The 539,995-nt window shown below is 54.8% G+C and overlaps 45 protein-coding genes and 1 non-coding gene across 93 annotated transcripts in view; 28 read left to right on the forward strand and 18 right to left on the reverse strand.

The window, feature by feature from the left end:
* Positions 1-9,815, forward strand: part of TACC1 (transforming acidic coiled-coil containing protein 1) — an 18,219-nt gene extending 8,404 nt beyond the window's left edge. For all 3 annotated transcript variants that reach the window (XM_050325703.1, XM_050325704.1, XM_050325705.1), the window contains 10 exons: positions 1,236-1,296; positions 1,390-1,588; positions 2,863-2,918; positions 4,298-4,414; positions 4,589-4,665; positions 5,002-5,045; positions 5,147-5,307; positions 5,543-5,649; positions 6,200-6,320; positions 6,676-9,815. In XM_050325703.1, coding sequence (XP_050181660.1) covers positions 1,236-1,296; positions 1,390-1,588; positions 2,863-2,918; positions 4,298-4,414; positions 4,589-4,665; positions 5,002-5,045; positions 5,147-5,307; positions 5,543-5,649; positions 6,200-6,320; positions 6,676-6,744 — 1,012 coding nt within the window. In that variant the 3' untranslated portion in view covers positions 6,745-9,815. The remainder of the gene's footprint in view (positions 1-1,235; positions 1,297-1,389; positions 1,589-2,862; positions 2,919-4,297; positions 4,415-4,588; positions 4,666-5,001; positions 5,046-5,146; positions 5,308-5,542; positions 5,650-6,199; positions 6,321-6,675) is intronic.
* Positions 9,816-17,023: 7,208 nt separating this feature from the next.
* PLEKHA2 (pleckstrin homology domain containing A2) lies at positions 17,024-26,908 on the forward strand. The gene is given in 12 exon segments (XM_050325932.1): positions 17,024-17,367; positions 17,496-17,552; positions 18,630-18,678; positions 18,787-18,884; positions 20,852-20,998; positions 22,400-22,549; positions 22,633-22,701; positions 22,821-22,891; positions 23,370-23,433; positions 23,728-23,805; positions 24,167-24,310; positions 24,312-26,908. Coding segments are annotated over 12 exon segments (1,260 nt in total). The 5' UTR covers positions 17,024-17,226; the 3' UTR covers positions 24,504-26,908.
* A 1,131-nt stretch (positions 26,909-28,039) lies between these two features.
* Positions 28,040-29,232, reverse strand: TM2D2 (TM2 domain containing 2). Its single transcript, XM_050325933.1, has 4 exons — positions 29,011-29,232; positions 28,846-28,933; positions 28,655-28,770; positions 28,040-28,546 (listed from the first exon to the last, which is right to left on the reverse strand). The coding sequence occupies exons 1-4, from the start codon at positions 29,196-29,198 to the stop codon at positions 28,333-28,335; spliced, it is 606 nt and encodes a 201-aa protein (XP_050181890.1). The 5' UTR covers positions 29,199-29,232; the 3' UTR covers positions 28,040-28,332.
* A 2,036-nt stretch (positions 29,233-31,268) lies between these two features.
* Positions 31,269-52,703, forward strand: LOC126645527 (disintegrin and metalloproteinase domain-containing protein 9-like). Of its 4 annotated transcripts, none has more exons than XM_050326054.1 (22): positions 31,269-31,426; positions 37,858-37,955; positions 38,189-38,253; positions 39,286-39,364; positions 40,986-41,062; positions 41,779-41,968; positions 42,715-42,780; positions 42,864-42,935; positions 43,347-43,516; positions 44,547-44,628; positions 45,313-45,446; positions 45,662-45,833; positions 45,932-46,024; positions 46,211-46,475; positions 46,867-46,972; positions 47,400-47,589; positions 48,231-48,311; positions 48,799-48,904; positions 49,287-49,425; positions 49,888-49,990; positions 50,240-50,370; positions 50,693-52,703. In XM_050326054.1, the coding sequence occupies exons 1-22, from the start codon at positions 31,318-31,320 to the stop codon at positions 50,805-50,807; spliced, it is 2,643 nt and encodes an 880-aa protein (XP_050182011.1). In that variant the 5' UTR covers positions 31,269-31,317; the 3' UTR covers positions 50,808-52,703. The 4 variants fall into 4 exon arrangements, with proteins under 4 accessions (XP_050182011.1, XP_050182012.1, XP_050182013.1 ...); XM_050326055.1 differs by having other exon boundaries at positions 50,243-50,370; XM_050326056.1 differs by having other exon boundaries at positions 46,211-46,406.
* A 105-nt stretch (positions 52,704-52,808) lies between these two features.
* LOC126645321 (disintegrin and metalloproteinase domain-containing protein 32-like) lies at positions 52,809-59,687 on the forward strand. Its single transcript, XM_050325604.1, has 19 exons — positions 52,809-53,006; positions 53,222-53,283; positions 53,412-53,490; positions 53,630-53,706; positions 53,832-54,024; positions 54,225-54,290; positions 54,534-54,605; positions 54,954-55,120; positions 55,525-55,606; positions 55,783-55,919; positions 56,094-56,280; positions 56,546-56,635; positions 56,800-56,998; positions 57,412-57,520; positions 57,783-57,966; positions 58,292-58,372; positions 58,458-58,575; positions 58,654-58,819; positions 59,058-59,687. The coding sequence occupies exons 1-19, from the start codon at positions 52,809-52,811 to the stop codon at positions 59,224-59,226; spliced, it is 2,436 nt and encodes an 811-aa protein (XP_050181561.1). The 3' UTR covers positions 59,227-59,687.
* A 91-nt stretch (positions 59,688-59,778) lies between these two features.
* On the forward strand, positions 59,779-66,223 carry LOC126645528 (indoleamine 2,3-dioxygenase 2-like). Its single transcript, XM_050326059.1, has 10 exons — positions 59,779-59,957; positions 60,467-60,562; positions 61,073-61,192; positions 61,399-61,517; positions 61,850-61,864; positions 62,289-62,388; positions 62,578-62,695; positions 62,815-62,866; positions 64,610-64,758; positions 65,423-66,223. Exons 1-10 carry the CDS (start codon positions 59,859-59,861, stop codon positions 65,791-65,793), a joined length of 1,239 nt encoding a protein of 412 aa, XP_050182016.1. The 5' UTR covers positions 59,779-59,858; the 3' UTR covers positions 65,794-66,223.
* Positions 66,224-79,411: 13,188 nt separating this feature from the next.
* Positions 79,412-80,793, forward strand: TCIM (transcriptional and immune response regulator). The gene has a single exon (XM_050326062.1). The coding sequence runs from the start codon at positions 79,450-79,452 to the stop codon at positions 79,768-79,770; it is 321 nt and encodes a 106-aa protein (XP_050182019.1). The 5' UTR covers positions 79,412-79,449; the 3' UTR covers positions 79,771-80,793.
* A 27,568-nt stretch (positions 80,794-108,361) lies between these two features.
* ZMAT4 (zinc finger matrin-type 4) lies at positions 108,362-150,974 on the reverse strand. Its single transcript, XM_050326061.1, has 7 exons — positions 150,821-150,974; positions 137,053-137,154; positions 126,239-126,328; positions 121,807-121,963; positions 117,275-117,502; positions 113,911-114,007; positions 108,362-108,797 (listed from the first exon to the last, which is right to left on the reverse strand). Exons 2-7 carry the CDS (start codon positions 137,152-137,154, stop codon positions 108,782-108,784), a joined length of 690 nt encoding a protein of 229 aa, XP_050182018.1. The 5' UTR covers positions 150,821-150,974; the 3' UTR covers positions 108,362-108,781.
* Positions 150,975-175,869: 24,895 nt separating this feature from the next.
* SFRP1 (secreted frizzled related protein 1) lies at positions 175,870-188,138 on the reverse strand. Its single transcript, XM_050326060.1, has 3 exons — positions 187,532-188,138; positions 182,634-182,711; positions 175,870-177,895 (listed from the first exon to the last, which is right to left on the reverse strand). The coding sequence occupies exons 1-3, from the start codon at positions 188,064-188,066 to the stop codon at positions 177,573-177,575; spliced, it is 936 nt and encodes a 311-aa protein (XP_050182017.1). The 5' UTR covers positions 188,067-188,138; the 3' UTR covers positions 175,870-177,572.
* Positions 188,139-199,079: 10,941 nt separating this feature from the next.
* On the forward strand, positions 199,080-202,244 carry GOLGA7 (golgin A7). The gene is made up of 5 exons (XM_050325860.1): positions 199,080-199,242; positions 200,057-200,209; positions 200,447-200,548; positions 200,920-200,983; positions 201,083-202,244. Exons 1-4 carry the CDS (start codon positions 199,132-199,134, stop codon positions 200,965-200,967), a joined length of 414 nt encoding a protein of 137 aa, XP_050181817.1. The 5' UTR covers positions 199,080-199,131; the 3' UTR covers positions 200,968-200,983; positions 201,083-202,244.
* Positions 202,245-202,492: 248 nt separating this feature from the next.
* Positions 202,493-204,792, forward strand: GINS4 (GINS complex subunit 4). Its single transcript, XM_050325859.1, has 7 exons — positions 202,493-202,625; positions 202,754-202,840; positions 203,127-203,240; positions 203,692-203,789; positions 204,087-204,175; positions 204,520-204,610; positions 204,687-204,792. The coding sequence occupies exons 1-7, from the start codon at positions 202,509-202,511 to the stop codon at positions 204,781-204,783; spliced, it is 693 nt and encodes a 230-aa protein (XP_050181816.1). The 5' UTR covers positions 202,493-202,508; the 3' UTR covers positions 204,784-204,792.
* Positions 204,793-207,096: 2,304 nt separating this feature from the next.
* LOC126645448 (protein phosphatase 1 regulatory subunit 3C-B-like) lies at positions 207,097-208,268 on the forward strand. Its single transcript, XM_050325858.1, has one exon. The coding sequence runs from the start codon at positions 207,097-207,099 to the stop codon at positions 207,943-207,945; it is 849 nt and encodes a 282-aa protein (XP_050181815.1). The 3' UTR covers positions 207,946-208,268.
* Positions 208,269-210,194: 1,926 nt separating this feature from the next.
* On the forward strand, positions 210,195-218,016 carry GPAT4 (glycerol-3-phosphate acyltransferase 4). The gene is made up of 12 exons (XM_050325822.1): positions 210,195-211,151; positions 213,807-213,876; positions 214,194-214,491; positions 214,640-214,714; positions 215,124-215,213; positions 215,338-215,431; positions 215,826-215,941; positions 216,151-216,206; positions 216,507-216,592; positions 216,785-216,913; positions 216,994-217,073; positions 217,646-218,016. Exons 1-12 carry the CDS (start codon positions 210,987-210,989, stop codon positions 217,752-217,754), a joined length of 1,368 nt encoding a protein of 455 aa, XP_050181779.1. The 5' UTR covers positions 210,195-210,986; the 3' UTR covers positions 217,755-218,016.
* A 3,917-nt stretch (positions 218,017-221,933) lies between these two features.
* On the reverse strand, positions 221,934-223,833 carry NKX6-3 (NK6 homeobox 3). Its single transcript, XM_050326053.1, has 3 exons — positions 223,348-223,833; positions 222,241-222,410; positions 221,934-222,164 (listed from the first exon to the last, which is right to left on the reverse strand). Exons 1-3 carry the CDS (start codon positions 223,727-223,729, stop codon positions 221,934-221,936), a joined length of 783 nt encoding a protein of 260 aa, XP_050182010.1. The 5' UTR covers positions 223,730-223,833.
* A 950-nt stretch (positions 223,834-224,783) lies between these two features.
* Positions 224,784-275,245, reverse strand: ANK1 (ankyrin 1). Of its 12 annotated transcripts, none has more exons than XM_050326042.1 (45): positions 274,282-275,243; positions 259,753-259,845; positions 251,174-251,275; positions 248,272-248,370; positions 247,325-247,423; positions 246,561-246,659; positions 246,263-246,448; positions 246,026-246,124; positions 245,823-245,921; positions 245,401-245,499; positions 244,776-244,973; positions 244,583-244,681; positions 244,204-244,302; positions 243,853-243,951; positions 243,467-243,664; positions 243,197-243,295; positions 243,009-243,107; positions 241,709-241,906; positions 241,385-241,483; positions 240,889-240,987; positions 240,614-240,712; positions 240,421-240,513; positions 240,237-240,309; positions 239,827-239,850; positions 238,874-238,976; positions 238,508-238,586; positions 238,125-238,222; positions 237,812-238,036; positions 237,509-237,663; positions 237,143-237,354; positions 236,824-237,028; positions 236,551-236,647; positions 235,953-236,181; positions 235,642-235,767; positions 235,442-235,561; positions 235,177-235,261; positions 234,873-234,947; positions 234,258-234,389; positions 233,937-234,083; positions 231,728-232,280; positions 230,841-231,099; positions 229,531-229,614; positions 229,112-229,279; positions 228,704-228,825; positions 224,784-227,042 (listed from the first exon to the last, which is right to left on the reverse strand). In XM_050326042.1, exons 1-44 carry the CDS (start codon positions 274,405-274,407, stop codon positions 228,727-228,729), a joined length of 5,928 nt encoding a protein of 1,975 aa, XP_050181999.1. In that variant the 5' UTR covers positions 274,408-275,243; the 3' UTR covers positions 224,784-227,042; positions 228,704-228,726. The 12 variants fall into 12 exon arrangements, with proteins under 12 accessions (XP_050181999.1, XP_050181997.1, XP_050182001.1 ...); XM_050326040.1 differs by having other exon boundaries at positions 238,439-238,586; XM_050326044.1 differs by lacking the exon at positions 239,827-239,850 and having other exon boundaries at positions 274,282-275,244.
* Positions 275,246-278,922: 3,677 nt separating this feature from the next.
* Positions 278,923-307,695, reverse strand: KAT6A (lysine acetyltransferase 6A). The gene is made up of 18 exons (XM_050326039.1): positions 307,592-307,695; positions 305,717-305,766; positions 304,834-305,604; positions 295,289-295,397; positions 294,616-294,731; positions 294,282-294,363; positions 293,960-294,095; positions 293,197-293,507; positions 292,415-292,533; positions 291,561-291,676; positions 291,066-291,207; positions 290,468-290,629; positions 290,039-290,132; positions 288,610-288,841; positions 287,454-287,664; positions 286,093-286,782; positions 285,116-285,431; positions 278,923-284,003 (listed from the first exon to the last, which is right to left on the reverse strand). The coding sequence occupies exons 3-18, from the start codon at positions 305,434-305,436 to the stop codon at positions 281,410-281,412; spliced, it is 6,033 nt and encodes a 2,010-aa protein (XP_050181996.1). The 5' UTR covers positions 305,437-305,604; positions 305,717-305,766; positions 307,592-307,695; the 3' UTR covers positions 278,923-281,409.
* Positions 307,696-308,404: 709 nt separating this feature from the next.
* AP3M2 (adaptor related protein complex 3 subunit mu 2) lies at positions 308,405-315,531 on the forward strand. The gene is made up of 8 exons (XM_050325710.1): positions 308,405-309,017; positions 310,195-310,366; positions 310,862-310,999; positions 311,559-311,644; positions 312,077-312,210; positions 312,716-312,923; positions 313,365-313,509; positions 313,949-315,531. Exons 1-8 carry the CDS (start codon positions 308,745-308,747, stop codon positions 314,047-314,049), a joined length of 1,257 nt encoding a protein of 418 aa, XP_050181667.1. The 5' UTR covers positions 308,405-308,744; the 3' UTR covers positions 314,050-315,531.
* Positions 315,532-316,357: 826 nt separating this feature from the next.
* PLAT (plasminogen activator, tissue type) lies at positions 316,358-326,131 on the reverse strand. Its single transcript, XM_050325709.1, is given in 14 exon segments — positions 316,358-317,997; positions 318,821-318,969; positions 320,020-320,160; positions 320,255-320,391; positions 320,857-321,052; positions 321,456-321,541; positions 321,883-322,057; positions 322,318-322,409; positions 322,946-323,120; positions 323,479-323,592; positions 323,989-324,120; positions 324,524-324,563; positions 324,701-324,730; positions 324,732-326,131. Coding segments are annotated over 14 exon segments (1,659 nt in total). The 5' UTR covers positions 324,765-326,131; the 3' UTR covers positions 316,358-317,838.
* A 1,816-nt stretch (positions 326,132-327,947) lies between these two features.
* On the forward strand, positions 327,948-337,275 carry IKBKB (inhibitor of nuclear factor kappa B kinase subunit beta). Its single transcript, XM_050325679.1, has 21 exons — positions 327,948-328,085; positions 328,162-328,256; positions 328,717-328,834; positions 329,552-329,621; positions 330,023-330,111; positions 330,351-330,440; positions 330,796-330,920; positions 331,246-331,353; positions 331,659-331,788; positions 332,249-332,443; positions 332,668-332,782; positions 333,118-333,241; positions 333,459-333,610; positions 333,713-333,774; positions 333,959-334,068; positions 334,326-334,375; positions 334,901-335,000; positions 335,183-335,330; positions 335,533-335,660; positions 336,095-336,185; positions 336,700-337,275. Exons 1-21 carry the CDS (start codon positions 327,981-327,983, stop codon positions 336,766-336,768), a joined length of 2,274 nt encoding a protein of 757 aa, XP_050181636.1. The 5' UTR covers positions 327,948-327,980; the 3' UTR covers positions 336,769-337,275.
* A 220-nt stretch (positions 337,276-337,495) lies between these two features.
* VDAC3 (voltage dependent anion channel 3) lies at positions 337,496-346,740 on the reverse strand. Of its 3 annotated transcripts, none has more exons than XM_050325680.1 (9): positions 346,665-346,740; positions 345,354-345,425; positions 344,436-344,485; positions 341,582-341,734; positions 340,814-340,866; positions 340,030-340,257; positions 339,139-339,289; positions 338,227-338,284; positions 337,496-337,988 (listed from the first exon to the last, which is right to left on the reverse strand). In XM_050325680.1, exons 1-9 carry the CDS (start codon positions 346,708-346,710, stop codon positions 337,897-337,899), a joined length of 903 nt encoding a protein of 300 aa, XP_050181637.1. In that variant the 5' UTR covers positions 346,711-346,740; the 3' UTR covers positions 337,496-337,896. The 3 variants fall into 3 exon arrangements, with proteins under 3 accessions (XP_050181637.1, XP_050181638.1, XP_050181639.1); XM_050325681.1 differs by lacking the exon at positions 346,665-346,740 and adding an exon at positions 346,029-346,118; XM_050325682.1 differs by lacking the exons at positions 344,436-344,485; positions 345,354-345,425; positions 346,665-346,740 and adding an exon at positions 343,591-344,346.
* Positions 346,741-347,472: 732 nt separating this feature from the next.
* POLB (DNA polymerase beta) lies at positions 347,473-355,589 on the reverse strand. Its single transcript, XM_050325683.1, has 14 exons — positions 355,399-355,589; positions 354,471-354,528; positions 354,334-354,400; positions 353,898-353,972; positions 353,569-353,627; positions 353,253-353,302; positions 352,779-352,830; positions 351,920-351,974; positions 351,760-351,832; positions 351,283-351,353; positions 350,721-350,807; positions 349,974-350,038; positions 349,295-349,434; positions 347,473-348,736 (listed from the first exon to the last, which is right to left on the reverse strand). Exons 1-14 carry the CDS (start codon positions 355,457-355,459, stop codon positions 348,642-348,644), a joined length of 1,008 nt encoding a protein of 335 aa, XP_050181640.1. The 5' UTR covers positions 355,460-355,589; the 3' UTR covers positions 347,473-348,641.
* Positions 355,590-365,175: 9,586 nt separating this feature from the next.
* Positions 365,176-371,011, forward strand: TGFA (transforming growth factor alpha). 2 transcript variants are annotated; one of them, XM_050325948.1, is made up of 6 exons: positions 365,176-365,266; positions 367,437-367,490; positions 369,525-369,642; positions 369,816-369,965; positions 370,073-370,182; positions 370,396-371,011. In XM_050325948.1, exons 1-6 carry the CDS (start codon positions 365,236-365,238, stop codon positions 370,401-370,403), a joined length of 471 nt encoding a protein of 156 aa, XP_050181905.1. In that variant the 5' UTR covers positions 365,176-365,235; the 3' UTR covers positions 370,404-371,011. The 2 variants fall into 2 exon arrangements, with proteins under 2 accessions (XP_050181905.1, XP_050181904.1); XM_050325947.1 differs by lacking the exon at positions 365,176-365,266 and adding an exon at positions 365,445-365,532.
* A 691-nt stretch (positions 371,012-371,702) lies between these two features.
* Positions 371,703-373,074, forward strand: FAM136A (family with sequence similarity 136 member A). The gene is made up of 3 exons (XM_050325853.1): positions 371,703-371,816; positions 372,447-372,587; positions 372,680-373,074. The coding sequence occupies exons 1-3, from the start codon at positions 371,724-371,726 to the stop codon at positions 372,866-372,868; spliced, it is 423 nt and encodes a 140-aa protein (XP_050181810.1). The 5' UTR covers positions 371,703-371,723; the 3' UTR covers positions 372,869-373,074.
* On the forward strand, positions 372,739-375,738 carry SNRPG (small nuclear ribonucleoprotein polypeptide G). Of its 2 annotated transcripts, none has more exons than XM_050325857.1 (4): positions 372,739-372,757; positions 374,383-374,405; positions 374,932-375,056; positions 375,572-375,738. In XM_050325857.1, the coding sequence occupies exons 2-4, from the start codon at positions 374,387-374,389 to the stop codon at positions 375,620-375,622; spliced, it is 195 nt and encodes a 64-aa protein (XP_050181814.1). In that variant the 5' UTR covers positions 372,739-372,757; positions 374,383-374,386; the 3' UTR covers positions 375,623-375,738. The 2 variants fall into 2 exon arrangements, with proteins under 2 accessions (XP_050181814.1, XP_050181813.1); XM_050325856.1 differs by lacking the exon at positions 372,739-372,757 and adding an exon at positions 374,080-374,166.
* Positions 375,739-375,810: 72 nt separating this feature from the next.
* PCYOX1 (prenylcysteine oxidase 1) lies at positions 375,811-380,122 on the reverse strand. 2 transcript variants are annotated; one of them, XM_050325852.1, is made up of 7 exons: positions 379,974-380,122; positions 379,865-379,932; positions 379,392-379,598; positions 378,647-378,821; positions 378,091-378,302; positions 377,746-377,898; positions 375,811-377,337 (listed from the first exon to the last, which is right to left on the reverse strand). In XM_050325852.1, exons 1-7 carry the CDS (start codon positions 380,120-380,122, stop codon positions 376,679-376,681), a joined length of 1,623 nt encoding a protein of 540 aa, XP_050181809.1. In that variant the 3' UTR covers positions 375,811-376,678. The 2 variants fall into 2 exon arrangements, with proteins under 2 accessions (XP_050181809.1, XP_050181808.1); XM_050325851.1 differs by having other exon boundaries at positions 379,865-379,988.
* Positions 380,086-380,156, forward strand: TRNAG-CCC (transfer RNA glycine (anticodon CCC)). The gene has a single exon. It is a non-coding gene; the product is annotated as a tRNA-Gly (tRNA).
* Positions 380,157-380,741: 585 nt separating this feature from the next.
* Positions 380,742-392,995, forward strand: TIA1 (TIA1 cytotoxic granule associated RNA binding protein). 5 transcript variants are annotated; one of them, XM_050325747.1, is made up of 12 exons: positions 380,742-380,892; positions 384,141-384,237; positions 384,657-384,755; positions 385,404-385,458; positions 385,899-385,986; positions 388,930-389,005; positions 389,565-389,673; positions 390,172-390,267; positions 390,347-390,431; positions 390,943-391,066; positions 391,446-391,585; positions 391,801-392,995. In XM_050325747.1, the coding sequence occupies exons 1-12, from the start codon at positions 380,867-380,869 to the stop codon at positions 391,919-391,921; spliced, it is 1,116 nt and encodes a 371-aa protein (XP_050181704.1). In that variant the 5' UTR covers positions 380,742-380,866; the 3' UTR covers positions 391,922-392,995. The 5 variants fall into 5 exon arrangements, with proteins under 5 accessions (XP_050181704.1, XP_050181708.1, XP_050181707.1 ...); XM_050325751.1 differs by lacking the exons at positions 391,446-391,585; positions 391,801-392,995 and having other exon boundaries at positions 390,352-390,431; XM_050325750.1 differs by lacking the exons at positions 380,742-380,892; positions 384,141-384,237; positions 384,657-384,755; positions 385,404-385,458 and adding an exon at positions 386,539-386,628 and having other exon boundaries at positions 385,938-385,986.
* A 231-nt stretch (positions 392,996-393,226) lies between these two features.
* Positions 393,227-398,364, forward strand: CUNH2orf42 (chromosome unknown C2orf42 homolog). Of its 2 annotated transcripts, none has more exons than XM_050325744.1 (9): positions 393,227-393,275; positions 393,726-394,549; positions 395,163-395,273; positions 395,582-395,689; positions 396,293-396,397; positions 396,958-397,065; positions 397,258-397,358; positions 397,430-397,592; positions 398,011-398,364. In XM_050325744.1, the coding sequence occupies exons 2-9, from the start codon at positions 393,736-393,738 to the stop codon at positions 398,283-398,285; spliced, it is 1,785 nt and encodes a 594-aa protein (XP_050181701.1). In that variant the 5' UTR covers positions 393,227-393,275; positions 393,726-393,735; the 3' UTR covers positions 398,286-398,364. The 2 variants fall into 2 exon arrangements, with proteins under 2 accessions (XP_050181701.1, XP_050181703.1); XM_050325746.1 differs by having other exon boundaries at positions 397,991-398,270.
* A 1,613-nt stretch (positions 398,365-399,977) lies between these two features.
* Positions 399,978-401,243, forward strand: MRPS24 (mitochondrial ribosomal protein S24). Its single transcript, XM_050325789.1, has 4 exons — positions 399,978-400,052; positions 400,417-400,476; positions 400,555-400,666; positions 400,932-401,243. Exons 1-4 carry the CDS (start codon positions 400,029-400,031, stop codon positions 401,213-401,215), a joined length of 480 nt encoding a protein of 159 aa, XP_050181746.1. The 5' UTR covers positions 399,978-400,028; the 3' UTR covers positions 401,216-401,243.
* Positions 401,244-401,904: 661 nt separating this feature from the next.
* NPC1L1 (NPC1 like intracellular cholesterol transporter 1) lies at positions 401,905-412,022 on the reverse strand. Its single transcript, XM_050325935.1, has 19 exons — positions 411,122-412,022; positions 409,208-410,739; positions 408,694-408,794; positions 408,156-408,328; positions 407,704-407,832; positions 407,211-407,393; positions 406,760-406,874; positions 406,108-406,235; positions 405,738-405,875; positions 405,298-405,387; positions 404,788-404,978; positions 404,584-404,711; positions 404,306-404,426; positions 404,138-404,193; positions 403,904-404,054; positions 403,008-403,239; positions 402,648-402,761; positions 402,300-402,462; positions 401,905-402,199 (listed from the first exon to the last, which is right to left on the reverse strand). Exons 1-19 carry the CDS (start codon positions 411,824-411,826, stop codon positions 402,084-402,086), a joined length of 4,566 nt encoding a protein of 1,521 aa, XP_050181892.1. The 5' UTR covers positions 411,827-412,022; the 3' UTR covers positions 401,905-402,083.
* Positions 412,023-412,280: 258 nt separating this feature from the next.
* Positions 412,281-417,317, reverse strand: DDX56 (DEAD-box helicase 56). Its single transcript, XM_050325936.1, has 14 exons — positions 417,246-417,317; positions 416,751-416,912; positions 416,346-416,506; positions 415,895-416,065; positions 415,318-415,408; positions 414,799-415,043; positions 414,546-414,659; positions 413,953-414,111; positions 413,779-413,873; positions 413,631-413,704; positions 413,296-413,385; positions 413,107-413,212; positions 412,819-412,916; positions 412,281-412,466 (listed from the first exon to the last, which is right to left on the reverse strand). The coding sequence occupies exons 1-14, from the start codon at positions 417,306-417,308 to the stop codon at positions 412,386-412,388; spliced, it is 1,710 nt and encodes a 569-aa protein (XP_050181893.1). The 5' UTR covers positions 417,309-417,317; the 3' UTR covers positions 412,281-412,385.
* Positions 417,318-417,598: 281 nt separating this feature from the next.
* Positions 417,599-419,456, reverse strand: TMED4 (transmembrane p24 trafficking protein 4). Its single transcript, XM_050325752.1, has 5 exons — positions 419,285-419,456; positions 418,745-418,845; positions 418,314-418,439; positions 418,070-418,216; positions 417,599-417,986 (listed from the first exon to the last, which is right to left on the reverse strand). The coding sequence occupies exons 1-5, from the start codon at positions 419,430-419,432 to the stop codon at positions 417,837-417,839; spliced, it is 672 nt and encodes a 223-aa protein (XP_050181709.1). The 5' UTR covers positions 419,433-419,456; the 3' UTR covers positions 417,599-417,836.
* Positions 419,457-419,903: 447 nt separating this feature from the next.
* LOC126645404 (interleukin-1 family member 10-like) lies at positions 419,904-421,584 on the forward strand. 2 transcript variants are annotated; one of them, XM_050325785.1, is made up of 5 exons: positions 419,904-419,986; positions 420,212-420,272; positions 420,350-420,438; positions 420,525-420,655; positions 420,990-421,584. In XM_050325785.1, exons 1-5 carry the CDS (start codon positions 419,962-419,964, stop codon positions 421,197-421,199), a joined length of 516 nt encoding a protein of 171 aa, XP_050181742.1. In that variant the 5' UTR covers positions 419,904-419,961; the 3' UTR covers positions 421,200-421,584. The 2 variants fall into 2 exon arrangements, with proteins under 2 accessions (XP_050181742.1, XP_050181741.1); XM_050325784.1 differs by lacking the exon at positions 419,904-419,986 and having other exon boundaries at positions 420,060-420,272.
* Positions 421,585-422,022: 438 nt separating this feature from the next.
* LOC126645403 (interleukin-36 receptor antagonist protein-like) lies at positions 422,023-423,790 on the forward strand. 3 transcript variants are annotated; one of them, XM_050325783.1, is made up of 6 exons: positions 422,212-422,236; positions 422,441-422,477; positions 422,588-422,718; positions 422,954-423,100; positions 423,167-423,291; positions 423,539-423,790. In XM_050325783.1, exons 2-6 carry the CDS (start codon positions 422,449-422,451, stop codon positions 423,740-423,742), a joined length of 636 nt encoding a protein of 211 aa, XP_050181740.1. In that variant the 5' UTR covers positions 422,212-422,236; positions 422,441-422,448; the 3' UTR covers positions 423,743-423,790. The 3 variants fall into 3 exon arrangements, with proteins under 3 accessions (XP_050181739.1, XP_050181738.1, XP_050181740.1); XM_050325782.1 differs by lacking the exon at positions 422,588-422,718 and having other exon boundaries at positions 422,023-422,236; XM_050325781.1 differs by having other exon boundaries at positions 422,148-422,477.
* Positions 423,791-426,386: 2,596 nt separating this feature from the next.
* Positions 426,387-434,768, forward strand: LOC126645402 (uncharacterized). 2 transcript variants are annotated; one of them, XM_050325778.1, is made up of 12 exons: positions 426,387-428,100; positions 428,197-428,401; positions 430,447-430,584; positions 430,669-430,749; positions 431,085-431,197; positions 432,060-432,149; positions 432,248-432,291; positions 432,363-432,502; positions 432,968-433,238; positions 433,328-433,472; positions 433,575-433,718; positions 434,198-434,768. In XM_050325778.1, the coding sequence occupies exons 1-12, from the start codon at positions 426,676-426,678 to the stop codon at positions 434,444-434,446; spliced, it is 3,045 nt and encodes a 1,014-aa protein (XP_050181735.1). In that variant the 5' UTR covers positions 426,387-426,675; the 3' UTR covers positions 434,447-434,768. The 2 variants fall into 2 exon arrangements, with proteins under 2 accessions (XP_050181735.1, XP_050181736.1); XM_050325779.1 differs by lacking the exon at positions 431,085-431,197 and adding an exon at positions 431,600-431,658.
* A 373-nt stretch (positions 434,769-435,141) lies between these two features.
* On the reverse strand, positions 435,142-440,899 carry STARD7 (StAR related lipid transfer domain containing 7). The gene is made up of 8 exons (XM_050325786.1): positions 440,740-440,899; positions 438,125-438,297; positions 437,869-437,918; positions 437,389-437,499; positions 437,224-437,306; positions 436,882-436,981; positions 436,315-436,399; positions 435,142-435,845 (listed from the first exon to the last, which is right to left on the reverse strand). Exons 1-8 carry the CDS (start codon positions 440,802-440,804, stop codon positions 435,706-435,708), a joined length of 807 nt encoding a protein of 268 aa, XP_050181743.1. The 5' UTR covers positions 440,805-440,899; the 3' UTR covers positions 435,142-435,705.
* An 889-nt stretch (positions 440,900-441,788) lies between these two features.
* On the reverse strand, positions 441,789-445,318 carry TMEM127 (transmembrane protein 127). Its single transcript, XM_050325708.1, has 3 exons — positions 444,755-445,318; positions 443,859-444,023; positions 441,789-443,629 (listed from the first exon to the last, which is right to left on the reverse strand). Exons 1-3 carry the CDS (start codon positions 444,990-444,992, stop codon positions 443,322-443,324), a joined length of 711 nt encoding a protein of 236 aa, XP_050181665.1. The 5' UTR covers positions 444,993-445,318; the 3' UTR covers positions 441,789-443,321.
* A 37-nt stretch (positions 445,319-445,355) lies between these two features.
* On the forward strand, positions 445,356-447,921 carry CIAO1 (cytosolic iron-sulfur assembly component 1). Its single transcript, XM_050325707.1, has 7 exons — positions 445,356-445,517; positions 446,078-446,226; positions 446,306-446,417; positions 446,506-446,594; positions 446,708-446,909; positions 447,196-447,283; positions 447,515-447,921. The coding sequence occupies exons 1-7, from the start codon at positions 445,379-445,381 to the stop codon at positions 447,753-447,755; spliced, it is 1,020 nt and encodes a 339-aa protein (XP_050181664.1). The 5' UTR covers positions 445,356-445,378; the 3' UTR covers positions 447,756-447,921.
* Positions 447,922-448,276: 355 nt separating this feature from the next.
* On the reverse strand, positions 448,277-472,052 carry SNRNP200 (small nuclear ribonucleoprotein U5 subunit 200). Its single transcript, XM_050325706.1, has 45 exons — positions 471,889-472,052; positions 471,215-471,378; positions 470,410-470,581; positions 469,638-469,830; positions 469,378-469,433; positions 468,725-468,823; positions 468,366-468,518; positions 467,823-467,922; positions 467,380-467,516; positions 466,593-466,676; positions 465,532-465,705; positions 464,427-464,564; positions 464,152-464,307; positions 463,566-463,736; positions 462,680-462,873; positions 462,033-462,156; positions 461,568-461,717; positions 461,139-461,249; positions 460,425-460,556; positions 459,871-460,059; positions 459,254-459,451; positions 458,608-458,760; positions 457,461-457,541; positions 457,048-457,131; positions 456,542-456,648; positions 456,347-456,465; positions 455,990-456,144; positions 455,541-455,730; positions 455,067-455,240; positions 454,434-454,594; positions 453,966-454,193; positions 453,436-453,627; positions 452,741-452,919; positions 452,368-452,519; positions 451,729-451,837; positions 451,522-451,630; positions 451,134-451,323; positions 450,869-451,033; positions 450,584-450,705; positions 450,092-450,235; positions 449,287-449,463; positions 449,044-449,204; positions 448,872-448,953; positions 448,700-448,792; positions 448,277-448,612 (listed from the first exon to the last, which is right to left on the reverse strand). Exons 1-45 carry the CDS (start codon positions 471,931-471,933, stop codon positions 448,469-448,471), a joined length of 6,411 nt encoding a protein of 2,136 aa, XP_050181663.1. The 5' UTR covers positions 471,934-472,052; the 3' UTR covers positions 448,277-448,468.
* Positions 472,053-474,245: 2,193 nt separating this feature from the next.
* Positions 474,246-484,315, forward strand: SEMA4C (semaphorin 4C). The gene is made up of 15 exons (XM_050325717.1): positions 474,246-474,395; positions 476,228-476,385; positions 477,736-477,884; positions 477,963-478,025; positions 478,122-478,220; positions 478,723-478,819; positions 478,902-479,018; positions 479,690-479,841; positions 480,428-480,603; positions 480,682-480,826; positions 480,955-481,177; positions 481,256-481,371; positions 481,546-481,703; positions 482,249-482,319; positions 482,397-484,315. The coding sequence occupies exons 2-15, from the start codon at positions 476,259-476,261 to the stop codon at positions 483,221-483,223; spliced, it is 2,520 nt and encodes an 839-aa protein (XP_050181674.1). The 5' UTR covers positions 474,246-474,395; positions 476,228-476,258; the 3' UTR covers positions 483,224-484,315.
* A 792-nt stretch (positions 484,316-485,107) lies between these two features.
* Positions 485,108-487,035, forward strand: ANKRD39 (ankyrin repeat domain 39). 2 transcript variants are annotated; one of them, XM_050325720.1, is made up of 4 exons: positions 485,108-485,551; positions 485,703-485,806; positions 485,999-486,202; positions 486,722-487,035. In XM_050325720.1, exons 1-4 carry the CDS (start codon positions 485,419-485,421, stop codon positions 486,785-486,787), a joined length of 507 nt encoding a protein of 168 aa, XP_050181677.1. In that variant the 5' UTR covers positions 485,108-485,418; the 3' UTR covers positions 486,788-487,035. The 2 variants fall into 2 exon arrangements, with proteins under 2 accessions (XP_050181677.1, XP_050181676.1); XM_050325719.1 differs by having other exon boundaries at positions 485,109-485,551; positions 486,650-487,035.
* A 1,130-nt stretch (positions 487,036-488,165) lies between these two features.
* CNNM4 (cyclin and CBS domain divalent metal cation transport mediator 4) lies at positions 488,166-496,285 on the reverse strand. Its single transcript, XM_050325718.1, has 7 exons — positions 494,817-496,285; positions 491,447-491,590; positions 491,130-491,267; positions 490,506-490,675; positions 490,305-490,404; positions 489,771-489,949; positions 488,166-489,427 (listed from the first exon to the last, which is right to left on the reverse strand). The coding sequence occupies exons 1-7, from the start codon at positions 496,255-496,257 to the stop codon at positions 489,212-489,214; spliced, it is 2,388 nt and encodes a 795-aa protein (XP_050181675.1). The 5' UTR covers positions 496,258-496,285; the 3' UTR covers positions 488,166-489,211.
* Positions 496,286-497,112: 827 nt separating this feature from the next.
* On the forward strand, positions 497,113-503,636 carry LMAN2L (lectin, mannose binding 2 like). 2 transcript variants are annotated; one of them, XM_050325998.1, is made up of 9 exons: positions 497,113-497,279; positions 497,357-497,475; positions 497,920-498,037; positions 498,273-498,355; positions 499,673-499,705; positions 500,345-500,506; positions 500,824-500,938; positions 501,910-502,029; positions 502,328-503,636. In XM_050325998.1, the coding sequence occupies exons 1-9, from the start codon at positions 497,147-497,149 to the stop codon at positions 502,468-502,470; spliced, it is 1,026 nt and encodes a 341-aa protein (XP_050181955.1). In that variant the 5' UTR covers positions 497,113-497,146; the 3' UTR covers positions 502,471-503,636. The 2 variants fall into 2 exon arrangements, with proteins under 2 accessions (XP_050181955.1, XP_050181956.1); XM_050325999.1 differs by lacking the exon at positions 499,673-499,705.
* A 914-nt stretch (positions 503,637-504,550) lies between these two features.
* NCAPH (non-SMC condensin I complex subunit H) lies at positions 504,551-508,774 on the forward strand. The gene is made up of 5 exons (XM_050326006.1): positions 504,551-504,850; positions 505,199-505,283; positions 506,818-506,907; positions 507,805-507,943; positions 508,485-508,774. Exons 1-5 carry the CDS (start codon positions 504,672-504,674, stop codon positions 508,772-508,774), a joined length of 783 nt encoding a protein of 260 aa, XP_050181963.1. The 5' UTR covers positions 504,551-504,671.
* The window catches only part of KANSL3 (KAT8 regulatory NSL complex subunit 3), a 38,139-nt gene continuing 6,861 nt past the window's right edge, over positions 508,718-539,995 (reverse strand). Inside the window, exons 10-22 of one of the 12 annotated variants that reach the window (XM_050325969.1) lie at positions 539,798-539,955; positions 539,118-539,181; positions 538,300-538,500; positions 537,641-537,794; positions 536,349-536,426; positions 533,730-533,918; positions 532,083-532,155; positions 530,952-531,100; positions 530,156-530,268; positions 529,442-529,661; positions 529,020-529,153; positions 509,068-509,165; positions 508,718-508,801 (exon numbers count right to left, since the gene is read on the reverse strand). In XM_050325969.1, coding sequence (XP_050181926.1) covers positions 508,765-508,801; positions 509,068-509,165; positions 529,020-529,153; positions 529,442-529,661; positions 530,156-530,268; positions 530,952-531,100; positions 532,083-532,155; positions 533,730-533,918; positions 536,349-536,426; positions 537,641-537,794; positions 538,300-538,500; positions 539,118-539,181; positions 539,798-539,955 — 1,668 coding nt within the window. In that variant the 3' untranslated portion in view covers positions 508,718-508,764. Of the gene's footprint in view, positions 508,802-509,067; positions 509,166-523,763; positions 525,314-526,392; positions 529,154-529,441; positions 529,662-530,155; positions 530,269-530,913; positions 531,101-532,082; positions 532,156-533,729; positions 533,919-536,348; positions 536,427-537,640; positions 537,798-538,299; positions 538,501-539,117; positions 539,182-539,797; positions 539,956-539,995 lie in introns of those variants that run through there. The other 11 variants (XM_050325968.1, XM_050325972.1, XM_050325971.1 and 8 more) reach the window with 11 other exon arrangements.
* ARID5A (AT-rich interaction domain 5A) lies at positions 518,528-524,082 on the forward strand. 5 transcript variants are annotated; one of them, XM_050325989.1, is made up of 7 exons: positions 518,528-518,658; positions 520,495-520,583; positions 521,317-521,473; positions 521,554-521,606; positions 521,858-521,955; positions 522,045-522,180; positions 522,406-524,082. In XM_050325989.1, the coding sequence occupies exons 2-7, from the start codon at positions 520,530-520,532 to the stop codon at positions 523,609-523,611; spliced, it is 1,704 nt and encodes a 567-aa protein (XP_050181946.1). In that variant the 5' UTR covers positions 518,528-518,658; positions 520,495-520,529; the 3' UTR covers positions 523,612-524,082. The 5 variants fall into 5 exon arrangements, with proteins under 5 accessions (XP_050181946.1, XP_050181945.1, XP_050181944.1 ...); XM_050325988.1 differs by lacking the exon at positions 518,528-518,658 and adding an exon at positions 520,063-520,086; XM_050325987.1 differs by lacking the exon at positions 518,528-518,658 and having other exon boundaries at positions 520,160-520,583.

Here is a 539,995-nt window from a genome sequence, read left to right on the forward strand (position 1 = left end):
AGCTACCAGATGATGTGATAACCGTGGTGCAGGAGAGGGCGCAGAGCAGGGTGTGTCTGGCTGCTTGCAGCAGGGCACGAGGGAGGAAAGCAGTGCAGTGATTCCTCAGTGAGAGCCAGGTGTGCATGGCAGCGTGCAAAGGAACCCTGCGTGCCACGTCGCTCAGTGTGCTCTGCTGCGCATGTGTGCGATGGGGAGGCTGCAGAGTGCGGTGGGTGGGGGCCACTCCCGAAACCTGGGAACAGCTCAAGCCTCTGACCATGTCCCCACGAAGGGGAGCACAGTGTCTGGAGGCCAGGATCCCTCCCCAGCTCCCTGCAGTGGCTGTCACACGAGCTGTTCCAGCCCAGCGAGTGCCTCCTGGGTGGTCGGACACGGCCACGAGCCTGGGAGATCGCTGAGTGTGGAGTGAGAGGGGGTGAGATGCAGGAGGAAAGCTTGTGTTCTGCCACCCACATTCCCGCTGGGACTGTCCCTCTGCTGCCTGGTGCTCGTTCAAGGAGCTGATGCCCGGTGCACTGGGATGCAGCTGTGCCTGCAGTCCCGAGCGGATGGCCTCTGGATGGGTGTCTTGAGGAATGTGGGATGAAGTTCCAGGGAAAGCTTCCTCGCTGGAGGGCAAGGGGACCACCTGCAAGACCCACCTGGGCTAAACTTCCCACCCACAAGGCCCTTCTCCTTGGGACAGTGTTTGCTTCAGGTGGAGTGTTCATTGGAGGCACAGCGCATTGCTCCGGTGCTCTCCCGCCCTCTGCACGGGTCTGACTCACATGGGAGACATGTGGATGCTGTGGAGAAGTCCCAGACAAACCTCCAGCTGCAGGGACAGCCTGGAAATGGTCCTTCCTGCAGAAAATCAACACGCCCTGAGGCCCTGGGTGCCCTTGCAGTGGATGCACGGGGCGAGGGTGCAGCGAGGGAAATCCTTCTTTGGCGGCTCCTTGGCAGTCGCCTCTCTCGCCGTCAGCCCCTCGGGGTCCTTACCTTCCTCAGGAATAAACACCTCACAGACAAACCCAACTGCTCTGTAGTCGTGTCTTTTGTTTGCCTGTTCCTTCTGTTCCTTCCAGAACTCGCTCTGCCTCGGTGTTGATGGGTGAGTGGGGTGCTGGCACGCGGCGGGTGCAACGCTGGCGCTGGGGCTGCCTCCCCCTGCTTGGGCTGTCTCACACGCACCCCGCCTGCCCCACACTGCCCCCCGGCCCCTCCTCAGCCCCTGCTTCTCTCTCCCACAGGAGTGGCTGCAAGGTGAAGCAGCACGAGGCGAAGCCCCTGGCCCTGGATGTCAGCGCTCAGGTACGTGGGGGGGTCCCACTCACCCCCAGAGCTGCAGGGCTGATCCCCCTGGACTCGCCCAGTCGTGCTTAACTGCCTGCCTTGGTCGTGCAGGAGGAAGGAGTGCTGATCTCAGAAATCCCAGATATTGCCAATAGGGATGGACATGCCACTGATGAGGAGAAGCTGGCCTCCACCACCTCCGGGCAGAAACTGGCTGGGCTGGACAAGAAGGCTGAGCCAGAGGATGACCTGGAGTACTTCGAGTGCTCGAATGTCCCCGCGCCCGCGGCGAAGCAGAGACCAGAGGCAGGTAAGGAACAGCCCCACTGGCTCTGGGAATGCACTCAGGGAACCTGCCCTGTCTCCCAGGCTGCAGGATCCCTGCTCAGAGCCTGTGCCAGGAGCAGGGCTCAGTGTCCCAGCACAGGAGCTGTGGCTGATGGAGATCTCAGTGATGCTACAGAGACCCTTGCTATTGCTCCTGGAGGAATTCCACTGCCAGTCTCCCATGTAATTAGCCTCTCTGACCAAGCCATTACAGAATAATTAAAAGCCAGGCGACATGACATTTAATCAATAGCCAAGCCCTAGGTGCAAGCAGGAGAGATCACCACAGGAGGTTTGCAGCCCTTCCCTCTGCAGGGACCCATTAATCATTTCTCCTATGGCTGTGCTGCTCTGCCGGCTCCAGGGAGAGGAGAATGGTCCTTTGTCCTCAAGGGAGGAAAATCTGACAGCCAAGAGAGAGGCTGGGAGGGTTTATTTATTGCTGTTGATCTCGGAGGGCCAGGCAGGTGCACAGGCTGGATGCTGGCTGCAGGGATGGGGTGGGAGCTGTGGATGCAGCCACTGGCCAGGGCACAGGGATAAATAGAGGGAAACAGTGGGAAATCTGCAGTCACCATCATTCTGTTACCTCATTCCTTTCTGAGCTGGGCTCCTGAAATACATTGTTCTGTGCCCAATCAACATCTGAATCATGTCTGCAGTTGTGTGAGTGAGGTCCATAAATTACCCCCCGTGCTGTGTGAGGCAGCTCCATGGGCACAGGGCAGGGTGTCCCTCCCTCGGGGCAGGGTGTCTCTCCTCTCTGCTGTTGGGAACAGCAGGGGCCATGTGGCAGCTCCTTTGGAGGGTGTTGGGACCAGCTCGTGGCTGAGCCTCGTGCTGTTTGGAGTGGTCTGAACATCCCAGGGATGGATCCTGCCCAAGTGCAGGATGTCTCATGCATCTTCCCCCTCCTCGGTCACCGTGGTCTCAGGGAAGGACTGGCATGGGTGGCAGCCATGGGGACACGGGCAGGGGCTGAACTGCCACCAGAGGGGGGTGTTGGTTTCCACTCCAGGGAGTGCAGGAGGGCTGGCACGGGGCAGGATGTGGCACTTGGGGACCTCAGTGGTCTTAGAGGACTTTTCCAGCCAGAATGATTCCGTGCAAGGGCAGGAGCTGGGGGAAAGAAGCCTTTGGGAGGGGAAGCTCAGGGGATGGAGAGGCTCAGGGGTACCCTCCTGCCCCCAGAAAATCTGCACGTGCCCCAGGATCCTGTTTCCAAGCCGATAAAAGGTTGTGTTTCCTTGTCTTTAGGCTTCGAAAAGGAGATCTGCAAGCAGATGGAAAAGGACGGGCCTGGCATCTTCCCTGTGAGTGCCTCTCGCTTCCTCCTCTCTGAAATGAGTTTCTTTGGGAGGTAAAATTCTTGACAAGCCCACGCAGAGACTTGATAAAAATAGCGGAGGTTTCCTGGCAGGCCTGGAGGAGCCTGGCAGAGGCTGAGCCCTCCTGGATGGGCGCTGTGGTGTGGGAGCAGGGAGGGAGGGAGGCAGGGAGTGATGCTGGGGATGGAGCAGGGCTGGTGCAGAGCCAGGGCAGCTCTGGGAAATGGCTGAAGGACAGAGAGGGGGCAGAGGAGACCACGGGGAGGGGACAAGCTGCTGGACACGGGCTGTGACTCACGTGGAGTGTCCAGGGCTGGCTCTGATGTCCTGTCTGTGCCAGTGCCTTCTGCACGGGATTCTCAACCACTGCTCTCAGGAAGGCAGCTGACAGCAGAGACAGGGCATTAATAGAAAAGCCCTGGCTTTGCAGCTACCCCAACCCTGGCACCCCCACAGTGGCAGCTCTGTGCAGGGGCACCCCTGACGTGCCCCAAGGAGCCCCAAGACTCCTCCACTGCGGGGGGACCCAGTGCCAGATTAGCCATCCCTGCCCAAAGCTGCTCGAGGTGACAAGCAGATGACAATGAGATTAGCAACATCAGCAGAACCAGCTCCTCTGAGACAGATTTAACTGTGCTGAGCCCCACAAGGACATCAGGCAAAGTGAACCTCTTGTTCTGTGCCCTGGGCAGCGCGGTCAGACCTCAGTCCCACAGACAAGCTGGTACCCAAAGGTACCTGTGGGTGCTCAGGCATGCACCTGCCTTTGGGAGATGCTGTGGGATGCCAAACCTCCTCAGGGTTGGGGTGCCTGGACCCAAAACTACCCCCATGGGTGGCCCTGGGGGATCCCCACCAGGGGCCATGGCTGCAGCAGGGCTGGGAGGGCCACGAAGGGCTCGTTGTGCTTGAATTGAGCAGCAGCCAAAGCCCCGGGGAGGAGGGAAGGGGAGAAGTGCTCCAGTGCTCTGGTTTCCAAAGCACGAGGAGCAGGCTGCCTCCTTCCCCCCAGCACTTCTCTATTTATGGCCTGGCAGCCCGTTCCCAAGGAGATGACTGCACGGCTGCCACTCGGCTGGGTGATGAAAGGAGGAACAGGCGGTGCTGTCAGCCCGGCTTGGAGGAATGTTCCTGGAGGCCTGTCAGGCTGCAGGACCCCCTGGGGGAAGTGATGGGGCTGGAATCCACTAAAACCTCATAAAGGCTCTCCCAGGTGTCTGATGCAGGCTCTGGGTTGTCCATGTGTGCAGGAAGGGAAGTGCAGTGCCTGACCAGAGGCTGATAAAACAGGGGAGAACACTCCAAACAGGGGAGGTGGGGTGAAAGAAACCGCCCATGGCATCCCAGCTGGGTAATTCCCCCAGGACAATCCCGGGCTGTGCCCCATGGACAAGTGCCCCAGCAGGAGCGAGGGTCCCCTGGACGGCATCTGCCTCAGCGAGTCGGAGAAGACGGCCGTGCTGACGCTCATCAGAGAGGAGGTAACAGCCCAGGGTCCCCGTTCCCAGGGCTGCCCCTCCCCACACCCCAACCTGCCCACTGCCATGGGGGGTGGGAGCAGCACCGCTCTGCCCTGGGGGGGTCTGGTCCCTCTGGCAGCGAGGGGAAATCCCCCCAGAGCACATCCCAAAGGTCCCGTGTCTGCTGCAACCCAGATCATCACCAAGGAGATCGAGGCCAACGAGTGGAAGAAGAAATACGAGGAGAGCCGGCAGGAAGTGCTGGAGATGAGGTAGGGGCCATCCCCTGGCTCTGGGCTCCGTGCATTCCCGGCGGGAAGAGCGGGCTGTAATGGGATGACACGGATCAGCCAGGGTGGGATGTCTCAGAGAGATGTTCTCTTTGTGCTGGTGCCGTGTCAAGCCTGCTCGTTCCTTTGTTGGGGGAATAAAAGCCCTTTAGCTGTGCCAGCCCCAGTGGCAGTGGCAGAGGGGGGTCTTGGCCTGGAGCAGCAGTGATGGGTGTCACAGCCCCAGCATACGGGGCAGGTTGATGCCAGCAGAGCTGGAGGTGTGTGTCCACAGAAAACTGCAGCCTCTCACCTGATTTTTTTCTTTCTTCCTTCTAGGAAAATCGTGGCTGAGTATGAGAAGACCATTGCCCAGATGATAGGTACTGTGCTGTCAGCTGGCCAGGCGTGCAGGGCAGGGATCTGGCTGCCTCAGCCATCCCTGCTCAGTCACTGTGTCCGTGTTGTTTGTTCTCCACCACAGAGGACGAGCAGAGGACCAACATGACATCTCAGAAGAATCTGCAGCAGCTCACGATGGAAAAGGAGCAGGCTCTGGCAGACCTGAACTCAGTGGAGAGGTCCCTGTCGGATCTGTTCAGGAGATATGAAAACCTGAAGGGCGTCCTGGAAGGCTTTAAGAAGGTCCTTACCTTGGGTTCCCCTCTGTCCCTGCAGCCCTTGTCCCTGGACACAGGGTTCCCATAAAGCCACACTCCATCTTTCCGTGCTGCTGAGCTGGATAAGGGGCTCCAGCATAAGGCAGAGGCTGTTTCTATTTAAAGCCTTTATTTTTACACTCAGAACAGGATCTATCATCCCATCAGAGCAATGTCTCCGTGCCCAGTCCCAATGCAGATGGGTGTACTTTCTTTTCCAGAATGAGGAAGCTCTGAAGAAATGTGCTCAAGATTATCTAACCCGGGTCAAGCAGGAAGAGCAGCGGTATCAGGCCCTGAAAGTCCATGCAGAAGAAAAATTGGACAAGTAAGGTCATGCATGAGATTGCTGGGTGCTTCAATACTTGCAGGGCAGCAGCTCCATTTGCTTTTCAGAGGCTGGAAGGCAGGAGCTGAATGGTGTGAAAAGCTGCATTTTACAACCCCAGGCCCAAGTGACTCTTAAGTAAGGCAGCACAAATCCCTGAATGCATTCTCTGATCTCTGCTTATTTATTTTCTAATGGAGAATCTGAAGTTCACGGTCTATTTACAGTCACTTACCAAGTTCCCCTGTTTCAGAGAGCTCCTGTTTGTGGTGTGCAAAGGGGCCACACAGCCCCTGGGCTCAGCTGATGAGCAGGAGCTCACCAGCACGTTGTAGCCCTGAGCAAAGTGGGTGAGGAACTGGTTTAGGGCAGAGTTTCCTACAGGAGGAGCCGAATTAATCCCATTTCATCCAGTTCCCATACGGGAAAACCACCTCTGGTGCATCCAGGCCAGCAGGAGCCGGGCTCTGCTGATACCCCAAGCTGCGCCCTGGTGCTCCTGCCTGCACCCAGACCTGAGCACCAGCCCTTTCTCTCCATCCCCCTGCAGAGCCAACGAGGAGATCGCCCAGGTGCGCACGAAGGCCAAGGCGGAGAGCGCGGCGCTGCACGCGGGGCTGCGCAAGGAGCAGATGAAGGTGGAGTCCCTGGAGAGAGCCCTCCAGCAGAAGGTAACACGCCTGCCCCACAACTCTCTGCCAGCCCTTTTTTTGTGTGTGTGTTTCGTGGGGTTGGTTTGGTTTTTTTGGGCAGAACGGGCAGAGCTCACTTACGTGTGCCCGCTCACAGAGATGTGGGCTGGGCACAGTGAGGTGGGCTGGGGCCGGGCAGCTGCAGGTCTCTGCAGCACTGGGGTCTGACAGGGATGAGGAGGGGTCTCCAGGGAGCCTGGATGCACAGAGGAGCTGTCACAGGGGCAGGTCTAGCAGCCAGCTGCCCCTTCCTGCACAGGCTCGGTGGCAGATGAGCCTGGGTTATCCCCCCCTCTGCCACCACAGGGGTCCCCAAGGTCTGCTTTTCTTCCAGAACCAGGAGATCGAGGAGCTGACCAAGATCTGCGACGAGCTGATAGCGAAGCTGGGGAAGTCAGACTGAGCCCCACCGCCCTCGCCCGGCACTCTGCACTTGGCTGCTTTTCTCGTGACGTCAAGCACCTTGCCTTACCCCCGGGACCCCCCTGCAGCGAAGAACACGTGTCCAGCTGCCCCCCTCAGCTGCTGGATCCGTGGCTCCCCAGCAGAGCTGCTCCCCTTGCTGTCCCTGTCTGCTTCCCACAGCTCTGGGACTGGGATCCCTGCAGTCAGGCTGGGAATCCTGCGGTCAGCCAGGGCCTGTGTGTCCCTCCCAGGGCCTGCTGTGCTGTCCATCTGCCCCAGTGCCACCTCTCAGCTGGGAGGTGACACCTCAGGCTCTGTCCCCCTTGGCTGGGCTGGGTCTGGTTGTGTCCCCACCACACTCTGTTCACTCACTGTCCTCACGGGCTCAGCTGCACAGGTACAGCCACGTGGTAGGTCCTGCCCTGGGACACGGGTGATGCCAGGGCTCGCCCTGCTGGCTCTTGCACTGGGAAAGGGGGCCTGGCACACGCATGGCCGGTCTCTGGTTTGTGGGTGAAGCACAGCACAGCCCGTCCCTGTCCCTGGCCGTGCCAGCCTCAGAGGACGGAGCCAACATCTCTGCATTCGTGCACTTTATGAGCATTTATGGGCACTCTCTCAGGCTTTCTGCTCACTCCTTCCAGTCAGGCACAGCCCTCCTGCACGCCTCGGTTCCCCCAGAGCACCAAACAGGCACGTAAGCAGTAGTAACTTCAGTCCTCTCGGTGGAGGGTCCAGGTGAGGGGAGGCAGGGGAGCTGCTGCACCAGGAGGTGTTTGACAAACAGGGGAGATGTTGGTTCTGGGGAGCTGGGACTGCCTGTCCTCCCCGTGGCCCCTCCCGTGGCTCGTCCTTCCCGTGGGGTTGAACACGGGCAAAGCCAAGGCTGTTGCTGTTGGCTCCGGGTGCCGTGGCGAGGTCAGGGCGCTGCTGTGGAGGCTGCAGGAGGAAGGAAGCAAACCCTGAGCTGCCCCACGGCTCTGCTGACTGAGAGCTTTTCCAGAAGGGCAGAAGGAGCTCAGTGCTGCCCTGGCTCCCACGCTGCTGTCAAAACTGCCCTTACAGCACTGAATATTAAGAGAACCCAACAAAACCCAGCCTTTACAGGCACAGGCAGACCCAGACACTAAAATAGCCTTTGAAATCTGCCTGGATGCAGCCCTCCCTGGTGAGTTCTGGCGCTGTTCACGCCATGCAGTGCCACGTTTCCCTGCCTGCAGTGCCTTGGGAGCAGCACTCGGTGCCCAGCCTCAGGCAGGGGCTGGTGACGTGTGTGTGTGCCATGGGCCGTGATCTGGAGTGTGCCATGGGGCAGGGGGATCTGTGGGTTGTGGGCACAGCCCCTCGGGGTCAGGGCAGACCCAGCCCATGCTGCAGGAGGCAGATGGATGGGATCGGGAAGGAGCTGCAGTTGTGGATTCTCTGCCTTGAACGGGTAGTCCTAAAGTGTGAGATAAGGGAAATATTTGCAGTTTGGACTGTTTCCTGCCCAGCCTGTTGAACACTTTCACAAACCTTTTTGCTGCTACGTTTTTGTAACAGAATTGAGCTCTTTTCCTTCTATTTTCTAATTCCCTGTGTTGAGCATGCAGAGCAAACACCTGTTTAAGCCAGAGCCATACACTTGATTATATTTTATTAGTTATATAATGTATAGAGAGAGTTTATTATACACCTAAGCAAAGCCTGCCCCAGCACACAGCCTCCCAGCCTGCTCTCCATGCTCCCAGTTATCCCAGTGATGGGCTGGTCACTGTGTGATGGGAAGCCAGTGGCTGACACCACTCGGAGCTGTGCACCTGTGGCTTGTGCTGGATATTCACCCATTGCACAGTTGACAGGAAGAACCTTTCTTTCCCTCTTTTTTCTTCCCCTTTGACCTCCCCACGTGTCCCTCTCCCAGGCTGGTGGAAAAGCCTCAGTCATACAATCAGCAAAGACTGTTTCTGTCCCACTTGGGGGGATCTGATAAAGCAAATACCTGAGACCCAGAGATTTCTTGAGCAGTTGGGGTTTTGTCTTTGCAGCTCTTGAGGAGCTGGAGAGCAGTGTAGCACAACCTCTCAGAGCTGGTGAAAGGCTGGTCCCAGGTAGGGACTGCAGCAGCCTCCTGCCCTGCTCAGGGCCGTGATGCTCGTGTGCTGGCTTGGCTCCACGTGTGAGGTTGTCTGAGGTTGGTCTCTCCTCGGGGTGCTGCTCTGGCCCTCGTGGCTGGCACGGAGTTGCAGAAGTTTGGGTTTCACCACCCGGCACTTCCCCAGAGCCCTGACCTGCGCACGGTGTGGTCACTGCTGCATCCTTCCCCTCCGAGCTGTCTGCAGAGCACGGCTCCACGGTGATCACCCCCAGGGCAGAGCCCTCCACCCCTCCTGTCCTGTCCCTGCTCCCCCATGTCACCCGGTCCCTCCACGCTGCCTCCCTCACCTGGCGCTGTCCGACCCTGGGCCTGTCCGCTTGCACCCCAGTCTGGGCCAAGAAGATTCCTAAGGAATGATTTATCAACTATAATATGGTTATAGTTACATATATATAAATACATACATAATGGCTATAGTGCTATAAAATAGAAGGTGTGTGCTTGCAGAGGGGCAGGACTGTTGTGTCTCTCGTGCTGAAGTGCCAACACTGTGGCATCCCCATGGCCAGCATGGGAACAGCCGGTCCCCCTGCAGGGCGTCCCAGCCTGGGTGTGTCTGTCCTGTGATCCTTGCAGTAGAGTTTAAATGCCCCTTTCTGGCAGTGACAGGCCCTGCCCGTGTTGCTACTTGCAGTGTGCATTTGCCAGCAGATCTGTCTGTAATGAAGTGCCAACCCCCCAACCACTGACAGCTTCCCCCGTCCCCCCAGTGTGATTCCCCAGGCAGGACCTTCCTCTGCTCTGACTCTGCTTCGTGCCATGCGTGTAACTGCCATCGCCATCAGTTTTATATGTATGATAATTTCCCTTTTATATGTCAGGTAAATATTTGTAAGAGTTATACTCACACAAATGAGATTATTATAATGATTACTAATATATTTTTTTTCCCATGTTTCATTGCCTGAGTAAAAATTGTGTTTATCACTCTTGGAAGCTTTCTTGGTGTTTGTGGGGTGGGTGAAGGGTGTTTGGAGGAGTTGGCTTTGCCTTCCAGGGTGGGCCACGTTCTGCCTCGTGTTTATTAATGTGGTTTGCGTTGCAGCTGGTTTCAGATAAGCACAGTTATCATCTGTGCCTGAAATCCATGTTCCTGAGCTCTGAAATTCAGACCTGGAGTGACTTTGCTGCCCCTGGGACTCCCACCATGCTGCAATGACGCTGAACTGCTGACGCTGAACCACCAGCACCGCTCCCACGCTCTGCCTGCTCCTGTGCCCCAGCCTGGCCCGTGCCCTTGGGGAGCTGTGTCTTGTCCTCCCCAGCTAAGATGGCATTATCCAGGGGCTGCAGTGAGGCGTCATCCCCTTCCCCCTGTCCAATCACCCAAGCAGATTAGCTGTGAGAGCTTAAGACAAAACAGCAGCTACGCACCCCGCGCTGCACACTGCTGAGAATGCCCTCCCTGAAGACCCTCCTGGCCCTGGCCATTGTCACGTCCCTGGCTGGAGAAAGTAAGTGTCCCCTGGCTCCAGGTTACAGGTAAATTGCTGTAGCTGCTCCTGTGCTTGCTGCTGCCCTGTCCCTGCACCCGCCCGCGGGCTCCCACTGTGCCCCCGTCCCACGCTGCTCCCACCCCTTGCACGAGGTGGTCTCTTGTGTGGGGAAGGGGGCTTTCTCCTTTGAGTAGCACGCAGAGGAGCCCCCTGCCCTTCGCCTCTCTGCCACTGGCACAAAGCCTGGGTGTGCAGGGACTGCAGAGCCTCCGGTGTCCAGCTCCAGTGGAGCCGAGGAGGTACCTGAGCCAAAACACAGCAGCCTCTCGTGGCTGGGGCTGTGCTTCCCAGCTAAAACTTGGTTCCTCCAAGGCAGAATCACAAAAAGCCCTCGTTGAAGTCAGGAGGGGGGTTGCACTGCTCAGAGCAATGCCATGGAGTGGGGGTAGCTCTGGACTGTTTTGGGGTCTTTGGACCGAGGCAGGGTGAACCTGCCTGTGTTTTTAGCTCAGGGCAGATGAAAGGCTGTTCTGTGCTGTGAAGAACCGCAAAGGAGATGCAAAGCAGCCCCTCAGAGGCAGCTGGGCCACTGTGGGTCAATGGCAGGCGCTTACTCGCATCTGACCCCATGAAGTCCCAATTCTCCCCACTCGTGGTTTTCCTCCTCTCCCTGAGATGAAGGTGGGGGCTCTGGCCAGGAGCCTGTCCCCACTGCCACGAGAGGGCTCTGCTCCGCCAGCAAAGCAGAGACGAGTTACTCCCAACACCAGCGGTACTTTACCCATCCCCATCCAAATCAAGGATTCATAATTTCAGGAGAGAGCAGGATCTTCAGGTTTGCGTTTTTCTGGTCTATGTGCGTGCTCCGAAGGGTCGCACCACTATCGGCTCCGACACACAGGAGCAAGGGGCTGGCTGTTGTCTGACCTGCCCATGCCCTCCTCTGAGGACGATCTGGAGATGGCTCGTCCTTCCTGACGGACTCGCCTGCGTGGCACTTTGCTGCCTGTCACCGCTCTTGTCCCCTTTAGGCTGAGCTTCCTGAGCCCAGGGTAGTGTATGGGAGCTGCTGTCATTTACAGACACAAATACACAAAGCCTGCTCCCACAGGTTGGATGAATCCTCCCTTCTCCCCCATGAAACACTCATTAAAATGAAATTTGGCACAAGAAGACCTGTGACTCCCTGTCCCTGTGCTGGGGTTCACCAGTGCCTGTAGAGACCCAGAGACTCTGGCAGAGCACTGGGGGCTCCAGTCACTGCTCTCACTCCTCCTTCTCCTCCTCGTTTTTGCCAAGGTAAAGCGCTGAAATGCCACAAATGTGTTGCGTCCAACGAGAACGACTGCAACAAGCAGGGCTCCCACAGCTGCCCCCAGTACGCCGACGCCTGCTCCACCATCACTGCTCCCAGTAAGTCCTTTGGCTTGGGGGACCGGGGGTCCTGGGGCGTGGGGGGACTTTAGGGGCTGGGAACAGGAGGGTGAGGAGAAGCAGGGGACCTGCTGATGGAGCAGGAGGTGGCCTCCTCTTGCGGGCAGGAGCGAGACCTTTTCATTCCACGTCCGCACCGCAGCGTGCTGGGACTCAGCCCTGCTTTCTCCTCTCCTCCCGCAGTGAACCCCTCGGTTCCCGGGAGTGCCTGACCCCCCCCGTGTCGCGTTGCCTTTCCTTGCAGACAGCGTCATTAAGTCCTGCTCCTACAAGTCCTTCTGCGACCAGGCGCGCCGCGGCGGCTCCGGCGGGGCTACCGTGCGATGCTGCTTCACCGACGACTGCAACGGGCCGGCGGGGGGCTCCCGGAACGGCGGGGGGGTCCCGCCGCCGCCCCTGCCCAGCCTGCTGGCCGCGGCGCTGGCCGGCACGCTGCTGCTGGGCTGGCTCTGAGGGGCCCGGCGTAGCTGCTCGCTGCTCTAGCCTAGGGATGCGCGGGCAGGGGGCTCTCTCTGTGGGAGGGGGGGGGTCCCGCTGCCACCAGTCCAATAAACGCTGCCGTTGAGAACCGTGCTCGCAGCCTCTCATTGACAGGGACACCAGAACCACGACAGAACGTCCCGAAATGGGCTGGGTTGGCTCCTGGGGGGCTTTGCCAGGCAGAGCGCGAGGGCCCGGAGCAGATTCCCCCCTCTCAGCTGTCCCAACAGAGATGCCTTTGGGCTGCTTTCTGCTAACTTGGCACTCGGCTGTGGGGAGCAGTTTCTTTCCTCCTGTGGCTGCAAAGACGTGGGGGAGATGTGGGGCTGCTCTGTGGTCCCAGCTAAACGTCTGCTAGAAAGACCCCCAGGAGTGCTTGGTGTAGTTTGGTTTTGTGAGGGAGAATGGTAAAAGTGAGTGAACAGAATGAGGAGAAGAAAAGGGGGACTGATGAACAGAGAGAAGGATGGTTGGGACCATGGGAATTTGACTGCAAGAACTATAATGCAAGGCAAGCAGCAAACAGCAGCCGTCTGCTGGAGTCTGCCCCATTAAACACTCAAGAAAAAGGGGAACAAGTACTGAAACCAAACAGAGCAAGCCTGAACAGAAGAAAAGAAGTAATTCAGCACTCTCGTTTCCAGCCACGGAACTCCCAGCTGGAGGATGCTGCTGGAACAGAGACTTTGGTGAGTGGTGGTGGGTGAGAAAGAAGTCCTGGAGAACATGGATATGAAGTCTTGTGAGGGTAAACACCAGACAAGAGGGATGCTGAGCTGCTGCCACTGGAGAGTAGTGTCTGGAAAGCAGATTATTCCCTGTCTGCTGTGGGTCTGGCTCCTTCCCCAGGGCACATGAAGGGTGTTCTGTTCTCCTGCGGGGTCTCTGGGTGCTGGTGGGATCTCCAAAGGCCCTGGAGTAGAGACATGCCCTGCCCTGGGACTCCTCTCATGGTCCGACATCTGCTAACGGTGTGTCTCAGCGAGTCCCAGGGGCTGCTCGCACGCCCCGACAGGCTACAGCAGTAAACGCACTGGAAAATCCATGAGAGAACTGCCAGGCTCTCGGAACGAACAGAGGGCAGCGCTGTGACTCGCTGCCGTGTGACCGTGCACGGAGCACAGCGCTGCCCCGGGCTCCGGCGGGTCACAAGGGCTGCGAGAGATGCCCCGGTATAAAAATACTCCGTGGAACAGTTTAGTCTTTGCAAAGGGAGGGATGATGGCGAGAGCGGGAGGCAGCGGTGGCAGGGCAGGGCGCGGGAGCTCCAGCGAGGATGCCGCGAGCAGGCAGCGCAGCCAGCAGTGGGAAGGAGAGGACACGCGTGGGCTGGACGAGGGTTGCGGGTGTCCCTGAGCCAGGCTCCTGAGCACCCTTGGCGGCGACGGCAGTATCAGAATCGGTTTCACCCGCGCCGGGAGAAAGTGCTTCGGGGCCACGTGCAGTTCCGGAGAGAAAGCGGGGGCTTCTCTTGGGCGGCACGAGGGCAGGGGTGTTTCCTGCTCCCCAAATCCACCCCGAACTCACTCCAGCCGCAGCTTTCCAAAGGGATGCTCCTGCAGGAACCACGAGCCAAACCGGGCAACTCGGTTCCATCAGTGCCAGACTCCAGCACACGCTGAGCGCTCTTGCGCGGGGTCTGGGGGGAGTCATCGGGAAGGACCCGAGCCTGGCACTGGACGGCTCTGGGGGGCGCAGGGGACCTGCACCAGGCTGGTATCGGGGCTGGCACAGGGCTGGTCCCAACCCCTCCCCGCGGCGACGGCGGCGGCCCCGGGGGCGCGGGAAGGACACGGACGGAGGGCGATGGGACGGAGGACACCGACCCCCCGCCCCACGGAGCCGCCCCGCACTCACATCCGGGGCCGGGTTTGCTAATGACAGACGTAATTAACCCGGAAAGAAGCGACGGCGGAGCCAGGGGCACACCCCCTCCATCGCCCGCCCGCCCTCCTCCCGCCGCCGCCCGGCGTGCGCAGCGCCCGCAGCCCCGGCCCGGCCACCGGCCCCGCCGCCCCCGCCCGCTCCGCCGGCCATGCGCGGGGGCGCAGCCCAGGGACGCTGCGGGGTGAGTGCCGGGCCACGCGTGTCCGCGGAGCCGCCCGTGGAGCAGCGCTCGCCTCGGGCGCTTCTCGAGGGACTCCGCAGGGCGGGCTGGGATCCCATGCTGCCCCCTCCCCACCCTCCCTCCGGCCCCCTTCCCCCGACTCCCCGGGCTTCCCGGGCAGGGGCAGCGGGAGGTGTCGGTGCCCCCGGCGGGGAGAGCGGGCGGGGAGGCGCCCCCAGGGCTGGTCCCCCGGTCCCGGGATGTGGCAGAGACTTGGGTCGCTGCAGCTGGAGCGTCCGTGCCCGGGCTGGGGTCGAGCCCTCCCGGTGCGAGCGGCTTCTGCCCGGCGGTGCCTGCAGCGAAGGGTGGGGGAAGCGGGGGGCAGCGAGGGGGTCTCCACCTGGACGGACGAGGTTTGGGGAGCAGAGGGGTCCCCGTAGGAGCCCCGGGAGTACTGGGGGCACCATCGCCGCCGAGAGTCTGTGGGGCTGGAAGCGAACGTGCGGCGGGGATCAGGGGTCTGCAGCTATTCGCTGTGTTCCCCGACTCTTTGTGGCCAGATAAAGAGCTGTATCCTGGCTGCTCCCAGCCTGCTCCCAACAGGTTAATCATTTCATTAAGGCAGATGTCTGGAATTAGCAGGAGCGAGTTGCTGGGACAGACATCGCAGCGCGAGCTCCTGGAGCTCCTCTGCAAGAGCAGGTCGGAGGAAGTGGCTCTGCAGCGGCTGCGGCTCAGCTGCGTGGGGCACTGGGGCACTGGGCATCGCAGCTCCCAGCCCTTCTGAAACGGGGGGTCCTCCTGCACCCCAGCCACTGCCAGGGCAGCTCGGGCAGACAGGCGTGAGAGAGGAGGAGGATGCAGTGGCTGCCCGCTGGTGTGATGGGTGCTGTGGAGTGAGGTGCCAAGGAGATGGCTCTGGCAGTGCAGTTGTGATGCTCCAAATGTCGGGTCTCCCGTTGCCTCGGGTTTTGCTGCTGCAGAGTGTCCCTGGGTCACTCCTGTGGCTGTAGCTGTGCTGGGAGCAGGGCAGAGCAGGGCACGAGCAGCTGTGACGGTGTGGTGGAGTGCTGGTGTCCCGGGGTTCTTCCCGGAAAGTCTGGCTGTGTGGCTGCACACGAGGCCTCTGAGCCACCCGTGGCCCCAGAGGGGACTTGGGTGCTGCATGGACTGTGCCCTGCTCCTGCTGCCTCTCCCTGGGAAGCACATCCCCAGTGTGTTTTGCTGTAAACTTCTTCCATAGACCAACTACTTGCCATCTCATTTACTGAGTCAGGAAAGAGGTGTCTTTTTATTAGGACATTTCAGGCTGAAAAAGCTTGAAAGTTGTTTGCTTCAGAGGTAGGAAAGAGGTAGTGCACATCCTCTGGTGTGCTTCATTGGGAGATGGCATGCATTCCTAAGCAGAATCTGGTAATGAGCTCCTGAGGGTTGGATTCAGTGTAATGCTCGGAAAGTTTGTCGTTGTTGGGTGGCAGATCAGCCTCTGTGAATCAGGAGGGAGCATCATCCATAAATCGTAGCTCTCAGTGCCAGAGCTGGAAATGCTACTTTTATCCCTCTCCTGTGGAAAAGTGAAGTTCTCAGTGGCCCCAAGAACACAGAGATTTGTGCCCTGTGGGCAGTGGGATGTGAGGGGACAGGCTGGGGGCTGAGTATGGGGCAGTCCCAGTCTCCTCTGCCCAGAGCTTTGTGCACACTCAAGTACAACCTGAGGTCAGTGTGCACAGGAGGGCTGAGCTGTTTTGTGGGGTCCCAGATGAGCCTGTGGTAATGAGGGATGGTACTGGAGGGACCTCTGGATTTTTATTATCAGCAGAAGGAAGAGTTTACGAGGCTTGATCTGAATGTGTTGGTGTGGTTGGAGGCACCTGGCAATTGGCTTTCCACGTGCCTCCCCACCACAAAAATAACCCCACAAAAAAGCAGTGAGACATGAAGTGCCCCACATAAACCTTTGCACTGGGGCACCTGTGTTGGTCTAAAACAACCTCTCCCCCTGCAGCAGCACAGTTCCCCATGAGCCAAGCCCCAATACCCATCTCTGAAATGCTGGTGATAAACTGAGGTCCTAACAGCAGGTTGACTTGTGTTCTGCCTTCTCTACCTTTGCAGCTGCACCCCAGCTCTTGCACAACCCTTGCCTCCTTGGGCCCCACTCCACTGCAGCTCAAAAATAGTATTTCCTCCTTTTCTGCACGAGGTCTCTTATTTGTGTAGCTCTGCTTCTGGCACCTGCGTGATCACCCCTCTCCTGCCAGACAAACCACACCGGCTTCGCTCTCATCCTCTGGGTAACGGCCGCCCCCAGCCCTTCCCTCCACCCTGCTCCGTGGGCAGGGGGCTCTGCCCTGGCCGTGGGACGTGTCCTGCCCACCCGCAGCTCTCGGTGCCGTTTCCACTCCCCGCGCGGGGCTGGAAGTGACGGTGTTCCTGCTGCAGCCGAGGGGGGCTCGAGGGAGACCTTCTGGCCCACCCCGGCTGGGGGACAGTGCCATGGAGGGTCCGTGCCCTTGGCAGACCCAGGGGCACGGTGTGGCCCCGTTGTGATGGGTCATTGTTTGCCCTGCTGACTCGGCATCCTGGCTGCACGGATTTTCTGCTGGAGTTGCAGATTGTTTCCCATTTCCTGGGAGTGAGCTCGGGCTCTCTCTAGCACACAGTCTGCTCCGGGATCATTTTTTGCCACAGTTCCCAGGGATCTGGCGTTGGTGGCTCTTGGGGCTGGGAGTGATGGGTTGGTAGGTTATACCCCTTTCCTCTCCCTCTGGTGAGCTCAGATGTGGCTGAGCGACTGTGCTGACATCCTGGCACATCTGGCTCCACTGGGTTGGGATGGCTGTGAGTGCAGGAGCAGCTCCCTGGGGAGCTGGGTCTGTGGGAGCAGAGCACCCACCTCTCCCTGCCCACCCTCACTCTGCAGGGTGATGCCAGAAGGAGCCCGGCATGCCGTACCTGGATCGACAGAACCGTATCTGCGGGTTCCTGGACATCGAAGAAAATGAGACCTGTGGCAAGTTTCTGCGGAGGTATTTCATCCTGGACACCCAGGCCAACCACCTGCTGTGGTACATGGACAACCCTCAGGTAGGCTCATGTGCTGGGGATGTGGCCGAGGCTGCTGCTCGACCGCGAGGGCACAAACGACAGCCTGGCTCGCCCCTGCCGCCTGCTCCCTGTCATTTACCTCCCATTGCTCATTCCCCGTGTTGCAGAACCTGGCCATCGGAGCGGGTGCTGTCGGATCTCTGCAGCTGACCTATATCTCCAAGGTAATGTCAGGGTGGGGCAGAGGGGAAGGTGGATTCTCCCTGTTATCCCCTTATCCATGCAGCATTCCCAGGAGAGGCGATGGCTTGCCCTGGAAGCACCCGAGGCCAGGTCCTGGTCCTGCCTGAGCTCATGACAACCTCCCTGGGGTGGGAAACTCACTTCTGCGTGTCTTAACAGTGTCATCCGGCTCTAGGAGAAGGCAGAAATAGTGCAATAAGTGACAACTGTTGCAGGACCAGTGAGTGAGACGTGGAGCTGCAGCTGTGAGAGCAGAGAGCAGAGTCCTCCTCCTGCAAGTGGCCCCTCGGCCGCTGTGGGGGGAGTGGGGGGCTCGTGGCTGCCACGCCGGGCTCAGCTCGGCTTTATCCTGGAGCCGGATAAAGAATTGGACAGATCTCTCTGTTCCTGCTGAATCATGATTTATAAATTAAGCACAGATGAAGCAACGCCGGGAGGCTGAGCCTTCCCCATTTCAGAAAGAGCCTCACTTACAAATTATATAGGTTTTAGTTTAAATGAAAATTGCTGCAGGACAGTGTTTGGTCACAAACTGCGTGGTTGAGTTCTGCCAGCAGCTGGAACTACCAACAGTAAATATACCAGAAAAATGGAGGTTTGCTTGAGAAAACATATTTAAAGCATTATGGAGTGGCTCTGAAGAAGGAGGGCTGTCAGAGTAAATACTCCATGAATGCTGTGCTTGGAGCCCCAAGGAATATTATTCTTATATAAATGATTCCTACTCTTTAGGGAGAAACCACTGCTATTTTCCCTCAATTTTCTTAATTGCTGACAAGAGCAACTGTGTTAGTCCAGAAGAACTCATGTTTCCAGGGCCCTTGAAAGCTTTCTGTCCTCTGCTGCATAGTGCAGGCGGTGCCGGGGGGGACGCGGGGGATGGAGGTCCTGGCTCTGTGCTGACCTTCCCCTGGGATCCTGTGCCCGCTGCTGCGTGTGATTGGTGTCACTCTGACACGGGCCAGTTCCCAGCAGCTGGAACCTCATGCCCAGCTCTCGTGCCCACCGTGAGCATGGGCTGTTATCCCTAATTTCTGCCCTGATTTGCTCTGTCACAGGTTAGCGTCGCCACCCCGAAACAGAAGCCGAAAACTCCGTTCTGCTTTGGTGAGTGAGGGAGACCCCAGCAGGCTCTGTGAGCCTCAGGAGGCTGTGGCATGGCCATGAGCCCTCCCAGCTGCTGCCAACTGTCCTTGTCCTTCCCTTCCTCGGCAGTTATCAACGCTCTCTCCCAGCGCTATTTCTTGCAAGCCAGCGATCAGAAGGATCTGCAGGACTGGGTGGAGGCGCTGAACCGGGCCAGTAAGATCACGGTAGGTCGCTTAATGCTCTTCTCAGATGTTGCCTCCACCATCCCCAGGGATCCTCCTGGTTGGGATTTACTGGGTGTGTCTCTCTTCACCCTCCCAGCCCAGCTCTGGGGGACAGGGGCTGCGCCCCAGGAAGGTCCTGTTGGAGCCGTCCCCATCCCCGCCTGCTCCAGGGCCCTCTCCCTCCTGTTGCTCCTGCTGGCTGGGATCCAGCCCAGCCAGCTCCTCACTGTGGCTGTCAAAGGGCGTCTTTCTTGTGCTTCAATAACTTATTTACTCCATTTTTATTCTCCCTGGAATGCCGGGTCTTGTGATGAGGCGCAGCGAATGCCCTGCGCTGTGGGGAATGGCGAGGCGGGCTGTGCCTGCATCCAGAGGGGCTCGTCTGCCGTCTCCTCTCATTTACTGGTGTGCTCAGAGGGCCGTGAGTTGATGGTCACTGACCCAGCAGCTCGCAGAGTCTGTGCTCCGCAGCTGCCCGGAGCTGCCGGCGATGGGGGATGTGCTGCGCTCCCTCCCTGTGCCATGGGGGCAGGGGGAGCCTCATCCGCAGGCTGGGGGTGACGCTCAGCTGGCAGTGCCCGCACCGGGGGCTCGGGGCTGGGAGCTCCAGGATGGTTTCTCCCTGCACCTGGAGGGGGTCCCCTGTGAGGGGATTGGGGGTTTCTGCAGAACTGCAGCGAGCAGTGGGGCCAGTGCTTAATGCAAGCAGAGTTCCACTAGACCGTGCACTGAGGCGTGCTGTTTATGGTGTGTAAGCTAAATGCAAGGAAAAATCACTGTAAACAGTTTAGGTTTGGGGCCGATCAGATGAGTTTTTTCTTTAAAATCCCTGGAATGCCATGTTGTAGCCTGTGTGGCAAACTCATCTGCAAGATCAGACCTGGCTTGTATTTTTCTTTTTTTGTCTGCAAATGCATTGTGTGACAACCTCTGTGACTGCAGGGGCTCTGGCTCGTGCCTTCTCTTTCTGGGTCCAGGTGATACTGGCCACAACCTTCACCTCCAGAGCTGGGTAGAGCTGTAGCCAGAGCCTGCCCTGGGAGTGTGTCTGGCTGTACCATCAGTGTAGTTTCCTCTGGGGTTGCTGCCAGGGCAGGGATGGGGGTGGAGGGTCTGCCAGGCTGGCAGAGGTGGGACTCAGGGTGATAGGAAGATGAGATACATCTTCTGCCTCTGCAAGGAACTGTGGTGATTTCCATACCCTGGTGCTGACCAACCCTTCCCGACTCTGGCTGTGTCCCAGCTGGCCGACCGGCTCTTCCAGCCCTGCAGGGAGGAGCTGTCACGGGCTGGCTGGGAAACTCGGGGCTACTGGGATGTGGGTGACGCTGCCACTCTGCCCTGCTTTGGGGGAAAGCAGGAGGGTGGCTTGGAGCCAGGGACCCCACTAATGGCAGTAAGGCAGTGGAAGTGCAGGCTCGGGAAGGGAAAGCTGGAAACACACCTTTCTGTCCAGAGCCAGGTGCCAGAGGGAAGGAGCTGGGAAGGGGAAAGGGAAGATGCCGGTGCTGGGAGCAGGGTCCCTGCAGCACAGCCTGTGCCCAGGGGGGTGAGGCCACGCTCAGCAGGGTCACAGCCCGGCTGGGGGGCTCGCTAGCGCCCGGCTGTCGGCTGTGGACGTGCAGCTCAGCCTCGTTAGCCAGACCCAGCTCCTCATTAAGCCCGGCTGTAAGTGGAGCGGGGACAATTAAAGGAGCAAGTGTCCCACAAACGCACTGAGCTGCAGAGGCGAATCACAGGCGCCTCTGAGGTGATGCTTAATCATTCAGCACCTCTCATCTCCCATCTGGGTGCCTCCTGCAAGCCGCCCAGGGGGACCCACACCCTTCCTAAGTGGGGTGCTTGTTCAGGTGTTATTTTTTGAAGGGATGTTGCTGCATTAGGCAGAGACTGGGGTGCCCAGTGCAGGTGTGGGAGCTGCCCTGCATGGTCGCCCTGTGCCCTTCATCCCTCTGTTTCTCCCACAGGTGCCAAAGGGCGGCAGCGTCCCGCCAGCCACGGAGATTGCCAAGGCCCCGGTGGTCCCCCAGGCCCAGGAGAGGAAGCCCCAGGTGGCCTACAAAACAGAGATTGTCGGGGGGGTGGTGGTCCACACGCCCATCTCCATCAACCAGGTGAGCTGGTTTGCACTTCTGTTTCTGGAAACCAGCGTGGTACCCTTCCCACTGCGGGTGTAAATGGCTGCTCTGAGCACCCTGTGGCACCTCTGCTTTGTCTTGCTCTGAAGTGTGATGAGATGAGGGGTGTGAGGAGGAGGAGGAAGCCATGAATCCACTCGGCTTCCTGGCTATCACCATCCACCCACTCGGTCCAAATCCCTCCTGGAGGTGCCCAGGGCAGGGGGACTGGCCTGTCCTGGGGGTGGTGGCTGGCACCGCTTGCTGTGGCTCTGCACCCCCTTCCCTGGCACGCGGCTGGGTGTGCACGTGGCCGTCAGCATCGCCCACCTTTGGGCACTCGTCCAGCTCTGGGTCTCACTTCAGCCCTTATCAGTGGCAGCACTGAAAATAGAGCAGAGAATTAGATCATTGCAGCGGTTTCTGCTTTTAACGCTCGCCTGGCCGCAGGGCTCGGCGGGGCTGTGGAGGTGTGCGCAGGGGAGTGGGGTGCAGAGGGGTTTTTTGGAGGTGGAGCATCAGCTGCCGCAATGTTTCTGTGCTCTTGCTTCCCTTTCTACCTGAAATGGCCATTCCTCTGCTGCAGCTTCCTGGGTGCGTCTGTGGTTTCCTGGCTGGTGCTGCTGCGGGGCCACAGTGGGGAGCCCCACACTCTGGCTGCACCCCCAGGCTGGCCAGCAGCATCACCCCAGCTCCAGGGGGTGACCCTCCCTGTTGCAGGAGTGTCCTCACCTCTGACTTTGGACAGCACGTGTGTAACACCCAGCAGAGCTGGCACAGCCCCAGGCGAGGGGCACAGGCAACATCCCCATCCCAGCAGGGCCAGAGCTCTGTTCTGCTGCTCTCTGGAGGAGCTGGGCAGCACTTTAGGGCCAACCAAGGGGTTGTTTGTCTGTCCTGGGGACACTGAAGCAGCTCTGGTAGGTGCTGGAAGGCACAGGGCAGGCAGGCCGTCAGCTTAACCACACCGGCAGTCGCACCGGCACGGGGCCATATAAGGCTGGTGGCAGGCAGGGCCACCCCGCTGCCATGGCAATGGCAAACCTCAGCCGAGGGGAGGAAGGGGTTGGAGGGATGGGGAAGGAGCTGAGTGCAGCAGATGTTTCATCTCAGCCATCCTCTTCACTGCTGGGGGGAAGGGAGGGCGCTGCCAGGGCCATGCTGGCAGTGGGGCAGGGTCCTCCCCTTGGGGTGCTCTGGAACACACTGGAGGGACCCAGGGGTGGGTGCTGGCCTCTGGCTCATTCCCTGCCTGTGTCCAGCCCTGCCATTAGCCCTTGGCTCCCACACTGTGCTGGGGGCTTGCCTCAGGTGGCTTCTCCCTGCAGCTGGCTGTCCTGCCTTCCAGCAGGGAATTCCCCTCCCTGCTCCCAGTAACTCTGTTCCCTCTGCTTGCAGAACGGTGGGGACGGAGGGGAGGGCAGCGAGGTGGGGGCTGCCCACCCGCTGCTGCGGCGCTCGCAGAGCTACATCCCCCCCTCGGCCGCCAAGCCGCCCGCCGGGCCCCCCGTGCTCAAGAGCGGCTTCTGCGTGAAGCAGGGGAACGTGGTGAGTGCCGGGGCTGCTCCAGGGGCGCCTGGGCAGGGAGGGTGGTGGAGCCCAGCACCCAGCAGTTTCCTCCTCTTTTCCAGAGGAAGAGCTGGAAGCGGCGGTTCTTCGTTCTGGACGAGTTTTCCATCAGTTACTACAAGTGTGAGCAGGTGAGCAGCCCCCGCCGGGACCCCGAGCACAGCTCTGGGCGCTGCTGCTGTGCCAGAGCAGGGGCCTGGGTGAGGCACAGTCCAGCCAAGCCCATCAGCATCTCCTCCCACCTCTGCAGGACAAGGAGCCCTTGCGTTCCATTCTCCTGAAGGACGTTTGCAAGACCCACGAGTGCCTGGTCAAGTCTGGGTAATGCTCCCGTCCATGTTTCCCTGCCCCAGGCTGTGCCGGGCCAGAGCAGCCAGCGGGACCTCTGGCTGCTGGTGGGAGGCAGCTCTTGAGGTGTTTGCCCAGGCAGCTGCAGTGTCTTGGGAAGTTATTGCAGCAAACGCTGATAAAATCAACATAACTTGAAGGCCTGCAGTGAAAAATGACCTAAGAAAACAAACCTCTTCAGCTAAAGTAAAGATACACTGTATTGATGTATCTCTGAATTGTTTATTCCTAATAAGTAATAGCAAGCTGACATTTAAAACGAGCTGGGAATGCGGTGGGTTATGGTGAGGGAGGGCAGGGCTCTGCCTGCTGATGGCAGAGCTGGGGAGGGTGTGTGATGAGTTTGCCTTCAAAATGTTTCTCCCTGGCACACCCCAGAGATGAGGATAAACACAGGTTTATCCATCCGCAATGGCTGCTGGTGTGACTGTCTCTTTCTCACTGTTTCTAGTGACCTCCTGATGCGGGACAACCTCTTTGAAATCATAACAAGCTCCAGGACCTTCTACATCCAGGTGAGCAGCCAAGGCTGGGGTAATTTTCGGAGCAGTGAGTTGGGCTGTTCCCCGCAGCCCCTCAGCAGTGGACATGAACAGATGGGGCTGTAACACACGAGTTACGGTTGAGGGAGAGCTGTGGGGGGGTTTCACTTCTCCCTTGGGCTTATTTATAATAGGGACTGTTTGAGAGCAGGAAAAGGCAGAGCTGAGCCTCGGGAATGCCGGGACAGCGGGTGCCTCACGTGTCCGTGCGTGGCTGCACCACGGGTGGCAGGAGGCAGAGCCTCACTGGGGCTGGTGTGTTTGCAGGCAGACAGCCCCGAGGACATGCACAGCTGGATCCGGGCCATCACGGCCGCAGTCCAGGCCCTGAAGACCCGCCCCAGGGTAGGTCACGTCCTTTCTGCTTCATATTTAGTGTCTAATGGAGTTTATGCCAATGTGTGAGAGATTTGTTTAGTGGATGGTGTAAGTGCTTGGTTAGACTGATTCCAGGGTGAGATCCCTGCCCTCCCTGGGTTTACCAGTCACTGGAAAAGCTTCCTTGAAAAAGTGGAAGAGTGAGATTCAGCTGTCAAGGTGGACCTGCGTGAGCCCTGCTCTGCTCCGAGGCACCAGCGAGAGGCTGATGGATGGCAAAGGCTGTGGAATTTCCCTTTGCTCTAGGCTCTTTTCTCTCCTGCAGAGAGTGTAGCGGGCAGGGCACAGCGTACAGACCCAGCAGCCTCACTCTGCCCTGTCCTTGCAGGAGATGTCCTTCATGAGATCCACCTCCATGGGCAGGCCGGGCGGCTCCTCGGCCCCATCGCAGCCACGGCCGGCGGCGGAGGAGCGGAGAGCGCCGTGCAGGGCCCCGTCCAGCTCGTCCTGGCAGCCCTGGACGCCGGTGCCGCCAGGGGCTGCAGGCGGAGGGGAAGCGGCCGGAGCCGCTCAGAGACTCGGTGTTCGTGCCGGCCCTGACGGAGCGCGCCGGCAGAGCCGCTCCAGGCACGCGCCTGCGGCACCGCTCGGAGCCGCAGCATCTCAAGGAGAAGCCGTTCGCCTTCGACCTGGACGATGAAAGCATCCGGACCTCGGACGTCTGACCGCGCACCGAGCCACCCCCCCGGCTCCACCCGCTGCCCCCGCGGCTGCCGGGGGTCCCTGAGGGGCGATTCGGGCTGTGCGGGGCGGGCCCTTCCCTCCCCACAGCCCTTCCCTGCCATGCGGGATCGCTCTGGACCTGCATCCTGTGCCCTGCTCTGCAGGGAGCGGGTCCCTGGCTGCTCCTGCCTGGGCTTGGCCCCAGTGGCTCCTGTTTTGGAAGGTGCTGCCAGCACTTGCTGTGTGGGGCAGGAGGTGCTGGGGACCCGGATGAGGGGACATCTTCTGCAGCTCCATCATTTCCCCCAAAAAACAAGTCTGGAGGAAGCGGCAGGAGGTCTTGGAAGCGTGAAGGGAAGTGTGGCCTTTCTTGTGTTTGAAAAACATTTCTGCCCCCTTTGAAGCTGCTCAGACTCCCCAGGAGTGGGGAAGAGCTGAGAGATAACCAGCCCACAGCTGCCCACACAGGGGACTCGCTGCAGCTTCCCCTTCCAATGACTTATTCCCCTCGGACCAGCTCTTCCCACCGCCTGCCCAGGGGTGTATCAGCAATCTGTTGGCTTTTCATTACGTCCTTTTTATACCTGTGGCTCCTGTTGAACCCCAGCCCGGGCAGGTGCTCAGCCTCTCCAAATGTTTTTTGGTACTTCCTGAGCACAAGCTGGAGCAGGCAGCTGGAGCAACAGTGGCTCCCAGGTGGGAGCATCCTCAGGTACGGTGTTGGTTTTTCACTGTGCACACCTGGACACACTGGGTGGTGAAGGGCTTTGAGCAAAAAGCACCGAAAACCGAGTGCCTGATGGAACTGGGCAGACTTGTCTGGCTGACTCACCCACTGCCTGCCCGAGGTGGAAACCACCAGGAGATTTTTAGAGCAATGTGAATCGTGATTTCCATAACCAAATGAGCTCCTGTAGGTGTGATAAATAGTGTGTAGAAAATCCAGGTGTTCCCTTGGCAGCCAGATCGCCTGATACCTTCACCCCGAAAGGGAGTGCAATCCCGGGTGCCGAGTGAGGACACAGCTTCCCTTTCGCTTCCCTGGCCATCGCACATCCTCTGCTCTGCAAACTCAGCCCAACGTGCTCCCCAGGAGCGCAACATCTGGTTTCTCCCTGCCCTTTTGGGGCCTCCAGCTGTTCGACAGCTGTGCTTCAGCCTCAGCCCAGGGCTGAGCGGAGCTTTATCAGTTGAGCTCTGAGCCTCGACGAGCCCAACTGACCTCAGCACGATTCCAATTGCACCTTCCTGCCTTGATCCCCTCTGGGGATCGGTGGGGCTGCTCCGGGGCAGGCACAGGGGAGCTGCCTTGGTGCAGCTGGGGGAGGCAGGATGGGGCTCCCCGAGTTCAGGGGCAAGAGGGTCTCAGAAGGTGTTGTGTGGAGGTGTTGGAGAACATTGAGACGATGAAAACAAGTGGGAATCGAAGCAAACGGTACGGGGCAAGTGTTAGTACTTGTTATTTAATTGTAGCAACTCAGATCCTGCTGTTCCTTTTTCTGCTCCTTTTTGCTTTATTTGCACTAGAGTTTGAAATCTTTAATTTTTTTAGGCTGACTTGCTGTTTGGCTCTTAACACAGTGTTCCAGGAATGTTTTAGTAGTTTGGTAAGCCCATCCATCAGAGTCACAGTGTTTGTTGACAGCGCTCTGACCTCAGTTTTGGAGAACAGGGAACGCAGAGGGGTGATGGTTCCTTCGTCCAAGGCCTTGGAACCACGGAGTCCTGAGTGTTCCTGGTGCTTGATAATTGCACAGTTTCCTCAGGCCTGGGATGGTAAAACAGAAGCTTGTTGCACAATTAGGGTTAATTATCCAGGAGGAGAAACTACCAGTGACTCCAGCATTATTGCAACATTCCTGTTGCTCGTTCCCACCCTCCCGCATCCCCAGGACAGTGCAAAGGCTGCAGATGAATTTCAAGTGTGGAGCTGAGCTGTGCTCCAGACCCATCTGTTATGCAGGTGGTGTTGGGGAGAGGAACTTCCGTCCCATCCTGAAGGACCGGGCAGATGCAGCCAGACCTCAGTGAGCTTTGTGGTGATTTTAATGCAAACTGGTGTCCTCTTAGCTCTGCATTTGCCTCCCAGCTCCCTGGCATGGACACATCCCCCGGAGCTGCTCCCTCCTGAAGTGTGTGCTGTGGGCTTTGCTGGGGGTGCTGCAGATTTGGGGTGCCTTGCAGGCAGAGTGGTGTGACAGGAGGGTTTGCTCTGTTCTGATGGACATTCCCAGGGGATTGCAGACGTTCCTGAGTGCTGGCTGGGGATCTCAAGTGCTCTTAGGGCCGGGGGCCTGGTGCGGGTGATGCTCCAGGGTGTGGGGTACCTGCCTCCCCCCTCACCTGTAAATGCTGGAGGGCCCTTTCTTCCCAGTGTTTTTAAATAAAGAGGGAAATCCCAGTTGCTTTCCCACGCCGTCCCATTGCACTGTGTATTTTGGGTAAGAACTGCCAGGGGGTTGAACGCTGTCCCCAGTGGGGTGGGGGCACAGGGTGCAGCAGCTGGGGGGAACCCGAGAGCACTGGTGGGTACCCCCCACCCTCAGGGTACTGCTGCCCTGCACACACGGGGGCTCTGGGTCTGGGGGGACAGTACATGGTGGGCACAGAGATGTCTCTTTGCCTTTCTGAAGGCACAAGAAGGAGGGAAGCTGCCAGAGCAAGGCCCTGGGTATTCCTCAGTGCAGCTCAGGAGAGCCTGTGCAGGAAGGAATTTGAGGTCCTGCTGTGAGCTGGCAGCAGGGGGCTGGGACGTGGGAGCTGTTCATGACAATGGGCTTTTGCACCGGGGATTATTTAATTTTTTTTTTTCTGGCTCGCTGCAGAATTTTTTCCCCTCCATGGACTTTTCAGCCCAGTTGTTCTGCTGAGGAATGTGGCAGTTTCAGGATGAAGCCTCCCCCTGACCCCAGTCGAAGCTGCCAAGCTCAGATCAGTGGTGACCTAACTGGGCAACAGCCCCCCCTTGCCCTGAGAGGAGTTGGTGCAATGAGCCACAAACCAGAACTGGAACAGGCACAATTCCCAGGCAAGCTGAGCCCCGAGGCAGCTCCACAGGAGTAGAACTGCAGGGTGAAGGTGGCCAAAGGCAAAGGGCTGGAGGGGCCTCAGCCTGCAGAGCTGTGTGAGACCAGGAGTGTTTGCTGGTTCACCTCAAGTGTGACTGGACATTTGCATACACAGATCTTTGTGTCTGGCCCTGGCTGGGACTTGCTGCAGCTTCCTTTTCCCCTTTTTATTCAGCTCGGTGAGTTTTCAGCCTGCAGCTGGTGGGGCTTCCTCTTTTGGGTGCGAGGCTGCTGCAGCTCCCACAGGCACCCCACGCTGGGGCTGGGGCTGGAGGGGTGCCTGGCACATGGAAAGGAGCTGCCCCTTGGCAGCTCAGGGCCCTTCCCAGCACTCTGATGGCTCCTGGATGCTTTGCCACAGAGTCCCTGTAACGGGGTTTACTCAACCTTACCATGAGGTCACCAGGGTGCTGGGGCTGGCCTCCATCTCTGGGTGGCTGTGACTTAATTAATCCCCAAAGGACGTGGAGTCAGCTCCTTCCAGATTTTATTAAGGTTTGTTTGACCTCCTCTGTTTGCAAGGTCTGATTTCTTAAGCTGTCACTGTGGGGGGTGTGTGGGGGGGGAGAGAATCCAGATTATTTTAAATAAGCAAAATATACACTGACCAACATTGTGTCCAAGGTTTGTACAGAGGCATTAACGAGACTAACTGCTCTGCACGGTGAGTTCCAGCCCTGTCAGTCCACGTTGTGCCAGGCAGTCTGGGCTGTGCTGGGAGCGAGGGGAGGTGCCCAGGGAGGGCTCCAGCCCTACCCCTCCCTCAGTACACGGTGCACCAGTTGCTGCCATCGCTGGGCATCAGCCCTCCGGTGATGAGCAGGATCAGATCCACGAACCACCAGATGCCCAGGCCCCCCAGGGTCAGCAGCTTGCCCACGGCCGTGCCGGTGTGGCCCAGGCAGAACCGATCCACACCGAAGCAGCCCAGGAAGAAGGAGTAGAGCAGCGTGGTGATGAAGTAGTGCCCGGTGTACCTGCCAGGGGAGAGGCGGAGGGGTCAGGGGGTGCCAGCCTTCCCTGCCAGCCCGGGGCGGGCTCGGTGCCGCGGGCAGCGGGGCTGGGGGTCGCGGGGCCGCTCCTACTTGACGCAGGGCCGGCTGCCCCGCAGGAAGCTCCGCGGCTCGGCGCACTCGATGCCGTCCAGCGCCCGGCACTGCACCCGCGTGTGGTCCACCTCGCCGTGGGCCTGTCCGCCGAACTGCGGCGGGGGCAGCGCTCAGCGGGGCCGGGGGCAGCTCCGCGGGCCGCCCCCCGCCCCCGGCCGCGCCCTCACCTTCACGCAGCCGTGCCCCAGCTCCTGCTGCGCCGTGGCGTTCCCGCCGTGATCCACCGGCTCGTCGCACTCCACGAACTCCTCGGGGCTGCGGGGAGGGAGCGGCCGGTGAGGGCGGCCCGGGCTGGGCCGCTCCCGCCCCGCCGCCCCCGGCCCAGCGCTCACAGGTAGGTGCACAGCACGAGCGGCGCGCGCGGGTCGGTGTAGGCCCAGGCGGAGGCGGGCGGCCCCGGCGGCGGGTCGCGGGGCTCGGTGTCGTTGCCTGGGAGGCCGCGGCCGTGCAGCAGCAGGAGGTTACCGAGCAGCAGCGCGGCCTGCCCGCACAGCAGCGCGTACCCCACGGGCGGCGCCATGGCGGGACCGCCGCCCCGCCCGGCCTCGGGCCGCGCCGCCCGCAGCCAATGGGCGCCCGCCGCCGCGCCGCCCCCGGCCAATGGGCGCGGGGAAGGGCGGCCCGCAGCCAATCAGAGCGAAGGCGGAAGAAGCCGCGGAAGGGGCTGCGCGCCAGCAGGGGAGGCGATTGGCTGCGGGGGAGGGCTGGCGGCCAATGGCACGAGGGGAGCGGCTCGGAGCGCGCCTCCCGCTGCCGGGACCGCGCCCGGGGCTCGGGGCTCGGGGCTCGGGGCTCGGGCACCACCGGGGCTCCACCGGCACCACCGGGGCTCGGCCGTGCTGCCCCGCTCGCCCTGAGCCGCCCGCGCGGGAGGAGCGGAGCTCCGGGGCTGGCAGATCCTGGTCCGTGCTGCCGGTAACGGGCAGCGGGGCGGCCGCAGCAGCGATGGGTTCTAGCCGGGCTCCCGCCGGGGTCACCCCGCCCCGTGGGAACGGGACGCGGCCCTGGTGCGTTTGTGCGCTGTTCCTTAGTAAATTCGCTCCACTGAGTCATTCCGCGCGTCTGCTCTTTTGTGCTGATTTAAGGGAGAATCGCTCCTATCTCAGCCTTGGAAAGAGCGAAACATCCTTATTGGAATATCAGGTAATCCCAGTGCGATGGGTTTTCTCACTTTGCCTCACTTTTCTAATCACAAAGCCCGTGCTGGAGGCAGCGAATGGCCCCAGTCCAGAGCTCGGCTCCAAGGTCTCACTTGTGGCTTCAGATACTGCAGAGCTCCAGGATTTATTGGGTAGTTTCGCCTGGTTCTTCCAGAGAATCTCCCATCGAGCCTGAACAACAGTTCTGTGGATTGTGGGCATCCCAGGTGCGTTCCACCTGGCTGAGCATCTGAGCAGGGATTTTATTTGACCCCAGACGTGTGCTCAGGAGCTGTCCCAGCTGTCTGGCCTTGTCTCTGGAGCCTCAAGGGGTGTTGTCTTCAGTTCCTTGTATTGCAGGGCTGCAATGGTGGTGCTGAGTGATGGGAGAAGCCAGTGGAGATGGATGTGGCTCTTGCTACATACGGACCTTTGGAATCTCTTGCCCCTCAGGCAGGAACCATGGGATGATTCACGTTTGTGCATTATTTGTACAGTGCACAGAGGTATCTGTATGTGATCCATGATATTATCATAATCCATGGGAAGCCTCCTGTATCTTGGGCAATGCCCAGGCCCTGGGTATTTATCCCCTGGCTCAAGCGCTGTGTGCAGGCTCTGGAGGGATGGAGATGGAGAACCTCGGTGTCATGTTTTTGTCTGGGCTCTCACACACCGTGTGTCGTGCTGCTCCTCCATCACCCACACGTGACGTGACAGATGTGTCACACGTTGTTTGTTCCTGCTTTTCCCAGAGGAAGATGCTGAGCTCCGAGGATGCCCTGGCAGGGCAGGGCCAAAGTCTGTGACAGTGTCTCATTCTGGGGAGTTTCTCCCACTCACCTGTACCTGTGGTATTGCCTGGCTGCGTTGTGTTCCGTGTGCTTCCAATGTATTGGGAAAAGGTTCTTCCCCCAGAGGGTGGTTGACACTGAACAGGCTCCCCAGGGCAGTGGTCACTGCCCCAAGGCTGCCAGAGCTCCAGGAGTGTTTGGACAACGCTCCGAGGGACAGGGTGAGATTTCTGGGGCTGGAGTTGTGCTGGATGATCCCTGTGGGTCCCTCCCAGCTCAGTGCTTTCTGTGACTCTGTGCTTCCAACGTGCAGCGCAGTTTTTTGGGCAGGCAGAGCGGTCCGTGCTGACACCGGCTCCCTTCGCGGGTGTTTCCTTCGGGAACCCGGCGCTTTGGGGACTGGGTTGGTTTTAATCCCCAAAAGCACTGGAAAAGTCGAGGCTCTTCCCGCCGCCGTCCGGGTAACGCGGGGCAGTGGTGCTGCCCGTGGGCCGGTGTGCCGGTGGGTGCCGATGCCCGGGGCTGGGGGCCGTGCCAGGGCTGGGGGCCGTGCCAGGGATGTCCCGGTACTCGAGGCTCGGGGCCGTGCCGGGGCGGTCGGTCGGGCGGCCCCGCCCCGGGGCGGTGCAGCGCAGCGCAGGCCCCGGTCCGGCTCCATAAGGCCGCGGGGCCGCCGGCCGGACCCAGCGCCCCAGCGGGAGGGGCGATGCGGGCGGGGAGCGCCATGGCCCGGGCCCGGAGCCGCCTCTGCCACCTCCTGCTCGTCCTCCTCCTCCTCCTCCTGCCGCCGCCGGCCGCGCCCGGGCAGCCCGCGGGTGAGTGCGCGGGGCCGGGCCTGCCGCCCGCACCCCCTCCGGCCCCCCATCCCCGTGCCCCCTTCCCCGTCCTCTCCGGAGGGTCGGGCCTCCCTCGGCATCCCCGGGGTCTGGCAGCCCCTTCCCCTCCCCTCCGAGGGGCGGCAGGTGGGGCGGGGGCCACCCCCCTGCCCGTGTCCTTGGCCGGAGCGGGGGGTCCTGTCCCGTGTGCCCCGCGGGGGGGCTCCGAGGGCACGGGGGGCTCCGAGGGCACGGCGGGTCCGTGTGCGGGGGTGCCGGGGGGTCTCCCGTGTCAGCAGGAGGTGCTGCGGGGGCCGGCCCTGCCCGGGATCGTCGGTGCTCCCGGGCAGGGCTGGTGCGGAGGGGCCGCCACGGACCCCGGAACGCGCGGGGCGGTGCCGGGGCTGGGCTCGGGGCCCCTCGCACCTGCCCGAGTTTGCAGGTGCCCAGGAGAGCTCCCCGTTCGCGCCCCAGCCCTCCCTGCCAGGCGCGGTCGAAGGCTCTGGCGAGGCAGGAGGCAAAGCACCCCCGGGAAGGGCTGTACGGGTGGGTGGCCTTGGCCATCGAGGGACCCGGGGGTCCTGCGGAGCCGGGCTCGGGCAGGACCCCACGGGCTGCTGTCCCCGGGGACTGGGGGCAGGACTCGGACACGCTCACACCATGCTCGTGATGTGGCGCTTAAGGAGTTGTTGCTGGTGTGTCCTCGGGGGCAGTTTATGAATTGAGACCATTCTGTTTATGGGCTCCTAAGGTCCTGATTCAAGGCTATACATACACAACAGGCAGAACTGTCTCTCTCTCATCATTTCCCCCTCCTGAAGAGACACACATGCTATGTTAAACTTCTATGTTTGTCATTAATGCATGTTTTTATAGGCAGGGCTTCCCCACTGAGGAATCTTCTCTAAAGCAGGTACTGGTGCCTCATGCTGAGGACAGTGCTCGTGTGGTCGGTGCCTCTCCTAGAGGGATTCTGTGCTGGAATCTCTTCTTTCACTTACAGTGGTGTTACTGGCGGGCGTGGGTCCTCTCTGCCTTCGGAAACCTCTGTCCCAGCTAATAACACCAAACCTGCCATGAAACATAATAAACCTCCTTCGTCTGAAGTCTGAGCATGAAGGGGAGGGCAGAAACCTCCAGCTTTTGGGTTATAATGCAAGTGCTTTGTACACACATAAGGATGGGGAAGAAATACAGTGCTACCGGAAACTATTAATTGAAACTTCCTGAATGACCATAATCACACAGTGATGTGTGGCCTTAAGGGATTTGTGGAGTGTGGCTTTTCCTCTCCTATTTGTGTCCACGGGAGGCCTCAGGGTTTGGCTGTGTGAATTAAAAAAGAAAGCATAGGCAGGGACTTTGTTTTTTGCCGCTTGTTCTCTTCCTTGGTACTTGGTGTCACACACACACCAGGATGTTCCAGCCATACTTTACCAGTTTTTGAAAGAATTCTTAAAGTTTTTAAATGCTTGGGTTTGAATTTCTGGGGAGACAGGGTGTTTGGTTAAGATAATTCCTTTGTTCAGATCGTGGAAAACAGAGCACTGCCTCACCCATATTTCAACAAATCTGAGACAATCATTCAGCAGAATAAAGAAGGGGTTTGTGGTTGTTTCCTCCATGTGAGGAGTAATGAGAAGAAAGGCATCTCAGTGTGGCTAACGTTGCCTCTTGTAGAGCTTTGCTTTCAGGAAAAGGAGGTTTGAACCATGACTTTGGAGTGTCCGCACATCTCGATCGTTCTCATTTCTCAAGCTAAAATTAAAATAAGAAACAGTGCATTATTGCACGGTTCCCTTTGGTGGCGAAGCCAGCGATGTCTCCAAAGAGAAGGTTCCCATGGGCTCTGCTGTGTGAGCAGAGCTGACACAGCTGCTGAGATGGGGAGGAAGTGAGTGGGCTCAGTGTGCTCAGCTACTCTGCATGGACACGCTGTCACGGGTGAAAGGAAGGGACTTCAGGGCCACTGATGCAGAGGAGGGGTGTCACAGTGGGATTACTCATCTTCCTCCACAGGGTATTGGGCTTTGCCCTGCTTCTCCTTGTGAGAAGGTCCCAGGATGCAGAGGATGTTGTGACAGTACCAGCAGACACGTGTGACAGTCCTTTTTGTGGAACAAGGGGAGCTGTTGTCTTGCAGACAAATTAGTGTTGCTTTAGGAAGGGCAGAAGGAATGGGGAGAGTCTAGACAGGAAACACTTACAGCATAGGTCTGGATTTCAGCAAGGGGAAGGTAAGAATGTTCTAGGAAATACTGCTGTGGAAGAGCCCTGAAACCTCATCAGTGTCCAACACCCCCAGTGAAATACTGAGAGAAACTGCATTAGCTGTTCTGGCCAGCTTTAATGTTACACAAATATTCCAGGTGAGCAACACAGCGAGTAGATAATGTGCCTCCCTTGGCATGATGGTTGGTCATCTCCTCCTGCCTACTGAAAGGGACCAGGACAGCAGGAGACCCAGCAGGTCTGAGGACTGAGCACAGGGCAGGGAATAGATGGAAAGAGGAGTCTCAAGTACTCTGCCCTGTAGAAGAACAGCTGGCCAGATGTTGCTGGGTGCTTTGAAGATGAAGCACCACCGAGGCACTCCTTAGCCTCTGAGGTATGGGAGGAGCTGGAACTGCTGGCTCCATAAGACATGTTCCTACTTTTAGTGGAAGACTCACTAACTTTGTGTGTTGTATAAACTTCTAAACATTTTTAAGTGGACTTGAATAATATTTACATAATGAAAGTGAAGGAGGTGTTTGCTTCCAGTAATCCAAAGAGTAAATTCTGCTACAGCTGTGATCTTAGTGGAAAAGTCAACTGCACCTAAAAATGCTTTTCCTGGTGTGTCACTGCTTGGAGAAATCCACTGAGGAGGCAGTGGTGGTTCTGTTGATCTGAAGGACGTCTGTAAGCCAGGCCATGGAAGTTTCTCCTCAAACAGAAACTGCTTGGCAAAGTCCTTCATGATTCTGAAAATAGGATACGGAGAATGCAGATTGATCTGGCAGCTGGTACCCTTCCAGCCGGTTGGGATTCAGGCTCCTTAAAGACAGGGATAGCAATCCCAGTGATTTGGACACAGAGAAGTATCTGGCAGAAAGAAGGGACTTTGAAAGGACAGTGCAGAGTGTTCTGCTGAGGTGGAAATAATTGTCTGCACAAGATCACGAGTATGAGAGGGTGAAAAATGGGGAGCAAGGATTGTGTTGGCCAGAAAGGAAGTGAGTGTTGGAGTAGGTTAAATGACAAGTGAATCAACCACGTGCCATGTGTTTTGGAGGAAGATCAACCTGTGGAGATCCATAAACACACAAAGCACATGTGCCTTGGTGTGTGAGGTCTCACTGGGATGTTGTGTTCTGTTGTGGGTCCTTCTCTGGCATAGGTATGGTCTGACTGGAGAGTGGAGCCAGAACAACCTAATATGAACAGGCAGAGGTGTAAGATACAGGTTCCACAAGGAAATACTGAATATTGGTGTTCCTTAGTTGAAGGAAAGGAGAGGGAAGTGTGACAGCACACTCTGGAAATCCAAAGATTTGCAGCCAGAGAGAAGGGAGTGAACTGTTCACCTCCTGTGGGGATTAGAGGTACAGCTTAAAGCACAATGAATGTGATCTGTTGGAGATCAGGGTGCTTGGTGGAGCTGCTCTGCGTGCAGCTGGTCCTGCCCTGGGCCCCGATGGGCTGGATGGTGTGTAAGGCTTTTGGCACTTCTGGTGAGCAATCCCCTGCCAGAGTGAGGAAGGACTGGTGTACATGACCTCGGCTAATTGATGATAACCGGGGTAATTTAATGAGTTTGGGTATTTAATGCTTTAGCAATGTGCATCTTTTGACTCATGTGCGTGGTTGATGGAAGATCAGAACTGATTGCTGGGAACTGGTGCTCTGGGTTTAGCATGGTTTGGGTCCAGCAGTCCCCCTCCTCTGTGGGGTTTAGGGCACGTTCCTTGTTAGCATCTGCCTGCAGCCCAAGCTGCTGAGCTGCTCATGTGCTGATGAGCTTGTTTTTATGAAATTAGTTGATTTGATGGTGTAATAGGCCACACTCTGAACTCTTTTTTTTTTTCATCTTTGCTTCCACTGAGGAGCATTCCATTGACCTCCCTTTGGTAGGCTTGGGAAGGAGTCACAGCCCAGGAAGGATGATAATTGAGGGGAAGTGTGAGTGTAGGTGGATGTAGCTGTGTGCTGGGACTGTAACTGAGCCAGCAATCCGTGGGCATGCCAAGGTCCAGGAGTGACCTTTGCTGGATATAGACCTTACCTGTCAGGCAGTGAACACCCCAAGAGCTCAGCTCAGTTCCTGGGGAGCCGTTATGGCTGGGATGTGTTCCCGTGGTTTTCAGGCTCCCACATGCCATGGGGCATGCACAGAATTCCTATGGTGGATTTGGGGCTGGGAGGGGAAGATGATTCACGTCTTCCTAGCTGCCTCCAATGCTTGGTAATTAATGGCAGCCTTTAATGAGATGAGATGAGATAAATGTGGCAGATGCAATGGTGTTTTTCTCTTTGGAAACACAATCTCTACCTGTGTTCCAGCAGGGAGTGGAGCAGCATGTTCTCGGTGGTGACGTAGTACAGCTCTGATAGCTGCCTTGGCCACTGGCAGGAAGCACCTGAGGACTAGAAGTCCTATAACTTGCTGAAAAATTTATTGCAAATGGCTGTGCTTGAGAACCATTAATGTACTGCAGTGGAGTTTCTCTAAAGGGCAGAAGAGGAAGCTACAACAAGCAGCTTATCCTGGGGACAGATAATATCAATATCTTCAAACATGTTGCACTCAGCGTGGAAACAGGTTATTTGTGAAGTGAGGAGCAGTGCCAGGGAGATACCTACTGGAGACACCCCATCACCTCCCAAACTTGGGGGGGGAAGGAGGGCAGAAAGGGGGGAGAGAATTGTCAGAGTATTCAGAGAGTTGAAAATTGGCTTCTTTTAGTGCCTCTGCTCTAAGAGGATTGTCTTGGAGTTGCACTCTTCCCAGAAATCCCTCCCAGTTCTGCTTCATGTGATGATTCACTTCTTTGTCTTCTGCTTCCAAGCAGCTCTTGGGGAGACGTGTCATGTTCCAAGTGCTGTGAAGGTTGTGAAGGTTGGCTGTGCCCTGCTGTTCGTGTGACCTGTGCCCTGAGACCTCCAGAACCCGGCCCAGGTGCCACAGTGTCCCACCCCACTACAGCAGGCACGTGGGGGTGGCAGGGGGAAGGAACAAGTGCAGAGCAGTGACTGCAGGAGCTTGGGGCTGGGCACGAGTGGAATGTGTGGAGCAGGCTTCCCGTGAAGCTTTGAGCCCACAGAGCTGTCATTTGATCAGGGAAGCCAAAGGCCCTTTGGAGGTGTGGTGTGGGTTTTGGTGTGCCCAGAGGGGCTGCTTTCAAATGGATGCAGCATCCTAGTCCCACTGGAGAGTTTTTGGAGTATCTCAGACACCAAACACTGGCTCACCTGCCCCAGATGTGGTGATGATCTCTGGAGAGAGACGGTGAGGATAACTGTTCCCTTCCCTTCCCCCTACCTTTGTCGGGAAGCTCAGGCTCCTCTGATGAGCTCATTGATTCCATTGCCATGAGCCAGTAAAACCACTGCTCTGGATCCTGCCTTCGATCCTGGGCGACCAACCTCCTGCTTCCTGGGGGAGCAGCTTCCGAGCCAGGCACTGGCAGACACCACCATGATGGCAAAAGCAATTTGCATGTGCAATTTATTGTTGTTTACACAGTTGATGTAAAAGAGTTGCTTGCAAAGCCTGGTGTTTTATGAAGGGAGCCTGAACTCTGGATTTGTGTTTGGTTCAGGGCATCTGTCTGATGTTGCATATGCAAATAACACATAAAGGGACCTGTGAGGGCCACTTTGTTGCAGGGATTTGTTTCACCTCAGTTGTTTTGATGAGGCCCTCGAGAGCTGTTTAAGAACATAATGAATAGCATCAGGCTCATGTCAGGAGTTTGGCAGTGCTGAGCGGGGTGAGAGTGTGAGGCTGAGCTGTTGGGAAGTGCAGGAGCTGCTGGAGCTCCTCGAGAGAGGCCACGAGGCTGAACCAGGGCAGTTCTGCAGCTCTGCTGCACAGGACACCTGGTGTGGCACTGCCTGTGCATCCCTGAGCGAGTCCTCGCTGCGCTGACTCCCTTTAAATGCTCCCATTCCTGCTGCTGGAGAGTGGTGGTGTGTGAGATGGGCACTGCTGAGACAGTAATTGGCATGTGAAGATTTAGTTTTGAAGCTTTCTGGTAAATTTGGTGTCTTCTCTGCTGTTTGTGTGTTGTTTTCTCTGACCTCTTACAAGGCAATCCAAGCGTGCAATCCAAGCGTGTCTCATTGTGAGGTTTCCTCTGCTTTTCCTGAAATAGTGTTTTCTTCCTTGTGCCTCGTGCTCGTGATTGCTTTGCTCCCTTAGCCAGCGTTTCTCTTCTGCCTTCCAGGTTTCCAGCAGATTTCCCTGCTCTCTTCCTATGAAGTTGTAACCCCGCAGAGGTTGGGAAGAGAACGGCGAGAGGCTTCCAACAGCTCCTCAGTGCAGGTATTGGGCCATCTTATCTTCAGTTTAGTGTCTAGTTCCTAACGAGATCCACCCAAAACTGGCCTGAAACGCTCATGGAATGCTGTCAGACTCATCCACAGTAAGGGATGCCAGGTTCTGGAGGCAGGGGCAATTATAAAATAGATTCCAGGCTCACCACTGCTTTTGTGGATTTCAAAGAGTGTTTTATTTCATTGGCATGAGTAAAATGCAACTTTTTTTTTTATATTCAGGACAAAGTATCATATGCTATTGAGATCGAGGGACAGGAATACACCATTCATCTAGAAAAGAACAAGTAAGTGCTGAGTTTCTTTAGATTATTGAATTATTCAGTCTGCTGTGTCCAGATGACAAGCTGGCAGGTAGCACATGGGTTCCATTTCCTGGGGTTCTCTGTGGGAAGGGCAGGAACGTCCCCAAAAAGAGAAGAGATTGAGTCCCAGAGTCCTGGCCATCAGCCAGAGACGTTTTTGGATTCCTGCAGCCCTGGGATCCCCTTTCAGAGCAGGAAGCTGCAGTTTGCTCAGAGGGGATCTGGGAAATCGTGGACGCGACTCTTTCCATTCACAGCTAAAAATAAACAAGCTGAACTGCATTTCGAGTAAATGTTTTCACTTTTGTCTGGATTTTATTTATTGCTTTAGGTTTGTGTTTTTTCCTGTCTCAGTAGCACAAGGACACTAATAAATGAGGAAATGGACTCTCTATCCAAGGCCTGAATACTGACAGCTCCCAGCCAAGACAGATGCTGTCAGTCTGGGGTTGAAGTGTTCAAGGGCCACTTACAGCACCAGCACGTGGCCATTGGTGCTCCAAACTGCCCTTGTGAGAGAGACACAACTGTACAAGTCCCTGGGGAGCTCCAGCTGCCACTTGCAAAGGCTCTGACCCTCAGAAATGTGGGAATTCAGCTGCACCACATCAATGGAATTACCGGGATGGCGCAGCAATCTTAGTCGTGGGAGACTTTCCCAGTGCACTTTCTCCCCACACTGGGCAAGAGAAGGCATATGCAGCAGACTGAGGGCTGGGATGTTTTTTCTTGTTTGAAAACAGGCTTTTAGCATAATTTAATAGGTTTTGCTGCTTGTTTTACTCTGAGTGGTTCATTTGATTTCATTAACAGTTCCACCATTCTGCTCTCTAGGATTTTGCTGTGTAAATGCACAATTTCTTTGTTAATTTTGGAGGGTTTTCCTTTTGAGTGTTTCCTTATTTAATTGCATTTTACATATTTGCCACGCTTTTGATTAGGATCATCTCAGTGCTCTGCTCAAGTGTCATTTCATGAAATTCCTCTTGTATTCCTTCTCCCCTTTCCTTGCAGAGAACTGCTGCCCAAAGATTTCACAGTTTATACCTATAACAAGGAGGGAAAGTTGCAATTGGAATATCCAGATGTCCAGGTAGGACTTCTTTCTTTTCATGCCCTCACTGAAGGTGACTGGAACACTGAGCATCTACGGGATGAGGGATTACAAAAGGATAGTTGTATTTTCTGCTGGGCTCCCTTCAGGACCCACTGCCCTCTTCCTGGAGAGAATCCCTGATTTTGTATGAGGATCTAGCCTGTAATAGACTTGTATTTTCTGATGTGGAAGTGGTTGCTGTCTCATTAAAAGCTGCTCTTCTCCAAAAGGCAGTGCTGCTCTCAGCTGTCGATGTCTCGTTATCAGAGCAGTCGTGTCCTTGTCACACAGCCCAGCGTGGGGCTGGTGTCACTTCTGGCTTCTGCCTTCGTTCTCCCAAGGTTGGGAGCCCGTGGGGCAGCACTGGGTGCTCTGGGGACTGCACAGGCAGCTTTGCTTTTGTTTTTACACACAATGGACTTCCAGATGGGTCCCCGAGCCAACGTGAATGGTCAGCTGCTGACCCTCCCGTTCAGCAGGGCTGCCTCTTCTGTACAAGCAGCCTGGCTGACAGGTTGCCTTTGGAAATGTATCTGCTTCAGGAGAATAGGAGTAAAAAGCGGGTTGTGTGATACAAAATGCATGAGAGTATTTCTAATGGCTTCACTCTTCCTTTGAGAGGGAAGTGTTAGTCATACATGATTCATAGGATCTTGTTCCTGAAAGCAGAACACCTGAGTCAACGGAGTATTTGCTTCTAGTTAAAAGGAACTGAGTAGAGGAAAAATGCTTTTTCTGCACGAGGTCACGGGAGTCACAGTGGCCCTGAAGGATTAGCACATACCTTAAGTGCTTTCTGCTTTCCTTGCTGAGCAACAGGTGACAGAGTCTGCATAATAATACCCCTACAGCAGTGTCCAAAAATGCCCCTGCTGGGGAAAATGGAGTGTATTTGCCCCATGCTGCCCCTTGTCTAGTTTCAAGTGAAGTGTTCCCTCTGTCAGGGCTGTCCCGCAGAGCCAGGAAGCGCCGGCAGCGCCGTGACAGTGGGCGAGGGCGGCAGGTCTCGTCCCTCCTCCTGCTGCAGAGAGGCCGTGGATGAGCCAGGACTCTTTGCCAGAAGACTGAATTGGCCCAAATCTGCAGGGAGGGGCTGGCCTCGAAACATGTGAGGCAGGGCGGAGGCTGGAACAGGAGAAGGGTAGCCTAGGTCGAGTTAAGAAATCCAGGGACTGGATAACACTCCAGGCCTGCTCGCCTGGAGCCCCTCACGTGTGGGCAGCGCCAGCTCCAAGTCTGGCTGCAGGAGGAATGGCTGAGGGGGCCAGTGGGGCTTCAAACTGAAATCCATAGTGAGCTGCTGGCCCCACTGAGTTGGGAGGAGTGTCTGCTTTGCAGGAGCAGGGATCCTGTTGGGTCCTGTGTCCTGTCCTTGAATACTGTCATGTTCATCAGTCCCTGTGGGACCAAGGCAGGTGGGGAAATCTTTAGATGCACGTGAGCAAATGTGGTAGAGCTGGAACCATGATAGAAGCTACAGGCACGTGGTAAATTTAACTGAGAGTGTTTTGTTTTCTCAGGTTGTAGTCACAGCTGGTCAGTGGTAGATCAGAGATCACCCTGGGCGTGCAGGTACACCTGGAGCACGTGTGTAACACACCCTTGTTTTCCCATCCAGGATCACTGCCATTATCAGGGATTTGTGGAGGGGACCCTGGATTCCGTGGTGGCTGTCAGCACTTGCTCGGGGCTCAGGTAGCACAACTCATGTTCTGTGTCCTGACTGTCATGTTGTGGCTGCTGAACCTGAAACCCACTTCTGCTGGTTTTAACTGCAGCTCAGCCAGTCAGGGAGTCACTGGCCAGGCCGAGCTGCCTTGGTGCTGTTGTCCTTTGGCATCTTTTATTCATGGAGTTGACAGATATTTGAAGTACCATTAAGTAAGTTATTACTGCAGTTTGTTACCAGTAAGTTGGTCTTGACACAAATTTGTCTTATTTTCTGATTTGCACAGATGGTCTCAACAAGGAACTGGACCTAAGTGCAGAAATGGAAAGTCAAACAGTAGTCTGCAAATTTCACCAAATTGACCCTAAAACTTGTGCAGCTCAAGTTTGATTGAAATTTATTCTACTTTGGTCTGATTGCCTCATGTTTTGAGCCACTGATTTTCTTGCAGGGCCATGCCAGGCACCAGAGGGGCAACAGTGTATTTGAACTAAAACATTTCTGCTTAAGGCCTGTGATGTAATTCCTGGGGCATTGCAGACCCCTAGAGAAGTGTTTGATTTACTGGATTTGTAAGGCCCCCTCCAGTGAAAGGCTGCTGCCAGGCCTGAAGTGGAGTGTGCTGGTTTGCAAGGACTGAGACACAGGCAGGCCTTGGTTATCCAAGAATAACTGTTCCTTTGTTCTGCTTTCTGGGTAACTGTGCTTAGTGCTGGCTTTCTCACACACTGCCGTGTTTTAGGGGCTTGGTGACAATAGGCAATGTCACTTACGGGATTGAGCCCTTGGATTCCTCTTCTGGCTCTGAACACATCTTATATCGACTGGAGAATGTGAAGAGAGAGCCCACGACGTGTGGAGTGACGGCTGAAGGCCCGGAAAAGGAGCAGGCAGAGGGAAATCCCCATCCCAGTATGACCCAGCTGCTCCGGGTAAGTCCTTCCCAGTCCCCTGTAATGGGTTTTGCGAGTTCACCTAAGAGTATGGAAGCAGCTTAGCAGATTTCCTTGGGCTTAGCACATACCTAAAGGTTTATGATTTGGGAGGTTTCTGCACTGCTGGAGAACTCAGTTCCTTCAGCAAAGCACCTGCAGTTTCCTCCTGCCTCTGCACGGGGCAGTGAGGGTGGGGCAGCTGGTTAGAATATTCCTGGGCTTTCTGGGGGGGCTTTTAAGGCCAGGAACACCACCCTCATGGAGAGGCTTGTGAAGGCAGTACTGCATCAGGAGCCAGGAGAATATTGTGGTGTTTATTCCATCCTCCTCACCATCACAAGAGCAGTTTGGTGTGAAGGTCCCCCTTGCCCTTCAAGGACTGGCTGTACAGGAATAGATTCCAGTGAAAGCAGGAGCATGAGAAAGGTTGTTGGCATCTTCTTGTATCTCTCTGCCCCTGTATAAAAGTGTGTGCTGCCCTTTCAAAGCAACCTATGTGGAGAGTGAAAAGATCCCTTGCTTTTGAGACGCAGGAAGTCTTTGTGCAAGCTGAGTTTTAGTGTAAAACCCAGAAATGGCCACTGCACTGGATTACACTGCCTGTGTTTGGCACAGTGTGCTTTGGGTGTGTCTCAAACCACTGGTTGTATCAAGTGAAATATGACAATGTCTTGAGTTGTTTTTTTTCCTTGTTCACATTTGAATTAATAAAACTGAAGTTGCCTAAAACTTTTTTTCCCCAGAGAAAGAGAGCAGTCCTGCACCAGACAAGATATGTGGAGCTGTTCATAGTTGTGGATAAAGAAAAGGTAGGGATTGTATGTGGCTTTCCCTTTCTTCCACTCAGGAGTGGACCTCTTCTCTTCATGATTACCTTTTTTTTGTCTTGCAGTTTGAAGATTTTGGGAAGAGTGAAACAGAAGTAAGAGAACACATGGTGCAGCTGGCAAACTTCCTTGACAGTGTGAGTAGGAGGGGTGCTGCGTGCTGCAGCCCTGCTGCCTTTTGTGAACTTCCACCTCAGGGTCTGTTCTGGTGCCACTCTGGGGAATGCATCACCGTGGAAGCTTTTCCACCTCCAAATTCACCTGCAGCCACCCACCTGGAGAATTAGTTTAGGGAACTCTTTCTGTTTGGTGTCTCTTTTACAGTGTGGCATTTAAGCATTGATTCTTTACCTAATGAGGGCCTAAATTACAGGGCAAATGCATTCTGGTGATTCCAGTTGTGTACTAGCTGTAGGGGGGGAAAAATCAGACTCACACAGAAAAGGTGGATACTTGTGATAAGATCTATAACACCAAGCCACTTGTTTTTATCTGAAGGTATTAATAAATATTTCTTTTTATTAATAAATATTTTTTTTCTTCCCCAGATGTACATCATGCTGAACATCCGCATCGTGCTGGTCGGTCTGGAGATCTGGAAGTACGAAAACATCATCAGCACGGACGGGGGGGCCGGGGATGTGCTGGCAAACTTCGTGCAGTGGCGAGAGAAGAACCTGGTTCTGCGGCGGAGACACGACAGTGCCCAGTTAGTCCTGTGAGTGCCAGCTCCTGCCCTTTGGTACCTAGAGGCTCGTTCTGTTCCTGCCTGCTCAGCCCAACTATTGTGCCAAAAGGAGCTACTGGACAACCTTCAGGGGTTTGTCTTGTGAAAACATTCCAAGTCAAGTGAAGCATTTTTGGGAAGGTTTCCATGCTCTCTGATTTCAGTGTCCTCTGACAGGTGTATCGATAAATAGCACATTTTTTTCTCATCCCACGTGTCCTACAGTGTTCTGTGTTGTGCTTCTGTTCAGATAATCACTTTGTAACAGATTGGGCTTGTCAGCCAGGGCCTTTTCCACTTGAAAATGAGCACAAACGTGGTGCAGAGCACTGCCTTTTAATGGAGAAAAGGTTGTTTGTGCAGTTGGTGTCCAGAAGCCGGTGATGTGGTTGGAGTTTGGCACAGGATGTTAATCTGTCTGTCCCTGCTGCCTTAAGCAAGCCCAGAGCTTCCTGAGCTGTCCTCTGCCCTGTTCCAGGACGTGTGCCCCAGTGCACTTCCTACTCCTGCAGATAGCACAGGCCTTGGGAAGTCACTGCCCAAAGCAGGGAAGGGGCAGAGGCAAGAGCACAGCCCAGACTGCCCTTTCCTTCCTCTGGGAGCTGAGAACCTCCTCCCCTCCAAGGCAGAACAGCAGCGTGCAGATGATGGGGGAAATGGCTGAGAAAATACTAATTTTAGAAGTTCTGCTGCACAAAGTAAAATGTGGTGCAAGTGTGCTGTGGCACTTCAGCTTTAAGAACAAAATGAGCGAGTAATGAGAAGCTTTTTATATGCAGGGAAGAGGCTGACTTTCTGCAAACACTTGGTTTTAAATTAACAGAATAAAGGAATCTTGAACAGAAAGTAAAGCTGAACTGGTGTGTTCGTGCCTGCAGTCAGTAGCAGCGCTCCTGGCAGTGCTCCTGTGTCAGCCTTGGAAAGCTGGAGCAGCAGGATTTGTGCCCCACAGGCAGGAGCAGTGTGCTGATGGGCTGTGAGTGTCTGAACAGTCAGATGATGGCCTTGCCTTTCTCTGTAGGAAGAAGGGGTTTGGTGGCACAGCTGGAATGGCCTACGTGGGAACAGTGTGCTCCAAAAGCCATGCAGGAGGCATTAATGTGGTGAGATTTCTTTGGTGATCTCTGAATGTGAGCAAGAGCAGAGTTTTGCACTCCAGAAGTCTTCCTGGAAGTGCAGAATCTTTCATAACAAAGCTGAAGTGGCTTATTGAGGGCTTTAATGTTGTCCTCAGCCATTTCTGACACTCATGCAGAAGGAACAGGATTTCTCTGTAGTATTTTAAGCACTCTTGGCTTGGAAGTACGTGGGAGCTGTGGGTGTTGTCAAATCTGTCCTGTGCTGTCTAACCTGCAGCCATGACCTCCCTGAGCAGTGCCAGTTCACTGCCTGTTTTATGTGGAATTGCAGAGCCTTAATGAACTGAACTGCTGGTCTTGGATAACTGGCAAGCCCAACAATCTGGTTTCCTTGGGCTAGTGATGGAAGTGCTGGAATTCACACGTTTCAGGAGATCAGGGTTGGTGTGGGGAATTCTAGTTCTTGTGTTAACATTGCAGCTGCTCTAGAAAGTGGAGGTTGTTGGGTAGTGTCCCAAAGAGATTTCTCTGAAGGCTCTTATTACTAAGCAAATTCCAGGCACTTGATTGGAAATCCGGCACTGTTGATCTGAGAGTCCTGATAATGTAGAGACAGAACAGCAGAAGTGTCTCTTTGGCACAAATGTAAACACTGACTCTGCCAGTATAAGCTCTCTGCTGATTGCCTTCTGTTTCACTCCTGTGCAGTTTGGAAGGATCAGTATCCAGATGTTTGCATCCATCATGGCTCACGAGCTTGGCCATAACCTGGGGATGAACCACGATGACGAACGTGTCTGTCACTGCGGGGCCAGCAGCTGCATTATGAGCTCCGGAGCATCGTAAGTAACTGACCCAGGGAAGGCAGAGGAGGGTCAAAACACCCCATCCATGCACTTCATTGTTATGGATTACTTTTGTCTTCAAATTCCCCTTTTAGAGAGCGGTGTCGTGCTTGTAGCTCATGGGGAGAGCAAACATTACCCTTGTTCTGCAAACAGAGGGGATGCTCGTGGGTTTTCCTAGTGTAAAGCTCAGCTCGTGTTCTCTGTTGCAGGGGATCGAGGAACTTCAGCAGCTGCAGCGCAGAGGACTTTGAGAAGCTGACTCTCAACAAAGGTGGGAGCTGCCTGCTCAACGTTCCGAGGCCTGACGAGACCTACAGCGTCCCGTACTGCGGGAACAGGCTGGTGGACGCTGGGGAGGAGTGTGACTGTGGCTCACCAAAGGTTCGTAGCTGGGTATTTTCCCAGTGCTGCTAGGGCAGCCTTGTGCCCCTTGCTCAGAGGGGGCAGTCTTGTGACACTCACAGTGCTTCTGTTCTCAGGAATGTGAGAGCGATCCGTGCTGTGAGCCAGGGACTTGCAGGCTCCGATCCGGTGCTGAGTGTGCCTATGGTGACTGCTGCAAAAACTGCCGGGTAGGAGATTCCAGCATGTTGTTTGCAAGTTGAGAAAAGAAGAGCGTTGGCTTAGCCAGTGCACCTGTGTGAGAGGGAGGTGTCCTGCAAGTCCACAGATGATCCTCCATTTGGGGCTTGTGCAGTGTTTGTCTCTGCCCCGAGGTTCCTGTTTCCTGATGCGGTTTCCCTCCCCTCTCCCTCCAGCTCCTCCCCGGAGGAACCGAGTGCCGGGCGAGCAACAACGAGTGTGACCTGCCGGAGTACTGCAACGGCACGTCTCAGTTCTGCCAGCCCGACTTCACGGTGCAGAACGGGCACCCCTGCCACGACCAGGAGGCCTACTGCTACAACGGCGTGTGCCAGTACTACGACGCCCAGTGCCAGGACATCTTTGGCCCGAGTAAGGGGCAGCACAGGGTTGCAGCCGCTCTGGGAGATGTACCTGAAGAACACCCCGAGTTTATTTCGAGTATATTTTACTTGTTTTACTACTGGCTGTGGTAGAGGGTTTGAAGCAGCGGTGGTTATGGCTTAGCCTCCGCACGTTGTTCCTGTGTCACGCTCGGTGCTGTGCTGGGGGTTCAAGCAGTAATTCTGTTGCACTGATCGTTCCTGGTGCAGTGGGATTTCTGCTCTACAGGGCTGCAAGGAAGCCATGAGGAAATATCAAATGGTAGAACTGACTCAGTGTTGAGTGACTGTTTTTCTCTCTGTTTAAACCTGGAGCCACTGTCACCTCCTTATAGTTCCTAAGCTCCCTGCTGCAGAGTAATTACTTTGGATATGGGAGACATGGTGTGAGATGTTTCTGTCCCCAGCTAATGTGTCTTCTCTCTCTGGGGATGGGCTGTTGTTTGCAGAAGCCAAAGCAGCCCCAGACATTTGCTTTGCTGAAGTGAATTCCAAGGGGGACAGATTTGGCAACTGTGGTTTCCATGGCCATGACTACAAGAAATGTTCCAGCTGGTGAGTTGAGCCCAGTGCCTGGGGAAGTTCTGAAATGCACCGTTGGGAATCTGTGTTTGGGTGCTGTAGTGTCAGTTTGGGATGCTGTAGCGGGTGCACTGAGGAGGGAGGTGGGACTGTGGTGAGGACAGCGTGTTCCACGTCTCCCATCATGGGTTGTGCCTTGTCCCAAGGGCTCACATGTGGGCAAAGGAGCAGTAAATCATCATGTTTTCCTTAATGTAAAGATCCCAACAGCTTCCAGAGAGAAGGGTGCTCTTGCTGCACTGAAATGAGGCCCAGTTCGGTTTAATTTGTCGAGTTGCCTCAATTTTATTTTCAAGTAGAATCTTCAAGTACAAAGGAAAAAATCAAATGGAACGTGTGATAGTCTTGTTCTCAGAATGAATTCAAGTGTCACTACAGCGTTCCTGTGTTGCTGTTGTAGGAATGCCATGTGTGGGAAGCTGCAGTGTGAAAATGTGAAAGCCATGCCTGTGTTTGGAATCAAGCCTGCTATTATCCAAACTCCCATCAGAGGCACCACTGGGGTGTGCTGGGGGGTGGATTTCCAGCTGGGCTCTGATGTCCCAGACCCAGGAATGGTGAATGAAGGCACCAAGTGTGGTAATGGAAAGGTAATTAACAATTTAGAAGTGATATCCTAATTTAATAATTCAGGATGTTCACAGGAATAAAATTTTCAGCTGCATTGTTTCATGAATATTTATGGGCACTATTTTTTGATGCCTGTAGTTAATTTAAAACTAAACGAGCCCATTGATTCCCCCCACTGCCCAGTGCTGCACTGCATGTGCATCAAACACTTAATGAGCCTTTCTCTTGGAGGTGAAGCGAAAGAAATTGAGTTTGTTGAGAGCCAAAATCTTTGCTCTGTCAATGAGCAGGAAGAGCCAGGCCCACACAAATGCCTTGAAGACAACTTTCAATTAAAATCCAACTAAACCAAAGAGCACAGAGGCTTAGCCCCAGCAGAGGAATGTGCATTCCACATGTCCTTACTGGGCACAGTTTAATTGCTGTTCCTTTACATTCAGACTAGAGACAAAAGGCCCTAGTGCCAGCTCAGGCCCCATGCTGAGAGGCCCTTTGTGGAGCAGAGTTTCTGCAGAGTTGGGGTTTATCAGTGAGAGTGTGAGAGGCTTTGTGGCAGGAGCACTGTGTGGCTGCAGAGCTCCACGCTGGGAGCAGGAAGCTGGGGAGGCAGGGGGCACTGAAATGTCATCTTCCCTCATCCGTGTGCATCTCTGCTCCCCAGATCTGCAGGCACTTCCAGTGTGTGAGTGCCTCTGTCCTGAACTACGACTGTGATGTGGAGAAGCAATGCCACGGGCATGGGGTAAGCGGGGCAGGAGAAGGCAGCAAGTTTTTAAATGGTGATTGGTACCTTTATTTTTCTGTTTTGTGCGAACTGTAAAACTCTCTCTAGGCAAGAGAGCCTGTAACAGTGTCAAAAAAATCTTTGACAAAGCTCTTTGCCAGGCAAGAATTCCCAATTCCAGTATCACTAATGAAATTTGACTCTGCATCTCAAAAAAAAAAAAAAAAAAAAAGAGGCAAGCAAAAGCCATGGTGTGTAAGCTGTTGGGATAGCTAATCCTTGGAAGCCTTTCCTGAACAGTGCTGTGCGTGCTCAGTCATGTGAAATCTGGGGGTGCCTGGCCAAGGACTGTTTGGAGTCGATGTGGGAGTTACTGGGTGAAGCTCTCCAGGCTGAGCAGCACAGCAGGACACAGCAGGTCGTGGCTGCTGCACGCTGCTCTAATTGCATGGAAATGGAAGTTCCTGAGCAGAGGTGGTTGTGGTGTTTGTGTTTTGGAATACAGGTGTGCAACAACAACAGGAACTGCCACTGTGAAGCAGGCTGGGCCCCCCCTTTCTGTGACACCAAAGGCTACGGAGGCAGCGTGGACAGTGGTCCCCCGTACAATGGCAAGTGGTGTGGGAGCTGTGGGGCAGTGGTTGGAGAAGTGGAAGATTTAGCATCAGACCAAAGGGCAGAAGCTCTGTCTTCCTCTCTCATAACATCTTCGCAGTAATGAAAAATGAGGATTGATCTCCTAATTCAATATGCTGTTGTAGCCCGGGGTGTTATGGCATGTACAGCTCTTTCATCTTTAACCAGGCAATCCCTGTGAAAAGATAAACAGAAAAGAATCTCTTTGGGCATTTATCTTGCAGTCTTACCGGGTTCTTTTGTTTTTCTTCTGTGAAAAATGGAAAGCAGTTGTAGAACCACTTCACTGCCGCTGTGAGTCAGGTGGTGGTGACACCACATCAGACTTATTTCTTCTCCACGGTTTTGTGCCCTCAGACAAAGACACCTCTCTGCGGGACGGGCTGCTGGTGTTCTTTTTCCTGGTGCTGCCACTCCTGGTTGCTGCTGCCCTGGCCTTTGTAAGGAGGGACAGGCTGAAGCGATGCTTCAGGAGGCTGATGTCCCGCTGCCACTCGTGAGTGCCTTCTCCTTCCCACCTTCTCCTCAGCCCTTGGAATGCTCTGGGGATGTTGTGTATAGGAGCCAGTGCCAGGGTGTGGAGGTGTATCCCAGTCCCAGGTCAGGCAAAGACCCCTGCATCCAATGGCATGTGTAGCCTGCCCCTGGCAATGACAAAAAAGGCAGTTTCATCCTAAATCAAGAGAGCAAAGAATTTTCTCTTTACCATTATGTCTGTTGTCGTGCATTAGAGATGGGGGTCTATATTTTTGGGTCCCACCTTGCTATTAAGTGGCAAGGGGAAGCTCTCAGAATCCTAAACAGAGAGTTGTTGTTTAACTAGATTTGTGGTAAATATTATCTTGCTGACATTTGATGTCTAATAGGACAGTATAAGTCCAGCTGTCAGGGTTCATGGCCTGCACAGTCACTGTGTCCAGGTTATGTGCTCACACAGTCCCTTTCCATCGGATTTCAGGTCACTTCAGTCACCTCCTCCTCGGCCAGACACCGAACCCAGGGACTACCAGCACAGAGGCTTCTCCCACGGCATGCCTTACGCTCCAAGAGCTGTACCCACGGTAGGAGTCGTCTCCTCTCCGTTACTGGGTTACTCTCAAGTAACAGATGATAGTATTTTATGTAATATTTGCCCTAATAAAAGCTTCAAAGTTACTTCTTCATTTCTGGAAATGGTGTCTTCCCTTTGCTAAGAAGCAGAGGGAATATTTATTTCCTAATTAGCGGTCGTGAGTGACACTTAACTAATGACACAAACACTTCGACTCCCTGCGTGCAATTTGTGAACGGTCTTGTTATATTCTCTTTAGCAGGACATGGATCCAAACACCTTTCCTGTCCCAGCTTACCCAGTGAACCAGCACCCTCAACAGGCTTTCCACCAGCCCTACTATCCCCCGCCGCAGTACCCGGTGCAGCAGCCGCCGAGGCTGCCCAGCAGGTCAGTGGAGTTACTGCGAATACCTGTTGGCACTGAAGGGGTTTGTCCTCCTGGCCTCCCTCCCCGGGAGCACTGGGGTGTTCCATCATGTGCTGTGTGCAGGCAGGGCTGACTTCTCCCTGGGAGAAGTTCCTCCTTCACCTCACCCTGAGCTGCTGGGCCGTGCCCCCTGTGTGGTGATGGACAAGGCTCGGCCTTGCTGGGGGAGGGGGGCAGTGGCCGTGGCTTGGTGGCCGGGGGGGGTCTCGTGCTGGGTGGGTGATGGGTGTGGGTGGTGGGTGCAGCCCCCCTGACTGATGGCAGCTCCTGTGTCCTCTTGCAGGCCACCACCCCCGCAGCAGAAGGTCGTACCTCAGGGGCCGCCACCGCCACAGCAGAAATGTTTACCTCAGGGACAGTATTTCCCTTCCCGACCGGCACCTTTGCCTCCCAAATAGCTTTGGGCTTTCTCGGGGCCTTCCCCTGAGCTGAGCTGGTGGCTGTCCCCCTCGTGGCACCACGGCAGCTGGGACAGGGCAGGGAGAGATCCAAACCAGGAATGTAGGACTTCACACTAATAAATACCTCGACCAAAGCTCCAGGGACTGAGACACCCGGCCTGTTCCTCGCTCCGTCCGTCCGAGCTGCAGCCGGGCTGGCAGCGGGAGCGCAGCAGCCTGGGGGGGAAACAGCCCTGAAATCCAGCACGTGGGGCTTGCTTTGGGTTTCCCCATTTCTGCCCTGAGCCCTGGTAAGGAAATTGTCTGGTTCATTGTCATCTCTCTGACTGTGCAGTGAGGAATCGGAGTAACCCGCTTGCAAAACAAGGAGATCTGGTCAGTTAATTTACAGTTACTCTGCATGGACTAGAAAGTGTTTCCTGTGTACACCTTGATGGCACAAGTGGAATGAGGTCTCAGTGGACTTTTTCAGACGAAGAGAGATATATTTTAAACATGTTTGTGCATGTATATATGTTTATAGATGCGTAATAATGCACTTAAATCCTTAATTCCATGCTGACTGACACTAAACTGTGCTGTAGGAACACTGAGTTTAATGCTTTTTAATTAGAGATTGGCTAAATGAGACTCCTGTACTAATTCCCACTAATACATGGATAGGCAGTGAAGATAAAGGTACGAGAAGACACGGCCATGTTCTGGTTTTAAAAAATGGGGTGCTGTTAGGTTTTAATTCAGGTTTAAGGACAGAGCAGCAGTTCCTGCAGGACAGTAGGAAGCAGGAAGTGTCTCTGCCTGGACCAACAGAGCTTCTCTGTGCACTTCAAACAGGAACCTGGTGACTGCACCCTCTCTTTTAATCCCCAAACCTTTGTAGTGTCAGTCAGGATGCTTTCAGGCCACCTTGTGTCAGACTAGAGTGCCCTCTGCTCCTGCCCCACGGGCTAGACTGGAGTTTGGAATTCCTCCTGAGCGGAGTTGCTCAGCATGCAGTGTGCTGGGAGAGGAGGAGGAGCTGTGGATCCTGATCCTGTGGAGCCGTGGGTAGAAGCTGGATGTTGTGGTCACAAATAGGAATCTATTTCACAACTTGCTAAAAGTGCTGAAGAGAATGCTGGGCTGTTTCACTCTGTGCTCACCACAAGCACAGCTCAATCTGTAAAATCCCCCTAATATTGCCAAAAAAATCATCTTTTCCTCTGTATATACATATATAAATATATATATATAGTGTGTGCAGTAATAAAATACTTGAACTCCTGTGGTTTCCCATAAACTTAGACTAAGATTTATAACACTATTAAAATCTGTAAAATGTCACCTAGAATTTCACCAGCTGTACTGGTGGGGGTCTCCTGTTTGTTCCAAGATAATCAATCACTTCCAAATGTTGCTGTGTCCTGCTCCCCCTGGGCTGTCTGTCTGTCTCTCACAGGGAGCTCTGCAGCTGGCCCATCTCTAGCCCCAGTCAGAGGGTGGGAGGGAGGAGAGGATCCAGGGAATGAAGTCATCCAGAGGGATGTGCTCAGCTGTGTGTGACGCTGTGTGTCTGAACTAAACTATGCTGAAAATGGTGCCTTTACAAGACAAAGAGTTCTTGCACTCCCAGCGTGCACGTTGGAATAGCTGAGGGCAGGGACGTGGGGCTTAGGGGTGATCTCGTGGACAGGACGTGGCTCCAGTGTTTTGTGTTGAATGCTGACGATGACTACTGACTTTCTTTTGTAAAGTGTACGGATTCCTGTCCCCGGGCGGGTCTGGAGCTGGCGGGGCCGCGGTCGACACCCGTGGGCTCCCCCACAGCCGGCCCATGCCGGGCTCTGGCCAAAGGGCTGTTCCCAACCCCTTTGTACGGACCCAACGAGCAATAAAGATGCCAGTTTTGTACAAGGCTCTGCCTCAGCCTCTGCTTTAGGGGCGGGAGGGGCCGTTACCAGCGGGACCGTTACCTGTGGGGCGGTTACTGGTGGGCTGTGGGGCTGTTACCGGCCTGCAATGGGGGCACTGCTGCTGCTCCTGCTGCTCCTGGAGCTGCTGCATGAGGCTGGGCAGGGCCCCCCCACGCCCTCCACCCCCCGGCTCTGGGCTCAGCTATGGGGGTCTCTGTCCCCTCTGGGCTGGCAGGTTCCATCCCAGGTCACCGTCCCACAGCAGCTGCCGGCAAACGTGACCGGAGTGACGCGGCTGCAGCAGGTACGGTGCTGGGGAGGGGGAGATGGGGGGAAGTGAGGTCTTCAGCTGCAGAGGAGAGCTGGGGGGCTGCAGATGTGCTGGCAGCTGTGATGGTGTCACCAGAGCAGAGCTGCCAGCTCTGTGCTCATCCTTGGTGTTCGCAGGGGGCCTTGGACAGTGCTGGTCCAACTCCCTGTTCCTAATTCTCCTGTTCTCTACTTTTCTGCACGCACAAGGACACAGTGTCCTACATCCTGAGGATCGAGGGGAGGCTGTACACCATCCACCTGCAGCAGCAGTGAGTTGGCCCTGATGCTGCCCCTGCTGACAGTCATTGCCTCGTTCCCTGGTGGCTGCAGGACCTGTGAGAAGCTCAGGGTAATGGATGTTGTTGTAAGTGCTTCACTTTGCACCTTTCTCTCGTAGTGCCTTTTTATCTGACGATTTCCAGATTTATGTGTCGGACAAGGAGGGCTCTTTGGGCCCTGATTCAGCCCACATCGAGGTAACCTGCCTTGTTTTGGGGTTTTTGTACCCTAAGTGTTGCAGCGTGGATCTCTGCCCCGTGCAGCCAGTCCAGCTGGCTGGCTGAGAATCACCTTCCCAGCCCCAGAAGAGGCTCTCTGTCCTCTGTCACACTGCAGGAAGGCTGCCACTACTGGGGGTACATCGATGGCTTCCCCAACTCAGCAGTGACCCTCAGCACCTGCTCGGGGCTCAGGTAATGAACCACCACATCCCTGAGCTGCCCTGCCCTCAGGTGCTGCTGGGCCTTTGCTGTGGGGAGCCCAGGGATGGCCTGGAGGCAGTGCCAGGAGCAAATGGGCAGTGCCACTGCCTTGGCAGGGGTTTGCTGCAGTTTGAGAACGTCAGCTATGGCATCGAGCCCCTGGACGATTCCCCCGCGTTCCAGCACCTCGTGTATCGAGTGGGGGAGGAGGAGGCAGCAGGGTCCTTCCTGGCTCACAGCCCCCCTGGGAGAGGGCTGGGTGGGCTGGTGACGGAGGAGACATCAGCAGAGGCCCATGGGGATGCCGAGGTGAGCAATGTCTGCTCTCACAGTGCTGCTCTTGTCCTGTCCCACGAGGAGGAGCCTGATCCCACAGGAAGCTCTGGCCGGACACTTGGCCACAAGCTTTGGAGGGAGGCTGGAGCAGCACAGCAAAAGGCAGCAGTGAGGTGATGGAGGACACAGGAACCTGTCCACTGGAGTACATTGGAGCCCATTTTCTCTTCCAGCACCTCTCGGCAGCAGCACGATCTCCCAAATACCTCACCGTGTACGTGGTTTTGGACAGCGCTTTGGTAAGCTGTGCCAGACACTTCCTCCTTGTCTCTGCCTGCCTGAATTCTGTGAGCATGGAAATTGTGCCATTTCCCAGCTTGTTCGTGGATTTGTTTTCCCTCTTGAAAAATTGCGTGTACTGTGGATTTTGTAGGAAAGGAGGAGTGCAGATTTGCAGCTCACATCTCCATGGCTGGCTGTTGGGAATCACTTCAGTCTTCCAATATTGTTCTGCACTTACATCCTCTTGGCTTGTTTTTCAGTACAACTATATGGGGTCGGACCCGAATGCTGTCACACAGAAGATAATCCAGGCTTTCAATTTAGTCAACAATGTGAGTTTTAAAGTCTGGTTTGTATTGCAGTAAGATGGGGGGGCAGCAGTGATGTTAGTAGTGGTCATCTCTCTCCTAGGTGCTTTTGGGTTTAGGAGAAGCCATTATGGTTCATGTGTGTAATGAGAAATTAGTCCTAAAATCCCTAACTTCTTCCTATGAAGTTATTGGGCTTTGGCTCAGGCCTCTTGCTAGATCTCTTTATTTTTCAGGTGTGTTCATTCTTTTTGGCTACAGATGTCACTGAGGGACTGACAGCAGCAATTGGCTTTTCCCATGTGCTTATGTGCAGAGCAGTGACTGCACACAGGGAAGGTGTGTGAGCAGATGTTTCCTTTCTGCTTTCAGATGTTTAGTCCCCTTAACGTCACCATTGTGCTGTCCTCCCTGGAGCTGTGGGCAGAGGGAGATAAAATACTGACAGCAGGGGATACAGATGACCTTCTGCAGCGATTTTTACAGTGGAAACAGTTGACTCTGGCACTGCAGACACACGATATCGCTTGTCTCTTAGGGTAAGATAAAGGTTCCTTAATGTTAAAGGTTAAGTCAACCAAACCAGTGTAGGTTGAACTATAAAGATTCCCATGACAAATGCTTTTTAAAAGCCATATTTCTTACATAATTCCTAATTTCTTAATGTTCTGGAAGTACTTCTTCCAAGGCTTTCCTCTTAACCAGCCCTTTCAGTGGCAGTGCAGCAGCCATGGTGATGCCATCCCATCCCACTCCACCCCACATGCCCTGGCTGAGAAGAGGCTCTGCAGGCTCTGGCACTGGACACTGGCCCCGTCCCAGCTCCCCCAGGGACAGCAGAGCCATCAGGGCCACTGGAGGGGCCTCTGGCTGCACAGACCCACTCACCCCCAACCGCAGGGTGCCCTGGGCTGGACCACCAGTGCACTCCCCTCTGTTCCAGGTACAGGGACCAAGGAGAGCTCACGGGAGCAACGGCTCTGGGAAAGGCGTGTCAGAGAGACACTGCTGCTGCAGTGGCCCTGGTACAGTCCCACCCATCCTGCCTGGCCCCTGCCAGCCCACGTGGCCGTGACCCCAGAGCTCGCCCACGGGCAGCAGGGACAGGGTGGGTGGGAGCGGGTGGGAGTATCCACACCCAGAGCAGGGGTCTCTGCAGGGCATGCCCAGCTGTGCCAGCCTGGCTCTCTCCTCCCTCCAGTACCACGGGAAGGCGACGCTGGAGTCCTTCTCTGTCCTGCTGGCGCAGGTGCTGGGACACAGCCTGGGCATGAGCTCGGACGGCTCCCGAGCCTGCGGCTGCGCCGGGCGCGTTTGCCTCATGGGCCCCGGGGCGCTGTGAGTTGGCCGGGGGGCTGTGGGGGCTGGGGGTGGTGTCCCCTCCTCAGAGGTATCTTGGGGCCATCGTGCCCTGTGCCGGTGTCTGGGCGAGCCCTTGACTTGCACAGGGGTTTGGAGGCAGCGAGGGGTGGTGAATGTTTAAGATGTAAACTGAAAATTGCTTTATTTTAGGCATTTCAGTGGGGCAAAAGCCTTTAGCAACTGCAGCGTCAGGGACTTTGAGAGCTTCCTGAAGCAGGGCAGAGGCGAGTGCCTCTTCAACAGACCCCGCCTGACGCCCCTGTCCCCCCGGAGCGGGGCTGTCTGTGGCAATGGGGTGGTGGAGCCAGGCGAGCAGTGCGACTGCGGGACAGCCAAGGTGGGTGCCACGGGAACCACGGCTCAATCCCTGCATTTGTGATGTGGGTACGTGTGGAATAACCAACCCTTGAGACTGAGGGCCCCACTGCAGCAGGGGGCAGCCCAGAAGGGTCACGTTGGGTTGGGATGGCATCAGCCTGGTGGCAGCTCTGCCCATTTGTTCTGCACGATGCTGCCCAAGTGTAGCCTCTTGGGAAGAAGGAGGAAGAGCAGAACTGGGGGGTACAGAAAAGTTGAAATGTGGGTTTGCCATGTTTCCCCAGCAATGCCTGCATGACAGGTGCTGCACTAAAACATGTCAGCTTAAGCCAGGAGCGAAATGTTCCTCTGGATCATGCTGTAAAAGCTGTCAGGTAAGGCAACTTCTATAATTATCAGAAAATCATTATTTATTTTTGGAGAAGTAGTACGTTCCCATGCTGAGGGATGGAGCCAAACTTCCTGCTGTGCAACAGGAGAGGCTCCCGGGGTTGGGCTTCCTGGGAATCTTTTCTGGAGAGCTGCTCCTGCTCTCCAGTTCAGGAAGAAGAACTCGCCGTGCCGCCCTGCCGCTGACACGCAGTGTGACCTGCCCGAGTTCTGCAGCGGCTCCTCCGCGTCCTGCCCGCCCGACGTGTTCGTGCAGGACGGGTACAGCTGCGAGCGCGGCACCGGCTACTGCTACGGGGGCCGCTGCCAGTCCTTGGACCTGCAGTGCCAGCGGCTCTACGGGAAAGGTGACGGGCTGTCCTGGGGGCACTGGGGGCACTGGCACTGCCTAGGGGCGGGGGTGGCTGTGGGATGATGATGATGGTGTTCAGTGCTCTCCAAAGCACCACTCTCAGGTGAGAGTGGGGCACGGGGAGGGAAGGGCACAGCCTTGGGTTTGGCTCTGGTTAACCGAGTCCCCCAGTGCTCCAGAGATAACAGTGGAAACAACAAAAAACAAATTATTATCTGGGGGTGAACTCTTATCAGAGAACTGCCCCATTTGCTACTCCCTTGCTGATTTCTGGGTTCAGGACTTCTGAGAGTTTGGCAGGGCAGGGACAAGTATGTTTTCTCTAATTAAAGGAGGAAAAATGAAGTTATTATCGTACGTTCCTTTGTGTTCCTTTGACTGTAACAAATGTTATTGCTAAACTGGTAGATTCAAAGAATGCTCCTGTGGTCTGCTATGAGGAGATCAACAGCCAGAAGGACAGGTTTGGGCACTGCGGGTTCAAGCATGGACGTGGGTACCAACCCTGTTCTTGGAGGTACGCTGTGGAGGGGGCACTGGCTCTGCCAAAATGCATGTTTAATTGGGACTGGGCAGTGAAGGGGAGTGTCAAAACTCCAGTTTATAATGAGATTTGTGAAGCAATAAATAGTTCTCTATGCGTTCTCCTTATGTCACAGATTCTCTCTTGGACTTCCCAGTCCTGCTGATGTTTTCCTGCACTGTTTGATGTTGCTGTGTCCATCAGGCAGTGTGTGTGTGTGTGTGAGACACAGATCCTGTGCAAATTGGCTTTCCAGGAATCTCAGGTGTGGGAAGTTGGTCTGCACGTACCCGTCCAGCACCCCCTTCAAATCAGCTGCTGCCGCCGTGATTTACGCCCAAGTGAGGAAGCATTTGTGTGTCTCTATGAATTACCTGAATGCATCAGCACTGCTGGATCCACTTCTGGTTCCACCGGGGACAAAATGTGGCTCTGGAAGGGTGAGGAAGCATTTTGTACTCACCTGAAATGACAGATGTAAACTGTAAATATCAACAAGGTTTTAGAAACGCTCACTCCTTGCAGCAGTGTGCTTGATATTTAAAAACACTAGAAACCCACGCAAACATTGCATTAAAGGTCTGACGGCGTGTGAGCACAAGGTATGACCCAGCCCCAGGGCAGAACTGTAGCTTTTTTATTGTTTGGGGTTTGTTTTCTTTTTTAAATAGTGTGTTTTCCTTCCCTTTTGGGCCAAAGCCTGACACGCTGAGCGCTGTGTGGGTGAGGCAGTGCTGGGCTGGAGCTGCTGTGCTTTTTCCCCAGGTGTGTATAAACAACACGTGCCACCCCGTGTCGGTGCTGGGGTACCAGTGTGACAGCCAAGTGAACTGCCACGGCCACGGCGTGAGTCAGGGGGGCTGGGGGGGCTGGAGGGGGGCAGGTTCTGTGAGTTCATCGCACTCCTCTGCCCCCACCCCGGCCGTTCCAGGTGTGCAACAACAAGGGCAATTGCCACTGCTTCGCGGGCTGGCGGCCCCCCAGCTGCCAGAAGAAGGGCTCTGCCTTTGGGGGCAGCGTGGACAGTGGCTTCCAGCTGGTGGAGAGAGGTGGGTGCAGGCAGCTGAGGGGGGATGGCACGGGCAGGGGTGGCAGTGCCCCGTGCCAGCTGGGCTGTCTCCTGCCAGGCCTGCCCCTGCAGCGAGTGCTGGAGCACGGGGAGCTGGCCTGGCTGGTGCTGGGCTCCAGCCTCGTCCTGCTCATCCTGGCCGCCGTCATCGTCCTCGTGCTCATCCTGTGGCAGCAGGAGGTGCTGGGCTGGTGCCGTGGGCAGCAACCGCAGGGCACAGAGGGGTGAGTGGGGCTCTGCCTGGGGCTGGATCCTCAGGGAGGGCAGGGGTGTGGGAGAGGGCCATGGGGAGGGGAGGGGAGAAGATGAGGTGATTCTCTAGGGATGTACAGGGGGATTCCCAGGCAGGGCATGAGCGTATTCCCCAGGGCTGAGGTGAACCCTGGACGGAGGTGGTCCTGAGGGACTGAGCTCTCCCCGAGTCAAGGCAGGGCTGAGGCACCGCTCCAGGTCTCCCCACAGCACCAGCCAGGACATGGACAGGGAGCTGGAGCCAGACCCGGAGCTGAACCTGGAGCCAGATGCAGAGCTGGACCCAGAGCTGCAGACAGAGCTGGAGCTGGAGCCAGAGCCGGAGCTGAAGACAGATGTGGGCCCAGCACTGGAGCTGGGGCAGCACTGCCAGTGCTAATTAAAGGCGTTGGGCAAAGCTGGTGCTGTGGCCAGTGCCCTGTGGTTTTGTGCTTACGTAGTTTGTGCTTTTTGTCAGAGGAACAGGAAGAGCATGGGGTGGGTGTGAGGTCCCAGCCTCGTTAGGGCCCTTTCAGCCCCATTTCATCCATCTCCAGCCAGATGGCAGCAGAAGCCTCTCAGCATCGACCAGCCCAGGCAAGGAGGTTGGCTCTTGCATGTCACAACTTGGTCAGCAGCCCATGGCACACTAGTTTGGCATTGCCAGGATCCTGGAGAACCCCACCCACAGAGAGAGTGTCCCTGAGCTGCCCCCTCCATGCAGCCCCCCATGGGAGCCTGACAGCCCCTTGGGGTGGTCGGGGGTGGGAAGCCACTCAAACCTCCTACCCACAGCGAGGGAGGTCCCCCAAGCCCTTCTCCACGGGTGGGCACCCACCGGGACAGAGATCAACGTTTGCTCCATGACAAAGCCTTATCTGCAACCTTTACCCGTGTTTGCTCAGACCCTCTGGCCATTGGGTGGCCGGGCCCTGGCTCCCCCCAGGACAAGGTCCATCCCCGCTGCCGGGACACCGGCGCTGGCTCAGCACATCCCACTGCACATCCCCACCCCGCGGCCAGCGCCCGGCGATGGAGGCCGGCGATGGCACAGAGGAGCCCCCGCTGCCTCTGGCCTTGACCAGCTTCCAGGTGTCCGAGGAGTTCGGCTTCCTGCTTCCCGATCCTCTGGTAGGAGCTGGCTGTGCCCCCATCCGCACGGGACAGGGGCAGAGAGGAAAACAGAGGGGTTGTGAGCGGCTTTCTGGAGGGGGGTTGATACGGCTTACAAAGAGCAGTGAGGAAGGCAGGGGCTCTTTTGGCACAGGCAGCTTCGTAGGACAAACCCCTCACTTTCAAATGATGGAAGTGGCCGCAGCAAGTGGCAGGGGGAGAGGAGAATGAGCTTTGCCATTTACACGCTGGCCTTGGCTCTACGGGATTTTGGGGTGCACAAGAAGAGCAGTCACTCTGCAGGTCTTCCCTGTCCAAAGGGGGGCCACTGGTCAGTGGGATGGCTCCACAGTGGGAATATGGGGGCACAGACAGTTCGTGTTCATCATCCATTAATTTGTGACCACGCGAGCTCCTGTTACAGGAGAGGGAACCAGACACAAGCCATCAGCCCTGATGTGCGAGGCTGGGTGGGCGCTGGGAGCCTGGGCACATTCACAGCCCTCTCTCTGCCTCTCTCCACCAAGACAGAGCTGCCAGAGCCCTACGGCCCCTGGATGGAGATCGCCCACGAGCTGCCCCAGCTGATCGCGAGCCATCGGCTCCGCTCCCGTGTTCTCCAGGTACCGTGTTCTCCTTCCTGCCTCTGGAGCTCTCTCAGTCTCGGTCTGACACAACAAGCATCCGCAAAACGCGTGGGAAAGCAGCCCGGCGGCACGGACGTGTCCTGAGCCAGGACCGACACCAGGCGACAGCAAAGCCTTAACATCGGCACAGAAGGAACTCCCGCGGCAGAGCCAGGGAGGGCTGGAGCAGGGCGAGCAGGGGGCCCTCTAGATGTCACAAGAGCCATGTCTCATCCCAGCCCAAGGATCCCTCTGGCACACAGGGATCAGCTGCTCCCACAGGCATCCCAGCGCCAGGAAGAGGGGACGCCTTTTTGAGGAAGCTGTCCCTGCTCACAAACCAGCAAAAACAGAACAGGAGCAAATCCTGCAGGGTGGGTGGGAAGGGAGGCTTGAAGGCAGAGAGAGGCACTTGGGAGGGTACCCCCAGCTGGGGGGACAGATCCCACCACAGGGGCTCTTGGCATTGCCAGCTTTGCCCCTTGCTCCCAAGGATTTCCCCAGCAGATGCCCCAGCTGAGCGCCCAGCACCTCCGAGGACGAGAGGAGCTGCACTTGGCACACCTGGTGCTCAGCTTCATCACCATGGGCTACGTCTGGCAGGAGGGCGAGGAGGGCACCGTGCAGGTAAAGGCAGTGCAGAGCAGGTCCACCTGCTCACTGGGGTCTGGGGGCTGATGCTCGTCCCACGGAGCTCATCCCACGGGAGCAAAGCCCCTTTCCTGCAGCTGCAGCAGGAGCGTGACCCCTCCTGCCTGGCTGGTGCCCACACAGGGGCACCGTTCAGCAGCCTGACAGCGTCCCCATCTTCCCCCGTGCTTTGTGCCCTCCAGGTCCTGCCCCGAAATCTCGCCGTCCCCTTCTGGGAGGTCTCCGAAGCTCTGGGCCTCCCACCCATCCTCAGCCACGCAGACTTTGTGTTGGCCAACTGGAGGAGGAAGGACCCCAGCGGGTAAATGGGCAAACGCCGGAGGACGAAGCGCGGCTCTCCCCGTGGTTGGGCAGCAGCAACGAGCAGGTGCTGGGGACAGATGGTTCCCAAACTGCTCCTGTTCTGCCAAACCCCCTCGAGCCTCATCATTGCTGGGGTCGGCCTCAGGGGCGGACACAGGAGCCCTGTGGGGATGTGGGTGCCTCTGGGAACAGCTCCTCTATTCCCTGTAGAGCACAGCCTGTCACTAGAACAGTTTGTAATGCCTCTCTCTCTCTCTCTCTCTCTCTCTCTCTCTCTCCCCCTCCCCATTTTCCTCATGCATTTTTTGGCCATAACTGAAATGCCTTCAGGCCTCTGGAAATTAAGTAAGTAGTTAAGATGCTCGTTTATGTTCTAATGGTGTTGGCTTTGTTTGGATGGGCTCAGCTCTCCAGCACTGCAGGGTTCTGCTCAGGCTGAACCTCTCTTGACGTGCATGCACAACAAAACCAGTGTTTGTCTCACAAATGCCACTGCAACAACAGCAAAGTGACTGCAGCAGAACCATGGGCTGCTCTGTCTGTGCAGACCCAGCACCCATGGGCCATGGGGAGGGCGGTGGGTGCCTCTGAACCAGAGCAGGCCTGCTCCCCTTTTGCTCTGTGCCAGCTCCTCTCTGCATGGGGTGCAGATAAGAGGCTCTGCAGCCTGGGAGTGTTTTGTTCCAAGGGCTCAGCAGGGGTCCCATGGTGTGCAGGGAAATCCTGAGCCCCAACCCCACTAATCCCTCTCCTTGGCCGCTCCATGCAGGAACCTGGACACCATCGTGGCACTGCCCGGGGGAGAGAGCCTGCGGGGCTTCATCCTCGTCACCCTCCTGGTTGAGAAGGCGGCTGTGCCCGGCATTAAGGTGGGTACTGGGGCTTTTTGCTCACCTCAAAGTGCCCACAGGTGCATCCATGAGGTGGCCCTGTCCCCTGCACGTGGACTGGGGAAGGAGCAGAGCTGGCATGAGTGGCAGCACTGTCCAGAGCTGTTGTACACAGGCATCCCATCCCTCGTCACTTGGTGTTCTCCCTCCTCTCCTGTCCTCTCACAGGCAATTGTCAGGGCCCTTCATGCCATCCTGAAGCACGATGAGGAGACCCTGCAGAGAGCCCTGGAGGAGCTGGCAGGGGCCATCGAGGCCATGGGCAAGGCACTGAGGCAGATGCACGGTGAGAGCAGCCCCTGCTGTGTGGGCAGCTCGTGTCTGCACAGCCCTGCACACACCACAGCTCCTCACACGTGTTGGTGTGACTGCCAGTCACCTCTGACCTGACTGATTTCCTCCTAGACCACGTGGATCCCGCAGTGTTCTACTCTGTGATCCGTATCTTTCTCTCTGGGTGAGTGCAGCACCTTTCCCTGCAGACCCACCATGCTGGAAGCTCCCAGGGCAGGGGGAACTGGGAATGTGCTGGGAAGGGGCAGCCCAGATGGGACATGGGGTCCTCCAGGACAAGGTGGGGACCAGCCCTGTGTCTGGCAGTGATGCTCCTCAGGGTGTCTTGATCCTGTCCCTGGCACTGGATCTGCTGGGCACAGGCAGGGGCTGAGGGCTGGGTCTTCCCCCCTCCACCCACTCTCCATCCCACACTTCAGCTCAGCCCCAAGAAGGTCTCTGTGCCCCAACAGCCAGAATTGGGCACAAATGAATCAGTTTTGCCAGGAGAAGAGGAATTTCTCTTTCCTTCCACGCTGTGCACACAAGGCTGTGAAGCTGAGCAGAGGCTCTTCCCACTGCACGTTAGGGAAACATCCCTAACGAGCCTCCTGCTGCTGCTCTGTTGTGATTCTGTCAGTTGGAAAAAAGAAAATCTCCCCCAAATACTGAAAAAAGCCATTTGGGTAAGGCAGAAGCACAGCCCTGAGAGCCCAGCGTGGCACTTTCACTGTCCCTCAGCATCCCTGTGGGGCTGCAGCTTCCACAACCACTCATTCCAGGGCTGCTCAGGGGGGTTCTATTTTTACTTCTCTCCAGCATATCTCAGCATTCCCAAGTCAAAAGGCTCCATGCATCCTGATTAGGTTTCTCTTATTTTTTATCCAAGCTGACCTTGTCTAGATGGTCATCAGCCTGGAAAAACATGCCTTTAAAATTCCCTTCTGCTTTATAAGAACTTCCCACTAGTAGAGGTTACTATAAATACAATTCTGGGAGAACTAAAAATATTCTGGTATTTGATAATGAATCTATTTTCTGTGCAGTTTGTGCAAAATCTGTTCCTGCAGCCCAACAGCCCGAGCAGCCAGCACTGAAAGCCTCACAGGCTGGTGCATTCTGCAGAAGGTCAACAGATATTTTTGTGCCAGGCACTTCATTTCCCTGGAATCATAACTCTTCTCTTTGTTTGGGAGCGAGCACTTCTCCATTTCTGCACAATGGGGGCTGACAGGGTCTGCCTTCAGGGTGTGTGGGGGGAGCTCCTGGCTCCCAGCCTGCCCAGGACCAGCAGATTCAGAGGGAGGAAATCCCATCCCAGCCTTGTTATCTGTGGAGATAAATAGAGGCAGGCTGACCTGCTCTCTATTTATCCTTTAAATGCTTTTAGAGATGTAACCTTGAGTAACAGGAACAAAGGAAAATCCAAAGTACAAACTTCAGGGACTCAGAGAAGCATTTGGGTGACTCTACCTGCTGCTTCTCCGAATGGCCTCTGGCATCCAAGGAATTGTTGTTGTGCCACTGCTGCCCAGACAAGTGCCCCCTCCCTCACCAAGGCAGCTGTGCTCACACAGACCACCCTGAGCTGGAGCAGAATGTGCAGCCAGCAGGGCAGGGTGTCCCAGCACCACTCCACGGGGTGCTCACCAGGGCATGGTGAACCCAGAGAACGATCCCTAGTTCCTGGCAAAGGAAAATTAAGGATTTCTCCCTCCACCCATGGCCTCGTTGTGCACCTTGGCACAGCATTTGATTTCCACGTTTATCACCCGTTTGGGGAGGGCTGACACAGCTGAGTGAGGAGGAGGAGATCCATGGGCTGGGCCAGGAAGGCTTCATTCCATCTTGCCAGCCCAGAGTCCCTTCTCACAGGCCCTGTCCCCAGCTGCCCCAGCCACTGCTGACTGCTGTGTCTCCCACCCAGCTGGAAGGACAATCCTGCCATGCCGGCTGGGCTCGTCTATGAGGGGGTGTCCGAGGAGCCCCTGGCCTACTCGGGGGGCAGCGCGGCGCAGAGCACGGTCCTGCACGCCTTCGATGAGCTCCTGGGCATCTGCCACCACCAGGACACCGGTAAGACACACGCTTTGCCTTTCCCAAGTGAATAAGGGGCAGGGGAAGAGACCAGCCAGACTGATTCCCACGGCTGTGCCAGCTCTGCCAGCCAGCACCACGCATACCCTGCCCGTTCTTGCAGAGCCCAGCTGGGCTCAGGCTCTGCCAGTTCCTTGGGGTGTAAATGAGGCTCTGGTGGGTGCTTCCTCACCCTGATGAATTCCCTAAAGGACACACTTTGCTTTTTGCCTGTCAGACTTTTTACTGAGTTTCTCTATGGGCCCAGAGATGAGGGAGCAGAGCATGCCTACAATCCTGCCAGTGATTCACACCATCCATTCAGAGTTTCGTGTTGGTCCAGCCCACAACAGAAATACTTATCAGAAATTAGCAAAACCACTCTACTAGCAGAAAAAAACACCCCAAAATAAACCAAACCAAAAGACTGAGAGCAGTCTTGTCTTCTAGAGTTAAGACCAACCCTAATGGAGCACTGACCTAATATGGGTTTTCTTTCTCACTGAATTGGAGGCAGAGCAGAGAAAGCTGTGCAGGCTCTCAGTGCCACCAGCACCACGGTCCCTGCAAACCGTGCCAGCAGCAGAGCTCCAGGCTGGCTTCTCTCTGGGGCCTTTAATCCACATACCCACAACTTATCCCACGCTTTGCTGATGTCTTGCAGCTGCCTTCCTGCACAGGATGAGGACCTACATGCCCCCGCCCCACAGAGCCTTTGTGGAGGAGATCCACCGTGCCCCCTCCCTGAGGCAGCACGTGCTCTCCTCCGGGGATGGGCAGCTCTGCACGGCGTTCAACCGGTGCGTGTCGGCGCTGACAAACTTCAGGTCCTGCCACATCGCCATCGTCACCAAGTACATCTCCGTGGCGGCAACCAAAGCCAAGGCCAGGCAGGCAGAGCCGGGTGCCAGGGTTGGGCCTGCCCTGGGGAAGCCCCCGACGGCACTGGAGGCCAAAGGCACCGGTGGGTCCCACATCTTCAGCTTCCTCAAGAGCATCAGGGACACCACCAGGGAGGGGATGATAAGTGTCTGATGTGCCCTGAGGGTTGGGGCACTGCCCAAAGTGGGTGCAGGAGGCCAGGCGGCTCCCGTGCCTGTCTGCAACGCACGAGCCAAGGTCCAAAACCTCCCCTGGGCAGCATCATTCCCACCTGTGCGTGCCTGGGACACGAGGAACGTGCTCTGGGCTGTCGAGGGAGAACAGTGCTGCTGCTTCCCCCCCGAAGGCACGCAGTGAGCTCAGCATCCTCCCACGGCCCGGGGACGGGCGCAGTGTCCTCCTGTGGCACGGGGATCAGCACATCGTCCCAAGGCACCGGGATGGGTGCAGCGTCCTCCCACGGCCCGGGGCAGAGCTGTGTCCCTCCCAGCCCCGCTCGCTGCCCGCAGCACCCCGCGGGTCGGGGCTGCAGAGGGGCTGGACACGGGTGGGTTACACGGACGAATAAAGCAGCGAATCCCGATCCTGGCGCGTTGCCGTGTCCGTCGCGACATCCCAGCGCTGCTCCATCGCGAGGTGGCGGCAGAAACCCGCGTTTGGCGGCGCAGGCGATCCCGCAGCACAGGAACGGGCGGGCAGCAGGGAAAAGAAAACACGGATGGGGGCTGCGGGGGGAGCCTCTGGTCGGTGAGGGCTCAGGATGTCACAGGGGCAAAGCTGCAACACTGGGGCTCAGGCGGGCTCTGCTTTCTTGAGTGTCAGTGACACCGTGCTGTGGCAGGGGACACGAGGGGACGCGGCTTCCTCGAGGGACCAGCAAGGGAAAAATACACGGGCAAACCCCTGGCCAGGTACCTGCAGCAGGACAACGCCCAGCCTGGTGCCAGGGTGAGCCCATTACAGAGGCTCCTGCGATGCAGACACCGCGGGCAGCCCCGCGCTGGGCACGCCTGCACAGCCCCGACTGCTCCGGCCCGAGGCTGCAGGACCCGGCTCAGCCCGCACCGCCGGGCTGGGCTGGCTGGGCACGGCCTTGTGCCAACAGCAGGGCTAAACCCTTTTTTATAGAGCCAGGTGCTCAGGTTGCCCTTTTATAGCTAGAGAGCACGCCCAAATTCCTTGGAATCCGCATCTTTAGGGAAATCAGGCCATATGGCTCCGTTTTGCCTGCCCAGGTTTTGCTGGCACGGCCACCAGAGACAGGTTTCACACCCAATCAGTGTTTTGGTGCAAAAATAGCCCTGGCAGTGCCCCTTCTGCACTACCAGAAGACAGTCAAGGTCCTTTGAAATGAGACATCGTTCCCATAAGGGCAACAAGAAGCTCAGCACGCTGCAGGTTGAATTATTAAAGCAATTGCTAAATTGTATTTTGTGCCCTTTTTTGAAATGCAGCCCTAAAACTGGGGCTTCAGAGATGACTTCAGTAAACAACCCACGGGAACATGTCAGCACCTTTAAATCTTTGCCTGGCAGCCCTCCTTCCACTTGATCTTCATTTCTGAATAGCTGCTGCATATTTCATGTAGGAAATATTTCATGCTGATGATTGTCTTGGTCTATTACATTTCAGACCATTTCAGGAAAACAGCAAACTTGGAGCAGGGGGAAAATCACTCCAGCTAAGTGAGAAATGCAGCCAGGACTGGAGGGAGCTGGCACTGCAGGGGGGCAGGGGCTCCACTCGTGATGCTGATGCCAGGAAAGGCCACAGGACCCATCACAGGTGGATTTTCTTCCTGCTACAGACTCCCTTCCCTGCACAGGCTGCCCCTGCCCCATGCCAGGGGGATCCAGGAGCGGATCCTTAGGAGCAAGGAGGGTGGATGTGTGTCTCCCCAGAAGAGAGAATGGGAACTGAGAAACCAGAGATGTCAGAGGGCTCTGGAGAGCCAAAGGGGTTCCCTGCACTGAAGGGCACGCTCATGTACAACACTTTTGGGAGACAAAGAAGGTGCCCAAGAAACTGCAGAGAAAGAGCCAGCCCACTGCACCCCCAGGTCAGCAAACTGCACTGCAAGGGCTCCCCACAACTGAGTCCATGTCACCAAATGCTCTGTTGGAGCCAGCTCACGATCAATCAGCTGCAGCTCCTTTAGAATCGGCTTCAGGGAGGATCCTGCCACTCTGGCAGTACCCAAATGTTGATGCACAGTGGGGCACAGCCCTCTCCCATGTGCTCCCCTGGCAGGCTGGGACAGCCGCTCCACGAGAGCTTTGATTTCTCTCTGTTTTCAAACCGCTGCTGTCTAACCCTGATCACAAGATGCAGACGTCTAAGGTCTCAGGTGCGTTCTGACTGGAAGCACGTGGCATTTAAATAATTTATACCTGTGCCTAAAAATCTAAAAATGGCATGGTGTGTTGGAGGAGCAGCACGTGCTTGGCACCGGGGCCACATCCCGCCAGCGGGAACTGTGGTGCCGGGGCTGCCGAGGCCCCGCCGTGCCCAGGAGGGTTTGTTTCAGCAGGCACAGGGGACGGGAAACCAGCAGGGATGTCACAGCTCTCAGCCACAGCCCAAGCAGCAGCTCCAGCCCCAGACTGGTGCCACCCACACGGAACTCTCCCTTATCGCTGGAGCCGCGGCCCTGCCCCTGCTGCGCTGACGGACACGTTTCCATTGTGCAGCTGCAGCTGCTGCCCCAGCACAGCCCTCCCAGCCACGTGCTGGGGTGTCCACCTGCCTCCTGACTCCTTGTTATCCCGCTGGGTTCTGCAGAGATTTCCCCTGCGATATCTGATGGTCAGACCTGTGTGATGGAGAAGGAAGCCCTGTGCCCAGCCCAGGTGGCAGGAGGAGACCTCACCTGGGCACACCTTCGATGCCACCAAACCCCACCAAGCCCCATCAGCCCTGGGAGCTGCCCGCAGGAGGTGGCCAGCCCTGCCCCACAGGCTGTGCCCAGCCTGCAGCCGTCATCCCACCCACACTGTTTGCTCAGACTTTCCGTCCTTCTCAGTCGCTTTGGCCTCTGGTTCCCTCCGTGCTCGGGTCTCACCCAGGTCACCTTCCCCTGTGACAAATCTGTGTGAGAGTTCCTGAACTGCCCCCAGCGGTGGAAGCCCCTTTCTGGCTGCCAGCCCCCTGTGCAGGGATTCCCCCAGCCCCTGGGCACACTCAGCTTTGCTGCTTTTGTCCCTGAGAATATCTGAAATTGAACAGGAATACAAACATTTGGATTCTAGACACTTCCCAACCCCGACCTTATTTATCATACTTGGCTCTGCTCCTGGAACTGGGACCAGAAGAGGCTCTGAATGATTTAAGTGATTTAACATGCTGTGCATAGATCAATCTCGCTCTCCCCTCCAGCCACAGGTTTCCCTTAGTGGTTTGCTGCTCACTTATTATGTCCATCAATATCAAGTAATTAAAATCCCCCATTATCCAGGTCCTGGCTGCCTTACAACCGCCTCATAAGCTATAAACTATTTCATGATCAACCTCTTCTAAGTGTTCAGGAGTTTGCAGCCCCATCTCAGGGTCCCTGGGCTGTCGTTACATCGTGAAGGTCCCATTGAAGCCACGGCCAGATCCAGACCAAGCCATGACTGCCATTCCTCTCCCTGTGTTCCTGATCCGTGCCAGGATTGCTCATTTCTATCCCAGTCTTTCTCCATCCGCTGGTGGGTTTATCTCAAAGCAATTTCCCCAACTCCATCTTCACTTGCACTACTGGAGGGGAGCTCCAGACCTGCTGCATTCCTGGGAGCACCATGGGCTGCCGGATGACATCCCAAACCTTGCCCTGCTGCAGAACCACTTGCTGTGCCCAGTGAGTCCCCAGTGCTGTCACATCTGCAGCCCAGATGTCCCTGCACCACAATCCCAGGGCTCTTCTGGAGGGACACCGGCCCAGGTCAGGGCAGCCATCTCTTCAGACAAGCCTGTCACAGGGTCCTGCATGCCTTGGCCATGGCTCTCAGAGCAGTTTATTAACAACAACCAAGTTTGCTTTGCAATTCCCTATTGGGAGGGACGTGAGGGCACAGAAAATATTTGCCTTCACCCTCTTTCTGGGTGCTGCCACTCAGCCCAGAGCTGCCGGTGTGCCGGTGCGTGCCTGGAGCACCGTGTCCCTCGGAACACTCAGCCTGGCGCAAGCAGAGCCTTATCTGTGCCTGGGCAAGGGCTCACCTTGGCTGAGGGACTGCAGGCCAGATATGATTACAGGCCGTGAGTCAAGCCCAAAAGTGCTAATTACAGCACAGAAGGAAGAGGAGGGGGGAGTTGCTAAATTGCACCTAATGTGGAGGGGGAGTCAGGAACAGATCGAGAAGCCATCACTGCAGAAAGGATGGCACACGCTGTCCCAACCCGGGACCACCAACACAGACACAGCACCCCGAGGCAGCAGGGACCTCTTGGGAACATTATTTTTGTTCTGTCATTTGTATGATCCCATTCTACTTGCTCTGTCATTCAGCCCTGAACACTCTTTGCTTACGCATCCCTTGCCTGGCCAGCGTTTGTATTCCATTGCACTGTTGGAGCTGTTTGGAAATAAAGGAACCAGAGACCCAAACATTGGCATTAGAATAAAAATAGCTCTGCGTGGGGCAAAAAGCAGAGTGGAAACAAGCCACGGGCAGGCCCTGACGAGGTCTCTGATCTCACTGGAGGATGACGAGCATCGTGGTGATGGCCCCGCTGCCCACAGCCCTGCTCCGAGCTCCCCACCAGCGACACGAGTGGCTGGGGATTTTGGGGGATTTTGGGGGATTCTGGGACACAACAGAAGTCACTTCAGCATTTCAGGATTCAGGGGGAATCACACTGTCAGGGCAGACCCAGTTCCTGCCAGCCTTTCCTGGCTTGCCAAACTGTGCCAGGGTGCCTGAGCACTCCTGTTAGGCCCTGGCACGGGATGTGCCATCCCCAAGGCTGGACCTGAGCCCCGGCACACGCTCAGTCCAAGGGGAAAGTGGGCAAACAGCTGGGAATGGTTTCTCTGATGCCCAGGGTGCCTGTTCACGCCGGGAGCAGGGTTTGACCGGCGCCTGTGTGGTGGCACGTTGTGGGTGCCACGCAGAGGACACGCCACGGCCACCCCAACGCCTGTTTGCCAAGTTAGTCACCAACAGCGGTTGCTAGACCTGCTAAACAAGGGCAAACACAGACACTGGCATTGCAGGAGGCGCAGTGAGCCTGTGAGGCAATCCCTGCCCGGCTTCCCAGGAGCTCCGTCAATCCCATTTCTTAGAAAAGAGGGAAAAAAAAAGGAAAAGAGACAAGGCACTGCTATTATTGCAGTAAGAGGCTGTGTCATGCTGGGCTCTGCAGCTAAATATATTCTGTGTTTACTGTAAGCAAGGACAGTGGGAAGCCTTCCGAAACGGCACGGGGGCTGCTCCCATTTTCTTCTGCTATCAATCACGCCCGGCTTGAGCCATTTTTATCCTGACACAAACGGAAAATATTTTCCTGGTTTAATTTCTACTGATCAAAGACATTTCCTCAACAGAGAGGAGCCCCAGAGCCCTGGGGGGGAGTAAAAGTCCCCGAGGAAACTATTTGCCTGAGGGGACGCGGGAGGCGGCTCGCGCTCAGTGGGACACCCCGCGAGCAGATGGGGCACGTCAGGACACCTTCCCCGAGAGTCAGGACACAACCCCACAGATCAGGACCCCATCCCATGCCCCAGCCCAGGGGTGGTTGGCCAGGCTATTAATCCTTTTTCTTCCCCAATTAATTTGGTGAACGAGAGACTTGGTGTTTATCACGTTCAGGTCAAAGACAGCGGCAGAAGCACCTCGAGGCTGTCCCGAGGTGTGTGGATCCCCTCTGCTGCAGCAGCATCCTCTTCCACGGCTGATGAGAGAGGCCTGTGAGGGGCAGGTTTTGGGGCTCAGATATCTGTTTACTTTCTCCATAAGCTTTTCCTAAACAGTGTTGGGAAACGTTCCTGTCCCAGAGCTCATCGTGGCCGGAACTGACTCAGCTTTCTGTACAGAAGGGGTCCTGGGGATGAGCTCACCAGCCTCAACAACCTGACGTCACACTCGACACTGTTTCCTGACAGACAGTGTATTTTATTTCATTTTTGTGCTGCACATCAGAGCAGTAAGCGTGGGGGTCCCAGTGCACCCCTAACGCAGCAGCCCCCCTTGTGATGGGCAGATTCTCTCCCCGAGGCAGACACAAATCTGATTTACTTCTCCCAAGCAGATGCCAACCACTCCAGATCCAAAACTGCTGGGCTGGTTTCTGGTTCAGCCCTGAAGTGCTGAGGGCTCAGAGCCGCAGCGGGAGCCGCCGCAGCCCAGACTCACCGTCAGCACTTTGCTGCTTTCCTGGGCTCTGCCAGAGGGACTGCAAAGCACTGCTTGCTACACACACAGCATCACCCCTCTCCCTTTTCCTCCCCTCCTACACAGAGCTAAAATCTACTGGCAGTTCTAAACTGGTTCTTTTTTGTTTGAACTGCTGCATAAATAACCCAACAGACAGCCCAAAGCCCCCGCACACTGACACCTGACAAAGACTCAAGGACAGATCTCGAGAACAAAGACAAGGCTCGCGTGTAAACAAGGCATCAGTCACTGAGACTGTAACATTTAGGCAACGTGATTGTGGGGAAACATCTAGAAGGCAGCGCTGTGAGAGCTAAACACCTCTGAGAGCAGGGACTGGGAAAGCCTCGGGGCCACAGCACTCGAGCTGGTGGCTCTACCTGGAGCCAGGGCACAGGGGAAGCACTCTGTGACCGTACAGAGCAGGTTTGTGCCCCACAGATGATTCACAGATCGCAGGAGCCTCCCTGCTCCGGCTCTGCCCGGCACAGACCTGTGGCAGGCAACACCAGCCTGGTGCCTGAGAGTGCCAGCCTCGCCTGTCCCAGAGATTGGCTTTACAGCCCTGCTGCTGCTCTTTGGAGCAGGGCTGACGTGCACAGCTGATGGCAGTTTGCTGAGGAAAACAACCCCTGGCAGAATTTCAGTCACCTGGCGTAACCCTGAGCCCAGACACAAACCTGACAACACCCATGGAGCAGCTCCCGTCCCCCCAGAGCAGCAGCAGGGACATCTGGGGTGGGGGTGGGGGATATGCAGGAGGGCCTCAGCATGCAAAAAATACCCCCAAAGCCCCCAGCCGCAGCCAGCAGCCCCTGTGGCTCAGGGATGGCTGCAGGGACAGGAAGGGGATCACAGAAATTGCTTTTCTAGCAGCTACAAAGAGAGGCTGCCAGGCCACGGGAGAGGGTGGCAGGAGCCAAACACCATCTGTTCCCTCCCAGGAACTCTTTTGTTAGTGGAGGAATGAGCTACAAGGCTGATAACTCTGCAGTGCCAAGCTCATCTCCCAGACGATTGACGCAGAGGTTGATTCCCTGATAAACCTCCACGGGTGCAGCTTTGCTCTTTCCCTCAGCTCTGATTACGTTTTTTTTTCTCCCAGCATTGCTCAGCTACAAGTCCCCAAATATCTGCTGCTCCTCCCCAAAACACAGCAAGGACAGGATTTCCCTCTGGCACGTGCCACTTTGCTGTGACACATTAGGGAACTCAAAGCTAAATTTGCTGGTTTTCTGCTCAACAGGCCTGCCCCTCTGATGGAGGACCCAGCTCAGCTGCCTCAACACCAAGCTGGTGTTTCCCAGTCCAGACCACTTGCAGGGTTGTAACACAGCACAGGCTTCCCCCTGTGCCATGGCCCCAGGCAGAATCACCAGCCTGAGCCCTTGGTGACCCCCTGCCCAGCCCAGGATCTCCTCTGCACCACCACAGCCCTTCCCAGGTACACCAGACTACCCCCAACACCCCCCCAGACCCCCTGCCTCACTGCTGTGCATTGCCACCCTGCTGCCTCCCCCCTGCCAGCCTCAGCGCCCCTCGGTGCTGGCTCCCGATCCGGCGCTGACCCCCGGGCACATCCTTGGGCTGCACCCACGGGGGCTCCGGCAGCCATGGGGGCACCGCAGGCCCCCCGGAGCCGCAGCAGCACAAAGGCACGTCCTGTCTGCCAGCCCTGCCGCAGCAGAGGAAGCGGCTGGGCAGAGATTAGAGCCCCGAGGAGGGGGCATGGGGCCCCGGTGCGTGTGGCGTGTGGCGTGTGTCGGGCGCTGCTGCTCGCGGGCCGGGCTGTGACAATGAACCGGGCCAGCCCCGGGCAGGATTTCCCGTGGGCCCGTCCCCTCGGCACCAGACAATGAGCTGTCTGACAGCTGCAGACGGCTCTGCCTTCGCCCTTCTCCAGCGAGGGGTCCTCGGGACCTTCAGGAAGATCAAACAGGAAACTGGGCAGAGAAAGAAAAAGGCTGTTCGTGCTCGAAGGCCTAAACTTTCATCGCCGAGCCGGGAGGAAGATGCTGAAGTCATGACATTAAAATACTTTCCCTGCCTCCCTTGGAAATAGCGGGGCCTGCTGGGTGGGGCTGCACGCGCGACACGGCGGTGCCATGGCGGGATGCCGGTCCTGCCGGCACACACTCCCAGCCCACGGAGTTATCCCACCCCACCTCCTCCCCTGCCCCACACTCCCACTGCATCCTCGGCCTGAGACCCCCTGCATCCCCCAGACACGGCTCATCTTTCTGTGGCAAGGCTCTCAGCTCTGCCGATGCTCTGGCTGGCAACCTGCCACCAGATCTCAGGAATGATCTCCCATGACAAGTGGGGAGCACCACAGCCAAGGTTTCCCTTTGCAAGATGGATTTGGGAAGCCTCAAGCACCAGGAGAAACCACCCGTGGCTTCCTTACACAGCCAGCCCTCCCCTCCCACCCAGCCCCTCCAGCTCCCTGTGCCAGTAAGTGGCCTGTGGTCCACCCCAGACATGTCCTCAGCTCTCCTTTACTGGATGCAGCTCTCCTTCCAAGAGGTTCTGCCTGGTAAAAGTGCCAGAAGTTTCTGTTTCTGTTCTGTTTCTTACCAGCCATGATTTACTTACTGTAACTGGCTATTCATTATGTCCTGCACTGCATTATTAACTTGGTGATCGTACATTTAGCAGAGAATTTATGAGAAATGAGCAGACATTCATTATCAGCAGCACCACAGGCTTTACTCTTATATGGTCTCCCGGCAGAGAGCGATGCTCGGCTCACCCAGCGCTCACCCAGCCCTGACCACTCCTTGGCCAGTGCAGGGGCTGCTCTGCACAGCTCCAGGGCTGCATTCCCCTCACTTAGGCCAGTCCTGAGTTTTTTCCCTGCTAAAAACTTATCTGTTGGAATTTAGCTGGCTTGATTGTGCAGTCATGCCTTCTGTTGTCTAAAAACCCATCAGTTTTCCCTGTTTTGTGGCAGGGAGCTGTGTGAGGATTGTCTGAGTCATGCCTATGCTTTCCAGCAGCTGAACTGCAGCAGAAATGCCCTTAAAATACCTGCCCTGTCCTGCAGCTCTGAAGTGGGGACAAATGCATCCCCCTGTCCTGCACCTCTGAAGTGGGGACCACAAGAGGAGTCACAGGGGACACAGATGGCCAAGTTAAGCTCTTGGGTTTTGTGAGCAAAGGGCACAGTGTCCTGCCGTGAGATTTGGAGAAGTGTTCCCAGATGCTCTACCAAAGAAACAACAACCACAGAAAAACCCAAGCAACAGCCAAACAAACAGAAATCCCAGGTGGAGTCCCAGAGGCACTCGAGTTCCAGTTGGAAGACACTGTAGGCAGGTTGGAGCCAGGGCAGGCACTGCCATTCGCACGACCTGGATGTCTGACAACCTCCCAGGAATTTGGATTCCAAGAGGAACACAATGAACTGGTTCCTCTTTGACCTTAAAGCCATGCTACAGCAGTCTCTGCAGAGCATTCCATCTAGGAAACCTTTCCATCTTGGAAACCTTTCCCAGCAGAGAGCACACACAAGGAGCAGGATTTCTGTCCCCAGGGGAGGGCTGGGATTCCCCAGCTGCAGGCTCGAAGGTTGTGAGGAACCAGGGTTCCAGACCAGGGGGGAAGAGCAGAGCTGGCTGGAGGCTCCTGGGCATTTCCCATTCTTAGATTTTCACTGAAAAACACACACACATACATATATGTATATTTGAAGGCAATAATTTCCTGGCTGGTTCCAGAGCCTCCCACATGCCCTTCCAAAGCCCCAGTTCCTGAATACCCTGTGTGGCTGGGAAGGTATGGGTAGCACTGATGCTCCATGGGGGGTGCTGCATCCTCTGATCCCAATAGGGTTTCACAGGCCATGCAAGCTTCAGCAGAGCCTAGTGAAGGGAAAGCTATGCAAAACATGCCCCAAGGAACTGCACAGCCATCCCAGATTACCTTCTTTGGAGTGGTTTTGGAAGTTACATAAAGGGAGAGTGAGTTCTCTGTGAGTCTGTGGGACAGGCACTGGCTGTGATCAGAGCAGCCCCCACTCCCTTCCACTTCCTGCCCTGGGGCTGCTGGCTCCCTGCAGGGGCTGGGGGCTTTGCAGAAGCCCCTGCCGTGGTGTTTGGCCTGGTGAGTGCCCTGCTTTGCCCTCCCCTCTCCTCCACGTGGGCGCAGTTGGGGCGGGCGAGATCCTCGTGTAATTTGCAGCTTGGAGTGGGAGAAGCCTCTGGGTCCATATAATCAGTCTTTGCATCACCTGAGAGCACCAACCCAGCTGCAGAGTCCCCATCCCTCCCAAACCCTTCCCTCCAGCACTGGCTGGCTTTGACTGTGAGCCCCAGGGGTTTGCTTCAGTAAACCATAAATCATAAGTGCTTCAGTGTCAAAACTTTTGTGGCCACCATCTGGGACAGGAGCCCGTGGGGTGCTGTGCCAGGGGCCCTGCAGCTGTCCTGGAAGGGACCCTGTGCCCCAAAGCTCAGCACAATCCTGCCCAGCCCCTCAGCAGCGGAGTGCCTGTGCCCAGAGTGCCCCCAGCCCATCTCGCAGGGAGAAGCAGAGCACGGTGAGGGACGTGACTGCACCGCTCTGCAGACGCTGGGGTTGGGAATTAATCCTCCCATTAACGGGTGAAATGGAGCGTTTGCGTCTCACAAAGCAATTACACAGCGATAGCGGGAGAACGATGATAGAAATCGCATCTCTGAAGTTTTGCTCCAATCCAACACATGAATAATTCCTCCTAAGCACTACGGGGAAGGAGTATTAAAAGACTGATATAAACAAAAATTACTGGAAAAAAACAGACGAGGCATGCTTCATCACTCCATCAGAGCCAAGCACAACTAAATTTATACAAAGTGGGCAGAGAAGCATGAAGGGGCAAAGACATTTGTTACTGCTCCGTGTGAGATGAGCTCACAAGGAAATGCATGCTTGATCTTGGCAGTTTTCTGATGTCTTACTCCTAAAGTCTCAGCTTTAGTCTTGGTTTCCATGGCAGATACTGTTCTGAGCTTGTATCTTCCACAGATATTGCTAATTTATGCTCTCAGCCACGTCTCTGCAAATACCTGCAGAGCGATTCCATGTGCAGTGGGAGTGGTGACAACCAGGCACACGTGAACACGCCTCAGCTCTTGTTTTCAACCCGGGGACACAAAAGGGTTTGTTTTCTAGAGCCAACAGATCTTGGCTGATCTCCTGGTGCTGTTTTTTGCCCTAAGAACCCTGACACTGCGTTATCTGTCCAGTGAAGCAAAGTACCTTCAGCATATCAGCCAGATCCGTGTTGCAGGCAGGTTTCACCCTCCCAGAGCACTCTGGGCAGCTCTGAGCAGGCGGGGACGGGTAATGCACGTGGCCCTGCTCCCTTCTGCTCCCCTCTCGCATCTACACTAACAGAGTCTATAAACCATGAAGGTCTTTCCCAGGTAGAGACCCAGCCACATCAAAAACATCTTATTTTCAGGGTGAATTTACCAGCCCTGCAAACACTGAGCAAACAGGTGCCTGAGTGTAATTCTCACCAATTCAGCAAGACCACGGCAAGGTGAGAGGTTGCACGTCTGGCTGGCGAAAGGAGAATCCCAGGGGTTTGCAAAGCTGTTGTTTATCCACTGAAGCATGGAACAGCCTGCACGTACAGCAGAAATTGGGGCAGACTCATAAAAAGTAACTCACACAATGACAGGACCAGCGGGAAGCAATGGCACGTGCAGAGGGAGCTCGTGCTGGAGCAACGGCACGGACCAAAGTCCTGGCAGTGGTGGGGAAGCCCACGCTCTGGCGGGATGGGGCGGGTGCAGGGCACAGGGCTGTGCCTGGGCGTGCCCAGCACCAACGGATGAGTCCCAAGTCCCAGGTAGGAAAGTGGTGAGACACCGAAATGAGCCCATTCCCTCCCCTAAGGATAAAAGCCTGGCAAGCCCTGGTCAGCTGCAGGAGGACCTGGATGGAACTGTGGTTGCCAGTCATTCTGGGGCCCAGCCACCTGCCCCACTCTGCAGGTCCCCTGGTGAGCAGCAGCTCACAGGTAATGCCCTTCTCTGCTCTCAGCCAGCACAAACACCTGCACATGGGCTTCAGGTGCTCTTACCTCTCCCCTGGCTTCCTCTGGCCATTGGAGAGGGGGTTTGCTGGGGCTCAGACATATCCCCTCTCTCTGCCCGAGGCAACAGAAGTTTTAAAGGCAATGTGGAACGAAAAGCATCTGGGTGATGTTCCTTTGGATCTGCTCTTCGCTGTGGTCAGAGGTCACCTCCTCAGCTCTCCGGTAAATAAGGGAAACCCCTGGTTCAAGTGGGATGGGGACAGAGGCTGTTCCGGGAGTCCTTCAGCAAGGGTGAGTAACAGGGTCAGCAACAACAGTAAACAAGCTGCTAACTTTCCAAACACAACCTCTGCAGCATCCGGCTGCTTTAAAACATTAACCAAAATACACTTATCTCTGGCTCCTGGCCTCAAGTGACTTTTGAACCCGCAGTTATTCTGGGCTGGATTTGGCTGTGCTCAGTAACACCAGCTGTCTAAGCCCAGCAGGAGCTCCAGTGGCCAGAGCCAGCCCCTTGCAGGCAGCCGTGCCCTGTCCCAGTGTATCTTGAGTGGGAAGAGACCCATGAGGGCCATGAAATCCAACTCCCTGCTCCTCACAGGGCTGCCAAAAACTAACCTAATATGACTAAGAGTGAGTCCTCCCAGCCCAAGGGCTTGGCATTGGCCAAGGGTGGTGTGGAGAGCACAGACTCTTTTGGAGCAGAGGTGAGTTTTCTTTCCAGCACTGATGAGCTGGAAATTTAAGGAAAAGGACACTGGAGGCAGGAGCAGGGCAGCAAACAGAACTTTCCTGCTGCCCCTGAGAGCACTGCCATGTGCAGCTGGTCAGCTGAGGGTGTAAAACCTGGGCAGCCCCTGCCTTTGGGATAACAATTTCCCATTAGAAAATGCAGCTGTGTGTGCACTAAAGTTGAGCTGCATCTGCTGGGAAAGGAGGACCCCATGCCCAGAGAGGAGCAGGTTTGCGGTGTTACTGATGGGCAGAGAGCCAAGTGCTTGTGTGTGCAGGCTCCAGCCAACACCTCTTGCAAGTATTGCAACAGTTCTCGCCTGGAGTTTTATATGTTTATGGCATGATTTATTTTCTGCATGCGATGCCTTTCACGTGCAGCAAGGGCAGGAGTGGAGTTTGGGCCGTGCTGGTTCAGTCTCACAGCCTGTTCTGTGATGGGTCAAAGAAAAGCCATTTCTGTCGCAGAAGCAGGGAGAACTTTCCGTCTTGTTTTCAGGACGGGGATAATTTGGCAACTTAACTGTTAAACTCGCCTGTGACTGTTGGATGTTGACATCATCGTGATCTCACCACTGTAACCTGAGCCCTCCAGCTTTTCCTCCAGCCTGCCTTTAAATACCAGTCCTGGAGCCAGCACAGCACCCATCTCTCCGACTGGAGCCCAGGGCAAACCCGGCAGCACCCACATAGATGAAAGCAAAGACAAGCTCCAGCACTGCAGCCATGTCCACATCCCTGCGAGTGAGCCCCTCGGTCCACGGCTACCGCTTCGACACGGCCCTGCGCAAGAAAGCCGCGGCCAACATCTTCGAGAGCATCAACGAGGAGTCCCTGCAGAAGCTCTTCAGAAACTCCGGAGACAAGAAGGCAGAGGAAAGAGCCAGGATAATCCTCGCCACCGACCAGGACGTGGAGGAGAAAACGAGAGCGCTGATGGCACTAAAGCAGAGGAGAAAAGACAAACTGCTCCAGTTCCTGACCTTTCGGAAATACTTCATTAAAGTTCACTGAACTGGCGAAGGGAGCAGAAATGGAGGAGAACATTTGGGGACGGGACTGTTTGTGACCTCCTGCCACACTCAGCGTGCTCCACTGCCCCGTGGAACCGGGGGCCTGACAGACTGACTGCCCGCAGGGCTTCAGCCCCACGGCAAACTGCGCGCCCAGGGCGGCATCGGTGCCCGTGGTACCATCGGTGCCCATGGCAGCATCCAGTGCCCATGGCAGCATCAGTGCCCATGGCAGCATCGGTGTGGACAGCAGTGTCAGTATGGACGGCAGCATCAGTGCCCACAGCAGCATCGGTGTGGACAGCAGCACTGGTGTGGACAGCAGAATCGGTGCCCACGGCAGCATCAGCACCCACGGCAGCATCAGCGTTGCTGGGGATGGCAGCGTGGCAGCCAGAGGCTCCCAGAAGGAGGGCATCTCCCAGGGGGACACAGCCAGGCTCCTCCAGGCAGCTGTGGGACTGAGCCATGGGGGAACCCCCCCACTCCAGTGACTCTGGACCTGCTGAGGGACTCGGTGCTCACTGACTGCACCGTGTGCTTCGCCTTCTCACACTGGTTCCTTGAAGCTGAGCCCCAGCAGAGCCTCCTGCTGTGGCTGGTGGGAGGCTCTGGAGACCCATCAGCCTCTGATCACGGTCACTCTGCGTTTGTTGAGTGCTTCCAAACCCACATGGTGCAGCAAGTCCAGCCATCAGGGAACACATTTGCTCCAGAGTAACTCTGCACAACTGTACCTTCCCTTCCTAAGCTGTATGTGTGCAGTAAAAGTCATTTGCACAGAAGCAATAATAATGACAGAGTTCCTTGAATTTACTGTGAAGTTCCTTAATATTTTGTTCACTTCCCATTAACACTAAAAATCTAAATATAATAACTCCAGTTCTTCTCTGTGCAGGTTATGGTTGCTATTAGATGAGTACTTACTTCATGGTAATATTTTATGACAATGTTATTATTCTATCGACTATAATTTATTGCATACAGTAATCTGAAAATTAATAAATTATGAAGTAAATATAAATTATCTTGTCTGAAATGCTCAGTTCTCCTGGAGTGGTGGGGTTTAGACTTTTTTGATCATTTCCTAGGGAGTTTAGGAGCAGACTGCCTGCACCTCTCCTTCCTTGCCCTGGTGTGGCTTTGGCAGCCGGTCCTCAGGAGCTGCAGCAGCCCCTGGCTTCCCTGCAGCTCCACCATCCCACCTGGCAGCACCAGTTTGGCCCATGGTTGCTATGGTGACTACAGCATCCCCAGAAATACCTCACCAAATTTGCTGTAAACCAACTCCAGCGTTAGTTTCCTCTCTGTAATAAAGGAGAACGACACCTTCTGCAAGGAGGGAAGAAGGTTTAGGAAATGACAGACCAGGGCCAGGGTGGGCAGCATGGCTCGTTGGTCCTTGGCACTCCTGTAGGGCAGAGTGGGAGCCTGGACTTGGCTCCTCACCATCCAAAAAAACAGAAGTGAGTTATGAAGCTTTGACAGCGAAATTGGACAGTTTTTCTGCAGGTTGTGCTGTACTATCATGATAGACGATGCTGAAAATGCTTAAAAATAGCCAAGACTGGTTATTTATAAGTCTGTCCTCTAATAACCGGCTGGGTTAGAAAAAAACATTCCCATGACTCTGCTTAGAGCAACAAAGATAGAGCAGCTTGGAAGAGTGATAGCCCAGCTACAGTCTTTTTGCCTACAGTAAGAAGTGTAAATTGCCAATAAGTCAGGGAGACTAGAAATAACCCTTTACATTGCCTAATAGAATGGGCAATTGTAATTATTTATAGCTGGAGTGGGACACATGGGGATTCCCCCTCCCAAGAAGACTAGAGAGAGCTGGTTTGGGATGAACCTGTTTTAAAGAGCCTCCAAAGGCTTTTCAGAACTGCCCTTGCTCAGAAGAATCTGCCCCAGAGCAGGTTTGCTCCAGAGGAAGTTGTCAGTTTTCCAGCATTCGACCTCTCCCAGGGCAGTGTCCCACACTCACTGCAGCTGTTGCACCCACGAATGACACATCCCCACAGAGCAGTCACAGTGACACAAACTGCCTCAAATGGGCTGTTTCCAAAAAAGGCCAAACAGGGCCACTCAGTGCCCGCCCACAGCCCGGACCTGCCTGCACTCAGCCTCTCCTGCCTCTGGGGATGCAGTGCAGTTTCTCCTGCTCTGGTGGGGTTTCCACCAGAGCTGTTTCCTGTGCAACAAACACTCACAGTAAAAGCCAAACACAGAGCCCCCAAACCCACGTTACTTGCTGGGACCTGACAATCCTGCTGCCAAGGGTGCTCTGAGAACACCCCGTGGGGACCAAATCAGCTCCACGCTGTCCCACTGCTTCCCACAGCCCTGGCTCTGCTGATGGGGCTTTGCTCCCCCCTCCCCTGCCCTGGACCATTTGAGGTGTCCACAATGCACCCCCTGTGCCAGGGCCTTGTCACTCTTTGGCCCCCAAAAGCAAAGACAGCTCCCCAGCGCTCCCCACAACCCGGGCAGCCTCAGGCATCACCTGCCAACTGTCTTTCCTTGTGGGACATGAATGGGACAGAAGCCACGATTGTGGCAGACTGAAACCAACACCCACTGAACTGGTTGCTGCTGGCACGACCTAGGATTGCCCAGACATTCCCGCTCACAACACATGCATAACATGATTGATAAGATCCTGTGATTTGGAGACTTCATAGTCTCTCTTGTCTCGTTACATTGAAATTATTGGCTCAAGGGGCATCCCTGATTAAAAAAAAAAAAAAAAAGAAAAAAAAAAAGGCCACTTGTAAAGAAGTTACGTGTTTATTGAATTTTTGCAGAAGAAAAAGGCAGTTTTCCCTGGTCTCAGCCTGTCCACTGCTTTGGCAGGTTTGTGCTCCAGGAGGGTGTCTGACAGCGGGGTTACAAAAAACTGTGATGAATTCTTAGGGAACATTTGACAGCGAGAGTTTGAGGTACAAATGTCCAGTCACCCCAGGGCCCTCACACTCACGGTGCTGCTGCTCTGCTCCTGCCCAGGGCTGCACCAGGATGGCTCAGAGCCCCCCAGCCCGGGGGGACACGGCCAAGCCAAGCTCTGCCAGTGCTGTGCAGCGCTCCAGGGCCCTGCCCTGCTGTGTGCAGAGGGGGTGTGGGAGGGCAGGTCACCCAGCTGTGCTGTCACCCGTCGGTGCCGGGCCCTTCCTGAGCGCCGGGTGCCGCAGACTCGGTGTCTGTCGTGGCATGTGCTGCGCTCTGAGCCAGCCCGGCCGCCAGACAGGGCCCATTGTCAGCATCCCCAGGCAACAAACGGAGGAAAAGGCTGTGCAAGGAATTTCCTCCCTCCAGGAGCCGGGCGTTTCCATTAATTCTTCTCGGTGAGGCAGACTGGCTGTACTGGGTGTCCCTCTGTCCCGGCATCCTGAGGAACGTGCGTCCCAACTGCTAATTTTATCTGGCTTGTCCAACGCCCTGCCTGGGGCAGGCACACTGGAGGGGTGGCCACCCAGCCCCAGCCTGAGCAGCCGTGAGGAGAGCTCTCCAGTGGTTCCCCACCACCACTGCCACCTGGGGAGAAGCCACAGAAAGCCAGGACAGAAAATAAGGAGAAGTCTTTTGGCAAAAACTCTGGCTTGACAGACTGGGGAAGGTGGGGAGCGATTCACAGGGTGCTGGAAAGAGAGCCCAGAGCAAAGAGGGTGTCAGTGACAGCAGAGAGCACAGAGATCCCACCCTCTGTCTTCCCATCAAACGCCCATCTCTCCCCAAAACTGCTCTTGCAACCATCCTGTGCATGGAAAGGTGGGGTTGAAACAAGTCAACAGCCCATCTCAGAACTCCTGACCACGGTGTTCGGGAGGAGATGGGGATGTTCCCCAGTACTGAACACCCAGTACTGTGACCTTCAGTTTCTGGTGAAATCCAGCACACAAGGCACGAGCAGAGTCCAAAGCAGAGCCCTCGCCCGGCCGTGTTTGTGTGCGGGGAGACGGGGTCAATGGCAACACCTCCCTGGCGAGCTTCCCTTGCACACCATGGAGCCAGGGACGAGTTAAAAATTGACTGTTGAGCTGAGCTGCTGCTCTGCTTCCCCCAGAGGGACAGACTCTGCTTTGCAAAGCAGAAGAGCAACACCCTGGGTGCCCTGGAAGCCCCAACTCGGCGCCGCTGCAGGGGGTGCCTCGTGCTGGAGAAAACAGACACAGATGAAACATATTTCATCTGCAGCTGCCAAGGGAAAGCTCCGCTCTAAAGCGGGTTAAATGTGAGTGAGGAACTGTAAAGCACGAGATTTGTGGCTGGTTTAGTGTAGTTTTCACAGAAAAGAGCTGGTCTGGGGTTTCAAAGCACAAATGATGCTCCAGTGTCACTTTGAAGTGATAGACAAGGCTATTTATGAGAAGAAAGGCCTCCAAAATACTGCAGGCAACAAGAGGTGGCACAATTGCCATTTATCTTTGCTAAAACCCAAAAGCTGGGCTGTGACCAGAATCTTAATACACAGCCCTGGGAAAACCCCTTATTCCCAGTGAGCTGCAGCCTGAACTGGTGCCTGTGGCATGGCATGAGCATGCTCTGCCGTGGGAAGCAGTGACATTTCTCTGGTTCGTTCCCAGCAGGGGGGTCGGGGAAGTGAATCAGAGCTGAGCCAGCCGGCCGGCACCTCCCGGGCTGCGGCTCCTCCGGCGCCCACGCACAGGGAGCATCATCGGCAGCATCATGGGGAGCATCACCCGCGCCAGTGCGGGCAGCAGCTGGGGCTCAGCATCCTCCTCCGTGGAAAACCCGCTTCTATCGCTGCCTGAGCACTGCCCCGGGCCACTGATTCATGCTGCAGCCACTGCTTCCCAAAAACCCGCCTGGGAACACCCTGGAGCGGCTCCTGGGCGCTGCACACCAGGGAACCAAGCCCTGCCCACTCCTCACCCATCACCCATCACCCCACGGGCACCCCGGGCACCAGGACCCATCACCCCGGGGGAAGAAATTCCCTGTGGTATCCCTGTGAAAGATGCTGCTCTCCCATGCCACTGGAAAACAATTCCATTTTTAAAACATTCAGGCACAAAAAAAAAAAAAAAAGAGAGGATTTCCATTGTCTTTGCAAAGTAAAGGTGCTTTAATGCCTTAAGGACTTAGGTAGAATCTGGCACACAAACACCCCAACAAAACTCAAGGTACTTTCTCCACCTGCTGCTGTTCCTGCTTGGACCATAATGGAAAGGGAAGAGAAAACTGTCAAATTGTTCTTTCCAGACTGGCCATATTCCAGCTGGGTTCTGTTTAAAATTCACCTGCCATCCCAAATGCTGAAAAAATTCCGATCCAGACATGGGTTTTTGCTCCCCCTCTCTCTGAACAGTAAAGTACAAGACACAGTTTATCATTACAAATGTGCTCGGGAGCCATCAGACCCTGTTCCTGCTCCAGACTTTCCAAGAGGCTCCAATTTGCACCTTTGCCCAGTGCCATTTCCTGAGCCCTTTTGCAGGATGGCAGCACAGGGCTGCCAGAGAGGACAAGGACAAACCTACAATTCAAAGGCAAATTGAAACCTTGAGCAGAGTGCAGTCCATGGAAAAAATCCAGATGACTTGAAGGATTTTGTACATAAGTAAAAAAACCTTGAATATACTCTGCAGAAAGTACTGCCAAACACATGATGGTTTCATCCTGATTCAAACAATAAACCTCTTCCCAAACACTCTTTTAGCTGCAATAAAAGCATGCAAAAATGCATTATGAGGGTGGAGAGGCATTTATCAAAGTCAAGGACCTGTTTTTCCCTGGCTACTTGGCCAGAAAATAAAATAGCTTTTTTTTGCCTTTTTTTTTTTTTTTTTTTTTTTTTTGGAGAAACGACTAAAACATTTTCTGCCTTCTGAAGTTAAATATTTGCAAGTCAGAGAGAAAGAAAAGCCCTGTGTTACCCTGAACCAACAGCCCCAGTCATTGCAGACAAACCCAAGAGCCACCTGAGCAATTAACGCTCAAATCAGGACAATTTTCACAGCTGTTTTCCCTCTGCCTGCAAGAACTGATACACATTTATATCCTGGCCGTTAAAGATAAGCCTTTTACATTTATTTTCCCCCTATGTGTGAATGTGAGCCTGGGGCAGCAAAGCTCTGCAGCACGAAGGAGGCAGAGGGCAAGGTGTCCTCTGCTTGCCCGAGGGTCTCTGCAGCTGGGAGACCCTGGGTTTGCAGCAATCAACCCCTGCCTGTGCCCCCCTGGGACTGAGCCTCAGCAAAGCCCTCCCGGTGCTCTGCCAGCCACATCCCGGGAGTGTCTGGGACATAAACCCTTCCACGCTTGATTGCAGGGCTTACGGTTTGCCTTAAGTAAATAAATTAGGTATAATTTAATATTTGACTGTTAGATTTACTCTTCTACTCTTTACAGCTTCTCAGGTGGATGCCCAGTAATTGAGCCAAATGAAGAGCCCCATTAATTCCCGGCAGCGCGGAGGGGAAACCTTCCTGGCCCTCCAGCCCGAGCCCAGTCCCCCCACAGGGCATGGGGAGGATCCTCCTGGCTTCAGGGGGGCAGCTCTTGCTCTTTGCCTGCAGCTGATGCCCAGAGCCACACAGACCTGTCCTGTCACAGGGCAGAGCAGAGTTCAGAGTCTCCTCACAGAGCCCGGGTGAGGTTGGCACTAAACCCGGCCATGACCTGAGGTCGCTGCTACAGAGTGAAATTCAGCTTTGCTGTGACTTTGAGACCCTTTCATTTTGAATAATGTAACCTGGTTTTTATAAGATATATAAAATTCAATCTGTACTGGCGCTTGAAGCAGTGTCCCAATGTATTTTAGCAGCTTCCCAGTGTTGGATTGCAGACCTGTGAGGGACAGAGGTTGGGGCTCACCTCCCTTATTTTAGATCAAATGCTGCTCCAAGTTCTCTGATTATGTTAATCTCTGTTGCAACACTATTCTCTGCAATCTGTAGCGTAGTCAGCATGTTTGGGTCCTTCTCCAGGGTGGGTTCAAACACAGTCTGATTCCCCAAAGTCCCATCCTATGGGAATTACATTTGCAGTGTGATCTCTTCCCACACAGCTGCAAATAGAAGTCTGCAAGTGTCAGTGCCAGGAGAAAGCTAATAAAATAATTCCACTGGTACTTGTTCCTTCAGGGTTTGGTTAGTTCAGGTACTGAGTCCTAAATGCTGCCCCTTGTCACTTTATGCCAGTTCTTAGTTTAACCTGGAATGGTTGCAGGCACTTCTCAGAAACCTCTCACTTCAGCCGACCAAAAAAGCCTTCCTGGAAGGTAATGCCCTTCCTCTGCTGCTGACTGAGCTTTGACCAAGCAAACCCAAATTATCTTCAGCAGAGGAAAACACCACTGAGTCTGGCCTGGCCTGGCCTTACCCTCACACACCCCTCAGATGGCAAATCCCGTTCACCTGAGCAGGATTCCAGGTTAAACATCAGCCAAGCGCTGAGAGCTGCAGACCATGGCAGCATCTAGACAGCAATTCCACATTTCAGCACCACTGATATAATGTTCTTTATTTAGTGAGGCAGGAGGATTGGGCAGGAGCTTTAAACCCACCCCTGGTGGCTCCTCTGTGGCTTGAGCCCTGTGAGCCACACAATGGTTGTACCCAGAGAGATCTCAGACCCTGGGACCTCCACGCTCACACTGCACTCATTTTCTCTTTCAATTATTTTCCAAGCTGCTGTAAACACAATGAAACCAGCCAGCAAATTGAATCTGTCCCCCTTTCTGAGAGGTATTCGGAACGGGAAATGATTTGTGAGTGAACAGCACATTATGTCAGTGTCCAAGTCCCTGCAGCAAACTTACATCATGGAAAGGTCCCACAGCCAGCCCTCAGAGGAAACAGCACGCTTCTGCTAGATCACTTCATGGGGGTCTGGCCCTCCCTTGAGACCTCAACACCGATTTAGGGACAAATCTTGCTTTGAAAAGTAATTACCGTTTCCCCCTGGATTTGCACAAGGGCTCAGTGGGGCCGGGTGACGCTCGTGTGCCACAGCTGCATGTCTGTCCCCAGGACTGGGGCTGGGTGTCTGAGTGTTCCCCCTTCCTTCCTGTTAACCAGTTTTATCTTTAATTTTATTTTATTTATATATATATATATGGTAATATTTTTTTTGTTGAATTTTGTTTTTCCAGCAAAACTAATGTGGACCCATCACTTTGGCAGTTCATGGAAGTGCCGCCCTCCTGTGGTTGGAGAACTGCTCGAGTTGGAACAAAACCAGCTTCAAAATCTGATGGAACATCACTGAGTCACCAAACCCCAGAGTTATGATGCTGCCTTTGGTCTGTCGGGCTCAGCAGTGAGAGTGCGGTCGGTTGATCATTAATCACAAGTAACCTCGTTAAAAACATATCTGCTGGTAGCACTGATGATTTCCAAATTGCTTTGTGCCAGATAACACCACAGTGGGGTGGGCATGACCAGCCTGGACAGAAGCTCCCTGACTGGTCCCAGTAACCCCCACCACAGCCTGTCGGGTCTGTGAAGTTCATCCGTGCCAAAAGGTTTCCAGGACAGGGGGTTTGGGATAACTGCTTCACCCCAGTGACTCATCCAGGTTTCCTGTGTGTGCTTTGGCAACGGCAAACGCCCCACATTTCTGTGAGGTGTTTCACACCAGAATCCCCCTTCGCTGCAGCAGCACCAGGGGCTGAGGAGACCAGGCATGCCATGCACAGAGCATCGTGGCCAGAGCCCAGAGACAGGCAGAGCCCACCCAGCCCCGGGCACCGGCCTGGGGTAACTCCCAGCCACTCCAGACGCCGGGCAAAGGCTCGGGCACGGTGCAGGAGCCGCACCCCGGACGTGGGGCCGAGGCCACGGCACCGGTGACGCAGCTCTCGGCTGCAGAACGGGAACTGCAGGCAAAGGGCAGGGGGAGGAACGAGGACATCGGAGCCAGGGCAGCAGGGAGCTGTGAGGCTGTGGTGGGGAGCACAGCTGGGAGTTGGGAGCCCCCCACCACCTGTACCCACACTGCGCCAGGACCCTGCAAGCCTTGCACCAGCATCTGGGGAGCAAAACCCGTGTGCCACAGAACATGTGTGTCACAGAACCCCTGTGCCACAGAACCCCTGTGCCACAGAACATGTGTGTCACAGAACCCCTGTGGCACAGAACCCGGGGCACAGAACACGTGTGGCACAGAACCCCTGTGGCACAGAACACGTGGTACAGAACCCGTGGTACAGAACCCGTGGCACAGAACACATGTAGCACAGAACCCATGGTACAGAACCCGTGGCACAGAACACATGTAGCACAGAACCCGTGGCACAGATTCGGCTCCTCTTTGTCGCACGTAACAGCCTAAAAATGCTCTCCAGAAACGCCGTGACTGACGAGGGCAGTGACACAGGTGGGATTTTTGTGTGTTGTGACTGTAAAAAACCCCAAAATATGTAAGAAACTGCTCAGTAACCCAGCACAAGGGTTCTCTCTCAGCATTCCTGAGGAATGCCTGGAGCTGGCATTCCAACAATGAGCCATCAATGCTCTCCATCGGCCTTGGCAGCCCACGCTGCCCAGAGCGGCAAAATCACACCAGCACTGCCCGAAAATGTGCACATTTGTGAGTGTTATAAAATGCAAGGGACTCACAGTGCACCAGCAAAACCCTGTGCAGGTTCAGAACTAAAAGCATCCTCGATTCACTTAAAGGGACACGTCAAAGCCTCCCTTGATTGTGATAAATCTCATTCCTTCATCTGTGAAGGTGACATTTCAGGCAAATGGTCCCAAGAAATTGAGTGGAACAAGGAAGAGTTTCCTGTTTTTTAAGTGATTTCCCATGATGACAAAGCCCAGCATGGGAGCAGCCGGCTGCAGGGCTGGTGCTCGGGTTTTTTAGGTCCTTGTTGTTCCCAGGCAGGCAGATGGAATTTGTCACAAGAAGCTAATCAGGGACACTGAGACCTAGTTGCATTTACAGGGATAAAATCTCAGTTTGAGGAGTCATTAGAAACCTGCCTCTCACAAGCACACATCCTGCTAAGTCACAGACCATTTCCCAGGCAAACCATTCCACTGGAGCCTGGCAAAATGTCCAGGAGAAGAGCAGTGGGAGTCCTGCATGGGGGTCATTAACCTGGGTCTGTCCCTTCTGCCAGGGTAAAGAGGAGCCTCATCACTGCAGCAGTCAGAGGGGTGCAGAACGTGGAGAGGGAAAACAAGAGCAGCCGAGTAGCTTGGCCTTTAAACCATCCAGCTGGTGCCCCTCCAGAGCAGACCCTTCCCCAGCTCCTGCAGCTTGGAGGTCAGATTGAAAATCCCCTTTCTTCCTTAGAGAGGGGAAAGCCCTGGAAGCTTCCAGGATCCCCACGAGCACCCAGCAACATCAGCAGCCAAAAAACAGCTTCCAAGCCAGGCTGGACACACCCTTCTCCTGCCTCCACCTCTGTTCCAGCACTGCTCTGGCTGGATGTGTATCAAGAGCCCCTCTGCCTTCCCAGCAGGAGGAGCAGAGATGCCCCCTGAGTGCTGATGCAGCTGAGGGGTTGTGGGGCACTGGGGGCTGCCAGGTGTTGGGGGCTGCCAGGGCTGCCAGCCCAGCACCCGGCCGCCTTCAGGGAGCCTTTTTTGAGCTCTGGTAGGTGGAATTGCAAACAGGAAAGTGCTGAGCCAGCTGGGAACAAGCTGTTCGCCTGCCCCTGGGTCTCCCTCTCCCAGCAATATTTTAATTCCAGCTCTAACTGCCAAGAAAAGGAGCTCCTTAATCAGCAGAGCCGGGAGGAAGGGCAGCTCCCGTTCCCACACGCCGTGCACTGTCCCCTGGCCACCACCCTTCCTTCCCCTGCAGCCGCTGTGCCCGTGGCCATGCCTGTGCCAGCCATGCAACAATCCCTTCCTGTGTCCTCATGAGGGCCAGCACACACCAAAGATGCAACCCTTGGTCTTCCTTGTTCTCCCGGGAAAGAGGGGCTGCTCTGGTGAAGCGGCAAACGTTCCATGAGAGCTGCGAATTTCCCTGGTTTATGCTCTTTCAGAAAACTCAGCCTTTGTAGTTTATCAACCCAGCATGTTCCAGGGAGAGGGAAACAATCTCCCCCAACTGCGCTTTGCCATTTTTCTGATGTTTCCTTTATCCCTGATGCAGCACCCAGCAAATTCTGCCTTGTACCAAAAGCCATTTCTGTCAAATTAGGTTAAAAGGAAGTAGTGGAAAACTAAAAGCTCTGCGTCTAATCCTGCCACCTGGAAAATCAGCAGAGAAATATAATTTTGTAGTCTTTCAAATTAAATCAGATTCTGGGCACTCTGCTGATGAGTTAATCCAACGCTGAGTGAAATAGCTCTGCTCAACCATGACCAGGTTCAATTCATGGCAAAGCAGTTCCAGTTCAGAAACGCTGCTTTTTAATTGTATCCTCACCCTATTTCTTTTAATTTTATCATTTTCCTCAGCCATTGTCCATTGATATAAAATTAATATTAAAAACCTTCAATTCTCTCCTTTTAGTGTGAGCCCCAGTGCTCTCCAGCACTCCAACTGCTGCTGTTTCCTGAAGGAGTTATGGACTGGAATTCAGTAATTATGGGCTGGATTCATCCCTCCTTAACTCACTTTCTCTGTGGAGAAGTAACAACACTGGCTGAAGAAAACTTTACCTGGGGCTGCTGAGATCTCTGCCTGAGACTTTTCAAGTTTTAAATTTAACAAGTTTAAGGATCATGAAGTGTTTCTCTTCTTTTCCTGGCCTGGGAAGGAGCAGGGCTGCCCACATCCCACAGGGACTCCAGCACTGCTGACCTCTGCAGGCAGCGAGGCGAGGCTGCAAAGGGGACATCAATGACAACAGCTATTTTTATTGAAAAACAGAAAGGAGATTTCTTCAAATAAAAAACCCCAAACAAAGGTAAACATGAATGGGGTGGGTTTGTTCTGAGAAGCTTTTCTGGTATCAAGAGAAGTGATCTTACACAATATGGTGTTTTGGTTTGGTTTCGCTCTTGTTTTCCTAATTTACAACGTGTTTTAGCATCTCTGCAAAATATCCCTCAGGCTGCCAATGGCAACAGGACCCACAGAGTGGTGATTTAACATGAGAGAATATGTTCTCTTACACCGTTTTTCGACACTCTCCCCTTTGTGCTGTGATGTCATTCAACCACTTAAAACCAAGTCCAGAGGCTGGATCTCCATCCCATCCTTCTGCTGGTGGCTGTGAAGTTGTCCCTCTGCCACAGACTGATGCTGTCATCCATCTGCCTCTTCCCTATGGATGCCACCTGGCACTCTGCAGAGATCCAGTCCCTCCTGGGTGCCCGGCTGTGGGTGATCCCAGGAGCTGGCCCTGCAGAGAGGAGGAGGAGGAGCAGGAGGAGGAATGGGGAAGTTATCCCCCTGGGCAGCATCACCCTGGGACAGAACACAAGCCCCGTGGTCACCAGAAGGCATTTTGCTTTTAGGAACAGTGACACTGCCCGAGTCAGGCTGCTGTGTCACCAGGGACATACCAACAGCACCTGGGTGGACACTCACTGCTGCTCCAGGGACATAACAGCCACCATCATCATGAGTCTAACAGCAAAGGCTGTGGAGAAACCAGCAATAATCCCTGCCCGCCAGTGCAGCTGCACAGCCATGAGCGAGCAGAGCTGCTGGGAGAGCGGCCGGGCTCGGATGGAGCAGGGCAGGAGGGGAAGGAGAGGCTGAAAGCTGCTCCCCTGACCCAGCTTGGCTCCTCTCCATGTGCAGGGAGGGCAGTTTGCACTGCTGCTCCTCCTGCCGTCCCCACAGTGGCTCCAGAAGAAGATGATGAAGTTATCGCTCCTCCCTGAGCAGGTGGTGATGGATTGTTTGTGGAGCTGCGGAATTTCCCCAGACCCCAGATGGAATCCAATCTCCTGGAAATGCTTCATTCCTCATCTGCAGGGCTATCTGGAACGGGCAGGTGCTCAGGAGTGCAGCTTTACCTGCAATTGTCTGGTGCAGCACTTTGATTTGTTTCCTTTAAAGAGGCTCGAGGGTGCCTTAAGAGGCCGTTTCCAGGATCCAAAGGAGACGGCAGGATTTGATCTCTCTCCGTGGTCTTGTGTGTAATTACTGGGAGGAGGGAAGGAGGCAGTACAAAGACTCAGAGAGGTTACAAGAAATTATCCAAAGCCAGCAGACAGAAATCCACCTCTGCTTGGATTTGGGGGAGGGGTGGGAACTTCCACACTTGCAGGCAGGACCGAGGCCAGCAAAAAACCCCCTGCAAACACCCACTGCTGGAGGCACATTCCCTGGGCCTGGGGCATGGGCTGGGAGAGGAGGAGCAATCAGTGCCTGCAACAAGCACAGCTGGAGGGTTGGCTCCATCCATGAGCTGCACTTCCTCCATCCCTCTCCCATCCCCACGGGCAGAGGGCACTGGGCAGTGTGGGTGCACAGAGCAGCTCCTGGCAGTGCCAGACTCACCTGTGTGAAGTTCCACAGCTCCATGTTTTTAGAGCCCAGCTCCCCAGTACTGCCACTTGGAGAGAGTTTCTCACACGTCCCCCAGTTTTAGTGCCATTCTATTTCATTTGCTACCTTACCCTAATCATTTTTTAACACTCGTTCAATCTGCATTTCTCTCTCTTCATCTGTTCCTGATATTTTATTTTTTCAATAAACTAAGTAATTTATGGCTCTACTCCCAAGCCTCCAATTTAGAGCATGGATGTGGAGGCTGCAGAAAGAAGCCCAGGTTTAAATCTGTCACTCAAACATAACTTAATCTATCATCCTCTTTACAACTAGAACTGCTCTAGGGGAAGGAAACCATGACTGGGACTCAGTTTCACTTTAAAACACCCACCTCTACAGCTTTCTAGTGCTCTTGTTATGCATGAAAATGGTGAAGTTATACAGACCTTGGACAACACAAAGGCACAACAGTTCAGGTCCAGAGGCAGCTGCAGAGGCTTTGAAGAGCCTGAGGCCACATCCCCAGTGCCATCACCGTGGTATGGGCTCTGTGGCACAGCTGCAGTGCTTTTCCACTGTTTTTCCATTTCTGAACCTCTAAAAAAAGTCAAGGGAATTAAAGACACTAAAGATATAACTGCTTCTCTTTGTTACCTTTCCTGCCCGCCGTGAGACAGCCCATGGACCTCCCAAAGTGACACCCAGTCTCTGCTTCAGCAAAGCCACAGCAGATTTGTACTGCCCTGTGAAAATGCAGTGACTTGAGAAACAGCATAAATTAGGATAAAGGTGTGTATTTATGGGAAGAAATTGAGGAAAAGCAACTCAGCTCTCTCCTGGGATTCGTGCTCTGGGTTTGCTCTCGGCTTTGCTCTCTGCCAAGCCCCAGCAGCTCAGAGGCAGAATCTGTTGATGCTACAGAAAGAGAAGTCCTGCAGAGCAGTCAATGGGAAATAATGGATATCAATTACACAGCTGGAACTGCCGACTGGATCAGCTTTTAGAACTCTTTACTCTCGGGGTCTTCTTAATAAATCCATCAGGAGAGGTGTCATATCCTTTATAGCAATATGTTTCAGTGTTTTATTTCCTATGAGGGAGCAACTGGCTGCTTTACAAAATGCTCCTCGGGGTCCCCCCAGCCTCACACAGGAATCAAAATTGATGGGACAAGGACATGAGCTATTTGCTCTCTAATGCAGGGACCAGTTTGCCACAACATTCGGATATTGCTGCTGGAAACCAGACGGATTCCTTCCCTTCTGCTTCAATCCTGCTTCTGACACAGGGGCAGCTTCTGAGGAATGATTTAGTGAGGTGCTCAAAGCTCAGGTCACCTAAAAGCAAATCAGCCGTGGAGGAGCACCTGCATTTTGTGGCAGGCAGAAAAGAGCACTGTCCCACCAGGGTGTGAGAGCAGACACATCACCCAGACCAGGATGGAAAATTATACTGAACAGGGGTAAAAAAAAAAACCCACCTCATCTTTGTCTATCACTTGCAGTTTTTTATCTGCATTTTTATTGCATCCAGCCACCAAGTCAAGTGCTGGAAGCAGGAATGCAGCTTTCTTCCATGGCATCTTCCCTATGGTAAATCTAATTAAACAGCCATTAAAATGTGTGTTAGCTCAATTGTATCAAGGTGACCTGGAGCTCCTGCTAAATGTTAACAACAGCATTCCCCACTAACTGGCATCGAGAGGGAACAGGCAGTACTGTTTCTCCTGATGTGGCCTTTAGATGAATGTGGTTATTAAAGTGCTTTGTGTGCCACAGATTCCCAAATAAATGAATCTAATTTCCTGGCAGCTGAAGCGCTCCGTGTGCCCCTCCAGCGCTCCCAGCCAAGGCTGGCACGTCCCAGCGAGCATCCCGGCCGGGATGCCAGGATGCCAGCGGCCAAGAGGGACTGCACAGGGACAGAAAGGCACAGGCAGCACCTCCGAAAGCCTGGCCAGAGGAGAAGTGCTCAAATGTCAGAAAGGAGAGGAGAGAGGGCAGAGCTTTACCTGGGGAAGGTCACTCTGCCTGCAGACAACGAGGATGATTGTTTCCCAGCCAAAGAGAACGCCTGACTGGGTGTTCAAATATCTTCAAATCCTTAAGTCTCAATTCAGATTAAAACCTGGAAAGATTTCCCCGGTTTACACTGGCCTGACCTCCAGTCTCAAAGCCACACACAGTTCATGTCCATGATGCAAAACTGTAGACTGAATTCCACATCCCTCCCCACAACTAGACCTGCTAGTGCCCAACAAAGAAATATCTATTTTATAAGCAATTTATCCTGCACAGGTTAATGATAGCAAAATGCTAATGGCAGCCAATGATGAGACTGAAAACTGAGAATTGTGTCTGTTCATTACTGCAGATTTTCATCATGCATCCTAAGAAGTATCATTATGCTAAAGAAAATGTTCACCATGTACTAAATCAGACAGATCTGCATCTAAAAAACTCCTTCCTTTGGTTGTTACCTTATGTTTGCCTTCACAAGTTTATTCCTTTAAATGCAGCTACGGTTAAAAATAGGAAATCTCCCACCAAGCTACAAAATAGCTGAACAGGTGGGAAATGTCTCACTTCCCCCTTGCACATGTCAGCAGCTGCAGTTTGGGCACCAGGGCTGCATGGCTGCAGAGATCTCCCCCCATGGTGTGTGCTGGGGGTCTGGGGGAGCAGGAGATTTGGGAACAATGAACACCTGGGTGCAGGAGCAGTTCCTCAGTCTACTTCCAAGAGCAGCACCGTGTGCCTGCAGGACTGAGCCTCATCTGGGCAACTTAAAAAAATTCTGTGCTTGTTTGCAGATCTTTCCTGTCCTGTCTTGTCTGGAATTTGAATTTCTGATTATTAAAGCACGCCTTTGTATGAATCCTTCAGCTATTACCATACATCTCTGCTGAACAGGGAAGGCACGGCAAAACTAATTAAATGCCATCCAAGAGCTTTACTCTTGCCATTTACAGAAACACATTAAAGGGTGAGGAATGGCTCTTTGGGAATCATTGCAAGGGCTGCACAACTGGCTGGGTTTTTTCCCATGATGGGCTGTGCTGCACACAGGGGAGGCAGGACAGAGAGGGCTCATGGGCAAAGGAACGAGAGCAAAAGCAAGCAAAGGGCTGAGGTGGAGGATTGCTCCTGGAAGGGACAAGGGATACAAATGAGCAGTTCTAGGCAGAAATCTACTGTCACAAGGGGTAATGAATTAAATGAAGTGGAAAGCATGGCATGAACTGGAGATTTGCTGTAGTGACTAATGTAATTAACCTCTATTGAAATAATTAAGCCTCCTAATTTGTGCTGCATGAGCAGCACAACTGCCAGGGCAGGTGTGGGCAGCCCCGCGCCGGCTGCGGGCGGGTGGCACCCACCACGCCAAGGGGCTTTGGATCTCCTCAGCACCACAGGGCTGCTTGACTTGTGCCAGGCATTCCAGGACTGGAGCCAAGGGCAGATCCGGGCATGGACCTCAGCGCTGGGCAGGCACCACGAGGGCACCTCGGGCACCACCAGCAGCCCCAGATCAGTTCTCGGGGCAGTTTCCCAGGTGTTGTGAGACATAAGTGTTCAGAATGGGGAGAAGCAGGGGCTCCCTGGGCTGCACAGTCCTAGGGGCTGCCTCCCAAAGCTTGGATTGACAGCCTTCAAGCCCCATTTCCCTCGTCCTGGTGTGCCCTGTCTCAGCAGGATGCTGCTCTACAGCCCTGCCTGCAGCACAGCGCGAAGGAACCGCAAAAGGTTTAGGAAGAAAACACTGTGATCACAAATATCCCACAAAATTCCGTGGCCCATTCCTCTTGGACTCGACCTGCCTCCTCACAAACTGTGACATTTTTCCTTCTTTCAGCACAGGATTGCTTTATGCCAGTCAGGGAAGCAAGGTTTGTTGTCTCTAGTTATTAATTTACTTTTATTGACTGCAGTGCCTTTCCCTGTTTTATTACCCAATAGCTCACACCAGCAGAACAGCTTTTCTTTTAGGTTACACATAAACGTTTGACTTTCCCAGACAGGCACCAAGGAGAGGCAAAACCGGTGTGGTGCATTGAGGCACCTGCCAGCTGCATCTGCTGCCCTGACCCCGCTGTCCCCAGGGACCCCTTCCAGCAGACCAGGCTGCTCACAGCCTTATCCAACCAGCAAAAATGCTGATCCCTTTTCCCCCCTTTCACTGCTCAAGGCATATGATAAAAAAGCATAAGATTTAGATTGATTTTTTTCCCTGCCCTAAAAATACGCTCTGAAACGCTTCCATTGTCCACACGCTGCTCCCTGTGATAAGGCACAATTTCGCTCTGTAGCAATTATTTTGAACACCACTATTACATTGACTGTGAAAACCCAAGAGCACCACAGAAGGTTCTGGGGTTATTGAACCACCGGGTTCCTTCCCTGCTGCTGATGGACACCTCCTGCTGCAGCTGGGACAGCAGGGAGGCAAAGACCTGCTTTTTCTGTGAGAAAAGTGACAGCTGAAAGGAGTCCTCTGCTCAAACACCCTCTTGTGCTAAAGCGAAAAAATAAAAATAAAAACAAAAGTAGTTCAGGTGCTTGGCTGGTTTTGAAGCCCAACAGGAGAAATTCCCAGCTTCCCAGAGCTGTTGGGAATGATGGCTCAGCAGGGCTTGGCAGCCCAGCAGAGAGAAGGGGCCTGGAAGCTCCATCTCACTTCCCCCCACGTTTGGGGATGTGCAGGACCCAGCCAGGAGCAGCTGTGGGGCAGAGGATCAGCTGTGGGGCAGAGGATCAGCTGTGGGGCAGAGGATCAGCCTTGGGCAGTGCCACGGTGAGGGGCAGAGCGGACTCTGGCAATGTCCAGCACTGCTGCTGGGCTGTGCCAGAGCTGTGCCAGGCTGGGTGAGCTCACCCCTGCCAGGGCCAGCGGGCTGCTGCTGCTGCATTAACGAGAGGCAGCATCAATTCTAATTCTCTGCATCCCTGTCAACGGCGCTGAGCAACGCAGCTGCTCTCTAAATTTGATTATAGCTATATCACCACTGAAGATAATTGGGGGACGTGTCATTAGTCTTACATCAAGTACAGCATGTATTTTGTCTTTCAGGAGTATTTACTTTAACTTCACAAAGGATTAAATGAAGTTTACAGTGATATGCAACAACTGTTGTGAGAAGGTGAGAACTGAGAAAAGGAAAGAGAAAAAAAAAACACAAATGGGAGAAAAATTAGCTGAGCACTGTCTGATCCTCCCTTTCTCACTCTGCTTTAGATGATTTTCCCAATTCAACCAATAATAGAAGAGTTCCTAAGAAGAAATTTAGGAGAAACATCACCAGAAGTGTCCTGGTGAATGTGCAGGAACCAGAAGATGCACTGCAGCCCTCGACATGCACGACTCAGAGACGTGGGGGCACAAGGCACTGTCCTGCCCCCTCGAGCTGCCAGCAACCCAGCACTGCCCTGTCGTGGCACAGGAGCTGGCCAGGGCCCAGGGGGGCTCCTCTGGGTTTCAGTGCCCTGTGCACTCACCTGACCTCCAACCCTTACTAGTGATGTGGTGCAGTTTGTAGAAAAGGACCAATCCCATGGGGGAAATGTTCTCCTTCATCAGACAGACATCCATCGCTCAGTTGTGCTGTTTGGGTCTTTTTTTTTCCAGATTTTAAATATGGGACAACTATTTTCTGTCCAGACCAGAGCAGAGAGGTCCAGGCACAGCAAAGCACCTCCAGCAGCTCCTGAAGGACAAGGCAGGGGCAGGAGGAGTTCCTGGTGAGTGCAGCTGAGTGCCAGGCACAGCATCTCCATCTGCTGGCATTCAAAGCCCAGGACATGCCCTGATCACAAATCCTGCTTTGCACAGCCCCAGATTTGTGGGCCTGCACTGCAGCACAAAGGTGTGCCCAGCAGGTGTGAGGAATTGCTCCTCAGCCCTCCAGACTAGCAGGTCATGCATCCCCCTGGGAATGCACAGGCACAGAGAGACCCTGGGATGCTTCTCCACAGCCCTCAGCTCTGCCGGAGATATTAAAGGTTTGTGCATTTGTTTGGGGGTTCATTACCCTGGAAGATTGACAGGCTCCCACTGAGTGTTTATATGAATCTGTTGAGTCTCTACATTTAATTACACCCGACTGAATGCATTAACACACCCATGAATTTTTAGAAGCTATCAGTTTTATTCTGTTTGACTCCAAACCTGACAGTGTGAGTTGCTTTCCAGCACATCCTTCCCTCCAAGCCCTTTTCCCGGGTGGCTGCAGCTGAGCTCTGGCACCTTCCCATCCCGAGGAGACCTCCCCCCACGGATCCCACTCCAGCAAAGCTGCATTGCCAGCAGGAAAACACCAATTCCAGCCCACAGGCCCTAAAGGGGATATCTGCCACAAGTCACCCCAGGAAAGGCTAATTATGAGTGAAGAAATACATTAACAAGACTGAACTGGCTCAGAGATGAGCCCCCTGCACTAGGTCAGCAGCACTTCCCTCTCTAGACCACCAGCTCCATCAGAAATGGCCTTTATTCAGGAATAAATGAGTTTAGTTCCCAGTTGCTCCTGCAGATTATGAGACAACACACAACTCCTTTTCCCAGGGCCCCCTGATCTGATCCTAATGCTTGCCCCATGGAGAACTGGCAGAATTGAAAGGTGAGCTCCTTAAATGCTAGTGACAACACATGAAAACACAATATTTTAATTTCAGTAAGCTGCCAATTAAAAAAATGAACTGGCATGAAGTACAGCAAGAGGAGAGTCTGGCACTGGCAGGGTGGACAGGGAGATTTTCCTGTTAACTGGAGTCTTTCCCACAGCCTGGAGAGAGGCAGCATCTTGTGCTATTTTTAACCTGCCCAAACATATTATTTAAATGCTGTGAACTTTAAGTAAACAGGTACATCTAATAAACATTAGAAAAACTTGCAAAAAGCAGCTATTCCAGGCAGATGAAACCATTGTCTGGTGATTAACAGCACCTCAGCTTTCAAATAGCTGCAGCCAGAACGGCCATCAAGAGATTATTCCAGGCTGTATTGCCTTGTCCCTTGTTTTCTGCTGCCTGGGCAGCCAAGTCAGGCTTTAAATACTTGTTTAATCGGTTGGTAAATGGGGCAGTTTATTACCTGCCTGCAATTCTGCCTTTCACCTGCACTGCAGCAGAGCATCCCCTGCACGGGACTGGGCGTCCCCTGGTGTCACTGCTGCCCCAGGAATGTCTCTCCAGCCTCAACAGCCAGAGATTTCATCTGTTCCCTGGGCACTGCACCAGCTCTCGCCTTGCACACCACGCTAATTACCAGCATGGACTGATAAGCATAATTAGAACTGGGAAAGTAACAAGGTGTTATAAGTGACTCCTTATCAAAGGAGTACAACTCTTAAACCTTTGATGTGAAAAGTTTTATAGCATTGGTAATTAACTTTGCCTAAATATGTCAGAATTTGACCAGCCACCACGGCACCTTTGGAAACCACCAATTCCATCCCCAGGGGAAGTGGTGGGTCTCTCGTTTTAGTTCCCATCAGGCAGACTCACAGTCCTGACTCCCACAAGGAACCTCCCCAGTAGATCCTGGATATTCTGCTGAGCAAGAGCTCAATGCAATAACTTAAAGAGGTGTGCTTTTCCCAGCTCTTGCTGAGCTTCTATGCCTCAATAACTACTTTTTAATAATAATTTCACACTTCTCCATGGAAATGCACAGTTTCAGTGAAGCTTCCATACCTTCCTCAGTGTCTGCAGTGAGAAACAACCATCCTGAGTCATCGGGGCGCAGTTTGCGGGATAAATCACTAAGGCAGGAGATGCTCTTATGGAATAATTTTGGAGCAGGTCTCTGAGGTCACTGAGCCCAAGATGTGATCAGCAGCACTGACACGTGGCCCATTTTTTCCAAGGCAGAAATGTAACATTTGGTGTAAATCAGGAGGTGAGTGATAACAGATGAGCTCAGCCTTCAGCAGCAGCCCCTGAGCCAGGCAGGGCATCAATTCCAGGATGATGAGAAAATGAAGAAGGATGATACATTTCATGTTATTGATCCTATCTATTAGAGATAATGGCAGGTCACTCCATCCTCCCCAGCTGCCTCCTTAGCCATGGCATGAGCACACAGGGGCTGCACAGGTGGGGCTGGCAGCCTCAGGGAGGTGCATCCTCCAGTCCCACACCTGTGGCTACAAGGGACACTGGAGGTGGCAACAGCACATTTATCTCTGTAACTCTCTGTGCCAGAAGCAAGGGGAGCAGCTCCACACACACACACACACAGAGCCAGGCTCCTCATCAACCCCCCATGACCCCAGGAGGAGCGACCCTGAGTGCTGCCTTGTCACCCAGTTCCAGCTCTCCTTCATTAACACCTTCAATCCGTTTCCCCACAAATGCTCTGTGATCGTGGTCTCATTTAGTCTGGTCACAAGAACTGAAACTTGGACCTGTGATGGAGCCCAGATTAGAAAGCCAGTCCTTTGTGAGTGACAAGGTGGTTTGGGTTTTTTTTTTTCTTCTTAAAAACTATTACAAGTTACAGTTCATACACTGTGGTTTAATTGCATTTGCCCTCCAGCTTTTCCATTAAAAGTAGAACAGAAACCAGCACTTCCAGAATGGAAATGAGAAGGAGAAGAAACCCTATGTTTGGAGAGAAAGAACAGTTATTGCCACAGGTATAATAAAGAGGAAAGGAGTCAGATTCTGTGTCATATCCAGGGGCCAAATGCAAGTTATTCAGACCTTTTGAAATGAGGTCACATCGTCACCGGAGGCAAAACAGAACCATAGGTTATGGCAGAGCTGAGCTGCTTTACCTGAAATTCTGAGCTGCAATGGTGAAAACCCTGAGCTGGAAAGAATTGAATTCACTATTTTAGGGAACTTTCCCTGGAATTCTATTCCATGACATCACTCAAGGGCAACCAGCAGGAATACTCAGGGCAACCTGGGCCCCGAGGCAAGAGCCATGGGGGTACTCAGGCAGCAGGGAGACATTCAACCCAGCACCCTCCCCTTCACCCCAGCACCATCCCTTCACCCCAGCACCCTCCCTTCACCCCAGCACCCTCCCCAGGCTCCAGGAGGAGGAGGAACAGGGAAGGCTCTGCAGAGGACACGAGCAGGAGCAGAGCACTGAGCAAGCTCACACCTGCCAAGAGGAAAAAAGCCGCCAAGGGTGGCAGAAATGGCTCTGCAGCTCAGACAGTTTCTGCCAGACAACAGGAACAGGGATGTTATGAGCTGATGAGGAGGAAAATACTAAATATCTCCAAAGGCTGCTATTTTTGGTTGAGGCATGGATAAACACTAGCACAAACAGCACGTAAAAAACCAGCACATTTTGCACTCTGGATTCATTCTCTGGCCAATATTTTCTTTACACAAGTCACTCAAGCTAATATGTAGGAAGCATAAAAGCACTATTTCTGCTTTGCTGATTATCAAATGGGATTGGAGTAGCCGGGGACACGTTGGGTACACTTCCAGAGGAGAAGCCAGAGCAGTGAATCTGCATCCTGAAAGAAACCAGCGAGTTCAACAATTCTGCTGCAGTTCAGGCAAAGAGCCACCCCTGTAAGCCCAGCTGGGTCATTGCCACCCTGCCTGGTGCCAGTCTGGGCCAAGGTTTCAGGGACTGTAACCTCCAGCATCCCTGTTCCATATGTGACAGCACTAGCAACAGTGCACTGAATTTCCATGATGTCTCCCATGATGAAGACACCTGACTTTCAGATTCCCATTTGTGGCCTGTTGGGAAGCAGAGGAGTCACAGAGCATCCCTCTGCAAGCAGTATATATTCTTTAACTGCCTGTTTAATTAAATAGAATACTCGTGTTTTATATTAAACTCACACAGCAGCTGACTATTTAAAACACACATATTGAAGCCTGCCAACAGGGAATGGCTCCAGAGCTGTTCTCCAGATCAACTTCCAAGAGAAAATGTTGCTAAATGTCTCTGAGGCTTTTCCAAATGCCCCTCCCGGGACGGGAGGCTGGTGTTGCTATGCAGAGAAATGGGTCAGAGCCATTGGGTTTGAACTTAAAATATTACTTTTATTGCTCACCGTGAATGCACTGAGGCGACTGGCAAAGAGGAGAGGCAGGGCCAGGCGGGCTGTCAGCACATTTGCCACGGTGCTCTCAGCGCTGGGAGGGTGATGGATTGTTTCCTGAGCTCCATTTGCTGTTCCCAGCAGTGCTTTCCCATCTCCCCTCACAGTGGCACGGTGCCCTGGGCTCTGCCCTCGCCAGCCAGTGACTCCCAAACCGGTGCCACCACATCAGTGCCACCACACCGGTGCCACCACACCGATGCCACCACATCGGTGCCACCACATCGGTGCCACCACATCGGTGCCACCACACCGGTGCCACCACACCGCCGGAGCGGCCTCCACTCCCTGCAGGGCTGGGATGGATGTGGGTGATACAAGCTCTGATTGTGAGAGGAAACCTCAGAGAGGGGCAGGTGGCCCAAAGAGGCACCTGGCTGTGCCAGAGGGTCGCTGAGGTGAACGGTGTTCGGCCGGGGGAAAAGAGACGCAACTGAAATAAATCCTCAAAAACCCCAAATTCATCCAATTGCAGCTTCAAATCGTTTATTTTGCAGTGCATGTTGTGCTCACTTTGGAACTGGCACAGACACAAATACCCTGCTCTCAGAACAGAAATCATCAGGTTGGGCATTTTCACATACAAGTGCATGACACTGAATGGCAACAGAGGGTTGAACAAAGCCCCAAATACAACCCCTGACATCTACAATCACAGCTGGCAGTCGACAGCTTTAACCTTCTGTCCAATGCAAAACAACAAATTTATTTCAAACCCTGTGAAATTAGGTAATGGTTGTAATGCTAATTAAAGCTTGCAAATTTGAAATAATAAATGAGGTTTATACTACTTAATTTTACAAGGGACTTACTACTTTTCCCCTCCAAACTCTCTAATTTGTTGCCATAATTACATTAAATTGAAGCTGAATTTTTTCAAGTCTGGATCTAGCCGAGAGCTTTTTGTTCCTACTCCAGATCCAAAGAAGAATCGGTTGCCCTAAAGCCTGTCCAGTCTCTAAATCTATTGACTGGATACTCTGTTCCAGGGATGGATCCTGAAGCCTTGCAGGTCTGACACATGCAGTCCTCAGGACTTCAGCACCCAGAACTCCCCAGCCAGCAGATGGAATTCTGCAGGACATTGGCCCTTCCCTCTGCCCAAATCACGGCAAAAATGAACCGGAGAATTTGGGGGCGGGGAGGAATCATTTGGTGTTTTTTACATTAGCTTTGCCTTTTTACTGAGATTCCATTTTAATGCATCACTGCACTAATGAACTGGAAATCTGCATTAGAAAGCAAGTCATGGTGGGAGCAATAGGCACAGCGCTCTGGTGGTTTAGAGATGCACGACCTGAGCTGGACTCAGGGCCAGACCCCTCCAGAGGTGCTGCTGTTCAGACCTGCAGGAACAGCCAAAGGCATCAAGGAGCAGCCTGGGCCTCAAGAATCCACAGTGGTGCCTGTCAGACCCAGAGCCCTGCTCCTGGCAGCCCCAGCCCAAATGCCCAGTGGCACAAACCTCTCCATCTTCGTGCTCCACAAGGCTGAACACAAAGGCAGCCTCCTCGCAGTGTCCATCCGAGGGCCCCGCTCATCCCTGGCACTGCACCATCATTTCTGGCCCTAGCAAAGTTGTTTTTTTTCATCAGTTAATGCTGTGCACCTGCTGGGTTCCACATGCCCTAACACAGATAATAATTTCCTCATTAGGAGAAGCTATTGAATCGATAGCGCCGAGCGCTGGGTGAATTGAGGCCGTTTGTCTGCTAAAAGACCAGCACTGGTCTCATTAAATGTGCATGAGCAGCACCCCCCCCACTGCAGGGCTCACTCTTCCTCCAGCTCCTTCCATGGGCTGGTTTTATCTCAGAATTTTCTCCTGCATTTCCCATTTCTGTAGCTTCCCTTCACTCAGGGCTTGCTCTGAGCCACACCACGAGCCCTCGCTCAATCCACCCCTCCTGCACATCCCCTGTGCCACAGCAGCCACACTCCATCTGCCCCTGCTGCCACTCAGACCACGGGAAGTGGCTCCAGCACCACGGCTGGTCACTGGCACTGGGATGGATGGCAACACCAACACCTGAGGAGCTGGGAAAGGCTGGACCCTGGAGAGCAGGCAGTGCCACGGTTCATTAGGACATGTTAACTATTCTGGGTTGCTACAACAAACAGCTCCCAGACTGGGGCCACCTTTTGCCATTTTACAAGTCAAAACCAGCGAACAAAACCGCGGTATTTAGCTTGGAGCTGTCACAACAGGCGCGAAATCCTGTCTCAGTCTCCTGGTAAATGATCCTTGTTATGAGGGGAAAAGAAAAGATTAATGAATGCATCCATATCAGCCATTAAGAGCAAAATAAAGGCAGAGATAAAGGAAGATAGAGGCAAAGAATGGACATGTTTTCTGCCAATGTCATTCTTCATACAATAGATGCAGTTTCTTTCTTTCCTCAGATGGGAAGATGGGCTTGACACCATCTCATCAACAGCAGCTGTAATAAGAGTTCCTTGCTATTAATATGCAAATTGAAACGCACACACTGATTAAAAACATGTTAGACAAAGGCTTTTGTCAGAGACCCACGAGAAGGCGACAGGGCTCAATTAGGGAGCAGTGGCCCACTACGAAATTTGTCATAAAGTCTTACACTTGAGCCCAGTGCAGTAACTTCAGTGGGGAACACACTGCAGTGTTAATGGATATCTGCTCTCTCTCTGGAGATCCCAAATGTTCAACCCCCAGCCTGGGTCCTGCCTGTCTCCAGAGCTGCCCCAGCCCTGGGGGTTCTCCACAGCCTCCCATGGTGGCACAGGGCTGGCAGCTGGTCGGGTCAGTGACCTCAGACGGGTGCAGGGAGCTGCCAGCACAGCCCCGAGGAGGAATCAGACTTCCACACACTTAATTTGGAGATTATGGAAGGTGGTTTTAAAGGTCAGGACTTGCTAATTAAGTTGATGCAATGGGAACTTAACAAAGGAAGCAGCACTTACGTACCAGGAGCGTTCTCTGCCGTGATTAATCTCTGGATGAGGCCGTGTGTCTCGGGGCAGCCTCACCTCACACCCTGTTGCCATAGAGCTCTGTTGCCTCCACAAGGAGCCAGATAAAACCACAGACTTGTGGTTGTGCTGTGTCTGAGCATAAACCACCACAGTGTCTTGTCCCCAGAACGTACCATGGCACATCTGCCCCAGAGCCTAGAGAGCTGCGTTATTACAGTTACATTATTACTCTAATAAAACACATCTAAAAGATCACAGTTTCAGTGTTAATAACCACATTTCCAGCTGTCCCCTAGTGGCAGAGCTATTCCAGTTAGCACTGCTCTGTAAAGTTTGTGTGGGGTGAGACCCAACCAGACTGATGACAAATTATTGAGATTTACTTCCTCTACAGAACATCTTGCACGGAATTTTAAGCTGGAAGAACATTTGGCCAGAACAAAACTAAATTCTGTAATGTATAGATAGATGGAATGCATGAAAAATGCAGAGTGTGTGGTTGGGTTTTTTTTTAATTAAGAAAATACATGCAGATGTTTTCACCCTTCAATTTAAAGCAACCTTGGGGGCTGCAATGGTTGCACTGAACCATTTTCGAAGTCCTGTGATACAACCTCTCACGGTGCTTCAGCCTGGGGTGGTTGGACCAGGTTCGACATCAGAGATCTGGCAGCATTTCTGCAGGGATCACTGACTTACCACGAGGAGATCTGTCTTTTTATGTCTTGCTTTGAAGGTCTAATGAACTTAGGAAAAGCAAGAGATTAGAAGGACTTAGGAACCAAAGCCTGATTGACTGGACCAGGACTATATTGGCAACAAACGCAAATACTGCACTGCTCTGCCACTCCAGGTGGAAGCAGGAGAGCTGGGGCATGTGATGGGGCACTTCACTCTCACTCACCTGCTTCTCACTCACCAGGGCTGGGCGGTGTGGGAGGTGGGATGTGGGACATGGAATCCCGTGGGCAGCGCTGCCCCTGCTGCTCTGAAGGGCCACAGGACAAACCGTTTACCCCAGAGGTGCTGGACTGGCATAAAGTCTGGATCTTCCTAAATTAGAGACAGGTCCTCTGTCTTTACTCATTCTCTGAGACCAAGCAAGCCACCAGCTCCGGGCCAGGTCACAGAGCCAGGGCAGAAGGACAGCCAGCCTGGCACAGGCTGGGAGCAGAGGCCAGGTCTGACCCAGCTCACTGCAGAGCTGTCTCCACACCTGCCTGAGGAAAGAAATTGTGTTTGTGCTGTAATTAATTTGCTGCAATTAGCTCGTAGTGATTACTAGAGCACACAGTTAGAAGATTTTTGTTTTTCTCTCCTGACAAAAACGCCTCTGCAGCACCCTGGGTGCCGCTTGGAGGAGGACTCCTTTGGGGGAAGGAGGCTCAGAAAAGTCAGGCTGCACCCGCATGACTGATGTGCCCTATTTCTGTAAATCATTCTCCCTGTAAAGAGGCAGCTTAGCTTCAGGAACACTGGCGGCTTGTGTTATTACCCAAAACACAATAAATGAAACCACCCCACAGCTATGAAACCCAAGGAGATGTTTACTCATCTGTGAACAACCCATTCTCCTCCGCACACGAAAGGCATCGATGCAAGAGCACAAATTAATCACACAGAGCTTCTGCAGTGGCTCTCAGAGCAAACAGGGAGACCTGACCCGTCCCTCGGCAGGACCAGAGGCTCAAGCACAGCCCAGGGGGCCGAGGCTCCCGACCAGCAGAGCTCGGGGCAGCCCCCGGGGTGGGGAGCAGCAAAGCTCAGTCCTCTGACTCGGCTCCTTCTCCCTGCTCAGATCCCCAAAGCAGGCAGAGGGGATGAGCTGCTGCCAGCAGGGTCAGAGCTGGGCTGGGTGCAGGGATAACTCTGTGCCCCTCCTGCCAGGGCCAGGTGACCCACAGGCAGCAGGTCCAGTCCCACCTCCCCTCCCGGGAGGGTCTGGTGGGCACAGCAGCGTCCGGCCTCGGGCTTGCAGCAAAGTCCATAAAGCAAACAGCTCCTGGCGAGCCTGCAGGAATCCCACCAGCAGGGAAAGCCATTTACACTTTCATTTTAGTGTTCTTTGCTCATGGAACCATTTGCTTCTCTAGAGACAAAGAGGGAAGGAAAAAACTCATCTGTTACACAATCCCCGTGATTCACCGCTGTGGCTCTTTATGTGTTGACACAAACCATGCTGGAAGAGGTGAAGAAAGTGTGTTTATTTCTGATTGAAGACTGATTACATCACTATCATGGATAATGTAATAGAATAATCTTATACTCTTGGGAGAAATCTAAGAATAAATATGAAAAAGTAAAATAGTTTGTTTCCACTGTCCCTGAAGATGATTGATGAGTAAGTGCTGTATTTACAGGATAGTTATCATACTCTAGACTCTGTGCTGAATAAATATTGTCTTGAAAGGGTAAAAAAATCCATCGAAATATTTTAACTCACCACAAAATTAAAAAAAAAATCCATGTATTTGTCCAAAGCGAAGGTTAGTTACATGTTAATTATTGAATCCTCACGGGATCATTGTCCAAGAAAGCCTCCTCTCCTGCTGACCCGCTCCTCTCCGCAGAAGCAGCTTCGGTGCTTGTCCCCACTGACGAGCTACTACTGGTTCTTCAGGCTGCAAGAGAGAACCAAGGGCAAAGTCACACTCCATCCTGGCGGACCCTGTCCCACCCTGGAGATAAATCTGCCCCTGCACTGTCCCCCCGTGCCCAGGCAGAGCTGAGGGGACCCAGCACTGGGCAGACCCTCAGCTCTCCACAGAATGACTGAAGAAATGCCTTCTGTGATCCAAGGAGGAGAACTTCGAATCTAAAAAAACATATCTAAATAAACTCTTTCCATCTAAAGCATATTTGCAGTTTCAAGGACATTTTTTTTGCATTTTGTGAAAGAAAATCCCCATAGCAATTTGGAAAAAGTATCCTTTCTCTAGATTCTCAGTTTGAATTTAAGAGCCTCACAAACCCTGCCCAGCTTGCCCCCTCCATGGCCCGGCTGACAAGGAATTCCTCACTGGAATTGGTGTTGGCAAGCTCAGGATTGTTTTGTGCTTTCAGCAATCAGCCCAGTGTTTGTGCTTTACATCCAAATAATTAATCTGTACACCTGACACCATGACACAAAGTTGCACAGGCCATTCTGGGGCCTTCAAATTATGATCAAAACAGAAGATATCAGAGATATCTTATTTTCACTTACGTTAAAAGGGAAGGGAGGCAATTTAGGCCTATAATGAGAGAACGTATTACACACTCTCTTCACAGGCAGTGTAATTATTCAGCTGCTCTCTGGAACTGAAACAATGACAAATTAAAACGCCTTTCAATTCTATCTACCTTTTATAACTATTCATCTTTATTGATCTAAAGGCTTCTTTAGGCATCAGACACTACATATTACAGAAGGCACATGGAAATGTTACCAATAAAAGCTGCAGCCACCAAGGTAAGAGCAAGCTCATTTAGCTTGGGTGTGCAGTGCATGGTACGACTCAGGTATTTACTCTGATTTCCAGAAATGGATTGGAAATCTTTTATCAAAGAACACATCCATTCTGGGTGAGGATGCACAGGAGGAGCCCAACCTTCTGGCACCAGAGACAGGGCTGGAAACACCCAGAGGAAACAGCAATAGTGTTTGGCATCAAATGTGCCCCAAATGGAGTTGGGCCAGGCGGCCCCAGAGCCTCCCCAGAGCTGTGCCAGACATGCAGAGCCCAGGACGTGTCTCAGCCACAACAGGCTGTCAATATTTGTTCACACCTTCTTAAATAGATGGGAAACACAACCATGGGGAAGGCTGACATTTCTCCAGGCACGATATTTACAATATTTTGATTAGCTCTGATTCCTGAATAGCCAGGCAGCTTATGGTGATAAATACCCTGTTTCAATTAGACATCTGTGTTTCTCAACCAGGGAAAAAAAAAAAAAGAAAAGAAAAGGAAAGAGGAAAGAGCCCACCCAGGCCCAAGCCTGCTGTCCCTGCTCCTCAGCAGGACATCAACCATCTGGGCTTTCACAGGGTGCAGCCCAAAGTCGAACAAAGGGCTGTGCAGAAAGGGCTGCAGAGCCACCTCCCCAGCTGCACATGACCATTCTCACCTCTTTAGAATTCATTTGACCACTAAATTGGTTTTACACCAGGATCAAGTCCCCTCTCTGCAAAAGCCCTAAAATTAATCAGGAATCTAGAGTCTGAAAGGGAAACCCAGGCGTGTATTAGCATGTATGAAAGCGTAAATGAGTGGTTATAAAACCCCAGAACACATTTGTGAGCTCTAGATGTGGCAGAGAGGTCTGGCTGATCAAAGAGACAAAATGAAGGCGAGAAGATAAAGTTCTTCTTTATGGAAGTGGTAATCATTATCCCCACATAGTCAGACTCTTAATTACTAGGGCTGGATCTCAGCCTCCCATCGCTGACAGCCCGAGTGGTGGAGGACAGCTCACAGCTCACAGCTCACAGCTCTCGCTCCCTGGCAGGTTATTGCAATGTGTGGTGGATCCACAGCCAGCCCAGGGATGGCACTTACCCCAGATGAGGGTCTGGGCTCTGTGGTCTGCCAAAACCACCTCTGGTCCCTCTACCTGCGTGCCCTGAGGAGTGGTTTCAGCCCTAATCCAGGCCCTCTGGAGCATCTTCCCCAAACGCAGCTACTTTCTCCTGGCCACAGTGATGTCCCAGCACCCGTCCCCAGCCTGTCCCCCAGCCCTCCCCAGGAGGAAAACACTTTTTACAAAGCCCCAGAGCTTTGAGGACCCTCTGGCTCCTTTCACAACTACCTGGGACTTTAATCCCTCTTGTTTGTTGCGTATCACTTTGAGCAGTGATTTTTCATCTTTGCAGTTTGCATAAGGCAGAAAAGAGGAAGGTTTTGTTTCTGCCAGCCCATGGCACGTAGTGAGGAGCCAGGCTGGCATGTGCTTCCCATGTAGCCTTCCCAGCTGGCATTTGGGCTGCTGCTGGTCCCACAGGATGGAGCTGCTGGTGCCCACCACGGCACGGCCCCTGCCTGGCACCCTGCCCAGCACTGCTGCTCCACTGCTCCTTTGGGGGGAGGAGGGAGGGAGAGAGGAGATTAAAAAAACCCACATCTATTTCTGGAAAGCAAGTCAAACAATGACTCAATCATCTCTACGCAGTTCATAAATCCCTAATTAAAGGTTTAGTGCTCCTCCCCGCTGCAGATGTTCCAGAGTCCATCCACATTCCAAAACCTGCTCCGTGCATCACCCGTCAGAGCCTGAGCAGAGCGCATTCCCACACATCCAACGCAGCATTTTACCTTAATTTTCAAATACACAGCTCAAGTACCTGCACCCTGGAGAAAAAATGGGAGCTGGCAGATGTAACTGCTTTGCATGTTCACTGGCCGGAGGGAAAAGGACTGGCTCAGTGTTAGCTCCCTCCTCCTGCATCTTTTATTCAACACCAAAATACCAGCCAAGACACTTCCAGCTTCCCTCCCAAGCCCTATTTTCCCTGTTCTGGTCAAACAAATGTAGTCAGAAACACTCAGGGAAGCCCCTGAAATTCCTGTGAGCAGCTCAGCCCTGCCCACCTGCCCAAGGCAGCAGCAGCTCAGCTGCAGGGTACGAGCCGAAAATTCTGTGCTGCCCACGGAGCTGCAGGACCCCAGCCCCGTGTGGGGCAGTGACAAGGTCCTGGTAACACAGGTATGAGTGGGCTATTAAAGGCAGCTCTAGCTGGGGCTCTCTGCGTGCTGCTCTCTGCAGAGCTCTCAGGAACAATAATAAATAACCATAACACAGATCATTCCTCCTAAAAGTTCTCTCCTGAAGCAGCTTTCCAGCAGACTCATCTGGCCAGTATTTTTTGGGTGGTAGCAGCTTCTACCTTCTCCACTCACCTGTCCAGGAGCAAAATCCCTGTATCCCTTCATCCCTTTCCTTCACAAACTACTGTCCCCTTCTTCGAGTTTGTTTAGTTTTTAATTATATGAAGTATGACAGCTACATAAAATGTTTTGTTGCCTTGGTAACTGCAGTCCACTGGCTTCAGCCTGAGTTATGAGGCAGAGGACAGTCTTGACATTAACCAACCATAATGAGAACAGTAGAAACCAGTGGGCAAACACTGGCTGAGGTACAAGGAGTGGATGAGCCTCGCCCGTCCCCCAGTGCAGAGCACCCTGGGGAGCCACGGTGCTGCAATGGCCCAGTGGGACACCATGGCTGTGGAAACTCGGCAAAGGACCAGGTCTGCATTCCCAAATTCTCTTTCTTTGTATAGAGGAGGTAACTGCTCAGAGAAAGCTACAGAAACATAGATGCAGCCCTGCCAAAATCCATTGTTTGTGCTGCCCAGCACACCCCTTTGCACCGGGAACGGGCTGAGCCGAGGGTGCATGTGCCATGGGTCACTCCTACAACAGCCACACCAACTCCTACAACAGCCCCAGCACAAATAACCTCCCAAGGTGTTCACTCACAGCACTAGAAATGAAGATTTCTCCATCCCTGCTAATTGCAGGAGGCTGCACAGCAGAGCAGGTGTGGGGATAACCCAGAGGACCAGGCACCCTCCTGGCACTGCAAAGTGGTGGCACATCTTTCTGCACGTCTCTATTTCCCATCCATGAGGCTGCTGTGGTTTGAACTCCTTTATCCTTCACAATAATACCAGAAGCAACCACAGCAATAATCATACAGAAGGACTGGCAGGGGAAGGATAAATTACAGCTCTGGGCCCAGGCAGCACAGCACAGATGCTCCCATTCCAGGTTTCCGATGGGAAGAGCTCTCGGCTCTGCTTTCCGGCAGTGGGAATTTGTTGCACTGGGTACAGACCCCAACTCCATCCACACTGTCCCCCCTGTAACCTGGTCGAGCAGGGATCACCCATCAGGGTAGAGGAGAAAGGGAGATGGAGGCAGCAAAGGAGCTGCTGAAGGGCACAGACTGCTCGTGGCACAGCCCAAGCCCACAGCCTGGCCCCAGCCCTCTGCTCCACAACCTACACTGGCAGTGTGCTGCATCACCACTTCTGAAAGACATTCAAAGTCCCTGAATAAATAGGACAGAACCAACATGAATAATTCCAGGAACCTGTGAAAGTCCAACATCATCTGGGGAAGGGCTGGGTTTATCCTTTGCTGGCTTAAGCCAAATGAGCCATTAGTGGTTATTGCTGGTTCTGCTCATCCTGCTCACCTTTCAGACTGCCCTCAAAGCTACCTGAAGCACTTCAGGTATATCCCTTTATGTTCCTCTCCTAATCTGGGCAGTCCTGAGTGCTCCACCCTGAAACACTTCCCAAAGCTCACATGTAAGTGCATTAAGAGCGATTAGTTTATTAATCTACTCTCTGGTACCATGTATCTTCATCACTTCATTTTAATAATTTGTACTAATTGACAGAGCAGACTCTCCCCAGTTCTCAGAGCTGGGTAATGCATAATTGCTCTAAATCACAGCAAAAACAGTTTCACTGGGAAACACCTAATCCCATTACACTCCTGGTGTCTCTTCTGAGGTTTCACACATGAAAGAAGCTGCAGACTCGGTATCATTAACCACAAGTCAGCAGGACTCCAGGAAGCCCATGTGTTCCTCAAGCTGGAGGGGCCTCTGGTACCTGTGTTTTCCCAGCCCCCCGAGCACAGCCCAGCCCCCAGAGCTGCTCTGCTGACAAGGCACCGCGACAATTCTGTCTCAGTGGACACAGCCTGAGCCGAGCCCACGGGAGCAGATGACAATACCCACTTGGTCTGATGTTTGGAGCCCTTCAGGTGTGCGTGGTACTGCTCTATGGAGTTCAGGGTGACGTTGCAGATGTTACAGGTGTAGCTGCGCTTCAGGCCTGCGAAGAAAACCCAGATTTTTAATTAACCAGGCACAGCCCCCGGCTTGGTGTGAGACAACCACCACCCCCAGGATATCAACAGCACCAGAGCTTCATCTCACTGGAGCTCACCACAGCTGCTACTTGGCTGAAACTGGTTCCATAAAACTCAAGCTCGACCCCACGGGCCATCTGCAGTGGGAAGGTGGTCCCAGCCTGAGCAGTCCGTGCCGGGAGCTGCCGGGCTCTGGCTGTGTTCACATTCCCTTTTGCATCCTCATGACACATCAGCATTCCCTCCCCTGCAGCGTGACAAGCATTCATGTAAAATTGAATGTCCTCCTATCCCCATTAAATGAAATATTAACAAGTCAAGTCATTAATGTCATTCTGCATAAAATGCATTAAAACCCATTCCAGGGGAGTTCTTGTTAAACTGCTTCTTACTAACCACAAGTGACAGCACAGAATGAAAAGTATTTATAAGGCATACAAAGAAATTATGAGCTGAGATGGAAAATGAAACTCAGCTCTTTGCCCGATTTTGCAAGACAGCATCTGCAACACCACCAACATACCTGAGAACACGAAGGCTCCAGGTGACAACATCCCTGTGCCCTTGTCCTGCTGTACTGCAGAGGCTGTTGTTCTTTATTTTAGGGATTCAGGGCACCTGTTGCAGAGTTTGACTCAGCCCCAGCACCAGGCAGAGTCCATTACAAACCACCTGGCCCTGCGGAGCCAGGAGGGAAGATGAGAGCTCGGCCATGGGGGATACCAGACATGGACTAAAAGTGGTGAGATGTGACCTGACAGAGAAAACCTGCCCTTCTCCCTCCCTGTGCTTGGCACAGGCTGGGGAGGGCGAGAGCTGCCAGATGGAGCCGTGCCAGTGCCTCCACCCGAGCCACGGCCACTCCGTGCTGCTCAACAGGCACCAACTGCCGGGGCACAGCCTGGAATTTGAGGTTTGGTACCCACCAGCTTTCGTCTTCCTATGATCCCTGCCAGGATTCAGGGGTAGCCAGGGGAGGCAGCTCTGCAGGAAAGAAGCCTCCTAAATTTCTTCCTCTTTCAGTGTATGTCCACATCCTTCCCTGCCCAGCAGGAGCAGAGGGAGTTCCAGGCCAGCCCTGGGAGCCCGGAGGGGGACCTGGAGCAGCTCTGTGCCACGGCTGGAAAGCCACATGGAGCAGCTCGGAGAGAGAGGGCTGGACCCTGCCCTGCACTGGGCCAAGGCACAGGGATAAGTTCCTGTGCACTCCCCTGTGCTGCAGCTTTAACTCAACACACACCACACACTGCAGAAATGGTGCTCATTTCTCCTTTTTTTTTTCTCTCCTCTTTCTCATTTCTGAGAAGAAAATAAGACTTCAAAATTGCAGGATGAGCACTTGGTGAGAAGAATCAATGTTTTTGTTTCCTATAAATATCAGTTGTCCAAAAATATATCTCTATTCTTATTTCTCCAAATACACATTCATATTTATCAATAAATATTTTATTACAGCCATTATCACAACATCAAAGGCTGCTGAAATGTTGTACTTCAACTGACACTGCTTGTTCCAGGCTCACACAATGCATCAAATGTTCGTCTCCCACACTAGTCAAAATAGAATTAATATTTAAGCTGTGATGGGAGAAGCCACCAGGGATGCAGGGGAAGGGGATGACTTTGCGTTCCAGGGAAAACTGAGGCAGCAAAGGTGGTGTGGAGCAGGGAGTGCCCAGGGCCACAGTGCCCACCACGGGCACGTCCTGCCCACACTGACCCACTGGACACGATGGTCAGACAAAGTGACAGCCTGGGACACGCCACCACCAGGTCCCTCTGAACTGCCACCCTTACTGCAGCCCCCAAAACAGCACCCTGGAGTGCCCAGTCAGAGGGCCAGAGCTGTTCCCCCGCACCAGGCACACAGGACAGCTCTGCTGGCCCCTCTCCTGCCATCCCCAGACTCTGCAGGGACCTCACTGGATCCAGCTGCAAACCCCAGCCAGGCACAGCACCACCCCGAAGGTAAAAACCAGCGACTGATGAGGCCGTGAGGGCCTCCAATTTCAACTCTCCCGGGCACAAGCTAAATGAATAAAGCACTTCACAACTGATTTATTTACAGTTAATGACATCCTCGGCCACTCTTGAGCTTGGCACAGTCAAAGTGCTGAGCACTTCCATGTTACTATCCCAGGTTTTATTCCCGCATATTTCCAGCAGCGGGCAGTGACTCAGCCACATGAATCATTGATGACACCGTGAGTCACACTAGGTAGCACAGGAGGATCTGGATAACCATTACAAGGTTTATGGGAGATCAAGAAATGCACAATATACCATATAGTCATTATTATCTAAAGGAAAATTATTTCATTTAGCAAGGAAAAAAAACCCAGGTATTTTAAAATGTTATTGCAAAGCCTCACTGGCAAACCAGACCTCTCCCACGTGGCTCTGAACCAAACCTGCCCTTCTTCCTCAGCTGCCTCGGTCTGCACTGGGGATCATAACCCAGAGACAGAGGCTGTGCCTCTCCTGTGCCTGCCCCTCAGAGCAAACGTGCTTTGTTGGGATTCAGTCCTGGACACATCCTCAGCTGGCACAAATCACAGCTGAGATCACTGGCCTGGGCAGCTCCCAGAGGGGTGCAAGGACCAAATCTGTGTGACATCAGGGTGCAGCCCCCACAGGGACCCTACAGGTGTCACAGCCCCTGCCCGTGGGGCCAGCACAGATGGACAGACAGACAGGCAGAGGAAGGCTGCTCTCCCTTCTGCAGGAACACAGAAAACTTGTGTTTAACATCCCCGCAGCAAACGCTCAGCTCCTCTGGCTGCTGCGGACCCGGGGCCATCGCGGTGTTTTACAAGCGCTAATTAAATCACAGAAGACAGCTCTGTCCTGCTCTCCATCAGGGAGATGTAGGGAGTGCTCTGCCTCCAGCAACATCCTCCCATCCCTGCTTCCCCGTGGGGCCAAGCACTCCAACGTGTTCTCCTCTCCCAGGGATGGGCCACGCTTGCTCGAGGACAGGCGTGTGTGCTGATGGAAGGGGCTATTTTAGGAGGAGGCAGAAGAGACACCTTGGAAACAACTCCGAAAGGATGCTGCTAAAACTGCAGGCTGGCATCCCAGGGCAGGGGTTTTTTTTTCACAAAAGTGGGAATCTCACGAAGCAGCAACAGGGCCCTGGGCCCCCTGGAGCAGGGCAGTGACCGCAGTGGGCAAGGGCCACCGGGTCCCACGGGGAGCAGATCCCCGATCTCCTCGTGCCCGTCTCTCACCTCTCAGCTCCCCCAGGTCCAGGGTCTTGCCCAGCTGCTCCAGGAGGTCGGCCCTGGCGGCGTTCTTCTTGTGCTTTTTGCCGTCGTAGTGCTGCTGTGCCATCAGGGGGTTGTTGAACCAGGCTGTGCAGAGCTGGCAGTACCTGTCCGAGTCCCTGCGCTGCGGCGGCGACGGCACCGCCGGGGCACCGTCCGTGTGCGGCGGCTTCAGCGAGCCCAGAGCGGCTTCTGCAAGAGGCAACGTTCAGAGTGAGCTTCCCAGGCTTGTGCTGCCGCCTGAGCTACAGCAGGCCCCGAGGCAGAGCCCACATTAGACACGGGGAATAATTAGCAGCAGTTACAGGGTCCCAGTGGATATTTTGGATGGCGCTGCTTGGAAATCTACCACTTCTCATTAAAAAAAGCAGCATGAAAGGACAGCCCAGGACTGTTCCTCGGCTTTCTGCATTTCAGTAGCTGGGGAAGGAGGATGCTCTCAGTTCAGTTGCACGTCTTACCGCTGTTGTGACTAAATCTGCTAAACTTATCCTGCCTGAATTGCTACTCCTAGGAAAAATCACCAATGGAGAATAAATATACCATATAAATATACCATGCAGAGCCATCTCCTTCTCACGATGGAGAGACAGATTTATCACTATCTCAGGATTCTTATTTTTCAATTTATTTGGTCTCAGAAAGAACAGGGAAAGACATAGTCATTGTAAATTGTCATAGATGAAAAAAAAATATTCAATAGTCAGTCCCATCCTTCAAAGACCTTCCCACTGTGAATTGCCAGGTTCCAGCAACCCATGATCTTAACTTAATTCCAGCCCATTGACCTAATTTTCCAGCCCATCCAGGAACAGGAAGATGACCCCCAAATCATTCCAAATAAAAACTGGCGATTAGTCTTTATAGAATGGAATGCACCTTGTTCAACACAGTTTCCCAGCTTTGTATAATACAAGTCGCAGAGCCACGGAAAAACAGTTTAAAGTAAAATAAAGTTCAGATAACACTGAGATACAAAAATATACAATGACTAGCATTTAATTATCACACTTCATTCAAAAATTCCCTTTTATGTGGTTTTCCTTTTCTTTTCCTGATGAAATGTCTGCTCTTTAAATAATTAACAACCTGCTCTCTCCGTGGTACTGGAACAGGCACATTTGGAGGCGGCGAGAGGCACATGGTGGCTCTCTTTGATCAGGAGGTGATCCAGCTGAGCCCTGATGAGTGCACAGGGCAGAGGATGCCAAACCCACCTCACTGTCTGACACCAGGAATGGCAACACAGGGATATATTTAGGCATATAATTATGCCTGGAGCCCACTGTGATTGACTCCACGGCTTGAGAAAGTTAATATTGTCATAAATCTTCTGCTGACCTGCCCGTCTATTAACTTCCTTCGAGGAAATTCTATCTTGCATATAACATTACTAACAACCTGATCAGTTTCCAGGGGTTTTTAAGCTTCTATTGTTTTTGGTGACGACTGCCAAGGTATCAGAGTTCTGGTGGCAACCGTGCTGCCTCTGAGGAGCTGCTCGGGGCAGGATCAGGGCCCAGCTGGATTCTGCTCCCAAAAACAGCATCTCTCCCACAGCTCCCACACGAGGGACACAGCCCAGCCCCTCCACTGTGCATGGGGCAGAACTGCAGGCGCAGGAAGAGCAGAGCTAGGGGCCAGCACGGCCACTAGGAAAGAAATTAGGGAACTGCAATACTGCCTCTCCGAACTGGGATTACACAGACTTTGCAGGTGCTTGACTCACAAAAAGAAGCACAGCTTGCCTACTGCAGACACGTTTCTGCACTCTCCAAGGAGCCTCCCTGCAAGAAGGGGTCCATGCCCAGAGCCCAGTGATGCCACAGGGACTGGGAACAGCCCCAGTGATGCATGGGGGACCCTCTGCAATGCCCTGGGACAGGGCTGAGCTGTGCTGGGGCACCAGGCTGAGCTGCAGAGATGTTTAGACCATTACAAACAACCAGCGACTCGGGCAGCCCCGGAGCTCTGACAGATCTGACCAGCTCAGCAAGCCCCAGGCAACAAAGTTAAATCTATCTCCCTTTTGGTCAGCTCTCTCCTCGTTTCTGTGTTCCCTGCTGCCGGAGGGGAACCAGGGAGGCTGAAGCTCACGGAGCTGGTGGTGTCTGCAGGAGTTTCATCTCCCACTCGCTAAGGGAACCAGACAGAAGCATCTCTGCTCTCAGGCACCGGCTGGTCCAGCAGCCCCTGAGCCCGGCTGTGCCTCTCAGCCCCTCTCCAGGCTGCTGGCTTGTGCTCCCCCAAACGCTGTGCAGGAGGCCATCACCAGGATGGCACCAGAGCCCCCATGCCCACCCCAGCCCTGCTCTAAGCCCACCACCACACCTGGCTCCCCATGAGCCTGAGGGCTGCAGCCCCACGGCAGGGACCCCCTGCCCACATCACAGAGGGGCTGCCACGGGCAGGGATTTCCTCGTAGCACTCGGTACAAAACACCTTCTTGCAAGGTCACATTCCTCAGGTCCCACTGCCAACCCCCACCAGTCCTAAGGTGCACTGAGCTAGCCTGGCAACTAATGAAAACATCCCAAATTTACCAAACCCTCCTGAAGAGAAACAGATGAAAGCTGACTTCTCCGCAAGTGCGGATTCATCGATTTGATGTGTGCTACATAACTGCTACAGAACAGCAAATGCCATCATTCCCTGAGCAGCGACATGAAAATTAATAATAAACACTCACAAAACGTCAAACGTTAAAAATGTTTCTCCATCTAAAACACAAACATAAAAGCTGCGAGTTTGACTATTTCAAGTATTTCAAAATGCTAAATAGCTCATGACAGTCTGCCTTACGCTCCCTTTCACTGTGGGAGGGAAGTGAGAAAGTCTTACTTTGCTGCAAGAGGCAAAATACAAAGTTAGAAACACTTTAGCACTCCAGCGATGAACTAACGTTTGACTTCTTTCTCACATCCAAAGCTTTTTATTCTGAGCTGGATTTAAATGGCACCCAACTTTTCCATTGGCACACTCCGGGAACTCAGCATGAGGACAAGAAATAACTGAGCCACAACAAGGGGGCACTGGGGAAACTCAGTTTTCTTCAGAAGAAATCCCAGAAATCTGGGACTAAGGCAGGCTCAAGCTGCTGCTGGACTGTTCCTTGCATCCAAACCCAAAAACTCTGTCCCTGCTGGTGTCTCAAAGCCAGGACTATTGCCACTTGCCTGGAATGATCCCTGCACGTCCCCACACTTGGATCAATGAAGGCAGCAGCTATTTCCCCCACAATTCTTTGGTTTATAACTCGTGGTGATGATGGGATGCAAGCTGACAGAAGATGTTGGAAATGACTAGAGGAATTCGTCAGCAATAGCAGTGACATAAAGCCTCTGAGGGGTACAACCTTGTACAGCAGAGCAACAGGAAAGATCACAACTACTTTGCTGTCATGATGAGACATTGTTTTTGTGAGAAACCCGACTGTTGGGGCACTTCTCCCCTTCCTGAAAGCACCGGCAGAGAACAAGAGATTTGTGTTCCATTTGGATGGTGACAGTGAAAGAGAAGGTGCATCTCTGCAAGGAGACTGAGAATAGATGTGATTTTCTTCAGGACTGATGAGACAGAAACCCCAGAATATCAAGCAGCAGAATATCCTCCCCAGGAGCATCCAGCACGCTCAGGGCTGTGCTTAGTTGATTCCCAAGACTCATAAGCACTGGAGCCTCTGAAGCTGTGTCTGAGAGAATTAAAGCTCCCTGGTGCCAGACACAAAGGACTGGGACACAAATCCAGTGGAAAAGTGCTGGGTGATTTTAGGAAGCCCAGAAAAATGCTGAGTCCAAAGGGCATATTTCTGAGAACTCCTGGAGAGCAAGGAGGTGCTTATTAATGTATTCCTGAGCTCAGCTTCATCTTCCAGATCAAGTGCCTGGAAGAGCTGATGAGTCCTTGAGTTACTCCTTCCCAGTGATTAGGATGGCTGAAGAGCCCATTACTCTGGAGCACAAAGTGTGGCTCACTTAGAGCCTTGTGAGGCTGATTCTGATGATTCACAAGTGAAACCAAAACACAATGCAAGGCTGCAGCCCTTGGCAAGCCTTGGCTGGGCCCTGTGGTCCCTGTACCTGCTTGCACAGTCCCCACAGTGAATCCAAACTGTCAGTTTACATGGGATTCAGTCTACGTGCTCCAGCATTCTCAGTCCCCACAACCACAGAGGAATTTTTTTTTTTTTCACAGATTATCAGCGTTTTTCAGGGACTTTATGGTTAAGCAAACAATAAGATGGTTAAATTACCCGATTCCTACACTTGACTTTTTAAATGTGAAAGTTAATAGGCTTGCATTAGCGGAATCACTGTGGAGGAGAGCAAAAACCCATCTGGGCAAAAATCAGGAGACAATCAATCCGAGAGTTTTTCAAGCCTGGATTTCCCTCTGAGGTAAGCACAGCTCATGGTCTGTTCTATACAGCAACACCAAAGCAACACCGAGCCCCCCGCGCCAGCCCCGCCTGCTGCGCTCGCTGCCTCCGGACCTACCTGTGGCCTTTAACGCTGGCTGTTCCCCTAGCAACAGTTTTAACCTTTTGGCATGGATTTTCCCTTGGTAATGCGACTCGGCCACCACTGCTGAGGTAAAGGACATGTTACATAGTGTGCAGCATTTGTTCTTGTCCACTGAGTCACCATCACTGCCCTGGGTGGAGACAAAAACACAGACAAAAAAAGAGGTGTGTAAGCCCACCAAGCACAGTCACGGAGAAAGAAGAGAGGAATCCAGGTTGTTATGCCAAGGCTGTGGCTGCCAAGAAGTTTCCCTTTGTCTCTCAATCTCACTCCTGCCCGGTCCCAGTCCTGCCCAGCCTGGGGACACCTCCAACTTCCCAGCACTGCGCTGGGAGCTCAGCCTGTAACGGTGTCCCCCATGGCCATGGGGCTCCTGGCACGTCCCCCAGCCTCCCTTCCCTCAGCCTTTATTCCTGGCTGAGGTCACACAGACCTGGAGCTTTCCCTGCCATCCAACACCAGCACTTCCTCCTGAGGCATTTCTGTAAGAGACCCCAAAACACCTGGAGGACAGGACTTGGGGGAACAACCCTCAGTGCAGGTGGGAGAAGCCAAAGAACTGGCCAGAATCGTGCATGTCCCCTCAGCAGGATCCAACACCAGCCCTGGGTGAACCTATCCACCTGACCCACCACCGAAGGTCGTCTTCTTCCCCAAAAAAGCACTATTAGAAAAATGACTGATTTCCATCACTTTTTTGTTGTTGATAACTGTAAATCAACTTAAACCTTAGGGAGAAATCTCAAGAGGTGATTAGTACTGTTCTGAGTGTAATTTGCACTTCTTTTAAATAGCTTTCTCTCAAGATATTTTATGTCTTCAAAGGGAAATCACTTGAAAGTTAAGAGCAGAGTAAAAAATTTCCAGACTCTATTGATCATCAGTGGTGGCAACATATAAAAGCCTCCAACAGAGCTCCTTTGAAAAGCTGATACACTTCGGTGTTAATGCACCAGGGTCTCTTCCTCTGCCAGGGCTGCTCTTCAGTGACACTTTTTCCTTTCCAACCTACTTTCTCAGCTAGACTGCAGTTAAAAAAAGAAAATCAAACCCCCCTCAAAGACCCTTCCAACACCTCATGTAGAGCCCAGGGTCCCGTCTACACTGACCCACAGCCCATCTGGGTTCACCCAAGTCCCCGGGTGAGCACCTCAGTGAGTGGGTAGCATTCACCAGCAGTGGAGGAGGGTCACCCCAAACCCCTGGTAGGTCTGTGAGTCCCTCTGCCCACACATGACAGACCTCTGCTCCCCACCAGCCAGCTTCATGCACCAAGAACCGCTCTTGGTTAGCAGGATGCAGGAGGTGTTTGGGCTCGGGTGTTTCTGAGCACTAACCCATGTTCGTATCCTCCCTTCCCTCCTCCACCATCCGAACGCCCTGCACGGAGCCAGAGGCGCTCCAGGCTGCTCCAGCCCTGAAGGGTAATTATGCCGTCTCATTTGTCAGCGCCTGTTTTACCTGTAACCGGAGGGGCCGGGGAAAGCCGAGCCGGGTGTCTTTTGTCACCCGCTGAGTGACACGGCGCTGAATGACAGGATTGTGCAGCCAGCTGGTGAAATCACACGCCTTGTCTACCAGGACACCCGAGCCAGGGCACAGGGCAGCGCCTGGTCCCCGGGGACGCACCCACCCATCCCTCCTCACCCCTGCCCAGCTCCTGCGCCAGCTCGGGCTGGAGCAGCCAACAGGCACCAACAGCTCCTCTGAGCTGCCATCCCCACACAGCAGCTCCCTAACCCCGGGCTGCCAGGCCCAGCCACCAAATATTCCTACCCATTGTTCCCATAGCCTTCTCCAGACAAACCTTGGCCACAATGCAGCACGGGAGCTTCACACAAGGGAACACACCACGGGCTCCGAGTTAGAGCATCCCTCTCCCAAAGCTGGCATCCCACTTCTTCCCCTCTCCATAGCTGTGTCGAGCCAGTCTAATATATAGGGCTTCTTTTTGTAATATTAGAAACTTCAAAGCCAGTCTCCTACATCCAACAGAATTAACTTCACTTATTCGGCTGCCTGTTAACAAGCTGCTAAAAGGCATAATCCTCACACAAGGCCAGGCACTTGCAGCCCTTTGCTGGATGTTCCTTAAGCAATCCACAGGAAAAGTAAGGATTTTTAGTCCACAGATACAAATCTGCTGACTTCATTTCCCAGGTCTTACTAAGAAGCAAAGATTATACAAACCCTTGAATACAGCAGTATAAACCACAGCACTGAAAGCACTGCAAAACAACTTTTAAATCTGAGTTAATTTTCTGTGCATGAAGGTGCTGCCATTAGAGAGCTGCTTTCTGTAATGCTCCATAGGAAATTCAGGCCATTTCCATTCTGGAGCCTGTTTTTCTCCTGGCACAAGAAAAGAGCCAGTTTATGGCTCCCTAAAGCTGAAACACTAAGTCTGGACATCCTGAGGAACAAGAGGCAAAAGCCCTCAGCTCCACCACCCCAGCACCACCTGGCAGGACACGCATCACCTCAGCAACAGAATCTAATATCCTGCTACCTTCCCTCAAACCATTCATCCTCACTGTTATGAGCCCTTTCCCGAAGCTGGTTAAAGCAATTTACTATCTTACAGTACCAGTAGGGCTAGAAAGGATTTGAAGGCTTTTCTCCCATCCCAAAAAATGTGTTTCATAACACATCAGACAGTTTCATCATGTCTGCTCCGATCATAAACAGGGTCCTGTTAGTTAAAGGCAGCGAGGAAAGGCTGATTAAACCTGATTTACCAATCCTGGGACTTGAGAAAATGACTCCTGATTTCAGCAGGGCCCTGACACCTTCTCAGATTACTTTCAGCTGAAACGTTCAGCAGAAATTTAAAACGAAAGGTCAAGCCATGAGGTTTTTCCCCTCCTCCACACAAAATTAAACCAATAATGAAGAGCACAACAACCGAGTCCTTATCCAGTGCAAGACTAATTGTGTAAGCCTCCTACTTCTCACTCCAAAGGGCTAACGGGTGCTTTGGGAATGCGGGGTGTTTCTGCAGTCCTCAAACAACAAACAGCACTACCCTTTGCCTCACAGAAAGGTCAGGAAACAAATGCTGTCTCCAGTCCCAGTGCACCGAGTGTCCACAACTGCAGCTGCCTCTCCCTCCTGCTGCCACCTGGCAGAGGGACAAGGCATCAGTTCTGCGGTCAGCAGGACACAAACCCAGTGGCACACAGCCGTGTAACAGTTCTGATGGGGAAAATAAGGCTAATATTCCTTTTTAAGTTGCAGATACTCCTACACGAATTTAATTGGCTTTCATGGGTTCTTTCTAATACTCATTAAAGTGGCTGTGCCATGGCCCAGTGACACTGCTGGGATCTGGTGCCACAGCCACGAGTCCCTGTTACTGTGCAGCATTAGAGATGTCCCAAACAGTTCTGTTCTCCCTCAATGCAAAGATTTGGCTAATATCTGATCAGCAACGAGCCTACTTTGAGCTGTAAACATTGGCAGATTTTCCCTGCTATATTTTCATAACACAAATAATTTTAGAATTTAGGTCTGGCCTAGCCTAGCATTTACCTAGAGCATGAGGATGCATTAATCCACCCCCCACTAGGGTTTCCCTTGGCACAAGCACCAGCAAACACAGAATTATACTCCTTCTCCATGTTGCCTTCCAGAAAAGAAATGGGAAACAGTTCAACTTTAACTTGTTTGAGGTCTGGTTGGTTCTCTGTCCTCCATATCCCTGTGCGGAGATGCACATGCAATATGTGGTTCCTTGTTAGACATAATCAAACCCCTTGGAGGATCATGTTCCCAGTCTGTATGTGCCTGCCCACTGAGCCTTTCACACTGTCATTAATAACTCAATAAAAATGCAGTGAGATCCTGTTGTCAAGGGGCAGGCTGCATCTGCAAGTACTCCATGTGCGACAGAAACGTTCACTAATGTTATAATTACTGCGTGAAGGAGCTTTCAGATTCCCTGGGCAAAATTTGCACCCTTCTCCCTTTAATTAAAGATACCTCAGTAAATATCAGTAGTGCTCAGCCCCAGTCACACTGAACTGGTTTGGATGCTGTGTGCTGGGAACTTCACCACCACTCCACTCCTGGAGCCTCCTGCAGCCATCGCCCCCATCACCTGCCCCAGGTGCTCACCAGCAAACCCAGCCACCACACTGGAGTGGAGTAAGCCCTGGGCATTTGCTATCAGCATATTTTTTCCTACGAGAGAACACTCAACAACTAACAATGCAATTACTGTTGCTGATGCACATCATTCTTGTGTGGTTTATTGAAAATTATTTCCAGTTACTTTGCGTTTCAGCTAATCTAAATGCTACCTCTGGGTACCTGATCATCTGCACCTGTAACAGAGAGAATGTTGTAGCCCAGAGTCAATGATTCACAAAGCAGCTGAATAAACAGGGGCTTGGATTATACCCACGTTTTCTGACCGGAGCTTTTTCGCTGGGCAGCCTCCATCGACAGGGTGAAGCATGTAATAGAGGCGGACCTTGCTGGCATGCTTCCGACTCTGGAAAACAAAGAGAGAAGGGAAAGGAGAACTGAAGTTGCAAGGAGCAAGAGATTCTTGCTGTGCTCTCTAAAGCAACCCACAGTCAGATTTCACATCCCCCTGACGTGTGCATCCAACATCAGAGCAGGAAAGGGGCAAAGACCCAGGTGAGGAGCATCTGCACCTCACAGAGGTCTCACAGAGCTCTGCACCCAGCTGCAGTGAGCTGAAATGCTTGGGACTCCTGCCTTTGGCAGAAGAAATGGTCCACCCCAGCCACCCCCTAAGTCCTGCTGCCTGCAGCCTCTCTGAGGCACAGGGGGGACCAGGTGGCGAGGGAAGGGCAGCGTTTGCTACCAGACCATTTCCGTGGTGGGGCAGACGGAAAGATGGGGTTGCTGAGCTTCAGGAGGAGACAGGATGGTGGGATGAGGAGTCAGAGGCACACACACAGACCAAACCCACAGCTCCTACACTTCCAGAATGATAAAATATAAAAGGGGTATAAAAGCTCCCCTGAGGGACACGGGAGCAGGTTTCCTGCTGCCTTTGGGCAGGGCTGGAGCTCACCGGCAGGTGAGGGTCACAGGGGACAGGAGATTCCCTGCTCATGCCAGCAGCAGCAGCCAAAGCAAACCCTGGGGACTTGCAAAATGCAAAGGAAGATTTTAAAGCTTCTACAGCAGGAGAACAGATGTAAATCTTCAAAACCCTGACTTACAGTCAGCTCTTGTCTTCCAGCAGGTGCAGGGAGGAAGAGCCTGCACCCACGAAATACCTGCACCCAGTGTCCAGATATGTGGGCAGCTGTTAGCATGCAAATGCCTCCTCCGAAGCTCCCTTTTCTGATTGCCCTACAGAACAATAGCACTGCAATATTATAATTTCAGATCACAGAGCTGCAACTTTAAAACACTAAATTATCATTAGCGTGTTCTGGAAAATTCTTTTTCCTGTGGTATGAACTTGGAGCTAAATTTGCAGGGAGCTATAATTTGTATTTGTATGCAGAAATGGGGCTATACAATAATTTTTATCCACGGAGCAAATCAGTCAAGACAAATAACGTCAAGTATCTGTCCTCAACTTGTCCTCCTGCTGCATTTAGCAAATGTGACCTGCCACGGTCAGGGCTAAGTGCAGGAAACCCCAAAGCTCCAGCTATCAGATGAGCAGCCCAGACAGCAGGAGCGTGATTAGGAAACGACAAAATAGCTGTTTGAAATGCACGGGACAGAGGTGCGACGTCACCCCCAGCGCTTGGCCGCGGTCCCGCTTCCTGCCCCGAGCGCTCGGCGGGTCCCTCGCACGGCACAGCGAGAGTCAAACGCGCTGGGAAGGCGATGTGGCCAGAGCTTTTCAGCTGAATTCCTTCCCTGAGCATTGACACCCCGCAGAGCAGCCTGCCTCCCTCGAGTCATCCTCCCCACAGTCACGAGGCTCTTCCCTCGGGTGAGTTCATCCAGCACGTCACGATGCCCACACGCACACAGCCACAGCCTGCTCGGTTTAGAGGGTAAAATGTTTGGAGGGGGGTGCTGGGAGTGTGTAAACTGCAAAGGCAAGATGTTCAGAGGAATCATTATTCTGGTTCTGCTCCATGGCGCTCAGCTGGGCCACGATGGATGCCCAAATGTCGGCATTGAAAGGCAGCAAAGCTTCAGCCTTCTGTAAAACACCTCTCACCTTATACTTACGCTCGGTTTGGATTTACAAAAGCCAAGGCAAGGAAATAACTTATGTTTGGCATAATCTGAAACTACACAGCTCCTTATGCAGCCTCATTATCCTACAGTTATAAAAGCAGAGCTGGGAATCATCCCTGGCCTCTGCACATACGAGGTGAGCATCCCCTTCCCTCTGCGGAGAGGAGGAAGCACAGCCCATTTGTCATCCATTTTATCTCTGGTATTTCCTACATTTACATGTGTATTTATCATCCCAGCACCCCGGCAGGAGCACAGTGATTACTCTCAGTGTGCTGCTCGCAAACAGCCCTGTGGGTTCTCCTCTCCCTCTGCACAGAAAACCTGCAGCTCCAAGGCACGAGGAGGGCAAGTGCCAGACACGCAGCGCAGCCAAAGGAAGAACCACGAACAGGAGCCAAGAAACCAGGATAAATTGGGATCAGGGCACCTCCAGCTTCCATTTTGATCCATCTCACCACATGCACAAGCCTCAGAAGAGACAAAACCTTGCCACATGGGAAAAAACCAGAGTCTGGAACCAGCACGCTGCCTGTGGAGGCACCTCCAGCAGCCACCACAACCCCATCTTGGGTGCAATAAGAGTGTTTTTGTGCCTGTGAATATTTCTTTTGTAGCTGTACAGAGTGTTGCACCAAAGGCATTTTCACTTCATTTTCCTGTCTCTAGTGGGAACAGCACCTTTCAAAGGCACGAAGTCTGGCTTAATACTGTAGGCTTGAAAACCAGTCCTGGCCACGCAGGGAGCTCAGAGAGAGCCTGTCCTCACACAGCTGCTGCAGAGTTCTGCATTGCAAGCTCATGTGCTACTGTAAGGCTCATCAATAAAAGTAAATAAACGGATCATTTCTATCTCCATCAAATCTACTCCAATACAGAGGGCTGTGGCAGAGACAGCACAGTTCTGGCAATTCAACTCTAAAACATAAAAGGGCAAAGCAGAGCTAAACTGTGCTATGAAACACAATTTGATCTTGCATAAATCAGGTTTTGGAGCACACTTTGCCCGGAGCAAGAGGTGAGAGCAGGCAGCGAGGTCTCTGAGGGAGCAGGGGCAGCTGGCAGGGCCCCAGGGGCTGCAGACAGGGTTGGTTTGGGATGCACAGCCCTGCTGCCCCAGATGATGGAGGGGCTGCTCATCCCTTCTCCGTGATCTACCAACAGCTCTGGGGAGGACTGACCCATCTCCCCTCACACGGCCAGAGGTTGCCAGCTGAGGCAGTAGCCCAGGGCTCACCAGGCTGCACAGACACACACAGATCCCCCTCCCCTGTGCCTGCCCAGGGGTCTGGATGAGCAGACCACACGAGCTCAGCACCCCACTGCAGCCCCGGATCTGCTCCCACTTTGCACCGCTGATTCCAGCTGACCTGACAGTCTGAAACACTTCATTTTGTGAGGGTCTTTCTCCCGTCCCCCCTCGCCAGGCTCAAACCAACCATTCTGCAGCTCCCCTCCCGCTGCGCTGGCAGCTGATCTCATTTCCCTGTTCCCCACAGATCCCTTCATCAATCCTCACTCCCTCCTGTGCTGGCAGCTCCGTGGATTCGGTCGGTCTGCCCTTCCCCTCCTGCTCCTCCTTCCCTGTGACCTCTTCTCCAGCCAAAGGCCAGGGATCCCAGCACTGGGGGACGCGTGGCCACACCGAGCATCACCAGAGACACGAGTGGGAGATAAAGGGAGGAACCACCGTGGCAGCCCAAATGGCTGCAGCTTCTCTTAGTTTGTAAAAAATTCTTTTTCAGAAACCCATCGGGTGGGTTTTAATCCTTTTAGTCTACAGTGTTGATTTTTGTATGCTGGCAGTTTCTTAATTAAATTGCCATGCAACGTGCAGTCACATGATTACACCAACTTTATTATCTGTATTGGCCCTGCTTGTAATCTCATCAAAAGAGAGAAAGTTATTTTGGCTGGCCCAGTTCTCCAAACCTTGTGCAGAAACCCAATTACATCATCCCCCAGCCCCTCTCCCGAGCCTGCTGTGCCCAGGAGCTGTGCCAAGCTGGAGGGCTCCAGCTCCCAGTGCAGGTCCCCCAGCGCTGCCATGCCTGGCTCTGCACTCACTTCCTCCTGGAAACTTCCTCCACTTTCCCAGGCCCATGGGGGGTCAGCAGTGATGGTGCAGAGCGTGTGGCCAGCGCACTCCAAACACTTGTGAATTAATCACTGGACCTGCCGACTCAAACAACAACGATCTGGATTTCATAAACGCTGCCTAACAAACTTCCAAATTTCTACTGGAACAGAACCAATCTATTCCTCCCTCTGTGATATAACAACATCCTCTGCGTTTTTTAAATAGAGGGCAGAAGTATTTTCAGCAAACGCCTTCCCTTTTCTGCCTCTCCTACCCATGCGACCAGCAAACACTGTCAAGATCCCCGTGGTTCACCGCAGAGCCAAACTCCCGGCTCTCATTCCAGACACTGCTGGTTGTCAATGTCCCTTTTCTCCCCTTCGTAATTTTTGCAAAGCCTCATTTATAATTTATGGCCATTTCTATCAGCTGCCCCTTTTTTCCTCCATGAGTTAATCCTTTAAAAAGCGTCCACCCGTGCTTGTGCCTTCCTGGGCACACAGATGTGTGTCCACAATTCCTGAGCGCTCAGCTGAATTCTCACCCCCACCAAACCCACTGCTTCAAAGCATCAGAGAGGAACATTACTGGTTTGGACATTGATTTGTTTACATGTAAAGGCAATTACTGATGATCTGTTCAGCCAAGCAACCACTAGCTGGCTTCGTCTTCCCTACATCTGCGATCACTCCTCCCGGCTTGCCAAGCTGACTCCAAGTGAGGATCCTGAGCACGAATTTTCCGTCTCGGGAATCACCATTTCAGCTGTGATCTTTAACTTCACCACTTCCTATATTGATTTTGACTGTAGTCAAAGTATTTCTTGTCCAGCACACTGCTGGGTATCCCGCAGAGAGGAAATACCTCTCCTCGGAGGCTGCTGCTGGAGCAGCGTGGCAGGAGCAGCCGGGCTCAGAACCTGCCTCACGTGGTCCCAGAGCCCACGGAGATGTCCCCCACAACTGGGGTCATCACAGGCATCTGCTCCTCCCCAAACCTACCAGAAGTCCCTTCTCTCATCACTCCCTCACATTCCCTCTGCAGTGGATCTTACATCTACACTAACACAACCATGCATTTACTTCTCCATTGGCATTAAGGGATTTTTCCAGCCAGTGCACCTCCACGAGCAACCTGATGGAGCTGAAGGTGTCCTTGCCCTTGGCAAGGGTTGGACTAGACCTTTAAAGGTCCCTTCCAAGCCAATCCATTCTATGATTCTACGAACAAGCCAAGGGAAAGGGGATGCAGGGACAGAGTAAGCAGGCTGAGAACTTCTCAAATGTGCTTTATGCAGCAAGTTAAACCCTTCCTGCCTGCCTGCAACTGCAGCTCAGGTTCCTCAGCTCAGGCCACACTGCCATTTGGCACCAATGCTCCAGGTGTGGATGGCCCTCACTGCCGGTACAGCCCCACCATCCCAGTGCCAGGTGGGCAACAGGAGTTAACACAAATGCAGTATCTCCTGTGCACACGAGCTGCCCGGCACTGGCTCTGCAGCACAGCAGCACCAGCAGTGATGCCGTTGTTCCCATTCCATCCTCAGTGTCTGAAACAAATCCCTGTCACAGCACGTCAGTGCCAGTCACTCTGAGAGCCCGTCAGCCCCGCACACGGGGGCGGGTCTGTCACAACACACAGCGAGAACGAAAGGCTCTGCTTTCAAACACCTGGAACCCCCGCCCAAACACGGGCTGCAAGTTTAGTGTTTTAAAGACAACAGGAGCAAACACCTGGAATGAAGAGGTGCCCTCCTGTGCAGCAGGAGCAGGACAGGAATGCCACGGAAAGGCAGGAGCTGCAGGGCTTCCCCTGGGGACGCTGGCCAGAGCCAGCCCCTCGTGGGTAGCAGAGCAACCTTTCACTGCTTCCATTCCATGCAGGTTCAGTGTGACATCCCTCATACCTCTCCATTACTGCTGACCCCGGAGTCCCATTCCCCAAGCATTTTGCTACTGCCCTGGAAGGACCTTCGAACTTCAGCTATTTTTAGCCAGCAACAGAGGTACCCTGGAAGGGAGCTGTACACACAGGGCATCATCAGCTCTGCTGTTGCTGCTGTTTAGCAATAGATTTCGACACTGGGAGTGCATTAAAAGTAATGTTCAGCCATAAATGTTGACAACAGAGCAGTAACACAGAGCCTTGTAAAGTCCCACCCCATCTCCACTGGTTTCTGCAGCACACGTGATCCAGCAGCTGCCACTGTCCTGCGTGTCCATATGGGCTCTGTGCAGGATGGCAGCACAAGCCCTGTGCCCTAAAACACTGGCACCCACCTACCTCCCTCATATACAGTGCGTGACCACATTCACCTCAACACATTTTAACTGGGGCTGTTACCATGACACGAATTGGGTGCCGAGGAATCTGCAGGAGACCTGTGTGTGCACACAAAGAACAGAGCAGCACCTTCATCATCTCTGCAACACAAACATGATTTCATTACACTCTTTCTCCTCGAGCCAAGGTTCTCCTACCAAACACCAGCACAGTCTGCAGGATAACGTAACGTCTGAGCAGCCACCGAACACCGTGAACACCATGGCAGGGCAGATTCCAGCAGCGCTGGGGAAGGACGTAGGAACAACAGGTAGGATGTCCCCTCCTCCTTCATCCTCTGAAGGATTTACACATTACTGCCACCAAAGCAAGACACAAGGTGACAGGGGAGCAGCAGCAGTGGCAGAACATAGGAGAGAGCTTGTGGCCAGCAAATGTCACCTTCCCTTCCATGATCACTGACATCAGCAGAGCCCCGACACACGATAGCCCTCTGCAGCCTTTGTTTCCAGCTGAAGCACATCCTTTCCACTCCTCCATCCTGGAAATGCCTGCAGCATCTCACACAGGGAGCTGGGAGCAGAAACAGAACATTCCAGCTCCGTGCTTTCTAGCACAGCATTTATTTTGTTAAATAGAGTATGTGCTCTTGCAGTGCATTAATATTTCAGACACAGGATTGCCTTTCTGAGCACACACATCTTGATCCTTAAGGCACTAATGTGCCAATAGTAAACAATGTTTATTATTCCTTCAGACAAGCCATCTCTTCATGCCGTTTCCAGCCAAGGACAGCCCAACTGGAAGCAGATTAACCCCAGCTCTGCTCCAGCCCACGCAGACCAGCAGTATTGATGAGGAGGTCGATACCGCCCGCCTGCTCCGCTCCGGAGACAGAGGGAGAGATTCCGGAGAGCACTGAGCTCGGAGAGGAGCCAAAGGGCACGGCGCTTCAGTTGTTCTCCCCAGTTTCCTGGGCATTTGAATTTCAATATGATTTGCCTCTGCCCTCCCCTGCTGCTCCACCAGGAGCGTTCAGGCATCATTCCCTCATCTCAGGAGGTGAGCTGACACTTGCACAGCACCTTCCCGGGCTGCTCTTCCTCCAGACCCGGCGCCTTCCTTCATTTTAAATGGCAAAGCAAAGCACCACCTGAACACCTGAAGCAATAAAGATTACAATGGTGAAAAGCATTATAGCAGCTTGAAGAGCAAATGTGGTGATGAATGTGCAGCTCTGGGTGAAATCTGAGAGCAACTTTGCATATGAGGTAATTTTCCTGCAGGATTTTCAAGGGGAAACATGAAAATAAATCGTAACATCTTCCTAATGGCTGTGAACACTTCTATATGGAGATGAGGACTCGCAGCTAACTAAGAAACCTTAGCTCTTCTTTTTTTTTAGCTTTTTAATTTACAGAGTAGCTCACCAGAGTGATACAACCTCTCTCCAAGACAGAGCTGGAAGGAAGTGTTAATTTACGGGTGATCCTGAGAGAATTCAGCAGCAAAGAGGCTTCAGGCTCCAGAGGGAGACGAGATGCAGAGATACAGAAAATAAAAAAATCCATCTCTGGGGCACAGACTTTCAGTGGCACTGCAGCAAGCACAGCACATTGACAGTGGGACACGAGAAGGTGTGAAATACCCCGATGCTCTTTCAGGCATCGACACCAACCAGTGAGATTTGTCTCCTCTCTTACAGCTGCACAAAAGCTGCCCAGCATCAACCCCCCTGCCCCGAGACCCTCAGCACCACAGTGGGCACGGAGCTCGTGAAGGCGTTCCCTCCCTTGGGAACGTCATCACAAGCCAATATCCCAAACCAGCTCCTGGGCTCAGCTCTGTCCTGGGGTGAACCCTGGGGAGGAGGGCAGGACTGGCAGCTTCACCGGCATGGGAAGGAAAGCCAGGGCACAGCAGACACACCAGACCAAGCCAGAAATGCAGTTGCACAGAGCACATGAAATAAGGGCAGTATTTGCTGTATGTCAAGTTGGAAGCAAAAATATGCTGCACACACCCTGATCCTTTTGTCATTTTTCCACTGCACTTGCCCTTGGAAATAATATCGCTTAATATTGCGTGACTGACATAAAATTATTTTTTAATCCTGGCAAAGTAGCACAGAAGAAGTGAATTATTGGTTGGTGATTTGGAGAAGGAGGCAAGACAGCGATTGGAATTGACTATTCCTGTTTGGCAAGATAAAAACATCCCCCTTTCATAGGCTGTTTCCCTCTATTTTCTTACAGAGAAATGTCTTATTTTGCATGCACAGAGAGCCAAGATTCCAGTCCCTGGCACAAGGGCTGCAGAGCTCACTCAACTGCGCTAGTGAGGCAGCGGATCAATCCCCTTTCTCTCCAGGCTCTGGCTCAGGAAGGGTAAGGGCAATGCTGACCAAAACAAACCCCAGCACCTCCAGCTGCACAGACACCAAGGGCCCCAGTGCCTGTGGACAGGCAGGGTGCCCACCCTGGGGGGGCTCCTGAAAATGGACTTGCAGAAAATTTAAGTGCGGTGAAGTTGATATCTCCCCTATGAAAAGAATGAGTTTTTAACTATAGAACACTTTTTAAAAGTAAGGAGAAAAAAAAAAGGTGTGAAAATAGTGACCAGCTACTTCGTTAATTAGGAAGAAATGGTGAATTTTACATTCCTGCCATTAATTAATGGCTTGCAGCAAGGGCTGGCCTCGGGCAGGATGGAGCACCCAGCTCCACCTCCCTGGGACACCTCCAGGCAGGTTTTCAGCCGCTGGCTGTGCCTGTGGGTTCTTGGGAGCCGGGTGCCAGGAGGTGCCAGGAGGATGACTGTCACACTCCGGAGTGGTGACCAGAACAGACATCCCAGAGGGACGAGTCTCTCCACCAAATGCAGCGGCTGCTGCAAGGCCACAGCACAGCCCCAGGGCATGGGTACCCTCAGGGTCTGGGCCACCCTGCCCAGCCCCCCCAGCTCGCTCCTCCACCCCTCTGCCCTGGGTTATGCAACCCACAGGCGAGGCTCAGGAATGACATTATTGTGCCGAACGTCTACAGCGTCTGCTGGGATTTCACAGGGGATGACAAACGAGCACAACACCTTGCACTAAAATATACAACAGAAAACCGTGTTGTTTTCCACATTTCAAAAACATCTGCTATGAATTAATGATTCAGCTCATACCTACAGTGACAGGCGCAGAGGAGAAGAGATTGGCTGAGCACTCCGTGGCTCACCAGGAGCTGCTCCCATTTCTGCAGCAACGCTCCTGCCTGCTGGAGACAAAACTCGGCACCCACAGCGCCCGGCATCGAGATCTGGAAGGTGCCCCTAAAACTTCAGCCTTCGACTTCCCAGCGGCTGCCAGGGATCTCTGCTGCACACCGAGGGCAGCCAGAGGAGCAGTTACAGGAGAGCTCTTAAGGAAGTCACCAAAACAGACGTGTAAAGTGCCTTACAAGGAAACGTGTGTTCTTGTTCCCATTGTTAATTAATGCAGCGCAGCATCCTCGGATCGCGTACACTGAGCTGCTCGGACGTCTCCACTGGCCACACAAACATCTCCACTGTATATCCATTACAGAACACTCGAGTCAGAGCAAACATCTGGGGTAACTTCATCTTCCAGGTCCCTGTGCACAAACTCCACGTCTGTTGGAACACTGCAGGCACTGAGTGCCCAAAAGCAGGGGCAAAATAGAGCTCCTGTGAGCACAGAGGTCCCTCATCCCCTGGCTCCTCACACACAGTCACAGAATTGTTTAGGTTGGAGACCACCAAGACCATCAAATCCAACCAATTTATTCCACATTATCTAAATATCTGTATTATCTCTATGTTATATATATATGACAAATACACAAAGTTAACATAGTTCATGCATCACTTCTCCTCGAGGCTGGACCACCTCACACATCCCTCCTCGGCCTGACACCCCCAGGGGAGGACAGTCCCTGCACAGTTCCTACCATGCAAGGGGAGATGGACCATGCTCTGACCCCTCATGCACACCCACACACGGTGACCCTACAGCTCCTCTGCATCTGAACCTGAAAAGCTCTGTTCTCTCACTGGGTGAACAGTGAGAGCCTCTCACCGTGGCAGGATCTACACCAGGCTGCTGCAGACCTGCTCGGAGCACATTCCCCGTGGCACAGGGAGCAGGTGCTGGCACACGGAGAGGCAGTGGGTTTCCTTTCCTGAAGGATTTACAGCAGCATATCCCTCAATAATTTCCTCCTTATTTAACAGGAGCGTATTTAAGTTTGTTTTGAAGATACGCAGTGTTGTTAATTGCTGTTCTAACGCACCTCTAATAATCCATCCTTTCTAATTGTTCATTGCTTGCCACCTCTTAAGTGCTTAAATACATTCACAAATACTAATCTATTCTCTGCACAATCAGTGATTCCTACTCAGCAAAGCACAGTGCAGCAAATTTAATACAACCTGAGCTCGTTTTGCTGCACTCCTAATTGCTCTCCTTGCTAACAGCGTTTCCTTCAGTCCTGCTTAAATCGCAGCCTGACTTGGCAAATTTGGGCAGAAGGAAAAGCCAGACACGCAGCAGACACGGCTGCAGTGACATCACTGGCAGAGTAGGACGCCACCAGCAGAAACAGTTCTTCGAATCCCGAGTTTTCAGAGCGGAACTGCGACAGCGCAGCCAGACGAGAACGTCCTACCTCGTAATGGGCCACGCGCTGGGACTCGGAGATGAGCTGAGCACTGCACACCTTGCAGTAACTTTCAGTGAACAGCTCCTGGTCGATGTCGGAGGATTTCATCTGTTCACGACAGAGAGAAGAGACAAGAAGCAGAATCAGTTACAGAGGGTGGGCAGACGGGCCTGACAAGGGTCCTACAGAGCAAGGCAACACCTGGGCCGAGCAGTTCTCGTGACCACGAGGGAACGGAACCAACGCTGCACAAATGTGCAAACGTGACGGTCTGCACCGTGCCCCCAGCATCTCCCATCAGAGTCCCCGGGTTCATCCACCACCAGCTCGTGCCAAGTGTTTGTTCCTTGCCCTGGGCAGTTCCTGGGCTCTGCTGGGGACCAGTGGTGTGTCCCCTTCGCCGCTGCAGTGGGGGCAGCCGGGCACCCCCCTGTGCCCAAGCAGCACCCGGCACCTCGACACCTTCAGCCACAGGCATGGCACAGTGTCCTGTGCTGCCCTGCCATGACATCCCTGTGTGAGCTACTTGTGAATGGCTGTTCTTCTCCATCCCCTTTCCTATCTGGAAACACCACGTACAGAGCCAGCTGTAGCAGAGATCGCTCACGACTCAAAGCACACTTAACCATTTGCTGTGCAACACCAATGAGCTTACAGAGTTTTACAGAAAAGGCAAACAGCATTACACCCTCAGGAAAGGTGGGTCTAAGCTGGAAGAGCACTCAGCTGTATTCCTCAATTCAGACATGAAAGGAAAATGCTCAGGTGATTTGCTGGGCTGGGTTGTTCTCCAGCAGCTGTTTAAATACTTGTGTGTTCCCCAGAACTTCCAACGAGGACACTTGCACCTGCAAAGAGGACACTTGCACCTACAAGGAGGACACTTGCACCTACAAGGAGGACACTTGCACCTACAAGACCAGCTTGCTGAGTGCCCTGGTTCACAGGAACACGTTCCTCCTCTGTTCATCGCCTCTTCCTCTGAACTCATAACGAAGAGGCATATCAGGAACACTGAGGCTTAAAACAGACTGAACCCAAGCAGAGCCAGAAAACAACAGAAGCAGAATCATAGAGAGAATATTTAAAACTAATCCCTGTGTAAATTAAGAGGGAAAAGAGAGGCTGATGCCTTCTGACTTATGCCAAGATAAAGTCTATTAATTCACGATCATAACAAACCTGGGCATAATGAAGACTGATAATAGAGTTTTTATAGAGTTTATTCCAATGATTGGGAAGAAAAACCGTATGGAAATGAACAGGCAATGAGATCTCATTAGCAGACAAAGGCTGGTCAGTGCTGGGCTGCACAGCAGAGTTGGAGGTGGTTGTGCCCCATCCCCCTAGTTTTTTCATGAAAACTAGCAGCTGAGTTGAGACCAGAGACTCCCAGCCTGGAGAGACCAGTCAGCCCCCAGCTCCAGGAGAAGGTTTGTCCAAGTGTTCTGGTTCACCAGACAAAAGACACAAACCTCAGAACTCCTCTGCTGCTGCCCTTGCATTTTGATTCTGCAAAGACATTTGCTTGTTTTCTCTTGCTATCTGCCGAGGTTTAATCTTCATTTACTCTGTCCAGAGAGATGCTGCGTTGAGAAACTTTCAAAGACACCAAAAGGCCCTTTTAGGAGTACAAGAAGTGTTGCAAAATTGCATCAAAGGCAAAACACAGTAGGGGGAAGAAATCTCACTTAACTACAACAGATTGACACAAGGCAAACCAAAGAATCTCATTAAACTTCAATCCAGCAACCAAGCCAGAGTCAGGTAACATCACATTCATTTGCATGCAGCCTGAATGCTCACAGTACAAACCCTCATTGCAAAAATCAGAGTAAATCAAAAGCTTCTCTGTATTAGTCCAGCTCTCTGTGCTCTGATAACAGAGCCCAGGTCTATTCTGCCTCATCAAATGGAATCATCTGTCCCCCTCTGTAGCAGCAGGGGCTGAACAGGCTTATCCAGGACAGGATCTCAGGCGCTTCTCTAAGCAGTAAGTTCTGATACAGGTGTGGGGTGTGTTCCCCTCGATATCAGGGCTCAGCACCAGGAGAACACGGTGGTTCTGCTGATGATGTGACTGTTGTCCCACGGAACCTCCAGCAGAGACGGGGCCACCCTTCTGCCCCAGTGCAGTTCAGTGACCAGCTCTTTCTGCCTGGCTTTGAGCACTGCACACACAGCTGAGGAGCAGGTCCTGCTGCCCTGAAAGCTCCCTGTGCCCACGGGAAGGGCAGCGAGCCTGGGACTGCCAGAGCCTGCAGGGTGGCAGAGCCCCTCGGGCTGGGTGTCCTCACGCCTGCCATCCTGGCAGGGTTTCACTGCTGCTTTTCCCAGGCCTTGCTTTTTCACAGTGATGAAAAGGACAGCAAGGCAGAGGAGACAGGACTGGGGATTAGGAGGAACAGGAGAACAAACAGAAGAAAAGCCTCCTTCATGCTTTTGCATGAATATATTAGGCTAAACTGCTGCAAGGATTCAAGCATATGTAAGCTTGGCTATTAAAAATCATTACAAAGCTCTGGTAACAATAACTGCTCTGGGCAAAATTAAATTTTAACAAAAAATAACAGATTCACCTTAGCAAGGTAGATTTCCACACAAGCAATCCACTACCAGCTCCCATCTATACAAACCACTCTTGCAAAGTTGCCACTGAAACCAAGACAGTCCTGGGACAAGTTTAAGCTCAAGTACCAGACTTGAGAAAACAGACTGCTGCCTGTCCCCCAGAAATGCAGCTGAAGTCTCTTCCCCTCCTCAGCAGCCACCAAAGCATGTCCAGGAAACACACAGTGAAATGAATGAGGTTTTAAAGCTGCCACAGTTTTAAAGCTGCTCTCACACCCAGACCACAGGGAAGGTCCAGGGTGGATATTTCCCTGGGGATCTGCACATGCAAGAACCAAATGTCTGGTTCCTACAAAGGGACTGGTACAGCGAGGTCACCACTAAGGTGGACTCCAGACACGAAACTTTTTTGGGGAAAAAGAAAACAGCTTTGTGCTGTTGGGGTCTGGCCAAAAAAGGTGCTTCCTCCTCTCCAGAAAAGCTCCCCTTCCCCGCTGCTGTCTCATCTCAGATACACTCTGCATTGCTGTTCTGTGGGTTAATCCCAGCAGTGATTTATTAACTTCTTCTGCCTGCAAGTGTCATAAAGGGAGTTCATAAGCAATTAATATTTATGTATTTCTAATCACTTAATTCCACTGTGTGACTCTCCCTGCCCACACATGCCTAACTGCTCCAGGAGTGACCAGCCCTCGGCTGACCTCACCACACAGCCTGTCTGTCACAAAGGAGGGCTGTCCCTGCCAGGAGCCACCGGTGTGTCCTCAGCTCTGAGGGACACTCGAGGGGAGCTCTGGTAGGTGCCGAGTGCTGCAGCCCTTTGCTGCTGCCACAGCCCTTTGCTGCTGCCACAGCCCTTTGCTGCTGCCACAGCCCTTTGCTGCTGCCACAGCCCTCAGGTCCCACTCTCACAGCAGCAGCACGAGCTGCTGGCACTGTCAGCAAACACTTCCCATCACGTTTCTGATAAATGCTGCTGTAATCCCCTCTCCAGCAATCTTCCCTCAGCAAGACGCTTCTATTTTCACTGTTGCACACCCCATTCTCAAGTTCATTGCTCCCTTTTTTGAGCAATGAGCTCAGTGAATAGGAAAAGAAGTTTTTTAATAATGGGAAACTCGTGACTGGTAGCAACAGTTCCAGAGCACACGGCAAACATGAATAAGACAGAGGTTTTTTAATTCCAAGTTTCACCTTTTCCAGAACTAACAGGTTCCGAAACCTCTGTATTGGAGCACAAGAGAAGAGGCAACTGAGCATGTGCACAAATGCCAAATGCAAACAAGAAGCCAAAAATTAAATGTCCTGACTTTCATGTTATGAATTATTTGTGGCTTTTGCTGCTGTCACTCTCCTGTGGATTAACATCTCGTGTAACACCTCCTGTTTTCTTCTGTTGTTTAATTTGTCTTGCAATAAAAAGAAAAAAAGTCTTTACTAATAATTAATGTGCTTTCAGCAACTCTGTCACTGCGCTTACGCTGAGGCATCTGAAGAAATGCAAAACTGCCTTTTGAAGTGCCCGAGCTCCTGGCACTATCAGCACGATGATGGTTGAGCCTGTTCCATGAGTGCAGTTCTCCTCCTGCTTTTATCACCTAGAGATGGAGCACTCGGGGTGCTGGAGGCCACAGCAGCCTGGGATGGGACAGCCCAGGGCAGCTCTGCACTGCTGGCTCTCCCCAGGGCAGGGCATCCAGGCACAGACAGAACAGGACACCCCCTCCCATGGTGACAGCAGGACCCTCTGCAGCCCACCCTGAGCTGATGCAAGAGCCAGAATTTACAGCCATGGGGGCTGGTACAGCCTCTACCTGTACCAGCACACAAGTTTCCTTGCTTTCCTCCACAGCCCCACAGAGATGGGGAAGGGCCCTCGACAGCAAGTGATGTAAGGGAGCCCAGATAATCCTGCATCCCAGAGGTGATGGAGGCATGTCCCTACGAGCCACATCTCCAGAGGACACGTGTGCTACTTCCAGGTTTTCCCATTCTCCTGCCAAATCAGAGATGCTCCATGTCCCTCCAGCTGTGCTGCACATCTGCCATCTCCGCCATGCTTCACCTTCCCTGCAGATCTTGTTTGGTTTGGGGTTTGTCCCTACTCCCTCCATTCCCTAAATCCTCCACAGAGTCAATTTGCTTCACTTCTGCGCTCAGCCTTTGATGCATTTTGACACGCTTTATTGGAGCCCTGAAAATCAGAGCAAGATTGTGTGTGGCATGAGCTGGGGAGCAGGAGAGATCCTGCACGTGGCTGCTGCATGTGTCAGCACACAGAGGAGAGGCTGTGGAGAGCAACATGGGGCAGAGGGTGCCTCAGTGCAGATGAGGCTCAACCTGAGCAACCCAAAAGCCCAACGTCCCACAACTTCCCCTAGAGTAAGCAGGCAAGTTGCTCCTTTACTGGGATTGACTCCTTGGTGGAAGCATCCAAGGCCAGGCTGGATGGGGCTCTGAGCATCCTGGGCTACTGGAAGGTGTCCCTGCCCATGGCAGGGAATTGGAACGAGATGAACTTTTAAGGTCTCTTCTAACTCAAGCCATCCCTGGATTCTGTGTTTGCCAGGACTAAGGAAGGGACCCTCAGACAGCAGCTGTGCCCTCTCAGGGGATGGAGATCGTGTTTTTAAGAGCCTCGCCATTCCCACGCCGTGGGGAGGAAATTGCCAGGGATGTCTCACTGAATTCCCAAGACTGACTGAGCTCTGGGGTGGAGGGAAAGCTGCCAGATGTTCCCATCTCCTCACCTAATCATCAAGGTACCATGTATAAATAGAACCAAGCAAGAAAATAGCCTGATGAACACGTCAGGAAAAGCAGTGCACTCCGGCAGAGGAAAGCCAGGAGGGACAGGGGATGCCCTGCAGGCAGAAGAGCAGCAGGGTGTGCCTGTGCAGCCCCCACCTGCAGCACGCCAGGCAGCCCAGCACCCCCCTGGCAGGGCAGCAAAGGACGAGGCCTCAGCTTATGCATGGCAGCAAAACCCAGGCGGTGACTTTTTGACCGGCTGCCTGTCTGAAGTGGGAACAAAAGGCAAGCGAAGGAGATTGCAGGCACAGAGATTCCGAGAGCAAAGGACAGATCTGGGCGTGCAGCGCAGACAAGCCCTCCATGCCCCCATCTGCCTCAGGAGGGACGAGGGAAGGATGCTGCCAAGTTTAGTGCAAGCCACACTGCAATTCTGGGAGTGGCACCGTCCCCTCCCTACAAATGCCAGCATCCTGTTATGCTCATGAATTGCTCTAATCATTCACACTACATCGTGTGGCAGGGTTTAATTGCAAACATGCGCTGACTTGAATCAAAATACGCTTTAAAAAGGAGACTGATATATTAACACCGCTTAATACAGTTTGTGGGAACTGAAATCAAATTTCATGCCTCGGGGCACTGATTCTGCACCCTGCACACTGCAAGGATGGGGCTCTGTCCCTCACCCCAGCATACCTCGACCCTTAGCAGCAGGGACAGCCCAGAAACCCCGAGAGAAGGGCTAAAAGCAGACCTGTGTGGGCTTCACAGAGCCCGCACTCGAGATGGAGGGGCCGCTGGACTCCGATGCAGAGGGGAGGGACTCGCACCGGGATGGAGAGGAAAGGAGGGACCTCGGCCCAGACCCGGCTGCTGTGGCACCTCCCCGTGCCCCCAGCCACGACCCCCAGCTGCCGCAGCCCCTCAGGAGCCCGCGGGCCCCAGGGACCCCTCCGGCCGTCGGGGCGTCGCGGGGCCGAGCGCGGGGTGCGGCGGAGCTGGGGGTACCATGCGATGCTCGCAGTTGCCATGGAAACGGCGGGTGCTCACAAAAAGATGCAGAAACAGCGCCGGCGCTCCCCGATCCGGGCTGTGGGCACCCCCAAATTCAGGGGGTCACCGCTACCCCCCCGGGCCCCGCGGCGTGGGGGGAGCAGCCAGCGAGCGGCTCCCGCACAGCCCCGCTCGGCACCCACCGTCAGGACGCCACGTTTATTTTTGGATAAGCAGGACCTACTTTTTGCTGTGGCTCCCTAATAACGTACAAAACGGCAGGAAGCGAGGCAAGCCGAATCCCATGCCGGCAGCCCGTCGCCTCTGGTACTTTGCATAATCAGGGCTTGTCAGTCCCCATCAGCTTCAGCTCAGAAACCCGAGAGGCAAAGCCATGTAAGGTGGCGACGGGCTTAGAAGAGGCCTCCAGAGAACAAATCTGTCCATCGCCGATGGGGGATTATTTTAATTCTGGATCCCTAATAAAAGCCTGCATGCTGGCCTAGCTGGCTAAGCTAAAGCACCTCTTCCCAAAAGCAGCCTCAGCCTCAGCAGCACCAACCCCAGATGAGTTCAGCGTCGATGCCAACAGTGCTAAACACTCCCTGCCCAGCACAGGATAACCGAGTTAGAGACAGCACAGGCAGAGATGCTCCTGGTTATCCCCACTGTCAGTCAAGCTCCTCTCCCCTCACTAGGATGGTCCCTCACCCATCCTGTACTTGCCAGCCAGAGCTGCCTCACCAAGTGCCACCAGGGCAGGATCTACAGGAGCTCAGGTGCCCCCAAGGCAGTTGAGCAGCTCTGGCCAGGAACCCTCCCTGCCTGCAATGACTGATGGACTCTACTTCCTTCAGCCACAGCTCCCTGCCAACAGCAAAGATTCTCGTCATCAATGAAATGACTTAGAAGCAAGACACCGGGAATGCAAATGCTTCCAGAGTCCCCCATTTAGCACAGAGGAGCTAAAACCCTGGCCTAATTTAACTGTGCATCCAAATTCCACATCCCCTAACTGATATCAGCAGATTTCATTCAACTCCTTCTTATTATCATGTAATCTGACAATTAGCTTTGTGAGCACCAGCAACCAACAAGGAGTTTTACCTTAAGTACAACACAAAACATTTAGATCCTTCCTACAGCTTTTTCTTTGCCCACCCTTTATTTAAAAAAGAAAAAACAAAACCCTCCTTTTCTTTGCATTAACTCTCTTCTAAGAAGCAGGAGCATCTCCCACGCTCAGCCACGATGAGCAGAAGCATGCTGGACTTTCAAGTTTTATGTCAGACCTGCCTTCCTTGTGCTGGGAAGCATCTCAGCAAGCCACTCAGATAATTCATGCTTCATTTTCCCCTCTGAAAAAAACCACTGTTCTGTCCCTTACCAACAGATGAGCAATGAGAAATGGTTCATCAATGTCCACTGCAGTGCTCCAGCTCCATGTGCCAAAGGGTCTCCAGAAATGCAAACTGTTCTATTTTTGTCAGTGAGAAATTAAACTGCCTTTGCAGAAGGGCTGGAGCCGGGCACACTCCAGGCTGGGCACCGGCTGCTCCTTTCGGAGACCGGCTCTGACTCATGGATTTGGAAAGGTCTCCTCTCCCTGCACAGTCTGGGGACACCTATTTCTACAGTATTTATTAGGCATCCCCTGTGGTACTCGACAGAAAGGCATCAAAACAAGTTAACGTGTTCCGTACATCCGCTTTCCAAGCGGGGCTTGCAGGTTATCCTGCATCCTTGGCCATCAGCCTTCCAGTCTGGCTAGGGAGGAAGAAGGCTCAGAAATGCTTTTTGTATGTTCTGCAAAACCAAAAACGTCCCTGCTGCTCTGTAAGGTCCTGTCCTGCCTGCTGTCAAAGCAGGGCACTACAGATGGGCTCCTCGTGTCCCTCTGCCTTCCCCACCGTGTGCCCAGACTGGGGATCCCCAGAGAGCCACAGCCCAGCACCCCTCCCTAACAGCACAGCAAGCTGAAAGGGCAGCAAAACCCTCTGACAGTTAATGAGAGAAAACAATGGGCCCCCACATTCAGTGTGGCTCCTCTCCCTGCCAGACTGCCATGAACTACAGCCGCGTGCTCGAAAATTAGACGGATTAATTATCGCTACAATTAGTGCTATCGTGAAGCATCTCTGGTGGCAGGAAATAATATTGTCATAAACTTGTCTAATTGCTCAATATTTTCAAATGAGCAGTTGAATCCACAGTTATCATCTTGATGCTTTCACCAGTGACATTGTAGGATGGAAAACACAGAACTGATTAATTAGTTTTCATTTTAAGTCAGGCTAAACTCTGGCTCCCTGCACCACGTGCTGTCACTGCAGCCAAGACTCTGAAGCTCAGAGGTGGAAAGCACAGCCATGGAAGGCACCAGCGTCCTGGGATGCAGGGTTACTGCCAGCCTGAGCACCCTCACCATGCACTGAGGCCACAGCAATCTCTGCCTCTAATGCAATCAGCTCTCATGTGCTTATGAGATGTCAGATAATAGGGGGGCCTGCACAGCATTCTGTACAACAGCAGGTTTAACCAACTAATTTACAGCTTCAGAAGCAGTGGGTGTTCAATTCCATCCCATTCTTGGGGTTTCTGACACGCCACTCCAGGCACTGCAGATCCAGTGCTCCAAGCTTTTCCCATTTTCTCGGTGAATTTTGAAACCAGAGCATGTCTCACCTTCGCAGTTCACTGCTGGGTGTCATGTCTCTGGCTGCATCCTTCAAGACAGCTTTAAATATCCATGTCTCACTTCACCACCAGGTCCACCCACTGTTTTTAAGCGGCTGGATCAAATTTAGGAGCAGTTTTGAGTTCACAGTGCAGCTCCCCACATCTCCTCGTGTTCAGACTGTTCCCCGAGAGCCGCGCATGCAGCTCTGTCACACCCAGCTCACGGGCAGCTGGGGCTTGTCTCGGGTGTCCTGTGTGACACACACAAGTAACACGTATGTGACACACAAGCAGGACACAGGTGACACCTCTATGGCCTCAAGCACTCAGGCTGATAGACCAGAAAGGTTTATCTATACCCTCCCACTTTCAGGATTTGTTTCACCAACAAAGATGCATTGGCAAGAAGCAGGTCCAAGCTTAACTACATCTTCTACCCAATTTCCTCTTTAACAAGGCAAAGTAAATATATTTCTGCTTTGAAATTAAGAGCAGCAATATTCTTCTCCCCTATTGCTTTCTAAATGAAGCTCCTGAAAGCCCTTTTTGAAGCTTCCCAGTTTCACTGCCAGACCTGCTCCCCCCTGTGCTCGGGAGAAATGGATTAAACAAGCCCTTTGAAGTGCAGCTGCCCGTGAGCTGCTCTGGGGCCAGCTCAGCTCAGCTTTCTGTGTCTCCTGGAAGCAGGACAGCGGCCACCAAAACTCCTGGGGCTGAACCTGCACGAACAACAAAACTCTGCCACGGGGTGAGCGCTGCAATCCCCGCGGGTCCCCGACAGCCAGGGCGGGCAAAGCCATCCCATGTCCCCTGCCAGCACAGGAACGGCCTAAAACACGTCAAGCACTGCACAACAGGCAAGTTTTGATATTGCAAATATTCATCTCCAGCTATTTCTAGTTAATGGGACAGAGCAAACTATCGAGAAAAATGGGAACATTACAGTAAAAACAACAACAAATTAAACTCTAATGCAATTAGAGAGTAATTAGGGATCTATCCTCTGGGAGTATTTTGAAACCCTGGACCTTTCTCAAAATCTGATCTCTCTGCAACTTTATTCCTTTCTAGTTAATAACAAAGAAGTGAGAGGCACAGCTCCCCCCAGTCCCCTGCAAAACGCCATCTCCCGCTCTGCAGGAGCAGAAGGTGGCAGCAGGTAAAGCACTCACACCTCCAGCCCGAGGAAGACGCAGCTGTCAGCAGAACAGGGTGCAAAGGAGGAGCAGAAACCACCCCCTGTGTCTGCTGCAAACGCAAGGACCCAGATGCTCTTGTTCAAGGGCCAGGCTGAGCAGGCACGAGCGACCCTGGAAAACCCTTTGTTTTCCTGTGCACAGCTCCAGCACGAGCCACAGCCCAGAAAAACATGTATTTCATTCCTTTTGGCTTTCTAAATGTACTCACATTTATGCCTATAGATAAGCACCTGCTTAAGCAAAGCTCCCAAGCTGGCTGCAGGACGGAGCAGGGCAGCTTTTGGGCACTGGTCCCTGCTGTGCCCTGGGCACAGCACAGGAGCCCTCAGCACCCAGAGGTGCCCCACGACCTGTGCACTGCCTGGGCTGCCTCCCTGGCAGGCCAGCAGGTCTGCAAAGGAGCATTTGGCACAGCCTTCCCCGGAGGGCAGGGGACATGGAGTGTGGTGACAACAAAGCACCCTGGAAACTGCAGGAGAACTGAAACGAAGGGGCAAAGATGCACCGTCCCATTCAACCACCTCTCCATCCAGCCTCACCCACACGCTGCCTGAGGGTCACAGCAAAGCCTGGTTCTGTTAAACCTTCCTCTGGGGATGCAGACACAGTGAACATTCTCTGCAGAGGGTGAGGTGGCACCTAGGAAAGCTTCCTCCCTATTCCCTGAGGCTGCTGCTATTCCTGGGGGCAGCCCCATCTGCACTTCACAGCTCCAGTACTGCTCAGCAAGGGGTGTTTTTCATGCTTTGAAAGGAATAATAAAGCTTCCATATGTCCTGCTACCTGCCCAGCAGCTGTCAGGGATATGACCCCCTCTGTGTTCAGCAGAAGAAGGCACCTGTGCAATGGTGGGAGGTGGGAACCTCGACCTTCATCAAATTCTGTACCCAAATCTACCCTTGGGGACATCAGCAGCCCCGCTCTGGCCTAGAAATTGGCCCAGTTCTGATCTCTCAAACCAGTTCTGGATGTCAAGTCACACCTCTTTCCTTGGGAGCTTAACCCAGATAAAAGCAGACACCCAGATCCCAAGGTGCCCAGGGCACCCAGTGCAGGGACCAGCCAGGACCAGCCCTGTGAGCCTCAGGACCCATCTCAGACTGGAGCCATTTCAGTTTTGGGGAGCCCTCCTGACTCTGAAAGAACATCTTACAATGGAAAAGGGTCTGCTTAGAGACCCACAGGTCTCAAAAAGATGACAACTTTTGGTCAGAAGTTGCTTCTTGAAAAGGAATCATTCTCAACAACCCCCACTATTGTTGTCTCCCCTCAACCACTGACACAGGGGATGAGGGCTGTCTGTTGGGGGGTCTGGGGATCCTTCCTCACCCCCTGCAACACACCTGCAGGGAGAGATGATAAATCCACAGCCAGACCAGCCCAGCCAGCAGCATTCCCAGGTAAATCCACAGGCGGGAAGAGGGGGAGAGGTGGTGCAGGAGCCGTAAATCCCCAGAGAGAGGAAGCCGGCTGCTCGCTGGGAGTGAGGTGCTCAGTCAGCAAGGACCAACCAGCTGCACCAATTCCTCTGCAAACTGGAAGCAGCAAATAAACCAAATCCAGGCAAATATCAGCAAAATTCCTTACACAGACACCTTTTCAAGAGGGCACAGCCAGCAATAGCGAATAGCTGGGGAGGCCTCTCAGAGTGCAGCACACCTGGGAAAGGGAAAGGCAGCAGCACTGCACCTCCTCCAGGCTGTCCAGGGCAGGAGAGGGCAGAAAACCGCGAGAGGGGAAGGCTGGATACGGGATTAAAGTTAAGACTGAACAACTCAGAGCCAAGCAAAATGACTTCTGAAACCCCCCAGCTGGCCAGGCACACGCAGAATCGTGGTGCGATGTATAGAGAAGGATCAATTATTTGGAGTGACTCAGAAGTGACTAAGAATGATCAGATAGGATCAATTGTGAGGGCTGGAAATCATCCCAAATTTTGGAACGGTCCCACCCCAGGACATGGCCAGAAGGCAGGATCCTCGACAGGGATGCAGGAGGCAGTTGTATCAGGAGGTTTATAACCCACAGGTCTACGCTGTTCTGGGAGTAATAAGGGATTCCCGACCTCCTATTCCTGATATAACCAGGGGAAAGACCCATTTTTACTGTAGAAAGCTCCTGTGCTGCCCCTCCCTCCTGTCCCTTCCTACAGTAGATGGATGAGTCACTGTCTAGAACCTTTAGCAAAATACCTCTTACTGTTTATCAGGTCCCTGTCATTCCCCTGCCCACAGCACAGTGCAAGAAGTGTCAGGCAATGCTCCAGGTCACTGTCCCCTTCCTGTGGAAGGATGAGAGTCCCAAAGCTGAAGCCCCTCTGCCCAGCACCCCCTTTCTGAGCTGCCCCTCCCCAGCAGCATCCCCTCTGCTCACCTCTCCCCTTCTGGTGCCAGTGGTTGTGTTTTGCAGAGGGATTGCACGTGCTCCTGTGAGAGCAAACAGCACAACCTCATGCGGAAAATGCAAACTGGTGATTTTTAACTGTCTGCTCAACACTCTGCAAATCTTTTGCAAATCTCTTCACCCACTACTGCACACTCAGATAACTTCAGAATCGCAGGATTCTGAAGGGCAAAAGGAGTGACTGGCTGCCCCAAGGGCAGCAACCCGAGCATGATTAGCATCAGGAATCGAGGGGCACTGCCCGGCTCCGGTCTCACTATCCGAGGGATACGGATCGCCAGCAATCCAGACGGCTCAGGGGTCAGTTGCCAGAGATCCTCCACACAGCCCAAACCAGGTGTCACCTCGCTCCCTCTGTGTCAGGGACAGCCTTGGCTTGGCTCTGACCTACGGACAGCCCCAGTGCAACACGTGGGGCCAGACAAGCCCCACGGCGCTGCACGGAGCGATCCCCTTCGCCGGCCGGAGCGGCCGCTGCAGTCGGTCAGGGCTGTCCCCGGGGACGGCGGCCCCAGCCCCCAGCTCAGCTGCCTCCCTAGAATCGTGCTTTTGCTCTCCACGACCTGCTGGCTTAGGAAGTTCTCCAAACTTCCCAAACAGCACAGAGAACAGGCTTGTTTTCCTGCGTCTACAGAAACGCGCGCTCGCATCCCGCAGCCCCCGGAGCTCCGGTTCCCACGCCGGACCGCAGGGACGCCTGTGCGGAGTCCGTTCCGCCGGAGCACCCCGAGCTGCACCGACCGTCGGCACAGGGGCTGCCTCCCGGGGGTCCCGCAGCCAGAGGCCTGGCTGCCCCGGCCGCCGCCTCGCAGGTGGATACGGCATTCCCTAAAAACTCCACCGGGAAAAAACACCAGCACCTGGCGCGGGGCTGGACCGCTGGCGGGGCGTGCGCGGGTCACCGCCGGCCTCCCGCCGTGGGGCTGGGGGTGGCACGGGGGCAGAGCCGCCCGCTCCCCGCCGGGGCGGACCCCCATCCCGGCTCCATCCGCAGCGGCGCCGGCATCGCCCAAACCGCCCCGGCAGCCGCTCCCGCCGGGTACCGGATCGCCTCCCCCCGCCCGCACCAACGCCGCTGCCAACCGGCTCCGACTCCCCGGCAAACTTTGCTCCAACTCCCATCCACACATCCCGGCGGCAGCCCCCGCTCGAGCCGGCGGGTCGGTGCCCGGTACCTTGGGGTCCGGCCGGTGCCTCCGGGCGCGGTGGCCGCTGCCGCCGGGGCTGCTGCCTCGGGCGCGGCGGGGCCGCTCCAGGCGGGCTCCGGGGCCGCTCCCGCGGGGCTCCGGGGCCGCCGCTGCCGCAGCTCCGCTCCCACCGCTCCGGAGAGCCCAGGCCGAGTGCGGCGGGGGGCGGCGGGCGGGGCCGGGCCAGGGCCGCGGCTCCTCCCCGGCAGCGCCATTGGCTCCGCCGAGCTCCGCAGGAACGCCCGCCCGCAGCCCCCGGCCCGCAGCCCCCGCAGCCCCGGCCCGCAGCCCCCGGCCCGCAGCCCCGGCCCGCAGCCCCCGGCCCGCAGCCTCCGCAACCCCGCACCTGCACCCTGGCCCGCCAGCCCGGCCGCCGCCTGCGGGGCAGCGCCGACACGGGCAGAGAGCGATAGGACAAGAGGGGACGTCTTTGAACGGAGAGAAGGGAGATTTGGATCAGTTTGGGGAGGAGGTTCCTCCCTGGGAGGATGGCGAGGCCCTGGCACAGGTTGCCCAGAGAAGCTGTCGCTGCCCCATCCCTGGAAATGTCCAAGGCCAGGTTGGACGGGGGTTGGAGCAACCTGGGCTGGTGGAAGGTGTCCCTGCCCATGGCGGGGTGTTGGAACTGGATGAATTTTACTGTCCCTTCCAACCCAAGCCATCCCACTATTCTGTGATTTTCCTCACTGTGGAAACAGAAGGATGTGCAGGTCTGATTTGCAGGGCAGAGGCTGTGAAGAGTATCACAGGCGCCAGAGGGAACATATTTACTTACAGACTCATACTTTTGCAGATGACACGCTCATTTTAATACCCTGGATTTATGGAGCGAGCACGCCTGGCCCTGCAGGCACCTGCCATGCACAGCACAGGGAGACAGCAGGAGGCAAGTCCCTGCACGGGCAGGAATGGCTCCCTCAGAGCAGTGGGAGGAGGAGAGCAGATACCAAAGAGAACGGGGTGGGTTTGTCTTCAGCCACAGGGTGATCATGGCTCAGGGGAGGCAGCAGGCAATGAACAAGTGTCCCAGACCAGGGGCAGAGCAAAGGAGGGCAAGGCAATAATCAGGGAAAGGAGAAACTGGTGGGGATGCAGACCTCTGCAAACTGTACATAATGGGGAGACAACTCCTAATAGAGCACCATGCACATGGGAGTCTGTGACACAGAGCCAGGCTCCAACCAAACCACTCTGACATCCAGTAACAGCTGAATCTGGAAAGAGAGTGCATTTCCCTTATCTTTGTGCACAATATCCCCAGGCAAAACTTGAGAATTCAAACTGACAGTCCTGGGAGCCAGAGGTGAGCACACTCCCATACACCCTCCCTCTGCCAGCACACACCTGCAGCAGCAATGTCATCTCCATGCCCTCCTTTCTGCCTGCAAAGGACTGGCTGGCACCAGGGAGGGTTTCTATCCCAGCTCTGCTGAATTAGCAGGCACCTCATTTGCCAGCAGATGAGCCTTGCAGGTAGGTAAGAAACAGCGACGCAGAGGGACGCTGTGCTTCGAGCCCTGCGAGGTGACATCTCCAGGTGCACAGCTGTGCAAACAACCAGGACAAAGGCAGGTTAATCTGGCTCTGCTCCACCTCCCTCCATCCCCATAACGTCCCTCAGCAGGCATGAGGGTGCTGGGTCTCTGCAGGGGAGGGGAGATGGCCTGGAGCCTGTGAGAGCTCTGCAGTCCAGTCATGGCTGAGAGGGACTAAGGGGTTGTTGGCAGGACCTTCAAGAAGTGCGTCCGTGTAGTTTGATTTGTTTCTATTAAATATACTTTGCAGACAGAGTAAATACACTTTGTCTCAGGGGTTTTGTTTGTGCAATGCAGCAGGTTGAGCTACGCCACTGCTCTTTTGCTACCAGTTACCTGGGGCCTCACCTCAGCGGTGAAATGGACTTTAAATCACCCTCCATCACACAAATATTAGAAGAGAAAAGACTTCACCAACAAATTTTCCATTTCCAGCTTAATCAGCTTGACAGCAGTTTTACAAACTATCTGAGCTGTGATGCTTCATGATCCTGCTTGGTTCTTTGGCTGTAAAAAGTAAGTGCTAAGGAACATTTAACTAAGCCTCCAAAACTGACACAAACTCCTTAGAGCTGCCACCTGGAGTCTCAGATACTTCAGTGCTAAGAAGGGCAGATCAGACAATATTTGCAATGATGCAGCTGCCATCCAGGGAAGAGATAGTTCTTAAATCTCTTCCTCACATTTATTTAGGATTATGTAATTCCTAGGAGCATCCCATGCTCCCTGGTAATGAATGGCAGTATCGGCACAAAAAAATGTTGGAAATAATGTTAAAAATTCAGCTTTTGCTCCATCCCAGCACCCTGCAGGGCTCAGGAATGTGTTTCCTGGCCCTGAGCTGGGCTAACTTTGGAACAACCTGAAACACATCAAAACAAGGAGCTGTAAAGCAGCAGCTGTGATTGATTAATCACAGTAGTGAAGCTGAAGGGTTTGATCATTTTCAAAAGCTCTTTAACATCTTATTCTCCAAAGAAGGAGAGGTTACTGCAGCCACAGAGCAAAGCAGAGCACAGACTGGAGCTGATTGCTCCCTGGAAAGGCTCTGGACATGCTGTGCTGCCTCGGACGGTGTCTCTGGATGCAGAAGATCAGGACAAATGAATGAACGTGCCGAGCTGACGCTGGCTGGGAAGGAAACCCTCTGATGATGTCTCGGGCTGGTTCTTGAGATGTTCCCATGCCACCTGCACAGGCATTCCCCTCCCAGCACTCACAACCTGACCCTGCACGCACCCTGAGCCAGCACAGGAGGCACCCACAGCCCTGCAGCCGAGGGAGGAATTGAGTTTCCCATCCAACCCCCCTGCCCAGAGGAAGCTCACCCTTCCCCCACACACACATTATGGCTATGAATTATTTCAGATTCCTTGTATTTTTATGGGAACTCTATGTTTTTCCCTTCCATAAGAAAAAATCCATTTCTCTCCAGTTTTCCTCTGGTGGGCAGTCACGTTGATTAATTTGCCTCTTCTACCAGCCCTGCTTCCTCCCAAAGGCGAAGCTAAGCACTGCCCGTGGCAAGCACATGGTCCAGTAACCATCACCCCTCAGGGCTGCTCAGCAAAGTATTTTTCAACCACCAATTAAATACAGACCTATTATCTGGTCAGCAATTAATTGGCATTAATTAGGGTGTGCAGGGATCCAAGCCCCTGCAAGCAAGGCCAAAGGCACAGCCCTCTCCCAGCACAGCAGCATTTGGGGGTTCCCCACGTGGGACCCTCAGCCCTGGGGCAGCAAAGAGCCCTGAGGATAACAGAGAACCAGGCTCTGCAGGACTATCGATCTGCCCTTCTGTGAAAGCTCTTTACTCTCCTTTCCCCAGGGAGGAAAAAAGGGAAACAAGCAAAGGGAAATTAATACTTGGGTTTTTCACAAGGCACGGGGAGGTCCAGCTCCTGTGTGTGTTCACAGCTCAGTGCCTGCACATCAGAGCATGCCAAAGGACACTGCAAAACCTGCCCAAGCACATCAGCACCAGGACTGGGCATAGGTCACCTTGTCGGATGGAGGGGGATTGCTGCAAGGAGCTGCATCTTTCACTTTAAAAATCTACCTTCTATCTCAGTCCAGTAAAACAATTGACATGTGGTGAATGCCACACTGTCCAGGGGACACCATTCCAGACCTTCCCCTGGAACGCCTGTGGATTCAGAGTGAATTCTGAGGAGAGGAGAAATGATGCTCCACTGTGCAATGCAGCAACATCTGGTGTTCCTCTCTGCATGAGCTGTTTCCCTTCCCTCCCTTGGGCTGTACTGTGCTCTCCAGGTTCCATTTCCTGCACTGGCAGGCACAGGGGAGTGAGGAGGAGAGGAAACCACAGGAAAGGGCACAGTCACCTGTGCATTGTTTATGAGACATCCTTGCAGCAAAGCAGGAAGGAGGCAGAGGCTTGAGCAAAGCTTCGTGTCAGAGTTGCCAAACCCTGGAGCACACAAGGGGTTGCCTGGCTGTCACAGGCGCAGACAGAAGCCCACCCACCCTTTCCTGACCTTCAGCAGTGAAATCAGAGTGGACAGCAGCAGGTTCTTTGCAAAACAAAGTTAGCTGAGGTGTTTCAAATACTCGGTGCTTCTTCACCGAGGTTTGTGGGCCCTCCTGCCAGCTCGTGCTGCTTGAAACAACCTGAAGGAGTGGCTGACCCTGGCTCCATCACACTGCTAAATGTGCCCGCAGGACGTCCCTAGATAAGTTACTTTGATTTTGTCTGTTCATCCCCAACCACAGTTTTTAATCCTCAGGATAACAAAGGCTGATCCGCAGTCGCCTTCCAGGATTTCCGGCTCTGGAAGAGCCACGCTAGCTCTGTGCTAGAATTGCAGCACCCAGGGAGCTTGAACAAAGAGCCCCAGGCAGTCCCAGCCTGAAACACTGGGAACAATGCCATCGTTCCCAGAGAGGGGAAGATGTTTGGAATTGCAATTTCTGAGGTCACCTTTTATCATCCAGGCTCACCACAGGCACAGCACAGAGCCCGAGTGCAGCTCCTGACAGCCAAAGCCAGCACTGGCATCTCCTGCAATGCCGAAACAGCAGGTGCCCCATCTCCAACAGGTCCTGTCCCTCATCCCTGCTGCCCATCCCAGCAGCAGCAGAAGGGAGCAGCTGCCCACCAGGCCTCTGTGAGAGGGATTTCAGTCCCGTTACTGAGGAGGGCAAGGCTCGGTCCACTAATCTCAGAGGCTAAAATAATTTTCCGCTCTCTTCTGAGAAATCCTCCCAGCAAAGCCTGGAAGATGCAGCGAGCCCAGACAGAAACATATTTCCCCTGTGGTTACGCTGCTGCCTGGCTGCCAGCACAGACAGGCTATTTGTGCCTCGCTAGGCAAAACCCAGTGAAGTGTTTAACTTGACAACAGGAGCGTCTCTCCGATCGATGCCACCTCAGCTGACCCCAGCACAGCACCGTGGGTCCCCCAGTCGCCCACTCCCCCAGCTGCCTGCAGTGCTCCACTGCCCAGCAGGGGTTACCTCCTCGCCAGCTCTGCAGGCTCCTCACATGTCCAACCTCCAGCCCTTCTCCACTGCAGCCTCTTTTTCGCCTCAGAAAGTTCCTCCCAGCCCTCCTCCAGCAGCTGCCCTGGTGCTGGGAACGTGGGATGGGCAGTGGGGGGCTGGCACCAAGGCGAAGCCCAGGAGCTGGGAGATGATGGAGCCCCTCGAGTGGAAACATTGGCTCTGGCACAGGGAAAACATGGACCTCAGCCCAGGCTGAGCTGCATCTTGGAAGCCTGTAAATAGCAGCTCCCCTGGCCTGTGACTTACTGAGCACGGCCAGTGCCCCAGTTTCTCCTCTGGCTCAGGGACCAACCTCTGCTCACAGCACCAGCATCAGCCTGGAGTCAGAGAGCAGTAACACCGAGTGAACAGGTACAGCTGCCACAGCAGTCCCCGAGCGGAGAGAGAGGGGAGTATTGGGCCCTTATCTGCCAAAGCTTTCTGAAAACTCCCTGATGGCTGAGCCCAGGTGTGAGGAGTGTGGGGTGGGATGTGGGCACAAGCTGCCCACAGCGATGGGAGGCGCAGACCAGCTGGGCAGGCACCCACAAGAGCCTTCTCCCAGGGGCAGGACAGGACCCTCAAGCCTAGGATGGTGACAGGGGATGTCCAAAGCAATCCCCCACGGCCAGCCCAGAGGGTGATACCTCGGGCAGAGGAGGCAGTTTGCACCTGCCTGCACATGGCCAGAAGGGGAAGTTCCCTCCCAGAAGCAAATTACCTTCTTGATTTGGGCCCCACAACACACATGGCACCAGAAGCAATTTCCATATCCACCCTCGCCTCACGTGCAGGGTTTTCTACCTTGCTATAAATAGTTTCTAGCACTGCTGAGCAAGGATTAATGACTTTTCTAATTATACCACCATCAGCTGGTGACAGGGGAATGATACTATGCAGATGTCTGAGCCCACTCACCCAGCACGGCTGGATTGCTCTGTGCAGAGCATACCTGTACGTCACCTCCAAAATTCCAAGGAATATCAAGTCACAAGTGCAGGAAAGCAAAAAAAAAAAAAAAAAACAAACCACACCAAAAAACCCACAAAAACCACAAACAAACAAAAAAAACCAAACAAAAACCCAAACCAACCAAACAAACAAACAAACCCCAACAAAACACACAAAAAAACCCCACAGGTCTTTCTTAATATTAAATAAGAGACATCTGGAAACCATACATGCAGTGCACTCAAGCATTTCTGTAGAAGGGCTCTTAATTCAGAAAATGCTAATGATGGGAAAGCGCATCCTGCAACACCTGACGGGGTTTCAGCCCACCCTCTGCTGTTTAAGTTTTCCCACTCATGACAGCATGAACAAGGTGCAGTTTTTGGAGGGGAGAACGGCATCTCAGTGCCAAAATAGCTTTTCATTTTCTGAACAGTGGATGGATACGGCAATAAACATTTTCTCCTGAGGCCGTGGCAGGTGCATTGTTTGCCTGGGAAAATTACTGGAAAACTTTAACAGCCAAGGAGCACTTAGCTCAGCAGCGCAGCGGGTGCCATCTGCAGGGCCCCAGCTCCCCTCTGTGGCCCAGGCTCCAAGAGCCAGATTTTCCATCCACTGTACAGAGGCTGAGCCCTGCTCAGCAGACTCTGCTGGGCTCCTGACAGAGCGGTTCTTTGCAAGAGCCATCAGAAAGGGAAGGATCAGGCAGATTCTTTTGCCCAGTCGTGTGGACACGGTCTAAGTCACTCCTTGCAGCAGAGATCTGCCTGTGTGGGGTCTCATTTACGCCAATAACAATCCTGTCAGTTCCACGGGGCAGTGCCCGTGTGCTGCAGTGCAGGTTGAAGGCATTGCCGTGGGTTTTGGGGGGAAGCAGGTCCGTGTGCCCGGCTCCCACAGGGCTCTGCCCACCGGCACGCTCAGGGTGACACCGGGAGGGCTGAGGCAGCCTGGGAGGGCTGCACTGCTCTGCCCTGGAGCCAGGCAGGCACAGCCCAGCCCAGCCCAGCCTGGCACTGCCGCTCCCTGCCCCTTCCCCGGGGCTCAGCCCTGGCCCCCATGGCCATATGGCCGCTCCTGCCCTCCGGCTCCCCAGCTTCTGTTCCACCGCCAACCTTGCCAGAGTGCCCCAGAAACCACTGCCGCTATTTTTAGAGGGTTAACAAGTACCTCGAGGAAAAAATAATCCACTGGTACGTGACTCCCTTTCAGTCCAACACTCAACAAACGGCCGCAGCCTCAGTCCAGCAGCTGTGAGGATGAAACGAGACCGATGAACTCCATCTACCCGCACCCACCTGCCCACAGCGAAGGAACACGAGAAAACAACCAACCTTCTCTTTGGTTGCCAAGGTTTCTCATTTTTATGTATAGCTATGTATATTTATAGTGCCCCTTGCTATCAAAAATGAGCAAAGGGAACAGCAGATAAGACAGCCCGGCAGGATTGTTTCTCAACAGAATGTTTTTCACTTTTCCACGAGGCGTCAGCAGCTCTTTAAAGTCTTTTTATTACATTCTGCATTAGATGCAAAACCATATTTCAAAGACACTTTAACTTTGAAAAAGCAAAATGCAGATTCTGTACTGTGCCACCTGCAAACACGGAGGCACGACCCACATTAAAGAAACTTGGCAGGGAAGGAGGGAGAGAGAGAGGGAAGAAGGGAGAGGGGGATCTCTGTGGATGAGACAAGGCCATTTAAAACACTTTAAAAACAAAAGGTCAGGGGGAAATTGCTGCCTTCCTAATTATAGCATTCGCTCTCATCTTGCCAAGCCACAACTCCTAATTTAAATTGTCATTAAGCCTTGCTGCAGGCCCCATAACTCAGTGACTTTGGTTGTGATGACCTGTTCTCCAGCAGGGAGCTGAGGATCACATTCCAATCGGGGATGGGGCAAGGAGAAACAACACATGGAGCTAAATAAGGTTGCAGATCACAGGGGCCGCCCCCCCTTTTCACAGGTTCTTAGCTCAGTGCACTGTGCCCACACAACAGGCTGTCCTGCCCTGCAGCCGGGGCTGCCAGAAGAGCATAATTACCCCATTATAAATAACAAAACTAACACAATTCCACAAAGACCCCGGGCTGAGGTGAGCAGGACCGAGCGGCGCTGGCGCGGGGGAGCCCCCTCCCCCGGGGGGCATCACCCCCGGGGCGCACGGGAGGGTTTTGGGGGGGTGGTACCACCGCTCCGCCTCCCCCTCCGTGCCGTTCCCGGGACAAACGCGCCACCGCGCGGCTTTGGGGACAAATCCCGGGATCCCGCAGCCCGGCGGGTGCGGGGGGCACGGACCCCCTGCCCCGGGGAGCAGAGCCCCCCTGCCCCGGGGCCGCCCCGCAGCGGGTCCCGCAGCCCGTCAGCAGGAGGCACCACAGCCTAAGGGAGATGGAAACCTGGAGCATCCCCGCTCGCCCTCGGAGCCGCCGCCTCCGGAGAGGGGGACAGGGAGGCTTCGCACCCCACCCTCCCACCAGGAACAAGAAAACGCCCCTGGCACCAGCTCCGGAACCTCGCGACGCCCCGGAACAGCTCACCAGATGGTACTGCGGGACACGGAGTCGTGGAATCACAGAAACGTGGGATCAGAGAATCATGGAATCACAAAAGCACTGAGGTTGGAAAAGACTCTTAAAGACCACCCAGTCCAAGCATTACCCCAGCACTGCTGCGGCCACCACTGAACCCTGTCCCCAAGTGCCACAGGTGGCAAGGCAGATGTTTCCCCTCTCTGTGATCTGGCCCCACAAAGTTCCCAGGGGTATGAGGGTCAGGGTGCCAGGCAGGGGGATGAGCACCAGAGTGATCCGAGTCAAAAGCTGAGCTGTGATCACAGGCAAGCCACATCTAACTGGCTCATGCCCTGTCCTGCTGTGACACAATTCCTCCTCCCACGTGCCTTAAAGAGGGGAAAATGCATTTTGGAGGGTCGAGCATAAACCAGCAGGTTTGGGGTACTCTGCCCCTTGCCCTGGCAGCTCACCCACAGCCCAGCACCTCTCCTGCCCAGTCAGCACCCCACCAGGCTGGGAGAAGCGTCTCCGAGCTCCGGGATCACTCTTGGTCCCAGTGTGGATCTCCAGGAACATTCACACCTGTTTCTTCCCAGCACAGGTACTGCAGGAGGACCTCCTCTTATTCATAAAGTAAGGTGATCTACAGGGACTTAACTTTGGACCCCATCCCAAAGAAGAAAGCAGGAGCAGATCAAATTCTTTGCCACTCTGGAAGACACAACAGTGCTTTTCTGAGACTGAACTGAAGAAATTTCAGTATCTGCAGGCAAACAATGAACCTCGTTCATATTATACAAGCTGCTGTCTGTCTTCCCTTTAATTCAGTCATCTAATTGCAGACAATTTGGTTTCTAAGCTGTAATCTGATATTTGCACAGAAGTGATACAAGTATCTTGCCTTTGAGTCCCTTTTACTCAGAGGAAACCGTTCAGGTATTGAGAGATGCTTATCAAAGAGCAGGAGCTCTGGGTTCCCAGCTGGAGCTCAGTTATTCTGCCTCCAGGAGAAGGACCTTCTTCAGGTGGGGAAGGGTATGTGAGCCCACTGGATGAGCAGAGGATGCCCTTCTCCTTCCCAGGAGTATCTTATCCTGTGCCACACCGGTGCAGCAGGAGCTCAGGGAGCAGTACAAGGACACCCAGGAGAAGCCTCGGGTAAGACAGGATGACAATAGGCAACAGGGAAGGTGTAATCACAGAAAACTAAGAGCTTCAAGGATCAAATGTGGCTTGTGCAATATTGTATAGGGATTTTGGAAGTGACTCAAGTTCTCAGCTGGACCCATCTGTCTGCTCCTGCTAGATATTCATATCAGACTCACTGTTCCATCTCTGAGTGAACAGAAGGGCCAGGGCCAGAAGAAAAACAGGGTGGCAAAATGAATCTGGGTTTCAGTTCTCCCAGTGTACAGTCTTCTCTATCTCACAGATTTTCTAAGGCAGAAAGCCCCAGTTACACAAGAGTGGGGAAGTGTTTGGGGCACTGAACCAGCAGAAACAATGCAAAACATTACAGCCACAAAGGGAGCGAGAGGGTCCCCAGCCCCGCTGTGCTGGGACTCACTCAGCCACTCTGTCACAAGAGAAACAATGGCTTGTACCTTGCCAGCACAGCACAAATTCCAGACTGCCACCTGGGAGTGGTCCCTGTGCTGCCAACCACCAACCACAGAGCCAGGCTGGTCTGCTGGGAACTCACCATCCATCGGGGAACGAGCACAACACTCCTCTCTGCGGGGGAAGGAGCAGAAACAGCCTCCTCTGGGTTGTTATTCAGTCATCTCCAGTCACATGTTCCAGGAACTGCACTGGGACGAACTGGGAATTCCTCCTCAGCTAAAGCAAGGAGGGAGCGCTCTGCATTGTGACAGCACTTGGTGTACTCATCTCTGCCAGCCCTACCCTGGCAGACACCCCATCCGAGCACACACGGTTTCCTAGTCCCAGCTGAGCACAGAAACACCCTGTCCTGGGACCTGCATGTTGTATGGACACCCCAAAGGGTGTGGGAAGGATGCACCCACACCAGATTAGGCACTGGCTTTGTGCTGGATGGGAAGGAAACAGCAGAAATGCAGCTGAGCACAGCTCCTGCTCACATCCCAGATACAGGGCAGAGCCACCACTGAAGGTTTAGAGGTGATGCTGTGCTGTGCTCTCAGACACAGGGCAGTCCTGTCCCAAAAAGCTCTGTATCTGATGAACTTGGCCAAGTGAACTCCCAGCATCGCTGCCCCGGCGCTGTGTGGGATGATGTGCCTGTCAGGGCCCCGTGAGCTGCAGGAAAGCTGCAGGAACAGCCCCCAGCCACTGCTCCTGCCCCAAAGAGCATACTCCCTCCTCTGCCAGCCCTTCCTGCTGCCTGACCCTGACTTTGCCACCAGCTGGAAGTCAGTCTGTCAGGCCTTGCAGGGTGGGGATATCATGCCTCAGCCTAAAGGTGATAAATACGATTCTGTGCCAGACACATCGGGTTTTGTTATTGATGATGCACATTCCAGCTTTGGGAAGTCCTTGGAATCCTGGTGCTCATATTTCTGTTGAGATTTATATCCAGGAGAACAATGCTCTGTTATAGGAGGGCTTCGCTCTCCCAGACATGCCAGTAATTCTCAGCAGTTTTTCCTGAACTCTTCTCTGGCTCCACACTCTGACTCATTGTCTGTTGTTGCACATCTGTCAGGCATAACAAGGAAAGCTGTGTACTCACTTCATGCATGCAAGGGAGTCTCTCCATGCACTGAAATGTCAGGGCTCTGCTCCTAACCCCCACAGAGCCACACACATGTGTAGGAAAAGCTGGTGAGAGCTCAAGTGGGGCAAGTGGACATCACCCTGCCTCCTTTCCACAGTTCTTGCTTAAAGGTGAGGTCCCTTAAAAGGCATGAATGTACTCCCATGCCACAGCAGTACCTGAACCACAGCAACAGGACTGCACAGTGCATCTGCACTACCTTGCTCCTGTGGTTCCATTAGGTCTGGGGCTGAATCACCCCCTACCAGACACTGCAAAGTTGGTCATGAAGTTCTGCAGTCACTGTTCCAGCTCAGAAGTCAATGGGATCTGTCTCAGCTATAGCAGTGAGCCCTCAGCACTGAGTGACACCCCAATGGAAGCTGACCTGGAGCCGTGCCCAGCCCACACTGCCTTTGTGAGTGACCCCCTGTCAGAGAGGGTTCGACTGTTCCAACGCTGACTGTTTCACAGCAGGGAAAGAAGACCCAGGAAAATGTTTTCCTGTGAGTAAAATGACTGCGAGAAGCTGCTGTAAACACCACGCTCAGAGCCCAAACAACACAGAGCCAAATATTACCTGTCACGACACATTGCCAGCCTCAGCCCACGCATTTGCCAGGAGCTGGCTGGGGCAGCAGACACCTGGCTGCTGCTGTTTGGTCAACACCACCACGGTAACACTCCAAAGGAAGGGAGAGACCGCAGCCCTCTGCTATTTGGAAAGAAAAACACGCAGACAAATCACAGAGCTTTTCTTAATGCTGCCATGATATACAAATAAGAGGCTTAAGTATAATTATAGGTTGTTTAATCAGTGTGAATAAAGAAATATGTAGTAATTGATGCCATATTTTATAAATATCCTAACTGTTTAAGAAACTGAAAATGTTTTCAAAAGAAATACTTTAGCATAATGATTATAAAGCCCTTTAATGAGAGTGAGCTGCTTTCTGAAGCCAGTTTTAGATTCAGGCTCATGAACATAAATAGAGTTAATTGCCCTTCTGTGTGAGCTGGATGTTAGCACATTCCAGCAGAGCCTGCATTTTCCAAAGTGCCAGTTCCAACACATTCCACCCTGTGCAATTTCTGCCTTTCTGCACAGCACAGAGAACGGGCACATCTGGGCGAGGGCAAAGTTAAGTGCTTGTAGCACTGAGCCTTGGAGATGGATTGAGACATCAACTGCTGGCCCAGATGTTAGCTGGATATTCAAGTGCAAATGTGTTTTTTTCTGAATTTACCCCACAAGGGAGAGCAGATTGATGTGCAAATGGAGATGGGGGAGAAGGGATGCTGGTGGCTCCTTCCCTCTTCCTTCTCGAAAAATGCAGCTGCACTGGGGCAGAGCAAGGGGATGATGCTCCTGGTGAAAAGGGGAAATCCTTCTCCAGAGGCAACTTCTCAGCTGAAGGTCCCCCCAGGCAACCCACAGGTGCAGGATGCTGACACTGCTGGGAGAGGATGCTCAGGGAAAACTGCCAGTGCACACTCTGCCTCTTCCCTGGAGTGCCCTCCTGCCCTGAGTGGGTGGCAGGACAGAGCCTGCTGCTCCAGCCATTCCCCAGCCCCCTCTTCCATTACAGCTGTCCACTGAGCTGCCAGTCCCTCTGTGATCCCATCTGGGCCACAGGAACAGTGGTGGGGGATGTTCCTCCCCCAGGCCATGCACAAAGCTCTATATCGAGTTATATATGAAAAATGCAAAAGAAAATACAACCCTACCCAGAGAGCTTACAGAAACAAAGCATCTACGTCTCCAAAAGTAAACACCACCTCGGACTTGGGATGAAAATAGGGAATACTCTGTGAGCAATGCTAAAAATAACAGAAATGTCCCCATTTGGAGACAGCTCCAGGGCACGGCACAGTGTGATTCCCAACTGCCAAGCGTGGAGCAGCCCGTGCAGATGACCCGTGTCAGAGGCTGCCTCGGAGCACGGCACTCCCCGGGGTTTTGGGTTTCTGCCCTTAATGAGCTGGTGATGAGTGACCCTCCCTCAACCCTCCTTCGCTCCCGGGAGTCAGCAGAACCGTTTCAAATCCAATTTCCTCTCAGGGGTTTTCTGAGGCCGGGGGTGATGTGCCCTGCTGAGCCAGCACAAGCCCTGGCTCCCTGCTGGCCTCCCCACCCAGCCCCAGTGCTGTCACCACATCGGGTGGCCAAGAGTGGCACTTCTGGGCCCCAGCTGAGTGCAGTGCAAATGCACACCCCGAGTCTGTGCTGTGGAACCATCCTGCAGCAGAGCTGCAACGCTGGGATGCAGCGTAAGCTCCAGCTGGGTCATGCTCTGAGCAGAGCCAGGCTCTTCTGGACCCTTGCAAGGGTCTGTGCTCTCGGTCATCAGCAGCCCTACAGCCTGGGGAGCACGGCATTGCATTTGGCTCCACGCCTGAACTGAACACTGCCCCATCCATCAGCAGCTTGGCTCTTCATTTGTATGATGGGCTTGATCTTGAAACCATCTGTTTTCCCTCAGCTTGCATCCAGCTTTCACTTGGACAGCAGAGCCCTTTTCAGCTACAGCCCCTGGGCATGGGGGTGGGAAATCTGCTTCACTAGCTGCTCTCTGCAGCCAAAAAAAATGAATTTGGCTGGAGACACACACCAATGACCCTTTCCTTGCAGGTAGAGGTGAGACTGGCAGGACTCGCCACTGAGGATGGCCAGAGCAGTAGCCCTGGGACAGAGCTCAGAGGGTGCCATCGGGGTTGCTTGGGCTGGATCCGTGCAGTGGGCAGATCCTGTGCAGATTGGAAACACTCAGACCCTTCAGTGTGTCAAAAAGGTCCTTTCTCCAGTCTAGGACTTCAGGAGAGAAGGATGCTCTCAGTAGCGGGAAGAAACCCTCAGCAGTCTGAGAGTCTGTGATGAGTAGTTTCGTTCTGGTAATATTTGTTTTAACCTGTCATTATGTTTTCTGCTCCCCAAAAAGTGTGATCTGGACTCTGTCACCAAGAGGCTCTGAGTGTGCTGTCTGTGGCCTGGGGCTTTGTTTCTTTTTCAGAGAATGGAACCAGTGTGAACTTCACTCAGTGGGTCCTTCCCTTCTCTCCTCGTGACGCTTTTGCTTTATTTCAAGGCTGTTGTTAGCTGACAGGTCGGTGTAAACACGCGTTTGGAAAGGTGCGAGCGGGCAGCGGTCCCTGCACGCGCAGATCCAGCCGCGATTCCACCTCCGGCATCCAGGTGGGGGGACCAAGCACTGCTCTGGACTGCACATCTCCCAGGGGCTCTCCTGGGAAACAAAGGGCCTCTGGGCCTGCAAAAGGTGGCTGGGCAGTGTTGCCCTGCCCAGTGCCACGGGGAGGCTGAGCTGCGAGGAGGAGGAAGGAGCTCTGTGTGTCCATCAGCCCAACTCCCTGCCTGGGACAAAGCAGAGTCTCGTCCAGCTGAGCAGCACAAGTGGTTTCAAAATCCACAGCAGTGAACTGCAGAACCCTGTGCACTTCCAGTGCTTCAGGAGGGGAAAGAGAGCTTTTCCTGCAAGGGTTTCCCATTCGCTGGGCCAAACCTAAACCTGGCACGAGTCGAAGCAATGCCCAGAGGAGCTGATGAGAGAGAGCCTCCCATGATGACACCCAGAGCAGTAACTCCTGTCCAGCCTGGTGGGGACACCATGTGATACTCTGTCAGTCTGTCAGTAGTGCCAAGTCTGCAGGAGCAGGTGAGGTACCACAGAGTGACGATAATTAAAACCAGCTGCCAGGGAAGTGTCTGGAGACAGCAGCAAACTGTCAGGCTCGGGATAAGTACTGTCTCCTGCAGCATGGAGACAAGATAGCTGTACCTCTGGGAGGGCCCTACAGAGGTCATTTCCAAGGAATGGATATGGAGGAGGTTTTTGTATTAACCCTTTGATTGCCTTGACATTGCAGAGTTAAAATCTTGGTGGTTGTTGCTGAGCCATTTAGAAGTTCAGCTGCTCTCATCCAAGCCCTCTCCTGGGGATTGCATCTGCAGCCATCCCTCGATGTGCTGTAGGGCACATCTCCGTCCTCGAGGGACAACTGCTCCTTCCCATCTTTGGAAGCGTTGCAGGTCAGGCCAGGAGGTGTTATGAGCAACCTCATCTAGTGAAAGTTATCCCTGGCCATGGCAGGCAGCTGGAACTGGGTGGCCTTTACTGTCCCTTCCAACCCAAACTGTTCCGGGATTCTGTGGCCATCCGCTTCTGTTGAGAAGCCGCAGAGCCGCTGGCTCGGGAGAGAGAACCGGAGAGCGAGGGGGCCGCGGTGCGCTCGGGGTCCCCCGCCCGCTCCCTCTGTCACCGTGAGGTGGCACCCGCCGCCCGCCGCTGCTCCGAGCGCGGCCCCCGCATCCCCGCATCGCCCCCTGCATCCCCCGCATCATCGCCCCGCATCGCCCCGCATCGCCCCGCATCGCCCCGCGAAGCCCGAGCTGCTGCTCCGCAGTTAACGGCGCTGTCGGAGCCGAACCCTGAATGCCGCCTCTCACGGTCCCCCGGGAGTGCCGAGTTTGACTCGCTGTCCCCACGCGGAACCCCCCCAGTCCCCTTGTTCATTGTTCCCTGGTTAGAGCCAGTGGGAATCTGTGTGTGCTGGCTCCTGGATCTGCTCATCAGGAAAGCAACCGCACAGAGCTCTGCTCAAAGCTCCTCTCTGCTCTGCTGGAGTCTCCACTGACACCCCAAGCCCTTAAACTGCATTTCTGGGAGCCAAGAAACACCCTGGGGAAAGTGGGAGCATCTCTGCTCCTGCTTAGTCACATACATTTAATCCAAGTGCTTGGAGGACACAAACCAGGACCCCCAGAGCCCCAAAAAAAGATTTTAAATCCTGAATCCTCTCTATTTTAGATTAGTCTTTTGCCTTTTAACCCTTGAGTGACTCTGCCTAGCTTTCCCAGCCCTCTTTGCTGGAGGGTTGACTATGGGAAGGACACTGCAGGTATCCCAGCCAGGAGCTCCAGCACCAGCACATCAGTCTAACATCTCCAGCACCCCAGAAATGCAAGCACAGCTCAGACATCTACCCAGGAAAACCTGGGGCTTTGGAAGTCTCCCCTTTGGCCAGCTGAGGTGAATCCCTGCACTGAGCCACGAGGACAGAAGCCTGAGAGCTGGGTGAGTGCCACAGGCTGGCTTGGGAATGAGATGATGTCTGTGCCACAGACATCAAACACATCAACCAGCTCTTCCGTGCTTAACCCCCCGTGGAGATGAACAATGATCTTTGCATCCACCACGAGCCAAGCAAAGCCAGGGAGTCTGCTGGGAAAGGAAAAAATTTGGAAGGGATGGGCTGCATTCTGGGTCAGGACTGAACCCCTCCTGACTTTCAGCCTATACAAACCTCAGGGTGTTCCTGAGGGACTGGGAAAGAGCTGCTCACTGGGACACACTGGATCACTCCATTCAATTCAGCAGGTTCCCTTCAAAGAGGCTTTCATGGAAAGGCTTCACCATGAGTCTCCTTCTCGGAAAACCATCTCTGTCTTTACACAGAAGTGCCACGTACACACTCCTCTCCTCCTGAGAGGAAGACCTGCCACACAGCTGGTTCTGCAGGGAGCATCCCAGCATCTGCAGGGAGCCTGGGACACCGCAGGGTGTAAGTGCCATCAGAGGACAGCGTGACGTAAGGGACGGGGCCTGGCAGGAATCAGCCCCTCCTCATTCATTGCCTCTAATAAGAACAGCCCTTGGTCAGCACAGATTCTTTCATTGTTCACTTACAACATCTATTTATAATATCAACAAAACCACAGGACATAACAGCCTCAGCACGCTCCAGAGCTTCCAAGAGCTGGAGACAGGAGGGTTTCCACCAGCAGCAATTCCCCGGCAGAGGCGAGGGAGGTTTGTGGTTGGGGCTGCGGGTGGAGGTGCAGGACAGTTCGGCTCAACCCCATCACTGTGGCCCTGGCTGTGCTGCCCTGAGGGCTGCAGGGGACACAGCCTGTCACAGGGACACAGCTCTGGTGTCTGTGGGCACTGCCCAGGCAGGACACAGCCTGGCTTGGTCCTCACCTGGGCTCCCCCTCCCAGGTCCCGCACCAACAGCTTATCCCTCTCTGCCTCCCACCCCACTTCTTTACAAACCAAGTGGAAATAATTAAAAAATGTCTCTTTCTGCTTGGAGCCAGAGGTCCCTGACTGATGTCTGGGTTTGAAGCAACTCCTGCATCTGCCAGACCCTGTGGAGCACCCAGATCTCCTCAAGAGTCCTGCTGAAGCCAGGACACATAAAAGCCAGTTTATTCACAGAAATAAATGTTTCCTTGGGATCCCTGAGCCCAGACACAACCAAGTTCCTTGAGGGCTTTAGGCCTGGCAGGACTCCTCCCTGCATTTCACATTTTTGAATAATCATATCCCATTGCTTTGATGTACCCGTGCACTTTTGGTGTCTGCTGGGGCCACGAGCGTTCACAGAATGGCAGTGCCGTTTCTACTCCAGCCTTGCAGCACTCAGACCTTCCAAACCCAGCAGCCAAATCCCCAGCAGAGCTGGGCTTTGTCCCTGTGCCTCATACCTGCACCCTGAGCTGTGGCAGCTGCCCCTGACCCCGGGGACACCTCACAGTCTGTATCATCAGGGTGGTGGCACTGGGCTTTCCCAGAAACACACTTTCTAACCCCCAGATGCATTTGGGATCATCCAGGGGCTGCTGCTGGCGCAGAGCCGGGTGGTTTGGCAGATACAGCTCTAAAGAAAAAGAGGGGGGAAAAACTGGAGGAAAAATGTCCCCTCCAGCCCTCTTGTTGAATTAAACCACATGTATATTTTTAAAATACAGCGGAAAGGAACGACTCTCCAGCACATGTTCAAGAGCAGAGTCTTATTTCAGAGATTTCAAAAAATTAGTGGCTGAATGCTGAAACAATATCAGCCTTAGACGGGGACATTTGGAAGTGATTAACGAGCCCGAACTCATGCGTTCAAAATAAAAAGTTAGTACCTCATGCTGGTAACAACTGTCAGCTACTAAAAAACTGGGGAGGGGGGAAGAAATCAAACGTGCATAATCTAACGCTCCAAATCAGCAGGACACCGCTGTCAAGCCCACCAGCCTGCACCTTCCCTGGGTGCATCACCTCCTCCAGACCCCGGATGGTGCCCCCGCTCTGCTCTGGCAGGAGGGGACAGGGGGGGAACAGACACCCCAGACCCTACAGCCCCACTGTGAGACCTTTGCAGGGGGAACAGAGCCAGCCTGCAGCTGGGTCCCACAGGAGCTGCTGACCAACCCTGCTCAGGGCATGGGCTGCAGAGCGTGGTGGGAGCCACAAGGGATGGGGTTTGCCAGAACACTCTCCTTCTACTTCCAGTCTTGCTTTCTTTTAAACGATAAAAACCCGAACACCTGCCCAAACCCGGGCACTCTGTGCCTTGAAGGGAGCCCTGGGGGTGTAATCGGCACAGGAGGGAGCTCACAGTCCCTTTGAACGTCAAACCTGCTCTGCTCTGCGGGGACTTTTCCGCTTTGTAGCCAGAAGCAGAAGCAATCCAGAGCTGTGCCGGTGGTTCTGAGATCAAACAGCCCACGAAGTCCCCATTAAGCAAAATTCACACCTCGCACTGTTATGTAGAAGCTGCTTCTCACACCCCCCAACCTTTCTTAAGAAAGACCTTGGCCCCGTGCCCATCGACCAGCAGCATCCCCAGCACTGCTACAAGATGCAAAGCCCAGAGCTCCTGGCACGTTTTTGGTCCAGCCAGGCCTGGACCCCGGGGCAGGTGTTGTGCCCGTGGCAGGATGCCGTGGCACAGCCACAGCACATCCAGCCAGGGCAGGGCCGGGCTGGGAGCTGGGCAGGAATGAACCTCCCCGCGTCTCACGTCTGAGAACTTAGAGATGGATGTTTTGAATTTGCTTTCAGTCAAAAGAAACGTTGGTGACACAACCAGCATCTGGGAGCTTAAAATGAAAGCAGGCTGTTTCTCCTCTGCCAGGAGCAAACGTGTCCTCAGGCCGGGGCACTCGGCAGCCCCCGGCACACACAGCCCTGGCAGAGCGTGGGACACGGCCCTGCACCACCAGCCAGCCCTTTCCTCCCTGCCTCAACAAAGATCTGGCCGCTCCAGCAGCCCCCAGAAATTCACGGCATGTCAGAAATTAGCCCAGAATTTTCCCCACCCTTCTCATTTCTTTGTTTTGTTCTCGAGCCTGGCTGAATCCCAAGTGGCTCCTCTGGGTTTTCCGGGGCTGCGCGGTGGTCAGGGGGTGGCAGTACCATGTGCTCGCTTCACACACACGTGCACTGGCAGTGCCACTAGCCCAGGCTATGCTTCCCATCCCCAGAGCAGAGCAGATGTGGTGACAACAATGTCAAACCCTAAATGATCTCACTGGGACCAGGGAAAGCATCTCCAGATCAGCACAGCTGCCAGGACCTCGACCTCACAGCCCCTCTGGACAATGGGCATCTGAATCTGCCCAACATCCACAGGGAGAACACCTGTCTCTGCAGTCTGACACACCTCTCCAGCTCTCCCCAGAGCTGAAGCTCCACATCCAAGCAAAGGAATGTACAGCAGGCAACAGGAATTGGAGCTGATGGACAAGAGAGCATAGAAAGTTCCCAGAGCTGGAGTTGCAGCCTCTGAGAATCTGCCAAGGCCTGAAGCATGAGGAGCTTTCCTAGCTGAAGGCACTGAATGCAATTCCAGCTCCTCTCAGGAGCATTCCTGAGCACAGATCATTATTGTTATTATTTTCCTGTTTTGTTAATGGTATTGAACATGCTCTGAGACCCCTAATCACGGGGGAGATTACAGCAGGCTCCCAGAGGGCTGACAAACAGGCTGAGCAAGGCCAAGAATAGCTGCACTGACAGCGTGTCCTGCCAGGAGCAGCTTCGAGGGGAGACAGAGGGATCAGGGCAGGGAGCAGCCCCCTCCCCAGGCAGGAAGGAGGCTCCCACTCTGCTGGAAGGAGCCCAGCACAGCAGGAGCCTCCTTCAGCCCACGGGGCAGCCCATGCTGTGACCACAAGCCTGTCCGCAGTGTGTCCCCAGGCCCCCTGAGCTGCCCTCCCGGGGCAGGCAGCCAGCACTTCCACAGCACCAGCTATTCTAGGGGTGGGAAAAGTGACAACAGAGTGTTTTGATCCCGAGCTTATTCCTGTAGCTGCTGGGGACATGCCAGGATGCCACAGGGTCTCCCCCCCAGCTCAGGAGGTGCTGGTGCACAGCAGCTCCTCTGCAGCCACTTGCCCCGTCCAAGAGATTCCAGTGCTTTGGGGATTGTGCTGGGGACAATTTTTCTATTTCAGAGCACGCTGTAGAGTCAGCAGCAAATCATTTCCAAAAGGATTTGCCTCCCTGGGCACGTGGCAGAGGGACCAGCAGCAGAGCTCCCCAGACTGGCCCTCCCCTGCTCAGAGGTTTTCACGTGGGAAACAGGGGACCTGCTCTTCACAGAGAGCACACGGCTCTTTCCCTTGATATCAATCTCATGGTTTAGCCCATAATTTTGTAAAATAAAAGATGAATATTTTAAATGAAACATATTCCTTTCCTTGACACCAGGAATTATGAATTGATAAAGATTTCCTATTATCTTATAAAAATCTACCAGGCCAATCCTTCAGCAAGGCCATGCCCATAATTGCAAGCAGATGTCTTTCTCTGCTGACACGCTAAATGGAAGCAGAAAGACTCGCTGCTATCTCCCATCAACAATTTGCACTAAAGCAGAGAACGGATTTTCACAGAGCTGGGCTGCTGGAGGAGGAGAGGGATTAGGTTCCTGCAGCCCAGGCATCTCAGCATTACAGCAAAACAAGGCAGCCCGGGAAAACAATGAACTCTAAACAGTCCCTAATCCCAAAGTAACCAAAAGCTTTTGTGAAGGAAAATGAATTTGTGAAACTAATACTGCCAGGGCCCGGGGGGAGCAGGGGCTGAGGTAATGCAAGGCGAGATGATCCAGCTGAGGAGCCCCCAGCGCAGCTCCCACGGCCCCCCCCGCCGGGGCAGCAGCAGCTTTTGAGGTCTGGGTTCGTGTGGAGCTGTCCCGTCCCCCGGCGTGGCTTCAGGGCAGAGCACGGGGCCGGGAATTATCAATACAAGTGGAAGTGACAGGGTGTTTAGCAAACATTAAACCCAGGAAGCTTAAAAGGTCTTCCAGGATTATTAAATAAACATTCAGGGCGAGCGAGAGGAACGACTGTGAAATGGTGAAGAAATCGCAAACACTCTGGAGCAGGCGGTCAGGGCTGCAAAGATTCAGCTGTGCAGGACAGTGTTTAACCATCAAACCATCACCCACAGTGATGGCTCAGCTCTCGGCAAGAGCTAATCCAGGAGGGGCACTTCAATAAAATCTCAGTATCAGGCGAAATGTTTGTCAAAGACCATTGAACAGACGTTGAACAGAACCTGAACATGCCAGCCAAGACCATTTAACAGACAAACCTGAATGTGCCAGCCAGCACCATCAGCTCGGTCAGGCCAACAAGGCCATCCCCAGCAGCTCAGCCTCCTCCAAAGCTGTGGTTACCCTTGCTGTACAGTAGCTGAGGAGACTGGGCTGGGTGTGATCACCCCCACGTGAGGATGACTGATTTAAAGGTGCCACATTTGCCTCAAGGGGCTGCAGTTTGTTATTTGTGGGGTTTAATGTAGTTCTGAACACACAAGAGGCCGTGCAGGCGTTCATACCCTGCCCAAGGCAAATGCCCTGATCTCCTCATTTCTTTCCAAGTAACAGCAGAGATACTCCCGCTCTACCATCCTTCTGGGGCCATAATTTATTCATATACAACATTACACCTCCCAGTAAATTAACCTCTCAGCCACATTAATAACTCAAGAGTTTGAAGATAGTCAGATTGAGGCAGTGAAGTGCTGAGGCAGAGGCTGCCAATAGCACAGCCTGACCCAACCTAAGCTAAAGAAAAAGCAGAACAGTTTTGGTGGCAGCCCCATGGAATCTCAGAGAGAGCTGTTCTTTCCACACCTCAGGAATGGGAGCAGAGAGCTGGACCCCAAAGCCTGCAGTGCTGACTGTATCAGGTATGGCTCCTTCCAGCCACGTCCTGGCTTCCCTCCTCTCATTCTGCACAGCAATGGCTCGGCAAACACCTCCTGGTTGTCTCTAAAGGAAAAACTTCAGACAGCAGCGAACTCCCCATCTGAGCACACTTCTGCAGAAAAGAGGGACTGTTTGCTGCCTGCTCGTGGCTCTCGGGATCTTGGCAGGCTGTGAGAGGAGCCTGCTGTGCCGCGGCACACCCGTGCCCTCGCCCTGGCGAGTGGAGACAGATTCATCACCCTGATGTGCCAGGAGGGGACGGGGCCAGGGCTCCCCCGGCGCTGGCAGACCCCGCGCCAAAGGCAGGGGCGCAGCAGACCCGCTCCCGCCACGCAGGCAGCATTCTTGTGGCAGGCTGCCGCCCCAGAGGAGATTCCAGCCTCTGATGGGAAGTTCTTGAAACAAAGCCCTCATTTTCCAAAGGTTGCGAGGCCACCGTGGCGCAGACGGCCACCCTGACAGGTTGATCTGCGCTTCCTCCCGCAAGGCTCTCCAGGACGGGGCTTTGCTTCGGGAAGCCACGTGCTGCACAGCTCCTGGACCCTGCACGTGGCTCTGTCTGCAATGAGAAGCTCCCAGGAGCAGAGGAGCCGCCAGCTTGCCCCACTCCCCTTCCAAGGAGGACATTCGAGCATGGCTCAGACACCTCCAGAGTGCCCAAAGGGAGCAACTCATCCAACAGGCAGCACGCTCAGAGGCTCAGATGGGATTACGGGGGAAGAAACAGTAATAAAAAAAGTCTGTTCCTTTGCAAAACAGGGATTTTCAAAGCACTTGCTGAAGACACTGCAGGACGTTTCTCCCTCCCGGGTCTGAGGGAGCCTGTTCTCCACGGCGGTGCCGCTGCGGCGTGCGGAGCTCAGCTGGGATGGGAAAAGGAGCCTGTGAGCCAGGGAACAGCGGTTGGCAAACACAGCTCTGGCCTTGGGGTGGAGGGTGGCTTTAATTACGTCTGTGTGTGTGTCCTTTTTAAGGGTCATCCAGCACGGTGCAGGGAGAAAGCAGGAGCAGCCCCTGAAACACAGCGGAGCATTTTCTCTGCAGTGCTGCTGGCGTTGGGCAGGGTGGAAGGAGGGTTTCACTGTGGCTTTGGGGAAGGTCAAAGCAGAACGCAGACTGACAGCAATGTGAAAAATTAATTGAGGGATGGAAGATGACTTTTTGTACAGCATGAAAGAAAACTGTATTTGTTTATAACTGAACTACAACTGGAGGCCAGAAACTCAATTAACAGACGGTACTTGACAGAAGGAATGCTGGAGCAAAGAAGATAAACATTATTGGGAGGATAAACTGAGTCACAAAAGGATGATATTTTATTTTAGGATTTAAGATTCTTGCTTCAGATAAGCCCAGGCAGATAGCAAGAGTGAGCAGCCCAGTGGTGGCACGTCCCTGTCCCTTGGACACCTCACAGCCCTCAGCAGGCCAAAACTGAAGTTGTCCCCCAGCATGACATGTCTTAAACTGAGCATTTACACAAATGCTTGTAACTTAAACTGGAACTCATTACAACAATCAGCATCTGACATTTTAAAATGTAAAATGTACCCATAAACTGCACAAGCACACATCTCTCTGCTCCAGGGAGCACTACACCAGCAGACAGGAGGTGTCTGATTTAGGGAGCCTCTCATGCTTTCTCATTTCAGCAAAAGTCTGCTTGCTCCACATGATCCAGCATGAGCACAACTCCAGGATCTCGGGTGCTTTCTCCTTAGTTTACACTTAGACCATTTCAGGTTTCAGTAGACTATTCTTGTCAGAGAGCAACACTGGTTGTCCAGGAAACCTAAAGGCAGCCAATGCCCCCAAATGCAGCAGTTGGCTGTGAGTCTCACTTTTCACATGACACAAAAACACTTCAACAGCTGTCAGTTACAAGAAGTCAGTAAAGGAACGGGGTTTGTAAATATTCAGCAAACACATTGCCTGGCTTCCTGAATCCCTCCAAATCTACCTGATGCTCACACTTTGTCGAGCAATCACAGACCACGCAGCAGTGAAATGCAGGGATGCACAAAGCAGAGCCCAAACCGCCCCAGGCACCAGCTCTGAGCTGGGACAAGGAGACCCCAAGAGCAGCCCCACAGCACTGGCCTTACCTCTCCCGTGGTGGCAGCGTTGCTGATGTCTCTGGCCAAATGCACTGCAGAAAGAACTTGTTGCTTCCCCCGAGCTCTGAAACCTCCCCCTGCACCAGGGACCCAACTGGGACTGCAGCACCTCCCCAAACCTCACCGTGCCTCACCCCACAGGTGGGTAAAAAATCACTTTGATTCAAACAACCTGTGAGCTGCAGCCAGGACTGGCCAGAGCAGCAGGGGGTTCCCAGGAAGGGCACCTGCTCTCCCTGCAACGAGCTACACCTGCTGCACGCAGGCAGCAGGGAATCATGGAGTCACTGGGGCAGAACAGACCTCCCAGGTCATTGAGTCCAACCTTGGACTGAACACCACCACATCAACTAAAGCGGCACAAAGTGCCACATCCAGTCATTTCTGGAATGCTTCCAGGGGTGGTGACTCCACCACTTCCCTGGGCAGCCCCCTCCAATGCCCTGGGACTGCTGACAGCCTCCAGGCCAGCCCCTCTGCTGCTCTGTGCTCAGCAAGGTGAGCCAGAGGAGATGGAGGGTCCCTGCCCCGGTCCCTGCGAGGCTTCCACGGGTGCTGTGGGCACTCACAGATAACCAGCCTTTCAGCTCACCATGTCCCCACTCCACTTCCCACCCAGCTGGATTGGTCAGCCCTCTCCATCACTCACCTCATCAATCTGTGATGTTAAAGCCTGTGGTTTGTTTATTTATTTCTTTACTTCACTGATAAAAGCACATTATCTACAATGATTAATTTTGCAATGAAGAAACAACACTACTACAAATGGTGGTCTAAGACAACCTAGTGGGACTTTCTACAAAGTTCATGTCCTAAATCCATCTCTCTGTTAGCTGTGAAACATCACTCCTCAGAGTGCTTGGCTTCTTCGTGGAATTCTTCTACAACCAAGTCCACAGCTCTGTTCCCACATGGGGAATAGACAGCACTCCTGAGCTAAGGAATAATTAATTTACCAGCTTTGAGTGAGCTTGGTTCAAACCTCAAAAATGAGGATTTGTTATTTCATTTAACCATGATACAACAGGATTATCTCAGATCTCAGATATTCATTCTCTTAGAGTACTGATGATGGATGAGAATACTGAATGGAAGCTGGAAGGACGATGAATGTGGAATGATATGGGTCCATGGAAAAGAGAGCTTGTCCAATTAACAGAATAATGCATTTCAGTTTGGTCGATAAATGTAATCACTTGGATGAGATATTCTTTGTCTTTCATAAACTATTTGAAATCATACAAACACAACATTCTGATTAGGGAAAAAAAATGCAGAATGATACAAAGCCAAGTTGTCACAGATCAAACAGACAAAACCCAGGCTGATGGGTCCCAGAGAGACAGCAAAGAGGGAGAGGCACAGACGATGCGTTCCCTGCAGCGCTCCGTGGGGACGAGTCCTCAGCCTCCTGCACTCTGGTCCTCCGCCAGCAGCCTGAAGGAGCTATCAAAACATCACTGCTAAAGTGAGGGAGTGACACAAGCTGGGGGAGCTGGCCCTGAGCTCTCTCCAGCTGGAACCCCAGCTGGGCCAGCAGGGCAACCTTTGCAGGGGCCAAAATGGGCACCAGCAGCGCCGGCCACCTGCACAGGGCACTGCCCCGCCAGGCTGAGGGCAGGGCAGCTCAGCTGGACCTGCTGGGGCCCACGGGAGGCTGAAGGCACAGGTAGAGGCACAGAGCCCCCTCTGCCCCCGGCCCACAGTCAGTGTACCAACTGCAGGGCTGCCAGGGAGCAGCTCAGTGCTGGGCACGGCGTGGCAGAGGCCAGGGCAGGCACCCGGTGAGACACTGCAAGAGATGCTGGTGAGGGAGGGCTCCAGCCCATCAAGGCACCACGAGGACCTGGGGTTAAGGTTTAGACAAAGCAGGTTTAGACTATAACAGGATCTTTTTACAGTGAGGGCAATTAGCTATCAGGAGGTTTTATCAGAGGTTGTGGGATTGTGAGGATGGGATGTCTGTCTAATCAGCTGGCTCTGCTTCGTACAGGAATTCAGGGTGAATCCTGTAGCCACGAAGACAGGAGTGACACGGTCACAAGGGTCCTTTCTGCAGGTGTGTAACCTCTGGACATCACCTCACACCCCTCTGCTTGCCCTCTTTACCTGCCAGCTGCTGTTTCAGTGGCTGTATCTGTGGGGTAACAGGTCTTTAGATACCGTGGACAGACTGTTCGGTGCCCGCACGTCGCACGCCCGGGCCATCAGGCAAACACCGGCAGCGGGGATGTGGGAGGGCTGGGGTCAGTGAGGGAGCTCTGAGGAGCAGGATGGAGCAGCAGAAGGGCTTGGCTCCAGCACCCCTGCTGCAGAGTGCCCGGTGGCACAGGCCAGGGCAGCGGCTCTCCCGCCGCCCACCCATCACTTGAAAACGGACGGAAACGTCGGGCAGTCGGGAGACTTCATCTTCTTCATGAACTTCTTGAACTCCTTGTTCTTCTTGTCCCACTTGTAGATGGCTGTCAGCAGGTACTGGGTCTTCACCTGACGGCCCATGATGAGGAAGTAGTGGCTCAGGTTGTCCAGCTGATGGCAGGGACAGTCTGCCCCGTTTTTCAGGAACAGCACCAGCTTCTTCAGGTTCTTCTTGCGGATGGGCCCCAGCTTCAGCGCCTTCCTCTTCCGCGGGATGATCATCTTGTCCCCATTCTCCTTCTTCACTTCCTTTATGGTCATCTTAAGAGCTGCAAAACAAGCCAGAGAGAGGGGAAAAACAAAACAACTCCTGAGCAGCCTTCGCCAGCACAGAGCCTTTGCTAAGTGAGGCTGGGGGTGAGTGAGGGGGCACTGGAGGTCTCTGCATGGAGCTGAGGAGACCCAGTCACACAGACATGCCTAGGGGCCCAGAACAGACACGTGCTTGCACCTTCCCCAGGAGAGGGGGAGTTGGTCTGACACAACTTCCATGGAAAATACCCTCCTCTTTGGGTTCAATGTTCTTCCAAGTCAACCCCAACCCCCCAAAAAATAAAAATAAATTAATGTTCCTTTGCCTGACCACGAAGAAGAATTTTGCATACATGGTAAAAATGATGAAAATGTGTTGTACATTAAAGATGCACGTCTGTGCCATTTGGCTTCGCCTCCTTTTCGGGGAAAAGCACATATGGCCAAAAATTACTAACACATTTCCATCGTTTGGGAGTTTACTTCAGAGCTGCAGATAACTAGTGCGCAGAGAGGTGATTAATTGGCTGCTGTCCCTTCTCATTTGAGTCCGAGGGCGGGTGCAGGCAGCCCACAGGAGCCTCTGGCTCTGCAGCATCGTTCCTGGAAGTCCTGCTCTGCTGGAACATGCAGCAGCAAACATGTGTGGCTTCCTGGAAGGCAGCGCTGCTCACCCCTCCAGAAGGGGATGGCAGCAGGGCAGCGCTGACAAACCCCGAGCAGGCAGCACAGATATCACCCTCTGCTCCCATCCACTGCCCTGGCAACAGAGGCAACGGCCCCTGTGCCAAAAACCCCTGCTGGGTTTGCCAAGAGCCCTGCCGTGTTACAGTTACTGTACAAGAAAGTAATCCAGGACTGTAAACCTAAGGGAAATTTTCACTCCATCTGCTTTCCAAACTCAGGATGTTTAAGGAGCTAAAGAGATTCCAACCTAAGGAGCTAAAGATGCTGAACCAGATCAGTTTGCAACAAACCTGGAAAATGAAGCGAGTAGTTTTCGAGCAGCACCAAACTCCATGACATTAACTGGGCAGCAGCAGCAACACCCCTCAGTGCCAGCCTGTTTCTTTATCCGTGCTGACCTGGAGCCCTGGCACTAAGCACAGGAGTGGCCAGTGCAGGAGGATGTAAAACACCATAATAATGGCACAATAAGAGAATTCTGTGAAATGGCTGTGTTTGCAGACTGCCTCGCTGTGATCACTGCAAGCTCGATCCTTGTTGCTAGAGGAAGGACCTGGCAGCTGGTGGAGGAGCTGCCCTACTCCAAGTATCGTGGTCCAGGGAAGACAAAGAGGGCCTGGTAATCCTGTGCCGTGGGAGCTCGCAGCTGCTCCCTTCCCTGCGCACTGCAGCCCGGGAGCCAGCCATGCAGGTTCATGGGAGCTGCCCAGGGGAACCATAAATCCAGATGTGAACCAAAACCTCGTCCAAACCTTGCTCGTGCAGAGCAGCACACAGAGCCAAGATGGGAGAACGCCAAGGGGGATGAAGGAGGAGGCTGATCAGGGGCGCAAATAGTTTGTGTCAGACTCTGCTCTTCCCAGCAGCGATGTCCTTGTCACCAGTAACAGCCTGCAGTGCTACCCAGATAAATACAACCTGGCTCAGGGACCACCAAGCTTCAGCTGCCTGCAGTGCTGGAGGCTGAGCAATCATGTGAGCATTATAACCTCTGCTCAGCCTCACCCTCCCTTCAGTGACCTGGCCCCCCCAACCCCCATTGCTCCCCAAATTGGGCCCCATTCCCCAGGCTCCAACCCATGTTCCAGGTGAGGCTCCCGGGCATCAAAGCCGTGTTCCCTTGGCAGGGCCGGACACGCAGCTCTGGCACGTCCCACGCACGCCAGAACAGCAGCACCCGCGGGCACATTCACTCCCAGTGCCCATCACACAGCGGGAGGCAGCCCCTGGCTTGCAGCTTTCCCAAAACACGGGGTTTGGCAGGGACACCCCGGTGCAGCTCACACTGCAGCAGCTCTGGCATCCCCCCGGCCCTGGGAACGCCCCTGCGGCGGGCAAAAGGCTCGAGCGGGACAGATCCATCTTGGCTCCCGGCCCCAGACGAGCTGCCAAAGCAAACAGCTCCCTCTCTGGGAGCCCTGGCCTTTCTGCTCCCCGGGCTGCACCGAATCCGCCTCAGCGCCGAGCAGGAGAAGGGCCAGAATCGCCTCGGAGACCCCAGGCTGTGTTTGCTTGGACACAATAAATCTTCAGCTGGGAGCTGACCCCAGGAAGAGACCCAGAGGGCTGCCCACAGCACAAGCATGTGCCGCCTTTCCAGTCCAGCAGCTGCCTTGGCATCGGCTGCAGCACCAGCACCGGCACCCCCTGCCCCCCTTGCCACAGCAGCTGCCATCAGGACGCTGCCTCTGGTGTTCTCCTGCCTGCACGGGCCCCACTCCAGCACCTCGTGGGCAGGAAAGGAAATGTGAGAGAAGGGAAAGCTCCGCTGTTCCTTCAGCCTCATTTTTCCTTCCTTTAGAAATCACTGAGAAGGAGGAAACCTGCCAGGAGACACATTAGGGCTGTAACAGGAGAAGACTGCCGGCAAGGAGCTGTCAGTCACCGGGAGAAAATAAACAGCGTGTATTGATTGTTCTGCAGTCCCCAGTGCCACAGAGCCCGTTCAGCAGGATCCCCTCAGACCCCAGAGAAAGGGCAGAAACAATAAATAAAATCACTAAGAGAAACAGAGCATGGAATGAACTCCAGGAGTAAGAAACAAGCGCTGGCTGCAGCCCAGGGCAGCCGGGGGAGGGACAGTGGGGGCACGGGAGGCCGATCTCACGCTTCCTCCTGCATCCATCGCTGCCCCAGCACACCAGCCCTGCACCAAAATCTACACTGCAGTTACAGCACCCGCCCCTGCCCTCTGCGCTGCTCTGTGCCCAGGCCAGGGGCCTGGCACCCCTCGCTGACACCCCACCGGGAGCTGTCCTGCTCTCGGAGGAGCTGCCGAGCTACCTCAAACCTGCAGCCCAGAGTTCACCACTGCTCAAACGAAGGCAAACCCAGAGTTCTGCTGGACCACAAGGCTGGAAGTCCCCTGGCATCCCTCTGAGCCCCAGTGCCTTGTCCAAGACCCTCTTCTGGCTTTTCTTCCTGTGTTCACAGCTGGCTGCAGCTCTTCCTGTGCTGTCCTCAAGATCACTTCCAGGGCTGCCACAGAGCCACCTCCTACCCTGGCACAGCCACATACCTGTGGTGGGCAAAGTGCTCCTCACCTCTTGTCTGTAACGAGCTCCTGGGATGTCAGAGAAATCCACAGTAACAATTACAGTGGGAATGGGTGCAGAACACACCGACAGCTGCCCCGTGCAGCACATGTTAGTTTAAACATTTATTGTACATGTCTGGCTTTGATGAGGATCTGTAACCTGTCAGCTGCCAGTGTTTACCTTGGTGGATGTGCATGAGAAACCTCAGTCTGAAGGGTCGGGAGTTTATTTTAGTGCCAGATAAACAGCTCTCCTTGAGAAATCACCCCATGACAGCAAAGGCCCAAGACTAAACAAAGACCCAAGGGCCACGCATTGTGCTTTGGGAAAACTTCCTGAAGCCGATGCCTCTTCCGCCAGTTGCTCACCCCATCTCCTGCTGCCCAGCCAGGCTGCACACTGCATGTCTGCTTCCATTACCTGACCAGCCATGTATGCACATTCCTGGGAAACTATTACATGGGTGTTCCTGGTGGTGCTTTTCCCTCTTAGAAAGTCTGAGCTGAACTTAGGACTTCTGGCATACCAAATCTGCAGGAGAGTCGAGAATTCATTTCCAGCAGAAAGGGTAACACGCCAGCATGCAGAGCAGGTTTGGGTTTGCATAGCACACTCTGGCACAGGGCACATTCAAGTGTTAATCCCCCAGGAATGCACACCTTGTTCAATATGCCTCTAATAACCTTCCGAGAACGCTACATACACCAGCAAGGATGTCAAAACCAGTTAATTCTGGGTTTGATCTGAGAAAGCTAATATTTTTCCCTGTGATAATCTTTTTTTCAAAACCGAGTTCAGTTTACCTCTGATTGTCTGACTCACTCACTCACTCACAATATATTTAGGACACAGCTTTCAAGTAGCTCTGCATTTTTAAGCTCACAGCTTGGCCCTAGCTAGACAAGGAGTGGCTTTGGGGTTTTACGCCTAGATTTGACAAGAGCAGCATAACTGTTAAAAAGAAATAACAGCAGTACTGTTATCTGCTGTTACAGCAGACAGCAACCTGGGGGAAAAGGAGGCCGATTTTCTCCTTTGTGCTTGCAGGCAGAATAAGGGTCCACGCTACGCATTATTCCTGCAAGCACACAAGAGCTTGGGAACAGCCAGGGTTAAGTTACAACCCCCCTGGGCTCCCCAAAGAACCAGCACTGCCACTTCTGCGCCATCCCCGGCCCCAGACCAACACACCTGGCTCTGGGTCTCCCACATTTCCCCAGGATGAGCAGGAGATGCCCAGCACTGCCGCTGGGGCCACGCCGTGCGCAGGCACTGCCTCGGGACCCGCTGTCCCTGTCCCCGAGCGCTCGGGGTGGGCAGCCTGGCACATCCCGCACACATCCAGCCCAGCCCGGCCCGTGGCAGCGCCCTCCTCCACGCACCCACACTGACATCTAGAGGCACTCGCGATGGCCCCGGGGACAGACCATGGCCACACCGCCACTGTCCCCGCAGAGCTGCAGTCGGTCCCCACCCAGCACAGGAGCCACGCTGGCCCCACACACCCCATGCCCACCGTGCCCCTTCTCACCGAACTCGCTGGCACACAGGTGCTCCACAATGGCCTCGGACTTCATCTCGTTGTCACAAGGGGGACACACAGTCGTTCCTGGCAAGAGAAGAGAAGCGAGGAGAGAGGTAGTGAAAAGCCAGCTCGAGAAGCACCGAAGAGCCAGGCTGCCCACACTGCCAGACTGCTGCCCTCGAGGGGGGCACGTGCCCAGGCACCCTGCCCAGGTTCCCAGCTCTGGGGGACAGCACCCTGCCTGGGGCCAGCAGCCATCCACCAGATCACAGGGCAGTGCTGGCCACGGGCAGCCTCCTGCCAACCCCACTCCAACGCTGTCAGCGGCCCCAAGGCCAGGCACAGGCAGGGGCAGGCAGCTGCCAAGAGCAGGAGGACAGCCCTGGCAGGGAGAAGAGTTTTCAGGACCAGGCACTCAGCTGAGGGGAGCCAATGGCTGCAGGGCATGGCCCACAGCCTGCTGACATTCCATCCCCATGGCATGCCAAGGTGAGCACACGGTGCCCCAGCCCCAGCACAGCAGGAGGACAGGACGCTGTCCAGGGATGGCTCACACACCCAGGGGCCACCCCAGTGCCGGGCAGGAGGGTTCAGCACTGGGACAGCCCAGTTCAGCACAGTGTTCCCCTGGGTGCTGGAGACCACCCTGCAGGCTGCCTGGGTAGGGCAGCACTCAGCAAGCCCTTCACTGCCCTCCCTCCCACCGTGTCCCAGAGCAGGGTCATCTTCGCTCTGGTTTGGAGCCCAGTGCAGCCTCATGGCTGCAGAGCAGCAGAGCTGGCTCTGCTCACCAGCACCCGCCTCTTGGGAAACGCCAGCCAGGAGGTTCCACTGGGATCTGTCCTGGGAGGAAAGCTCACTGCACCCAGAGAATAAGGATCTGTTTCCAGGTTCCCGTCTGCAGCCAGAGCAGAGACCACCCAGCAGCACAGACGCAGATTTGCGCTACTGGCAGATGAATTTATGGAGCCGGGAGATGCTGCTTGTTCCCGGTCCAGCAGGACGGAGGGCTCTTCCCACACAAGGGAGTTACTCTCAGGGACAACGCTGCAGCAAAACATCTGCATCCCTGCGTGCAGACAGAGCACTCCCAGCCTCCCAGCCCTCAGCCAGGCCAGCAAACCCAGAGCACTGCTGGACCGAGAGAGCAGAGAGGTGTTCCAGAAAAGGGCACAGAGCCTGGCGAGGGGGCACGGCCACGACCACAGAGCCGTGTCTCCTCGGCCACAGAAGCCCCACAGGGCTTCAGGCGAGACATTTGTTTTCTGTGGCTTGTTCTTCCCCTCTCACCACCGCTAAATCTGTTCTGTGCCAAATGCTAATTCCTGGGGACATGCACCACAGCTTTATTAATCACACATGCAGAGCAACCGGCCTTCCGCTCGCCCCTCTGTGCAAGTCAAGTCAGCCTTCACAGCAGCAACAGTCAACTCCACAGTCCTGACCTGTGGGATCTGCCCATCACCTGGGTCACCTCCTCTTCCAAAACTGCAGCATGCAATCGCCACTATTACCATCTTAACTCAGAGCGACACAGACAGAGGCCAACCTTTGGGGTCACGATGACATCCCCAACGCTTTGTTTTTAAAATCAGCAGTCAGAATAGTTTCTCCCAGGCTGCACATTTAATGAGCTCATGACAAGGGAGAGAGGGTGCTCACAGGATGGCGACAGCCCCAGCACTCCATCTGTTCATCACTGTGCTGGGGACCACTCCTCAGGAACAAGGGGGGATTACCTGCCATGCAAAGCACTTCAACCTCCTCAGCAGCCCATGAGGAGGCTGGCCAAGCCTACATCATCCAAACACCCATGGAAGCCACCGCTGCATTTACCCCATGAGCTTTCCAGGCACCCAATTATAAAAAAACCTAACAACACAAAATAAGATTCGTTGTTCCCTGGTGCAAACACGGGCTTTGTTCTCCAACCTGACTTTGAATGTTTCCAGGGACAAGGCATCCACCACATATCTGTGCCAGCATTCTACTGCCCCCACTGCAAAAAAACTTCTTCCTTATACCCACTCTACATCAACCCATCCTGCAGTCCTGCGTCCTGCAGCCCTGTCACAGCACAGACGTGCCAGCAGGACTGCAGGGGACACTGCCCCATGCCAGCAGGATGCAGGGGACACTGCCCCATGCCACACTGGCAGGACTGCAGGGGACACTGTGCCACACTGGCAGGATGCAGGGGACACTGTCCTATGCCGGCAGGATGCAGGGGACACTCCCCCATGTCGGCAGGATGCGAGGGAAATTGTCCTCTGCTCTGGGACACCACATCACGCCACGACCAGGACCACAAATGTCAGAGGCCTGGCCAGCTCTGTGCCCCAGGAAAACTGTTGTTCTGTGGAGCCACAGCTCCAAAACCACCTGCCCTCCCACTCCCCCCGAGGCACTGTGGCTGAGGTCCCCAGCCCACCCTCCTGGCCCGCTGCAGGTCACCTGGGGCCCGTCTGCTGCAGCGGACGGCTCGACTCCAAGAGCAACCTCAGCCTGCTTCCAGCTCGCTTGTTCCCTGCTGACCATTTTCCAATGCCTGGCTGTAGAGCCAGCTTACTCCAGGGGCAGGAGAAGGAATGTGTAATGCTGTATTAATCTGCAACTCCCCTGATGCATCCCGTGGGCCTGCAGGCTTTACCGCCTGTGCTTAAGGAGAAAGGAATTCAACAGGTCAGCTCTTTGAGAGGCAGAAACAAATTCCAATTTCAAGGTGTTAATGGGGAAAAATACTGAAAGGGCTCGTTCTTATTAGTGCCGAGAGAAAAAGGGGGACACTGCTGGGTTCTGACCCTCTTTGAATCAACAGGAAACACCCCAGTGCCCAAAAGCAAAGGGGCTCCAGGAGCTGGCACTGGCAGAGAACACAAACAGGGAGCCCACAGCAGAGCCCAGACAGAGGAAAGGACCCAACCAGCACAGGGACAAGGGCTGAGCTGCGGCTCACCCAGGAGGACTCTGCATCTGCAGGAGGTGGCAGTGCCAGAGCCAAGGTGAGGGGTCTGGCCCTGGCTGTCACTGAGCCACCACCGGATCCTCTGCGGCATGCAGGAGAGCCGGCAGCGCTGGTTCACAACGCAGCAGTGGCTGCAACTAACCTGGAGTTTGCTCTGCTGTAGAAAGCAGTCGTGTCCCACCCCAGTGCTGCTGTCAAGACAGGTCTGAAAGGTGATCAGAAAGTTGTTAAAACTACACATGGGAAAACTTGGCAGATGCTGCTCATCTAGAAGACTGTTCCCAGGACTTGGCTCATTGTCTGTAAAATGAATGACCTGCAAACAGCTCAGACTCTATTTTGGACCTTGGAAGGGGCAGCTCAGACCCAGCTACCCCAGAAGCATGCTTGGCTGCAAGTCCCTGGGGAATAAAAGCAACCTTTGTACCTGCAACACAAGACTGCTGCGGTCTTGACCAAGGGTCCAGGTTCACACAGAACATATTATTTTAGAGCCTTCCTGGAAAACAAAGAACTTCCTCCAGCAATCACATCAGCAAGGGCAAGCCAGTGTGGTTGTACTGCCATCAGCGCTGGGAGAGGCTGGGTTGCTGGGAATGAGAGCAGCCAGAGCTCAGCCCCTGGCAAGGGCACTGGTTTCATACTCCACCTGGCTCTGGATGCCACTGCGAGACACGACACGGAGCTCCTCTGGGTGCTGAGCCTGGGTGCCCCCCGTGCCTACCAGCCCACAGCCACTGCCTCAGTGCTCACTGCCCTCCGTGGGTCCCCACGAGGCTCCTAGGGACACCCCAGGGTGTCACCCCTTCCTGCCCCGTATCAAAAGGGCTCCCTGAAGTGTAAGCCCCTCCAGGATGGGCAGGATGATGCAGCACGGTCCCTGCCCCAGCACCACACACAGCCTTTGTCTGTACAGGTAACTGCGAAGGGCAGCTGTCCCTCCAGACCAGATCCAGACACAGTTCAGAAACCACAGCAACAGTCCAGCCCCCCCGACCCCGAGCTCCCCCCAAGCACCAGCACTATCCCCCGTGGAACCAGGAGTGCCCAGCACTATCCCCCGTGGAACCAGGAGTGCCAATTCCTTTCAATGAGGCTCTGCTCCCCAAAAAGCATGGCAATTCCCTAGAGCCCTCTGCCATCTCCCTCTGCAAACATCCCTCCTTCCAGCCTTTCCCGGTTTCCGAGAGCGAATGCCAAAGTGACACCAGGATATTTATTTATTGTGAAGTTTCCAGCGACAAGCCAGACTCACTGCAACTCAAACAAACAAGCCAGTCTGGCACCACAGGAACGTGCCGCACGCAGTGGAAACAAACACCAACCACGTCCTTTCCCTGGTCATTTCTTGGCAGGTCTCTTGCCCCACTCCAGCCCACAGCCCACCCGAGGGCAGGGCTGGGTCTCCACTGCCACCGGCTGCCAGTCTCTTGCCCCAGGACTGCGGGGTCACTATTGATTGCAGTGAGCCAGCACTTCATGCCGTGGGGGCCACACACCCTCCTGCTGCCCAGAGCACCCTACAGGAGCTGGGCTGGGGGGCAGAACTGCAGCCAGGGCACCGCAGCACCTGAGGACGGGGGGTCGGACCCTGGTCCACTAGGGCTGGAGCCCAGCCCCGCTGCCTGTGCGGGGATCAGAACAGGGGGCAAGAGACCTGCCAAGAAATGACCCCGCTGTGCCCCAAAGAAGCCTGTCCCGAGGCTTGGCTCCGGGATAGGGATGAGCAGCTGGCAGGGCATCCTGCCTTCCTTGGGACAGGAGTGTGCCGCGAGTGCCCGGAGGCTGAAGGAGGGCTGCTGCCAAGAAGCAGAGTTCAGGTGAGCCTCCTCTTGCCGTAAGACCCCCTTCAGTCCCACGCAGCCCCTCCTGGGCTTACACCTGCTCTGTCAGCTCAGACAGGAGTGCCAGGAGCCAGGCTGCAGCAGCCATGCCTTACCTTTGGGCCTGGAGACCTCGGTGGCATTGGGAGTTGTCATGGCAATGCAGACATCATCCTGGGGAAACTGGTCACACTTGAGCATCTCTGGCCAGAAGAAGCCAAAGAACTGCATGACGGGCTCACAGGAGTCACGGACAGCCTCACAGAGCCAGCGGCAGGGGTAGACCGGCCGGTCCAGGCAGACGGGGGCGAAGAGGGAGCAGAGGAAGACCTGGGTACCCATATGGCAGTTCTTGTTGAGCAGCGGCACCCAGCTGCTCGCCTGGTGCTTCACCTCGGCCATGGTCTCGTGGTCCAGCAGGTTGGGCAGCACCATCTTGTCGTAGCCCACGCTGTGGCAGAGCCGCAGGTCGGCGGGGATGGCCACGCACTGGTGGGGCTTGGCGTAGAAGCGCCCGCCGGGGTAGGGGCCCAGGTCGGACTGGTAGCTGACATAGTCGTACTCGCTGGCCCCGCCGCAGGCCAACAGCCCGGCGGCCACCGACACCAGCGCCCGCAGGGCGGCCCCGCCGGGCCCCCTCGCGCTGCCCATCGCCGCGACCGCCGACGCTGGCCCCGACGGCCGCCCCGGCGGCCCCTTCCCGCGCCCCTCGCCCGGCGGCCCCTCTGCCGCGCCCTACCCGGGGCCCTGACCCGCCGAGCCCCGCTGAGCCCCTCCGGTCCCTCCGCCCTCTCCGCTCCCGCCGCCGCCCCGGCCCCGCTCTGGCCGCGCTCGCGCCGCGCCGCGGGTTTGTGAGCCCTCGGTAGCCAATCAGCGCCGCGCCGCCCGCCGCGCGCCCGCCCGCCCGGCCAATCACGGCCGAGGGAGCCAATCCCGCCCCGCCCCGCCCCGCCTGGCCCCGCCCCCGCGACCGGCGGAGCCGGGAACGAGGACCGGGAATGGGGACCGGGAATGGGGACCGGGAATGGGGAGCGGGAATCGGGAGCACGGACCGGGAATGGGGAGCGGGAATCGGGAGCACGGACCGGGGGTACCGGGAGCCCCCGAGCTCACCCCGCAGCACCGCTCCGGCGCTTCTCAGGTGGGCGGCCCGAGCCCCGGCGGGGCCGTGCCCGGGCGGCTCTGGGAGGTCCCGGCGCTCCCGAGCGGCTGTTCCAAGGTTGCAGATGTTTCTGTGAACCTGGACTGGGCCGCGCAAACCTCATTTCCCCGTGGACAAATTCCAACAGAAAGTATGGTGTTTTGAAAGAAGGAAAGGAAAAAAAAACCAGGAGAGAGAAAGAGGGTCTGTTCCTTAAAGCGGTATCGCACCTGGGAACCCGACCCGGCGAGCCAGGGCAGGAGGAGCGGAGTGAGCCCTTGTGCACAGGCTCTGGCCTTTGAGCAGCTCTGCCCACACGTCCCTGTCCCAGGGAGCTCTCCTGAGCTCTCCAGTGGCTCTCCTGAGCTCCCTCCTCTGGGCTCCTCCAAAGCTCCTGTTCCTGCTGCTGCCTTTGGCTCAAACAGCTTGTGCCATTTAATACAGGAACTACACCTCATTGAGAGGTAAATGGAAGAGGCTCTGAAGCCTGGAAGCCTGAAAGAGCCACTTTCACCCGAGGGCCAGCAGAAGAGAGCAGCCAGTTTGCACCACTAATGAAGTGAAGAATTCAGCATTAACAAGAGCTGTCCGTGCCGTAAGGAGCCTGTAGCAGAGTGAAATAAGCAGGTGGATGGAGCAGTCCTACTGCTTGGGCTCAGGAAACATTGGCAGCAACAGGCGTTTGACTTTGCAGTGCTACAGTCCTGTTCCAGGCTGAGGAGTGTGACAGGGACATCATGGGTAGGAAGGCAAGGTGGGGACTTGGGAAGCTCTTGTTTGAAAGTTGGGGAGCTCTCCAAAGGCAACAGCAAGAACACTGCCCTAAAACTGTGGTCAGGGTCCCAGTTATCTGCAGGGCAGCAAATGCCACATGGCAGCAGGTAAATGTCCTGTCACAGTCACTCCAGGGACATGTGCCCTGGAGCACCCCACGCTGATCAGTGGGCTTGGCTGCAGCCCCAACACGCTGGACAGTGGCTGCTGAGCCTGCCACAGTTCACCGCTCTCCATCCAAGCGGGAAAGCTGCAGCTCAGAACGCCTTGGCTGCTGAATCCGACCACACTCAGGGCCTGCACGGTTCTTGAACTCGGCCCAGGGAAGGTCTTTGCTGGCTCCCTGCTCTCCTCTGTGGCTGATACCCACATTCATGGCAGCAGCGCCTGAATGGGAATCCAAGAGTGAATTGTGAATTGAAATACAATTGACCGGCAAATACAGCTGCCAGCAAACCATTTTTTCTTTTAAAAAAAAAAAAGGGAGAAGGGGAAAAAGCCAAGCAAAATGAAAAAGTCAACAGCTCTGGTCTAGGCCACTAAATTGTTTAAAACACAGTATAAGACCTCTTAGAGAGCAGCTGCCCAGGAAGGGCTGCTCTTTCAACAGACCCCTTCTGAACTGGGTATGAACTTTTTTGAGTGAAGCCTGCACAGCCATTTCCCTTCATAATTATGTAGGCCTTTACTGCTTCTTAAATCTCAATCTCTTTAATCTTAATTACTGCTTCTTAAATCTCTGCCTAGTCTCTAATGTCATCATTTAACCTTACTTTATAGCCCTTTATTGCTGCCTCTCCCACAGGGGCTAAAATTTTCTTGCTGAATAACGAGAGGCTTTGCACCACGCACCATTCTGACTGTCCCCAGCCCTCTCCTGCCCTGTGAAAAGCCCAGCCCAATTAACCGTGCCTGTTCCTGGCTCCATTGTTTGTCCTGGCAGCCGCAGGACCAGGGGCTCTGCCCGCCCCCCTCTCCCGCAGCTCAGCATCCACGTCCACCCGCGGCAGGTGCTCAGCGGTGGCAGGGTGGGTGGTGGCCCAGGTGGCCCCGTGCCGCTGGCAGGGGTGCCCTCCCGCCTGTCCCGCCCTCCCCGCCCGCTCCGGGCACACTCTGAGACGCTGGAATGCGCCTTTCCTTCCACGCTGCCCCGGGGAAACAGGCAGGCGTGGGATAATAGAATATATTAGCCCTGAGCCCATTCAGGCCCTGGCTCTTTATGAACAATGCCTGCTAACTGAGCTGATTTTTGCCAAATGACTGGCTTTCGTGCATGAGCAGCAAAGGGAAGCCCCCAAATAGTCCCATGCAACAGGCACTGTTGCCCAGGGCTCTTTGTTTTACTGCTGCATTTGAGGGCATGGAGGAGTCATGGCCTTGCCTGCCCTGGCATTTCTTCCCCAGTTTCCCACCCTCTCAGCCCCAGCAGAGGCAGCAGTGACGGGGCGGTGAGGCCAAGTGGCCTGGGGGCTCAGGCTGCCCCTCCAGGGAGGGGATGGGGCGCGCCAGGGGAGGACCCGCCACGTCCCCACAGGACAGCCTGCTGTGCCACCCCCGGGGCAGGACAGCTCTGGGCACCTCCAGAGAATATTTGCTTTAGAGCAGCCCCCCTCAGCCCCAGGGCTGATAGCCCTGCCGGGGTCAGCCCCCGAGGAGGATGTTGGTTTAGCCGTGTTTGTTTTCTGCCTTTCTCAGCGGATCGCTCCAAGGCTCCAGTAGCACCGATGCAGCTCCCACGACAAGGGAAGGTTTTGCAACTGGGGGTTCCCACTCAGGCACCCTGGCCAGGTGCCCAGCGCCCCTGGGGCTGCAGGGGACACCTCGACCGAGAGCTGGCCTGCAGCAGGGCCAGGAGCAACAATTCCAGCTGATGTCTCGTGTTGGTGTGAAATTAGCACCATTAAATGCTGGAACCATACAGGATCAACAATGGCTTTACTAGCTGAGATAACATGTAAAGGACTACAAGAGCTAATGCCTTCAGCATTGTTGACATGCTGACCGTCTGCCCCCAGTCCCAGGAGGGACCCGATGGCAAATGTTTACAGGGGCTTATAAATATTTATCCTGTAATAACTTGCTGCATTGCAGCACATTCTTCTCCGTGAGGCTCAGCTTTGCCCTGGACCAGGTGCAGGCTGCTGAGAGGGTCTGTGGTGTATATAAAGTTTGCCTGAATAACATCCAGCAAGTGCTGGCGTTCAATAAAACCGCAGCAGCCGAGCCGTGCACGTGAAAGGAGCTGCAAGTCACTCCTTACCCAACAAAAGAAAAATGTGGCTGGGGAGCACAGGTGTGCAGGCACCTCGGTGTGGGTGCAAACCCCTTCTAGGCTGCCAGAGGAACCTGGGGCAGGGTGCAAGTCCCAGGGGAGCTCTAAAGCACACCACTGGGCTGGCGTGGTGGGAGCCTCAGCCCAAGAGCAGCCCTGTGGGGCCTGAGCACCTGGGGGCCCCCAGCTGCTTTGGTGAGCACCCCAAAGGAAGGCAGCTGGAGACCTGCCCACCATGAGGAAACACCCCCTCATGCTCTCACTCTGCAGCAATCCCATTTGCCTTCTCCCCTCTAATAATTTTTGAGCCATCCATCCACTTATTTATTTATCTTTCTCATGCTTAATGATTTGCAAGAGCGTAAGAAGCCTGTGGTTTGGAAAACATGGGGCAATCTCCAAGCAGGACCAGAGATGGAGCTCAGAACTACTTTCTAGCAGGAGTAAATAAACAGCTTGGAAAAGCTCCATTGTGTATATTCTAGGTTGCTATTTTCTTAACCCTGTCTCATTAAGATGGATGGAGTTTCTGCTTATTAGTAATTTGGCAAGTTCCTCTTTGTGTACACTCTGCACTTCTCACTAATGACGCTGTGCTTCAGTGATTAACAAAAGAGACTTCCAGCACAGTCAGTGAAAACACAGCCATGCACTGGGGCACTGGGATGGAAACCCAGCCTTCTGGAGGTGCTGTCTGTGGAAGAGAAGGAACTGCAGGGAACCCAGAAAAGGAGAAGCTGCTGGTCATAAAACCTCTCCTGACACTCCCATAATCCTGACCTGAGGACGCTGGTTCTCTGATTTACATGCACAATTGCAGAGCTGACAGAGCCTGTAACAAAGTGATTCAGAGCCCTTCCTCTGCTGTTCTTGAGACACATCTGATGGACATGAATCTGGCACTGCTACTGCCCGGATTTACAGCTGGCCATTAAAGTATGTTTACAAGCCTTTAGTACAGTGTACACATCTGGTAAATCATTGATTGAACAAACAGCTCCTCGTGTCACGCTCCCCCTCTCAGCTTTTCCCACTGCTCTGTTACCCAGCCCAGAGCCCCTGTGGGGCGGCAGCGGCCAGCCCAGGCAGGCCTGTGTGCAGTGCTCACAGGTACACACATGTACACACAGGTACATGCATGTACACGCATGTACACACAGGTACACGCAGGTACACACACATAACACACATGTACACACAGGTACACACATGTACACACAGGTACACACAGGTACACACAGGTACACGCAGGTACACACATGTACACACAGGTACACACATGTACACACAGGTACACACATGTACACGCAGGTACACACATGTACACACAGGTACACGCATGTACACACTTGTACACACAGGTATACACACATACACACAGGTACATGCATGTACACACAGGTACACACAGGTACACGCATGTACACACACATGCCCACACCTGCACATGGGGGGTTGTCACTGACATCTGGATGCCGCTGGACACAAACCTACCCAAAAAACCCCATGTGGGTCTCTGGCACTCCCAGCTGACCTGACCTCACCTGTGCGCAGGGAAAGGGGTGTCACCTGCGCAGGGCAGAGTCCCTGCTGGGTGTGCCATGAACAGGAGAGGCTGTTCCTTCCTGGGATGCTCATCTGAGAGAAGAGAAGGCAGTCAGAGGCTGCCTTCAGTGGGCTGCAGGCTGGGCTCGCCCCAGCAGCAAGGAGGGAAAGGCAGGGCTGGCAGGGCTTGGCTTTGCTGCACAGGCAGAGTGGGAGAAAAGCAGGGTGGAGCACACAGGGAAGCAGCAGCCCTCTCCCTGGCACTGGGCAGCACCGGGCACAGCCCACGCACGGGACTGCACTGGAGCCTTTCCTCCAGCAGGAGAAAAATGCCGGGTTTGATGTTTTACCAAGCATGGCAGTGCCTGGGGCCAGGGAGCAGCAGGAGCTGCGGGCCCCCACCATGGCTCATTGTGCTTCTGTGAGAGGATCTGGCCAGCTGTGCACTCATCTGTGGCCGGACCCTCGCTCCCCTGGCCACAGAGCTGGGCAAAGGCCAAAGGGTAAAGGGCAAACCATGGGAGCAGAAACAAAGCTGGATCAGCTCATTCATGCAAACCCTTTCAGGAGCTTTTGGGTGGCAGGACAGACAGCCGTGGGAGCGCAGGACTCCCCACCCGGGTGTGAACTGCCGTGGGGACACACAGGCTGCTGGGTCCCATGCAGTCACCTGGCAGCCCCTGAAAAGGTGCAGAGTTTTGGCCCTGCTCCTCTTCCTCTCCTTAAGGGGTGGGAAAATGGAATGGCTTTGCCCTGAGGCAGCCGTGCCTTGGGGTTGGAAGGGAAGAGGCTGGGAGCTCCCAGTCTATCCCATTGCACCCAGCTGGTGCCAGTGCCGGCTTCTGAGGGAGACTGGGAGATGTTGGCTTGAGGCTGATTCCCTGGGGCTCAACAGCCTCTGAATTCTAGGGTTTTGATGGACTGGCAGGGAGGAGAGGGAAACTGAATTTTCGTTCACCCATAAACAATTTTATGGAAGATTTTAAAGGGGATTTAAAGAAGAACCTCTTCCCTCCCTCCCCCCTTCTCAACTGTACTGTGCATTTTAAACTGTTTGCGGAAGGGAATTAATTAGTGCAGGCAGCAGAGCCCAAAGCTCTGCAGCAGCCCCTCTTCTGCACAATTGAGACCCAACATTTTCTCCCCTGCCCGAGAAACACATGCCCAAAATCCAAGTACATACATTTTTTCTAACCTAATTCATTTTGTAGATTGATGGAGAAAATCCATAGCAAATATTTATGACTTTGCAATAAATAACCCTCACAGAAGTTACAAAGAGCTCTGGCGAGTCTCAAGGTAACTTTCAGCAAATTCCAGGGGTCAGGGCAGGCTGGGATACTGAGCCCATAGTGCTCGAGCCTCTGGCTCATCTGTTTTGAATTATTGGTATTACTCGGCGGAGCGCTGCTCTCAATGGAGCGGCTGTGCCGGGATTCCACGCCGTATTTTATTCCTGTGGCGGGAGGGAGGCTTCAATAATTATTAGCTGTGCTCTGCTGCAGCCAGCAAAGAGCCAGGCCCCAGCCAGGAGGGCTCGGTGCGGGAGGTGTCTGTGCCCCAGTGTGACCCGCGTGGGACGCGGTTCTGGGGCACGGCGCGTCTGCTGCCGCCTCGGAACGATGCTCGGGGGGCTCCGGCGCTGCCCCAGAGCTGCTGGCTCGGAACGATGCTCGGGGGGCTCTGGTGCTGCCCCAGAGCTGCTGGCTCAGAACGATGCTCGGGGGGCTCCGGCGCTGCCCCAGAGCTGCTGGCTCAGAACGATGCTCGGGGGGCTCCGGTGCTGCCCTGGAGCTGCTGGCTCAGAACGATGCTCGGGGGGCTCTGGTGCTGCCCCAGAGCTGCTGGCTCAGAACACGGAGCTGCCGAGGTTCCCAGAGGGCTCCGGTGCTGCCCTAGAGGCAGCAGTGCCCGGAGATCCCATGCAAGTGGCCGAGGATGCTCCGGGCCCGCGGGAGCCAGCGAGGCACAGCGGGCACTGCCGGGGAGCTGGCCCTTCCCGGGAGCCCTCCCCGCTCCATCTTCGTTAGCTCTTAATCAGCGCGGCGGAAGGAGAAGCCTCTGTCAGCATCACGCTGCTCTGCCGGGCGTGGGCTCCTTTCAGGGCTTTCAGAAAACGGGGTCAGACGTGTCTTCTGACCTGTGACCTGTCGCTTCCCCGCTCGCCGTAATTATCTAATACAGCGCTCTCCCTGCCGAGTACAATGAAACAATTTGTCACTTCGATTGTCTGTCAGTCAACACTGGGGCCTTTTCAACAGGCCAACACATGTTTTTTGAGAGCTTGTCAGCAAGGGCTGTCTGGCCAGGCACATAACCATGGAAAATGGAACCTTTGTTAATACTGGTTCTTAGAAAAGTAAATCCATTCACTTGTTTTTTTCAGGCCTTCAGTTTGGAATTTGCACAAGAAGCTGAATTGCCCCTGATCCCTAAATGATTGGTCAGAGGATTTGCATGAGGAAGCAGAAATTAATTATTCTTTTCTTTTCTTTTTATTTTCTGTAATTGTGTGTTTAGAAATGAGATTACATTCTACAGCAGCACGAGGGGCTGGGGTGGGGGGGGAATTGCTTTGCATTTGTTTAGCTCCTTAGAGTTAAGATCACCTAATCGTTTCAAGCATTTCCTAAGATTCCCTCTCTCTTTTTCTGCTTTAATGACCAAACAAAGATTGTGCTACTTCCCGGGGAACTTTTCTGGCAGCTGAGCTCAGCAGTGGGAGCCAGGGGCTTATCCCTCTGCCCAAGCAGCCTTAGAATCACAGTCCCTAAGGTTGGAAAAGACCTCTGAGATCACCCAGTCCAGCCTTAACTAACTCTACACTGCCAAGGTCTTCTGGCTGCTGTCAGGACAAGGACCTGCCAGCTCCAAGCCCTGCAGTCACACTCCTGTTCAGACAACAAAACTCATCACCCTGTTAATACCACAGATGGGTAGAGGAAAATAACCTTCATTTTTTGGGTGCTACTTTTGGCTTCCTTCTGGTGTTTTTGGTGGATTTTTTTGTTGTTTGTTTGTTTGTTTGTTTGTTTGTTTCTTTTTAAAGCAGCACCCTTTGAAATTCTCCCTTACTCTGTTGATACACATGTGAAATCTTATTCCTAAGTATTTAATACAAAATAGATACCTCCATTTTCAGGCACTCATAATTTTTTTTGCCATGTGGAAGCTTGGGTTTTGGGCAGACATGGAATATTTTAGTTGAGAGCGTTGCAGAAATGCTGGATGGCCTCTACCTGATTACAAACACCCTGAGTGAAAACCTCTCCAGGATCTGGCTTTCTAGAATACCCCTGTCCCAACCTAATCCAAACCATTCAGGGGAGCCCTGGCTTAGAATCTTTCAAGCCTATAAAACGAAAACAAATTGGCTTTGCAAGCGTATCTCCCAATCTGAGCTGTGCCTGTGAGTTTGGTTTGTCCTCTTGGATCTCTGCTGCGCTGGGTGGCCTGAAAGCCCCTTTGTTCCGAAGCGCTGCCGTGCCCCCGGTGAGCCCCGAGTGTCTCTGCGTGGGCAGGCTGGAAAGCTCCGTGCCCACGGGCACAGCGTGGCCCTCCAGCACCTCGGCTTCACCCGTGGGTCTCACAGGGGTAGAGGGGCCCCTTCCCGTGCCCCCCACGCCCCTCCCCAAGGACGGGATCCCACGGGACGGGCTGGGAGGAACAGAGCCCTCGAGGGCAGCCTGGGTTTGTGGGAGGTGGGTGAGCCCCTCGGGGTCAGCTGGGGCTCTGCAGGCTGGAGGCAGAGCCTGGCTCTCTCCTGAGCACAGCAATTTACTGCCCTGCTTTATGATTTTGGGGACGCTCGGGGTGTAACTTTAACAGGCTCGTTCCAGTGCACTGGTTTGGATGGGAATAGGCCCGTTAAAATTATGAACTACTTAGGCAGGGAATCATAAAACACTGCAGTGCAATAAATGTGTATTCCAGAAAGGGACAGGTTTACATGACCAGCCTTCCCATGCTCGGCCTTCCTGCTGGCATGGCACACCTGGAAGATTCCCAGGGATTACAGTGTTTGCCATCCCTTCTGTTTCAAAAGCAGGTGTTTGAAAACGAACATCCATTAAATTCCATTTACCTCCTTACTTGATTCAGGTTTTCAGTTAAGCCAGGAAAGAAATATATTCTTGCTCACCGCCTCTGGAAGTCAGCTGGAAGGGGCTATAGCTGCCAGGCAGGGGGAGAGAGATCTGTTCTTTTACTTGCTGGGAGATAAGCAAAGCTACTGAGTGAACTGAAGAGTTGCCCTCTTAAGTTGTACTTCAGAAGCCAAGCCTTTGGCCCCCAACAGAAAGCAAAAGAAGGATTCAGTGCAGAGATGGAACATATTTATTATTAACTGCTCCTATGTTAAGTAATTTCAGACTTGATCAGATACAGGACTGAGAAATTAACACATTTACCTCACCACAAAAGCTTCAAACATCTCCCACATAGTAGTGATTATATTCCACTGCAAGGTCTTCAGAGTTTACTGTGAAGGCCAGCAGTATCTCAGACACCCTGAAAACATAGTTTTATGTTTTTATAAACTGTAGTAAAATCGTAACGGGATAAAACCTTGCATCGGAGAGCACATTCTTTGAGAATATTTTATATGCACATAAAACATCTGAGAAAATGTTAACATTATGGTCCTAACTGTTTGCACACTGGGACCAGCTAAGGCTTCGGAAGATGCCGTCCATCTGGCGCAGGATTTTCAGCAGGATATTCCTGAGCACATTTCCCGTGCACTGGGGCTGCTGGCACCAAGCGGGGCACACACAGGGCACCGAGCACGGGCTTTGCAGGGACAGTGAGCCCACCCTGCCTTGCCCACACTCGTGTCCCGGGTCCCCAGAGAGGGGACAGCGCCTGCCAGCACCGAGGCAGGGTCCGGGCTGGGGGTCTCGGCTCAGGGGGCAGGAGGGCAGAGCTGGGGGCAGCCCCAGCCTCGCTCCCTGCTCTCACCCCGCCCCACAGAGCAGGGCTCGCCCGCAGCCTGTGCCCAGACCGTTCAAGCAAAGCCATGAGGTGTTTATTGGCCTTCATTACGGAGTGCTGGAGGGTTAATCGGTTCAGGCTGCTCCTGCGGGAGGGATGGGGGCAGGAGGCTGAGGCAAGGCCCAGAGTGCAGGTCCCTGAGCCGGGGAGCAGCCTGGGCTGCCCCGTCCTCACACCCGGACTGCGAGGGGGAAGCTGGAGCCCCTCACGGGCAGCGGGGAGTCCTGGCCGTCTGACCGGGACCTCCCGCTGCTCAGTGTGCCCCGGGGGAGGAGAACGGGCCGTTCCCGGGATGGGAGGGGCTGTTCCCGGGATGGGAGGGGCTGTTCCCGGGATGGGAGGGGCGGTTCCCGGGGCCGTTCCCGGGGCTGTTCCCGGGATGGGAGGGGCCGTTCCCGGGATGGGAAGGGCGGTTCCCGGGGCGCTTCCCGGGATGGGAGGGGCCGTTCCCGGGATGGGAGGGGCGGTTCCCGGGGCTGTTCCCGGGGCCGTTCCCGGGATGGGAGGGGCGGTTCCCGGGGCCGTTCCCGATGGGAGGCAGTTCCCGGGATGGGAGGGGCCGTTCCCGGGATGGGAGGGGCCGTTCCCGGGGCTGTTCCCGGGGCGATTCCCGGGCTGTACCATGTACGGGGTGTGTGTGGGGGGTGTAACTGGTACGGCCAATGGATCGCGGGCTCGCTCCGCGCACGCGCAGGCACGGTGCCTCGGCCTCGCGGCGGAGCGGCGCGTGCGCAGTGTGTCGGCCCGGCGCGGCGCGGGCAGCACTTCCGCCCTCGCCCTGCCCGGCGCGGCTCGGGCGCGTTCGCGACAGCCGCAAAGCGCGCGCGGCGGGGCCGGGCCGGGCCGGGCGCGTTCGCGCAGCCGCAAGCGCGCGCGGCAGGCCGGGCCGGGCCGGCGCGTTCGCGACAGCCGCAAGCGCGTGGCGGGGCCGGGCCGGGCCGGGCGCGTTCGCGACAGCCGCAAAGCGCGCGCGGCGGGGCCGGTGCGGGGCGATGAGGCCGCAGCAGGCGCCGGTGGCGGGCAAGGTGTTCATCCAGCGCGACTACAGCGGCGGCACGCGCTGCCAGTTCCAGAGCAAGTTCCCGGCAGAGCTGGAGAACAGGGTGAGGCGGGCGCGCCGGGGCTCGGCCCGCGGGGCCGGACGGGGCCGGGCCGGGCCGGGCTGGCCGGGCGGGCGCCCCGCGGGGGTTGGCGGGTGTCCCGCCCGGCCCGGGGCCGGTCCCGCGGGGTCCCCGCGCGCGGAGCGGTGGCCCCTGCACAGACCCGCAGCGGAGGCCGCGCGGGGCGGGAGCGGGCGGGGTCCCGGGCGGGGTCCCGGTCCCCGGAAGGCGCCGGGTGCCTGCGCCAACACGGCCGGCTCTGCCCCCGGGCGTTCCCGGCCCGTGGAATCTCGCCCTTCCTGCTGGGCGCGCTGCGAGGCCGCTCAGGCGCTGCCCCGAGTGCTCTGGCTTTGCTCGGTGCTGCCAGGAGCGAGATCCTCAGCTGGCAGCAAAACAAACGCTCCTCGCTGCCCCCTTCTCTTCCTGTCGCTCCGCTTTGTCCTTGCCCTCGTTCCTTCGTTGTGATTGTTGGGGTGTTGTGGTTTTTGGGGGGGTGTTGTGGTTTTTGGGGGGTGTTATCGTTTTGGGGGCTGCTGTGGTTTTTGGGGGGGGTGTTTGGCCAGCTCTGCAGCAGCCCCGTGGGCACCAGGAGTGTCCAGGCGCTGCCCATCTGCCCGTCCCTGCTGGCTGTGAGCTCAGGACGGCTGAGGGTGCTCTCTGTGTGTCCATTGTGCTGCAATCCAGCCCGGCCCGAGCACAGGAGCTGCACCCTGGCACTGGGTGTCCTTCAGGCTGGGGCTCTGAGCTCAGGGCAGCTCTCCAGGAGAGGAGGGGATGTCTGAGGGAGGCTGTGACAGCCCCTCTCGTTCTCCTGCAGATCGACAGGCAGCAGTTTGAGGAGACGGTGCGGACACTGAACAACCTCTATGCAGAAGCTGAAAAACTCGGGGGCCAGTCCTACCTGGAGGGGTGCCTGGCCTGCCTGACCGCCTACACCATCTTCCTGTGCATGGAGACACACTATGAGAAGGTGTGTGTTTGCCTCCCCTGCAGGCAAGGACGTGGGCTGGGGGTTCCTGGGACCTGCAGTGCTGAGGGACACATTCCTTGGGGAGGTGCCTCCGTTCGGGTCCCCTTTGGGGTGTCCCTGGGGTGTCCCTGGGTCCTGCAGGGATTTGCTGTCACCCCAGCTGTGTGCTGGGGCTCTGACCTGTGACTCAGGGAGCCTGGGGAAGGAGCTGTGAGTGCTGTGCTGTTCTGTTGGCAGGTCCTAAAGAAAATTGCCAAATTCATCCAGGAACAGAACGAGAAGATCTACGCTCCCCAGGGCCTCCTGCTGACAGACCCCATCGAAAGAGGGCTCAGAGTTGTATCCTTTTGTGGCTCCTGCCGCTGTGTCCTGGCTCGTGCTCCCTGCTGGTCTCAGTGTGGCCCCTCTGTGCAGGCACAGCAGGCCCTGGGGGTGGTTGTGGTGCTCTCTGTTGTGTCCTGGTCTCTGCTCAGGGTTTGGTGCATTAAGGTTTGGCAGATGGAAAGGCAGTGAAAGCGTGGTGGAGCCCAACCTGACAGGGCATCTCACGTGGGCTGTTCCCTTTGCTTGGGAGCTCTGAGACCCCTTAAAACAGCAGGAGTGAAGCAGAGCTCAAAAGTCCCACCACCCTCATGTTTTCCTGCCTTTTTTTCTGGTTTTGCTTTCATAATCTCTTTATGGTGTGTTTCCCTGACAGCCTTTCTGTGCAGATTGAAATCACCATTTATGAAGACAGAGGTTTGACCAGTGGAAGATAAAACTGTGGAGTCTCAGGTACCTGTTAGCTCGGTCCCAGATCAGTTCCAGCCTCCTCCTGAATGACAAACCTCAGCTGTGCTTTGCCCCTCTGACTCTGTGACACCTCTTTTGCAGACCACAGCTGTACCGAGGGTCCCCTACCTCCTCCTCTAGAGCATCATTCCTCTCTCTGCTGCCAGATCCACAGTGCCATCTACTACAAGGACTAACTTCCTCAGACTGCTCCCCAGGGGTGCCCTAGCTGCTCAGCATCCACTTTACAGCAGATTTGGAAGCAATGAAATCACTTCTTAGTTTTGGTTTGGCTTTGGGATGTATTTTTTTTTTTCCCCTGAAGAGAAAGCAGAAGTGGTAAAGCTGCTTTGTCCCCTGAAAGGAACCTCAGCCCAGCAGAGATTCAGCTTTAGTCCCATGGGTGCAGTGCTGCTCCTCCCTGGCCCTCACAGCCTCCTGTCCTTCAGGGGCTCTGCACAGCTCGGGCTCAGGGCTGGAATTCCCTCCAGTCAGTGCTGGGCTGAGGGCATGCACAGGGCCTCTTCCTGCCCAGGAGTGACCCAAGGCAGTGCCTCCTGGGGGAGACAGAGGGCAAAGTGCTCCCTGTGTGGGTGTTTCGGTTGTCCCTGTGAGGGGAGGGGTGGCAGGACCTGCACCCTGGTGGTCTCTGTGCTCCCCAGGAGGGGCTGGGAACAACGGGCACAGTAAGGTGGATGCTGAGCCAATAAACATAACAACTCCCCCCCCACTCTGATTAATAATATTGAAGTGTACAACTGTTTTCTTTCTGGGTTTATTATCCATAATTTGTAGGAGAACATGGCTTTGACGAGCTGTTAGGTGTCGTGTGAGGTGGTCTCAGTGCCGGTGCTGCAGGAGCAGAGCTGTGCATTCCTTGGCAGCCTCGTGCATGGACATTGCTCAGCACTATGGAGGGCCCACAGTCCCAGCTCCCTTAATCCTTTCCCTTCCATCCTTTTCCCTGATGAAAGCCTGGGTTTGGGTGCCGGGTGTCAGTGTGCAGTTGTAGAAGGAACTCGGGAGTTCAGAAGAGACAACTGAGCAGGGGCCCAGGTGCTGGTTTGGTGGTGCTGCAGGTGCTAATACTGGATCTGGAACTCCAGGCTCATTCCTCAGCCACTGTGGGGTTTTGTTCGAGATTTGTTTAATATTTTCATTGTATAAAAAACTTGTTTTTTCTAAACTGTGTAACAGTGTTTGCCTTTCACAGCTGTTGCAATATTGGCAGAAGTACTGATCAGTAAACCTTTTCTTAAGCCGAGTGTGGGTGTGTGTGGCGGTGCCGGGGGTGGGCGCGGGGCGGGGGTCGCGGCTGTTCCCGAGGAGCCCCCCCGGAACGGTTCGGGCCCGGAACGTGGGGACAGGGGCAGCGGGGCCGGGGGGAGGAACGGGGGGGTGTCAGCCCGACCGGGAGCCGCGGGCTGGATCTGGCTCCTGATTGGCTGAGGGGGCTGCCGCGGGCTGGATCTGGCTCCTGATTGGCTGACGGGTCTGCGGCGCGGGCGGGGCCGCCGTGAGGGCGGCGATGGCGGCGGCGATGGCGGCGCCCGGGGGGGACGGGCCCGGCGCGGACTCGGACGGCGGCAGCAGCGGCGAGGAGCTGGTGCTCACCCCGGCGCAGCTGATCCGCAGCCTGGAGCAGGTGCCGCGCGCTGGGGAGCGGGGGGTGCCGGGCGCCGCGGGGCCGGGCCGTGTGCGGGCGGTTGTGCTCTCCCGGGGGCGCGGGGCGCGGCGCTCCCCGCTCGCACTGGCAGCCTGCCCTTCTTTCAGGCCTGGCTCAACGAGAAGTTCGCTCCGGAGCTGCTGGAGAGCAGACCCGAGATCGTCGAGTGTGTCGTGGAGCAGCTGGACCACATGGTGGGTTGTGCAGGGCTCGGGTGGCACAGGGGCGGCTGAGCTGGCAGACACTGCCCTGGCTGTCTCTGGGAGCTGTTTGCTCTCCTATCTCTGGGACAAAGGCTCTCTGAGCACCCTCTGAGCTTGCCTCGGGGAGGGGCTGAGGGGTACAAGGACACGGTGCTTTGGGTCACCGAGGGCAGCCACAGTCTGATTCCCTGGGTTGTGTGTACAAAATCTGTCTTGCTCTGTGTTTCTTGCTGTTTGACCCTTTGGCCATCTGATGCCTGTTCACTTTTCCCTGCAGGAAGCAAACCTGAAGCGGGCGAAGAGAGGAGACCTGAAGGTGAGCGTGCACCGCATGGAGATCGAGAGGATCCGCTTCGTGCTCAGCAGCTACCTGAGGTGCCGGCTGGTGAAGGTAACGCTGGCTCTGCAGCCCAGAGGGGAGAAAGGGGCACTGCTCAGAAGGAGGGATTCTTACCCATGCAAGGCCTCCTCCCTCAGCAAGGCACTGTGTTCTCTGCCTGTTCTTGGGAGTGCAGCCCAAAGGAGTGCATTCCTTGGACACTTTCCCCTGTGGTGCTGAGGGGACATCACAGTAGTGTTGGTCACGACGCTGTGAGTGTTGTTTCCTTCACCTTCAGCCCGGACTGGCACAGTTGAGTGCTGGCCCATTCTTCCTGAGCCCTGCCATTGCACATGTGGTTGCACAGCCTGGCTGGTGTCACAGTTCGTCCAGGAGCAGGGGTTTGGGCTGGCCTGGGGTGCTCGTACAGCTGCTGCAGGGGAACCCAATGGAGAGTGGGATTTGGGCACTGAGCTCCTGGGAGAGGTCTGTATCATTCTTTTGGGTTTTGTTCCAATATCAGATAGAGAAGTTTTTCCCCCACATCCTGGAGAAGGAGAAGTCTCGAGCTGAAGGGGAGCCCTCCATCCTGTCACCAGAGGAGTTTGCTTTTGCTAAAGAGTAAGCAGGTTTTCGATGTGTCTTCCTCCCTTTTTTGTAGATTTCAGAACTCACCTGTGTGTTATGCTGAACAGTTCTTGAGACTGAGAACTTTAGACAGGTCTGAAGGATCAGTGTGTTTTACCAGGAGGTTTTCCTTATGGGCAGGAAAAGAGAGTTGAAACAAAATAACCCAGAGTCAGTTACCAGGGTAAGCCAGGGGCCTGTCTCTGGCTGTGCCTGTGGGACCAGGAGCTGTTGCTGTTGTGCAGCTTTGTGTTCCATTCAACCAGTCAGTGCTCCGATGGTTTGTTCCAGGTACATGGCGAACACAGAGGCTTACCTGAAAGACGTGGCCCTAAAACACATGCCACCCAACCTGCAGAAAGTGTCTCTCCTAAAGTCAGGTGAGTCCATCCCGGTTAAGCTGAAAACTGTGGCACCAGGGCAAAGTGTGGGAGCGCAGAATGTGAGGGCTTGTCCTCCAGCTGCTGCTCAGGAGGGGCAAAGATGGTGTGCTGACAGGGTTGTAACAGCTCCGTGCTGCTGCCGGAGGGTCCCCTGTCCCCTGCTCTGCAGTCCTGCCTTGCCCTGAGCAGAGCATGGGGTTCCTTTTGCTGTGCCCTGCTCTGCAGTCCTGCCTTGCCCTGAGCAGGGCACACGAGTGCTCAGGGATGTCTGGGGTTCCTTTGCTGTGCTGCAGAGGAACAGCAGCGGGGGCTGAGCCTGTGCTCTCACTCATTGTGTGCAGTTCCGAAGCCCAACCTGGACTCCTTTGTGTTCCTGCGGGTGCTGGAGCGGCAGGAGAACATCCTGGTGGAGCCCGAGACGGATGAGCAGAGGTGGGTGGGCTCGTCCCCGCGCGGGTGGGTGTCGCGGTGGGCGTGGGCTGCAGCTGAGGTGCCCCTGTGCCCGCAGGGAGTATGCCATCGACCTGGAGGAGGGCTCGCAGCACCTGATCCGCTACAGGACCGTGGCCCCGCTGGTGGCCTCGGGAGCCGTGCAGCTCATCTGAGGGGGAGCGGTAAGTACGGGGCAGGGGGAGCAGCCACCACGACCCCTACACACACACACACACAGCCTGGGGACCCCCGGAGCTCCCTGTGGGGCTGCCCAGGCCAGGTCCCCTCTAGGGGAAGCCAGGGTGCCCTGTGGCACCTCAGCACCCGTCAGGGGTGTGGGCAGGCAGGGGCTCGTGTTGGCCGGGGCAGGGTCCTCTCTGCGTGGTCTATGTGAGGGGTGTCTGGGGAGCACATTCTCCTGCCAGGCAGGGGGTGACATAGGGCATCTTGTAGTGTGAGTGGCTTTGCATGTGTGGTTTATAGTGTGCCTAATTAATCCATTTAGGTAAAGGAGATTCTTTCAAGGATAGACGTTAAGAGGAGGCAGGGTTTAATCCTGAGGAATCAGTAGCACATTCCCCTGCACAGTCCCCCAGGAAGGGCTGTGGATTGTGCCCTGCCCGTATTTACAGCCAGACAGCTTCACAGAGGTGACTGGAGCTCCCAGCCAAAGTCCTGGTTAATCTGCTGCTGCGGAAGCGTGCGCCAGGGATCTGCCTGAGCAGTGTCTGGGTGGCACGTCTGGCCGCTTTCTCCTTGGCCCTGTTCAGTCTGAGTGAACACTGGCCCAGCCAGCCTGTGCTTGCCACCACGCTGCGCCTCACGTGGCTGCCGCACTGCGAGCGTGCGTGGCACTGTCCTCCTCCAGCAGCTCAACCTCAGCTGACCTGGTGGTGTGCAGAGTGCCTGTGGTGCAGCTCCTCTCTGCAGCCTGGCAGCTGGCACACAGCAGTGTCCTCACGGGCTGGGCAGGAGCAGACGTGGCTGGGAGGCTGAGATCGCTCAGCCTCCAAGTGAGAGTCATTTGTGGCACACCTCAAAATGTTGCTGCCTGCTTTTGTGTCCTTCCATGACTAAATACCGGGACACCTCTGGAACTGCTAACACTGCACCTCTGTTCTGGCTGTGCTGGGGGAAGGATGTGTGTCCACAACTTTGAGAAAGTGATGTTTTTTGGCTTGTACTTTTAGGTGGAGAAGACACAGCAGTGCATCCACCTTAATCTGTGCCCCAGGGAGAGACTGGGCAGCTTTCCTAGGGCCTGCTGTAAAACCTGGGCTCAAATATGTTCCCTGCTGCCCCTGGTGAGGTGGCTTCGGTTTGCTGAGTGATTAGCTCTGAATGCAAAGTAGGAAGATGGTGAAAGAGGTCACAGGGAGGGCACTGATGGTGAGCTGTGATTTCCCTACCTGAGCCGGATTTGCTCTCCCAGGGTCCAGAAAAAGGTGGGGCAAATGGTTCCATTGCTAGGAAGACACTTTCAGGTGTTTTGCTGACAGGCTGGGGCTGAACAGGTTTCTGCCAGTTGAGCACTGGGTTCACCCTCACTTTGGTCATGCCATGAGTGGTGTCTTGCCTTGTACTGCAGACATTCAGACACGGTGGTGATGAAAAGCCATGTAGAAATACTGATAGGTCGGTCAGTTGTGTCGTGAGCTGATGAAAATCTGTGCTGTCAGCAGGAACGATCAGGGCTGCTTAGCATAAATGGCTAGACAGCTCTGGGGAGATTAGCAGGGAGTGCAGGGCAGGGGTGATCTGATTTAGGTGACAGTCTTTAGTGTCAAGGAGTCACATGTGAGCTGAACAGTGAAGGTGATTTTGAATATGAATGTCAGGGACACCACAGCGCTCGGATGTGAGCAAATTTCTTTCTCAGTGCACACAACCAGGATAAGAAGCTCCTGAGGATGAACCCAGGGTCTGGGGATTTTTCTGTGCTTAAACACCCTGGAAATAGCTGTCTTTGGACAAGCACCTGAAAAGGGATGTACAAAACCATTCTGAGCTTCCCCCACTGAATACAAGGCCAGAGGAACGTGCTCCTCTTCCTCCCGGAGCTTCCTGCAGGTGCTGGTAGTTCTGTAAACATTTGTCTTCCAAGAGCACTGGCCTTTCTCTGGCCCCAGGAGCCCTTCCAGTGCCGTTCCCCCGCCGGTCCCCCCGGGCCCGGTGCTGGTGCCCCCGGGGGTCTCCCCGTTCCGTGCCCGCTGCGGGGCGTGGCGGGGGCGTGGCCGGGGGCGTGGCGGCGGCGCTGATTGGCCGGGGCGGGGTGTCCGGGCGCGGGCGCTCCCACGGCCCCATTGATGCGGAGCCGCCGCGGCGGGAGCGGAGCGGAGCGCGGGACGGGATGAGCTGCGGCGAGTGAGCGGGGCCGGGGCGGGCGGGGCCGGGGGGCTCGCCGGGGCTGGCGGCCGGGGCCTGACCCCCTCTTCGCCTCTAGGCTTTTCCAGGTGTGCAGCAGGCGGGCTGTCGCTCCCCCAGCCATGCCCGTGGACCTGGCCGTGCGGCTCTGCCTGAGCCACTCGCCCCCCATCCGCAAGCTGCTGAACTCCTACGAGGAGCTGCGGGGCAACCGAGGCCGCAAACCCCTCCGATCCTGTCTCAACCAGAAGCTGAGCGCAGAACCCGAGCCCGAGCGGCGAGACAGCACCAAGAGCTCCAAGGGCCAGAAGAAGAAGCGAGTCGTGTTCGCTGATATGAAGGGGCTCTCGCTGACCGCCGTCCGCTTCTTCTCAAGGATTGAGGAGGACCTTTGTGACCTGCAGCACGCCCTGTCAGACCTCGCCTCCTTCCGCCCTAGGCTGTGGGACTCACGCCCAGAAGCGTGCAGGTATGTGCTGGACTTCCCACAGCCCTCAGCGGACTACACGGCTTTCCGCAGCAACCTGCACAGGAACCTCGTCTGCCTGGAGAGCTGTGTGATCCAGGACCGCGTTCTGTCGGGGACAGTGAAGGTCAGAAACATTGCCTACGAGAAGAAGGTGGCAGTCCGCATCACCTTCGATGGCTGGAAGAGCTTGCGGGACGTCCCCTGCCAGTACATGCACAGCACGTACGGCTCAGCTGACACAGACATCTTCTCCTTTGAGCTCACCCTGCCCAAGCCAGCCAGCGGCCGCAGGGCCACAGAGTTCTGCATCTCCTTCCAGTGTGGACAGAAGACCCACTGGGACAACAATCACGGGAAGAACTACAAGATCTGCCATGTGGGCGGATCCTCCCGTGCCGTGAAGGGGGCCTGGGAGCATCTTGGCACCTCTGGGGCTGCTGCCCTGGTCCTGTCTCGCTTGCAGACCTGGCGGTGTTCAGAGACCCAGGCTCCTTACTGGTAGGAGGGCGGTGTGTGAAGGCACGTAGGTCCCCTCCATGTCCCAGACATGGCACAAGAGTCTCGGGGAAAGGTCAGCTGCAGAAGATGCTGCTCACAGTTCTGTTAGCTCCTCCACAGCTCTATGAGCAGCTGCTGGTCTCTGCAGAAGCTTCTTCACTCCTGGCTCCTGCCACAGAGGCTGGAAGCTGCTACTTGGAGCGACTCCTGTAGGTTCTTGAGGCAGTGCAAGTGACAAGGAACGGGCTGTGGGCTGGAGCCCGCGGCCGTGCCTGAGCCACCGGGGGGCTGCGGGGGCTGGTGCTGCCCAAGTGCCTTGTGCAGAGGGGGCTGCTGGGGAGGGGGTGGGCTCATGCTCCGGCGTCCTGAGAAGGGCTTAGTGCAGGGTCACCGGGCGTCCAGTCATTGGTGCTGTAACGGGGAGTTTTAATAAAGTGATGGTGCCTCGCGACTCCTGCCTCTGCCTCCTGCTCTTCATCCTCCCCCTGCTCTTCATCCTCTTCCTGCTCCTCATCCCCCTGCTCCTCATCCTCCTCCTGCTCTTCATCCCCCTCCTCCTCTTCATCCCCCTCCTGCTCTTCATCCTCCTCCTCCTCTTCATCCCCCTCCTGCTCCTCATCCTCCTCCTGCTCTTCATCCCCCTCCTGCTCCTCATCCTCCTGCTCTTCATTCTCCTCCTCCTCCTCCTCCTGCTCTTCATCCTCTTCCTCCTCCTCCTCCCGCCCCCCCACGGGGCGGGACCGAGCGGGCTGGCGCCCCCTGCCGGCTGCGAGGGCAGCGGGCCGACCCTGCGGGCGCGGCCCCGCGGGCGGCGCGCTGACGTCACGCCGGGCGCGCGGCGCGGGTGCGCGCACGGCACGTGGCGGGGCGGAGCGGGGCCCGGCGGCGGCGGCGGCGGCAGGTGAGGGTGAGGGAGAGGGAGATGAGGGTGAGAGAGAGTGAGAGGTGGGTGAGGGAGGGGGAGAGGGAGGGAGTGACCGACCGACCCACCGGCCGGGGCGGCCCCCGCGCCCCGCCCCGCCCCGCCCGGGGCGGCCGGCTGGGGCCCGGCCCGGCCGCGCACCGTTATCTCCGGGAACGCGGCCTCCCCGGCCTGGCCCTGCCGCCCCCGGCGCCGGAGGTGGCCGGAGGGCCGAGCCCCGGCCCTGCCGGGATGGCGGAGCCGAGCCCGGTGCTCCGGGCGGGCGCTGCCGCCGCTGTGCGGGCTCCGCTGCGGCCCCGAGGCGGCGGTGCGGGCCCCGGGCCCGGCGGGCGCTGCCCCAGCCCCGGGCGGGGCGCACGGGCAGGGCCGCCCCGGCCCGGCGGTGACACGGTGCACGGCAGCGATAGCTGAGCCCTCGCAGGGCCTCGCCGCCGGCTCGGGGCCGGTCTGACCTGTTCGCCGGCTGAGTCCCGGCTCGGATGGGTGACGGCTCCGGCATAATGGGCAGCTGCACGCGCGGGTGACGAGCTGCCTCTCCCAGGACACGGTCTGCGCGCGTGTCTTTGAAGCACTCACCATATTCTTAGCGTTACTGGTAGAGCAGTGTGTAACCAGCAGCTGGAACACGCTGTAGAGGGGAGCAAGAGGATCTTCACAGAGTCTCCCCTGCCCCGTGTGCTTATCAGGTACCTGTTAAATCCCATCCTCAGGCTGACACTCCATAGCCAGGTGAAGGTGGTGTCCGGGGGGGAGTCTCCCCCGAGCAGACTTGACTGTTGACACAAGCCTTGGCCCTGTGCATGCACATCCTCCCCCAACAGGCCTGCGCTGCAGGGTGTGTGACCTTTTGACTGGTCCCCGTGCGCCAACAAATTCCTCTTTGGCTAATCATCATCAGTAATTCTCCCCCTGGGGTAACTTCCTGTCCTGAACTGTTTGTAAAGCTGCCCTGTGTGACTGAGGATGAGATGTACAGGAGCAGAGGAAGTGATGTCTTCCCAGGAATTTGGGTACCTGGCTTCCTCAGTGCTCTGGGATGCCCTGAAATGAGGGAGGTGATAAGATCTTTGTCACGAGGAAGGGCTCTCTGTCACTCCTTTCCTGTACTTGGGACCTGATTGCAGCGTCCTGTGCCTTAGGCATGGTTGTGGATGAGTCTGCTCCATCTGAGTCTGAGGTGTGCATGGTATGAAAACACAGGACAAGTGGCAGCAGGGGTGATTCCTGAGTCGGTGACAGTGCCAGGCGGTAGCTGGAGTACTGGTCCGAGTCTTGCTGTGTCTCAGGAGCTTCTCTGAGTGGTGTGACCTCACCCAAGCACTGCCTTCCAGGTTCCAGAGCCCACTGTCCCTGGCTTCCTGCCACCGTCTCTGCGCTGACACCTCTGCGAGCTGCTGACTTGTGTTGCTCTTCCTCCGCTGCTGCTGGTGGCATGCGAGTGCCTCGTCTGCCAAGAGGCCAGCTCGCTGTTTGAAGAGCTTTCCAGGGACACAGGCTCCGTTCGTGTCTGTGACAGCCCTCCAGCCCGAGTGGATGCCAGCGGCCTCCAGCACTAAACTCGTTCCAGGCGTCATGCGAGGACCTGCGCCGGCACCCTCGTGGGGAGAACAATAATAGCTCCAGCAAGTGCCAACTCCCTCCATCTCCTCCAATGCAGGCTCAGGGATGGACTCCACCTTGTCCCTCTGAAGAGACTCTGCATGCTCTCAGCAGCCAGGAGGGGATTCTGCTGCCAGCTTCTCCACGAGCTGCCCCGCCGCAGGACTCGCTCGGCAGCAGCCCGGGAGGGGCCCCGCGGTCGTGTCGCTGCCGTGCCCGCCGCGCGCCCATGGACGGACCGGTGCGCGTGTGCCCTCTGCTCTGAGCCCCTCGGCCCGCGCCGCCCCGGCTCGCCTGGGCTCCTGGCACATTCTTGGCTTGTTCTCCCAAGTGCTCTCCCTGATCCTGTTGCGTTCCCTGTCTCTCAGAGCCCCAGAAGGATGTGAACTTTGGAATGGGGTCTGTGAGCAGGCTGCGGACTCGGTGCATGTGTGAGACTGTTGCTGAGTAACAGGACTGGTTCTTCGCTGCAGACAGTCCTTCTGTCTGGCTGCAGGGCCCCAGCCTTGCCTGGGCCCTTCACCATGTTCCTCCTGCTCCCCTTTGACAGCCTGGTGGTTAATCTCTTGGGGATTTCCATAACTGTCCTCTTCACTCTGCTTCTGGTTTTCATCATCGTGCCAGCAATCTTTGGAGTCTCCTTTGGCATCCGCAAAGTTTACATGAAGACTTTATTAAAAATTTTTCAGGTAAGTCATGTTTTCAGAATTTCCTGTGTGTTTGCAGGGGTTTTGTCAGGCGTGGTCGTGCTCGGCAGGGCATCGTGAGTGACCAGGCTGTTGGTGTTATGGTGAGGCCAGATGACCCATTTGGCTCGTCTTGGCCAAATGTGGTTTACCAGACCTCTGTCTGTGGGCTGGTTTCTCCCTCTAATTAATCTAGTAAGTCTTCAAGTAAAGAAATAGGCTGGTGAGGCTGGGCAGTCAGCAGGGATGCAGCAGGGTCTGAGGGACAGCTTGGAGGGGTTCCTGTCCCAGATGGGGCAGAGAGCTGGTACACCTCGATGTGTGTGCCATGAGGAGGGACTGCAGCCAGCAGGTTGCTCCCCTCCAGGACATGTTTGGATGAAGCAAAAGCAGGAGGTAAGGCAGGACTTTTGTCCTGCAAGCCCTGAGTGGTCTGTGGCCAGAACCCAGAGCTCTCAACGTGCTTCTGTCCTGGAGTGTCGCCTGCTGAGCCATGTCTGGACCTGCCACCTCAGAGGACGACCAGCAGCCCTTGCCGACCCTCTTGGCACAGAGAGACCAAGTGGAATTTTCCAGCTTGGGGTCATGCTGTTCCCTTGCCTGCCTTTGGCGGTCTAATTTTATGGCTGTCTCTGAGCCAACACCTCTCCTTGAAGCAAGTCCCTGACCAGACCAGAATTTTTTATTTAAGAGTAGTAGGTAAAGCCTACAGCACCCTACCCTGGCAGCCCAGGGGAAAGGTAAAGGGTTACCCTGGGCTTGCTGGGGAGGTTTTAGGCTCTTAAATGTGGAGTTCATGCTGCTAAAGGCTTTATATGGTACAGCTACTGCTGTTTGAACAGGGCTGGTCATCCTCAGAGCAGGTTGTGATATAATTGTGTACTGGTTGGCTTGGGAAGACAGCCCTGGAGCTCACAGTGTTTGGCTCTTTAAACTCTGAGTCCTCCCAAAAGCCTGAGGTGTGAATGAGAAGACTCTGGTCTTCGTGAGAGGCTTTGCTAACACAGATGTCTGAAGACCTGACTTCAAATTTACTGACTGAAGCAGGGGGGAAAATAAGAAGTCTGGTTTATCTGAAATGGAAATTTTCACCTTGTTTTCTTTTTTTTTTTCCCCTTCAATTCAGGAACATTTACTCTCAATACCTATTTTGGTGTTTGAAACTTTTTCTGAAAAGAGTGGGAAGTGTATTTCAGCTTTTGTCAAAGAATCTTAGTGGTGGGATAGAGGAGCACATGCACAGCTGCTCCCAGAGTTGGTGGGAAATTTGCTCGTTAGGTTTGGTCATTCAGAATTGCGTGTTTGGGGGCCGTTATCTGCCCAAATGATTTTCCCAGCTCTCGAGGCCGGTGTTGGGAGCCCAGAGGGGCAGCAGTCCAGTCTGGCAATTGGTGGGACACAGCCCGAGCCACGGGGCCTGTCTGGCAGCGACACACCCGTGTTGGTGGGGAGGGAGGGCACCTGCCTGGTGCTGCCCAGGTGGGGGGCCGGGTTTGCTGCTGCTGCAGTCAGGATGGAGATGTGCTGGGCTTGCCATGAATGCCTTCTCCATAGGCTGCTCAGCTCCTGCGGGGTCAGAGCTCCTCTGCTGACCTCTCTTGGGATGGCAGTGTCTAGGCAATCTTCTGCAATCCTGCAGTTCCTGCTGCTGGCAGAGCGGCTGTGAGGTGAGCCAGGCGCTCCATGTGCAATTAGCATTCCCACATCGCTGCCTCCTGATCTGCTGCTGGCATGGGCTGAGAGCAGGATGCCAGGAGTTCCCAGCAGTTCCCCTCCTTCACAGATAAGCATGTTGTATACAAGTCCTCCCAGGCCTGTGTGATGCAAGGAGTGACGGGCTGCGAAGGTTTCTTGAAGGGCAGGCAGGAAGACTGCCCAGAAATCCAGCCTGCAGCTTGTGCTGGTGCCCTTGAAAAGTAGCTGAGAGAACAGGTAGTCCAGACATGGGATTTGGCAGCCAGCTGTCTGAGGGTGCTTGCTGCTGCTGTTTAGGGTGGATTGGTGAGCTGAGAAGCAGCAGCAGCCATCAGCTGAATTGGAGGGGAAAGGTTCCCATCCCATCAGGTTCCCATCAGCCTGGTGTTTTCAGCAGCAACCTGAAAACACAGTCTCTGCTTTGAGTCTGGAAGAAACAAGGTTGAAAAATAGCTCTGGTCCCCTGGCCAGCTTCCTACACCGTGGTGCAGACCACCCAGGCAGGATGCACAGCTCAGCCACAACCTGTGCAGTGGCAACCTCGTGCCAGGTGCAGCAGAGAGGTCATGGAAGCTGCAGAAAATCCTGCTGTGCCATCTCACACTGAGCACTCTCCCGCCCTCTGGCACTCCCTGTTTCCTGCTGGGGCTCTGCTCTGCAGGGTGGCACAGAGAGGTGTGCACATCACAGCTTTCCTGTGCCTGTGCTCATCACCTCCCTGTCAGTCCTCGTGTCCCATTGTGGGCAGATCTCAGCTGTAAAAATCTGCTTCCCAGCTGGTTTCTGCTTCCACCTCAGTTCAGCTGTGTTCATCACTCACTCTTGCAGCTCTGTGGGGAAGCTCCTGCTGTAGCCCTGTGTTCTCCCCTGAACTGTGTCTTTCCTGGAAGTGGACTGTGAAGCAGGGCAGTACAGCCTGGAGCTGCAGGCCTGTGAATCTTGGTTGTCTTGTCTGTCTTGCAGTGGGCCACACTGAGAATAGAGCGCGGTGCCAAGGAGAAGAACCATCCGCTGTACAAGCCCTATGTCAATGGTGAGACCCTGCCCTGCATGGGTGTGCAGGAAGTTCAGAATTCCTTTGGGAAGATGGGGTAGATGTGGTGCCTCTGAGCAGCTGAGGTCTACTGGGAAGCCTTTTCCGTGTAGACGGATTGGAGGGAGTTCTGGAGAGGTCCTTCTCGTGAGGAAGGGCAGGGAAGCACCCGGGGGTGCTTCATTTCTAGCTAGTGGGGAGTGCTGGTTTGTGCCTGTCTGGACTGGAGGGAGGGTGGGCGAGGAAGGGCCTGGCTCTTGGCTCTGTCTGGGCAGGCAGGTCACACTTTGCTCAGAACTGCCCATGGCACGTTGCAGGTATCATTGCAAAGGAGCCAACGTCACTGGAGGAGGAGATCAAGGAGATCCGCCGGAGTGGCAGCGGCAAAGCCCTGGACACCCCCGAGTTTGAGCTCTCAGACATCTTCTATTTCTGCCGCAAAGGCATCGAGACCATCATGGACGATGAGGTGACCAAGAGGTTCTCAGCTGAAGAGCTGGAGTCCTGGAACCTGCTCAGCAGGACCAACTACAACTTCCAGTATATCAGCCTGCGCCTCACTGTGCTCTGGGGACTCGGGGTGCTCATCCGCTACTGCTTCCTGCTGCCCCTCAGGTGGGTGCTGTGAGGGCTGCTCGTGCTGCAGCCAGTGCAGTTGGTGTCCAGCCTGTGGACCTGATCAACACCATCAGCAGAGACAGGTGCCTCAGGGAGCAGGGGCTGTGGCTGGTTTTGCTAGCGTGTGGCTTCCCTCTTTCTGCAGGATAGCCCTGGCATTTACTGGCATCAGCTTGTTGGTGACCGGTACCACAGTGGTGGGATATTTGCCAAATGGAAGGTGAGTTCATCTTCAAGGGAAGAGCAGATGGGGAGCACCCCCTGCAGTTTGAGACCTGATAATCCTGAAGTTTTCCTGCAAGGCCTGTCTGTCCTGCCACCTGCAGACACGGCCTCTCAGGATAGACACCCTCTAATGTTAAACAAAGGGCCTAGATGTGAACACTAAACCTGTGGCAGAGCGCTCAGCCCTGGTCTCTGAAAGGAGTAATAACAGAAGAGGGCAAAGGCCAAAGTTTGGTTCTTGTGGGAGGCCATAAGCTGACAGCAAAGCCCAGGACATGCTGCATTTCTGTGGCAGAGACGTGAAAGGCTCGGCTGGATCTGGGCCTGGGGCAGCTGGGCTGAGTGGCACCATTACAGGGGAGGTTGTAGGACTGGGTAGTGATGGTCTCTGTCCTGGGCTGCAGGTGTAAGGAGTTCCTGAGCAAACACGTCCACCTGATGTGTTACCGGATCTGCGTGCGTGCCCTCACAGCCATCATCACCTACCACGACCGGTAAGGCCCTGCCCAGCAGGCTGGCCCTGCCCAGCAGGCTGGCCCTGCCCAGGAGCTGCTCCAGGCCGGGCCTCGTGCAGGCCTCACTCCTCTCTCCTCACCCCCACCTTTGTTTTACCTTTAGAGAAAACAGACCCCGAAATGGAGGCATCTGCGTGGCCAATCACACCTCCCCCATCGATGTGATCATCCTGGCCAGCGATGGCTACTACGCCATGGTGAGGTCCCAGCTGTGCCTGCGTGGAGGGGCAGCAAGCGTGTGTGAGGCAGGGAGTGGGCAGCAAGAGTCCCTTGAGCATGCAGAGCTACTTTACCTGCATGGCATGGCAGGGCACTGTCAGACTGCTGTGCACAGCTTCCAAGCAAGCCTGGGCTGGGACTCGGAGCACCAGGGGTCTGTGGGCATGGCTTTGCAAGCAGAACTCTGGGCTTTGCTAGAAAGCACTTGGGGCTGGCTGTGTCTGTCCTTCCAGTCAGAGCCTGGGATTTTTCCTGTCAGCCTTTCCAGGGCAGGGTAGGAAGATGAATCTCAACTTGTCTGTGGAGCTGGGAGCTGCCTCGCCTGCCACGTGTGCCCAGGTCTTGTAACCTGTATCTCCTTGCGCTGTGCAGGTGGGTCAGATCCACGGCGGGCTCATGGGTGTGATCCAGAGGGCCATGGTGAAGGCTTGTCCCCACGTCTGGTTCGAGCGCTCCGAGGTCAAAGATCGTCACCTGGTGGCCAAAAGGTGTGACAGTCGGTGGCTGTGGGCTGGGCGAGGCTGCTCCCTTCCCTTGGATGAGGACACTGCCTGGCCTCGGGGGTGCTGGCAGACTGTGCCCCTGTTGTGGGCACTCCAGTAGTCCCTGGTGACTGCAGGTCCAGGACTGTGTGCTGTGTGGATTGCTAGTGAGAGCTACTGTCCCCTCTGCTAATTGGTGACACTCTTCTGTTTAGGCTCACAGAACATGTCCAGGACAAGAGCAAACTGCCCATTCTTATTTTTCCAGAAGGTGAGTGGGCAGCAAGGCCAGACAAGCATCTGGTGGAGAGGGCACCTTGGGACAGCACCACATCTCTGTTCCTTCCCTTCTTACACAGCCAAGGGCTTGAGACCCTTCACTGAGACAAAGGGACATTGTGTCCAGAGCATGGGGGTCAGATAAAGGATGACCCATCCTGGGCAGTCAGAGAACAGGGCTTGGACTGAGGCTTAGGGGGGAGTTCCTGTGGTCCAGCCCTCAAGCCTGTAGCTTAGACTTCTGAACGGACTTGCAGATGGAAGTTGAGAAGGCTGTGCTTGTCTCTTCCAGGAACGTGCATCAACAACACATCTGTGATGATGTTCAAAAAGGGGAGCTTTGAAATTGGAGCCACAGTTTACCCTGTAGCCATCAAGGTATGAGAAGGCAACATTCTTGGGGCACAAATAGCCCTCTGCCTTGGCAGCCCAGTCCATCCTGGTCTGAAAGCACAGGAAAGCTGAGGTTGCTCTGGGAGAGCTGGCCTGTAGCTGGACTTGGGTGGAAGTTGGAGCCTCAGGGAGGTTGCAACCACTGCCTGACTTTCATGAACTCTTCTGCTTCTGTAGTATGACCCACAGTTTGGAGATGCCTTTTGGAACAGCAGCAAATACGGGATGGTGACCTACCTCCTCAGGATGATGACCAGCTGGGCCATTGTCTGCAGTGTCTGGTACTTGCCCCCAATGACCAGGCAGGTAAGTGAGGTAACCTGGCCTATCTCTTCTCCTTCCTGTTTGGCCCCTGGCTCCTGCTGAACAGTTTTAATTTGCCACAGCCTGAAGAGGACGCAGTGCAGTTTGCCAATCGAGTGAAGTCAGCCATCGCCAGGCAGGGGGGCCTCGTGGATCTGCTCTGGTGAGTCCAGGCAGGCTTTTCTCTTCCTGGTGACAGTTCCCTGTTCCTGGGTTCTGGCATGTGCTTGTGGGCTGGAGAGCTCCATTTGTGTCTTGCATAGGGCAGAGCAGGCCTTGGAGGAATGTTGTTCTTAGCAGGGACTGAAGTCTTTGTTCCTTTGCTTTGGTGTTGGGCACCAGGGCTTCGTTCTGTGGCTGCAGCTTGCAGTGGGATGCCCTGGCTCTGACTCGTTTCTGCTCAGCAAGGTGTGTTCAGCTTGGGAAATTCCTTTCTCAGGCCCTGAGGTGTCGGAGCCTGGGAGGCAGAGGGGCTCTGCAGGCAGTCAGGGTCCTGCAGTGGTACCAGATCAGCTCGTGTTTCTGGCAGAGCTGCCATGCTGAGCACAGTGCTGGGCCGTGGGGCAGCTCCTGGCAGAACCCGGTGGGACAGTGACCCCCCTTGGGGACAGCTGGCCTGCAGTGTGACCTGCAGCGTGTGGTTCAGGGGCAGCTGCTGGAGCTCTGACCTGCCCTGAGCGGCCCCATCCGAAGACGGTGCCTTTCTGCAGCCCCCTGACACAACTCTCTCCCCAGGGATGGAGGACTGAAGAGGGAGAAGGTGAAAGACGCCTTCAAGGAGGAGCAACAGAAACTCTACAGCAAAATGATTGTAGGCAACCACGAAGACCGGAGCCGCTCCTGATCCCGCTGCCTCAGCACTGCCGAGGGCTGGCAGAGCCCTCTCCTCCCAGCCAGGGCTTGTCTGCAGCAACTCCCAACCTTTGGACTTGGGCCACTCCAGAGCTGCTGGGACTCACTCCTTCATCCTCTGGCTGTTCTCTCCCAGAGGCACTGTTATTGCCTGGAGTCTTTGGGCCCTGGGCAGCTCGTGGCAAAGATGCCTTCTCATTTCTGTTACAGTGAAGCCCCGTGCAGGGGTAGTATTAAAAGAAACTCTTCTGGTGTCGTGTGCTTCCATCTGGTGTATCCAGCCCCGGGGGAGGACTGGAATGATGTGCCTGTGTGTCAGTCACAAGTCTCCCACGGCACTGAAGCTGGTGAGCTGCGCTGAAATTGGCTGCCTTGACAACCAAGGGAGTCCTCATGAGCCTCTCACGTGTGTGGCATAAACCCCTTAGGAGCAGAATGTGGTCTCTCAGGCTATTTCCAGATCCTCTTCCAGGAGAAATCTTTTGTTTTGCCACTTTCCTGTCATAGCCTGACCCAGCGTGTTGCTTCTTCAGTGTCTGAGTAACAGCCTCTTTGCTGCTCCTGCTGCAGTGAGGATGATCTCCCTGGAAGCCTCCCTGGACCTGCAGGGTGCCAGATGTCACTGGTGGGGCTTGGTATATGCTCTGGTGGGAGCTTAGGGTGGGTAGGAGAGTGAGAATTCATGGCAGGGGCAGGAGCTCCCGTTTCAAAAGTCTCCTGAGGGAAAAGCGGGATTTGACCTTGTCATGCCCATGGATAATCTCAGCTTGTTGCAGGAAAGCTGAAATCTTGTGCTGAAGGTGGTGCCCCTTTCCCTTTCAGCTCTGCAAGTAAATTACTCAGTAAAACAACTTGCATTTGAGCAAGTCCCATGTATTTTCCAATTTTACTTAAGTTCCTACAAACCTTAGTACTTTCACTGGGTTCTCTGCCTGCTCTTACAAGCAAAAGCTGTTTCACCACCTGCTGAAGCCTGCTTGCATTTTCTAGCACCCTGGAGAAGGCAATTACCTAAGTGCCTCTGTACCTCAAGTGTTGTTTGTGGGGGAGGGCATCTGCTCCCCTAGGAGAGGACAGCTGTCCCAAGTGACCTTAAACTGGAATTTCCCTGCGCATTTTTTTTCCCATTTGCCTGATGGAACTTTGCTGCCCTGGCTCCAAGGCTTGCAAAGCTCTTCCCTTGCTTGGAGGCCATTTGGACGAAGACCCCCCCAGAGTCCTGTGGTCTGGCCAGCTCTGGAGGGAGCTCCAGTCCTGGAGAGCCGTGGGGTGCCCAGGCAGGGCCGTGCTCACCTGGAGCTGTGGATGCCCCTTCCCCACGTGCCAAGCTGAGGCTGGGGACGCAGCCTGGGCTGGGGGTGTGGACAGTGCTGCCTGCCTGTCCCCACTGTCCAGGCAGGGTCTCTGGGCTCTTTGGGCATTGCCTTCAGGCCGCTGTGATGGTTTTGATGCAGATGCCACTGCACGCTGTGGGCAGGGGCTCTACCCGGGGCAGGCCTCCCACACCCCCACTGTGACCTGCAGCACCTGTACCCAGCTGCGGGTGCCCTCGAGTCTCCTGCCCACGGCTGGGTGCCCTGTCCCTGAGGCCGAGGGGATGTGCAGAGCCCTCCCCAGCTCTGCAGGACCTCCAGCCTGCTCGCCGTGCTCAGGGACCGTCCCCAGCAGCACTCAGGACGCTCTGCAGCAGGCAGGGAGCTGGCTGGACAGGTTAGGAGGCACACATCCATCTTCCCTCGGCTCTCCCACCCCATGCCCCCAGTCAATATGTCTCTCTCCGATGAGAAAGTTAATAAATTTAGCTCTAGATTAAAAGTATCGATCATTTCATTTGTAAGCGATAAATAACCGGGGGGGGAGCTCTGGGCGGCCGGCAGGGCAGGGGCTGCTGGCTCGGGCTGCAGCCGCCACGCACCCCGCGGGGGCCCGGGGCTCTCATATGCATTCTGCCCGGATGCTGGCATTGATTTGCTATTAGTCTCCATGCACCACCCAGTAGCACATCATTCCCAGAGCCGCTATTAATGGCCTTTTGATAAATAATCACTTGTAAGTCAATAAATTTTTATTAAACAGTGTGGCGCTTTGATTTATGAAAATCCGACAGGGTTTGTCTGGGAGAAAAGGGATGCGGAATTGAAGCGGAGCTGCCATCCATCTGCCTGCCAGGCTGCCCTGCCTGCGCTCGCAGCCCCAGCGCCGCTGGCTCCCAGCTCTGCCCGCACAGCCGGGGCTTGCTCAGCTCCTGGCACGGGGTGGGCAGAGCTGGTCACTCCGCTCACCCTGTCGAGCCCCCGGCGCTGCGGGGGCACCGCTCTGCTGGAGCCGCGCTGGGCAGGGGGGCGAGGATAGGGGGTGGTCCTGGCCAGCGGGCTGGGGCCTGCTTGGAGCAGCAGTGCCTGGGGTCCTGTCTGGCTGCGGGGATGCACTGGGCATGTGGCAGCCATTTGTCACTTTCCCTGGCTACAGCAGGCCCTTTGCCACTTGCTTTATTTGTCTCCTAGCTCTGACGTGGCATCAGACAGGTGTTAAACTACTTAATCACTTTAAAATTGTTTTAATTTTCTGTTTTGTATTGATCTCCACAGCACCAATTAATCAGCTCACTGGACCAGGCAGTTAGTACATTAAAAATTGTCAGCCACGCTGGGCAGCTTAGAAAATGTTAAAAAAATATCCCAACAGCAGCCCCTCACTTCTCCCACCGTGCAGAGCCTGCTCCTGCCCACAGGACAGTGATGTGTCTCTCCCAGCCCTGCCACCAGCCCCGTGCACCACGCTGCCGTGGGACCTGGCCTCCCACATCCTTGCAAAGGCTCCCTTGGCTCTGGCCCTCAGCCCTCCTGGCACCTGTCCCATGAAGGCAGTGGAGGGGCTGGGTGGCTGAGGGGACCGTAACGAGCCCTGCACTTGCTGTGGACGCTGGACAGGCACCTGTGCAGGGAGAGCATCTCCTGAGCCCTGGGAAAGGGCTGCCAGGCAGTCAGGGCTCCTGGTACAGTGCCTCCAGCCCAGTGACAGATTGGAGAGAAGTCAAAGCCCCTTTGGGCCTTGGGGCCTGGGCAGGAGGGTTGCTCAGCCGTGGTCTGCAGCCTCACACCACAAGGATGGTGCTCAGGGCCTTCGACTGTCCTGGCTGTGGACTTGGTCACCAGCCTGGCCCAGGTACTGCCTGGGACCATAGGAAAGGACATCCTTTCCAGTGCTTGCTCCTTCCGTGCCTGTGCCACCCCGCTAATCAGTGCTTGATGGGCCGGCAGCACCTTATCTCCTATCGATTTCCTCCCAAGACACAGACCGTGTATTTGCTCACACCTGGCTGGCGCTGAGTTGGCTCTTGGCTGAACAACTGCTGAGCTTGCTGGGCCCCCAGGGCTGTGCCTGTGCCAGCAGGAGCCCCTCTGGCACCTGGGGACGGCTGGCCCTGCACAGCACCCACCACTGGCACGCAAGGGCTGAGCCCTGGGCAGCCAGAGCAGGGGGTGTGCAGGCCCACAGGTGTGGATGTGCAGCCCCCGCTGCACAGGGGAGGGGGGACCCACCAGGCTGGTAGGCAAACACACCAGGGCTATTGACGCCACATCAATCCTGCAGCCCCGACAGGTGAATGGGCTCTCACTCACACCGCCAAGATAAATGATATTTATTTGCTGCTAAGAGGTTCCAATAAGAGGCCCCAACTAGTGACTTTTGAACCAGCACCTCTTGCTGCTGGTGCACGCCCAAACCACTGAAAACCCTGGGAAAGGTACCCAGGCCTGGCCCGCTCCTGTGAGCTCTTCCTGCCACACACACAGCACCACAGCACAGCCCCTTCCCCTGCCTGGCACACAGACCCTGCCCCACATGTCCTGTCTCTGACCCTTCTCTGGCCCAGCCTCGCAGGGGCCACCCTGGACCGCACACCCACGAAACAAGGGCTTGGACTTGACTGGGACCTTTATTTCATCAGTGCCGACACCGCGGCCATGCCCGACCCTGCCCACGCGTGCTGCCCCCAGCCCTGCGAGCCACGATCCCCGTCCAGCCGGCAGCTGCCCCGTTCCGACAGCCGGGCACTGCTGGGGAGTGCAGTCCCCCGGCAGGATGCAGGAGGCTGGGCCAGCCTCCCCCAGCCCCGGGGGCCCGGCTGTGCCGGTGCTCAGCTGGTGCTCAGCCGCCGTGCCTGAGCTCAGCCGCTGTGGGAGCCCAGGCCCAGCATCGAGAAGGCCGCGCGGTGCTTCCTCAGCAGCAGCCGGATCTTCTCGTCATCCGAGTCGGGGTCCAGGGGTTTGTTGTACTCATCGTCCTCGGTCTCAGAGGCCGCCCGCTCTCCACCAGAGCCCCCCGCCCGCTGCGAGGATGAGGAGGGCTCCAGGGCGCTCTTCTTCCTCCATTTGGTCCGTCGGTTCTGGAACCAGACCTGTCGCCCCAGGGGCCCAGCTCAGTGAGCAGCCACCACACTGCACACCCCCTGCCCCGCAGGGACCGACACTCACCTTCACCTGGGACTCAGTCATGCCAAGAGAATAGGCCAGCCGTGCTCTTTCTGGACCTGCCAGGTACTTGGTCTGCTCAAAAGTCTTCTCCAGAGCAAAGATCTGGTGCCCTGTGAAGGTTGGACGCGTGTGCTTCTTCTTGTGGATGCTGTCAGCCAGGTGAGCAGGGGCTGCAGGACATGAGAGAAGCAGGTGAGCTCTGTGCAGCCCACTACTCTGGACAGCTCTCCTCCTGAACACAGCACCAGCCCTCAGTGCCCACAGAGTCCCCTCACACCATCTCCCCTCCAAATTAAAACCTTATTCTGGCTTCAAGGTTTCAGCCCCATCCCAGGGGGGCTGAGCTGATGCCAGGCTGTGCAGCTCCTGCTCAAGGACAGCACCAGGGGGTTGTGCTGAGAGGGGAAGGGTCGCTACCAACAGTGCAGGACTCCAGAGCCACGCAGTGCTGGAACACCGTGCCCCATGCCCCACACCTTGCAGGATGCAGGACAGAAGACAGGCAGAGCTGGTCATCAGCTCGTAACTGCGCCAGGAGCGGATGGCCGAGCTGCCTGACCCATCTGTTCCAAAAACATCACCTGGAGAGGGTGGAATGGGACCCTGGCCCTGGCCCAGAGCCTCCCAGGACTCCCCATGGGATAGTGGGTGTTCCCATCCCACCTACCCTCTGGGACAGCAGCAACACGCTCCGCAGTTCCCCTGCCAGCTCTCCACCAGGAAAGCGGTGCTGCCAGCCCAGGGCCAGCCATCCTGCCTGTCTCTGCCCCAAGCTGGACCAGGTACCGACCCCAGTGACACTGCTGGATCAAAGGGGGATCAGTGAGCCAGAGTGCTCTGCCTGTCCTTGCCAGCTGTGGCTGCCTGGGGGCAAAGAGTTAATTTCTGTCATTGGAGCTGCCTCTGCTCTTGAGCCGAAACTTCTGTGACAGTTCGAGGTCCAGCAGCTCTCCGCTCTGGGGCAGCCCGCAGCTGACCAGCTGTGCCTGGCGCAAGGTGCTGGACAAGACGCAGCCTGGGCAGCTGCCCAGCTCTCTGCCCGGTGCCGAAGGGCCCGGGCTCTGCAGGGCATCCCCCACCCCGCCCGTCCCGGCCCGCTGTACTTACGGCCGCCGCACTGCCGCCCGCCCCGCCACGCCGGGGCCGCCTCGGCCCAGCAGCTCCGGCCCCGCGGCAGGTACTCGCCGCCGGCCTTGGGGAGGGCGCCCACCTGGGGCCCGTAATAGACTCCCGGGGAGCTCAGTCCGTTAAATCCGCCCGTGTGCGGGTAGCCGGGCAGGAGCCCGGAGCTGGGCGCCGCCGCGGGCCGGCCGAGGATGTCGGAGATGCCGTGGGGAGTGCCCGCGGCCAGCTGCGCGCCCAGCCCGGGGGGACCCAGCTTGTAGAAGGAGCTCTGCACCGAGTACTGGCAGACGGGCGCCTTGGCCTCGGGGAAGGGGCCCAGCGAGGGGCCGTTGAGGAGGAAGGTGCCCGACAGGTTGGCGTCCATGGCTCCGGCACCCAGGCGGCCCTCAGAGCCCGGATCCCCGGAGGTGCGACGGCTCGCCCATTCCCACTGTCCTGGGGGCTGCTGGGCCCGCGGGGCCCGGCCTGGCCGGGGGTGCCGGGCAGGGCCGGCAGGTCGGGCTGGGCAGGGCCCGGTGCCCCCCGCGGGTCCGACCCGGACCCTCCGCTGGGCGCGGGCAGCGCCAACATTTCTGATAAAGCCGGGCTCATTAGAATAGCGCGCTCCCATTGGCCGCGCGGCCGCGGGCGCCGCTCCCATTGGCCGGGCCGCGGCCGCCTCGCCCGCCATTGGCTGCGCCGCGCGCTTGGCCCCGCCCAGACAAATTGCGCTTTGAACGGCGGCGGGGACGGGACCGGACAGCGGGGGATCGGGATATCGGGATATCGGGATATCGGGGTATCGGGACATCGGGATACCGGGATATCGGGACAGCGGGATATCGGGACATCGGGATATCGGGATATCGGCATACCGGGATACCAGGACATCGGGACATCGGGATATCGGGACATCGGGATATAGGGATATCGGGATATCAGGACATCAGGACATCGGGATACCGGGACATCGGGATACCGGGATGAGGGACAGGGATACGGGGATACAGGGATCGGATACGGGCATGGGATGCGCGCATGGGACGGGACGGGACAGGATACGGCGATCCGGGCATGGGACGGGATATAGGAACGGGATCCGGGAATGGGATAGGGAGATGCGACACAGGGACGGATACGGGGCCGGACGCTGGACAGCGCCGGGCGGGCCGGGGCTCCCGCTGCCCCCGGGACACTGCCCGCAGGGTTGGGGGCGCCGGTGGCACCATCTGCGCTGCCGCTTCCCCCCCTGCATCCCCCGGAGAGGCCGCTCGGGATGCGCCCGGTCCTGCTCCCTTCGAATCCCCCACGAACGGCAGAGCACAAACAGCAGTCACAGCTGCCCCCACCTTCCTGGTCAACGGGGTGCGGGCAGAAGGGACTCCCTCCCCGGGATCTCCACCATCCCCCACCTTTGGAAGAGCAGGGATGAGACACAGTCTGTGTTGGTTTCTTTATTAATTCATTGTCCGATAGCTGGTGTACAGGGAAATGATCTATACATCAGGGGCTAAGACAGGGAGATCCAAAAGGCTTGTTTTCATAACAATTAAAAAAAGAAAATAAAAGTAATTTTTAAAACTCTAAAAAGCTTCTAGTGTGCAGACTGCAGCATTCTCTAGGCTCAATGTTGGGTGCAGCCTCCCCCTACCAGCCCTACAAGCAATCTGAGCGCGAAGCAATGTCACTGCAGGTGCCTGGCACGGTTCAGCACAGCACATTCCCTATGGCATACACAAGGCCAAAGCACTGGACCCACACACAACTCTATGGTGATGCTACGGAGTCAGCTGTCGCAGTGGGTCTAGGGAGGTTACTGTACGCAGCAAGGGTGATGAATGGAGAGACTGTGCCTATATGGCTCAACTTCAGGATGGGGAAGGGGCTGCTTTGCTCTCCAAGGCTAAGCTGGGTCAGTTGCTTTGCTGCAGTGAGGCTTCTTCGTGGCTGCAGGGCAGCCAAGGGCTCTCCCAGCAGATGTGCACCCACTGCGAGGCAGGGCTGCCCTGCCAAGGCCACCATCACATGGCCTGAAGGTGGAGGTGGGCTCGTTCTGCACGTGGCCACAGAGAGTAAAAGACTCTGCAAAGCAGGTCCGTGGCCACCTCCAGGGGAAAGAGCAGGGGGTCTCCACACCACTGTGCTACAAAGGCCAGGCCCCATGTCAGTCAGGTAAAGGACACGGTCGGGGACCTGGAACCTACTGCCACTGCCTCCATCCTGCACTCCTGGGGTGTGCATTGCAACAGGTTCAATCCATTGCCCACCTCCGAGCTGCCTGGGCAGCTCTGGCCAGCGCTGCTCTCCTGCTAGAGCAGCTGGCCCGGGGCTGCCCCAGCCACAGGGTGACCTCTGGGCTCGGGCTGCTGCCCCAGCACCTTCCACCTGGCCAAAACGCTGCTACTGGGGCAGCAGCCCCCACGTGTCTGGGATTGGTCCCGGGAGGGTCAGCATCCAGGGGTCACTGGGCTATATCCTCCCCTGCAAGGAGGCCAGGGTCCCTGCAGAGCCCTTGCCTGGGGTGCGTAGTGCAGGGCTGCTGGCTGCTGCCAGCTCCTGGCTCATCTCCTGAGCAGATATTGTGCTGAGTAGAGCTAGGCACGACCCCGTGCGTGGCACAAGCACCCCCTGCTCTGTCTCACTACTCATCCTCCATGGGCCCCAAGCACCCCAGCACAGGCCTACAGCTTCAACCCAGCTGGAACCAGCACAAACTGGGGCTGCACCACGGACAGACCCACGGGACTGCACCTCTAGGCCCCGCTCTTCAGGCCAGGAGGGGTCAGGCTCAGGTAGAGGGGCACGGGGCAGGGCGGACCCTCTCACTCCTATAGCCTCCCTGTTCCATTCACCAGAGCTGCTCACACACTCCAAAGGTATTGCCTGTCCTGCAGCCTGAAGAGGTATTTGGGAGCAGAGCTGTTAGTGCTTTGTACATACTGCTAGAGTGTCCCTAGGGGTTTGCATAGTATTTATCGGTTCATATACACAAGGCTGATTGCTGTACAGTTTACACTTTCAACACAAGTAACGAGCTCAGTGCTCAGCCCAGAGCCTTGCCCTGGCGGGAGAGGTTGCACGTGCTGGGGAGAGGAAGGGCAGCCCTGCATTGTCCCTCTGCCCAGGGTAGCTGTGCTCCCTGCAGCCTCCCCTCACCCCCCCAGCCACTGCTGCCCTCCCCAGAGCCCAGCACTCACTGAGAGGGATGAGAAGCAAGTCCAGCAGAGGCAGCAGAGGCACCGGGGGGGCCGAGCCCCTCTCCTCCCGTGGTGAGCAGTGCCATGCTGCCCCAGCTTCCCTCCTGCAGCCGGAGCGCGGGCATGGGGATGCATCTACACACGCAATCACACGAGGGCGGAATCTCCTTCCCTCTCGCTGTCTTCTAGTCCAGCTCTTGCCTCGCAGAGGCGCTGAGAGGATGCCCCTGGTGCGTGCTGCTGTCCCTGGGCTCCTGGCAGCAGCGGGGCAGGGACGGAGGCCCCTCCGTCAGTTTGAAGAACTGTAGCTCATGCGTCTTGCAGTCAGTCAGTCATGCGGATAGGACGGTAAGTATGTCTCATACAGAAATCATGCCATTAGCCTATAGAAACATGTACAGCCAGCCCTGCTCCCCTCCACTCTCTGCTCTCCTCTCCTCTCTTCTCAGGTATGTGTCAGAACGTGTGTGGAGTTCAGTGGTTTGGTGTTGAGGTGCGATCCTGGAGAAACACGTACAGAGAGAGGGGGTTACCAGGCATCCATGGCACAGCCAGGAGGAAGGGTGGGGCAGCCAGGCACATGGCTGGGAAGCCCCTTCTGCACCCTGTGCTCAGCCCACATGCACCCATTCTGCCCAGCAACCACAAGGCAAGTTTTGGGGAGTGTCAGAGAGACAGTGACAGAGCACCCATAAGTGGCCTGCACGGAACCAGGAGCAGTGGCACAGATGGCACTGATGGTGCTGCCCCAGCTGCAGAGAACAGCAGGCAGAGGCTGAGCAGCACCAACAGCAACATGGCACTGGGAAGGAGCTGGGAGGGCTGCTCTAGGCTCTGGGATGGAGGAGGCCAGCCCTGAGCCCCCAGCCTCAACTAGGGTGGCTGACTGCACCTCACTCTCCCAGCAGTGAGGAAGAACCCACACGACCCCCATGCACACCCTGGGCCACTTTCACACACGACAGAAAACAGCAAAAGCAAAGCAGCAGGAGCTGTGCCCCAGAGAGAGACAGAGCCAGGGACTGTCTGGGGAGTGAGGCACTCAGAGGAGATGGGGACGGGGTCTGCACGAACATGTGCTCACAAGCACAAGCCTCTTCACTGTCACGCACCCACAGAGAGCCTGCTAACAGAGTGGAGAGAGCAGGGAGAGGGGGGACAGCCATGCATGTACAGCAGAGGACCAACTGTCCCTGCTGAGCAGCCTCCTCCTGGGCCAGGCAGTGCTGGGCAGCCGGGGAGCACTCGTGCAACACGCGGTCAGAAGCGAGTGTGCCGAGGACAGTGATGCAGCTGGGCCCAAGCGTGCTGTGCCAAGCACCCTGCCTCAGCCTGCTCCAGACCCACCCCACAAGGAAGGCAGGGGGACCAGGGAATGCACAAAACTCAAGGGATAATTCTGAGCTCACGCTGTGGATCAGTGGAAGAAATGTCCTAAGCCAAAGGCAGGTGCTCTGTCTCAGCCCCTGCAAGGGTCATGTTCCTGCATCCCTACTGCCTGACATCCACCCTGCCATGGCCTGCCCCCCATCCTGGCCTCACTGCACCTCACTGCCACCCTCTCCGTGGCTGGCAGCGCATGCTGCATCTCCCAGTGCTGCGAGCAGAGGCAACAGGCCCTGGCCCCACAGAACTGGGACACCCCTCATCTGACCCACAGCTCTGCCAGTGCCTGGCTGCACCCCTTGGGAAGGGGATGCCGAGGCACCAGCTCCAAGGGCTGATCTCATGGGCCACAAGGCTGCACAAAGGCTGCATCAGTGCTCATGCATGAGGGGGGCAGTTCTGAGCAGACCCCACGCAAATGCAGCCCAGCATAACCAGGAGTAACAACCCTGTGGCCCTGCCACTGGGGCCCATCACCCCGAGCAGCCAGGATGCTGTCACTGCAGCACAGCCCCCAGCCCTGTGGCTGCAGTGGGGTGCTGTGCACACAGCTGGCTGGGGCATCGGGGCACTCTGTGCCCTCAGCACCCAGTAGCAGGTCAGCAGCAGGGGCACACCGCTGCCCACCCTCAGCACTTTGCTGCAGCACAGCCACCCCTCTCTGCAGGCCACGAGCTGGGCACAGCCACATTACACTTTCCCTGGGAGAACGTGCATGACCAGCAGCTCAGTGCAGGCAGCAGCACGGGCAGAAGGAAGAGCAAAGGTGGGGTTACCTCAAAAGAGGCCATTTGAGGGGTCACTGCTTCCCCCTCTTCAGGCTGGCTCGTTTCACTATCTGAGCCCCCATCCTGCCCCCGGAGACCTCTGTTTTCGGGACACGCACTCGCACCTCCTCCTGAGGAAGCCGCAGGGCAGGAAGCAGGACACCACCCAGGTGAAGACACACACACAGAAGAGGACAGGAGAGGGAAAGGCAGAGTCAGTTGGCAGAAGACACCAAGCAAGAAGACGGGGGCAGTGGGCAAGATTTGCCCCTGGAATTTTTAGAGGGAAAACAGAAGAGGAGAGCAGGGCAGAAGAAAGGACAGAGGGTGGCATAATCCCAAAGCCTGAGAGTACTGCAGAGGTGGTGCTGGCCTGGGCAGGCTGCCTGCAAGGCAGGGCTAAGAGCCACACTGTACCTTGGCCCCCAGACCATCCCGGTGCAAGAAGGAGTATTTCATGAAGTGATCATCCTCAGCCTCCAGGTCTTGGGGCTCCTGCAGGGAGCCCTCCAGAATCAGCTCCTCCTGTTCCTGCCTGTCACCCATGTCACCAGGGCCCAGCTGACGCACCACCTTCCGGATAATCTGTGGAGACCCACACAGCCTGTGTCACAGCTAGCTCCAGGACACCATGCCTCCCTCCTCACCCAGTCTGGCCCTAAACTGCACGGGGCAGCCTCCATCCCATGAGCTGGAGAAGTGCTGTAACCGAAGAGAGCAGGACACGAGTGCCATGCATGGACCCCTGCGCTACAGGGAGGAACAGGGAACGGGTGGAGGGGAGAGAAGAAAGGTTTCTGTGTGCCGTTGTCCATATCTTGCCCCTGATCACTCACCTTCTTGGTGATGATATTGCCTTGATCATCTGTGAACTGCTCCTCAGTCACCTGCTCTCCAGGGAGATGAAGGACTTCGTTCCCCTGCAGCAACAGGAGGGAGATCAGGGCATTTGAGGCGGGTGAGGGGAGTCCCTTTTCAGGTAGAACAGTACACCTGACACGCACGACACAGCCTCCGGCTCCAGCCCTGCCCTGCCCCGTCACTGCTTTCCTCCGCATCTGCCCCGGGGCCGGGCTCTCGCTCCCTGCTCGTTACCTTCACGAGGACGCGCCGGCGGACGACTCTGGCGGAGAGAGCCTCCTCATCATCCGCCAGCCCCGGGCTCTCCCCGAGCTCCTTGTCCAGCTCCCGGTGGGCGTGTTTGAGCAGGAAGCGGACAGAGCCCCTGACGATGTGCATGACGTTCTGGCAGCTGACCAGGAAGAACGCCAGCAGCACCAGCGCGATCAGCAGCTGGGCCAGGAGAGCCCACATCGTGCCCCAGCGGGTCCGTGCCCGCTGTCAGAGCGCAGCCATGCCCTGGGCTGGCACCGCGCTGCGGGTCTGCCCGTGCGGAGCCCCCCCGGCCCTGCGGGACGCGCCTGTAACCAGAGCTGGCTGGGGGCGGCGAGAAGGGAGCGGGCAGCTGCGCTGTCCTTTGCGCTCGCAGCTCCTCTCAAAGTCATGGGGCCAGCACTGCCCCAGCCAGGCAGCAATAACCGGGACGGCTCTGTCCCTCTTCTCCGTCAGCTTGCCAACAGCCTGCACTCCCGACTACGGTGAGAGAACAGCGTGCAGTGCCTCTGTCACGGGACAAACGAAGCCCTGGGCGGGAGCCAGGGCTTTGGGATGTCATTGGAATCACCCGTGACTCAGGAGACGCCCTCGGCAGAGCTGAGCAGCCACCTCCAAGCGTGACCGTGCTGCCGGGATGGCTCTGCGTGCCCTGGCTGGGGAAAGGTGCTTGCCCTCGCCTTGTACCTGCTGGCTCTGTGTGACCATGCCATCATGCCCACCACCCAAGCCTGGCCCCCAGACCAGTTCTATTTCTGGCTCCATCAGGCTGTTGGGCCAGCAGCCAGGGCAGATACTCAATAAGGAAGAAGTCAGAGAGGGTGGCTGGGTTCTAAATGGAGAGCAAGAGCTCAGGTATCAAGCACAGCACGCTATTCTGGGGTGAGAGGCACCACTAGGGGCAGGAGGTGTGCCAGGAGATTTGCAGAGCTAGCACCCGGTGTGCCTGACTGTCCTGGCAGCAGGCTCCAGAAAAGGCTGTCCATAGGGTCTCCACCTTCTGCAGGGCCAAGTCCCCTGCTCTTCCCCTCACCTGCCCAAAGAAGCGGCTGTGGGCCTCCTCCTGCCAGCCGCCCGTGGGGTGCTGAGGCTGCCAGTCGCTGTCCTCTGCAGAGCTGATCCGCATCAGCTCCACGGCTGGCACCAGGACCTGCTCTTGCTCCTGGCCCTGTGCCTCGGAGGCCGTGGTGTGCGTTGGGAGCAGCCTTCGGGTGACCCCCTCCTGCCAGGAGCCCGCTGTCAGGTCCTGTAGGCAGGAGATAAAGGAGCCTTCTGCATTCCAGTCCCTCAGCCTGGGCACCGGAGAGGGACAGGGAGAGAGAGACAGAGAGAGAGAGGCAGTCAGCTTTGCCGTGGAGTGCTGCACCCCGAGCACAGCCGAGCTCCGCAGGCACACCGGCGCAGCCTGCACCCCGCCGGGCGCTGGCTCCCCGGCTCACGCTGCTGCCGGGCTCCCAGCAGAAGCAGCACAGAGTACAGATGCACAAAGGGCACAGACAGCCTCCCTGCCATGCTCCCTGCCCACCCTACAGCCTCACAGCTTGGCTGCCAGGGTCTAAGGCAACGCTGTGGAGCATCACTGGGTGCTGCCAGGGACCTCATGGGTCCACTGCCACTGGGAACATGGGAGGAGGCAGCCCAGGTGGGGATGGCTCTGGTAAGCACAACCTACATGCAGGGCCTGGCTGTCTGCCTGGGCTCCCTGCCAGGTGCTCTGCAAGGAGCCCCCCAGAGCATCGCCAGAGGTGCACGAGGCACTCGGCCCAACCATGCTCCGTGTGCCTGGGCTCCAGAGATGGAGACCAGCAGAGAAGCAAGCAAAGCTGGGAGACTATTGCAGCTGGCCCAGCACAGGGCAGTAGCTGGCAAAAGCAGGTCTGCTCCCCTCCCGTGGCCACCCTGGTGCTCAGGCTGCAGTACCTCTCTGCACTCTTCTCCACAGCATGGCTAATAGTAGGTGATGTCGTGATCCTGGCTTGCACCTTCTGCTGAACTGAAACAAAAGAGACTTCACTCTCCGGGTCCTGCTCCCCAGTCCCTGGCTGATGATCACCGGCTGGCATCTTCCCCTCTGGCCTCTGCCCTTCCTCCTGCTCTAGAAGGTCAATCAGGCCATTCATGGCATCTGAGTCCACTGTGTCATCCTCAACCAGGTCCATAGAGCCCATCTGGTCTGGGCCATGCACATCTGCTAGAAGCTGCCCTGTGAACCGGCCTTCGCTTGTGGCGTCCGAGTCCTCGGCCTTGCTGCACTCCAGAGAGGAGTCCTCAGCCGTCACCAGAGAGGGGGTGAGCCCCGAGGACCACACCTGCATGTCGGACATCTCCATCAGGGCGTCCTGCTCAGTGGCAGCCATGGGGATAGCATCCATGATGGCCACCTCATTCCAGTACTGGTCGGCACGCAGCGGGGATGGCAGTGTGTAATGCAGGGAGGCGGGGGACAGCAGCTCGTCCTGCAGCGAAGCGTAACCTATATGGGCAGACAGAGGCAACGTCTCCAGCAGCCGTCTCACGCACGCACAAGCACAGTGGGGCAACAGGGAAATGGGAAACAGCCTCTGGGAGGATGCCTGCCCCGAGGACAGCAATGGTCATGCCACAGCCCCCCGTGGCCAGGCTGAGCAGGGCCGCGCTCACAGCAGCAGTTGCCTTCACATGGTCCCTGCAAGTGCTGCCATGCCTCCCTTCGAGTCCTGGGGCTGGTTTGGGCAGGCTCTGGGGCTGCCTGCTCCCATGTTCACATGATGCCCCATCCACACTGCAGGATACAGTGCCCTCTTTGGTACCCTGCTCCATCAGACCCCAGGTCTCTGCCCACAGCCCCCATCCAGCACCAGCTGGCTGGCAGTTAGCCTGGAGTTCAGGTGGCCAAGCCTGGCAGACACTGACTCCCAAAGCCAAACACTCTCCACATCACAGAGGAGCAGGTTGAAAGTACCATGAGCAGGGAAGGATGGTGCTGGTAAATGCCATGCAACCCCAAGGCCCTGCAGGAGGCAGCCAGGGCCTTACAACCCTGTTGGTCTCTCCAGGGCTACAAGCAGTTGTTAGGTCCTCATCACCCAGGGCCATGTGCACAGCTCAGGCACATCCATATGGACTACAACCTAGCCAGGCAGTCCTAGCCATGCAGGTGGCTTTGCTCAGCTTTTTTTCAGTTCTGAACCATCAATTCTTTTTCCCCCCAAGAGATCAGCAGCAAACCCGTTCTGTTCCCCAGGCAGCCAGGGAATGCCAGCCACAGCCAAGGCACAGGGTACAGCTGAGGCCTCCAGCACAGAAAGGGCACCTCACCCCTGTGCAGGCACCTGGCCAGGGACATGCAGTGCAGGGCCAGCGGGGGGAGGAGAGCAGCCCGTGCAGGAGGAGGCCAGGGATGGCTGCCTGCAAGCACGACACCCCCCAGGATGGGCAGTCCCTGGTGACATGCAGTCGCCGGAGCAGGACGCGGCTCCCGGAGGGCTCAGCTGAGGTGGAGACAGTGGAGACAGGCAGTGGAGGAAGATGAGAGAAGGAGAGGCCAGGATGAGCTCAGAGGAGAAAGGTGACAAGAAGTGACCCACAGGAGTGCCCGCACCTGGCAGCACTAGGTGGCATGTTTGAGAGAGCAGAACAAGGGGAGAGACAGAGAGGGAGAGAGCGATGAGCCAGCGCTGCAGGGGCAGAGCCACAGTGCAGGGCTGCAGCAGCACAAAGCCCTGCCCCTGTCCAGTGTGCCTGCTCCCTGGCAGCACATGCTGCAGCTGAGCTTGGCTGTGTCTCTGCACCCAGGCATGCTCTGCCTGGGGCCCAGCCCGGACACACCACCACAGCCACACAGCCAGGACTCCACGAGCTCCCTGGCTACTGCTCAGCTTGCACAGCCAGAGGCACCTCTCACTGGCACACTGGGATAAGGAACACGTGTCAACCCCACCTGGAGAGTTTCTAAGAAGGTAGCACGACAGGGCCAAGTTTCCTGCAGCGTAAGCCCCACTGAAGAGGCCACGTCTGTCAGCAACACCTTGTGCCCACTGAGTTCTCAGCAGGTGCAACCTGGTCAGGCAAGACACCAGCCCCGATCTCTCTCTGCACAGACTGTGACCCCAAGGCCCTCCTGCAGTCCCCGCCAGAAGCTGGGGCTCACCATTCATCTGGGATGGTGAGAGGGAGTATTCTCTGTCCGTGTAGCGCCAGCTGCCCTTCAGGCTGCGGCTCTGCCGGCCAGAGCCCTCCAGCGTGTTGACGATCTCGCCGCGGTCGATGTTCCTCAGTGCCGTGTACAGATTCTCAACTGCAGGGGGAAGTCTGTGTCAACAACCTGGTCACCTGGGGGGCACAGCCGTGCCCCAGACGCCCTCCAGATGGGCAGGTATGCACAAGCCAGTGCTGTAAAGCACAGCCAGCGCTGCCACCTCAGTGCCTGCAACAGGGCACCTGCCCCTAGCAGGGCACCACAACTACTCACTCTTGACATTCTTGCCCTCGCGGCTGACCCAGAGGTTGAGTAAGGCTATGCTCTGCTCCAGAAGGGAGTTGGGGTTCTCCACACGTATCCTGTTGATGTCGTCTACTCCAAACTGCAGCTCGCGTGCCAGCTCTGGGGAAAACACCACATCTCAGTATCACACCCTCTGGTGCCCCCCACCAGGCTAGGGACATTGTGAAGGGCTCAGCCAGGCCCGCTGCAGAGACTCTGTTACATACAGCTGAATACAGCAGAACGTGCAGGAGCTGGGATGGGGCAGAGGCTGAAGCCCCCCTGCCCAGGCTGGTTGTGACCAGCCCAGCAGGGTCTCAGGATAGGGACAAGTGTGGGTACTGCCAGTTGGGTGTGTGGCTGCAGGGACAGTGCTGGGCCTCCATGAACAGCAGCAGCACGCACAGCTCATGACAAAGCACAGGCCTGGTACCCCATGTGTGTGACACGTGCAGGAAAGTTCACTCCAGTGCCCTGGAACACTCGCAGCGTGGGCCCAGGGCAAAGCACAGTCTCCCCACCCAGCACCTTGCTTCCAGCTTCCCTAAGCGTCAGCTTCCCGAGGAGCGTTGTGCATCCTCAGATCTGTCAGAGTGGACTCACCAGCCCAGCTGAGGCCCAGCTGTTCTGCTATGTCAACCATCTTCTGGTCTGCCTTGTCCGTGCTGCTCAGAGAGCCTGGAGGAGGAGAGGGAGTCACAGCTTCAGCTGCACAGAATGGTGAGGGCAATGGGGTGCTGGCCATTGGGGTCTCACAGCCCCATAGGCACAGCACTGCCCTGCAGGCAGGACCAAGGGGAGCTGCCATGAGTGTGAGTACAGTGGGGTCAGCTCAGCCTTTCCACTGCCTTGGGCACCCCGAGCACAGGCGGTGAGTGGGCTCGAGCCGTCCCAGCTGGCTGCGTACCGAAACTGGTCTCACTGAGGATGCTGTATCGCTCCCGCAGAGACAGCGGCGTCAGCGTCCTCCTCCGCTCCTCGCTGCCGCTTCCCTGTGGGAGTGGGGACAAGCCAAGGGCTCAGCAGCTTGTAAAGAGGGCGACAGCTCTGCCCTGGCACCACTGCTTCTCCCCCAGCCACAGAGCGGCATGGCATGGCCGTGAGGAAGCAAAGCTGGCAGCAAGGGCTGTCCCCTGCCCTCGCTGCCCCCTCCCAGAGTGCCAGACACTGACCTTGGTGCAGGGTGGTATGCTGATGTTCAGGTGGCAGAGCACATGCTGGAGGTCCTCATATTTCATGGCCTTGCGCAAGAAGGACAGGGAGCCGCTGGCTTCCCGGCTGCTGTCCCGGACCTGAGTGCCAAGAGCCCAGTTAGCTGGCCTGGCACAGGCCAAGGGCCCCAACTGCTGCCCAGTCCTGCACCTCACATTACCTTGATGGGGATGGCAAGACGATTCTCCCGGAAGGACTGGAAGAGGAAGGTGCGGGGCTGAGTGGCCTTCTTGACAGGCACCAGGTTCCCTGAGAGTTCAACGTGCAAAGGCATCCCCTCTACCACCTGGCAGGGAGCAGAAAACAGGCTCAGACCCCGTGCAAAGCTGCTTCTCCTGCTCCTGGACAGGGCAGGTAACCTCGACTCTCCTACCCGAGCCAGGGCCAGGCCCCTCCACTGGCACCAGTCTCCCCTCACTTTGTCAGCCCTCTCTCTCCCTGCTGCCCTCCACGTCTGTGCTGGGGACAAACCTCAATGTCCCTGCTGCGGGCCACCTCAGTGAAGTTCTCATGCTGCTCTAAAGTCTTGTCAACCTTGTCATCAGTCATGCAGTAGCAGCGCAGCCGGCCTTCCCGCGCATCATTCATCTTGGCAAACACCACGAATTTGGCCATGTAGGGCACAGCTGTCAGCTCCTTGTACAGCATGGTGGCGAAGTGCACGGCCTCGGCCGTGCGCGGGCAGTCAGCCAGCCAGAACCTGTGGGAGAGCTGGGTCGGGGTGCTGCTGGGCAAGGGGCACCAGTGGCACCAGTGGAGCTGCCCCCACGCCCTCCCCACCAGCAAACTGGACCGCAGAGGGTGCCCCAAGAGTTGGGTGCAGGTGGAGCCCCATCTGTGATGGGGACACACCCAAACACAAAGAATGGTGCCCTTCCCTCTGCACACCCTGTTGTCATGAGTGTTTCCTGATGCACGGGGGCCTCATTGCTGGAAGCAACTGCCCTGCATGTAGGAATGGGGCAGCACCACAATGAGCACAGGGCAAAAGACTTCTCCTAGCAAAGGTCAAGAAGGTCCAAGGAGCACCAGATGTCCCCAGACGAGCACACGTTCAACCAGGACTCACCTGGCAGACACATTGGTGGTAAAGTTAGCACACTCATTTTCGTAGACCAGCTTCGTGGTGCCTGTTATGTCTTCCCACTGGGCTTGGGCTGTCCCTCCTGCAGCAGAAAGCAAGGGTGAGCACACTGTCCTTCTACAAGCCTGGGGTCTGCATCCCCTAAGCGATTGCTCTCTCCACTGCTGTGCCCTTTCCTCAGCTCCCAGGAGCTGCATCCCCCTGCAGCAGCCCAGCCTGGCCCGTGGCGAGCACATGCAGAGGGGCTGGCAGCCTCACCTATCACACTGCAGAGCAGACGCAGGCTGGTGGTGTCACCCTCGCCGCTGTCCCTCGGATTGTCCTTCCAGGATGGTGGCAGCGGGATGCGGAGGCCGATGGGTCGGTGGAATTTCCTCCGTCGTGGCTCCACTGTGACAATGGGGCTGAAGGTCGCTTGGTTCCCCAGCAGTTTGGTCACCAGCTCGTCAGGCACAGGCTGCGCCTGTGGGTGAAAAAGGAGAGGCATCATGCATGGTTCTTCCCTGGGCTGGGGCACATGCCCACCCCTCCCTGCAGGAGCGTGTCTGGGCCCTGGGCCAGGACTTCTGGGGCTCACCTGTAGGGCCAGCCTCACTCTCTTAGTGACAGCAGTGTCTGGGAAGGTGGCCTGTACCATGGGCACCAGCGTGCTTTTCAAACACCCTCCCTCAGGGCCGATCATATCACAGTCCTGGCAAATCCGGGACATGACCACAAAGTAGAGAGGGAAGTCGGTGGTGATGATGCGGCAGACCCTCTTCTTATCCAGCTCCTCCTGGCTCTCCAGCTCTGCAAGGGCAGCACAGCTGTCAGTGCTCACACACCAAGCCTGCAGCTGTCACCCAACACCCCTCCCGCTGCACCGACCACAAGCTCAGCCCCATCCCACCACCCCTGCCTGCAGGGAGCCGTGCAGGATGGAGCCCCTGCCTGCCCAGCTCACCCTCGTCCATGCCGTTGAGCAGCTGGTCCATGTAGCTCTCCTCGTAGCGGTTGCGGTGCTCCTTCCACACGGAGCCGTTCTCGCTGCGCAGCACCACCAGCTCGCGGTCCCCGCGCCCGTACGAGGCAAAGTGTGGGATCTCCACGATGACGGGGCTGCAGACGGCACAGAAAGGGCACTGGCACCCACATGCTGCCACCAGGACACACAGGCAACAAGGTGGCCCGGGGCAGTGCCTGCCCACGCCGTGCAGCTGCCGGGGGAAGAAGGCAGAGCTGCTGACCTCCGTCTCTCTGTGCTCACCTGAGGAACTGGGCACCAGCAGGCCCCAGGGCGATGATCCTGCTGGCCAGACCCTCCTCCTCAGCCAGTGGAGGGGGCCCAGGCAGCTTCTGGGGCTTCACCAGGCGGCAGGTAATGCGGGTGGGAGCGGCACAGGCACGGGGCGGGATGACCACGCGCAGCCCGTGGTGCCGGCTGCCCCGCATGGAGCCACCACGGGCATCCACCATGAAGCTCACCAGGAACCTGGAGCGGGCAGAGGCACGGGCAGGTGGGCACCGTGCAGCCGGCAAGTGCACAGAGCACTTACGTGCTGCACAGGCTGGGCACTCACCCTGTGTGCACCGGGCTGGCCACCGGGCTGATGTTATCCGAGGTCTCAGTGGCAGGGCTGCTGGGGATCAGGGAGTCCTCGTCAAACTCCTTGGAGGGCTGTGTAAGGCAGCAAAAAGACACCATGGGCAAAGACTCCTACCTGGAAGTGTTGAGCCTGCCCACCCTTCCACAGTCTCACAATGGTCCCTGGACAGTCCTGTACCACTGGGTCAATGCCAGCTACCCACATCATGCTTTGGCTTGGTGATGATGGAGCTGCCCCCAGCAGGGAATGCCTGGGGGAGGCTGTGGCAGGCTGTGTCTCATGCTCACCTCCTGTGGGGACACCGAGGGTGCATGCAGCAGGCTGACTTGCTCAGCTTCTGTCTCCACAGGTCCTACCTGCTCAGTCTCCTCTGCTCTGGTCACCACAGTTTCAGGTGGGACACAGGGGACCTGCAGGACAGCTGGAGACTCCACCCTGGTAAGAGAGATCAGTGACAGTCAGTGAAGTGGCAGACCTGCGTCCCTCAGCCCCCATCCATCCCCACAGAGTCCTGGGGCTGCTGGACAAAGGCAGAGGCAGCAGCAGTCTCATGTCCTGGTGCAGGAACAGCACTGACCAGCTTTGCCTGCCATGCCAGCTGATGGGGACTCAGTGATCCGTTCCTTTCCCAGGGCTATCCCTGCCCCGTGGGCAGCCCAGCCCAGCACAAGGCTGGTTCTGTGCCCTGTGCCTGCTCCCTCCCCACCATACAGTTCTCTTACGTTTGCTCCAGTGTCGTCGTGGTCATGAACTCCAGTATCTCCCTCTTGCCTTCCTGCTCCCTGAGATCAGCTGTCCTGGGTTTTGGTGCCATCAGTTCCTCCTCTGAAACCGAGAGCTGGCTCAGCATGCAGAGGCAGGTGGACAAGGGAAACACAGACATCCAGCCCTTGCCCCCCTCCCTCCTCACGGCTGGAGCCAGGGCCCATCCCTGCTCCCACTCCTGGACACACACACTTGTCCCCTGGGCCTCAGCCACACACGGAGGGGTTTGCTCTCTGCCAGAGGGGGTCTGCTGGCGAGGCAGGGCCCATGCGGTGGGCCAGTGGCACAGGAGCTGTGGGAGCCATCAGGAGCCTCAGCTGTTCACTGACAGCACCAAACACAGAGCAGAGCCTGCAGGGGACACCCTATCCTTGGGTCCCTGGGACAGGGGCGTAGGCAGGGCTGGGGCTGCACCCGCACTGGAGGCACAGAGCCCTGTCAGTGCTGCCCGCTGGCCCCACTAACACCTGCTAACCAGCTCACCAGAGTTTGGCTCTTGCCAGTGCCCTGTGGGAGAGTGTCCAGCACCTCCCACAGCAAAGAGAGTGCCCCAGAGATGGGCAGGGGACCAGAGGAGCACAGAGACCTCGAGCTCTCAGGTTAATCCCTGCTCGGGTCAGCATGGCACGGGGTGGCTGTGGAGGGGCACAGAATCAGGTTCCTCTGCCTGCCAGGAACAGGGCCTGGGGCCAACAGGGACTCAGGGTCCTCCTGAGTGGGAGGATGCCCATTCATGCAGTCACACCACAGCAAGCAGCACGGACATGGATGGGCAGGGCGGGATGGCGGGGCTGGCGCTGCAGAGCCCCAGCCCACAGCAAGGCTCAGCAGATGGACATGGCGTGCGGATGGTTAGTGGCCATGGGGTGAAATGGGCCATTGAGCTGGGGCAGGGGGACACAGTTCATACCCATTACTGTGACATGAGCAGTGCCTGCAAAGTAAGAAGAGGCAAAGGTGAGGTCTTGGTGGGAGGGTGCAGGAGCAGACCAGCTGCAGCTGGGCTGGGAGCTGGTTCCCCCTGGCAGAGCAGGGCACAGGGAGTGCTCTGCACGCCCAAGGGCTCTCCACACACTGTCCCTGGGGCTTGGGATCACAGAGAGGTCCAGGCATATCCCTCCTGCACAGTGCAGGGAAGCACCTGAGTCAGGAGGTGCCACCCAAAGAGGCTGGTGGGCTCCCCTCATCCTCCACTGCAGGACCCACAGCTCCCCCACCCCAGCCAGCAGGAACACCAGTGCCATCCCTGTGGCTGCTGCCTGCCACACTGACCCAGTCAGCAGACCTCTGGGATGGTGTGACCCAACTCCTGCCCCTCACCTTCATCCTCTGATACATCCAGAATCTCATCTACAGTCTCCGGGAAGCTCATGCGGTGCTTGTCACCAACTGGCTGTGGGAGCAGAGCAGAGTCAGAGGAGCCCTTCACTGCACAGCCATCCCAGCTGCTCCCAGCCCCAGCCCTCCCCCCCAGGGTGCTGGTGCCCGTTCCCCGGGGGCTCACCGGGATGTCGGTTTCCTCCGTGACGATCTTGAGCACGTCCGTGACGGAGATGTAGCCCAGGCGCTTTGCGATGGCCAGGGGAGTGGTGCCGTTCTGCCACGGAGCAGAGACTGGGTCAGCAGCAGCCACAGGGGGCCTGGGCAGCTGCCTGTGCTGGTCCCAGGGTGAGGAGGTGCGGGTGATCAGTACTCACCGTGCTGATCTCGTTGGGAGAGGCCCCGTGCTTCAGCAGCAGCGTCACCACGTCCGTGTGGCCCTGCTGCGCCGCTTGGTGCAGGGGGGTGTAGCCCAGCTGCAGGGGAGGACAGAAGGTGCTGCCATCAGTTCTGGGAGCCTGCTGCCCCAGCAATGCCCCCAGGCCTCACACTGTGCTTCATGCCCAGAGCATGAGGGCAGCTCCCTTCTCCATCAACCTGCATGCTGCTGCCCAGGGCAGACGGGTCCGTGGAGCACAGGATAACTTTGTACCTTAGTCTTGGCATTGACATCGGCTTGGTGCTGCAGCAAAAACTTCACCAGCTTGATGTTTCCGTAGTGGCTGGCCACATGCAGGGGGGTATAGCCCATCTGAAAGACAAGATGAGGTCTCAGCCTCTCCTCAACGGTGCTTTCTGCCCTTCTGGCTTGGATATGCTCATCCCACAGGCAAGCCCCACGCATGAGGGATGAGGCACATGTGTGGGTGTTTCCCCAAGAGCCCAAGACCAGGGCAGAGGGCTCACTGCAGACTGTGCTGTACCCAGGGGTGTAGGGGTGAGCTATGGGAGCAGTTAAGAATCATCCCTCCAGTGAGGTGGGAGGTGGAGGAGGAAGAATCCCCAAGACACTGGTAAAATGGTAAGAATGCCTGTGAGAGGGGAGTCTCTTGCACAAAGCAAGAGAAGAGCAATGCTCCTCCTGGAGCAGGCCTAGAGGCAGTTCCCTCATGTTTTTCACCACAGCCACGGTCAATGCACTACTTTACCCTGGTCGTTGCATCCACTGTCACTCCATGTTTCACCAGAACATCAGCAACCAGCACATGCCCCTCTTGGGCCACAAGATGGAGAGGAGTCAGGCCACTCTGCAAAGAGAGGAGGTCTCAGCACAGTGGCAGTGCCACCACTGCAGCTCCACCAGCAGAGGCTCTGTCAGGTCTCCAGCCTGGCAAACTGACTGGCACTGTGCTGCTGGCCATGGCACTGCTCCCCGGGCACAGGGAGGCACAGGGGCCTGGCCAGCAGCGAGTCTGCTGCTCTCTGCCAGCTCGTTCACCTCCAGCCTGGCAGCATGTGCTGGGACAACTTACCTTGTTGCCAAGGTCACCGTTGGCTTGCTTGGAGAACAGCAGGGCCACCATGTCTGCGTGCCCCTCCTGGGCAGCCAGGTGCAGGGGGGTGACTCCCTGCACAGACTCGGCGTTTGCAGAGGCCCCGTACTGCAGCAGGCTGCTGGCCACCTCCAGCTGGTTCTGCTTGGCAGCGATGTGCAGGGGGGTGTACCCATTCTGCGGGGAGAGAGGCTCCTTGCAGTGCTCAGCCCCGCCGAGCTGACCAGCAGGGACAGGAGGTGCCACCCCGCCCCTGCAGGCCAGGTCTGCCCTTCCCGGTTGCCCCTGAAGCTCAGGGATGCTCCCAGACCATCTTCCTGACAGCAACTAGCCCTGACACTGAGGCCAAATCCCACTCTTCCAGCCAAGACAGCATGGGGGTTTCAAAGACCACCTGCTTCCCGTCCAGCTGCTAAGGGCTGTCCTGGAGTTTTCCGCAGATGAATTTCTGCAGCAGCCTCGGGGAGCTCTGAGAGGCCAGGGCAGACAGACACCTCCTGGAACGTGCCTGGCTAGGGAGTGGAGCTAAACTCCCAGTGCACAGCATTAGTATTCAGGCAGGGACTGCAGGGCCCCGAGTGCTGCCCCTGCTGCCACGCTGCAGGAGCAGAGCAGCTGGCAGACACCCGCTGCCCAGGGTGACGCGCGGGCTGTCGGTGACGCAGCCCGACGGGGGCTGGCACCGGCACCGGCTGCTCCCGGTGCCTGCCCAGCACGTCTGCCGGCAGCCTGCGCAGGGGAGAGGAGAGTGCCAGATGGGCAGGGCTGGCACCAGCAGCCACTTGGCTGTTTTCAGGATGCAGCTTCTGCAAACAAGGCAGAAAGCGAGGCGACTGCTGGTCTGCTCTGTGGGGAGATGCTCCCCACGCTCAGGCAGAAAGGGGCGACTCTCACAAGCTCGTGGGTTTTCTGACTCACTGCTTCATAGCTGCATGAAAACATTTGTGTGTGGTTTCCCAAACTGCCAGCACGCAGTGCTGCTCTGCAGGACTTGCCATGGAAACACGTTCCCCACACAGCAGCCACCATGCTGCCAGCAGGGACCATCCCTGACACAGCCTATCTGCTGGAACAGGACCATTGCCTGGCACCCCGCCTGCCCCACGTGTGGTGCGAGGACAGGCAGGCACGAGCAGCAGGTGTGGAGAGAGGCTGGTGGGGTTGGTCCCTTGTACATTCCCTGAGTGTCAGGGTTGAGGGGCAGTGCTGGCCGCAGGCTGGCAGGCACTGAACACACAACACCTCCCCACATCCCCAGGGACACCCAGCCCAGACTCACCCAGGCTGAGTTGTGTGGGGAGCTCCCCTTGGGAAGCAGGAGTTTGACAATCTCCAGGTTGTTGTGGTGCACAGCCACATGCAGCGGGGTCAGGCCATTCTGCAGAGGAGGAGAGGGTACAGACAGGTGAGACAGACCCTCTCCCCAAACTGTACAACTCCTCCCACAGCTCCAGAAGCAGCACTCACCTTCCCTGCCGCATTGGGGTGAGCATCGTGTGCCAGTAGCAATTCTGCCACATCCACCTTCCCATACTTGGCTGCAACGTGGAGAGGGGTAAATCCTTTCTGAGGAGAAAGGCAGCCCATCACAGGGTGGCAGAGATGAGGAGAGTGCTAGCGCACGCTGTGCCACAGGAGGAGGCTGCCCCTCCTGCAACAGGGACACTGTGCCACCAGCCTGCCCAGCCTTGGCCCAGCTGGGTGACACCTTCCACAGCCGTGCACTCAGTGGTCTACCTTGGTCATGCAGGTCTGCAAGGCCCCCTTCTCCAGCAGGGCCAGGGCCGTGTCCATGTGCCCCTCTCTGGCAGTGATGTGCAGGGGCGTGTGCCCCGCCGTGGTGGCCAGGTTGGGGTTGGCGTTGTTCTCCAGCAGCAGTTTGACCATGCCGGTGTGACCGATGCGTGCAGCACAGTGCAGGGGAGTCTGGTCATCCTGCCAGGGAGGCAAAGGAGCTGTTTGGGTAGACCTGGGCCAGTCCCTTCCTGCCATGCCAAAGGGGTCCCAGCCCTGCTCCCGCTGTTGCACAGCCCCTGGCAGGCTGGACTATGGGCATGTGAGAGCAAAGAAACCAGCACTGGCTGTTCCCAGAGCTGACTATCACACAGGCTCTCTGCACCTACCTTGGCCTTGGCATTGGCCTTGGCTTTGTTCTGCAGCAGGTACTTTGCCACATCCGTGTGCCCAGCTCTGGCTGCCATGTGTAGGGGTGTCTCCACTTTCTGTACCAAGGACAGGATAAAGTGGTGAGGCCGAAGGAGGGGCTATGCCTTCCTGCACTCGTTCCTCTGCTCTGAGCAGAGGAGAGTAGTGCCTGCAACCTTATCTGGCCCACACTAGTTCCTCCTGCCAGGACAAAGAGGGCACCAGGGACTGCTCAGGTGAAAAGAGGGTGCAGGACTTGAGCAATTCTCACATCCTGCTGACCCCCAGCATTCTGAGCTCCCAAAGCCCCAGCCAGGGTGGGCACTCACCACGTTGGACACGTTAGGAGAGGCTCCACGCTGCAGCAGGGTCTTGACGATGGGCAGGTGCCCCATGAAGGCAGCCACATGCAGGGGGGTCAGGCCAGACTGTGAAGAGAAAGGGATCAGGAGCCAAGATGGGACTGATGGCCTTGTCAGCATCTCTTCCTGCCCCTTCCTCCCTCTCCCAGGGCACGTCCCAGTACAGAGGCAAAATCTCCCCTGCAAACCCCTGCCCTGCAGGGAGGTGCTGCCAGGCTCAGCAGGTCCTGAGCTGCAAAGAGCTCCCAGAGAGGTTCCTGGGCACCGGCAGAGGCAACAGGGCCATCTGGTCCTGCCTGCCCTGTCCAGGCAGCAGCAGCAGGGCCGGGGCTGGGCTCACACCTACCTCTGTGACGGCGTCAATGGAGGCCCCTGTCTTCAGCAGCAGCTCCATCACGCGGATGTGGTTCTTCTTGCAGGCGATGTGGAGGGGCGTGAAGCCGTTCTGCAGACAGACAGACGGACAGGCAGACAGTCAGTCATTCGCAGGAACACCCCTCTCTCCCCTGGTCCAGCCCCGCCCGCCCCTCCTTGCTCACCAGGGCTCTGGAGTTGGGCTTGGCGCCCTTCTCCACCAGCAGCTTGGCCACGCGGTGGTGGCCGCAGTGCGCGGCCACGTGCAGCGGCGTCAGGTGGTCCAGGGTGATGTCGTCGATGTCGGCGCTGTACTGCAGCAGCAGCCGCACGCAGTCCAGGTGGTCGCCCTGCGCTGCCATGTGGATGGGCGACAGGCCGTTCTGCAGGGGAGCGGGGCCTCAGGGCTGGGCAGGGAGGGGCACCAGACATCCCACCCACGTCCCACCCGCACCCCCGGCAGCAGTTCTGGAGCTCTGGGACAGAAGGGACAGCCTGTTCCCCGGGGGGCTACCAGGGAGGAGCCCTGAAATCCCCCCCTGACTTAGAGAGGAACAATGCTGAGTGGAGGGCAGCGCCTGAAGAGCTGTTGTCCCCAGGCCATCCCCTCCTCAGGACTGGTCCCTTTGAAGCATGAAGCCCTCAGGCAAAGGACTCCAGCTAGAGCCAAGGAAGGTCCTTACCCCTCAGCAGTCCACAAAAGCCCCAATCCAGCCATGGGTGCCATCCACAACTGTGCACAGCTCGTTACCCCCCTGCGCTGCCCTGGGACCCAGCACCAAGCACAGCCCTGCTGAGTCCCACGGCTACCTTCGTCTTGGCTTGAATGGGAGCCCCGTGGTCCAGGAGGATCTCTGCAATTCGCACGTGTCCATTGCGTGCGGCACAGTGGAGAGGGGTCAGCTCATCCTGGGGAGAGAGAAGGGCCCAAGGTCTTGGTGTGGCACAGAAGGGCAGGGTTTCCTCAGGCAGATGAGTAAGAGGGACTTTCAACTTGTTTGCAAAATAAGGCAAAACTCAGTCTGCCCTCAGCCCCCAGGGCACACCCTTGCAGCCATGAAGCTCCGTGGCTCCTCTCACCTCTACCTGTGCCAGCAAAAAGCCTGGTCCATCCCCTTAGTGCAGCAGGGACCTTCCCTCACAGCCCCAGCAAGAGGTTTGCAGGGTAAGCACTGGAGCTCAGGGAGGGACAGCCCCGTGTACAGACGGGCTGTGCTCAGAACTGCTCTCACCTTGGTCCTTGTTTCGATCTGGGCCCCGCGGTCCAGCAGCAGCCGCACCATGATGATGTTGCCCCGGCGGGAGGCAATGTGCAGGGGAGTGATCCCGTTCTGTCAGGAAGGGCAGCAGTCCGTTAGAGGGAGCAGCCCCTTCTCTTTCCAGAAGGCAAGGGTTGAACAAAGGGAGCCCCGGTAGCTCCCCCCTCTGCGCTCACCTGTGGCGTGAAGTTGACGCTGGCTCCGCGGTTCAGCAGTAACTGGGCCACACTGAGATTCTCATAGTGGGCTGCAATGTGCAAGGGAGTGAATCCAGTCTAGGGGAAAGAAGGAGGGATCAGCCCAGCCAGACAAATGCTCCCTGCTGGAAGGATGGATGCAGACAGCCTACCAAGCTGCTGTTCCCCCTGGGGATGTGGGGAAGCTCCCAGAGACAGGATGGGAAAAGCACACACCTTGGAGAGGACGTCAGCATTGGGGTCGTTCTGCAGCAGCACAGCAGCTGTGCGAGTGTCATCGTTGCGGGCTGCGATGTGCAGGGCGGGCAGGCGGACCTTCCCCTTTGTCCCATAGTTAATAAGGTGAGCTACCACGTTCTCATGCCCTTGCTGGAGAGCCACAGCCAGTGGCGTGAAGCCATCCTGCCAAGGAGACCAGGTAAGAAAGGGAGAGCCAAGGAGCCATGGCAGAACCCAGCACATCCCACAGTAGCCCTCCCACGCAGGGCCATAGGCTGCCCCACAAGGATCTCACCTCTGTGGCTACATTCTGGTTGGCTCCGTTTTCCAGCAAGAACTTCACAACTTCCAGGTGGTTCTCCTGCGCTGCCATGTAGAGAGGTGTGAAGCCTTTCTGCAAACACAGGGCCATGCACATCAACACAGCTCTCCTCGAGTTTCTCGAGTTCCTTGCAGACCTACACCCCATCAACACCCACACCCCCAGCTCAGTGAACTGGGGCAAAACCATCCCAGTGTGGGTGTGAAAAAGCAAAAAAACCTGGCAAGGGTGAAGCAATCACAGAGCTGGAACCCAGGGCTCCACACATCCAGAAAAAAAACAGCTGATAGCTCACAGAGTCAACCCAGGAGACACTGCCATTCCTGTCTCCAGCTTCAGGGACGTTTCTCCCATCAGGCAAAATCTAAAGAGCTTGCAGCCCCACCAGGCCCAAGGGAGAGAGCTTGAAGGAGGCCCAGTGTGTGGAGCTGGAGATCTCACAGCTCTGCCAGGAGGCATCAGCCATGAGTCCCCCCAGGACAAGTCCTGCATGCTTGTGTGTGCTGCCAGGGACTCCCTCAGCAGAGACCATGCTGGTCTCCCCACAAGACTCCCTCAACACCATTTGCACGCTCATCTCCTCTCAGGGGTCTGGCAGAGCAGTCCTTGCCCCTGAACAGGACTAGAGAGAAACTGCAAGGGACTGCTGAAGTGCCCACGCTGGGCACAGTTCCCATCATGAGGACACCACCATCACACCCTGGGTGCCTTTCCCGTTCCAGACCAGGTCACCCTACCTGTGACTGGGCGTTGACATTGGCCCCATAGTTCACCAGCTCCCGGACCACGTCCTGCTGTCCAGCCAGGGCAGCGATGTGCAGGGCTGTGTTTCCCTTCTAAAAGACACCACAAGGCAGTGTTCAGGGGCTGAAGCAGCCCAGGACACCAAGGGAAGATGGGTCTGACATGTGCTAACGAGCATGCAAACAGAGCAGCTGGCCAAGAAAGCCCGTGAGGGGCCATGCAGCCCTCGCTCCACGTCCCATCCCTGCCGTGGACCAGCCAGCCACCCTTGCCATGTGCTGGCCAGGGAAGAGAGTGATTTCATCTCTCCCATGAAGCTTCTGGCAGTAAAAGCTGTATGCACTGTCAGGTGCTGTGCACCTCCATCACTGAGAGATGAGAAGGGTAGGGAGGATGGGGGAGCTGAACTGGCAGTCTCCAGACAAAGCTGCAGTGTGTGCCCTGGTAGCCAAGGCACCCCAGCAGATCGAAGGGATGATGAGCAGGCTGGAAAATGCAGACACAGGTTCTGCCTTTAGGTGGTGAGGCAGAATGCCAGACTCTGCTCTGTGTCCTGGACCCTGCAAGAGCACCAGGGAGGTGGCAAGCGAGGCCTCCTCCTGTTCTCGCAGCCCTTCAGGCGGTGCTGATGCTCATTTGTCAGCCCTGCTCGCTTGTGCCGCTGCCTCGCTTGTCACCAAGCAAGAACCACACCCCGCTGTGGCGATGCACGGGAGAACAAGATGTTATTTATGGAGCACCAGAGCTCTCCAGGTTTGTGACAGTGGTACTGAGGCCACCTCAGTGCTGCAGCACGCAGGGGCAGCGAGGGCTGACCTGAGCCAGCAGCCCGTGCTGGGGGAGTTGTTCATGAGACAGCACCAGCACATGTTGTGGTTTATGTTACCCCCTTTCAAGGGGAGTGGCCCCTCAGGGAGAGGCCAGACTGTCTTATCCTTACCTTGGTCGTTGTCTCCAAAACAATCTCCTTGTGCAGCAGCTCCACCACCATTTTCACATGGCCCTCCTTGGAGGCCAAGTGCAAGGCATTCAGCCCGTTCTGGAGGGAGCAAAGGTGGGAGAGGGGAATTAGTCACCATCTGGGGCTGGGGCTCTCTGGGGAGCCTCCTGCTCTGAGCTCCTGTGCAGACACGACTGCAGGCATTTGGACACCCACTTCCACTTCCCATGTAACAAAAGGGCTGGGATAGTTGCTGGAAAAGAGGCTAAATAGCTGCAAATGCCACTTTTCTCCTTGTCCCTCACTTCTCCCAGGTGGATGCACTAGGTTTACTCACCCCTACACAGTGTTGTCACATGGCAGAGGGACAGGAGTTCCTGCCCAAGTACTCCACCTCCCAACCATCTGTTCGGACTCCTGACTGGAATGTCAGTTCACAGAAATGCTTCATCCTCTGAATATAGGTAGGGGAGCAGAAAATACTCAAGGAGGCTCCAGTTCCTGCCCTCAATACTCCAGTTAAAATCAGAACAGCTTCAAGAGTGTTGCCAGACTGGAAAAGGGGTTTCCACCCTTTCTCACTCTAAGCACCAGTTGTCCAGGACCATAGCTGAAGAGTTACAGATTCTTTTGCTCAACTCTGGTTACAGCAATAAAAACAAAACCCCGAGGGCTTCCTCAGCATACCAGCTCCAGTGTTCCCTCCAGCCTCAAGCACAAAAGACTTGTTTCCAAGGGGAAATGAAGTGGGTGTGCTGCAACACCCATAGAGCAGTGTCACTTAAAGGAAATACCCCCCAGCCAGGTCTGGCTACACTGAGTCCATCTCCTCTGACCGAGCCCAGCTTCTTTGATGAAGACATACCTACACAACCCTGTACCAATGATCACTGGCATCCTTGCCTCACAAGGGATAAGAGGCCATGGACATGAAGGCTTTTTCTTGGTCACACTCATGTAACCAACACCTGGAGCGCAAGACCACAGATGCCCAGCTGCTCTCCTCAGCCCATATGCCCTTTTACGCAAAGGATTCATAAATAACCTTTTGCATGCTGAAAACTGTGGACAAATCATTACTCTCTGTCCTAACAGCAATAAGTGCAGCGTCTGCAGAAGATTGTTTCCATCGGTATTTCTGCTCCAGGAACAACACAGGCTGTTTTGCACATTTGCTTTGGCTTGACAGCTCATCTGACCCAAAACAGCCACAGGATGTGCGTAATCTGAAAGGTGCAGTGTTGTCCTCACCAAGTGCTGCAAACACTTCCCAGAAATCCCAGTCACTGGCTGCCAATGCGACAAATGCAGCCCTACAGAAAAACACAGGCTTTGCACTCAGCCTGCCCCAGAGCAGGGCCCTGCCCTGGACTGTCCATCAGGGCTGGCCACCCCAACAAAGACCATCTCCGGGCACCCCTGTGCCAGCACAGCGCTGTGTCCTGCTGGGGAGAGTCCTGGCAGCAAGGTGCACTCATCTCCAGGCCTCCAGCTCCTTGTGGGTGAGATGGGAGCATGCTGGGCTTGGAAACACAAGAGGTGGATGAAGAAGACGCTGATGCAGATGGCAGTGATGGAGGGGATGAAATCGGCGGGATGAAGATCAGATGGCATGTCAAGGTCTCTGCACTTGAGCAAGAATACAGGGCCTGTGGGATAGGTCTGACCACATATATCCCTCTTTATTCTATACAGGACATGTGAGGTTGGACCTTTCCCACAGGTCTGATATTCCTCAGAAGGAAACCCCAAAGTGCCATCTAACCTCTGGGAGATGGCAGGAACCAGTGCAAAGGCATCACTGAGAGAAGTGCCTCATTCTGCTGTAGCCACTCAGTCCCCATCAAAGTGTTAATCTCCTCACCAGCACCGGAAATCTGGTTGGAGACAGGACTTGAAGCTGGTCAGTGGAGACAGCTGATGACTGACCATCTCTCTGGGTGAGGAAGAAGTTCAAAGCCACCATCTTTAGCTTGTGGCTGGGTCTCCCTGCTGTAATTCTTTGCAGAGCCCCCTCCAGAACCGCATATTCCTCTGCACTAGAGTGTTACAGGACCAGTGGACATAGAAATCCTCCCTCTGCTCTTAGGTTTGCTATCAGAAATGATGGAACATCCGTGGTGGGCTCTACCTGTGCCTGGGGGGCCTGTCCCCAGTGACTGCACTGGCCACCACAGCACACAAACCACAGGTCTGAACTTAGCTCGGTTTGGGGACTTTGTGCTGGAAAAGGTGACTGTGCCTTTGTGCCGAGTCAGCCTCCCCAGCACCAGCCCTGCTCCAGAAGGCAGCCAGTAGTGCCTGGCTGCTCCCCCTGCTCGGGCTGAGCCCCCTGAGTCTGTCCCTGCCCCAGTTCAGGCTCAGCCACTCGCATTTGGCAGCTACACAGATACAAAATGTTCTGACAATGATGTGCAAACAGCTCCTTAGTGCCTGCAGCTCTTTGTTCCTGTGCCGACCTGTCTGTGCTCTGGATGAGGAGGGCTCCTCCTGCCCAACACCTCCCAAAACACCACGACTGGCATTTTGCAAACATTCCCTGTTGAAGCTTCTGGGAAGCTGAAAAAGCCTGAGCATTGCAGGCAACAGGAATATTCCCCAAGAGCCACTCCTATGATGTTCCAGCCCCTGTGCTGCTCTTTACAGCTATCTGCTCTGCCCTCTGAGAAGCAGCTGAGCCCCTTCCAGATGTCCCAGTTGCTTGTCACACTAAAGGAGCCCTCTCTGCTTACCTGGTAATGTCCTTTGCTGTGCTCCAGCAAGCACATCCAGGCACCCCAGATCTTTACAGTTATTGCTGCCCTCCTGGCCCCAAAGACAACTGCTTCAGACCTGCCTTCTGGTCAGCCACATTTCCACATGAACTAGAGATGGTACAAGAAGCCCTGTGGGTTTCACCTACCTGGTTACAGGTGTTAATATCTACCCCATTCCTGAGGTGATCCAAGGCTTTGTCCAGATTCCCGGATCTTGCAGCTCTCAAGAAACTGGTTGCAGCATCAGCCTTGGAGACAAAAAGAAAAAGCATGAAAACTCAGAGTCCTGACACCGGGTCAGCCCTTTGCTCGGCTGCAGAGAACAGAATTACAGAGACCTCCAGGCAGAAAAGGCAGAGGCCAGGGAGGTCACAGTGGGAACTGCTGCGACACACTGAGGTGCCCCAAATCAGACAGGAAGAAGGAGGGCTGGGACCTGGACTTAAAGTGAAGAGCATCCAGATGGCAGGGCAGGAGTCTGCAGCTCATCACAGCACTGTGGGGATGGTAGAGAGGGAGGTCCTGCCACCGTGGCAGCCCCCCTTGGCCCAGGAAACCCCTCTGTGTCCAGGTGAGCGATGGGTCTGTGGTGAGCCCACCCCTACCCTCCTGCAGAAGCCACCAGATAGCCACAGTGGCAAACTCAGGAACCAGCACCAGGGACAACAGCCCCAGCTGAGAACCCTGCAGCTGTGAAAGTCAAAGCTCTCTCTTCTGACAGTGCCTCCCTGCACTGCTACACCACAGCCAGCCCAGGCGAGGCACAGCAACACTTCAAGCAACACTATGAGCAGTGTGAGGCAGCAGATGAAGACAATGGCATGGCTCACCAGAAGCTGGAGAACAGGGTGGAAATGCAGTGATGTGGGTCTGTGAGTCTGGGACCTTGGACTGGTAACTCCAAGCTGCTCAGGACAGCCCAAAAGGCTCTCTGCAGCCAAGAGCCATGAGACATCCATGCCAGGGGCACAGGACACGTTCCTCTGTCCTCAGCTCCAAGAGAAAAATCAGAAGCCCTCTTGTACCACTCACATTGGGACCTCCTGTCTAGGAGAGCCTCTGTCCTGCCACCCCAGAACATCCTGTAGTGCCCACAGCCTGGCTGCAGAAGAGTACCCAGGATTAGGAAGCTCCTGGACAGGAGCTGGAAGCAACAGGACCACAGACAGAAGCCCTGGAGGCAAATCTAAGGAGGATGATGTACTACATGAGTTCAGGCTCCTCTCTTACCTTCTCTTTACAGTCTCAGATATCTGAACTGGGACTTTGGAGCAGCACAACTCAAATGCCTTCTGCTCTCCTCCATCTGCCTCCCCAGCTCATCCTTTCTACCTGACCCTCCTACCCCCGGAGAAACACAGCCGTGTCCTGGGCCCACCCTGCTATCCCCTGCAGACAGAAGGCCCATGGACGCGGTGTCCTGGCCCTACCAGGACAGGCACAGAGCTCAGCTTGGGCTCCCACCCCAGTGGAGGGTGCCACGGGCGGCAGGACCGCTGTGCCCCGTGCTGGTGCGTGCCAGGGGAGCACGTGCTGGCCGCTTGACCTCCCGCGCCAGCTGGCTCCGCTCGCCGCCACCTCAGAGGAGCCCCGTCCAGCAGGGAAGAGCCCTCAGAGTCACGGTGGAGCCTGGCTCTGGGAGGTGTGTGAACACAGAGGAGGCAGAACACAGCCCCTCAGAGCTCTGCCCACACGGGAGGATCGACTGCCAGAGGCAGAAGGCGACAGCAGCGCGGTGCTTGGAGTGCTCGTTCACGCCCTGAGCCCTGGGTGCTGTCTGGGGTCCAGTAAGGAAACACTGACAGCTTCGAGCAACAAGCTGAATGCAAAGAGCTTTTCCAACTGGAAAAGCTTCCAGACCCTGCTGGAAGTCTCTGCGTCTCAGGTCAGGATTGAGGACAAGGCAGCACCTCAGCTGTGCCGCCAGCATGCCAGCACAGCACAGCCCCTCGACAGCAAACCCCCTGGAAAACCAAAGCTCAGCCAGGTCTGCCACCCGTGGAGCTCTGAAGATTAAAATGGTAACTCTCTACATGGTCCAGCAGCAAAGGGGCTCCTAAAGCCCCAGCACACCCAGCAGCAGAGACTACAAGCAGAAAGCAAGCAGAAAAGCAAAGCAGAGGTCTCTGTGGGCATGAAGGAGAAGTGCATTGTATACTCACAGCCACGTCTGGACCAGACCTGCCCTTTCGTGCTGCCATAGCCCGGCACTTCGGCTGAAACCTGAGCCTGGTGTCCCCTCTCTCGCTCCTTGGTTATCTACTCCCCAGCTTTGAGAGAGCCAGTAAGTTACATTGCATTCTATCTAAAAATACAGGCTCCGTCCTCTCTCCAACGCAGACCCTGAAGGGATCGCCAACTGCTAATGGAATTTGTTCATTTTCTCTCCATTATTGTGTCAGACAGGATATTTAATACCGAGCTGCCTCCGGAAAGCAAATGAGTGCTGCCAAGCGCAGGGAGTGGGGCAGAGCTGCAGGTACCACCTCGGGAACGGCAGAGGAAAAGCACCCCGCAGACATGCCCAGGAGCCTGGCATCTCCCAGGGAACTCCTGCCACAGAGGAGAGGGCTTGCGGTTCCCTCCCGACCCTCTGGATGCTGGGGCCCGGGTCTCGGAGGATGTGCCAAGGCTGGAGTGAGTCAGAGGTGCTGCCTTTGGCTCCCTGTGCTCAGCATGTACCTTCAGAGACGCGCAGAGAGATGCACGGCATCAGACACCAGCAGTCAGACCACACATGCTGCCAGAGAAGATGGGACAGCTCAGCTCAAATGGGAAAAGCAGAGGAAATGGATCCACAGTCATATTGTCCTTCTGATGTCAGGCTGCACAGTGGGACTGCCTGCCTATGGATGGGGGCAATTCGCTCCCCAGGGAACAGGAGCACGAGCCAGGCCACTGCCACCTCCCAAATTTCGGCAAAAGGGAGCAGCAACAGCAAGAAATGCAGAGACCCCATGGACACGTGCACATCAAGAAGATACACTCAGAACATCCCAGTCAGCACCACCCCACCACACCCAGAGAGAGACACATTGCCCAGTCACCATGCAGTGGTGCAGCACAGCCCTGCCTCGTGCACACAGGGTCACCCCCATCCCCGTGCCCCAGGACACGCAGCAACGGCTTCCAGATGCACAAACTGCCTCTGCTGCTTCTCCTTTATTTGCAGTTTGCAGAGTTTCTTTCCAGTCTTCTTCTCCTTCCTAGCAATTTCCCAGGAAGGAGCTATTCCAGAGGAGAAAATAAACTGCCCCACTTGCTGATGAGTACCTCTTGCACTCTCACTAAATCCTAAATTTAATCTGCTAAAGCCTATACACAGGCGTCACGCTCCACAGACTTGTGGCCATCCAAGCTGTGATGTGTCAGGAGGCTGCTGCCAGCAATTCCCCAAGAAAGAGGCCTCCGATATGACTTTGATAAGTGCTCCAAGACCTTCTAAAGTCAAAAACACAGCACAGAGCATCAGACTGCACTTCTATTCTCCTTCCCTTTCTTCTCTTCAGGAAAAACCCCCTTGCCTGCTGACAGTATAAATTTTTCCCTTTCCCTCTGCCCTGGTTTCAGCCAGGATAGAGTTAATTTCTTTTCCTCACGCTGTCCTGGCCCTGATGAGAGGCTTCCTCAGTTCCTGTTCACAGGTGCCCTCCTGCTCCTACACCATTAATGCCCCTTCACCCCAGCAGCAGAAGGCTGGAGCTGCCTGAGCCCCTTGCACTGGAGCCATGGCCAAGGCAATAAGCAAAGGGGACGTTCTGCCAAACCAGAGGCTCGGGCTGGATTCAAGGGCTGCAGTCTGAGCTTCAGTAAGCATGTTGTTCCTCCTGCTCTTATCTCTTTAGCAGTGCCTGCTCTCACTCCCACCAGCACCTGCTGCCCATCGCCGATAACAGGAGGGAGGGGCTCAGCACTGCCTCTTCCTGCGAAAGGTGGCCACACTTGGCAAGAGCCCACCCTGTACAAGCTGCTAAAAGCTGTATGTCGATGATTTCCAAGTGCAGATAAGTTCGGGGACTTGTGCTGATCTCCCCGTGTTTTCTGGGACACAAAGGCAGCGAGGAGCGAGTCGCCACGCTGTTCCAGCCTGGCAGGAGGCACACGTGCACCCTGCTGCACTGCCCTCTTTACCCTGCCTGCCCACTGGTGTCCTCAGTGGGGCTGACACGGCCTCGTGGAGCAGTGGCAGAGGAGGCTTAGCACAGAAACTCCTGCAGGCCAGGCAGCACCCACTCACCCCACAGCCAAAGGGCCCCAGGCCTGGCAGCGAGATGCCAACGGGACCCTGGCACCGAAGCCACGTACTGCTGTGGACTCCCTGTCTGGATGCTGTGGAAAGGTCCAGCTCACATCTCAGAGGTCATGCAGTTACTTCCAGCTGCTAATAATAATACCAGCCTGCTGGAGCCCAGAGCCAGCGCTGCCACCTGGGCAGGCGCAATAAACCTGGCATCAGCCCTTGGCATTTGCTTTGATGTCTCCTTGCTCACGTGGGCTTGAGTCCAGCAGTGGCCATGACCTTCACCTTTGAGATATTGTTTCCAGCAGACAGCAAACCCTCACATCCCTGCAGTGGTTCACTTTTAAGCCATTGCCCAACCTAGGAATTTCTGTGGAGCCAGAGATCATTTGGACCTCCCTCTGCCTTGCCAGCTCCAAGTGCCCAGGGTCTGCAGGTGATAACCTCGATCCTTTCCCATCAGATGAGAAGAATTTGTCAGTCCTGCAAACACACTAAAAGAGCTGCTAAGGTTAAGAGCAGTCAGAGATTACATCTAGGGTCCCTGTAGGATGATCAGGGAAGATCAGGAAAACTGAATCATAGTTTCAACTCAAAATGATCAGAAATGGAAACCACACTGTCTGTCTTACAGGAACTTTCTCTCCTATCTGTATTAACAGAAACTGGATGCTCTCAGTGATCCCTGCAGTGGAAAGAAAACCTACTGGCAGGTTTCAGCCTTTTGAGAAGGCAGCATTCAGCAGAGCACAGCGTCTCCAGAGAGGCCACAGGAGCAAAGCCTCAGGCAGGCAGCCAGCAGAACATGGAAAACAGGCAGATACTGCAAACCCAGATGAAAGAGAAAAGCAAAAGCACTAGGAAAATTCATCTGATGAGTGCATCAATCCATATGCCCAAGTTCTGTTCTCTCACCATCCTCACCTCTGCCACGTGATTTAACACAGGTCCACAGACCTTAATAGGACTGATGAGAGTCAAGGCACAAGAACTCATCTCTGGAAGGCATCTGACAAGTGAGTTTGTTCCCATTTCATACACCAGCCTGAGTAAATCCTTTGTCCATGCTCTTTTCTGCTGAGTGAAGATTTCACAGCAGCCCCAAAGCATGTACCTTGGTATGCCCAACAGAGATCCCCAAACCATGATGGAAGGGGAAGCTCAACTCTCTTGCAGCAGGTGAATCAGAGCACACAGGGAATGAAAGATCTATTCATATTCCCATGCAAGGGGCTGACAGAGCTGGAGAACAACTGACAGAGAAATCCCAAAGCAGAAGGAGGGCCCCGGGCAGGCTTGTGGGAATGGGGGCAACTTAATTAGCATTTTGACAGTGCTGAAGAGGGGGCAAGCTTTCAGGTGGCAGCACCAGACTGGCCTCTCCACCACGCACAATCCTCCATCATTACATAATGATGAGTAATGCGCTTTTGGAAAGCCCCTTTTTGTGCCCAGGAGAGGTAGTCCTGGGCTGTCACTGGTGGTGCAGGTCAGGTTAACTCGGTCCCTGCTGAGCATTTGTGCTGCCATTTGACTCCTTCCTTCCCCCTTCCTGGGTCCCCTTTCCCTGCTGCAGCTGGAACAGGTTCAGAACTGTGAGGAGGGCAGATAGCAGGAGCAGCCTAATCTGCACTGAGCAAGGCAGCAAGGAGCTGCCCCTACCCAGCAGACTGATCCTTCTGATACGGATCCCCTGGTGCTGCAGCTCTGTGGAAGCCTTCCCTCCAGCAATGCCTGCCTGCTGCTCACAGAATTTCTAAGCAGTGGGACTGAGACCTTTTTCTGTCATTTATAAACTATCACTTCCCTGTGAAGTACAGTGCTGAGTCCAGCAGAGAGTGGAGAGAGGAACAGGGACTGGTCCAGAAACCTGAGCAGTGAAAGGAGACCAGGACATCTTTCACATAGAGCCAAAGAAAGGCAAGAATTAACACAGCTACTGCTCCTCTGCCAGCTGAGGCCACGCACACCCAGGGGAAAGCTGTCACTCTCCTTTGATGTTAGCAGGAGCCTCTGCTCTCTGCATATCCTGAAAAAGAAAAGCTATTTTTACCTCATCAGAAAATATATAGACTGTGACTGAAGACAATACACAAGAGCTTTTTGCTCAGGCACTACACCTCTTCTAACAGCATAACAACAATTACAGCTGCTGAGAGAGATGCAGCAGAACAGCAACTGCTTTCTATCTCCTGCTTTCCTGAGGCACTACCTTCTCTGGACCATGGCATGGTTCAGGCAGGTCTGTGCAATGAGCACTGGGGAGCTGAGAGGGCTTTTAGCAGGATGCCCAGTGCAAGGGGGAATCAGAGACAGGGTCTGAGCCTGCCTGCTGCCAGCCAGGGACTGACACAGCTTGTGGCCCAGCTTCAACCTGCCCTGGGTTCTGTCAGCGCCCTCGTGCTCAGGTGAGGCGCTGGAGTTCAGACCATGCCATCAGGATCTGCCCTGGCACCCTGTGGAGAAGGTTCCTTCTCTTTGCTAGCAATGCTCACAAACTGCTCCTGACTCCTGCAGTCTGTTCTGACTCATTCCCTACCTCTGCTCCAGCAGGACGAGCCTGCACCAGCTCTGCCTCCTGCACGGGCAGGAGCGCTGAGGAGGGGACTGTTCTCTGGGATCTGCACCCTGGGAGGAGTCACAGTCCAGTCCTTGTGCTGGGGCTGCTGTGGGTTCACTGCCTGCAGCCAGCCCAGCACTCGGGGTGCAGCCTCAGAAGCCATGCGGGAAGAGAAGCACTGACAGGAGAGCACCTGAGCACAGCCCTGGCTGGCCCTGCCAGCGGGCCCTGGGGAGGACATGAGAGCAAAGCATGGCAGCACAGCCCCCTGCCCTGCCCAGAGCCAGGGCACACTGTGCTGAGGGACAAACAGCACCCGGGCGCCCGCCCCAGGGTAAAACAGCAAAGCAGCAACACAGAAATCAACACACGTGATGGTCTGGACCTGGCTCCCAGCAAAATGCCCAAGCCTGCAGTTGTAGGTTCCCTCCCCCCATGAACACAAGGGAGAAGAGGGGAAAAAAACCTACCAAAAACTACCGAAATGACAAAACCAAAGCAATATATATATATATATATATATTTACATCTATATACAGTTACAAAGAGACTATATATACAAAAATATATAAACAATATATAAACAATATATAAACAAAAAGAGTCCCAACTCCCCAAAACTAAAACAGAAAATAAAACCCAATATACGCAGATATACACAGCTAACACAGAACTAGCAAACCAAAGACCAAAATATTTTCCTTAAAAAGACGAAAGCCGCTTCACCAGACCCCTCAACCCGGACTGGGAAAAACAACCTGCTGTCTTCAAGTCTGATGGAAGAAAAGAGGGGAAGACCCTTCTCTCTCCTCCTTGTTTATACTCTTACTTATGTGAAAAACAGGACGGAATACCTAGCATATGAGACTTCCTTGGTTATGACCTGGTATCCAGGAGGAGGCCAACGTGGGGTCTAAAATCCAAACCACTACAACACAACATCACAACAGTGCAAAAAACCAATCCCTGGGGGCACCTCCCTTATGCCAGCAAAGCAGTGGTGAGAAGGACAAGGCAAATACAGCACCAGGGGACCTGGTTTCAACACCAGGCACTGTCACTGCTCCCAGTATGACCTTAGGCAAGTTCCCAGTGATTTAAGAAGGGCAGCAAACCCTTCCTGCTAGTCTGAGCTCCATTTAGCTGCAACCATTTTCTCTGGAGTAGGACTTAAGTTCATGTTACCAGCTAGAATATAGCTAAACTCCCTTGTGCAAATCAACTGACCTGATCCCTCTCCCCCTTGCTGCCCAGCAAGCCCCTGACCATGCCCAGGTACTCACCCTCAGGTGATGCAGACATGTCATGGCTGCAGGAGAAGGTCAGCTCACCCTGGACAGCCAGGGGCTGCAGCTCTGATCAACCCACTTAGGCTGAATGCTGCAGCCAAATCAAGCGTGAGCAGCCAGGCTGGCAGATTTATCAGCACCCTGTATCACTGCTCGTACACCTGACTGCAAACCAGCACAGCTCCTGTCTGGAGTCTGGAGATTACGGGCTGGCCCACGTCAGGGGCTTGGGGAGAGCTGGACACAGTGTTTATTGAGTGTCATGCCTGAGCCACAGTTCATAAACACATCTCTGGGCTGGTAACAGGGAGGAGCCCACGTGCATGAACCCTGCTCTTCAAACTGTACAAGGGAAGATGAAACTCCAGCAGTACAAAGCAGAATGGAATAGCTCTGTGGCTAGAACCAAAGGGTCTCTTGGTCTGTGCCACACAAAGCAGGCTGGGCCAGAGGCAGTGAGCAGAAGACCTCATGTTGTTCACTGGTCTCTGCAGACCTTGGCTGGGCACAGTCTCAAATGAAGGACACCGAGATGGAACTGAAGTGGCAGATGAAGTCTAGTGACAGCAGCTCCAGGCTCTTTGCAGGCCTAGAGCCCCCTGCAATACAACGAACGCGCCCCTTCCCCCCTTCTACCTGCACAGCAGACTCCTGCTCCAGCATCCCTTCAGGAGATCCTTGCTTGCAGCAAGAAGGCAAGGGGTCCACAGTGGTTGGTGCATGCCCTCTCTGAAAGACACGCAAGGGAGTCACACCAGTTGTCCAAAGGAACAGACCTCCTGGAGACCACTTCTGTCCCACCCTCTCCTGGGGCTGCAGCTCAGGGTGACCCTGCAGAGCTGTGCTCATCCCTCTGCTTGGGCTTTGCCTACCCCACCTTGGATCCAGATGCTGAACCGGGGCCATCTGCACAAAGCACTGGGGCGCTGCAGGGGAGCCACACAGCTTTGGTCCCAGAAACAGGAGCTCTGCTCTTGCAGTCCACCTGGGGGTACCTTCTGGCACACCCCAGGGAAGAGCAGTGCCACAGTGCCCGTGAGATTGCCCCCCTCATTCTCCCCCACTGTGAGACAGCGTTTAGCTTTGCTTTGTGCAGCCTCTGGCACTGGGGACTTTCACAAATCTAGAACAGGCAAACTCAGGAATGAGACAATCCCTGGGGCTGTTTGTGAAGGTAGCGCAGGCTCCACCTCGAAGAAAACTCATCTCTTTGCTCCATTAATTGCTGTCCCTTGTTAATGATAATTTCCTGAACACTTCCCACTGATGCCTCTACCAGGTCTCATTCACTCATTATCACCTCACCTAGGGCATCTCCAAAAGTCCCCCTTATTTAACTGTAGACATGTATCACTGCTGAAAACTCCTATCACAAAGCAGCTTGTTTTACTAACACTTTGTCACTGTTACCTGTTATATCTAACAGCAATACCTTTGCAGTTCTGGAGAAACCAACACTGTGGGCACAACCCCATCTGAGAAATCAGAGCCTGGGAGAGCTTGAAAAATAACAAACACAGTTCTAAGAAATGAATAGCTTTTGATCCCAAGAGCTCTTTCCATTTCCATGAAAACAGCTCAAAAAACTAAGGTCTCTGGCAGTTCCTCAACACTTACCTGTTTCCAGACCCTGAACTGAGATTGTCTGGCTTGCTCATTCCCCAAGACTTTGTTCTGTGTCCTCTCCTTAGTGACATCTGAGCATTTGAACATCCCTTTAAAGCCTCAGAGACTGTACAGGTCAGTGCCACGTTGTACCCACAAAAGCCAGCACAGAGTTAAACTGGGACTCTGCAAAGGGACATGATTTACCTTGGGAAAAACAGGAATGTTGTGTAAAAAAAGAGCTAACTCATGCTGAGAAAAAGTGACCAAGAGTTACAGTGAATAATAGCAAATAATTGCCACTGGGCACCTGTGTGGGCTTCAGGGAAGTTTTGTGAGCCAGGGTTCCAGTATTCTCTCTCAAGTGCTGTCCCCTGGATGCTGTAATATCTACAATACCCACAGGAAAAATAATTTCTCCCTCTGCTATCCTGAGATGGCTCCTGGGAAGAGGCTTGACATCCCTCGTGCCTCAGTGCTGTTGCATTCCAGGTTCACACCTGAGATAAAAACATTGAATTCCAGCAGCACCTGCAGACAGACCCAGGGGTGCAGTGAAACTCTGCCAGAAATTTAGAAGCAGAGGAGGTCTCCGAAGAAAACCGCTCCTTCAGCTACAAAGAGTTTTGTTTTTCCAAGATCCAGAGTGCTGCCTGTGACCTTTGGAGGAGCTCCTGGGCTGGTGGTGATGTAGCTGTGAAGGAACGCGAGGCTCCTTCCCCGGCGCTGGCATCTCCTGTAACCAGAGAAGTGATGGCCCGGCACAGGCACTCGCTGGCTGCTGCCACTCTGCCCTCAGCTGCTCTTCCTTTGCTTCAGGGAAGGGGCAGGGAAGTGTGTGCAGCAGAGAACCTTAAAATCCTTGGAGGAGAGGAAATAACAGTGGGCTTTGCTGTGTGAGGACGCTGTGTGTGCCTTTACTCAGGGAAGGAGGTGCAGCCCTTCCTGCACTCAGCCACCTGAGAAACCATGCCAGGATGGGTCCAGGACTGCAGTTACTGAAGGGAACTGCTGCTCCCTGAGCACTTGGCAGTACCCTCCTGGTGCAAGGACACAGGTACACAGGGGTTCACCTTACTCCAGCACGTCCCTTTCTGCTTACCGAGGAAAATGCTCCCCGTGCTCCTGTCACCTGCCGAGGCTCCAGGAGCAGCCAGGCTCCCAGACCCTGCTCAGCAAGCTGTTCCCTCAGGAGACGTCAATGGAGCTTTAAAGCCGAGTCAGCAACAGAAGCTGAATAATTTAAATCTTTAGCAATTCTGCCACTGCTGCCCAGCCGTGGATAACAGCAGGTACTCAGGAAAACAGTGGCGCTGTCAGGCTGCTTCCTCCTGTTGGGAGAGCAGCAGTGATGCAGGCAGAAATGCATAAACAAGGGGATGAGGATGCTCTGCAGAGCTGGGATAGACGCTGCAGCTCAGAGCAGGCAACTCTCAGAGCATCACACGGCTGAGCCTTCCCTTTCCTGGGGTGTTTGTGGCTTCTGGCATGGTGATCCATGATCTATCCAGGGGACCACAAGACATCTTACCCACAGGATTAACATCCACTGTTTGTCCCCCTCTTAGAGACCAGGCAGTTCTGAGACCAGAAACCATCCCCTAGTTCAGCCTGAATCTGAAAAATCCCAGTTCTAGGAACGAGGAATTTGGCATTATGCCCACAATATGGGCCAAGGACAAATCACTTCTTAATTACTGCTCATAGTGCAGATTTCAGCTTTCACTCAAGAAGGTACCAAACTAAAAGACGTAACAAGAGCCTGCTCAGGCTGCAATTAATCTACCCCAGCTATTGATCCTGTTGGATCCCCTGGCCCTGCTGTAACTGCAAGGCTTCAGATCACTGAGAGATACCAGCATTTTTTACGCCTGTTTGGGGATCTCGAGAGCAAGAGATTTGCAGCACTTGGCTGCAGTGCATGCCTGGAGGCAGCACAGACCAACCTCCTGAGAGAGCAGATGAATGCACAGTCCCCACCTGGGAGGCTGCACTCTGCTCCTCTTGGAAAGAAATCTGCTCTGCTGCTGAACACCAAGCCAGAGAGCAGGAACTCAGCTCTCGTCCCACACTTCCAGTGTACCTTTATTCTCAGCCACCCTGAGGTCTGCCCTGTACCTAAATACCAAGGTCTGCACCAAGATCTTCTTGCTCTGTTCAGGCAGTTTGACAAAATATTGTCTCCTTCAGTCTGCAGTGGCCAACAGCACTGAGAGCACAAGTCTGAGGGTTGTTTATTGCTGTGACAGCACAAGGGCACTCAGAATTACCTGCTTTCCTTCAGCACATCACCCAGCTGTCCTGAGTGCCCATCTCCACAACCCCCAAAGGACATCTGCTATGTGCATGTCCAAACAAGTCACACAGCCTGTCCCCTCAGCAGAACTGGCCGGAGATGCTGGGGTCACCCAAAAGAGAAATGTTCACAGAATAGCAGTGAATTCCCAGGGGCCATTTCACAGACCACAAGGGGGAGGATGGGGCATTTTGCCCAGGATACACAGCTTGACAGACTCCCAGGGAGGGCCCACAGCAGCCCCTGACTGTGCTGCTGCAGCACGCTGCCCAGCCAGACCACTGGCACATTTTCACAGTGTGAAAAGCTCAGCTTTATGCTCACTCCTGGAAATCCACTGTATCCAGTGTATGTGGAGCTGCAGGAGGATGTGAGAGGCACCTGAGGCCAAAATCCCGAGGACAGGCTCACCAAAACAGTGTCGGGCTCCTACAGAGTTAGTGCTTGAAGCAGGGCTCACTGCTTGGCTCCCTGGAGAGCCAGGGAAGAGAAAGGAGCATTTCCAAGGGTATAATTTAGCTGACCTACTTCCACGTGTGGCGCAGCACGGGAAGGACTCCCTCCTCCCCTCCCAGACTGGAGGGAGTTGAGGTGAGCGGTTGGGATGCAGAGGTCTACACCACAGGACCCTGGGCTGGGGCAGAGCACCCCCTCAAACAGCACGATGCCCTCGATGGCACCGATGTGCAAAGAGCAGCCCCGCTCTGCCCAACACACGAGCAGCACAATTCTACCCCAGAAACATCCAAATCCTCTCAGCTGCTGTTGCCATGGCAACGCCAGAGCCAGGATCCACCAGCCTTTGATGTTCAGATCTGCTCAAAGCGTGCAAAATGTTTAAAGCATGCAAAATGCCATTCGGAAGCTGGGGAGCTGAGTGGAGGAGCACCTGACCGCCCTGAGGATGGAAGGCTCTCCAAGGAGCAGGGATTAATGCTGGCCAGCACTGCTTCCTCTCCTCCACCGCACGGCACTACCAGCACGCTGCTGCCTCTGTGCCCCAGCTCACCCACTTAATGGAGTTTAATATTTAACATCAGACAAGTTGCTGTTTCACAGGGTAATTTGGGTTATTAATAAAAAATCTCCCTTCCCCCTAATTATTCAAAAATGAGATGGTGTTACTCCCTGTTAGCAGTGCTGGGAGCTGAGCCCTACGGGAGCATTGGCCCAGCGCTGGTGACGGGCGCTCAGGAAGGGCTGAGCAGTCGGAAGAGCCAGCAGGGCCAAGGAAGATGCAGCACAAACGCTGTCCCCATCACCCATCGCATCACAGCGGAGGGGGAAGTCATTCCACACGACACACACATGGGTTGTGCCAACCACGGGAGGAGCTGCCTGCCTGATCACCCCTCCAGCAGTGCACAGAGATGCCCTGCACGGCAAGGGCACCCCCGACCTTAGGACTGCATAATTGCTTACCTTAAAACATGAACACTCTTGTAACACTTATCACTGGGATTCTCTGAGGCTTTGCTAAAAACCAGCGCTGTCGGTGCCAGGAAATGCTCAGCACTGCCCCTGCATCCACCTGCCTTCCCGAGCAGGTCAGGGTGGTTCAGTACAAGCCAGGATGCTCTGAAGTGTGGGGGCACAGAGAAAGATTTGAAACATCTGAGGGGTTTTTGTGCCAGATTTCTGACAGAATTTCCTTTACAACATGAAACACAGAAACTTGAAGTAGTCTTGTACTACAGACTGTGCTGAAAGGCCCCATAGGCAAGTGCTGCTGATCCCTCTGAAATGTTTTCAGGAGACAGTGAATGCTGCTGCCTCACATTTTGGATGGAAAGGGTGTTTTCTCTGTGCCTTACTGAGCTGCTGCTGGCCTTGGAGGACTTCCCTGGCAAGTCCAAGAGCGCATCTCCCCACTGGCAGGGATGAGTGCACAAGTTCTGAGAAGGAGTTTTGCTGATACAGTACTGATGGGCAGTGATATTTTATACTTCTGCCCTGTGATACTGCAGCTCCTCTTACTGCAACCTCAGCTCCACAGCCATTTGACAGCAGGCTGACAGGAAGCATTTTTTCCCAGTCCTCCCAGGAAGGGGGTCAGCCTGCTGGCCATCGTGCTGCTCTCCACCAGGAGCTCGTTGCTGCGCGTCGGGGCAGTGGCACGGCCAAGCTGCGTGTAAGGAGAGCTGCCACACCACGCTCCACTGAGCAATTCCTGCTTGGACCAAACCTACTGTCACTGGGAGCCGAGGTGATTCTGCCAGGAAAAGAGCTGAAGAACGAAAAAGCCTAGAAAATTACAGCCTGCAGGCCAAATACTGATGCCATGCAGGCATCTCTGAGAGCTGAAACCCCCCGTGCCAAAGACAGAGTCCCACAGATACAGATTCTGTTTCAGTACTGAAGATGGGAAGAACTATAACACTCCCCACTGCAGTAAAAGCAAGTCTAACATCAAAAGCCAGTTTGGTAAGATTTACTTTTCTCAGAACTCTCTAGCACACCACCCACCCCCTGCACTCCACTGCCTGTTCCCACTGCCAGACAGAGGACTTTCATCCACCACGAGGGAAGTGTAGAGGGGAAATAAAAAACCACTCCAAAAGAAGAGAAACTCCACCCAGAGATTCAGAAGGCAAGAACACTGGATTATTGAAGTTTAGTATCTTATTTAAGGACACACTACTCCTATAACCAAACCCATGGAAATCATTTACAGTGTGAGAGGGTGCATATGGTTATAGCAACAGTAAAACCTCACACTTCAGCCATCAGCAGAGTGCAGCTGATTCCCAGGCAGGCCAAAGGAAGACCTTTTCCTCTTCCCCTCCCCATTCAGATGAGTGGAGTAAAAAGCTTGGTTGGTTGGCACCTCGTCTCTGCCTAAAGCTCTGACAGATGCTACCCAGTGGAAGCAAGGGACAGCCCAAGGCAGCCATTTCTCTGCTCCATCACTGCAGCTTGTGTGACATCTGCACAAACAGGGGCAACTGACTCGTAAGAATTTCCCATATTCAGTCCCTGTAAGGTGACAGCACAGGCACTGCCCTCTCCACTTTCCTGACACTTCCCTTAAAACAGAGTCCCCTTTCCTGATACTTCCCTCAGAGTCCAAGCCATCCAGTGCATCAGCATGCCAGGCAGCTGTGCTATCTAACATAGTTTATACTCTGCCCAGGGTTTCAGCACGCTGTTCTCTGCATTTCCCATGGAAAAAGTCTAATGCAGGTCGAATGCACCTGACAAGTCCTGTCCCCACAGCACAGTGAAGGAGCACAGCCTTCACTTCTGCTTGCTGTCTGGCTGCAGTACCTTTTCCATTAGACAGGAGTCTTCCCAATGGCCTGGACACACACACGCTCTCTCCTTCCTTCCTCATCTCTGGATAAATATAGAAACCTCGTCTGTTTTCTAAATGCTCTCCTGCTGCTGTGTTCTCTCCTTCTGCCTCCCAAGACACTTTGGTGAATACCTGCTGCTTTGTCTCTGCTGTAGATTTTTCACTGAGGCTGCAACATTTTGAAGGCACAGATTTAACATAGTCCCCTACACTTGCAAGCCCCACACAGAAATGTGTGGCTCTGGCTTAACGTTTCACCCAGTCAGCAAAATTTCATTTGCAAATAGGAAAAGGGCTTGAATTTTTGCTGCTGTTTGCAGAGTTGAGGCTCAAAACATGACATAATCAGCTGTGAAAGAAAATGTGAATTTTCAGATGGCTCTGCTAGGCTGGTAAGTGCCCTTAGGGAGGGAAGGTGTCAGGAACTTCCCCGTGCCCAGGAAGCTGCCCTCGACTCACTGACGGTTTTAGCAAGCTGCTCTGTTCAGCCCAGAGCTAACACTTTCAGAATGTACCCCCATGGCATTTGGAGAGCTGAAGGTGAGGACTGTGAGAGAGATGTAAATAGGCCAGGGAACTCAGAAATCTCCATCATCCTTCCATCACACCCCTGGTGATGCCGCACCTTTCCAGACCACCACAGAGAGGGTATATTTCTGAAGAACCTTGACACACTTAGACAATTAAAACAAATTAGCATAATTCAGACTAAACTTCTAATTTTAGCACTCTGTAAAGCTGCTTTCCTTTGAGCTTAGTTCTAGCTTGCTGCACCTCAGCCTCACCACACTGCAGACATCTTCATACAGTGGAGCCTGAGCCCCTCAGGCTGCCAAGTGGAGGGCTTGCACAGGGGCACCTCCTTTGTGCTCACCCTCCCAAAAGCACTTGCTGCAGGCAGGGCTCTTCCTGCTGTGAGGACAGGGCACAGGGGGAAGAACTGGAACAGATTTCTGAACGCTACAAGGTTTCAGACACCCTTCACCTCCTTCCAGCACCTCCTTAACCACTGGGCTCCCCAGCCACATACAGATGCTGTTATTACCTGAATAATTTAAGAGCCTGTAGAGCAGCAGTGCAGAATAGCACCAACATCCTCCCCGTGCTCCCTCCCGCCAGCGAGTCCCTGCAGCAGTGGATTCTGCTCCTACCCAGCATCCCTCACATCCACATGCCTGTTCACCCCACCCCACCGTGGTGCTGCATCTCCCTCCTGCCTGGGAACGTCAGGAAAAGACACAGGCACTGCTCTGAAATGCCTTTATAACCAAGTACTGTGCATGCTGTTCTTCAGCTACAACTTCTGGACAACTATTTAGAGGGGAAGGGATGGAATTCCCAAGTCAAACACAGGTCTATATATATGTATATATATAAATACATATATCAGCTCATGTTATCTCAGAGACCAGGCTCTCTTGGCACCACATTCTGCAAAGAGCAAGGCAGACAGTGAAAGAAGAAATAGGTGAACACCAGAGAGGACCTGCTATCATATAAATATTCTAATTTTGCTAATTGGGTCACTCAAGAGGGCTCTTGGTCCACGTCCATTGCGATGCCAGAAACTCCTGTAACATCCCCACTGTGAGGAAACGCTGAGATCAGCACTGCCTTTTTCCGTCCTGCACACAAACATGCTGGGCACTGTCCTCTGCCATCCCTCCCCAGACATGATGCCAGCTCTGGAAGGAAAATACAAGTGCTGGGAGCAGAGCTGCTCCCGTTACAACCAGCTCATGCTGCGTGGCCACCCCACAGGAAAACACTCGGGGTGTGGTGAGCAGTGGCAAGTGATACTGCACAGAGTTAATCACAAGTCAGTTTGAAACAGCCTCCTCCTGCTGACTCCCTCCCAGAGAGACACAGGGACAGGTGGAGATGGAGGAGAAACCGTAGTGGCTTGAGAGGACAATGCCCCTCCCAGGCCACCTGTAATCCTGACAGCATTTCCATTCCTGCAGGACTCCAGTGGCAGGTCAGACAAGCAGCATCAGAGGAAGCCACAGTCCCACACAGTCCCTCTGCTTCCCAACCTAGCCTAAAAGCAAGAACTAAATATTTATTAAGCTTGTATGAATCAGAGGTCTGAGTCTCCTGACAGTGCAGCCAGCTGACGTAATCCTCCCCAAATCCCGACGGGACTTGCTTCCCCAACAACCTTGGCAGAGCTTGGAGGGTCACAGTTACCTTGCTGTCATACAGAGCAGTTCCAGGCTGGAACACTGGGCAGAGGTGGAGGAGCAAATCCTCCACAGTTGCTCCATCCCTCTGTGCTCCAATCACCTGTAAAGCAGCTCAAGCTTTGCCCCAATTTGCCAGCAGCTCTGTACACAAACTACCTTGCCAGCTTTACACACTGGACATTTACAGCAGAAAAGATGCAACACTGCTATTGCTTTAAACCTGGCACACAAACAACCCAGAAGAAGATGTAAGATGACCCTTTAATTTGCAAAACAATTTTGACAGTCTAGATAACAGCCGACAGTTGAGTTCATTACCACTTATAGTTCAATTCTTTGCCTATACTGTCCCTCAGGTTACATTCAGAGTGGTAAAAGCTAGGGCTTCATTTAGTCTCAAAGGCTTTGGCTGCCCTGATATCCCTCCCTTGCCCCTTCTCCTGTGCCACTGCACAGTAGCATCACATTCCAGGAAGAAGATACCAATTCCTTTGCAGAAAAAGTGCCTCTGACAGAGAGCTCTGGAGTACAAACACCTAATCGTGGCTGCAGGGAGCTGTTGCAAGAGCTGGAGCCCAGCTGGGTGTTCTCCTGGCCTCACCTAGTGCTGATCTCACGTGGTCCTTGTGCCACACCACAAGCTGCTTGACTTCTCAGGGGAGGTGCCTGCACAGTCACTGCTCTTGCAAGGGTACTTAATTGCTGGCTGGGGTTAAACCACACCAGAGATGCAGGCAGGTTTTTGGCTGATAGAACCAACAAAACTTGCAGTGGGAGAGAACAGAAGCTGCAGCAGGAGCTGCTGCTCTGGGAGCAGGCAGAGAAAGGAGACAAAGCAGCTCTTGTGCCCTGAGACTCTGCAGGTCCTCTCTCCAGCTTGCAGGTGAGATACCAGCACAGCTCCCAGTAGCCAGTGAAGAGCCGGGTGGCTGACAGCCATGTCACCTCTCTGGCAGGGTCTGCTGCAAGAATCCAGGCAGCCCAATGCAGTGACCGTGCAGAGGCCAAACGCCCACGGCAGGAGGACACAGTGGAGCTCAGAAGTGCAGTTACCATGGGCCATCCTGAACCCTCTGCAGCTGGGTCTGCTGAAATCCTCTGCACTCCTTCTGTCCATCACTCTTTTCCCTGCAGCCCCCCAAAGCCAGTGGCAGCTGGAGGCTGCTGCACAGTGACAGCCATTTGGAAGGATGCAGGCGAGCAGAGAGAGCAGCCCCAGCGGCTGCTCCTTGGCAGAGCTCCAGCAGCGATTTCTCACCCCAGTTTCTCGTGTGCTCATTGCATAATTCTGACAGAGGTGTCTGGATTCTACATCTCAGGGATCCTAAGCTCAGACCTAAGTTCCACCCTGATACACCCTATCAGTGAGCAGTCGATGAGTGACCTCTTTTCCTTGTCACACAACGAGCACAAGCGTGGTCACCCTGCACGACTGCTTGACTGTCCTACTAAGGAATCATCCACAACTGCTTCCCTGTCTGATTGAGTTTGTGGCTGTTCCCAACTTGTTCTAGTTCCCACATTTCCCTGGCTTCCTAAGGACGCAAAAATTCAGCCATGGAAAAGCATTCTCATCGGCATCCTCCGCGTCATTGTAATCTCTCAGTGCTGCCTTTCCAGGACGCAGCCTCTCTCCCAGCTCACCTCACTCACCTCAGCTTGGAGTTTCTTCTGACTGTTGTTGCCAGCCATGTAAATGCCCACATTTATTCCTTATCCATGACTGACTGTACAAAGGGGGTCACTTGATCCCCTGCCCTCCCTTTGCTCTTTCCCACCGTTTCCTCCAGCCGGTGGACGAGCTCTCCCTCTGCCACAGCTCCTGCCAAACAGAAACACCTCTCCTGCTTCCCCACATCATTCAAACCCTCTCTCATGGATTTCTTGTCCCCCTGCTCCCAAGCACCCTCCCAGCCTCTGCTGCCAGGATGTATTTCCGAGTGAGTACTGAAACGTCTCCTGCTGCAGAAGCAGTGCTGCACTGAGGATGGGTGCCAGCCTGTTCTGGGGAGAGCCACGGCCCCTCAGGCTGCTCTGTGTGCTGCTTCCAGGAAAACATCAACTAGAAAAAGCCAAGGAATTTTATGCCGAGATTTATTATTAGGAATCACTTTCTTTTACTACTTAACACTGCATTGGGTCAGATGCTCTGCACAGTAACAAGTGACTGTCTTACCCTTGGACAGCTGCAAGACAAAGAGACTAGAGAAGAGTTGTAAGAGAAAAGCAGTTTGTTCCTCCACCCACCAAAAAAAAAAAAGATATTAAAAAAAAAAAAAAGTGGTAAATTCAGGCAGCTCCTCTGTTCTTTACATGCCCAAGAAAAATTTACTCTGAATGTACCAAGTGGATGCATCACATCTTTCATACTAATAATTTATCATTTAAACACTGATAGCAATCATCACAGGAATTTCCTTTTGAGCTTTTGGTCAGATTTTTATTTAATACCATAGCTCCATGAATCCTGCACGTCCAATGAGAAGCACAGCTCTTTGTAGAGAGGCAGATGAAGGTGTCTGCCCCTAGATATATGTCTGAATTTAGTACCAGAATACTTCAACAGGAAGAAAGATTTTCATAAAAGTATTAACTTTTATTTATTAGTCTCAAAGCATGTCAGGTTGCAATGCCACCAGCCACCAATCCTGGTGGCATAGCAGAAAGGTGCTTGTAGATTTATGTTTGAGACAAAAGGGCCCAAATGCTCTGGGCCCCAGTTTGGGGGTTGGACACTTTGGGCCCTTTCTAACAACCCATTTGATGAGCTCTGCCAATGCTTCCAGAATTCCTGGAAAGAGATTTGGTCCATTTTCTGTCTTTAATACATAACCACAACTACAAGTCCCATGCAAGTCAAAAAGAACTCAATAACTGTGCTCACATAACAAGTTGTGGAGCTGCCTCAGAAGCAGCGTCACAACATCCCATCCCCACAGCACGTCGTGCTGCTGCCCACTGACCCTGGCAAAGCCAGGACTGTGTCTCTGAAGTGCTCTGTGTGACCTCTGGGAGGGCTTCCTGCTGAGGGAGCCTGACCACAACTGCAGGGAAAGGAAGAAAGTGTTCCTGACCATCATTGCCTCTCCAAACCACAAAGAACAGACAAAGAGCTGCATCCAAAGCACAGGTGTCGTTCTGTCCATCACCACTTTCCTGTCAGTGCAGCTGGCCACATCAGAGACTGCACAAGCAGCCCAGCAGCAGTGACAGAGTGGCTCTGGTCCCCTGTAAACTGCCCATCTAAGCAAAATGCACAGAGATTTGAAGCTGGGATCCTGCAGCAGGAACAGCAAGGAGCCAACCCAGATGGTGCTTGGCACATTCTCTGATGGCAGTGAACTTCTGTTAGTCCACACTCTGCTCTCTGCCACACCTGCCTGTCTGCAGGGCACCCTGAGAAGTCACCAGCACATTTTGCCACAGCTCTGCTAAGTCCTCCCAGTTCAGCACTTGCACCAAACATTGGAACAGCCACGACTATTGAACACTTGCTCTCTGGGGTCATCCTAAGGCTGAGGCAACCTCCAGCCACCCTGCAGAGCACTCAGAGCAGGAGCAGCCTTCAGGACATGGCTGGCTGTTTCCTGGGACAGCTCAGCCCAAAGCACACGTGCCTGGGCTGGACAGAGAGCACAGGGGAGTGATAAGATCCTGTCCTTAAATCCTTCATGCAGCCCCTGTCAAACAAAACATCAGCTCATCATCTGAGTTACAAAGGCTGGGTGCAGGAAATACTGGAGGAGGGACAAGGTTACACACCTGGACTGTCCCTGTGCCAAGAGCCAAACAAGAGGCACAGAACACGAAAATGGACAGTACAAGGTCAATCAGGTTCTCGTTATGGACATTTCATACAAACCCCAAGAAACTGCCACGGAAGCTGAAGAGCAACAAATACTATCAAGGTCCAAGGAGAAGGGGTTTGGGGAACACAGCATTAAATAACAGAACTCACTGCCTCCAGGCATCACAGAACACAAGGTTCTTGAAGGATTCAACTGTGCAGTTCACAGGACACAGATAACCACACAGAAATGCCAGGAAATGCTAAAGGATGCAAAGCTCGAGACATAACAGCTCATAGCAGGAGCTCACATGGCATGAGATGAGAAGAAACTTGTTCTGGGGCCATCATTTCCTTCCCTCTGGCCATCTCCACTGCTTTGTGTCATGCTGGAACTTCCCTGGATCACAGGTCACACTGCTCACAACTTGCTTTGCAGCAATACTTGATGGGCTCAACCAGCACTGAAGACACGATACCTGCACTGTGCAAGCACTGAGCAGATGAACAGCCTGTGCCCCAAAGAGCAAGGCACAGCCAGCAGGCACTGGCAGAGGAGCAGGAGGAGCCCAGTGACACCACAGTGCTTTCAGTCCACTCCAGTGGCCAGTGCAGGGGCCCTTGGCATGGCCAGGGTCCCACCGGGCTCCCAGGGCACCAACAGGGCACTCCTGACGCTCACCAAACCTCTCCAGCTGCTGCAGCAAAACAGACCGGCACTGCAACCCATGCTGGCAGCCCCCTGCTTGCCCCAGGGACACTGGGACAGTAAAAACCCTGCCAGGAGCAGTCACTGTCACGGGAGGAGGCAGCTGAATGACCCGCACACCCAGCTCCAGCTGCTGCCTGCAGACCTCACAGTTGTCCTGCTGTGTCCACTGAGCTCCCCCTGAGGAGCTGCTCTCTCAGAGCCCTCCTGGGCTGCCCTGGCCGAGCTTCCAGAAAAGCAAGGCTCTCCTCAGGACTCTCAGGGTCCAGCCCTCCAGACTCTCCAAGAGCAGAGCTCTGCTCTGGGGCTCCTGCTCAGAGGGGCCTGAAGTCTCCAAGTCTTTTGCTAAAGGCAGAGGAGGAGCCCACCTAAGAATTCCTGTATCACAACCTCCTACCAGATATACCCTTGACTACCCTTGGGTTCACCTCTCTCCTCGCTGCCTCTCTGCACTGGTGCATGGCACGTCCACCCTCAGAGCCTGCTGTGACAGGAGCAGTCACTTCAAGAGGTCTTCAAGGGGGAGCGAAGCTATTTTACCAACATGCCTGCTCCTGCAGGAAGCTGGGGGCAAGAAAAAACTGGCAGTGACTTTCCAGAGAGGAACTACAGCTCAGAAGAGCTGGCAGAGCCCAGGCTCCAGCATGTCGGTGTCAGCAGAGGGGACAGACACCCCTGATCCCTGATCTGCTGCCAGCAAGTGATGTGCCTTTGCTGGGAAGGACGACCCTCGTCCCATGCACAAACACAGCCTGCCCTGAGCAGCAGAACTCACAGTCCCCTGCACAAACGTGCCTTCTCTGTTAGGGGTCTGCTCCTGCTGCCCCCTGGTTTCAGTGTTCTGGTGGAGATCAAGCAGGGGATGGAGTGGACACCAAAACTGCTCCTTCACTAGAGAAAAAGAGTGGGGGTCTCTCGCCCCTTTGCTCTGAACACAAGGAGCAACTCTGGGAAGCTGCAGGAAGCTAGGAACCAGCTATTTTGTTTTAGAGATCCAATCTGTTACTGGTCTGAAGAATTTCTTGAGCTGCCTTGATGAACCCCTCACTTCCCCTTTCACCAGACGTTTTTACAACCCCCCTCCCTAAGATGTCAGGGTAAACAGCAGATTCCTGGTCCTGAAAGTTGTCCTCTCTTTGGCAGACTGTTTCTTGTGCTGACTGCACACAGGTTCACACAGGGACCAGGCTGCCCCTCCGTCATTGCCCCCTCTTTTCCCCCCACAAACAGCACTCACTGCCACAACACAGCACCTGGACACAGGGCTGCTCTCCCCAGGGCACTGACCTTTTTCTTCCGGTCCCGAGAGCGGTTCCTGCGCTTGCGATTGGATTCCTCCTTCTCCTTCTGTTCCTGCAGAGCCTGAGCCTCAATATCTTTGATTTTCTTCAGCTGCTTAGCTGCTTGAGCCATGGCTGGTCAGACTGCAGTCCCCTCCAGAGCTCACACCTGCACTTTCCACGCAGAAAAATCCTCTGATTCCTGGCCAGGGAAGTCCCTTCCTGTCGCGCAAACGCTGCCGACCCAGATGAGCGTGAAACCAGCAATGGGAGGAAAATCAAAAGCAGTCAGCAAGCCCCAAAGGGCAGCCAATGTCTCCAGCTAGTTGCTAGATGGAGTGTGGGACACCTTTATAAAGCATTAATAATCCCAAATCCAGCTGTTTCAGAGGTTCTACGCACCATTGCAGCAGCCCCTGACTGCGCTGGCACATCCTGCAGAACGTTCTTGTGGGACAAGACGCTGGGCTGGTGCTGTGCTCTCTCCCTCACTGTTTCTCCTGCAGTATGAGAAGAGATGCAGGCAGGCAGCCACAGGAAGGAAAATAACTCCCAGCAATTAATGCACGATGACAATAGAGAAGCAGTGAAAAAGGAGGCCGATGCATTTCATCCGACTCCTGAGTTCTCTGTAGCAATGCCTAAAGAACAGTAACCTGCACGTAGTCAGTCAGGGGCTTTACCACTGCAGTGCTGCTGAGGCAGGCACATATTCCAGGCTCTCCAGTTTTCCTCCTCACAGTCAGTCTCTGTGCAGCGGCTGCATCACTCCCTCGCTCCCCGGGTTACGATTCCATCTCCTTTCAAGGGGAGCAGGAGGGAACGGCTGCATCGGCTGGGAGGCAGCATCTCTGCTCAGAAAACAGCCTGGACTGCAAAGGACGTGCCAAGTACTGGAGCAAAGTGCAGCTCAGCAGCATCCTTTCCTCCTCGCATCTCTCCGCTCCGTGAGCAGTGAGGGGAGGGGAGGGATCTCAGCTGTGAACAGGAGACAGAAACCAAGGGCTCAGTCTGCTCGTTGACTACACAGCAGCAGCAAAGTAAACCCAATCCACCAGCTCCTGCCCACCCAGGCATCACCAGAGCTCAAGTCCTCTCTGAGGATACCCAGGCAAGACGCCCAGAGAGTCAGCCCTGCATTTCACCTGCAGCTGCCTTCCAAAAGCACAAACAATTCCGAGTGGGAACCCAGGGGTCAGGCCTGGAGGAGTAACTGTGGTTCCTGCACATGCTATCAGTGTGGGAGGGGGCCAGGATAAAAGGGGGGTGGGCTCTTCTGTGGCAACTACACCATCAGTTGAGCAAAGCAGATGTTTACCTGCTCAGGCACTTCTGAGCAGCCCTGCCTTAAAGAATAGGGACATTCAATGAACTCAGTGAAGTCAAAAAATGCCTCACTCCGTGGGAAGGCTATTCTGCAGGTGCAGACTCTAATAACCAGTTGAGTGGCCATTCTTGGGGTCTGGATATGCTTGGGCAGAGAACTTTTCAAAATACTGTTCCTGGCCATATCACTGATACAAACCCCCTCTCCCTGCTGCCCTGTGTGTTACTGCATGAATTGCAAAATACCCAAAATACCACCAGTCCCTGCCTGCCCACAAAGCAGCACAGAGAAGTAGGCAGCAAGACTCCAGAGAGCCCCAGCTTCAGACTCCATCTATAAATCAGAGGGATTATTGATCTAATGCCCTTTAGGTACAGCCTGAAAGGCACCAAAAGCAACATCTGCCATTGCCAGAAAAGGAAGGTGCACTTGAGCAGATGAATCACTTTTACCAGTGCAGCTGAGGTGCTTGTGCTTTTCTAGGGCTAGAAACGTTTCCCTGTTCAAACTCATTTCCCTTATCACCTTATCCAGAGCAATATTGTATTCTTCAGCCCCTGACTGGATCCCTGTTATCTGCAGCTGTACATCTACTGTCAGAGCTTCCAAACAGTGCTACCCCATAACATCCCAATTCCCTTTTTACCTTCCTACTGCACCAACATTTGCTCCTTGGACTCACTGAGCCCTGTGCAGAATTTGTGATGAAGGTTCTTGAGGACAAGGATCAGGTTTCCACGCAGATCAAAGTGCCTGTCTCACAGCTGGATAGACAGAGATGATCAAGAGTGTCTGCGATGGCCTCTAAAGACACTGGTTTTTTCAGTGCTTTCCTTTGTCCCCAGCCATCACCTGCTGCCTCCTTGCTGCACATCCCCACCCACTTCTGATCCCCTTCTGAGGACCAACTCCTGCGATTGGCTTTGCTCTCTTTGTGTTCACTAACACAAAGCAAAGGAGGACAAGGACACTCCAAAAGCAGCTGCAGCCTTGCCTACTTCAGACTGCAGGAGATTTTTGTCAGGAGGGAACACACAGCACCTTGAACCTGCCCCCTGGAGAACAGCTCCAGCTCCTCCCAGCAGGGCTGACTGAAGCCCTGGTTCAGGAAATCTGCCTTCCAGTAACAGTTCAGTTCTTCCCATGTGACACCCTTTTTCCTTTCCCCCAAGATTCCGGGGGGAATTTCACCCCTACTGAATTCTACATTAGCAGCTTTTGGCAGCCTTCGAAGCGATGCTGAGCTCTCTGAGGTGGCAGCAGCAAGTGCTGCCTCCTGAATGGCCCTCGGTGTTAATGGTGGTTGTTTTAGAAACATCTCTCCTGGGTCTTGACAGCCTGATTTAAAAGTCAACTAAACTGGAATTGGGTACCTCTGCCACACAGGTGAGATTGTTCTGAGCTGGGGCTGACACTGTGCTCACTCAGGAGGCATTTGGCCTGTGACTGGTATCAACCTCTCCGTGCTGTAGGTGTATGGTTGGTGGAAAGGGTCCCCAGAGATCTGCTGCACATAAAGCACTGTCTTCAGCACTCGTGCTGTTTCAGCAAGGACTCAGGACAGGACAAGTGGAAAATAGACTTTGCAATTTCACTTAACTCACCATGTCTTTTTTTGTCCACCAGTGATTTTTATCTTCTTTGAAGAAGTTGTTTGGGAAATATCCAGAACTATAGATGTGTCATATCTTGTTGCTGCTTGTTCCTATTGGATAAAATGGGAAAACAGAGGATGACAGAATTTCAGTAAACAGACTTTCTCCTATAGCTGGAAGTACTATAGGCATCTATTAGCCAACATGTGAGTAGAAAAGGAATTTTTCAAGAGCCTTATTTAATTTTTTGGCACAGAACACCATGTTTATCGCTTTTCCCTTGAAAACAGATTATTTGTACTATGATAACTCTCTGTTATCTCAGTCATAGACTGAGATTCTGCCATGTGACACAAATGACAAACATACTGACTACAGAGTCCCTGTCTAAAGAGTTCACAGGGTAAAGTATTTGGCAAGGGAGAACAAACAGATACCGACGGGAACCTTTGCGAAAATTATCACACCACATGAACGAGGTTGTTACGTGCCAGCCCCACGTACAGAGCTGTCCAACAGAATAGAACCTCCCATAAGGAAGGAAGCTCAGGAACAAATTCCTGATTCTCTCTGCAAGGCACTGCAGCTGTTTCAGGAGATTAGGCATGTAGCTGGAGTCCTGCCTTGCTCTAGGTGAAAATCAATGTTTGGTGAAGTCGCTGAGACTCTCTGTATTCGGGGCAAAAGGATTTTACATTCAAAGCTCAACTTCAGGCAGCTATTTTTAGGTAAATTATTCTGGCTGACAAGCTGTGAAGATAAAAGATGCTGCAGGCCTCACCTCAGCTGCTGTAAACTCGGTGTGCCTCAGTCAGTCTGCATTCCTCTGTTACTGCAGAGATCGGATGGATCTCAGCGAGGAGCTCTTTCCCTGAGCTGGGAACCTAATTAAGATGGTTCTCTGCTTTTTAGCTTGTTCTGAATTATCTCACTGATGAGCTTTCAGAAATCCCAGAACCCTCGAAGATCGTTCTCCATCCAGCCTCTTTCAAGAACCACAACTCCCAGACAGGAGTTTGTTGCTGCAGGTTGCATTTGAACTCTTCCCTGCTTATTGAGAGCTGCTAACAGACATTTTGGTCCACCCATCAGCTAATTTAGGGCAAACTCTCCCCCTGTCCAAGATAGGAGCAGAGCCTGCAGCAGCAGCTGTTCCTACCCTGCTCTCAGGCACCAAAGGTTCTTGCACTTCAAGACAGCCACATTTCAACCGATTTGGGTTGGCAACTCTCTCAAAAAAACAACCAACCAACCAACCAACCAAAAACCACCCAGCAAACCAAATCCCTTTCCCCTACTTAGTCACTCTCTCAGGGTAGGATTTATCATCAGACTGGCCCAAACAAGGGGGGGGGGGTTGTTTGTTGTTGTTTTTAAATCAACAAGCAGTTAACAGTGCAGCCTATTTGACCAAATAATGGTTTTTAGAAATAGTTTTACCTTCTCGAGGACATCCTTGTGAGGGCCCATCTGTGGCAAAGCCCTTGGGAGGTTCCCGTGGGTGCTGGGTGTTCACTCAGCTCCAAGCTTTTTGTTTTTCTTCTTAATCTTTCTCTGATCAGCAACTCCAGAGGAACAGTAACATAGAGATCTCCTAAGTGAACTCCAAGTGTCACCCCTCTTCCAGGTGAAAAGGCCAAGAGGCAATCACATTCCCAGGCCCGAGGATCAGGGGCAGCATTCACCGCTCACAGGGAAGAAAACAAATCCACACGCACAACTGACATCCAAAATGGCTCAACATAATTTATTTTTTATGTTAAAATGTACAGAGTTCTTTTGAAAGTACTTGCTAGAAAGGGGAAAAAAAAGTGATATTACATACAAGGAGAGGAAGGGAGACCATCCAGCCAGGAGCGTATGACATGGAGAATTACAAAGGCATCGAGGTACCCCCTTCCCCTTAGCTTACAAGTCACCATGAACAAAGTACAAAGAGGTTACAAAACAGGAAAAGCAAATATAAACAGACAGGAATAGACTCAGCTTCATTTGTACATGCGGCTTTTAGAGGCATCTGGAGCTCCTATTCACACACTCTAGAGATCTCTTTAAAGAGAATTTTATCTTTCTTAAAATAGTTTTTAATATTCTACAACAAAGATAAAAAATTTTAAAGATGGAATGAAATGAAAAAGCTCTTATTTTTAAAAGGCATCAAAGTCACTAACTGTGAGATTTTTTTTTTTAATTTCTTTTAGAAGATTACCCAAGTTATCTTGCTAAAAATACATTTTTTTTTTTAAACAGAAGTGAAAAAATGGTAGGTACCAATATTACTGCGTTGGATAATTTCTTTTTATATATAGAAAAGAACTTTTTTTTCTACAATAGTTCTACAGTCACAAAGGCTTGTGGAAAAGGGAGCTGCCCAATTGATAAAAAAACCCATACAAAACCAAACCAAACATAACAGCAAACAAACTAAATTCACGGCCCTCATTTCAACAGCTTCTCCTCCTGTCTCAGACCCACCCCCACCCCCAGGAAGCAGCGACACAGCTGAAGATCTAGGAAGAGAGGGCAGCACAGTGCGCTTTCTACACGGGTTATTTGGAACTGGAATAGTATATACAGAGAAATGGGGTCCTACACAGCCTTGTACATGCTCAAAATTAAACAGAAATAAAAAGTGGAAGTCCTTTGAATTCTGCTTTTCATGGTTAGCAGTTACTGGAGGAAAGTCCATTTTAGTGCATCTGAAAAAACCCCAACTTTCTTTTAGACTCTTTTGGTTTAAAAACAAAAGAAATTAGTCTTATTAATGTGTCTGTATCTCTACTTCATATACAATAAAAAAAGAACTTTACATTAAAGGGTGTCCCTTTTTGTACTGGGTGACATGCCAGCAGTGTAGCCAAAAAGAATGTAAATTGGATTATGCAGTAACAAACAGCAAAATCCTGCCGCCTACGTCCTGCTCCAGTGTTGGGACGGTTTCACTGCTGTAGAACAGGCCGATTCCCTTCTTTGCCCACACTAGGTCAAACGGGTGGCTATTCCTATGAAATGGGTATCAAACACAGTGGGAGAATCAGGGAACACATCACCGACTCCCCCAGAGAGCGGCACATTCAGCAACTTCCCACCCCGGACCAGAAATGGAAGAGTGACGAGGACCCCGCAGGGCTCCCGCCCCAGTCACCAAACACTTCGCCTTCCAGCATTTCCCAAGCCAGGAGATAACTGGAAACAGCTGCTCCTGAGCTCAGCCTGACTCTGAGGCTCAGAACCAAGACCCTCAGCATTTCCAAGTACATTCTAAAGCAGTTTGGGATCCCAGAGCTGTGGCTGACTCGCGAGTCCCCACAAGAGCCTGTAACCATTTCCTTGTCCCAGCAGACCATCCCCCCCCGTCCCCCCCACTGCAGGGGGGATACAGACAAGTTCTCTCTCGAGGTGCTTCCAGCAGTCCCGTGACAAACGTTGTGTGCATTCATGCACATGTGTGTCCACGTGCATGTCTGGGTGGTGAATGGGATCACTCTAAAGTTACATTATATTTTCAGCATGAAACATACAATTTCAATTAACTCATCTACAAAAACACCAATGTGAATAGTTCATTGTTCACACCTACCTCCAAATTTTACTGAGGGTGAGGGAGTCAGGGAAAATTAAAGATTAAACATTTTTCCTGACTTGCTTCTAGAAATAAAGATCTTCATTTATCCTCTGTGTCCCCTTCCAAGTCTCCCAATAAGTGCCTCCTGCTAAAAGTAGGAAATGCTAAGTGGGGTTTAGAGGGAAGGGTTGTTATTCTTTGAGATGTCAAACATTTTACATGGCTGCAGCACTAGAAACTGCATACGGAGGGGCACAGGGGAGGGAGAAGGACATACATTTTTTTAAAAAATTTAGGAACGTGATTTCACTGTTACACATAGTCTGTCCACTTTGTCAGCAAAGTAAGGCTCTTTTTAAATTATGAAAAGATTTTGTGCATGTTTTCCTCTCTAAAAAACATCTGTAAATGATTTTAGCTGTAAAATGTTTGAGGATTGTGAAGAAAACAAAAACAAACAAATAAACAAACAAAAAAATCAAAAAAATAAAGACCAGGCTTCCTAAAAAATAAAATAAACCAAAGAAAATCCCTCTAAATCTACAGCAATATTTTAACTGGAAAAAGGTCCATTTTCTCTGGTTCGTCAGTATAAAAGGTTCCTTTATTTATATATATTTCAGTTTTTAGGATGCAAGTTCGTCTTGCTCATCTTCTCATGTATGGTCCATTTAGGGACTGCTTGGGCACCCCAGCAGCGTTCATGTAGCTGTGATGGGAGGGGCCAGTGTACATCATGTTCCCGTGAGGGTTTGGCTGCATAGGCTGCTGGGTATAGGCCTGGCTCCCCATCATTCCCATCTGCATCTGCATAGGATACTGTGCTGTCTGGTTCATGTAGGCAGGGTTGCTATGGTAACTGCTGTTCATCATCGGCTGTGTCATCCTGTAGCTGTTCATGGCGTTCAGGGTGTTCATGTTCATGGAGTTCACGTTGTAGGGGGCGGTGGGCATCAGGTTGACCCCCATGTTCATGCCGCGCTGCACGGCCAGGGCGCGCGGCCCCGCCTGCATGGCCACGGCGGGGGGGCTGCGGCCGTACAGCTGCTGCTGGTGCGCGGGGGCCGAGGGCAGCGGCGCCGACTTGGAGCGGATGGAGATGTGCCCCTTGACGGGCATCTGGCCCTGCAGGCGCTGCGCGTGCGGCAGCCCGATGTTGGTGGCCGACATGTTGCACTGCAGCAGCGGCGACGTGAGGTTCATGGTGGTGGACGCCAGGTTCGGGGGGGGGGTCATGGTGGCTTGTGCTTGTGGGGTGCCTGCCAGGGGGTGGGAGGGGGCCAGCTGGGCCAGCCCCGTGTTGGACAGAGAGACGCTGGTTGCATAGGAGGTCACAGCAGGAGAATGGCTATAAGGCATGGCGTGGGGGTCCATTATGGTGTTCGTCAGCTGCTGCAGCTTGGCCAAGCTGAACGTGGCTGATGGTTGCGAGTAGCTCCCAGCACCGAAATCCCCGGGGATCCTCTCGTAGATACTTATGTTGCCAGTGCTGCCCGATTCGGGTATCTCCATGATCATGGGTGCTGGGGTGAAGCTGTTGTTCATGCTACACTGAGACAAGGGAGGTTGCTGCTGGGGCGGAGGTGGGGGCTGTGGCTGCTGGGACTGAGGCTGCTGCTGTTGTGGCTGTGTCGTTGGTTGCTGGTTACTTGGGGGCCTTTCTACTACACAGCTCTGAGGTGACTTGATATTACAGTTTGCTGCAGGCTGGACAGTGTTTTGCTGCATCATGCTGCAACTGCTGCCAATGTTTGCCATTTGCTGAGTGACAACACAACTGTTCTGAGTGAGGCTGCTGGAAGAAGACAGTCCTCCATAGGAACAGCTGCTCTGGGAAGAGTTATTTCCACAAATGCTGCCTCCCATCGTGGAGTCGTAGCTGCTGGGGTTTTCATAATTCTCTGTAGTGCTCTCAATGCTGCCAAGGTCACTGAAGCCACTATCCACCACCTGCTGGGAGTGGTCCGATACTGAAGGCACATCCATCATGGGGCTGGTCTCCATGTTCTGCATAGAGGGTGCGGACAGGGATCCTTGTTCAGGACTTATCTGGGTGTAGCTGCTCTCCAGAGCAGGCACGTTGGGGCTGCTGACAGAACGCACAGACTGGCTGGGGTGGGACTGAACGGAGGATATTGGACTGTTGTGTTCTGAGGCCTGGCAGTCTTCAACCATTGATATCTGAGGATCCTCCTCAGTCTGGGTGTAACTTTGCAAAGTCTGACAAGCTGCAAGAGTTTCTTCACAGTCCTGGTAAGCTACATCATGCTCATTGCTTTCCTCCTGTGTCAAGGACTGGACTGCTTGAACAGTTTCAAGATCGAGTTCACTATGAGGAATCTCTTCCTCTTCCTTTAATTCAATTAACCCTTCTTTATTACTCTGTTCTTCTTCGTGATCATCCTCAGACCCAGGGACGTGCTCTGAGCCCACTGATGTCTCATTGGAAGCCTGCTCTTCCTCAGAATCTGCCTCTGCTTCGTCTTTTTCTTTTGCATCTTCTCTACTGCTTGGTATGCTTGTTTCTAAAAAACATTCTTGCCCTTGAGGTTCTTCCTTGACCCCTTCTCTGACAGGCTGTTCCTCCAATTCTTTTTTCTTCACTGACTCCAGATGACCATCATCTTCGTCATCAGCATCATGATCTTCATTTTCATTTGTCACTACTGCAACTTCCTCTTCTTCCTCGTGGTCGTGCTCAGGTTCATCTAGCTCTTGCTGCTCTTCTTCTGATTGCCTCTGCTCTTCTAAAACCCGTGGCTTCTCCTCTACTTCCTCTTCTATCTCAGGCTCTTTTACTTCTGGCACTGGACTGCTGTTGCTGTCCACAGGAGAAACTGCTCTCACTTCACTGCTGGCTGTATCTTCCTCTTCTCCCTCTCCTACCTCTTCTGCTTCCATATTCCCATCTTCCTCTTTCCTTTCCTCAAGGAGAGGCAGGTCTTCCTTCTGCTCCCCACATTCTTCTTTATCTGAAATTTTGGGCTTACGGCCTGGTTTTGAATTAGCTACTGCTTCATCAGCTCCTTCATCAGCTCCTTCAGCTGATGGTGGCACCTCTTCCTGGGTCAGTTTAAAACCTGGTTTTCGACCAGGTCTTTTCTTCCAGTGGACTGGTTTTCGGCTTTTCCCTTTTGGCCATCCCTTCTTCTTTTTCATGGGCGTGGAAGTATCTGGCTCAAGTGAAGAATCCTTTGCTTCGCATTTCCTCAGCATGGATAATGGTTTCAGAGGTGGGTTACCTGAAAACACAAATTGAAAGACACTGCTTAAACATTTTTGTTTGACCTGAGCATTCATGGGGGCCTTCCCAAGCACGCCCAACACGTTTATCAACTTCAACATTAGCCTGGAAATTTACTGTGAAGAGCAACAAGGAGAATCAAGGTCTGCTTATTAGCATGTTGCACACCATATTTTGAAAGAACACCAGTGCTTTCAAGATTTTGAATGTTCAAATCTCTGATCACAATAGAATTAAAAAAACAATGGCATGACTCTGCACATATTCCCACTAAGCAAACTTAATGCTCTATCAGCACATGTTTGAACTAAATTGATATAATTATATGCTGTTGTAAGGATCTAAGGGTAACTGATGCTAAATAGATAGTAAATATTGCTATGATCATATTGATGCTTTTAGTATTTAAGTACTTTTAAAGAAAAATCCTCCTCTGGTAACCACAGCCTCATTGAAAGCCATAAATTAATGAGTTTGTTCTGGTAACAATTTTTTATTGTGGGATAATGGCACCATACTTGTTTCTCGTACAGTTTTTTTATTTGGCTGACTGTTTTGCACTGTGCAGCCCATCAAGAAAACAGCCATAATGAAGATTGCTAATGGAGCATCTGAATGACAGATGCTGCTTCTGAATCGTCACTGGACTCTACGAAACCAGTCACAAGCAAATAATTTTGTTTTGTGAACTGAAGGTTCAGAGAACTTCAAGGAGATGTGAGAAGCTGAGAGCCTGAACATGCAATGTGATGAAGAAGTGGATCTCAGAAGAGACAATTTAATATTTCCCTTTGTTATGGAAAACTGAGGGCTCGGCAGTTCACGTTCGTTTTATTTCTGTAAGCGACCCTGCTGCATAGGTTCTTCCACAGTCACAGATACAAATTCCATTAGGCAAGCTGAATCAAAAGGATAGCCTGTGATCAGCTCAGAGCTGATAAGATACTTAAATGCATGCACCACATTTTCATAAAACTTGGGAATGCTTGAGGCTGGTTTGAATGCCTACCCTACGTTTTGGTAGAAGTTACAAGACAAGGTAAGCAACTTGTTCTGTTATCATCTCACACAACCCATATCAAACTTTCCCCAGCATACCACCAAACATACCATTATTGTCATCAGACTCCTCCTCATCTTTGGACTTCCTCTTGGAAGAGGGTCTGTGCCTGAGCGTGTCTGGTGGGGCTAAGTGCCGAAAGTATCCACTGGACAAAAGTTCACTCTCCTCCTCTTCGTCCTCCTCCTCCTCTTCCTCCTCCTCGATCTCAAAGGTAGGCTCTAATCGGGGCATCGGTCGCTCGGAGTCTGAGTCCTCAAATGGCTCATCCAGCACCTCCGTGGTCTCTGAGATGGTTTCGGTGACAACGCTGCTGTTGTGGTGCTTGCGCTTGCGGACCCGCCTCTTCCGGTGCAGGACTGGCTTCTGGAAGGGGGACGTGGGAAAAGAGAAGGCATTTCATCAAGTGAAGTGGAAATAAAACACTGATAAATACAAAAAAAAGGAACAGCAGAGTTCAACAGTCCAAGCTGAAGCTCACAGCCATTCACAACAGCTCGAGTTGAGAGACACTACAACACAGAGGTGAATAGTTTAGAACGAGCTGCAAAGATGATATAGAAGAGAACTTCTTAGTGCAGCATCCCACATAGAGAGGATTTGCTTAGTCATGCTGATAGAATTCACACCTCCTTCTCCACAGTAAATAATTTCAAAGACTTTATGCTGTGATTTCAGTTGTTTAGAGAGCATTTCTGGTTTGTAAGCTTCTTTCATAAGTAGGACTGTATCTGTTTCTATTTTGCATAACTGAGTAAAACTTTAATAACTAAGGCAGCAAAATAATCCAAAGCACGAGATAGAATTAAAAAACCCCAAACTCCTACCCAAACTCCTACCCCTGATTCAACAAAAAACACCACTAAAAAAAGTCAATAGAACTTTAGAGAGAGTTCTGGAACACTGAGCATGTGCCACCTGCCCACTTAACAGAGACCTCGTGAACTGCACCATCCTTCAGAAAGCCCCAACATCCTGACCAAACCGACTGCATGATAAGGTCAGAAACAAGAAATAAGGCACACACCTTCCGTTTCAACGTTGGCTTGGTGAGGACAGGCGGAGAGCTTGATCGAGGGCTCACAGGCTCGTCATCCTCCTCTTCACTGCTCTCACTGAAACACCTCAGCAGCGCCCTGTCACTCTCGCTGTAGCGCCGGGGTAATCTGTCGCAGTCCTCTGGGAATCTGCACTTCAGCGGCTCCGTGTTCTTCTTCAGCTGCCCCCTCCACCTCTCCACCCCTTCGCTGTGCCGCCGACGGGGAACCGCAGGCTTCTCCCCTTTGCCGTACTGTCCCTGGGAAACCGGGCATTTCTCCTCATCTTCAGCATAGCGGCCTCTCAAGGCTGGGGACTTCTCCTCACACTCCCCACATCTCCCTTGCAAGGCCGACTTCTCCTCACAGTCGCTGCAGCGGCCTCGTGAGGCTGCTGACTTCTCCTCACACTCGCTGCAGCGCCCGCTGGGCACCGCTGCCTTGTCCTCCACGGGCACTGCTGCCTCCTTCTCACAAAAGGGCTCTCGCAGCTTTTTGCTCTTGCGGTTCCATCGCCCCCTCCGGGAGGGCTGACTGTTGGCAGGAAGACTATCCAGGGGGAAAATGTGCTTGTCTGGCCGTGCAGAATTGGCTGGAGCAACGATGTCTGGCTTTTTTTCGCTCTCTGTAGGTGAGTAAGGCTCTTGCTCTTTCTTCTCCCATGACACAGATTTTACCATCTGATTTAAACAAAAACAAACAGATTTCACACTTCCTATTTCAGCATGCATGTCTATCCTGAATTTGATTCCACAAGAGTTTTCAAGCAAAAAGTCAGAAAAAAGTTTAAAAAGAGCGACTTTTAAGAATCCAAGTTTAAAAAGAAGAGTTGACCTTTATGAGATTCAAGTAGTGCCACCTGCTACTCCCTTCCTCACTGGTGATAATGTACCTCAATTAGCCTCCCAATCAACTGACTGCAGTCAGCAGCAGCCACTCAGTGGCACACTGGAACACTAACCACCACCTTGCTACGTTCCAACATAGTATTTGTGCCATTTTCAAGAAAAAACTGAGACAAACTTGAAGCTACTTTCTTTCCCACTGAAATGCACAATTAGCTTAATGTAAATACAGTAACAGCAGATAATTTGCCTCTTAGTATTCTAGTCAGTCTCATCACCTGGTGCGAGAGTGCAACACCTTCAAGGACTGTTCTCCAGACTATGCCTCCACGTTTTCTCTATTTTTATTTTCTAATCTGAAACCATAAAGATACATAAACTAATCATGATTGCATTGCTTTTTATGATTATGACAAACGCTTTGTATTTGAAATCCTGTTAGAACTGTCTGCAAAAGCATCGAGTGCAAACCACGTGCCACACACAAGTAACAGATTCGCTCTTACGCTGGGCTCCGGATCCTTTTCTTTCTGCTGTTGCTGCTCTTCATTTTCACCATCCTCTGTTTCCTCTTCCTCATCCTCAGAGACAACCGAGTTGGAGACGATGACAGGCGTCCAGCGCAGACATTCTGCATCCACGTCGATGGGTCGGACGTTGGTTCTGAGCTTGGCCATGTGCTCCTGGATCAGCTTCTCACGGCGAACAATCACAAATCTGAACAGCAAGAACACTCTGATCAGTGACAGGTGTACAGCTGTACAATATCCAGCACCATCAGACTACTAGAGAAACCTCTTACAACGGAGGAAATGCTAAATTCTTTCCATTTCTTGTTAATGGTGGAGCCTTTATCCTTCCATGGGTAACATCAGGCTGCAGAGTATCACTTTTATGACACTTAAATGGACAAGGGGTATGCCATTTGGGGAACTGGCAATTTAAGGTGGAAGATACTAAAGAGTAATAAAAGAACTGCTTAAAAAAGTTTTAGTCCCACTATCGTAAGTGAATTTTATTCTGGGGGCTGGGAGCAAAGTTAAAGTATACTGTGAAATCAGCAAATGAAACTATTCTCAAGTAACTTCAAGTTTTCCAAATGAGTTTCAAGTTTAACACACAACAGAATACAACCCCACTCAAACTGCTATGCTCTGAAACAAGAATAATTCCCAGTATTTCACCTGACTTGTCAGCTGTGCCAGCAGACTATTCTATACCCACACACCTTATTTGTCCCAGTGATCTATCCCACTCTTCAAGCATTCCATGTTATTCCACACAGTTTATGGCATTTCTGAGACGCAGACAAAAGGAGGGAAACAGCTCAGAAACAACTGTCTGCTCAGAAACTGAAAGTAAGGAGCAGACCTCCCTCCAGAGAAGGGAGGTTGCTGTCCTTTGCTCTGTTTTGTGATTATATTAGACTGGCCAGCTTGCCTTCTCTCACAGCTCAATTACTCCGAAGTTCCACATCTGCAGTGCTACACAGCTGGACACCTGACCCAGTTTTGGCACTTCTTGCAGTGTAAATGAACATCATGATCTCTAAATCTTAAATGAAATCAACCTTTCTAGATGTGACTTGTCTCCCAACACCACTACACTTCACTGCAACACATCTGAAGGCATCTGGAACTCCAGCAGGACTCCTGTACTCACTGGTCACTACGGAAGTCAAGCATTCGCAGGTGATGCAGAGTGGAAGTGATATCTTGAGGGCAGATTCCAGTCAGCTTGCTCAGTTTCTTGATGCTTAATTGCTTGTCACGTTGATGATAAAGGCACTCCAATATTACACTTTTCCAATAAGCCATATATGAGAGGCGCCCCAGGTCTGACAGGGGCTTCTCTGGTGATCCTGCTTGACCCTCACGCTTTGAAAGCAAATAGCCTAAGGGATACATAAGGAAAATGTATCAGAACAATAGCTTCTGTTTCCACCCCGACTTCCACAAAGGCATTTCTCCAGAAAGCAGCTGAATGCTGCCTATGAGATACAGATGACAACTTTGAAGGATACTCCAAACTGTTTGGCCAATTTTTTGTTTGTTTGTTTAAACTCCTGTTACTCAATGATCAAGTGTGAGATTCCTGAACTCTGCTGCCATCAGACATTGGTTGTAGGCAATGCCACGAGATGGCAGCAGGTGCCTGCCCAGAAACTACACCAAGCCCGAAGCACAGCATTGCAACTGCAATTTTGGAAACAACAGAGGAAAAACCTATTTCAGTCATTCAGAACTAAAATGACAAATAATTTTCTTGAAAATTCTCTAATGCTAAACTTCAGGGCCATACTGGAGAGTACAAAGCTCTATAACTTAGGACTGTGATACACTGCACAGGGTCAGTAGAGACTGAGGGGTTATATTCTCTGCAGAGTGACAAATGGGGGCAGAGGGAACCAGATGACAAATGTGCCTTCTCACTGCTGCTCCAATATAACCCTCATTTGTGGGTTTCTCAGGATACACCCTTGAGTTCCTTTGCTTCATCAATCTTTTCAGGGCAATAACAACTTATCTACACGAAGATATTTACCAGCAGAGTTTTTCTCTGGACATTAACTCCAAAATTAGCATGTCCACAGGGAGAGCTGCATTAGATTGCCCTCAGCATGACAAGCAACATACAGGTACAGGGGCAAGTTTCCCCATGAACTTACTGAGATACAAACAGGAATCTGAGAATTGTTCAAATGTTCAGAGCCTAATAACCTAATTTACTGTTTAAGACACTCATTCACTTAATCAAGCAGCTGAAGATTTCCCCAGGCCGTGCAGTCTTATGGTTGGCTTTCTCTACATGCACAAGATAAGCTTCTGCTAAAACCACCATACCCACACGTGCCTATAGTTTCCCCACTAAGTTGCTTACACAGAAAATATGAAAATTAAGGGGAAAATGATCAATTTGTCTTTAGAACTGAAGTCTTCCAACAAGAGCAAACTGAAGTTCAAACGAGTTTGTGAGCTTAAGAATCCTTTGTCCTGAGATGTGTTTTAATTTGAGAAATACCCACCTTCCACTGTTAAGTCCTTCTTTAAAATATGGAAAGACAAAGACTAAAAAATGTAAAATTGCTTACTGAAGTCGATGAGGAACCTGCCATAGCCCTTACGCTGGTATTGTGGAAGAATCATTATACAGGAAACATTGTACTTCTGTTGGCAGTGTTTTTCCTGTTGGAAAAGAAAAGCAGAAGACTGGTGAGAAAGAGTAGACGTTGTTCTGTACAAGTTCCTAAGTAATTTTATGGCAAAAAGTGAGAGGGGAAGCCACAAAGTTTCTTAGGAACAACAATGTCCATTACAAGTTCCTTATCAAATAAATGCTACTCAACATTCTGAGGAAACCTGGTTTTACGAACTGGTGGTCTCTGAATGTAACATAAAAAAAATCTGGTTGCAACAGATGTCTACACCTGTATTACATAATTTATTATGTAAAATGCAAGAGCCCTAAAATTACAACAACTGAAAGACCCCAAAGCAGCATTTCTCAGCATAGTAAATACCTTGGAAAAGTAGCCAACAAGGTGACAGCCCTTGACATCGTTCTGCGTCAGCACGTAGAAAAGAAATGGCTCCACGTCGTAATAGAGAGTCTTGTGGTCCAAGAAGAGCTTGGCTAACAAGCACAAATTCTGGCAGTAGATGGTGCTGACATTGCCATCAACCTTAGAGACACGAGGGAAAGTTGTGTCATTCCATTTGCTGTCATGAGAGCTCACACTTCACCTGATGACCCCCACGTGTTTGAGAGGTCTTAACACAAGAGGAAGACTTCTCTGCCACAGGACTTAAAACTTCCACAGAACAAAGGCTGTGATCAAGTTACCGTTACACTCATTAGCTTAAAGACAATTTAAAATTAACTTTCCTAAAATGAAAGAAACACATTTTTACAAAGTGAGTTTTCTCCTGTGTTTTGTCGATGAATAATCTATGTACAAGGTCAGTTCCCACTGCCTGCTTGGTTGTAGTTCTTCACTCTTGGCAACTGAATGTTTCAAGAATTAAGATCTCTCGGGCTGTGAAAAACTTATCACACAAATTAGGTGCTGAAGATCCTATTTTATAGATAAAAGTGAGCAACTTAGTTTTCTAACTTACCTCAAAGACTGAAATATTGTTTTTTCTGTAAATTTCATTGGCTGGAGGATGAAACCAGCCACATTTTTTCATATGCTGCTGGAGAATAGTTCTGCTTTTCATATACTTTAGACAGAATTCGCAAAGGTACAACTTAGGTAGCCTGTAAGCAAAGACAAAGAAAGGTCAGAGACTGAAGGTACAGAGTTCTGTATAAAATTCCTCACTCCTGCAGATTGAGAACTTGATGTCAACAAACCCAGTATACACTGACCTTATGTAATGTGCTAATGATAGGCAAACCCACCTTACTATAGTTAAAGACATGGCACTTACTCATTCTGTAACAGATGCACATTTAAAAAGTGTCCTATGTCCTGCATAATTACATTTACACTATTAAGTTATGCCAGAAGAAACAGAGGCATCAATCAAATCCTCTAAAACAAGAGTAACCCCCTCCAGTTCTGCACAGGGGTGCTGGGATGGATGCTGAAGCAGAACCCAGGGTCTTACCTCGAGTACTCCTGGGGGTATGGGGAGGAATACCAGGTCTGGATTTCGTATTTGCCAAACTCAATGACAGAAGGGCAGCGGACCTGGGGGTCGGGAGGCCCAGTCACCCCCACTTTCTATGCAAGGGAAAAAAAACCACAAGTTTTCATGAATTTCCAAGTAAAAGACTTCTAAGCTGAAATAAATTAAAACATTCTTATCTACACAGTCCATCCTACTCCAACTCAGAGAGAACCAGGAAGATGCAGATGTTGTTTTCTGACACTAAAACCCAGTGCCAGTCACACTTCAAGGAACCATGTGATTCACAAAAAGAAGGAATTATAAGCATTGTCACACCACAAGACTCCACTACCTTCCCCACTGCTGCATGTCATAGTTTTAAATGCAGATTAGTACACAGTGACATTTAACACAATCTTTTTTTAGTCCTGCTGTAATTTCCTTTCTTGTTATTTCAATAGCCAGGAACAGAAACACAAACTGCTCCTGAGGTTAAAAGCTGGAATATGCAAGTATTTAACATAATGCATCAGTGTCTTCCCAGTTTTGGGACTGGATGTACTACTGTGAATGTAGCAGCTACCAAACCAATGTTCAGGGTGCAGCTACCTGCTTATCATCACAAGTGCAGAAGTATTAAAAAACCCCTCAAATTTATAAGAAGAAAAATCAGCAAAAAGAGTACTTTTAAATGACTTATACATGCTTTATTTCCTTTCTGCCTCTCTGATAGCAACTGGATCTATTCTGGCAATTAAAAATAAGGAAACTAAATGCTCTGCTTTCAAAGAAAACAAATGTTTCCTTAAGTCATGAAGATTTTATCCCAAAATGCCAAAATTTAACTTTACCTGCAGTGCTTGTTCCTGAATATCTCTGAACAACTCCATGTCTTTTTCATTTAAGACATCCTGGCTCCCAAAAAAACGGTCCTCATTTTCTTGTTTTCCATCCCAGCCATCCTGATTGTCTGTGAATAAGAGAGAAAATTGTCTTCACCTACATTTACAAAAGAGTACTTGCTTTTACTGCACCGACAAACAACACCTGGCTGTATTCAGACATCCTGCCAGGCTTTTTTGATGGGATTTTCTATTCAGATTCGGGACCACGAAGAAAGAACCAGGAAAGCAGAACTGCATTCAGAAGAAGGGAAGGTATGCTTTCCAGCAAGGAGATGCCAAACTGCACAAACAGGCTCCTCTACAGCTGAGAAAACTGAGAAACATTCACGAGCCTAGACCACAGATCAGAAACTCATGGTCTGTCAGACTGGTTTGAATTATCCATTTCCCATTTCTACATTGCTGCTCTTATTTTCATTAACCACTCCCCACATTACCTCTTTCAAATGTGACATTATTTAGCATATTTTCTAGGGCTTTTTACCTCACCGTAATCATTTAATCCCTCAACAGACCTTGCAATCACATATAAAGAGGTAAAGGCCTCTCAGATCCCTTCCTTTTTCCAACTGGTTCTACCTCCATGCACCAAAGATAACTGCATTTGAGTGTTGAATTTCAGCTCAAAGTCTCCAGTCTCTAGCAATTCTACTCACTTCAACATCCTAGCCTTTGAACATTTGCTTGGTGGACAGGATACTTACATGGGCAGGGTGAAAAATCTTTACCTGTGGGCCATTCTGAAGTGCTAGATTTCCTGGTACCCTTTTTCCTGATCCTATACTGCTGAGAATAGTCTACCACTTCCCCTCGAGCTTTTCGTCCGTCAGGGGAGGGAGTGAAGAATTTAGTAAGGCCATCTATGAGCCCTTTGGTTTTCTTGTTAAACTTCAAGGTGTTGCTGCCATCTCTGCAGAAGTCCAAGACATCTGTCTGCTCCAGGTACCCTTCTGGCGACGCCGACTGGCCGGACAGAGCCATCTTGCGCTTCCGACCCCGACCGGGACCGGCGCGGACTTTGCTGAAAGGGCCTTTCGACCTACGGGATGAGAAGGGGAAAGATGTGGTGGGGAGATCAGGTGAGGTGGACTGCCACCCCCTCTAACTTACCTGTCAGCCACACAGACACTAAACGTGAACTGAAGAGTTTAACAATGTTAAAACTCTACTGAGATGGAAGTATTCAAGAGCCACGTGGTGTGGCCTGGGGATATAGTCAGTGGTGAACACGGTGTTGGGTTAAAGTTGGACTCTATGATCTTAGGGGTCTTTTCCAATCTAAAGGATTCTACGAGATAACTGAGTATTCAACGCTTCTTGCCCTAGAAGTTACTTCTAGTCTTTCACAGCCCTTTTCAGAAAATCTGTATTAAAGAATAAAGAACAGCTCTTAACTGTAAAAGAGATCTTCCCACAAGGTAAACCAGACGCTCCAGAAAAACCCACTGTCCTACAGAATCTCACACTTTACTCTTCCTTGTAGGGACTTACGTTGTATTTTGATTCTTTAACCTGTTTTTGGGCCGCCCTATGGGGTTAGCATAGCGTCTCTTTATCTGGGCTGCCTTCTTCTGCAAAAGCTTTCTTCCTTTCTTCCGTGGCCGACATATTTGACATATCCACATACCTGTAAGACACAAGGCCCCATCACTGAATGCAACAGACATCTATACAGGACAAAAAGCAGAACTACAGTCCACAGGCCTTCTGAGAGTAAGAGTAGGAAAGGTACTAAGTAAGTGGAAGCACTGTCTACCCACTGATCTCTTCCAACATCACCTTAAAATCATCCTTTTCATAACACAGTGCTCACCTTTTGGCATCCTAGTGAGAGGAGGATCGCAGCATTCCATGTGAAAGCCACGGTCACAGGAGTCACAAAATAGCATGTTATCCTGGTGAAGACAGATGAAATTAATCTCTCCTTAGATGTGCATCAGCACCAAGCCCTCCTTTAATTTGTCCCATCTCAGGCACATAGTTTTTATCTACAGACATATCAAGGTATTTCACAGGTCTTGGAAGGACTACCAGACTAAAATAAAAGCTGCAAGCATTTGCCTCTAGAATGGTTTTATTGTGGAGTTTAACAGAACAGCCCCAGGACTGACATGCTCTCCCTCCAGCCCACAGCCTGCTGTACTCACGGCATTCTTGCCCTGGTCTCGACAGGAGCTGCACGTTTTGCACTCGATGCACTGCCATCGCAAGGCTTTCACTCGCACTGTCAGCTCAGGAGAGAACTTCAGACAGGACGGATGACCTATGGAAACAGAGAAATCACACCAGTAAAACCATTCCACTGCTGGTAACGGGCACAGATAGCTCACAGACAGTGCTTTATCAATTATGTATTCCCATGCAGAACTTTGGTTATCCAGAGACTCCTATTTTCAGGTGCTTCTATTCTTACCTAGTTATAACACAAAACAAATGCCCTAGATAGTAAGTGGCAGGTCCACACACAAAAGAACACAAAGGTAATTCTTCACAACTGAATTGAGAAACATGATAAACTGGTCTTCACTGCTGTATTTTTAAAGAAACTTCCAGGAGTCAAATGAACTATTTGAGACTGACTCAACTGTCTCCCCTCTGAAAGCACAAGATTCAGCTGAACTAACTGTGTTCTGTGCCACAGAAGCATTCTCCTCACACGTCTGGGTCAGCAGGAGTCACTACACAAGACTTCTGTCTTGAGCGGCAAAGTTCTCACTAGGTGAGTCCTCCCCGTGTGGTGGGACAGAAGCAGGCACTGGGCAAGCTCTTCTGTCCCCAGGGAAGGGATTAGTACCAGCAGCTCTGTAAAGGGTCACCTACCACTGTTGCCACAGTCAGCACAAGAGATGAGCTCTTCAGGCTTCTTCTCCCGATTTTGCTCTTTTGTACCAAGGCAGAAGCTGCAAATTGGAATTGGTTCAGCAACCGGCTGTGAGGAAAGGGGACAATAAAAGCACTGAGTAACTCGAGGGAACAAATCCTAACACACAAATGACACAGACATTTACAGATCATCTAGACTGTTGTGAGGTACAGCACATCTCACAGATTGGTTCTCACTCTCAATACAGCACTAACTGTAATCTGGACAGAGGTCAGTACTCCAGAGTGTACAACTATTAACACCATCACTCATTTATGTTCATTTCAGTCAGATGTCAGTATGAAGTTTCACAGAGAATCTCAACTACGCTGTGATGGTCCTTCAGACAGAAGGTAAGAAGCAATACTTATTAATAAACTTTAATGAGACTGAACATTCAAGAGCATCAATTCCCCTGCATGTATGGCTAAATCTTAAGTTCTTACAGTTTACTGAGGCTTAACTCAAAGTTAAGAGCCAATGTAACATTAAAGTTGCACTATGGAATCACAGATTCATAGGATGGTTGGGTTGGGAAGGGACCTTAAAGATCATCCAGTTCCACACCCCTGCCAGGGACAGGGACACCTTCCACTAGACCAGGTTGCTTACATCCCAAAAAGTGCCCCACACAAACATCAGCTCAACAGTGCAGCTGCATTATCACCATCAGTGAATGCTATTGGCATTTCTGTGCTGACTTTTTGATCTGAAAGACTACAATATTTTCTTCCCAGGAGGAAACCACACACTTTGACCCCGTTTCTTTTTTATCTGCCTCAAACCCATGAGGGTTATTTTGGGGGTGGGGGTGTTGTACAATCCTCTATAAGAAACAGTGTTTGTGCACACCCCGTTCATCCCCATAGTCCTTCCCATTTGGACGTGCACACGTAAACACTGTCTAGGTTTGGAAGAACCAGATTAAAGACTATCCTTCACAGCTTCAATGGGTCCTGTGTTTATCACCTCTGACAAGCTGCAAGCAAACATTTTACCACATTTAAAAAAAAAAATCACCTCCAGTCTGGGGGAATTCAAAATGCTTTTAAAAGCATTCAAAATGTTTTAGAGTAATTAATTAAATTGGAATAATTTTGAATGTGGAGATCAGGCTACTCCTCCAAAGCTTCTGTGTGAGACTGTTATGCTAAGTATGGAGAGATTTCAGTGCTGCCGTGTTTGTTCAGCAAAGAACATCCTGGCAAGTGAAAAACGCAAGCACACAATGAAAGATTGGTGAAAACAAGACTGGAAGCAGCCAGCTCAGTTTTATACTGCAAATTTTTGGCAGACATTCAACTCCTTCTGCTGTTTTGCTCGCGAGCACATCTATCTGTGTGATGTCACCAGATTCAGCGAGGGAGGCAGCCAGAACAAATTGGGCTGACAGTGTCTTACAGCCTGCCAGCCTCCCAGCACATGTTGTTACTATACAAAGGGATCTAGAAACCAAATGTGCTCCACAGTCACCGACTGTGCCCCCTCCTAAAGGCCACTATGGGCAAGTGCCTATGGAAAAAGTGCGTGTGTGTGAAATGATTTTACAATCTCAGCTTTGGCCAATCCAGCTGCTTTGCAGTTCTATTAGCTCAGGAACAGTGAAGTAGGAAACTCCTCAGAACTCACAGCCCAGCCTGTAGCCCACAGTGTCCCCGTGGTCACTGAGAATGCACTTCACTCCCTGCAGACATTTTAACACCCCCAGGGGATCACTGGGTACCAGCACTGTCCTTGCCTCATCATCACACATGTGCTTCTGGCATTATTGTGCTTGGAACTGAGTGGGTGTACAACTTACACAGTGTAAAAGGAACAGACACACTCACACCAACATTTTTTTCCTTTGCTTTGCTCTGTAAGGCCCCTGGAATCGAGCCCTCCGGGGGCACTGAGAATTCATGCCAGGTAATGCTTTTCTGGGTGTCTGTTCTTAAACAAGCACTACTCCTCACTTCAAATAGCCCATGCTGGTGCAAAGGTCTGCCTCAAAAGCTGAAGCAGATGAACCAGAAAAGCCAGAGGGGAACTACAACCTACACCACATGAAGAAAATTATTTAAAACATGAGGAAACATGTTTCAGCGAGGAGGGCAGCACAAAGACTGGATTCCATGCCTTTTGGATCAGTGGCTGGGGAAGAAAACTGCTTCAGTTCCATGCCTCAGTAAAATCAGAACCAATGAATTTCATATTGTCAAAATAATTTTACTAATCATATGGACTTTTTTGTTGTATATAGAGAAATAATTTGGGAAATACTATCCAGTAGTATCAACTTGTGGCAGCAAAGGTTAATAAGTAACCCTTCTTCTATCTAAGTTACCAAATCACAATTCTTAATGTTCTCTCCAGACAGTATGGCGAAGAAAAAATATGAAACAACAGAGTAAAAACAGAAATTCCTTAAAATATTGTTTGTGCTCAAGAAAAACAATGCTAAATATATTTTAATACACCCAAGAAAAACTAGTAACCATAACACATGGATACATGTTTGCCTGTGCAAATGGATATTGTCTCAAATTCACTTGTTGAGTCTCCCTTGAAAGAAAGAAGCTTATTTATATGGCAGAATGATGGCCTAAAACATGAGGCTACAAAAAACAAATGTAAGAAAAGAAAAATTGTATACAGAAGGGATGACAAGCACAAAATACACTCCTCTTCCTAAGAAAAACACTTAAAAAGAAAAACCAAAGGACACTCCAAATAAGTGCTGCTGTTTGAGGAAGGACTGCTACAATGGAGAGAAAATCTGAAATCCTGCTGCTACAAGAGTAAAGTCAAGTGTGAAGGCCAATAGCTTGCATATTAGTGAGGTATATACAGGCTGGATTTTATGCAGTGGTTATTGACACCTGGAAACCAACACAAAAAAGCAACGTGGACACTCTGGGGCTGCCACTCAGTCTGAAGAAACTGCCCTACTATCAGACACGCACATGGGAAGAACTTCCCAGAACGTCAAGTGGAAATATTTAGACAGTCATTCGTTAAATAACCTTCCCAGAGCTAACAAGTCCTCTAATCAGAGGATTAAAACGATGCAAGATTTGTTCGTCACAATCAGGATCACATGCCAGGACTTCCTGCCTGCAAACCGGGGGGTGTGGAGGGAAGAGAGGCTCGCATTTCTTTCTTTGCAGAGGAACACTCAGCAGCAGAATTACTTTCTTTCCTTCCACGCACACCTTCAAGGAATTCACCATGAGTCCAGACAAGTTCAGAGATCCATCACTACAATCAAAACACTCACTACTAAATATCCAGATCTGAGGCTCAAAGACTGAGGAGAAACCTAATCCCCAGGAGAGGCTGTGCACTGTTCAAGAATCCTAAATGAAGTCAAACCCGTACACACACACATCTACAGGCTGTATCCAACACCAGCTTTTCTAGACTTTTAAGATCAGATGGAACAGTGTAACAGAAATGGGGAGATACATGTAGAACCAGTGATTTCTTTTATAATTCAGAACACCTTTAGTTTTGGCAAAATTTCCATTTTACACACTGATAAGTGGAGATAAATTGGTGACTCAACTTGCTAGTAAAGGTTTAAAAGCAAAGATTCTGAGAAATTAGGAGGTCCATTCCTATATTTTTAATAACACTTGTGCAGGTATTTAACTGTATACCAAGATCCATTCTATCCAATTTTCTGAAATACAGTGAACTCATAGAGGTATGGATAATTCACAGGTCTTCACAGAAACGTGCTTGGAAGATTCAGTATTTTCATGCCCCAGTTCACAGTTCATGCACAGGTCCACAGGCTGGTAACTGACCTTCCAAAGGACCTCAAAACAAGCAAATATATTCCAAACAGCACCCTGTTTGCAACGCAAGGGTCACTCTCCTCACACACCCTTCTTTCTCTTTGCTTTTCCATCTCACTGCAGGTCCAGATTTACAACAAGAGCAGTGACAATGGGAAGCCTGCCAGACCCTTGGACAATAGAACAAGCAGCATCATGCCAGAAGCAGTATTAGTAGCTGCTCCAAGGAGAGGTGCTCGCACAGTGAGAAAAAAATCAGTGAGGACAGAAAAATTAAGTCAGATTTGCACACCAAATAAGAGAGAACCTAAATAGGTGGAACAGAGCCTAATATGACTTATCACAACTCATTAGGACAAATGCAGTTTGAAACGCTTGAACAAGGCAGGTAGGAATAAAACCCAGCCACCCACCTACTCACAGAGGACAGAGGCTGAAGTCTCAGCAGTCCTTCACGTTGTGTTTGTTTACCAGATTGTGTTGACTGTGTATTTGTACTTATTTAAGAAAACTGAACCTATTTTTTTTACTCAAATGACAGTACTTCCTTTAATAATTATTCCTTTTTAACTGTTTTTCCTGCCACCACTATGACTTAAGATAAAATTGCTGGAAAAGTAGGTGAAAGGCAGGGACAGGATTATCTGTTCTCATTTTCTCTTCTGTTTCTTCCCTTCCTACATAACAAAGCTAACACAGGAATCAAGCTGTTGTTTATTTATCAACATTCTCCATCATCCACCCTCCTCCCTGTCTGACTAGATTCTGAAGTCCTGGAGTAAATACAGCTCCTTTATTAATCAAACTTCAGAGGTGTGTCATTCCATATCTGCCAACATTCCCCAGGACAGAAAGGACTGACACACTGGACATATTGGACCAGTCTCCTTTTTAACCAGCTATCCTCTACTCAGCTGTGCTGAAACTGTGTCAGAGAACACTGTTAAAAACACTTCCGCTGACACAGGTACTCATCACCACATCTGATGCCTTCCCACAGTGCCAAGCTTTGCCTCTGGGTTACCGTGACTGCAGGTACTGCCAGAGCCCTGTCGGTGCCATCCAGCCCCACTCCACACTGGGTGCACCAGCCCATGGCATCCATTCCCAGCTCCCCTGACAGGAGCATTTCAGACCCGCTTACATTTGCTCCGAGAGCTACTTCACCTGTTCACTAACCGAGTGAATAAAGTTCAAAGTAATTTCTTAGCACTTTGGTTTCCAGAGTTACACGGTGTACAGATGGAGGCCATCTGTTATCAACCACGGGTTTTTTTAGACAGAACTACAGACTTCTCTTCCACAGAACCAGCTGGAAGAGAGTGAATCCTAATCCTCCTCCAGCTGGGAGCCAAAGCTTGCAGAGCACCCTTGGAGAGCAAGGGTGAGCTGTCAGGATGTAATTACAATGCTCTGGTTGCAGATCATTTATGTGCTCCACCCCACACAAACCAATCCACAAACAACTCCTTACCAGTAATCGGACAGTTCTTTCCTCTAAGACATGGAATTAACAGTTATTAACCTAAAACAGACACAACACAGCAGTAGCTATTCTACACTTAAAGGCCTTCAAAACAACCATGTTTGAGGGCATTCTTGTGCCCTCAAAGCACAAGAAATTTGGCTCCATGTGAGTTTATCAATGTTTCTGGGATCCAGAACTACTGCTGGCCAAAGGGAAGGCCTAAAGGATGCTGCATGTACAATAAGCCACAGTTAAGGGGATTGGTGATACATGGAGCAATACAAAACCAGGAAACACATGCCATAAGGAACACGTGAGACAGCAGGGCAGGGAATCTGCTTTAAATATTATTCCTATTTTTCAGCCACAGAAGTTCCTCTCTTTTTTTTTTTTCTTTTTTCCCCCCAGGAAGAGCTTCAGAATTTTGGTTTTATACTCTAAGCTGTACTGCAGGATAATACTAAGACATTTACTTAAAGGTTGCTACAGCCATATTCAGTTTTAACTGACATAAAAGCCAGTTTCAAGGATAGTGCAAATGGAGATCAAATAAAATAATACCACCTGTATTTTCCTCCTAATTGAGGAAGAAACAGTCCTACTATTGTCTTGAGTTCAAATTTATATGGACATCAATTATTTCAACTTCTCCTTCAGTTAGCTGACATGTTACCTTTTTTTTTTTAATAATAACAATTTTATAAAAATTCTTACAGCGTTTTAGCCTGTGTTCTGTAACAGGTGTCAACAAAACAAAAGCAGAGCAAGCTATCTCTAAGGCACCCAGCCTTACAACCTGCCCCTTACTACAGGTTAAGTTCCTCAAAACAATGTACCAGGAAAGAGCTCTTTGCTCTCAACCAGGACTAAATATTGCTTGCAGTCTTGCAGCAGTGCCCTAATCCTTGCACTGCAGCCATACTATGTGAACATTAAGCAGTTGTGCTGGGTTTGGCTGGGACAGTGTTAATTCTCCTCGGAGCTGGTCCAGGGTTGTTTTTGAGGATGGGAATACTGCAGACAACACCCTGATGTTTCAGTTGTTGCTGAGCAGGGCTTACATCAAGTCAAGGACTTTTCAGCTTCTCACCCCCCATGGTGAGGAGGCTGGGATGGGACCCAGCCTGTCCCCAGGGACACTCAGACCATATGGTGTCACGGGCGGGGGGAGCTGGCTGGGGGCTGCTGCAGGGACTGCCAGCCCATCGGTCAGCAGGTGCTCAGCAACTGCCTGGGCAGCACTTGGTCTGGATGTCTGCATTATTTTACCATAATGGCTATTACTTTCCCTGTCTTTTCTGTCTTATTAAACTGTCTTTATCTCAACCCATGAATTTCCCGGTTTTTCCTGCCGATGCTCCCCGTTCCCCTGGGTGGGGGGGTGAGCAGTGGTGTTCTGCTGTTGGATGGCAGCAGCCCTTATTTATTGTACCATGGTCAGGACAGTCAAGCCCACAAATGATAAAACTGTTCTTCTGAAGCACCACTGGCAAACATCAAATTTTTTGTCCAGAACAAGTAATACAGAAATAGCTCAACTCACATTTGTCTCTCTAAAGTACTTTTCAGGAAACTGAATAGAAAGGAAAGGCCACTTCCCTAAAGCCTTAAACTGGAATTAAAGACAAGTCTCCTTTGGCCACTATCACTATCAGATAAGCAAATTTCAGCAGTGAGCTCGGCCCATCAGGAGGGGTTTTTTCTGTCTGCTTGTTTTCATCCAAGCAGTGTTTTTAGGCCAGGGATTTCAAAACCATAATGTCAGCAGCATGTCATTACTACCCGGTAAACCAGGACAACTTGCCAGGTCTTCTGCCCTTGAACGCTAGAATGTGGTATTCACAGAACACTGAGATAAAAAATAAGATCTGAAAAAAACCAAATAGTATTTGCTAAACAAAGCTTCCATAGTGCTGCTTTATGTTTATTTTGATCAAAAACTTTAAGCTTCAGCTTTATAGATCTCAATGCAAGGTACTCAATTCCATAATACACAGAAAATATCCAGAACTGAATGTTCACTGCAAGATATCCAACAAAGTGACAGTGCTGTCACACCGACTTGCAGCTGAGTGGATGCTGCACTCGAATAAATGAAAGGAAAAAAATATTACTCCTTTAAGATTCATAAATTTGGATTATATATGGAGAGCTCTTAAATGTGTGTTAAAGATCAAACAGTGCAAGGATAAAAGATTAACAGCAGCAAACAAGAGACTTAGGATTTCTCAGATTTGGGAGGTTGAACTTTTTTGTTCATGTTACTGACAAGGCTCTTCTAAGAATCAAGAGAAACATTGTCACAACACTCCCAAAGAATCTGCACCGAGTATATTCCACTAAAGACACAAAAATATTCTGAAGAATTTCCTGAAGAAATCCCTTGCAGAATTTCTACTATGGCTACTGTGCATTCTCATGCTACTAACAATCCTTCCAGTGTTCAAGCTGCTCAGATCTGAACAGGTGGGAACATATCAGAGAGCATTATCTAACAACCCAAACACACACACAACAACCTGATGCACAGATTTTCCCAGAGGGACAAAGAAATAAATCCCAGACCAAATTCAGTATTTATGACACCTCATATCATCATTCACCACTCTGATATACCATTTGAAGAAAAGTGCAGGGAACAATTTATCTCAAAGAATATCAATGGGTCCCGAGTTCTGGCACTTCACAAGGAGCCTGCATGGCCTGTCAAACGGACTGTGTTAATAATAATATGTGCAGCTAATATTTTCCACTGTCACCAGCACTCCCAGTCCAGCCACCTCATGTGCCAGGCTTGCCTATATCCAGTTTTCACAACATTTTACAGCTATGCTGATTTCATTATAGATAGAGCTGGATATCTACACAGGAAACATTTGTAGACAGAACACTGGAAGAAAGGATGGAGGAAGCTGCTGGAACTCCCAGCATAGTAATTCTTACTTCCTATGTGACACCAGCCCGCAACACAACTCTGACTAGGTAAGCACTGTGGCCACAGGAGCGCTCCCACAGTTAAATTAGAACTTCAGAGAAACTTTACTGGTGATAAAACAGCTGTGCAGGTTTTGTTTTAGGAAGAAGATTCCTACAGTAGTTTTAAATCTTCAAACCCTAACAGATTATAAAGCAGCCCTCTCACCAGAGAGTGAAGATGACTCCAAAAAACATGAGCAGCACACATGCAAAGAACTCATCCCTGAACAGGATATTTACAACATCAAGAAGTTTCCAATTCGGCTGGAAAAATGTATTTTTTATGAACAGAACACACAGTTTTTACATTCTAGATGTACTGGAGACTAGTGGTGCAAATATATGAATGACTGGTAAATTGATCTTCAAAAAATAAAAAATACAAACTTCTGCTTTACTTTGCATCCACAGCAGCAGAAAGAATGCAAAGATACTGACTGGGTATGAATTTCACTCCAACAACTTCATCTTCAGATTGGGGTGGAGGATCAACAACCTTAGGCATGCAGAAGGATGGCAGAAAGGAAGGGAAGAAATAAGAGCAATAGAAAAATACTTTGTTTTGTATAATGGACTATAAGTAAAATGGGTGTACAGTGGCACAGGGTACAGAAGTCCCTGAGGGCTCAGCCCAGCATTTCCAGGCTCTCTAGGTCATAGAATGGTTTGGGTGGGGACCTTAAAAAACATCCATATCCAACCCCCTGCCACAGGCAGGGACACCTTCCACCAGACCAAGTTCCTTCCCATTTCACAACGAAGTGGTTCTGGGACAGAAAGGGATTTGCTCATTATGAACAAAGAAAGCCTCTAAGACAGCACTGGGTGGTAATTGCTAATCAGCACTTCACTGTGTTACCCAAATTCAAATAAGAAGGTGAACTGGCAGTCAAATAAAAACGTGAAAGTAAGAGATCATCTCAAATTTGTTTAGCAAATCCACCTCACCTTAAAGAGAGGAAGCTTTATTTCCTATGTTTTGCTAACACAACTATGGTAAGCCTGTTACCACACAGTCAGGTCCACTGTTCAGAAGTTAAGAAGTAAATTCCCCACAGTAGCTCCTTCGCAGTTTTCTGTTCAAAGCACAAATTACAATCTATTACACTTCCTCTGATCACACTTAGAAATCTGGACACAGTCGGATTCTAAATGCACATTAGTAACTTTTAACTTACCATATGCAAGTTAAAAAATCACTGACCTCAAACTGGGACTCTGTATCGACACATCTCATCAATCACAAGAAAATGCCCGTGCAAAAACCATGTCTTACCTTATCCTTTTCATGGGGAAGGAGACACACTGGAGGGAGACAGGAAAGAGACTCAAAACTCTCCTTCCCATCAGCATTAGTGGTTGCTTTAGTGTTGAGCTGGTAGAGAGGTCCATCTTTAAGGAGCCTGCCATGGCCAACAGCACGTTTGACAGCTAATCGTAATTGCTGGTGAAAAATGGAGGCAGCACTGCCTCCAAACAATGCAGACACATCTTTCTGACCTTTCAGAAAGCGCTCGATGTTCTTCAGGGATGAGCCACTGGACTCAGCCAAGCCCTCAATCGCCCGTTTAATGAGTTTATTCCAGTCCACATTTGGTTTGCCATCCAACTTGCCATGGTTCCGAGGCTTCGGAAGTGCTATTCTCCCAGGATTATCAGGATCCTTGTAGGAGTTGAGACCCTTGTTGGACACTTTTAAAATAGTTCCATCCTTAACGCTCAGCTCTAACTGTTCCAGAACAGTTTTGCGGTCCAAGCCGTGTGAAGATGACACCGCATTGCATATCCTCTCCTCCGAAGGACGCTGTTTCTGCTTCTTTACCTTCTTGATTGCCTCCAAAATCCACTCTGTGTACAGCGGGTTGGCGAGCTTTACCATGGTGAAGGATTCTGTATATCCATAGAGTCGTTATCCTTTATCCCGGTGCTGAACGAGCGTCACGCGACGAGAAATCAGCCCCTCGACCGACGGGAGGCAGCTAACCATAGCATACACGTGCTCTGTCCTGAGCCAACCCTCTTCTCTCAAACATTATTTGTTTTCACACTGAAGGGAGGAAAAGAAAACAATTACAAACTTCTGCGCTCCTTTCTATAAACCCCCGACAACTTCACAGAAGGTTTTTCCACAGAGGTATAAATATTTCAGCATTTCTCACCTCAGCTTCTGATCTGCTCACTCACAATCACACGAACTGTAACATTAGGCCTGGAAGAAAACAAGAAGAGAGATATTTCCAAAAACCAGTTAAGAAGAAAAAAAAAAAGTAGCAGACAATATTAATTCATTAAACACATTGCAGAGTTTTAAACCACTACTACAGCTCTGAAATACTTGGACAATCCTTCAGGGTTTACCTTCACTCCTAATAAAAGCAGACTTAAACACTGAAGCATCTCCATTCAACCCACAGAAAAACACTGTGTCCTTTCCATTTTGATTCACAAATCAGGACACATTCTATATCAAGTTTTATATCACTGCTGAGCACAAATTAATATTTGAGGGAAAAAAGAAAATTGCAACAAAGTTTTTTAAAAAGCAGCAGGTCTCTTCATTTTTGCACACAGAAGACACTGCCTGAAACTTTAACAGAAGGCAGGAATAGCCAAGAGTCTTGTGCAAACAGCAAGAAACTTTCAGAGCTCTTCCAGGAGTGTAATCATAGGTCTGTTTGCCTTCTGCTAAGAAAAGCTCCGACAGTTGTTCCATAAAGAAAAAAAAAGTGAAGAAACACAGCTGGAGATTGTAATCAAACATTCCACTTTCAGAAACCAGAGAAAAAAAGAAGATAATGTAATTTTCAGTACAGATGAGGCACTCTGAAAATACTTGAGGACACAGTAACAGGTGACCATGCACAGTGAAGAAGGAATGCTTATGACACTGCTAATTAAAGATGCTAATGAAAGGGTATGAGACTCTACTTCAGAGCATTTAATAGTTATCTTTAACAAAGACCTTTTCTAAGTGTGATAACAGTCTGTTGAGCTGAAGTTCTACTGCAGGAGCACAGTAACCGAGAAGGGTCTGTAAACTGTTTAGCACAAGGATTTTCTGCAAGCGAAGTTTTAGACAAGAGCTAACTTGTCAACACAGTTTTCCCGTCCTCCTTTCCAGCAAGCACTGAAGAATTCATCAACACACAGAAGGCATTTCCACAGACATCAGACTCGACAGCACAGCTCCACATGGCCGGGACTGGAGAGATCCTGACCGGCTGTTCAGACCGGGAAAGATGCAGTGCTTGTCTAGAGTTCTCTACAGCGGACGGGAAGGGGAAAATGGTCCCCGAGGCGAGCCCTCCTGACCGAGCGGAGCCGCGCTCGCCCAGTGCCGCTGCCCGCCGGGACGGCGGGGCCCGGAGGATGCCGAGCCCGGGGGATCCCGAGCCCGCTCCCGGCACAGCTCCGTGCGCTGGGCGTTACGTAACCGCCCGGCCAGGCCCGGCCGCACCGGGACGGTCCCGGCACCGGGGACTCCCTCGCCCGCTCGCTCTCGCCGTGACAAGCGGCCCCTGCACCTGCTACCGCCCGTCCCCCTCGCCCGGCGGGCGGGTCCCGCGCCCCGAGGGGCACTGCCCCGGCACAAGGACCCGCAGCGGCGGCATCGGCATCGGCGCGCCGCAGCCGCCGACCGGGCCCCGCGCCGCTCGCCGTGCCCCCGGACACGGGCAGCGCAGCCCGGCCGGCCCCTCGCAGCGGCACGGCCGGGCCCGCGGCCGCCCCAGCCGCGCTCTCCTCCCGCGCCGCGAGCGGAGCGCAGCTCAGCCCGCGACCGCCCGGCCGCTCCGCCCGCCTCCCGCGCGCCGTGCCGCGGCCGCCGCCTGCCCGGGGCGCGGGCCCGGCGGGAGCCGCGGGAGCAGGCGGCGGGGCCGGGCCTGGCGCAGAGCGGCGGCGGGGCCGGAACAGGCCGCGAGCCTGGAGCGCCCGCCGGGCCTTCCCCGTCCCCAGCCCGCAGGGCCCGCCGCCCGCCCGCCCCGAGTCCCCGGCGCCAGCCGCCCGAGTCGGCGCGGCCCGCCGGCGCCACTCACCGAGGTCCGCGAGCGCCGGGGCCCGGCGGGCGAAGGCCGGACGGCGGCGAAGCCCGAAACTGACACGGCGGCCATCTTGGGCCCGGCGCGCTGCGGCGGGCGGGAGGGGGCGGCGCGGGCCGGAACAGCCCGCGGTGGGAGGAGGGGGGCGCGCGGGAACAGCGCCGAGGGGCGCGCGCGGCCGCCGGGGGGCGCTGAGGAGCCGCGGCTGCCGCACCGCGGGCGGGGCTGAGGGGGGATCGCGGAGATCGGCTCTGGAACAGCCCCGAGATCTATTCTAGAACATCCCTGAACTCTGCTCTGGAACATCCCCGAGCTCTGCTCTGGAACAGAGACCCCTGAGGACCCGTGAGAGACTGCGGCGGGGAAAGGGGGGTCCGGGCCGAGAGCGCCCCCTGCCGGCCGAGCGGGGGCAGGGAAATAGGAGCCGGGACAGGGAGGTGGGCTCGGACACGAGCCCCGTGGGCGCCGCCGGGCGCGCTCCCGATCCCGCTCCCGCCGCCGTGCCGGGGGCTCAGCACGCGCGCACCACCCCGTGCGTCACCGGGCGCGCGCCTCCCGTCGGCCAATAGCAGCGCTCGCTGCCGGCCCCGCCCACGGAGACCGGCGTGTGTCTCCCCGCGCGCCGGAGGGCGGGGCCTGTACCGGGAGCGCGCGCGGGGGACTCGCTTCGGCCCGGCCGAGCTCGGCCCGGAGAGCACAGAGACAGAGAGACCAGCTCAGCCCGGTCCGGAGAGCACAGAGAGACCAGCTCAGCCCGGTCCGGAGAGCACAGAGAGAGACCAGCTCAGCCCGGCCCGGCCCAGCCCGGAGAGCACAGAGAGCCCAGCTCAGCTCAGCCCGGCCCGGAGAGCACAGAGAGCCCGGAGAGACCAGAGAGACCAGCTCAGCCCGGCCCGGCCCGGAGAGCACAGAGAGCCCGGAGAGACCAGAGAGACCAGCTCAGCCCGGAGAGCACAGAGAGCCCAGCTCAGCCTGGTCCGGAGAGCACAGCCCGGCCCAGAGAGCACAGAGAGCCCAGCCCAGCTCAGCCTGGCCCGGAGAGCACAGCCCGACCCCGAGAGCCCGGTCCAGAGAGCCCAGCTCAGCCCGGCCCGGGAGAGCCTGGCCCAGCAGCAGCCCCGGTCCCAGCGCCCCCCAGCCCAGCGCAGCCATGATCCACAGCCTGTTCCTGATCAACGCCGCCGGGGACATCTTCCTGGAGAAGCACTGGAAGAGCGTGGTGAGCCGCTCGGTCTGTGACTACTTCTTCGAGGCGCAGGAGCGGGCCTCGGAGGCGGAGAACGTGCCGCCCGTGATCCCCACGCCGCACCACTACCTGCTCAGCGTGTACCGCCACAAGATCTTCTTCGTGGCCGTCATCCAGAGCGAGGTGCCGCCGCTCTTCGTCATCGAGTTCCTGCACCGCGTCGTGGACACGTTCCAGGTGCGGCCGCGGGGCCGGGGATGGGCGGGGAGGGCGGGCAGAGCCCTCCTGTGCCGCAGCCATCGCTTTGCTCTGTTCTCCTGTCCCTTCACTCTCGTCCTGCAGTGGCGAGGGAACAGACACGGGCTTGCGGTGCTTGGGGGTTTACTGCCTGGAATTACCGTGGCTTCGGGATCCACCCGCGCTCAGGGGAAGGACCTTTAAGCAGTCCTTCTGGTGTTCCTGCTCTGGCAGCTGGAACTAAGACCAAGCTGACCTTGTGCTCACAAGGAGCTTTTTGACGTGCTTTAGTCAGTTAGTGACACCCAGCCCCTGTGCTCACATCTGGGGATGCTTCTTGGAATCCTCCTAAAAAGTGGGTTGTAGTGACAGCCCCAGAGCAGCCCTGTTCCCTCTGGGCTCTGGTGGACACGGTCTTTGTAAGAAAATGGTAAAGATGTCTGTCCTTCTGCCTGCCAACAGCAGGGCTGTGTTGCTCAGATTTGAGATGTCTTGTGACCAGCACCCTGATGGAACACAGGAAATGTGGTGCTTGGTCAAACAAGTGTCATGTGAGCTCTTCCTTCCAGATGCCAGTCAAGATGTGAGAGTATTCTGAGTTGTGTTTCACTGTGGATTGGCTGTTCAGGCCAGAAATGGATCCTGTCAGACCTTTAGGTTTTGGTTTCTCTTAGGGTACAAGATGTGTGTCTTCACTGGCCTGGCCATATTTTAAAATCTGATATACCTGAAAAAGAACTGGTGCTGGTAGTGCAGGACAGGAGTTCTCTGCTGTCACAGTCTCTGTTACTCGTGCTTTGTGCAGAATGTCTGTTCTCCTGAATTGCTGTAACTAACCAGAAGCTCAGGTGTGTGTTCGTGCTCTCTCCTGAAAGATGTGTGAAGTCCACATAGAGTAAGACTACAAGGAAATTAAATGTTCAGTTTTAAAAGTTGCTGAATTAATTGGGAGTGCTGATGTGGGGATGGGGCAGTGGCAGAGGGGTGCTCAGAGCTGTACATGTCTGCTGGAGTGCTCAGTCTGCCTGGTGTGCTTGCAGAGATATGTGGAGTTTCAGTGTTGTTTCACCTCCTCCAAGAAGAAGCTGGATTTTATTCCTGTGTGGGAGGACACAGGACTGAATGATCAGGAAGATTCTCTTTCAGCAACTGTTGAGTGATTATTTCTTTTGCACAGGATTATTTTGGGGTGTGTTCAGAGCTGATAATCAAGGACAATGTTGTGGTGGTTTATGAGGTGCTGGAGGAGATGCTGGACAATGGCTTTCCATTGGCAACAGAGTCCAATATTCTTAAGGAACTGATAAAACCTCCTACTATCCTGCGGACGGTCGTCAACACCATCACAGGTACAGGGAAACAAAAAGCAGATAAACGGGCAAATCCAGGTGGCAATATTCCTGCATAAGTAAATTAGGACACAGGTGAGGGAAATTTACGTTCCCTACCATTCTAAACTGCAGCACAGGTGTGTTAGTGCTTTGCTTGGGGTTCCTTCCAATTTCAGCACCAGCTGCACTTTGGGTTTGGGTTGGTTTGGGTTTTTTTAGCTGCAACAGTCAGATTCCATTTCCATTTACAGCCATGACGTTACTCCCAGGATGTCAGTTTGCTGTGAGTTTACACACCTGTTAACACCTGCCCATTTCTTGCTGGGGTGTGTTTTAGAGCTGGATGTAAGAGAGGCGTAAACTCTAGAATACAGTGAGTCTCAAAGAGTAATTGCTCCCCTACAAAGAAACAGAGGTGCTCGGGGGTTAATTGCAATTAAGTTCTGTAAGCTGGGGGACTCGTGGAGCACTGTCTGACCTCTGGGGTGGTTGTGGTTGCCTTTCTTTTCCCAGGAAGCACCAATGTGGGTGACCAGCTTCCCACTGGGCAGCTCTCAGTGGTGCCTTGGAGACGCACTGGTGTAAAATACACCAACAACGAGGCCTATTTTGATGTGATTGAGGAGATCGATGCAATCATCGACAAATCAGGTATGGAAGTTGCTCCTGGCTGACATGAGGGTAACTCGTCCTGAGGGTGCCTGAAGAGAGAGTTGGGTTTTCGAAGAGGGTCACCTTCCTCTAGTGTGGGAAGCCCTGTTTCTGTTTCTCTCTGCATTGCTGCCATCTTGTATGTGCTGTTCAGTCAAAAATTTTACAGAGGTACCAAGATTTTCACTTGTCCTTCTTCTTGAGGTCTCATAAGCAATTTTGTATTGGGAAAATAGAAGATGAGTGAATATTCTTTCTCTTTAGTATTTGTGCATCTTAGTCTTGTTAGAGTTGGGAGCTGTTGTCTTTGGCCATTAAAATGGACATTGCTGGGGTCTGCTGTCCTTAACTGTTTGCATCTTCTAGAGGAGTCGTTGGGAATGAGAATAATGTTGAGCAGGCAGCATAATGAACCATGACATGTCATAAAGATAATAGATTTCCTTCCTCCCCACTGAGGGTTTTTCCACTTTATTTTTTTTGATCAGGTTCACATAACCAGCTGTGTTTGCTTTATTGTTTTTATTTGCTTTATTGCTTTTATTGTTTATTGTTGCAGGTTCCACGATTACTGCCGAAATCCAAGGGGTGATAGATGCTTGTGTCAAGCTGACTGGGATGCCAGACCTTACCCTCTCCTTTATGGTAAAGCTCAAGGATGTATCTCTACTGAAGTAATTTGAAAAGCATTTCCCAGCCCTGCTGCTGAGATCTGTCTTACACTGACAGATTCCAGCACATCAGAATCTGTGACTTAAGTTTTTGAGTCTTTAGTGGTGCTTTAGGCAGATATGAAGGGCCATCTTTTTCATGAGTATGTATCAGTGCAATTATTCAACATGATTAAATTTTCTAAAATAGGATAAAAAATGCACTAAGAAAGGACAGAGGTTACTGAGTGCTGCTTTCCCACGGATACAGCAGCATCAAGCAGTTTCCCATGTCTGAATGCAGGCACCTTCAGGTGGTCAGAGTGTGTCACGTGGTGGGCCCTTCAGGACAGAAGATGGAGAGGCAGAGGAGGTCCTTTGAGGCGGAACTGCCTTCACAAAGCTCGTGACTTTGTCTTTGCTGCAGAACCCTCGGCTGCTGGACGATGTCAGCTTCCACCCCTGTGTGCGTTTCAAGCGCTGGGAGTCGGAAAGAATTCTCTCTTTCATTCCACCCGATGGAAATTTTCGCTTGCTCTCCTACCATGTCAGTGCTCAGAAGTAGGTGATGAATGTAGTGCTGTGAGTTGTGAAATTTGGATCTTTCTGGCCAGGGAGAGGATGAAAAAAAGGGAACTTTTAAAGATCAGGTGGTGTGTTGTGCCAAATAAAGTAGAGGGGCACAATAACTTGCATTTTTCCTTTTTTAAAACACATTTTCTCCTTGTTTGGAGCAGTGATTCTGTAATTTCTTTTTGGTCAGCCAGCATTTTTCAAAGACTAGTAGCAGATAAATAAAGTAGAGAGGGAAAGAATTAGGCAGTGGGGAGTAATCAAGCTGTTGATTTCCTGTGCTTATAAAAAACTTTTATTCTAAAACAAGATGAAGAGAATTGTAATTAAGACTTGAGAATGGGATTCTGACTTTGCCCTTAGATCAAACAAATGGGTGTAGGATTTCCTTCTCTTTTAGGGAGATTGGTTCCCAATGTTTTCAGTGCATTGGGAAAAGCAAATACGAAGGTGAGAGGTGGACAAGGGCTTTCCGTTTCTGTCTCTATTCCAGTCTTGTGGCAATTCCTGTCTACGTGAAGCACAACATCAGTTTCCGTGACAGCAGCTCCCTGGGGCGGTTTGAGATCACTGTGGGGCCAAAGCAGACCATGGGCAAGACCGTGGAGGGAGTGATGGTCACCAGCCAGATGCCAAAAAGTGTGTTAAATATGACCCTTACACCCTCTCAGGGAACACATGTCTTTGATCCAGTTACAAAGGTGAGAGCCAAGGTAGAAATTAGATACTTTTTTTTTTTTTTTAGTTTTTAAGAAAATGCAGTCGAGCTGTTCCTGCCTCCGTGGACATTTCCAGGAGTGCCTTACAAACTTCTGCACACCTACTTGTCATGCCTAGTGCTGCATGTTGGGCTTGGTCCTTGGCCAACGCTGAGGGTTGGTTGATGGGTTTTGATTTGGTCTGGGGTGTTCTGTTTTTGTGGTTTGGGTTAATTTAAATTTAAATCTGATGGGCTTGTCCATGGGGCCTTTAGCACAAGTAGTGGCAATATCATTCCTGGAAGGCTTTTGGGAGGTATCTGCTCCTTCAGCCTGTGTCTGTCCAATATGAAAGGTGAGTTACTAAGAAAAAGACATTTTTCACACCCTTTAGAGGGTGTTACAGCATTTCTGTTTCACTGCTGAATTTTCTGTTCCTTTCAGCTACTGTCATGGGATGTGGGGAAAATAAACCCCCAGAAGCTGCCAAGCCTGAAGGGTAGTGTGAGCCTGCAAGCTGGGACATCAAAGCCAGATGAAAACCCCACCATTAATCTGCAGTTTAAAATTCAGCAGCTGGCTATCTCTGGTAAGTGACTGTCAAGTAAAGGAGGGGATGCTCTCTGCTGCACCAGTGCTCATTCTGCATGTAGCTGAAGTAGCTTTGCAGGCCTTCTAAAGTACCTCCTACCTGAAACATGTTCTACAAGCAAAAAATTGTCTGCTTTGACTACAGGTACATGGATTTGTTCTTTCTGGTGCTCTGGAAAGCAGTTTATCTACATTTCCTTGCATTTGGTGCTAACAGAGCTATAAAGAATTTTAGGGTATGGTTTTGTTGTAAAGAATTGTAAAGAATGATTCTGACATTAGGCAGTTGTCAGCTTTTCTCTGTCCTGTTCACTGCTTGTTAAAACTTGCCCTGTGCTTTCTGCCCCTCTAGTGTCACCTTCTGTCCCTTTCTCCTGAAGGCCTGTCTGCTCTGTTTGTGGCAGCATCAGTCTCATGCTGTGTTTGTTTGCCTTTAGGACTGAAGGTGAATCGCTTGGACATGTATGGGGAGAAGTACAAGCCGTTCAAGGGGATAAAATACATGACTAAGGCTGGCAAGTTCCAAGTGCGAACCTAGAGGATCCTGACAGTGAGGAAGAGCACTTCTCCTGTTTCCCCTGTCCCTGGCTGTTGGAGGCAGCCTCTTTCCCCATCCATCTCTTTAGGGTTGCTCCCTTGCCTGTAGTAGCATGAGCAGGAAAGCAAGTGCTAAGACTGCTGGAAAGCAGAGAAAGGTAAGGTTGACCCGAAACCACCTCATCTCTAGCTGAGTCCTGAAGTCTTTGGAGTAATAGTGGATGGGAGAGGTGTTCAGGTCCCTTGGGATCAGTGAGTCAACTGTGTAAGCTTGTATCACCTTCATTTTGCTGTCTTAGAGGAAATTCCCGGTATTTATTGCCTTTTGTATCTCCTCCTCTTTGTATTTTGGTTGGCTTTTATCCCTTTGTAGACAATCCAAAGTTGAATTTCCACAAACTTCAGCTCCAGTATGATGATCATCACCTGCCCTTCTCCATCACTGTGTGTTAGGATGGAGAGCTGTATAGTTCTTGGCAGCAGGGAAATCATCTTGTCTCTCTGCCTCAAAGGGGCTGGAGAAAGTGGAAGGGTAGATTGTTCCACCTAGGATAGCTGAGAAGCCTGAGATCGGGAATGGTGCCACAGAGGGAGGAAGGGAAGAAGTGGATGCTTCTTCTAAATACTTCATAAGCCATCTTGGTCATTAAGTATCTTAAATCTCTGAACAATGCATTCAAATCTTGTAACTGATGTGTGGTGACTGCTCATGTTATTTCATCAGTATTTGAAGGTAGGAATTCTCCCAGCTGCTTGGGAGACTGAGAAGAGACAGGGAGGGGAATTTTTGTGAAGACACAGCAGTGCTGGAAATTGCAGCTGTGAGTAAATGAAGATAATCACTGTCCTAGTAACTTGTTGGAATCTCTTTCTGCCACTGCTTTCCTACTGCAAATGAAGGCAATACTGCTGTTCTCCTGCTCACTGATGTCCTCCTTTGATGTAATTGTGACCTGGTACCTTCGTAGTGTTCCTGCCTGTCCTACCTCATTCCAGTTCTGTACCAGTCAGGTGCTGTGCAGTGGATTCAAGGATTGCTCCCTGGGACCACCTCCTCTGCAGGAGCTGTTGCTCCATCTGCCCATCCCAGCCTGTGTTTCCTCCCTCTGTAGAACAGAAATAGGAGATGGGAGGCACCTGCACTGCTGGTATTGTCTGTAACAGGCTCTTTGGCCACCACGTGCCAGTGTGTTGTCTCTGTGGGAGCAGAACTTGTCCCTGAGCTGCTGTACCTGTGACCACACACGTGTGGCTGTGGAGTCCAGCACGTACAGCCCCTAAAGGAGGGATGGATCCATTGTGGTGGGTGTGTGATGGAGACTTGCAGTGGGTGAGTGGCATCTTGCTTGTGGAGCTGCAGGTTCCCAGGCTCCAGAGGATGCCACAGCAGGTGGCACCTGCTGAGGTGACATTACTGCTGAGCATGTTCAGTGCAAATAAAACCTTCAACGAGGGCATCAATAAAATTAATTTTTACATGTCATCTGTGTCATTTCAGTGTGGTTTGTGCAGGCTTTACAAGAAATATGGTTGGTGTTTGAGGAGGAAGGTAAACTATGCCAATTGGATTGTGAATAGTGGGTGCCTTAGGGAGATAAATGTCTTTATGCATTTGGGATTGTAAGCCAGGGACCAAGTCACTGTCTGACAAGCTAAAATTCATTACTTTCTTGGTAATTTTTCTTAGTGTTTCCCAGGATTGCTGAACATTTCCTGGAATCTCAGTGAAAATGTCTTTACGAGTGCAGCTGAACCGTTTTTGTTGACTGGGTAGGGTAGCAGGCTCAGGATAGTGCTTTGATTATGAAGACAATGAAATACCTCACCACCTTGCTGCTCCTCAAGTACTGTCCTTTGGCTTTGTAGCTTTGCTTTTTAAAGGATCTTTTCTTCCCTGCAGAAGTGATTCACGTTACTCAAGGTCTTGAAAGGTTTGTTATGTACACAAAGGCATCTGGCCCTTGTGTCAGGCTTTCTGTACCAGTCTGAGACGGCTGCAAGGTCCTGTGGGATAAAAGATGAAGCAGGGCAGAAGGGGGAATTGGGGAGCAGCATGAATGACATGAGTTGGTAGATAGGACTTCTGAGGAGGAAACATGAGGTGTAGCTGTGTACCTCAGTCACCATAAATGCTGGTGCTGACTCGAGTTCTGAAAGACCTTGAATATGACAATAGCAACTGCAAAGTCAGAGGAAAGTAAGCAAGCAGATGGCAGTGGCTATTCTTAGACCTTGTCTAAAGATGGTGCTACTGTGTCCTGGAAGAGGACAAGCAGGGATAAAAACAGGATAAGAAGTGGAAAAGTTGATGTTGTAAAGATGAAAACATTTTATTAGTGGCTGTTAGATCACATTGAGTTCAAATATTGTATTTAATAGACTGTTTGAATTACGAAACAAGTGTTCCTGAGGACACTTAACTTGTGTTACTCAGTGGAACAGTTTTGACTGTTTTACAGGCTGCAGGTATTTGGCAGGCTTGGGAATGCCAGGAGAGTGAGGCACAAGAGCACTTGGAAATGGGTTTAGGGGAGATGAATGGAAATAAATTTGTATTTTTCTCAACATTAATACTTAGTAAAATTATCAACAATTAAAAAAAAATTACACCAAAACCCTGAACTGATTCTACACTAAAAAACATCTTGGGTTTTTTTTTCCCTTCCACAGGCTGGAATATGGGAGCTGCTGTTGAACTGACTCAGTATAGTGTTTTCCTTTTGTAAAACAGTAGTTACACCTGCTTTCTCTTTATAAAGCAGTTGGACAAAAGATTGGCTCCTGGGATGTGCACAGATGCCACTCAGTGTCACATGGCAGCTGCAGTGCGAGGCAGTAAAGCTGATTACTGAGGGTCTGGTTCATGCAGATTGGCTGTACCTGCCCTGTCTTCTGTTAAAGGACAAAGGCAGCCTTGTGACATGTGATTTGGCCTTTTACTTGTGGATGTAAATCTAGCAGGCACTTAAAACTGCCACCATTACACTTGTCCTTTGTTCTGCCCCACTGCACTGAAAAAAGAACTTTTACTTTCATATCAGATGATAATGCATAGAAATTTAATAGTCAAAAAGTATGCACTGATTCTGTGGCAGATCAGGCTGATGTTAATATTTTTACTTATTCCTTTACCAGGAGAAAAAGCACGTGGAAGAATAGAATGTTCTAATAAGCATGCCATCCTGGATTTGCTCAGAGAGTTTAAGCTCAGACTCGGTTAATTAATTAGTTCCAAACTGAAAAAATAAGTAGTACATTGATCTGGAAATATGCCAACAGCATTGTTCTTTCTATTGCAGTCAAGCTGAAACCAGCTTAAATTACTCAAGTCAAATGTTATAAGGACAGAGCTTAAGTCTGACTAGAATGTTTTCCAATTTTACAGCCAAGTAAGAAGGGAAATGAACTTTCAGGAAATTAGATCTGTCCTCTTTGCCTTCAGTTTACAGCCATTTCCCAAACAACATATCTGCTTCAGGGATACATGATGTTCTTCTCTCTTGGTTTACTCTTTTGGCCCAAAATTGATTTTAAATTGTACTCATGATTTGATGCAAGTAGAAAGCTTGGGGATGTTGGGGGGAAAGGAGGATTAGTTTCTGGTAACCTGTAATATGGAAAGGAGGGTGATTTGGGAATGTGCCCTTCTCACGCACTGCAGTTTGTCTTCCCTTTGTACTGAAAGTCACGATCCTGTGGACAAACAGGAAGCCCTGTCAGCATCCTTAAGGCACCAGAGGGAAGTTGTGAGGGCACGACCACGAGACTGCCAAGAGTTCATGTTTCTTTCTCAGGGTTTTGTGGTGTCCTGAATCCAGCCAAGGTAACGACTCACGTTTGTGTAAACACCAGGCATGTCCTTGCGGCCACAGCCGATCCCCCAGCTGATGATTCCGATCACGTGCATGCGCTCATCCTTCATACACACCAGGGGCCCTCCAGAGTCGCCCTGCAGAGAAGCAGAAGATTAGTAACAATTTCCTTTTCTGTTTGTTTGTTTCTGTGTTGGTTTTTCACTCCCATTGTCTTTGGTGGTGCACTAGTGTTTGCAGAAATGTCCTCTGTAGCGTGCTCACAAATCAAGAGCTCTCAGGAACAGCACTTTTACATAAATCTCTCCTGTGTTCCAGACTCCCTCAATGCTCCTCGGGATGGGGGGGGGAGACCCAAAGGAGATGTAAACTAAAGTGTCTAACTTTGTATGGTACTTGTTTATGAAAAGTAGGTGAGATGTTGATAAGAAGAGGAAGGCTGTGTGTCACAGTGAAGCAAAATTATTGAAGAGCTGTTCAAACAGAACAGCTGTGGAGGGAATGCACACCCTCCCTTTTCCTCATGTCATAGCTGTTCCTTCTCCACCATCTTGCAGCCTTTATTTTTCTTTTCTCTACTTTTCAGTAGAGAGGCACCCCCTTCCTCCTCCAGAACCTCCTGCTGAGTGTTTTGCATGCTCACATAACAGAAAATATTAGGAAATGCTGGGGTGGATTTTCCTGTTCAGTTTTGTGGAATTTCCTGTATTTGGGATTTTCAGCCTGTGTTGCTCTGGTTTGATTGGTCAGGTGTGCCCAGCCTTCCCATCTACAAGGGGCAGGGGAAGGAAAAAGAGGAGCCAGCAGTTCTGTTCTGTTCAACAAAAGTCGCCTGGAACTGCCACGTAGGCAGAGGCACAACTTCTTTGAGCGACTTTCTGAAGTGTTTTGTTTGGTTAGCTCAGACTACCAGGGACAGAGAAAAGAAAGGGGCAAGGGAAAGAGAAGAGGAGGGTTTACCTTGCAGGCATCATCAAGGTGCCTCGTGTCTCCTGCACAGAGCATGTTGTCTGTGACTGTGCGGTTGTCCAGGTGCTGTGCCGTGCAGCGGCTGGCCGGGAACAGCCTGACATGGCCTTCCTTCAGCTGCTCTGAATAGAACGGAGAAACTGGAAGGAAAACAACAATACACTTACCTATGTCTGTGTATGCACATACATGTTTTAAAAACATTGCCGTTTGGTTTCTGCAGCCTAGAGGAGCGTAAACAGAAGTAGCTCAGTGGCTAAACAAACATTTTCCTGCCAGAGGGTCTTTGGGTGTTCCACTTGGCCAGTGAGAACAGCTTAAATCTAAATGAGAGAGAATATTGTTTCTTCAGGAGGCTTTAGTAAGTTAAAGAGGTTTTTCTAGGCTCCAAATTAAAGACTGCTGGGTGGATAAGTCATCTTTACACAGTTACATCAATCGAAATGAAGTCACAGGAACTGCCTATGAAAATGCCTGAACTGTATGAAACAGGGTCCTAACTTTTTAATATTAGACTTGCACTAACAAAAATCAGATGCCTTGTCGTACACAACACTGAGTAACTGGATAGGAATTTACACTTATTTTGGAATGGAAGAGATTTGGTTGGTTGGTTGGTTTGGATACTGGGTTTATGTACAGCTGCAATTGCACAAAACTGAAAGTTGGCAAGATTGTTGTTATTCAGTCTAGTTTTGAGTTACAGTTGCAGCATCCTTCCCTCTCAAAGAGTTTATCCTGTACTCCCTGTAAACAGTGCTGAGGACAAGCTTTAAAAGCTCTTTAAAAATCTGCACCTGTATGGTAGGTACATCAAACCTTGGCAGGAATGGATTTCTGTCCAAACTACAATATCTGAAAGTACTGAGTACAGCAGAAATGTGGCAGCTGTGACTGCAAATCTGCTGTCTTTCCTACCTTATCCATTGTGCCAGGTTTTTGGTTTTGTACTGTGGAGAGTATCAAGGAAGACTCTACTGGCCCATACAGCTGAGAGAACTCGGATGAATGAAATAACTTACAGCAAAACTGGTTTTTGAGTAACTCCTACTTACACATCCATTTTGTGGTGCTCATATAAGCCAATATGATACATTAGACATTCAGTAACACTAAAGGCTTGAGTTCTTGGAGGGCAGGGGACTCAAGCTTTGGACAGACTTGCGTGTAGACATGTATCTTCTACTTACATTCCTCATTTTTGCCATAGCCAGAGATCTCACACTCGGTCCAGTCAGGCAGCTGCAGCTCTGGCGTGGGGAGGCAGGCAGCTCGCACAGTGTCTGTCTCAACAGCACAGGTTTCTGCATCTGAGCTCAGCTGCAGCAGAGCTGAGGAGGGAGAAAACGATCCTCACTTCATTAACCACTATTAAACTGGAGCCAACCGTGAGCTTTCCAGCCACAAGGTCAGAAAAGTTCTTACCAATGTCATTGTTGAAATTTTCTGGGTCAAATCTCCGATGGACAATGTAGTTCTTCACTTGAAACGTTTGTTCGTTTTCCTCGGGAGTGGTTCGGGAAGTCCTACCCAGCACAATCTTCAGCTGATTTGTACTAAAGCTGGAGAACAAGAGAGTCTCTGTTCTCATGTTAACTAGAGGGGACCCTTCCCTTCAAGATGAGTTGTTTGAACTTCTGCTTTTCTCATTTTAGCACTATTACTACTTTGTTACCCAGGCAGCTTGACCTCAGGTGACCTATTTGGCTTCATTTCTGTGCTATTTGCTTACAACCATCATGGCAAAGCTCCTCTGCCAGCCCCTTGCTGTTCTCAAGTTTCAGATGGCTCTGCGTGTGTATTGACAACTTTGTTCTTCTGCTATTTGATATTCTGCTGTGGTACCTTAGAGCCATGCTGCTAGTTTGCACAATAAATGCCTCTCTGTAATGCTCAGCACAATTAACCATAATCTTGAGTGCAGACTGGCTTACTGGGATAAAGAGGGTTTTCTCCAAGGCTAAACTGGATGCTTCCATTTTCCAGGTTATTTTTTTCCCCCAGATAGTGCTGAATCCTCAACTTACCCTTCCTCAAAACAGTGAGCAGCTGACAGAACCCAGCAGGAGCTGATGAGAGTCCCTCCACAGAGGAAGTGCTCCCCGGGCAGCCGGCGGTAGGTGACGAAGATGGCAGCCTGCCAGGGGTGGGCTGCGATGTCTGCGGAGGAGCCTCCTCTGATCCTGAACTGCGGGGCCCTGCGCTGCCGTAAGCCACAGGTGGCTGGGGATGACAGACCCAGAAATAGGCTTTTTGTGCAGGCACTCCGGCTCCAAGTTTGGGTTAAGAGCCTGTTAGTCACCAGAGCGTGTTCAGGCAGCCTGCTGTGAACTGTTTAGTATCTGACTCACTCCTGTTTCCTAGGAAACTTGTGTTCGGATTTGAAAAATACAGTAAGGAAACCCTGCCTTTCCTGTCCTCCATTTCTGCAGTCTTCCCTTCTGGCAGAAGGAAAGGCACTTCTGCGAGAGTGGAGCTACAGAATCTCTTCCTACTCCAAAAACCTTTTTTTTTTTTTTCCCTCCAGCTCTTATTTTACTGTAAGAGGCTTGAGTTTAATACAGATGGCATGCAGGACTGTAATGCCTCAAGGAAAGAGAAGAATCAGGAGTGTTAGTATCCTTACAGCAAGTAGGCACATTGCAGTACTCCCATGTGAGCTGATTTCCTTTCAGGACATGGCACCAGGGCTTGCTGTCATTGTCAGGATTCCTGCAGCACAGGAAAGAGAAGAGCTCTTTGTATTATCAGATCTGTAGGGAGTTTGTGGAGATCTTAAGGTGGCAGATTGCAACCCCAGTGTATTCTTTTTGATTTTTCTAGAGATACAGAGGGCCCTGAGGGCACATGGAATTTGCATATATGGAGTCTGATGTTAGAGAAGCAGAGATAGGCCAGGCAGAACAAAATTACTATTGCAAGTGAGCTTCATTTCCAGCAGGAATGTATTTATTTCCTGTGCTTTAATAAGCCAGGTACAGACTAAACCCCCTCCTTAAGAGTACCACGAGACAGTTTGGTGGGATTTTGTTTATTCTATACCCGATACATACCTGCAGAAATTGTGACTACCAAGGCCCAGCTGGTAAGCATCTGTTCTCCAAGCAGTAAATCGCTTGTTGAAAAGGATTCCAGAATTCCACTTCAGACAGGTAGCTCCAGAACTGGTAACACTGTGGCTGCCTCGGTAGTCTGTGCCTCTCCCAGATCTGCAGCTGGTGCTCGTAACTTCAACGAGAAAGCTGCACATTAACCCCCAGATGGAACCCTTCAGTCATTCCTAAGTGTGGTTTTTGTCAAGGCATCTCTCTATTAACCAGACACATCTCAGTCTCTTGGGTGTCATATGCATTAAAAGCTTACATATAATTTAACATGAGAGTCTCAGCTTTTCAGGCTACAGAAACAGCACGAGTCTACAGCGAGCCCTTATACATGCAGTGAATAATGGAAACTCCAAAGTCCTTTCCCTGTCCCCCTGCACGTACCTTTTGAACAGGAGGGCACACTGCAGTGTTCCCAGGTGTACTTTCCCCTTTTATAGATATAGCACCAAGGTCTGGAGTCCTCATCTGGGTTTCTGAAAGTGATGATATTATGCATTGTTACAAAGCTGTTGTCAGCAGTCCCGTGTCTGCCATCTGGTTCAGTAGCTTCATCCTGCTCTGCAGTGAGGACATGGACTGACCCATCAGAAGTGTTTGGATTCCTGTTTTAACTGTGGAGTACATGGAGGTGGAGGTGAGATGGCCAGTAGCCAGCAGGGGTGGACAGCATGCTTGTGCAGTTTAGTTCATGTGCACAAAGCACGATATTTTTACAGTTTTGATCGGGACCTGGAGCTGCAGGAAACTGAATTTCAAACGGAGTTTTAGGCACTGAGAAAGGACAAGGGAAAGCCTGTGGGATGAGAGATATCTGCATCTTTTAGCCTGTCATAAGCATATATCTAGATAGATCTGAAGTTCAGATATGCCTCCAGAAGTTGCAATTGCTGCTCATGTGCTGGGCCATATCTGCACCTGCTTGGTATCAGACTACAGCAAACAGCTGTTGCTTTGCTCCAAGCTCTTTGAATGGGCTGATTCCTCTGATCTGTGGCCATCAGCCCCTCACCTGCAGTAGTTGTGATTGCCTAATCCCAGCTCAGCAGCATCTGCTCTTTGGCCATTGTATGTCAAGTCCATCAAGTCATTGCTATTCCAATTTAAACATTCAGTTCCACTCTCTGTCACGCTCCACGTACCCCTGTATGTTACTCCAGCATCTTTGTAGCATTTAACTTCAGTATCTGAACAAAAGGGAACAAAATGTTACTGGAAGGACAACATACCAACCCTGTTCCCCAGTCCCTGTTCTGTTTAAACTTGGCTCTCAGATGTCGTCTGGTAAGTCAGTGAAAACACCTTGTCAGGCAGACTGTAAGTGTATACAAAAGTGTCTTTAGCTACAAAACTTAGAGTTTTATTAAGAGATGCTGAGAACAGCCCAGGTGTCCTTAAAAGTTCTTTGTAGTATTAGTTTTAGAATAAAAAGAGGCAACTTAACAGAGAGCCTAGAATACAGCAGGAGCTTCTGGATGCCTCATCCTTCTGCACTGCCTAGCTCAACCCAGTCACTGTTCACAGGAACTGATGTGCTGTACTCACCTATTTCACACTGCTTCCCTGAGAAACCTTGGTGGCACTGGCAGATGAAGAGCTGTGGGGAATAATATGCCTGTGAACATTGGCCCCCATTGTAGCATTTATTTCTAGTGCAGGCTGTGGAATAAGCAAAAGCCAGGAAATACTGTTAGTTTTCACAGAAGCAAGAAGCTGGCAATGTATACACAGCTCTCCTTTCCTGTCAGTCTCCTTTAGCTTGTTCTGTTTTTCCCCACCTAACTGGTATTGCCATGTGCTTACAGGCTTTTTGTGCAGTGCTGACATTGTTCCATTCTCTCCACATATGCTACTAGGACGCTTGCCCAGCCCCTTGCACACTCCCACTCAGTCCTGCCTGAGTCAGAGTATATTGGTATTTTCATTTCTATCCTATTTCAAGCCAAATTTTCTGTGCAATAACTCTGGCCCTGACTGTGGAGTTCTTTAGGGTGATTAGATGGACAATCTCTCATCCCTCACCATTCCCTTTCTCTTTTCCTTTGTCATACTCACCTCTGACAGGCACCGTGTGGCAGCGACTCCGCCCGCTGTCACACCTACAGTACTCTATTCTGCTCCCTGAAAGCCTCAGCCAGGTCCACCTGTGCTGGAAAATTTCTCCAGATGAACTGTCTTTGCAAACGGCTGCAATTGGAGAAAGGAAATCCTCATTCAGAGATTCAGGGAAAAGACCTGGCTGAGTAAAAGGACTCCCTTCTATTTCCAGGAGAAGATATCTGTGAAGGGAGCACCTGTCTAACGGGCTGCCCTTTCCCTCCTCAGACCACAGCTGTCCCATCTCTCTCACTGCTGTGCTGCTGGAGTTACTATTCCACTACTGACCAGCCTTGTTTGCTCTGAAGAAGAGCAGTGGGAGGGGAAAACTTCACTGAGTTGTGGATGGTACTAATGGTCTGGTATTTTGCCTTCTGAATCTCTCGTTCAGATAACCATGACAAACAGCTTTCAGCAGCATCATTCCTGCAGCATCATTTGCTTCCCACGTTCATCATGCTTCAGGTCACAGGGTTGTGGTTTCCTGGCTTACCTCTGGGTCTGGCTCCCCGTCTGAAACGCGTGAGTAAGCCCTGCAAGCAAAGAAGGTTAATTCTGTGAGTAACTGCTCTCTTCAAGTAACTGAGAGAACAAGTGTCTACAGAGAGTCAGTCTTCTTCTTGAGGTCATGTGAATCAGGGAAGCCACTCCAGAGGCACAAAAATCTTACCTGGCACTGGCTAGTCACAACTGCTCCCACTCAGCAGGAGGAGACATGGGAGTTTGCCTTCCATTCTGAGTGTTTTCTACATCAGCTCCAAATCTCAAGTTATCTATAGAGACAAAAAATAAGATGTTGAGCAAAGGGGTTTTACAATGCAGTTCATAGTCTGTCCAAAGTTGGTTTGCATCACATGCCACATCCTTTCTTGCCCTTATGTCTGCTGTCCCTGTCCAGGCTAGCTCAGCTTATAGTGCTGCCACCTTTCCTGCTCCTTTCCACCTCTCCATGTGGGATGCCACTCCATCCACTGAAGGCTGCTGTCCCACTGTACTTAGAAAACTGATAACAGATGTTGCCAGATGTTTATTTTCAGTTTTGGGAAAGGTACAGCTTAGAGCAGTCCATTGGAATGTTCTGAATGATAAGCCCCATCAAACTGAAACCATATGGCTGTTTGAAAAACACCACATTCACAAGACTCCAAGCAGAAACCTGCAATGTGCTTTCTGGCAGGACTCCCCTAAACAGTGTGTGCCTTCTGATCGCAGCCTGTGCTTCCTCTCCGATCGAAAATACTACAGCAAGAAGTCCAAGACTTAGATGTGATGTTCTAACATTTTGATTTGGCACTTTCAAGTGCATTAGGACACAAAAGATATACAATATCCTAAATTTGTCTCTCTTTGCTGAAGAATCAGCAGCAAGAATACTTACAATCCTACCTATTAATTTATGATTAATAACAGCCCTTCTAAGCAGTGAGAGTGTGAGCATTATCTTACCAGTGTGGAATAATACCTTAAAAATGTAACAGACAGACCTCTGGTTTGGGGGGAAAGAGTTAAAAAAACCCCAAACAAACAAAAGATACTGTAGTCTTTAAAAGCATTGGAGGAAATGGATATTTCAAAATCTGGCTTTGTTTTGGGAATCATTCCCAGTACTCCTGCGGTTTTGGCCACATTTAAAGAGAAGCATGTTTAGGGAGAACTGAAGATGACCCCGCTCCTCCTCCTCTTTGTCCTTCCTGGTTATCCTGGTTTGGAACCTGGGGTGAGAGGCATAGTCTGATCTCCTCCTAGAAAGATCAGATAAACTTTTCTTTTTCAGCTAGTTCTCTGGGTCTCCTCACCATCAAGATATTTGCCCATAACTTCTCCTTTGGTTTAAGTTCTTTTGCTAATGTTCTTTGTGCAGGAGATTCCTCCTTGCTTAATGGGTCAGAGCCTGAGGCTGTTGGCCCTTTCAGGAAAGCTTCAGCTTTCTTGAAACAACTGAAAGTTAGCAGCTTTACCCACATTATGAATCTCGTCAAAAGCTGAAAGGCAATAGCTCAGTTAGGTAACTATCATGCTGATTCAGTGGGATTTATTAAATAATAATATTTAATAGTAGTTAATGACTTTGCCACTGATGTTGAAAACAGGAAATGCACTTTTTGAAACAGGTACAAAGTAGTACCTACCTTTTTGCTTTTTCTCTTCTGTATTCTGATTATTTCCTTTCCAGACCAGTCTGTTTTTGTGTTTTCTGTGTCTCTGCTCTGATTTCTCTGAACAGCTCCTGTCCTACTTACAGCTCCACTCGAGGGGGTGGAGACTCCCCGAGCTGTGCTGTCCACATCCCACCCCTTCCCGAGCATCTGGGGATGGTCCAGGCGGGCAGCTGCTGTCCGGAGTGTCGGGAGGGAGCGAGTGCAGGACGCGAGAGAAGCTGCTGTCCTCTGAGCAGAGATGTTTGGCAGAGCGACTCTGTCCTGCATGTGGAGCAAAGCATGCCCTGAACAGTGCCATGGGAGAAGAAACAGTCAGGGGAGCTCGTGAGTTAAATGAACAAAACTTCTAAGAAACTTTAGACAGAAATAAAGAACAGCATGTTGGGGACCAGAGAGTTAAACGTTCACTGCTGTTGCCCATCCTAGAAAATGAAGATCTACTCACCAGGATGTGGTCACGAGGTATTCAGTTATCAAAGTGTGGCAGACAAATCTGAGTTATCAGTTTAAGAGCTGATCTTAGGGCTGGGTTATGAAAATAGTCAGTGATGCAACTGTTAGAGTAGTGGATGTATACTAACTACTTGGAACTGATTCACTAACAACCAGGTTCCTACAGAATTTGCTGTGAGCACAGACATAAGAATTGGTGTTCTTATGAGGGACTTTGTCTTCAGGAAGTAATTGAGTGAAGTCCTCATTTGGGAAGCATGGCAATGGTTATTTTGCAAAATGGTAAAGATGGAACACTGGCTACTCTGTATGTTTAGTTCTTCTCTGTAAGGGAATCTATGTCAAGATTATCACATGTATTTCTCCAGGAGTCACAGTGCTGGTGGTAACACTGCTGCCATAAATCTGACTCAAGGGTAGCTGCATTTGACTGTTTCCAGAAGGGACTCCCAGTTGCTGAGAAAAAGGTGATTGAACACTGCTGAGTGAGCAGGGGCTAATTTATGTCCTTTTTATAAACAGCACCCATTTGCTACCGGACTTCTGGATTAAAGATGCTAATAGACTAATGGCCGTGGGGGGAAGAGCTCAGAAACTATCTCCTGACTTTTCACAGCTTAAGGACAACTGTAACTTCTCTCCAGAGCGCGGTGCCATTTATACTGCTTAACACATTTTAGGGAAGGCAGCGATAACAGCGTGTGCTCTCCCAAGCACCATCTACCGGCTCTCCTCTGAGCTGCCCGTGTGTCGGGGTGTTCTCAGCAACGACGCCGTTTAGTGTCAGTGACCAAGTGTGACACCGCGACACACCCCGCGGGCCCTTACCCCGAGGGCCCCGCTGTGCCCGGCGGGTCTCGGAGCGCACCTTCCCCTCCCTGGGGGCTGAAGCCGCTCACGGCCGGAGGGAGCAGCACCCGACCCTGCCGAACGGCCGGGACAGCCCGGGGGGCGCGGCGGGGAGCGCAGGCACACGGCGCGGCCCGGACCGGCGGGATTCGGCGATGTTTTCCCCTCACGGTGCCGGCTCCCCCTCAGCCCAGACCGGCGGGTTTGGGCAGTGTTTTCCCCTCACGGTGCCGTTCCCCCCAGCCCAGACCGGCGGGTTGGGCGGTGTTTTCCCCTCACGGTGCCGTTCCCCCTCAGCCCAGACCGGCGGGTTTGGGCGATGTTTTCCCCTCACGGTGCCGTTCCCCCCCAGCCCAGACCGGCGGGATTCGGCGATGTTTTCCCCTCACGGTGCCGTTCCCCAGCCCCGCTCCCCGCGGGGCGGCCCCGTGAGGGCGGGCGGGCTCGGCCGGAGCCGGAAGCGCGGCGCGCGCAGGAGCCGGGCCCGCCATGAGCCGCCCGCCCGCGCTGCAGGCTCCGACCTGCGGGCCCTGGGAGATGCGGGAGCGCCTCGGCACCGGCGGCTTCGGCAACGTCGTCCGCTGGCACAACAAGGTAGGCGGCGGGTCGGGTCCGCGGGGCGCCCCGGCGCGGGGCCCCGCGCTCAGCCGGCCCGCGCTGTGTCCCGCAGGAGACCGGCGAGCAGGTGGCCATCAAGCAGTGCCGGCAGGAGCTGAGCCCGCGCAACCGCGACCGCTGGGCGCTGGAGATACAGATCATGAAGAGGTGAGGGCGCCGGGGCTCCTCGCGGCCGGGCCGGGGCCCCGCCGTGCCCCGCGAGCGGATCTGGCGGGTGCTGAGGGAAGTGCCGGGAGAGGCCGTGTGGGGATCCCTTCCGGGAGGTGCCCGCTCCTCTCCGGGCGAGTGCGGGGGAGTCCGCGCTAAAGCGAAGCTGTCGCCAGGCTCCGGGGTCCCTGTCTTTGCACGGCTTGTTGTTGCTGTGCCTGCCGGGCAGATCCGCTGTGCGTACGCGTTGAAGGAATGCACTGTCTGCACGTGAAATGCAGTGAGTTAGGATGAGTCTGGGACCGTGAAGGATGGATGAATTGCAGACCTTTAGAATCCCGTAGCTGAGTTTCTAAAAGGATTAGCGACCACGTAGGACTTGGAGTGATGACCATGAGCATGTGAAATCGTGTAGCAGTTGCAGCACATGACGTGTGCTTGCCTTTTTTTCATTTCTCAGACTCAACCATCCCAATGTGGTGGCTGCCCGTGATGTCCCTGAAGGGATGCAGAAGCTTGCACCGAATGACTTGCCCTTGCTGGCCATGGAGTACTGCCAAGGCGGAGACCTCCGCAAGGTGAGGGCCCTGGGAAGGTGACCGAGGGCAGGATCAGCTTCTCATCTCATCCTAGGTGTTCTGTTGAAGTTTTCCCATAAAATCTTTGTTTTCACATCCTGACACTTCCTAATCATGGCGTCAACAGATGTTGGTGGGCCGGTCCTTGGTGTTACGTTCTGCTTTTGGAAATTTAGGTGCTTTTTGAAACTTTTTGTATTTGTTTTCCTGCAAGTGGCACTGTGAGGAGTTTGCACATAGAGGCACATGTGAGGGACGTGTGAGTGTGGCCAGTAGGGTAGGGTCCATCTGTAGGCTATACCCTTCCTCAAAGTGATTAACTCCTGTCTGTCAGGAGGAAAAATAACACAGGATAATTCTAATCCTAAGGTTTTTCTTTGCTATAATCTGCCTGTAGATAAAAGCCAGAGCTTAGACCTGAGATTTGAGCTGATACTGCCACGCACAGGGGAAATTACTAACAAAGATGGAGCAAGTAGAAGGGTGAGAATGGGATGACATCGACTTCTCTCACCCACTCTGTTATCCTCCCATGCCATTAGACCAAGACCTGAAGCTGTAATTGCTGCTACCAGAGGTCACAGACCATAGAGTTTTGTGCCTCTAGAGAATTTGATTGCTGTTACTTGGACTTCTTGCATCCCTGAGAATTTGTGGGACTCTGAGCCTCACTCAGGATGGAGGAGGGAAAGCTTACATTGCGTTGTTTACTTGCAGTACCTGAATCAGCTGGAGAATTGCTGTGGCTTGCGGGAGGAAGCCATTCTCATCTTGTTGTCTGATATTGGTAAGTGGCAGCAGTACCACCAGCTGTCTGAACTAGGGAAGCCCCTTTAGTGCCGAATCCACACTGCAATTATGCAGCAGTGACCTTAATAACTACATCTTAGTCTGACTTTTTATGATCATCTCTGAAAGGTCTAGGGAGGTTCCTGCTGACTTGAAACTAGCCAGCATCATTACAGTTTACAAGAAGGCTGGGAGGGAACACCCAGGGAGAAAACTCTGCTTGTGTCCAGAAGTGTTTGATGCTGACTTTCCTCTTGCAATGATGTGTTTCATTGTATGTTTCACTGTGTAAGATTTGACCCAAAAGCCATGCTTACAGTGGGTAGAATTGAATCCTTACTGAGCTCATGCTATGTACTGTTAATTATGCTCTTAGAAGTGGCTTTTTCTGTGTCTCAGCTTCTGCTCTCAGGTACCTTCATGAGAACAGGATCATCCACAGAGACTTGAAACCAGAGAACATTGTGCTGCAGCAAGGAGAGCAGAGGGTAAGCAGAAACCAGGTGTCTCTACCTGCACACACAAGTAAGTGTAATAGGAAGGTGCATGTGCTTCCTGCAGTTACATGGTCCCTCTGCAAGAGCACTCCACCCAGGGGGACAGCTTCTTCTCTTCCTTGGCACCTTTCCTGCATACCTTTGAAGAGCTGAACCTTTTCTTTCTGCTGTGTGATGTGCTTTTAACAGGACTTCAGTCTAGCGTTCTTATTCTCTGTTGTATGTTTCAGTTAATACACAAAATCATTGACCTGGGTTATGCTAAGGAACTGGATCAGGGTAGCCTGTGCACATCCTTTGTTGGGACTCTGCAGTACTTGGTAAGAAAGGAATTCAGCTAAAAGAGCAGCTCCTGCTTCTTAGTGGGGTAGAATAAACTGTTATCAACCTTTGGGCTGGGATGAGGAACTTGTGCTGGTATGGGGTGCATTTGGGGTGCTGCAGCGTGCAAAGGTGACCCTTTTTTGGCTGACCCTGCGTTTGCAGCGTCTGCCAGCTATGTCTGTTGTAAATAAGGAGCAGGAGGGCCAGTGACCTGTGCGGTTCACTCTGGGAGGGTCTCGAAGCTTGTGTTCTGTAACATCTTTAATCTTGTGTAGGAACGTTAGTGAGCTGTTAAGGGACAGAGGGAGCCAAGAGATGAGTGGCTTTGTCTTATGTGTGTAACTGTCTCAGGCTCCAGAGCTGCTGGAACAGCAGAAGTACACAGTGACAGTGGATTACTGGAGCTTTGGCACGCTGGCCTTTGAGTGCATTACAGGCTTCCGACCGTTCCTACCCAACTGGCAACCAGTGCAGTGGTGAGTGAGCCGGGCCGGGTGACAGGAGGGGACCCCATGTGTCTGTCCTGTTTACATCCCTTGATTCTTAGGATAATATCCCCATGTTCCTTGCCCTTATGGAGACTGACTCCCTTCACAGGAGTTTGACCTACCTGAGCAAGTTCAGCATTCCTGATACTTGCCCTCTGGGATAAGGTCTGACTCCTGCAGGGCAGGTAACAGAAACTAAAGTGGCATCTGTATTATATCTGTCAGGAGTAGCTTTAAGCTTTAAGAGCCTACTAACATGCAGGCTGGGAAAGGCAGGTGATTGTTTCACCGTTGTACTTGCCTGATTCCTTAGGCATACAAAAGTGCGTCAGAAGAGTGAGCTGGATATTGTTGTTTCAGAAGACTTATCTGGAGAAGTCAAGTTTTCCAGCAGTTTGCCCTGCCCAAACAATCTAAACAGGTGAGCACTGCAAATTGCCATGCTGGGATAAACTGATTCTTCTGCACAAGGACCAGGTTTATATTATACACCGTGTTAATCTGTGGATAAATTCAGTGCGTGACACAGTGCTTGTGTCACTTGTCAGACTTGTGGAGTTGTGAGTCTCGGTTTCTGCCTTCTAAACACTGCATTGGTGATGGGGAGTGTTGGGGGGATCGGGGTGGGGGCAGTTGTTTGTCAGTCCTCCTGCAGAGACCAGGCCATGGGGTGACTACAAATGCACTTTTACTTCTTGTGATCCCCTTCTGATCTTGATTGTTCAGTGTTTTGTCTGCGAGGTTGGAGAAATGGCTGCAACTCATGTTAATGTGGCACCCACGTCAGAGGGGTACAGATCCTACATATGGACCCAACGGGTGTTTCAAAGCTCTGGATGACATTTTGAACTTGAAGGTGAGCAATGGGTCTGTATTATCCTGAAATATTTTTCAGAGAGCAGCTGCCTGTAGCCCATGAGAGAAGATGCTTGAGTCAGAGACCTAGGAGGGGGAGTGGCACAGAAACTCATGGAGCTGCCTCCTGACAGTTAGTGACAGGTGCTTTCCTGTTGCTTCTTTGAGGACAAATACTCCCTGAGCTGGTTGGGAGTAGCAAATAGCTTCTCTGTGTGCTTAGTTCCATGGTCAGGTGTAGGATTCTGCAGCTTAAGCTGTTTAATTGCCATATGGCCTCCCCTCCACTCGATGGAGGACAAGGACTTTGGCATAATGTTGTGAAGCATCTGCAGAGTGACTTCCTGAGCCCACCAAGTGCTCTGAACAGTTTATTGGTGGCCAGTTTCTCAGTCCTGCACTCTCTGCTCAAACATGACCAATGTTTCTTCAGCCTTTCTCATACCATGCTGCTCTTGCAGTTGCTTCATGTTTTGAACATGGTTACGGGAACTGTGCACACCTACCCTGTGACAGAGGAGGAGACTCTGGAGAGTGTGAAGGCCAGGATCCAGGCAGACACAGGAATCCCAGAACAGGACCAGGAGCTACTGCAGGAAGCAGGACTTGCGTTGTTTTCTCAGAAGCTGGTCACTAAACATATAGCTGATAGCAAGGTGAGTCTGGGTACTCCTTTTCTTGTTGTTGAGTGAATCAGCAGGCACTGCTCTTCCTTTGGGATCACAGCACTCCCTGCTGTTGTGGCAGGCTTCTGTCACAGTAACCACACAGCCCTTGCCTCTGGTGTTCTCTGTTTGGCTGAGGAGGAATGTTCTGGTTACAGTGTTAATGAGGCTTGGTTTTTCAGAGGGAATTGAGTTGGGTCTTTTTTCTTCCACAGGTGAACGATACTGCAGCTGCAGACACAGACCTCCTGTTCCTCTTTGACAACAAGAAAGTTCTGTACGAGGCTCAGGTGGCCTTGCGTCCTCATCCCGAAAGTGTTGACTGCATCCGTAAGGACTTTCTCTAACGTGAACATGAGAGGGGACCTGGGTTCTGTGGTCTGCACCATGTGCAAAGAGCAGAGAGCTTTTGCACACTGGGATTGAAGCAGCAGTAAAAGGGACTGGCGTAGCTTTCGTGCAGTTTGTCAGAATAACTGAGAAAAGTGTTTGATTTTGATACGGGGGGAACTGGGCAGAGCTTGGCCAGCTCTGAGCTTTGCAGGAGGTAACAGGCCCCTCAAAGGAGTAATGTTTGAGACTCTTTTGTCATGTGATAACACTACTCTTAGGCTTCATGTTGATATGTACGTTTGTCTTTCCCTCCCTCCCCCCTCTGTTTCTAGTTCAGGATCCAAAGAAGAATCTCCACTTCTTCCAGCTGCGCAGAGTGTGGGGTCAGATCTGGCACACGATCCGGGTGCTGAAGGAGGACTGTAACCGGCTGCAGCAGGGGCAGCGAGCAGCCATGTACGGGGCAGCTTCTCTAGGACACTCATCTCTCTGCTCTGGGGAAAGGGAAGGGACAGAAATGGCACCCTGCTGGAATGGGCAGCTGTAAACTATTAATGGCCCTCTGGCACAGCTGCATTTGTCCTCAGTGGCACGCTCTGGAGCTGTGCGTTGCTCTAAGGGGAAGCCTGCATTTTCAGTCTGGGAGGCTGACAGCACCTTCTTGTCCGTGCAGGATGAATCTGCTGCGTTACAACAGCACCCTCTCCAAGATGAAGAATTCCATGGCCTCCCTCTCTCAGCAGCTGAAAGCAAAGCTGGACTTCTTTAAAACAAGCATCCAGATCGATCTGGAAAAGTATAAAGAGCAGATTGAATTTGGAATTAGTGAGTACAGCATCTGGAAAACGTGCCTCTTATTCCCACAAAATACCTCCCTCTTCATCTATGAACCTGAGAAATCCAATCTCTCTTCTTTCATTCCTGTAGCTTCTGAGAAGCTGCTGTTTGCCTGGAAAGAGATGGAACAAGCTGTGGAACTTTGTGGGCGGGTATGTTTCTAAATAACTGCTTATCCTAAAGAAAAAGGATATTTATAATTTTATTTTTTGCCAAAAAAGTTGTCTTATCCAAGACCATAAACCTAATTTCTTTGAACTGAAGTGACTCCTGTTCTACCTTGCCTTTGGCCAAGGCTGCTGTTTGCATCCTGCTGATGTTCTGCCCTGCTTTCAGGAGGATGATGTGGATCAGCTGGTGAAGAGGATGATGGCCCTGCAGACAGACATTGTAGACCTGCAGAGAAGCCCCCTAGGTCGTAAACAAGGAGGAACACTGGAGGATTTGTGAGTTGAACTACCTGGAACTTCAGATGCAAGACTATTTTTAGCTAAACTGACCCAGCATAGGACAATGAAAGGGCTCTTTCTTCTGCCCAAATTATGGGGGACTGGGAGGACTTCAACACTAAAGGCAATTTTTGACTCACCTGTCACTGGTCTGAAATGGCAGACTGGTAAAGAAATTATTCAACTTGTCAAACTATTTGTTCTTAATTTTGGTTTCTGAGAAGTCATTTGTTTTCTCTGCCTTTTTCTTCTAGAGAAGAACAAGCCAGAGAGCTGTACCGGAGACTGAGAGAGAAGCCAAGAGGTAAAAGACATTTTAGCTCAAGGTCAGCTTGCTTTGTGTGGATGGTAACTTTGGAGATGTAGCAGTGACCACTGAGGAAACTTTCTCTGCATTCTAGGCCTGCCCACACATTAGCTACACGTGGACTCTACTGGACCTACCTTCTTTTGGAGAGGGAAGTCAGGGAGTCCGTTTTACACTAGGCCAGCCTTGCTTTCTTGGCACCTTGTGAGCTCTTCCTGAACCTCCTCTGGAGCTCTGCTCAGAGCAGGCTGTTGACACAAGCATCTACTGCTGCTTCTGTGTAGGAAGGGTGAAAGATGTGGCTGTTCTTTGAGCAGCTATACAACCCCAGCTCTGCTTTCCAGTTCTTAGACCTTTGAAGAGGGTGGCTAAAATCCAGTGCAGTTCATCCCACTCAGACTTGCATGCCCTGAATTTGGGATGTTTCAGGGCTGAAGCAGCAGTGGAAACAAGCCACAAAGAATGCTCTCCCTCTGTCCTGTGAGCCTTCCTTTCTGTGTAACACTCTGACTCTTGTTCCAGATCAGAGGACAAGCGGTGACAGCCAGGAAATAGTCCGACTGCTCCTGCAGGCAATCCAGACCTTTGAAAAGAAAGTTCGAGTCATTTATGCTCAGCTCAGGTGAGCTTTGTAGATTTTATTGAGGGTTGAGAGAAAGCATCTCCTCTTTCAGCAGAATGTTTATAACCCAGTGCACGCAGGGAATGGGATCTCGCAATGCTACAGGGAATAAATAACTGCAGAAACGTTTCCCTGCTGCAGTGGCCCATGTGTGACCTGATCCATTTTTACTTTTTTAACAGTAAAACTGTAGTTTGCAAGCAGAAGGCATTGGAGTTGTTCCCCAGAGTGGAGAAGGTGATGGATCTGATGCGTGAAGATGAGGAAACCGTTGTTAGGCTTCAGGAGAAACGGCAAAAAGAACTGTGGAACTTGCTGAAAATTGCTTGTGTAAGTAAAATAAAAACTCCACTTTAACCTGGAAATATGGTTTGTAGCACAGATTAGTGAAATAATAGTAAATTGAGTATGTCCTATGGTTCTTTTGTTATTTTGAAGTAGTGTTAAAGCCAAGTTCCAGGTTATCTCATACTCCTGTCTGCTGAAAACTAGTGGAAATAACTGCAGTCTGAATATTCTGTGTTTTCTGCAGAGTAAAGTCCGTGGTCCTGTCACTGGCAGTCCAGAGAGCATGAACACATCTCGTCTTGGTGGGCCTGGTCATCTGCTGCTGCAGGTCCCTTCTGAAACCTACAATTTATCAGAATCTGTAAGAAAAAGGTGAGGCAAGTCTGGAGTTCTGTAGCTGCTACTGCCAGCACTCCAAAGCTGCTCTGTGAAATAATGGCACACAAGTTTCTCACATTTTACACTCTGTGTGCAGATTTCACTGTCAGCAGTCTTGGTTTACCTCGTGGTTAGACTTTCTGGGGCTTGCAGATATTCCATACAAAAAATGGGGAATACAGAGCTTCACTTCCCTCTGCCTCCATAATAAAGGGTTTGGTTTTTTTTTTCTTGAATCCAACTTGGAACACATTTCCTTGCCCCTGTCCCATAAATTGGGGGATGCCATCAACCTTCCCAGTTGCAGTATGAATTATGAATGGCCTGACTGCCTTCAGTGTCTGCAGCATACCTGCCAGAAATATTTCAGAGGTAGAGGTAGTTTCTCTGTAAATAGAAAATAACAGTGTAATAATTGTCCCTTTCAGTGAGGAGCTGCTGCTGGAATCACAGAAACTTTGTAGCCAGCTAGAAAATGTGATGTATGACACAATGAAGGATCAGGAGCAGAGCTTCATGGTAATGTACTCATTCTTCTAGAAATAGACTGGGGAGGCTCATGGCTTCAAAGTTCTGCTTGTGTAGCTTTGCCACCACTCAGTAACAGGAGCTAATTGAAATCTGGGATTTACTCTTGTACAAAGAGAACAGGAGCTGTGGAGACAGGAAGCACCTGCTCCCCCAGGAACTGCTGCTGACAGCCCTGCCCTGGGGACTGGTGAACAATAAAGGAGGGGGGAGCTCCTTGGCTGTCGTATCAAAATACTGCAAAATTGCACTTAAATCTGGTGGCAATACAGGGAGGGGGACAGGGATGCTTAATGATGCAGAATATTTAAAAGAGAGCAAAATATTAGAGAAATAAGTAACTCAAGGCTTTCCTTTACAGCAGTCACATGGCTTATTTTGAAACTCTGCTGACCAACTTGTTCACAGTAAATTTTTTTAATTCTCTTAACTTGCTTCTCCTTTACTCTAGCAAAGGCTCAACTGTAAGCTGCTGTTGAACTTTGCAGTTCTGTTTATTCTTCAGGCTCTAGACTGGAGCTGGCTGCAGCTTCAGGCAGAAGAAACAAACAGTCCAGAACAAACCCAGATGTAAAATCACGTTGGTCACCCCTGAAGACGCTACTTTGGGAAGCCAAGTGTGAAAAGCTGCTGCCCTGAGAAGGGAAGATCAACTGCCTCCTTCTACTGTCACCTGCTGCTTCTGTGATACACACACATGGCCTAGCTTTAGTATCCACCTCCCAGACACTCTGCTCTCAAAGATACAGTAGGGAATGCCTGTTCTAACTGTCTGGAAAATGTTCTTAATTGTGCCTTAAGACAGCAGATATCCTCTGTCCTGATATATCTTCCCTTAGGCATCACCTGTGGCTGTTCTACTGCATTTTAGGCTATCTACTGGAACAATGGACAATGCATGCCCAGGCACTGGTAGATGTCACCTTTGTAATATACTTGAACTGTGAACTTCATTTCTTAACTCTGCTGATTTGCACTTTTTTTCTTTTAAGTGTAATGGTTGTACTTACCTAATACTTGTTTCCTGTATGGGAACGAAATGATCTAAAACATGTAAACTTTTGGTTTGCTCTTTTTGATACCATCAATAACATTTTAATGGAAAAAGCTGCTTTCACTGTGCAGGTCTCTAAAACATGAGAGGTGTAAGGATGTTATCCTAGAAACCCCAAGAGAAGGAAATGCTCAGTGTACAGGTACAGTGTGACAAAGCATTGGCAGATTATCTATTAGCCATGCTTAAAGAACAGCCAGGTGGAACACAGCTTTTCTGAACCTTGCTAAGTCAAGACACACCAACCTTCTGTTCCGACTCGGACCAATTTATTTCATTCTGATGTAATCCCAAATTTCCACTACAGCACAGAGACCACCTTTTATAAAAGGCTGTGGAGTACAGGACATGCAAAATGCAATACAATAAGGGGGAGAGGTTGGATTTTCTTCTGTTTTTTAGGAACAGATTTAAAATACAGGAAACTGAAATGTGGCACAAACATCACAACTTCCATGCATGCCTTCAAGTGTCTTCCTCTGTTGTGCTGGCACTCTCTGGACCTTCAGCAGTGGGTTAAAGTCGTTCTTTGGAAGAGCAGAAAGTTCACACTTCTTCAAATTTCAGAGTATATTAAGGCCGAAACACACTGGGTATACTTTTCCTTCATCTTCCAGAGCACCACCAGTTGTTTTACTCACAGCTGTGTTAAGCTTCCAGCTCAAATCCCAGCCCAACTTTGTGACCTCCAGCATTGAAATTCTTGCCATCAATCAAGCCTGAGACGGTCAGTTTAACACCTATGAAAGCAATCACGAGACCCATCACACTCTGAGCCCCTGGACAGTGCCCTCCCTCAGGCACCTGACCCCACCACTGTCTGTGTACACAACCTCCTACAGCAACAGACATCCTTTCCTTCTGTGAGCCTGGAAAACTGAGCTCATTTGTTCATCTGTTTTGTTCTAAAGATGACAGTGAAGTAACCCACAGTGTAGTATTTAATACTATTTGCTGCTCCCAGTGAGACTTACGTACCAGGTCGGAGGGTGTGAGTGTACCCAAGTCCAATGAGGCTGGCATTGTTCACTTTACCCTGCAGGAAAAAGGAAATCACAGTATTTATACCCTGTGCATAAATATCCAGCATTGTCCCAGTGCCCTGAGAAGGTGGCTTATGCCTTAACTCTCTTCAGCTACTTGTAGAGTAACCTCTGGTAGAAGCACGTTCCAATCTTTTCTTAGGAGTTTCCAGCCTAAGCAATCTTTTCCTCAGATGGTGACCCCATTATGCCCACAGTGCCACCCTGTTCTTCACTGCCCCCAACACTGTGTCTTCATATCCTTTTAAGAGCTTGCTACAGTCCCTCAGAGCCAAAGAGGTCTGTCTTGTTCACATCACTCAGGAGTGACTTTTTTTCATTTAATGAGCAATAAATATATGAATATGCAAACCCCTTTTTTGCATTAACTAAGTTTTGAGCTGTTTACAATAGTATTTCTCATCTTTAATTTTGGCTGAATTGTCCTGGAATTAAGTCTTGTTTTGAAACAAAACAAATGTTTGTTTTAACACTAAAAGTAAAGCAGCACACTGATCTCATCTGTCAGCTGACTTTCTAGGGTCAACTTAGAAAGCTGAACTTCCACCATGGTAACTGAAATACTGTTTTACATTATGGATTAGAGAATTAAAAGAACACACATCTTGCAGAGCTCCAAACATACTACTCAGACTATTTCACTGTGGACAAAACTACAGTTTAGATTTATTTTTTTTCCTAATTTCACAGGTATAACCTGTGAGGTCCCAATTTACATTTGAACCACAGCAAAAGCCACAGTTTGACCTCTGCCATATCCCTCAGTAACTAGTCAAAGCAACTACTTCCTAACACAGATTTTCAGTATTTGTGGGAGCTTGAAATACTCATTTAACAAAGTTCTTACCACAACAGAAGTCTTGTCGTCCAGCTGGTACTTTGCAGCAATACCAAAACGTGTGTTGTTACTGCCAGCAGTCCATGCAAGATTGACTGATGTCTCAACCTTATTATTAACCTTCTGATAAATAGACCCACCGAACTCGGTGCCATCATTCCTGTTTGTAACAGATGCAAGTGTGTCAGGCCCTGCCTTGTTCAGTAACTCTTTAGATCAGCCCTTCCCCATAACCATAATGAACAAGACTTTCCAGCAGCTGAGACCCACATTTTGAGGTTCTGACAGAAAAAATAAACCCAGATAACCTGGTTGCTTGTCTCAGGTTAAGCCAACCCGTGGTAACACACAGAGGGACAAATGCAGGAGACTTCAGTTATGGCAGTGATGAGACTGAGAACAACGTTACTGCAGTGCAGTTGTTTAAATACACCATCTTCAAAGACTCAAGAGCATCTCAGTGCCCAGGTAAGAGCTACAAGCAATGACAGTGGGAAACACTCAAGCACAGCACAGCAGAGGCCTCTCCCCTTCACCTTGGGCATTTCTGAGGGGACAGACATGGTGGGGAGGGGGAGAAGGTACAGGAGTTTAACTGAAGAACTTTTACAGAAGTTAAAAGTTCATGGATTTTAATTCCAAATTAACACTTATAAAGTGCCTCTACATCACTATCCTACATACACAAACCCCCAAATTACCCTGAGACAAGCTACCAAGGCAGCCAAGAGTTGGAAAGTTGCCGTGTTATAGCAGAACTGAAAACACTGCATACAAATTATTTGGAAACAAATTAGCATCCCCTTCCATCCACCTACCTTTGACCTAAGTCCACTAATGCAACTATTCCTACAGTCTGGCTCCTCTGGTAATGTTTTTCTAGGCTCAGATAATACTTACACATTAGTGTGCAGCTGAAAGTCTCCTGCCTTATATCCCAAGGCAAAGTTATTTTGTGAAAGCTTATACTTGGCTGTATCAAAAGCCATCTGGTAGCCAGCGAGCCAGCCTTCATAGCCCAGCACCGCCCAGCCATAAACGGTTGGCCCAGCGAGATCAATGTCTATGTTGCAGCCTACATTTATATATTCTCTTTTGTAGGAGGTCTTCAACTTTGCACTCTTCTTCCTGCAGGGAGAAACAAGCTGTTTTACCCGTGGGGCTGTACAGGTGTGTCTGGTACGTAGTTTATTCAGCTATGTCCCCTAAGGCCAGTTAATGAAATGACTGTAATGCCTACTCAGAACTCCACCAGGGCACAGGATAAGGACAATGTTGGCATTATGTATATTCACATGGTGCTATTTCCCCTCTACCCAGTTCTCAAACTCCTTACAATCCTCAAGGAGCAAAAAGGACAAAAACGTTTCTGCTTGTTGCTCTAAACCCCCTAGGGTTTCAAATGTCATTCTACACAGGTGAGTGTGATGAGTTATGGCATCATCAGTCTCTTCCAGGAGTTGTTTAAGTGGAGTTAGAGATCTAGTACCTACTGCAAAACAACAGATTTGCCACTGGTCAAAACCCTTTTTGCACACCTTGTCCTTCTGAGTCCACTATTATCCACTGCCTGCAGAATATTCTCCAGTAAGTGTTGAGCATTTACACAATGACCACAATAAGCACTTCTAAAGTTATGGGAAATTCTAGCCCTCCTTAGACAAAGGCAGTAGAAAGTATTTACCCTGTGTTCGGTACAAATGTAGTGTCAAGAGCCACCTTCAATCCTCCAGCCAACTGCAAAGAGAAACCAAGACATCTGCTCAGAATTCTGCTGAAACATGATCTGTGACACTCACTACTGGAACTCTGCTTCCCGTCCAAAGAGAAAACAAAACACGACCGTGTGTTTAAATCCCTCATCCTACAGCATCTTCAGATGTCCCTGAAAACATGAATGGCCATACAGGGCAGAGGGCACCACAGAACTTTTACTATCTTTGGCACCATTACCTTGTACTTCAGGCATTAAGTGTAAGGCATAAACCTATTAAACTGAAGAAGAACTCTGTGTTTTTAGAGTGCTGTACCCTGCCAACCCTTCCTGTAAGCAGTGCCAAGCTGCAAATACACATCTTTCTCTTCGACCTTACAAAACATACTCAATCTCAAGGCAGCCAAACTTAAGTCCTTGTGTATTAAAGCATTTAAAATTATGACAGTCCTCTTTGTTTTCCCTGCATGACTGCAGCAGTGACAGTTCTACACAGCTCATGGGTAACAGTTTGGTTCATTCAACTGGGCAAGTAATTCCACAGGGCTGTGACTACAGGAATTCCATCCCCCTGGATCATTCTGCTGGAATCCAGCACCCCACACCCCCAGCCTGAGTGTTCTCACTTCTTGTAGTACTCCAGATAGTTTTGTGCAGCTTTCACTCTCCAATGTTTTCTGTTCAAGACTTTCTCATACCAGTTGCAGAAACATTTTCAAAGTATCTCCTTCCTCTTACCTGATCCTCCACAGCAACTTCTGTTCCCAACGTGTTATCTGTGTTCCACTTCTGGGTGAACGTCAGTCCGTGCTCTTTCATCTTGTACTTGGTCTCTAGACTGCCCGAAGCCTTGCCCGTGTCCGTGTTGGAAGAGCCAGTTGCAGTGAAGTCCTGACAAGAGCATAATACGAGTTTCAGTTCTCCTGATGTTCAGTTACATTCAGTTTTTCAACTTGTTGAGTCCAGCACTCACAACTGTTACCCCCAGGCTTTTTGACAGAACCCTCAAAATCCTCCTCCTCCCCTTCCCTATCCCCACCTAAAATAATTATCTTTGCCTCACAAAAGGCTGCTGCTTTTGGCATCTCTGTTCTGAGTATTTTACTGAGGTGTGTCCTGTAACATGCTCTGTATGTATTCTGTAACATCAGAGCTTCCTGTTATTTAGGGGACTTCAAGTGTCAATAAACATCTCTCCTCCTGGAATAACTGAGTTTCGAGCACAACCCAGTATCAAGCAGTGAGCAGGAATATTGCCACAGTAGTAAGCTCAAGGTTCAGGAATTAATTTTTAAGAAGCATCTCAGAACAGCCCTCATTTGTCATCCCCATCTCTCAAATATTTTCCTTGAGAGAAGATAAATAACCTGTCATTACATTTCCAAGTTATGTCTCTCTTGAAGTTTAAATATTGAAAAATACAGTGCTTAAGAGATGGCAGTACCCATTTCCAATATATCCAAGCTTTGGAACCCTGACTTTCCAGATCCTTGTCATTCCAGGACTATTCCTGGATGCTGTGTACATTACTTTCACAATTCTGGACTTTGCAGAGCGTACAAAGACACAAAGACTGACTGTAAATGGTTTGGAAGTGCCAGGTAACATCCTCACACACAGTCTGGGGCGGTGGGGAACGTTGCAGGGAGAGCTACTCAAGCTAATGCACTGCTACAAGAGCCCAGTAGTTCTACAACACATCTAGCCAGCTAACAAAGACACGTGACACAAGTCAGGATGTGTTGGACTGTCCTTCAGGCGTCACTGCTACACCGTGTTCTGATGTGGCCTCCACCAAGTCAGTGTAAGGACATCTCGAACCGGCCTCAGAACTCAGGAGGAACTCTCTTCTGGTCTCAGAGCAGGTAACCGATTAAAAAATGCTTGGCTGGTTTCTCAGATCAAGAAAAGGAAGGTTGTAAACACTTGTCTCAAAGCCAAAGGCAAAAAACCTGCACTGTCACATGATCAAAAGCCAAAGCATTTTGTGAGGTGTCAAGAACTGAAGCTGGTCTGGAAGCAGAAGGCACAGAGCTGACATCTGCTGCCATCAATCTCTGTCCGTGTCACCAGAGCTCTCCCAGACCAGCCCGTGCAGAAGCATTTCTGGAATTTTTTGTAGCTGAAAAATCAAACTCATTCTGGCTCCGTGTCACGCCCGTCTGGGTCAGCAGCCAAGCACAGCTTCCCACTGCCCTTCCAGTTTGTGGTGGCACCTTCAGCAATGCCATGCATTAGCAGGCAAAACCACTTGCAATCTCTGAAACAATTACAACCAACAGACACCATCGCTGCTGTTTTCCAAGTCCACAGAAAACATCCAAACGTTTCTGTATCACAACAACCAGAGCTACTATCGGTACCCACGTAGGAATTAGATCTCACACTCTGTTCCCTACCTCAGCTCCACCCCCAAATACCCGCTCTGCTGCAGCAGAAGGCTCATCAGAAACACTAACAAGCACAACAGGTGAAGCAGCAGACAACTATATCAATACCACATCTACCCTGTTTTCCCCCTGCTGTTCTTAGGGTGTTCTTATTGTGGATTGTTGGGCAAAGATTGCAAATGGCTTTACATGCATGGATGACACAGCAGATTTAGAGCTCTGGACACAAACAGCACGACGTGGATGGCAACAGGACTAAACCCAATGGAATGGTTCACAAACAACACTATGCACCACAGAAAACAAGGAAGACAAAGCGATAAAGAGCCAGCATGCCAAAACAGTCACTATTCTTACCAGCTGGATAAACATCCAGTGAAAATCACATGGAAAAGAAAAAGCCCATTTTAGAACTCACTACAGTTGTTCATGTTCCATCACACAGCGTAATTAACTATTTGCATATTTTTTATCTGAGAATCAAAACTTCCAGCCAGGAGAACTGCATATCAATATGAGATGTCAGTAAGTGGGGGCAGCTGCACATGGCGTGGAGATACAGAGACCACACACCCACGTGTGCTGGTGCACAGTGCAAGGAACCCATCGAAAGCACAACTGAGACAGAGTACAGCAGTACAGAAATAAGGACTTACCCCACTTGCATGATAAGAATGCAAGAGAAGGAGGGAGGAGCTAAGGCAAATATGTTTATGAAGGAGGCTGAAAAGCAGCACCATCTTATCAATCAGAAGAGCATCAAGTGAGAGCATGCACAGAACTGAGAGTCAGTGTAAGAAAAATATTATTTAGTAAACAACATTTGCCTGTGGTTAAAGATCGAAATTATGAAGCCCATCCCTGGTTTTGCCTCCTGTGAAATTGTGAGGAAGCTCCACTTCTCCATCATTACAGTGTGGATCATAACATCTTCTAGTTACTTGAAGTGCTAAAGTTTAATTAGGCCCTCAAATTCTACGTAAAAGGTACTGCAGAAGGACTGTTTAGTTTTAATTAAGTCTTGAAGTGTAACCACAGTGAAAATGAAGTTAAGTTAAACTGTGGTGCTTATTTGCCGCTTGGCCTTCTGGATAAAAGTCCTTCCAGACTCAAACACCTGCCAGCAGTTGCTGCCACCAACCATCTCAGGGATCTGTCCTTTCACTGCCATGCCAGTGATGTGGAAGGCCCCCAGTACTTACCACCCCACTGGTAGACTTGGTCTTCAACTCCAACTTGACCATTCCAAATCCTGAAAACAGAACAGCACACAGGGCCTGTTTTACCCCAGAACACAAGCAAGGCTTGTTTCCAGCATATCCAAAGCACCACAGGCAGGGTACACTGAGCTAAAACAGCCTATTTTCATGTTTCAACAGTTGATTGTACTGAGGAATGACTGAAAGAATTTTGACAATTCAAAGTCTCATAATTTATAGTGATAACAGACACCAATCATCAAGTATTTCCATCTTCTGTAGCTGCCTGCAGGCGGGGACCCATCAATATATTTACCATTTCTGCTGATTTACTCAATTTACTTCTATAGTTCTGACTGCAGAACAGGAAATTTTTCTTTTTAATTTTAGGTAGCATATGGATTTGGGATACAAATGCAATCTTTATCACACACAAAATCAGACTAAAAAAACATCAACACTGTTAGTACTGTTCCCAAAAAGGGACAAATGCAAATATTGTGGCAATATCTTCTCCACCTGTAACAGGAGGCTGTTCTGATTAACAGAAAGGTCACTTTACCTCAGGAACCTGATCATTGCCACATAAGGCCTCCTATGGCAACCTGCATCACTGTCACTGATTTAATGCCTCTAAATACAAAAATTGGAAGGTAAAGGGTGGAGCATTTTTCAGAGACTGCTCTGGAGTGCATCTTAAGGTCAAACTCCTGACTTTCCCCTCTAACTCTTTGCCACTGCAGCATTCTCATGATACATGCCCAAAGCTCAGATTCAGAAGGTGCCACGTGCTCCAAGCCTCTGCTAAATTCCTACCACAAGCTCTTAGGGGGTCTCTGAGGTACTAATGTTTTTCTGGCATTTTCAAGATGCCTAAGAAAAAGATATGAAAGGTTATCAAACCACAATCCTGTCACTTACCATAGCCCTTGTTGAACACATCCCTGGCAGACTTTCCCAAGTCACTGTACGACGGTGGTACAGCCATTGGACCTGAAACACACGGGAAGCTGTAAGAATCCTAGGTGTAACAGCATCAAACCTGAACTACGTCCAAAGCATTTATAAATCTATGCCCAGCAGCCTCTGAGGACTCCACTGACAGGGAACTGTCACAAGCCCTCCTTGCGTCACTTGCTGTGTCAGAAACAAGTTCCAATCCAAGCAAGTTCCCAAAGCCAACCCATTAGTTGGAAACACTGAGCCCAGGCATTACATCCACCAATGTCAGCCTCACATTCTTCAGTGGCAAAAAGAGCCTTATCACTATTCTGATAACAAGCAAACACTGCTTTCCTGGCAGGACCCTCTCTGAAAAGGACCCCAAAGGGCAAAGCAAGGTCAGGACTGAGCAATCCCAAAGGAAAACAGATCTCACTTCCACCTGCACTTGTGACTTCTTAGAAAGCTTTTTCAGAGATGTGCAAGAACAGAGATCTCTGCACATTGCCCAGTAACCATCAGGATCTCTGTACTGTGCACACAGCAGCAAAACCTGCATTTCCTAATACAGGTCCCTGGGACAACCACTCTGGAGGGCAAAACTCAAAAGGACAGGCACATGACATAAAGGACAGCTCACATGATATATTTTACCTTAGTCACCACAATTCAGGGATTTTGCATCAGAAAATCCACAATAAAATGTAGTGTTTCACAACTCTTAACCCTGAATTTGGTCTCCATCAGCCGGACGCGATGACAACGGCCCGCAAAAGGCGGTGCAAAGCGGGCAAGGACACACACGAGGCTGAGGAGTAACTGGAAAAACCCCACAACGTGCACAAGGTACAGAAGCACCCTCGGGCGGCCGCGCCGGTGCCGGTGCCGGGGGCGCGGCGGGGCCCGGCCCGTGACCGCCCTCACGCCCCTTTCGGCGGCGGCCCCGGGGGCGCGAGCGCCGCCCCCGCCCCGGCGCTGCCGCGTTACGCAACCGGTAACGGCTCCGGGCCCTGCCCGCGCCCCCGGCCCGGCCCTCCCGGCCGGGACAACCGCCGGCCGGACCCCGCTCCCGGACCGCAGGGACGGGCCCACCCCGGGCGGCGCTGAGGGCGGGCGGGGCCCTCGGGATCGAGCGGCCCGCGGCCCCTCCGCAAGGTGACTCGGGGGACGCTCGGGGGACGCCCCGGGAGGCCCGCGGGACACCGCCGGACCCGGCCGGACAGCGCCGCGGGGCGCGGCCCGCCCTCGCCCCGTCCCCGGTGGCGGCCCCGGCCCCGGCCCCGCCGGTACCTGCCGCCCGCGCTGCTCCGGTGCGGCTCTCCGCGCCCCTGCGCATGCGCGGGGCCGCCGCTGCGCACGCGCCCGGCCCCGGCCCCGGCCCCGCCCCGCGCGCGCCCCCCGGCCCCGAGCGCCGCCCCCCGGTCCCCTCACAGAGCCGGGCGGCTCCGACCGGACCGGCCACGAACGTGCGCCGGGACACGGGCCGGGGCGCTCCGGGAGCCCAGGGGGCTTTTCCAGCCTCAGCGATTCCGTGGTTCTGTGATTCTGTGAACTGCGGCTCACAAAGCCCTCGGGAAGCGCCGCCAAGGCCCCAGGTGGAGGAAGGGACCTTGGCAAACCCTCCCAGGGTGGCGCGGGCAGCGGGGGTGACACAGCCCCTGGCAGCGGGCACGGCAGGGCTGTGTGTGCCCGGCCAGGAGCACAGACTGCCCCCAGCTCACAGCTGTACCAGCCATCTGCAGGCCAGTGAAGCTCAGAGAACACCTAGTGAAGTGGGGAGTGGGGAGAGAAAAGAAGAAAATGAAGGACACGCTGTATATGTAGTTCAAGGAAAATAAACAAGCAAGCACTCTGAACAAGCCTTTTTTTTTTTTGCACATAGAAGAATTCACAGTGTTACGGAGAGAGACTGCAAAGCCAGCGAGTTCTGCCTCGAGGCCCAGGACAAAGTTGGGCCGCCTGTGGAAGAGGACGGAGATGCATCAGTGTAATGCTGTGTGCTGCCCACGAGACACCTGTCAGCATGGGAAACCTGTGCTACCGCTTCTTGATCTCTTAAAATTATAGCTAATAAATAATAACAAAACCGGATTACACATTCATGACAGAATATTCAATTTGTTTATTCCCACTGATCACTGAAGAAAATACTAAATATATCAGCTATATATATATTTTTACCATGAGGCATCAGAAGACTTCGCATAGTACCAAGTTAACTTCTAGTTACCTTACATACCACTGCATGCATTACTGCTGGGGAACATTCCCAGAAAATAATAAAAACTCCCAATATGAAAAAGAGAAGAAAATAAAGACACAACCAAGAGTACCAGCCTATAATCTCCATCACTAAGACTGATCAACACTCATTGTATAAGAACAAGTAAAAATGTAGTTGTTCTGTAAGCTTAAGTCAGATAAAAATAAGAAATAGTATTACATCCATCTTTGTTTTATGATTCAGGTCAGGTTAAGTAGTCTGACAATAAAGAATCTTTGTCCCAAATACAACTATTAATGCATTCTTGATGAGACCTCCTCTCACATCCAAACCAGCCCATACCTTCCCCAACAATTAAGGAGGAGGTATAAAACAAGATCTGACACGTTTGCACATAAAAAAGGGCAGACTGAACCTACAGGAATGGTGGAAATGCATCAATTCATCAGACCAAGATGAAGAAAGTGAACAAAATACAGAGCACTGCAATGGACAGGACTGCAAGACCCCTGATAACAAAAGCCAGTCACACGCAGCAGGAGAGTGGTCACATCAGAGTACAGCCCATACTGGAAGGGTTTAGAAGGAGACTGCTCATCACGAGCTTCAAGACGCTTAACACAGAGCTAAGGAGATATAAATAGCAGTGGGAAATGGTATTCTTTAGGAGTGCATCAGGACACAGCTTTCTCATTCTGTGGCTACACCTACACAAGATACAAAGAGAGGAGCTGGATGCCCCACCCCTGGAAACATTCAAGGTCAGACTGGGCTCCTAAGAAACCTGATTTAGTTGAGGATGTCCCTGCTCACTGCTGGGAGGCTGGACTAGAAGACTAAAAGTCCCTTCCAACCCAAACTATTCCATGACTCTGAAAATGAAATCTTACGGGATTTGATCCTCACTACGCATTCTGTACTAGTGCCATGGACTTGCTTTAAACATCAGTAACACACATTTTTGCAGTAACAACCAAAGTAAGACTTGCACTTCATGTATTCATAAGCTACAAAACATCTCTCCAGGCTACCCAGACAAGCAGTCATTCACTCCGGTCCTTTGGCTCCCGGTACTTCCACTGGATGTAGTCAAAGATGTCTTCTTCACTTTCCACTGGCAGGGCCTCTCCAGCAACTCCTGCAAGTAAATTACAGATGCTATTTGAAAGGGGGAAGATTAAGACAAAACTGCTGTAGGTAAAGCAGACTTAAAAAGCCACCCAAACAACCCTCACTGCCCCCTTGGTCTTTTCATACAGTGTTTAGGTGATTATTCTTATTAGTGTCAAAGGAAATAAGGTAATGAATTAACTTTGGGCCACACGGTTGTGCAGTTAAATATATTTATAGTCGTGTGCATGTGTGTATAGTCACCTCCCCTCCAAAACAAACCAGCTGAAGGACATGGCATATCCTATGAAAAGAGTGGGAAACCCCTTATGTGCTGTGCTTGACACAGAAAAAACAATCTTTACACCAGTAAGACTTTAAGAAGATTAGGTAGCCCAAAGAGGTAACTTTGTGCCACAGCACTGCCTGTACATAAGCAGGCTGCCTCTTCCTGCTGTAATGGTGCCCAACACCAAAAAGGGCACTGCAAGAACAGTGTTTATCAGAGCTGTTTCCAAACCACTGCACCTGCCCTGAGAAGGGATCACCCAAAGCAAGGGAGCAGGAGGAACGCTCTGTCACTGACCAGTGACACCCAGGCGGCGGATCGTGTACTCGTTGATGGTGAAGCCCATTTCCAGAGCATGAGCTCTCATGTTCTTATTGAATATATCACTCCCTGTGAAGTACAGCACACCACAGTAATACTGATCTTTGGGGATAAGCCTAAGGGAAAAAGCAGAAGTGCAGACTTAGAACCAATATATAACAGAAAGGTTACAAGCCACTTGGAATTCAGCCCTTCAGACACTGCTGTAGGTCTGCTTTCTGTTTGTGCCCATACATCCTGCAACTCTGGGCATTTGATTTTCCCCAAGCCAGCTGCAAGAATGAAATGAACTGCATATCAAGGAAAGGTTCACCACATCTAACTGACCCAGAAGTTACTGGTGTTCAGCCACTACCTGGTTATGGTGCTTGCACTCCTGCCAAGAATTAATGTCAAAGCAGGATGATAAAATAGAACACAATTCTGAATCTGGATAGAACATCATGATTTAAAATACAGCATTATTGCCAAAAACCTGTTGTAGATACTGGCAGTCGTACAGTGGCTTCCTCAGTGAAAAGGAATTAGAAACCCATTAGTAAATGCCATGTTCTGAACATGGAAGTAGAGATCTGAATGCAGAGGTGGATGTAAATGCCTACTCTGTAGCAGACAGCTAAACTGGGGGTTGGGTGGGGTTTTCTGGCTGTGTTACCGGATATCAATTCTCCTGTGGGGATAGGCTGTTCCATCTTCTTTGTCTGGCAGCTGACAGACACCCTGTGAGGAAGTAAGGCAAGCAAGAAATCCAAATGAAATTAAACAAATTGGAGATCAATCTTTACCACCCCACCCCTAAAAAACCTCTAAACAATCCTCAGTTATCTGGAAAGCAAAGTTAAATTCCAGCTGAACTGATTAAATATTTCACTGGAACACCTGGATATCAGAGTACAGTAAATCACTAAAAAATTGGGGGGCAAGGAAGTTTTTTCTTGAGAAATCCTCTGCCTCTTTTCAGTTCAAACTGCTTTTTAATCTTCATGCAATATTTAAGGGGAAAAAAAAAAAGGAAAAGCTGCATTGCAAGCAAGGGATCTAAGAAAACTACTTGCTTCAGGCATCCAACATAATCCCTATTATATCCTGAGTCTGGCACTGTACTCATTAAATCTGTTCTGCAGCAAAACTCACAAAAAAAGGAGACAATTTTGTCTAATTATGTATCTGTTATCTCAGAGCTACAGAAATATCTGTACACTTTCTAATACTGAGATCTGCTGTAAGAGATTCTCTAAGAGTTAACTGCAGGAAGTTTTTATGGGAGGCAAGGGGGGAGAACTAAAAAATAAAATAAAATCACATCACAATTCCAGCAGTCCAAACATCTTGGATGTATCCCAGCTTCTGTCAAGAAAGGTAATCCCCCCACAACATCCCTCACCACCAAAAAAGCCCTTACCATGAATTTGGTGTCACCTTTAGACAGCATATCTGTGACAAAGTGGACCTTTTCCAGTTGTTCTACAACTTGATGCAGAAGTTTTGACTAGGAACAATGACACCACAACAGAAATCAGTTCACAAGTAACGAGAACATCTTACCTATTTACTTGATGGTGGCTCCCATAAGTACAGGACATCACCATAAATATGTGTATTATTCTATATAAAATTTGACCCTGAGGGGAAAAATGTAACAATAATATTTCTTCAGAGTTAGTCCCAGCAGATGGCAAGGACAGCAGGATGTTTTCCTCTCATCTAAATGACTGTCACAGGTCTGCCTGTAAAACCACGGGAATTTGAAGGGGTGGAGGAACGAGTGTGATGGGAAGAGGAGGGCCTGAGAAGTGATTATAACTCCTCAAATTAGACACAGTGATCCAAGAGAGGAGTTTAAAATTACAGTAATGAGAAGATGCAAAAAGCTGCAGTACAAGTCTGAGACTGTGTATTTTCTGAAATTAAACACACCCTGGTGGAAGTAAAGCCCAGCACTGACTCAGCAGCTGGAAACACACCTGTTTGGAGGACTGAGATGTGAAGCTTGGATGGGTCAGGAGAACATCCATATCACCACTTGACTCTGCACCTGGGCAAGGGAGAAGCACAGAGAAGCCCCTCTGTGAATGACAAAGTGCACTAACACTGGTGAACATCCATCTAACCTTCTCCTGTAAACATGTTTTTCTTGTAGAAAACAGTCCCTATTCAAGATACTTGTAAAAAATACCCCAGAATTTTTCACTGTACTCTCTGGCTACAAAGGACAAATGTTGATCATGTAAAAGCACACAATTCACATTAGAACATACTACTCTATGGGAGCAGAAACAAGGATTCGTGTGGCTGCCTCGTCACTGAACTGATTAGTCAAGACAATACCAACAGCAGAAGGCCAGGTTCTGGCACAGACTGTCTCTGGAAGAACACCACACACAGCAAAGGGTCTTGCTTATTATCCCAAAATAAACATAACAAGATCACAGAGTACCAACCTCGTCTAAAACTGCCACAGACTGTAGCAATATAGTTTGGGTCCAGCTTCTTTATCTCTTTCAGCACAATTTCCTGTGTAAAAAGGAAAGATGTGTGTTTGAAGGTGTCAGTCATTCACTGGCCATCAGTACCTCACATCCTCAACAAAGACATTCCTACCTGCATTTGCAGCATTTCTTCCCTTGGGATTCTTTTCTCAAAATCTTCAAAATATCTGCATATATAAAAATAAAAATGTCTGAAAGAGTGCCAGAGGCAGCATCTTCAATTTGTAGTCAATTAAATGTGTATCAGAGGAAGGAATACAACTTACATTAATGTCACATCACAGAAAGCTCCCAACTCTCACCAAGGGGAGAGTAAAACCTCAAAACTGCAAGTCTGACAATGCTTAGAAGATGGTTTCATTATTTCCACTGCACATGAAGAGCTGCTATAAGGTGGGAATAGTATATTCACCAATTGGTTAATATTCACTGAGCCTTCTGAAAATATAAAAGGTTCCTGACAAAACTCAGCACATCAGCAAGCAGGAGGAACAGGTCCCTCGCTCTTGGTCAGAGGTGGCCTGTGTTGTGAAGTGCTAAATGGAAGCTCACAAGCCAAATACAGCTCCTGATATATTTGCCTCGGGCTGCAAAAATCAGATGGCAACCATGCTTGCCTGACTGAGGAGAGAAAAAGGCCAAATGAAACACCAGCTGGCTTTCTGTGGTTCACAGCACAGAACAAAAAACCAGTTTGGGCCACTTTTATGCAGATTGTGAAGAAACATCACCACAGCCCTGCTAAGGTGATTCTCCTTGAGCCAAGTGAAGAAGGAATTTGAAATCAACTTCCTTCTAAATGGAGACTAAGCCTTCCAAGCCCAGTGAAACAGAAGCTCTAAATAACTGCTGAAAAGCATGCAGAGCACAGAGAGAACAGAACCTTACTTGGCCTGTGCCACCTTACATTACATCCTGGTGTCTGGAGGAGTCATTAGACAAGCCAAGCACCTGCACCCAAGGGAGCTTACTTCAGTCCAATTCGCTGGTGGTGGGTCAGCTTGTGCTCAATTTTTCTAAGATCTAGAACAATTAAGAAAAAGAAAAACAAACAAAAGAGTTACCTTAGCACTCAGAATATTACAGTAAGTTTTCAGCACTACAAAGAATACGTGAGGAGAACACAAGGAGCTCAAAGGAAGGAGTGTTACACTGACTATACAGCAGCTGGCAGGATGGCCACAAATGCACAGAGCGCTTCCCAATAAGGACTTATCAGGCCACTGAAGAGCCCAAATCCTTTTATCTTCCACATAACTTGCAAGGACTTTATTTTGGATATGTATATAATGCCTTAAGGCTCTGTACTAACTTCAGCACCTTCCACACCTTCCTCACAGCCTCGGGCACATTTGCTATCACAGAACCCTGTGGGAGAGGCAGCACGACAGAAGAACAATGCCACATCACTGGCGTGGGAACTGAGGCTCCCAACCTACACTTACCTTCTAAAGTCTTAATTCCCTCCTCCACAAACTTCCTAGCAGCAGCAGGACTGCAAAGAGACAAGGCAATCTGGCATCAGGAACAGCAAGAATCTTACAACACTGGACAGGACATCCCAATTCACTGTAACTGCCTGTAATTGATGATTCTCTACCCTTTTGCCTCAGGCACTCGCGACATCAGAACCACAGGGGCTCAGCATGGGCACTACATCATCACCTCAAACTCAATCTCTTCACTATTTGCAATCATCCAAATTGTCTTCATAAATCTATCACATAAACAGAGGAAGGGGAAAGACAAAACAATTTTTACCCAATGCCAGTAACTCGTGTCAGGAAATTGATAGAAGCACTCGTATCATCTTGTCGAATCTACAAAACCAAAACAACACAAGCCAATTCCTCCTTTATTCCTTTTGCAATGAATAAAACAACTTCGAGAAGATAAAACAGCTTAGTCAGGCTGCTTTGGAAGCTCATCATAAATTTCTACTTACCATACACCCTACGTTCACCATTCTTAAGACTGACCTCAATCTCTCCAGGGGCAAGAACAGAAACTGTGCAAAGCAAGCAGGCTGCTTTGCAAGTTCCAAAGGAAAGCCACTACTGACAAACAGAGCACAAGGGAAAGAAACCCACCTTTTCCAATTTGCGTAGTTTTCCAGTGGATAAGAACTCATCTATCTTCTCAGCAATCTTAGCACCTACTCCATCCTAAATATTCAAAAATCACTTCAAGTCATTATATTTGGAAAGAAATAGTCCAGAAAGTCCAGAAAGAACTATGAGGCCCTCAAGACCATGACAAAATACGGGACCACAAAGGAGCACAAGAATTCCAGGCTAAAACACAAGTCCTACGAGAAGCAGCTGAGGGAGCTGGGGTGGGGGGGGCTCAGCCTGGAGAAAAGGAGGCTCAGGGGGCACCTTCGTGCTCTCTGCAACCGCCTGACAGGAGTTAGAGGTTGGGCTCGATGACCTCAGAGATCTTTCCCATCCCGGTTGATCCCGTGGTTCTGTGAAACCCCCACAGCGGCCGCCCCGCCCGGGTCCCCCCGCCAGCCCCAGCCCCTACCAGCTTCTTGGCCTCAGCGCCGCTGCGGATCTTGCTGGGGTAGCGGGCGATCACCGAGGCCGCCTTCCTGCGGAAAGTGCCGGTCAGCACCCGGGCCGGGCGGCGCGGGGAACGCGGCGGGGCCGGGGGGGCCGTACCTGTAGGCGTTGTACTTGTGGATGGCCCGGTTCACGTTGCGCTCGTAGTTGGCCAGTTCTGCGGGAGGAGAGCGGTGACAGCCCGGCCACACAGACAGACAGACAGACAGACACACCAACCTACCCCCACCCACACACACAGACAGACAGACACCAACCCACACACGGACAGACAGACACCAACACACACACACACACACACAGACAGACAGACAGACACATCAACCTACACACACACACACACACAGACAGACAGACAGACAGACATACCAACCTACCCTCACACAGACAGACAGACAGACAGACACACCAACCTACCCCCACCCACACACAGACAGACAGACAGACACCAACCCACACACGGACAGACAGACACCAACACACATACACACACACAGAGACAGACAGACAGACAGATCAACCTACCCACACACAGACAAACAGACAGACAGACATACCAACCTACCCCCACCCACACACAGACAGACAGACAGACACCAACCCACACACGGACAGACAGACACCACACACACACACACACACACACACAGACAGACAGACAGACACATCAACCTACACACACACACACACACAGACAGACACCAACACAGACAGACAGACAGACAGACAGACAGACAGACAGACACACCAACCTACCCCCCCCACACACACACAGACAGACAGACACCAACCCACACACGGACAGACAGACACGAACACACGCACACACACACACACACACACACACAGAGACAGATAGACAGACAGACACACCAACCTACCCCCACCCACACAGAAAGACAGATAGACAGGCAGACACATCAACCTACCCACAGACAGACAGACAGACCAACCTACCCCCACCCACACACGGACAGACAGACACCAACCCACACACACACACACACACCGGGCGGGCGGTACTTACCCATGAGGAAGTCGGTGATGCCCTCGTTGAGGCTCTCCTGGGGGGCCTTCCGCTTGCTCATGGCCGGCACCGGGAGCGGCACGGAGCGGGAGCGGGACGGGACGGGAGCGGGACGGGATCGGGACGGGATCGGGACGGGGACAGGACCGGCCCCTCGCGGCTGCGGCCCCGGGAGCTCCGCGGAGCCGCCTCGGGAGGCGCTTCCGGCCGTGTCGTCACAGCCGGTCCCGCTGGGGGGGCCACCCGGCAGGACAGGGCGCATGCGCAGAGCGCGGCGGGGAGCGGCTTCGGTGGCGTCCCCGGAGGTGTCCCAGGAGTGTCCCAGGAGTGTCCCAGGAGTGTCCCCAGAGCTGTCCCCAGAGCTGTTCCCAGAGCTGTTCCAGAGCTGTCCCCAGAGCTGTTCCAGAGGTGTCCCAGAGCTGTTCCAGAGCTGGTCCCAGAGCTGTTCCAGCGGTGTCCCAGAGCTGTTCCCAGAGCTGTTCCCAGAGCTGTTCCAGAGGTGTTCCCAGAGCTGTCCCCAGAGCTGTTCCAGAGCTGTTCCCAGAGGTGTCCCAGGAGTGTCCCAGGAGTGTCCCCAGAGCTGTTCCCAGAGGTGTCCCAGGAGTGTCCCCAGAGCTGTTCCCAGAGCTGTTCCCAGAGCTGTTCCCAGAGGTGTTCCAGAGCTGTTCCTAGAGCTGTTCCAGAGGTGTTCCCAGAGCTGTTCCAGAGGTGTTCCCAGAGGTGTTCCCAGCTCTGTCCCCAGAGCTGTTCCCAGAGGTGTCCCAGGGGTGTCCCAGAGCTGTTCCAGAGCTGTTCCCGGAGCTGTTCCAGAGGTGTCCCCAGAGCTGTTCCCAGCGCTGTCCCCAGCGGTGTTCCACGCAGGAAAGCAGGTGGGCAGCGAGGAGAAATGTAGAAATGTAGAGCATCTTTTGTTTGTTCGTTCTTTGCTGGAATTTATCAGGAGTGAAGTGCAAGTTAGGAGAGCTGAACACATTCCATGGAATACAGGAACTGTGTCATTTCAGGGCTGGAACGGCTGTGAACAGCTGCCAGTTACTTTCCTACCTCCAGAAGGACTCTGGTTTTCAGTCTTAAAGACTGAAAAGAGATTCTTCAGACTGGGATGATGGTTTGCAAACCTCTCCTTCCAAAATAACAGGAGGAAGGAAGACAACGAGGACAAAGGATGAGTTCCTGGTGCCAGGCCGAGTCTTGGGAGAGGTCTGGGATCTATAACCTAAATAAATTAGGATGGTGAAGAGGGAAGATACCAGAATCCAAGAGCTTGCAGTCGCCTGAGGAGCACATTTGCATCCCTTTGTTTATCCCACCTGGGTCTTCCCAAGATCTCCCTTTCTTTGCAGCAGGAGGGGTCTCTCTTTGAAGCCTTCCTGGCCTCAGGAATGAGCATCTCCCTTCCTGGGCATGTTTGAGGTGGCTTTTTTCAACGCTCTGTGTGTTCAGATCCTTCACACCCCAGTGGAACTTGATAAGCCCAAGCCGTGGGTGGGAGGATCAGCACAAGTTTGTCCCTCTAGGTGTGGGAGGTTCCCAAACTGCTCTGCCTGAACAAACCCTTCCTTTCCATCCACCTGCACACGGAGCTGCTCCTGGGAAAGTGGCACCAGGCCCCGCTGTGTTTTGGGTTGGCTCTTGTTGTGGTTTGTGTCTCTGGATTCCCAATAAAAAGGGGCAAAAATGAGGCTTTTCCTTTCCAGGCTCACACAGTGAGGACTCCTCAGGACTTCCTGTAATCCAGGAATATTATTCCTTTCCAGGATCAAGAAAACTGAGGTGGTAAAACCTGCCCCATTGTGGTGTCCCTGCCCATTAATTCAGCAAATCCTCCCAGCTGAAGAAGGGCAATAATGACAAATGTCAAAACATTCCCCCCTGACAGTTAGAAATGTGCATTTTGGAAGCACTCCAGTGTTTCAGCAGGAATTCTGCAGAGGGGCACTCTGTGTCTGTTGAGAGCCAGGGATCCCACAGGGATTTGTGTGGAAGCAGGGGACAGAATGCTGGGGTGGGGGGGCTCGACTGGGCTCCATCACAGTTGGGTTCCCAGGGACACTCTGCAGCTCCAGGTGCTCCATTGCTCCAGGCCTCAGATTCCCACACCAGAGCATCCTGGATCCTGTGGATCTGGTGGGAGAAGCCTGAGGATGCCAGGAGATGGCACCATCCTCCTGGCTGGAGCTGCCACCTCCTCCTTCAGAGAAAGGGCTGTCCAGCCCTGGAACAGGTTGCCCAGGGAATCATTAAGGATCATGGAATCATTAAGGCTGGAAAAGCCCTTAAGGTCACTGAGTCAGGGTCACCACTAACCCATGTCCCCAAGCGCCACATCCACAGGGATGTTAAATGCCCCGCAGGGATGGGGACTCCACCCTGCCCAGGGCTGGACAGCCCTTTCCATGAAGGAATTTCCCCAATATCCAACCTGAACCTCCCCTGGCACAACCTGAGACCATTTCCTCTCAGTCGTTTGTTCTCAGTCAAACAAAGGACCCACATCCTGGGGGAGCCTGGGAGGGCAGAATCCCTGCTTTGGGAGCATTCAGGATTCATGGAGCTGGGATGTGATGAGGATCATCCAACAACTCACCCAAGGACATCTGTGTGTCTGACTGAGAAGAAATGGGATTTTAATAGGAAGAAGGAACTGGATTTTAGTAGGAAATTGTTTTCCCTGGGTGTCCCAGTGCAGCCGGTGCCTGTGGGTGCAGGATGAACCTTCAAAAATCCCTGGCCAAAGGAGCATGTGGGAAAATAGGGATTTTTATCCTCTTTTTTTTATATTTCTCTCCTGTTCTCTCCACAGAGCTTCTGGCACATGGATCAAGAGATTGGAACCTTGACCTTGGTGCCATCCCCGTCCCAATGGATGTGGGTGGGACACCAGCACAGCGGGATTGGTGCAGGATCCCCCGGCACCACCGCCTGTGCCAGGATGTCTTCCTGCTTCCCAAGCCACAGGATCTCCCCTGGACCATGAGCCGTGCCAGGATGTCTCCCAGCTTCGGAGCCAGGCTCAGGATCTCCCCTGGACCATGAGCCGTGCCAGGATGTCTCCCAGCTTCAGAGCCAGGCTCAGGATCTCCCCTGGACCATGAGCCGTGCCAGGATGTCTCCCAGCTTCAGAGCCAGGCTCAGGATCTCCCCTGGACCATGAGCCGTGCCAGGATGTCTCCCAGCTTCGGAGCCAGGCTCCTGATGGATTTTGGCGGGCTGGCCTGGGGCCGAGCCGCTTCCCCCGCCGTTCAAAGGCTTTTCTTGTTCGGCGCCGGCTCCCGGAGAAGGGCTCCTTTCACAGCCGCCTTTCCTAGACAGAAATTGTCATTTTCCAAACACAGCTTCTCTTCTCCTGGCCTGTAGCCTTCCTCCTCCCTGACGTCAGCAGCCTTTGTGATGCTCCGGAGGAATTTTGTGCTCCTGGTTCTTTTCACTGGGTTTAGATGATCAGGGGGTGAGGGGCAGTGGGGAGGCCACGGTGGCATTCTGACAGAGCAAGTGGGTTGGCACTGGGATCTGAGCAGTTCTGGAGCCTTGGAAACCAACACAGAGCCCTGACAGATGTGGAGGACTTTGGTTTTGAGTTTCTTGGTGTGATGGGAGAAGAAAGGGATGAATTTTTATCATTATTATTCTCATTATTATAATTGGTCATTATTGCCATTATTACCCTGTTTTTTACTAACTCCTAGGTTCTTGGGGCTCTCTGCCAAGGATTTTCCAACACACTCACACAAACCACGATGCACGTTGGAGAGACCACGGCTCCATGTCCCTGGAGAGCTGCAGGCACAATCAGCTCTGGTCCATCCTGAGGGGCTGAAGGCTCCAGGTGCTTTTTCCATGACCAGGAAATGAGGGTGAGGAGCTGGCACAGACATGCAGGGGGTGTTTTCCCTCTTGTGAAACCCCTGGGTGCCGTCACCCAGCTGAGGCACAAAGTCACCGCTCAGGAAAACGTTGCAACACAACCCCAAAATAGCAGCAATCCCCAGAAAAATAATGCCCCGCTCCCTGCCTGAATTCCCCCCCTTGCTCCAGCCCTGTCTCCTGGATCCATCGGAATGCCTGGGGGGCAGAGCTGGTGGCATCATCCCAGGGTTTGTCCCTGCAGCTCCAGTGACTCCCAGCTGTGCCCACGCTGCTCCTGGCACTCAAAATTTTCCAGCCCTGCCGCTGGCCCAGCACTGGGGTTTGTTTGGCAACAGTGCAGAATCAGCTCAGTGTTGTCGCCAGAGCAAAGTCCAGGTCTCTCCGGGCTCTTCTCATGGAATGTTTGTATTTCATCCCAGTTCCCACCCCACCCTGGCAGCTCGGCCGGGACACGTCCCCTGCACAGTCCCCTCAGCCTCGGGGCCCTGTGGGGTCACACTTGATCCTTAAAATGGGTCTGGGGGGTCTCTCTGTTGGAATGGACTGGCACGGTGGCTTCTCTTCCCATTTGCACCTCATCCATGCAGGGGACCCTCGCAGTGCCACCAGCCTGTCACCTTCTGTGTGAGAGTCCCCTAGGCAGCTCCTGGATCCATTGGAATTCACAGCATTCCAGTGTACCAGTGAGGTCCCTGGTCCCCACCACTGCCCAGAGCAGGGACACCAAGTTCCTGGACTTCCTGTCTGCCAGAAGGTCATTGCTGGCTCTTCCCAGCTCCATAACGAGCCAAACTTGGAGCTTTGGAGAGGTTTAGGGTCTGGCAGCAGTGGCTGCACCGTGACCTTGCCAGGATCAGGAGCAGATTCCAACCTTCCCTTCCCAGTTTGTCTCCCTTGGGAAACACAGGTGTGAGCTGTGTAAGATCTTGGGGATCTGCGGGTGCCTGGGAACATCCGATGGCTCCAGGGCCTCCCTCTGCTTCCCGGAGGAGTTCCGGAGAGCGCCTGGACCTGTCAGACCTGTGTGGCCTTCCCGGGGCAGGGACACATTCCAGCCGTTCCTGCAGGCTGAGTCACACGTGGCTCCTGCGGCTCCCGGCTGAGATCCTTCACCCTCATCTCCACTTCCGAAGGTGAATCATTCCCGTGGGAGGGAGCTGGGAATCGCCTATCGCACTGGGAAGGCTCAGCCCGGGGCAGGGACCACAACGGCGCTGTTTTCCCACATTCCCAGGGAAAGATGGGAGCTCTGGGCATGATCCTGGACAGCCGAGAGGTTGTGCTGGTGCCATCCCAAGGAGCTGATAACATCCCAAATCTCCTGGCTCTGGTTCTGGGAATGCCATCCCAAGGTGCCAGTCCCATCTCAAGATGCCAATGCCATCCCAAGCTTTCCAGCTCCTGTTGAGCCAATACCATCCCAGTGTGCCCATGCCATCCCTCCCCTCACATCTCTGGTGGTTCCGCTGTCATCCCAAGCCACTGATGCCATCCCAAACCTCCCAGCTCCAGTTGTGCCAATGCCATCCCAAGGTAATGATGCTATCTCAAGGTTCCAATGCCATCCCAAGGTGCTGATGCCATCCCAAACTTCCTGGCTCTGGTTCTGCCAACGCCATCCCCAGGTCCCAGCACCATCCCCAGGTACTGATCCCGTCTGCAGGTACCGGTGCCATCCCCTGCCCAGCTGCGGGAGCGGGCGGATTCCCGGGCGGATTCCCGGGCGGATTCCCGGGCGGTCGCCGCGTGGGGAGCGGGGCCGCGGGCGCTGAGTCAGCGCTCCGGAGGGTGCGGAGCCGCTCCTGCCGGGCAGGCACAATGGGAGCGCTGGATAAACAGGCTGAACAAGGACAAACAGCTCCCGCGGGGGCACTGCCAGCATTGTGACCGGCCGGATTAATGGCCCGGACACTGAGAGCCTCTGTTCCACCGCCGGCTGCTTTCCGGGGGCTTTTTCCTGGCCGGACACCCTTTCCTGGCCCTTTGCCCTGCTCCGGTGGCTCAGGGAGAAAGGAAGGACACAGGGAGGAATCCCAAGCCTGAACACCTTGGTTGGATGGCTGGGGAAACCTGCCTGGGGATCCCACCTCACCTGTGCTGGGAGGGTACCCTGAACCTCCCAGCCCATTCCTGATGCCATTTGGGAATGCTGCTCCCCCAAGAGTCACCCTGACAGCCTCCTGCCCTTCCCCAGTCAGCCAATGAAAAACCTCAGAGGGATCCAGAGGGTGAGAAGGAGAACCAAAGCATGGGTTTGGGGTCCCACTGCAATGCCCTGGACAGATCCCTAGAAGGATTAGGAGAACCAGAGTATGGATTTGGGGTCCCACCTCAAAACCCCAGAGGGATCCCAAGGAGAAGGAGGAGAACCACAGTGTGGATTTGAGGTTTCTGAGGGCACAGCCAGACGTGCAGCCGTCCGAGTGCTCTCCAGGCTCCGGTCACCACAGCTGAATGATCCCTGTGTCCGTGGCACGGGTGGACGTGGCTTCCCATGACCACAGCAGGTCATGGAGAGCTGGGAAACCCCAAAACACCTGGCACAGGAACCTGCCAGAGCCACCACGGGGTCGGCTCCAGAGCGGGATCAGCCCCTCTTCTCCATTCCCAGGGAGAATTCCTGCTCACTCTGGACATGCTGATCCCTGCTCTGCCACCGCTGGATAACGATAAAAATATATTTAATATAATCTGGTGCTAACTGATCCATTATTGACATTATCCCGGGAGCTGCCAGCCTGGAGCCGGCGGCATTCCAGCAGCCAACAAAGCCCTTGTTAGTGGCCAGGCTTGGACTGCTCCAAAATCCTTTACTTATGGAGGTTTTAGGCGAAAAAAGGGACATAAACAGAAAAGGGGGAGTAAGGAAAAAGGGGAGGGAAGGGAGAAAACCCTGAGAAGTTATTTAGGAAAGGAAGAAAGAAAAAAACCTGGAATAAAATGGACATTCACAGGGAAAATCCTGGCTATGAAAGAGCCTTTTAAGCTGGTGGAAAAACAGAACCTGTAAGATAAAGCCAGGAAAAAATTCCCAATAAAGCCCCATTTCTAGGGGGATGGAGGAGACATCAGAGGTGATGCCTGTCAGATAATGGGATGGAGATGCCCCGGGATGGGTCAGACCCCCAAAATTTGGGACTGGGGAGATGTTGGAGGCACTGCCCTTCCAATAACAGCCCTGGAATGGGCCAGACCCCCAAAATTCCGGGATGGGGCAGCAGCGATCGGAGCATCCCAGGGCTGGGACTCTCCAGGGCAGCAACAGCAACGTTCCTGACCCTGGGAATAACATTTAATTTATTCTCAGCCCATATATTAAGAAAATAAACACGGGGGGGGAGGAGCTGTTCCCCCCCTCTGCCGCCGCCTGATTGATTTCAGGGCTCCTCGGAGCAGCCAAACCCATCCCGGCAGCGACAATTTGGGATTGTGTGAGGCGGCGGGAAGGGCCAGGGGGAGCCCAGGCCGTGTTTTCCCTCTGCCTCATTTTCACCTTCCCGATCCAAAGCAAACAGGCGGCCGGAGGCTTTTCTGCTGGACACGAGCACACACAGCCCCCTTGTTCCTCACTTCTCTGGGCAGGGAGGGAAACGGGGGGACTGGGGGGATTTTTTCCTGTTTTTTCATCGCCACGTCGGAATATCGGTGATTAAAATCATGGGAGCACGAGAGGGATGAGAATCCTCAGCAAGGAGGATATTCCCTGTCCAACCCAGGGGGGTGGAGTTGTCCCCATGGGGGCACAGAGGGTGTTTGGAGGCAGAGGATTCCCTAAATCCCCAAAATCCCGTCTTTTGGGTGGGTTTTCCCATCAACTGCTGGATGGAGGAGTCTGCAGTGTCACCCTCCAACCTGGATAAATCCCTAAATCCCATGTTTTGGGAGAGTTTTCCCACGGGTGACTGCATGGAGGGGTCTAAAGTGTTGCCTTCCAGCCCAAATAAATCCCCAAATCCCACATTTTGGGTGGTTTTCCCACTGGCTGCTGCATGAAAGTGTCTGAAGTGTCACCTTCCACCCTGGATATCCCACAGGCAGGGAAAGAGGATGGAATGGGGGTTGAAGGTGAAGGGGTTTATACACTCTTTTTAGGGATTTACCCTAAATTGATGGATTTATCCCAGATTCAACTCAGCTATGATGGATCTGCAGGATCTGCCCCTGGGAATGACCCTTTAATCCCAAACCTAGCATAAACTATGGACAAAGAGCAATTCCAAAAGGAAAACCCAACCCCTAGAGGCTCCCAGGGCAGGAACAATTAAAGAATCCCAATTTAATTATCCTTATAATCCCACTGTAACACCTGGCTTGGGTTTGTGGTTTTATAACTCAGGGAAAAGGGACTGGAGCCCTGGAACTCCTGGAGCCAGCACTCGGAGAGGGCTGGAGTGTGTGGGGCAATGTTCTGGGTACTGCTTCCAAAGGGTGGGGATTGGGAATGTTGGTGGGGGTCACCTTGATCACCCAGGGGTGCTGGGAGCTGTTGGGAATGCTGGTAGAGGATGTTGAGGAGTGTTGAGAATGCCAGTAGGTGCTGGGAATGCTGGAGGGTCCCAGGAAAGCAGGTATGGGGAGAACACCCCACCTTTCCCACACTGGGATTGGCTCCCAGGGTGTTTTCCCTTTGGATGGCTGGGACAGGAATCCTTCATGGGGGTGGTGGGACCCCACTGAGTGTCACCACCCCAGGATCTGACAGCCAGATTTGTCCTGTCTTGGGGGATGTATCTGCCTGGAGCAGCTGGGAAAGACTTGGGACGGTTGGGATGAGCCCCACTGGGTGGAGATGCTGTGAGTGCCTGAAGGAACAGGGAGTCCAGGATGTGCAGCCCACAGGGCCCCCCATGATCCAACAGGCTTCAGCGGGATTTGGGGATGGTCATGGCACTGGGATGCTTGGGTTCTAGGGTAACGTTCCAATGGATTTTGGGGTGCTGGGGTTTCAGGATCAGCAGCGTTGGGAAGAGCTGGCTCCCAGCCCCTTCAAAGAGCTGCTTTCAAGTGCAGAGGGGAGATGGTATCACCTGGGAACGGGGAGGGCTGGGCCCCGCTCCCACCGCAGGGCTGGGAGCAGCTCCCACGGGACGCCGGCACAGCCCGGCACGGCCGCGGGGGCTCCTGGCACTGGGGGGCCCAGGGGGACCCCCTGCCTGTCCCCACCCCTGTGGGCTTCCATGGGTTAAATATGGTATCCCAGGGGATGACCCTCATGGATCACGGGGAATGTGTCAGCCACCAGATGGATCTGGGCCACCACAGTCTCCTTGTCCCCAGACAAGGTCCCCCAACACATCCCTTTACCTGAAAGGAATCCCGGCTGGGCCCATCGGATTTTGGGATGACCAAAGTTGGGATCAGTGGGGTGGGGAGCCTGTAGATTTTGGGCTGACCAAGGCTGGGATCAGCAGCAGCCGATGATGATGAAGGATGTGCTGGCAGCAGATTTGGCAATCCAGGAGTCACGGGAGAGCACAGAGGGGTGTGGTGGTGGGGGGTCCTGGTTCCTCCTGCTCCCCCTCCATGTGGGGACCCCGCTCAGGGGGTGACACTGAGCTGGGGGCTCCTCCTGGATGTTCCCATGAGGGGGATCCTGAGTCATGCCATAAGGGGGGTCCCAGGCACTCCCGTGAGGGGGGTCCGGGTGATCCCGTGAGGGCTGTCAGGATAATCCCCTGAGGGGGGCCCGGCGCTGATCCCATGAGGGGGTCCCTGCTGCTCCCCTGAGGGGGGTCCCGGACAGTTCCCTGAGGGGGGCTCCGGGGGCGATCCCGTGAGGAGGGGGGGTCCCCGGCTGCTCCCCTGAGGGGGTCGCGGTGGGCGGCGGTTCCCGCGCTGTGCCCGCCCCGGCCCGGCCGGTGCCGCCCATTTCCGCCGGGCGGAGCCGCCCCTCGGCCCCGCAGCGGCCCCGGCGCCACCGCCCGCCCCCGGCCCCGGCGCCGGCCCCGCTCGCTCCGGTGCAGCCCCGCCATGGCGGGCGGCCCGGCCGCGCTGGCCCTCGGTACGTGCGGGGCCGCTCCGGGACCGGGGGGCTCGGGGGGCTCCGGCCCGGGGGTCCGCGCCCCGCCTGCCCCGCACGGACCCCGCCGAGGGGAGCGGGGGGGGACACCCGCAGCCCCCTCCGCACTGGGGGGTTCTCAAGGGTTTGGGGGGCTTGGGGGTGGTTTGTGGTTGTTTGGTGCGTGAATGCCATGAAATCCCATAAAATCCCCCGGGCGGTCGCTCCCGAAGTTCGTTCCCTGTGGGAAGGCGCCTTCGCCGCGACGCGTGAGTACGGCCCCTGCCGCTAATTAGGGCGGTTAATTAGAGCTGGGGGCTATTAGAGCACGGGTGGTGGTTGCCAGGGAAAGGGGGAGCAGTGGGAAGCGGGGGTTCCCCAGGATGGAGCACGGCGATGCTGCGGATGGGACGGAGGCGCTTCCCAGGCTGGAATGGGATGCGTGTGGATGTGGGAGAACGCGGAGCCGGGTCGTGGGTGCCCCTCATGGGATGCCGGGGCACCGGGAAGGATCTCGGTGCAGATGTTTGGACCGCGGTTGGCTTTGTCCCGCCTGTGTCACCCTCAGCTCCGGGGCTCCTCGCCGGGGCAAGGGTTCTTCTATCCCGGTGGGAAAGAGCTACTTGGCAGTGCTTGGGTTCGGGAAAGTGGCTGGAATTGGCCCCGCTCCAGCTCTTGGAGCTGCCGCTTTGGCTCCGGCATGGCCACCGTGTCTCCTGATCCCTCGGGGGGTCCGAGCATCCCTTGGGGGGCTCAGTGACACCCCTCAGCTCATCCAGGGGCTCCCGTGGCCCCTCTGCTCCTGTTGCTTCCCATTCCTGTGGCTCCAGACCTCTCCAACCCCGATGGTTGCCCACGGTGGACATGCGTCCCAGATAAGATGCATCGAGCCAGCGGATCGGAGCATCCACTTGGAGAAGGGAAAACCCCCTCCAGCCCAACGTACATGCACCTAAAGGCTGCCAAGGGCTGGGCTGGAGCTGAGGGGAAATCGGAGCCAAGCGGATCAGGAGGGAAAACTTGGAGCAGGGAACAAGCCCCAGCGATAACGGGGAACTGAGCCCTTTGCTGGGAGGGAGGCTGGGAATTAGTGGGATGTAGTTATTGGATCCGTATCTATCAATCAGAAAGGTATGGGAGTCCCTCGGTGAGCTGGGGGCTCCTGCCAGGAGGGTGAGTTCAGGGAGCTTGGCTGGCAGAGGAGGTGATGGCAAGGAGAGCTTCCCAAATGTCCCCGGAGAATGAGATGGGATGGGACTGGAAAACCAAGCGAGAGCAGCTGCCTGGGCTGGCTGGTGGAGGCAGCTCCGCTCCAGGAGCCAGTCAGACCGAGGGTGTGGTTTCCACTGTGTCCATGAGGTGTCCACATTCCCTCTCTTGGGGAGCCACTGGAGCCCTCGGCTGGCACTGGGGATGGAAAACTGCTGCCAAGGACTGGCACTGGGGACAAGGTGGTCACACAGGGCAAGCTGGGCTTCCCCCTCAGCTGGGCTTTACAGGAGCAGGTGTTACACCTGACAGGGAAGAGACGTTGGGAAGAGGCACTGCTGGAGCTGAGGGGGATCCCAGCAGGAGAACAGACAAGCCAGAAGTCTGGAGGGAGTGATACAGCCACCCCATGGCACAGGGATGAGCCATTTCCCGAATAACACCTGATGTGGAGGGCAGAATATCAGGACAAGCCAGAGTGGAGCTGGAGAACAGAGCATCGTTCAGCACTGAGCCAAAAAAAAAGGGAAAATCTGATTAAATTTCCATGGGAAGAAAATTCCTGAGGTCTCCAACAGAAGCAGGGAAGCTGTGGTCAATTCCTGAAGCTCCAGTGATCCCTGAAGCTCCAGGGCTGCTGGGATTTGCTGGATGTGAAGCCTGAGGGTCTGTCTCGCCTTTCTGCGCCGTTCGATTAAATCCATGCAGGAAACTGGGTCAGATCCAGGGAAGGGGCTGCTGCCTCCGCTGGCTCCACACCCTGGGAAGGCTCAGAGCCAGGGGGGCTGCTCTGTTTCCCCTAAAGGGGCAGCTCGGGGGGGTGAAGCCTTCCCATCCTGCAGCCCCTCCTTCTGCCTGCACAAGGAATTCCTGCATTTAAAAACCTTGGAGTGATTTTGGTGAACCCTCCCACTTTTGGGGGGGTCACAGTGTGGCTGATTCCCATCTCTGCCCCTTCCCCCAGGTGTCCTGCTCGCCGCATGCCACGCGCTGGAGAACACCACAGCAGCCCGGAATGGTGAGTTTGCCAGTGGGAACTGTGGGGTATCCGTGTTTCCAGCCTGCCTGGGATCAGCCACATGGATGCTCTGGCATCCCATTCTCCTCCCTGCGGGATAACGGGGCCCTGGGTGGTATCCTGCCCCCTGGGTGGTATCCTGCCCCCTGGGTGGTATCCTGCCCCCGCAGGGGCTTGATCCCTAAGGAAGAACTGGGCTCTGCGGTGGGTGTTGTCCACACACCTTGCTTTTTGGGGGGAAATTCCTCAAAATCCTGCTGTATGACCACTCAGAAGTGTGTCCCAATGGGAAGCTGCTGGTGCCTGACAGTCCTGGCGGCACCAGGAGGATAAATTGGCTCATTCATGGAAGTGGCACAATGGGTCCCTTTGGGGCTGGACACCCTTTTCTTTTGGGGCTGGGAAACCCTTTGGGGTCTGGAAACCCTCCTTTTGGGGCTGGGAAAGTCAGCCTTTGAGGCAGGAAAACTTCCTTTGGGGCTCGAAAATGGAACAGCTCAATGGCATTGTTTAGGAAAGTGGTGCCAGGAGGCTTTGGAGCAAACCCCTGTGGTACTACCATCACCCTGAGGGTGCTGGCAGCCCTTTTGCTGATGGATGTGTGCCCAACCTCCCTTTGGGGCTGGGAAGACTCCTTTAGGGACTGGAAAATGGGATAGTTCAATGGCATTGCTTGGGAAGCATTAAAGGGAACTGTGCTGGGAGGCTTTGAGGTAAAACTCTGTGTCAGGAAAGGCACCCTGAGGATGCTGGCACCCCCTTTCCCAGTGAATGTGTTCCCAATCTCCTTTTGGGGCTGGGAAGTCTCATTTTGGGCTGGCAAATCTCCTTTTGGCGCTGAATAATGGGATGGTTCAACAGCATTATTTGGGAATGGGTGCTGAGAGATTTGGGAGCAAAACCCGGTGATGGGCTTGGCACTGGCATCCTGAGGGTGCTGGCAGCCCCTTTCCCAATGGATTTGTGCCCATCCCAGTGGGAGTTGATTTGAGAGGACACTGCAGGGACAGGGATCCTTGGGGTGGGAGGAGGAGGAGGAGGAGTTGGCTGCAATGTGGGCAACAGCTGGAAATGCCGAGGCTGAATGGGAGACAGGACACCCCAGGGTCTGTGCTGGATCCAGGGCTGCAACACAGGGACAAAGGGACATACTGCTTCTTCCAGCCCTGCTGATCCATCCTCAGCAATTCCAGGGGGCTCCGAGCCTGGGATGGGGAGCTTGGAATCCAGGATGGGGGGCACAGCAGGCACAGGCTTGGATTTGTGGGTTAAAACCCTAAAAAGGGGTAGTTTTGTAAAGATATTCCAGCCAGAAGGAGGAATCTGGGCTCTCCTGGGATAAATCCACCCCTGGGGATGGAGGTGTCAGGGTTTTCCTGGCGAGGCGCTGATTTTGGCAGTGATTCCCACTGTGAACTCCAAATCCCATCTTCTGGCTCCCTATGGATGCTGCTCTAGCTCTGACACCTCCAAGCCTCCACCGGTGCCCCTTCAGCGCCGGAGTCGGGGACATGGGAATATCCCTGTGGGAGCCATCCCGCTCCGTGGTTCCTCGCCTGGGCTCCCCGAGGACCCGGAGGCATTCCCGCATCCATGGCTTTAATTACCCTGGCCTGCCATAAATCCACGGCACAGGAACTTGAGGTGGCTTTGAAACGACAGCGATCGGATGTGCTTTATTCCCGGGATAATCCCAGCGCAGGATATTTGTTTCCCATGTCTGTAATTCAAACCAGCGTGGGATGTAATGGAAAACAGGATCCCGGCAAAGCCACCGGCTCTGTCGGAGCTGCAGCGACTCTGACGTTCTTTAACTCTCTCCTCCTCCATTTTAAGCTCTTTAGGAAATTCCTTCAGGATTATTTTCGGTGCTGGTTTAAGCAGGACCTGTCTGGACTCCTTTAGGTGGTCACTGGACTATATCCTACGTGCTGATCCCAAAATAAAGCCATCCAGCCCCAAAACAGAGCTGGGTAGGTGTTGGGCTTGGAAAATTCCCTAAAAATGCTATTTTGTCCTTGTTTTTTCTCCCAGGCCCACCGGTGGCAGCGGCCGTGAGGTCCCACTTCAATGACTGTCCCGACTCCCACAGCCAGTTCTGTTTCCACGGCACCTGCCGGTTCCTGGTCCAGGAGGACAAGCCAGCGTGTGTGTGAGTGCCGGGACCTCTGGGATGCAGGTCCTGGGGCTCCCTTGGCTCTTCCCTGCTCTGGGCCGGGGGGATCCCCAAAGAGCCGGGTTGAGCCTGGTTTCTCCGGTGACTCCGCTGTCCCTCCCCTGTGTCCCTATCCCGGGGTGACTCTGCTGTCCCCGTTCCCGGTGCAGGTGCCACTCTGGGTACGTGGGGACACGCTGTGAACACGCCGACCTCCTGGCCGTGGTGGCTGCCAACCAGAAAAAACAGACGATCACAGCCCTGCTCGTGGTGGCCGTGGTGGCCTCGGTGCTGCTTATCTCTGTCTGCGTCCTCATCCAGTGAGTACCCGGGGCTGGGGGCACCCCAGGGCATCCAGCACCTCCTGGATACATCCCGGGGAGCGGCCCTGGGACCCCCTGACTGCCCCCTCCCCCCTCCCTTCCAGCTGCTGCCGCCTGCGGAAGCGATGCCCCTGGTGCCGGGAGCCTGGAGGGGGCCAGGAGAAACCAGGGGGGCTCCTCAAGGGGGGCACCTCCTGCTGCCACGCCGAGACAGGTGAGGGCTGGGGGGACCTCCTGCTGGGACAGGGAGGGGACAGGGGGCACCTGAGGGGTGGCACCTCCTGCCACAGTGAGACGGGTGAGGGATGGGGACACCTGGGGGTGGCACCTCCTGCCGTGCCAAGACAGGTGCCCGGGGGGCACGACGGTGGGACCACAACCACCAGCACCCCCAGGGTATAACCCGCTCCCCCCTCCTTCCCCACAGGTGTGTGATGGAGCCAGGACCCCCCATGGACCCCGGGAATGGCATAGCACCTCTCCTCTGCTTTCGGTCTATTTTCTGGGATGTTTTCCCCCTTTTTCCTCATTTTCTCACCACCACGGAAGAAGCAAGGCAGGAATGTGCTCAGCAGCACCAGCAGAGCCACAGGGCCAAGCCCTGGCCTTGTGCCACTGGGCTTTACCTTTGGTTTTGGGTTGTTTTCCCTGGTTTTTGCCTCCTGGATGATTGTTTTTAAACCAGAACCCCGGCAAGATGGGGCTTTATTTTTCTACAGAGACAGAACCTCGGCAGCCACACAGCCCATGCTCATTTTGGGGACAAATACAAGCTTTTTATTAATAATAAAATGAACCTTAATCCTAGGAAACCTCCTCGGGCTGGAGCTCCAACCTCCAGCACAGCCTTAATCCTCCTCGTAGTCCTTTTCATAACCAACCTGGCACTCTTTCCTCTGTTTTTGGGTTTTTTTTGGTTTTTTTTTAAGTCATGGTTGCTCTCATGTCTTCTGTATATGTTGCACTGAAAGTTAATATTTAATGTTTTAATTTATTTTGTGTGGTTTAAATTAATTTTGATTCCTATAAATATGTTCTTGTGATTGCCTGGTCTTTTTTTTTTTCCCTCCTAATACCTCGATTAGAGTTATTTAAGTGATATAAAAGACACCTTTTTTCAGAAAACTCGTGGTTTGGGGCTTTTTTGGGGGGATAGTTGTGAAGGAGGTGCTGGGTCCTCTCACAGGGTGGGGGAGTATCCCCAGGGTGCAGGAGTGATGGGCTCAGCCCCCTTTTCCCTTGTCTTTATCCATAATCAGGAAGCCAAGAGTGAGGAACGGGTGGACCTACAGAATTTGGGGGCCTGATGGGCCATACCCCCAACCCCCCAGCAGCGTGGGGGATGTGTTTGGGGGAAGGCAGGCCAGAGAATTTGGGATACTGCGGGGTCTCATCCCTGACCCACCCTGCCAGCAGTGTCAGGGATGTGTTGAGGGGGGGAACCCAGCGAATCTGGGGTGTTGCTTTGCCTCCACGGCCAGGCTGGGGGGAATGACCTCAGTTCTTGTTCCGGATGAAGGTCGAGGATGGGGTGACCCCGGTCACTGCAGCACGTGGCGGGGGGGAGGTTGTATTGCCACCCCCTTTTTTTTGGGGGGTGGGCACTGCAGTGAGGAGGGCTGGCATTGCACCCCGCTCCTTCCCGTGCCCCCAGCCCGGGCTGTCCCCCCGAGCCCCCGGTGGTTCCGCCCCCGCTCCTGCCGGCCCAGCCCGGCCCCGTTCGGGGCGGGCCCGAGGCCGCGGAGCCGGGCGGGGATGGCGGAGGCGGAGGCGGCGCAGGGCCGCGTCCAGGCGGCCGTGGAGAGCGCGGTGCAGGGGCTGGAGCGGGAGCGGATCCGCGCCATGCAGGTACCGGGGCGGGGGGACCGGGGGACACGGCGGGGACAGGTCCGGGGGGCTCCGGGACCGCGCAGGGGCCGCTGCCGCCCCCCCCACACACGTGTGAGCCCGGGCAGCGCCGTGACCAGCCCCGTGAACCCCCCCGGCATCTTGTGCCCCCCAGCACACTCTGTGCAGGCCCCACACTGCCCCCCCAAACCCCTGTAATCCCCACTGCATCCACTGTGCCTGCCAAACACCCCCTCTGCCCCCCCAGTGCATCTCCTGTGCTTCCTAAATACAACCTGTGCCCCCCCAGTGTATGTCTCTGTCCCCACACACCCCCTATGCCCCCCAACAAACCCTGTGCCCCCCCAATGTGTCTTCTCTGCCCCCATACACACCATGTGTCCCCTACACATGCCCTAAATTTGCCCTGTCCCCCCCATTCCCAGGGCAGCTGCAGCCTCCGGGGGCTCCCACGGAGTGTGGGGAGCATCCCCCACGCTGACCCCCACTGACACCCCCCCCGACTGCCCCCTCCTTGCCATGTCCCTCTGGATGACCCCACTAACCCCCTCCATGTCTCTGGGGGTGCCCCCATTAACTCCCCGCTGCCTCAGGGGGTGTCCCCCCTCACCCCTGTCCCCCCGTGCCCAGGGTGCCATGTTCCGGTGCAGTGCCCGTTGCTGTGAGGACGGCTCAGCCTCCATGCAGGAGGTCCAGCGCTGCATCGAGCGCTGCCACCAGCCCCTGGCCCAGGCCCAGGCTATTGTCACTGCCGAGCTCGAGCACTTCCAGGTGAGACATCCCCTGTGCCCCCAGCACCCCCTGTGCCCCCAGCACCCCCCGTACAGCCCATGACCCCCCCAAATCCCTCTTTGCCCCCCCAGGACCGGCTGAGCCGCTGCTCTCTGCAGTGCCGCGACCAGGCCAAGGACGCGCTGGACTCGGGGGGCTCGGAGCCCAAGGTGAGGGGGCAGCTGGACGCCTGCCTGGCCTCCTGCGGGGAGCAGCACCTGCGCCTCGTGCCCCTCATGGCCAGGAAGATGAGGGACGGGCTGGCTGCCATCCAGCAGTGACGGGGGGACGCTGGGGAGACCCCCCCCAACAGCCTCATCAAAGGAGAGCTGCTGCGGGGACCTGGGAATTCCCAAAGCGCAGCTGGGACGCACTGAAGGACATTGGTACCACCCAAACCCCACTTGGGACCCCCCAAAATATACTTGGTGCAACCCAAAACTCACCTGGGACCCTCCAAATACACCTCGGAATTCTCAAAACGTAACTGGGATACATCAAAACTCACCCGAGATACACCAAGGACGTTGGCACCACCCAAACCCTGCCTGGGACCCCCCCAAAGTATACTCAGTACAACCCAAAACTCACCTGAGACACCCCCCCAAAATACACCTGAGCCAACTCTGGCTTCTCCTGTACCCCAAAATACAGCTGGGACCCCGCCCCCCAAATACACCTGGAAATTCCCAAAACACACCTGGGATACACCAAAAGATATTGGTACAACCCAAAACTCACCCCTGAAATACACCTGGGATTTTCCAAAACAGACGAGGACCCCCTCCCACGGGTGCTGGGGGTGCCCTGTGTGGGTGGTGAGGGTGGGGCTGGTGGGCACCAGGGATGCACCCCCACCCTGTGGCGCTCAGGGGAGGATGGATGGGCACACAGGAGAGGGCTGGTGGGGTGCACCACCAATTGAGGGGTTCGGGGGGCTGAGCTGGGGAGGGGGGCTGGGGGCACCCATGGCCCTGCTTGGACAGGGGGGAGCGCAGAGCGCTCTGTGCTGGGCGATGCTGGTGTGGAGTGACCCCCAATGTGCTGGGTGGGCGTGGGGGGCCTGCAGGGCTTGGGGGACCCCCGTGTGTGCTGAAGGCGTGGGGTGACTCCTGTCTGTGTGTGCACAGCGTGGCGCGGCTCCTGCACACGGGCACAGCCCCGGAGCGAGCCCCGGCCACGCACACAGCGTACACACGAGCGCACACACCGCACGCGTGTACAGGGCACACACACAGCGTACACACCGCACGGCCACACACACAGCGCACACAGGAGCGCACATACGTGCGCACCCCCGGCACACGCGTGTTCACACGCGTGTTCACACCCGCACCCCCCATGGCGGCCATACCGTACCTCCCGTGTAGCCTCGCACGCCCTTCCCTCCCCGCCGCGCAGCTACTCGAATCAGTGCGGTAGCGGCGCCGCGGCCGCCATTGGCTGGCGGGGATGCGGGCGCAGCTGCAATTGGCTGGCGGGGCGCGGCGGCGCCGGGGCGCGGTGACGTCAGAGGCAGCGCGCGGCAGGGCCGGTCCGAGGGCACCATGAGCAAAGCGCACCCTCCGGAGCTCAAAAAGTGGGTGCGGGGCCGGCACCGCCGGGGGCCGGGCCGGGGGCGAGGGGCCGGGGGAGCGCGGGGACCGCCGCTCGGCGCTGTCCCTGCGCCGCGCTGTCATGGCGGCGGGCCGGGGGTCGCACGGGTGTGATGGCGGCGGTGGAGTGGGAGGGGGGGGCTCTCTCCCCGTTTCCCCCCTGCCAGTGCTGACCCGGCCGCCGTCCCGTCTCGTTGCAGGTTCATGGACAAGAAGCTGTCGTGTGAGTCCCGCGACTGATCCCGCCCCCGCGGGGGGAACGGGACCCCCGCTCGCCTCGCCCCCCCATGGTGCCCGGTTTTGGGGACCTCCCCCAGCCCCTGACCCGCTCGCAGTGCCCGGGAGCTCCCCCCTGCCTCGCTCCCTCTCATGGCCCCTGCTATCACGGCTCCCCACTTACCCCAGTCCCCAGCACGGCCCCTGATTTTGGGGACTCCCTCACAGTGCCCAGGGAGGAGGGTCCTGCCCAGCACAGACCAGACCCCCTGGAGCAGACCCCTTGCCTAATTTCAGGCTTCATAACGCAATAATTTAAATTAAAATCCACTGAAGTTACAACCCATTAAGACCTAATACAAAAATTTAAGTATGATATTAATTTAAAACTCCCTTTGTCCCCCTCTCTCTCCTCACCCACCCCACGGGCTGCACTAAACCCTCCCCATTAACACCCCCCACTCACGTGTCCCACCCTCCCAAGCTGCAGTTTTGGGGTTTGCCCTTCCCTAACACCCCTGGGTTCCCCGCAGTGAAGCTGAACGGGGGCCGGCACGTGCAGGGGATCCTGAGGGGCTTTGACCCCTTCATGAACCTGGTCATCGACGAGTGCGTGGAGATGGCGCCGGGCGGGCAGCAGAACAACATCGGCATGGTGGTGAGTGCCCCTGGGGCACTGGGACGGACTGGGGGGCACAGACGTGGCTGGCATGGGCAGAGCAAGGCACAGGTGTGGTGAACTCTTGGCCGGGAAATGGATGGATGGATGGATGGATGGATGGATGGATAGGAGCAGGGATCGTTGGGAATGGAGCTACCTTCAGCAGTGCTGGGCACCTGTGAATCCCCAGGGCTCAGGACTGGCCCCAGTCCATTTGTCGGTGATCTGGGTGAGGGGATCGAGTGGCCCTCAGTAAATCCATGGGTGCTCTGGGCTGGGTGATAAGGTGGGCATCAAACACAGGGTGGACTCAATGACCTTGGAGGGCTTTTCCAATCTCAGTAATTCTGGGATTCTGTGATCCATGGGGGCTTAGGGTTAAAATCAGTTTTCATCCTTGGGGGGAATTCTGGTGGATTTGTGAAGGATCAGCATTTTGGGGAAATAATGTTGAGGGAAGGACCCTCAAGTTTGAGGTCACAACTGCTGCACTCTCAACTTTCCCCTTCCAGGTGATCCGAGGGAACAGTATCATCATGCTGGAAGCTTTGGAACGAGTATAACCCTGGAAAAACCTGAATCCCGACCCACCGGTTCCGTTTACTCCCCCAGGATGATACCCACGAGTATACAATTATTTTGGTTTGTTTTTAAATAAATTTTGTAATGGTTGGCATAACTCATCCTTGCATCATTTTTTGGCAGCTGGGTGTTAATTCCACTCCCAATCCAAGGAAAACTCAAGGAAAACTTTATAGGAGGCTGAATTTATTGAAGAGGGTGTTAAATTTGTGCTACTACTGGTGTTATTCATGTTATTTCATGATCTTAAAAAATGTTCAGGCCAAGAAATTTTTTAACTCCTTCACACCCCAATACAGTGATGGGTATTTGTGGTTTCCTTCTTTCCCACCCATTTGAGCAGCTCCCAGCACACCAGTCCCCCTCCCATAAGCAGTTTGGGAAGCTAATTAAACCCCAATTTCCACCCTGAGGATTAATTCCTTTGTAGAGCCTTCAGAAAGTAGCTGAGAGATGGACAGTCAAGAAGTGCATATTCCCAGCTGAGGAAGGGATATCACAGGGATATGCCGGGCTTCACAGTGATCCTGAGCTGGGAGGGAACTTTTGGGGTCAATATGGCACTTTTGGGGTCAATGTGGCACTTTGAATTACTTCTGTAATCTCAGACAAGGATAGCTGGAGGAGTTTAGGGAAAAGGCATTTGCTCGAGGAAAACGTCCTGCCTTGGGAATGCCTCCTGTGCCGCTTCACCGCTGTCCTGCCCCTTCTTGGTTTGGCCAAACAGCCTCAAGTTGCACCAGGGAAGGTTTAGGTTGGATATCAAGAACATTTTCTTAATAGAAGGGGTTGTTCAGCCCTGGAAGCGTTCAGAAACCACGTAGATGTGGCATAATTAGCGGTGACAGTGGTGGTGGTGTTGGAGTTAAAGCTCTTGAAAGTCTTTCCCATCGTGGTGGTGGTGTTGGACGTTGGACTCGATCTTAAAAGCCTTTCCAACCCTATCCCACAATTCTGCAGAACACTTTGGATGGGCTCAGCAGGGGGTTCCTGTTTGTTAGAGGTAATTAACCCCACAGCCCCACCTCCCCGGAGGGTCAGAGCTCCGTTTTGAGCTTCTCGTGCAGGTCCTCCTGGTCGATCCTGTCGGAGTGGCCGTGCCAGCGGTGGAAGGCAAGGAGGGCGGCGTTCTTGGCGGCGATGGCACTCATCTCCATGGCGCTGGCCGCCCGCTCCAGCCCGTTCAGGTAGTACACGTGGTCGTGCAGGATGATGGGGGGGCATTTCTCGGGGGTGCTGTACTGGGGATATGCCAACCATGACTTTACCTTGACCGAGTCGTACGAGGAGAAAAGCAGGCTGAGCTGCTCCTTGGTGAGCACTTCATTGGAAAATATCTTCCAGATGGCTGATTCCAAAGGCAGCTTCCCATCCCCAACGGCGTCTCCCACGGGGTACACCACCCCCACGCTGTTGATGAACAGCTTGGGGTTCTCTGTGGTGAAGATGTCCCTCAAATGAAAGGCCTGTGGGTCCTGGTAGCCAAAGAAAGAGGTGTTTAACCGCCCGTGCACCAGGGTGGTGACGGTCTGGTGGTAGGGGTTTGGGAATTCGGGGATGGGAGGGTCGAAGTTCTTGAAGGTGATGTTGGCCATGCTGCGGCCCAGCGGAGCAGCGATGATGACCATGTCATACGTGTCCCCTGTCAGCCCCGATGACGTGTTGTAGGTGACCTGGTACAGCTTCACAGGGTCCCCTGCAGAGAACAGCTCGGTTATCCCATCTCATGACGGGAGGGAGTCCCATTTGGGTTTATAAACGAGCACCAGCTTAGCTGTCAGCTGGGTTTTGAGCCCTGTTTACATGGAATCATGGAATGGTTTGGGTTGAAAAGGATCTTAAAGCCCATCTAGTCCCACTTCCTGCCATGGCCAGGGACACCTTCCACTATCCCAGGTTGCTCCAAGCCCCGTCCAGCCTGGCCTTGGACACTGCCAGGGATGGGGCAGCCACAGCTTCTCTGGGAATTCCATCCCAGCCCCTCCCCACCCTCCCAGTGAAGAATTTTCATCCTGAAAGCCCAAGGAGCTGCAGTCGTGGAGCCAAGGGTGGTTTCCAGTGTTGCCATTCCCCTCCCCACTGAGGGAAATCCACCCCAACTCACCACTGGGCCTGGGTCTGATTTTTGGCTCTATGGACACAACTGTTCCAGGGATAACGTCGGCCTTGGAAGCATAGAGGAGGCCGGGGCAGACGAGTTTGTTCCCCCCTTTCACAGCCCAAACACTTGACTGCACCCCAGCCAGAGAAACAGCACCTGCAAGGAAACCACCATTGTCTGGTGTCATTGTGTAGGGAAGCACTGGAAAAGCAAAGTGGAGAATCAGGGGGGATAAACATCCCTTTGAAGCTCAGCCTGGAGTCCAGGGAGCAGGAATCCCAACACCTGTGAAGAGCCATGAGGTCCCTGGGACAGCTAGGATGGGAGACTGACCTCCAAAACACTCACCTACAAAGGCATTGATGTTGACTCCTTGCCCATAGTAAACCCTCATGACTGGACAGACAACCTCGTTGATGAATTTGTGGGAGAATCCCGCTCTCTGCATGGCCTCGTCGATGCTCTGGTTCAGCATCCGCGTGAAGTCGTTCCCTCCCAGGGCGTGCAGCAGCTGCTCATTGCTGCTGAAGGCGTAGTCATGCATCTGGTAGCGATAGATCCTTTAACAGGAGACAAGGAATTCATTATTAATTATCTTTGTGGCTCTGGGAAGCCGTTGGGGATCTCATGATGTAGTTCCCAGCCCTCTGCAGGAGCAGCAGGACAAGGGCCTGGAGGGACAGGACAAAGAGGGGAGGTTTAGGTTGGGTATAAGGAATTTTTTTATGATGAGGGTGGTGAGGCCCTGGCACAGGTTGCCCAGAGAAGCTGTGGGCTGCCCCATCCCTGGAAGTGTCCAAGGCCAGGTTGGATGGGGCTTGGAGCAACCTGGGATAGTGGAAGGTGTCCCTCAGATGGTTTTTCCATCTTTTTTGCACTTTTTCCCTCTCAGGGCCAAACATACCTCATGAACTTGTCCAGGATGTCCTCCACCCACATGGACATGCGCAGGGGGTTAAGCCCATAGTGCCAGAGCAGCTTGAGGAGGTTGATGATGTACCAGCTGCTCTCCTCAAACACAAACTCCTCGCCGTTGTAAACGCCAGCGAGGCTGCCCTGGGCTGGCACAGCTGAGAGGCCTTCAGGAAAAGGGGTGGAAAACAGTAATTTAGGGAAAGGAAGAGCTTTTAACTTCCTGAGACAACCTGGCTTCACACTGATAGGGGTGAGTGACTGGAGATTGGATTCCCAAAGGGTGGAAAGGGGAATTAGCTCTTGACCAGGAGCCAGGAAGTGATTTGAGGTGACTTTTGGACCTTTACTAAGGCATTAATGGGTCACCCATGGGGAAGGGATGTCCCATTTCCATTGGGATGTGGGTTTCTTTTGCCAGGAGGGGGGCTGGGGTACCACAGGGGATATGGGGAGAAGATATGGGAGGGCTACTGGGGAAAGACACAGCAGGGATATTGGGGAAAGAAGAGGGGGGACTATTGAGGAAGGGTATGGGAGGCTATTTGGGAAAGGAGGGAAGGGTTTTGGGAAGGATATGGAGGGGCTACTGCAGAAGAAAGGGAGGCAACCAAGACTTTTTCTTTAGAGGGATGTCCCCCAGCAGAGCGGGATCCAGAGCATGCCAGGGGGATGATTTTGGGACCAAGGGATGATTTGGGGGCTGGAGGGCCCTGTGATGGGGGATGCCCACTCACCCAATTCCTTGACAAAGTGCTTCATGTGCAGGTTGAGGGGGTGGATGATGGATCCCCCAGCCTCGTAGGCGGCCCCCTCGACGTCCAGCGTGTCCAGCCGGCCGCCCACCGCCGCCTTCTCCAGCACGTCCAGCCGCACGCTCTGGCCGAACTTTTGCCGCAGGAAATACGCGGCGGCCGAGCCCCCGATCCCGCCGCCCACCACGGCTGGGGGACGGGACCGGTCACCTCTGTGGGTCCATCACAGCCCCCGGCCTTCACAGATCCCCCCACGGACACCTCGCTCACAGATCCCCTCACAGTGCCCCCTTCTCACCCTCCTCACAGATCCCCTCACGAACACCCCTCACCCCCCTGCCCCTCACAGCTCCCCCACGGACAGCCCCCTCACACCCGCCCCCCAGATCCCCTCACAGCCCCCCTCTCCCCATCCCCTCACACTCCCCTCACGCCCTGTCCCTCCCCGGCCGCACCGATCCTGGCGGGCGCATCGCGGTGGCCGCGGGCGGGCGGGCAGAGCGCGGCGAGGAGCAGCAGCAGGAGCGGGCACAGGCCGTGCATGGCGCCGGGCTCCGGGCACAGGACGCGGGCCGAAGGGCGAGGGGCGGGCCGGGATCCGGGCGTAGGGCCGAGAGCCGCGCAGGGCCGGGAGTCGCTGCGATCGTGTGGGACGGGGAAGGGTGAACACCCAAGCGCGCCGCTGGTGTAGTGGTATCATGCAAGATTCCCATTCTTGCGACCCGGGTTCGATTCCCGGGCGGCGCAGTGGTGTTTTAGTTCCTGGACCTTCAATTAATTTTACTTCCTTCACTCTAAATTCCCTTAGTTTTAATTCCTTCACTCTTAATGCCTTTATTTTAACGCCTTCATTTTTCTTTTTCCCATCCTCCACCCTCATACCCCCGTTCCCAGTGACCTCATATTCCTTTTCACTTCACTTTTAACCCCTTTACTTTTTTCATTTTTGATCCCTTAATTTTAAACTCCTCTGTTTTAATGCCTTTACTTTTTACTTTGACTCCTTTATTATTTCCCTGCCCCACTGTCCCCATTTCCAGTGACCGCATATCCCTTTTCATCCCACTTTTAACCCCTTTACTTTTAACGACTTCACTTTTTAGTCCTTCATTTTAAATTCCTCTATTTTAGTTCCTATATTTCAATTGCTTTACTTTTCAATCCCTTCATTTTAACCCCTTTTATTTTTAATCATTCCCTGTCGCGCACGCGCAAATCGGCGGCGGGCGGGACGCGCGCTCCCGCGCCGCTCCCGCGCTCTCTCCGCGCACGCGCGTTCCCGCCCCCCATCCGCCCCCCCCGCTCCCCTCAGCCCGCCCGCCCGCCGCCATTTTGCGAGGAGCTGCCGCGGGACCGTCCGCCGGCGGGGCCGGCGCCGCTCGGGCTGCCCGGGCTGCCCAGGGCTCACGGGGCCGCCCCGGCGGGCGGGAAGAGCCGGGGTGGGCGGCGGCGGCGCCATGGAGGATGAAATGCCCAAGACCCTGTGAGTGGGGAGGGGGCGAGACCGCCTATTGTTCCCGGCGCCGCGGGGAGGGGCGGCCCGGGGTCGCCTCACGGAGGGGCCCCTCAGGCACCGCCGGCGCCGCTGGGGCTCCGCCGCGGGCCCTCAGCTGCCCGCAGTGCTGGGGGAGCGACCCCCACCTGGGGCTGAGGGGTACCCGCCCCTCCCTCCGGTGTTCCTGCCCCTTCCCAGTTCCCAGTGCTGGTCACCGCCGTCCTGCCCCGCGATCCGGGTGTTATCCCGGGCCTCCAGCTCACTTCTGGAGGGAAAGGGGGTCTGGAAGGTGTGTCCCCTCTCCCCAGTCCATCCTAGCACGTGGCAGGGGATGGAACTGGATGATCAAAGTCCCTTCCACCCTAGACCATTCCATGATGACGATCCTATCGTGCTACGTGCTCCATGTGCATTTTGTGAGCGTCTGGCTGGGTTTTACCATCTCTGGAGCATGTGGCATCACCAGCTCCCAGGGAATGTGGGCACTGCCCTGGGAAAGCAGCTGGAGCCCCAGTGCCATGATCAGCAGCTCCAAGGAAGTGCCCATGAGGTGCCCACGAATCCATTGTTTGCCTCAGTGTTTAAAGCACGCCTTGAGCCTGTTATTTCCCAAAGAACTAATTACGAAGCTGCGTCGGGAGGTTTACATTGGTATTAGGAAAAGGTGGTGGTGCTGTGGACACCTGACACTTTTCCAGACATTAGAGAGCTCCTGTGCACAGCACTGTTTTTTCTAGAGCTTCTGTGCATACCTGAGCTATGTGTTTCCCTCCTTTTCCCAGGCAGGTGTTACTTGGAGTGGTTTCCCTCGTACAGATCAGGGAAATGAGCTTCCAGTCTTCTACCTCTACCAGCTTCCTTCTCCAGTGCAGGAGCAAAGGCAGGAGGGAGAGGGATTCATTCCAAGGCGAGAGAACACCGTGCCCTTGCGTTGCTGCACCTCCCCAGGGGCTGAGAAACAACTAGGCCGAGTGACCACAGGAAAACAAGCCCTTGAGGCGCCTCACCCCAGCTCTCCTGGGCAGTGACCACTCTGTCTGCTCCTCCAATCCTCTTGTCTTCCCACTTTTTGGGAGCTATTCTTGGCATCAGCAAACACAGTCAGACCTGTTGGCGTGTTTTGCGTTTATTTAGGAAGATGTTTTCCCCCCATCCAAGTGGTTGTGTGGAGCCTGGTGGTCTCGGTGCGTTCCCGAGGGAATGAGGTCCCTGTCCTGAAGCATGTGTGGCTCGTGGCACAGACATGGTATTACTGAGGGTGGAAAAGACCTCTAGGATCATTGAGTGTGACCTTAAACGTGGCCACGTTCCGAGCACAACTGAGAGCTGAGCAACACCCGGGGATGGGATTTCTCTGATACCTCCCAGCGACTTCCTCAAATCACACAGGGGACTGTCACCAGCTGGGTGTCACAGGCCACGTTTAGGACGAGCAGTTGAAGGCAGAAAGGGCAGCTAAAGGTGATCTTTGCAGCTGTGGGCCAAAAGGGCTATTAAATCCATGTCCACACGAGTATTTCTGTAGGATTTCTGCTCCAGAAACCCCACCTGGGTGTGGATTTCAGAGCTCCCTCCTCAGTTGTGTGGCATCATGAGGGACCTCCAAAGCCCTCTGTGCCCCTGTTCTTTTCCTTCCTTTAGCACATTTCAGTCATTTTTCTGGAATAGATTTCAGATGTTATTGGAAGTAATTCCTTGGTTTTGCCATTTCCACGTAACCCATGTCTGGGGCAGGGTGTAGATCCTTTAGGAGCTGTTATTCCTTTTAAGTAAATGATTTCCTGGAGAGGCAGCTTGTTCTCCCTTCCTTGAAAACCACTCTTTACCTGGAGTTTACAGATCTGCAGAGTGGTTACGAGATGGGTTTGAAGTGATAAAGTCCTCTTGTTTATGTTTTCCATGGAAGTCCATGGATGCTCGTGGAATACGTGTCCTAATTCAGTTTGTGTGTCTGAAAGAAGTCCTAGCAGTGATTGGATTTTACTTCTCAAGAAGCCACGTGCAGTGAATAAAGCTGGAAAATACAATCCTTCATCTGCAGAGAGTCACCAACCAACACATTAATTGGATTCTCTTCCAATTAGCAGGATAGAGAGGGCTGGGGAAAGTACAGGAAGAGACAGGACTGAGATGTCCTCCTGTGAGTGCAGAGGTCAGGGTGTGGGAACCCTGTTTGGGGAACTCTCAGTCACAAATTAATTAATTTGGACCCAGGAGCACGAGCAGCCCCTGTTGTTGCTGCCTGGTTGTTTTCTTACAACACCTTTACACCCCCTGGCAGCAGGTGAGGAGGGTTGCAGGTGCACCCGGGTGGTTTGGTGGTGGGATTTGGCCAGGATTCCCGTGGCAGAGGTTATCCACAGAACATTCCTTTGTGGGAAGCTGCTGCCACACCTCGGGGGCTGAGGTTTCTCACTGTGCTTTTTATAAAAATCCCGTGACTTGGGCTTGACAACAACAACAAAAACACCCACCTGTGGTTCACGAGGGGTCTGAGAAAGCCAAAATCCCAGATGGGAGCAAGGGTTGGGGTTGTGTTTGTGCACTCGAGCACGTTGGCCCATGGTCTCAGGCAGATCGGATGCTTCCAAAACCTGAGGCCTCTGAAAGGAACTGACCGAGTGTTGTGTAACAACCTTGACAAACACCAGCCTGAGCTGTTGGGGCAGCTGGAAGATGGTACCAGAACTGCGATTTCTTTACATGGAAATCAGTTTGCTGGGTTGAATTCATACAGTTATAGGGTCATGAAATTATTTGAGTTGGAAGGGACCTTAAAGATAATCCGATTAATCTCACCCCCTTGTCGTGGGCAGAAGCACCTTCCACTAGACCAGGCTGCCCTGTTGGACTGACCCTTCCTCCCCAAACATCCCATACAAACCCAAATAAGTTCAAATAAATATGAATAAATAATAGAATCATGTAATGGTTTGGGTTGGAAGGGACCTCAAAGCCATCCCTGCCCATCCCAGGGGCAGGGACACCTTCCACTCTCCCAGGTTACTGCAAGCCCTGTCCAGCCTGGCCTTGGACACTTCCAGGGATGTGGCAGCCACAGCTTCTCTGGGAATTCCATCGCAGCCCCTCACCACCGTCCAAATATCCTATCTAACCGTACTCTCTGTCAGTGGGAAGCCATCCCCCTTTTCCTGTCCCTCCAGGCCCTTGCCCAGAGCCCCTCTGCAGCTCTCAGTGTGACCAACGGCCGTGTCTGTCCTGTGTTTGATCCTCAGGTACGTGGGGAACCTGTCCAGGGACGTGACTGAGGCTCTGATCCTCCAGCTGTTCAGCCAGATCGGACCATGCAAAAACTGCAAGATGATCATGGATGTAAGAGGCTGCGCTGATTGCCATTCTCCTCATGGCTCATAGTTGTGTGTCTGGGAATTGCCCTGGAAAAAAGGCACGACCAGTTAAAGGGGTGTGATAAGCCTGGAGATGCTGTTGTGTGCTTTTGGCATCATTCCTGCCTTGTGCCTGGTGTGAATTTAAGGATGGGTGGACATGGCGAGGGGGAGTGAACAGGTCAAACTGTGGGGGGGCTGTAAATGAGATTTTAAAAATTCTTTGCCGTAATTTTAACTTTCTAAAGCAGAGCTTTGTCAATCCCTGAATGTAATCCCTGTGGAATAAAAAAACCTGTCCACATTGGGATGTTGAGGGGTGAGGAATCGGGAGCTGAGCAGAGCAGCCAGAGTGCAGCTTGAGGAGGTTTGTGCCCCTGACCCTGGGTTTGCCTGTTGTCTCAGACAGCTGGAAATGATCCCTACTGCTTTGTGGAGTTCTACGAGCACCGGCACGCAGCCGCCGCACTGGCGGCCATGAATGGCAGGAAGATAATGGGTAAGGTAAGCTGCCGTGGCTGTGGGTGAGTGAGTGGGACAACGCGCTGTCCCAAAGGTGGGGAGGACAGATCCGGGGCAGAATTCCACTGGAGACACAGCGGAGCCTCAGACACTTCATTGGGACAGAGATTTTAACAGAACATGACTTGCAAGAGAAGTTCAGACTGTTGAAGGAAGAAGGCAGAGGGAGGTTGGGGGATGTGGAACTGGGAGGGAAGAACACCCACAGAATTCCACAGAGTGGTTGGGCTTGGAAGGGACCTCTGGAGATGATCTCACTCTGCCCCCCTGCCAAGGCAGGTTTACCCAGAGCAGGTTACACAGGGTGTTGTCTAGGCAGGGGTTGAATGTCTCCAGAGAAGGAGATTCCATAGCCTGTTCCAGGGCTCTGTTACCCTCAAAGGAAAGCTTTCAATCATATTTTCCTCATAATCGGGTGGAAATTCCCATGTTTTAGTTCATGTCCATTGCCTCTTACCCTGTCACTGGGCAGCACTGAAGAGAGTCTGTCCCCATCCTCTTGACACTTCCCCCTAAGATATTTGGAAGTCATTCCCCATTGTCCTGTCCCTCCAGGCTCTTTTCCAAAGTCCCTCTCCAGCTCTTGAGCTCAGTTGTGAATTCCAGGATCTAATGATCTTCCATTTTCAGGAGGTCAAAGTGAACTGGGCCACCACCCCCAGCAGCCAGAAGAAGGACACCAGCAGTAAGTACCACTTATGCCTTGAGTTGTACAAGTTCTTAAACATAAATACATCAAATGGTGCTTTGAGGGAATGTTTTTTATTGTAGTCCTAATTAATGTCTTTGTCTTAATAAACTGAAGAAGTAATGTGATCTTTGCCATCAGGTAACTGTGTTGCAAGCACAGCGTTCACAAGGTAACTGTGTCTTCTTAAACATAAGTGGAAATATCTCCAGGGTCTTCACCAACCACCTGAAGCTGTGTTTGGGGATCTTTAGTTTGTTATCCATTTATTTTTTATGGGGAAGCTTCCCTTGGAATTCCTGTAGGCTGGTGAGGGTAAACCACGGCAGCATCTGAGTGGACTGGAGAGTTTGATATCTACTGTAGCACAAATCTGTGGTCTGCTCTGTTCAGAGCTGTTCAGCCATTAAGTGCTTCTTTTTCTTTTTCCCCAAAAGACCATTTCCACGTCTTTGTGGGAGACCTCAGTCCAGAGATCACAACTGAAGACATCAAAGCAGCCTTTGCCCCCTTTGGAAGAATATCGTAAGTCCTTTTTTAGGGCACATAATCTCCAAGTTCTCTCTCCCAAGTGGAGGCAGCTTTGTGTGTGAGTAAGTAACACTGCAGGGCAGGGACACACACTCCTCTGGTCACAGGGCAGCCTCTCACCCGAATCCTTTATCCCAGTTTGTTCTGCTTTCCTGGAACAGTTGCGTCCAACTGGCTTTGGCTTTATCCTCCTTGCCTCATTTGGCAAAGCAGCACTGGAAAATCCAGACTCCTAAACCCGGGATGTGTGTTTCCCTGGCCGCCTCAGCCCAGTTTGCACTCTGGATTTTTGGGGTGCTAGCCACCCATAGCCAATGATTTTTATGGAGTTAATCCCCATTTCCCACTAAATGAACCTTTTTTGAGCATGAGGCTCGCTGGGGCACTGGGGCAGCGTCAACCCTTGACCCAGGGCCTCACAGATGGGTGAGGGAGCTGAGCTGGTCCCAGCCCTCCCTGCCAGTCTGTCCTACTCAGGGTGTAGCAGAGAGAGGAGCAGTTCCTTCATTCCATCCTCCAAACGTAAACCATTGATTTTCCTTGTAGTGTTGTCTGTACTGGACATTGGAGTTTCTTGATGGTGATGTAAGAACATAGAGTGCTTTGGAGTGTTGGGTAGTGAAGCATTTAATTGAAGTAAGTTTGTTTTTTTGTTGGTTTTTTTGTTGTTGTTTTTTACCCCTCGAGAGTCTAGTTTACTCCTCTTTTAATGCCAGCTTGATTTCCTTTTATTAGAAGGTTTAAAATTTATCTATGTGTGATCTTGCTTCAGACATCCCCAATGCCTGACTGCAGCTAATGGTCACCAGGGAGTGCAGAGGGAGGGCTACAAGGAGGCAGTTCGTTCTCTCATCCTCTGACCAGATGTGCTGGATGGAAGGGATGGGCTGGAATGATGGGAGAAGGAGGCAGTAGCAGGCAGCAAGAGAAAGTTTCCCCCTACCTGGGTATCAGGTGACAGCTCAGTGGACACACATTCCATAAATAACCCCCCAAGCTCCCTCCTGCCTCTGAATCTGAGACCAGGCCTGTTGTCCCATCATTCCTGGAAGATTTTCTTCCCTGGAAGAGCTATCCCTGTGTGATGGCGGTGATGGGAAGGGAAGTGGTGCTTGTACTGCTGACACACAGATGGCTCAGCTGACCATCCAAGCTGAAACTCATTTTTTTTTCCCAGAAAAGCAGATTTCTCCCCTTAATGACTTTTTTGAACTCTTTTTCCAAACCCAAAACAACCCAGATTTTCTCCTTTTAACCTGGAAAAACAAATGATTGAATAAAGTGACTTGACTTTACCTGTTCTTCATCAGTGACCAGCCTGTGGAATTGTGCTGCTAATGGAATATTTCCTTAATGATTTCTTTTTATTTTAATCTTTATTGGTGCCAAACTGAGCTTTTTTTCATTAATGACACCGAGGTTGAAGTACTGCATGATTTGCTCAGAAAGAAATTGGGTAATTCTTTGCATCTGTCTTTTTTTAAACAAACACCTTTTTGTTGTGGTTCCTTTTTCACTTGCTCTGTGCATGTTTTCACTTGTTCTCAAGTCTTTATTCCCAAGTTTTCAGTTGAGGGTAAGTAGAGATGAGTTTTTCCCCCACTCCCTCTCTAGAGTCAATTTCCCAAAGTGGCTTTTCTCAGGCAATTTGTAAGTTTGATCCAAATTCTCACCTAGGAAATGAAAAAAGGGGAAGGGGGGGTTCTAACAGAGAAGAAAGAATAAATATTTCTGCTGTAGCTTTGAGAGAGGGATTTTCATTAGGCACCACTGACAGTGTCATGCTGTGGGTGCCATAATTAGACTTAATTAGGCTTACAAACTCTGACCCTTAACAAACTTTCTCTCCATTGTGGCTTCTCTTCTAAGTCTCAGTGCTTTGCCCACATTAACACTGTTTTTTCTCTGCCCCCTCTGACTTCTCCAGCCCTAAATTGCATGACTTCCTGAGTGGTTTTGCTGCTGTTTCTGTTTCTTTTCCTACCTGTCCGTGGTGGGAGGGAGGAGAGGGTGGCCTGGGGGCGAGGACACCTCACCTTGGGCTGTCTTGGCCCTGAACTGCTGCTGTATCCCACCAGTGGGTTCAGCTCTGGTAGCTGGGTTCTCTTCCTAACTCAATCCCAAATAATAGGGCTCTGGTTATTTTGCAGAGTGTCCCTGAAGAATGGACAGAATTCCATGGCTAACCACAAGCTTCAGTTCACAGTGGACAAACGTTGTAGTTTTCTTATTTATTTTTATCAATTTTATTCATTTTTTCCCATCTTTTTTTATATATTTCGTAGTTCCAATCACTGTTGTACCAATGCTGTGTAATGTGTAGTTTATAAAGATATGAATATTGCAGTGTTTTCTTCACTAATTTCTGAAATATCAATCTCTCAAAATTTACAGCTGCCCACAGTCCAAACAGGGGGTAACGACCCAAGAATTAAAGAATTCAGTTAACAGGCGATGTATGCCTTTTAATTCCTATCTTCTTTTTTTATTTTTTTATTTTTTTCTATTTAATATTTGGAATGAGTAGGTAGAATGTGTTGGCAAATAAATAAGAGTTTAAAAATTGCATGGTTCAAGAGAGCCATTCAGCTCATGTCAGCCTTAAGCCATCTGGAATAGCTGCTTTGACCATGCTTTGTGCCTTAACAGTCTGTGAGAGTGTTTTGAAGCAGGAACCAGCTTCAAATGCCTGTAGAGTGCAGCCATTTGTTAGAGAAGCCATTGATTTGCATGTTTACACAATGAAGTTTTAATTTTGCTGCTACCTGGCAAAGCCTTAGTAAAGTTCTGTGTAGACAAGGAGCCTTTTGCTTTGAGTGTCTTGCTGGTGCAGTGAAGAGCTGAGGGTTAGTGGAGGTGAGAGATGAAAATGACTCAGGGACTCAAGCAGGGGCTGCACTGGAAGGGGCTGAACTGGCTCCTGTTTGTGCTTTGTAGGGACGCACGGGTGGTCAAGGACATGGCAACAGGGAAGTCCAAGGGATATGGCTTCGTGTCCTTCTTCAATAAATGGGTAAGATACCTTCCTTTCCTTCTTCAGTAAATGGGTAAAAGATCCTTTAGTTTTGTTCTTCAATAAATGGGAAACCTCCGTTTGTTTCCTTTCTCAGGAAAGGGGTAAGATATTACTTTCCTTCTTCAGTAAACAGGAAAGATCATTTCCTTTGTCAATAAATGGGAAAGATCCCTTCTTCAATAAATAGCTGAGCTGTGCCACAGTCTTGAGCTTGCCTGGATGATTGTCACTGGAGTGTTCTCAGTCCCAATCTCTCTCCAGTTTTGTTTTCCCTGCCTGTCATGGGGAGAGGCTTCTCTCTGTATTTGTAAACCCGTATAAATCACAGAGTCCCGCAGTGGTTTGGGTTAGAAGGGACCTTAAAGCCCATCCAGTTCCACCCCCTGCTGTGGGCAGAGACACCTTCTGCTGGATCAGGTTGCTCCAAGCCCTGTCCACCCTGGCCTTGGACACTGCCAGGGATTGTCAGTCAGGGGCTTGGTGATGTCATTCCTTTGGCTCTCTCACAGGGCAGGAGTTGTTGACAGTGGGTTTTGTTGTCTCCTCTCCCCAACAGGACGCAGAGAACGCGATCCAGCAGATGGGGGGCCAGTGGCTCGGGGGACGGCAAATCCGCACCAACTGGGCCACAAGGAAACCTCCAGCTCCAAAGAGCACCTATGAGTGTAGGTGCTCAGCTGGGCACCCTGCCAGCCTCTGGAGTCAGGGAATCATGGAATGGGTTGGGGTGAAGGGACCCATCCCATTCCACCCCCTGCCATGGGCAGGGACACCTTCCACTAGCCCAAGTCACTCCAAGCCCCGTCCAACCTGGCCTTGGACACTACCAGGCATACAGGGGCAGACACAGCTGCTCTGGGAATTCCATTCCCAGCCCCTCACCACCCTCACAGCCAGGAATTCCTTCCCAGTATCCCATCTAACCCTTTCCTCTGTCAGTGGGAAACCATTCCCCCTTGTCCTGTCCCTCCATCCCTGGTCCCAAGTCCCTCTCCAGCTCTCTGGGAGCCCCTTCAGGTACTGGAAGGGGCTTTTAAGTCTCCCTACAGAGACTGTCAGTGAGGTGTTTGCAGGTTGTGCTCAACACCTCGTGACAGTCAGGATTATAATTCCCCCACCATTCCTGTTGGTTCTACTGAACATCCCTGTCCAATCTCTCCCAGCAAACACCAAACAACTGTCCTACGACGACGTGGTCACCCAGTCCAGCCCCAGCAACTGCACCGTGTACTGCGGGGGGGTCACCTCGGGCCTCACAGGTACGTGGGTCCCCCCTATGCCCCCTGTTCCTATGCCCCTGCGGGTTCCTCACACTGCTCCCTGTCCTTCCTGCTCCAGAGCAGCTGATGCGCCAGACCTTCTCCCCCTTCGGGCAGATCCTGGAGATCCGAGTGTTCCCGGATAAAGGATACTCCTTTGTGCGGTAGGTGGGCCCAGGGCAGGATGGATGGTGGGTCTGCCAGGTGGGAGTTTGCCAGGCTTCAGAGCCCACCCTGCAGCAGCTTCCTCTCTTCTGAGAAGGGGTTTATGGCCTGTAACAAGCAGGAAAAACCCCAGAAAGCAACTGGAGCTGTACAGAACCTTGATCTGTTGTGTCATCTCAGAGGAGTTACTGAAGCACTTTCAGTCTTCCCAAAACCACCATCCCTTTATTGATGAAGCTCCATATAACAAAAAACATCATAAATTGACTGCTCTCCTTACTGGATTTTTTAGTGTATTTAGGGAGAATCACAGCATGGAGACAGGAAGAGCAACCCCAAACCTTTGTCACCCATGGCCTTATGTCCTGCCACCCATTAGAGTGGGACCAGGACAGTTCCAGCTGGTTCTGAGACCCCAAACCCATCCTGGGCTAGTGAGGACCCTGCGGGTTATCCCAGCTGTTACTCCGTGAGTGAGTGGCTCGCGTTGTCCCACCTTGATCCCGGCAGGTTCAATTCCCACGAGAGTGCAGCGCATGCCATCGTGTCCGTCAACGGCACCACCATCGAGGGCCACGTCGTGAAGTGCTACTGGGGCAAGGAGACCCCTGACATGGTCAGCCCCGTGCAGCAGGTCAGGCTGCTCCTCTGGGAAGGGCCAGTTCCTCAGTGTCTGCTGGGAATTCCTTAAGGGGCTGGAAAATGTAAATGAACCTGGGGAAAAGGAGGCTGGAGGGGGGACCTTCTTGCTCTCTACAACTTCCTAACAGGAGGGGAGAGCCAGAGGCGAGTCAGGCTGTGCTCCCAGGGAACAGGCTTTCCACAGCCAGAGGGCAGGGTTAGATGGGATATTGGAAGGAATCCTGGCTGTGAGGGTGGTGAGGGGCTGGGATGGAATTCCCAGAGTATCTGTGGCTGCCCCTGTATCCTTGGCAGTGTCCATGGACAGGTTGGAGCAACCTGACCTGGTGGAAGGTGTCATTCTCTGATTCCTACCCTGGCTTTTCCCACAGAACCAGCTGAGTTACCCCCCTCCCTACGGGCAGTGGGGGCAGTGGTACGGTGGGGCCCAGCTCGGGCAGTACGTGCCCAATGGGTGGCAGGTGCCCACCTACGGCGTGTACGGCCAGGCCTGGAACCAGCAAGGATTCAGGTGAGTTCGGGAGGCCCTTTAAATCCCCTTTTTATCCCCTTGGGAAGTGGCTTTGTGACCCTACAATGCCCTCAAAGCTGTTCCACTCTGGGACATGGTACTTGGGACAGGTGGAGAACAACTCTCCCAGCCCCCTCAACGCCCAAATTCCTCATCAAACCCCCTTTCCCTCATCCTCCTCACATTCCTAAGGGATTCTTCTCTCCCCCCCACAGCCAGACCCAATCGGCAGCAGCCTGGATGGGCCCCAACTATGGAGTGCAACCCCCCCAGGGCCAGAACGGCGCCGTGGTGCCCCCCCAGCCCGGCTTCCGCGTGGGCTTCGAGACCCCCTGAGCGCAGGGACCCCCCCAGCACCCCCCACCCGGGTATTTATTACCAGAGCCACAATCCAAGGGGTTGGAATCATGGAAAAATCGCCCCCATCCTTTCAATTTTAACAAAATCCCCCTTTCCCCCCCCAAACCCAGATGCTGGATCGCCACCTTCTGCCTTGGTTGATTTTTCCTCCTTTTGATGTGTTTCTTAAATTCAATGTTTTTTAGAAACACAAATGCAGGGACTTCGCTGCCTTAGCTGAGAATTGGGGCAGGAATTGCACAAATCATCCTTGTTTTTGTATTTTTGGGGGGGTTTTTCCTCGGAGCCAATGGGAAAGTAAACCATAAACAGCTGTAAAACCCCCCAAAATAAGCCAAAAGTGTGGGAATCCTGGAGCTGCCACATCTTCAGCCTCACACCCTGTTTTTAAGCAGCCTCTTGGAAAAACCTTCTGGCTTTTCTTCCACCAGGAGGGTTTTTTTTGAGGATAAATTACTAGTTTACATCATTTTTTGTGGATCTCAGTGTGTTTTTCAGGGTTGGTTTTGCCTTACGATGGGGATGGGGAAAAAGGGGTGTGACAACACCCAGCTCCCCAAGTGAGCCAAGATTCCCACCCTGGGACAGCAAAATTCCTGTTGCTAAAATGTGACAAATCCCTCCGGGGTTGTTACTTTGATTTTTTTTTTTTACTGATTTCTACATTTTCCTGTAAGATATTTGAGCAAATTGAAGAATTTTGCACAACTTTTGGCCACTTTTGTACTTTTCCTTATTTAAAGGTAGGACACGGAGTCTTTTTGACGTGATTTTATGCCTCAAATCTTCCTTTTTTTCCCTTATTTTTTTTGTGGATATCAAATATCTCTTGGAATATAAAGTTTTTAATGAATTGTGTAAAATTCCCTCGCTATCCCAGGTGTGTTTTAAAGGGAGTGAAGGTGAGAAGAGCTCTCAAACCTGATCTATCAGAGGCCAAACCCACCCTTTTTTTAATCCTACCTCTTGCCCAGCCTTTAAAAAAAATCACAAAAAAACCCACAAAAATGGGGGAAAAAAAAGGAAAAATAATTAAAAAAAAAAAAAGGAAAAAGCTGGTGTGCTGTGTTTTGTCGGTCAGGGGAGGGGAGTGGAGCGGGTGCTCGTGGGATTTGGGGGGAAAGGGGAGAAAGTGGTGAGTTCTTGCCGCGCGGGTGCTGCTGGGAGTTGTAGTGCAGGCGAGATCGTGAGCTTAGCCCCGCTTTGGACTACATTTCCCAGCAGCCCCTGCGACGCACCACGTGGTGCCGACGGGCCAGTAAGCGCGCGCGACTGGCGGAAGCGGGACATCACCCTCACGGCGCTGCCGGCGGCGGTAACGGGGCTGCAGGTACCGGGGCGGGGAGAGACCCCCGGGCTGGGGGGACCCGAGGCAGAGCAGGGACGGGCACGGGTTTTCAGGGGTCACGGGGAGCCCATCTACCCCCCCGCAGTGTCACACTGGGACAGGGAGCTATGGGAGGGGGGCAATGGGTTGAGGGGCTGAAGTCGCTATTCTGGTTCTCAGAACTGATCAAACTGGTGCAAAACTCAACATGGGGAGGCAAGAGGGAATCGTCCCGTTCCTACCCCCATTCGTGTTCCCATTCCTGCCCCTATTCATTGCCCTATTCCTGCCCCATTTCTGCCCTAGATTCATGTTTTCTGGGGTGACATGGGGACTGTCAGGGTGGCTCAAGGACTGTCAGGATGGCACATGACTGTTGGGACACCCCTGGCACCACCAGTGACCAGCCAACTAATCTGTTCCCCCCTTTCCCCCCTCTCTGTGCCTTCCCAGTTTCCTGATCATGGACCCCCCACCATCGAGGCCCAAAGCCCCCGCCTTCCTGTCAGACCTGGGCAAGGCCACCCTGAGGGGCATCCGCAAGTGCCCCCGCTGTGGCACCTACAATGGCACACGGGGGCTGAGCTGCAAGAACCAGCGGTGCGGGACGGTGTTCCGGCCTGGCGCCCGCCGCCCACCCGGCCCCAGCGCTGCCGCCGACCCCGGCGCCGTGCGCATCGTCACCGGCTCCCCTGCGCAGCTCTACTCGGTGCGGCACCGCGGGCACCACGCCCGCTGCTTCGTGGAGCTGGGGGTCTCCGAGACCGCCATCCAGACTCCCGAGGGCACTCTCATCACACAGCTGAGCTCGGGGCGCTGCCACGCGCCTGCCTGTGGCACGGCGGTGGCGGAGGACAAGCAGTGCCAACACCTCAAGCTGGCGCTGGGCTGCCAGGCCGAGGCCACGCCGCTGCCCCTCAAGAGCTCAGTGCTGGGCTCCCTGCAGGCACCCCCCGAGGCCAAGCAGAGCCTGTGGGAGCTGGCGACGGAGCCCACGGGGCCGCTGGTGCAGAGGGTCACCAGGAGCGTGCTGGTGGTCAAGTGCCAGGCCAGCCAGAGGCACGGCCTGGGCTACCTGCACGCCTGCTTCGCTCAGCGCCACTTCTCCTGTGCCTGCCGGGGCTCCCGTGCTGGGCACGGCAAGGGCGAGGAGGAGGAGGAGGAGGAAGAGGTCCCACCAACACGCTGCATCCACTTCCTCGCCTGCATCTGCGCCTTTGCCAGCGACGAGAGCCTGGCCCAGGAGTTCGCCGAGTTCCTCGCTTCTGACGCCGGGGGTGGGAAGCGGGGGCACGCAGGGGCTTTTGGGGGTGTTCAGGGGTTGGTGACACCCCAGCCAGGGGCCCTGGCACCTCCCAGCAGCCCTTACACCTGCTCCCGATCAGCAGTTACCCTGGGGGCTGGGTCTGTCCCTCTGCAAGGGGAGTGATTCCCACTGCAATGCAGCCAGCTCCTGGCTCCTGGAGTGTGGGAGCAGAGTGGGGAGCTCCCCGTGCTCCCATGAGAGCTAGGTGGGGGCAGATCCCACTGGGATTCACTGCCGTGGGTGCTCAGTGCATGCTGGGGGTCATTTTCCAGTGGAACCTGTGAACCCCTCCCACAGCAGCAATACCTGGGGTTCAGCCCCCCAAGGGGGTTCTGCACCCCAAAAGCTTCACCCAGATAACCCTACTCTGTCCTTGGGCACCCAAAGGTTGGAAACCCACCCTGAGGGCACAATGGGAGCAGGATAAAATCCCCCCTCCCCTCAATGTCCCCCCAAAGGAGCATGTCCGGAGGAGGGGGGCTTCCTCTGCAAATACTTAGGATGTGTTGGTACGTCTTGCGGGGGCACATGAGCTCCTTGTTCCCTGGTTGAGATGTTTTTAGGGACAGGATTTGTGTCCTCAGGTCTGAAGGGTGTGGTGGTCCCGCAGCTGGTTTGTGGCCCCGGATCCACAGCACGGCCTCGGGGGGCAGCTGCTGCCAAGGCCAGGAAGAGGAGAAAGGATGTGGGGTCGGGTGAGTGTCCCTGGGAAGGTCTGTGGGATGGGTGGGAGCTGAAAATCCCCTGGAGAGTACCTCCAAGGGATTGGGATCCAGCTCTAGGATTGGGTGGGATTTGAAATCCCCCAGTAATGCAGGTCCAAGGGATGAGGATCCGGATGTGTGGGTGCCAGTGGAGCCTTGGGAACAACCCCAGTGGGCCCCCAAGGGGTCTTTCCATGCTCATGATGGAGTTACGGAGGAGAAGGGCCCTAAGGAGGGAGGTGACAGGGACAGGCAGGGATCCCGTGGGGTGACTCCTGCAGTGACAACCCCTCCCTCAGGGACACAGGTGACCAGCCCGTTCCTGGCTCCGGACCCAGCTCATCCCAGCCCCAGAAGGAGCAGCCTCAGGAAGCCACCAGTCGCCTCCTCCTCCCTGAAGAGACACAGTGAGTCTGGGGACACCAGGGCCCCCTCAGCAGTGTCCACTCTGGGTTTATGTAGATTTATATGGGTATTGGGAAGGGATTCTTCCCTGTGAGGGTGGTGAGGGGCTGGGATGGAATTCCCAGAGAAGCTGTGGCTGCCCCATCCCTGGCAGTGTCCAAGGCCAGGTTGGACAGAGCTTGGAGCAATCTGGGAGAGTGGAAGGTGTCCCTGCCCGTGGGATGGGCAGGGATGGCTTTAAGGTCCCTTCTAACCCAAACCACTCCATGATTCTATGATTTATTTGAGTTTTCATGGGATGTTTAGAGAGGAAGGGTCTGTCCTTTTGAGTCTCCTCAGAACCCTGTGGAGAAACCCTCTCTCCATGCTGGCAATGCCCTGTGCCAGGGCAGGAGCCTCTGCTTGGTGCTTTTCTCCCTCTCAGCTTTAGTTTTGCCCTGGAAAGTGGAACAAATACCTCATTTTCCCCTTTTTCCCTGAGACAAAGCACATCCATCCCACCCCACAGCCAGGAAGGGCTGGGTTTGGCTCCCACAGATGCTCCTGGGGAGTGTGTGGGTGGTCTGGGGGGTGACATGCCACCATCCCTTCCCTCCTTCCTGCAGGCTGTACCCAGGTGCTGGATGAGTCCCAGGTGTCCCTGTCCTTCCAGGACTGGCTGGCCAGTGTCACGGAGCGCATCCACCAAACCATGCACTACCAGTTTGAGGGTGAGGCTGGGGGGCACCTGGGGGATCTCTGGGGCTCCAGCTCACTCGGGGACTACCCCCAGGGCTTTGTCTGGTTTGCAGGGAATTTATTGTGTCCTGAGAAGTTTTATTGGCTTTGATTCAGGTCAGATCAAGGGGGGGGGGGGGGTCTGCCCCTCTGCCCTGCTCAGGTGAGATCCCACCTGCCTCCAGCTCTGAGACCCCAACATGGGGGTGTGGAGCTGCTTGAGCAGCTCCAAGGGCATCTCCAGGTGGCACCTGGAGCACCGACAGCACAGGGAAGGGACATCAGGGGATTTCAGGGTGGGAGGGAGGAACAGGATCAGTGTCCAACTCCTCATGGACAGGAGGGTGCTGGGTTCCTCTCCCAGGGAGGGGACAAGGGGCACAGGACACCCAATGAAACACCAGCCTCCAAATCCAAGATACTTCCCAGGAAACATGGTCAGACCCCAGCACTGCTGATCCAACCAGCCTCAGGCACACTCAGGGCCTGAGCAGGATGGGGGTCCTGGGTTCCCCAGCCCCTGATCCCTGTGCTCCCCCTGTTCCCCCTGCAGGCCGTCCTGAGCCCCTGGTGTTCCACATCCCCCAGGCCTTTTTTGATGCCCTCCAGCAGCGCATCTCCAGTGGGAGCAGCAAGAAGAGGCTCCCCAACTCCACCACGGGTGAGGGATCCCAAGGGAGAAAAATTTCCCAGCGGGGAAAATGGGAGGGAAAAAGAAGGTAAAAAAAGAGGGAGGAAGGGAGAAAAGAGGGACAAAAAAAGGGGGGGAGATAAAAGGTGAAGGGAAGAAAGAGAAGAAAGGGGGAGAAGCCCCACAAGCCCCCACACACACCCTGACACCCCCCCTCCCCAGCCTTCGTGCGTAGGGACGCGCTGCCCCTGGGCACCTTCTCCAAGTACACCTGGCACATCACCAACGTCCTGCAGGTGAAGCAGATCTTCGACACGCCTGAGGTAAGGGGGAAGCAGTCCCCCCAGCCCCCCCAAGCCCCCCACAGCCCCTCCTGACTCCCCCCTCGCCGCAGCTGCCACTGGAGATCACGAGGAGCTTCGTGCAGAACCGGGACGGCTCCTATGAGCCCTTCCGGACCCCCCGCGTGAAGGTGGAGCCTGTGGGAGATGGGTTTGGGACCCCCGAGAAACAGCCCCCCCTGAGGCCCCTGGAGCTCCAGACCTTCCTCAAAGTTGGTGAGTTGGGGGGGAGCAGGTGGGACCCCAAAATCCACAGGATGGGACCCTGAAATCTAAGGGAGGGGGCAGAATCCTGGGGACTGTAAAGAGAGGGAGAAAAGGGGGAGCCCAGGGGAGGGGGGGGGCTCATTGGAGGGGGAAAGGAGGAGCTAAAGGGGTGGGAGAGGGCCCAAAGGGTGAGGAGGCTTCAATGAAGGGGGGAAAAGGGGACCCAGAGGGTGGGGGACAAACACACAAACACCCCTGGGGCTCTGAAGAGAGGGGGAACAGGGGGTCCAGAGAGTGGGGGGCACAAAAACACCCTTGGGCACTTCAAGAGAGGTTAATGTCTGGAGGATGGGGGGCTTCGGTGGAAGGGCAGGGGGGCCTGCACCCACCCCGCCATGCCCCCCCAGGACACACGTCCCCCACGCAGAAGGAGCCCACCCCGTTCACCATCGAGTGGATTCCCAACATCCTGCCCCGCTCCCGCCTGGGAGAGCTGCGCCTCAAGTTCCAGTACGGCCACCACGGGGGGCCCCGGCCCGCGGGGCCCCCCCGAGATCCCCCTCCGACCGACCCCCCACTGGAGCTGCCCCCTCTCAGCGCCATCGGCTTCCCCTGAGCCCCTCAAACTGCCCCCCAGCACTGGCACCTCCACAGACACGATGGAGCCCCCCCAGAATAAACCCCCATCAGTACATGCTCTGAGTCTTCACTGCGGGGAAGGGGGGAGGATCAGGGGCGCGGGTGCTCCCGGTACCGCCCCCGTGCTCCCGGTACCGCCCCAGTGTTCCCGGTACCGCCCCGGCAGTCCCGGTACTGTCCCAGTGCTCCCGGTACCGCCCCGGCAGTCCCGGTACCGCCCCGTGCTCCCGGTACCGCCCCGGCGCTCCCGGTACTGCCCCAGTGCTCCAGTACCGCCCCCGTGCTCCTGGTACCGCCCCCGTGCTCCCGGTACCGCCCCGGCGCTGCCGGTACCGCCCCCCTGCTCCCGGTACCGCCCCGGCAGTCCCGGTACCGCCCCCGTGCTCCTGGTACCGCCCCCGTGCTCCCGGTACCGCCCCGGTGCTGCCGGTACCGCCCCCGTGCTCCTGGTACCGCCCCCGTGCTCCCGGTACCTCCCCGGTGCTCCCGGTACCGCCCCCCTGCTCCCGGTACCGCCCCGGCAGTCCCGGTACCGCCCCGTGCTCCCGGTACCGCCCCGGTGCTGCCGGTACCGCCCCCGTGCTCCTGGTACCGCCCCCGTGCTCCCGGTACCTCCCGGTGCTCCCGGTACCGCCCAGTGCTGCCGGTACCGCCCCGTGCTCCCGGTACCGCCCCAGCGCTCCCGGTACCGCCCCCGTGCTCCCGGTACCGCCCCTGTGCTGCCGGTACCGCCCCCGTGCTCCCGGTACCGCCCCGGCACTCCCGGTACCGCCCCGGCGCTCCCGGTACCGCCCCCGTGCTCCCGGTACCGCCCCCCTGCTCCCGGTACCGCCCCGGCGCTGCCGGTACCGCCCGTGCTCCCGGTACCGCCCCAGTGCTCCCGGTACCGCCCCGACAGTCCCGGTACCGCCCCCGTGCTCCCGGTACCGCCCCAGTGTTCCCGGTACCGCTCCGGCAGTCCCGGTACAGCCCCCGTGCTCCCGGTACCGCCCCAGCGCTCTCGGTACCGCCCCCGTGCTGCCGGTACCGCCCCGGTGCTCCAGTACCGCCCCGGCAGTCCCGGTACTGTCCCAGTGCTCCCGGTACCACCCCGGCACTCCCGGTACCGCCCCGGCGCTGCCGGTACCGCCCCGTGCTCCCGGTACCGCCCCGATGCTGCCGGTACCGCCCCGTGCTCCCGGTACCGCCCCCGGTGCTCCCGGTACCGCCCCGGTGCTCCGGTACCGCCCCCGTGCTCCCGGTACCGCCCCGGTGCTCCAGTACCGCCCCGGCAGTCCCGGTACCGCCCCCGTGCTCTCGGTACCGCCCCGGTGCTGCCGGTACCGCCCCCCTGCTCCCGGTACCGCCCCGGCAGTCCCGGTACCGCCCAGTGCTGCCGGTACCGCCCCGGCACTCCCGGTACCGCCCCGGTGCTGCCGGTACCGCCCCGGTGCTGCCGGTACCGCCCCGGTGCTGCCGGTACCGCCCTAGTGCTCCCGGTACCGCCCCAGTGTTCCCGGTACCGCCCCGGCAGTCCCGGTACCGCCCCGTGCTCCCGGTACCGCCCCCCTGCTCCCGGTACCGCCCCAGTGTTCCCGGTACCGCTCCGGCACTCCCGGTACCGCCCCGGCGCTGCCGGTACCGCCCCGGTGCTCCCGGTACCGCCCCGTGCTCCCGGTACCGCCCCGGTGCTGCCGGTACCGCCCTGGTGCTCCCAGTACCGCCCCGTGCTCCCGGTACCTCCCCGGTGCTGCCGGTACCGCCCCCGTGCTGCCGGTACCGCCCTCCTGCCGCCAGGGGGCGCTGCCGCCACGGCCCCGGTCCAAGATGGCGGCTGCTCGCGCGCTGAGGGTGAGGGCGGACGGGGGGAACTGGGAATGGGGCACACGGGAATGGGGGCGACACGGGGACGGGAGGGATACCGGAGGTGGGGGGACACTGAGAACACTAGGAATGGAGAACACGGGTGATGGTGGACTGCGGAAGGGGGACACTGGGAACAGGGGACGCTGGATATAGGGAACACCGAGTGTGGGGGGACACTGGGTGCAGGGGACACCACCTGTGTGCGGTCACTGGTTCCCCCCCGGCGGGCTCCAGCAGCGCTGACCCCACTCAGGGGGCAGCGGGGTCCGGGGGTACAGTGGCTGTTGGGGGCAGGGGACTGGGACAGTCCCCCCACCCCCAGCTGCCCCCAGCCCTGTGCCCCCCTCAGGTGCTGCCCTGTGCCCTGCCTTCCCCCCGGCACCTCCACACCACCCCCGCCTGCCTCAAGGTGAGTCCTGGGTACCCCCGGGGGTGTCCCCTCCCTGCCTACCCCGGGCTGTGCCCACCCTGACCCCTGTCCCCACAGACGCGGGCAGCGCGGGTCCGGGTGGGCAAAGGGGACAAACCCGTGACCTACGAGCAGGCACATCCTCCCCACTACATCGCCCACCGCAAGGGCTGGCTCTCCTTGCACACTGGTGAGTACCGGGCACAGAGTACGACAGTGGGATGTGGGGCACACAGAGGGCAGCGGGTGGGGAGGGGGACGTGGGGACGACGAGGGCACCCGTGGGGAGGGATCACGGGGTGTTCTGGGGACAGCGATGTGTGGGGCACGCAGGGGTGTGGGGCACGAGGGCACTGTGGGGACAGGGCCGTGTGGGACACATGGGTGTTTTGGGAGCAGGGATGTGTGGAGTGGGCACAGGGTGGCAGCAGTGCCAGCCGTGCCCCTGTGCCCAGGTAACCTGCACGGCGAGGCGGGCGCGGCAGAGCGGGCAGTGGAGGACTCGTTCCTGCGCCGCTTCATGTATGGCACCTTCCCGGGGCTCCTGGCGGATGAGGTGGTGCTGAAGCGCCGCGGGAACCTGCTGGTGGTCTGTGCCCTGCTTGGCCGGGCACTGCCCCCCAGCAAGATCTACTTCCTGGTGGGCTACACTGAGACCCTCCTGAGCCACTTCTACAAGTGCCCCGTGCGCCTGGAGCTGCAGACGGTGCCCGCCCGCGTGGTCTACAAGTACCTGTAGTGCCCAGCAATAAATACCCAGCTCCAAATGGTTTGCAGAGCAAGGACCTTGGGGACCCCCAGTGCCACCCCTGGCGCAGGCAGGGACAGTGTCACCAGCACATAGGGCTCCCAGCCCCAGTCAGCCTGGCCTTGGGCACTGCCAGGATGGGGCAGCCATGGCTGCTCAGGGGGCTGGGGAGCTGTGCCCACCCTGGGGGGGCTGTGCCCAACCTGGTGACCCAGGAGGTCCTTGGGGGCACCCAGTGCTGGGGGTACTCCACCATGGCCCCACCATGCCCCAAATGGCCCCATCCCTGTGGTGGCCATATGTCCTCCTTGTCCTTGTCCCCATGGGGCCCGTTGTGCCCCACAGAGTCCAGTGATGCCCTCGTGCTCCACATGTCACTGTCACAAGTGCCACAACACAGCTCCAGCCTTGTGCCCCTGTGCCCTACATTGGCCTGTCCCCACCATGTCCATTGGTCTGTCCCCACAGTGCCCTCATGCCCTAGAGAACCCTGTCCCTGTATGTCCCATCTCAGTGGTGCCATGTGCCCCCCATGTCCTTGTCCCCACGATGTCCATGTCCCTATTGTTCCCTCTGCCCCACACATTCCTGGGGCCCCCACGTCCCTGTCTCCACACTGCCCATGTGCCCCACACAGCCCTGTCCCCACAGTGTCCATGTCCCTGTCCCCACAGTGCCCTTTGTGCCACACACATCCTGTCCCCGTGTCCCCATCCCCGTGACACTTCAGAGCCAAGACACGCCCCCAACCCAGCCCAGTTAAAGTCCAGACTCCGCAGTGCAGGCTCTGAGAAAACCAGTTTAAATAGAACAGCAGCAGCAGTGGGGGCGAGGGGGGAGCGAGAGGGGCCAGGGGGGCTCAGCCCTTCTCGGGCTTGTCTTTGTCCTTGTCCTTGAAGTAGGGGTTGCCAAGGCCCAGCCCTGCACCCTGTGTGTCCCCTGGTGTGTCCCCTGCTGGCACCCGTGGACTGGGCCCTGTGGGGACAACAGGGAGGGTGCCAGGCTGTCCCTGTGCCCTGGGGGTGGCACACAGGGCCAGGGCACTGTCCCAGGGGTGGGGCCAGGGGGTCCTTACCGATGTAGCTGAGGAGCACGGGCAGGAAGACCAGGCCATGTGCCAACCCCACCAGGGTGATGATGAGGTTGAGGCGGAAGAAGAAGATCTGGATGAGCTGGGCCTTGGCGAAGGCCAGGACCACCACCCCAGGCAGGTTGGTCATGGCCACCCCGGCCACCACCTGCGGGCACAGCAGGGACACCATCAGGGACAGGGTGGCCAGGCCACCCTGAGCCCCCTGGGCACAGCAGGGGAGGGTTGGGGGCCCCATGGTGTCACCTTCAGCCCCCCTGGAGGATTTGGGGTGCTGTGGCGTACCCCCAGTCCCAGCAGGGTTGGGGGTCCCACAGTGTCACCTGTGCCCACCTTGCTGCCCATGGTGATGGTGGCCTCGGTGGCTCGTGCCACCCTGCTGGGCTGGGTACTGCGGGCGAAGGCGCACGTGATGTGGGACACAAACTCCACCGAGATGCCCACGGCCTGCGAGGACACGGCGTGTCACCCCCTCTGCTGCCACCCCCTGTGCCCCCAAACCCCTCTGCCACCCGCCTGCCCCAAGTCCCTGTGCCACCCCACGTGTCCCAGGTCCTGCTGCCACCCTCTGTGTCCCATGTTCCCATTCCACTCATGTCCTCGTGCCACCGCACATTTCCCATGTCCCCGTGCCACCCCTCCTGCCCTATTTCCCTGTGTCCCCAGTGCCCCCCATGCCCCCCGTGCCCGCACCGCAACAAGGTTGATGAGGGCGACGGCGTTGTAGGGCACATTCCAGAGAGCCATGGCCCCCACGGTGTCCAGCAGGATCATGGTGATGGTGATCAGGGTGGCAACGCTGGAGCGCAGGTCCATGCCCAGCAGCAGGAAGGACACGGCAAAGGTGGGCACCAGGCACATTGCCAGCGTCACTAACCCCTCGACCACCACCGTCAGGTACTGCTCGTAGTACACGTACGTCACCCTGCGGGGGTGGCACTGTGATGTGGCACTGTGACAGGGCACCAGGCACCCAAAATGGGCACCAGGTACCCCAAAATGGGCACCGGGTACCCCAACACAGGCATCAGCACCCTGACATGGGCACTGGAAACCCTGACAGGCACTGGGACCCCAACAGCAACCCCAACCCTGAACTGGGCACGCCTGTTAACCCCAGTGAGGCACTGAGGTGCCCATGTTGACCCTGACCTGGGCACCCCTGAACTGGTCATCCCTTAATTGGGCACCCACAATGACCCCAGCAAGGGCATCCTCAGCACCACTGGATGGCCACCCCTTAACTGAGCACCCCTAACTGGAGCACCACTTAACTGGGAACCCCTCAACTGGACACCCTCTTGTGATCCCCAGTACAGGTGCTGGGGCACCCACTGCACCCCACAACGGGCACCATTTATCTGGGCACCCCTTAAGTTGGGACCCCCACTGACTCCTGACTGGGGCACCCATGTGTGACTCCCAAGAAGGGCACTGGGGCACCCCCAGCACCTTGTGCTGTGCACCCTGACCTGGGCACCCATTGCTGACCCCACACCAGCCAGCGTTGCCCCCCCAGCACCGCGCCCCTCTCCCCCCTCCCCATCCGCTGCCTCCCATGGCCCCCCCGGCCCCAGGTGGGCACTCACGTGTAGGGGAACACCCTGAAGTGGGGGTCTGTGCCGGGCACCCTGCGCAGGGTGTCGGTCAGGGTGTCCCCTAGGGCACGGGCTGCCCGCAGAGCCGCCGTGTACTCCTGCGAGGTGCGCAGTGGGCGCTGGTACGCCATGAACCGGGTGGCTGGCACAGAGCAGAGGGGTCAGGGGCACCCCCAGGGGCCCACCGGGCACCCCCCCACCCACACCACCACCCCCTGCACTCACCCAGGATGGTGCCGTTCTCGGACATGCTCACAGAAGTGTCGTAAGCGCCCAGGCCCCTGCGGGGGAAACGGGGGTCAGGGGGCACCCAGGGGGGCACCCAGGGGGTGGGTGGTGGGGGGTTACGCACTAATGACCATGTCTGGGTAGGGGACCCCTGGTGCCACGTACCCCTTGGCACACTGCAGGGTGGGCCGGTCGCGCAGGAACCAGGGCAGGAAGCGCTGGAATTCCTCGGCCGTGGGGCGCCGGAGCACCTTCAGGCACTGCCCCCCAAAACAGCTCAGGTTATCTGTGGGCACAGCAGGTCAGCCATGGGGGGCACCCAGTGTGCTCCCAAGGGCCACCCAATGGCCACCACAGTGGACGCTGCATGTAGACCCAAGAACCACCGGGCACCCACTGGCCACCGTGGCATATCCACCCTGTGCCCCCCAGCCCCCACTCACTGTTGGTGGAGGGGCAGAACTCCCCCTTGTGCTGCCCGAACTGGTGGATGCGGCAGCAGCGGCTCGTGGGGTTAAGCCAGTCCAGGAAATCGTCCACCCAGGAGGTGGCCGGGATGGCCAGATAGGACCTGGCAGGGGACACACAAGGCTGGCAGGAGCTGGGCACCCCTCCTCCTGCCCCCCCAACCTCTCCTGTGTACCCACATGTTGGGGAAGCTGGTGGCGTATTGGATGGTCTGGGTGAGCGAATCGGGGTCACAGCCGGCGCTGGAGCAGATGCCGTTGGTGCCGTTGGCAGAAGAGAAGTTGTACCCGCCCGTGGTGACGAAGTAGGTGGGCACTCCCACGGCCAGGTACTGGTTCAGCGCCGAGAAGTACTGCAGCATGTACGAGTCCTGGGGGCACCCCCATCAGCGTGGAGGGCACGGGCACCCCCCGGCACCCACCAGGGCCTGGGGGGCCCAGAGGGTCCCACCATCCCCATGTGTCACCCTATAGGGCTTTGTCACCCATGGACATCCTCAGGGTCCTGCGGGGCCCAGAGAGTCACCCCATCTCCATGTGTCACCATCTAGGGCCACGTCACCCCCTCACCGTGTCCCCAAGATCCCTCTCTAGGGGCCACCCCCCTGGATGTCCCCATTCAGACCCTGCTGTCCCCTCCTGTCCCTCTCTGTCCCTGTGCCCCCCCACCCCCCGAGGTCCGGCCCCCACCTTGGGCAGGGCGAGCTCCTGGTCCAGCCCCACCGACACCTGGAACATCAGGAACAGCCCGGCACAGGCCAGGAACAGGAACAGCAGCACCTGGAGGGCACCTGGTCAGGGACCTCCAGGACCCCAGACACCCCCAGCTTTCCCCGGGAACCCCCAGCCCCCAAATTCGCTCCCAAACCCCCAGGTCCCCTCCAGCCCCCATGTCCCATCCCACTCCCAAGCCCCCATGTCCTCCCCACCTGTCAGGACACCCCAGAACCCCTGTGCCTCCCATTTCCCCCGTTCTCCGTGGTGCCTCTCCAAACCCCCAGTCCCCCACCCCCACGACCCTCATTCCCTCGTGCCCCAGTGCCCCCATGGGCACCCATGCCATCCCTCCCACACCCCCCTCATCCCCTCACTCCCCCATTTGCTCCCCGTGCCCCCGGTGCCCCCCTCACCACGCAGGGCCGTACGACGGGGTGCAGCAGGAAGGGGGTGTAGAAGCGCTCGAGGAGGGGCCGCAGCAGCCCGGCCCCCTTCCCTTCTGGGCCCCCTTTGCCCGTCCTGCAGCAGCAGCACAGGTCAAACCGCCCAGCCTAGGGGCAAACATGGGGTTGGTATGGGAGCCCCACGGCCCCCCTGCACCCCACGGGGTGCCCCCTGCCCACCCCAGGCACCCACTGCCCACCCTGTGCCCACCTTGGGGACCTTCATATGCATCTTGGGGACCCCGTACCTACTCTGGGCACTCCATGCCCTACCCTGTGCCCACCCCCTGTGCCCTCCCCATGCCCCCAGAGCCCCCTCTGGTACCCCTCAGGGTGGTACCTCCTGCCGCCGGGTGTCCAGTGCCACCAGTGCCACAAACCCCGACATCTGGAGCAGGAAGTCGAAGGCGATGGCGAGGGCGGCCGTGAGGGCGAAGGTTCGCACGGCGGGCATGGATGAGAGGGCACCTGCGGGACCGCGGGCTCAGCGGGCACCCCGCGGCCCCCCACGTCAGCGAGCACTGTGCCAGCCCCCTGCACCACACTGTTCCCACCCCGTGCCCACCATGCTCAGCTCCTGTGATGTGGTCCTGTGCCCCCACTGCATCCCCCTTGTCCCCCACGTCACTGTGCCCCCCGTGCTTTGTGCACCCCCATGTCCCTCCATGCCCCCACGTCACTGTGCCCCCCGTGCTTTGTGCATCCCCCATGTCCCTCCATGCCCCCACGTCACTGTGCCCCCCGTGCTTTGTGCACCCCCATGTCCCTCCATGCCCCCACGTCACTGTGCCCCCTGTGCTTTGTGCATCCCCATGTCCCTCCATGCCCCCACGTCACTGTGCCCCCCCTGTGCTCCTGTTCCTCCCCTCATTTCCCCAGTGTCCCTGTGCTCCCAGTGCCCCCCATGCCACCAGTGTCCCCAGGTCCCTGTGCCCCTGGTCCACCTCTGTGTCCCAGTGCCCCCCGGTGCCCCCAGAGCCCCCCAGGCTCACCCAGGAGGAAGCAGATGGCCTCGGAGATGCTGCACAGCAACATGCTGGGTGCCACCTGCGCCAGCACCCGCCCCAGGTGCTGCTCCCGCGTCTCGCCTGGCTCTCGCTGTGACTGCTGCTGACAGAGGTGGTCAGAGAGAACCCCATGGGGCACCCCCACCCCAGGGGAGACCCTATATCACCCCCACGCTGGGGAGAACCCCAAAGGTACCCCTCCCACCCCATGAGGGGGCCCCATTGGGCAGCCATCACCCGGCCTTGGGGCTGCCACAGGCTGCTGTGCCCCTTGGGCACCTTTCTCCCCATCCTGCCCCATGGGGACCCCCAGGTGTCCCCCTAGGGCCACATTGCCCATGAGAATCCCAGAAGTGCCCCCGTGCCCCACAGAAACTCTGTCCCCCAAGTGCCCCCATGCCCCTCCCTGCCCTCGGTGTCCCTCCCCCGTACGGACCTGGAACTCCTGCACGAAGATGAAGATGTTGTCAGCGCCCACAGCGAGCACGAGGAAGGGCACGACCTCGAGGATGATGAGGGACGAAGGCACCCCCAGCAGTGCCAGGAGCCCCATGGAGGCCATCACGGCCCCCAGGACCACGGTGATGCCCCCCACTGCCAGCGTCACCTTCGACTCCACCTGCGACACCTACACTCAGCACCCCCGGCCGCCCTAGAACCCCAGATCCCCCCGGGACCCCCCAGAACCCCTGGACACCCCCCGAGACCCCCCTGAATCCCCTCGAGACCCCCATGGGACACCCGGAACCCCCTGGAACCCCTGGACAACACATAGGACCCCCCCTGGACCCACTGGCACACCACTCGGGATCTCCCGGCTCCACCGGAACCCCCCGGGGACCCCCGGAACCCACCGGAACCCCTGGACGCTCCGGACACCCCTTGGAGATCCCCGAGACCCCTGAGACCCCCAGACCCCCCGGACGCACCAGCACGCGGCTCCAGGCCGTGTACTCGCCCAGGGCCAGGGCGATGTAGGCGAACACCAGCAGGTAACTGACCGCGAACACCGGCAAGTCCTCCCCGCTCGTACGGTTGATCTCGTCCTCCAGGGAGCGCTGGGAGGGCACCGACAGGGGAGGGGAAATGAGGGAAGGGGGTACCGACAGGGGAGGGGAAATGAGGAGCACGGACAGGGGAGGGGGTACCGGGCACTCCGGGGACTCCCCATCCCACCCTGAGAATGGGAGCATGGGATGTTGGGGCACAAAAACATGGGGGAAAACAGGGGCACAGGGGCCACCTGATGCACCTGGGGGCACAGGGACATGAGGTACTGGGGGCACCAGGGTCACGGGTGACATGGGGGCACTGGGGACACAGGGACATAGAGGACACAGGGGGGTCACAGAGACACAGGGGACACCGGGAGGGGTCTGACCTCGGCCATGAAAGTGACCGACAGATTGGGGCTGTGCGAGCGCTGGAAATCCTGAACCACCTCGAGGAACTGGCGCTCCCAGCTCAGAACCCACTCGAGCCGGGGGTCACCGCTGGGGAAGTTGTTCAGGGAGTACGTGATGATCAGAGCTTCGGCCTCCGTGTACTCTGAGTCTGGGGACACAGGGACATGGGGGGACATGAGGGGCACAGGGGGACACAGCAGGACACCCCATAGTCCCCACAGGTCCCCCCCTGCCTCATGGAGTCCCCTATCCCCCAGAGTGTCCCTGTGCCCCCTGCCCTACAGGTGTCCCCATACCCTATGAGGACCCCTGTCCCTAAGGTGTCCCCATTGCCCACAGGTCCCCCATACTCCATAGAGACAGACCCCTGTCCCCCCCAAGGTGCCCCCATGCCCCACAGGGACCCCCACTGCTCACAGGGCCCCTGTTCCCCAGTTGTCTCTGTGCCCACAGGTCTCCCCTGCCCCACAGAGCCCCCCACCCCCAGGTCCCTATGCCCCCCTCCCCTCGTACCCTGGTATCCCCCGAAGGCGATGTACGGGAACACGGGCGCGCCGTAGTCGGCCATACAGCTCAGCTCCAGCGCCGTGATGTCCTTGAAGGAGAGCGGGGAGCTGGTGGGGACATGGTGCCAGGGGGTGAGCAGGGACACCTGGCACTGCCCTGTGCCCACCTGGACCCAGCTGTGAGGGGGGACCAAGAGAGGACCCCAACCCTACAGCCTGGCACCCTGTGGGTACCTGCCAGTGCTGGGGGACCCACAGAGAGAAAACCAACCCCACAGCCTTGCACCCCATGGACACTTTGCCATACTGGGCACCCCATGGAGAATCCCCCAGCTCCACAAGAATCACCCCAGCCCCCCACCACCGACACCACCGCATGGCCAGGGTCCCATGGACATCACCCCAAACACTCCTGGGCTCCCCAGGGGCACTGTGCCATAGTGGGCGCCCCATAGAAAGTGCCCCAGCCATCCCCCCAGGGATCCCCCATGTGCCCCCCATGCCCGTGGCGTAGCACCCACTTGACGCAGTAGATGAGGTGGTCGCGCCAGTCCACGGTGCCTGTCTCTTTGCCATCCTCCTGCAGGGCGGTGAGTGCCAGGTGGGAGCGGTTGTTCTGGAAGTACTGGGTGACGCTGTTGACACAGCAGTCGCTCAGGGTGGGCTCTGTAGGGTTCAGGGGGGCATAACACACATCCCTGAGCGTCACGTTCCTGCCCGCCTGCGGTGCCCAGGCCTCGATGCCTGCCAGCCGCTCCTGCAGCTCCAGCAGCGCCTGCAGCACGTCCTGGGCCAGGATCCCACTGAAGTTCTTGGCCCCGAAGACCACGGAGTTGTAGAGAGACCCAGCCCTGCCCGGCGCTGTCACAATGACCTGGTTGGTGCGCATGAAGGGCCCGAAGTGCTGGTCGTGGAAGGCCTTCTCCTGCCTGGCACGGCTGCCCGGCGCAGACCAGAGCTCCACAGGGTCCGTGGTGAGCCGGAGGGTCACCAGCCCGGCCGAGAGCCCCGCGGCCACCACCATGGCCACCACCAGCACCATCACGGGCCGTGTGGCCACCCATGTCCCCCACCAGCGGAACGCCCGTGCAAGGGCCTGGTGACTGGCATTGCCCACCCGCTCCGAGCACCCACGGGCAGCGGGCACAGCCTGCGACACCGTGAGCCCCTTGGAGCGCCGCTGCCAAGGCAGGGACACGAGGAAGGTGATGGCGAGGAAGGCGAAGAGCAGAACACAGAGGACCAGGACGCCGTCGGCCTCGCCCAGCCGGAACGGGGGCGGTGGGTCTGTGGGGGGCACCACTGATGGGCAGGACTCGGCACAGTCCTGGCACGAGCAGGGCTCTTCATCCTCACTCGGCGCCTCACTGCAGCGCCAGACCCGCGCGTCCAGCGGCTCGATGGCATCGCCTGGCTCGGTGCCGTTGGGCACCAGCTGGAAGTTGATCTGTAGCGGTGCCAGCCCGTTGTTTTTGTCGCCCTGGAAGTCCAGCCAGCGTTGGGTGGTGCAGAGCTGGGCACCGTAGCGCCCGCACATGGTGGCGATGGCAAAGCCGCCGGTGGCCGGGAGCCGCACCCCTTGGCACGAGGAGAAAGCGGCGTCAGCGAAGTGCTGCCGGTAGAAGCTCTGGTACTCCACCACTGCCACACGGGGCACCCCGGGCACGACCGTGCGGTTCACCACCCGCGTCACGTTGGTGAACAGGCTCTGGTCAGGGCTGCAGGTGTTGTGGCAGTACAGGCTGGCAAAGTTGCGGGCACAGGACGGGCACCGTGCCAGGACGGTGCCCGAGAGCGCGACGCTGAGCTGGAGTGCGCTGAGCTGCCCGTAGGTGCAGCACACCAGGGTGGTCTCATTGTCCCCCCGCACCAGGTCCGGGCACACGGAGCGCAGCAGGGTCAGCAGGGTGTCCGTAGCCTCCCGGGCAGGGGTGTTGGACAGGCAGGGCACGTTGGAGGGCACCAGCGACACGTTCACCTCGGGGTTGCGCCCGCACTCGCCGTAGAAGGCACAGTACCCGGCGCGGTGGATCGGGGTGAAGGACGGGGAGGCCTGGGGGAGTAGAGGGGGAGGTGGGAAGGGGTTTGGGGAGGGGGATGGCACTGTCGGCATCCAAACAGTACCCAGAAGGCACCTGGTGGGCACTGCAGGTGTCCCCCCACTCTGCCAACCTCAGCTCCCCAAATACCAAAGAGCACTCAACAGGCACCCGATGGGCATCACAGCGGTGCCCTCCCCACTCTGTCACTGCTAGGCCCTCAAATCACTATGCAAAGGGTACCACAATAGTTTCCCCCTCACTCTGCCACCCTCAGCCCCACCGCTGTCACCCATCACGCACCCAGTGGGCGCAACACCACTGTCCCCCAAACCCTGCCCCCCAGCCCTCCCCCTCACAGTGCCCATATCCCCCCAGTGCCACCCCAGTTCCTACCACTGCCAGGAGGGCTGCCAGGAGGGCGCTGGGCAGCGCCAGGGACCCCGCCATGGTGGCAGAGGGGTGTCCCTGACACCACCCAGCCTGTTTTAATATGGGGTGGCACCCCCGGGGCAGGCACTGTCCTGGCAGGGCCCCACTGGTCTGACAGCCACAAGGCCAATCAGCCCTGTCCGGGGCTGTAAACGGGGGATCATTAACCCAGGGAATCATTAACGACGATCGATCAATTGATCCTGGGGCAGGGCCGGAGTTGTTTCCTGGGAAACCCGGCACAACAGGGAACTTGGGCAAAAAATGGGGCATGTAGGCACAAACTGGGGGGGTTTGGGAGCACTGCGGGGGCACAGGGGCATGAGGGAAGGAGGAACAGTGTGGGGTCACCCTCGGTATTGTGGCAGTGCCAGGTGGGTGCCACAGGTGTGTCCTGCAGGGAAACCCCCCCTGTGCTCCCCACTCTGTGGGCAGGGATGTGCCAGTGCCATCCCGAGGACGAGCGGGTGACCTTCTGGTGCCATCCTGGTGGCTGACATCCTGGTGCCATGCCAGGGGGTGGGTGGGTGACATTTCAGTGCCATCCCGGGAGGCAAATGGGTGACATCCTGGTGCCATCCATGTGGACAGGTGGATGACACCCCAGTGCCATCCTGGGGGCTGCTGGGTGACATCCCAATGCCATCCTGGTGGACATGTGGGTGCCATCCTGGGGCAGAGGTAGGTGCCATCCCAGTGGCTGGGTGTGTGCCATCCCTGTGGACGGGTGTGTGACACCCCAGTGCCCTGTGCCCAGTGCCAGGGAGGGGTCAGGGCCGCAGGGCAGCCTTGGACCCCGATAAGGCCCTGGAACCCTGATAAGTGTCTGGGGCCCTGATAAGTGTCTGGGCGGGCACTGACATCACTAGGCAGGGCTGGGCCACCCCAGCCCGGTGCCACCCTGCCACAGCATCCCCTCCGAGTGCCCGAGGGGCTCCAAGCCCCCAAACCCATCGGTGCCATCCCCCAGGGTGTCCCTGCCCCCTCCTTTATGGCCCTGGGCGGTGATAAGGGGGGTGGTCCCACTCCGGCACCTTTGCCCGGTCCCACACCTGCGTCACCAGCCCAGCCCTGTCACGTCACACACGGCGGGCACCACGCCCGCACACACAGCACCCCAAAACCAGCCCCTGGCACTTTTATTGGGCACAGCACAGCCCCCAGACCCCGGGGGGATGCAGGGGGGACACAGCACAGCCCCCAGGCCCCTGGAGGGGCACACAGGGGGTCAAGGGGTGGGCACAGCCTGGCCCTTGGCACCATGCCGGGAGAACTTGAAGCTCTGCAGAGGGTTCCTGGTGCCACGGGCCTGGAAAAGAAGAGCAGGGTGGGGATCTGCAGGGGGCTCAGGGAGGATATCTGGGAGTGTTTTGGGCCATTTTGGGGTTCAGGGGAGAGATCTGAGAGTGGGGGGGGGAATTGAGGGTCCAGGGCGAGATTTAGAGGGATTTCAGGGAGCAAGGGGGGATTTTGGGGAGGTTGGGGGCTCAGGGGGGATTTGGTGGAGTAGGGGTGATTTGGCTTTGGAAGGGAGGATTTGGGGGTCCAGGGGGTAATTTGGGATTCAGGGGGAATTCTGGGGAGCGAGGGTGATTTAGGGGCATGTGCAGGGGATTTAGGGGTGTTTGGGGTCTCAAGGAGGGGATTTGGGGGTCACTCACAGCAGGTTTCCCCCTGCGGGCGCTGGGCCCTCGGAGCACTCGGGGGCCCTTTCGTTTCCTGGGGCCGGGCCTGGCAATGCCCCGGAGGCTGGGGGGCACTAGGGGGGCACTGGGGGTTAGTCCTGCCCCCCAAATCACCCCCTTCTGCCACCTTTTGACCCGTTTCCCCCCCAATCCCCCCATTTTTGCCCATTTTGTCCCCATTTTGCCTATTTCCCCCTAGTTTTGCCTATTTCCCATTTCTCCCCCAGTCCCTGTTGTGCCCCATTTTTGCCCGCTCCCTCGTACCCAGGTAGTCTGGCACGTTTCTCAGGTGAGGTTTCACAATGGCTGGGTGCAGGGGCTTGTCGTGGCGCAGCACATGCAGGTCCCGGGGGTTGTCCTCAAAATAGGTCTGGCCATGGACAAGGAGGGGGTTGGTACTGACCAGGGAGCCCCTGGGCCCCCCAGACCTCTCCCTGGACCCCCTGGGATCACCTTGAGCTTCTCGGAGTTGAGCAGCTCGTCCCTGATCTCGCGCAGCCGCGCCTCCTTCACCGCCTGCTTGGTCACCGAGCGCATGGCATCCTTTGGGGGGGCATAGGGGGGTCAGAGAGTGCCATTCCCACATTGGCACCCCTTCTGAGTCACAGGACCCCCCCAATACCGCCAACACCCCCATGGTGTCACCAGGACCCTCCTGGAGCTACCAGGACCCCCTCAGTGTCACCAGAATCCCCCTGGCACCACCAGCACCCCAGCAGTGCCACCAGGACCTCACCAGTGCCACCAGCAGTTCCCTGGTCCCCCCAGCCCCTCCGGTGCCCCCGTACCCGGCAGCGGTAGCGCAGTGACTCGATCTCCTCCATGCAGAATTTGTAGGGCTGGAGCATGGACTGCCCATTCTCTGGAGGGACACAGAGGGTCAGCCCAGACCCCCAGTGTGCCCCAGCCCCCCAGGTGGCACAGGGACCCCCAAACCTCCTGCCAGCGCATCCTCAATGCGGGTGAGCCCCTCGTGCTCCTCGGGCAGCGCCAGGGTCAGCGCTGTGCCAGGGTTGTCACCGCGGGCTGTCCTGGGGGTGCAGGGGGGACACAGGGTGGGACCACGGCCAGCCTGGCACCCCTGGGGGTCCCCCCCGTGCCCCCACAGACCTGCCCACGCGGTGGATGTAGGACTCGACCGTGGGAGGGACGTCGAAATTGATGACGGCCGAGACGTTCTGGAAGTCGATGCCCCGGGCAACCCCATACTCGGGATCCTGGGCCTTGGCCTTCCCCTTGTCCTTGGCCTTCCCCTTCCCCTTCCCCTTCCTGGGGGGACACAGGAACACCAGAGGTTGGGGGTGCTCGGGAGGGACACCCAGAGCCAGTGGTGATCTGGGATATGGGGACAGGGAGGCTGGGAAAGGGGATCCCCTGGGCACAAGGTCACCCTGGGCACGGTGAGGCCACGGTCACAGGGACCCCCTGAGCCCCACAAGGGGATGCAGTCGCACAGGGAAAGGACAACGATGGCCACCCTGGTCCCTGGTGACACCCACAGGACACTGGTGTCACCCATGTGATACTGGTGGCACCAGTGGCTCCCTGGTGGCACCTTCAGGGCATTGGTGGCACTCCCAGGCCCCCATTGTCACCTCCTGGTTACTGGTACCAACCCACAGGACACTGGTGGCACCAATGGGTCCCTGGTGACATCCTCCAACCCCTGAGCCCCCCAGCCCCCCGACTTCCCCCGTGCTCACCCCAGGGACCCCCCTTTCCGTGCCTGACGCTGGGGGGTCTCCACAGGCCCCTCCTCATCGGTGGCCACGATGAAGTCGTAGAGGCCGCGGTTGAACTGGGCGATGACGTGGCACCTGGCACAGAGGAGCCCCTGGGCGTGACTGCGTGCGCAGCTCGGAGCGGAGGGCGCGGGGGGATCCCAAACTGAGACCCCTCAGGGACACCCCTGTGACCCCAGGGACACCCCAGGGTCCCCCCAGCCCCCTGGCATACCGGGAGGCCGCGGGCAGCTCGGAGTTGAGGGCACAGGCGGGGATGCCGAACTGCTCGAGGAACAGCTTGAGGCGGAAGGCCCTGGCCAGGTTGCTCACGAAGAGCAGGGCCCGGCCCCGCAGCAGCCGCAGCTGCAGCAGGGCCACGAGCACCAGGAACTTGTCCTCCTCCGTCCCACAGCGCACCTGGAACTGCTGCAGCTGCGAATGGCCTGGCAGCCGCGGCTCTGGGGGCAGCACCAGCACCTGGGGGCACATGGGGATGGGATGGGATGGGATGGGATGGGGTGGGATGGGATGGAGGAAAAAGGGGAAAGATGGGGGGCTGTGGTACCCACAACGTCCTCTGGGTTTCTTGTGTCCCCTAAAACTGTTGCTGGGGGGCGGTGATCCCAAATCCCAGCGTTTTCCCATCTTTGTGCCCACTCTGAATCCTCCTTGGATCCCCTAAACCTCCTCCTGGACACCCCAAACCCCTCCCAGCCCCCCCCAAACCCCATCCTAGCCCCCCATTCCTCACGGGGTTGTGCAGCACAAGCTCCTGCAGCGCCTCCAGCTCGGGGTTGAATGTGGCTGACACCAGCAGGGCCTGGTAGATCTTGGGCAGGTGGCTGGGGGGAACAGGGGGGTCAGTGCCCCCCAAACTCCCTGGCACCAGAGCTGGTGATGCTCTGCTGCCCCCCTCAAGGCCCCCCATGCCCCCCAGCCCTGCCAATGCCCCCAAAACCCACTGTGCCCCCAAGTCCCCCTCCTTTAACAATGTTCCTCAAACCCCAGCAGTGCCCCCCAAACCCGAAGTGGTGCCCACTAACCCCTCAGTGCCCCTCAACCCCCTGGCTGTGCCTTCCACCCCTTCCAGCCCCGCTGCTCCCCCCAGCCCTGGCAGTGCCCCCAGCAGAGCCCCCCATACTCCCATCCCTGGCCCCCATGCTCCCATCAGTGCCCCCTGTGCCCCCCCACCCCAGCAGTGCCCCCAAACCCCTGGCACTGTCCCCCATGCTCTCCACCCCAGCAGTGGCTGCAGTACCCCCATCCCTGCCCCCACGTGCCCTGTCCACGCCCCACACGCCCCCCGTGCCTTCCCTGTGTCCCCTCACCAGAGCAGGGCCTTGATGTCGTCCCCAAAGCCAAAGGAGAGCAGCAGATCGGCCTCATCCAGCACCAGCAGCTCCAGCGAGTGCCGCAGGCTCAGGCTGTGCCCGCCCAGGTGTGCCAGGACCCGCCCCGGGGTGCCCACCACGACGTCAGGCTGCTCCATCAGCACGGGCCTGGCACGCACACAGGGCAAGGGAGGGCTGAGGGGGCACGGGGGGCACACAGGGGGTGCCTCACCTCTGTGAGCAGGGTCACTGTGAGCACAGGGCGGGTCGGGGGGCACAGAGGGCACAGAGGTCCCTCACCTCTGGGCAGCAGGGTCGCTCTGGGAGCACAGGGGGGCACACAGGTCAGGGCACACAGGTCCTCACCTGGGCAGCAGGGTCGCTCTGGGAGCACAGGGGGGCACACAGGGGGGGTCAGGGGGGCACACAGGGCACACAGGTCCCTCACCTCTGGGCAGCAGGGTCGCTCTGGGAGCACAGGTCCACCACACGCAGCTGGCGGGTGCAGAATGCCGAGAGCTGGCGCAAAGCATGCCCCACCTGCCGGCCCAGCTCCGCCGAGGGCACCAGCACCAGGGCACGGACGGCCTGGGGCAGTGCTGGGGACGCCTGGAGGACAGGGGCTGTCACTGGGGCACACAGGGCATCCCCGAGGGCACCAGTGCCTGCACAGCCTGTGGGTACCAGCACTGACACCAGGGGGAAACAGGGACCCCAAGGACACCCTCTGCCCCAAAGAGCCCACCCTGTCCTGGATGCCCCATGGTGCCCCCCACCACTCAATACCCCAAAGTTACCCCATAATCCCCCTGCCAGGATGCCCCCCACTACCCCTCATCCCCCGTGCCCTCACCTCCTTGATGCTGAGCAGTTTGTGCAGCAGAGGCAGCCCGTAGGCTCCCGTTTTCCCGGAGCCCGTCCTGGCCCGTGCCAGTAGGTCCCTGCCCTCCAGTGCCAGGGGAATGGCCTGGGCCTGGATGGCCGTGGGGGTTGCCCAGCCCAGCTCTGCCACCGCCTGAGGGGGGCACCAGAGTCACCACAGAGAGCAGGGACAGCCCCTGCCCATGGTGGGGGACACAGGACCCCCCACAGACAGCCCCTCCCCATGGTGGGGTCACCAGCGCCCCCCATGGCCCACAGATACCCCCTCCTCAAAACGAGCGTCCTCACTGTCCCACTCCCTCCCACAGACATCCCCCCCAAACCCGGGGTCCCCAGTGCCCCCCCAAGACACTCCCATCCGAGGGTGGGGATCGCCAGTGACTGCAAACCTCTCTCAGCCCCCTCAAGGCCTCCCCTCTGGGCCGAGCCCCCTCCCCGTGTCCCGAAGCCCCCCCGAACCCCCCACCCTCAGCAGCCGCGGGTCCAGCCCCATGTGCTCGAAGCCGGACCCCTCCATGCCCGCAGCCATCTTGGCCGGGTCGCCCACGGACACTTCCGGTTGTGCACACAGAGCGCCGCCGGGAGAAGGCGGGCGCCGCAGCGCCCCCTGGCGGTGGAAGACTGACACCGCCCACCCCGCTCGGGGCTGGGGGAGCCCCCGAAACCTCGCCCCCCTGACAGGGGGCTTTTGTGCGCGGATTCACTCCCCGGGAGGGGAAAAACGCACTGCAGAAAAGTAGCTGGATGGCTGAACCCACACCCTGCTTTCCTGCAGGACCACATTCCCTCCCCAGTCCAAAAAAGCACCAGCGAGCCCCATTGAAACAAAAAACTTCTTTATTTTCCCCAATAAAATCTTTATTTTCCCCCAAGCAGGGGGTGGGTTCCCCCCTCCCAGACAGTAGGCAGGGCCCCCTCAACCTGCCCACCACCCCAAGGATCCCAGCAGGCAGCAAAGGTCCCTCCCCAGGTCTGCGGGAGCGCCCTGGGATGGGTTGGATCCCCCCTTTGGGGCACGCGGGGTGATCTGGGGGAGCCCCCCAGGGGTTTGGGGTGGCTACACCAACTTCTTGGCCTCGAAGAAGCTCTTGAGGTGCCTCATCTGCCAGATGCCGGTGAGGATGAGGATGATGGTCTGGGCGATGGACCACCAGAGCACCCTCTGGTTGGTGCTCTCGCTCGTCATGCGGAACCGCTCCTCCCGGTACTGCCCAAAACGGGGAAAGGGGGTCAGAGGGGGGGGAAACGGGGTGATCCCCCCAGACTGACCCTGCAGGACCCCCTGCTCACCCTCTGGTAGTTCTGCTCCTTCTGGATCTGCTCCACCTGGTCCAGGAGCTGCCGTGCCCGCAGCTGCAGCTCCGTCAGCTTGTCCTTGGCCGCGATCTCAGGGTAGTTGTTGGTGTGTTCACCCACCTGGATGTCCAGGTGTACCCGCTGCAGGCACAGGACAGTCAGGGGGGGCTCAGGGGCCAGGGACACCCCCTGGGGTTGGGGACCCCTCCCCAGAGGTCCCAGTTCGCCCCAGCAGTACCAGTTTGCCCCCAGCGAACAGGGCCATGCGGGTGGAGTTGGAGTGCAGGCAGATCTGGTGCTCCCCCGGCGTGTGGGACGTGAAGGTGAAGCGACCCTCGGAGCCATACTGGCGGGACAGCACCACCTGGGACAGGGACAGCGTCACACACAGCCCAGGGACACACAGGAGCACAGGGACACCACAGGGACAGGGACAGCACCACCTGGGACAGGGACAGCACCACCTGGGACAGGGACAGCGTCACACACAGCCCAGGGACACACAGGAGCACGGGGACACCACAGGGACAGGGACAGCACCACCTGGGAACGTGGCAGGAGGTGTCACACCCCCAGGACTAGGACAGGGCCACTGTCACACCCTGGGGACACTGTCACTCACCCCAGGCCACAAAGACAAGGCCACTGCCCTGTCCTGGAGATGCCCACCTTTCCGTCGGGGTCCTTGACCTCCACGTGCATGCCCAGCCCGGGGGTGGAGGGCAGGAACGACTCGGACTGTTTGTCCCACAGCTGTGTCCGGTAGTTCCCTGGGAACGGGGGAGACACGGGGTCGGGGAGGGTCCAACCGCCATCCCAGTGCTCCCCAGCCCGGTCCCCCGATCCCCCTTCCCGGGGGTCCCTCCTGCCCCTCCCCATCGCTCCTGGGGGGTTCCTCAGTCCCTCCTATCGGCCTCCCCCCCCACCTCGGTGGTCTCCAATGCCCGGGGGTCACTCCCGTGACATCCCCGGTGACCCCTCCCAGATCTCGGTGGCCTCTCCCACTCCCAAAAAAGCAGCCGGTGGCCCCTCCCGGTCCCCGGTGGTCCCTCCCTTTCCCCCCCACATCCCGGTGGTCTCACCCCCCGCAGTACCCAGCGGTCCTTCTCATTACCCCCAATCCGCGGTGGTCCCCTGTAACTCCCCATGTCCCTGGTGGTCTCTCCCCCCCCGCCACAACGGTCCCTGACATGCCCCCTCCCCCCGCACCGATGACCATGGTCTCGTCGGGGATCTCCTCGATGAAGCAGCGCTTCTCCGTCTCGCCGATGTGGAAGTAGAGCCCGTGCGCGCCGCAGCCGAGCAGCAGCAGCACCAGCGCAGCCCCCGCCGCGCTCCGCGCCCCCCGCGCCGCCATGGCCGTGCCGCTGCCGCCCGCGGGGGCGCTCTGCGCATGTGCCGCCGCCTCGCCGCGCCCGCTGCGCCTGCGCCTCTCCCGCTCCCAGCGCCCCGCGGCTTCACAGCCCGCATTGCGCGTGCGCACCTGCCGCCCTGCCCGCCCTGCCCGCGCGCGGCGGCTTCGCTCGGCTCAGTGCGCATGTGCCGCCCTCCCGCGGCCACTCAGCGCTGCCCACGCCGCTCCTGCGGCTCTCCCGCCGCCCTGACCGCGCATGCGTGCGACGCCTTCGCGCGGTGGCGCAACAGGGAGGGCGCCGCCCCCGCGCTGGCGAGGCCGTGGGTTCGAGCCCCGCGGCGGCCAATCGGGGGTCTCACTGACCCCCTGTCACGTGTCGTGCCGCCCCCCGCGATGTGTCACCTCAGGTGTCACCCCCACACCCCGAGGTGCCGAGTCCTGGGCAGGGGCGGGCCCCGCCTCCCTCCCCAGCAGTGTGGCAACACCACCGCCACCCTCCTTCCTTCCTTCCTCCCTCTCGCGGTCCCGCAGCATGAGTGGGGTGGGGGGTCCCGCGGGTGAGAATGGGGACCCCGGCAGGGCCCGGCGGGCCGGGAGGGGAAGCGGAACCGCGGGCGTTGTTACGCCACTGGGAGCCCCCCGCCCCCGCAGGACAGGGATTTCGGTGGTGTTATAAGAGTGGGGGTGTCGCGGCGGTTTTGGGGTGCCAGGGGTGCCAGGGCGGTTCCGGGGTGCTATGGCTGTCGCCCTCATCCTCGCCCTCTTCCTCCTCCTCTGTGCAGAGGCCGAAGGCTCCTCCCCCTGCCAGGCACCTGGCCTGCAGACCAAGGTGTTCCAGTACCGGTAAGGAGGGCGGGGGGCACCCCCAGGGGATCCGGGGGGGGTGGCAGAGGGTGGCACCACTGTCTGTGCCCCCCCAGGCTCTGGGATGTGAACCAGAAGTCGCTGTACCTGCGGGATGACCAACTGCTGGCCGGGCACCTCCAAGGGGCCAACGCCGCCCTGGAAGGTGACGATGAGACATGGGGGGGGACACGGTGGGGGTGGGGGACCCTGACCCTAACCCTGATGGCCCCCCGGGTTTGTGACCCCCAGAGAAGGTGTTCTGGGTGCCCAACCGTGCCTTCGAGCCCACCCGGCTCCCCGTCATCCTGGGCATCCGCAACGGCACCCGCTGCCTTGCCAGCCACCCCAAAACTGGCACCACTCCGGCACTGCAGCTGCAGGTGGGACAGACACAGGGACAGGGGTATGGGGACACTGAGGGGACACCAAAGGGATGGAGACACCATGGGATGGGGACACTGGAACAGGAATGCCGAGGGGATGCAATGGGGATGGGGACACCACAAGGGTGGGGGCATGGGGACTGCAGGGATGGGGACACAGGGACCTCAGGGATGGGACAGTGCGGGGACACGGGAACTGTGGGGATGGGACACTGCGGGGCTGGTGCCACCGCAGCCCCCGGTGGCACAGTGCCCGTGTCCCCTGCTGGCCGTGGGTGCCAGCCCCGCCGTGGTGCCCCCCAGGGCATGGGTGACCCCCCTGTCCCCGCAGGCCGTGGACATCCGGGAGCTGCCCCACACTGGGGAGGCCTCGGCCGCCTTCACCTTCTTCCGCTCCTACAAGGATGGGCTGTGGCGCTTCGAGTCCGCTGCCAACCCTGGCTGGTTCCTCTGCACCTCTGCCCGGGGCCACCAGCCCCTGGCACTGTCCCGCAGCCACGATACCACCCACCTGCTCGACTTCTACTTTCAGCTCTGCTGAGCCCCCTCTGGCACAGCCATGGGGACACTCCCAACTGGGGACAGGGACATCCTCAGCCTGAGACAGTGGCACCTCCCCCAGGATAGTGCCAGCCTCTTGGGGAGGATGACATCCCTCCCAGGTTGGTGACATCCTCACCCCGAGGATGCTGCCAGCCCCCTGATGAAGGTGACGTCCCAATGGGGGAAAGTGACATCCTCACTCCAGGGGAGGTGCCATCCCCCCAGGATGGTACCATCCCCTTTGGAAGGGTGGCATCCTCCCCAGGAGAGTGACGTCCTGGGGATGGTGCCAGCCCCGTGGGGACGGTGCCATCCTCACCCCCAGGATGGTGCCGCCGTCCTCCCCCCTGCGCCAGCGAGGCAATAAAGATGCTCAGGCCAGAGCGGTGCCCGTGGCGTGGGTGACACAGGGGGCAGGGCACAGGGGTGGTGGCGGTGGCTGCGTCACCCTCGGGGTGTCCCAGGTTGCGCCACTGGCCCGTGGGGACAGGAACGGCACGTCCCCCGCCCGGGGTGACGCAGCCGGGGCTGCCCCGGGACGGGCACCTCCGGGGCCGCCCCTTCCTGGATCCCGCGGGGAAACGACGCTTCCCGCCCGGCACACCCAGCCTGGCACCGCGGGAAGGGGGCACGGGGAAACGGCACACGTGGGACACGTGGGGCTGTGGGAATGGGGCACGGGGACACCGTGGGGACAGGGACTGTGGGGCCACAGGGACAGGGGTCACAGGACCATGGGGACGGGACACAGGGGATTGTGGGGACAGGGCACTGGGGACACACCATTACCTGTCGGACAGGGCTGGCGGGGGGGACGTGGCACAGGGGACATCCCTGCCACAGTGACCATGGACATCACAGTGGATAATGGGGACAAGGGGGCCCAGGTGGCATTTCCCCATCCCAGCCTGGCACTGCCCTACAATCACCAGGGCGGGCTCTGTCCCCCGCCCTGCCCAGCCCTATAAAGCCACCACCAACCCCAGGGGACAGAACCCAGAGAGGACTGGACCTCGAGAGCTGCCAGAGTCACAGGTGCGTGGGATCGGGGACAGGGACAGGCCAGGTGCTGCCTGGGAACAACGCCCAGGGCTGGGAACAGGGACAGGGACCAGCCAGGTCCTGCCCAGGAAGGATTCCCAGGTTGTTCACTCTGGATCCTCCTGATGGCTGGGGTTGGCAGCAGGGGTGTCTTCCACCTGTGTCATCCATGTCACCCGTGTCCCCCTCTCCCTCCAGGCCCAGCCATGTCCTGCGTGTCCAGAGCTGCTGTCAGGTGAGCGGGGACAGGGTGGGGACAGGGCTGCCCCTCCCCTTGGACCTGGGATGGGTCACCCTGTCTGACACCCACCCTCAACCCCTCTCTCTCCCCCCTCCCCATTGCAGAGGGGTCCGGGGTCCCCGGGGACCCCCTAAGCAGTCCCACCCCATGGCAGTCCTGGCGGAGCCCGGGAACACGGTCGAGTCTGTCATCGACCCCGACATGGAGGCCCTGTTCCAGGACTTCCTGGGGAGAGGTGGGGCCTGCTGGGTGCCCCACGGGTCCCCTGTGTCCCCAGGTGTCCCCATCCCGTGCCCCATGTCCCCATGTTTCCCATGTCTCACCTGCCCGTCACCCACGGCCCCCATCTCCACATCCCTGTGCCCACGTCCCCGTGTCCCTGTGTCCCCGTGTGTCCGTTCCCACTGTGTCCCTCATCCCCACATCCCTGTGTCCTGTCCCCCTGTCCCCACACTTCCCTGTGTCCCCAGAGGTGCCAATGGTGGCCTCGGCGTCCCCGCGCCCCTTGGCCCAGCCGTACCACTACGTGCTGCGGGACTCGGAGCAGAAGGGGCTGTGCCTGCGGGATGGGCACCTGGTGGCCACCAGCCTGCAGGGCGCCAATGCTGCCCAGGAAGGTGGGTATCATCCGTGGGGAGGGTGGCCCCCCCTGAGGGCCCCCACCCAGCCCTGTGTCCCCACAGAGCCCATCAGCGTCGTGCCCAACCGGCACCTGGAGCGCCGGCGCTGCCCCCTCATCGTGGGCATCCGCGGGGGCACCCGAGCCCTGTCCTGCGGCACCGGCCCCGAGCCTCGGCTGCACCTTGAGGTGAGGGGGGACCTGGGGGGCACCAAAGTGGGGGCACCATGGGGGGGGCACCAAGGTTGGTCAGCCCAAGGTAGATGACCCAAGGTGGGGGGCACCCTGAGGTGGTGGGGACCTGGTGGTGATGTCACTTGGAGGTGAGGGTTTCTTGAGGTAGGGTCACCTGGAGGTGAGGTCACCTGGAGATGGGGGTTCCCTGGGACGGTGCCACCCCGGGGCGGTGTCCCAGCTCTGTGTGTCCCTGCGGCAGGACGTGGGGTTGCTGGAGCTGTTCTCACAGGAGGGGGATGAGGCCAGGCCCTTCACCTTCTACAAGACCTTCGGGGGGTCCACGCACACCTTCGAGGCTGCAGCGTTCCCAGGGCTGTTCCTCAGCACAGCCCCTGGCCCAGGGGAGGCCCTGGCCATGGCTCCCCCCCACGGGGCCACCGCCTTCTACCTGCGCCGAAAGTGACCCCGGCACCCACGGTGGGGGGGGAGCACCCATGGTGGGGGACATCCATGGGTGGGAGAGTCCTCCCTTCCAAATAAAGTGACACTGTTGGTGTCAGCTCGGGGTGTGTCATTTGGGGAGGGGGGCCAGGATCGGGCCCCAGGGGCAGGATCGGTCCACAGGGAGCAGGGGGGATCCAGGGAGGGGCGGGTGGACTCACGGAGAGGCAGGAATCGGACCCTGAGGGAGCAGGATCAGCCTGCAGAGCTGCTTGGGGACCATCTCACCCAAGCCCGTTGCCCGTGGAGGGGCAGTCAGTTCATGCTGGGGCCAAGATCAGCGCAGGGGGGTTCGGAACCATCCCTTGGGGGGTCAGGATCATCCCACGGGGTTCAGGATCGGTCCGTGGGGCTCAGGATCATCCCACGAGGTTCAGGATGATCCCACGGGGGGTCAGGATCCCCAAACCATTGCGCCTCGCGGGGCACCCCGTGGGCCCGTGGCCTCTCGGGGGGGGCGTGGCCTAAACAACTCACCGATCCCAGGCCCCGCCCCCGTGAGAGGGCGTGTCCGACCGAGGCCCCGCCCCCGCCCGCGCGGCAGTGCCGGTAAGGGGGGGGAGGGACTGCGGGGGTCCCAGCGGCCCGGGGGGTGGGAGCGAGGGGTCACCGTGGGGCCCCAGAGCCCTCGGAGCACCCCCAGGGCTCCCCACACCGCCCTGCAAGATCCCCCAAACCGTGAGGGTCCCCCCAAAAAATCCGGGCTCCCCCCACCCTTAGGGCTGCCTCGTAGCCCCCAGGGCCCCCCATAACCCTTGGGGTCCTCCCATAACTCTTGGGGTCCCCCTTGGACTCGGAGGATCCCCCCTGAAGCCCCCACTTATCTCTGGGCCCCTCCACTCCATGGGGTCCCCCCCACCCATTTGGGGTCACCCCTGCACATTTTGGGGTCCCATCAACTACTGGGACCCCTCCCCCCCTTCTAAGCCTCCCACTTTTACTTTGCTCTGGTCTTTGGGATCCCACCCATCGGGGTCCCCAACAGCCCCCCTCAAAGCCCCTTAAACTACTTTCGACTCCCCCCACCCTTTGGGGTCCCCCCACCCTTTGGAGCCCCACCCCAACTTTTGGGGTCCCCACCCTCAGACATCCCCCAAGCCCCCCTAACCACTTGGGGTCCCCGAAGACCTTCACCCCCACTCCTCAAGCCCCATTAACAGCCTTTGGGGTCCCCCCTCCCCGCTGGGACCCCCCCCCAAATCTTTGATCCTCCCCAACCCCTTGGGGGTGCCCCTGTTCCAGTGGGGGGGTTACTGGGGAGGGGGCACGTGGTGTGTGTGGTGGCCCAGCACTCCAAAGGTACAGACTGGGTTCATGATACCCCCCTTCCCGATTTGGAGACCCCCACTCTTGGGTGCTTCCCCCCCCGGGGGCTCTAGGGGGGCGCGACCCCCCGACACTGATGTGGTTTCTCCAGTGGCAACTCTAGGGTTGTGCTGGGCCCGTGTGGGGCTGGTTTGAGTTGGGTTTGGGGTGGGGGGTTGGAGGTGCAGAGTCCCCCCGGGCTGGGGGGTCTGTGGGTGCCCCCTCCCCCGTTTCCTGCCTCGCGGAGCGGAAGCGGTGCCAGTGACGCGGTGACACGGGGTGGGTGACGTGGGGCCGTGGGGTGACGGGGCCGGACACGGGGTGTGCAGGTGCTGGGTGAGGGTGCCGGGACCCCCCACCTGGCCGAGGGGGCCTCCTGACCCGCCCCCCGACCCTCCTCCCCTTCCCCGACCCTCCTCTCCCTCCCCCTCCTCTCATCTCCTCTTCCTTCCTACTTCCTCCTCTGAGCCCTCCCTCCTCCTCCTCCTCCACTTCCTCCTTCCCTCTCTCCCGCCTTCTCCCTTCATCCCTCCCTCCTTCCCTCCTTCTTCCTCCATCCTTCCTTCCCTCCTTTCCTTTATCCCTTCCACCCACTCTTCCCTCACTCCTCCCTCCCTTCCCCCTTCCCTTCCTTCCTTCCTCTTTCCTCCTTCTCCCTTCCTCCTTCCTTCTTCATCTCTTCCTCCCTTCTTCCCCTCAACTTCCCTCCCTCTCTTCTCCTTCCTTCCTCCTTTCCTCCTCCATCCTTTCCTCCTGTCCTCTTCCTTTCCTCCTCCCTCCCTTCTTCTCCCCTTTCCTCCTTCATCCCTCCCATCTTTCTTCCTCCTTCCTTCCCACCCTTCCTTCCTCATTCCTCTCCTCTCCCTCCCTCTCTCATCCCTCCCTCACTCTCTCCCTTCTCCCTCCCTCCCTTCCTCCTCAATCCCTCCTTCCCACCTTTCCTCCCTCCTTCCTCCATTGTCTTGCCATCCTTCATCCCTTTCCCCTCCCTCCTTCTCTTCCTCCTTTATCCCTCTCTCCCTCCTCTCTCCTCTCCCCTTCCTCCTCCTCCCTCTTTCCCGTCCCACCCCACCCCTCCCTACTTTGCAGAGCGCCCTCACCCACATCCCCTCTCCTCCCTCTCCCCCCAGGCCCCCCCACCATGGGCACGGACCCTTTGGACCCTCAGGACACTCAGGGCAGCCCAGCTCCCCCCAGCCCAGGCAGGTGGCTGTAGGGAGGGGCCTCATGGAGCCTGCAGGGACTCCCCTGACCCCTCCCGGGGTGCTGGCGGCGCAGGACGCCATCGTCTTCTCGGGGTCCGAGCGGGTGACCCCTGCCCTGGCCCCGCCCCCAACCTCCCCCACGCTCCGCCCCTGACCCCCTCCCACACCACCCTGGCACCCCTAATAACCCCTCCCTGATCCCCATGACCCCCACCCAGACCCCCTCCCCACCCGCCCCTCAGGCACCCAGTGCCCCCGACGTGTTCTGGGCCAGCCTGGCCCGTGCCCAGCTCTGCGTGTGGGACCTGCAGGGAGCCCTCGAGGGGCAGCCCCTCCCCAGGCCCCCCCACCCTGGGACCCCCAGGATGCCCCCCACTGCGGGGACATGGCCCCCAGTGCCCCCCAGCCTGGGGGTCTGGAGGAGAACGTGGAGAACCTGGGGGTGGATGGGAGCAGCTTTCAGGAGCTCCAAGGCTGTGGATCCACACTGGAGAACATCTTCCACGTCCCTCCCAAGCCCATGGATAAGAGCAACTTCCAGGAGCTCCAAGGCCACGAATCTACATTTGAGAGCATCTTCCACGTGTCCATAGGGGGGAACATCCCACCTAAGCCTGTGCCGGTGGATGGGAACATCTTCCACGTGTCCATGGATGGGTCCATCCCCCCCAATCCCATGTCCATGGATAAGAACATCCCACCCCAGTCCGTGCCCATGGATGGGGGCACTCTCCATGAGGACCAAGGCCACAGATCCACACACGGGAGCATCTCCCTCGTGCCTTCAGGTGGGGCCATCTCCCCCAAATCTGTGCCCATGGACGAGAATATCCCATCCGAGTCCTTCCCCTTGGATGGGAGCGTCTTCCAGGAGGACCAAGGCTGTGGGTTCATTTCTGGCAGCATCTTCCACGTGTCCATGGGTGGGAGCATCTCCCCCCGGTCCATGGCCATGGGTGGGAGCAGCTCCTCCACATCCATGCCCACAGATCAGGGAATCTCTCAGGAATGTGTGACTGTGGGTGGGACCATCTCACCCAAGCCTGTGACCACGGATGAGACCAACTCGTGCACGAGCAGGAGCATCTCAGGGGAGATTGTGCCAGAGGGTGGGACCATCTCACCCAAGTCTGTACCCATGGATGTGTCCAACTTGCCCAAACCTGTGCCTGTGGATGGGACCATCTCACCCACGTTCATGCCCACGGGTGGGATCATCTCTCCAGAGGATGTGCCCATGGATGCAACGATCCCATCCAAGTCCATGACCACGGATGGGACCATCTCACCCAAGTTTGTGCCCATGGATGAGACCATCTCTCAGGAGCACCTGACCGTGGATTCCACCATCTCAGCCAAGTCCATGGCCGTGGATGAGACCAACCTGTCCAAGACTGTGATGATGGATGGGACCATCTCACCCAAAACTGTGCCCATGGGTGAGACCACCCTTCTCGAGCCCCAAGCCCCCGAATGCAGCGAAGAGGAGAAGGATGAGGATGATGAGGAGGATGATGATGACCACGGCAGCACCTCCCTGGAGGAAGATACCGAGGATGAGGAGGACCTGGAGGAGGAGGAGCCCCAGTTCCACACCAACCCCCTGTTCCAGAGCCGGCTGGTGGCCCCTGGGGGGGCCCAGGGGGTGCCCCTTTATCGGACCCACAGGGCCGCCTTTGCCGAGGTGGGGGACACCACAGGGGGCATCGGGGCAGAAAGGGGGGACCTCCAAACCCCCCCACTCCCACAGCCCTCAGGGGTCACTCCAAAGGGGACATCGAGGACATCGGGGGCGTCACCGTGGAGTGGGGTGAGTGTGGGGACACCCCATCCTTGGGGGGGTTGGTTTTAGTGGGGGGCACTAATGCTGATGGGGACACACCCCCTGTCTCTTCTCTTCCCTCAGGACCCGCCCAACCCCCAGACCTGGCGCTCTCTGACTCCCCAGAGCTGCCCCTGGGATCTGGCGGGGGGCAGCTGGAATGGGGGGAACAGGACCCCCCTGCACTCCCCACCCCTCTGGAGCTCAGCCCAGGTGAAGGGGACTGGGACCCCCCCACCCCTCCTGAGCTCACCCCAGAGCGGGGGGGCCTGGGCCCCTGCAGTTCCAGGTACCCCCCGGCAGGGGGAGATGAGGATCTACCCCTCCCCAGGCCCCCGACTCCCCCAGAGCCACTCCTGGGAGAGGGGTCCGGGACCTCCACCAGCCCCCCAGTGCCCCCAGATTTGCCCCAGAAGGGGGGGCAACAAACCCCTCCAGCCCCCCTTGATTTGCCCCTCAGAGAGGGGCAACAGACCCCCACAGATTTACCTCAGAAAGGGGGGTTCCAAACCACCCCAGACCCCCCAGATAAGCCACAGAAAGGGGGGGACAAGACCCCCCCCAGCTCCTCCAATTTGCCCCCAAAAGAGGGACACCAGATTCCCCCAGAACCCCCAGATTTGCCCCAGGCAGAGACACACCAGGCCCCCCCACCCCCCCAGATTTACCCCAAAGGGGGAACCAAACCCTCCCAGATCCCCCCAGTATGCCTCAGGGAGGGGGGTACGAGACCCCACCAGGCCCCCCAGATTTACCCGAAAAAGGGAGGAACCAAGCCCCCCCAGATGCCCCTGGTGTGGCCCAAAACAGATGGGGGTACCAGACTCCCCTAGCCTCCCCAGACCTGCCCCAAGAAGGAGAGGACCAAACTACCCCAGATTTGCCCCAGGGAGGGGGAAATCAAATCCCCCCAGACCCCCCAGATTTGCCCCAAAAAGGGGGAAATCAAATCCCCCCAGACTCCCCAGATTTGAACCAAAGACGGGGGTACCAACCCTCCCTGGCCCCCCCAGACTTGGCCCAGCGAGGGTGGTGCCAGACCCCATCAACCCCCCCAGATCTGCCCCAAAAAGAGGAGTACCAGGCCCCCCAAGATGTACCCCAGGTAGGGGGCTGTCAAACGCCCTCAGCTACCTCCAATATCCCCCCTAAAGGGGGGCACCAGACCCCTCCACCCCCTCTGGATTTGAAACAAAGAGTGGGGTTCCAGCCCCCTGCAGCCCCCCCAGATTTACCCCCAAAAGAGGGGTTCCAGCTGCCTGTCAAGTTCTTGCCCTCCACCGATTTATCCCAGGGAGGGGGGCACCAGAACCCCCCCAGCCCTGTTACCCCCCATAAACACCCCCAGAGCCCCCTCAGCCCTCTGACCCCCTTAAACCCCCCACACCCTCTCAGCCCCTCTACTGGCCCCTGGGAGGGGGCCCCAGCTCTCCCAAGCCCCCAGCCTGGCCCCTCTGCCCCCCTGAGAGTGATGCACAAGCCACCCCCCAGCCCCGTGACCCTGCAGCCCCCGGGAGGGGGGTCTCAGCCCCTCTCCTCCCTGCCCCCACTGCCTCCCTCGGGACTGGGGGTTTCTGAGGGGTCCCAGGGGGGGCCTCTCCTACCAGGACATGGCTGTCTGTGGCTCCCGGGGGAAATGGGGGCTCAGGGACCCCCCTCAGGCCTCCCCCGCACACCCCAACACGGAGGAGCCACCCCCAAGATGGGCCTGGAGCCCCCACCAGACCCCCCTGACAGCACCCCCAGGTGAGGGACCCCCCCACCGGCCACGTGACCCCCAGACCCGTGTGGGACCCCCCTCCCCTCAAAACTCCCTCTGACACCCCCCAAACTCTGTCTGACCCCCTGGCCCCCCCATCTCTGTTCCCCCATGCCCCCTTTGTCCACCTGCTCCTCCCAGACCCCCTTTGACCCCACGTGACCCCCATGTGTCCCCTTGGCTCCCCAGTTCCTCCAGTCCCTCCTGTACTCTCCCCATTCCTCACCCCCCACCCCTGGGCTCCCCAGCCCCCCAAATCCTGTCTGTCCATTCCCCAGGTCCCCTTTCCCCACAACTACCCCCCCTCAACCCCCAAATTCCCCCAGCTCCCCTGCCCCATCCAGGCAGAGACCCCCTAGTCCTGCCTGACCCCCCAAACCCTCCCAACTCTGTCCATCTGTCCTTCAACCCTGCCATTTATGCCCCTCAACTCCCCCCAGATCCCCCTCACCTCCTCGAGCCCCCCATTGCCCCCTCAGTCCTCCCCCATCCCTTCCCACCCCCTCCCCCAACCCAGGCAGGGTTTTGGGGTCCCCCCACCCCTGGCCCTGCCTGACCCCCCATTTCCCCACCAGATCCCCTCTGGGGGAAGTGGTGCAGCCCCCCGAGGGGGGGTCCCAGCCGGGACGGGAGGAGGCCCAACGTTTGGCCTCCCGCCTGTTCCACCTGGAGGGCATCCGGAAATCCCAGGTGGCCTCGTTCCTCCGCAAAAAGTAAGGGTTTGGAGGGTGCCCTCCCCATTTTGGGGGTCCCCTGGGCTCCGGACCCCCCCCTCCAAACTCACGTGCTCCCCCCAGCAATGATTTCAGCGCGATGGTGGCCCAGGAATACCTGGAATTCTTCCACTTCCAGGGGCAGACTCTGGACCAGGCGCTCAGGTTGGGATGGGAGGGGGCTGGGTGGGGCTTTGTGGGGGGCAAAGAGACCACCCAAAATGGATAGAGGGGTGGGAGGGATGGGGGTTGGGGGACATGAAAGAAGGGAGATTTGGGTTGGTTTGGGGAATGGTGGGGTCTGGGGGTGGGGGAAGGTTTGGGGTGATGAGGGATCTGGGGGGGCAGATTTGGGATCCAAGGGGCGGAAACATACCCAAGGTTATTTTTGGGGTCCCCCATGCTGGAGGTGTCCCTGGGTGGGTATGTTTGGGGTCCCCCACCCTGGCGGTGCCCCTGGGGGGATGTTTTTGGGGTCCCCCAGCCCAGGGTTCCCCCAGGTCGTTCCTGCAGGCCCTGGTGCTGTCGGGGGAGACGCAGGAGCGGGAGCGGGTCCTGGGCCACTTCTCCCGGCGCTTCCACCGCTGCAACCCTGGGGCCTTCCCATCCCCCGGTGAGACCCCAGACCCCAAACACCCCCTAGGGACCCCCAGAGCTGGTTGATGCCCCCTGAACCCCCCCGTGCCTCAGTTTCCCCACCCAGCCCCTCCCAGAGCTACAAGGCCCCCCCCAGCTGCACCTTTTGGGGTTCAGTGGGTGGGTGCCCTTACTGGGGGGTCTCCTCACACCCTCCAGCCCCCCAAATCCTCCTCAGCCCCCCAAACCATCCCCGAACGCCCCAAAGCTCCTTCACCCCTCTCTGTGCCTCAGTTTCCCCACCCACCCACACCCCTCCCAGCCCCCCGGGGCTCCCCAGCTGCACCTTTAGGCTTCAAGGGGTGGGTCCCTCACTTGTGGGAGGCTGGGACCTCCGGGGGGGTGGTAGGACCCCCATGTGACCCCCCCAACCCCCCAGACTCGGTTCACTCCCTCACCTGTGCCCTGATGCTGCTGAACACGGACCTGCATGGGCAGGTGAGCACGGTGGGAACTCCAAAAACCCCCAAAATCTACACCCTGCCTTTTTTGGGGGGGACTAGGGGGATATGGGTGTGGGGGGGAAGGGGTTTGGGGAGTGGGTTGGGGCAGAATGGGAGTTTTGGGTGGTCCCAGGGGGCAGATTTGGGGTGGATTGGGAGTTTGGTGGGTGCAGGGGGCAGATTTGGGGTATATTGGGATCCGGGGGGGGTGGATATTTGGGGCATTTTGGGGGCAGATTGGAGGTTTTGGTAGCTCCAGTGGGGCAGATCTAGGATTGTTTTGGACCTGGTCAGGGGGCAAATTTTTAGTCTCCCTGATTTCTGGGCCAAATTTGGGGCCCCCACCCTCCAAATGTGCTCCCCCAGCTCACAACACCCCCAAATGTGCCCCTCCAGCACTTGCGCCGGGCCATGACCAGCTCTGAGTTCGTGTCCAACCTCAGTGGGATGAACGATGGGCAGGACTTTCCCAGGGAGCAGCTCAAGGTATTCTGGGGGGGCCCTGAGGCTGGAAAAGGGAGTTCCCTCCCCTAAACCCCCTCAAGCCCCCCGACACCCCATGACCCTCCAATTCACCCCCCCAGGCTCTTTACGGCTCCATCCGCAGCAAGAAGTTGGAGTGGGCAACGTGAGTGGGGGGAGCTTGGGAGGGATTTGGGGGTCGGAGGGGGGCTCCCTGTGATCCTGAACCTCCCTCAGGGAGGAGGAGGAAGAGGAGGAAGAGGCTGGGGGAGGGAAGAAGATCCTCCCCCAAATCCCGGAGCTGCCGGGGGGAGCCGTGACCTTCCGCAGGGGGTGGTTGGCCAGAAAGGTCCTGGCAGAGGCTGATGGCAAGAAAAGTGAGTCTGGGGGGATTTGGAGGGTTTGGGGTACAGGGGGAGGATTTGGGGTGGGTTAGAGGGTACGGGAAAGCAGATCTGGGGTGGTTTCGGGGCTCAGAGGAGAAGATTTGGGGGGTGTTTGGATCTGGAGGGGCAGATTTGGGGTTTTGGGGATCCAGGGGAGCAGATCTGGGGTGTAGTGGGGTAGATTTGGGATCCATTGGGTCAGGGTTGAGGGGGGTAGATCTGGGGTGGTTTAGAGTTGGTGGGGAGGGCAGATTTGGGGTCTCTCATCCTCTTCCGGGTCCCGAAGGGTGACTTAGGGTGTGTTGGGATCTCTGGGTGCAGCTTCGGGGGTGAGACAGATGTGGGACTGTCTGAGCTCCACTGTGACCCAGGGGGGCCCATTTCAGGCTCATTCCCACTTTAGGGGGCTATTCTTGGGGTGTCCTGTGTGTCCCACCCCCATCCCGCCGTTCCCAGCTCCCTGGGGCCGCCGGGGCTGGAAACCTTTCCAGGCTGTTCTCCGTGGGACATTCCTGTTCTTCCTCAAGGCCGGGGGCGGGGCCCGGGGGATCTCCCGACGCCCCTCAGAGCCGGGATCCCCCGGGGCTCCCCCGGAGGAAGGTGGGGGGACCGAGGAGCCCCTGGGGGTCCACCATGCCCTGGCTGAGAGGGCCCCCAAATACACCAAGCGGCCCAACGTGTTCCGGCTGCAAACGGCCGAGCGGAGGCTGTTCCTGTTCCAGGCGCCGTGAGTGACCTGGGGGAAGGTGGGCCACAGGGGGGGTCCCTGCAGGGTGTGACAGCACTGGTGACGTCACTGGTGATGTCACGATCCAGCACCTCCGAGGAGATGCTGTCCTGGATTTCCCGGATCAATCTCGTGGCCGCCCTGTTCTCCTCCCCTCCGTTCCCGGCGGCCGTGGGGTCCCAGCGACGCTTCGTGAGGCCCATCCTGCCCACGGCACCCAGCAGGAGCCCCCCGGTGAGACCCCTGGGACCCCAAATGGGTGACACCCATGGGTGCCCACCAGTTCCCCCGAGCCCCCCGGTGGGTGGGTGGGGGTCAGCCCTGGTCTCCCCTCAGGAGGAGCAGCTGCGGTGCCACGAGCAGTGGCTGGAGCGGGTGGGGCAGGAGCTCCTGGAGCACCAGAGACACCTCCCCGAGGGCCGAGGCCGAGCCCGGGACCTGGACGAGTATCGGGTCAAGAAGGAATTCCTGCTGGAGGAGGTGGGTGGGGACAGGGGGACACCGAGACAGGGGGAACAGCAGGATACCGGACACATCAGGGACACTGGGGAGGTCCCCAGGGTGGTTTCTTATTTCAAACCTTTTCTTCTCCGTGGGGGACACCAGGAATGTCCCCATGGCAACAGCTCATCTCCATCCTTATCTTCCTTATGGTGGAGACACCACTGTGGGACATGGGAGACACCAGGAATGTCCCCGTGACAGCAGCTCATTCCCATCCTTATTTTTCCCATGGGATGGACACCACTATAGGACAGGGGGATCCCAGGGATGGGGGGGACACTGGGACATGAGTACACCAGGAATGTCCCCATAGTGGTGGTCCATCCCCACCCCTATTTTTCCCATGAGATGGACACTGTTATGGAACAGAGACCCTGGGACAGGAGGGGACATGGTGACAGGGGTGGTGACCCCGGGAGGTGACCCGTCCATGAGTGCCACCCCCGTCCCCCCAGCGCCGGCGCTACGAGACCTACGTGCAGGTGCTGGAGACATGGCTGAACTCGGGCGCCCGGGACCTGGAGGGGTGGGAGGCACAGGCAGGGGGGGCCCCCCCGGACCCCCCTACTCTGACCAAGGCCCACTCGAGCCCCTCGCTGGCTCCTGAGCACCCCCCAGGCCCCACCGTCCGTGTCCGGAGGAACATCTCGGAGCGAAGGACCGTGAGGAAAATCGTCCCCAAGCGCAACAAAAACCTGCTATGACCCCCTGGGGGGACCCCAAGAGATGAGATCCCACCAGGGGGACCCCCCCGGGATAAAATCCCACCAGGGACCCACCCCCAGGACCCCTCGGTACGAGGTTCTTTGGGGGGTCCCAGTATGAGGTTCCTTGGGCCTCCCCCAGTTTGAGCCACCCTGGGGGGGATTCAGGATGGGGAAACTCAGGGAAAACACCCCTTTCCCTCTCCCAAAAAGAGGGCTGGGGGGGCTGTAACCCCCCTCCAGGATCCCCAGCCCCACCCCAACCCCGCGCCCGCTGCCTGCTGCTCTCTGTGTGCAATAAAGGTGTGTCCCACCGCTGGCATTCCCAGATCCCAACATTTCTGGGGAGGAGGGTCAGGGTGGGATTTGGGAACCCTAACCCCCCTCCCCAGAGTTCCAGTCCATGGGGAGGTGGGATCCACTGGAAGCCCCCTCTCCCCCCTGAAAAAATTAGACTCACTGGAAACTCCCCCAAAATTCCATGTGTGAGGGAGGTGGTTCCTCACTACTTAATGGTGCTAATTGGGCTGGGGGGAGTGAATTTTGGGAGGGGGGAAGGTGAAAATTGGATACTCCAAAGGGGGTGATAAAATTAGGATAAATTTATTATCAAGTGAGAATTTAAAGTGATGATTAAAGGGGGGCCCAACGCTCCTCCCCGCCAAATTGGTGACTTGGAGAGGGGGAGTCGTTAATTAGGAGCTAATGAAGATCCTAGATGTTTATTAAGTAGTTTTCTGCTCCTGCTGTTTTCCCAGATTCCCAAGGTCGACGGAGACCCCCAAACTGGGGACAGGGCTCAGGGTGCCCCCCAATCCCTAAAAAACCCCAAAACTGCCTTTTTTCCCCAGTTTCATCAGTTCAAACACCTCTTTCTAGTAATTCCAACCCCCCAATCCCAGTAATCCCAATGGGATGAGGAGGTCGAAGGGCTGTTTTGGAGGGCAAAACCCCCCGGAAATGGTGACGTAGAGCACCATCACCAATCCCTGCTGTGCCACTGCATCCTGAAAACATTCCAGTCTGAGCAGGGACAAGGAGTGGGGAGAACCCACTGCCAGAAGAAGTGGGAATTCCATGGTTTTTCTCTTGTTGGGATGAGGAACCATCAACCAGGAGATGCAGATTCCACCATGGACACGCAGCAGGGGGAACAAATCCCTGTCCTTGAGCATCAGGAATGGGCTGGGGAGGGAAAACGGGGCTGAAATCCCACAGCACGGGTCCCTGTCCAAGGCAATTCCCAGAATTCCAGCTCCTCAGGCGTATTCCAGCTGGGCAGGGCCACAGGGCTCTGAGGCTGTGTCCGAGCCCTTGGAAAGGTAATCCCGGACCTCCAGCTCCATCTTCTTGGCCTTCAGGGCCGCTGAGTGCAGCTTCTCCAGGAAATCTGGCATTCCTGGGAAAAGGCAGAGGGAGAGCCTGCTGGGATCTGTGACTGCCAAGGGAAGAGGTTCCCAATCCATCCCCTCCTCCATTCCCAGCTCTCTTTGTTCTTCTCCTTCCTGATTTTCCCTTTTCCTCCTGGATTTTTCCCTCCTAATTTTTCCTTTCCTCCTGATTCTTGTCCTTCCCAATTTTTTTCTTTACCATCCCAATTTTTCCTTTCCCCCCAGGCTCTTCTTATTCCCAGTTCTTCCTTTCCCTCCTGATTTTGCCTTTCCTTCACAATTTTTCTTTTCCCTCCAAACTTTTCCTTTCTCTCCTGATTCTTCCTGTCCCTCCCAGTTTTTTTTTTGTCCTTCCCCATTTTGCCTCCATAATGTCACTTTTTAAGCCTCTCCATGTACCCCTCTCCCTGCTCTGGAATGGGAAGGGAAGGGGGCCCCCTCTGGAGGGAGTATCCCAAGGGAATTCCAGGCACTCACCACTGGAGACCATCCAGCTGACGCAGTACCGCGGGAACACGGTCTGGGGGTTGTCGCTGTAGGTGAGCAGGTAATCGAACCCATTCTGGGGGAGACAAACATTCCTGGGATCCCCAGTCCATCCCAAATGCCTGCTGGAGCCAACCCGGGGAGACAGGAATTCCCTGTGGAGCTGCTCATATCCCATGGGAAAAGCTGCCGGAGCCTCTGAGAGCATTGATGAAAGACTCAAGGAAATCCTACCAGGAGGGAGTTTGGGAGGAGGGGGTGGAATTCCTGAAGGAAAAGTCCCAGGATAGTGGGACAGAGCTGCAATTCCTTCCCAAGCCACACGTGGATGTGCTTCCCTTGCCTTTGGAAAAATAACTCATCCCCTTCCCATAAATCATGGAATGGTTTGGGCTGGAAGAGACCTTAAAGATCATCAAATCCAACCCTTAAGGCTGGACTTTCCCAATGTTTGGATTATTGCCCCCAGTTCCCAGGACAGGAGAAGGAGCAGCTCCCTCTGGAGCAGCAGGAGGATCCTTCCCACGCCAGGTTTTCCGCCCCCTTTCCCAGATTTACCTCATCAAAGGTTTTGTGGGGTCGGATCACCATCTGGGACTCGTAGGTCCTCACCCGGACGTACTCGGGATCCTCAGGAACGCTGGGATGCTCCACAGCTCTGGGAGGAGGAGGAGCATCTCAAGGTGAGCTCACAGTGAGAATTACACCCAGAATCCACCCATTTTTTGGAGGCGGGGGGTAAAAAACCCGACGTTTTTCCCCCCAAAAAACAGCTGTTTTATTTCCCAAATGAATCTCGGTAGGATCGATGGGGGTCAATGGAGTCAAGTGAGTTTATACCCAGCTCCCAGTAGATCTTTAGGGATGGGAATGATGGGAATTCCCTCCAGGAACACCCACCTCGACACCAGCACCATCAGGTTGTTCTCCTTGTCCACGTTGTAGCGCCGGACGTAGACGTAATCCCGGGAGTACATGGGATACTGCAGGAAGGGCCCCAGGACTGGGATCAGCCCCCACTCCTGGCCCTGCCCAGGGCAGATCCTAGGATGGGCGGGGACTCACCGGGAAGTGGGTGACCCAGTGAATCACCTCAGAGCCCGTGGCCACGTCCCGCTCGATCACGTCCAGTTTGATCACCAGGGAATCCCATTTCTTCCGATATTCCGTGTCCAGCTGGGAAGAGAGAGAAGCCGAGTCAGCAGAAATTCCAGCAGAGGGGAATGAAGGGAGGGAAATATCCCTCTTTTTTCCCCTCTATCTCCCGTAGGAAGATTCAGTGTCATTGGCAGGCAGGGAATTATTAATATCCTGAAATAGTATGGAAGGACTTGGGATCAGGAATCCACTGGGATCCTGCAGCCCAATCCTTCACTTCCAGCAGCAAAGCCTACCTGGAGCACAGGATAATCCACTGGGATCAGCTCTGGGTTGTGTAAATGGTACAAAGGGAAGGGAATATTCCCACTTCCCCATCCTGTCCTCTGGAAGAGGCTCCTGGAGCTCCATCCCACCCCCCAGTGTGATTCCAAAGGTGCTGCTCACCTGGACGTTGAAGAACTGCCTGGGAGTCACATCCGTGTAGGATCCAAACACTGGAAAACAGAGCCTGGAATGAGCAACTCACGATTCCAGGGCAGGGTTAGGAGGGAAAGGGGAGTTTTAATGCCCTCTGGAGGAGTAAAATGGGATGCAGCAGCAGGGATGGGTGTAAAGGATAGTAATTCCTGTTTTTCCTGAGGACAGGGATGAGTGAGGCCCAATCCCAGGGGATGTGGGCCATGGAAGAGCCCACGGATACCTCGGTACTGGTACAGGTGGGATCCCTGGATCGGCCTCCGCCACAGCCTGAAGTGCTTCTTGTCCATGATGAGCTCCCAGGGCTGCTCCCGATCTGAGGGCTGGAATTCCATGGGGCCACTGCCCTGGGCCAGGCTGGACAGGTTCTCCATGTGCTTCATCTCCTGCGCAGAGCTGCCAGAACAAATCCCACCAGGAGTCAGGAATGGGCCTCTGGGAGCGTCCAGGAACCCCCCAGGCTGGGAGAACACCCAGGACTCAGGGAGAGGAGCAGGGAACTGAGTTTGGGTGTGGGAATGGAATGGAAATCCCATATTTTGGGGTGGGAAGAGCTGCCTGGGCTTGGAAATCCCATTTTTGGGGGAAATCCCAATTCTTAGTGTGGAAAAAGCTGCCTGGGCTCAGAAATTCCTTTTGTTTTTTTGTTTTCCTATGGGAAGAGCTGCCTGGGAATGGAAAATGTGTCCTCTTATCCCTTTTCCCACTTTTCCTCTGTCGGAACTCCAGTTTTTGGAAATATCAGCCTTTCCCTAAGGAAAAATAACCCTCAGGGGTTGCAGAGCAGGATTTGTTTTCCTGGTTGGATTGAAACTGAGCAGGATGGAATGGGATGGGAGATGGATTTAAGAAAAGCAGGATTTGGAGGCACCAAAATTCCCTGTGGAGCTGCTCACATCCCACAGGGAGATGCTGCAAATCTTTCCTAAGTCACACAGAGGATTGGGATCTGGGGGGAAAGGGAAGCAGGGAGAGGGTTCCTGCTGTTCCAGGGGGTGGGAAAGGGGGAAGAGGGGAATCTCCTACAGCATCTGGAGCAGGAAATGGGAGTCACAGGAGGGAAGGAGCTGGAAAAGCCCTGGATCAACCCCCAGTTTCAGCCTCCTACGCCAACAGAAATTGGTGCTGGATTTGGATCCCAACTCCCAAAAATCCAATGGAAAAAAGCCTGGAAACCTCCCCCCCCCCCCTCGGATAATCCCTCTGAGTGCAGCCTAAACTCCCAAAAACAGCCCTGGAGAGGGAAGGCTGGTTCATCCACCCTCAAAGCCCCCAGGAATGCCAAGGAAGGAGGGAGGAGGATCCCAGGGTGCTTCCAGAGGCACTAATTCATGCAGGTAATTAATAAACAGAGCTGGAATTAATAACCTGGGACCGGCTGAGCTTGTGTTCCCATTCCTTGGAACCACTCCCTTCCCAGATCTCCAGGCAGATCCCAAAGCTCCACAGCATCAACTGGAGCCACAAGCCTGTTTTCTGTAGGTATTCCCTTTGGGACTGAGGCTCCTCCACAACCCCAACCCCACCATCCCACCCTTCCCACTCCGGGATGAGCCATTCCAGCCTCTGCCCTGTCCATCCATTGGATCAGCAGCATTCCCAACCACCAGCTGAGCCACTGGAGATGGGATCCAGAGGCAGGGAGCTGGGAATGATCCCCAGGGGGATGGGATGGGATGGGATCCAACTGGGACAAGGAGCAAAGTGCTTATCCTGCTTCTCCAAATCCATCCTGCCTGGCCAGGAAAACCACAACCTGACCTTGAGCAAGGAAATCCTGCCTGGTTTTAATCCCAGGACTAAGCCCAGCCCTGCTGAGCCACTGGAAAAGTCCCCAGGGTTTATCCCCAATCCCAAAGGCTCCTTTCTGGGAAATGAGGCTGGGATTTGGGGCTTTTTCCCAGCTGGGAATTTCCCTAAATACTCCAGAAATGCCATGAGGGGGGTGGGGGGTATTCCTCAGTAACTCCAGGGTTAATTAAGCCTTAAATGAGGTGCTTCTCAAACTCTGGGCGATGATGAATCCCTGTGGGATGAGGAACCTGGAGGTGGAATTTTGGATCCCAAGATTACCACTAAGGGTTAATTACCCCCTGCTCAATCACGGGGTAATTAAACGAACTAATCCCTAAGGAAGCCATGAGATTCCAAGAACACTCCAAGAGCTTCTGGAGGGGGACAGGGGGGTCCTTTGACCTCTATCCCGTGAGATTTGGGTGTGTCTCACACCCCCCCTTGGGCACAGGGATGGGTTTGGAGGGTCCTCAGCAAGGGGCTGAGGGGGGGGAACCCCCTTTTCCATAGGGAGAATTCCCAGCAGCACCCCAAAGTTTGGGGGGGTGGAGGGGACACCCCAACAACCCCCTCAGGAATTTTGGGGAGGAATATGGGAGGACTGGGCAGCACCCCAAGGTCTTAAAATGGGGGAGATGGGCAGGGGGTCCCAAGATGGGATTTGGGGGGACAGGGGGATACCCCTAGATCAGAACTGGGGCACCCCAAGGTCTGAATTGGGGGATACCCCACAGGGACAGGATTTAGGGAATGGTGCCCCCTCAGCACCTCGAAAAAAGGTAGGGAGCGCCTTCCAGAGCAGATTTTGGCGGGGTACCCTCAGATTTAGGGGGACACCCCCAGATCAATACAGCGGGGGCACTCCCATCCCAAGAATTCAGGGGTGGGTCCTGAGGATTTGAAGGTATCCGGGATTTAAGGAAAAGGAGAGGGCGCTGGGGCACCTGGAGGGTGCCCCATTCCCAATGTCGCCGTTCCCGGTGGCCCCTTTCCGACGCTGTCCCATTCCCAGTGCCCGTTCCCGGTGTTTCCCCACTCACGCACCGGCGCAGCTCCTCCTCCTCGATGCGCCGCCCGTCCCACACGAACACCCCGGCGAGCGCGGCCATCAGGCGCCCGGGGCCGGCGAGGGCGGGGCGGCCGCGGAGCGCTCCCCGCCACCACCCCCCCCAGCCTGATCCTGATCCTGACCCTCCTCCTCCTCCTCCTCCCTCCGCCGCCGCCCCCTCCCCGTGCCCGCGGGGCCAGGCCCGCCGCGCCCGCCGCGCCCCGTGCGCTGTCACGCAGCTGCACTGGCGGGCGAGCAGCGCGGCGGGGGCGTCCCGGGGGGCCCCTGCGGCGGTCCCTGCTCGGGCGGTGCCGGGGGTCCCTCCGCGGGGGCTCCGCGCGGCGCGGGCGCCGAGCGCCCTCCACATGCCGCCGGAACGGCCCGTCGCGCCCGCGGCTGCGTCATCGGCTCGCGCCGCGCCGCTCATTGGCTGTGGCCGCACCGCCCCCCGCGCTCATTGGGCCGTGTAGGACGGGTGGCCACGCCCACCGGGGAAGGGCGAGGGGCGCGCGGGGGGAGGAGCTTGGGATGCGGGACTGGGCGGGGCTTACGGGGATGGGGCGGGGCCTGTGGGGGACGCGCACCCAGCGGGGCAGGAGGGGAACTGGGGCCTACAGGGGATTTTGGGGGATTATGGGGGGCAAGGGGGTTACTGGGGAGTAAGGGGATTTTGGAGTGTTATGGGGTGAGCAAGGGGATTTGGGGCGGTAAGGGGATTTTTGGGAGAAACGGGGGGTTATGGGGGCGTAAGGGGGATTTTGGGGGGGAATAGTGGATTATGGGGAGCAATGGGTGGGTACTGGGGACCGGCAGAGGGGGGTGAGGGGGTCCGGGGAGGGGCTATGGGGGTGAGGTGAGGTGGAGTTTAGGGGTCTGGGGGGAGTCGGGGGAGGTATGGGGGGCAGGGCCGGCCCCTGGTCCCTGCCCAGAAGGGCCCAATCCGGGATGTTTTGTGCAGGCAGCAGAAGGTCCCCCTTCCCCAGCCCAAAACACGAGCTCCACACACGGCTCTTTGCACCCCTTTATTCCCCTTGGAGCCCCAAATCCCACAGCTCCCCCATCCCAACATTTCCAAACCCTGACCTTCCCCCCAAGCCCCACAGGAAACAACATCATGTCCCTTTTTGGGGTCTTTTTTTACCCAAATTCAGAACATTTAAGCTCAGACTATTTACACCCAACCCCCCTCTTGCATATCTAGGGAATCCCAAAGCCTCTCCCAGCTGCGGGATGTTCCCTCTGGGAGCCCCTGACCACCCATTCCTGGGATCCCCCTGAAGGGGTTTTAGTGTTGATTTGGCTCCTTGGAGCCTCCCAGGGCTCAGGAAGGGCTTTTCCCGGGATGAGTTTTCCGGATTCCACCCTGGAGAGCGACCGAGACTCTTGCATAGCCAGGGGCAGGGTGGGAAAGGGGATGGGATAAGAAAGCAGGAAAACAGGAATAAAAGCACTGGGGGGAGGGTGAAGAACCTAAAACAAGCTGTCTTCCAGGCCTAAAGTTTCTTCCTGAAGCCAGCCTGGGGCTTTCCTGGATCATCTTTCAGGTCCTTCCAAGCCAAACTATTCCATGATTCCCTGGTGGGATTTTCACTGCTGGTTGATGAATTCCATGGGTTTTTTCCTTATTATTTGCCTTAAACAGCCCCCCCCCCCCCGCTGGATTCCTCCTCTGGGTTGGGAAAGGGTGGATCAGCTTCTCCTGGTGTTCCAGCACTATCCAGGGAAAGTGTCTGCTCCTGGATGAAGCATCCCAGGGATTGAGGAGGGAAATGGGGCAGTGAACCAAGAGCAGGAGGGAAAAACATGGAATTTGGGTGGAAAAAGCAGGAGAGTGGGGGCGGCGTGGAGGGATTTGCATAAAAGCTCCAGGATTTTTCCAGTGTGGGCTCCTCCTGCTTCCCAGGAGCTGTGGCTGGGCCAAGGTCTGGGTTTTTTTTGGCTAAAAATCCCCAAACTTTGCCGGCAGGAGCCGGATGATCCCAACAAACCCCAGAGTTTTCCTTCCTGTGCTGTGCCGGAGGCCCCAAAACTGTCCCAGTCCTTCCCAGAGCCTGGAATAAAGTGCAGAATGTCCGTGTGGTGGGAAGAGAGGCACAGGGAGAGCCAGGAGTGGGAATTTCGACCTCCTGCCATGCAGGATCAGCCCTCCCTGCCCCGGGAATGCGGTGGGAACTTCCCTGATATAAATATATAAATATATATAAATATATCCACTCATGTCCGGGCCTTGGGGGCCTTGGAGGAGGAGGGAATGAGCTCTGATGTGGGAATGCAGATCCCCCACCCTCATCCTGAGGAGAATTGTGGACCCCACATCCCCCATTCCAAGAAGAATTGTGGATCCCAAACCTCTCATTCCCAGGAGAATTGTGGATCCCTCATGCCCAGGGGAACCGTGAGTGCCCCACTTCCAGGAGGAGCCACGTGGGGGAAACGAGGCCGAGTCCAAACGTCGCCGCAGAGCCACAAACCCAAGGTTGGGAATCAAACGCCGCCAATCCACCCCAAAAACCTCTTGTAGACAGCCCCGGGAGCCGCAGGAGGTGGGAGCGGGGCCAGAGGGACATTCCAGGTGGGATCAGGGGGTGTAGGCTGGCGGGGGCTGGAACTGGTTGATCACCTCATACTCGGCTGGGTAGGGCTCATTCTCCTCCATCTCCGAGAGCAGCTCCAGTGCCTGCTCCTCCTCCTCGGTGGGATAATGTCGGAGCAGGTTGGCAGCCGTGGCCAGGATCGAGGCCCCCCCCGCCCCCGCCACCAGGTAGAAGCTGACGGCGAAGGTGACGTAGACCTGGGAGCCGTGGTACTTCTTGTGCTGCTGCTGCTGCGCCAGGATCAGCTCCGATGCCCAATAGCAGAACCCGATGACGGTGGCACATTGCAGGACTGGGAGGGACAGGGAGAACGGGGAGAAATGGGAGAAAAATCAGTCACAGGGTGGTTTGGGATGAACAGGGATGTGGGGAAGGGCAGAGCTCGGGGTGAAACACGGTGACAAACACCCAAAACCCAGCCAGAAATCCACCAAAAATGTGAGGCTTTCCCTGCAGGAATTCCCAGCTGGAATCCCCTGGCTGTACCTGTGAGGATTTCCCTGCAGAATTCCTGGCTGTACCTGTCAGGATGTGGGCGAAGGCGTAGCGCCGGGTGATTTTCAGTGCTGGGTGTTTGGGGCCGAACACGTCGAGCAGAAAGGCCGAGAGGCTGCACAGGATTCCCAGGAAGCAGAAGGCAGCGATGACCCGGAGCAGCAGCACCGTCTGTGGGTTCATGCAATAATCTGGGAGAGAGGGACAGGGGTGAGCACCCAAAAAAACCTCTTTTCCACCCAAATTTCCCCCTGCTCCGATCCTGCCTAGATCCTTGAGAATTAAAACCAGAACCCCCCGTATTCCACAAGGTTCACGACAGGGAAAGGGGCTGTAACACCTTCACCCCCTCAAACCATCACAGATTTTAATAAATTGAACCAAATATTCTTTTAAATATCATGTTCCTTAGTGCTAATGAACATGTGCCACTGTGAGACATGCTGGGAATGAGCTCCATTCGTGCCTGCGGGGAGTGAGTAATGCTGGAAAAACAGGTGGGAAGGGGCCTCTCCAAGGGCCACAGGTAACCAAAACCAGGAAAATAGACATGGAATGCAGCTGCCTGTGGAGTTATACCCATGGAGTTATACTCCCTTCCAACCCAAACCATCCCAGGATTTTACACTTGGAGTTGAATTTGTACAGTTTGGCCGTGGGTGTTGGTGGAAGGGAACAGGAGGATTTGGAGGGGGATAGAAGGGAGTCGGAGGGAGATGGAAAGGGATGGAGGGCATGGAGAGGGATGGAAGGAGGACAGAGGGGTTAAAAGGAGAGGGAGGGCGAGGGAAGGGGATGGAGGAGAACGGAAAGTGAGATGGAGGGGGGACAGAGAGGGATGGAAGCAGGACAGAAGGGGGTGAAGAGGATGGCACGGGATGGAGAAGGATTGAAGGGATGGAAGGGGCCAAAGGGGTCTCACCTCGGAGCAGCTCGGGGTTCACGTAGCCCAGCACATCGGCCACCCCCAGCTCCTGGCGGGCACAGGTGCCGCCGTGGATGCGGAGCCAGGCGGGCTCAGCCAGGGCGGTGCAGAGCGCGGTGATGGACAGAGCCCCGGGCAGCGCCGACGCCAAGCTCCGCTCCGGCTGCTTCGGCAGCCCCGCCGCGCCCCTCCGCCGCCTCCCGCCCGGCCCCGCCGGCCCGCCCGGCGCGTACATCGCGGCGGGCACCGGGGACACCGGGAACGGGACGCCCGACCCTCGCTCTCGAACCCCGGCAGTGGCTCCGGGACACTTGGCTGCGAGCCCGGGACCACCGGCAGCGGGCCCACGGGCACCAGGACAAGCGGCAACGGGTCCGGGTTCACCGGCAGTGGCTCCGGCCCCACAACAGCGGCTCCGCGTCCTCGATACCGGCCCTGGGCCCCCGACACCGGCCCGGGGTTCCCACAGCGGCCCCGGACCCCCCGATACAGCCCCGGCCCCTCTCGGCAGCGGCTCCGGGCACCGCGTCCGCGTCTCCCGTTCCCGGTTCCCGGCCCTGCCCGTTCCCGTCCCCGCCCCAGTTCCGGCGCGGCCGTTTCCGTTTCCGTGCTGTCCCTGCGATGCCCGAGGCGCTGTCGCTGCTGTGCCGGGTCCCCGCGCACCCCGAGTCCCGCTGCTGGGCTCTGGCCTGGAGCCCCGGCGGGGCCCTGCTCGCCTCCTGCGGGGGGGACCGCGCCGTGCGCGTGTGGGGACGGGCGGGTACGGGGGGAACGGGCCGGGTGGGACAGGGCCGGTGTGGGGGAGAGCGGAACGTGCGGGGCTGGCAGGGGGCGGAAGGACCGGGGCTGGGCCGGTACGGAGGAAGCGGGGCTGTGCAGGTGCGGGGGGACCGGGCCGTGCGGGGCTGTCCAGGTGCGGGGAGACCGGGCCGTGCGGGGGGACCGGGTCGTGCGGGGGGACCGGGTCGTGAGGGGGGACCGGGCCGTGCGGGGCTGTGCAGGTGCGGGGGGACCGGGCCGTGCGGGGCTGCCCAGGTGCGGGGGGACCGGGCCGTGCGGGGGGAGCGGGCCGTGCGGGGCTGCCCAGGTGCGGGGGAGCCACGGGGAGGGGCGGGGCTGGGAAGAGGGGAGGGGGTTACAGGCTTGATGTGGGCGTGGCTTTTCTGGGGGCGGGACTACATCGCCATGTAGGCGTGGCTGGGGTGTGTCCCGTGTCCGAGGGTCCCGTCCAGGGCTGGGTAAGGCTGGGGGTGACTGGGGCAGGGCTGGGGTGGCAGGGGCTTTGCCTGTGCCCATGTGATCCCATCCCACCCTCCCCAGGCTCCAGCTGGACATGCCGGGCGGTGCTGGGGGATGGGCACCAGCGCACTGTGCGCAGGGTCGCCTGGTCCCCCTGCGGCTCCTACTTAGCTTCCGCCAGCTTCGACGGCACCACCTGCATCTGGAAGCGGCAGGAGGATGGATTTGAGGTGAGACACCCCCCCCTAGAATCCTCCCAGCCTCCCTGGGGCCCTCCAGCCCCTCCCAGCCTTTGCTGTCCCCCTGCAGTGCGTGGCCACCCTCGAGGGGCATGAGAATGAAGTGAAGTCGGTGGCCTGGGCACCCTCGGGGTCCCTGTTGGCCACGTGCAGCCGAGACAAGAGTGTCTGGGTGTGGGAAGGTGAGGAGGGGCTGAGGGGAGCTGGGAAGGACTGAGGGGGTGCTCAGGGGCTCAGCCAGACCCTCCCAACTGCTCTGTACCCCCACAGTGGATGAGGAGGAGGAGTACGAGTGTGTGAGTGTCCTCAATGCCCACACACAGGATGTGAAGCATGTGGTGTGGCACCCGAGCCAGGAGGTGAGAGTCCCCCCAGGTCCCATCCTGCATCCCCCTGCCCCTTCCCAGTCCCTCCTGTGGTCCCATCCAGAGTGACTTAAGGTCACTTTGGCCCCTTACATGCCCCCCCCCAGCTCCTGGCCTCTGCCAGCTATGACGACACGGTGCGTCTGTACCGGGAGGAGGAGGACGACTGGGTGTGCTGTGCCACCCTGGAGGGACACGACTCCACCGTCTGGGCTGTGGCCTTTGACAAGGAGGGGGAGCGTCTGGCGTCCGTCAGCGACGACAGGACCCTCCGGGTGTGGCGCCGGTACCACCCCGGGAACAAGGAAGGTGAGGGGTGGGGGGGGAGCGAAAGGGAGAGAGGAAAGAGGAAGAGGGAAGAGGGAGAAGGGAAAGGGAGGAGAAAGAGGGAAAAGAAAGAGGGTCAAAAGAAGGAGAGGAAGAGGGAAGGCAGAGGGAAAAGAGGAGGGAAGGAAGTAGGAGAGCAGAAGGAAAGGGAAACGAGGGAAAGGGGAGGAGAGGGAAAAGGAAGGAAAAGGGAGAAGGAGAGAGAAAAGGGAAAGAGGAAGGGAAAAAGGGGAGGGAAAGAGAACTGAGCTCTCTCACCTCCCTCCAGGTGTGGCCTGCAGTGGCACTGATCCCACCTGGAAGTGTGTGTGCACCCTCTCGGGGTATCACAGCAGGACCATCTACGATGTATCCTGGTGAGGGGCAGATATTGGGGGCATCCCTGGCCCTGTCCCTTCCTGGTGACACTCACAACCCCTCCAGGTGCTACCTCTCTGGGGCCCCATCCCTCCCTGTGATCTGCTCCAGGTGCCACATCACCAAGGCTTCATCCCCTCCCTGTGACTCCTCCAGATACCACCTCCCTGGGGCACTGTCCCTTGCAGAAGCCACCTCCTCAGGTCCCATTCTCTCTGTATGTCCCCCAGGTGCCACCTGACAGGTGCTCTGGCCACAGCCTGTGGTGACGATGCCATCCGGGTGTTCGAGGAGAGCCCCACATCGGAGGAGGCCCAGCCCACCTTCAGCCTCACCACCCACGTGCCCCGGGCACACTCCCAGGATGTCAATGGGGTGGCCTGGAACCCCAAGGAGCCAGGACTGTTGGCATCCTGCAGTGACGACGGGGACATCGCCTTCTGGAAGTACCAGAGCCCCGAGGGCTGCTGAGGGGGACAGACCCCGCTGTGTGTCCCCCTTAGCCCACCCCGGCCTCTTCCTCCTCACCTCCTCACCCGTGGGAGGCCAGGACAGCCAGACTCGGGTTGGATCCAGGATCTGGAGCAGGACTTTCTCCCCTCTCTTCTCACACCCAATAAATCCATGAGCTCCTGGCCTCTGGATCTTCCTTTCACAAGTGGTTTGGGGGTTACAGTTCTTGGGTTGCTGGTTGGACTTGATCCTTAAATCTCTTCAACCTTCAGGATTCCATGATCACACACCTGGGATCTTCCTTTCACACTCCTGGAACCCTCAGAGTGACACAACAGGGCGCTCCCTGGATATGGATGAGGTGGCACAAGGGGACAGGACCACCCAAGGGGAAGCACTGAGGTGTTGGGATCATCATAGTTTTCCCAGAAATGCCCTAATTAGTGCTGCTAATGAGCTTGTTGACCCTCAGGGTGAAGGCAGAGTTCAGCGAGTCTGGGGTCACACCATTTCCCCCCTCCCCACCCATCAGCACAGAGTCAGGTCCCAGGATTTATTGCAGTTGCTGTCATGCAGCTCCTGCCTAGAAAACACTGTACAAAGCATCCACACTTTAAAAAACCAAAGGAAAACACGTGGAAAACACATGGAAACAACACAAAAGGAGGGGACGTGAGCGCTGTGGGGGTTGGGGGGGGCGCTGAGCTCTGGGGGGATCCTCTGGCCCAGGATCAGTCGGAGTCGCTGTCGCTTTCTGCCTCCTTCACGTCTACACTGAACTTGTACTCCTGGTCACAGCCCATGTAGGCGTCACTCATGAAGTACAATGTGTAGTTGTGAGTCCCCGTGGCTGGAGCCACAAAATCCAGCTTGACCTGCGCAGGGAGGGGGAGGTATTGGGATGGCAGCGAGGACAGCAGGGAAGGTGCCCAGTGCCACCCCCAGTGCCACCCCCCACTCACCTTGGCCTTCTGCTGCAGCGTCAGGCGCTTGATGGAGATGAGGCTGTTGGACTTGGAGTCTCCGATCACCACCCACCAGCCCTCCTCACGTTTCTGAGGGGGAGGGAGGAGCAAACAGGTGAGATTTGGGGACAATTCCCCCCCCCAACCTGCCACAATGGTGTCACCATACCTGTGGGAACAACGGTGCGATGACAGGCCCTGTGACCTCCTCCTCGCGCTCCAGCTGCACCAGCACCACCACGGGCCCTCCACTGCAGGAACAGAACCACAGAATCATGGAATGGTTGGGGTTGGAGGGACCTTAAATCCCACCCAGCTGAAGGGACCCCAAGGCCACCCACCTGCGGATGCTGTCCTTGTCCACCACCTCATAGGACAGCTCAATGTTGGGGTAGCGGTTGCAGAACCGGGCGACGTCGGCAATCTGGGCATCCGAGAGCTGCAGCAGTGCGTTCCTGTCCTCGTCCTCCATCTCCATGATGTCAAACACGCTCTCCACGCCCTGCAAAGAGGGATTTTTTTCAGCCTGGAGGCTCCTGGCACTCTGAGGGCAGGACCCTGGTGCTCCTCCCACCAGGATTTACCTTGTCTGTGCAGCGCTTGATGTGCTCTGAGGTGAAGTGAGGCAGCTGCTTGAGGTAGGAGTCCTTGGACCACATGGCCTGGGTGACCATCTGGGCCAGCTCCATGGCGGCCAGAGCCGGGCTCAGCCACCCATTGCTGGACAGCACGTCCACACAGGCCTGGATCAGCCGGATCGCCTGGACATGGGGGACAGGGACGGGTCACGGGGTGGAGACAGAAACACGGGGGGTTGGGTTGGTGTGCCCAGGGTTTGGGAGCAGATGGGCTACAGGGTTGGATTCAGTGAAAAGCTGCTGGAAGTTTCCCCCATGTCCAGCAGAGCCAATTCCAGCAGATCCAGGACAGACCCACCGCTGGCCAAAGCTGAGCCCAGCAGGAATGACAGTGTCACCTCTGGGATAACATGTTTAAGAAGGAAAAAGTTACAGCACAGATGGATTTGGGTGCAGGGAGGAGCAGAGTGAGAACGTGTGAGAGGAGCAGCCCTGCAGAGCTGCAGGAACAACGTGGGATGAACTGACTGTGACTCCCATTCCCATCTCTGGAGGGAGGAGGCAGAGCCTGGGAATGAGGGAGGGGTGAGGGGAAAGTGTTTTTTGAAGACTTATTTAACTTTTCATTATCCTGCTCTGATTTGGTTTCAATTCCTACCCTCATTCAAGTCTATTTTGCCCATGGAGGTGATTAATGAGGGATCTCTCCCTGTCCTTATCATAACTCATGGACCTTTCCCTGTATTTTCTCTCCCATGTCCAGCTGTGGAGGGCAGTGACAGAGTGGTTTTGGTGGGTCCCCCAGCCCCACCTTGCTGAGGATCTCCTCGGTGTCTGACTGCAGCTCTGCGCTCAGCTGCATCCGGGACAGGTGGGCCTGGAGCAGCAGGTTGGTCTTGACGTGGGGATCATTGAATTTGGGGTTGGTCAACTTGTGGGGGACCTTTTGGGACAGCTGTGGGGAGAAATCATCAACCCATCAGTGCTTTACCCTGAAAACACGGACAATTCCATCCCTGGGGTGATTCAGAGAAACCACCTTTTGGAATCACAGCATTAATTAGGACAGGAAAGAGCACTGAGATCATAGAATCACAGAATTAATTAGGTTGGAAGAGACCTCCAAGGTCATTGAGTCCAACCTGTGACCAATCCCCACCTTGTCACCCATCCCAGAGCACTGAGTGCCACATCAAGTCATTCCTTGGACACCTTCAGGGATGAGGACTCCACCACCTCCCTGGGCAGCACCTTCCAATGCCTGACCACCCTTTCCAAGAAGAAATTCCCCCCTGAGGCTCACCTGGCGCAGCAGGTTGTCCTCGTGGTGCCGGATGGGGATGTTCTCGTACTCAGCGGCATTGGAGATGATCTCAATGAGCCCTCTCACCTTGGTCTTGGCATTGAGGGACATGCTAAAGAGCTCTGGGGAAGAGAGGAGTGGAGACAGCATGAAAACACCGATATTTTTCAGAGAAAACAGGCAAAAGGATGGACTTTTACACACCCACAGCACCTTCTCCATCATCTGCGGCACTGGATCAGGGATGGAGAGCAGGTTTGGTGCCTGTCCCTGGGGAGCCCTCACCTATGGTGGTGTAGTTGATGTAGTAGTAGGCAGCGATCATGCCCAGGTTCAGAGGAGCCACATCCATCTCATCTTCGATGCTGATGCACTTGGACTGCTCCAGGTCGCTCAGGGTCTGCTCCACCAGCTCAGACAGGTGATCCGAGAGGTGCCTGTGGGACACACCTGTGGGTACAGCATAGTTCAGAGACTTTCCAGGAAGGGCAAAAAAGCTGCAGAGCCCACAGGCAGAGGGTCCCTGATGCCCTCAGCCCTCTCTGCCCACCTTGCAGGTTGTAGTAGTTGGGGTTCTGGGTCATCCTGCGGTACAGGAAGGTCCAGGTGAGATAATCCACCGCATCCTGCTTGTTCTCGATGGTCTTGGTGACGATCTCGGCGTTGAAGTGGTCATGCATGCAGTGATCCAGGTGGGACTCCACTGGTAGGGGCTCGTACAGGAACTTCTTGAAGAAATCCTACAGCCAGGGCAGGAGGGAAGGGATAAATAAACCTCCAAAATCCCAGAGCAACTCCCAGGTCGCAGTGCTCTGGGAGGGTTTGGGTCATCTCCACAGCTCTGAGTGAGGGTTATCTACCAGCTGGGAGAGAAACATCTGCCTCCACACCCTAGGAAGATATTTGAAGACCAGGAATGTGCTCCAGCTCTCACCGACCTTCTTGGACCCCTGGCACATGATGACACAACGGCCCTCGTCGTCCTGCAGTGGGCGGTTGGCGTGGCCCACCATCTGCAGCACGTCATAGATGGGGTAATCCACATACCTAGGCAGGGACAGAGGGTGAGCAGAGCTCCATGGAGAGCTCCCAGGGATCCTCCCGGGGAAGGATGAGGCCCCGTGGGATCGTGGGGCTCCACTCACGCATGGATCTTGCCGTTGTAGTACTGGGTGTCCATGATGATCACCAGGTGGGCCGCAATGTTCATGCCCCAGCACAGGCTCCGGGAGGCCACCATCACCTGGACTGCGCCTGGAAGGGGCAGGAAGGGTGGGGGTGATGTTTAAGATGGCAGATTTTTTGGATGTGAGAGGTAGAGGATCATGGAATCGTGGAATGGTTAGGGTTGGAAGAGACCTTAAAGACCTCCCTGTTCCACCCCCTGCCATGGGGAGGGACACCTTCCACTATCCCAGGTTGCTCCAAGGCCTGTCCAACCTGGCCTTGAACACTGCCAGGGATCCAGGCACAGCCACAGCTGCTCTGGGAATTCCATTCTAGCCCCTCCCTATCTTCACAGGGAAGAATTCCTTCACAATATCCCATCTAACCCTGCCCTATGTCAGTGGGAAGCCATTCCCCCTTGTCCTGTCCCTCCAGGCCCTTGTCCAAAGTCCCTCTCCAGCTCCTGGAGCCCCTTTAGTCTCTGGAAGGGGCTCTCAGGTCTCTGTTAGAAGTGCCACAAAGCTTGGACAAGGTGTCATCTCCAGTCCCAAGACTTTGGGCACTGTTGAGCTCCAAGGAAAAGGGTTCCAAGCCCTGTCCCCCCCCTCACCCCTTACCAGAGCTGAAGAGCTGCTCCACCACACGCCGTTCCATGGCTGTGAGCCCCTCGTGCAGGTACCCGACCCCGTTCACCAGCGTCTCCTTCAGGGTGTTGTCATTCAGCTTGTCCAGGTACGGCACCAGGTCCTTCTCCGCACAGTGCAGGAACCTGCCCGGGAACCATGTAATGGTTTGGATTGGAAAAACCCACTAAAATCACCGAGTCCAACTGTTCCCTCCTTTTCTCCAGGTGGAGCCCCCCCAGCTCCCTCAGCCCCTTCCCCATCTCCGTCCCCTTCCCTGGACAAGCTCCAGTCCCTCGCTGGGGTGTGAGTGCCCCCGTGATGTCCCCCCAGGTGCCCCATGTCCCCCCCCGCCCTATGTCTCCACCTCTGGCGCTGCACATCCGAGGCACAGGTGGTGAGGATGTTGATGGCCGTGAGCCGGGTCTGTTTGCGGGAGGGCACGAAGACAATGACGGGCTTTTTGGGTGAGTGCTTCATGACCGCGTGGTACACGGGCTTGGCCATGGACAGCAGCCGCGTCTGCGTGTGGCTGATGTTGAAGCCCTGCCCAGGGAGAGTCACCAAACCAGTTATATTTTCTTTAAAACACAGATATTATATTATAATCACATTGCAGTCACATTATAATCACATAATCACATCATAACCACATTATAAAATATATTAGTAGTCTTGTGCCAGCTGCCTTAATTACCTGTATCAGTGATTAGTTAATGTGGACTAGGAGATATCTTAGTTTTGGGAACAAGGGTTGCGTGTCAGAGCAAAGAAGGCAATAATAATTGCAATAATACATAACATTCCAAAATAATATAACTAAATTATACTTTATATTTGTATTAATTTATTTATTTACTTATAAACCCCAAATTCAGTGTCCTTTCACTCTAATCCATCCCAAAAGGATTACTAATAAGAATCAATGAGACAAGAATTCACAATAACAGGAACTAACAACAATCCCAAGGGATTATTAACAACAACAAGAATTAACAACAATCCCAAGGCACCATCCCCTTCCAGGGACAGGTGGCACACAGGTGCCATTCCCAGCCTTACCTGGATGTGCAGCTCCAGGGGCACGGGGCGCACGTTGGGGTGGAAGTTGAAGGTGGAGGTGGCACTGCAGCCCAGCCAGTGGGCCACATCCTTGGCGTTGGACAGGGACGAGCTGAGGGCCACGATGCGGATCGGCCGCTCGATCTGAGAGGAAATGTAGCGCATCCGGGAGCAGATCACCTCCAGCACGGGCTGTGGGGGGACACCTTGGAGTGGGAATGGGGACACAGAGAGCTCCCAGCTGGACAAGAGGTGGGAGATCCCAGGGGATGCCCTTCCTGAGCTTCCCAAGGGATACAGTCCTCCTACGCCAACCAAAGGGGAATTCCCAGCTGGGGAAGCTGAGCTGAGATGGGGTATGGCATCAATCCACCCCATTCCCAGCAAGGAGAGCTGACTGGACCTGGATACAGGATCAATCCACCCCATTACCAGCAGGAAAAGCTGATCCAGACTAGACACAGCACCAATCCACCCCCCACGAGGGGCATCCCCCAAAGGAGCAGCATTTTCTCCCCTCCCCAACTCACCCCATTTTCCCCCCCAATCAGGTGCACTTCATCCACGATGAACAGATTCACGTTCTGGACATTCTTCCTCTGCTTCCAGCGGCGGGACAGGATGTCCCACTTCTCTGGGGTACTGATAATGATGTTCCCTTTTCCCAGTAGCTTCAGGTCAGTGCTGGTTTCCCCTGTCAGCAGAACCACCTTCTTGTTGAGGCGCTCCTGGAACTTCTCATACCAGTCCATGAAAACCTGCCAAAAAGCGTGAAGGATGCTGTTGTTACCCTCCAATTCCTACCAAATTCCTGATGAGCAGGTTGGCAGTGGGATGGTGCCTCTGCTCCCTCAGGGAGGACACAAATAATCAGATAACTCTGGAGTTATCCCAAGGGTTGTGACAGCAAAAAAGGGATGAGGAAAATGAAATAGGGGATGAGGATGGAAATCTAAGCTGGGATAAGGCCCCAGGTGTTCCCAGAATGTTGGACCCACCTGCTCTGCCAGGGCTTCCATGGGAGTGATGTACACACAGCGTCCCTCAGAATTCTGGAGCAACATCCTCAGGATGGCAAACTCAGCACAGATGGTCTTCCCGCTTCCCGTGGGGGCTCCCACAAACACATTGTCATCACTGTTGTAAACCGTGTTGAACACTAGGGACACAGCGACAACCAGTTCAGTGAAAATCCCCATGGATTTATGGGAACAGGACAGGAAAACATGGTCTGGATCCAGCCTGCACAAGAGGAGCTCCAGAAAAGCCTGTTTAGGGAGTTTTAGACTGGGATTCACTGAGCAAAACAGGTTCTACTCCATGACAGGAGCTCCCAAGAGGGAATTCCCCACTCCCCAGGCAGGGAAACTCCATGAGGGAAGCTCCCAACTTCATCCCTGTAAGCAGCAGAGCTGGAAAAGTCTGGGCACAGCATCCAGGAGCAAACCTGCCGCTTCAGGAATGTGACAAAGATCCTCTGCAGGAAGATTTTGAGCCATCAAACCTCTCAGGCTCTAAGAGGTTGAGGGATACACCATTTGTTATGAAATTCCTGACTTCACATGGACAAATCCCACCAAAAAAAGGCTGGATGCGGCCTGGGGGCAGCTTGAAGGAGGGGAAACACCCACCCTGGGTCTGGATAGGGTTGAAGAAGGGGAACTTGTCCTGGTAGAGGCTCTCGAAGGCGCTGTTCCGCAGGGCCGACACGGGCAGGGGCTGCAGGTCCAGCAGCTCCGTGGGGGGGGGATACTTCTCTGGGAGGATCAGGTGCCGGAAGGAAACGGGCAGCTGGGTCTCACAGGCTGTCACACACACAAAATCACATTTTCACCTTCAAAACCACTCCCGTGGCTCCATCTCTATACATAAAAATGTATTTTCAGTTCCAAAACCCCTTCCGCATCTCCCTCTTCCCCCTGTACAAACATTTTCTCCTCCAAACCCACTCCCACAGCTCTATCCCTGGGCTCCCACTGTCAAGGGGATCCTCAGTTCTGTTGTCACTTGGATTCCAGGAGGTTTTTCCTCCAGAAAAGCATTCAGAGGGGGGATTAATCACCCCTTGAGCCTCCTGGGGAAAGCACTAGGGCGAGGGGACTCACAGAGCCAGCGATCAGAGACCACCCGGATGAAGTACTGGGGGGGCAGCGGCTCAAACACAGGCACGAAGAAGGTCACCAGGTGCTCATCCTGGGCATACTTGGATTTCAGCAGGAAGTACTCGTGGTGCAGGATCACCTCACTGTCCACATCCTCCACCAGGATCCAGAAGGCCTCAGATGAGCCGTGGACCTGAGCAGGGACAGATCTCACCTTCAGGGCACAGCCCAGAGCCCCCAGTTCCAGACAACCTGCAGCTGTCCCACAGCAACTCAGACCCAAAAATGCCCTTTTTCCAGCAAACAGGGTATTTACCCTGATCATTTTCACAAACAAGCCCCCTAAAATGCACTTTTTCCACCAGAGTACTTTCCCTCATGATTTTCACAACCCAGACCCAGAATTCCCCCTTTTCCCGGCCATCCTGACGATTTTTGGGGGCAGAACTCACCTTCTCATCCCACTGGAAGTCGGGAGCAATGGTGAGCTCCACTTTGAGGGTGGAGCGGGTGATGGGCTGTAAATGAACCGACAGCTCCAGTTTGGGGAACAGATGAACATATTTGTGGATTGTTTTGCCCATTTTGGGCATCCTGATCAGTTCTCCTGCAAGAAAAAGGGGACAGGGTGACCACAGCTCCCAAACTGAGGATTCCAAGCAAACCCAGCAGCTGGAAGGCACCAGGATGAAGCCTCTGCCCTCCTCCAGCTGTACCAAGACCCTCACCAGGAACCAGCCTCCCCAATCTCTGTGTCAGAACATGGAATCATGGGTGGAAATATGCAGCCCCTTCCCGTGCCTCAGTACCGATTTCATTGTGGTTCAAGTCATAGAGTCGCTCAAAGGGGAAATTCTTCTTTTCAATTTTTTTCACCACCTCCTCAGGTAGCTTCTTGAACTGGCGCAGGGGACACATGGATTGCCACCTATGGGGACACACGGATCAGACACGGGAACCCCTGGAAGCCTGGAAGCAGGACCTCCCCAGACCTCCTCACTCACATGCGCTTGTCGATCATCTTGCAGAGGTTGAGGGTCTTGTCGGTGAGTTGGGCCCAGCCCCGGTTGAGGACGATCTCAAAGATGGCTCTCATGAGCCTCCCGGCCGACTGTAGGCATGGAGCAGCTCTGTGTCAGCACATCCCACCCTTCCTTTCTTCCCGCCTCAGTTCCTGACCAGCTAAAACTCATGGAATTGTTTGGGCTGGAAGGGGCCTTAACACTCATCCAGTTTCACCCCTTCCATGGGAAGGGACACCTTCCACTATCCCAGGTTGCTCCAAGCCCTGTCCAACCCAGCCTTGGACACTTCCAGGGATCCAGGGGTAGCAACTTAATTATTGTGATTCCGAACCCATGAAGATCTCATTTCCATCCTGACAGGAATTACACCTTCCCACCACTCCCAGCTCTGATTTCCAGAGGCATTTTTGACCATGAACTCAGTGTCTGAGGTGGAAAGAGTTGTGGGATTAGATAGATCCTAAGGAAACATGCTCGCTCCTCACCTGGGTCACATATACCATGTCAGCCATGAGGGCGAACCCCTCCAGCTTCAGCTGGGATATGAAGGCCTGCAGTAGCACGTTGATCTGGGAAGGACAAGGAGAGCCTCTCAAGATACATCCTAGGAAAGCTGCTTTTCCTGGTACCTGATTCCCTCTTCTCAGCTCCCCTCTTGGTGCCCAATCCCAGTGGATTGGGATGGACATGGTAGGACAGCGGTGACCAATGGGACTGGCTGTCCCCAGTCAGGGACATGGAACATCTTGAAGCTCTTTGAGCATTCCAGACACATCCAGGATGTCCCACAGAGGGAAGGGAACAGAATTCCTTGCCCTGGGGGGAATTTGCTATCCCAGCTCTCTCCCAAGGATCCTGCTCCCATCTCGACAGGTGGAGAAGCCCCTCTAGGGCTCACCTTGGCACTGGGCTCCTCAATGCTCTCCTTCACTGGGATGGGAACTCGCTCCAACAGCTTCTGCAGCTCCAGCTTCTCCTCCTGCAGGAAAACAAGGCAGGAGGGATGACATGGTCCCTCAGGGAAAGCTCTGCTTTGTCTCTGCAGCACCAGAATCCGTGTCCTGGGGCTGTGCCACCCAGAACAGGCAGATTTCACATATTTTGCCCACTTTTCTCTGCCTTGTCTGGACACTTTTCCTGCCTTCACAAAGCTGGGAGGGGGTTGTTCCAGTGGAAGAGAGACTGGAGGTCTTCTGAGGTCCTTCCAAGCAAACATTCCCTACAGAAGAGCTCAAGCCATGACTTGAAAAAGGGGGAGGAACAGGAGAATTGCAACTCCTGAAGAAATTCAACTCACCAATTTCGGATCTCCCTTACTAAAAAAAAGTCTGATGAGAAATGAATTCTAGAGAAATAATTCCTAGGTATTTTATCCTTTTTCCCAGGAAACAGGCTCATGTCTGTTTTGCTCATCAGTCTTTTCCTCTCCTAGGAATTTCTGAAGATTCCAATTTCCAGCTTGGAATCACTTGGAAAGAAGAAGATCAAGAATACCTTCCAGTATTAAAAATATTTTATATTCTATATATTCTGTATTCTGTGTCTCTCATTGCTCCTCTTATTCGTAGGAATCTTTTCCTCTCGATCATGTTTTTCCTTATTTGTTTAACCTGCTCCCTCATAGGGTGATGCTTCCAAGAAAGGCCTCAGAGTAAAAACAAATATGTTCCTTCCCCGAGCTTTTCCAGCCAGATTTTGGCATTAAAAAAATTGTGAAATTAGGGATGCACATCCTGAAACTGGAGATGCACTTCCTGAAGTCAAGGATGCACACCCTGAAGTCAGGAATGCACATCCTACGAACAGAGACTGGGATGACAGAGGATGAGAGAAATCAATCAGAAAAGACCTGGATGGAAAACACTGTGGAAAATACTAGAAAAATACGGATCAGCTATTGCAAGTATACATCGCATCCTAGTTCTTTGGGCAAAAAAAGCAGGATTGATCCCATGTCCTTCCATCTTTCTCCCTGACCACTCCGGGACCCTCATCTTCTTTTGCTTCCAGCTCTCCTGTTGTTTTGTTGTTGTTTGGCTCCATACCTCCCTCACAGTGATGTTCCGGAATTCCGAGGACAGGGAGAAGACTCGGAAGAGCTCAATCTCGCTCAGGGTAGGTTTCAGGAGCTGGTTGTAAGTCTGCACGGTCTCATTGGTGATGTAGTAGTGGCTGGCAATGCGGCCCAGTTCCGTTACCTGGTGGGACAAGGGAGGGACACGGATTGCAACTGCTCCTGGCACAGGTTGGATGGGAACAGTGCTGCAGCAGGGAAAATGGCTCCAGGAAAAACTCCCAGGCTGCAAACATCCCGGGAAAGCTGCTTTTCTTGATACCTGATTTTCCAGGAAAGCTGTTTTTCCTGGTGCCTAATTAGCTTTTCTCAGTATATCCCAGGAAAGCTGCTTTTCCTGGTGTCTAATTGCCCTTTCTTGTCTCATTCCCTCCAAAGCAATGGAAATGCAACAGGAATGGGAATCTGCCCAGGAGGCAGCAGCAAACACAAAGCAGGTTTGAGGGTCGGGTGTTATCCTAGGTGTTATCCCAGAGCCAGGTGTTATCCTGTGCCAGCTCCCTGAAACCACAGACATGGCCAGCGGCATTCCCTGGGATCCGTGTTTAACCACATCCATTCTCTGAACCAGGGGACGCTCTGCTGGCTCCCAGTGCCTTCCCCAGGGGCTGCCTCACCTGGAAATTCCCAGTTTTCTTGTCGTACTTCACCAGGTTGTTCTTGTCCAGCATCAGGGCCGCGGTGTGCACCAGATCCAAGCGCCGCTGATCCAGGAGCGGATCTGCCTTCAGGTCATCGTGGGAGATTCCATAGAGGGTTGGGGAGCGCAGCATCCGGATGTACAGGTAGGTATAGCCCAGCCAGTTCACTGCATCCTGAGGGAACACCAACATCATCCCGTGAACACAGCCCTTGGAAAGCACAGGTGATGTTCCAGCTCAGAGCCGGGTGCTCCAGATCTAACACAGAGCCTGATACTGGCTCGATCCCACTGGTTCACACTAAACCAGAGCCTGGAAGCACAGCAGGACCACCCACAGCTCCTCCCCAGCACCAGAAAAATATTAAGGAATTAAAATCCAAAAAAAAAACCCAGCCTCCATATGCGGATTTTTCCCTGAGTGTCCTTTTCCACATGGAAAACTTCGCTCTGAGCGACAGAAGCATCCAGTCCACGCCTGATTCCCCACCCAGTAATTCCATGGCTCCAAATCTCCCAAAAATCTCCTGCCAGTTCCCACAGGGTGCCAACCAAGGGCACAAATTCCTGAGGAAAGCAGAGATTCCCACTCACCTTGGCATTCTGGACATTCCCAAGGACGGTCTCTGCATTCAGCATGTCTGGGAGCTTTGACACCATCTGGCTCTCTATGGGAAGCTGTTGGTTGAGCAGGGACAGGTAATACTGGAGCTCACCATGGGATGTGATGAGAATTCCCTCTCCTTTGGTGTCGTACTGGGGTCTCCCAGCACGTCCCAGCATCTGAAAATGGGAAAACGAGGTCAGCAAAATATCAAAGCTTTGGAATTCCATTGTTTTGGTTGGAAAACATCTCCAAGATCATCAAATCCAACCATCAAACAAGGAATTTCTCCTTGCTGCCATGTTCTGGGGTTTTCCTGCCAGGTTGCTCAGCTTGCTACTTCCAGCTGGTAGGGGACACAGAAATAGCTCAGATGTGTCTGAGCAAGGAATTATGGAGGAATTATTTGTCCAGAACACTGGGACTGTCTGACAGGAAAGGAAGTGACCACATGGAGAAGACACAAAGATTTTAAATGTGGGATCTGAGGAAGGGAAAATCCTGTCCCAGGGTCCTGGGGGTTTCTTTGTTCCCAGAAGTACACCTGGAGGATGTCCAAGGCTCCCAGCTCGGTCCAGCGCCCCTTCTCTGGGCTGTACACCTGAGTCCCCTTGATGATGACGGTGTGGGCAGGAAGGTTCACCCCCCAGGCCAGGGTGGCTGTGGAGACCAGCACCTGCAGGGAAAAACAGGGATCAAAGCCAGGCACAAACCTCTTCCCAAGGAAAACATGGATCTAAATGCTGGGCCCAACTCCAGACAAGCACAAAAGGGATAAAGACTGGGAAATGGGACCGTCTTCACAGCTGAGAATGGAAGGGCAGGTGAACAGAGGAACTTTACCCAAATTTTCTGAGAAACCAAAAGAAGTCCTTCCATTTATCCTACGGCAAGGAAATTTTGGATGAGGTTTTGCCCAAGTGGCATTTGAGGAGGAACCAGCTCTAGGACCTGAAATTCCTGCCCTCGCCCCTCCTGGCCATGTGCTTTTACCTATTTTATTCCTATTCTTCAGGAAAATCAGCAAGGCCAAGGGTAGAAATACCTGCCCTCTCTTCTCCTGATCAAATACTATTTTGATCCTGTTCTTCAGGGAAGTCAAAGCTGCCTCCAGCAGCAGAGCGGGATGGCGTTGGCTACCCTTGATCTTCGGGATTTTGCCCCAGAAAGGTCATTGGAAAACATAGACTGTGTGTTTTTTGTGAAGAGCCTGCTCTGGCTCAAGCTGTGACTCCTCCTGGAAGTGCTCCTGGCTCACCTGAATGTGCTTGTCAGCAAACAGATCCTCCACCAGCGTCCGATCCACGCGGGTCATCCCGGCGTGGTGGATGGCAAAACCATAGGGCAGGAGATCCTTCAGCTCCAGGTTCTGTGGCACAAACACAATCAGCTCTGGGGCTTCCACTCAGGGAGAAAACAAGGTGGAGTATCCCAGGGGAAAGGCTGTGAATCTGCACCGAACTGGTAGGACGTTTATCATGGAATCATGGAAAAGCCTTCTGAGATCATTGAGTCCAACCATTCCCCCAGTACTACCAAGGCCACCCCTAACCCATGTCCCCAAGCGCCACATCCCCAGGGATGTTAAATCCTCCCAGGGATGGGGACTCTACCACTGTGCCAGGGCTGGACAGCCCTTTCCATGAAGGAATTTCCCCAATATCCAATCCAATCTATCCAATCTCACCTTGCACTGCTCAGCTTCCGTCCTCAGGACCTCAGTGGAGGCCGAGCCCTCTCGCAGGAAGAGGCCCAGGGTGTCCTTCTCCAGGCACATGTCCCTGATGGCCCTGGCTGTCTTCCCAGTCTCCTTCCTGGAGTGCACAAACACCAGGACCTGTCAAACAAGCAGACAGGACATCACTGAGCGAGGAATCACTGTGACAGATTCTGATAAAGACACCCAACCCAACCTGCTCCTAGTGCTCAGGGTAAGGAGAGACCTGCAATTATGCAGGATGATTTAATAGGGCAGCACACCAAAATTCCCTTGTCCTAGAAGGACTATCCCTATGTTAATCAGAGCTGGCACAGAGAAAACCTGTGTTCCTTCTCCCCTCATGGACCACCCAAGCCCTCCCCTCTACTGCAGCTTCTCCAGAGCAACAGGAGCTCAAAGGGGATTAAGTGTGTCAGGAATAAAGTCCCCAACCTGGTTCTTTCCAGCATGCTCCATAATCTTCTCATAAACAATCTCATTCATGATCTGGAAGCGTTTGATGGCTTTCTTCTCTGTGATGCCAACATAGGTCTGCTCCAGGGGCACTGGGCGGAAGCTGTGGGGGAAAAAAACCCAATCCATTAAAGAGAAAATGAGAGGAAAAACCCTCACACAAAGGTCAAAAGACATCCAAAGGCATCCTGCTTTTTGACCAGCTCAACTCCTTTGTGCCTCCGTGTACTCAGAGCTCTGATGGCTCTGGTTGAGCCACAAGGACCAGCCACAATCCCTCCTGATTCCTAGAATCCATTTGCTATTCAGGGAGCAAAAAGGGTGTTCTGGGAACTACTATCATCCTGGTTTAGGCTTCCTTCCAGCAGCTCCTACTGCCCACAGGGATGGCAGAGCTTCTCTGCCGCCTTCAAGCACCTTCCTGCAGGGATGACCATGCAGGGACATGATTTAACAGGGCATGTATTTAACTGCTCTAGACCCAAAAATGCTTTTAATTACCCACCAAAGAGTAACTAAACATGTGTTGAAGGTCTGGTGAGGCCCTGGTACCATCTAACAGATGGACACTCGATGCTGCTGAAGGAGGGAGGTGTAAATCCAGCTGGAAAAGCTTTCCAAGGTACCTGTTATCAAAGTAGAACAAGCCTTTGGCCGGGTCCACCCTCAGGAACGTGGCCACATCCTCATAGTTGGGCAGGGTGGCACTAAGGCCAACCAGCCTCACATCCTCTTGGGTCATCTCGATGTTCCGGATGGCTCTGGCCACCAGGGACTCCAGAACGGGGCCACGGTCATCATGCAGGAGGTGGATCTCATCCTGCACAGAAGAAATGGGAACAGGGTTATCCCTGCTCCAAACTGCCTCTGTTTCATTGAATTGTGGAATGGTTTGGGTTGGAAGGACCTTACAGCCCATCCAGTCCCATCCCCTGTCATGGGCAGGACATTTTTCACTATCCCAGGTTGCTCCAAGCCCCGTTCAGCCTGGCCTTGGACACTTCCAGGGATCCAGAGGTAGCCACAAATGCTCTGGGAATTCCATTCTAGCCCCTCCCCACCCTCACAGGGAAGGATTCCTTCACAATATCCCATCTAACCCTGCCCTCTGTCAGTGGGAAGCCATTCCCCCTTGTCCTGTCCCTCCAGGCCCTTTCCAAAACCCTTTCCCCATCTTTCTTAAAAGCCCTCTTTAAGCAGGGAATTATACTTTCAGACCTTTCATCCCAAACATCTACAAGTGGATCAACTTGTTGATTCCCAGCCTTGGAAACTTGGGATGCCTCCAGGGATGGGGAATCCACAACCTCTCTGGAAAACCTGATCCATTTTTGGGGTGATTCCTCAGCTTGTGTGGACTGGAGCAGCTCAGCCAAGGGCTCAAAGCCTCAGTGTCTCCAGAACCAAGAGACACCTTCACACACGTTCAGGAACCACAGAGATGGAGGGCACAGTGCTCCCCACCTCTGTCCTCCTCCCTGCCGGGGCTCTGGAGGCCCCAGTGCTGCTCACCAATATGACCAGTCGCACCAGCTGGGTGTAGGTCCTCTCCCCTCCCTTGCGGGTGATGATGTCCCACTTCTCAGGGGTGCACACGATGATCTGGGTCGCGCTGATCTCCTCCTTGCACAGCTGGTGGTCCCCAGTCAGCTCAGCCACGTTGATCCCGTATGTGGCCAAGCGCTGGGAGGAAACCACAGGGCAAACATGAACAGCCTCTTCCAGGAAGGAATTTTCACTATATCCAAACCTCCCCTGCCACAGCTTGAGGCCATTTCCCCTTGTCCCGTCCCTTGTTCCCTGGGAGCAGAGCCTGACCTCCCCCCGTTCCCCTCTCCTGTCAGGGAGTTGTAGAGAGCAAGAAGGTCCCCCCTGAGCCTCCTTTTCTCCAGGCTGAGCCCCCACAGCTCCCTCAGCTGCTCCTGGTGCTCTGGATCCTTCCGCTGCTCTGTCCCCTTCCCTGCACACGCTTCAGCCCCCCAGTGTTTTGTCATGAGGAGCCCAAAACTGCTGCCCAAATTCAGAGTGCCTCCCAGCACAGGACACTCATCCACCCTCATTTGTGTTCCAGCACGGGCAGGACCAAACCTGTCCTCACCTTCCCAAAGCTTCCCACCATCTCCTGCACCAAGGACCTCATGGGGGCAATGTAGATGATCTTGAAATCATCCACATTGATGGTCCCGTCCATGTTGATGTGCTTTCCGATCTCCCTCAACATGCACATGAGCGCCACGTTTGTCTTCCCAGCGCCCTGGAAGGCAAGAACCACCAAATCCCATCAGATCCCCGACTTCTTCAGGGGAAAGGGTCTCCCAAAGTCCTCATCCTTGTGGATTCCCCTCACACAGGCCCCAAATCCCAGGATCTCACCGTGGGAGCACAGAGCAGCAGGTTCTCATCTGATTCCAGTGCTGCACGGTACAGTTTGCTCTGGATACGGTTCAGGGTCTTAAACCCCTCAAAGCCAGCCTGGGCGTATTTGGGCAACTTCTCCACAGAAACCAATTGCTGAAAAGTGGGGAGAAAAAAGGGAAAACATTGAGTTCAGCCTTTGTTTCAACCTCAGAGGCTGCAGGGCAGATGTGGGATCTCAAGGACAGCCTGGTGAGCAGCAGCAGGGATGTGTTGTGTCCAGATGGGAGGAAAATCCCTGTGCCCTGGGATCATGGAGCAGGTTAGGGAAGGATCAAACAGGGCTCATTAGCAGGCATATGCACTTCAACCAGGGTAAGTTATATCTGACTACACATCAGAAGATCAAACCCCTGCTGTGCTCCTGTGGTGGGACAGATCAGACCACATTGCTGCTTCCAGCAGGGATCAAAAGAGGGGATTTATCCCAATCAATCCCACAGCTCCAGCCCACACGGGAAGGAGAGAAAAAAAGTAGAGCTGAGGGCTGAGCAGAGCAGCTGGATGGGGCAGAGGAGCCCTGAAATGGAAACCACTGCACAGGATGAACAGCCCACAAGCGGGAAACCAGAATTCAGGAAGTGTCTTCAGATACGTGGAAAAGAAGGGTCTGCACGGAATGTGAGAGGGAGGAACAGCCACATCAAAGCTGCTGAGTCACAGGAAGTGTCTGTTATGGCATCAGCAACAGCTCAGGGACTCACACAATGGTTTGGGTTAGGAGAGAACTTAAAGGTCATCCTGTTCCAACCCCTGCCATGGGCAGGGACACCTTCCACCATCCCAGGTTGCTCCAACCTGGCCTTGGACACTATCAGGGATGAGGTAGATTCAGCTTCTCTGGGAATTCCATCCCAGGCCCCCACTCCCTCACAAGGAGGAATTCCTTCCCAATATCCCACCCAAATCTCCCTTTTTCCAGTAGAAAGTAATTTCCTCTTGTTCTGTCCCTTCATCCCTAGTCCAAAGCTCCTCTCCAGCTCTCTGGGAGCCCCTTTAGGTACTGGAAGGGCTCCAAAGTGTCCCTCAGTGCTAAATAAGTAGGAACAGACAGATCACCAACCTCTTCAGCCCCAAAAGGCTTTGGTTTCAAGGCAGGCACATGAACCTCCTCGTAGCCCTTGCGCTGCCGGCGGAAGGATCCATCTGGGAGCTGGCATCGCTTGTTGGCCATGAAGTGACTGCCCTGGGCAAACACCAGATCCTCCAAATCCAGCACCTGCCTTGGAGCCAGTGCCTGGAGACAGCAATGGGAAAGAGGTACGGGTTAGGAAACAACATTCTCCTGGTGTTTGCACCCTGGGATGAATGGAAAAGCTGCTGCATCCAGCTGGGAAGCACCTCTGGAGCACATCAGGGCTTGTTCGTGGTATCTTCTTGGTCATCTGGGGGTGCTGATTGACAGGAGGCTGAACATGAGCCAGCAGTGTGCCCAGGTGGCCAAGAAGGCCAATGGCATCCTGGCCTGCATCAAGAACAGTGTGGCCAGCAGGACGAGGGGGAAGTGATTCTTCCCCTGTACTCAGTGCTGGTGAGGCCACACCTTGAGTGTTGTGTTCAGTTCTGGGCCCCTCAGTTCAGGAAAGAAGACATTGAGGTGCTGGAGCAGATCCAGAGAAGAGCAAAAAGGCTGGTGAAGGGACTTGAGCACAAGTCCTATGAGAAGAGGCTGAGGGAGCTGGGGTTGTTTAGTCTGGAGAAAAGAAGGCTCAGGGGAGACCTAATCACTGTCTACATCTACCTGAGAGGAGGTTGTATCCAGGTGGGGATTGGTCTCTCCTCCCAGGCAATCAGCAATAGGACAACAGGGCTCGGGCTTAAGTGCTGCCAGGAGAGGTTTAGGTTGGATATTAGAATGAAGTTCTTTACAGAGAGAGGGATCAGGTATTGGAATGGCCTACCCAGAGAGTTGGTGGATTCACCGTCCCTGGAGGTTTTTAAGATGAGGCTGGATGTGGCACTGAGTGCCATGATCTAGTAATCACCCCAAGTGGGGTTGGACTTGACGATCTCGGAGGTCTCTTCCAACCCAGTTAATTCTATGATTCTATGTCACTACAAATACCCTTTTTGCTCTGACTGAGAATGTTTCAGGAGGACTGGGAACAGGTCCAAGAGTTTTACCTCTCCTCCTTGGTCCAGATCCATGGTCTCCAGATCTGTGTCCATGCGGGACTGCCGCACGCGCTCCCGGCGGGACCGTTCCTCCTGTGGGGAGAGACCAGGAGTCAGCCCTGGGAACAGCCTGAGCCTCCTCCATGGGCTGCCAGGAGCTCCTGTCACACCCTGCAGGTCCTGTGCTCCCATTCTCCTATAAGCACAGGCATCCACAGAACCAGGAACAACCATTTTTGGCAGGAAAAACCAGTGTCCTCAAGGCCAGTACATAAATGTGACATCTGGGAGAGCAGAGGAAGGGAAGCACGGAGGGAAAACACAGCCAAGAGTACTTCCCAATTCCAGACACTAAATACACAACATATCCAGGGGATTTTCCAGCCACAAACCAGGAATGTAGTATTAATCCCATAAAACAACCCCCAAATCAGTTCTGGAAGAGAAAAGGTCAAGCAGAGCTCATCCTCAACAGCAATAATCAGGTTCAGTGTCCCATTCCAGGCTCCGAGAAGCAGAGGTGAAAACCAGAGGGGCTGAGCCTCACATGGGGGAGGGTAGAGGTGAAACAGGACACTTAATTAACTGTGGAAGTTACTGACATGACCTTTTTCCTGGGAGAGCACAGCCCTGCGTGCCTCAAAAATAAGAAGTGGTGAAAAAACTGTCCTTTCTGAGCAGCATTTCCCACAGACTGGGGATTCCAGCTGGGTCAGCAGCTCCGCTCTCCCACCCAAACCAACCCAGACACTCCATAGCCAATCCCCCATCCTGCCCCAGCTTCCCTCCAGCTCACCCGGATCAGATCCTCCTTCTCCGTCTCGTGCAGCTGGTACAGGAACTTGGAGAGCTCGGGATCCGCTTCCATCTTGCCCATGATCCTTTCCTTCTCAGCTTCACTCTGGGCACTGGCCAGCAAAGTGCAGTACAGGACTAGGGGAGGGATGGGAGTGAGGGTGAGCCAAACAAGGAACAAATAAGGTTCCAACCTTCCCAAGGCAACAGTTCAAAAGCCTTGGATTGTGGGGGAATCACGTCAGAAGAGCAGGAGGTGGAGGGGAAGATGAAAGTGGAGACATGCAGATGGAGGTGACAGTGAAGGTGAAGGTAGCAGAGAAGGTGGAAGGGAAGGGGAAGATGATGGTGGAGGGTGATGGTGGAGGTGTGAAGGTGGAGCTGAAGGAGGTGAAGGAAGTGAAGGTGGAGGTGGAGGTAAAGGTGAAGATGAAGGTCACTCACTCATCATTCGGTGCTGCCGCAGGACCTTGATGAAGTCGAAGGTGTTGAAGCCCAGGAGCAGAACCAGCTGGTTCTCACATTCCCGGTCGTCACTGGCAGTCTGGGAGAAGAAACACAGGATGACCAGTAATCTCTGTGCCCACAGACCCTGGATTCCTGTCTTCCATGAAACTGGAGGCAAGAGGAGCTCAACAGCAGTGACAAACAAGGCCAGTTTTGAGCGATTGAGCCTGGAATAACAATTCCACCCTCCCTCTAATTCCCGTTTTTCCCACCAGGCCATGATGCCCAAAGCACATCAGCAGCAGAATTAGGAGGGAAATGGACCCCATGGATGATGATGTCCCAGCAAACACCAACACAAACCCAACCACCTCCCCCTCAGGATATCCCTGTGAACTAAGACTTAGCCCAGCGTAGTCCAGTCTTGTCCACAACTCAATTTAATTGCAAGAAACTTAAATTTTTGAGGCAAATTCCTGCCTTCCAGGCAGACAGACACTCCAAGGCCAATGTGATCCCATAGATCAGATGTCCACTGACCTTCAGGATCTCCAGCACCTCATCTGCCTTTTTCTGGGACACGATGGCGTCATCATAGAAGCGGCTGAGCTGCCGCTGGAGCCAGAAGGCATCGATGTCTCTAGGGTGCAGATCCTTCTTCTTGGAGCTCATCAGCTCCCCCGATGCCACGAGCTTGGGAAAACCCCCCAAAAAAACATTATTTCCCTGGGGCCTTGGTGTGGTGGAGCCAGAATTTGGGGTGTCAGAGGGATGTTTGTTCTTGAACATCCATTTTGGCTGAACTCAGAGAACTCCAAGGCTCCTTTCCATCCCCAAAGCCCAATAGGATCACTAATCCTGCTCCAGATGATCCCAAGCCCACATTCCACGTGACTCACGTTGGCTGAGAGGGTGCAGCGCACTACAGCCTCGTCCCCTTCCATGTCATCATCCGACGCCTCATCACGGACTTCCCCATAACTGTCCTCATCCCCTTCCTGTGGAAAGCAGAGATCTGGTAAGAAGCTCTTCTGAACATCAAAGAGCAGCTTTTCCTTGGCAGGAATGACTCATCTGGCAGCTCATTCCCAAGGGGAACAGACTGACTTGTGCTTTTAGTGGGAATGTGGTGCTGCAGCTCAGGTGAAGCTCCATGTGGTATTTCTACTCTAAACAGAATCTGCCAGTGACTCCTCCAACAATCCCCTACTTATCCATCTTTTCTCTCAGCCCTTTCCAAAACCAATCCCTGAGAGTGTTTCTGTGCAACACCTCCACCCAGCGCATCCAAATCCCTCTTTTCCATCTGTCAAGTTTCCCCACGGGATCTAAATGTCACCATCTGTCTCCCATCAGGCTGAGTCATGGTAAGCCTTGCATTAGCAGGATAAGCCACAAATCCTCCCCAGTCTGCAAAGTGGTATCTAAAATAATCCAGGTTCTGCCTGTAAGGGACGTCCCAGCCTGAGCCAATGTCCCCTTTCTGAACGGGACAGAGGAAAATGGGATAAACGTGGTCTCTGCAGAGCCACCTCCAGCCTCATCTCCTTACCTCCTCATCAGACTCAAACTGCACATTCACCCCGTAGGTCTCATCGATGTTGTCATCTGCAAGGCAGAGGGGAGCGAATTCAGCAGGAAATCTGGGCCACACATGCAAAACTCCCAAACCCATATCTCACCCACATCTACACCTCAGAAACACCAGAACAACACGGTTTGGGGGCCTGGAAACCACCCCAAAGTGTTTCCCTGCGTGCCAACAGCACCACCCGCCCCCCTGCCCAACCCATCCTGGGAGAAGTCCCGTACCCATGTTCTGGATCTCCTTGTCCCCCCCATAGTCGGTGATTTTCTTGCCCAGGTTCACCAGGACGTGGTACCGCGTGTCGTCCGTCTGGCCTAGCAGGAGGTCGATCTCCTTCCGACGCTCCTTGTCCCGCAGCTTCTCGTTCTTCAGCACGGCCAGGACCTCATCAGCCGCCCCACAAAGGATGTCCCTGGGCTGGGAAAGGGGTGACAAGCAGGGAATTCAATATGGAAAAAGTCTTGAATCCTTCTGGGCCTCTCAAGCACCAAAGAACCACTTCAGTACAACAAAATCACCATCGAAACATCCCCGAGCCCCAAAGCAGCACCAACAGAAGGAAAAAGGGAAGGGCAACTTTTCTTGATGCCCAGAGAAGCTGTGGATGCCTCTGGATTCCTGAAAGCATCCAAGGCCAGGTTGGACAGGCCTTGGAGCAACCTGGCATAGCGGAAGATGACCCTGCCCATGGAACTGGATGGTCTTTAAGGTCCCTCCCAATGCAAACCATTCCATGTGCTGGTTTAGACTGGATATTGGGAAGGAATATTGGATGTCCCTGGATCCCTGGAAGTGTTCCAGGCCAGGTTGGATGGGGCTTGGAGCAACCTGGTCTATGGAAGGTGTCCCTGCCCATGGTAGGGGTTGGAACGGGATGATCTTGTCCCTCCAACACAAACCATTCCATGTCTCCATGAACCCACACTCGATGACAGGGATGGATTAACCAATCCAAGGGCTGGATCCCTCTAACCTAGGCTGTGACCCCAGCCTCACCTGGTCCCCCAGGGCTGCCTGGATGAAGCTCAGCAGGACCTCATAGGTCTCACGGGTCTCCTTTGTCTTGGGTTTGTAGATGATCCCAACCATCTCATCGATGCCCTCAGACAGCAGAGTGTAGCCCTTCATCTTGTTGATGTCGTGCCTGTCCTCGTCCCTCTTCCTCCTCCTGGGGACAGGAGCAGGAGGGGGACATGGAGTCAGAGCATCAAAATACCACAAGGCTCCTTAGTTTCAAAAACAAAGGGGCAAAACTGATTTTAATTTTTCCCCTTCAATTTTTGGTTCCTAACACAGAGCAAGTGACTCCAAGTGGAGAAAATGATGTGTTTCTGACTTCCAGGTTGATGGGGTTTGGTCTCCAGCCCTGTGCTCACACCATCACAAGGTTTCCCACTTCCAAATATTCCCAATGCTGGAGAAGAGAAGGGTTCAGAGAGACCTTGAAGCCCCTTCCAATGCCCGAACAGACTCTAGGAGAAGGACTACGGACAAGGGATGGAGGGACAGAACAAGGGGGAATGGCTTCCCACTCGAAAAGGGGAGATTTGGGTGGGATATGGGGAAGAAATTCTTCCCCATGAGGGTGGGGAGGGGCTAGGATGGAATTCCCAGAGAAGCTGTGGCTGCCCCTGGATCCCTGGCAGTGCCCAAAGCCAGGCTGGACCCTGCTCTGGTGTCAGGCCAATGGTCTTTAAGATCTTTAAGTTCTTTAAGATCCCTCCCACCCCAAACCTTCCTGTGACCCCCCAAACTCCCGTTTGGGGACAGGAATCCCACTCTAGGCCCAGTTCCCACTCACTTGGCTCTTCTCTCCTCTTGCATCTGGGGTTTGGTCCTCTGGGCCTTGTCCCCCATGCGGGTCCCCTCGAGCTTCCCCACCAGGGACAGCACCTCCCCCGTGGGCTCGTCCCGGCGCGTGCGGTCGATTAGGGACCGGTCGGCTTGGAGCACCAGGTTGGAGTTCTGGGGGGGGAGAATGGGGTCAGGGGGGCTCAGGGAGACTCTGAAATGGGGCTGGGGGGAAGCAGGGAGACCTTGGAATGGGGCTCAGGGGGATGGGGGTCTTGAAGTGGGTCTGAGGGGAATTGGGAGCGGTCCCAAAAGAGGGCTGAGGAGGGTCAGGGGAATCCTGAAATGGGTCCCACTACAGGGCTAAGGGCCCCGAAATGGGGCTCAGGGGCACTGGGGGTCCCGAATGTGGGGCTGAGGAGGGTCAGAGAATCCTGAAATGGGGCTGAAGGAGTCAGGGAGGTCCCACTGGAGATCCCACCAAGGGGCTGAGGGGGCTGGAGGGGTCCCTCCGTGGGACGGGAGGTGGGGCTGGGGATCCCTAAATAGGTCCCAACCTGGGGCTGAGGGCGGTCTGGGAGGACTCGAAAGAGGGGCTGAGGTTGGTCAGAGGGTCCCACCGTGGCGCTGAGGAGGGGTGGCGGTACCGGGGGGGGTGATTCACGGCACTGGGCCCGTACTCACCGCCTTGTACTCATACTGCAGGCTCCGGGCGGTCACGTCCGCCATGTCGGGGCCGGGATGGGGGCCGAAGCCGGGACTGGGGTCAGAACCGGGGCCGGGGCCGGGGCCGGACGAAGCCGCGCCGCCACCGAGCCGGAACTTCCGGGTCACGCCGCCGTTTCCGTCTGACCCGGAAAAGCATCTGCACCCTGGGATAGTAAGGCCCCACCCACCCCGCTCTCATTGGTTGGTAAGGGCTACATCCCACCGCCCCAGAGCCGAAATATGTTTTTGATTGGTCTATCCGCCCGCCCGCCGCACTCTGATTGGCCAGCAGATGTGTGGGTAGGGCGGAAGGTCTGAGCACGCAGGGGCGGGGCAGGGGCGTGGTCAGTGCTCCGTCCATCGCTTCCTATTGGCTGTTTCCGAGTAAGCCACGCCACCTGCTCTTGGCCCCGCCTCTTCCGCGGAGAGGGCACACTTGGGGCCTCGCGAGGCCAGGGGTCTGGCTTCCGTACACCCCAAATTGTCCCCATGGATCTTCTTGTGTCCCACAGGGGGGCTCTGATCACCCCCACATTGTCTCCACAGTCCCTGGGCATGGGGAGCCCCTGAGCATCGAGGGGTACCTGGGCATTGGGAGGTCACTGGGAATTGGGGGCGGTCCCCCAATTCTGGGCATCGGGGGGGGGGTTCCTGGGCACTGCAGGGTCCCTGGGAATTGGAGAGTCAGTGATATCGGGGAGTCCTTGGGCATTTGGGGGTACCCAAGCACTGGGGGGCCCCTGAGCATCAGAGAGGTCCCTCGTCATTGGAGGGGCCCTGAGCACCCCCAGACCCTGTTGGCACAGCCCCCTCCTCATCCCTGCCCCTGGTGCCCCCAGACCCCCCAGGCTTTGCCCCACCCAGGCAATGCCCAGAGCCCCCTGAGTGAGGTGACAGTGGGGTGGAGGACACGGTGATTCTGCCCACCCTGCCAGACCCCCACCAGCCCCTTTACTCCTCCCAGGGGTCTGTCCCCTCTGGGTGCCACAGCCTGGTGCTGTGTGCCCTGTGGTTGCCCCATGCATGCTGTGGACGCTGCGCCCTTGTTATCTCTGCCTCGCTAATTAGCAGAGCAGTGGTGCCAATGCCAGTGCCTGGAGAGGTGCCCGTTGGCCGTGCCAGCGTGGCCCTGCCCCAGCAGGGACATCACCACAGGGGTTTTGAGGCCCCTTGGTGACACGGCACTTTCCTCCTCCAGTTCCTGGGGGTAACTCAGCTGTCCCACCACATCCACACTGCCCACCTGGAGCTCATCCTCCTCTCCTCCCTCAACCTTACCCAGGCAGGTACTTCAGGAAAGTACCCTGGGAAAGTATCCCAAGCAGCGACCCTGTAAAGGTATCCTGGGCAGGAATCCCGGGCAAATACCAGAGGCAGGATTCCTGCGCAGGGTCCTTGCCTGGGTGCCTGTCCAAGATGCTTTCCCTGGGCAGGGATCCTGGGCAGGTGTCTCAATCAGGTCCCAGCCAGGCCAGGCCCACCCATGCCCACATCACTGTGTCTAGTGACATGCCATCGGCCTGTGCCACTCGCAGGAGGGTGGTAGAAGGTGCCAGGGCCCTGTGCCAGGGCCGGGAGACAGCTGCTCTAATTCTTTTACTTCAGCCTTTATTTCTTTTATTTACTGCGTAAGCACACACCCCAAACTGGACTGAGTTGAGCCTGGTTGAACTGAGCTGAGTCAGGCTGAGCCAGGCCTGGGCTAAGTGAGATGAGGTTAAACTGAGCTGAGCTGAGCCAGCTGGCTCTGTGTAACCCAATGCAGGCCAAGCTAAGCCGACCCAACTGACCAAGCAGACACAACTGGTTCTGGTCTGATCCAACGGATTCTGATCCCACCAGGCCATGATGGGGGTGCTGTGAGAGCTAGGCTGGCCCAACAGGTTCCAATACAACTCAACTGGTTCTGATCTGATCTGATCTGGGCCAGGTTGAGCTGAGCCCAACCGAGCTGAGCTGAGCTGAGCTCACTGGTTCTGGATCCAACCTGACTAGTTCTGATCCAAATCAAACTGAGCCAAACCGAGCTGAGCTGAGCTGAATCGACCTGGGCTGAGCCAACTGGTTCCAATACTGCCCAACTGGTTCTGATCCGATCTGAGCCGAGCGGTTCCGATCCCACCCGAGCGCTTCGATCTGACCCGACCCGACCCGACCCGACCCGCGCCCCCTCCGCGGGGCTCCGCAAGTGACGTCACTGCGGGGGCGTGTCCCCGCGGAGCCGCGCGGCGCGCACCCGCCGCCGCCCCTCACGGCCGCTCCCGCCTCAGCCGGGCCCCCCCGGGCCGTCCCTCCCCCGCCTCACCGCCCCTCACGGCCGCTCCTGCCTCGGCCGGGCCCCCCCGGGCCGTCCCTGCCCCCACTTCACCGCCCCTCGCAGCCGCCACCGCCTCCCGCGCCCCCCGGAACCCCCTGGGCCCCCTGCCCCTCACGGCCGCTCCCGCCGCCCCCTGGACCTCCCGGAGCCGCCGCCGCGCCCCGAGGTGAGTGCAGGCCCTCCCCGCCGACCCGGCCCCCCCGCCCCGCCCCGCCCCGGTATTGTTGTGGCGGAGCCGCGGGGGCGGGGGAGGAGGGGAGGCGCTTGTTCCGCCCGGTACCGGCCATCGGCACCGGCTCCCCCCGCTCGTTGGGGGTCTGGGACTCCTCGTCGGTAACGGGGACGTCCCCACTGCCGGGAGCCGTCGGTGCAACGGGACCTCCCTCCCCCGCCCGGTACCGGCAACCAGTGCACAGGAGGAGCCCCCACCCGCGGGTGCCGTGGGGAACCCCGGGATGGGAGCGTCGTGGCTGGCACTGCAAATAGGGACCCCCTCAATCTGGAATAGGACCCCCCACGTGGCACCGTCGTGGGGACCCCGCTGGGATGGGACCATTGTGGGAACCCTTTGGGTTGGCACTGCCACAGGGCCCCCCCACCCAAGATGGTAACCCACCTAGGATGGCACCGCTGTGGGGTCATGGGACCCCAGACCCTCTGTGGGATCACCAGGCATACAGCACCAAAACTGGGGACCCTGTCCTGCCTATTGCACTCTGATGGTGCCTGTCCCCACTCAGCACCCTGGCTTTGCCTGTTGCACCCTGACTGTGCGTGTGGCACCCCAGCTGTGCCCATGGCACCCTGGCCATGACCAGGGCACCTCAGATTTGCCTGTTGAACGCAGCCATGCCTGTGGCACCCCAACTTTGCCCATAGCACCCTGACCATACTCAAGGCACCACAATTTTGCCCATGGCACCCCAGCTGCGCATGTGGCACCCTGGCCATGACTGTGGCCTGTGGCTTATTTACTGTGCTTTTGCCTCCAGGACTAAGCCTGTTGTACCCCAGATGTGCCTGTGGCACCCCAGCTTTGCGCGTTGTACCCCAGCTGTGTCCCTGGCACCCCAGATTAGCTTGTTGCACTCTGTCCATGCCCATGCTACTGTGGCCATACCTGTTGCACCTCATCTTTTCCTATGGCATTCCAGTTTTGCCTGTTGCACCCTGACTGTACTTGTGGCACCCCAGCTGTGCTCATGGCACCCCAGAGTTGCCCATGGCCCCCCAACACACACAGCACAGGTGCCCACAGCACCCTGGGCATTCCTGTGGCACCCGAGCTTTGCCTGTGGCATCCCGACTGTGCCCATGGCCTGGCCCTGCGCAGGGCATCCCATCTTTGCCCGTAGGACCCATCTTTGCCCATGGCACCCTGTCCATGGTCATTACACCCCGTCCCTGCCCGCAGCACCTCAACTGTGCCCGTGGCACCCCAGCTTTGCCTGTAGCACCCTGACTGTGCTCATGACACCCCATCTTTGCCCATGGCAGCCCATCTTTGCCTACTGCACCCCAGCTGTGCCCGTGGCACCCTTAACCCTCTGCTCCACCGGGGGATCCCCCATTCCCACGCCCGTTCCTGGCCCCCCACCCTCCCGGAAATCCTTCCCAGGCAGAGCAGGGGCCCTCCCAGACCCCCCCGACTTCCTGCTTCCCGCCGGGCAGGGCAGAACAATTCCCGGCCGCCGCATCCTGCCCGGCCTGGAGTGCGAGGGGGGGGCACTGTGGGGGCACCCCCAGGACAGGGCTGGGGGGGTCCCGGGCAGGACGTGGGGTGGGGAGGGGGGGAGCGGACCGGACGAGTTTCCTGAGTCTTGTCACAGCCGGAGGAGGGGCTGTGGCGGCGGGGGATCAGAGTCGGGGACCCCCCCAAGGGCGTGGGGGGTCCTCGTGACACCCTTCCCTCAATGCTGCCTTGTCCCCATGCTGCCCGCGTGACGCTGCTGCCCTGTGGCCCTGACGGGGCCCTGGCATGGCCGTGTCTCCCCCCAGGGACCCCCGGTGTACCCCCTGCCCCAGCGCCATGGCCCCTGGCCGGCTGCTGGCCGTTGCCTCTCTGCTAGCCCTCACCACCACTGCTGCTGCCACTGCTGTCACTGCCCCGGGGGCCTCGTGGAGCGCTGTGCCCCGGAGAACTGTACCCTATGCCGGTGAGTACTGAGGGACACCCTGGGGGGCTCAGGGAGGGAGGGGAAGGGGGAAACTGAGGCACAGCAGCTGAGAGTGTTGATTCTGTCCCTTGCTGACAGCGGGTGACACGGTGGGGGTTCAGGCATGAGGCTTTCGCTCATCCTCCCAAAGCTTGTCAGCATTGTGGGACCCCCCCGGGTGGGTGTTCCCAAAATTGGGAGTCTGTGGGAGAAGAGGAGGAACATGCAGAGACTGCTCTGTGTCCTGGTGCTGTGCCAGTGCCTGGGGTTCCCCAGGCCTGTGCTGTGTCCCATTCTTCTTCTATGTCCCTTGTACCATTCCTTTGTCATGTCCCCTGTCTCCAGCCCTGTGCCATGTCCATTGTCCCATCCCTTCTATGTTCCCCTGCCCTGCCAGCATCCTGAGATTCCATCCTTTTCCCATCCCAGCACACTGTGTCCCTGTGCTGTGCCATCACCCTGTGTCCCCATCTGCCACGCCCTGTGTCCCTGTCCCCATGCTGTGCCAGCTCCAATGTCCCTGTCCCTTTGCCATGCCATGTGTCCCTGTGTTGTGCCCCATTCCCCTGTCCTCGTGGGGTGACAGTGCCTTGTGTCCTCTATTCCTGTTCTGTGCCAGTGTCCCTGTGCTGTGTCCGCTGTCCCCATGTCTGTGACTTCTGTCCCCTTTGCTGTGTTCCTTGTTCCCACTCCTGAGACCCCCACCTTTCTACCATGCCACTGTCCCCATGCAGACCCCATCCCCTGTCCCCTCTCCCCACACTCAGGATCCCCACCCTTCTGCCGTGTCCCCGTGCCGTCCCCGTGCCTCCCCCGTGCCGTGCCATCCCAACATCGACGTCGCCACCCAGGGGCCCTGGCGCTGCCCCATCAATGGGCCCTTTCTGCAGGGCCCAGGGGTGGCTGGGGGGCACGAGGGGGGCCGAGGACTGCAGGGTTCTGCAAAGGCCACTGTGTTCGCCGAGCGCCGCCCGCGCGGGTGACAAAGAGCCCTTTGTGTGCCGTGGGGCCAGGGGGCTCTGGGGGGGTTCTGCTGGGTGAAGGGGGTTTTGTGGGTGCACCCACCCGGGGCAGGTGGTCTCTACAGGGTTGGGGGGCTCTGGGGAGCTTCTGGTGGTAGTGGGGGGCAGTGGGTGCACCCACCCAGGGCAGGGGGTCCCTACAGGGATGGCAGGCTCTGGGGGGGTTCTGGTGGGGGATGGTGGTTCTACAGGTGCACCCACCGAGGGTGGGGATCCCTGAAAGTCAGCGGGGGTTCTGGTGTTGGGGAGAGTTCTGTGGGTGCACCCGTCTGGGGTGGGGTTCCTGCAGGGCTGGGGGGTCCCAACCTGGTGTCCTGTGTCCCCACAGAGCTGCAGGACGCAGCCAAGCGCTTCTCCCACGGAGGGGTCTCGCACTACCTGACGCTGACACTGGACGAGGCTGAGGGGCTGCTCTACGTGGGGGCTCGGGAGGCCCTGTTCGCCCTGGCCACCGGCACTGTGGAGCTGAAGGCAGCGGTGAGGCCCCGGAACCCCCAGAACGAGGGGAGGTTTTGGGGGGAGGTTCTACCCCCCTCACACGTTGTGTGCCCCCAGATCTCCTGGGAAGCCCCGGTGGAGAAGAAGGCTGAGTGTGTACAGAAGGGCAAGAACAACCAGGTGGGTGCTGTGGGTGCAGTGGGGGGGCTTGGGGCACCCTGGGATGCCTCCCCCTTTGTGGACACCCCATTAATGTTCCCTCTGTCACCCCCTCAGACCGACTGCTTCAACTATGTGCGGTTCCTGCAGAGCTACAACAGCTCCCACCTCTACGCCTGCGGCACCTACGCCTTCCAGCCCAAGTGCACCTACATCGTGAGTGGGGGGGCCCAACATCTGGTGGGGCCCCAGTGCCCCCCTGTACCCCAGGATGAGGCCCAAGAGCATCACTGAGGGGTGTCCCTATCCCCAGGGGTGGCATTCAGGGGTGCCCCTGTAGGCCGGGGGGTGTCTTTTGCCCATGAGGTGGGTTTGGGGAGGGTCTCCTATGCCCTTGGAGTGTTGTTGGCATGTCCTCTGGCGTCCCCAGAAGGGCCATCTGGGGCGTGTCCCAGTCCACAGGGGTGATATTCACTTCCTCGTGGGCAGGGGAGTGTCTTGTGCTCATGCGGGGGGAAGATTGGGGGTGTATTCTGTGCCCTTGGAGTATTGTTGGGATGTCCCTGTCCACAGAAGGGTCATCCAGGGGTGTCACTGTGCCCAGGAGGTTCATCTGGCGTCATATCCCTGTGCCGATGATATGATATTAATGTTTGGGCATTGGGTGACATGAACCGAGCAGGGGGTCGGGACCCCCACCCACTCCTGTGCTCCCCAGGAACTGTCTGGCTTCACCCTGGACCAAGTGGCATTTGAGGACGGCAAAGGGAAGTGTCCCTACGACCCCACCAAGGGGCACACTGGCCTCATCGTGGGTAAGTGGCACCACTGGGCACCTGCTGGGCTCAGAGGGGTGCCCACTGTGCCCCCCACCCCCTTAAAACTCCTCCCTCACAGATGGGGAGCTCTACTCAGCCACCTTCAACAACTTCCTGGGCACGGAGCCTGTCATCTTGCGCAACCTGGGCCCGCACTACTCTATGAAGACGGAGTATCTCACCTCCTGGCTCAATGGTAGGGATGGGGGACACACAGGGACAGTGGGGTCAACCACGTCCTGGGGACATCAGGCCCAGCATTGCTGGCCAGGCGAGGGAGGGGATTGTCCCACTCGGCTCTGACCAGTGATGGCCTCACCTGCAATATTGAGGCAGTTTGGGGTACCACAATTATAAAGAAGATATTGAGCCATTAGAGAGTGTCCAAAGGAGGCAACGAAGATGGAGAAAGGCCTTGAGGGGAAACCATGTGAGGATACTAAGGGCATTTGGTCTGTTCAGCTGGAGAAGAGAAGATGGAGGGGAGACCTCACTGCAGTTACAGCTTCCTGGGGAGGGGCAGAGGAGGGGCAGGTGCTGAGCTCTGCTCTGTGGGAACCAGGGACAGGACCCCAGGAAATGGCCTGAAGTTGTGTCAGGGGAGGTTTAGGTTGGATATTAGAAAGAGGTTCTTTCCCCAGAGGGTGATTGGACACTGAACAGGCTCCCCCAGGCCGTGGACACAGCACCAAGGCTACCAGAGCTCAAGGAGCATTTGGATGATACTCTGGGGCACAGGGTGTGACTCTTTGGAATGGGCCTGTGCAGGGCCAGAAGTTGGACTCGATGATCCTTGTGGGTCTCTTCCAACTGAGCAAATTCTGTGACTCCCCCACCCTCACATGGTCTCACCTCATGTTTCCCCAGAGCCCCACTTCGTGGCCTCGGCGTTTGTGCAGGAGAGCTCAGGCAGCAGCACTGGCGATGACGACAAGGTGTATTTCTTCTTCAGCGAGCGCGCGGTGGAGTACGACTGCTACGCTGAGCAGGTGGTGGCCCGGGTGGCCAGGGTGTGCAAGGTACGGAGGGGACACCACAGGGACACCAAAAATCGGGATAGGAACTCTCCAAGCGTTTTGCTGGGTTGGAAAGCTGATGTTCCTTTGTTGGGTGCACCCAAATGCACCCCCAGCACCCACTACAGCAGGGGACGGGTTGTGTGACACATTCATTATGTTTCCTGAATAATCTGCTAATTATTTCCATGGATTTATTTGGATATGAGTAAGGGTCTTTTGAGGGTCTTTGGTGGTCGTTTGGGAACATCCCATTCCCCAGTTTTCCCTTTGATGGTTCTGGATCTTCTGATGAATCTCTTCTCTTTCTCAAATACATGGTCAGGTCATTGTGCCCCTTCTCTAATTAGTTTTTGCTCTGACACACAACCCTTGTTCCCAAAACAAAGACATTTTCAGACTAATCACTGATATAAGCAAATAAGGCAGCAATAGCTGGCACGAGAGCATTAATCACTGATCAAATACTGTTGTGCTGAAGTTAATTGTCCAACACCTTCCCCCATCCTGCACAAACCCTTTGTAACCAGTTTGGTGTCACCGTGGTGGCTGTGCCATGCAGTGACTGTGGCCTTTTCCCTGTGCACAGGGGGATGTGGGCGGTGCCCGGACGCTCCAGAAGAAGTGGACGACATTCTTGAAGGCCCGTTTGGTGTGTTCAGCCCCGGAGCAGCAGCTCCACTTCAACCGGCTCCAGGCCGTGTTCACCCTGCCTGGGGCTGAGTGGCAGGAAACCACCTTCTTTGGGGTGTTCCAGGCCCACTGGTGAGTTCGGGGGAGTGTGGCATGCCAGGGATCCCCAGAAGTGGGGGGTTCCTGCCCCAAACCCTCCTGTGCCTGCAGGGGGGACGTGGATGTCTCGGCCATCTGCCGGTACCACATCCTGGAGGTGAAGAAGGCATTTGAGGGGCCCTACAAAGAATACCGGGAGCAGGCGCAGAGGTGGGGCCGCTACTCAGATGAGGTGCCCAGCCCCAGGCCCGGAGCGGTGAGTGGGCACTGGGGACTGGGGCGGAGGGGTGGGATCCATCCATGTGGCTGAGGGCCATCAGTGCCCTCCTAAGAGGGTTTGGGATCCCTCCCGCTCCTGACAGTGCCCCTGTGCCCTCCCTGCAGTGCATCACAGACTGGCACCGGCAGAACGGCTTTGCCAGCTCCCTGGAGCTGCCCGACAACACCCTGAACTTTGCCAAGAAGCACCCACTGATGGACGAGCCAGTGCGGCCGCAGCGCGGGCGCCCACTGTTGCTCAAGAAGGACTCCAATTTCACCCAACTGGTTGTGGATCGTGTGGCTGGGCTGGATGGCACCATCTATGAAGTGCTTTTCATTGGCACAGGTACCTGGGGCAGATGGGAGGGCACAGAGGGGACGGTCCATGCTATGGCACAGCCCTGAGCACCTGCCCTGCTCACAGGCAATGGGTGGGTGCACAAGGCACTGGATTTGGGCACTTCCATCCACCTGGTGGAGGAGCTACAGGTGTTCGAGCCGGCACAGCCTGTGGAGAGCCTGGTGCTGGCTGGGAGGAAGGTGAGTGGGGCTGCAGGGCCAGGGGTGGCACCGTGGGGCACCTTGGGGCAGGGTCATCTCAGCCCAGGTGTGGCACTGTGGGGACACCTCAGGTGGGGTCACCTCAACCCAGGGGTGGCACCATGGGGGCACCTCGGAGTGGGGTCACCTCAGCCCTTTTCCCTGCCCTCGCAGAAGCTGCTCTTCGCCGGCTCCCGTTTCCAGGTGGCCCAGCTACCCCTGGCCGACTGTGGGCGGTACCAGTCGTGTACTGACTGTGTCCTGGCACGGGATCCCTACTGCGCCTGGAGCCGGAATGGCAGCGCCTGTGTCTGGATTGATGGGCAGAATGGGTACAGGATGGGCTGGGGGATCTCTCATCCAAAACTTTCTCATGGGAGGAATTGGAGGGGCAGCTCCATCTCTGTGATCAGTGACAGGACCCTGGAACAGCTGGAACTGTGCCAGGGGAGGTTTAGGTCAGATACTGGGAAAAGGCTCTTACGCTAGATGGCGGTTGGGCACTGAACAGGCTCCCCAGGGCAGTGGTCACGGCCCCAAGGCTGCCAGAGCTCAAGGAGTGTTTGGACAACGCTGTCAGGGACAGGGTGGATTTTGGGGTGTCCTGTGCAGGGCCAGGTGTTGGACTGGATGATCCTTGTGGGTCCCTTCCAATATTCCATAATTTTAGAAGTTGGAGAATGTTTAGGCAGTGCTCTCAGGTGTTGGGATTTGGGGACTGGGGGGGACTTCTGGGGGTGTCCTGTGCAGAGCCAGGAGCTGGACTCATCCTTGTGGGTCCTTCCCAACTCAGGATATTCTGTGGGTATGGGGCTCCCCTGGAAGGGGGCGACACCCTACAAGGACCCCCCCTCACTGCACTCCCTCCTCCCACAAGGTCCCACCTGGTGCAGGACGTCCTGAGTTCCGACACTAGTGCCTGCTCCATCCCTCAGGCAGCCAAACAAGGTGAGCCCGCCGTGAGCCACATGGGTCCCCCATTCCTCTTCCCCCCTCTTCCTCCTGACCCCCCTCTCTCCTTACAGGGCCACTCACCCCCAAGAACGTGACGGTGGTGGCAGGCACCGACCTGGTGCTGACGTGCCGCCTGGGCTCCAACCTGGCGCGGGCGCAGTGGACGTTCGAGGGTCGTGCGCTGCCGGCCGAGCAGGCGCTGGTGCTGAGCGACACACGGCTGCGGGCACTGGTGGTGCCGGGCGCCGGTGCCCAGCACAGTGGCACATACCGTTGCCTGGCTGAGGAGCAGGGGGCCCCCCTGGGTGCCCAGGAGTACCGGGTGGCTGTGCTGGCGGGGCCCAGGGTGCCACTAGAGGCACGGGCGCCGCTGGAGAGCCTGGGCGTGGTGTGGGTGCTGGCTGTGTGCCTGGGTGCCCTGTGCCTCGTACTGCTGCTTGCCGTACTCTCGCTGTGGCGGCGCCTGCGTGAGGAGCTGGGCAAGGGCACCAAGGCCATCGAGAGCACCCTGGTGTACCCCATTGAGCTGCCCAAGGAACCGCCCAGCCCCCGCTTTGTGTCCAGCGCCACCTCCGACTCGGACGAGAAGCTCTGGGACCCCTCCAGCTATTACTACTCAGACGGGTCCCTGAAAATTGTGCCTGGCCACGCCACCTGTCGCAATGGCGGCCCTGGCACCGCCACCTCGCCGCCCGCTGCCATCCCTGGGCAGCCCCTGCACTCGCCCACCCGCATCCACCTGGGCCCCCTGCGTGGCTCCTCGTCCAACGGGTACATCCGGTTGGCGCTGGGCGCCGAGGAACGCCCACCCTGTGCTGACCTGGCTGAGGAGCTGCGGCGGAAGCTGCAGCAGCGCCAGCCCCTACCTGACTCCAACCCCGAGGAGTCATCAGTCTGAGCTGGAGGGAGTGGCACCACCTACCTCAGGGCCCCACCCCAGACCCTAGGGTGGGCACCCTGGCCTAGGGACTGGCACCGGCACCCAGTTTGGGGCTGGGGGGTGGGTGCTGGCACCTGCCCTGGGGACAGGATTGTCGCCTCAGTGCCAGTACCCACCTTGGGAACTGATATATTGGCACAGGTACTTGCCTTGGGGACAGGGTTGCCACCCTGGTACCCATTTTGGGGACAGGATTGTCACCCTGGTACCAGCACCCACCTTGGGGACAGGATTATCAGCCCAGTGCCAGTACCTGTGTTAGGAACTGACACACTGGCACTGGCACCCACCTTGGGGACAGGAGTGTCACCCTGATGCCAGTCCCCCACCTTGGGGACAGGATTGCCACCTGTCTTGGGACTGTGGCTCTGGCCCTGTGTCACATTTAGGGCACCAGTACCTGCTTTGGGAACAGGACTGGCACCCCAGTGGCACCACCCGCCTTGGGGCACTGGCACCAGAACTATATCATACATTTGGGGCACTGGCACCCACCTTTGGGGACAGGAGTGTCACCCTGAAGTCCGTAACTGCCTTGGGGACAGGATTGTCACCTGGTACCTGCCCTGGCAATGGGATTCCTATCCTGATACCATCTTGGTGACAGAAGTGTCACCCTGACACCCACCTCGGGTTGTCACATTTGGGGTCCCAGTGCCCATCTTGGGCCCCGGAGCTGCCCCTGGTCACCGCCCCCGCCTTCAGTACCATGTCCCCCACGAGGGACAGACCTTGGGGACCCCGCCTCCCCTGGGCCCATGCCCCGGTGGCCCCAGGATGTTTTTTGGGCTGATTTCTGAACCGATCGAGTTTTTCTTCCTGAGAACTTTTCTATTGCCCCCACCCCACTGTCCCACCTCCCAGGGCTCTGCTTCCCCCCCAACCCTGGCTGTACATCACCTCCCAATCCTCCGCCTGCCCCCCTTGCACGGACCCCGCCCCTTTTGTATAACCCCCCCGTGTAATTTATTTGTTACCGAAATATATTTATTTGCTGTAAATACGTGAGTATTTTTATATTAATAATAAAAGGAGTTGAAAATATGGATTCTCTGAAAAGTGACACCCACAGGGGCCGTGGCTGGTGCTGGGGGGGATGCAGGGCCCCCCCCCCCGGTTGCTGAGTTCATGGAAAAAGGCTCATAAAAGGGCTATAAAAGGGCATCGTGGTGTCGTTCCCAGGCGGGGGGGCCGGGGCTGCCCGTGCCCCCCCTCCCCGGATGCGGGGGAGTCAGCGCGGGGGGGTCCCCGGGGAGGCTCTGCTGGGAAACCAGACGGAAGCAGAACCAGGATGATGAGGAGCTGGGGCGGGGGGGAATTAGGGGCTTGGGAACGGGGCCAGGGGTGGCACCAGGGCGTGGGAAGTGGGGCTGGGGGTCCCTGAGCCCCCTGGGGTGGGAGGGTGAGGACTGAGGGGAGGATGGGGTTTGGGATCACAGAGCCAGGAGGGGAGAGGTCTGGGAACCTCCTAAGTGTGTGTTGGGTGATTCCTGTGCCAACTAAAGTAGGAAGGGGTGACACTTGGGACCCCGGGAGCCCTGACACTCCCATAACTGGGGAGAGGGACTCTTGAGATCCCAATTGCTGAGTGGGGGGGTGAAGCTTGGGGACCTCACAGCTGGGACAGAAGCCTGGGGACCTCATAAGTGTGTGCGGGTGGTCCTTAGGCCCCCATAGCGCGGAGGGGGTGACCCCTGGGTCCCCCACGGAGGGGGGAGAAGCGGACCTTCCATAACAGGGAGCTTGGAGGCCCCGCGGGGGCGGAAGTGGTTGCTCAGCACAGGGCGGGCGCGGGCGCCCTCTGGCGGCGGCTGCGGGGCACTGCGGGGGAGGGGGCCTTTGCCTCGGGGGCGGGGCCGCTGGGCTGCATTCGGCCCTTTCCGTGTTACTTCGTCCTTTGCCGTCATCTTCGGTCCTTTCCGTTTTCCCTCGTCCCTTTCCGTGTTACTTCGTCCTTTGCCGTCATCTTCGGTCCTTTCCGTTTTCCCTCGTCCCTTTCCGTGTTACTTCGTCCTTTGCCGTCATCTTCGGTCCTTTCCGTTTTCCCTCGTCCCTTTCCGTGTTACTTCGTCCTTTGCCGTCATCTTCGGCCCTTTCGTCACTCTTCGTCTTCGGCCCAGCAGTCCCCAGGTCCCTCCGGTGCCCCCGGGGACATGGCCGGGGGTCGCCGCTCCCCGCCCGGTCCGTACTGCCCGGGGCAGGGCGCGATGCCCGGTTCTTGCTGCCCGGGGCCGGTGGCCGTTCCCAGCGTACACCAGAGCCTGGCCGAGATGGACTTCGAGCGGGGTCCGTGGGGCTCCGGGGGTGCCGGCGGGATGGGTGGAGGTGCCGTTACCGGGAGCGTACGGGGGGGCTCTGGGCAGGGGTACCCGGTACCGGTGGTCCCAGGGCAGCCCCGTAGGTCGGTCCCGGCCTGACTTGGCCCCGCTGCCCGCAGGGATCTGGGCGGCCGCGCGGGACGGAGACGAGCCGCGGCTGCTGCGGCTGCTGGAGCGGCGCGAGGACCCCGGAGAGCCCGACCGGGCGGGGTACACGGCACTGGTACGGGGCTCTGACGGTCCTGGGGGGTACACGGCTGGGGAGTTCGGGGGGGGGGCACTACCTGGGGGGGCACACGGCCCCTGGTACGGTGGGCACGAGGGGGTCCCGGGGGTCAACCTCGCGGGCACCCCGGTATGGGGGGCCCGGGGATCCCGGCCCACCTGCCCACTCTCTTCCCCCCTCCATCCCCAGCACTACGCCAGCCGAAACGGGCACCTGGGGGTATGTCGGATGCTGCTGGAGCGGGGGGCTCCCTGCGACGCCCGGACCCCCGGCGGGGCCACCCCCCTGCACCGCGCCTGCTATTGCGGCCACCTCGCCGTGAGCCGCCTCCTGCTCCAGCACGGGGCCGACCCCGCGGCCACCGACGGCGACGGGCGGACCCCCCTACACAAGGTAGGGGGGCATGGAGGGACCCTCTGTCCTTGGCACTGAACAAGGTGGAGGGATTACAGGATGGAGAGACCTCTTGCACAGGGTGGGAGAGGGGCAAAGAGGGTCCCCCTGTCCCTGGCACTGCACAAGGTCAGCGGGGGGACACGAGGGGAGGGATCTCCTGCACAACCTAGGGGTTGCACCGAGGGAGAACCCCTGCACAAGGTGGGGGGCGATACAGGGGGTCCCTTCTCTCACATAAAGTGGGTGGGGGCCCAGGGTCTCCCCTCCCATGGCATGACCTGCACAAGGTGGTTGGGGGACACAGGAGTGTTCCACCTGCAGAAGGTGGAGGCCCTGGGGTCCCCTCTCCCCCTCAAGGCAGTGCTCTTTCTCACCCAAGGTGGGTGGGTGGCCCGGGGGGGTTGTCTCTCTGTCCCTGTTGGGATCACACGAGTGCCTTCTCAGGCAGCAGAGCAGGGGCACCGTGAGCTCTGTGCACTCCTCCTGCGGCACTGCCCAGCTCTGGCCACACTCCAGGATTCCAGGAGCCGCCTCCCACGGGATGGGGCCCACCCGGACGTGTGGGACCTGCTGGACACCTGAAGGCCACCTGGAACAACCCCTGTGGGACACCTGGAGCCACCCCTGTGGTGGAGGCATCTCCAATGGACAAACACAGCCCATGGCACCGACTCTGTCCCCTTGTCACCTGTGCCAGGGGCCAGGGTGGGGGGAGTCACACCAGGATGGTGGTGCAGACACCCCTCCGCCTTCCAGGGACTTTGTTTCCTAAAAAACCCACTAAAAATGTGGAAAACAGTCTGTTGGAACAGTAAATTCCACAGGAGGTGGGAGGCCTCTGGTGCTTCCTCCTGGGGTGGCTGGGAGGGAACAGCAGCTGCTCAGGGGATTCCGGGGGGGGGGGAATCCACATCCCACTGTGGGGGGAGGCAGGGACAGGAGGACCATGGATGGAACCTTGTCCTTCAGTGGTTGGGCACTGATCCTGCTTATCCAGGATCTCCAACAGCACCTTTTCCTCCCTGACCTCAGAGAAAAGTCTCCACCTTTGTGGGTGCCTAGGTGGGACTTCATGGAATCCTCAAATGGTATAGGTTGGAAGAGACCTTAAAGCCCATCCAGTCCCATCCCCTGCCACAGGCAGGGACACCTTCCACTAGATCAGGTTGCTCCAAGCTCAATCCAACCTGGCCATGAACACTTACAGGGCTTGGGCAGTGCTGGGTGCCACACCTGGGATTCCCTCCCTGAATCACCAGGCCCCCCAACCCCTGCGAACCACGGCAGAGACCCACGTACAGATATAGACTTTTATTACCCATCTGGCAAAAAATCTCTCAAAAAACGCCCAGGAAATAAAATCCCACGGTTGTTTTACAACCAGGAGGGGGCAGGGGAGGACTGGGGAGGGGTAGACCCTGGCATCTCCCCTTCCCCCCACTGGGCCCTACCTTCCCCAAACATACAAATCAAACCTGAACAATAAATAGGAATTCCCAGGGGAGGGGTTAGGGGTTTGCATAGAGGAAGATTTAATTAAAAAAAGGCTTTTTTTTTTGTCCTGGCTTATTATTATTAATTATCATTATTATTATTATTAATTATTATTATTATTCTCTCTAAAAATGTCCCCCCAGAAGGACCTCTAGGAACTGATCGTCGAGACATGATTAACAAAAATAATTAATTAACCTTCTCCCAATAACTTAGAGAGTTCAAACCAGGGAACTTGTGCTTTTTTTAGTGGGGGGGTCTCCCCCTTTCCCAAAATTGGGAATAAACCCCGAGGGAAGGGGGTCCCGATGGCTTTGGGGGTCCCCCGGTGCCAGGGGGGGACACGCGACCCCCTCCTGCCTGTACAACTTTGGTCACTAGCACTGTGTCACCCCCAAAAAAACCCCAAAACTGGGATCCTGGTGCACCCCCTCCGCTCCCCTCCCCCCCACCCCCGTACCAATCCCTGACCCCCTTCCCCGAGACCCCCTATGGTGGGGGGAAGGCACCAAAACCCCCCCGGGGGGGGTCCCAGGGAGATCCAAGCCCATCCCTATGTCCCCGGCCAGCAGGAAAGGGGGTTGGGAATGGGGAGGGGTTGCAGTACAACCAGGGGGTCCCTGACACCAGAAACACCCCAGAGGGGCAAGAACCCCCATCCGGGGGGGGGGGCTGAGGGGCTGGGACCTCCATCTCAGGGGTCCCAACGTGGTGTAGGAGTCCCAAGGGCTCGGGACCCCCATCCCAGAAGGGTGTATTAGTCCTGAGGGATCTGGGATGCCCATCCTGGGGGTACCACAGTGGTGTAGGAGACCCCAAGGGGCTGAGATTTCCATCCTGGGACCCCCCAAAATGGTGTGGGATTGGGACCCCCATCCGAGGCTGGTGTAGGAGCCCTGAGGGGCTGAGATTCCCATCCCAGGGGATCCCAAAGGGCCGGGATGCCCATCCCACGGTCCCACCGTGGTGTAGGAGAGCTGAGGGCCCAGAACCCCCATCCCAGGCTGGTGTAGGAAAGGGAACATCCATCCCATGGATCCCAGTGTAGTGCAGGAGCCCTGAGGGGGTGGGATGTCCATCCAGGGGGTCTGAAAGGGTCAGGACACCCATCCCGTGGATCTGAAAGGGCCAGGACATCCATCCTGAGGATCCCAAAGGGCCAGCCCATCCATCCCAAGGGTCTTGAAGGGCCAGAATGTCCATTCCAAGGATCCCAAAGGGCAGGGACATCCATCTCCAGGGTCCTACCGTGGCAAACAAGACCCCAACGTCCCTGAGCTGTGTGGGTGGTGCCGGCGGTGCCTTTGGTGCCACCTCCACCGCTGCTCCAATCAATCCCAAAAAAAACGAGCCAGCCTGGAAACAGCAGCAAATTCCAGCTCCTCCATTCTTCACTGTGCTGTTGTCACTCCTCCTGGCTCATATTCCAGTGGCAGCCAAATCCTGCCGGGATGGAGGTCCCTGCACCGAGCACGCCCCGGGCCCTCCGGAGCGTGCCGGCGCTGGCCGGTGTCAGACGTTGTTCTCCATGGAACTGTGGTTGCTCCGGCGGCCCTGGCAGTTCCTGTCATTCAGGAGGCTCGTGGTCTCGTCTGCAGGGGCCGAAGGCTCCGGTCTCTCCGGATTGTCGGGGCCCGGTCTGGGGGAGTTGCTGTTGCTGTCAGGGGACTGGGGACAACTGTCCATGCGGGAGGCCGTGAGGCCATTCAGGTATTCCTGGCGTGTGATCTGGGCCGGGGAAAAACAGGGATGAGGGAGGGATTCCTGGTGTTTCCCTGTCTCCATTCCCACTGTTTCTCTGTCTCCATTCCCACTGTTTCTCTGTCCCCATTCCCACTGTTTCTCTGTCCCCATTCCCACTGTTTCTCTGTCCCCATTCCCACTGTTTCTCTGTCCCCATTCCCACTGTTTCTCTGTCCCCATTCCTGATGCTTTGCTGGTCCTAATGTTTCCCTGTCCCCATCTCTATCCCTGGTGTTTCCCTGTCCTTCTTCCTGGTGTTTCCCTGTCCTTCTTCCTGGTGTTTCCCTGTCCGCCTTCCCAGTGTTCCCTTGTCCCCACTCCTGCCCACCTTGACGAACTGGAGGTCTGTCAGTGCCCGGAGGCTGAAATCAGCCACGTACTGATTCCCAGTCCCGCTGAGCTGGTTGGTGCTGCCACTCACGGCCGACGACATGGACTCGGAGCGCTCATGGTTGCTCAGGGAGGCCGAGCGGGCCAGGCCACTTCCACGGGATGGGGACCGGAATTCTGGAGGATCAGAGGGGTGGGGTGAGACCCCAGAACCCCTGGAACTGGGAAGAGACTACGCAGCACTGGGGAGGGGGCTGGGAGCTCAGCCCCGTCACAAGGGCCAGGACCTACATCCCAGGGCATCCCACACCTGTCCCAGGGCACCCCAAGGTGGTGCAGGAGCCACCCCATCCATGAGGCTCCATGTGTGGCTACTCAAGGACTCCAAAGCTGGGTAGTGGGATTCAGCCCAGGTGTTCCTGTGGACACACTGCCCAACCCAGGGAGCACCAACGGGGCTCAGAGCCTCTGGCATCTCCCACCTGCAAGCCCTATCTTAGGGAGTATCCTGAGGGATCAGGGGGGGTCTTACCAGATCCAGGAGGGGGGCTGAGGGCCATCACCCCATAGTAGGTAAACGGTCCCGCCTCAAACTTCATGCACTCCCTGCCAGCCTCCACCTCCACCTTGCCCTGCCAGGGGAGACATTCCATAATCCACATCCTTAGGGATGAGACCCCTCCTCTCCCCACAGCATTCCCAGGGGAATGGAGGCCCCAGGAACCTGCCAAACCTGCAGGATGAGGATGAAGTAGTCAGCAGGCTTGTTCTTGCAGTAGAGGTAGTGCTGGGGGGATTTCTTGTCCTCCTCGTTGAACTTAAGCTCCTGGATGACATCAGAATACCCAAGGAGCCGCAGCAGGATCTTCTCTGACATGAGGGTGGGGCTGAAAAGTGGCACCTCTGGGAGAAAGAAAAGGGGTCACACATGGTTTTGTCCTTCCAGCGGTAGGTGCAACCTCCCCAGCCCCTGGAATGGTGCCTGGGATGGGAAGGGCTCCATCAACAGCTCCCTTTGGGAAAACCCATGGATCCAGCTCCAGGTCCCCAGCAAGGGCATTATTCCCTTGGGACAGGATCATCCTGGAGGTCCCCATCCAGATCATCCCAGAGGGACAGGGCCCTGTCAGAGGCAGGTCTGGCATTCCCAAACCTCATCCCTTCCCATTTTGGGCGAGGGGGAGGCAGAGTGAAGGAAAGCAGGACAAGACCCATAATTTCTCCATGAGATGGTTGGAGCAACTTGGAGTCTCCAGGGCCGGAGCTGGCACAAGAGGACACAGGCACACACCGAGCCCATCCCGCTCCATTGTGGGTTTCCCTGACCCACAGGGAGCTCCCCGTTCCCAAAACTCACCAGTCAGGAGGAACCTGTGGGCAGCCAAGAGGAGCTGAGGGGATACCTTGACCTTTTGCTCGCTGACGGGGTCCTTGAAGGCCGAGAAGTCCCTCCTGTTCTTCTGGTTGGTCACACGCTTCCGGCTGCGGTTGTCGACTGTGGGGGGCAGGAGTCAGCTCTGGGGGGGCTGGCAGGACCCCTGGCACGGGGTGGAGGGAGGATCGGTCCAGGGTGGGTGGGAACAGCCCATGGGGGGACAGGAGCAGCCCATAGGGGGACAGGATCTCCCCATGGAAGGACAGGATGATGGGAAAGGGGGAAGCCCCAATACCTACTGTAGGTGTCAGACTCATCCAGGATCTCGGACTTGATGATCTCCTCAATCACATCCTCCAGGGTCACCAGCCCCAGAACCTCGTAGAAGGGATCCCCCTCCCCCTCGTTGTTCACCTTCTGCACAATGGCCAGGTGGGATTTCCCTATGGATACACAGAGATGTTGGAATGCGAGACACCCCAACACCCTGGGATGTCCCTGGGCCCGGCCCTTCCCTCCCCAGAGCAATAAACCAATTCAAATCTAACAATAAACCAATTAAAACCTAAATATTAAACCAGTTAAAACCTAAACCAGTTCAAATCTAAACAAGCCCTTGGGTTGGGCTTGGCTTCCAAGGTAATTAAGCCCAGGATGGTAATTAAGGCTAGGACTGAGGTGCCTTCCAAGCTGAAGTACCTGGGAGCTGCCTTGGGATGTGGGATTGGCTAAGGGCACCCCAGGGGATGAGATGACACCAGAGCAACCATGTCACCACCACCACAGCCACCAGGAATTGTGTTCCACCCAGAATTCCTTTCCAAAATTCTTTGGCAGCTCTTCCAAGCTGATCCCATCCCAGAGGAAATGCTCTGGACACCTGGTGTCCACCCGATCCCAAAGCCAAAACACCCCAGGGGAACAGAGCCAAGGGCCCTGGCCAGCAGCAGTAAGGTCCTTCCAGGCAGGGAAACCTTCCAGTCCTGGATTCAGGGCTCCCATCATCCCATTCCAGCAGGATTCCAGCTAAATCCCAACCACTGAAAGTGCATCATCCTGCCCTAGCTGCTCCATGGAATGGAGTTTCTCCTGCTTTGTCCCAAAATCCCACAAAACCAGCAGGAAAAGTTCCTGGGATGTTTCCACTTCCATATGGAAAACTGGTATCCTTATCCTGGGGAAACTGGGGCTTGGAGAGGGCAACATTCTCTTCCTGATTCAGTGCATCCCAAAATAATGGCACTTTTACCTTCTCAAGGCCCATACGGGGTGTCCCACTTGTGTCCTGCTCGGCTTTATCCCAAACCTGCCCTTCCTGACCCTCTCCACTACTTAATTTTAGAGCTACAGGCCCCTCATCACTGAGGGAAAGGGGAATTTTAGGGATGGGCACCACAGAGATCTCCTTTTCCTCCCCCTCTGGCCATGCTCCTTCCACAGTGCTGGAAAAAGGTGGTGCCTGAAGGGGTGGGAATGCCCAAAAATTGTTGTTTGGGTTATTAAACCCCCTTTATGGCCCTGTTTGATGCCTGGGTGGGGTACGGTGGGGACAGGTGATGGGAGCAGGGTTGGTCCAGGTGAGTCAGGAGCTGCTCCCTATGGGATGAGCGGGACAGGGAGTGGTCCGGACACAGCAAACACAGCCTGGGGAGCCCAAACCCACAGGCAAAGGGCACCTGGATGGGCATCACCAAGGAGTGACCAACACTGGGACCCCCTCTGGGGCTTCCCATAGGAACAGGGAGCTCCCCATGGGGTGTTCTTGGAACCCTGGAATGGTTGGGAGGAACCTCAAAGGCCATCCAGTGCCATGGGCAGGGACACCTTTCAGTATCCCAGGTTGCTCCAAGCCCCATCCAACCAGGCCTTGGACACTTCCAGGGATGGGGCAGCCACAATTTCTCTGGGAATTCCATCCCAGCCCCTTACCACCCTCACAGGGATGAATTCCTTCCCAATATCCCACCTAAATTCCAGTGGGAAGCCATTCCCACCGTGTCCTGTCCCTTTAGGCTCTGGAAGGGGCTCTAAGGTCTCTCTAGAGCCTTCTCTTCTCCAGGCTGGACGTTCCCAGCTCACCCAGACTGTCTCCATAGGCAAGTCCCCCACTTAAAAGCCTCACACCAGGAGGAGAAAGTCAGGAAGAGGCCAGACACAAATGTGGGAACTGTCACCCCAAGGCCAGTGACTGTGACAACAGGGAGCGTTTTGGCTGCCAAGCCCCACAATTAGCACAACCAGTAAATTATTCCCTCTGGATGCACCTCTTGTGCCTGATCCAGGGGGATGAGGCAGATCCTCACCATAGAGCTGCATCCACAAGAAAGTTGGGGGGCTCAGCTCCAAACCAGCCCCATAAATTCCCTTCTCTTGACCCGGCAGTGGAAAAACAAGAGGCCTGGGTGTTATGGGCAGCTTTGAGCCCGGAAGGAACGTGGTTAAATCCCTTAATCAGGATCCAACGAGGGAAAGCCGCTGCCAGGAGCTGGGATAACTCCAGATCCGGCAGCAATTCTGCTCCCATGTCCTGGTTTTTGGAGCTGGACTAGGGTGGGACAGCCCTGGAGAGCCAGGCTTGGATGTGCCAGCTCCCAAAGCCTCACCCAGGCTCCAGGAGGGATTTCGTATGCCCAAATCCATGCAGGATCTCCTGGGAATGTCCTGCAGATCCCCTGGGTCTCACACTGCTCCTGGTGCTCTAGAAAGTTTAACAGGAGCTTGGGAGTGTGTGGGGTCATGGATGGCCTGGGATCACCCAGCACAGCTGCTCCAGAGCTGGGATTTTCCCTCCATCCTGGCCCCATGCAGGAGCTGGGCAGGGAAGGAGGTCCCAGCCTCGGCTGGAAAGGCCTGGGGAGGGCAAATCATTCCTGGTAGCTTTGCTGTGCCTGGTGGGTTCATCCCACAGTGAGCTCACATCCCACTCCTCCCAATCCCACTTTTTGGTGGCCTAATGCTATGAGTGGGAGGCAGAGCAGAGATAGGAGCCAGCAGAGAGCAATCATCACCATTCCCAAGTGTCGGGAAGAGCCTGGAAGAGGGAGCCAAGCCCAAAATCAGGGACCAGTGCGATTTCCCAGACGTTATCCAAAGGCCTCCAGGGCTGATAATCAAAAACAAGGAGCAAGGAAACACTACAAAAGCATTCCTGGAGGCACCACATAGCTCCAAACTCCAGGAAAGGTGGGGGGTCACCAGGGTTTGGTGACTCCCAGGAGCCTCATCCCCTCAGGATCACAACCTGGAACAGGGAGCCAAGCCCAAAAACAGGGAGCTGAGCAATTTCCCAGCCTGGTGGGTTCATCCCACTCCTCCTCCTCCTGTTGCTCCCACTTTTTGGTGCCCTAATGTCGTGAGTGGGAAGCAGAGCAGGGCTAGGAGCTCTCACCATTCCCAGAGTCAGGGAGGAGCATGGAAGAGGGAGCAAAACCCAAACCATGGAGCTGAGAGATCTCCCAAAGGCCTCCAGGGTTGATAATTAAAAACAAGGAGCAAGAAAACACTCCGTAAGTGTTCCTGGAGGCAACATCGGGTTTGGTGGCCCCCTGCCTATCCCTCGGTGGACTCAATCCCTCAGGATCACAACCACCCAAACCATGAGGAACCCCAGGGAGGGTAAAACTCCCTGGAATTCTGCCTCCAGCTGGCAGAAAACAGCGACCCCTTTACCTTTTTTGAACTCCTCCAGCATGGCATCAAGCTTGGTGTCATGGAACACGACATGCACGGGGTGGTTGTAAAACTTGGTGATGGTCTTGAGGGCAGTGCAGTCATCAGGGTCCACGAAGGCCAGGTCCTGCACGTAGAGGATGTCCATGATGTTCGCCCTGTCGCCCTCATAGACGGGGATTCGTGTGTACCCGCTCTGCATAATCTCAGACATGGTGTTGAAGTCCAGGACGGCATCGCTGCTGATCATAAAGCAGTTGGGCAACGGGGTCATCACGTCCTCCACCGTCTTGGTGCGCAGCTCCAGAGCACCCTGGATCATGTTTAGTTCCTCCTTGACCAGATCGTTGAAAGACTCCGTCACCTTCAGCATCTCCAGGAACCTCTCCCGGTTGTAAACAGTGCTGATCTCTTGGCCCAGGATGCAGTCCAGCAGTCTGCTGATGGGGTAGGACAGGGGAAGCGTGAGCAGCATGAAAAACTTGGTCACCAGAATGGTCTTGGCACCCACAGCCAGCCCGTGCCGGGAGCACAACGCCTGGGGAACAATCTCCCCAAGGATCACGATCCCCACGGTCGAAGCCACCACGGCACCTACGCCAGAGCCGGTCAGGTCATCCAGAAGGATGGTGAGGGTCGTGTTGACCAACACGTTGCCCAACAGTAGCGAACAAAGCAGGTAGTTTCCTTTCTTCCGGATGGGGCTGATCCTGCGGGCATAGCGTCGCTCCTTCTCCGAGCCACAGTTCTGCAGGATGCGGAGCTCGATGGGGTCTAGCGCCATCAACCCCAGGTTCAGCCCGCTGAACATCCCGGACAATCCCAGCAACGCGGCGATGAGAGTCACCTGCAGCCACAGCGGCAGCAGGGACTTCTTCTCTTCCAGGACCACCACCTGCCCATCGGGACCCTGGTGCGGCAGCCAGGGCTGGCCGGGCCGCCGCTGCGAGCATAGCACGTAGGCTTTGGCCTTCTCGTGCTTGCGCAGGGGCAGCACCCGCAGCCACAGCAGCGCCGAGGTGTCTCGGGGCTCGGCGGGGCCGGGCCGCACCAGCAGGTCCTGCGACCGCTCCCCGCACGTCTCGTTCACGGCCGGGATGGCGTCCGCCCTCAGCTCGGCGAAGGCCACACGCTCCGCGGCTCCCGGGCCCAGCCCCAGCCCGTAGAGCCGGAGTAGGGCCTCGCTGCCCTCTGTGAGCCGGATGGGCCCCGGAGCCACCCCGGTCACGGGCTCGGGAGGCTTCGTGCTGCCTTCCAGCCGCAATCCCAGCACTACGGTGTCGAGAGCGGGCGTGGCGAGGGCGGGCTGCGGCAGAAGAAGGAGGAGGAGGAGGAGGACCGGCGGCAGGAGGAGCCCCGCAGGCAGCGAGGCCCACGCGGAGGCACCGGAGCTCCCGGGGCCGCCTCCGGCAGGACTCCCGCGGCTGCTGCCGCCCGCCATGTTGGGCACTGGCGGGACCGGCGCGAGCGGGGGGCGGACACGGCGCGATGACATCATAGGGGCGGGACTATGGACACTCCCCATGGGCTGCAAATAGGAAGACCACGCCCACTTCAGGCGTAATAGAAAAGGACGCGCCTCCAAAGGAGGATCACACAGCTGCACCTCACGTTGTGACGTTGCTCTCCTGGACACGCCCCACCGGGTCAATTATAGGGATACGTCCCAGTGGTTACGTCACTTAGCGCGACACTCTCCCCAAGCAGCAGCGACTCTGGTCACTTACCCTGAGGGAGGAAAGATGCGGGGATAAGCCGCTGCTGTGACGTCACGAAATGGCACACGCCCCCTCAGGGAATCATTATAATGACACGCCTCAGTTGTGACGTCCCACCTAAGACCACGCCCCCTCGTGGAGTAACTCTCGGCCACGCCCCCGATTTACGTAGTCCAGCACGCCACGCCCTTGCTCGGGGAGCCACGCGACTGACTAGACCTCCCTGCACTGCACGTGCTGGGTCACGCCCCTGGTATGACTGGTCACTCGCTCAAACCACGCCCCTGAAGGCAGGAGAAGGGGGGAACTAGGACCTGTTGGGGATCGAATCGGGGCACAGGGATCTCGATGGGGGGGCACTAGAACCTGGAGGGGCGGGGGGCACTAGAACCTGGAGGGGCGGGGGGCACTAGGACCCGGGGCCGCAGTTCCCACATCACCTCCCGCCCTCAGGCGCACAGAACTACATTACCCACCACCGCCCGCGCGCCTCCCTCCTTCCCAACTTACAGACAGCCCTCTCCACCAACCATCCTCGCCAAACGTCCCAGTGGGAGGGTGCAGCTGCTCGATGCAGCCAATGGGCGCGCGGGGAGGGGCGGCGGAGAGAAGATGGCGGCTGCGGGAAGGTGGTGGGCCGCGATGGTCCTGCTGGCCCTGCTGGCCTTGGGGCTCGACCGGGCTCGCGCCGAGCAGACTGAGGAGCACCTCAAGCGCGAGCACTCGCTGTCTAAGCCCTACCAGGGTGAGCGGGGCGGGGGGGGGTGGTGAGCGGTGCACGGTGCCTGTGCTCCAGTACCGACGGTGCGTGTGGGCCCGCAGGTGTTGGCTCGACCAGCTCGGGGCTGTGGGACCTACTGGGCAACGCCATGGTCATGACCCAGTTCATCCGCCTCACCCCCGACGTGCAGAGCAAGCAAGGAGCCGTGTGGAACCGCGTGGTAAGGGGGCGGGGGCGCCGCGATGGGGAGGAGAGCGAGGTGAGGGAGAGGGTCCGGACCGGGGGGACTCGGATGGGGGGGTGTGGCTGGGGGAGAGGGTCGGGATCCAGATAGGAGGGGGCCGGGATTGGGGGTGACACGGTATGGGATCGGAGGAGAGGGCTGTGATTGGGACGGTAGAGGGTCAGGAGCCGGGGGGGGAGGACTCAGGGATGGAGTGGGGAGGGCTGCGTGAGAGGGTTGGGACACAGAGGACGTCGAAGTGGGAGGTAATGATGGATATTGGTGAGAGAAAAGGGAATGATGGATTTTGGTGAGGGAAACAGGGAATGAGGGCGTGTAGAGTGTTGAGATGGGCAGGGAATGGCATGGACAGTCCCTGCTGCCCCCTCACTGTTGACAGGAGAGACCCCCTGTATTCCTTCTATCTGCCCTCTTTTCCAGCCCTGTTACCTACGGGATTGGGAGATGCAGGTGCACTTCAAAATCCATGGACAAGGCAAGAAGAACCTGAACGGGGATGGCTTTGCCATCTGGTACACCAAGGACAGGATGCAGACAGGTAAAATCCCACACACCTGGGGATGGACCTTGGAGCAATCTGGATTCAAGGAAAAGATCCCTGAGTGTGGCAGGGGTGGGACTGGATGGTCCTTAAGGTCCTTAGGTTTGGGAATGCCAGACCTGCCTCTGACAGGACCTTAAGGTCTTGTCCAAGCCAAACCATTCCATCATGATGAGGAACAAACCCTTCCTGGCCTTCCCAGCCTCATCCCAAGGTCTCTTCTTTCTCCTAGGACCTGTGTTTGGAAGCAAGGATAATTTCCTGGGCCTAGGAGTGTTTGTGGACACTTATCCAAATGAGGAGAAGCAGCAGGAGGTGAGCAGGGAGGGAGGAATAGGATGGGTTACACCAAGGTTATGGACACAGCTCTTCTTTGGAATCATATACTCAACTCAGCTCCTGCTCTTCCTCCTTCCTCTGCTTTTCTACAGGGGTGGATTTAATTCCTTGTGATGGAACATGGGAGAAACTGGGGGTGGTTTTGTGGAAAGCTTTTTCCCAAAAAAAGGGGATTTTAGGGCAGGAAGAGCTGAGTGATGGAGCCATGTTTGTGCTGGGAATTCTGCTCTTGGGGGCTGCACCAAGAGTAGGGCCTGAGTAAACCTCGAGTAAGGGTTGAGGAGCCTTTTCCTGCTCTCAGTTGCCTCTTGGGAAGGTCTAAAGGGCCTCGTGTTCCTGGTGGGTTTTGGGGTTTAGTGGTGCCATTCCCATGGAAAAGTATGTGCAGAGGTGGATAAATCTGGGGTCTTCCCACCCTATTATAGAATCATGGAACTCTAGAATGGTTAGGGTTGTAAGGGACTTTAAAGCCCATCCAGTGCCACCCCTGCCATGGGCAGGAACACCTTCCTCTACCTCAGGTTGCTGCAAGCCCTGTCCAGCCTGGCCTTGGATGCTGCCAGGGGTCCAGGGGCAGCCACAGCTTCTCTGGGCAACCTGTTGCTGGAAACTTCCATCCCTCCAAACCCAAAGTTGGATCTTTTCTTATTTCCAATTCACCCTAAAAAACAGGTGATACTCTAACTCAGTACTGATATTTTGTGACCTTGGGTAACTCCCAATTTTTACCACAATCCCCAAACCCACTGGCTCTGATACAGGGATGGACTTTGTGCCGGGAAAAGCCTTTCCAAGCTGCTGGGTTAGCGAAGTGTTGGATGTATCCTTGGATTTGCAGGGTGGCAGCTCTGCTTTTATGGGATAAAGTGGCACACAACAAGTCTTAATTAGAGGGAATAACTATTGGAATGTGGGTGACAAGGAGCAGGAGTCAGACGGGGGGGTCAAGCACCAAGAAAAACTGTTTCTGCGGGTTCCCAGCTGTTCAGTCCCACTTTTGCAAGGACAAAAAAAAGGGATTTTATTCCCGAGGGAAGCTTGGCTGGGATTCCCTGCGGGGCTGCGGGGGCTCAAGGAACGACTCCATCCGTGGTCTTGCCCTCTGGTGCTGCTTCCATGCCGTATACCCCGGGATTTGACACTGACCCCTGACCCCCCATCCTGCTCCCAGTCATGGGAAGGCAGGAGGTGCTCCAGGAGGAGGTTTCCCGGCATGTAGGGCCCTGGTGGACTCTGCCCTGTGACCGTGTTGCTCTGTGCTCTCTCTTGCTTTGCGCTCATTCCGGAGGGCAGGCTCAGAAGAGGAGGTACAGCCCGGGAAACCAGGTACTGGCTCCTGCTGTCCCACCTCTCAGGGTTCCCTGGCAAGGAATTCCTTCCCAAGGGCTCCAGGAATCCCTGTGGGAGCAGGGAGGGACTGCATGGAATGTGTGCTCTGTTCAGGATCTCTGGGAGCTGAGGCTGAGCTTCGGGCGTGGGGAGGGGTTGTGGTGGTGTCTTGTGGAGCAGAATTTTTGGAAGTGAAGGAGTTTGGAGCTAGGGATGGAGCAGGGTCATGTTGGTGTCTTGTTGAGCAGATTATTTGGGATGGAGGAGTTTGGGGTTAGGGATGGAGCAGGGTTGTGATGGTGTTGTGTGGAGAAGGTTATTTGGGATGAAGGAATTTGGTTGGGGTGGAGTTCGGGGTCGGGGATGGAGCAGGACCATGCTGGTGATTGTTGAGGCAGATTCTTGGGGAGTGAAGGAATTTGGGGTCAGGGTGGAGTGGGATCATGTTGAGGCAGATGGTTGGGGTGGAGTTCGGGGTCAGGGATGGAGCAGCATAGTCTTGATGTCTTGTGGAGCAGATCCTTGGGGTTGAACAAGTTCAGGTCCAGGGGGCTGCTGCGACCCTTGCCTTTGGAGATGCTCCAGGGTCCAGACTCCCTTGTCAGACACCAAACTCACCCGCTGTCCCCCTGGCAGCGGGTGTTCCCCTACATCTCAGCCATGGTGAACAATGGCTCCCTCACCTATGACCACGACCGGGACGGACGCCCCACGGAACTGGGGGGCTGCACGGCCATGGTGAGGAACCTGCCCCACGACACCTTCCTGGTCATCCGCTACGTCAAGAGGAGGCTCACGGTGAGTGCTGCCCATGATGCCTAAAAACAGCCCTTAAACAAACCCCCCAGAACTCAACTTGTGAGTTTTAGAAGGTAACATTTCCTTTTATTACACAGTTATGATAAAAATTTAATTTATATTAATATAATTTATATTAATTAGATCACTACATTAATATTCTATATATTGCATATGGTATGTAATAAAATTCTTGTACAAAGGCACCAACAAACTACACTACAAAACTTATAGGATATAGATTTTAAGGCATCACCCACCCCGGGGGGGCACCCCGGGGGCTCCCCATGGGTCTCAAGGAGGTGTTTGTCCCACAGGTATTGATTGACATCGATGGGAAGCACGAGTGGAGGGACTGCATCGACGTGCCGGGTGTGCACCTGCCCCGAGGGTACTACTTTGGGACGTCCTCGGTCACCGGGGACCTATCAGGTACTGCCAGGGGGATCCAGGAGGGATTCCCTAAAGGCTACGGCAGATCTGGGGAGCTGCAGGGCATTATGGAAGCATTTGAGGGCCTTTCCCTGCTTTGGGGAGCTTTCCCTGCTTTGGGGAGCTTTCCCTGCTTTGGGGAGCTTTCCCTTTGAGGACCCCCGAGCTAGGAGTGGGAGCGTTGGTTTGGATCTTGCAGTGACCCCTGAGGGGCCCTCAAGGCTTTGTCCAGGCAGCACTTCCCACTGCCCTTGAACTGCCTGTAGATCCCTGTCTGCTCCCACCTTGGGATGAGTAAAGCCAGGATGAAGATGGAATAAAACCTCCTCCTGGTGCCAAACCAAGCACTAAGCCTGGAATAAAACCCAGCCCTGGTGCTTGGTTATCCTAAGAGCAGGAGCTGCTGACACTGGCAATGCCCTGGGTGCCTCAGGTGTCCCAGCCTGCTGCCTCTGCTCCCTGGCTCCATCCTGAGAGTGTTTTCCTTTGGATTTCCCAGCAATCACCCACCTGGGAATGGTTTTATGGAGCATTAAACCCTTTGCTTTCCTCACCAATCCCTCCTCAGGGTGCCCCAAGTCTGACCCAGCCCCTGTCCCTCTTCTGGAGGTTTTAAGCCTGGATTTGAGTTCTACCCCACAAAAGCTCATTCCTGGACCCATTGTTGGCTCCAACAAAATTCTTTTTCCCTCTGAGATCCCTGCCTGGTACCCAGGAATGAAGCATTCCTACCTGCTGACACATTCCTTTGGATTCCCAAGTGGTTTTAATTCTCATTTTAGGCTGGTTTTTAGTTTTTAAAAGTTGCTTCAAAGCTTCCTACTGGCAGTGGGTCCCCTTGGGAAGGGAGGACCAGCACCTTTGCTCCAAGGATAACATCCCATGGAGTTTTCCATGGCATTCCAGCCCCTGGCCAGAGCTTTGGGAATGGGTGACCCCTCAGGGCACCTCAGTTTTCCCTCTCTTTCCAGACAATCATGACATCATCTCACTGAAGGTGTACCAGCTCACGGTGGAGCGAACGCCCGAGGAGGAAAAGCGGGACAGGGAGGTGTTCCTGCCTGTTGTGGACAACCTGAAACTGCCTGGAAGTGAGTGGCAACCTCTGCCTTCACTGTGGGGAAGGTGGGACGAGGAGGGATTTGGGGGCACTTGGAGCTGGGGAGGAAAAAGGAACTTTGATTTTGGGGGTCCCCACCGTGAGGGCCCATCCACCAGTCTGGGGTGGGAGGGATGTGGGTCATGTCCCATCCTGAAATTGCACCATGAGTTCCTGGATTGCCCCAGGGTCTCAGGGCCCAAAAGCTTTGGGAGCTGAATCCCTAGGGGTGTGAGATGGTTTTGGAGTTCTCTGAAGTCTCATAGGATTTTCCCTCCCTCCTCTCCCAGTGGAAGCACCTCTGGAGCCCATGAGTGGCCTGGCCCTGTTCCTCATTGTGTTCTTCTCGCTGGTCGCCCTTGTCTTTGCCATCGTCATCGGCATCATTGTCTACAACAAGTGGCAGGAGCAGAGCCGGAAACATTTCTATTGACCTGGGAGACCCCCGGGGTGGCCTATTCCTGGGCTTTGCCAGCCACATCCCGACTCCCACCCCTCCCAGACTGGCCTGATAGACAGACCCTCGTGGTGGGGACCCCAAAATCCCAGCGGGAGCAGCCACTGTTCCCTGAAGGCTCCAGAGCTGCTGCGTGGATCCCAGTGGGAGTGGATGTGTCATGGAGGGGGAGCTGAGTCCTGAGGGGGCTTTGCTGGGAATGGCTTCAGAAGGGGGGGGTTCAGGGAGCCCCAGAACAGGGGCTGTTACACCCCAGGAGCCATGGGAGCATGTCAATCCTCACTGGATTCCTGCTGGAGCCCCTCATCCCAAGCGATGTTAGTGCGAGGAGAGACTTTCCAAGTTCTTCATCCCACTCTGGCTGCTTCCCACGTGGAGACCAGCCTGCTTTGCCTTGTTGGAACCCCTCACCTGCCCCTCTGGGTGCTGAGTTTTGGTGTTTGGAGCCAGATGCTGGTGGTTCTCCAGCATTTTTCCCAGCAGGATGAGTTGGGAAACTGCGTGGCTGCAACCTCCTCCCCACATCTCCTGCCCCATTCCCACTGCCTCCTGCATGTCGTATCCTGGCTCTGGGACTTGCTGCATCCTGGAACCCTCCAGGGGGGGATTCTCAAGGTTCTGGAATTGATCCCTAAGCCTCTGGAGGTGATTCCTGAGCCAGAGCTCCTGCTGCCTGCAGGGAGTTGGGGTTGTTCCTACCTCAGTGACTGTTTTGGTCAGGGATTTCTCTGGAGGGTCCCTCACCTGGACACCCAATGGTCTCCAGAGAGACCCAGGAAATGCTGAATCGAGGGGGATTCTGGTTCTGGGAATATGAAGATGGCAGCCCCCTCTTCGCCAGGACCCAGGGGATCCAAGCCCAGCCCCATGGTTTTCCAGGACAATCCCACCCAGGACAGATCCCCGTGGGGGTCTCAGTAGTACCTGGGCCAGGGGAGGACACCCATGGCTGATGGTTTTTCAAGTGACTGGGGGCAGTGGGAGCTGATTTCCAAGTGCCCAGTGGGGGGTTGTGGTGTGGAAGGAGAGTTTTCTTGGTGTTTTGCTTCATTTTTACCTGATCAGGATGGAATTTTGTGGCTTCTCCCTAGAGCTGGAACTGGTGTCTTGGAATAAACGTTGGGGGGGGGTGTGTGATGTCACCATGGTCCTTGTCACTGCTGAGGCCCCTTTATGTGGCATTTCCCTCTCAAGTTATTCCCCTGAGTGCCAGAGTGAGTTGGGAGCTATGTCCTGCTGTATTCTGGTGCCATGGGGCTCCCCAGAGTCATGGAATCATGGAATGGTTTGTGTTGGAAGGGATCTTGGGAGCCCATCCCCCTGCCATGGGCAGGGATACCTTCCTCTACCTCAGGTTGCTGCAAGCCCTGTCCAGCCTGGCCTTGGATGCTGCCAGGGGTCCAGGGGCAGCCACAGCTTCTCTGGGCAACCTGCGCCAGTGTCCCAGCCTCCCTGAACGCATGAGATGGCTTCATGGGATGGACATGAGGAGGAATTTCTTCTTGGAAAGGGTAGCCAGGCATTGGAAGGGGCTGCCCAGGAGGGTGGTAGAGTCCCCATCCCTGGAGGTGTCCAGGGAACGACTGGAGGTGGCACTCAGTGCTCTGCCCTGGGTGACAAGGTGGGGATTGGTCACAGATTGGACTCGATGATCCTAGAGCTCTTTTCCAAACTCAGAAATTCGGGATTCTGTGATAAACGGAGCAGCTCTTCCTCCTCCTCCTCCTCCTAGGCGACCTTTTGCCGGTGCGGGCGGTGCCGGGGCACCACCGGCGTTGGGTGACAACCCTCATACCCCAACCCAGGACCAGGAAATCAGAGTGATCCTACCTGGAGGTCCCACCCAAGGGGTCCCTCGGAGCGCATCCTTCCCCCCCAGCCTCCCCATCGCCGACCGTTATCGCACGCGCGGCGCGCGCCGCCGTTCAAAGCGCGGGGCGGACCACGCGCTGATTGGCGGGCGGGGCGGGGCGGGCCGCGCGCAGATTGGCTCTTGGCGGGCGCCCGCGCGCTGGGGTGGGCGTGGCCACGGCGGTGGGCGGAGCCGGTGCCGCTTTTGATCCCGGTGGAGTCGCGGTTCGCTCCCGGTGGAGTCGCGGTTCGCTCCCGCTGGGACCGGGCTTCGATCCTTGGCTCGATCCCCGATTCCGACCCGCTCCGACCCCGCTCTGAGAGCGATGAGCGCCCGCACTCTGCGCGGCGCCGCCGCAGCCTCACCGGCCCCACGGGCCCTGGGCAACGCCGGCACCCCCGTGCTGGCCGAGTGCCCCGGCAACGACGATGAGCGCGAGCGGCGGCAGCGCCGGCGCTCCAGGGCCGCCGACTCCTCGCTGGCTCTGGGCTCCCCCGCGCCCAGGTACGGCTGGTGCTGCCTGACGGGAGGGTGGATCAGCGAGGGGGGCGGGGTCTTCTTCCAGGACCAAGGGCACAGTCTCAAGCTGCGCCAGGGCAGGTTTAGGTTGGACATTAGGAAGAAATTCTTTATAGAGAGAGTGATCAGACATTGGAATGGGCTGCCCAGGGAGGTGGTGGAGTCGCCGTCCCTGGAGGTGTTTACGAAGAGATTGGATGTGGCACTCGGTGCCATGGTCTGGGTGACAAGGTGGTATTGGGTCACAGGTTGGACTTGAAGATCTCAGAGACTTTTTCCAACCTCAGTGATTCTGTGATTCTGAGCCCCGTGACCCCTCTATATGTCCTGCAGGCAGGAGGGCTGGCAGCTCCCGCAGTGGAGCAATGCGCAGATCTCAGAGCACTACAACACCTGCATCCGCCTCTCCACGGAAAACGTGAGTCCTGGGGCATCGGAACCGGTCCTTAAATACTCATCCTGGAGGTTAAAACCCCCTGGCTGTGAGGTTGGAGGGAGATTTAAAAGCCTTGAGCCTTGCATGGTTATTCACAAAATCAGAGGATGGGTCAGTGGGTCCAACCTTGCTGCTCCAGCAGGGCCTTCCCAGAGCACATGGAACAGAGTTGTGTCCGGGTGGTTCTGGAATATCTCAAATTACAGTGACATATTAACAGTTTGTCCTAGAAAGACACAAGTCATAGAACCACAGAAATATGGAATGTCTAAGGTTGGAAGGGACCACAGTGGGTCCAGCCTTCCTGCTCAAGCAGGATCATCCACAAAGAACAGGATTGCATCCACATGGTTCTGGAATACCTCAAATTACAGTGCCTTATTAACTGTTCATCCTAGAAAGACACAAGTCACAGGATCACAGTATGGGTGGGTCAGGTTGAAGGGACAACAGTGGGGCACTGGTTCCACTTCCCTGCTCCAGTAGGGCCATCCCAGAGCATATGGAACAGGGTTGTGTCCAGGGGGTTCTGCAATATCCCCAGTGAGGGAGACTCCACACCCTCCCTGCTCAGTGGAGCTCTGGAACAGGCTCCCCAGGGTTTGGTCACAGCCCCAGGGCTGCCAGAGCTCAGGGAGTGCTTGGACAACATGGTGGGATTGTTGATGTGTCTGTGCAGGGCCAGGAGTGGGACTTGATGATCCCTGAGGGTCCCTCCCAGCTCAGGATATTCTTTGGTTCTGTGGGTCTACAAATCAGTGCTTCGTCACTGCAGAGCAAAGAAGTTCTTCCTCATGTTCAGGTGGAACTTTCTGGGCATCAGTTCCTGCCCATTCCTCTTGTGCCATTGCTGAGCGCCCCCGAGCAGAGCCTGGTCCATCCTCTGCCCCCTCCCTACAGACACTGGCAGACACTGGGGAGGTCCCCTCTCAGTGTCTCCTCTGGAGGCTGAACAGCCCCAGCTCCCTCAGCCTTTCCTGGTCACAGAGAAGCTCCAGTCCCCTCATCATCTCTGTGGCTCCAGGAGCTCCATGTCCCTCCTGTCCTGAGGAGCCCAGAGCTGGTCACAGCACTCCAGCTGTGCCTCACAGGGCTGAGCAGAGGGGCAGGATCCCTCCCCTGACCCTCTGGCAATGCCTTTCCTGATGCATCCCAGGATCCCAATGGCCTCCTTGTCCCCAGGGCTCACTGCTGGTCAGGGACAGCTGGTTGTCCACCAGGACCCTCAGGGCTCCCCCAGCCCCTTTTGGTGCCTGGAGTTGTTCCTCCCCGGGTGCAGGACCTGCATTTGCCCTGTTGAATTTCAGAAGGTTCTTCTCTGCCTGTCTCTCCACTCTCCTCCTATTCCTCTTCCCTGGGCCAACCATGGGCTTCTTGGTGCCCTCTCATCACTAACACACCTTACAGACCATATCCCCTCGGCCCTGCCCTAAATCTTCCCCCCGAGCTGGGGGTCCAGGCAGGGTGAGGGGTGTCCTTGGCCTGGGAATTGGTCCCAAGCTGTGCTTTGTTCCAGAAAATCACCCCGAGAAACGCCTTTGATTTACATCTCATCGACTACATGCCCAAGATCCTGAAGCAGAACTCTGAGTTCACTAGCTTCAAGGTGAGAGGAGTTTATTTCCATCTGGATTTAACCCAGTTAATATCAACCCTCAAATAATGTTCAGATAGCTGAGCCACCAAAAATACCTGGGAGAGGCAGCACGTTCACTTGTTGCAGGAGTTTAAGGCTGTGAATAATCCTTTTGTAACACAGAAATTAATGTCTAAATTTTCTCAGTTATGGTCCTTCTAAAGGAAATCTCTTGCTTAAAAGTAAGATTTGTTAATAATGAGTGTTTAAACCAGGAAAAAAACAAGGCTGGAAAAGAAAGGAAGTTAGTACTGGTCTGATCTTGATCCAGGAACAGATCAGAATAAGAACTTGCCAAGGAAAAGACAAATTTTAATAGTTGACTAATGCTGTGAGGGAAAACTGGGTTCTTGGATGAAGGAATGAATGGCTGAACTTTTGACGTGGCCTCAAGGAACCCCTGAACGAGCTGGTTGCGGTTGATGGGATGAGGAAAGGGTGGGAAAGGGGGCACATGATTTTACTGGGGGATTTTCCACCTTCCAGGGGGGAGTCTGTTATCAAAAAAGGAACTTGGCATCTCCTGTTTCTTCATCTCTGGCGTTCATAATCTGGGAAAATAGAACGATACCAGTGGGGTGACCCTAAAGAAGGCACGAAGGGGAAATGGAGGACAGAGCTTTGCTTCTCCCTGTTGCTTAATCTTGGCAACTTTTTAAGCATTTTTTGTGTGATCCCAAAAGATGGAGCAAACTATGGGGAAAACACACCCTGGCTCCTGCTGGGGGACCATTAGCTTTTAGAATAAATCCTTTTCCAGCTGTTCACAGTTTTTCTTGTGATGCAGAGCATTCAGGAGCTCAGCCTTGTATCTTCTAGATGAGACTTTTCCCTTTCCAACTGAGAATTCCCTGTCCCTGCTGTCAGGTTGCAGCTGGAACGTTGGATGCCTGCGCCAAGATCTACTCTGTGCGTGTGGACACAGTCCATGCAGACACCTACAAAGTCCTTGGGGGCTTAGGCAAGGACTCAGCACCTGCCAAGGGCCTGGACAGCCCAGGGGAAGGTGGGCAATTCCCTCATTTTCCTGTTAAACTGCTCTTTTTCCACCTGTGAACAAAAGGAACCTCAGAGCTCAGGGAATTTTTAAGTGCTTTGGAATTAATTTTTCAAGATCTGGGAGGTCCCAAATTGGTTTTCCTGGGTGTTTGTTTAGGGAGGGTTGGGATGAAAATCTGAATCTGTTGCTCATTCCTGAATTCAGTGATTTAGTCCATGGATTTAGATTTGGACACGAACCACAGCTGGTCTGATATGAACCAGTAACAACGAAGGGCCTCATGCTTTGCTGTCCTTTGCTTTGAAATAAATGTGCCTAATAAAAAAAAAAAGTCAATCTGTGGCCAAATAGAGGTGATTTGTGACCAAATAGAGTCAATAAAAAGCAAAGCAGCATCCAGGCAGTGAAACATTGGTGATTCATGCTAATAAATCGCTGACTGAGCAACTTCATTGTGTGTTTGTTGTACAAATTGAACTCAAAGTTGTTCTATCCCTCCTTGGGGTATTTTAGCATGTCTTTTAAGTGTCATCTGTTCTTCTTTCAGAAGACAGTTCAGCTCCTGAGGCCATCAAGAAAGTTCAGCCAAAGAAAAAACAGGCATTCAAAACCATCGAGCAGAACTTGAGCAACATCAACGTGTCAGAGGCCAATCACAGACATCGGGTGGGTTTTTGGGGGAGGCTGCTAGAGCAGCTGCATGGGAGAGGAACGAGGGTGTCACCTCATCTTCCTCATCTCTGCTTTCCTTCTTGTTCATTCCTCTCTTGGGCTCTGACAGTCACGTACATGTCTGGATTGTGCTGGTACAGCAGAGTTGTGTCCAGTCAGGTCTGAAAGGGAGCTGGGAGGGCTCTTTCCTTACTGAAAAAGATCATGAATTACGGGATGGTTTGGGTGGGAAAGGATCTTAAAGATCAACCAATTCCACCCCCTGCCATGGGTAGGGACACCTTTCACTATCCCAGGTTGCTCCAAACCCTGTCCTACCTGACCTTGGACACTTCCAGGGATGGGGAGGAGATGTTTGGGGCCATTCTCCACTTCCCTCCACACCTGCAGGTGGATCCCATGTTCCAGAAAGAAGCAGGATCCTTTGATGAGCGCAGCACTGCTGGGATTTTCCTCACCCGTCTGCGCTCCCAGGACTTCCACTGCGAGCTCCAGTTTGAGTCCAGGATTGTCCCTCTCCCTTCCTCGGAGACTCTCTCACTGCCAAACTCAGATCCTGTGGAAATGATGGATTTAAAGTGTGAGTGTTGGGCCCATCCAGACCTTCTCATGCCTTTTATCTCCCAGGTGAGCTCATTTTAGTCTTAGGGGCCATGAGCTGTGCTTTAGTCACTGCTTGGCTGTCCTGGGACACCAGTGCTCTGATCCTGGCCCAGTTAGGAGCAGCTGCTGGAAAACCAGGACCTTTGTAGGTTTTAGATCTTGACCTGTCACCCAACCTCTGGCACATCTAGCACATCAGATGTTGGTCTGAGTTTTGCAGGACTTGGACTTAGTGCTCCAGGTTAAGGACTGACCTTTTCAGAGTGTGTTGAGCCTGGATATAGGACCAGCCCCTGCTGCTCTGACAAGATTCCCAGAGTTATGCCCACCCTGGAATTAGGACGGGAACTGAAATTTCCCTTATAAATGAGCTTTGCATAGACGAAGAGCTGCCCACATATGTGACTTTAAGATTAATTAATTAAGAAATCATGCCTGGCACTAGTTTTAGCTGCTGGTTTTGGATCCTGAGCCTAATCCCTCCCCATTACCCTCCCTGTCTCCAGCCCTGCTGGCTAAGTGTGTTGAGAAACGTCTCATCTGCTCTTCTCTGGCTGGTTTCCAGTTCACAAAGTGGGATGAGGAGTCCCACGAGGAGGTAGGTTGGATGGCTCTGTGCTGGGTGGGATAACTGGGCCAGGTGGGATACCTGAATTCTCAGCTCTGAGATACACAGGGGGAGGTTGTGCTGCAGGGCCGCTGATATCCTGCTTTTTCATGGAATCATAGAATCCCAGACCGGTTTGAGTTGGAAGGGACCTTAAAGCCCATCCAGTCCTAACCCCTGCCATGGGCAGGGACAACTTTCACTCGCCTAGGTTGCTCCACCCCTGTCCAACCTGGCCTTGGACGCTTCCAGGGATGGGGCAGCCACAACTTCTCTGGGAATTCCATCCCTGCTCCTCATCACTTTCCCAGGGAAGAATCCCTTCGCAATATCCTGTCTAAATCCACCTTCCTTCAGCTCAAGGCCATTAAGCTGAAGCTACCTCAGCTTCAAATAGCTTCCTGAGTTCCTTCTTCTCTCAGTCAGTGTTGACCCTGCTGGATAAATTTAAGAAGAGTGAGCATGTGTTTGACCCCTACGCAGAGGTGGAGAGTGATGGGGAGGGCGGTGCTCCCCCCCTGCCAGAGGATGACTTCCACTCGGATTTCCCTGGGAGCAGAGCAGCAACGAAGCTTGGGGAATTCACAGATAACGTCAGCTCCTCTGGAACAATCATCCAGAACCAGAGCAAGAAGTGAGTGCTCACTGAAAATCCATAGCTTTGCTTTGATGGCAACTCACAACTTTTGGCAGCTCTCTGGGGAACCTTTTGTTCCCCGCTTCCTCCTCCAGTTCTGGGTAAATTCAGGAATTTACGTTATGGGAATATCTCTGCCTTCCAAGGGGATCTTTGGCAAATCTAACTCTTTTTTTGCAGCAGCCTCTCAGATTTAAGACATTGCAACACCTCCAGCTCTGTTTAAAGACCAGGAGTCCTGCCCTGCTGGCACAGGGAATGGGAATGTCTGCCCAGAGCTGCCCTGGGTATTCAATGCCCTCAGGAGTGCCAAAGGAATGGTTTCACTGAGTGCACATGTGCTCTTTCCAGGACTGATGGAGCTCGTTTTGGAGAGGGAGACGTTGAGACCATGTGCCATCAGCTCTCTGTGAATCCAGGGGAATATTCCTACTTCAGTCCCCGCACTCTGTCCATGTGGGCTGGCCCCCAGCACTGGCGCTTCAAACCCCGCCACACAGGTAGGTATTTGGGGACAGCAGCTGCTGCCAGGTCCTGCTCACCCTGGAGATCAGGGAATCATGGAATAAGTTGGGTGGGAAGGGAGCTCAAAGCCTATCCAGTTCCATGGGCAGGGACACCTTCCACCAGACCAGGTTGCTCCAAACCCCATCCAACCTGGCTTTGGACACTTCCAGAGATGGGGCAGCCACAGCTGCTCTAGGAATTCCATCCCAGCCCCTCACAGGGAGGAATTCCCTCCCCATATCCCATCTAAATCCACCCTCCTTCCGCTTAAGGCCATTAAAACTAAATTAGACTTTCTGCTTCCATAAAAAGATGGTGATCCCTGTAAAACATGAATCTGAGAACAACACGTTGCTTTCACAAAACAAAGGGTGGGATCCATCCTTGTAGGTGGATGTGTGTGGAGCAGATGCTCAGGTTGGGAGTGAGCTGCTTGTCCTGGCTCTTTCACCAAGCACTGACACTTCCCTTCCTTTCTGCAGCCAATGCCAACTCTGAAAAGGAGACCAGGAAAAGGAATGTGAAGGAAGTGTTTGAGCTGAACTTTGATGAGAATGTTGACTTTGAGGCCTATTTCCATAAGACCAAGGTACCTGCTGAGTTCCTGCCTCTTCCTGCTCTCCATTTTGCTGGATTCTTCCTGGTTTACACCCTCTCAGGTCCACCTAGGTGTCCAGGGTGCGGAATGGAAGCTGCTGGATGCATCAGCTGAACCCATTGTGGAATTCCTCCTTGGAGGCATCCCAGACCTTGCCCCCTTTTAGACAAAGACCTGTGTTCAAAGCACTTATTTGTGTGTGAAAAGCTCCTGGCTGATGGCATTTTCCACCCCTTTCCCAGGCATCTGTAACTCTGGCCAAATCCATCCTGGAAAAAGAGAATGTGAGGAGCACCACGCTCCCTGAAGACTTCAACTATAACCCTGAGAACTTCCCCCAGCTGTTCCTCAAACCACTTGTTAAGGTAAGAGCCTTCACTAAAATCCTCTCAGCAATAACTCCAGGCTCAAAACCTCCAAAATTCTTGAAATCCTAGGAGTCTTTTGGAATGCTCCTCAGGGTTGGGGATGGGCCAATGTGTGTCACGGAGCTGACCCACTGTGGATGCCGAGGCTGTTGTAGGGGGTTGTTGGAGGTGTGTGAGGAGGAGGAAGAGCTAGAAGGGGATGAAAGAACATGACACAGGCATTGCTTGGGGAAATATTTCGTATTTTTCCTTCCCTGGTCTGTCCCTGTAGCTCAACAGGACGTTGGAGCCAGTCACCACATTGGAGAACGAAGCTGAGATTGGGGACTATGACTACAACAACCCCAATGACACCTCCAACTTCTGCCCTGCCCTGCAGGTAAGGAGCAAGAAGATCTTTTTTTTCTGTTTGATACATGATAGGAATGATTTAGGGTTAATCCATGTCTAGAATTAATTACTAGTGAAAATTAAGTGGAGCTGCAGAGTCTCTGTGCCCATCCTGTCCCCTCAATGACATCACCTGAACTCTGCCTTTAGAGTTTGCACCTGCTGCAGAAACCCCATTCCAGGTTCTTCCAGGCCCTGAAGTGGGAATAAATTTCATGTCTCACCTCTGCACTGAGCTCTGCACAGGGAGTTTTCCTCCCAGCCCTTCCGAGGTCCATTAGAAGTTGATTTCTCTTAAAGCTTCAGCTTTCTGCCAGGTGGTGGTTGTCATATGTCCTGGCTGGTTCCACTCTGGCAGCAGAGCCCTCATCTTCTTTTTTCTCCATGTATTATGGAATCCGAGAATGGTTTGGGTGGGAAGAGACCCTAAAGCCCATCCAGTTCCACCCCCTGCCATGGGCAGGGGCACCTTCCTCTACACCAGTTGCTCCAACCTGGCCTTGGACACTGCCAGGGATGGGCAGCCACAGCTGCTCTGGGAATTCCATCCCAGCCCCTCCCAGGGAAGAATCCCTTTCCAATATCCCATCTCAACTCACTTCCTGTCAGTTTAAACCAACAGTTTAAACCCAATTATTTGAGCTGCCTCTGGGGTGGTGCTGTTGAGGGTCTGAGACCCCCAGCGCTGCTGATGGGATGGAGCTGGAGCTGCCAGAGATGGGCAAGAACATGGAATGGTTTGGGTTGGAAGGGACCTTAAAGCTCATCCAGTGCCACCCCATGCCAGGGGCAGGGACACCTTCCACTATCCCAGGTTGCTCCAAGCCCTGTCCATCCTGGCCTTGGACACTCCCAGAACGTAGGACAGGTTTTTGATATTCTTCTCTCCAGATTCACCCTTAGAGTGGCTGAATAAGATCCTGTTCTGTGGGGACTGTGGGCAGGAATTGCCACCCTGGAGAGGCTCCTCAGGATGTCTCTGGGTGGTGTCACTGCTGTGTCTCCTGTCCAGGTCTCAGACAGTGATGATGACAATGACCCTTCTGCGTTCCTGGCTCAGACAGGGGAGTTCAATCCCCAGGGGATGCAGCTCAGCAGGGTCCTCAACAGGGTGGACGTCACCACGTATGGGGAGCTGAACCTCATCGCTGAACCCCAGAAGGTGAGCACTGGGAGGGCAATGGGGGCTGCTCCCAACACTCAGAAATTATTGGATTTCTACAAATTAGAAGTTGTTTAAATTAAAAAATTAAAAGTTAAAATAAGAGGTTTCTTAAAAGATAGAACTAGAATCTAGTTGATTCTGTGACTGACTGTGTCAAAGTTTCATAAAATTGAAGGCTTCTTAAATACTTTTTCTAATTAAACATTTCTTGCAAGTTGTCTCACATTAGAGGTTTTGAGACAACTTTCCCTGGTGCAGGATCTCCTGGGTTTGCTGCTGGATACTTTATTCCCAGCTGATCCCTCATGTAAGAGGAGGGAATTAAACACCCACGGCCATTCCCAAGGGAACCATGCCTTGTTTATCCCTGTGATCCCAATGATCTCCACTGACCCTGCCTGTCCTTCCCTCAGGTCAATAAAATTGCAATTCAATATGCAAAGAATGCAGAGAAAATGGACATGAGGAGGCTGAAGGAAACCATGTGGCAGCTGTTGACTGATGGGCAGAAGAAAGGGACAGTGGGAGAGGTGAGTGCAGGAGGAGCTGGATTCCTCAGGAAGGGAATGTCCTAAGGGAATTGTGCAGGTTTATCAGCAATCCCTTTCTTGTTCCCATGGAATGGCAGTAAAGACAGACTAAGTGTGACTTGCAGGGGATTTTCTCTGGATTTTGGGGAGCAAAGTTTGTCTGATTTTTGGTGAGTAGGTGGAAGATGCTGAGAAAGAGGAGGACACATCAGTGGTGACAGGAGAGAAGAAGCTGAGCGACATCATGAAGGACCTGCGGCACAGGTAGAGACTTTAAACCAGGTTGGACTGAAGGCAGGACAGAATTTAGTTAAGTTTGGGCAAGAACTGCCCCCTCTGTGTCTGTCACAGCCCTTCCCTTGCTCCAGGTTTTCCTGGGGGAGCTGTGGGTTCATCCAGCTCAGCAGCAGAAAAGGAAAGTGGATCCATGGGGAGGAGCTGATCTCTGGGCTCTGTCTGTCCTAATCCCGGTCTCCCTTCCATAGGCTTCCTGCTGACATGGCAACCAAACTGTCCGTGCCCTCAGCCTTCGTGTGCCTCCTGCACTTGGCAAGCGAGAAGGTGAGTGCACACCTGGGGCAGGGCCACTTCCTGAATCAGGATTTCTGGACTTTTCCCATGCTCACAGTGGACACTGATAGGCTGGGAACACCAGCATTCCCAGCTGGTTGCTCTCAGTCCTTCCCTGTCCTTGGGTCTGGCAGCACTTTGCTCCTCGGAGTTGTTCCAAGTGTTGGAGTGTTTCAGATTCCCAGTCATGGAATAGAATCCCAGAACTGCTGATGTTGGAAAAGACCTCCAAGATCATAGAGTCCAGGCTTTGACTGATCTCCCTCATCCTGACCAGCCCAGAGCACTGAGTGCCACCACCAAGTGAGGTGCTCCTTGGACACCTCCAGGGATGGGGACTCCACCATCTCCCTGGGCAGCCCCTTCCAATGCCTGACAACCTGTTCCATGGAAAAATTTCAACCTGAACCTCCCCTGGCACAGCTTGAGGCCTTGTCCTCCTGTCCCTTGTTCCCTGGAGAAGAGTCCAAACCCAAAAAACAACAACCCTGGCCATGCTGAGGAGGGGCTGGAGTTGTTCTGAACCTTCATCCTATGGGGTTTTCATGCCTTCAAATTCCAAGGGGAACAGTCTGGCTTTGTCAAACTCAGCTTTCCCTTTTTATTCCCAGAATCTGAATCTGGAGGGAACAGAGGACCTGTCTGATGTCCTGGTGACACAAGACACTAAGCCACATGTGGAGCAGCCCTTGGAATGACCCCAGGCCAGAGCTCAGTGTCCCAGCTCTGGACTCTCATTAGTGGCAGATATTTCTCCTCCCAGCTGAGAAATCTCCCTGGTCTCTGCACCTCAGGGACACTTTTAAGTCAGGAATGTCCCACCTGACCACCTGACCTGCACGGATGGTCATGGCTCAGCCTTCCTGGCTCCCGCCATCGCTGATCCATCAGCTTTCCTGGAAATGGGTAGTGGAGTTCATCTCACTGTGAACCACGAGTGCCTATAGCAACAGGCTTTTCTGTGTGTGTCTCAAAAGGTTCCTCTGTCTGTCTCAAAAGGTTCCTCTGTGTGTCCTTCCCTGTCCATAATTCTCAGTTTTTGGACTGACTGTTACTGCTGTTTCCAGTTCCTCCCACAGTCCTGTTCACTCCATGAAAGGATTTACCTTTTACACTGTGTTTAAAGATAATAAATTGCTCCAGACTTTGCAGATGGGCCTTTGAAGGAGTCTCCATACCAGAAGAGGTTAAAATAACGCAGGGGGCAGAAAGGTTGGGGCAGCTTCCTAAAAAATGCGGTCCAGGAGTCATTGGGGTCACAGGGTTGGATCACCAACCTTGACCCCTCCTCCAATAGCCAAACAATGGGAGCTGGACCAGCCCAGAGATTGTGACCAGGGTCAACCAAGAGCTGAGATCACCAGGGATGTTTCTGGTGCTGAGGCAGGTCCAGGATCAAGCTGGGAAGTTGGTCCGGAGGTCGTGTTTGAGTCCAGGTCTGCAGGTCAGGTTGGGGTCTGAGTCTGCAGGTCAGGATTAGATCCTTCTTGCCTGGGGGGTAGTAGTGGGGGGGAGGGGCACAGGATGGGAATTTTTAAGGAAAACAGCCACAAACAGGGACGTTATTCCATTTCAACCCCCTCGGGGTGGTATTTTGAGGGGTTCTTACCTTAAAGACCTTTCTGAAGGCGCCCTTTCCCAGCTCTCCCAGCACCAGCCGGGACTGCTCGGGGTCCACATCCCTGCAGAGGTGCCGGACCCACCTCGGCGGCTTCTCCGGGAAGCCAAAAAGCTGCCGGAGAAAAGCCATGGGACACCTCCACGCAGAGGGACGGGGGGATGGGGCTGGAGCTCCTCCACGAGCTCCAGAGCCTCGGCAGCCCCTGCAGCTCTTTGTCCTGCGGGCAGGAAGGGGCTGAGTGGGGCTGCGCAGGATGTGCCATGAGATGGGGATACCAAGATGGAGGTGCTTCACTCCATCTGTGTCACATCCCAACCCTGAGCATTTTTGGGATGGGAGGAAAGAATTCTGCTCCCGTAAAGGTGCTGCCTGCACTGCTGGCACCCCAGGGTGGGTATTCAGGGGTCCCTGGGACCCTCTGAGGTCCTTTAAGGTGTTTGTATGAATGCACATCCCCATGGATTTGTGCATCCATTCACATCCAAGGCTGGGATCAACAGCTCCATGGATGAGCTTTAACAGGTTCTGTGAGTGCTGAGATGCCCCAGAGGGGCTCATCAAGCCTATTTAGTGCCCTAGTAATTAACTCTCCATGGAAAGACACTCACAGGCTGGGAGTGGGTTGTGCCACCGCCTTGGCAGAGGGCCAGGGTGGCAGCTCCAGCCCCCACGGGCCTCCTCCATGGGGGAACCCAAAGCCTCCCCAGCACCCAAAAGCTGCTCCAGCAGGGCTCAGCTTGCAAGGACTCTCCCAGGGGAGTTTTCCCAGTGATTACATCAGTTAATCATGGGATAATTAAATCCAGGGAGACATTTTACAGTTCCGTATTCCCAGTTCCACGTGCCAGGCTGGAGCTGGACCTGCAGTTCCCTGCTAGCACCAAGGGCATCAACCCACAGGGGGAGGGTTCATTCCAACCCCTAAATCCCCCCAAATCCCCACAGATAAGGAACCCTCTCCTTGCAACCAAAGTGATGCTGGTCCTGCCAGAGCTGCCAAATCCAGCACAGACCCAGCAGATGGGCTTGCAGGTTTGGGCTATTTTCCCCTGCTCCTTTTCCATTTCCTTTTCCTCTACCTCTTCCTTCTCAATTACCTTTTCCTCCTTCTACTTTTCCTCCTCCTTTTTCTCCTTCTCCTTTTCCATATCCTTTTCCATTTCCTTTCCCTCCATCTCCTCCTTTTCCACTTTCTCTCCCTTCATCTCCTTCTTCTTCCTCCATCTCCTTTTCCTTTTAATTTTCTTCCTTCTCCTTCTCTTTTTCCTCTTCCTCCTCCTCTTTTCCCTCCTCTTTAGGGACAGCAGCTGGCTCTGGCTTTCCTTCCTGCTGGCTGAGCCCCGACACCTTTCATTGCACAGATGGCTCCTCTCACTCCTGACACCTTTGAACCCCAACAATTCCCCTTTCCTCCCATACCTCTTCTAGGATTAAAACCTAAAATTCCCCTGGGGGAGATTTCCCTGGAGCTCCTGTTGGAGCCCATGAGGGGGCTAGATCCCACTGAGAGATGTTCGGCTCCCCTTGGGACCCTGAAATACAATGTATTCCCAAAATGCAGTGTATTCCTGAAATCCAATGTATTGCCAAAATCCAATCCATCGCAGAGCTGACAGAGAGTCCCTGCAGGCTGGATCCTGATCATGGGGAAACCGAGGCAGGGACACCTCTCAGATCCCCCTCCCCACATCTCTGGACACACCCCCTCCCATTCTGCCCGAATAAAAACCAGAGCTGGGAATAAAAACCGGAGTGGGGTTTCTTTTGTTGCTTATTTTACGCACTTTTGTTAAATTCTGGTATTTTTTACGTAAAGGGCGGGAGCCTTCCTGGAATGAGAGGGTTTAATGTCACTTCGGATCCTTCACCCCCTCCCTGGTCCCAGAGAAGAGGACAGGAGCCAAATACTCCCCCTCCCCCAGTTTCCCCCAGCTTCTGCTTTCTCTGCTTTTTGGCCCAAAATGAGTCACCGGGGGATTTTTTTTCTCTCATTTTTCGGGACATTTTCACAAGCCGAAAGGGGAGAGGGATTCTCGGGGGGCTGCAATGGGGCTGAGCAGCCCCAGCTCGGGTTCCCAACGAGGGGACAAGGGACGACATACCTGGAGGTGTCACCGACCCCCTGCGCGGTGCTGAGACCTCCCCCTAGGAAGGGGACCAGACTGGCCACGTCTACGTCCAGTGACCGCGACGCAGCCGCTTCCCCAAACCCCGGCTGGCTCCGGGGGGGAGCTCGGGGCTGGAAAGTCCTGCCTAGTCATTCGGGGGGTGGCGCGGGATGAGAACCCCAAAAAGCGCGTCCGTTCCGGTAAGGAAAGAGTCAATGGCCCGCGCGGAGCCGCCTCAGCCCCGCACACGCCACTTCCCCGAGCGGGGCTGACTCATCCCCGCGCTCCGTCCCGCTCCCAGTATCGGCTCCCACCGCTCCGTGAGCCGCTCGGCCTGAGCCCTCCGTGAGTACGGGGGTCCCGCAGGGGGTGGGAGGGTCCCGGCAGCCGCCACGAGCCACGTGTCGCCCCGCCCCGCTTCGCCCCATCCCGGCGGGGACCCGCAAACTCGGCTGGGAATCCCAAAATCCCAAACCCCATAGAAGTGGGGTGCGCCCCAACCCCGTGGGGACACCCCAACCTGTGCCGCCCCCCCATCTGGGGTCGCCCCCACCTGCCCCATAGCCCCCTTTCCAGCTTTTTCCAGCCTCTCCCACCGCGCCGGGTGATGTCAGGGGGTTTCTTCTCCCGGTACCAGCGGGATGGGAAGGGATGACTTTACCCCATTAGTCACCCGCCGTCATGACTTGGCTCCGCTCCCGCGCTATTCCCGGCTCAGCCCCGTGCTCCAACAGGGAATTCGGGCCTGGACAGCACGAGTTCGGCTTAATGGGGGGATTTCGGGAAGGAGAGGGAGCCCCCAAAACGCTCCGGGGGTCGCAGGGGCTCGGAGTGCGGCGGGATTTGGGATGAGTTTGGCCGTCGCGAAAAGTGCCGCCGAACCGCCGTTAATTGTCATTTTAATCACATTAATGAGTAATGAGAGCCACCTCCAGCCCCCCAAACTCCCCCTTCAGGTAGATCACAGGTGGTTCCCGCCGGCAGGAGACGTTCATCCCCGAATTGGCCGTTTTTCGCCCCCAAACCCTCAACGTCCCCGCCGGCGGTTCCTGCGTGGCCAGAGCAGGGGAAAATCGTGTCTGTGGTGCCGAGAACCGGCCGGGAACTACCGGAATCACGGGGGGCACGAGAGGGGGGACGTGTGAACATATGTAGGCTTCACCTGTACCTGCGCGCGCACACACACACACACACACACACACACACACACACACACAGCGGTGTCCACCAGCATCCACACATCACCTCCAGAGGTGTGACCCCCCGCGTGCGTCTCACTTGTAGCTCACCTGCACATGAGGGTGCCCACATGTATGTGCTCACCTGCACACACCTGTATTCACCTGTGTTCACATGCATGTTGGCACTTGTGTGCTCTTGTAAACACACCTGCGCACGTGTTCACCCTGGCACGTGTTTGTGCTCATCTGCAGATGGGAACACACGTTATGTACCCACCTGCACACACACCCACTTGCACTCAACTGTGCTCACCCCTGCTCATACGCACACACATGTTGGCACTTCTATGTACCTGGGTACGTGTGTTCACCCTGCACACGAGGATACACATGTACGCGCCCATCCATGGCAGCGCACACGCTGCCGCTTCCGGACTACAAGTCCCATCACGCCCCTCGCCGGGGACGAGGCCGACCCTCCCGACCGCCCAATAGGCGGAGGGGGCGAGTTGGCCCCACCCAATGGGGGCTGAGGCGGCGTGTTGGCCCCGCCCCTCGGGAGCGCCCCAGTCACGTGGCGAAGGCGCGACGGGTGAGCGCGATCGGGGCCGGCGGGGGTACACGAGGGGTTCCCTTGGGGGAGGGGGTAGGGAGTCAGAGGGGAGTTGGGTCCCCCCCGACCGGGCCTCATTTACCCCAGGTTGGCAGCGCCTTTTTTTACCGTTTTTTTCCGTGGGGTTTCCCCCCCAAAAATGGGCAGGGGGTACGATTTGTGGGGTATCGAGGCCTGGATTTGGGGGAGGGGAGGGCCGTCAGGGAGCAGCTTCAGGCCACGAGTGGCCGATTTCGGGTTATCCTGATTTCCCCTGAATTTTATGGGAGCAGCAACAATTTGGGGTCTTACCTCCCCTTCCCCCTGCTTTTTTTCCCCTTTCAGGACCCTTCCTAAAGCAATGAATTGGGGTCTTTCACTCCCTGTACCCTTTTTTTTTCCTCTCAGGACCCTCCTAAACTCAAAGCCAACGACTCCCCCCCATGGAGCAACCAGGGCAACAAGACCCCCAAGAAGCCACCACCAGCCATCCCACCGTGAGTTCACCCCGGGATTTTAAGGGGTGTGCTGAACCCTCCCAAATTTGGTGGGGGGGACGAGGGCAAGCAGCACTTTGGCCATCAGTGAAAGAGAGGATGAGGAAGAGAAGAGTGAAATTTCCAACCTTGGGTGGGAAAACCAGACCTAAACTGCCATTTTTTAGAGGAAAAATGAGCTGTCCCATATAAATAATACTTGTTATAATTAGTTTTTATCCTGAGGAGAAGACAGCGTTTAGATTTTGTGGCGCTGGATCACCCTCCTTCCTCAGCGGCCCTTTCTTCCACCCAAAAAAAAAAAAGCCTCAAAATAGTTGAGCCATTAAAACCTGGCATCTGTCACAAGAGTTTAAATGAATCGAGAGAAGAATCACCACCAAAAAAAACCCTAAAAAAGAATCAAAGGCCGGACTTGGGAGCCAAGCAGCTGCTTTGCCCAAAAATAGCAACAAGTTTTATAACTCTGGAAAATGTAGAACAAACAAATGGGGCACATTTTTAGCTGAGAAAGGCAGCGGCGGTGGGAGGGGGGAGGAGGAATTCCTGCCCCTCTGTTTTCCTGGAAGCTGTTCCTCGTGTTCTTGCCTGGATCCAGAGCTTTGACCAACTTGGCTGCCAGCCCGGGGTGACAAAAACGAGCCCAGAGCTGCTTAAATCGCCAGGAGGGGGGGGGGGGGAGCTGCTGCTCAGCCTCAGTTTCCCCAAATTTCCCCCCTCCTGTGCCCCACAGGAGGATCTGGGTCCTGAGGATGGATCCGAGCGGGAGAAGCCGGTGGGGGAAGGGAAGGAGAAGGAGGAGGAGGAGGCTTTTCTGGTCAGTCTCTACAAGTTCATGAAGGATCGACACACCCCCATTGAGAGGATCCCCCACCTTGGCTTCAAGCAGAGTATGATCCCCCCAAATTCCCTGGGGACAGGGAGACCTCCCATGTCCCCTTGACCCTCGGCCTCTCCTCTTTATTGGCAGTTAACCTCTGGAAGATCTACAAAGCTGTGGAGAAGCTGGGAGCCTATGAGCTGGTAAGTGGTGTCTGGGGGGGTGCTGGTGTCCAGTGGGTGTCGGTATGTCCCCTGAGTGTGGGAGTGTCCCCTGGGTGCCAGGTTGTCCCCTGGGTGTTCCCTGGGTGCCAGGATGTCTCCTGGGCATTGAGATGTCCCCTGGGTGCTGGGATGTTCTATGCACACCACGATGTCCTGTGCACACTGGGCTGTCCCCTGGATGTCATGGCTGTCCCCTGAGCACCTGGTCTCACCCCTCCCTCCCCGTGCAGGTGACAGGGCGTCGGCTCTGGAAGAATGTATACGATGAGCTCGGGGGGAGCCCCGGCAGCACTAGTGCTGCCACCTGCACCCGGCGCCACTACGAGAGGTGGGCACACAAGGGGACTTGGTGGGGTGCCTGGGTCTCAGCTCTCCTTCCCAGGGCCAGTTCTCACTGTGCACCACCCCCATCCACAGGCTGGTCCTTCCCTACGTGCGGCACCTCAAGGGGGAGGAGGACAAGCCGCTGCCCCCCAGCAAACCCCGCAAGCAATACAAGGGCTCCAAGGATGACAAGAGCAAGAGGGCCAGGAAGGAGAAGGGCAGGGAGCAGGTGTGTGGCTCCTCTGGAAGTTTTGGGAACAGCCTGAGACCCCTGTGTCCATCCGTCACCCACTGGGGTGCGCAGGGAAGAGCAAGGAGGGATGTGGATCACTGGGAAAAGGGAGTGGAGGGTGATTGGAAAAAGGGAGTGGAAAAGAGGGAATGAAGTTGGGGGGATCCAGGAGCCCATCTCGGGATGCAGCACCCACCCCCCAATAACCTCCTCTGCCTGCAGATGCCTCTGGACAAGGTGAAACTGGAGGTGACAGCTGGCACAGAGGACGCCCGGGACATCTCGGAGCAGGGCCGGGTGGCCCAGGGATCCATCCCAGCAATGCCACCCCACTGCTCCAGCTTGGCAATCCTGACCCCCAGCCCCTCGGAGGGGTGTCCCAGCCCCTGCCAGACCCACAGTGAGACCTACAAGTGCCTTTTCTCCAGCTTCTACTCCAAAGGGAACCACCCCATCATGTCCCCGCTAGCCAAGAAGAAGCTACTGGCGCAGGTGAGCGAGACTGAGTCCCTGTGCTGCCACAAACGCCACTGCCCCGAGGGCCAGTGGACACCAAGTGCTGCTACCACCATCCACGACCTGCGCCAGCCGGCCCCCGAGAGGAGCCCAGAGCCCTTGGGAGCTCAGGATACAGTTCTGAGCATTGGGAATGAGGTGGGACCATCCACCAGCATATCCCCCGGGGGCACAGACATCCAGGGGTGCCCCCGGGCCGAGAACAAGGGTTCGGCACCTGCCATGTTCACCGGCTACTTCCATGCCTACCGCAGTGAGGGGCTCCCGCCCAGCACCCCCCATCCACTCTGGGGTTACTTGTCCAACCTGAAGGATTTTTTGGAGCCTCCTCCCTCCTTCCTGGAGCCGGAGCAGCCCCAAGACCTGCGGAGCAAAGTGTGGGAGAGCTGGGGGGCCACCGTGCAGGCCTGGGTGCCCCCCAGGGCTGGACCCACTGCCAGGGCTGGGCACGACCATGAGGAGGAGGAGGAGGAGGATGATGAGGAGCCCTTTGGCCCCGAATTTGGCACTGTGTCCCCCTTCTCCACAGAGGTCGAGGGAAGGAACGTGGGCTCCAGCCCTCTGGGGAGCCACCGCGGACTGGCCAAGCCCAAGGCCGTGGTGGCCAGCCCCAGCTTTGCTGTACTGCACTTCCCACCAAGCTTCAGGAGTCCCCTGGAGCACCTCAAAACTCAGGGCGTGCCTGTGGCCCCTGCGCTCTCCACCAACCCCTCTGTCATCCCAGCCTTTCCCAGCCCCTTGGTGGTGGGCTCCACACAGCCCCCAGAGCTGTGCCGGCCACTGGGCACTGGCCCTGGGCACTACCCCAATTCCTACGGGAATTCCCTGCGCCACCGGCCCTACCCATGGCACAGCCAACATTCCTATGGCTCTCAGCACATGCCAGCCTTCCACCGCCACACCAAGCTGTAGGAATTCCATCCCAGCCAGCAGCATTCCCCGTGGAGGAGGGAGAGGCTAGGATGCTGCACCGGGAAGTGCTGGGGCCGTCACTGTTGCAGGGCTGAGGGGACAATCAGGACCGAGTCATTTTTACTCTTGATCTTGAGCTGTTTGTATCCAACCTTGTTACAGTGGTGATTTAATTACATATCACATGATTCTATATATATTTTATATACACACACACCTATAAAAGAGGGAGCAAAATGAATGCTGGAGGTTTGTGTTTTGCCGGGGCTGAGCCGGTTGATGGTCATTCTCACCCCTCCTTGCCTGGATTTTTGGAGACTCTCCAGGACCCCCAGCCCATGTAATCTGGGGAGTTTAATCACTGCCTCCATCCAGGGCTTCAGAGGGTTTTCATGGTTTGGGTGTCTGCCTGGAAAATGCTCCAGACCTGGCCAAGCTGGGCCTGGAATAAACCTGCCTTGATGGTCTGAACCCTGGTGGTGTTTGTGCTGTCCTGAATTTCTGGGAGTGAGGCAAGGTTTGGGGGGATCCTCACCCTAAACATGGAGCCCTCGGGCTGAGACCTTCCTCCAGAAGGAGATGCTTCTCCACAGCAGTTTTGGGGGAATCAGAGCCATTCTGTGGAGCAGCCGCCTGTCCAAGTGAGAACCATCCAAGCGTCTTCCAGCTTTCTCTCCAGGTGCTTTTTCCCTCCAGGTGCTTTTTGCTTCCAGGAGCCCCAGCTGAGCTGCTGCAAATGATCCAAAGGCTTTGTCAGAGCTACAGCACTCACATCAGCTGCTCCCCATCTGCAGGGACAGCGGGAAGGGCAGAGGGATGGTGGCACTTCCTTGGCCGTGGAGATTGGTGCAGGAGCAAAAAATCAGCTTGGAAGGACCACACTGCTGCATCCATGGAAAGGCCAAGTTTTGGGATAGGAATTGTTCCCAGGCAGCACTGATCACTCCATGATGTTGGAGGCTCTTTAGGAAGAGCACCATGGACTCAAGCAGTCCTGGACCCTCCATAGGAAATTTTACACACCCCAGTTTGGAAGCAAGGATGTGGCCACAGGGCTCGAGTTGTCTCACCAAGAGCTGTCACACCTGGGAGTGAGGTCACCAGAGATGCCACATCCCTAAGGATGTCTCAGCCTTAGAAACTCTGGCTTCAGGCCTGGAAAAAAAGAGTTGAGGTGCTTGAAACCACAGCAGTGACAGCAAAACCCCGTGTTTGTAGGAGAAGATCTAAACTCATCCCAGATGTTTTCACCATCAGCCTGGAGAGGAGGTTTCATGTTTGGTAGAATCCATCAGCAGACTCGGGCTTAAGCTCATCCCACACCCACAACTTTTCCTGTGGGAAATTTTTACCTGGGGTGAACCTGGATTTTTGGCTAAGTAAAATCTTACCCTTTTTTTCCATAAAAGCCCAGGGAAAAGGGAAGGGGATGCCAAGTCCAGCAAGGTTTGCGATGGTGGCAAAGCTCAGCATCCTCAAAAATGCTGCTGCTTGTCATTTGGTGTGTGAGAGGCTGCACAAGTCCTTGGGAAGGATGAGGAAGTGAGTGGAGATTTCAGCACATTCCTGTCCTTGGATGGGCTGTCCTGGCTCCACGGGCCTCCATCTGATGGGAACTGTGCTCCCCAAAGGCATCTCAGCCTGCAAATGCTGCTTCATGGGAAGCAAAAGTCAAGGGCTCGGAGTGTAGCAGAGCCATGGCCTAGAATGGTGACACAGGGAGCGTTGAGATTATCCCAGAGATCCACAAAGTCCCATCATAGCTGGTGGTTCAAGCTCAAGGGGCCCGATGGAAACACAGCTGTAAAGGCTGTCAAGGCTCAGAGCAGATCAAAGCTGAGCCTTTTTCAGGAAGTATAAATATTATCAAAAGCAGGACAAATCAGTTGAGTCTTCTATCCAGAGGTGGGAAACCACGTGGAGGAGACTGAGGGCAGAGCTCATTGGGGGCAGCTCTGACTCTGCTCCCTGTGACAGGACCCTGGAACGGCTAGAGTTGTGTCAGGGCAGGGTTAGGTTGGATATCAGGAAAAAGTTCTTCCCCCAGAGGGTGGTTGGGCACTGAACAGGCTCCCCAGGGCAGTGGTCACAGCCCCAAGGCTGCCAGAGCTCAAGGAGTGTTTGGACAACACTCTCAGGGAGAGGGTGGGATTGCTGGGGTGTCTGTGCAGGGCCAGGGGGTGGATGGATGATCCTTCCTGCTCACGATTCCCTGATTCTATGAGGAAGGTACAGGCAGGAGCTGCCCCCACTGCTCCTAGGACCCACAGTGTGGATCCTTCCCTGGATCCATCCCTATTTTGTCCCTCCATTTCTCTACAACTCCAGAAATCCACCCTCACCACAAGCTCCGGAGGGGCTGTGGCCACAAACTCAGCACAGAATAATAAAAAAGGAAATTTTTATTAAACAACAAACCCAGAAAAACATCACCCCTGTGCCCAGGGGGCTGCTGCTTTCCCACCCCTCAGCCTTCCTGTGGGTCCCTATGGCTGGTGGGTGATGCTGGAGGAGCTGCCCAACCTGAGGATGGACACTAAGTGTCTGTTGTCTTGAGCCTCTCTGGGGTGGATGATGGTGCCGCCGTTGTCCACCATGGGGGAAGCCCTCCCCAGGGCCTCCAGGGCCCCCAGGACGTGGTTCTTGGCTAGGATGACCCTCTCCCTGAGGTGTCCCAGGGTCCTGTCACCCTTCCCTGGGGTCAGGAGGAACATCCTGGAGGGACTCTGCAGGGCAGGTCCCACCTTGGGGTGCACCAGGGTGGCAAAGAGGAGGGGGCCAGTGGTAGAGGAGGAGAAGAAGGAGGAAGGCTGGATCCCCAGCAGTGTGACGGGCACGGCAAGAGCCTCACTAATCTCAGGCTTGGTGAGAGCCGAGAGCCTGGCAGCTGACATGATGTAGAGGGTCTCCATGGGGTTGGCGGAGGTCACTGTGGAGAAGGGGAGAAGATCAGCAGTGGGGGGACATGGTGCTCACCCTGGGAGCTGATGGGAATTGTGCCCCACAAAAGCATCTTGGCCATGAAGCAAATGTTGCTTCATGTGAAGCACAAATCAAGGGCTTGAGGTGCAGCAGAGCCAAGCCCAGCATGGAGACACGGAAAGCACTGGGATTATCCCAGTGCTGCACCCTGCAGCTCTTCCCGACTGAACAGAAGGACGTGGCCTGGTCCACTCTCCGGAGTGAGACCCCAAAACAAACCCCAGTGCTGGCACAACCCAGGCAGGGAAACCAAACAGTGAAAACTGGCACAGCTCCACTCCCAGACCATTTAGATTTCCCAAGGAAACCTCCCTGCTCATATCCCCCAAGGATCATTGCCTTTTCCAGAGTGGAATATGATGGCTCTGACCATCTCTCCATCTCTGTCAGGGACATCACCAAGCTCTGGATTTTCCTGTAGCAAAGCAACAGCCAGAAGCTCAAGAATGATTCCCATTTGGTAGAGACCCAACAATGACACCAGTGACACCAGTACAAACTGGAACAGCCATACCATCCTACACATCAGCAGCTCTTCCCTCTTGCTTGTAGAAGATAAACTGACAAGAACCAGCTGGTCCCACAGGACCATGGGCCACCAGAAGTCCAGTACTGGGACAAAAGGGGAGCTGGGTTTTGTATCCCAAGATGGAGAGCTCCCAATATCTGGGATTCCATCACCTGAGGGATTCTTCATGCACCTCTGGGTCCATTTCACATGCCTGACCTGTGCAGTTTGTGCTCTCCTGGGAGCCCTCCCAGCACTGTGCTGACATAATTCACTCGAAAGTGGCTTTTCCAGCAGATATCCACCTTTTTGGATGGATTCCTCTGATCCAATGCTCAAGTCTGAGCATCACCTGATGCCCAGACGGGTCACACCTGGATTTTCCTGCCTTGTACAGGAATTCAGTGGTCCTTCCTTAGCTGTAATTAATATTCCCCCCCCTGGGAGGTGAAAGGGTGAGAACTTGAAGATAAGAAAGATATTGCTACCTGCTTACAAGAGCTGAAATCATCTATCCTCATGCCCTCTGCAGTAGACCCCAAAACTCAGCCCAGATTTGCAGCTCCAGAGTTTGCTACATAAACCTTGGCAGGAAACAGAAGCGTGATCCAGCATCACCTCAGTTCCTGAAGCTGCTCCCAGGATGTCACCACACTGCCAGGGGAAACCCACCTAACCCTCAAAGCCCCACAGAGCAGCTGTGAAAAGAGAAGCTGAAGTTTTAACTTGTATTTTCAGTGTAAAGCCACAAATACACTCTTGTTTCTGCTCTCACAGGAAGCATTTGCACCAAACTCCCCAGGAGATTCCTGAATCTCCCATGTCCTGTGTGATGCCCAGGGGGAAGGAAAGTTACTCCCTCAAAGTGCAGCTCAGATGCTCCAGACACAGTTAAAATCCAAGCCCAGTTTAAATCCAAGTTCGGGCTTCCAGCTTCCTGCAAAGGCCCAGCTGGAATTTCAGAGGGAACAACCAACAACAGCTCTGGCTACTGCTGAAAACACAAGAGTTTAAGCCCTCAGCATTATCCCCCAAAGCCTTTTGTAAATCCAATCTGTTCCAGGAAGCCCTGGATTACGTAACCCTCTGTGCCAGAGGGACAGGGAGCTGATGTCAAGGGCTATAATTAGTTACAAAAACACACAGCTCACCCCATTTCCTGTAAAAGGCAGCTTTCAGTTTGCTTTTGAAGCAAGTCTTGCACCAGCCACACAATTAAGCCCTGCCTTGAACACACAAGCTCAGCATTGTAGGGAACAGCTCAGGATCAAATATCCACTTTCAAGTGGCACCACATAAAAAATTAACCGTTTCCTGAACTACTCACCCTGGAGTCAATCTGTGCCAAGTTCCATCACTTCTCCTAGGTATTTAGGGGATCTCAAAGGTAACATGAAGGGAAGGACATGAAGGGAAGCACAGCAGCTCTGATGTTTACTGAAAAGCACAAAAGCTGTTTCCCACATGGATGACGAGTTTCAGACCTACACAAGTGACTCCCCTGGTGCTCACGGTGGATCTGAAGGAATTCTTCCCTGTGAGGGTGGGGAGAGGGTGGGATGGAATTCTGAGAGAAGCTGTGGCTGCCCCTGGATCCCTGAAAGTGTCCAAGACCAGGCTGGATGGGGCTTGGAGCAACCTGGTCTAGTGGAAGGTGGAACAGGATGAGCTTTAAGGTCCCTTGCAACCCAAACCAGTCCATGATTCTGTGATATCAAGCACAATCAACCCTGACACAGACACAACGATGACTCGAATCTTCTCAACCACCTCAGCAAACACCAACTCATCACACCCAAGAGATGTGACCAAGAACACTTTCCCCACCACAGCCACACCTGCCCTTGGACTGTGACAGTCAAACAGCTCAGGTGAGCACCGATGGACACATTCTGTGGGGAAAGATGTCCCAGATTACCTGAGGGCCCTGTGTCTGCATGGGCTGCTCCTCCAGCTGGGGCTGGATCGTCCCCATGGCCGCCTGGCTCAGGGTGCTCACGCGGCCGGGCTGCCCTCGCAGGGTCACAGTGATGGTTGTGGGTGCCTTCAGGCCTGGAAAACACACATGGGAGATGTCCCTGAGACACAGGGACTGTGGAAGCCACAATCAGCAGTGTGGGGGGCACCAGAAGCTTCTTCATCAGAGGCGGCTGCTTGGAAATTGCCAGCGCATGTGGTTGTCCATAAGGAAAAAGTTTTAGGAACGCTGGTCTCAGGGTGCTCCAGGCACCTCCCTGCCTCCTTATCCCTCACTCTCAGGGTGTTGGGCCATTCCTGCCCAGCCCTCCTTCCTCACTCTCGGGGGTGTTCCAGGTGCCTCCCTGCCCCCATGTCCCTCACCTGCTGCCTGGTTGGAGATCTGGGCCAGCCCTGGCAGGCTGCTGGCCAGCTTGGCCAGCCCCCCATTGGTCAGCAGCTGGTGGATGGCCGTGGGCTTCCCGCTGGCTGAGGCCCCCAGGGCCAGGGAGGTGGGCACAGGGATGGTGCGGACAATGGTGCCCGTGTCTGTGGTGATGGCACTGAGGCTCTGCAGGGCTGTGGGAGCCTTCACAGCTGAGCTCTGCAAGGACAAGAAGCAGTACTGAGCACCTGGAAGGAAAGGGGATGAGGGGGCAGCACAGCCTCTCCCTCCCACAAAAGCCAGAGGTGTTAGAGGTCATGGTTTTCCCACTTCTTTCTTGGTCATACACAGGTCTAAATGCCAGTAAACTTGTCCTTTCCAGTTCGCACATATCATTTCAGCTTGATACTATGACTGGGAGAAACTGAGCCCACCCCAAATGAAGCCACGCGTGAAATCAGCTCACACTGAAGGGATGACGTCACAGGTGTGTGTTTTCCCAGAATATCCAGGAGAATGATCCCTGACTCCTCTAAATCCATTCTCCAACTTAGCATTTTCTAGAAGGCTGCCTAGAAACAGCTTCCCACAGATCCCTTCCCTAGACCTATCCCCTCCTCATCTCTCCTGGTCCAGGAGCAAACAGGGCCTTATCCAAGTTCCCTTTAACTCCAGCCTGCACACGGCTTCCCTGTGGGATCCCCAATGGATACCTGCACAGATGGCCCAGGAGTAGCCATGCTGGCAGGGAGGGTGGATGCCTTGGTCCCGATGTCCTGCAGGCTGAAGCTCAGCCCTTGGAGCAGGCTGCTGGCAGATGCTGCTCCTAAAAGAAAAAAATAAAAAAAAAAAAAAATCCAGGAAAAGAATCAAGGCTTGGAGAATTCACCAGCATGAAATTGCAGGCATGTCCCATGGCTGGAAACCTGTTCTTTAATGAGGAGCAACCCGAGGTTGGCGGGAATCCTCCAAGCTGCTCTACACTCACAGTGCCACATGTTTCATAGAATCATGGAATATTCTGAGTTGGATGATCCACAAGGATCATTGATCCAACTCCTGGCCTTGCACAGACACCTCAACAATCCCACCCTGTCCCTGAGAGCGTTGTCCAAACACTCCTCGAGCTCTGCCAGCCTTGGGGCCATGACCAAACTCTGAGGAGCCTGTTCAGTGCCCAACCACTCTCTGGGGAAAGAACCTTTTCCCAGTATCCCACCTAAATTCCCCTGGCACAGCTTCATTCCACTGCTGCATCTACAAATGGGGTCACCTGTGAAACCCAAGATGCAAGAAGAGGTCGGGTTTGGTGTTTCAAGGCATCATTACATACAAGTGACACAATTATCAGATCAGCTGCTGCATCCCACTGCATCTTCCACAGCAAATCCCTACAGATCCTGTCTCACCCAGACCCAAAGCAACCAGGGAATGCAAGAGGCTCCACTGAGTGATTTTGAACCTGGTTTACCTTTTACCTTCCCAGGACAGACATGGGGAGGTGGGTACCTTGGAGGGCACTGGCTGGCTGGGCCTGCAGGCCGTGGGTGCTGCTGGCCACCAGCCTGCTCTGCAGGGCATGGAATGCACTGGGAGCTGTGCTACTGGGAATTCCAGCTGGAGTGGGGCTTAGCGAGGCCTCTGCTGCTGAACTCAGCCTAAAAGAGAAGAAAGAGGCTCTAGTCAGTGACAAACTGTACAGGCACACAGATGGTACCAACCCAAACAATCAGAAGGACTCCTGAAAGAAGGGAACTGAGCTACAAGAACCCAAAGCAAGAGAATCATGGAATTGTTAAGGTCGTAAAAGGCCTTTAAGATCATCAAGTCCACGGGAAGTTTCCTTGTTCCCCTGCAGGAGCACCTATGGCAAAATCCCTGGATTTCCAAACTGGAAGGGCTTGTTACAAGTGTGCATGCACCTCTCTGGGTCACCCTAGGCAAAAGTCATTGACCCCAAAGTGACACTTTTCCTGTTTAAAACCTACTTTCTATTTAAAACAACTCTTCTCCTCTCCCAGATCACAGAAGGGACCTCAAATCCAGTTCCACCCAGGGACATCTTCCACCAGACCAGGTTGCTCCAAGCCCTGTCCAACCTGGCCTTCGACACTTCTGGGGACGGGGAATCCACAATCTCTCTGGGCAACAAGATCAGTCAGAGTTTGGTTGCCCATAGCTTGGGTTAGAATTAGAAGGGAAAACAGGCATCAACATGAGATTCATCTCCCAACAGAAATCCCTATGGGCAGTTAATGACCCTCATGAGTCACCTTGAGGTTTTTCCTTGTATTTGGGAAATTGAAAGTTTGACTGTCAAAGGGAACGAAGGGAAGGATTAAACACTGAATTTCTGCCAAAGCCACCCCAGTCATTCAAAAACCAGATAACCTGAATTTGGAGAGCTACATAAAACATAACCCACAGGCACAATATCTTCTACTTCTGCCCATTTCTGCCATTCCCAGGCTTGACTCCCAGGTGACAAAGAGTTTTCAGGAGCCCAAGAGTCTCCTCCCACACGGCAGAACATTCCAGTGAGAAGCAAGAAACCAGAAAGCTCCATATGCAGGAGTGCCCTTGTTGTGGTGTTTCCTCTCAAAGAGACCCACAGCTCAAAAATCCCGAATTCCCACTCACTTGGGGGTGGAGAGCAGCCCCGAGAGCTCCTTCACTCCAGATACGGCCACGGGCACCGCCTTTCCAGAGATAACTGCAAGAGAAAAAGAACAATCCTCATTTTCCCTCCTCCACGGGGCTTTAGGGAATTTAGGGATCTCCCTCTCATACAAGTACCCACGGGCACGGCCATGGGCTCATCCTGCTCCCAGAACATCTTCTCCAGGAAAAACACACATTCCAAGGAACAAAGTCCAATCAAAACGGCTGTGGAACAACAGCCAAGACTGAAGGAATCAGCTTCCAGAATTTCAGGAATCTTAGCCCCTCGACACCAAATCCAAATCTCTCTCTCCTAAACATTGTCTCCACTAATTCCCTCCTAAGTCCATCATGGCACAATTGAACCACCTCAACGGATTTTTGGGATCTGGCTGATGGATTTTGTAAGGATTCTTTAGTTAAAGACACTTTACAAAATACACAGGGATGCGACGAGTCACGAGATTTGTTTATTGCAGCGTTTTTTGGGATACAACTGTGTTTGTCTTGTGCTTTCCTCCTGCTCACACCGGGTAAGAGGGAATTCTTGTTTTGGTTCATGTTTTACTTCTGTAATTCATTTCCTTTCTGTGAAAAGAAGTAAAGTTTGGAAAATTAAAAAAAAAATAAAATAAAATAAGACTCCAGAAAGCAGAGATTTTCAAAGCTGCCCGAAGATCAACTGTAACCTTCCAAAAGGATGTGGGTTTGGATACTTTCACAGTTCAAAACAACTGTTAAATTAGCAAAGAGGTGTTTGGAAAGGAGCAGAATTATTTCTCAGCTTGGAAAAGCTCTGATTTCTGAGCAGAACGGAGCCACTTTCAGTCCATAACCTTACAGATCTGGAGCTCTGGCAGGAGGAAAACATACACTCCAGACAAGACAACATCCTTCAGGGTCACAGGGAACAGCAGCCAAAGCTGTCGGCCTCTCTTCCAAAGGCTCAAGGGGAAGAAGATAGAGCACATCACCTCTCCTTGGACACAAGACATATTGTGGTGGGTTTTCCCAGATGCAGAGGAAGGAAAGCTGAAATTTTTATATGTGCATCAAATGTGTGCTGTATCAGACTCCAGGCCCCAGAGGGCTGAAGTGTTTGAACACATAAAGATCTTCCCAAGGGAGGAACGTGGTTGCCATCCCTGAAGAAGGAGCATATTCCAGGTGGGAGGAGTGGAACCAGAGACGCACCTGACCTACGTGGAGCAAGGGGTCCAGCAGGACCAGCATCCTGCTTCCAGCAGCAGCTCCACACTCAGAGGAAGGAGGGAGTAAGACCAGAGGAAAGTGCAAAACCAGAGGAAGGTGTAAGACCACAGGAAGGTGTAAAATTCACCTCCCAGCTCCAGGTTGCAGCCAAGCATTCTGCTGGAGTGTGCAATTCCAACCACTATAGAAAACAGGCTCCCGCCAAGCCCCGACACGTCACACTCCCCAGCTGCCTCCGAGCCACTCACACCTCAAGCCACCGCCTTTTCTGCAGCAAACTCCTCCAAAAATAGCAGCAATAGGTCAAAAAAATCACAGTTCCCTCCCCTCCCTGCAGGTGCCCCCGAGGGCAGGTCTGGGCACAGCCAGGGCCCCGTTTTTGGGTTAAGAAGCAGCTGTGCAGCCACAACTCACTTTCTGCCTGGGTGGTGAGGGCAGCTCCGGTGCCCATGGCAGCAGCATCCCCGTGGGAGACAATGGTCACCTTGATTTTGGCTCGTTTGGAGGATTTGGAGCACTGGGTCGGGCTGGGGGGCTGGTGCCTCTTCAGCTGCAAACGCACATCATCTTTCTCAGCCCCTTCCGAGGGCTCTGGCACCGGAACTGGGGGACACAGAAGGAGCTGTTTGAGCACCTCGAGGTCAGCGCTGCTCCACTGGGCACTGGAGGGACACATGCCCATGCACACACCTCCTCAGCTCCCTCCATGCCAGCCTTGCCCATTCCCATGCACCAGGAACACGCTTTCCTTTCCACCTCAGCTGGCTCCTGCCCGTCCTGTGCTGAATTAAGGCCAGGATTTGGCTTAAGCTACTCATAGGCTAAGGCAGGATTGGATGTAACATCTGTCTTGGCTCTGCAGAGAAGAGGAGAGTGGAGACTGGCAGAGATGGTGCAGGATCAGAGCTTAGCCTACCTGCTCCTCCAACACAGCCAAGGGATTTGCACACCTATTATTCCTCCTGGAACTGGGCAGGTTTTGAGGAGGCACCAAGCAAAGCAGAAAAGGTGCTGCAGCAAAGCCAAGCCCCCCCAAGCCCCACATTGGTACCTGGGGAGAAAACCCATGTGTTGAGAGTTCTCTTCCACACCAATGTGTCATTTTGCTGCCGCATCCTCGATGTGTCACATCCATTCCATCCTCCCTAAAGCACAAACTTCCCAGGGCCAGAGCACGAGAAAAAGCACAGGGGACCCACAACAGCTCAGGAACAAGACACAGTCATGAGCTGCCACATCCTACCCATCCAGCATCTCCCATGATCATCCAGCCCAGCCTGAAATGCTGGGAATTCCGTTTCCAGATGGTCCTGGGCATCCAAGCCATGTATTCCACAGCCCAGAGGCCAAGATGTACATTCCTTTTTATTTATAAATATCCAAGTGCACATATATCGTATAAAATAGATATACATGTGTGCGTACGTACATATTTATACACTGCGTACCACCTACACACCTCGGAACTGTGGATATAGGACAGGATTGCAGTCAAATCCTGAAATTTCAGGCAACTCCAAGCATTCTGGGGCTGCTCTGGTCCCCAAGACAAGTGCCAAGCTCGCTGTCCTGCTCTCCATGGCCGGACCTGAGGCCTGTTCACTCGTGCAACACTTCCATGCCTTACCCCACCTCCCAACATGCACCATTCAGACCCAGATGCATCCAGAGAGTCCTCGGAGCCGTGCACAGCCTGTAGGTCCCACAGCCCCACCCAACAGCCACCAGCCAAGCAGGAAGGCACATGCACAGGTGTCAGGTGTCCCTCAAAGCATCAACAAGCAGTGACCAAATGTCCCTCTGTGTCCCCACCACTCCAGGGAGGACCCTGTTCTTCCTTGTGGATCTGTGAAGCTCCGCCCAGTTTCCTGCCTCACATCTCAGGTAGTAACAAGGTCAGAGATTTTAACTGGCTTTTGAAGTCATGAACACACTCCCCAGGCTGGTGCCAGGCTCTCCACAGCTCCCACCAGCTGGGGATTCTCCTGCAGGGCTCCAAGTGTGCTCCCTCCCGTCATGGCACAGGGGAGAGCTCTGAGCGAGGCTCCAGGGAGAAAGAAACCCCTAAACAAGGCTCAAGAGGGAAAGAAACCTTTCAAACCACCAGCCTGGGGCAATATCTGGCTCAGGGGTTGGTTACCATGGTTGGAGAGTTAAAGGCAGCAGCATTTGGGGTGGCAGAAGAACTTTTCACCCATGTCAGCTCTCAGCACCCTAATGGAGAACTGACACACTTATATGACGACACCACAGTCTCCCAAAGCCTTGGATTTCCACTTTTCCTCCTCTTCTCCTAACCCCAGATCCACACATTCACTGTCATTCATGATGGTAAAACACATCTTTAGATACTATGGATTTCACCCCTTGATTCCAAACCCTCAGAGCACAACACACTTGGTTCACCTCTTGTGCTCAACCTGAGAGACTCCAGGACTACAGAGTGCTCACTTCCACATGTCTTCTGGTCCAGACAGTATCCCTCTCCCCGATCCATCACAGTTTCCCAAAGACACTCCTCTCCCTGATCCATCACAGCTTCCCAAAGCCATTGCCCTCCCTGAGCTCTCTGCTCTCTCTAGTTCCCTCAGGCCAAGCAAAGCTGCTCCACATGTCCCTTCCGAGTCACTTGGCTGTCCCTTGTTTCTCTCCCACATGTCTGGGATGCTCCACCACAACCACACATGGTCTCTTCAGGTTGATGTCCATGTCCCCTTCTCACCCCCAGCAAGGAAAAAGGTTAAACTCGTGCACAAAGCTTTAGTCCATCAAAGCAAACCAGCTGCCAGACACTGCCTTTATCCACTGGGAATGGGGAAGAGCTCGGAAAAAGTCAAAGCTCCCAGGTAAAGTGGGTCCTCGGCTCCAGCTCCAAATACAGCAAAGAGGAAGTAAAAAGCAGGGGGACAAGGGGACACGTTGGACCACATCCCCAAATCAATGCAAGGGGAGAGGAAGATGATGGAAGAAGGGAGAAGAGACAGAGAGGAGGGAGACAGGGAGAGAGACAGCGGGAAGTGAGGGGATACTCACCAAAGAGACATGAAGAGGTGCCAGGAGGAAGAGCTTTCCTCACCAGCATGTTTTGTTTCAGAAAAGCAGCAAACTGAGCTGAAATGAATCAGAGAGAATTACGGGATCACAGGACCTCTAGAGGGGACACGGGGCTCCAGGGACACCACAGACAGACCTCGGAGCAGGAACAGAGCTCTGGACACAACTCATCCAGCCACAGGCACAGTAGAGACATAGCCACCTCCTCCTCATCCCACCTCTCATCTGGAGCCCTCTCCAGCCCCACAGCCACTGGGAAAAGAACCTAGAAACAAGGGCAGGCCTGGCTAGGAGAGCACAGTTAAGCTTGGCTCAATTGCACCAAGGAGCTGAGAGCAATTGGGAGAAATGAGCCAGCACATCCCTGAGCAGCTCCAGCCAGGAGCAGCAGCATTGCTGACTAAACCTGAGAGCCACGACACAGCCAAAGACCCAAAAAGACCCTCCTCCTGCCTCCCATGTGCTACCTAGAAACTGCTTCCCTCAACTACAACAACAAAGGAATAATAGTCTTTCAGTCCATGGTCTGAGAAATTAAGGAAAATGTAAGCTTCAGCTTCCTATTGGAGTCTATCCCTGAATTAGGAAAAGGCTTCAGAGGATGTAGAAGGTCCCACTGCTGCAGGAGACAACAATGAGCCTGTACAGGTCTGCCCTGGGCAAAGAAATAAGGAGAGAAGGAAGGATGGAGAACTACTGCCCACGTATTTGCCAGGAGGATCCTCATCCACAAAACCATTCCCTACACTCCTGGCATTCACCACCACAATGAAGCTGCACAGAAAGGTTTTAAATCAACACTAACGAGACATAAAACCCCACAGGATGGGTTCTTATTCAGAGTAGGTTTTCCACAGCCACTTACTGCAAGATCACTCTATAATTCCCCAAATCCCACAGTTTCAGTCTTAATTCAACAGCCTCAACTATTGCCTGAGCACCTTTAGTCTCTTCCCAAGGAGTCTTCAAGGATTCATAACACTGGACAAGGTTCTTCCACTTCCAAAAGGATTAGAGCAAGCCTACAGAGGGATCTGATGAGCCAAAGTGAAAGTCCTTCCCACTCCCAACAGCAGGAAGACCATTCCCAACCTAATTCCAACCCTCTAACACCTTCAGATGGCAGCGTCAGGGACTGAGCTGGAGAAAAAGCTGCCACGGGGAGCTTGGAATTCAAGACAGGACTTGGAAGACAAAAACCTCCACATACCAGGACAGAGAAAGACCAAAAATCTGGATGCTAAAAGGGTGGGAAAGCTGCAGGGAATTACCTTGTGCCTGCTTGTGTGTCAGGACCGTGTCTGCCCTTGGCACCTGCCTCTTGAGGAGTTGTGTGGTGCCCACCGCGGGGGGCTTCTGGAGGGATATGGTGGCCACTTTGGTCTTGGGGCTGGAAGTAGGGCTGCTGGAGACGCTGGATAAGTCCTGCTGGAAGAGAGGGACACCTCTTATCCCCACGTTTCCCTAAGTCAGTCTTAACCCTGAGTGTCAGGAATCCTTCAGCTGGAGCACACCTATCTCTGAAGGTTCATTTGCCTCACCACAAGCTGTTGGAACAATGGAATTGTTAAGGCTGGAAAAGACCTTTAGGATCATCAAGTCCAACCGTAACCCACCACCACAGTCACCACTAAACCAAATCCCCAAGTGCCACAACCATGTGTTTTTTGAACACTTCCAGGGATGGTCACTCCACCACTGCCCTGGGCAGCCTCTTCCAACGCTTTACAACCCTTTCCATGAAAACTTTTTCCTAATATCCAACCTAACTCTCCCCTGGCACAACCTGAGGCCATCACTCCTCCACATCCTCTTACCTCCATCTTCAACAGTAATCACAGCTCTCACCATGTATTTCAGTGGCACAGAGGTACCTCTTTACACAACCTCAGTCTTTCCCAGCTGGAATTACCATAGAAAAAGCTCCCACCTCTGATCCTGAGGGTGAGGCTGGCACTTTGGCTGCCGGGGAGGTAGGTCTGCTGTTCCTTTCTGGCAAGTCAAAGGATAGATCCCTCCTGGTGGAGTCACGGGGCTTTTTCTTCTTCTCAGCATCCAGGTCCCGGGGGTCAGAGCCCAAGTGGCTCTCAGCTCGGGTCAGCACTCCAGTAAGGAAGTCAGCTATCTCATCCTAGGGATGAGGGAATTAATAGCTGGATTAAGAGGTGGACAGGTCTCTAACAATGGATCTTCACAGCTTGAAGCAAAGGAAGAATAAGATTTCCAGAAAGATAAATGGATAAGGCTCTGTAGGTTTCATATTCCACAGGAAGAATCCCTAAAACCTCACAGACAGACCCAAGAATGAGACTCCCAAAGGGACAAATGGATAAGGCTCTGGAGGTTTCATATTCCACAGAGAGAATCTCTAAAACTTCACAGACAACCTTGGTTTTCTCATTAAAACTCACACCCCACTGAGTTTGGACACCTGAGAGAGAAATATGACGGTTTCTTCAAACTTCCCAAAAATATCCCAAAAATACCGCCTGTGTCCCCTGGGAGACTTAGGAAACTGCTCCTTGTTTAAGGTGCACCACCAGGAATCTTTAAGGGGCACCATCAAGAATCTTTAAGGAGCATCACCAGGAATCTCACGTCTTTCCTTCTGAAACAGCCACTTCCAAAGTCCCCTCAGGAGACAGATTCCCTTCAAACCAGTCCTGGCTGGAACCTTTGGGTACTGAAACATTTCAGCAGGGATTACCCCTTTTTTTGGAGGTGTGAAGGGAAGATCCCCACGGTTACCTGGATGCACCTGTCCACCATGCTCTGGGTCAGGCCTTCTGACTTCTTTTTGGCTTTGCTTATCCTGGGGAATAAAAACAGATGGAAATCAACATGTTTGGTTTTCTACTTCCACGCTTACAACATCTTCACCTGAGAAGAAGATTCAAGTGACGCAAGGTGGCTCCCTTACCCAGTTACATACTGAGTCAGGCCTGAGTAAGAGCCTTCATGTCACAACCCAAGAGCACCAAGTACTGGAAGGATGAGATTGATCCCTCAGAAGTGCCAAGATAAACTTTGAGGAAAAATATCCAGCATCTCAAAGCATTTTCCAAAGCAAATCTGACACTTCACAGCTTTTTCTCCAGACCCAGTGTCAGAATTTTATGTTTCTTTCTTTCCTCTCTTTTACTGATTTTTCCCACTAGAGATTTCTGATTCATATGATGCTCTAAAACCTGATCTGTGCTGCTGGGCCCAGCTCTTGATCAGGCCCAGCTCTAGATCAGGCAACCCCATTCCCATACACAACTGGCTCAGCTTTTTGGTGCAGTTATTCCAAACTTACCCACGTATGAAGCATTTTCATGACATTCCCACTTGGTTTCAGTATCAAATCTGGGTTTTATTTACACAGCACGCCCAGATGTTGCCCAGAATTCCTGGGAAGAGAGAGTATCCACCTGACAGGGCATTACCTGAGATTGTCATCTGCTCCCCCCACCACCACCATGCTGTTGTCTGCCCGGATTTTCTCACGGAAATCCTCCATGGCTTCGATGTTGCACTGCAGGGAATTCTGCCCAATGACGAAGAGGACAGGGGTCTTCATCTCCAGGAGGGGATCATCAACATCCTGCAAGAGCACAGGAAATTCCAATCTGGAAGGGCTTAGC

The sequence above is a fragment of the Myiozetetes cayanensis genome, unplaced genomic scaffold (genome assembly GCF_022539395.1).
Source record: "Myiozetetes cayanensis isolate MyiCay16 unplaced genomic scaffold, myiCay2020 scf30, whole genome shotgun sequence".
In the NCBI taxonomy this organism is placed as follows: Eukaryota; Metazoa; Chordata; class Aves; order Passeriformes; family Tyrannidae; genus Myiozetetes; species Myiozetetes cayanensis.

Bases quoted from the DNA above. Each gene is read 5' to 3' on its own strand.
- GOLGA7 (XM_050325860.1), top strand. From the start codon at position 199,132: ATGAGGCCGCAGCAGGCGCCGGTGGCGGGCAAGGTGTTCATCCAGCGC. The intron at 199,243-200,056 runs GTGAGGCGGGCG...GTTCTCCTGCAG, and splicing joins CGGCAGAGCTGGAGAACAGG to ATCGACAGGCAGCAGTTTGA. The intron at 200,210-200,446 runs GTGTGTGTTTGC...TTCTGTTGGCAG, and splicing joins TGGAGACACACTATGAGAAG to GTCCTAAAGAAAATTGCCAA.
- CNNM4 (XM_050325718.1), bottom strand. From the start codon at position 496,257: ATGGCGGGCGGCAGCAGCCGCGGGAGTCCTGCCGGAGGCGGCCCCGGG. The intron at 490,405-490,505 runs GTTTGGCAGGTT...CTCCCCTGGCAG, and splicing joins ACTTCATCCTCATCCTGCAG to GGCAAGGTGGAGGTGGAGGC. The intron at 489,950-490,304 runs GTAAGACCCCCC...CTGATCCTCCAG, and splicing joins CAGCCCCCCTCCTGGATCTG to AATTCCGGTCCCCATCCCGT.
- TIA1 (XM_050325747.1), top strand. From the start codon at position 380,867: ATGGAGGATGAAATGCCCAAGACCCT. The intron at 384,238-384,656 runs GTAAGAGGCTGC...CTGTTGTCTCAG, and splicing joins ACTGCAAGATGATCATGGAT to ACAGCTGGAAATGATCCCTA. The intron at 389,674-390,171 runs GTAGGTGCTCAG...AATCTCTCCCAG, and splicing joins TCCAAAGAGCACCTATGAGT to CAAACACCAAACAACTGTCC.
- LOC126645321 (XM_050325604.1), top strand. From the start codon at position 52,809: ATGGGGGCACTGCTGCTGCTCCTGCTGCTCCTGGAGCTGCTGCATGAG. The intron at 53,491-53,629 runs GTAACCTGCCTT...GTCACACTGCAG, and splicing joins CTGATTCAGCCCACATCGAG to GAAGGCTGCCACTACTGGGG. The intron at 54,291-54,533 runs GTAAGCTGTGCC...CTTGTTTTTCAG, and splicing joins TGGTTTTGGACAGCGCTTTG to TACAACTATATGGGGTCGGA.
- TMED4 (XM_050325752.1), bottom strand. From the start codon at position 419,432: ATGGCGGCGCGGGGGGCGCGGAGCGCGGCGGGGGCTGCGCTGGTGCTG. The intron at 418,440-418,744 runs GTGGGCATCTCC...TCCCTGTCCCAG, and splicing joins TCAAGGACCCCGACGGAAAG to GTGGTGCTGTCCCGCCAGTA. The intron at 418,217-418,313 runs GTACTGCTGGGG...CTGTGCCTGCAG, and splicing joins TGTTCGCTGGGGGCAAACTG to CGGGTACACCTGGACATCCA.
- LOC126645527 (XM_050326054.1), top strand. From the start codon at position 31,318: ATGCGGGCGGGGAGCGCCATGGCCCGGGCCCGGAGCCGCCTCTGCCAC. The intron at 48,905-49,286 runs GCAAGTGGTGTG...TTGTGCCCTCAG, and splicing joins CAGTGGTCCCCCGTACAATG to ACAAAGACACCTCTCTGCGG. The intron at 49,991-50,239 runs GTAGGAGTCGTC...TATTCTCTTTAG, and splicing joins CTCCAAGAGCTGTACCCACG to CAGGACATGGATCCAAACAC.
- SEMA4C (XM_050325717.1), top strand. From the start codon at position 476,259: ATGGCCCCTGGCCGGCTGCTGGCCGTTGCCTCTCTGCTAGCCCTCACC. The intron at 481,178-481,255 runs GTACCTGGGGCA...CCCTGCTCACAG, and splicing joins AGTGCTTTTCATTGGCACAG to GCAATGGGTGGGTGCACAAG. The intron at 481,704-482,248 runs GTACAGGATGGG...TCCTCCCACAAG, and splicing joins TGGATTGATGGGCAGAATGG to GTCCCACCTGGTGCAGGACG.
- IKBKB (XM_050325679.1), top strand. From the start codon at position 327,981: ATGAGCCGCCCGCCCGCGCTGCAGGCTCCGACCTGCGGGCCCTGGGAG. The intron at 329,622-330,022 runs GTAAGTGGCAGC...TCTGTGTCTCAG, and splicing joins CATCTTGTTGTCTGATATTG to CTTCTGCTCTCAGGTACCTT. The intron at 330,441-330,795 runs GTAAGAAAGGAA...TAACTGTCTCAG, and splicing joins TTGGGACTCTGCAGTACTTG to GCTCCAGAGCTGCTGGAACA.
- LMAN2L (XM_050325998.1), top strand. From the start codon at position 497,147: ATGGCGGCTGCGGGAAGGTGGTGGGCCGCGATGGTCCTGCTGGCCCTG. The intron at 498,038-498,272 runs GTAAAATCCCAC...TCTTTCTCCTAG, and splicing joins CAAGGACAGGATGCAGACAG to GACCTGTGTTTGGAAGCAAG. The intron at 500,939-501,909 runs GTACTGCCAGGG...CTCTCTTTCCAG, and splicing joins GGTCACCGGGGACCTATCAG to ACAATCATGACATCATCTCA.
- VDAC3 (XM_050325680.1), bottom strand. From the start codon at position 346,710: ATGCGCAGGGGCGCGGAGAGCCGCACCGGAGCAGCGCGGGCGGCAG. The intron at 345,426-346,664 runs GTACCGGCGGGG...CGTGTGTTTCAG, and splicing joins CGGAGCAGCGCGGGCGGCAG to GTCCAATGGCTGTACCACCG. The intron at 340,258-340,813 runs GTAAATACTTTC...TTCTCCCTGCAG, and splicing joins ACATTTGTACCGAACACAGG to GAAGAAGAGTGCAAAGTTGA.
- STARD7 (XM_050325786.1), bottom strand. From the start codon at position 440,804: ATGGCCGCGCTCGCCGGGGTGTTCGTGTGGGACGGGCGGCGCATCGAG. The intron at 437,500-437,868 runs GTGAGCAGCACC...CTCTCTTCCCAG, and splicing joins GGCAGTTCTTCAACGTCCAG to CTGGACACGGAATATCGGAA. The intron at 436,400-436,881 runs GTAAATCTGGGA...TGTCTCCCCCAG, and splicing joins CCCACAAAACCTTTGATGAG to AATGGGTTCGATTACCTGCT.
- SNRNP200 (XM_050325706.1), bottom strand. From the start codon at position 471,933: ATGGCGGACGTGACCGCCCGGAGCCTGCAGTATGAGTACAAGGCG. The intron at 462,157-462,679 runs GTACCTTGGAAA...TTTCCCCCACAG, and splicing joins TTGTTCTACTTTGATAACAG to CTTCCGCCCAGTGCCCCTGG. The intron at 451,034-451,133 runs GTGGGCAGAGAG...CTGTACCCACAG, and splicing joins CAACTACTACAACCTGCAAG to GTGTGTCCCACAGGCACCTC.
- GINS4 (XM_050325859.1), top strand. From the start codon at position 202,509: ATGGCGGCGGCGATGGCGGCGCCCGGGGGGGACGGGCCCGGCGCGGAC. The intron at 202,841-203,126 runs GTGGGTTGTGCA...TTTTCCCTGCAG, and splicing joins TGGAGCAGCTGGACCACATG to GAAGCAAACCTGAAGCGGGC. The intron at 204,611-204,686 runs GTGGGTGGGCTC...CTGTGCCCGCAG, and splicing joins CCCGAGACGGATGAGCAGAG to GGAGTATGCCATCGACCTGG.
- FAM136A (XM_050325853.1), top strand. From the start codon at position 371,724: ATGGCGGAGGCGGAGGCGGCGCAGGGCCGCGTCCAGGCGGCCGTGGAG. The intron at 371,817-372,446 runs GTACCGGGGCGG...CCCCGTGCCCAG, and splicing joins AGCGGATCCGCGCCATGCAG to GGTGCCATGTTCCGGTGCAG. The intron at 372,588-372,679 runs GTGAGACATCCC...TTGCCCCCCCAG, and splicing joins CCGAGCTCGAGCACTTCCAG to GACCGGCTGAGCCGCTGCTC.
- ANKRD39 (XM_050325719.1), top strand. From the start codon at position 485,419: ATGGCCGGGGGTCGCCGCTCCCCGCCCGGTCCGTACTGCCCGGGGCAG. The intron at 485,807-485,998 runs GTACGGGGCTCT...CTCCATCCCCAG, and splicing joins GGGCGGGGTACACGGCACTG to CACTACGCCAGCCGAAACGG. The intron at 486,203-486,649 runs GTAGGGGGGCAT...GTGCCTTCTCAG, and splicing joins GGCGGACCCCCCTACACAAG to GCAGCAGAGCAGGGGCACCG.
- DDX56 (XM_050325936.1), bottom strand. From the start codon at position 417,308: ATGGCTGCGGGCATGGAGGGGTCCGGCTTCGAGCACATGGGGCTGGAC. The intron at 416,507-416,750 runs GTGAGGGCACGG...CCTGTCCTCCAG, and splicing joins AACTGCTCAGCATCAAGGAG to GCGTCCCCAGCACTGCCCCA. The intron at 414,112-414,545 runs GTGAGCACGGGG...GTGTCCCCCCAG, and splicing joins CGGAAAGGGGGGTCCCTGGG to GAAGGGGAAGGGGAAGGGGA.
- SNRPG (XM_050325856.1), top strand. From the start codon at position 374,135: ATGAGCAAAGCGCACCCTCCGGAGCTCAAAAA. The intron at 374,167-374,382 runs GTGGGTGCGGGG...GTCTCGTTGCAG, and splicing joins CACCCTCCGGAGCTCAAAAA to GTTCATGGACAAGAAGCTGT. The intron at 374,406-374,931 runs GTGAGTCCCGCG...GGTTCCCCGCAG, and splicing joins CATGGACAAGAAGCTGTCGT to TGAAGCTGAACGGGGGCCGG.
- POLB (XM_050325683.1), bottom strand. From the start codon at position 355,459: ATGAGCAAGCGGAAGGCCCCCCAGGAGAGCCTCAACGAGGGCATCACC. The intron at 354,401-354,470 runs GTACGGCCCCCC...CACTTTCCGCAG, and splicing joins CACAAGTACAACGCCTACAG to GAAGGCGGCCTCGGTGATCG. The intron at 349,435-349,973 runs GTAACACAGCCA...TTTTTCCCTTAG, and splicing joins CACAGGAGAATTGATATCCG to GCTTATCCCCAAAGATCAGT.
- ARID5A (XM_050325986.1), top strand. From the start codon at position 520,370: ATGGGAGCAGCAACAATTTGGGGTCTTACCTCCCCTTCCCCCTGCTTT. The intron at 520,584-521,553 runs GTGAGTTCACCC...CTTTATTGGCAG, and splicing joins CCACCACCAGCCATCCCACC to TTAACCTCTGGAAGATCTAC. The intron at 522,181-522,405 runs GTGTGTGGCTCC...CTCTGCCTGCAG, and splicing joins AGGAGAAGGGCAGGGAGCAG to ATGCCTCTGGACAAGGTGAA.
- PCYOX1 (XM_050325852.1), bottom strand. From the start codon at position 380,122: ATGGGAATCTTGCATGATACCACTACACCAGCGGCGCGCTTGGGTGTT. The intron at 379,933-379,973 runs CTGTGCCCGGAG...CCTGTGCCCGCT, and splicing joins CTCGCCCTTCGGCCCGCGTC to CCTGCTGCTGCTCCTCGCCG. The intron at 379,599-379,864 runs GTGCGGCCGGGG...CCCGTCCCCCAG, and splicing joins CGATGCGCCCGCCAGGATCG to CCGTGGTGGGCGGCGGGATC.
- TMEM127 (XM_050325708.1), bottom strand. From the start codon at position 444,992: ATGTACGCGCCGGGCGGGCCGGCGGGGCCGGGCGGGAGGCGGCGGAGG. The intron at 444,024-444,754 runs GTGAGACCCCTT...CCTCTCTCCCAG, and splicing joins GAACCCCGAGCTGCTCCGAG to ATTATTGCATGAACCCACAG. The intron at 443,630-443,858 runs GTACAGCCAGGA...TGTCCCTCCCAG, and splicing joins CTTCGCCCACATCCTGACAG to TCCTGCAATGTGCCACCGTC.
- AP3M2 (XM_050325710.1), top strand. From the start codon at position 308,745: ATGATCCACAGCCTGTTCCTGATCAACGCCGCCGGGGACATCTTCCTG. The intron at 311,645-312,076 runs GTAAAGCTCAAG...TCTTTGCTGCAG, and splicing joins ACCTTACCCTCTCCTTTATG to AACCCTCGGCTGCTGGACGA. The intron at 312,211-312,715 runs GTAGGTGATGAA...TCTCTATTCCAG, and splicing joins TACCATGTCAGTGCTCAGAA to TCTTGTGGCAATTCCTGTCT.
- ZMAT4 (XM_050326061.1), bottom strand. From the start codon at position 137,154: ATGAAATCCTCCGACATCGACCAGGAGCTGTTCACTGAAAGTTACTGC. The intron at 126,329-137,052 runs GTAGGACGTTCT...TTTGTTTTCCAG, and splicing joins AGCGCGTGGCCCATTACGAG to AGTCGGAAGCATGCCAGCAA. The intron at 114,008-117,274 runs GTGAGAGACGGG...TTTTCTTCGCAG, and splicing joins GGACCTGGGGGAGCTGAGAG to GCCTGAAGCGCAGCTACACC.
- LOC126645448 (XM_050325858.1), top strand. From the start codon at position 207,097: ATGCCCGTGGACCTGGCCGTGCGGCTCTGCCTGAGCCACTCGCCCCCC.
- LOC126645402 (XM_050325778.1), top strand. From the start codon at position 426,676: ATGGCCCCCAGTGCCCCCCAGCCTGGGGGTCTGGAGGAGAACGTGGAG. The intron at 432,150-432,247 runs GTATTCTGGGGG...TCACCCCCCCAG, and splicing joins TTCCCAGGGAGCAGCTCAAG to GCTCTTTACGGCTCCATCCG. The intron at 432,292-432,362 runs GTGAGTGGGGGG...AACCTCCCTCAG, and splicing joins AAGAAGTTGGAGTGGGCAAC to GGAGGAGGAGGAAGAGGAGG.
- CUNH2orf42 (XM_050325744.1), top strand. From the start codon at position 393,736: ATGGACCCCCCACCATCGAGGCCCAAAGCCCCCGCCTTCCTGTCAGAC. The intron at 395,690-396,292 runs GTGAGTCTGGGG...TCCTTCCTGCAG, and splicing joins CTCCTCCCTGAAGAGACACA to GCTGTACCCAGGTGCTGGAT. The intron at 397,066-397,257 runs GTGAGGGATCCC...CCCCCTCCCCAG, and splicing joins GCTCCCCAACTCCACCACGG to CCTTCGTGCGTAGGGACGCG.
- TM2D2 (XM_050325933.1), bottom strand. From the start codon at position 29,198: ATGGCGCCGCCCGTGGGGTACGCGCTGCTGTGCGGGCAGGCCGCGCTG. The intron at 28,771-28,845 runs GTGAGGGCGCGG...CCCCCGCCGCAG, and splicing joins TGGGGCACGGCTGCGTGAAG to TTCGGCGGACAGGCCCACGG. The intron at 28,547-28,654 runs GTAGGAGCGGCC...CTCCCCTGGCAG, and splicing joins GGCAGCCGGCCCTGCGTCAA to GTACACCGGGCACTACTTCA.
- MRPS24 (XM_050325789.1), top strand. From the start codon at position 400,029: ATGGCGGCTGCTCGCGCGCTGAGG. The intron at 400,477-400,554 runs GTGAGTCCTGGG...CTGTCCCCACAG, and splicing joins CCACCCCCGCCTGCCTCAAG to ACGCGGGCAGCGCGGGTCCG. The intron at 400,667-400,931 runs GTGAGTACCGGG...CCCTGTGCCCAG, and splicing joins CTGGCTCTCCTTGCACACTG to GTAACCTGCACGGCGAGGCG.
- NKX6-3 (XM_050326053.1), bottom strand. From the start codon at position 223,729: ATGGACGCCAACCTGTCGGGCACCTTCCTCCTCAACGGCCCCTCGCTG. The intron at 222,411-223,347 runs GTAAGTACAGCG...CATGTCCTGCAG, and splicing joins CGGGCGGCAGTGCGGCGGCC to CCCCTGCTCACCTGGCTGAC. The intron at 222,165-222,240 runs GTGAGTGTCGGT...CTGGGGCGACAG, and splicing joins TGACTGAGTCCCAGGTGAAG to GTCTGGTTCCAGAACCGACG.
- KAT6A (XM_050326039.1), bottom strand. From the start codon at position 305,436: ATGGTAAAGCTCGCCAACCCGCTGTACACAGAGTGGATTTTGGAGGCA. The intron at 294,096-294,281 runs GTGAGCACTGTG...TGTGTCTTACAG, and splicing joins TCTCACTAGGATGCCAAAAG to GTATGTGGATATGTCAAATA. The intron at 290,630-291,065 runs GTAAGTTAGAAA...CGTGTCTCTAAG, and splicing joins ACAATATTTCAGTCTTTGAG to GTTGATGGCAATGTCAGCAC.
- NCAPH (XM_050326006.1), top strand. From the start codon at position 504,672: ATGAGCGCCCGCACTCTGCGCGGCGCCGCCGCAGCCTCACCGGCCCCA. The intron at 506,908-507,804 runs GTGAGAGGAGTT...CCCTGCTGTCAG, and splicing joins CTGAGTTCACTAGCTTCAAG to GTTGCAGCTGGAACGTTGGA. The intron at 507,944-508,484 runs GTGGGCAATTCC...TTCTTCTTTCAG, and splicing joins CCTGGACAGCCCAGGGGAAG to AAGACAGTTCAGCTCCTGAG.
- NPC1L1 (XM_050325935.1), bottom strand. From the start codon at position 411,826: ATGGCACCCACATGTCCACCAGGATGGCATTGGGATGTCACCCAGCAG. The intron at 407,394-407,703 runs GTGCGTCCGGGG...TAGGTGTCGCAG, and splicing joins CGGCCTGGAGCCGCGTGCTG to GTGGAGTCGAAGGTGACGCT. The intron at 405,876-406,107 runs GTACCACCCTGA...GTTTGCCCCTAG, and splicing joins TGGACACCCGGCGGCAGGAG to GCTGGGCGGTTTGACCTGTG.
- LOC126645528 (XM_050326059.1), top strand. From the start codon at position 59,859: ATGGAGGCCGGCGATGGCACAGAGGAGCCCCCGCTGCCTCTGGCCTTG. The intron at 62,389-62,577 runs GTGGGTACTGGG...GTCCTCTCACAG, and splicing joins CGGCTGTGCCCGGCATTAAG to GCAATTGTCAGGGCCCTTCA. The intron at 64,759-65,422 runs GTAAGACACACG...GATGTCTTGCAG, and splicing joins CTGCCACCACCAGGACACCG to CTGCCTTCCTGCACAGGATG.
- TGFA (XM_050325947.1), top strand. From the start codon at position 365,457: ATGAAATCCCATAAAATCCCCCGGGCGGTCGCTCCCGAAGTTCGTTCC. The intron at 369,643-369,815 runs GTGAGTGCCGGG...TTCCCGGTGCAG, and splicing joins GAGGACAAGCCAGCGTGTGT to GTGCCACTCTGGGTACGTGG. The intron at 369,966-370,072 runs GTGAGTACCCGG...CCTCCCTTCCAG, and splicing joins TCTGTCTGCGTCCTCATCCA to CTGCTGCCGCCTGCGGAAGC.
- ANK1 (XM_050326040.1), bottom strand. From the start codon at position 274,407: ATGGCTCAAGCAGCTAAGCAGCTGAAGAAAATCAAAGATATTGAGGCT. The intron at 248,371-251,173 runs GTAGGTGAAACC...TGCTCCCTCCAG, and splicing joins ATATTAACACCTGTAACCAG to AACGGGCTGAATGCCTTGCA. The intron at 228,826-229,111 runs GTACAGTGTGGC...CGGCTTCCTCAG, and splicing joins GGGATGGTCTGGGGGCCAAG to GAGGAGGTGCGAGTGCGTGT.
- GPAT4 (XM_050325822.1), top strand. From the start codon at position 210,987: ATGTTCCTCCTGCTCCCCTTTGACAGCCTGGTGGTTAATCTCTTGGGG. The intron at 214,715-215,123 runs GTGAGTTCATCT...CCTGGGCTGCAG, and splicing joins GGATATTTGCCAAATGGAAG to GTGTAAGGAGTTCCTGAGCA. The intron at 216,207-216,506 runs GTGAGTGGGCAG...TGTCTCTTCCAG, and splicing joins CATTCTTATTTTTCCAGAAG to GAACGTGCATCAACAACACA.
- LOC126645403 (XM_050325781.1), top strand. From the start codon at position 422,368: ATGGCTGGGGTTGGCAGCAGGGGTGTCTTCCACCTGTGTCATCCATGT. The intron at 423,101-423,166 runs GTGGGTATCATC...GTGTCCCCACAG, and splicing joins CGCCAATGCTGCCCAGGAAG to AGCCCATCAGCGTCGTGCCC. The intron at 423,292-423,538 runs GTGAGGGGGGAC...TCCCTGCGGCAG, and splicing joins AGCCTCGGCTGCACCTTGAG to GACGTGGGGTTGCTGGAGCT.
- LOC126645404 (XM_050325784.1), top strand. From the start codon at position 420,166: ATGGCTGTCGCCCTCATCCTCGCCCTCTTCCTCCTCCTCTGTGCAGAG. The intron at 420,273-420,349 runs GTAAGGAGGGCG...GTGCCCCCCCAG, and splicing joins ACCAAGGTGTTCCAGTACCG to GCTCTGGGATGTGAACCAGA. The intron at 420,656-420,989 runs GTGGGACAGACA...CTGTCCCCGCAG, and splicing joins CTCCGGCACTGCAGCTGCAG to GCCGTGGACATCCGGGAGCT.
- TCIM (XM_050326062.1), top strand. From the start codon at position 79,450: ATGAAAGCAAAGACAAGCTCCAGCACTGCAGCCATGTCCACATCCCTG.
- CIAO1 (XM_050325707.1), top strand. From the start codon at position 445,379: ATGCCCGAGGCGCTGTCGCTGCTGTGCCGGGTCCCCGCGCACCCCGAG. The intron at 446,418-446,505 runs GTGAGGAGGGGC...GTACCCCCACAG, and splicing joins GAGTGTCTGGGTGTGGGAAG to TGGATGAGGAGGAGGAGTAC. The intron at 447,284-447,514 runs GTGAGGGGCAGA...TATGTCCCCCAG, and splicing joins ACCATCTACGATGTATCCTG to GTGCCACCTGACAGGTGCTC.
- SFRP1 (XM_050326060.1), bottom strand. From the start codon at position 188,066: ATGGGCAGCGCGAGGGGGCCCGGCGGGGCCGCCCTGCGGGCGCTGGTG. The intron at 182,712-187,531 runs GTAAGGCATGGC...TTCTCTTGCCAG, and splicing joins CGAGGTCTCCAGGCCCAAAG to GAACGACTGTGTGTCCCCCT. The intron at 177,896-182,633 runs GTGAGAAGGGGC...CTTGTTTTGCAG, and splicing joins CCTGTGTGCCAGCGAGTTCG to CTCTTAAGATGACCATAAAG.